Source organism: Oncorhynchus kisutch, linkage group LG4 (genome assembly GCF_002021735.2).
Source record: "Oncorhynchus kisutch isolate 150728-3 linkage group LG4, Okis_V2, whole genome shotgun sequence".
In the NCBI taxonomy this organism is placed as follows: domain Eukaryota; kingdom Metazoa; phylum Chordata; class Actinopteri; order Salmoniformes; family Salmonidae; genus Oncorhynchus; species Oncorhynchus kisutch.
In genome coordinates, this window is record NC_034177.2 from 72870684 (window position 1) to 73424506 (window position 553823).

At 43.2% G+C, this 553823-nt stretch overlaps 9 protein-coding genes and 1 long non-coding RNA gene across 36 annotated transcripts; 6 read left to right on the forward strand and 4 right to left on the reverse strand.

Moving 5' to 3' along the window:
- The first annotated feature begins 48075 nt into the window (after positions 1 to 48075).
- LOC109889969 (uncharacterized) lies at positions 48076 to 67412 on the forward strand. 2 transcript variants are annotated; one of them, XM_020481844.2, is made up of 10 exons: positions 48076 to 48474; positions 48722 to 49490; positions 50227 to 50293; positions 53195 to 53280; positions 54244 to 55303; positions 61211 to 61383; positions 62241 to 62421; positions 63060 to 63123; positions 63602 to 63701; positions 66434 to 67412. In XM_020481844.2, exons 2-10 carry the CDS (start codon positions 48909 to 48911, stop codon positions 66461 to 66463), a joined length of 2343 nt encoding a protein of 780 aa, XP_020337433.1. In that variant the 5' UTR covers positions 48076 to 48474; positions 48722 to 48908; the 3' UTR covers positions 66464 to 67412. The 2 variants fall into 2 exon arrangements, with proteins under 2 accessions (XP_020337433.1, XP_020337432.1); XM_020481843.2 differs by having other exon boundaries at positions 48077 to 48474; positions 61208 to 61383.
- A 5478-nt stretch (positions 67413 to 72890) lies between these two features.
- On the forward strand, positions 72891 to 219429 carry LOC109888986 (disintegrin and metalloproteinase domain-containing protein 12). 2 transcript variants are annotated; one of them, XM_031823581.1, is made up of 23 exons: positions 72891 to 73439; positions 124310 to 124431; positions 130340 to 130413; positions 162414 to 162492; positions 177749 to 177825; positions 179649 to 179838; positions 181137 to 181202; positions 182947 to 183018; positions 183297 to 183466; positions 183651 to 183735; positions 186546 to 186694; positions 194412 to 194589; positions 197226 to 197315; positions 197796 to 197991; positions 198213 to 198321; positions 198814 to 199012; positions 199288 to 199365; positions 202462 to 202570; positions 203326 to 203512; positions 203877 to 203979; positions 214831 to 215079; positions 218136 to 218305; positions 218427 to 219429. In XM_031823581.1, the coding sequence occupies exons 1-23, from the start codon at positions 73331 to 73333 to the stop codon at positions 218479 to 218481; spliced, it is 2916 nt and encodes a 971-aa protein (XP_031679441.1). In that variant the 5' UTR covers positions 72891 to 73330; the 3' UTR covers positions 218482 to 219429. The 2 variants fall into 2 exon arrangements, with proteins under 2 accessions (XP_031679441.1, XP_031679442.1); XM_031823582.1 differs by having other exon boundaries at positions 203374 to 203512.
- Positions 219430 to 225195: 5766 nt separating this feature from the next.
- Positions 225196 to 228598, reverse strand: fank1 (fibronectin type III and ankyrin repeat domains 1). The gene is made up of 11 exons (XM_020479970.2): positions 228270 to 228598; positions 227640 to 227820; positions 227407 to 227531; positions 227235 to 227316; positions 227081 to 227155; positions 226912 to 226977; positions 226609 to 226774; positions 226014 to 226157; positions 225796 to 225873; positions 225666 to 225710; positions 225196 to 225569 (listed from the first exon to the last, which is right to left on the reverse strand). The coding sequence occupies exons 1-11, from the start codon at positions 228280 to 228282 to the stop codon at positions 225507 to 225509; spliced, it is 1038 nt and encodes a 345-aa protein (XP_020335559.1). The 5' UTR covers positions 228283 to 228598; the 3' UTR covers positions 225196 to 225506.
- Positions 228599 to 228627: 29 nt separating this feature from the next.
- On the forward strand, positions 228628 to 239108 carry LOC109888987 (putative pre-mRNA-splicing factor ATP-dependent RNA helicase DHX32). Its single transcript, XM_031823583.1, has 11 exons — positions 228628 to 229098; positions 230012 to 230205; positions 230412 to 230784; positions 230899 to 231132; positions 231255 to 231348; positions 231432 to 231581; positions 232652 to 232843; positions 237323 to 237463; positions 237605 to 237795; positions 237929 to 238119; positions 238604 to 239108. The coding sequence occupies exons 1-11, from the start codon at positions 228832 to 228834 to the stop codon at positions 238776 to 238778; spliced, it is 2202 nt and encodes a 733-aa protein (XP_031679443.1). The 5' UTR covers positions 228628 to 228831; the 3' UTR covers positions 238779 to 239108.
- Positions 239109 to 239794: 686 nt separating this feature from the next.
- LOC109889970 (erythroid differentiation-related factor 1) lies at positions 239795 to 256293 on the reverse strand. Of its 4 annotated transcripts, none has more exons than XM_020481850.2 (25): positions 255073 to 256293; positions 254640 to 254848; positions 254463 to 254529; positions 254231 to 254356; positions 253936 to 254060; positions 252461 to 252605; positions 252254 to 252349; positions 252011 to 252132; positions 251760 to 251871; positions 249801 to 249948; positions 249554 to 249665; positions 249282 to 249393; positions 248786 to 249067; positions 248562 to 248633; positions 248020 to 248155; positions 247597 to 247788; positions 247217 to 247417; positions 246543 to 246761; positions 246116 to 246342; positions 245681 to 245839; positions 245359 to 245508; positions 245052 to 245205; positions 244826 to 244941; positions 241203 to 241372; positions 239795 to 240438 (listed from the first exon to the last, which is right to left on the reverse strand). In XM_020481850.2, the coding sequence occupies exons 1-25, from the start codon at positions 255181 to 255183 to the stop codon at positions 240276 to 240278; spliced, it is 3726 nt and encodes a 1241-aa protein (XP_020337439.1). In that variant the 5' UTR covers positions 255184 to 256293; the 3' UTR covers positions 239795 to 240275. The 4 variants fall into 4 exon arrangements, with proteins under 4 accessions (XP_020337439.1, XP_020337438.1, XP_031679444.1 ...); XM_020481849.2 differs by having other exon boundaries at positions 252254 to 252358; positions 255073 to 255625; XM_031823584.1 differs by having other exon boundaries at positions 246543 to 246791; positions 252254 to 252358; positions 255073 to 255605.
- On the forward strand, positions 255624 to 375948 carry LOC109889971 (C-terminal-binding protein 2). 9 transcript variants are annotated; one of them, XM_020481855.2, is made up of 11 exons: positions 255624 to 256369; positions 265874 to 266009; positions 300430 to 300590; positions 367878 to 368032; positions 370059 to 370203; positions 370720 to 370926; positions 371045 to 371259; positions 371918 to 372048; positions 372145 to 372272; positions 372380 to 372506; positions 373797 to 375948. In XM_020481855.2, the coding sequence occupies exons 3-11, from the start codon at positions 300533 to 300535 to the stop codon at positions 373978 to 373980; spliced, it is 1350 nt and encodes a 449-aa protein (XP_020337444.1). In that variant the 5' UTR covers positions 255624 to 256369; positions 265874 to 266009; positions 300430 to 300532; the 3' UTR covers positions 373981 to 375948. The 9 variants fall into 9 exon arrangements, 8 of the variants coding, with proteins under 8 accessions (XP_020337444.1, XP_020337445.1, XP_031679446.1 ...); XR_002255356.2 differs by lacking the exons at positions 255624 to 256369; positions 265874 to 266009; positions 300430 to 300590 and adding exons at positions 327462 to 329747; positions 372923 to 373000; positions 373520 to 373574; XM_020481856.2 differs by lacking the exon at positions 265874 to 266009 and having other exon boundaries at positions 256035 to 256369.
- On the reverse strand, positions 375390 to 399335 carry LOC109889972 (ubiquitin thioesterase Zranb1). The gene is made up of 10 exons (XM_020481859.2): positions 398764 to 399335; positions 396020 to 397028; positions 389829 to 390016; positions 386889 to 387042; positions 384693 to 384764; positions 383541 to 383739; positions 383229 to 383349; positions 381922 to 382051; positions 377828 to 378057; positions 375390 to 377736 (listed from the first exon to the last, which is right to left on the reverse strand). The coding sequence occupies exons 2-10, from the start codon at positions 396939 to 396941 to the stop codon at positions 377518 to 377520; spliced, it is 2235 nt and encodes a 744-aa protein (XP_020337448.1). The 5' UTR covers positions 396942 to 397028; positions 398764 to 399335; the 3' UTR covers positions 375390 to 377517.
- An 855-nt stretch (positions 399336 to 400190) lies between these two features.
- Positions 400191 to 411592, reverse strand: LOC109889973 (BRISC complex subunit Abraxas 2-like). The gene is made up of 9 exons (XM_020481861.2): positions 411447 to 411592; positions 410495 to 410585; positions 408815 to 408851; positions 408389 to 408455; positions 408084 to 408274; positions 404814 to 404933; positions 404637 to 404721; positions 404032 to 404149; positions 400191 to 403790 (listed from the first exon to the last, which is right to left on the reverse strand). Exons 1-9 carry the CDS (start codon positions 411516 to 411518, stop codon positions 403246 to 403248), a joined length of 1326 nt encoding a protein of 441 aa, XP_020337450.1. The 5' UTR covers positions 411519 to 411592; the 3' UTR covers positions 400191 to 403245.
- A 5-nt stretch (positions 411593 to 411597) lies between these two features.
- Positions 411598 to 451992, forward strand: LOC109889974 (protein FAM53B-like). 14 transcript variants are annotated; one of them, XM_031823589.1, is made up of 7 exons: positions 411598 to 411852; positions 412085 to 412200; positions 412332 to 412421; positions 438175 to 438436; positions 439025 to 439079; positions 441239 to 442095; positions 450434 to 451992. In XM_031823589.1, the coding sequence occupies exons 4-7, from the start codon at positions 438353 to 438355 to the stop codon at positions 450791 to 450793; spliced, it is 1356 nt and encodes a 451-aa protein (XP_031679449.1). In that variant the 5' UTR covers positions 411598 to 411852; positions 412085 to 412200; positions 412332 to 412421; positions 438175 to 438352; the 3' UTR covers positions 450794 to 451992. The 14 variants fall into 14 exon arrangements, 11 of the variants coding, with proteins under 11 accessions (XP_031679449.1, XP_020337454.1, XP_020337453.1 ...); XM_020481865.2 differs by having other exon boundaries at positions 411622 to 411852; positions 412085 to 412225; positions 441221 to 442095; XM_020481864.2 differs by having other exon boundaries at positions 411635 to 411852; positions 441221 to 442095.
- Positions 451993 to 455660: 3668 nt separating this feature from the next.
- Positions 455661 to 460779, forward strand: LOC116374026 (uncharacterized). The gene is made up of 3 exons (XR_004209843.1): positions 455661 to 456140; positions 456837 to 456949; positions 457095 to 460779. It is a non-coding gene; the product is annotated as an uncharacterized LOC116374026 (long non-coding RNA).
- Positions 460780 to 553823: the final 93044 nt, after the last annotated feature.

Genomic DNA, 553823 nt, shown 5'->3' on the forward strand with positions numbered 1-553823 from the left:
CTGTCAGACTGAGAGGTAGACGGGCACCTTTCTAACTAATTATATCAGCTGCGTCGACCTTAGTGCCAGGTGACCTTTGCACCAGTAAGTAATAGAGAAAGAGAACAATGGGTGAGAGAGAGTGGGAAAAAAGAGAGAGACAGCGGGAGAAAGTTGTTTAGTGCAGTAATATTTTTCTGCTGCCCTGATCTTCGGGGTGTTTATCATATCTGCTAAAAGCATGGGGCACTCAGAAATGGCCCCCCTCTAATAATCCACTGTGTTGCTTTGGATGTTATACTGTAGGCCACTGGGATCATAACCAAAATAGTTTCTGCTTGGTTTGTAGGCTACGTGAGGTAGATGCATTTTGAGGTGTTTAAAAAAAAGAAAATGTCCTTATCGACAGTGGGATGAGTCGCCACCAAGACGTTTTCTCAGACAAGACAGTGTTATGAATAATACATCATTAAATGTGGCAGGTAAGAGTCCGTGAGATTGCCCTTCATCATGCTGCAGATGTGACTCCTAATCCTGGTGCTGTATGTAGAAGAAGAAAGTCCTTATTTCAGCCAGGATAACATGTCCAAATGAGCCTCAGAGCATGACATTTGTATCTCCTTCCTTGCAAACTGCCAGCTGCCACTCTGCCAACTAACCCTTTCTACCTGACGCACATCTGCAGAGCCATTGGGCTCCATTTCCATAGCAACCAGGTGTGTCATATCACATCTCCAATGCTGAATCTGTCACCCATACTGAATATAACTCTGTTCCTCAGGGATAAATGGATCAAGACTAGTTAAATAAAGGTTCAATTAAAAATAAATCTAAAAGTTATTTAAAAAAGGGATCCAATCAGACGGAGGAAGGAAAATAGAAGCTGGAATATGGACAGAGACGATTGGTCGGTACAAGGGTTTGCCTTGAGAGTGTTTGAGGGGTTCAGATAGTTCGATCTGTTCTTAGAGAAGCCCACATCCCACATTATTAATCAACACACAAATTGATATTTCTCACATTAACAAAGCGTGTGACGTAAGCTAGGAAAAGACACCAACGAGACTGTGCAATATATGAGTCTCTCCTACAGTACATCAGCTGCTTCAGTAATATATTGCATTTTGAGAGTATAGTGTTCACAGACCACATGAATCCTTGACATAAAGTCGATATTTCTCATCAGACTTATGAGCTATGGGTAGGTGTTCATGTTGCTGATGATGACTGGATAAGTCTATACTGTAAACTATGTAGTTTATTAAGATAAGGATGAGAGGGAAATTAGACCCAGACCATTTTTTTCACAGCTAGACAGGGGGAATCAATAAGGTTAGGTATTATCCTTTAAAGAAAACTAAGTAAAATAGCTACACACAGCACACAGCCCAAGCCTAGTGCCTAATACAACAGACATACATTAGTATTGACAAGTAGTATTGATGTAAGCCAGAAAGTCATAATAAGTACTTAGCTACAGGGATCCATCGCTAACATGGCCCCATCGCTAACATCCATCCATAACATGGCACATATGGATAGAGTAGAGTCATATACAGTGCCTATGTAAAGCCTACTCCCCCCTTGTATTTCTTCACATTGTATTGTCTTACAGCGTGAGATTAAAATTGATTTAATTGTATGTTTTAATCAACGATCAACACAAAATGCTCTATAATGTGGAATATTTAAAAAGATGAATGAAAAAGATGAATGAAATATTAAACACTAATATACATTGATTAGATATATATTCACTCCCCTGAGTCAGTACATGGTAGAAACACATTTGGCAGCTATTACAGCATTCTTGGGTAAGCCTCATAAGAGCTTTGCCCACCTGTATTGTCCAGAATTTGCCCATTATTGTGTTTTAAATTCTTTAAGTCTGTCAAGGTGTTGGGGATCATTCCTAGACAGCCATTCTCAAGTCTTGCATAGATTTTCAAGCAGATTTATGTCAAAACTGTAACTTGGCCACTCAGGAACATTCCCTGTTTTCTTGGATTTGGCTTTGTGTTGTAGGTTATTGTCCTGCTGAAAGGTGAATTCCTCTCCCAGTGCCTGGTGTAAAGCAGACTGAAGAAGGCTTTCCTCTAGGATTTTGCCTATCCTTAGCTCTATCCCATTTCTTTACAGCCTGAAAACTCTCCAGTCTTTGCCGGTGTCAAGCACACCTACACCATGATGCAGCCCCCACCATGCCTGAAAATAAGGAGGAGGTTTACTCAGTGTTGTGGTGTGTTGGATTTTCCCTAAACATAAGACTTTGCATTTAGGGCAAAAAGTGTATTCCTTTGCAGTGTTACTTTAGTGCGTGGTTGCATAAATATGCATGTTTTTGCATATTTTTATTCTGTATATTTGTATTATTCATTATTGTGGAGTCACTACAATGTTTTTGATCATTCCTCAGTTTTCTCCCATCACAGCCATTGTACGCTGTAGCTGTTTTAAAATCACCAATGGCCTCATGGTGACATGGTGACATCCCTAAGCAGTTTCCTTCCTGTCCTGCAGCTCAATTCAAAAGGACGACTGCATCTTTGATGTGTCTGTGTGGTTTAATACATCGTTCGCAGCACAATGATTAACTTGACCGTGCTTAAAGATATATTCATGTCTGATTTGTTATTGTTACCCCATCTACCAATCACTGCCCTTCTTATGAGGCTTTAAAAACACCCTCTGGTCTTTGTAGTTGAACCTGTGAATACTTATGCAGCAACTATATTTTAGTTATTTAATTTGTATTAATTTGCAGAATTTAAATTTTTACTTTGACATTATGGAGCATTGTGTGTGATCCATTACAAAGAATTACTATTATATTTCAATCCCACTTTGAAACGTAACAAATTGTGGAATATGGTCAATAGGGTGTAGACTTTCTATAGGCACTGTACACAGTACTATACAAGTATCACTCATGGATCATGTCTGCACATTGTGGGTTGAGAAAGCTACAGTGACAGCTAATTTATGGCAAAATACACTCTGATTAAAAGGGCAAGACCCCATTTCCCTGTTGCCTGCAGTTATGTCAAACATCTCCATTATCATTGGCAGTTGCATTGGAAACAATTTCCTTTAAGGTGCAATATTTCCTTATCAAATCTCTCCCTCTTTCTGTCAGGATTAAGAAACTCATATACACAGGCTATATAACCTCACTTGACCACAGTCATTTCCATACTGTCAGCCTATAACCGCGGTTTTGAAACCCACATTAACTACCAAGCAAAACGGTGAGTAAGGAGGCAGGGGAAGGAGAGAAACAGAGGTGAGCACACAGGATCATAAAGAATATCTGCAGCATGCCTTGACTATTAAACAGGGGAGGGCAAAGGAAAGGCAAAGATTTGTTATTTCCTCAGGAGAGCAACTACCTGCCCATCGCACAGCGTTCTCAAAGGGAGGTGTGGGTGTTTGCTAATGAACATCGCTCTCATCCAACCTCTAAATCTGCCCTCAGAGATTCCTCTGACTCAGTAAATGAGCGTGTATGGGCAGCTCTCGTTCACTGAGCCACTCTGTGGTTCAATGGCTCTGTCGAGGCTCTCTCAAGTTTCAAGCTTAATTTGTCACATTTACAAGTACAGGGAAATACTTAATATACGAGCACTACCCAACAGTGCAGTATTCAATATCCAAATAGTATAACTAATAAAAATGAATGAAAGAAAACAGAAGAAATAAGAAATAAGAAATAAGAGAGGACGCTATGTACAGGGTCAGTGGCAGTACCACATTTACAATGTGCAGGGATACTGGAGTATTGATGTAGATACTGTATGTAGGCGGGGATTAGGAGAAAGTTACTGGTCACAGCTCTGAAAGCTGTTGAATGCTGATTACTTATAGTATGTGACAGATGACAAAATATATATATAGGCGGACTGAATGGATAGATTGTTTTACACTTAAAGTAATGTCTTAGATCACAGCTGCAGTACATAGAGTGCCATCAGAAAGTATTCCACATTTCGTTGTGTTACTGAATTCAAAATGGATTAAATAGATTTTTCTATTTGATTGAAAATTAAATACAGAAATAAACTCATTTACATAAGTATTCACACCCCTGAGTCAGTACTTTGTAGAAGCACCTTTGGCAGCAGTTACAGCTGTGAGTCTTTCTGGGTAAGTCTCTAAGAGCTTTCCACACCTGGATTGCGCAACATTTTCAAATGATTATTTTCAAAATTCCACAAGCTCTGTTAAATTGGCTGTTGACCATTTCTAGACAACCATTTGCAGGTCTTGTCATAGATTTTCAAGTAGATTTCAGTCAAAACCGCAACTCGGCCGCTCAGGAACATTCACCGTCATCTTAGTAAACAACTCCAGTGTAGATTGGCTTTGTGTTTTTGGTTATTGTCCTGCTGAAAGCTGAATTCATCTCCTAATGTCTGGTGGAAAGCAGACTGGGCCAGGTTTTCCTATAGGATTTTGCTTGTGTTTAGCTCATTTCTGTTTATTTTTTATCCCCAAAAAATTTGCAATCCTTAACCATTACAAACATACCTGTAACATGATGCTGCCACCACTAACCTTGAAAATGTGGAGTGTAAAAATATGGCCAGTGTGTTGAATTGGATTTCCCCCAAACATAACACTTTGTATTCAGGACAAAAAGTTAATTGCTTTGCAACAATTTTTGCAGTATTTACTTTAGTGTCTTGTTGCAAAGAGGATGCATGTTTTGGAATATTTTGATTCTGTACAGGTGTCCTTCTTTTCTCTCTGTCAATTAGATTAGTATTGTGGAGTAACTACAATGTTGTTGATCCATCCTCAGTTTTCACCTATAACAGCCATTAAACTCTGTAACTGTTTTAAAGTCACTATTGGTGAAATTCCTGAGTGGTTTCCTTCCTCTCTGGCAACTAAGTTAGGAAGGACACCTGTATCTTTGTAGTAACTTGGTGTATTGATACAAAGTGTAATTAATAACTTCACCATGCTCAAAAGGATGTTCAATGTCTGTTCATTTCATTGTTTTTATCCATCTACCAATAGGTGCCCTTCTTTGCGATGCATTGGAAACCCCCGCTGGTCTTTGTGGTTGAATCTGTGTTTGAAATACACTGCTCGACTGAGGGACCTTAAAGATAATTGTATGTGTGGGGTACGGAGATGAGGTCATCATTAAAAAATTATGTTATGTAATGACCCCTCCTGTCTCAGCCTCCAGTATTTATGCTGCAGTAGTTTATGTGTCGGGGGGCTAGGGTCAGTTTGTTATATCTGGAGTACTTCTCCTGTCCTATTCGGTGTCCTGTGTGAATCTAAGTGTGCGTTCTCTAATTCTCTCCTTCTCTCTTTCTTTCTCTCTCTCGGAGGACCTGAGCCCTAGGACCATGCCCCAGGACTAGCTGACATGATGACTCCTTGCTGTCCCCAGTCCACCTGGCCGTGCTGCTGCTCCAGTTTCAACTGTTCTACCTTCTTATTATTCGAACATGCTGGTCATTTATGAACATTTGAACATCTTGGCCATGTTCTGTTATAATCTCCACCCGGCACAGCCAGAAGAGGACTGGCCACCCCACATATGCTCTCTCTAATTCTCTCTTTCTTTCTCTCTCTCGGAGGACCTGAGCCCTAGGACCATGCCCCAGAACTACCTGACATGATGACTCCTTGCTGTCCCCAGTCCATCTGACCGTGCTGCTGCTCCAGTTTCAACTGTTCTGCCTTATTATTATACGACCATGCTGGTCATTTATGAACATTTGAACATATTGGCCATGTTCTGTTATAATCTCCACCTGGCATAGCCAGAAGAGGACTGGCCACCCCACATAGCCTGGTTCCTCTCTAGGTTTCTTCCTAGGTTTTGGCCTTTCTAGGGAGTTTTTCCTAGCCACCGTGCTTCTACATCTGCATTGCTTGCTGTTTGGGGTTTTAGGCTGGGTTTCTGTACAGCACTTTGAGATATCAGCTGATGTTCGAAGGGCTATATAAATACATTTGATTTGATTTATGATTTGTTAAACCTTATTATTGCACACAGAATGAGTCCATGCAACTTATTAGGTGACTTGCTAAGCAAATTTGTACTCATGAACTTATTTAGGCTTGCCATAACAAAGGGGTTGCATACTTATTGACTTCAGACAATTCAGCTTTTAATTTTGTATTAATTTCTACAAAAAAGATATACAGTACAAGTCAAAAGTTTGGACACACCTACTCATTGAATGGTTTTTCTTTATTTATACTATTTTCTACATTGTAGAATAATAGTGAAGACATTAAAACTATGAAATAATACATATGCAATCATGTAGTAACCAAAAAAGTAAAAAAAATCTAAATATATATTTGAGATTGTTCATAGCAGCCACCCTTTGCCTTGATGACAGCTTTGCACACTCTTGAAATTCTCTCAGCCATCTTCATGAGGTAGTCACCTGGAATGTATTTCAATGAACATGTGTGCCTTGATAAAAGTTAATTTGTGGAATTTCTTTACTTCTTAATGCGTTTGAGTCAATCAGTTCTGTTGTCACAAGGTATGGTTGGTATACAGAAGATAGCCCTATTTGGTAAAAGACCAAGTCCATGTTATGGCAAGAACAGCTCAAATAAGCAAGGAGAAATGAGAGTCCGTCATTACTTTAAGACAGGTCAGTCAATCCAGGACATTAAGAACTTTGAATGTTTCTTCAAGTACAGTCGCAAAAACCATCAACTGCTATGGTGAAATTGGCTCTGAAGAGGACCTCCACAGGAAAGGAAGACCCAGAGTTACCTCTGATGCAGAGGATAAGTTCATTAGAGTTACCAGCGTCAGAAATCGGCAATAAACTGCACCTCAGATTGCAGTCCAAATAAATGCTTCACAGAGTTCAAGGAACAGACACATCTCAACATCAACTGTTCAGGGGAGACTGTGTAAAGCAGGCCTTCATGGTTGAATTGCTGTAAAGAAACCATTAGTAAAGGACACCAATAACAAGAAGAGACTTGTTTGGGCCAAGAAACATGAGCAATGGACATTAGACCGGTGGCAATCTGTCCTTTGGTCTGATGAGTCCAAATTTGAGATTTCTGGATCCAAACGCCATGTCTTAGTGAGACGCAAGGTAGGTGAACGGATGATCTCCACATGTGTGGTTCCCCCCGTGAAGCATGGAGGAGGAGGTGTGATGGTGTGGGGGTGCTTTGCTAGTGACCCTGTCAGTGATTTATTTAGAATTCTTGGCACACTTAACCTATCAGGTTTGAAGGTAAGACCCAGATCCAGACCACATTGAATAAACAATTGTTTAATGATCCAATAGGTGCAGGCAATAGACAGGTCAAGGCAGACAGGGGTCAGAAAACCAGAGGTGAGGCAACAGTACCGGATAGCAGGCAGACTCATGGCCAGGGTAAGCAGATGTCAAAAGCCAGCAGGGGTCAGAAAATCAGAGGTGAGGCAAAGGTACAGGTTGGTAGGCAGGCTCAGGTTCAGGGGCAGGCAGAGTGGTCAGGGCAGGTGAGCTCGGAGTCAAGACAGGCAATGGTCAAAACCAGGAGGGCGAGAAAAGAAATAGCAGGAGATGAGAAACAAAACGCTGGTTGACTTGACAAACAAGTTGAACTGGCAACAGACAGACAGAGAACACAGGTATAAATACACAGGGGATAATGGGGAAGATGATTGACACCTGGAGGGGGGTGGAGACAATGACAAGTACAGGTGAAAAACAGATCAGGGAGTGACATAACCAGCATGGCAACCACAGCATGCTGCAGTGATACGCCATGCCATCTGGTTTGCGTTTAGTGGGACTATCATTTGTTAATTAACAGGACAATGACCCAAAACACACCTCCAGGCTGTGTAAGGGTTATTTGACCAAGACGGAGAGTGATTGAGTGCTGAATCAGATGACCTGGCCTCCACAATCCCCCAACCTCAACCCAATTGAGATGGTTTGGGATGAGTTGGATCGCAGAGTGAAGTAAAAGCAACCAACAAGTGCTCAGCATATGTGGGAACTCCTTCAAGACTGTTGGAAAGGCATTTCAGGTGACTACCTCATGTAGCTGGTTGAGAGAATGCCAAGAGTGTGCAAAGATCTCATCAAGGCATAGAGTGGCTACTTTGAAGAATCTCAAATCTGAAATTTGTTTAACACTTTATTTCCTAGTTTTGATGTCTTCACTATTATTGTACAATATAGAAAATAGTAAAATTATAGAAAAACCCTTGAATGAGTAGGTGTGTCCAAACCTTTGACTTGTACTGTATATATACATAATTCCACATTGACATTATGGGGTATTGTGTGTAGGCCTGTGACAAAAATATAAATACATCTTTAATCCAGCCTGTAACACATCTTTGTTTAATTTATTTTTTATTCAAGGGGTGTGAATACTTTCTGAAGGCACTGTAGGAGAAGCCAAACACTGTGTTTACTTTCAAATAAAATATTAGAAATAGCAGGAGGAATAAAATATTACTCAGGGTCTATCAGAGATGAGTACAGATTGAGGATCATGTCAAAAGAATGAGGAATACTTTTCAAAATGACAAAAGAAAAAATATGTGATCGTTAAACTAGCACTGACTTTGCTAACAACTACTCTATTGAAAAGAAATGTACAGAATATGACTGTGAAATGTGGTTGTCTCATTTAGCTATACGGAAATCCTCTATCCAGAAGACACAAGACATGTGGAGAGTCGTTGAGACTGGTTTCTAATCCCTAGTTTGTTTCTTCATTAGTTCTTGTTTCTAACGTTACTGTCTGGAACTACTCTTCAGAAAACGTTACTATCATTCTACTCATGCTTTGTCTGTGAGAGCCCTGACAGCCTAAAGGAAACAGACTGGAACTATCGCACCAGACCACCACCGCACCCAGACAGTATGGCACACACACACAATACAACACACACACACCACAAGAGCACTTGACACATTGGTTCCAGTCCAGCGGTCCTGATGTTGGCACCACAGCGGCAGCCATTATAAAGAGCATACGGAGTGTGTTTGTAAAAGGTTTAGCTTCCATCTGAACCGTACATATTTGTATCATTGTTTGAGGCAGTCACATGTGTTAACTTCTGGTTAATTTTCTCTAGCACAGCCTGAGGCATGATGAGTATATATGCAATAATCATTATGACTACTTTTGTTGAACAACATGTTTAATCGGAAGGGTATATGAAGTTTCACAGAGGGGATTCATAAATCTTATGTAAAACTGTTAAATGTGTAACGGCATTCAGAGGAAGAAGGTGGGGACCAAGGTGCAGCATTGTAAGTGTCCATGATAATTTATTATATCAGAACACGAGAAAATACCAAATAACAAAGTGCAGGAAAGAAATGAAAATCAAAACATTTCTGTATGGTGAAAACACAGACAGAGAAAACAGCTACCCACAAACACCAGGTGGGAACAGGCTACCTAAGTATGGTTCTCAATCAGACAACAATTGACAGCTGCCTCTGATTGGGAACCATACCAGGCCAAACACATAGAACTATAACACACAGAACAAACATAGAATGCCCACTCCAACTCACGCACTGACCAAACTAAAATAGAGACATAAAAAAGGAACTAAAGGAACGTGACAAAATGAAAGTGAACAGTCAAAACGAAGGATTGCAGCTCAGTAAAGTATCCTGTTGTCCTTCCATATGTTCAGACACAGCATACATGGCTCCATGTAGTAAACAAACCAAATTCAGTCCATTATCTCCATTATTTATCTCATAAACATTCTTCCTATATCTTCACCTGAGATGTATTATCCCAGCTGACAGCAAGTGAAAATGAGAAAAGTTCACAATTCCTTGACTTAGTAAGAAGTTTAGAGGAGGAAGGGGTGCTATTAGTTTTACTATGTCACATTTTATTTGGCAAGGCAAAGATGCCCCCTTTGCTAAGATTCTGCTCATTCTGCACACTTTAATGTAGCCCAGCATGCCCTCCAGCATCTCCTCTCATCATCTCCCATTGGGTACGGTGAGATGCTAAATAAATGTTCTGCTGTAGAATGAGACTGTACATAGAGCTCATGCTCAGCGGGGGCCTGTGGGAAACAAGCGACGGTGTCCTGCACAACACGTCAGCATGAATTCTGTCCACACCAGTAGTGGTATTGCACAATGCACCCTGTTTTTTAAGATGGACCTCATCAACATCACTCTGTCTGTTTAAATCAAAAAGAAGCATTTCTGTTGACTAGATAGCCAGAAATGATGCATGGAGAGTGGAGTAGTTTGGAAAAAGAAGAGATGAAGGAAAGCAAAATCTTGTGTGAGCTTGCAAGCAAGTCTCAGCTGTAAATGAGAACTTGTTCTCAACTGGCCTACCTAGTTAAATAAAGGTGACATTTTTTTAAAAGTGTGTATGTGTATGAGTTGTGTAAGACAGACTATAATGTGAGACAAGTATACTATACAGCTGTCAAGGAACCAGACTTCTTTATAGTGGCTGTCTTGCCTTGTCTGCAGGAGATGATGGGTTTTTCCCTGAGATTTCATCAGGTCAGGAGTTTAGCCCCATATGTGAACCGCTTTATCAAACAGCCGCATCAAGGCTGCATTAGTCGAGAAATAAGTTCTCTCCCCCTCCCTTGTTCTGTGTGTGGCCCTCCATACCTTCCTCCCATTGTCAGCATGCTTTACTGCCACTACCAGCCATCTCTCAAACACTCTCCTCTCCCTGAGCTGCAGAGAAACCAGGTTGAAGAAGAAGAAAAGGAGGGGAAGAAACCAGGGTGCTCCGATGAATTTCAAGACCACTTACCAAGCCATCAGACATATGGAGCACAAAAGGACAGTAAATTCAGTCTGGGGAAGCTGTGACTTGGTAAAATCATCGAGAAAAGCCCTGAAATCAATCCAGGATTCACAATTTTAGCTAATCTTTCGTGTAAGTGAGTTGGAAATATTAAGGACTTCAGTGTTTCACTGATGTTTTCTATTTTGTTCCTTATTGCAATGCCAGACATTGGATGATGACATAGGCAACATGGACGCCATCCTTTTCTCGTTGTGCTGACCTTTCCACCCACCCTTTATTTTTAAAGGTAAAAACCACTGGTCAACCCAAGGCTCCTGAATTAAGCATGAGTGCAAACCTCTGCCTCTCCTAGCAGATTATGCAGCCCCAAGTGACCAAATAGGCCACATGTAAGTCTCTCCCAGAAAATAATAAGGCGCAATAGGAAATATACTGTGCATGTTGGCCAGTGTGCACACTCAATCATGGTTCATTACAACACCACTGTGGCATGTGGAATTTGGAAAGTGTTAGCATAATATAGCAGAGAATGATAGGGATTCCAATTCCTAATGTATTGGGTTTCAGAAACCCATTTGGAATGGAGACCTAGGGCCGATTCCATGCCAGCGGGAGCGGAAAATATTTTTGGTATCTCAGATTGTTCCGTCAAGTCTCACATAGGAACTTCATTGGGAGAAAGGAGGTTGAACATGCTTTTTACATTTGCATCACAAATCATAACAAAAAAATGATGATGAAAGTGGCCATTTTAGACCTTTTTAGACCTATACCCGCCTCCTGTAAGACCCTATGTTCTGTGAACCGTAGATGATACAGACAACATATTGTTGTTGTTATACTCCTTATAATGTTCTCGTTAATATAGAGTATGTCTAGAAAATAAATTGGAAATACATATTTTCACATACATTTATTTATTCAACATTACAAATATTAATATTTAATACCTCAAAATGACCCTTTTAGATTGTTCGTATGTGATAGAAATGTAAAAAGCTTTTCAAACCTCCTTCCACCTATGTGAGAATTGCCAGAAAAATCTGAGATGCCCAAAATATTTTGCACCCCATTGGCGTGGAGTTGCCCCTAGGAGTCAAAACGTTATTTCAATTAACCACATGGAAACACAGCAAGCATAAATCACAGTATGCAGAGCCCTCTTTTATGTTTTAAGGATTCCAATATAACAATAGAGATACATTCCATTCAAAATGTGAAAACAGAACCCCCCCACCCTGTCTCTCTCTCGCGCTCTCTCTCTCTCTCTCGTGCGCGCGCTCTCTCTCTCTCTCTCTCTCTCGCACGCTCTCTATCTCTCTCTCTCTCTTTCTCTCGCACGCTCTCTCTCGCACGCTCTCTCTCTCTCTCTCACACGCTCTCTCTCTCTCTCTCTCTTTCTCTCGCACGCTCTCTCTCGCACGCTCTCTCTCTCTCGCTCTCTCTCTCTCTCTCTCGCGCGCGCTCTCTCTCTCTCTCTCTCTCTCTCTATCTCTCTCTCTGCGCTCTCTCTCTCTCTCTCTCTTTCTTGCGCACGCTCTCTCTGCGCTCTCTCTTCTCTCTCTCTCTCTCTCTCTCTCTCTCTCTCTCTCTCTCTCTCTCTCTCTCTCTCTCTCTCTCTCTCTCTCTCTCATCATCATCCCCATTGTCTTGAGGCAAATGAATGTAGTCTATCTGACAGCAATACTATATTACAGCGATTGGTTAACCATGCTCCATGGAGTTTGTGAGGTGCTGTGTATTGAAAGGCAATACATTTGTTTGATTATTTATTTTATTATAACTAAACAATTACAATCATTTCTCATTTAAATGAGCATTCACATTGACAAATCTTTTCCCAGTCCGTTTCATGCACCATATCTAGAATCATAATTTGTCATGATTGCACATGAAAGAGTTTTGTATCATTTTTACGATAGTGTTACAGAGGATTTGCAATGGTTCACTGAAATGTTTCTACATGATTGATTAAACACTAATAACCATTTGATACTTTGGAGATCATACCGTACACATCACTAAGGACTAAACATGGTCTGCACACACAGTCTCTAGGCTCTTTAAAAAATACATATATTCTAGTTTTACCAATGACCTGCCACTGGCATTAAACAAAGCCTGTGTGTCCATGTTTGCTGATGGTTCAACCATATATGTGCCAGAGGAGTTGCAGTCAGTTTTGGAATGGGTGACCAGTAATAAACATCTCTAAAACTAAGTCCATTGAATTTGGTACAAATCATTCCCTAAGCTGTAGATCTCACTTGAATCTGGTAATGAATGGTGTGGCTGTTGAACAAGTTGAGGAGACTAAATAACTTGGTGTTACCTTAGATAGGTCAAAACATATAGATTCAATGGTTGTAAAGTTTGTCCATAATAAAGAAATGCTCTGCTTTTTTGACATACAAATTTACCCCACCAGACCTGTGGTCTTTTCACAGTCCCAAAATCCAGAACAAATTCAAAAAAGTGTACAATATTATTTTGAGCCATTATTGCATGGAACTCACATCTCATATTACTCAAATGAACAGCAGACCTGTTTAAAAAACAGATAAAGCAACATCTCATGGCACAACGCCTCTCCCATATTTGACTTAGATATTTTGTGTGTATGTATTGATACTGTATGTTATTTTGTCCTTCAGCTGTTCTGGTTTATTAATGTTCTGTATTATGTCATGTTTCATGTTGTGTGTGAACCCAAGGAAGAGTAGCTGGCGTATCCTCAAAAATGTATACAGCTGCACCATCGAGAGCATCTTGACTGGCTGCATCACCGCTTGGTATGGCAAATGCACCGCCCTTGAACGCAAAGCGCAACAGTGGGTGGTGTGGACAGTCCAGTACAATCACTGGGGTTGATATCCCTGCCATACAGGACCTCTATATCAGGCTGTGTCAGAGGAAGGCACAATAAATTGCAAAGGACTCAAGCCACCAAAGCTATAGACTGTTCACTCTGCTACCGTCCAGAAAACCGTACATGAACATTGGATCTCGGAATAACAGGCTCCGAGACAGCTTCAACCCCCAAGCCATAAGACTGCTAAATAGCCAGACTGCTAGTTAATTAACTGGTTACCCAAACTATCTACACTGATTCTACCTTGTACTGACCCTACGCACACTCACTAGACTATATATATACACACCATATACAGACTCACACTCACTGCATTGATACACGTTCACGTACACTACATATGCACACACACACACACACACACACACACACAGACACACACATAAAACACACACGCACACCGACACAACACAAAAACACACACGCACACCGACACAACACAAAAACACATACACACACGCACACTTTCACCCTCATAATTTCCTGCTGTTACTCTGTTCTTCATTTTACCCTTACTATTATCTATCCTGATGCCTAGTCACTTTACCCTTCCTTCATGTACATATCTACCTCAAATACCTTGTATCTCTGCACATTGATCTGGTACTGGTACTCCCTGTGTATAGCTCCATTCTTGTGTATTTTATTTGAATCCTCTTGTGTTAGTCTGCATCGTTGGGAAGGGCTCGTAAGCATACATTTCACGGTGAAGTCTACACCCGTTGTATTTGGTGCATGTGACAAATACACAGGTACGGTATTGTTAAAGACCCAAAACCTACCTAGTTTTTGACTTGATTCTATTCTTCTTGACAACCAGAATGGAGGAAGAAAGGCTTACACAATTGTCTACTGTCTAACATTTCACTGAAGCATGCTTTAGTTTTTCATCTCCCGAAGTGAGTGAAGCGTCCCCAAAGGGACCACTCTGCCTGGCCCTATCTGGATATCATATCAGGGAAATCCCAGTGCTTTCCCTCTTCTCCTGTAATCCATTGCCTGCTGAGATTCTAGAGTTGTCTCCAACGTTCTAGAAACCTATTAATCACCCACTGCCAGAGTCCTGTTTAAATATGCTGCCTCTCAGACACAGATATGCTAGTTTGCTATATAGGCCCTGAAGGACCATAATGATTATACTTGGCTCGTATTATCTATCAACGTCAGTTCAATGAGGCAGGCAAAAAAAGTGATAGGCCATCATTTGTGGTATAGAATGTCAGACTTTGTCTCGTCAGAAGGAGTACAAACTGCTGTCCTGGGAGATGAGGACAAGCTTTGAACATTACATGTTAGTTGTCCTTTAAGCGAATCTGTGGAGTGCCAGGTGGAAGAGACTGAAAACTCATAAAAAGCAATAAATGAGAGGCAAATAGCTAGCTTCTCCCTAAAACTAAATGGCAATTATATCTAAATTAATGTATTCACACAGGGTCTAAGCAGCATGACAAACAATACATACAGTATAAAGAGAATTCTTTATGCAAAATTGTCCTTGAGGCACAGTAGACAGAGGCTAAAATAATGGATAAATTCAGATATTCTTGATGAAATGTATCAACTGATGCCCCATTCAAGTGTGATTACCCAAACCCTTTCCAGAGTACAACACAGACACTTGAACCTCTTCTCCTGGAGGGAAGGTTTCCAACTGGTTCCCCAAGATCTATTTTTAATTTACTGACAGCTGGACTAATAATAAACTCAATTACACAGTAACTGCCTTCTAATGGACTTGCACAGCGCTCCTCGTGGCTTTAACCTGTCTATGTTTAGGTGGGAGGTTGCCAAAGCAAACATACTATGCTTTATCGCACTGGGATTCAATAAAAAAACAAAGCTGCTGCTTGCCGACATGCTAAAATGGAAATGGTCACTATTAAAAGGATCTAAATAACTTAACCATGTGATTATTTTAACAGTTATTCCTGTGTCCTCTGTAATATGCATGAAGGAGTTGGTATTCAAGTCTCTTGCATTTATAAACAAGGTGCAAGACTCTTCATCATAATGCATTAACTTTCAATAGCATTTATAAAATACCAAGGCCTTCTTTATTTGACACCCATCGTCACAACACGTTATGACACAAATCTATATCAATACATGTTGAAATAATCGACTGACTCCAAGCCAACTATTCATTTATCATAAATGTTATCAATAAATGTTATCAATAAATGTTGATCATAAATGTTGTCAATGCAAATGACTATTTGCATTGACACCCCATCCAATAATAAATGTGCTTAGCTCAACAGTTCTCCACACTGTACTTACCTCACCACACACTGACAGTCATCTACACAGATGGCCACCATTTTCATAATAATACTCCCACAACCCCTCAACTTCTCTACACCCACATTTCATTGGCCCTCTACAGGGTCCAGGGCTAGGGAACCCCCATCAGTCACAGGCAGAAGGGGGTTGAGAGGAGATGTCTGAAAACCACTCTACATCACAGACTGAATTAGTACACGATTGATGCTGGGCCAGACTGGGGGATGCTCTGTGCTCCCTGACCCTGGTGAACTACCCTCTTATTTCACCCAGGCTGACAGAGCAGAGGCTGGGGGCACCGCTTAAGCTGTCACTCACTACCTACTTGCTGTTGATGTGTTCAACCTGAAAAACCTTGTAAGTGTGAAACTGCGGAACACCTCGTGATGACAATACATCTTTAGATATCGGGCACATGGCATTTCAGAAGAATCTGGAAAAATGTATTGTTGACTGTAACTGTTGAAAATTCTACCTTAAATTTAAAGGGAGTTTGAGGTCAACCTTAATGTTCATCATACTTGGTTGCAACTTCACAACACCTCAGAGTTCTTATTTTACAGTAATCAGAGATACTTCATTAATTAAGCTTAGGCCATCAATCAGCCAGGAGCAGGATCCCATCAATCAATCTTTAATATGTAGTACATATCTATTATCTGTCATTTATAGCCTTCAGTGGATTATAGATAGTTGCCAAAATTCATTGCCTCCTCTGATTACTCAGGGCTACAGCATCAGATGAATATACTGTTTGACTTAATCAAGAGGAAATTCATATCCTACCACAGAGCTAACGGGATTCAAGGAGAGTTGACCTTTGAAATCTCTTGACTGATGGGATATGTTAGAAATTATCTTATTACTAAATCAAACTGTTAGTCGTCTATTTATCAATTGAATATAATGACTCAATATATATTAATTTGAGGGTAATTGATGGTTTTGGAATATAGGACATTATACGAACAGCAAACTTCCTTTGACTGTTTTTGTTGTTGATGGTCAAACCAGTACCCAGATAGTTTTATTAACTAAGCCAGAAGGATTATTATGTGAGGGTAGAACAATAATCTCCCTCGCCCTGCAAACATCGATGCAGTATAATGAAACTGAAGTTATTTCTGGCATTTATCCCAAAACTCTATTCATTCCCTAATTATTTTCCCCATAGGAATGGCTGAAAGAACCAGAGGTAACTCATTCCCAGTATTTAGGACTACAAGCTGGCGAGCTCTATAACCCAAGCTAAATAATATAATAAGCTATTATCTGCTGTTATCTCTTTCACTCTGGACATGACCTGGTTCTCTTGCCCTGTTCATTACAGTAAGCTTTTAAATGGTAGTACATGTTAATTGTCTGTAAATTCTCTGGCCCATCTGCAATATGTATCCAGAATAATTGCCAAATGTATGAGTTTATGCTACTCTGCTCAAATGAGTCAAGGACACTTTTGTATGATCAATGTGAAATGCACAGCACATGCATCACTTCTTGTGTTTCTGCGAGTGCATTTATTTAATGAGGAGGAGGAAAAGTGACTCAACAATCTTTCAAAATGGCCGCCGACAGTAACACTGTTTTGCAATTCAGAAGGACTGTTTTGAGATAAAGGCACTATATTTGTCACAGATCTAGATTCATGTAGAGAAAGAGAGATACATCTAGCTATGTAGTATATCTGACTCCATAGCTAGGTTGTGTACACTGTCATAGCCAACTGTCATTTCATTCAATGGCACTCAGGCACTAATAGTCCGCTGGAACCCCCTCTGTAGGTGATATCTTTGTAGTAGAGGTCCCACGACACTCCCAGAGGATATATCTAACTTTGTGCATATCTCAAGAGATACCTGGATTCAAATGCTTCAATGTGTGCCCTGTATCCCACACTTTCTTGGTCAAATGCAGATGTGCAGATATATCCATATTTTGCCACAAAAAATAAGATTATTTTTTTTTTTTTATTAGATCAAAATAACTGTTCAAAGCATACATTTTTAAATATATGCTGATTTTGTGGAATTTAAATCATTTAAATGTGTTAGAAAAGGTTAATAAAATAAAACGTGTTATTGCTTGAGTGTCTCTTTGCAATCATTACCAATTTGGAGCTAAAAATAACCACAGTTGGTGCTAAAAATAACCACAGTTGGTGCTAAAAATAACCACAGTTGGTGCTAAAAATGACGTTTTAAATATATTATATGTTGGCACTTTTAAATATATTATATGTTGCCGTTTTTAGGAACTATAATGTTCTATTATTGGCCACTTTTACCATGTTTTTTCTTTTGTTTGTTCTTTTTGGTTTGCTGTACCTCCTGTCAAGCATAATTGCAGAAATTGCAGCAGTGCTTTGTGCTTTTAGAAGGAAAGTGCTCTCCGCTCCCTGATGCATTAGCTGTCACCATCCACCATGTCAAGCTCATAATATATAACATAGCACTGGCACTGAATAAGACCCTAACACCTGGCCTCTAATGCTAGTTTACGGAAACCCCCCCATGAGGAAATGTTCTTTGTAGAACATATAAACTGTGCAGTGCAGTTTGCATTAAATAACCTGTAATTGAACAGCTCCAGCAAACATTTCCTTAAGAAATCAACCCTGTGAAAAGGAATAGGGTTGATTTGTTCTGCCAAATCGTTAGCACCTCAAGCTGCAAAATAATAACCAGACGCCCCTCAACAGAGTTTTCAGGCTGCCAAACTCCCCTTGACACCAAACATTACCACTTATTAAAGCAAGGCAAGAGTCCTGACAGTGAGAATTGATTGATCAAATCAAACTTTATTTGTCACATGTGCCGAATACAAAAAGTGTAGACTTTTCCGTGAAATACTTACTTACAAGCCCTTAACCAACAGCGCAGTTCAAGAAGAGTTAAGAAAATATTTACAGGTTAGTTGAGGTAATTTGTACATGTAGGTCGGGGTGAAGTGACTATGCATAGATAATAAACAATGAGTAGCAGCAGTATACAAAAAGGAGGGGAGGGGGGCGGGGGTCAATGACGATTGTATTAATTGTTCAGCAGTCTCATGGCTTGGGGGTAGACGCTATTGAGGAGCCTCTTGGTCTTAGATTTAGCGCTCCGGTACTGCTTTCCATGCGGTAGCAGAGAAAACAGTCTATAACATGGGTGACTGGAGTCTCTGACAATTGTATGGGCTTTCCTCTGACACCGCTTATTATATAGGTCCTGGATGGCAGGAAGCTTGGCCCCAGTTATGTACTGGGCCATTTGCACTACCCTCTGTAACGCCTTACATTCAGATGCCGAGCAGTTGCCATACCAGGTGGTGATGCAACCGGTCAGGATGCTCTCAATGGTGCAGCTGTAGAACCTTTTGAGGACCTGGGAACCTATGCCAAATCTTTTCAGTCTCCATAGGGGGAAAAGGTTTTATTGTGCCCTCTTCATGACTGTCTTGGTATGTTCGGACCATGATAGTTTGATGGTGATGTGGATACCAAGGAACTTGAAACTTCCGACCCGCTCTACTAGAGCCCTGTTGATGTTAATGGGAGCCTGTTCGGCCTGCCTTTTCCTGTAGTCCACGATCAGCTCCTTAGTCTTGTTCACATTGAAGGAGAGGTTGTTGTCCTGGCACCACACTGCCAGTTCTCTGACCTACTCCCTATAGGCCATCTCATCGTTGTCGGTGATCAGGCCTACCATTGTTGTGTCATCAACAAACTTAATGATGGTGTTGGAGTTGTGTTTGGCCACGTAATCGTGGGTGAACAGAGATTACAGGAGGGGACTAAGTACACAACCCTCAGGGGCCCCAGTGTTAAGGATCAGCGTGGCAGATGTGTTGTTGCCTACTCTTACCACCTGGGGGTGGCTCTTCAGGATCCAGTTGCAGAGGGAGGTGTTTAGTCCCATAGTCCTTAGCTTAGTGATGAGCTTCATGGGCACTATGGTGTTGAAAGCTGAGCTGTAGTCAACGAACAGTGTTCTCACATATGTGTTCCTTTTGTCCAGGTGAGAAAGGGCAGTGTGGAGTGCGATTGAGATTGCATCATCTGTGGATCTGTTGGGGCGGTATGCAAATTGGAGTGGGTCTAGGGTGTCCGGGAGGATGTTGTTGATGTGAGCCATGACCGGCCTTTCAAAGCAATTCATGGCTACCGACGTGAGTGCCACGGGGCGGTAGTCATTTAGGTAGGTTGACTTCGCTTATGGTGGTCTACTTGAAACATGTAGGTATTACAGACTCGGTCAGAGAGAGGTTGAAAATGTCAGTGAAGACACTTTTCAGTTGGTTCGCGCATGCTTTGAGTACATGTCCTGGTAATCGGTTTGGCCCAGCGGCTTTGTGAATGTTGGCCTGATTAAAAGTTTTGTTCACATCGGCTACCAATAGCGTTATTCCACAGTCATCCAGAACATCTGGTGCTCTCGTGCATGTTTCAGTTTTGCTTGCCTCAAAGCGAGCATAAAAGGCCTTTAGTTTGTCTGGTAGGCTCACATCACTGGGCAGCTCGCGTCTGGGTTTCCCTTTGTAGTCCGTAATAGTTTTCATGCCCAGCCACATCCGACGCGCGTCAGAGCCGGTGTAGTAGGATTCAATCTTAATCCTGCATTGACGCTTTGCTTGTTTGATGGTTTGTCTGAGGGCATAGCAGGATTTCTTAGAAGCGTCCGGAATAGTGTCCTGCTCCTTGAAAGCGCCAGCTTTAGCCTTTAGCTCGATGTGGATGTTACCTGTAATATATGGCTTCTGGTTGGGATATGTACGTACAGTCACTGTGGGGACGACGTCGTCGATGCACTTATTGATGAAGCCGATGACTGAGGTGGTGTACTCCTCAATGCCATTGGATGAATCCCGGAACATATTCCAGTCTGTGGTAGCAAAACAGTCCTGTAGTGAAGCATCCGCGTCATCTGACCACTTCTGTATTGAGCGAGTCACGGGTACTTCCTGCTTTAGTTTTTAGAATTATGGTCAGATTTGCCAAATGGAGGGCGGGGGAGAACTTAGTATGCATCTCTGTGTGTGGGGTAAAGGTGATCTAGGATTAATTTGTTTTCTCTCTCTGGTTGTACATGTGACATGCTGGTCAAAATTTGGTAAAACTGATTTAAGTTTGCCTGCATTAAAGTCCCCGGCCACTAAGAGCACAGCTTCTAGGTGAGCATTTTCTTCTTTGCTTATGGCCTTATAGAGTTGGTTGAGAGCGGTCTTAGTGCCAGCTTCATTCTGTGGTGGTAAATAGACAGCTAGGAATAATATAGAAGAGAACTCTCTTGGTAGATAGTGTGGTCTACAGCTTATCATAAGGTACAGGCGAGCAATATCTCGAGACTTCTTTAAAACCTCTTTGGGCTAGAGGGCGGTATTTTCACGTCCGGATGAAAAGCGTGCCCAAAGTAAACTGCCTGTTTCTCAGGCCCAGAAGCTAGTATATGCATATAATTAGATTTAGATAGAAAACAATCTAAAGTTTCTAAAACTGTTAAAATCATGTCTGTGAGTATAACAGAACTTATTTGGCAGGCGAAACCCCGAGGACAAACCATCCAGGATTTATTTTTTGAGATGACTGTGTTTTCAATGGATTTCTATGGGATAATAGATTTATGAGGCATCTGGTTGCAGTTCCTATGGCTTCCACTAGATGTCAACAGTCTTTCGAAATTGGTTGATGTTTTTCCTTTGAGAAATGAAGAAGTAGCCCTTTCCTTTCTGGGAGTCGAGCCAAGTGGACTGTTTTGTTTGGGGCGCGTGACCTGAAGCTCGCTCCACTTTCATTTTATCCGCTATTTAACACAGTTAATCCCGTAGTTATTTACGTTTTAAAATACCTAAAGTTGGATTAGGAAAGTTGTTTGAAATGTTTGGACCAAGTTTACAGGTAACATATTAGATCATTTGTAGTCATGTTGGGCGAGTTGGAACCGGTGTTTTTCTGAATCAAACGCGCCAAATAAATTGACATTTTGGGGATATAACGACGGAATTAATCGAACAAAATCATTATTTGTGATGTTACTGGGACATATTGGAGTGCCAACAGAAGATCTTCAAAGGTAAGGCATGAATTATATCGTTATTTCTGAGTTTTGTGTTGCGCATGGCGGGTTGAAATATGATTGTCATGTGTTTGTATGATGGGGTGCAGTCCTCAGATAATAGCATGGATTAACAAGAAGTTTAGCTTCATTTTGGTATATTGCACTTGTGATTTTATGAAAGTTAAATATTTCTAATAATTTCATTTGAATTTGGCGCTCTGCCATTTCACCGGATGTTGTCAAATCGATCCTGCTAACGGGATTTGATCCATAAGAAGTTTTAATATAAGACATTGCACACCAGTTGTTATTGACAAATAAACACACACACCCACCCCAGTCTTACCAGTAGCGTCTCTGTCCTGCCGGTGCATGGAAAATCCCGCTAGCTCTATATTGTCCTTATCTTCGTTCATCCACGTCTCGGTGAAACAAGATGTTACAGTTTTTAATGTCCCGTTGATAGGATAATCTTAATCGTAGGTCATCAATTTTATTATCCAATGATTGCACGTTAGCAAGAAGAACAATGACAGTGGGAGTTTACTCGCTCTCCTACGGATCTTCAGAAGGATGCTCGATATGCGGCCCCTTGTCCTGCGTCTTTTCTTCACGCAAAAGGCGTGGATCTGGGCCTGTTCCAGTGAAAGCAGGATATCCTTCTCGTCTGACTCGTTAAAGGAAAAGGTTTCTTCCAGTCCGCAATGAGTAATCACTGTTCTGATGTCCAGAAGTTATTTTCGGTCATAAGAGATGGTAGCAGCAACATTATGAAGACAATAAGTTAAAATATAAGTTACACAAAATGCAAAAAAATAACAAACAGTACAATTGGTTGGGAGAATTGGTTCGGTGCGGTCTTAGGAACATCTTATGTGCATCATAGTTCGGTGAGTAACAATTATAGTAAGTTATTTATCTGGTTTTTAAAAAGAAGTTCAGAAATCCAAGTACTTTTCACTTTCAACCTTTCCTTTTCAAACTATTGCTTTTTACTTTAAACCTTTCCTTCTTCAAGCTTTGTGTATGTGTAACTCTGTGTTGTTGTTTTTGTCGCACTGCTTTTCTTTATCTTGGCCAGGTCGCAGTTGTAAATGAGAACTTGTTCTCAACTGGCCTACCTGGTTAAATATAGGTGGAATAAAAGCAAATAAAAATAGCTCTAGCTGGAGCTGGGCTTCTACTACTTTCTCTACTCACACACACACACACACACACACACACACACACACACACACACACACACACACACACACACACACACACACACACACACACACACACACACACACACAGAGAGCGAGAGAGGGAGAGAGGGAGAGAGAGAGAGAGAGAGAGAGAGAGAGATATGAGAATACAGTGCTTTCTCCAGTATTCACTGTCAGGTGGCATAATTTCTTCCTCGTTAGTCTGTCAGGATCCATAACTTAGTTTCAGGTTAATATGATGTAATAAAGGATCTGCCCTGAGGAACAGCGGCCGACAGTAGCAGTTGTTAAAAGACATGAGATGTTGCTTGGTAAATGTCTCACACTTTTAATATTTTTTTGTTGTTGCTGAATTTAACCTTTATTTAACTAGGCAAGTCAGTTAAGAACAAATTCTTATTTACAATGACGGCCTACCCCAGGCGACGCTGGGGTGCACCACTCTATGGGACTCCCAATCACAGCCAGATGTGATACATCCTGGATTTGAACCAGGGACTGTAGTGATGCCTTTTGCACAGAGATGCAGTGCCTTAGACCCTTTGACCTCTGCATAACAGTATAATTGTCCACAGGCAAATGGTTCATGTTAAAAGGTGAGCCATTTTCTTTTTACACAGAGAAATATTCCTAGATATGTCTATAAGTTAAAAAAAAAAATAATTATGTTTGCTCTTCCGTTTAACTCCCAGGAGGGTCCAAAGGCTGTTGCGAAACTCTCCCTATAGGTCTCTCCCCATTGCTTATCTAAATTAAACCCATCCTGGTATCAGACTTTATATGTATGTCTAGGCTGACAACATGGCTTTAGAAAACAGCCTGCTCCATATTAGTCCTCACATCTGTGTGTGAAGGGGATGTAAGCCTTGTGTGTGAAATAGACTGCGATAAAATGCTAGCCCTTTGTGAAATGATCTAAGATGAGCTAATAATATCAAACAGTAGCCACCCACACTGTGCTTAGAAGTGAAGGCCTTACTTCTGCTGTAGGGGTGAAGTAGTAGGTGGTAAATAACTGTGTGAATACAGTCGATGCTTTCTTTAAAGTGCTTGAGTAGGTAGTCAGAGGTGTTTGAGCATTCCGCTGTTGATAAATGGAATCTTAATGCTTGTCCTTGACTAAACTTTCATGATTAATTCCTCTTTATTAGGAATGCATCTCAGGTCAGGGTTAAACATTGATTTCATTCCACCACAAGGAAAATAAGTTTCTGTGTATAATTTGAACATTTCTGTATTTAAAGCTTCCATGGGTTTTATGTATTGTACAGTGCAAAAGCCAAATAGCAAATGTCTGGCTGACCATCAAAAGTTTTAATTTATTCATAGAATATCTGCAGGAAAAACAGTGACGCAATCGACAGCAAGTACAATGAATCCTCTTTTATTGAAAGTCCTCCAAATATGTTTTATAGATAACACAGCAAATTGTTCTCTTCTGGTTAGGGACATGCTGTATGTCCAGTGGCGACCTGTCATTCAGGGCAGGTGGGCAGAGTTTTTTGTGTGTGTTATTTTGGCATTAATACATGTCACATATCAGTTTGAAAACAATGTAATAAAAAATCACCTTGAAGTTAATAAAGCCACATACAAACATGGTCTCTTTTTTATTTTCTTGAGTAAGGCAGCTCCAAAATGCAGGTGTTTCAGCCTAGCTCAATGCTTTCTGTGGTAGTGGGGCAGCCAGCAGAAAATATGGAGCATTTGGGTTGGTAATGTATTCTAGTTGCACCGTGATTGGCTCAGCATTCTGTCACTCATGGGGACACTACGTCACCGCAAAATCTACGGAGAAAGCAAAAAAATTCAAGCCCCTTGGGTGCTGCTAAAGAGTTACATTAGAAGTGCCAATCCAAGAAGCCTCAAGGTCATTGGCCACAGATAAAATGACGTCAAATCACGTTTTATCTACCATAGTTTTGATTGGACTGATCATGTCAACATCATACTTTCAAAATCTTAGCTAGCAATCTACACAAGCAGTCATCATTATGAATCAAGTCGACAATCTACTGACAAATCCTTTTCAAACCTTGTCATATGAAAATAAATTATATAGAAATTGTATTGGGGCTCAAAGCCATTGGACATAAACATTTCACAACAAGTTGGGAATTGCAAATTCAACAATGAGTGGTTTGGAAGGAATCAGTGGCTAACTGCAAGCGTTGCAGTCACTAGCCTGCTATTCAGTGGAGTCGGTGTGTGGTCCTAGTCTGGCTTTAAGGGTCTCTTTTCCAAGCTTAAAAGGATAAAAGAATAAACATTCACATGGGCCAGAAAAGTTGAAATCATTAGCCATGCTGACTTCTGTTCAAAACAACTGGAAACTCTGATCTGGGAAATTTCAGACTTCGGTGAGTTCAAGACTTTGTAATGAACAATTTTCAAGGCAGTAACACCAATGACATAAAACCTGGGACACTTTTCATATTTTATAAAAAAACAAGGTATTTTAAAAGACCTTTGTTTTAACTGAAATGACAAATACATTTTTATTTTACCAACTAGCATTCAAAATAATAGATACATATCTTTAATTCCCCCAAAACACGTCCATGCAACTTTACTCATCACTACTGCGACAAGCATATTGAAACAGTTCAATATCAACTAAAACATGTATGATGTGTAACTATTTGTCATTTAAAAAGTGTTTTTCATGGTAGGAAAGGCAAAGGCCTCAAATGCCATCGCAATTTAAAAATGACCCCGTGCAGGTATGTCTCACGTCCATCAAGAAATATGTGGCTCATGATGTAGGCCTGTTCACAGACACACACAAACTCACACACATACACATGCAAACACACACCAGGCACTATAAGCTGCATATAGCAGGAAATCCGACCACCATACAGGCCTGAGTTATGGTCTTGCCTGTAACCGGATCAATGTGGGATGTGAACACATACATCTCAATATCGGATCAACAAGCTCAAATGTATGTGTGGAAGAGATGTAATTTATCTTATGCAGTCTGCAGCACATGCATACATTTATTCAGATCTTCTTTCCTGAAAGCAGGCAGTAAAAAAATATTTGGCACATACGGGTGATGAATAAATGGTAGTGGCATGTTGTCTGGAGTGAAATAGTGTTGTAGCCTTTAGTCTTATCCCTGTCTCAAATCTCAGCTGTTTATAAAAGTGGCCCTCTATAACAAATACTGTGTGTGTGTGTGTGTGTGTGTGTGTGTGTGTGTGTGTGTGTGTGTGTGTGTGTGTGTGTGTGTGTGTGTGTGTGTGTGTGTGTGTGTTTTGTCATTTTGCATCTGCCTCTTATTTCCAGCACTCAAGCATTTTCCCTCAAACAGAAATATGACTGCACTTGAAAAATGTCAACCCACAAATTTAACTATTGAATCTGGAAGTGGCCTTGAACAAGACATCAGTCCAGTGGCACATAGGTAAACGAACACGCTGGGATTTATCACCATCTCACACTACTGCTGCAATACTAAAATGGCTAGAGTACACTGCAAAACACTCACAAACATACATGTGTATGTAAAAACCACATACACGCACACACCCCATGTCAACTTTTGGACACAGATTCCCTCATACATTGTTTTAGATGTGTGTCAAGTGTATGTCATAAAGTTTATCTCGCTCATATATTTTACATATCGGCTTTAAACCATTATCTCACAAGAGTAATGGAAGAAAATCATGCTGGGTTGTGCCGTGGCGGAGATCTTTGTGGGCTATACTCAGCCTTGTCTCAGGATGGTAAATTGGTGGTTGAAGATATCCCTCTAGTGGTGTGGGGGCTGTGCTTTGGCAAAGTGGGTGGGGTTATATCCTTCCTGTTTGGCCCTGTCCGGGGGTGTCCTCGGATGGGGCCACAGTGTCTCCTGACCCCTCCTGTCTCAGTCTCCAGTATTTATGCAGCAGTAGTTTATGTGTCGGGGGGCTAGGGTCAGTTTGTTATATCTGTAGTACTTCTCCTGCCCTATTCGGTGTCCTGTGTGAATTTAAGCGTGCTCTCTCTAATTCTCTCTTTCTCTCTTTCTTTCTCTCTCTCGGAGGACCTGAGCCCTAGGACCATGCCTCAGGACTACCTGACATGATGACTCCTTGCTGTCCCCAGTCCACCTGGCCGTGCTGCTGCTCCAGTTTCAACTGTTCTGCCTTATTATTATTGGACCATGCTGGTCATTTATGAACATTTGAACATCTTGGCCATGTTCTGTTATAATCTCCACCCGGCACAGCCAGAAGAGGACTGGCCATCCCACATAGCCTGGTTCCTCTCTAGGTTTCTTCCTAGGACTTGGCCTTTCTAGGGAGTTTTTCCTAGCCACCGTGCTTCTACACCTGCATTGCTTGCTGTTTGGGGTTTTAGGCTGGGTTTCTGTTCAGCACTTTGAGATATCAGCTGATGTACGAAGGGCTATATAAATAAATTTGATTTGATCATCCAGATATTCACACCTAATGCATCTCCACTATACCAACACACACAGCAATCACCCTTAATAATGGAAATTATTGACAAGGTTTCAACCATACTGTCAGATCAACCAGCAAGTACAAATCGGCAATTGCCTTAGGAACTAGTTTGTAAATAGAACTGTTTGTGTGTGCTTGTGCGTGTGCGTACACGTGCGTGTGTGTGTGCGCGTGTTTGCACGGTTTACATACCGTACCTTTCAAGCTGTTTTCTAATTGATTGTCCTCCTCCCTCAATTACCCTGTCCACTGTTGGCCGCTCTGCACTGACATGTGGAACACAGATGGGACGAGTATGTGGCACTGTCAGGACAGGGCCCAGTGGACCTCATGCAAAACATGGCAAACCAATTCCCTCAAATGACATAGTCCAGATATGCCTGCAGCATATTAAAATACCAAAGATGTCCACTGCATAAGCTAAGAATCAGAGCACCGATGAAATACTTTCAGTAAGTATTGCAAAAACATATATGTTTTGTTCCCGTCATCTGTAATTGAGGTAGGAAACTGGCAGAAATAAACCTCTTACAGGCAATGTCATGTTCAGATTAAGCCAGGCGTTTAGCCCCTATTAAAGTGTGCATTGCCATGATGAAAGAGTGGAGTACAGGTCATTAGCATAACATGTAGCTTTGTACTGTGGCAGGTAGGTCAAACCTCTGTTTGACACATCTTAACCCCCTATGGGATCAACTTGCCTGCATCAATCTCAATCCATCACATCTCTCTCTCTCTCTCTCTCCCTCTCTCTTTCTCTCTCTCTCTCTCTCTCTCTCTCTGTTCGCCCAGATAACCCAGGCCCAGGTTTCATACTGTAACCGAGCTGCCCTCTGCTAACGCATGACTACCTATCCCCACATTGCCACCAGCCTTGTGTAGAGATTCATACCCCAGCAATGACATACGGGGTGATTGGATTATTAGAATGGCCTGACTGTGACTGCAGGTAAAGACGTTGCTGTTCTGAAGATTGCCTCCATGTGTCATGGTGACAGAGGAGACATTTTCCTGTCTCGCGGCCCATTTGTTTTACATCAGAGACATAGGACGATGGGAAAGCATCTCTGATAACATCGAACATTGTGGTCACGCCTACGGCATGTATTTATACATAAACAGAACTGCATAGATACTCTATCTAGAAGGAACAGTGGCCATGGATATGGCAGAAAATACCTCCATAAACAGGTGACTGTTTACTTGAAAGAGCTAAGGCTAGTTGGAGCGGGGATATGTTCAATTTTCACACCAAGATGACATGACGAATGGAAAAAGTCAACGCAACCTCCAGAATCTCTCCAGAATTACAATCCCCCATTTCAAACTTCTAAAGAGCCAAATACAAATCTCCATCTCAAACCAAGCACAACATGTCCTGTCAGCTGTCAGTCAAAATGCACAATAACAATGCTGTCATTCACTTGTCAAACTGAAACTAACCTTGACAGTTAAGTTTAGGCAATACATCAGAGTGGTTAAGGTAAGGGTTAAGATTTGGGTTAAGGTTAAAACAGAAAAGTTCAAATGTAAAAAATGATTGCCTACCACTGAGATTGAACCTGCAACGCTTGGAGCAATAGCTGACTATTTAGCCCTTCCTCAACCCCACAACACCCTACTTCATTGTGAGGCTTCTAGTGGATGAGTAATTGCCATGTAAATATATCGACTTGCCATGTTTGGGTTGGGAAACTAAGGTTAAAGGAATATAATGAATTACGGACATCCCTTTAAGCAATCAACAATAACACACAACCACCAGCACTTTCGGAATGATGAATCAAGGTCATTCAAGTATATCAAATCTATAATCCTCTTCACCATAATGTAACGTGTTATATATGGCAACATATTCATTGACTTACTTGACGATTAAGGAGTTTGTTCTGTCTATATGCATCACTCTTCATCTGCATATATCTACTGGGTCTGTGAGAAGCTATGACCTTCAGGTAGGTAGATAAGGCGGGATTGATGGTTGCTACACTCTTAGAAAGAAAATGTGCTTTCTAGAACCCTGAAAGGGTTCTTTGGCTCTCGCCATAGGAGAATCCTTTGAGGAACAATTTTACAGACGGTTCTACATGTAACCCAAAAGGGTTATTCCTAGAACTTAAAAGGGTTCTCCTATGGGGACAGCCAAAGAACCCTTTTGGAGTGTACAGACGGAAAGCAACCACCGAACAAGGCCACATCAAATATGTATCTGTACCATCAAAATACTAACTATTGATCCTAATTAATTGGTTACATACCAATACCAATAAAACATTTCACAGCTAATACCTGACACTCTCTGACACAAAGGAAACTATTGAGTTAGTTTTAGTTTCAGTCAAACAGGTAACATGTACACTGGGAGTAAATGGAATAGTAATGTAGGAACATCATAAAGTCAAGAGAGGATGTGAGAGTTGTATAAAACCTCTCAAGACACTCTATCACTGAGACTGAACAGTACTTTTCATGAAAGATACATCACTGCTCCAACTAAGCATAGAGAAATGCCCTTCCAAAGACAGGATACGATATGTAAAAACCAATGCCTCACAAAACCAAAATCTTTGATGAAAGACATGAGTTGCATACTTGCATTTGCAACAAAAGTTACTTTACAAATTCATTTCACAAAAAATGAATAGGGTTTTTCCATCTAATATGCAGTGAAAGGCTTACAATTCCACTGACAGGCCTTTGATAATGTGCTCGATAAGCCTGCTGTAGGTAGACTCCTGCATGGTGTAGGAGGATCTGTCACAGGTGAGGAGTGTGAGAAGCTCCCTCCAGCACTCGCATCAAACACACTTTGATCTGAAAACCGATGACAGCGTATCCTGTCAGCTCCTCGTCGAGTCAACCCTCTTATCTACATAAATCAACAGTCACTGAACCATTCACGGGAGAGACGGGGAGGTGTACCTGTATACCCACTCTTAATCTGCTGGGTCAGAGAATCGATGTCTCATCGAGATACTTCAGAATAGAGACAAATAGAAAAGAATAGAGTAGAATCGAACAGAACAAAATAGAATACAACAGAATGAAATAGAATGGAAAATAAAATGATAGAATAATGTGTTGTACACCTAGAGATAGAATATTTATTTTGACGTTTCCCTTACCCAGGAAACAAATCCAGGCAAATTCAGAGTAGGCCTGTTTACTATCATTTCATGAATCAAAAAATTGGATCAGGTTGTCACCATATGTCTGGATATTGTTAACTTTAATGATATAACGTTTTGAGCTTTGAGATGAACAGTACATTTGTTGGAGAGAGATTTGTCTATACTTTCCCATGTTGACAAACAGAGGGCAAAGGGCCAATATAATTAGTTTTCTGCCATGCAGGCAGTGTGCCAGTAAGAAGTAATGAGACAGTACAGTAATTTCTTATTCTGCTTGAGCAGAAATATATTCATCCCTGCCCATTTTTAAACAGAGCGCCAGGAATTTAGAGGTTTCATTTGCAGGCTGTCACAACAGGATGAAGGGACTCTGCTATGCAACGCATTCAAGTCAGTGTTTATGTGACAACCAGCCGACATGTTGGAGATATGGACATCAAACAGCACTGTCATTTTTAGCCCTCACATCGTTATGCTATGTGTGAATGCAATACAAACTAACGGGGAAATGCGGGTTGGCTTCATGAACAGTCTGAGCACAATATCACTACACGGCTAATGTGTTCACAAGGTCATGGAAGGACAGAAATACCATCCCTCATGCTGGTGACTCTTCTACATACACACACACTCACACACACATGTGTCCGCATGAATGCACACACAAACACACGCACACACACACACAACCTATCTTTCTCTCTTCCTGGGGTTAGTGACAAATAGTGAGGAGGCAGTTGGGAGCTGCAGGCTTACTCAACATGCCTGTTAAATCAATATTTAGCTCCAGTGAGTGTCAGGACCAAACAAAATGTTGCTTTCAGTGACAGTCCCATCTTCTCTACTGCTTACACTGTCACTCTCTGTCCACTGGGCTGTAACATTCAAGACTCAAATGGGTTTTGAAGTAAAGCAGTACTCCTGCGCAGGGAGACCACTGAAAAAGTGGAGTTATCTCATTCCACTGTGGTTCATTGTAATACTGTAGACTGGTTAATGGCATCGAAGAAAGAAATCCATTAAACAAACCATATCAAGGAAAACATGGTTTCTACTTAGATGTTAAGAACTTGGGACAAGAAGGTTCTATTTGCATTTTTGTATTTTATTAACAGCTTTTTTCTGTCCAATGTTCTCTACCTATAAAGTACTTTAAATATCCTAATTCATGTTGTTAAGTTCATAAGAATACAATATAAAGAATTGCTGCCACCATTCAAACCAATAAGGTTTCGGAATTTAAAGCCAGTTATCTCAGAATCATCTTTTTGCAGATAAAACCTCATACAGTAGTCCCAAGCTCTCGATGTCTGTGATTTTGCTGAAGCTCAAGAAATTGACACCAGACCATTCCATGAGTCTTCAGTTATCAGGAACCGGTCAAGGTGTTGCTCTACACTCATTCAGACTGTTACAATGAAAAGAAAAGAACAGGCCATTCTAAGGCTCAGGGTGTGTGGATTTTAAAGCGATGCGTAAGCCCCATTCTCCTCTTCTTCCCTCTTCTTCTCTCCTCTTCCCTCTTCTTCCCTCTTCTTCCCTCTTCTTCCCTCCTCGTTAACATTGGCCTCGCTTTTCTTATGATTGTGGGTCTTAGCAAAACTCGCCCCATTTGTCATTGTTTGATTACATCTACCACATAGGTCTGTTTTCCACAGGACAATTGGGAGAATTCTCCATGAGATCAATAGGCCCCCAATAATGTATCTTTCAAGAGCCCTCTCAGCTGTAGGTGGTGATGGGTCAAGACTTAGCGTAGCAAACCGACCACAGTATCTGATGAACCATAAGGTCAATTCATCCAGAATTACACTATTTGAAACACTCCTCTCTCGTTCTTACCACTCCTTTTCAAATGTTGCACTGGTTGAGATTCATCCTTGACAATTAATGTTGGAAATCAGACAGATCAAGACAGAGGATAAAACATTCCTCTTGCCTCACATTAGCATATAAAGTTATGTAAATAATAAACTATTTTTATTAGGCTAAGAAGTGTGCCAAAATAAGCCCACTGAGCAGACAAAGGGTGAGGTCACACACTGACACACACCCAAGTTGAGTGGACCATATCAGTATGGACTCAAAGGATTTCTGTAGCAATGCTCATCCCTGCAGTCAAAAACTCCACCAGACTGCTAAATACAACAAGCCTTCATAGGGGCTTGTCCTGCGATGACAGCATAATTAACAGTCTCCCAGAATACACTTGGTTTTCATATCACATTTTGTGACAGCTATGCATTTAGACCCCTGAAATATAACTCTGGTATCAAACCCCTGAAACAGTATCCAAATAAAACACCATTGTAAAATCAGCCATAAAGAGGATATCTTGATATCAACAAATAAAAGGGATATTGGTCAGCAGGAAGCTTGTTGACTGAATGTTGCAGCACATATTTTGTTATAATAAGTGTTTGATTTCATGAGATAGTATCAATTTATTTACTATCTTAATAGTATGTATTCATAGCCACACATGAAAGGGATATTGGTCCTTAAGGACTTGGTGTGGCAGATCAATTATTTATCTTACTGTAAGTGTATTACTACCTGAGATATTAAAACACCAGGAGGATCACAGTCTAATTTCCATCCTTCCCACTCAAATTTGAACATATGCAGGGTGACCCATGCCACTGTGACTGAGTGATTAGCAACACAACACTCAATTCATTCATGTTAAGATGCCGCTGGCACAGTATACAAGGTTAGGTTGCTTGCTCGCAAGGTTGCTTGCTCGCATTATATCATCACCATGTGTAATTTATCATTTGTGAGCAAGTTCAGACTGTTGTAAAACATTCAGGTTACATAAGTTGGGCACATTTTCAACTTAATTAAGTGTTGATATTCAACTGAAATCTGTTATACTCTAGTAATTTACTGTCAGGGAAAATCATATCTTCAATTTTCACGTAGAATAGAAAAATGCTATGATTATTTCAATTGAGTTGAATGTAATTAGAATGCTTAAATGAAGAAAATTAGGCATGAATTAACATAAATCATGTTTTATGTGTCTGTCAGCGTCAAAGTCGAGGGTGCTTATTAGATAGCTTACAGATAAACAATACATGAATGAGAATTCAGATAGTTTGGACACACGGCCACACAGCAACATATTCCTAAATAGAAAGAAACATAACCTTTTTGCACACTGTGATGCTCCTCAGTCGTGTGTGGTGAGCGTAGGGGCATGTGCAAGGTTTGTGGGCGGACGTGCAGGTGGGCATTCATACTTGCGTGCGGGCATGCTTGTGAAGAGGTGGTGAACATAGCTGACTAAGCTACTCAGGGAAAAGGGAATAAAGAGAGATGGGGCAAGGTGCAATTCATTTCAAGTTCCACTAATTGGTGTAATCCAAAGTTTGGGAATTTGGAATGATTGTTCCAATTTAGGGCACTTCTAAGACAAAACATGGCTCCCCCACAGGACTAATAGAATCCGCTCTGTTCCATCTATATAAATAAGTTACAACTATCCTGCACGCTTCCTCGTTTATTTCAAAAGAACTGAGGCGGCAGCTCTGTACCAATTAGGCTGGCATATAACACGGGCCAGCTGTGTGGAGACAGTAGCAAAACACTTTTGAAGAGAAGAAACAAACCCTGAACAATGAGCCCATGCTGGACACAACTTTGGTTTACATGAACCAGTCAATTAATGCATCATCAGGTTTCAGGAATGGTCTCCCTATCCATTCAGACTCTAAATTAATCAAGAATGTTCTGCAGCACAATGAACCTTAGTGGGCACTGCAGGACTCGAGGAAGAGAGTTTAACATAGCCTTTACTAGCTAATTATCATTTTATATCCGCCAAGCCAATTTGTAAGTTCTTCCCTGTTGGAGCATGTCCTGAAAATACATGTCTCCATGGCAACCACCCAAGGACTTGTCAAATGACTCCATGAGTAATAGGGAAACTTGTGCCATCTTGAAACCCTTCTTATCACAGGAAGTTCAACTGAATTGATAGATGTGGGTATTCATAGGTTGTTTACGAAGGATCTGTGAACGACTGTATAACACCTCACATTACAAACAGTGACTGGTCTGATTTGTAGGGCCAGAAATCTTATTTAATCTAATGTCCAAATTCTGTAGTGTTTGTGAGGACAGCTGTGTATTAGAGTATGTAATCACCCCAGCAGGAATGCAGATGCGATGGAAAATACTTTAATGGAAAATGGCAGATGTTTCATTCACATTACATCCAACCAAGAATTATGTAAAAGGATATAGAATCCTAGAACACACAATACATACATAATAACCACACATGAACACATGCATGCGCACAAAGAGAGAGCAAGAGAGAGTAAGAGAGAGGGAGAGAGAGGGAGAGAGAGGGAGAGAGAGAGAGAGACTCACATATGCATAGAGAGACAAACTGAGCAAAACAACTCATTATTTCCTGTAAATTATTTAATTTTCTGCATCACTGCTCAGTGCTGTTTTTTCCTAGTCTTGATTTTCGGAAGTCCTTTGCTGACCCTACTTATCATGTCTACTAATGAGTTATACTGAGACAAAGTATTCCCGTGTTCTTTAAAATAAGACTAGGTATTTTGATTAATTCAGGTTGTTAATGATTTTGTACTCTGAAAAGGGTCAAGCTAAACAAATGGATGGGAAACTGTGGCTTCTAATCCTAATTAATGGCATACAATCATTGCTGGGTTGAACAAAGCAATGTTTTTGCTAAATAGTAGCTATAAGCCAGTGTTGGCTAACTACAGAAACGGTCCCTTTCGGTTAACATCAGAGTGGTAAAGAAGTGTAAAATGTCATAAATTCCAAATGTAAGCTCTCTCTACACAGACAATATCATGAACACTGAGCAGCATATCAAGTCTGTCTTTAGTGACTTTTCTGTTGTGCCAAATTCATGACATTCTGTCCAACATATTCTACTGGCATTCCATTCATGTATTGTCCTTAAAAGTTGACTGTGAAATTTAGGCCACACAGGGCAAATCAATTGCAATGTGTCTATAGTGATTAAGCATCACCATATTGCAAAGGGAAAGGGGGATACCTAGTCATGCATTCAACTGAAATGTGTCTCCCGCATTTACAGTGCCTTGCAAAAGTATTCGTTTTTTCCTATTTTGTTGCATTACAACATGTAATTTAAATAGATTTTTTATTTGGATTTCATGTAATGGACATACACAAAATAGTCCAAATTGGTGAAGTGAAAGAAAAAGAAAGAAAGAAAATCAAAAAGGGAAAAGTGGTGCGTGCATATATATTCACCCCCTTTGCTATGAAGCCCCTAAATAAGATCTGGTGCAACCAATTACCTTCAAAAATCACATAATTAGTTAAATAAATTCCACCTGTGTGCAATCTAAGTGTCACATCTGTCACATGAGCTCAGTATATATACACCTGTTCTGAAAGGCCCCAGAGTCTGCAACACCACTAAGCAAGGGGCACCACCAAGCAAGCGGCACCATGAAGACCAAGGAGCTCTCCAAACAGGCCAGGGACAAAGTTGTGGAGAAGTACGGATCAGGGTTGGGTTATAAAAAAAATATCCGAAACAATGAACATCACGCGGAGCACCATTAAATAAATTATAAAAAAATGGAAAGCATATGGCACCACAACAAACCTGCCAAGAGAGGGCCGTCTACCAAAACTCCTGGACCAGGCAAGGAGGTCATTAATCAGAGAGGCAACAAAGAGACCAAAGATAACCCTGAAGGAGATGCAAAGCTCCACAGTGGCGATTAGAGTATCTGTCCATAGGACCACTTTAAGCCGTGTACTCCACAGAGCTGGGCTTTATGGAAGAGTGGCCAGAAAAAAAGCCATTGCTTAAAGAAAAAAATAAGCAAACATGTTTGGTGTTCACCAAATGCATGTGGAAGACTCCCTAAATGTATGGAAGAAGGTACTCTGGTCAGATGAGACTAAAATTTAGCTTTTTGGCCATCAAGGAAAACGTTATGTCTGGCGCAAACCCAACACCTCTCATCACCGTGAGAACAGTTTTTCATCGGCAGAGACTGGGAAACTGGTTAGAATTGAAGGAATGATGGATGGCGCTAAATACAGGGAAATTCTTGACGGAAACCTATTTCAGGCTTCCAGAGATTTGAGACTCGGACGGAGGTTCACCTTCCAGCAGGACAATGACCCTAAGCATACTGCTAAAGCAGCACTCAAATGGTTTAAGGGGAAACATTTAAATGTCTTGGAATGGCCTAGTCAAAGCCCAGGCCTCAATCCAATTGAGAATCTGTGGTATGACTTAAAGATTGCTGTACATCAGTGAAACTCATCCAACTTGAAGGTGCTGGAGCAGTTTTTCCTTGAAGAATGGGCAAATCCCCCAGTGGCTAGATGTGCCAAGCTTATAGAGACATACCCTAAGAGAAATGCAGCTGTAATTGCTGCAAAAGGTGGCTCTGCAAAGTATTGACTTTGGGGGGGTGAATAGTTATGCGCGCTCAAGTTTTCTGTTTTTTTGTGTTATTTCTAGTTAGTTTCACAATAAAAATATTTTGCATCTTCAAATGAAAATCAAATGATACAACCCTCTCCCCCCCAAAAATATATTTTAATCCCAGGTTGTAAGACAACAAAATAAGAAAACTTCGAAGGGGGGTGAAGCCACTGTAACCCAACCGCTCTGAATCAGAGAGGTGTGAGGAGCTGCCTTAATCAACATACACGTCATCGGCGCCCAGGGAACAGTGGGTTAACTGCCTTACTCAGGGACAGAATGACAGATTTTTGCCTTTCGGTTGCTGGCCCAACGCTCCTACCCGCCAGGCTACCTGACTAACTCCATGTGTTCTCTGTTAATATTATACATGGGATTAGATCTGAAGTGATATATTCTGTGTGCACTTCATACTGCACTGGATAACCACACAGATAGACATGATTACTTGTCACTAATCGAGTACAGCAGACCTATGCGTGATATGCCTATCCCATTTTCAGTTAGTGTGACCATCTCTTTAAATTAAAAGTAGCTAACACTGTATTTCCAGCTGAAACATACATGAATTAAACAGTTCACCCTGTAACATTTCTTGAGCGTATTACAGATCTGTGGGATGATGGGATTAGTGGCGAGGATGTCATACTGTTATCCATCAAAATACAGTATTGTGATGATATATTCTAAAGCCCTCCCCTTCAAATTCGCTACAGGCATTCTGACCACGAACTCACAGGGATTCCAGGGCCGTTATTCCCTCTTCTGAAATGATTTAAATCGGCATGGCTTCATTTCCCCCTACTCCCTGTGGAACTTGTATTGCCACAGCAATTAGTAAAGTGTTAAAGCACTGGGTAACAAATTAGGGGCAAGACCAGACAGAGGAGGACTCTGGTCAGGTCAAGCATGACTAACAAGACAGCTAGGAAGCTTTAGTGGCCTAGACTGAGGAGCTCAATCTGTGTGACGGTATGCCTCCTCTTTCACTGATATAGAGTACCAGTCAAAAGCTTGGACACACCATTCAAGGGTTTTTCTTACATTTTTTACTATGTTCTACATAGAATAATAGTGAAGACATCAAAACTATGAAATAACACAGATGGAATCATGAAGATAACCAAAAATGTGTTAAGCAAATCAAAATATATTTGAGATTTGAGATTGTTCAAAGTAGCCACCCTTTGCTTTGATGACAGCTTGCACACGTTTGGCATTCTCTCAACCAGCTTCATGAGGTAGTCACCTGGAATGCATTTCAATAAACATGTGTGCCTTGCTAAAAGTTAATTTATGGAATATATTTTCTTCTTAATGCATTTGAACCAATCATTTGTGACAAGGTACGGGTGGTATAAAGAAGATAGCCATATTTGGTAAAAGACCAAGTCCATATTAATGTCAAGAACAGCTTAAATAAGCAAAGAGAAACAACAGTCTATCATTACTTTAAGACATGAAGGTCAGTCAATCAGGAAAATGTCTAAGGCACTGCATCTCAGTGCTAGAGGCATAATTACGGACCATGGTTCAATTCCAGGCTGTATCACAACCGGCTGTGATTGTGAGTCACATAGGGCAGCACACAATTGGCCCAGTGTCGTCTGGGTTAGGGTTTGGCTGGGGTAGGCCATCATTGTAAATAAGAATTTGTTCTTAACTGACTTGTCTAGTTAAATAAAGGTTAAATAAAATTGTTAACATGTGCAGTCCCAAAAAACATCAAGTCCTATGATGAAACTGGCTCTCATGAGGACCGTCACAGGACAGGAAGACCCAGAGTTACCTCTGCTGCTGAGGATAAATTCATTAGAGTTACCACTCTCAGAAATTGCAGCCCAAATAAATGCTTCACAGAGTTCAAGCAACAGACACATCTCAACATCAACTGTTCAGAGGAGACTGCGTGAATCAGGCCTTCATGGTCGAATTGCTGTAAAGAAACCACTACTAAAAGACACCAATAATAACAAGAGAATTGACTGAGTCAAGAAACACAAGCAATGGACATTAGACCGGTGGAAATCTGTCCTTTGGTCTGATTTTGAGATTTTTGGTTCCAACATCCATGTCTTAGTGAAACGCAGAGTAGGTGAAAGGATGATCTCTGCATGTGTGGTTCCCAGCGTGAAGCATGGGGGAGAAAGTGTGATGGTGTGGGAGTGCTTTGCTGGTGACATTATCTGTGATTTATTTAGAATTCAAGCATTGTGCAGCAATATGCCATCCCATCTGGTTTGCACCGCTGTAACTCTGCGTTGTGTGTGGCTGATTATAGACGTGAACTTTGGAGATCAGGTAGTTTTAATTAAGCAGAACTCACACTCTGCATCCTGCATCTGCATCCAAAAGGAAATAAAACATTTGTAGAGCACATATGTTCTGCGAATCGTCGCCTCTTTCTCTCATAGTGCATCAAAATGATTATAATATAGTCATAATTTGTTTTTCAATAGGACAACGCACCAAAACACACCTCCAGGCTGTGTAAGGGCTATTTGACCAAGAAGGAGAGTGATGGAGTGCTGCGTTAGATAACCTGGCCTCCACAGTCCCCCGACCTCAACCCAATTGAGATGATTTGGGATAAGTTGGACCTCAGAGTGAAGGAAAAGCAGCCAACAAGTGCTCAGCATATCTGGGAACTCCTTCAATAACTGTTGGAGAAGCATTCCAGGTGAAGCTGGTTGAGAGAATTCCAAGAGTGTGCAAAGCTGTCATCAAGGCAAAGGGAAGCTACTTTGAAGAATCTAAAATATATGTATTTTTAAAATAGTTTTTGGTTACTACATGATACCATATGTGTTATTTCATATTGCTGATGTTTTCACTACTTTTCTACAATGTAGAAAATAGTAAAATAAAGAAAAATCATTGAATGTATCTCCTATATGTCTCATGATATACTCACATACGATACTGTAGCTCCCTCCTGAACAAATACGGGAAATATTGAAACAGAAGAGCAGTGACTATTTTTACTCAATGAACATGCGCCAGGGATAGGTCATCTAAAGGACTAACTCCTAAAATATGAATCTGTTAATACATGGAGATATGTGGATCTATTACATATTTTGTATTAATAACCATGTTTAGGGAGGTAAGAGAAAAAGAGAAGGGGGAGTGCAGTTGAGCACATTCAGATGTTAACTGAGAGCATCACAGAGAATTCAAGGAGGAAAAAAGTGAATTTTGTGCAACAGTAACCACGTTTCCATCCACAGTTTTTATCTGAATGAAGTCATATAGCCGTGATGGAAACAGGAAGTTTCGGTACAATTTTATAAATGCAGACCACTAATTTGCTCGTTCGACATGGTGGGATCTTCTTGTGTCGATAAAAGTACTTATGTGAGAAATGGCGATTTAATAACCATCATATCGAAGTTAACTTAGAGTCACGCGATGATATGATGTGCGACCGGACCTCGTTGGCCTTTTCACCAGCTGTCATCATTGTCAGCTCTATGGAGAAACATCTTGGTTCCCGGAGCAATACTACCCTGGAGCACGAGTAGGCCGACAGGACACTACAAGGCTGCTTCCTAATGTTCTACGACAGCTGCCAGGGGCTGTAGTAGTCCATGTGAGGTCAAACGACATTAGGAGGGCAAGCTCAGAACTGCTGAAACTGGATTTTAAAGAACTGATTCTAGATGTGAAAGACAATTATTTCAGGCCCTGTACCATCGCTGGGCCCCAGCTGCAAAAGATTCAGCAGGCTACTGGCATTATACATCTGGCTAAAAGACTACTGTAGCTCTGTTGGCATAACTTTTAAAACACTGAACAAAAATATAAATGCAACATGTAAAGTGTTGGTGCGTGATTCATGAGATGAAATAAACAATCACAGATATTTTCCATATGCACAAAATGCTTATTTCTCTTAAATGTTGTGCATAAATGTGTTTATATCCCTGTTAGTGAACATTTCTCCTTTGCCAAGATAATCCATCCACCTGACAGTTGTGGCATATCAAGAAGATTAAACAGCATGATCATTACACAGGTACACCTTGTGCTGTGGACAATAAAAGGCCACTCTAAAATGTGCAGTTTTGTCACACAGCACAATGCAATTGGCATACTGACTGCAGGAATGTCCACCAGAGCTGTTGCCAGAGGCCACTGTTGTCCAATCGGCCTCACAAGCGCAGACCACGTGTATGGTGTTGTGTGAGCGAGCGGTTTGCTGATGTCAACATTGTGAACAGAGTGCCCCATGGTGGTGGTGGGGTTATGGTATGGGCAGGCATAAACTACAGACAATGAACACAATTGCATTTTATCAATTGCAATTTGAATGAACAGAGATACCATGATGAGATCCTGAGGCCCATTGTCCTTGTCACACCCTGACCATAGTTTGCTTTGTATGTTTCTATGTTTGTCACACCCTGACCATAGTTTGCTTTGTATGTTTCTATATGTTGTGTGTCTAGTTTGTCTGTTTTTGTGTTTGGCCTGATATGGTTCTCAATCAGAGGCAGGTGTTAGTCATTGTCTCTGATTGGGAACCATATTTAGGTAGCCTGTTTGGTGTTGGGGTTTGTGGGTGATTGTTCCTGTCTCTGTGTTTGCACCAGATAGGGCTATTTAGGTTTTCTCACATTTATTGTTTTGTTATTCTATTCATGTATAGTTTTCTTTATTAAAGAACCATGAATAGAAACCACGCTGCATTTTGGTCCGCCTCTCCTTCACCTCAAGAGAACCGTTACAGTCCTGCCATTCATCCACCCCCATCACCTCATGTTTCAGCTTGATAATGGATGGCCCCATAGCGCAAGGATCTGGGCCTGGTTGCATAAAACATCTTAAGTTCATTTCCTCATTATCTTTTCACTTAAAGTGTCCTTAACTTTAAGTCAGATGCACAAACCATTTTAAGGCAAATGTCCGCTTTAAATTAAGTGAAAAAGTTAAGGGTGCCCATGAGGTCCCATGTGGAGGTGAATGTTGTTTTCCTCTGCCCTGGTTTCAAAAGGAAAACAGCCACGAGCTAGCTAGGTGGCTAAACAATGGAAGGTGCGCAATCTATGGCTACAAAGATAGCTTGCTAGCTAGCTACCGACTCTGTAAGTTAGCTTGAAGTGCAAGAAAGTAATAGAGACAAGTTGAGAAAAAAGTTACTAAAATAAATGTTTTATATCTTCTGAATCAATTTCTTTTTTCCTGTCTTGAATGTAGAAGTTCTATTTTGCGATTTCTTTGATGAGATGTTCATTTGGTGAATCAGGTTGTCTCCATGGTAACCAGAGACTCTTTCTGCTTTACATGCCTTCAAACCACCGTAAAACTCTTAAACTATGCCCTTACCTAAAGAAATGATTGAGTGGCTCTATGCAAATCCCTTAAACCATTCAATTAGGTAAGGGGAAATTATTCCTTAAGGGAAACCCTTAAGGAATACACTTAGGATGTTGTATGCAACTGGGCCTTGTACACATATCCTGGAAGCTGAAAATGTCCCAGTTGTTCCATAGCCTGCAAACTCACCAGACATGTCACCCATTAATCATGTTTGGGATGCTCTGGATCGACGTGTACGACAGCTTGTTCCAGTTCCCACCAATATCCAGCAACTTCACACAGCCATTGAAAAGGAGTGGGACAACTCTCCACATGCCACAATCAACAGCCTGATCAACTCTATGCGAAGGAGATGTGTCGGTCTGCATGAGGAAAATGGTGGACGATACTGACTGTGAATTGATAATTATGCCCACCTGTGTGGTATTGTTGTTCTGACATTAATTGCCATTGCCTTGCAAGCTGAAAAATGTATCTGAAAATATGTACATTTGAGTTTATTTACCTGTCCTGTCCTATTTCTGTTATTTGCAAATGGTGGTCACACCAGATACTGGCTGGTTTTCTGATCCATACCCCTACCTTTTGTTTAAGGTATCTGTGATCAACAGATGCATATCAGTATTCCATGTCATGTGAAATCCATAGATTAGGGCCTAACGCATTTATTTCAATTGTCTGATATCCTTATATGAACTGTAACACAGTAAAATCTTTATATTTTTGTTCAGTATAGATAACTTTGACACCCTTTGGAAGCAGAAGATGCTCCACAGTAGGGGTGTCAAACTCATTGCACGGAGGGCCAAGTGTCTGCGGGTGAGGGAAGATCCTTAGTGACCTTAATTCATCAATCAAGTACATGGAAGGAGCGAAAACCCGCAGGCACTCAGCTCTCCGTGGAATGAGTTTGACACATGTGCTCTAGAGGAATGACGGAGTCCATCCAAATCATCTCGGTTCCTGGACCCTGATCGCACATTTCAAGGCAGCGTTGAGACAATGACTTATCAGTGACCCAAGCCCTGCTCAGATAATCCCTACCATTGTGTGGCTGAGTTGTCATAGTGCTGCTGCAAATGGGCATTGTCCCAGGGGTGTTGGTAGTCATAATGTAAGTTCCCTAATTTATGTTCCTCTAACTCCCCGGAATGCCTCTGTCAATGCTACAGCTATTGTAGCAGTAATCATGTGCCTACGAACCTGAACTGAGACGTACTAACAGTATAACTCAGTATAACTTTTGCCCTAGTAGGATGCCCACTGTGAGCAGTTCACCCTGCACTATCAGCTCGAACATAAATATCACTGTCATCTCTACCTCAGATAAGCCTCACAGTAAAGCAATAAAAACAATCAAGAATCCCAGAAAATTGCTAAAAAAATTGCCTACCTTAACATATGTAGCCTAAGAAACAAGCTTAATGAAATCAATGACTTGCTAGTAACAGATAACATTCATATATTGACTATCTCTGAAACTAACTTAGATAATACCTTTGGTAATACAGTGGTAGCAATACATGGTTAGAAAATCTACAGACGAGACAGAAATGCCAATGGGTGTGATGTTGCTGTTAATATTCAGAGTCATGATCCTGTAAAGCTTAGAGAGGATCTCATGTCAAATGTTGCTGTTGAAGTAAAATGGCTACAGGTTCACCTGCCTCACCAAAAGCCCACTCTTGTGGGAAGTTGCTATAGACCACAAAGTTCTTCCAGTCAGTACCTGGATAATGTGTGTGAAATGCTTGATGATGTATGCAATAAAGAGAAAGGTATATTTTATGGGTGACCTAAATATTGACTGGCTGTCATCAAGCTGTCCACTCAAGAAAAAGCTTCAAACTGTAACCAGTGCCCGGCAACCTCGTTCAGGTTATCAGTCAACCTACCAGGTTATTTACAAATGAAATGAAATCATCCACATGCATTGACCACAGCTTTACTAATGCTGCAGAAATCTGCTCGAAAGCAGTGTCCACATCCATCGGATGTAGTGATGATAATTTAGTAGCTATATCTATCTTTGGGCCTAATATAGTGTATAAGAGCTCATACAAGAGGTTTTGTAGTGATTCCTATGTTGAAGATGTAAGTAATATTTGCTGATCTGTGGTGTGTAATGAGGAGCAACCAGACACTGCACTTCAGGCATTTATGAAATTGCATATTACAGTTACTAATAAGCATGCACCCATTAAGAAAATGACTGTACAAACTGTTAAATCCCTGTGGATTGAAAATGTGTATGGTTGAGAGGGATGAGGCAAAAGGAATGGAAAATAAGTCTGTCTGCACAGCCGGTTGGCAAACATGCTATAAATTGAGAAATCCTGTGACTAAACTTAACAAAAAGAAGAATAAACTGTATGAAACAAAGTTACATGATATAATGAATAATAGTACAAATCTTTGGAGCACTTTAAATGAAATATTGGGCAAAAACGCAAACTCTGCTCCATCACTCATTGAATCAGATGGCTCATTCATCAAAAAACCCACTGAAATTGCAAAATTCATGAGTGATTCTTTTTATTGGCAAGATTAGCAAACTTGGGCATGACATTCCAAAAACGAATTCTGAACCTACACATCCATGCATAACTGACCAAATTATGAAAGACAAGCATTGTAATTTTGAGTGTGGAAGAGCTGAAAACAGATTGTTGTCTATCAACAATGACAAGCCACCTTGGTCTGACTGAGGATGATACCGGACTATATTGCCATTCCTATTAGCCATATCTTCAATCTACACCTACAGGAACGTGTGTACCCTCAGGCCTGGAGAAAAATAATTCCGCTACCCATGAATAGCAAAGCACCCTTTACTGGATCAAACAGCTGACCAATGAGCCTGTTTCCAACCGCTAAACTTTTGGAAAGAATTGTGTTTGACCAGATACAATGCTATTTCACAGTAAACTAATTAAAAACAGACTTTCAGCATGCTTATAGGGAAAGGCACTAAACATGTACGGCACTTACCCTAGACAGGGCAGCTGTCTAGGCACCTTACTTTTATTAATCTTTACTAATGAACCTGCCACTGGCTCTGAGTAAAGCCTGTGAGTCTGTGTATGCTGATGACTCCACATTATACACGTCAGCTACCACATCAAGTGAAATCACAGCCACACTTAACAAAATGCTGCAGTCAGTTTCAGAATGGGTGGCAATAAATATTTGAAGAAATAAAAGCATTGTATTTGTATTTTGGACAAATCATTTACTAAACCTCAACTAAATTGTGTTATGAATAATGTAGAAATTGAGCACGTTGAGGAAAAAAACTGCTTGGTGTAACCCTGGATTGTAAACTATAATGGTCAAAACATTTTGATGCAGTGGTAGTTAAGAAAAATATGCAAATATATCATTATTTATATTTTACTGTAAGTGAGAAATTGTCCTTTGTAGTGGTCATTAGGACAGAAATATGAACAAATGTAAATTACAGTCAATAGGTACAGTAGGGGAAAAACATGCAGTAGTTCCTGCACCCGGGTGTCCACGACAGAGGACATTTCTTGATATGCTCTTATTTCAAATGTCCATAAAATGTGCTTATTTTGATGGCAGCCATGTTATTTTGAACCAGGAAGGTAAAGTTGTCAAGGTCACACCCCCACACATGTGATATCCCTGAAAAAACTGAAATGTCCTCTCAAAGGGACAACAGGACATAACAGAGTGGCTTGTATGGCTTCAGAGATACAGACCAAGAACTGATGTCTACTAGAGAGGACAAAAATGAATTGCTGGGTCTCAGGAGGATAATAGAATCATTTGAAATTAGCTCAGACACCCATGCATATCTTCAGCTCAGACACCCATGCATACCCCACAAGAAGTCTCTTCACAGTCCCCAAGTCCAGAACAGACTATAGGAAATGCATAGTACTACATAGAGCCATGAGTACATGGAACTCTATTCCACATCAAGGAACTCATGCAAGCAGTAAAATCAGATATTTTTTAAATGATAAAACTACACCTTATGGAACAGCACAGACTATGAATAGACACATACACACAACCACACACACACAAGCATACACACGCATGCTAACAAACACATATGCTACACACACATGCTAACACATACACACGCATACACACACACATGCTAACACACACACACCCTACACACACGTACATATGGAGTTTTTCTATTGTAAATATGTTGCAGTAGAGTACTGTGTAACAATGTGCTATGAAATGTAGTGTTTTAATTGTATGTAATTTCCTTAATCTTGCTCGACCCCAGGAAGAGTAGCTGCTGCCTTCGTAGCAACTAATTATCCATAATAATCTCATCATTTAGACTAGCCTACTCACACAGACTACCCTCACTGTATCTGCGAACTGCTTGCTAGAGAACACGTGCCAAGACCAGAGTAGGAACATTTGCTATTTTACGCAACAGTGATTGTAACAAAACTATCATTAGAGTTGAAAATGCCATGGAAACACATGAAACTTTCCATTTTTATTCAGTACATGAAAACTTAAGCAAAAAAAGTACATTTGTGTGCACTACGTCATCACACACTGATATTTATCCGCAACAAGTCCATCATATTTTGTTTATAGAGATTTTAGAATATTCACATGAAAATCTGTCGCCAATGGGAAGCTAGCTAATGATATTGGCCAATTGACCAATCTCTCTCCATGTCCTTTCTCATGGCACAGAACTTTAGCCACTGCATTTGCTCTCTCAGAGGAGAATAGTAACAGGTATATTTTAGTAAATTATTTGCGCTCTCTACCTCTGGTGATGTTTATGGTCTTGGTCAGAAAAGTTGCATAGACTTATGGCTATTCATTACACAATGTGTCCTGTCATGAATGTATTTTGTGTGGGTGGTATGCAGCGTTCGGAGCAAGAACAGATCATTCCTTCCTCATGTATAGAGTCTACTTATAAATTAAGAAAAGTATGTTTGCTTCATTCAAAGTCTTTAACTTGACTGCCAGAGGACTGTGGATTACATTGCAAATATAGTTGATTGTTTTACTGATGTTACAGTAGTCTTTGTCGATAGCATATTGAAGTATTGATTGAAATAATGGTGATGTGGGGGTTCAAGAGGTTACATTCCAAGTTTTTACCTTTGGCCTTCTCGTGGTGGATTGGAGCTGTAATTCCTTGGGCATTACACGGTAATGCATATCCACTAATCCTGAGATGAAGCATGGGCTCAATAGCAACCTAATCCCTCTGTCCTATTACTGCGAACGATCCTAGAAGAGCTGGATAGGTGTAAGGACCATTGTCAAAATCTCACCTAGCCCACCAGAGAGCTATACACAGATCTGTGAGGAGGGGTCAACAGCAATTTAGGGAAAGGAGCTGAGATCAGTATAGAGCTGGGGGCCTGACTAAAACATTCGTGTTGAGTTCATTATCATGTGGTCAAAGAGCCATAAAACTTTCAACAAAGCTAATCAGTAAACCAACCATGAAACATTGTTGGTGGACTTAGCCGATACCCACAGAAGGATTTACAGGGTCTGGCAGGTTTGGATATAAGGGGGGTGGGGCGTTACTCAGCTTGATACCAATTACAGCATAGTAGAATGGACAACTTTAACCTCTCGTCAATCTGGAACCAAACCAACAACTTCCTGTCATATTAAGTGCATGTGTTAATCAACATTTTGGAGCCGTTTCTTGGCAAAGCCAAAGCATCACAACCCTCTGTACTTGAAAGAGGTGATGCAATGTAGTCCGTTCTGTGGAGTTAAATCAGTAAGAGACCTAAGAATTTATGGGTGAGTCAGCCCCTGCTCCGGGCAACAAGAGTTTACATCAGATCAATGCCTGAGGATAACAGTCATTGATCAACAACAGCCTCTTCAGTGTTGGAATTACCTTGAGGACCTTTACCTCTACCAATGTTCCATTGATTGTGACTGCTGGTTCACGTATTGAAATAAGTGAGGTAAGTAACATTTTGGGGATTTAAAAATAAGTCATACGTAATCACAAAAATGTTGTGTTTTTATCACAGAGGAAGTGTAAACGCGGAGAACTTTTACATTTATACCCCTCTACTTCGGCAAAGTTTAAGGAGAGAAATTATCAAGTAAAAATGCACCACTCTGTACACTGGTGCTTTTCTAGACGTCTATATTTATAGTTTTGCTTCGCTTTCATTTATTTTTGTGTATTCCTCTGTTCATATCTAGGTCTGCTAGTTCCCGGGAGATGTGTTTTTCCTCACTGAACCTTTTGGGAATGTGTCGCTTTTTCTAAACTCTCTGTTTGAGTAAGCATTGCAAGTCAGGAGACTTTTTGCTGCGTCACTACGGTAACCACAGGAGCTGTTTGAGCCTCTGTCTCCCTCATTAATAACTTGTGCTGTGGGTCCCTATTATGCAAGCTCTGAAACCTGAGAGCTGGTCACCTGTTCTGCTACCTGAGCTGGGGGCTCAGGGGAAGGGAGTGTCGGCTGGCTGCCCCATTAGAAAACTGGACAGGAGGAGATTAGGCCAGAGCAACTGCCTGAAGCTCCAGGGATCTCTAGTGGATGTGTTAGCCCACGTCCCCAGGTCTGAGCTGTGTGGTGAAAGTGGTGAAGCTGGAGAGGAGTTGTGGCTGCCGCTGGAGTGGTTCCATACTCACCCCTCTGGGAGTTCCATCCAAAATGAGGTGGAACTTTATTTTGATAGAACAGGAAGTGTCACCTTCAACCCTGAGGAGACAGACTTGACCTCACCTGAGGGCTACTCACATAGCTTTGACTGGTCAGATGACCCTGGCTCCAGACCCCAGTCTACAGTAAGCAGTGATCAGCTCTTTCCATCGGGTACCCTGGGTCACCTGGAGACCGTCAGGATCAGGTGCACCCCTGGGAGAGAATGGGTCAGAGTCTGCACTCTGTCCCCTGTTAGAAACGGGTGGCTGCCTTTACCAACAAGAGGAGTACTCTATGAGCTAACCGGCCTTCTCTACCAGGTAAGATATAACTGATCCAAATATTTATTTTTTATTTTATTTATTTAACCTTTATTTAACTAGGCAAGTCAGTTAGAAACAAATCCTTATTTACAATGACGGCCTACCGGGGAACAGTGGGTTAACTGCCTTGTTCAGGGGCAGAACGACAGATTTTTACCTTGCCAGCTCGGGGATTCAATCCAGCAACCTTTCAGTTACTGGCCCAATGCTCTAAGCACTTGGCTACCTGCCTTAACCAACTATATATTAAATCATGCAAAACAGTACAGTGGTAGATTTAGATGTATTGTTTCGTGTAAGAATTTTTACTTTCCCCTGGTTGAAAACAAAGTTGGTCATTGTCAGGAAAGGGCTTCTCTCCACGGCTAGTGAGTTAAGTGGAGTTTCTAATCTCTATAAATTTCTCAGAATCTGTTCTTGCCTCCTGGTGTGCGATTAAAATTGGATGTTGACAAAGACATCTTTAGCCACTGGAATGTTCTCCCTCTGTGAATCACTGCTAGAATGCTTATGGATCATCGCTCATGTGACCACATTCCTACCATCCTAGTCAAGGCAATTATCGCATGCTTGAGTTTGTCCCCATAATTGATGTAATACAAAGCCCTGTTTAAAAAAAATATATACTGTAGATTCATCTCTGCAGTGTATGATACCTTTCACTAAAATACTATATTTAAACCAAAATATTAGTTTGTTCAAATTTTTTTTGTTAAATAGCACTATTTTTCAGAGACAAATTGAACTTGGCATCGACTCCATCAGACGGAAGAGTTATGACAGCGGTGTGATACTCAAAGGTATGTTCTGTATGCCTCCTCTAGGAATAATTACATGGACTGCTGACTATCTTTGTTTTCTAACATTAGGTTGAGCTACAATAAGTCCGAGTGGAGATAAAATAGGTTATGATAGGGGATAGGAAAGAGGAGGAGAGGAACAAGTAAAAAGAAGGGAAGAAAAAAAAGCACAGCAGACCAAAGCACAAGACGACTCCACGACAAAAATCTATCAACTGATGCCAGTGGGTCACATCTTCATGAGCTGTGAACTATTTCTCCCATGGCTGTGATTCAGGTCCAGAGAGACATACAATGTCTTCTCTGCTCTCAGTGTTGACTGCTGATGTGTTTATTTGTATATACCCTGGGTACTACACAGTCTGTCTGCTCCCTAACCAGCTGTGAGCCCCCATGGCCTCACACTCTGTTCCCTTCACTGTCAGGCACAGAGAGGATGACTCAATCACTGCTTTCACACACCACAATCAACACAGTCACAAAGCCAATTCTTCATAGACCCTCTCTCTCTCTCTCTGTGTTCTAGAAAGTAAAGATGGACCCTTGCCCAAGAGAGAGAGAGGGGGGAGAGAACAGACACATTTGTAATCATAAACACCCCCCAGGAGCAAAGAAACACACACACACACACGCATACAAACAAATAAAGAAAGACACACACACACTTGTCTTGTTTATACTCAGGGCTATGTTTCACTGGCTCATATTATCGTGTCAATCTGGAGATGCACGGCAGCAAAGCCATGAGAAGTACACCTGCTGGTACTCCAATTCCCCTACCCTGCATGCTATATGCAAGATAAATAAAAGCAAAATCGAGGGAAAAACTATGCATGCATAATATTCCATTTCCATGTTATTGCTTACTTTCATAATCCTGTCCCAATTGATTTTCCTCTGAACTGGAACACGTGATGTAAACATAATTACTTTACAGTATCTTATTCTCAAAACAGCATAACATAGCCTATACAATTACTTCAATTTGCCTGCTCTCACTATGCCAGTATAGGGTAAGTGTTCCATGATTGCCAAAATGTGTTATAAACATTACACTCTCATTTCAATTTCAAAGTCTTGCTCACCGCAAGCCTCCAAAGAACATATGGGCAATATATTGATAGATCCATCTAATATATTTCCTGATTGAATTATGTAATGGACTGAGCAGGAAATAAAGAAAAGGTGACAACGGGATGAGTTATAACTTGGGGGCAATAAACAAATTCCGTTGCACATTGAGGTAGGCCATAAATCAATAAGCTGCAGTTGACTTACTTCATCCTCTTGTGTTTTAGAGTAAACACGTCTTGGGTAATGTGAGCGCCAGGTGAGGTGATGCGGAATAATTAGGCCATGTGTTATGACAGTTTTATCATGGCTGCGATGTGGTCATAGCCACGAGGCGAAGCCTCCAGTGTATTATTTCCTTGGACTCGAGTACAGTATTTCATACAATTAGTTGCCAGCATTAAAAAGCAAGATTCTATCTCAAACCATTCATTTTTCAACAAAATGTGACGCTACATTCACTAACACTGGTTGTCAAGTGCAATTTTGGGCGTTCTCTGGTCGTTAGTTCTATTCGACTGCCAGGTAAAGCAAAACTACCCAAGCGCAGGTTGACATTTTCATAACTTTGCAAGTTGCTATGGCAAACAAACATGGTTGAAGTTGAAAAGACAGGAAACTAGCTGCATTTAGTTTCTCTTTAACTGTTTTTTTTCTTTATAGGCACTGTGTATCCATAAAAATCATGCTGATTCGTGATTTAGACTGGCTGAGAAAAGCTGCCTGTCTGGCTCATGTTGATTGGTATGGGACACATTGGAGATCGAATTTAATAAAATATTGCAACAATGTTGCAAATGTCGATGATTATGTCTAGATATTTTATACAGTGGAGATCAAGTTTATAAATTGCATGGCTGGGCAGTGAATCTTAAAAATATATATATAACTAACCCAAGATAGACCACAGCCTGTCGTTTCCAATGGGAGAAAATTAGTTCTAGTGGGCAGAACTAGCAAGGAGGTGGGCAGAGCCAAGCACGAGTTGGCAAGAACATATTTGTGCATTCTAGCATGTACTTGCATATTTGCATTGGGGAACGCCTACACATGCAATAACTAAATTCGCCCTTCCACTCCTTCTAAACAACACCATTTAAAAAAACTTTGGAAAAGGGTAAAGTCTACAAAACTTAGTCCACTCTGTTTGTAACAAGATTTTAGTTTTGGTAACAGAAAACTGTATTGAGATCAAATGTTTCTTTGATGAGAAAATTTGCAGAATCTCGGCAATAATTAGTCTCTTCTATCACTGCGGGCCACTGGGTTTCCTTTCACCACCATATTTGGTAGTGAGTGGAAACACCACCCGGGTGCTACACATTTATACATCCGGTGAAATATCTGGTTCGTTGTTCTATCTGTGTAAGTAGTGGTGTATTGCTAGGTAACAACGTAAACAATGGCACTTTTTATGAATGTATTCGCCATGTGTATGTTGTGTAGTATATCACGGGCACGATAGGCTCTAATAATGGGAGATCAATAAGGCCCAAGCGGGTGTGGTATATGACCAATATACCATGGCTAAGGGCTGCTCTTAGGCACGACAAAGCGCACAGACGAGACAGTTGTGGGCCTATCGTCTGTCTGTCAGTCTGTCAGTCTCCTCTTCGCCAGGACTCTCGTCATCTGTCATTCATTGCAAAGTGGACAGAGAAAATAATAGTACGCTTCTTCTCTGAGACCTGTGTCAGTGAGGAAACGTGTAGGCTAAGTGCTTTGTGGACTTGCCTGTTATATTTTGTTTTAGATTTTTCCAATATCTGGAACAAGCAGTAGGCTGTAAAAAATTAATAAAGCATGTTTACCGCCATGTACATATTTCAGAAGGAAAATTAGGCGGCATTTGGTCCAAGTCCATGGGTTTTCGAAGTGGGAGGTTCCCCAGCCTACCAACATCTAATATCAATGAGGTAAAAGATAAAACCCTTTTACTATTCTAGCTGTGATATATTTGTTATCATATTACTGTGCTTGTCTTGTTATTGTTAGCTTTACAAAGTTATTTCTTCTGTACAAATTACTGCAACTTATAGCTAATAAGTACATGGCTATGTGTATCAGTTTTAAAAAGTATATGTTTGAACATGGTAATATCATCATCATCATCATCATCATCATCATCATATCATCATCATTACTATGTTTTAGTACAATTTATGATGCTGAATTAATACATGTCATAACATCCATTATGGCAGTGTATTCCTTGCTTTTCTAATTAGATTTATGTCATCTAGACAAGGAGGCTATTCACTAGCTCAGCAGTGGGTTTTAGTCCGGAGAAGAACTTTGCCATTCAAATCTATTCGATTAAGTTTGTAAGACATGCAGTCCTCAGACTTTGAGTCAACATGAGTGCAATTTTATGCAGGAACTTGTGGACATGTTATTGTGCTTGGACAAGCCATGGGATGTTTTCACTGCAAACAACAGCTGTTTTAACTGACAGTCCCGATCCATCCTGCAAATCAACTATTGTCAGAGAATGGACGTGAACTAACCACTAATATGACACATGTCTGATATGAAGTGAAAGTGTGACAATTGTTTTACCTTCTCATGTACACTTTACTTGTCTTAATTGGCCTGTCTTAAGCTGGATAGCCAGGCAATCCTGGAATGTCAATGTTAAATGTCATGGTTAATTTGTCGCTGACTGTTGGGCATCAGGTTACACATCACCATGGTAACAAAAGGAGATCTCAAAATGAGAGCAGGTAGCCGATAATAAGTAATCCCTAGAATATATCACGGGGAAAAGTATTGGATTTATTTCCCTCACTCTATTTCATATACCTGATAGATGCGTTGTATTTTTAGACTGACTATTTCAACACAGCTCTGATATTTTCCTCTGGGTTCCCTCTCCTTAGGCTTCCACCAAGGACATTACCCCCTCATGGAGCATGTGGAGAGGACAAGGGGAGAGGGCTTCCACATCACCCTCCCTTATGAGGCCGACACACTCTGGGGACTCCCAGAGAGGTGGACATGTACCCCACAGAGGGAGTCCAACCCTGCTGAGAATGGCCAGTGTCCCTAATGTCCTGGGCGGCCTACCAAAGGCGGGCTTCTCCTCCATCACCATCACATCCTGCAGGGTCTCCCAGTCAGGGGCCAACCGATCACATTATCCCCACCAACCGATCCTGCCTATCAGGTCATCCACATCCCTCAACCCAGTCATGACTCATGTCCTATCCTCAGCCATTCCAAAGCACTCTGAGGTGGTGACCAGACACAAGGCCACCATAGTAAAGGTGACAGAGTACAGACAGAGCTACTCTGCATGTGCCAAGGTCCAGATGAGAGGGCCAGGGATGAGGACTGCCTGGCCTGAACACAGGCACAGTTACAGTTACACAGGTGAGGACAGTCTCAAGGACAATGGAAGCACCTTCAGGCCTTTCTCACTCCAGCCCTCTTTCCGCTCCTGCGTCCAGCTTGAGGTACGTTGGAGGTCTGCGAACACAATTCTGTATCTGGACAAGTCACTGTCTATCTCCATAGGACAGCCAGAGGTCATAAAGCCAGTTATGCACATGTCCACCCTGTCTCTGTATGTTGGGGGCTCGTCCCACATTGGAACCTCTATGGATTACCCCAAAACACTTCAAGAACTCCGGAGATCTATGGGGGCATTAAGCTGCACCCATAGATGGGACAACTCAGAGACTGATGTGGGTTACAGCAGAGGCTCTTCATCAACCAAAGGGGGCTACGAGGTCCCCAAAATGGCAGATACTGATGGTATTAAGAATAGGACATCTGATTTAACTGCACACAATCTTACCTCAGGGTTATTCTCATCATCCAGAGGAACAGGCGACTCATACTCCCGGGCCAGTCAGCACAATGGAATTGCAGATGAGCTGTGCTGTCGTCGGCTGAGAAATTCCACACACAGACACCCTGCTTTTAATATCAGCCCAGGTATGAATTTCATCTCCCCACGTCAGGGCAAAACTCTAAAGTACCCATGCAAATCCAGCAGCATTCCTTTCAATGGCTCCCCATTTCCATAGCTGTGTGGATAAAATCACATTTCCAAGTCTTAACAGCGTACGCAATGCCATAGCGAGGAGGTCTTAGAGGGTGTAAAGTCTCATTTTTAACTCTTCTTACCTTTTGATTTATACCTCATACATTGTTAATAGGATATATTCCTTACAGACGCAGCGTGTATAGAAATGCACATTGGTGAAAAACCCACAAGTGCTACATTCTCACATAATGGAACACTGTGCTTATGTGAAGGAAAAACTCATGCTTCTATTTTAATTTCATCCCTCTCTTACTTCCAACACATCCTTTGCATACATTATCTACCCTCTCAACCCAGTAAGCGTGGCGGTGTTAGGCTTTCACGGGTGTGACACCGGATGAAGCTCTCCCATGAAAAGAATGAGTATATTGTTTTAAACGATCTCACTCCCCAGGCTGGTTGTGGAGGCTAGCTTATGGCTCAGAAAACAGACGTGAATGTCCTGTCTGCTTGGTGCTGCCTGAAATCAAATTAGGCCAGCAGTCAGCTTTGAGAAGCAGTGCACAATACCTATGGTCCCCTCTGGTATTGAACTGAAGAATGGCATTGTGGAGTTCACAGCACCTGAGTGGCATTGTATCCTTAGTTTTGTCCATTGCGGATTTATTGGAGAGGTTTTTTTGTAATTAGATGTAATTTGCCAAGGTTCTAGCTCTTGTTTCGAATGTACTGCGTTTTCCCTGGGGAGCATTGTAGGGTATCTATTTTGAGTGGCATTGCAGAGTTCACAGCGTCTGTGTGGTATTGTGCCCTTATGTTGTCCTTTGTGAATTTATTGGAGAGGTTTGTTTGTACAAGTGACTACCTCTTTTTCAAAGGGACTACTCTGTGCCTTGAGGGGCATTGCAGGGTAGCCATAAGAACCTAGAATGCTTACAATCTACAGTATGTCCAAGGGAACGTGTTTTGGAAGTCTCTGTAGGCACTACAGAGTATACATCATGTATGAGCAGAGCAGTGCAGCGTATATCATTTGATCAGTACGCAGCAGTTACACTCACACCAGGGAGGTAAAGCTTGGCTCATTGCGGCAGTGAATGTAGTACTGCAAGCATATATACCACACATACCTGCTCTGGTTGGCCTCCTAGTGGACTCATCTACTGGCCCAGATCACAGAGTGATTGATTCTGGGTACAGTGCAAGTGTAGATAAACATAAATACACACATTAAATACACATTAAGATACAAAACACAGTCAATTAAAACATTATATCCTGGCATGACTTCCACTGGAACGCAAAGAGTTTGATGCATCTGGTGGACATAAGGCTTTATACAGGCTACAAAGTTTTATAGGCCATGATTTAATATAATCATCCATTTAGTCACATGCGTTTTGGATCGTGCATCAAGGACCGGAACTAACAGTTTTTTCCTCAACAAAAAATATTGATGCAAGGGGGGCTCAAACCCACAGTTAAAGTGCACTATTAATTTAGAATCAACCACTTCAGCAGAGTGTTCCAACTCGAAGTGATTTTTTAAAATTAGATGTTTTATTTCACCTTTAATTAACCAGGTAGGCCAGTTGAGGACAAGTTCTCATTTACAACTGCGACCTGGCCAAGATAAAGCAAAGCAGTGCGACACAAACAACAACACAGAGTTACACATGGGATAAACAAACGTACAGTCAATAACACAATAGAAAATCTGTATACAGTGTGTGCAAATGAAGTAAGGCAATAAATAGGCCATAGTGGCGAAGTAATTACAATTTAGCGATTAACACTGGAGTGCTAGATGTGCATATGAGGATGTGCAAGTATAAATACTGGTGTGCAAAAGAGCAGAAAAAACTAAAAAACAAATATGGGGATGAGGTAGGTAGTTGGTTGGATGGACTATTTACAGATGGGCTGTGTACAGCTGCAGCGATCAGTAAGCTGCTCTGACAGCCGTTGCTTGAAGTTAGTGAGGGAGATATACAGTAAGTCTCCAACTTCAGTGATTTTTGTAATTCGTCCCAGTCATTTTCAGCAGAGAACTGGAAGGAAAGGTGGCCAAAGAGGTGTTGGCTTTGGGGATGACCAGTGAAATATACCTGCTGGAGCGCGTGCTACGGGTGGGTGTTGCTATGGTGACCAGTGAGCTGAGATAAGGCGGAGCTTTACCTAGCAAAGTCTTATAGATGACCTGGAGCCAGTGGATTTGGCAACGAATATGTAGCGAGGACCAGCCAACGAGAGCATACAGGTCACAATGGTGGATAGTATATGGGGCTTTGGTGACAAAACGGATGGCACTGTGATAGACTGCATCCAATTTGCTGAGTAGAGTGTTGGAGGCTATTTTGAAAATGACATCGCCGAAGTCCAGGATCGGCAGGATAGTCCGTTTTACGAGAGTATGTTTGGGAGCATGAGTGAAGGAGGCTTTGTTGCGAAGTAGGAAGCCGATTCTAGATTTAACTTTGGAATGGAAATGCTTAATGTGAGTCTGGAAGGAGAGTTTGCAGTCTAGACAGACACCTAGATATTTATAGTTGTCCACATATTCTAAGTCAGAACTGTCCAGAGTAGTGACGCTAGGCAGGCGGGCGGGTGCGGGCAGCTATCAGTTGAAGAGCATGCATTTAGTTTTACCAGCGTTTAAGAGCAGTTGGAGGCCACGGAAGGAGTGTTGTATGGCATTGAAGCTTGTTTGGAGGTTTGTTAACACAGTGTCCAAAGAAGGGCCAGATGTACACAGAATTGTGTCGTCTGCGTAGAGGTAGATCAAAGAGTCACCCGCAGCAAGAGCGACATCATTGATATATACAGAGAAAAGAGTCGGCCCGAGAATTGAACCCTGTGGCACCCTCATAGAGACTGCCAGAGGTCCGGACAACAGGCCCTCCGATTTGACACACTGAACTCTATCTGAGAAGTAGTTAGTGAACCAGACGAAGCAGTCATTAGAGAAACCAAGGCTGTTGAGTCTGCTGATAAGAATACGGTGATTGACAGAGTCGAAAGCCTTGGCCAGGTCGATGAAGACGGCTGCACAGTACTGTTTTTTTATCGATGGTTGTTATGATATCGTTTAGGACCTTGAGCGTGGCTGAGGTGCACCCGTGACCAGGAGACCGGATTGCATAGCGGAGAAGGTACAGTGTGATTCGAGATGGTCGATGATCTGTTTGTTCACTTGGCTTTCAAAGACTTTAGAAAGGCAGGGCCGGTTGATAGGGATAGCCTTCATGACTGCTATTTGAAAATGTTGTCTAATGTTAGTAGAAGCTAGTACCCTAGTCATTGATGCATCGGTGCAATATTGGCACTCAACATTTTGCTACAGACCAATGAAACAAAAGTAGTCCTTGAATTTGTAGGTTTAAAATATCCCTCTAGTGGCCAGGGTTGACCTATTTTAAGAAATGCCATTGGTTGGTGGATATAAAGTCTAAGATCTAGGCTGTTTTTTGCGCCAGGATATAATCAGTGCCACCTGTTGAGGTTAGCATAGGGCAAACGTGTGCCATGTCATCTCATGGGACCAGCTACAATTTCACGTTCTGTCACGTGCAAGTAAATCGACGATTTTCATTGGCCAATACACTTTTTGTGCTGGAGAACCTGTTGGTTGCTTATTTTCGCAAGTACGGACCAAATGTATTGAAGCTGGAGTAATTTACCGGTGTTATACTCCGCTTGCTGCATTGCTTGCTATACCGATGACAGCGTTGAAATAGTCTGACTTGGTACATAGATTTCTTGTTTGTTGGCGCCAGAGCATTTGATGGTGTGTTATTCCTATGATAAATGATTGTGTCTGATATTAAATGGGTCTGTTTTTAAAGGAGGTGGAGGAGCGGGGTTAGAGAGTGCAGGATAGATGCACTGTCATCATGGTTTACATTATTCATGCAGTATGCACGTGTCTTTTTCTCTGCTTTACTCACTGAGTCGTGGAGAGTAGGGGTCAGTTAGAGGGCTCAACAATTTTCCCTCTTCTCCAGGGCCCAGTGTTTCCAAAGTTATCTATCGGATTTTGGCTATCGGAAAGGATTAAATGCATTCATTCTATTTCAATAAATGTCATCCTATCTGATAGGAGTAATCCTCACTCAGCCCTCATGTTCATTTTACCTTTGTTAGATGGAATGTAAAAATACAAAGCCACATTTTAAAAAGGGCCGAATGGTTTCTCTGCAAATGATTCTGAATGCACATATTAAGTAAGATCTAGGTTATCTGAAAACCTCTTTGTTTCTCATTGATGTCTGACAACGCAGTACAGTCCCAGTATTGTAATAAACTCTGTGTATATGAGATGCACTCTTTTTACCATCCATGCAACATGTAACCAACAATGTTTGATGAAGAGTTAACTGCATATGCACTGGAATATACAGGCAACTACCAAAAGAAAGGAAACACCTAAATAAAGTGTCTTAATAGGGTGTTGGGCCTCCATGAGCCAGAACAGGTTCAATGCACCTTGGCATAGATTCTACAAGTGACTGGAACTCTATTGGAGGGATGAAACTCCATTCTTCCACAATAAATTCCATAATTTGGTGTTTTGTTGATGGTAGTGAAAAATGCTGTCTCAGGTGCCGCTCCAGAATCTCCCATAAGTGTTCAATTGGGTTGAGATCTGGTGACTGAGACACACACACTGTTAAAGCCCCCTCTGCTCCTTTGAGGCCGCTATACCACTCTTCCAAAGTCACTGAGATTTCTTCATCTACAATACAATTTCATTGTCCGTAGTTACAGCGAACAACAGAAATGTGTCTTCTGCACTCTTAATTTCACACACACATACTTTCCTTTAGGAGTGTAGCACTTAACACCGTTTCCTTGAATGCAACTCATGTCGCACATGTGCACACGCACACGCACAAGCACACCCTCACGTACACGCACACCCTCACGTACACGCACACACACACACACACACACACACACACACACACACACACACACACACACACACACACACACACACACACACACACACACACACACACACACACACACACACACACACAGCGCTACTGGAGACAATGTTGTGGAGTTAAGAGCCTTGCTCAAGGGCTCAATGGTAGGGGATTGTTATTAGGATATGAACACAGCAGCCCTCCAGTTAGCAGATCAATATCCCCCTGTTTATCCAGCTCCCTACCTGGGATTCATACAGGCGACTTTTCGGATATAGGTCGAATTCCTCAGCCGCTGTGCTACCTACAACCCATAGCCATAGTAGGCAAAATAATGGGCAACTAGGCATTTCTATACATAACCCTGAGCATGATGGGATGTTTTAATTTCCAAAAGATATTATCTGGTACTTTTGTATACTTTTTAGCCAGTATTTCTGAAAGTAGCGCTCCCTAACCAAAATGGTCCCCGAAAATGTTGTACTACGTCACCAATATGCAGATATGTGCACCACGTTATTGCTCTCTCTCTCTCGCTCTGCTGTGTGTGCATTTTGCTAGCTGTCACTCAAATGGTGAGGGGCTGAAGCTCATTGGCTGAAACGTGAATTGGCTCACGTGGGGGTAAATCTTGGGACAATGGTGCCACAAAATTTCCAGAAAATAGTTGTTTTCAAAATAGGGATTTCATGTCTAATTGAGGTAAGACAGTAATTCTGACAAATCCAGCCCAAAGGTTAAAAAGAATACTAACTAGTTGCCAAAGTACTGGAGCATGTCTTTACTTAACTCAGGAACCACAACTTTGTGGAAACACCTGCTTTTAATACACTTTGTATCCCTCATTTACTCAAGTGCTTCCTTAATTTTGGCAGTTACCTGTACAGCATGTGTTCTGTTTTCTGTCTCTGCCAATCAAAGTAGATACTAGAACATGGGGAAGACAGTCACTACGTAAGGAGAGTGATGAAAGACAAGGACACTCCAGAGAAGATCTGCATGTTGCTGAAGATTTCTGTCCACACCAAGCAGACACCTGCCAATCACAACTGACAGTTGATCCTCAGGATATCAAATCCAGAGCCTTCAGTCTCAAAGTATGTGTGGATCAACATCACTCTATCACTCTATCTTCTGAAATAATTTTCCTGTATGTATCATTATATTATATACTGTAATATCATATGGTATGATTACTGTGTGAAAATTCTTTATCTGAAATTTGAAAAGATATCGGCATCTATAGAGAGAGGACTTTGGTTGTGTTGCTAGCACTGCAAACGACTAGTAAAGAGTCATCTGTGAGTGAAGGACTTTCTTTCAAAAGGAATGTTTATTCTACTTTATTGAAGAATAGCTCCTTCACATTCTTTCGCGAGACCTTAACCATTTTATCTAAACTGGTGCCAGTCAAAGTTAAAATGATTTTATTTTCCCTGCACTCTTAGATAAAAAATGTGCTCTCTGGAACCTTAAAGGGTTCTTCGGCTGTCGCCATATGAGAACCCTTTGAATAATCATTTTTGGTTACAGGTTGAACTCTTTTGGTTCCATGTCTACAGAGGGTTCTACATGGAACCCCAAAAAGTTATCCTATGGGGACAGCCGGAGAACCTCTTTTGGAACCCTTTTTGAAGAATACAACTCCAATGTGAAACACCTTTATGAGGGGGTTGCAAAGGAAAAAGGGTTTGCAAAGAATTTGACTTGTAAGACCATTTACCTATATCCATTGGTACAGAGGACTATGTGGAGTTGATTACCATATTACCTCACATCTATCCATTACAATCTGCAAGGGGAGTCATCAAGGGTAGAGGCATCTTTTCAGAATAACAGAATAGAATCGAGGCTTCTTTTTTTTTTACCAAGATGAGTGTGCCAGTGCTGACTAGCAGTAACTAAACAAGCAGATTATACTTTCCTCCCTCCCTGCTCCCTCTCTCCTCCCCAGGAGGCCCTGGAGATGTTCCGGCCAGACTTCATCAGCCGCTCCCAGGGCAGAATGAGGAGTCTGGAGCAGAGGGCCAGGCGGAGGAAGGCCCTGCAGTGTGCAGACCTAGACCAGGTGCAGGGTCTCTGGGAGGAGAAAAGCAGGCATAGGAGGAACTGCACCAAGCCCCACCCGCTCAGTGGTACGGTGATGGAACATGTCTGACATACAGTACGAGTAGGAACACACTGTTTAGTGATTTCTCAATCCTATTCCAGGGGAACAGCTTTGCTCTCTGCTGGTCGTTATTAAGTACTGCAGCTCTGTTGAAGCGCAGTCTTGTTTACGTCCAACTCCACAACTAAAAGGGTTATTATCGGTGAATTACATGGATTTACCATCTTTATTCACTATTATGTTTTTTTGAAAGTTGCTACAGCACTAATGATACACACTTTTTTCAAGGAAAGAACGCCACATACTACAGAATGTTAGACATTTCCTTTCCCAGTATGACAGTACTTTACAATACAGTATAGACCAGTCTCTCCAAAACCCTAGTACTATGACAGTGATGTAATAGTCCATAGCGTCACCTTAACTCTCGACGCTCGCTCCCACTCCTGCTTAGCCTTCTATGAAGGTAATAATGCAAGCTAAATATAGACCCTCAGACTCACATCTTAATTATGCAGTGCTGACTGTTGGTCTCAGTGATGAGCTGACAAGAGTCTGTCAAGCCCCTCGGATCTCAGAAGGACAGGAGTAATGAAGCCTAGTAAGGAAAGTGGAAAGTGTGTGTGTGTGTGTTTTCCTGACAGATGCTTGTGTGTTTCCCAGATAACCTTTTCAAACCCAGAGAGAGGACCATATCAGGGAAGGAGATGCAGCTACGCTCCAGACGGTAGGTTTACAGACAGAGCTGTACTGTGACGTGTCAGTCTCTTGCCTACCTCTGTTTCACACACACACACACTGGCATGCACACATGCAAAACACACTGTGGATGTCAGACAGCCGAACGTCTGTCTTGATTGGAGATATGAACTACCGTCTGTATCCCGTTATCATGATTTTCTTTACTCCCTGTCTTATCTGAGAAGGCACACCTGATCAGAGGATAGGTTCCCATTGTCATGTTTTTAATCTGACTGGGTCGATCTGGGAACAAATTGACTATTTATGTGAGTGAAAAAGGAGCCAGTGTGATGTTGGTTTTATCAGTGGATCCAGGTTTGGCCTTTGTGGGTTTGTGCAGATAAAGCTTCCTTTCTATGTGGACGATTTTCTGGGAATAGCTGAGTCGCCCCTGGCCTGCTAATTCTAGAATATTCCCCTTCACAAGCTTAACCTACCATGTCTAACCATCCCTTTTTACTTAGGATTTACAACAAGCTCCCTGAGGTCACTAAGAAGAAGGAGGAGGAGAAAAGGAGAGTGGTATCGCAGACCAACAGATTGCGGGCAGAGCTTTTTAAAAAGGTACGTTTAGTTGGTGCTGAGACTTTGTGATAAAATATTCACCACATAGTTGTGTACACCAAAGCCATGTCTGAAAATTCCAATACAGAACAACTGCATTGCTAACTAAAGTGTTGAAGACTGCGTTATGAGTGCATAGGGAGGCATTAAATGTGCTTGTAAAACTTGTAGTGTTTGAGGTTTAAAAAGGTTTCTGAAGTTTGTAATTTCCACTTTGAAATTTCAGACTTGATTTTCCCCCAAAAATAGTAATAATTCATAGTGGGGCATTCAATGTGCTTAATTTAACACACTGAAGGTTAAAAAGGTCATACGATAAGAACAAGGTATGCAACATTGCAATACATTTCGAAGTCCTATTTAAAATAATAATCTTTCACTGGATATGCCATTTGAAAACAAGACAAATGCATTTCAGCATGTCCCTTTCACAATCTATGCCCAGCAGAGGCCGCTGTTTGACTTCTTAATAGAATTTCCTTCCTACTGTAATTTGTCATCGAAATGTCTTCACAATCAATATCTGTGCACTGGTGTTATGTATTCATCTATTCATGTTTCACTGTTGCTTCAGTGAAATGAGTTTGAATCCAGGTATTGTTGAGAAGACACATGTCATTTGTGATTTTTAAAGTTCCTGAATGTCAGCTCTCTGGACACTCAAGAACACGTTGGGTCCTTGGATTAGCACAGATCTAGTGTGTAGGGGCCCTTTTAACAAGCCAATGTGCCCTTGATTATTGGAGGGCAAGTTGTCATAAACTCATATAAACGATCAAACATATTCTGGTTCACCCATACCCTTCATTCAAATTCCCATTACACCAAAACCAGCACAGACATTGATGGCCTCGATATCAGTCAGGTGTACAGTGTAACAAGTAGAATGAGGAGACATTTCCAATTTACTCTGAGATAATTAAGATCCCCTCATATGTCTGGGGTTTCCTTTAGTTGGATACCTAAGGTGGTTTGAAGGTGACTGGGTTGTCTCATTCAGTGTCACTCAATCTGAATTAAATGCCTGGTAGCACCCAGTAAAGAGTCAGACCTCTTACAAATCCCACTCGATAACATGCCAAGGGGTGCAAAGTTCGAGCTCTTCACTCAGGAGTGTCAAGTGGTGTACATGGTGGTATCTGTATGTCTGTGCATGAGTGTTTGTTACGCATACAGAGAATAATCCTGCAGCAACAGAAAATGTAGATGATAAAAAATTACAATTTTGTCGAGGTTGATACCTTTTTCGTAAGGGAAAATCAAGTCTGACATTTTAAAGTGGAAATTACAAACTTCAGAAGCCTTTTTAAACCTCAAACACTATAAATTGTACATTTCCTGCAATGGGTTGATCAAATTCAGATCCTATATATCTGTATACACGTTTGTAGAAAGAGAATCCGTCTATTAGGTGTGTTTTTGTATTTGTCACATGCGCCGAACACAACAGGTGTAGACTTCACCGCGAAATGTTTACTTACGAGCCCTTTCCCAACAATGCAGAGTTAAAAAATAAGAAAAATGTGCTAAATAAAAAGGCAATAGTAACACAATAAAATAACAATAACGAGGCTATATACAATAAGTACCAGTACCGAATGTGCAGGGGTACAAGATAGTTGAGGTGAGGTTGGGGTAAAAGTGACTAGGCAATAATGATAGATAATAAACAGAGTAGTGTGTGTGTGTGTGTGTGTGTGTGTGTGTGTGTGTGTGTGTGTGTGTGTGTGTGTGTGTGTGTGTGTGTGTGTGTGTGTGTGTGTGTGTGTGTGTGCGTGCGTGCGTGCGTGCGTGCGTGCGTGCGTGCGTGTGTGTGTGTGTGTGTGTGTGTGTGTGTGTGTGTGTGTGTGTGTGTGTGTGTGTGTGTGTGTGTGTGTGTGTGTAAGTGTACAATCTGTGAGTGTATGAGTAGGGTCCAGTGAATGTGCATAGAGCCAGTGCAAGAGAGTCCGTGCAAAAAGAAAGGGGAGTCAATGCAAATAGGTAGCCATTTGATCAACTGTTCATGGCTTGCGGGTAGAAGCTGTTCAGGAGGCTTGTGGTCCCAGACCTGGCGCTCCGGTACCGCTTGCCGTGCGGTAGCAGAAAGAACAGTCTATGACTTGGTTGGCTGGAGTCTTCGACCATTTTTAGGGCCTTTCTCCGCCTGAAGCTCTCGACCCACTCCACTACAGCCATGTCACATGGGCTGAACCAGAAGTATACGGAAGAGAGCTTTTGTTTTAGCAATGTTTTGCCCACTTGTCTGCAATGTTGACGCCACATTTCAGATCAGCAGAATACTGGTTTAGGAGCAAAAATGTTGATCAATTCAGTTGTCAATTCAGAAAGTTTATTGAAATTGCAATGGAAAATCCTCATGGAAAACAATGAGCAATTTTCAATTCATTAGGAGAATTTCGTTTGACTTCCGGAAGAGTATGTTTGCAAAGCTTAGGACATATTGTAGAAAGGCAGCCTTATATGGCTAAAGTGAGATTGCTTCAGTATAAGAGGAGAGTTATAGCATTGTAGGCTGTTTAGCCAGATAGCAAGTCATCGTTATTCCCCCAATGAGACTTGGCTATCCACCTCAGGGGACAGACAGTTGATGGAAGTGAAAGCCAATTTAAAAGGAGGAATCTTTTCCATTTGAAAAACAGCTGATTTCAGAAGATTGAAATAAAGTCTAGCCAAGGATTTGTGTATTTGCCCGTCTTTGATTTCTAAATGATTTGTTTGTTGTTTTGCAGAAACTTCTGGAGCAGATCCTGCAGGGATGAATATTGACAAACTCGAGATGTTCCCTACTAAACCTTCAACTCACATACTTCACTCACCATCCTCCTAGGATTCATGACCTTACACTCACTTAATATGCAATGTCAGTCATCGTTGCCATACCGACAGTATACCTTGATTTTACATGGAATAATGAGAGTACTTCCAAGAAAACATTCACACTGCTCTTGTTCGTATCACTCTTTTATTCAAGCTTACATGTGTCAGCCTCTTGGCCTTCGTCAGAGCTTATTCGTATGTACATTAATTCCATAGCATTTAAAAGAATATCCAAGCTCCTGACAGGATCACTGACACTGTACACACCTGAGAGCGGAATGAACTGGAATGATTATGTTGCACTCTCCATACTGACCAACATTTATTAACTGTATAATTGTAATGGAATTGATAGAGTTGAATCATACTGTTGTGTATCGAGCTACATTATAAGTGACAGTCTGAAGGCTAGGACCATGAGGTTTTGTGGAAACCTGCCATTGATAAGGTTCTGTAAATATGACATAAACTGCCTACTCTCTCCAGTCCTCATACCTTGTAAACATCCACCTCAATTGACATAACTGACATTTTCAACCAAAGCAAAATGTTATTTTTCTATAAGAAATGTTTTATATTCAGTCAGCTAGAGACCAATCTACACTGCTGCAGGGTTAGTCATAGCCACGTTTTTGAAAAGATATGACATTCTCAGTAGGAAAATTGTTGGAAGACAAATGTAGGCCTTTAAGGCGTTGGTTGTTGTAAGAGCAATGGCATGATTAGGTTTAACAGTTATGGTAAGATGGAATGATTCTCTGCCTTACAGAAAATGTCTATGTTTTGGCTTTCTATCAATGAATGATTTAATGCTCCTGTAGGTATGTTGACATTGTTCTCTCAATTATAGTAAAGCTGTCTTTCGAAATAAATGTTTTGTTTAACATAATACTTATTCTATTTCAGAGTTTAAAATGTGTTGGGTTGGAACATTGGTGCAAAGAGAAAAAAAGAGAAAATCACCTTGACTTGTCATTTATCTGTGTCTGAGATGTGTAGAGCTGAGAGAGAGTGTCAGTCGTCACTGACTTCATGTCAGCTTTGGGGCTTGTGGAGCCTCCCATCCGGAACACTGAAATGCCCAGCTAATGGAACTCAGGAGACAGGGAGCATCTGTGAAAGAGCCCTTTGTCGTGGAGGTCCTTGATAGCTACATAAGACAGAAGGTTACTTATGAAAGGTGCGCAGTTGGTCTGGTTGGTCCGGGTGGATGGTTGGATGTATATCACAAATTACAAGCAACTCAAAGGTTGCGTATTCGGCCCACATCACGGACAACTTTAGATTTTAAATCATTAGAAACTTTGAAAACTGCTTTTTACGACTTACTACTTTGTAGCTACATTGCAACTACTTAGCATGTTAGCCAACCCTTCCCCTAACCCTAACCTTAACCATTTAACCTAACTGGACCCACAAATTTATACATACCATACCAAACATACCATTTCTCTGTTAAGTCTACCCCAGGTCCAGCTTGCGAAGCCCAGGATTACATGTGAAACAAGAGACAGACAGCTAAACAAAATCTAGTCTGACCATCTTCATGCTGTATGGTCCGACCTTCAGCGGCGTTGGAAGAAAGCGGATGTTTCTGGTTTTCAGGGATACAGTAGTTTCAACCTAACCTCTGTTTCCCCTGAAAAACAGAAGTTGGGACACCCCACAGGCGTCTTTCTACGCCTCCTACGCTAGGTTAGGGGCCCTTACAATAGAGAGAATTGTGGCATTATGCAACCATATTAGACACAGGCAGAACAGAACATTGAAACTATTCATGTACAGTCCATAGAGCGTCTAAATGCCCCTTTAGGCTAAACGGGATCTTTTAACAATACCCACAAACCACTGTATTGATAGAACTGACCTTCTCTTGGGAATTACTTTCTGTAGCCACCAAGCCATGTAGCCCTGTTCCAGTGGCTGAGCACAGACTGACAGACATTAGATTATGAGGCGAGGGATGCCTATCAGCCTAGGTTTCTCAAGAGCATACAGCAGCAAAAGATCATATGGCCTACTGCCTGGGCACACACTCGTTGAATCAACGTTGTTTCCATGTAATTTCAATGAAATTAGACGTTGAATTGGAAAACAACCTCTCACTCAACGTCAACAAAACAAAGGAGATGATCGTGGACTTCAGGAAACAGCGGAGGGTGCACCCCCCTATCTACATAAATGGGACCGCAGTGGAGAAGGTGGAAAGCTTCAAGTTCCTTGGCATACACATCACTGACAAACTGAAATGGACCACCCACACAGACAGTGTGGTGAAGAAGGCGCAACAGAGCCTCTTCAACCTCAGGAGGCTAAAGAAATGTGGCTTGTCACCTAAAACCCTCACAATTTTTTTTACAGATGCACAATTGAAAGAATCCTGTCAGGCTGTATCACCACCTGGTACGGCAACTGCACCCTCCGCAACCGCAAGGCTCTCCAGAGGGTGGTGCGATCTGCCCAGCGCCTTACCGGGGGAAAACTACCTGCCCTCCAGGACATCTGCAGCACCCGATGTCACAGGAAGGCCAAAAAGATCATCAAGGACATCAACCACCTGAGCCACTGCCTGTTCACCCCGCTATCATCCAGAAGGCGAGACCAGTACAGGTGCATTAAAGCTGGGACCAAGAGACTAAAAAACAGCCTCTATCTCAAGGTAATCAGACTGTTAAACAGCCATCACTAGCACATTAGAGGCTGCTGCCTATAGGCATAGACTAGAAATCACTGGCCACTTTAAGGAATGGAACACTAGTCCCTTTAATAATGTTTACATATCTGGCATTAGTATTCTCATATGTATATACTGTATTCTATACTATTCTACGGTATCTTAGCCACTTAATAATGTTTACATATCTTGCATTACTCATCTCATATGTACACTACCGTTCAAAAGTTTGGGGTCACTTAGAATTTTCCTTGTTTCGAGGCCTTAGTACTTGTCTCTTCGCTGCAACTCCACAATGGTCTCGAGAGAGGCAAAAGTTGAGTCATGTGTCCTCCGAAACATGACCTGCCGAAATGCACTCCTTAACACCTGCCCGCTTAACCCAAAAGCCAGCCGCACCAATGTGTTGGAGGAAACACTGTACAACTGATAACAGGAGTCAGCACCTGGCCCGCCACAAGATTAAAATGTGTTCAGTCAAAGGGGACCAAATTAGTATTTAGTAATTTAGCAAAGAATAGTACATTCGACCTGGATGGACATAATTTCCTTAATTTGCAGACACTTGAGCTATGGAGATTCATTAGAACTGACACTTCCTACTAAGAGACATCTGTCCGTTTGGCCTGCAGCATACCGTACACAGAGCAGGTTGGCATTTATTGAGATGACTCATGTACTGGAGGCAGCACTGCAGAGTGGTCACTAGCTGGCACAGCCACTAAGTCATAAAATATTATTTTAAACCTAGCCTTAACGCTAACCACACTCCTAACCTTAAATTAAGACAAAAAGCTAATTTTTACATAAATTTTTACAACATAGACAATTTGGACTTTTCAGCTGGCCTATTTAGCGAAAATTGCTCCATTCTGCCTCCTGGGCAAGACTTATGACAATAAACGTCAACCTGCTACTGTCACAGACCAGATTAACATGTGCAGGAGCAGGTAGCATGTCAAATGCAATGAGGAAATTAGATGTTGTCCACTGTCTTAATGTGACAGGAAATCTCTTGTGGTATAATCTCTCATCGACAGCCATCTGACCAAATTACGCAATATTTAGTTCTGGGTTCACCGAGATTACAAGGCATATTGTATTGCTGTAAATGTAATATTACACCATATATGTACAGCTTAATATTACCTCAATGTTGAAATAGGCCTACAGTAAATGTTTACACATATCCAAGTTACATTTTATATGTGGTAGAAGAGTATACCTTAAACATATCAAGTGACCTTGATATGGCAGTAGATGCCCATTGGATGTAGTGTGGTTAACACCTAAATCTCAAAGTCCTGCTGACTAGTGAACAAACGGGTATTTTTGAATGGCTCTTTTTTGTGAGTGCCAGGAACTGAATCGCATCTGTGAAAGAGTCATTCATTTAACAAGCGATTTAACTTAGTCAGGTAAAATTGTAATTTTCACCGAAAAAAACACGGAATGCCCATCACTACTCCTGACTTCCGTCTGGAATGGATCTTTGAAATTGTCGACCCAATGCGTCGATAACGAAGGGGGCTGTGCTCACTCAAACCACTGACACGCACAGCCACACATAACCCCCGAGCGTTGCCCTCTTTCATTAGATTTTTACAATCCTTACAATGAGGCCTCAACCCCCGAGGAAAAACCAATCAAACCATCACACAATTTCTGAGATAATATTGCATTTACAAACAGCCTTCTTTCCAAACCCGTGTGGTCACAGCTCTCCCTGCGCTGTGAGTCGTCAGGGTACATTGGATCAAAGACAGGACAGTAGGAAGACAGGCAGAAACTGCTTCTCCAATAGAAATCCCCAATCACACTTGTAGGCGATGTCATGGCAACATTAGGTAGCTAAGTTCATGTGCATAAACACGTTATCTAACTGTGTCTAACTGTCGTTTCAGTCCAAACTGTGCACGTGCAGGCCGTCAAATCAAAGACACTCCTGTTTGTTTTTGATGAAAATGAAAATGTGTCAGTTTGTCACTTTCACCAGGTTGGAGTCATAACTTGTTCAGCTACTTAAGACAGCCAGCTACTTAAGACAACCAGCTACTTAAGACAGCCAACTACTTAAGACATTGGTTTGAATCTAGGTTGTGCCTTTAGATTTCGAAAAATGAACAACTAAATATATATATATATATATATATATATATATATATATATTTCAATTCAAGGGGTTTTATTGGCATGGGAAACATGTGTTAACATTGCCAAAGCAAGTGAGGTAGATAATATACAAAAGTGAAATAAACAATAAAAATTAACAGTCAACATTACACATACAGAAGTTTCAAAACAATAAAGACATTACAAATGTCATATTATGTATGTATACAGTGTTGTAACAATGTACAAATGGTTAAAGTACACAAGGGAAATAAATAAGTATAAATATGGGTTGTATTTACAATGGTGTTTGTTCTTCACTGGTTGCCCTTTTCTTGTGGCAACAGGTCACATATCTTGCTGCTGTGATGGCACACTGTCACTTTGTGACATCAGCTGATGTAAGAAGGGCTTTATAAATAAATGTGATTGATTGATTGACTGGAATTTCACCCAGTAGATATGGGAGTTTATCAAAATTGGGTTTGTTTTCAAATTCTTTGTGGATCTGTGTAATCTGAGGGAAATATGTGTCTCTAATATGGTCATACATTGGGCAGGAGGTTAGGAAGTGCAGCTCAGTTTCCACCTAATTCTGTGGGCAGTGTGCACATAGCCTGTCTTCTCTTGAGAGCCATGTCTGCCTACGGCGGCCTTTCTCAATAGCAAGGCTATGCTCACTGTACATAGTCAAACCTTTCCTTAAGTTTGGGTCAGTCACAGTGGTCAGGTATTCTGCCACTGTGTACTCTCTGTTTAGGGCCAAATAGCATTCTAGTTCACTCTGTTTTTTTGTTAATTCTTTCCAATGTGTCAAGTAATTATGTTTTTATTTTCTCATGATTTGCTTGGGTCTATTTGTGCTGCTGGGGCTCTGTGGGGTGTGTTTGTGTTTGTGAACAGAGCCCCAGGACCAGCTTGCTTAGGGCACTCTTCTCCAGGTTCATCTCTCTGTATGTGATGGCTTTGTTATGGAAGGTTTGGGAATCGCTTCCTTTCAGGTGGTTGTAGAATTTAGCTGCTCTTCTGGATTTGGATAATTTGTGGGTATCGGCCTAATTCTGCTCTGCATGCATTATTTGTTGTTCTACGTTGTACACGGGGGATATTTTTGCAGAATTCTGCATGCAGAGTCTAATTTGGTGTTTGTCCCATTTTTTAAATCTTGGTTGGTGAGCGGACCCCAGACCTCACAACCATAAAGGGCAATGGGTTCTATGACTGAATCAAGTATTTTTAGCCAGATCCTAATTGGTATGTTGAATTTTATGTTCCTTCTGATGGCATAGAAGGCCCTTCTTGCCTTGTCTCTCAGATCGTTCACAACTATTCAAGGTATGAAGTTTTTGGTGTGCTCTAGGGCAATGGCGTCTAGATGGAATTTGTGTTTGTGGTCCTGGTGACTGGACCTTTTTTGGAACACCATTATTTTGGTCTCACTGACTTCTCAAAGACCAAACCCTGGACTGCTAGGTCTGTTTGCAAGCGTTCCCGGAAGTCTCGCGATGTTGCGCCTCTGGGTTTAGAAACTCTATGATTGGATGCTCTTTTTTTACAAAGATGCATTTTACCTTCGCGGCGCCAGGACAGACGCGGCGCTAGGACCCAACGGATCTTGTCCTTGCAAGCGCACATGGACATTGTAGAGTGTAGCGGCTCTGATGTTAAAGAGTACGCTGGTCTCTGAATCAGATTTTTTATGTAGGCTATCTCTCTCTCTGTTTTCTGTCGCACCCGCTTACTTCTAATTTTTCAAACTCACTTGTCAGTGTCTTGGCGACATTACTGCCAAGTCCTTGAGTGCGACACGCAGGGATTTCAGCATGCTTGGATGAAAAGTTTTTGACAGCTCCTCTTTCGTGGTCCCGCTATAAGAAGTCAATACTTGTTCTTCCTCTGTTTCGGAGCTGATCCCACTCTACTGCTTGCATCCCGTATCTGTCAATCACTCGTGGACAGCATATTATGGTCGTGTCGGTGCAATAATTCACCCTGAACGCATTTCTTTCCCAAATCGGGCAAAATGACTAACTGGCGTTGGACGAACTTTGCATTTCTAATGGTTTTTCATGTCTTGTCCATGTCAACAGCAACGGGCAATACAGACAACACACTTCTGAATTTACATGATGGTAAGTCTCTATTTGAATTTGCCATCAGCCATGCTGACAGTTTTATTTTGCAGTAGTTTACATTGGAAGTGGAGATACATGGGCTACTGTATCACATGTATGTCAATTAAAATATGTAAGTATGTAGAGTTGAACGGTATCAAGCTTAATTCAGCTTTTATATCCAAGTTACCCATTAATGCAGAAATCCCAAGGCTACACATTTTTTTTTCTTCATCTCGGTTTGGTCAAATCTAAAACAATTTTAAGTGTGTGTGTGTGTGTGTGTGTGTGTGTGTGTGTGTGTGTGTGTGTGTGTGTGTTAGAGGAAGAGAGAGAGGTTTGTTACTGAGGTGTATCCTGTGGCTATTGATTCCTGCAAAGTGAGATGAGACAATAGCAGGAAAGTGACAGCAGTGCTGGGTGGATGAGTTTAGCTCACCAAACATTGCCTGCTTATGTTCAAATCAATGTGTGACTGACAGAGACATAACGAGAGAGAGAGAGACAGAAATACAGAATGAGACAGATACAGAGAGCGAGAGGAGAGCGAGAGAGACAGACAGACAAACAGAAAGAGACTGACATACAGAGAGTGAGTGAGTGAGTGAGTGAGTGAGTGAGTGAGTGAGTGAGTGAGTGAGTGACTGAGTGAGTGACTGAGTGAGTGAGTGACTGAGTGAGTGAGTGACTGAGTGAGTGAGTGAGTGAGTGACTGAGTGAGTGAGTGAGAGAGAGATACTACTAAGGAGATTAGAGCTGTGCTGGCTGAGGTGACCAAACCACCTCTGGAGTGTGAGAGTGTATGTGAGATGCATCCTTTGATAAGAGAGATGATCTAGTGAGAGCCTCAGCCTGTCAGCTGGACTAAGCCACCGGGACTGGCCTCGGAACAGCTCTTATCCTCCCTTTCCAATCCACCTGAGTAGAGCCTTTCTGTCTCAGAGTCAGTGGTAGAGAGAGAGTGAGTAGTTAAGAAACAGTCCGGATAAAAAATAGTTTTGTTGTGGGTATTAGGTAACCTGGATAAACCTGTGTTTGAGCAACTTCTATGGTCCCTCCATGAACTATAACATTAGTGAGTGTATCTATTAGATGGGTTAAGTTAGGCCTATATCTAATAACCCCACATATACCCTAGTTTATTCATTCTCCATCATCTCAACATTACAGCAGAGACAAATGGCAATGACAGTGTTATCGTTCCATCTGCTACGCTCTGAGAGGCCACTATAAAACAGAATATATTTTAGAAACACACAAACATTACACTCTGGGACCTGCTTGGCTCTGAACAGGATGTACAAAATAGTTTGAGAATAGTGTGTATTGAAATGGGGCAAAACCATGCCTTGATGTCTGCAGGATATCTCCTGAGCTCCTCCACGTAGTGGTAGTTGGCATCTCATCATCATCATCAACGAACGTGAAATATTGGATGTACTCTACTCTTATAATAAGATATCGATGTCTCATTTTCAATGGGGCGGCAGGGTAGCCTAGTGGTTAGAGTGGTGGACTAGCAACCGAGAGGTTGCAAGTTCAAATCCCCGAGCTGACAAGGTACAGGTCTGTCGTTCTGTCCTGAACAGGCAGTTAACCCACTGTTCCTAGGCCGTCATTGAAAATTAAATTTGTTCTTAACTGATTTGCCTAGTTAAATAAAGGTAAAAAAAAATGTTTTTAAAGTAAGAGAAATGTCTAGGCTACATCATACAGTCAAGTTCTCATAGAACTTTCTCAATAGTGATAGTTTGCCAATGTTAACCTTCTCACCTGCAATTTAGAGATAACTGAAAGGATATCTTTCAGACTCTATGCCATTGTGGGTTCATGTCACAATGAATATCATTCTTTCCCATAGAGGCTGTAGGATCCTACTGTGTTCAGTGGTGATTGTCAAATGAGGGGGCGTCTCCAAGACCTCCCAGAAAAACTGGACTGTCATCCCAGAGAAAATATAAATTGAGTTGCTTAACCATAATCATAGCTAGAGGAGCGATATTATCCTAATTACTGTGTTACTACAGGGTTGTCAAACAACGTGAAGATGAGTGGGAGGTCGGTCTGCTCTGATAAGAGCCTCTTAGTGAATGGCTGTTTCATTTCAGACCGATAAACTCTTAATCTTGTTTATTCCAATTAGCCTACATAGATTTAAACAAGGTTGTGTACTTTTAGGTTTGTGATTTATCCAGAGTTCAATAAACAATTAGAGGGAGCCAAATTACCATGATTAGATTTGAGGATATCATCTATTCAGTCAGACTTTGGTTGTGTCCAAAAATAGTGGAGAAGGAGCCGGGAAATTGAAGATTTTACTCTGACCGGACAACAAAGGACACACAGAAGCACAGTCTGAGACACACACACTCCTTGAGGAGTGTAAGCGCTGGATGTAACTCATGTCACCCCTCAGAATGCTCTGGAATGCTGATGTATGGCGGACGGCTGCCACCGTTGCCACTCCTCCCTCTGGAAAACCCATTGAGGGAATAGTCTTCCTGGTTTCAGGCCCCAGCTCATTGGCTGTCTTTGACATTATGGTGACATGTTGGCATTAGTTGTTGCCGTCTTGGGACTGTGAGACATAGTTATCAGTGTCTCTCTCTGTTAGTCGTCATTGGCCATTAAAGTTGTCTTTGTGATTTAGCTACCTGCTGCTTGGCAAACGCTGCTGCTGCACCACCCTGGGAACAAACAGACAAACACACGACCTGACATGGATCGCAACACACAGATGCATGCACACATGAGTGCAGAAAATACACTCACAAATATGACCCACCACCTGGATTCGGTACTATGTAGCAACATTTGAAATTCTTTTTTTTTTTTACATTGGATAAAAGTAGACTCAGCTTGAAAATAGTATATCATAGAGGAACAATTGGGGGAAAAAATCTGCTTTGAAAGTTGATAAACTTGTAACGCCGTGAATGTTTTAGTACACCTACTGGAGAGCTCTTCTTTGTCTACACCCATTCAGCATCATTCACACCCTTTTAAGTCTTAGCTACACCCATCTCTTTAATGATTCACATGTGAAGCCATCTCTCTCATCGTCAGCCATCACTAGCACATCAGAGGCGGGTGCCTATAGACATAGATTAGGAATCACTGGCCACTTTTAGAAAAGGATCACTAGCCATTTTAATAATGTTTCCGGATCTAGCATTACTCATTTCATATGTATAAACTTCACTCCACACTATTCTACGGTATCTTAGTCACTTTAATTGTTTGTAAATATTGCATCACCCATCTCATATGTATATACTGTATTCTATACTATTCCACTGTATCTTAGTCCAATGCCGCTCTGACATATATGTATATATATTCTTAATTCATTCCTACTTAGATTTACGTGTATTTTTGGAATATGTTGTGAAACTGTTAGCTATTACACGTTAGATATTACTGCACTGTCGGAGCTAGAAGCACAAGCATTTCGCTACACCTTCAATAACATCTGATAAACACGTGTATGTGACCAATGCATTTGATTTGATGTGCTTAATAGAATGAGTAAGGTAGTGAAGTAAACAACCAAAGATTTCAAGACTGAAAGTGGTGAAAATAGGAGAAAAAAACTGTAGAAGTAAAAATACACTTCATCTAGTCCTTGGCCTATATCCTAATCTGACTTTGGTGCAGGTCATGTTGTTCTTCACATTACCGTCTCTGGTAAACACACACTATATCAAATCAAATGAAAGTGTATATATATTTGTCACGTGCACAGGATACAGAAGGTTTAAATGTGAAATGGTTACTTGCATTGTTTAGACATGTAGATAGCTAGCTAAACAATGAACCCTAATCCCAACTCATACTATCATGCACCATGCAACTAAAGCTAACGAAATTCAATGTTAGCTAGCTAGCTAACATTAGGCTATAACTAGCAATTCAAATGGATTTCTGAGATACGGATAATATTACTACACAGATCATACACGTAACATTAGCTAGCGAGCCAGCAGGCTAACGTTAGCTAGCTAGCTAACAGTATGTTTTAACTTGCAATGAAAATGACTTTCTGGCTAAATTGGAAACATATAATATCTGAAAATGTAAGCTAGACTCTTACGTATACATGGATGTACTCTTCTCCCTCTCTGTCATGGATGCCATAGTTGCCCTTAGTTGGAAGATGTAATGGCTGAGATGGCTCTCTTCGCATTTGGCAATCATCTCTCTGCTTCCACTGGGCATTCCAATGATTTCAAAACTCAGTCAACTTCTTCCGTGACATCAACACTTGATCGCTGTTTCTTCCCCATCACTTTTATCAGAAGACTCTACAATGTCTGGTTCAATAAAAATGTTTTTACCTAAATCAGGAATTTCCTCATTGTCTGATTCGTTTTCAGAGTCAGAGAGAGTCAGCATGGCACAATCGTCCTCCAGAAAGTAGTCCATCACAACTTTTTCCCACTGATCTTTGTCGATAGTGCTATTAACTTTAGGGAAGCAATGTTGAGAGCAGAAGCAACACCTTTTCAGTTATTCATGATATCTTAAAAAAATAATAATAATTGCACGCCCAATTTTTCTGTTTTTGATTTGTGAAAAAGGTTTGAAATATCCAATAAATGTCATTCCACTTCATGATTGTGTCCCACTTGTTGTTGATTCTTCACAAAAAAATACAGTTTTATATCTTTATGTTTGAAGCCTGAAATGTGGCAAAAGGTCGCAAAGTTCAAGGGGGCCGAATACTTTCGCAAGGCACTGTATATAATGAACAAAAATATAAACACAACATGTACTGTAAAGTGGTAGTCCCATGTTTCAGGAGCTGAATTAAAAGATTCCAGAAATGTTACATATGCACAAAAAGCTTATTTCCCTCCAATTTTGTGCACACATCTGTTTATATCCCTGTTAGTTTGCATTTCTCCTTTGCCAAGATTATCTATCCACCTGACAGGTGTGGCATATCAAGAAGCTGATTAAACAGCATGATCATTACACAGATGCACCTTGTGCTGGGGACATGCTGGGGACAATAAAAGGCCACTCTAAAATGTGCAGTTTTGTCACAACACAATGACACTGATGTCTCAAGTTTTGAGGGTGCATGCAATTGGAATGCCTACTGCAGGAATGTCCATCAGAGCTGTTGCCAGATAATTCAATGCTAATTTCTTTACCGTAAGCCGCATCCAACGTTTTAAGGAATTTGGCAGTACTTCCAACCGGCCTCCCAACAGCAGACCACGTGTAACCAAAGGACCTCCACATCTGGTATCTTCACCTGCGGGATTGTCTGAGACCAGCCACCTGGACAGCTGATGAAACGGAGTAGTATTTCTGTCTGTACTAAAGCCCTTTTGTGGGGAAAAACTCATTCTGATTGGCTGGGTCTGGCTCCCCAGTGGGTGGGCCTATGCCCTCCCAGGCCCACCCATGGCTGCGCCCCTGTCATGTGAATTCCATTGATTAGGGCCTAATGAATTCATTTCAATTGACATATTTCCTCATATGAACTGTAACCCAATAAAATCATTGACATTTTTCTTCAGTATAAAAAACTTACTTAGACAGGGTAACAAAACCCCTAGTTGCCATAGTTCTGCAGTACATTGCTAACATACAGAGAGAGGAAAGCTTCGTATTAGCCATTTATTCCCGAGTTTTCTTGTAGTAGACACTAGACACAGCAGCAGAACAGATCACCACACCGGAAGCAGTGTGAGAACCCCATGGGCACACTCACAGAGAACGGTGCCATGCTAGATGCCAGGCTTCTCAATTGGATGCCATTATTAGGGCTGGATGAAAAGAGGTCCATGCTAGGGGGCTCCAATAGTGGGGCAATGCTAGGTGAGCCTAAAAGAAAGGAATGATGGAGAGGGTAGAGGACTTCATTGTGCAGAGTGAATCTGACAGACACATGCGGTCTGTGGGTTGGTGCGTGTGTGTGTGTGGGTGTGTGTGTGCGTGATCATTGGGACAGTTGCAGCTTTGAGGACTTTTTTAGCACCAGCGTTCATCATGCCACTATTGGAGTGGTCACCATCACTCACTTAAAGGAAAGTTGTCAAAGTTGCCAGGGTCATTTTATGTGTTCATGTGTATCTGAGCTATTCGCCGTTCAAGCAGGCATAAATACAGCCAGTATGACAAGTTTTCCCCTGGTCAGTTTTATGGATTGACCTTTAGAATGCTTTTGATGGTGAGCAGAGCTTGTTCTGAGGTACTGAGAGAATATTATAATAATTGAAATACTTCTTGAAAGGTGAGTGCTGAGAAGTAGTGCTACTCTGAAATGTGCTTTGCCTTAAACCTGTTGATGTGTTTGTGTGTGTGAGCATACTGCACACATGCCTGCAAAAATGTAGAGTTTGAGGGCCCTTTGAGGTGATCTGAACATCCATGTGTGTCAGATGGATCAAATGTCTTCACTAAAACCCCTGTGCTGGGTTTACTAAGGTGATAGTTGGAACATGCTTCTCCGCAGCTGCCTGTTAGGTGTTCCTGCATGTGTGATCAGTTACTGAAAGCCAGAATCGCCAGGTCCCCATTCTGGGATCCCCAGAGCTCGGAGCCAGAATCCAAGGTGAAAAGTGGCTCCTAAGCCGATGCTTCCTCTGCAGCTCCTGAGGGATGGGAGGGCATGGACCCCCCCTGAACTCACACATACCACTCCCTCAAGGATTCTGCGATCGCAGTGTTTTTTGGCAAAAACAACAATTCCCCGCATATTACGTGAGGGCTTTCACTTTTTCCCCGTAAATTTTCTTGAATTGCAGCAGCAAAATCAAACATTTCTGTCTGCAAATATCACAAAACAGTGACATACTGTACACACACACACATGCACACACACGCAGACACACACACACCTCAGGGCCCTCCCTTAACAGAACATGCTTATGTGGTGAGCATTGGGGGTTTCATATTACCATTATTTCACCATGATCCACCAGCCCAATGTTTACCCAATCTTCCACTTAATCGGCTTGGCTGTTTGAAATGGGGGTGTGGGGCCCAACAGTCATGATTAACATCCCCTTTTCCAGTTAGCCCCAGCTTCATTACTGCATGCCTGTAGAGTGTTATCACTTGGCAAGGTAAGGAGGGAGGGAGCTGGCAATGGAAGGAGGAATCGGGGATAATAATTTCAATGGCCTCCAGGCACACACACACACCTACAGTGAGGTCCCTACAGAAAGATGACTTCACCAGGGGCCTTGGACGGCATGACGAGCACTTCTCAAGAGGACAACTGGTCCCACTTAGCACAGCAAAACAGTCCTCCCATTACACACAGGTCAAGGAGGGCCAGAGAGGGACTGGGTGGGGGACTGGTGGTGAGGGGATGTTTGTATCAATTATTCCCCATCTAACCTCCATACCACCCCGCAGATAAGAAGGATCTCTACTGATGCTTGTAGTTTTTCTCCTCTGGCATGATTCTAACGCCAGGCTGTTTCAGCTTTGTTTGGTGTCCTGTTGATGTCATAACAACACATAAATACTCCATATTGTGATTGGCTTTAAGGGCATACGTGAAGCAGCACTGGATCATGCATGAGGACAATTCACTATTTTGGTTTTGGCAACTAGCTACATTGATGTTCCTCAGGGCAGTATGTAAGCCATAAAGAAAGGCTTACTGGGTTGTGCTATGTAAGAGGTTTCTTTTCAGGTTGCCTTTAGCATCCAATATCATGCTATGCCACATTCATCATAAATATCACAGAGAGGAGAGAGTTAGCACTAGCTATAGGTTTTATTAGTGTGAGAACATGACTTCTAATAGGAATTGTTTCAACGACTTGGTCTTTTATTGTGTGCATAGTGATACGGTACAGTTTTAATAAGGGGAAGTGTAAAGCATTTTCTTTGATGTTGTAGCGTTAGCCCTAAAACCATAACTGGCTCAAAAGAGGCTTGTGTCTTATGAATGGGGCCTTCCTTTGTACTGGAGTACTGTACTCTCAGAGTGATGAGATGGCATTAAAGCAAGTCTATGCTGCTAGAAGTTCAGGTAGTTAAACGATGCATGCTACAGAATCGATTTGATTAGGTTTTGTTAGTGTTAACAGAATGGGTCCAGCACTATTGACTTCAATGGATGGTTCCTCATTCAAAGACTCGTTGATGTTACAGAGGTATGCACATGACAGGCAATCCCTTGCATTGCCAATTAGATTTGTAAAACAATAATGTTCCCAGGAAGGTACACTGTTGGTTTATATACTATCTACAGTGAGCTCCAAAAGTATTGAGACAGTGACATTTGTTTGTTGTTTTGCCTCTGTACTCCAGCACTTTGCATTTGAATTGACTATGGGTTTAAAAGTGCAGACTGTCAGCTTTAATTTGAGTGTATTTCCATCCATATCTGGTGAACCGTTTAGAAATTAGGAAATTATAAATTAATTTTAGGGGACCAAATGTATTGGGATTTGAATGTGTATTAAAGTAGTGAAAAGTTAAGTATTTTGTCCCATATTTAAAGCAAACAATGAAAACATCAAGATTGTGACTCTACAAACTTGTTGGATGCATTTGCTGTTTGATTTTGTTGTGTTTCAGATCAATTTTGTGCCTAATAGAAATGAATGGTAAATAATGCATTGTGCCATTTTAGAGTCACTTTTATTGTAAATAAGAATAGAATGTGTTTCTAAACACTTCTACATTAATGTGGATGCTACCATGATTCCAGATAGTCCTGAATGAATCGTGAATAATGATGAGTGAAAAATATCATGCATACCGCCAAGACATGCTAACCTCTACCATTACAGTAACAGGGAACGTTAGCATTTTTGGAGGGGATATTTATGCGTCTCACTCATCATTATTACTCTCTCAGCTCTTTTCTCTCTCTCTCTCTCTCTCTCTCTCTCTCTCTCTCTCTCTCTCTGTTTCTCTCTCTCTGTGTCTCTCTCTCTGTCAATTCAATTTACATTTAAGGGGCTTTATTGGCATGGGAAACACATGTTTACATTGCCAAAGCAAGTGAAATAGATAATAAACAAAGATGAAATAAACCAATAAAAAATGTACAGTAAACATTACACTCCCAAAAGTTCCAAAATAATAAAGACATTACAAATGTCCTATTATGTCTATATACAGTGTTGTAATGATGTGCAAAAGTACAAAAGGGAAAATAAATATAGGTTGTATCTACAATGGTGTTTGTTCTTCAATGGCTGCCCTTTTCTTGTGAGAACAGGTCACACATCTTGCTGCTATGATTGCACACTGTGGTATTTCACCCAAAAGATATGGGGGTTTATCAAAATTGGATTTGTTTTCAAATTCTTTGTGGGGAGGCAGGTAGCCGTGTGGTTCGAGCGTTGGACTAGTAACTGAAAGGTTGCTGGATTGAATCCCCGACCTAACAAGTAATATGTCATTCTACCCCTGAGCAAGGCAGTTAACCCACTGTTCCCCAGGCGCCAAAGACGTAGATGTCGATTAAGGCAGCTCACTGCACACATTCTGTGTAGTCTGAGGGAAATATGTGTCTCTAATATGGTCATACATTTTGCAGGAGGTTAAGAATTGCAGCTCAGTTTCCACCTAGTTTTGTGGGCAGTGTGCACATAGCCTGTCTTCTCTTGAAAGCCAAGTCTGCAGCCTTTCTCAAAAGCAAGGCTATTCTGTACATAGTCAAAGAGTCTGTACATAGTCAAAGATTTCCTTAATTTTGGGTCAGTCACGGTGGTCAGGAACTCTGTATTCTGTCACTGTGTTTAGGGCCCAATAGCATTCTAGTTGACTCTGTTTTTTTGTGAAATCTTTCCAATGTGTCAAGTAATTATCTTTTTCTTTGCTCATGATTTGGTTGGGTCTAATTGTGCTGCTGTCCTGAGGCTCTGTGGGGTCTGTTTGTGTTTGTGAACAGAGCCCCAGGACCAGCTTGCTTGGAGGGCTCTTCTCCAGGTTCATTTCTCTGTATGTGATGGTTTGGGAATCAGCCTAATTCTGCTCTGCATGCATTATTTGGCGTTTTACGTTGTACACATAGGACATTTTTGCAGAATTCTGCATGCGGAGTCTCATTTTGGTGTTTGTCCAACTATGTGAATTATTGGTTGGTGAGCAGACCCCAGACCTCAACCATAAAGGGCAATGGGTTCTATAACTGATTCAAGTATTTTTAGCCAGATCCTAATTGGTATGTTGAATTTGATGTTCCTTTTGATGGCATAGAAGGCCCTTCTTGCCTTGTCTCTCAGGTTGTTCACAGCTTTGTGAAATTTACATGTGGCGCTGATGTTAAGGCCGAGGTATGGATAGTTTTTTGTGGGCTCTAGGTTAACGGTGTCTAGATGGAATTTGTATTCGTGGTCCTGGCAATTTTTTTGGAACATCATCAATTTTGTCTTACTGAGATTTACTGTCAGGGCCCAGGTCTGACAGGAGTTCTAGGTGCTGCTCTAGGCCCTCCTTGGTTGGGGACAGAAGCACCAGATCATCAGCAAGCAGTAGACATTTGACTTCAGATTATAGTAGGGTGCTACAAACTGTTATAGTTCCCTCGCCAATTTGTTGATATATATGTTGAAGACGGTGGGGCTTTAGCTGCATCCCTGTCTCACCCCCCAGCCCTGTGGAAAGAAATATGTGTTTTTTGCCAATTTTAACCGCACACTTGTTGTTTGCGTACATAACTTTTATAATGTCGTATGTTTTTCCCCCAACACCACTTTCCATTGTTTTGTATAGCAAGCCAAATTAAGTCGAAAGGTTTTTGGATATCAACAAAGCATGAGAAGACATTGCCTTTGTTTTGGTTTGTTTGTTTGTCAATTAGAGTGTGCAGGGTGAATACGTGGTCTGTCATACAGTAATTTGGTAAAAAGGCAATTTGACATTTGCTCAGTACATTGTTTTCACTGAAGAAATGTATGAGTCTGCTGTTAATGATCTCTCTCTCTCTCTGTTTCTCTCTCTCTTTCTCTCAGACAGAAACAATCTCTCTCTTTTTGTCAGTCTGTCATTCTCTCTCGCTCTCTTTCTCTCTCTCTCTCTCTCTCTCTCTCTCTCTCTCTCTCTCTTTCTCTCAGTATCTTTCTCTCTCAGTATCTTTCTCTCTCAGTATCTTTCTCTCTCTCAGTATCTCTCTCTCTCTCAGTATCTTTCTCTCTCTCTCAGTATCTTTCTCTTTCTTGCTCTCTTTCTCTTTCTGTTTCTCTCTCAGTATCTCTCTGTTTCTCTCTCACTATCTCTCTCTCAGTTTCTCCCTCTCCATCTCTCTCTCAGTATCTCTCTCTCTTTCAATATCTCTCTCTCTCTCAGTATCTCTCTCTCTCTCTGTTGTACTCTCTCTCTGTTTCTCTCTGTCTGTCTTTTTCTCTCTCTCTCTCTCAATTAAATTCAATTAAATTCAAGGGGTTTTATTGGCATGGGAAACATGTGTTAACATTGCCAAAGCTCTCTCTCAGGATCTCTCTCTCTCTCTCTCTAATTAGTGTGTGTAAGGTGTATATATGGTCAGTAGTGCGATGTTTGGGGAGAAAGCCAATTTGACATTTACATGTTCATTTTTTTTATTGGAGAAAAGGTTTGAATTCTTGAATTGAAAATGCTACAGAAAACCTTTCCCGAGTTGCTGTTTATGCAAATTCCCCTGTAATTATTGGGGTCTGATTTGTCTCCACTTTTGTGGATAGGGGAGATGAGCCCCTGGTTCAAGACATCAGTGAAGCAGTCAGAAGTTAAAACCGTGTTGAACAATTTAAGCACAGCATTTTGCAACTCAGGTGTGCTGTTTCTGATGTTATCTAGACCATCTAGACCACAAGCCTTTGATTTTATAGATTTGAGCTTTTCATTTAGTTCTTGTTGGGTTATTGGGTAATCTAATGGATTGTGTTTGTTTTTAATGACTGATTCAAGGATGTTACATTTTTCTTGAATTTCTAATTGGTTCTGCTGTAATTCTTTTTGTGGGATGTTAGATTATCAAAATATGTTTTCCAAATTACTTCATTTTGTATGGCTAATTCTTGTGGCTTTGTCATGCTTAAGTTGTTCCACATGTCCCAGAACTGATTTTGGTCAATTGCGTTTTCAATTTCATCAAGTGTCTTGTTGGTATAATTCAATTTCTTGCATTTTTCAGTGTATGTTTATACTGTTTCAGAGTTTCAAAGAATTCGTAGCGTCGCTCTGGGTTGTTTTGCTGTGTATGTTTTTCAGTTGACTTTTGTCTTAGGTGTTTTCAAATTGTTTTACATTGGTTATCAAACCATTTTTCAGAAACATTTTGTTTTTTGTTTCTGAAGTTGCATTTCTTTGGTTTTCTCAAATTTGCTTTCGATGCTGCTTTTTGGAATATGCAATTGATGTTTTGAGTAGCCGAATTGACACTTCTTTATTGTTTTGGTATTGTGAGTTATTGAAGAACTGTATAGAGTTCATTATTTCATTTGAGTTCAATGTTTCAATGAATCTCTTTGCACTGTTTTGATCCCACCTGTACGGTTGGTTTATGTTGTAGAGTTTATTGGGCTGTTTTGACCCCACCTGTACGGTTGGTTTATGTTGTAGAGTTTATTGGGCTGTTTTGACCCCACCTGTACGGTTGGTTTATGTTGTAGAGTTTATTGGGCTGTTTTTTTTAATGAATATTGCCGGTTAATTACTTCAGAAACACGTTGATCTGACTGTGATCTGACAATGGTGTCTGTGGTCTGACAGTGAATGCACTAATGGAGGAGGGGTCAATGTCAGTGATGGCATAATCGACTACACTTGTCCCAAGAGCTGAGCAGTAAGTAAACTGACATAAAGAGTCCCCTCTGATTCTATCATTAAGCATGTACAGGCCTAAGGCTCGACAGATATGCACTAACTCCTTCCCTTTTTTGTTCAATATTTGGTCAGGACTGTTTCTATTATTTATAATAGGGCTACTATACAAGGAGGGGTGTCCAAATATGTGGTGGTTACCACCCACATCAGTGTAGTCAGTGCCAGAACCTGTTCTTGCATTGAAATCTCCACAAAGAAGCACTTTACCCTCTGCCTGAATTTGAATGATTTCTGTATGGAGATTGTCAAAAAACTGATCATCATAATATGATGAATCTGAAGGAGCAGCATAAGCTGCACATATGCATACATCATTGTCACAATAGATTGAACCTTTGTTAAGTTTTAGCCAAATGTGATTAGTACTTTTTTTCATTTCATTCAGTGCTAAGTCCTGCTTATGCCAAATGATGATTCCTCCTGAGTCTCGGCCCTGTTTGGCATTTCTATGTTTGATTGATGGAAGTTAACTTTCTCTATAGCCTGAGGGACACTGAGTATCTGTCTCCACGACACCATGTTTCCAGTAGGATTATTATGTCCTGCCCCTTGATGTTTTAATCAATTCTGGATTTGTTGTTATATAAGCAAAATGTGAAGAGTATAGGCCCTGGATATTCCAAGAGCTAATAGTTAATGATCTCATTTATAATAACTGATATTCACTGGTTTGAGTAAAGTACATTGAATAAAAACGAATGAATAATATATATATATATATAATGAATGGGGCCATGTATTGGGCTATACATACAGTGGGGCAAAAAAGTATGTAGTCAGCCACCAATTGTGCAAGTTCTCCCACTTAAAAAGATGAGAGGCCTGTAATTTTCACCATAGGTACACTTCAACTATGACAGACAAAATGAGAAAAAAAATCCAGAAATCACATTGTAGGATTTTTAATGAATTTATTTGCAAATTATGGTGGAAAATAAGTATTTGGTCACCTACAAACAAGCAAGATTTCTGGCTCTCACAGACCTGTAACTTCCTCTTTAAGAGGTTCCTCTGTCATCCACTGGTTACCTGTATTAATAGCACCTGTTTGAACTTGTTATCTGTATAAAAGACACCTGTCCACAACCTCAAACAGTCACACTCCAATCCACAGTTAAACTAGTCCTATATCGACATAACCTGAAAGGCCGCTCAGCAAGGAAGAAGCCACTGCTCCAAAACCGCCATAAAAAATCCAGACTACGGTTTGCAACTGCACATGGGGACAAAGATTGTACTTTTGGGAGAAATGTCCTCTGGTCTGATGAAACAAAAATAGAACAGTTTGGTCATAATGTCCATCGTTGTGTTTGGAGGAATAAGGGGGAGGCTTGCAAGCCGAAGAACACCATCCCAACCGTGAATCACGGGTTGGCAGCATCATGTTGTGGGGGTGCTTTGCTGCAGGAGGGACTGGTGCACTTCACAAAATAGATGGCTTCATGAGGCAGGAAAACAACAGTAACAACAGCTCTGTCAGGAGGAATGGGCCAAAATTCACCCAACTTATTGTGGGAAGCTTGTGGAAGGCTACCTGAAATGTTTGACCAAAGTTACACAATTTAAAGGCAATGCTACCAAATACTAATTGAGTGCATGTAAACTTCTGACCCACTGGGAATGTGATGAAAGAAATAAAATAATAAATAATTCCCTCTACTATTATTCTGACATTTCACATTCTTAAAAAAAAGTGGTGATCCTAACTAAGACTGAGAATATTTACTAGGATTAAATGTCAAACTGAGTTTAAATGTATTTGGCTAAGGTGTATGTACACTTCCGACTTCAACTGTGTGTGTATATATATACAGTCGTGGCCAAAAATCTTGAGAATGACACATATATTAATTTCCACAAAGTTTGCTGCTTCAGTGTCTTTAGATATTTTTGTCAGATGTTATTATGGAATACTGAAGTATAATTACAAGCATTTCATAAGTGTCAAAGGCTTTTATTGACAATTACATGAAGTTGATGCAAAGAGTCAATATTTGCAGTGTTGACCCTTCTTTTTCAAGACCTCTGCAATCCGCCCTGGCATGCTGTCAATTAACTTCTGGGCCACATCCTGACTGACGGCAGCCCATTCTTGCAATATCAATGCTTAGAGTTTGTCAGAATTTGTGGGGTTTTGTTTGTACACCCGCCTCTTGAGGATTGACCACAAGTTCTCAATGGGATTAAGGTCTGGGGAGTTTCCTGGCCATGGACCCAAAATATCGATGTTTTGTTCCCCGAGCCATTAGTTATCACTTTTGCCTCATGGCAAGGTGCTCCATCATGCTGGAAAGGCATTGTTTGTCACCAAACTGTTCCTGGATGGTTGGGAGAAGTTGCTCTCGGAGGATGTGTTGGTACCATTCTTTATTCATGGCTGTTTTCTTTGTCACAATTGTGAGTGAGCCCTCTCCCTTGGCTGAGAAGCAACCCCACACATGAATGATCTCAGGATGCTTTAGTGTTGGCATGATACAGGACTGATGGTAGCACTCACCTTGTCTTCTCCGGACAAGCTTTTTTCCAGATGCCCCAAACAATTGGAAAGGGGATTCATCGGAGAAAATGACTTTACCTCAGTCCTCAACAGTCCAATCCCTGTACCTTTTGCAGAATATCGGTCTGTCCCTGATGTTTTTCCTAGAGAGAAGTGGCTTCTTTGCTGCCCTTCTTGACACCAGGCCATCCTCCAAAAGTCTTTGCCTCACTGTGGGTGCAGATGGACTCACACCTGCCTGCTGCCATTACTGAGCAAGCTCTGTACTGGTGGTGCCCCTGATCCCGCAGCTGAATCAACTTTAGGCACCCTGAAGCCTTCTTCACAACAATTGAACCACTCTCCTTGAAGTTCTTGATGATCCGATAAATGGTTGATTTAGGTGCAATCTTACTGGCATCAATATCCTTGCTTGTGAAGCCCTTTTTGTGCAAAGCAATGATGGCGGCACCTGTTTCCTTGCAGGTAACCATGGATGACAGAGGAAGAACAATGATTCCATGCACCACCCTTCTTTTGAAGTTTCCAGTCTGTTATTCGAACCCAATCAGCATGACAGAGTGATCTCCAACCTTGTACTCGTCAACACTCACACCTGTCTTAATGAGAGAATCACTGACAGGATTTCAGCTGGTCCTTTTGTGGCAAGGCTGAAATGCAGTGGAAATGTTTTTTGGTGGATTAAATTAATTTGCATGGCAAAGAGGGACTTTGATCAGATGAATTGCAATGAATTGCAATCTTCATAACATTCTGGAGTATATGCAAATTGCCATCATACAAACTGAGGCAGCAGACTTTGTGAAAATTAACAGTTGTGTCATTCTCTTAACTTTTGGCCACGACTGTATATCTATATACAGTATATATACACACCATTACACACAATTGTTATTATAATACGTGCCAATAAAATACAGAATATTTGTAAACAAGTTAATAAGAATGGAATAAGATTGCACAAAAAATGTGTACAATGCAATGCAATCTGCGACCCTGCGTGTGTGTGTGTGTGTGTGTGTGTGTGTGTGTGTGTGTGTGTGTGTGTGTGTGTGTGTGTGTGTGTGTGCGTGTGTGTGTGTGTGTGTGTGTGTGTGTGTGTGTGTGTGTGTGTGTGTGTGTGTGTGTGTGTGTGAATTAAAGGGTCTGTCTAGCCAAGTAGTCTGCATATTAGATGCTGTAGTTGGCACACCTCTCCTATCTCTGATTGTTCTAGGCTGATGATCTGAATGATACATGGTGTGGACTGCATCATGTGGTGTACTTCTCTGAAGGACAGTGTTCTGCCCGACTCTAGAGTAGTGGTCAGTGCTGTGTTGTGATGTGATGAGCCTGGTCTAGTAGAGCTGTGTTGTGATGGGCTGGATCTAGTAGTGTTGTGATGGGCCGGGTCGAGTAGAGCTGTGTTGTGATGGGCTGGATCTAGTAGTTCTGTGTAGTGATGTGCCGGGTCTAGTAGAGCTGTGTTGTGATTGGCCAGGTCTGGTCGTGCTGTCCTGAGGTGGGTCTGGTAAATCTGTGCTGTGTTGGGCCTGGTCTGGTAGAGCTGTGCTGTAATAAGCCGTGTCTGGCTCTTCTCTCCTGGGGATGGTGGGGGTACTGTTGTTTCAGAAAGTGGAGCGGGGGGCCTCTACTGCTGGGGTGATGGGTGTGTGGGTCCCTGCCAAGTGTTGCATCCTGATCAAGATGTACATTATTGTATATATGTTCACATGTCAGAGTGGGGGTGGTGAGTCGTTCTGACGTTGAGCAGTGATGCACACTCCAAAGTGATCAGTTGATTTATTTTTTCGATCAACTTTCCTGGGAAGTCTTTTCTTGGTAGGAGGGTGGACACAACTATATTGGTTGTTGGGAACATAGCCTATGCACATTCTGCCACTCTTCTCAATGCCACAGATACATTTTCACCTTTGGCATGAAGGTGGTTTGTGCCAGTGTGGATGATGACGTTGTCAGGGGTGTCAATCCTGGTCTGACTGAGTAGCTGAATTTCACTGTCAGTTGTAGGAAACCAGAACTTACACACCTGGTGTCTAGGGAATAATCTTTCCTGGACTAAGAACTTCCCATTTGAATCAATAAGGATTTCAATTGTGGGTGATTGTCTGGGTGGAGCAGACTGGGAGGCTGGTATCCTGATCTGGGCTGGAGCAGACTGGGAGGCTGGTAGTTTGACCTGGTCTGGAGCAGACTGGGAGGCTGGTTGGCTGACCTGGGCTGGAGCAGACTTGGTGGCTGGTTGGCTGACCTGGGCTGGAGCAGACTGGGAGGCTGGTTGGCTGACCTAGGCTGGAGCAGACTGGGCGGCTGGTTGGTTGACCTGGGCTGGAGCAGACTGGGAGGCTGGTTGGCTGACCTGGGCTGGAGCAGACTGGGAGGCTGGTTGGCTGACCTGGGCTGGAGCAGACTGGGCGGCTGGTTGGCTGACCTGGGCTGGAGCAGACTGGGAGGCTGGTTGGTTGACCTGGGCTGGAGCAGACTGGTAGAGTGGTGCAGAGTCATCAGGCTGTGTAGTGGAGGCCATGCTGGTCTCAGGTTCTGCTTGTGTTGTACCAAGCGGGTGGACATGTTCTCTAGATGCAGAGCACATAATGACTAGCTGCTGGTTGAGGGTGTCAATGTACCTCTCTCTTTGTTCTAGCTCCTTTCTTGTTGTGCTCAGATGGTCTCTGAAGTCATAATTTGTCTGACTCAGCTTGTCCATTCTGCTTTCTAATTTAGCAATAGATGCTCTGCTCTCCTCCCTGAACTGTTTCATCTCTTATTTTAGTTTCTGGACAGTGTCCTCCTCTTGAAGCTTGTTCTCTCTGAGTTCTATGACCTCTGCTTTGACTAGAGAGAGGGTGTTGTGGAAACTTTGAATAGCAGGTGTTCTTGTTGTAGGCATGTCCTTGGCTCTGTCTGCTGCAGGTGAGGTAGGTAGAGGGACACTGAGGGCTTCTTGCTGGGTCACAGAGACCGTTGGGGCCTGCTTTTCTCCATCTCCCTCCTTTTCTTTTTCCCCAGTTTCTGAGATGAGTTCAGCTTCTGCTTTAGTAGCAAACCTTTTCTCAAAAGCCTGGAGGCTTGAATCATTGGCTTGTATCAATGCAGTTCCATTATTATATAAGTTTACTGTTTGATACATGTTGCTCTGGTCAGCTTCTTCAAAAATGCTTATCTGACATCCTTGGCTGATGCCTCTCTTTTTTGAGAAAGGGAAATGGTTGCAAATAACCCTTTTCCATATGTTCCCTCATGTGGTATTAAATATTGCATTTGCTCTGGTTTTGCAACTGATAAGATCTGCAAACAGGCATTCATGGTTCTGTCCTATCAACAAACCTTTTAAACTTTTCTTAGCTTTCTCTGTTTGGATGTCTGGTGGGTAAACCATTTCCATAGCAACGCTGGTGATGTTGGCTACAATGTTGCAATAGAAGCATTGTTTCTTGTATTATTGTCTCTTGTCTCTTTAGGGGACTGTTTTACTTTGATGTCCTTTTGTCTTCTGTCCTTATTTTGTCTTTCTTTTCATCTGTTAACTAGATATTATTTGTTAGCTAGCTAGCTTCTTTACAAGAGAGTCCCTAGCAACTGCTTATCAACTGGTTAACAATTCAGCTAGTTAAGATAACAACAATTTTATGAAAAACAGTCACTTTTTCAAAAGCGTATCTTCTTTGTTTGTTGCTTGTTTTGTCTCCTATTCAGTCTTGCTGTTTTCTTATGTTTTTTTCTCCCGAATGTACTTCACTCTAAAACCATGTAAATTTCAATATTTGTTGGAGCTCATTTTTTCAGCAGCTGCTGCTCAATTTGGAACTCCGGAACTCTCTCTCTCTCTCCCTCAGTATCTCTCTCTCTCTCTCCCTCAGTATCTCTCTCTCTCTCCCCCTCAGTATCTCTCAGTATCTCTCTCCCTCAGTATCTCTCTCTCTCTCCCCCTCAGTATCTCTCTCTCTCTCCCCCTCAGTATCTCTCTCTCTCCCTCAGTATCTCTCTCTCCCCTCAGTATCTCTCTCTCTCTCCCTCAGTATCTCTTTCTCTCCCTCAGTATCTCTCTCTCTCTCTCTCTCTCTCTCTCTCTCTCTCTCTCTCTCTCTCTCTCTCTCTCTCTCTCTCTCTCTCTCTCTCTCTCTCTCTCTCTCTCTCTCTCTCTCTCTCTCTCTCTCTCAGTATCTCTCTCTCTCAGTATCCCTCGCTCTCTCTCTGTCTCTCTCTGTCTCTCTCTCTCTCCCTCAGTATCTCTCTCTCTCTCCCTCAGTATCTCTCTCTCTCTCCCTCAGTATCTCTCTCTCTCTCCCTCAGTATCTCTTTCTCTCTCTCTCTCTCTCAGTATCTCTCTCTCCCTCAGTATCTCTCCCTCAGTATCTCTTTCTCTCTGTCTCTCTCTGTCTCTCTCTCTCTCTCAGTATCTCTCTCTCTCTCAGTATCTCTCTCAGTATCTCTCGCTCTCTCTCAGTATCCCTTGCTCTCTCTCAGTATCTCTCTCTGTCTCTGTCTCTGTCTCTGTCTCTCTCTCTCTCTCTCTCTCTCTCTCTCTCTCTCTCTCAGTATCCCTCTCTCTCTCTCTCTCTCTCTCTCTCTCTCTCTCTCTCTCTCTCTCTCTCTCTCTCTCTCTCTCTCTCAGTATCTCTGTCTCTCTCTCAGTATCTCTGTCTCTCTCTCAGTATCCCTCTCTCTCTCTCTCTCTCTCTCTCTCTCTCAGTATCTCTGTCTCTCTCCCACTCTGTGTTTCTCTCTTTTGTACTCTCTCTGTTCACATTAAAATTCAAGCTGCTTTATTGGCATGAAAAACATTGTGTCAATATTGCCAAAGCAACAATGTATACAATATAAATTAATAAAATTATAAACAATAACAAGTAAAAATATAAAATGGTTAGAAAATAATACAATGTTTCTCTCTGTTGTACTCTCTCGCTATCTTTCTCTCTCAGTATCTCTCTCTCTTAGTATCTCTGTCGCTCGCTCTCTCTCTGTCTGTCTGTCTTTCTTTCTTCTTTCTTTCTGTATCTCTCTCTGTCTGTCTCTCTCTCGCTCTCTCTCTCTCTCGTACTCTCTCTCTGTTTCTCTCTCTCTGTGTGTTTTGCTCTCTGTTTCTCTCTCTCTCTGTATCTTTCTCTCTCTCTCAGTATATCTCTCTCTCTCTCTGTCTTTCTCTCTCTCTTTCTCTCTCTCTCTGTTTTTCTCTCTCTTTCTCTCTCTCTCTGTTTTCTCTCTGTTTCTCTCTCTCTGTCTGTATTTCGCTCTGTTTCTCGCTCTCTTTCTCAAATTCAAGCTGCTTTATTGGCATGAAAAAACATTGTGTCAATATTTCCAAAGCAACAATGTATACAATATACATTAATAAAGTTATAAACATTAACATAAACATTAACAAATAACAAGATGGTAGTAAATAATAATACAAAATAAATATAAAACTAACAACAATATAGTAGAAACGTAATACATTCTCTCTCTCTCAGTATCTCTCACTCTCGGTATCTCTCTCTCTCTCTCTCTCGGTTGTACTCTCGCTCTCTTTCTCTCTCTCAGTATCTCTCAGTATCTCTCTCTCTCTCTCTCTCTCTCTCTCTCTCTCTCTCTCACTGTTTCTCTCTCTCTCTCTCTGTTTCTCTCTCTCTCTCTCTATCTCTCTCTGTTTCTCTCTCTCTCTCAGTATCTCTCTCTCTCTCTGTTTCTCTCTCTCTCAGTGTCTCTCTCTCTCTGTTTTTCTCTCTCAGTATCTCTCTCTGTTTCTCTCAGTATCTCTCTCAGTTCTCTCTCTCTCTCTCTCTCTCAGTATCTCTCTCTCTCTCTCTCTCAGTATCTCTCTCTCTCTCTCTCTCTCTCAGTATCTCTCTCTCTCTCTCAGTATCTCTCTCTCTCTCTCAGTATCTCTCTCTCTCTCTCAGTATCTCTCTCTCTCTCTCAGTATCTCTCTCACTCTCTCAGTATCTCTCTCTCTCTCTCTCTCTCTCTCTCTCTCTCTCTCTCAGTATCTCTCTCTCTCTCTCTCTCTCTCTCTCTCTCTCTCTCTCTCTCTCTCTCTCTCAGTATCTCTCTCTCAGTATCTCTCTCTCTCATTATCTCTCTCTCTCTCTCTCTCTCTCTCTCTCTCTCAGAATCTCTCTCTCTCTCTCTCTGTTTCTTGAACAATAACAATAAGCATACAGTAGAGTACATGTGCAGGTTGATTGGTCTGTCAGACACTGTCCCTCATCTTATGGCAGGTAGCAATGCAGTGTGCTGCCATCTCACAGCTCTCTGCGTCCTCCCCAAACAGGACAGGTAGCCTACTCTCATCAGAGAGGTCTTTGAAACCTTGAATAAGGGTTTCAAATTTGGGGAAATGACACTCTCTAATTGTTCTTTATTTTCTGCATTTTGCTTTGTGCTTGTGTTTCCCAATAAGCAATGTAGTTTTGTTTTGACTGTGTTGTAATTTGGTTTATTCTGATTGATTGGATGTTCTAGTCCTGAGGCTTCAGTGTGTTACTAGAACAGGTTGGTGAACTGGATGAGGGGACTATTTTCTTTGCTCAGCTCTTGGCATTGCAGGGCTTGATAATGATATGAAAGGGGGTCACTATATTTTAGATGTTTCCAAAACTTAATTGCTCTTTTTTTAAATTTTTATTATTAGTGGATATTGGCCTAATTCTGTCCTGCATGCATTGTTTGTAGTTTTTCTCTGGACATGTAGGGGAATTTTATAGAACTCTGCATGCAGGGTTTCAATGGGGTGTTTGTCCCGTTTGATGAAATCTTGTTCTGCAAGTGGACCCCACAACTCGCTGCCATAAAGTGCAATTGGTTCAATGACACATGCAATTAGTTTTAGCCAAATTTTGATAGGTATTTCAATTTGAATCTGTTTTTTTAATGGCGTAGAATGCGTGCTTTCTCTATGTTCATTCACTGCCTCATTAAGGTGTCCAGTTGAGCTTATTTTAAACCTAAGTCATTGTAGTGTGTGCAGTACTCTATATCAAATCAAATCAAATCAAATTTTATTTGTCACATACACATGGTTAGCAGATGTTAATGCGAGTGTAGCGAAATGCTTGTGCTTCTAGTTCCGACAATGCAGTAATAACGAACAAGTAATCTAGCTAACAATTCCCAAAAAACTACTGTCTTATACACAGTGTAAGGGGATAAGGAATATGTACATAAGGATATATGAATGAGTGATGGTACAGAGCAGCATAGGCAAGATACAGTAGATGAAATTGAGTACAGTATAACATATGAGATGAGTATGTAAACAAAGTGGCATAGTTAAAGTGGCTGGTGATACATGTATTACATAAGGATGCAGTCGATGATATAGAGTACAGTATATACGTATGCATATGAGATGAATAATGTAGGGTAAGTAACATTATATAAGGTAGCATTGTTTAAAGTGGCTAGTGATATATTTACATCATTTCCCATAAATTCCCATTATTAAAGTGGCTGGAGTTGAGTCAGTGTCATTGACAGTGTGTTGGCAGCAGCCACTCAATGTTAGTGGTGGCTGTTTAACAGTCTATATATTTTGTACCAATTGAGAACTTTGGTCTAATTCCCTGAGATCTGGATCTTCTCTGGAAAATCATTATTTTAGTATTTTTGGGGTTTACTTCCAGGGCCCAGGTCTGGCAGTACTGCTCTAGCAGGTCCAGGCTCTGCAGTAGGCCATGTGCTGTGGGTGACAGCAGGCTTAGGTCATCTGCGAAGAGTAGGCATTTAACCTCTGAATTGTGGAGACTAACACCAGGGGCTGAGGATTTTTCTAGAATAGTGGCCAATTCATTTATGTAAATATTGAGGAGTGCAGGGCTCAGATTGCAACCCTGGCAAAGGCCCTGCCCCTGGTTAAAGATGAAAGAATTGTGTTATTTTCTTGCCAATTTTAATGCTGCAAGTATTGCCAGTATACATTGATTTAATTATGTCATGTTTTACCCCCTACACCACTTTCAATAACTTTGTAGAACAGTCCTGTATGCCAAATCAAATGCTTTTTGGAAGTCGATAAAGCAAGCATATATTTTGGCATTATTTTGGTGGACATGTTTATCTATCAGGGTGTGTAGAGTGTAAATATGATCAGTCGTGCAATGTTTTGGTATAAATCCAATTAGGCTTTTACTCACATTGTGCTTATTAAGGAAGTTTAGAACTCTTACATTTATAATAATACAGACAACCTTCCCCAGGTTACTGTTAACACAAATGCCTCTGTAATTGTTAGAGTCAAATTTGTCTCCGTTCTTAAAGTTTGGGGTTATGAGTCCTTGATTCCAGATGTCAGGGAAATAACCTACACTCAGAATCAAACTGAAACAGTTTTAATATAGCCAACTGAAATTTTGCACTAGTGAGTTTGAGCATCTCATTTAGGATGCCATCAGGTCCGCATGCTTAAATTTGAGAGCCTGACGTTTCTTATAGAGCTCCTGGTCAGTTATATGGGGAGTCCAGTGGATTTTGATTGTCCTTTATAGCTTTTTCTAATCAATTCAGCTTCTCATGAATTTGGCGTTGTTCTGCATTTGTGTCAATTGTGTTTTAAAATGGGTTGTCCATATGTCACCATTTTGTATCACTAATTCCTCTTGTTTCGATTTTATTTTTTTTCTCCAATTTTGCCAGAAGTTGTTTGTGCTTATGGACTCCTCAATTCGTGTCAGCTGCTTGCTGTTGTACTGTGCTTTTTTGGTTCTGAGTGTACGTTTATAGAGTTTTAAAGTCTCACAGTAATGAAGGTGTAATTCACCATTTATCGGGTCTCTGTGCTTTTGGTTGGATAGTGTTCCATGTTTTTTCCTTATAATTTTACAATTTGCATCAAACCAGTTGTCATCTGTGGTCTTTTTTGTTAGTTTTTTTAATCAATTTCAATTGTGCTTCTTTTGCCTTTTGCCTGAATATATAGTTGATGTTTTGTACTGCCAGATGCCTCTTTACTGTGAGTGAATGTGGTATCCAGAAAGTTATCTAAGAGTGAGTGGATATTTTGGTTCCAGGTTGCTTTCTGGTATTCTTCTGTGCTGTTTTGAGCCCATCTGTATGAATTTCTGATGTTGTACAGCTTACTGGGCTGTGAATGTCTGGTTTATTCCATGTCTGTTCTTTTGAGGAACAACTTAATTTGGCTGTGATCAGACAGAGGCTTGACAGTGAATGAGCTGAGAGAGAAAGGGTCCATGTCTGTAATCATATAGTCTACTGTACTGTGGCCAAGAGGTGAGCAATAGGTGAATCTCCCCAAAGAGTCCCCCCATTACCTACCATGACAAAGTACAGACCCAGGCTTCTACAGACCTGCAACAGATTCCTTCCTTTTTTGTTGATGGTGCTGTCACTGTTGTTTCTATGGGGAGATTAAGGCAGTTAGAAACAGTATGGCCTGTAATAAGCTGCCCCCTTGTGTGGTTGTTAGATCAGGTTGTGTTCCTGTGTGCGCATTTGTGTCCCCACAGATGAGCACATTTCCCTGGGCCTGGAAATGGTACGTCTCTTCCTCAAGGGTTGGGAAGATCTCCTCTGAGTAATATGGGGATTCTGAGTGGGGGATAAATATTGCGCAAAGGAACACATATTCTTCTGTCAGTACAAGTTCTTTTTTCAGTTTTAACCTAATGTGATATATACCAATTTTGAGGGGATCAATGTGATTTTGTAGTTCGGGTTTGTACCAAATGATCAGTCCTCCAGAGTCTCTGCCTCTATTGACAGAGCTGTGTTTCTGTGATGGCACAATCACCTCTCTGTAGCCTGTAGGGCAGTGAGTGACAATGTCAGCCTTACACCATGTCTCCTGCAGAATGATTACCTCTCTGTAGCCTGTGAGACAGTGAGTGACAATGTCAGCCTTACACCATGTCTCCTGCAGAATGATGACATCAACATCTTTAAGATTTTTGTTGAATTCCAGTGCTAAACTCTGCAGTCCAAAGGTTGATGAGTTTAGGCCCTGAATGTTCCACATGCTGACTGATAGGGATTTCATGTTGCAAAGAATAGCAGTCAGAAATACAGTAACTACTAACTAATACGTTGCTAAGAGTGGGATAAACACTCTTAACTTATTAGTTAGTAGTTACTGTATTTCTGACTGCTATTCTTTCTTTTCTTTCGCTATATATATGCTTTTTCCTTCAATTCTTTCGCTATATATACTGTATATGGGACGTGGGGCTTCCTCTTTGGTCTGGTAGAGGTGGTGGTCTGGTGCGGGGTAGTAGGCTGGGCCCGGTTCAGTCTGGCTAAACCGATGGAAGTGGTGCTCTGGTGTAGAGGTCGACCGATTATGATTTTTCAAAGCCGATACCGATTATTGGAGAACCCCCCCCCCCCCAATTACAACAATACTGAATGAACACTGATTTTAACTTAATATAATACATCAATAAAAATATATTTAGCCTCAAATAAATAATGAAACATGTTCAATTTGGTTTAAATAATGCAAAAACAAAGTGTTGGAAAAGTAAAAGTGCAATATGTGCCATGTAAAAAAGCTAACGTTTGAGTTCCTTTCTCAGAACATGAGAACATATGAAAGTTGGTGGTTCCTTTTAACATGACTTCAACATTCCAAGGTAAGAGGTTTTAGGTTGTAGTTAATATAGTATTTATAGGACTATTTCTCTCTATACCATTTGTATTTCATATACCTTTGACTATTGGATGTTCTTATAGGCACTTTAGTATTGCCAGTGTAACAGTATAGCTTCCGTTCCTCTCCTCGCCCCTACCTGGGCTCGAGCCAGGAACACAACGACAAGAGCCTCCCTCGAAGCAGCGTTACCCATGCAGAGCAAGGGGAATAACTACTCCAAGTCTCAGAGCGAGTGACGCTTGAAATGCTATTAGTGCGCACCCCGCTAACTAGCTCGCCATTTCACATCGGTTACACCAGCCATTAGGCTGATAGGCTTGAAGTCATAAACAACGCTGTGCTTGCGAAGAGCTGCTGGCAAAACGCACAAAAGTGCTGTTTGAATGAATGCTTATGAGCCTGCTGCTGCCTACCATCGCTCAGTCAGGCTGCTGTATCAAATCGTAGACTTAATTATAACATAACACACAGAAATATGAGCATTTGGTCATTAATATGGTCGAATCCGGAAACTATCATTCAAAAACAAAACGTTTATTATTTCAGTGAAATACGGAACCGTTCGGTATTTTATCTAACGGGTGGCATCCCTAAGTCTAAATATTCTTGTTACATTGCACAACCTTCAATGTAATGTCATAATTACGTAAAATTCTGGCAAATCAGTTTGCAATAAGCCAGGCGGCCCAAACTGTTGCATATACCCTGACTCTGTGTGCAATGAACGCAAGAGAAGTGACCATTTCACCTGGTTAATATTGCCTGCTAACCTGGATTTCCTTTAGCTAAATATGAAGGTTTAAAAATATATACTTCTGTGTATTGATTTTAAGAAAGGCATTGGTGTTGAATGGTTAGGTACAGTCGTTCAACAATTGTGCTTTTTTCGCAAATGCTCCTTTGTTAAATCATCCCCCAGCGTTGCATCGATTATATGCAACGCCGGACACGCTAGATAAACTAATAATATCATCAACCATGTGTAGTTCAAATCAAATCAAATCAAATTTATTTATATAGCCCTTCGTACATCAGCTGATATTTCAAAGTGCTGTACAGAAACCCAGCCTAAAACCCCAAACAGCAAGCAATGCAGGTGTAGAAGCACGGTGGCTAGGAAAAACTCCCTAGAAAGGCCAATACCTAGGAAGAAACCTAGAGAGGAACCAGGCTATGTGGGGTGGCCAGTCCTCTTCTGGCTGTGCCGGGTGGAGATTATAACAGAACATGGCCAAGATGTTCAAATGTTCATAAATGACCAGCATGGTCGAATAATAATAAGGCAGAACAGTTGAAACTGGAGCAGCAGCACAGTCAGGTGGAAGTTGAAACTGGAGCAGCAGCATGGCCAGGTGGACTGGGGACAGCAAGGAGTCATCATGTCAGGTAGTCCTGGGGCATGGTCCTAGGGCTCAGGTCAGTTGAAACTGGAACAGCAGCATGGCCAGGTGGACTGGGGACAGCAAGGAGTCATCATGTCAGGTAGTCCTGGGGCATGGTCCTAGGGCTCAGGTCCTCCGAGAGAGAGAAAGAAAGAGAGAAGGAGAGAATTAGAGAACGCACACTTAGATTCACACAGGACACCGAATAGGACAGGAGAAGTACTCCAGATATAACAAACTGACCCCAGCCCCCCGACACAAACTACTGCAGCATAAATACTGGAGGCTGAGACAGGAGGGGTCAGGAGACACTGTGGCCCCATCCGAGGACACCCCCAGACAGGGCCAAACAGGAAGGATATAACCCCACCCACTTTGCCAAAGCACAGCCCCCACACCACTAGAGGGATATCTTCAACCACCAACTTACCATCCTGAGACAAGGCTGAGTATAGCCCACAAAGATCTCCGCCATGGCACAACCCAAGGGGGGTGCCAACCCAGACAGGATGACCACAACAGTGAATCAACCCACTCAGGTGACGCACCCCCTCCAGGGACGGCATGAGAGAGCCCAAGCAAGCCAGTGACTCAGCCCCTGTAATAGGGTTAGAGGCAGAGAATCCCAGTGGAAAGAGGGGAACCGGCCAGGCAGAGACAGCAAGGGCGGTTCGTTGCTCCAGAGCCTTTCCGTTCACCTTCCCACTCCTGGGCCAGACTACACTCAATCATATGACCCACTGAAGAGATGAGTCTTCAGTAAAGACTTAAAGGTTGAGACCGAGTTTGCGTCTCTGACATGGGAGACCGTTCCATAAAAATGGAGCTCTATAGGAGAAAGCCCTGCCTCCAGCTGTTTGCTTAGAAATTCTAGGGACAATTAGGAGGCCTGCGTCTTGTGACCGTAGCGTACGTGTAGGTATGTACGGCAGGACCAAATCAGAGAGATAGGTAGGAGCAAGCCCATGTAATGCTTTGTAGGTTAGCAGTAAAACCTTGAAATCAGCCCTTGCTTTGACAGGAAGCCAGTGTAGAGAAGCTAGCACTGGAGTAATATGATCAAATTTTTTGGTTCTAGTCAGGATTCTAGCAGCCGTATTTAGCACTAACTGAAGTTTATTTAGTGCTTTATCCGGTTAGCCGGAAAATAGAGCATTGCAGTAGTCTAACCTAGAAGTGACAAAAGCATGGATTAATTTTTCTGCATCATTTTTGGACAGAAAGTTTCTGATTTTTGCAATGTAGATGGAAAAAAGCTGTCCCCGAAATGGTCTTGATATGTTCTTCAAAAGAGAGATCAGGGTCCAGAGTAACGCCGAGGTCCTTCACAGTTTTATTTGAGACGACTGTACAACCATTAAGATTAATTGTCAGATTCAACAGAAGATCTCTTTGTTTCTTGGGACCTAGAACAAGCATCTCTGTTTTGTCCGAGTTTAATAGTAGAAAGTTTGCAGCCATCCACTTCCTTATGTCTGAAACACATGCTTCTAGCGAGGGCAATTTTGGGGCTTCACCATGTTTCATTGAAATGTACAGCTGTGTGTCATCCGCATAGCAGTGAAAGTTTACATTATGTTTTCGAATAACATCCCCAAGAGGTAAAATATATAGTGAAAACAATAGTGGTCCTAAAACGGAACCTTGAGGAACACCGAAATTTACAGTTGATTTGTCAGAGGACAAACCATTCACAGAGACAAACTGATATCTTTCCGACAGATAAGATCTAAACCAGGCCAGAACATGTCCGTGTAGACCAATTTGGGTTTCCAATCTCTCCAAAAGAATGTGGTGATCGATGGTATCAAAAGCAGCACTAAGGTCTAGGAGCACGAGGACAGATGCAGAGCCTCGGTCCGATGCCATTAAAATGTCATTTACCACCTTCACAAGTGCCGTCTCAGTGCTATGATGGGGTCTAAAACCAGACTGAAGCATTTCGTATACATTGTTTGTCTTCAGGAAGGCAGTGAGTTGCTGCGCAACAGCCTTCTCTAAAATTTTTGAGAGGAATGGAAGATTCGATATAGGCCGATAGTTTTTTATATTTTCTGGGTCAAGGTTTGGCTTTTTCAAGAGAGGCTTTATTACTGCCACTTTTAGTGAGTTTGGTACACATCCAGTGGATAGAGAGCCGTTTATTATGTTCAACATAGGAGGGCCAAGCACAGGAAGCAGCTCTTTCAGTAGTTTAGTTGGAATAGGGTCCAGTATGCAGCTTGAAGGTTTAGAGGCCATGATTATTTTCATCATTGTGTCAAGAGATATAGTACTAAAACACTTGAGCGTCTCTCTTGATCCTAGGTCCTGGCAGAGTTGTGCAGACTCAGGACAACTGAGGTTTGGAGGAATACGCAGGTTTAAAGAGGAGTCCATAATTTGCTTTCTAATAATCATAATCTTTTCCTCAAAGAAGTTCATGAATTTATCACTGCTAAAGTGAAAGTCATCCTCTCTTGGGGAATGCTGCTTTTTAGTTAGCTTTGCGACAGTATTAAAAAGGAATTTCGGATTGTTCTTATTTTCCTCAATTAAGTTAGAAAAATAGGATGATCGAGCAGCAGTAAGGGCTCTACGGTACTGCACGGTACCGTCCTTCCAAGCTAGTCGGAAGACTTCCAGTTTGGTGTGGCGCCATTTCCGTTCCAATTTTCTGGAAGCTTGCTTCAGAGCTCGGGTATTTTCTGTGTACCAGGGAGCTAGTTTCTTATGAGACATTTTTTTTGTTTTTAGGGGTGCAACTGCATCTAGGGTATTGCGCAAGGTTAAATTGAGATCCTCAGTTAGGTGGTTAACTGATTTTTGTCCTCTGGCGTCCTTGGGTAGGCAGAGGGAGTCTGGAAGGGCATCAAGGAATCTTTGTGTTGTCTGTGAATTTATAGCATGACTTTTGATGTTCCTTGGTTGGGGTCTAAGCAGATTATTTGTTGCAATTGCAAATGTAATAAAATGGTGGTCCAATAGTCCAGGATTATGAGGAAAAACATTAAGATCCACCACATTTATTCCATGGGACAAAACTAGGTCCAGCGTATGACTGTGACAGTGAGTGGGTCCAGAGACATGTTGGACAAAACCCACTGAGTCGATGATGGCTCCGAAAGCCTTTTGGAGTGGGTCTGTGGACTTTTCCATGTGAATATTAAAGTCACCAAATTAGAATATTATCTGCTATGACTACAAGGTCTGATAGGAATTCAGGGAACTCAGCGAGAAACGCTGTATATGGCCCAGGAGGCCTGTAAACAGTAGCTATAAAAAGTGATTGAGTAGGCTGCATAGATTTCATGACTAGAAGCTCAAAAGACGAAAATGTCTTTTTTTTTTTGTAAATTGAAATTTGCTATCGTAAATGTTAGCAACACCTCCGCCTTTGCGGGATGCACGGGGGATATGGTCACTAGTGTAGCCAGGAGGTGAGGCCTCATTTAAAACAGTAAATTCATCAGGCTTAAGCCATGTTTCAGTCAGGCCAATCACATCAAGATTATGATCAGTGATTAGTTCATTGACTATAATTGCCTTTGAAGTAAGGGATCTAACATTAAGTAGCCCTATTTTGAGATGTGAGGTATCATGATCTCTTTCAGTAATGACAGGAATGGAGGTGGTCTTTATCCTAGTGAGATTGCTAAGGCGAACACCGCCATGTTTAGTTTTGCCTAACCTAGGTCGAGGCACAGACACGGTCTCAATGGTGATAGCTGAGCTGACTACACTGACTGTGCTAATGGCAGACTCCACTATGCTGGCAGGCTGGCTAACAGCCTGCTGCCTGGCCTGCACCCTATTTCATTGTGGAGCTAGAGGAGTTAGAGCCCTGTCTATGTTGGTAGATAAGATGAGAGCACCCCTCCAGCTAGGATGGAGTCCGTCACTCCTCAGCAGGTCAGGCTTGGTCCTGTTTGTGGGTGAGTCCCAGAAAGAGGGCCAATTATCTACAAATTCTAACTTTTGGGAGGGGCAGAAAACAGTTTTCAACCAGCGATTGAGTTGTGAGACTCTGCTGTAGAGCTCATCACTCCCCCTAACTGGGAGGGGGCCAGAGACAATTACTCGATGCCGACACATCTTTCTAGCTGATATGCACGCAGAAGCTATGTTGCGCTTGGTGATTTCTGACTGTTTCATCCTAACATCGTTGGTGCCGACGTGGATAACAATATCTCTATACTCTCTACACTCGCCAGTTTTAGCTTTAGCCAGCACCATCTTCAGATTAGCCTTAACGTCGGTAGCCCTGCCCCCGGGTAAACAGTGTATGATCGCTGGATGATTCGCTTTAAGTCTAATACTGCGGGTAATGGAGTCGCCAATGACTAGAGTTTTCAATTTGTCAGAGCTAATGGTGGGAAGCTTCGGCGTCTCAGACCCCGTAACGGGAGGAGTAGAGACCAGAGAAGAATCGGCCTCTGACTCCGACCCGCTGCTTAATGGGGAAAACCGGTTGAAAGTTTCTGTCGGCTGAATGAGCGACACCGGTTGAGCGTTCCTACAGCATTTCCTTCCAGAAACCGTGAGAAAGTTGTCCGGCTGCGGGGACTGTGCCAGGGGATTTACACTACTATCTGTACTTACTGGTGCCACAGACGCTGTTTCATCCTTTCCTACACTGAAATTACCCTTGCCTAACGATTGCGTCTGAAGCTGGGCTTGCAGCACAGCTATCCTCGCCGTAAGGCGAGTACAGCGGCTGCAATTAGAAGGCATCATGTTAATGTTACTACTTAGCTTCGGCTGTTGGAGGTCCTGACGAATCGTGTCCAGATAAAGCGTCCGGAGTGAAAAAGTTGAGGAAAAAATTAATAAATATATGAACGGTAATTAAAAAGTGAAAACCGTAAAGTTGTCAGGTAGCAAAACAGGTTGGCAACAAAACGCACAGCAACTCGAAAACAAGCCTGCAAGTTGTGACCAGAAATGACGTCAGACGTTCACACACTATAACACTATAACTAGTGATTATGATTGATTGATTGTTTTTTATAAGATAAGTTTAATGCTAGCTAGCAACTTACCTTGGCTTCTACTGCATTCGCATAACAGGCAGTCTCCTCGTGGAGTGCAATGAGAGGCAGGTGGTTAGAGCGTTGGACGAGTTAACTGTAAGGTTGCAAGATTGGATCCCCCGAGCTGACAAGGTGAAAATCTGTCGTTCTGCCCCTGAACAAGGCAGTTAACCCACCGTTCCTTGGCCGTCATTTAAAATAAGAATGTGTCCTTAACTGACTTGCCTAGTTAAATAAAGATATAAAAAAAATATATAATAATAATAAAAAATCATTTGCAAAATCGGCGCCCAAAAATACAGATTTCCGATTGTTATAAAAACTTGAAATCGGCCCTAATTAATTGGCCATTCCAATTAATCGGCCGACTTCTACTTTGGTGGTGGGGGGAGCCTGTGGGGTGCGCTGGGTCTGGTGGGGCGTTGAAGGAGCCTGGGGCTCCTTGTTGGTGCAGTGGTCTGGTAGGGGTCTCTGGGTGGTCCTCTGGCCAGTGCGGCATGGGGTGACAAACATCCCTACTGTCTGCTTCCTCAGGAGGGAGTGGTCGTGCAGGTGCTCTTGGGTGATTGTTGGGTGGTGAGCAACGTGCACGTTCGGGAGTAGGCCACACCCTCTGGTGATGTCAGCGTTGACTTTCTGAATGATACGGGGATGAAAGTCTTTGCGGGGCAGCAGAGTGGAGATGGTGATGTGGGAGTTGGGGAACCACTCAGAGGCCTTCTTTCCTACTCTGTTGACCAGGCTGCCTACTCTCTCCTGCTCCTCTCGCAGGTTGTTGGTGCCGGTGTAAATAATAATGTGGCCTGGTGTGCCAAAGTCAGGCTGTGACAGGATGTGGAGTGCATCCTGTGTTTTGGGCATCATATTTTGGACACCTTGTGGTGGGGGAAGAGTTTATCCTCTTGGATGAATTTCCCATTTGAGTCTTGGCCACCTCAGTGGGTTTTACCAGATTAGTGCGTTTACGGTCTGTGGCTGGGGTACACAGGGCCTGTGTACATGGAGGGGTGTGTCAGGGGGGGTAGGGGGGCAGAGAGCTTCTCTCTGTAGTAGGTGTCCCCATGTGAGCCTCCTTGTTGACTGGGGGTGTGGGTAAACGGATGTCGGTATGGGGGGGGGATTGTGGATAAAGGTGGGTCAGTGGGGTTGTTAGGGGTGGTGAGGGGCTGCAGCTTCTCTCTAGGAGTCTCTACAGCCTGCTCCCTGTGCTATAGCACTCTCTTGATGACAGACAACTCCTTTACCATCTCCTCCTTTACCTGCACCAGCTCTCTCCTCATGGTTGCCTTTACCTCCTCAAGCGCTGTGGTAAGGCTCTCTCCTCATGGTGGCCTTTACCTCCTCAAGCACTGTGGTAAGGCTCTCTCAGCTCCTGAACAGAGTTCTTCAGCTGGGTCCTGCACTGGTTGATCTGGTCCTGTAGAAGCTCTGTGTCTGGGCTGGTGGTGGTGTAGCTGGAGGGCTGCTCCTTCAGCTCAGTAACCCATAACTCTAACAGAGCCAGCCTGTCTCTCAGCAGGCTGATGGTAGTGTAGCTGGGGGGCTGCTCCTTCAGCTCAGTAACCCATAACTCTAACAGAGTGATGGTAGTATAGCTGGGGGGGCTGCTCCTTCAGCTCAGTAACCCATACCTCTAACAGAGCCAGCCGGTCTCTCAGCAGGCTGATGGTAGTGTGGTCTTGTCTCTGGTGGTTGTAGGCAGGCAGGGGGAGGATAGTCCTGCTGTTGGGGTGCCTGAGGTGAGGGGAGAGGTCAGGGTGCTGTCCTTGTCTTTTTTGCTTTGGGGAAGTCCTGCACAACAGAGCTGAGTGCAGCCTCACTGCCCTGGACCATGACAGTGCCGTTCTGATACATGTTTTCCTGGTCCTTATCGCTGTCCTCAAATGTGGATTTGCCTTCACTTGCAGATGCCTTTTTTTGTGGTATAGCTGAAATGCCTGGTTACAGCTGTATGCCAGGCAGTAGTGTGGTCTTGGTAAAATAACAGGTTTGTAACAGTCCTGTTTTGTGAGCAGTCGGCAAACAAAGTTTCTGGGTTCTCCCTCAGAATTCTGTGTTTAAAATTGATTCTTCCTTTCTCTGATTTGATTTCGGCTGGATATTCAAAAAAAGGGGGGGAAGTCTCTTCTGGTGCTGGTGCTGCTGGCTCTGCCTCAGTGGGCATGTTGCTATGGTTACCACCAGTAAACAGTTGGAGCTGGACAGTAAGCTAGCTAACAAAATTGAATTTGGCTAGCTAGCACGATGAAGATTTTTTTTAACTCACTCTCTGCCAATCTTTTCCTCCTGTGTTGATCTTCAGTTGTGCAGTCGTGGCCAAAAGTTTTGAGAATGACACAAATATACATTTTCACAAAGTCTGCTGCCTCAGTGTCTTTAGATATTTTTGTCAGATGTTACTATGGAATACTGAAGTACGGCAGCGTAGCCTAGTGGTTAGAGCGTTGGCCTAGTAACCGGAAGGTTGCAAGTTCAAACCCCCGAGCTGACAAGGTACAAATCTGTCGTTCTGCCCCTGAACAGGCAGTTAACCGACTTGTGGGTTATCTTTCATTTATTTTGCGTGGGCTACGGCCAAAACAGTAGCCTGTGTAAAGTTGGTTTAATAAACCGTCAATTCATAAACTCAATCCTCTGTCTGGACAATTGTTCCTTTATGATCTAGTCAGGTCATTACAGTATAATTACAAGCATTTCATAAGTGTCAAAGGCTTTTATTGACAATTACATGAAGTTGATGCCAAGAGTCAATATTTGCAGTGTTGACCCTTCTTTTTCAAGACCTCTGCAATCCGCCCTGGCATGCTGTCAATGAACTTCTGGGCCACATCCTGACTTATGGCAGCCCATTCTTGCATAATCAATGCTTGGAGTTTGTCAGAATTTGTGGGTTTTTGTTTGTCCACCCACCTCTTGAGGATTGACCACAAGTTCTCAATAGGATTAAGGTCTGGGGAGTTTCCTGGAGTTTCCTGGCCCAAAATATCTATGTTTTGTTCCCCGAGCCTCTTAGTTATCACTTTTGCCTCATGGCAAGGTGTTCCATCCTGCTGGAAAAGGCATTGTTCATCACCAAACTGTTCCTGGATGGTTGGGAGAAGTTGCTCTCGAAGGATGTGTTGGTACCATTCTTTATTCATGGCTGTGTTCTTAGGCAAAATTGTGAGTGAGCCCACTCCCTTGGCGCAAGAAGCAACCCCACACATGAATGGTCTCAGGATGCTTTACTGTTGGCATGACATAGGACTGATGGTAGCGCTCACCTTGTCTTCTCCGGACAAGCTTTTTTCCGGATGCCCCAAACAATCAGAAAGGGGATTCATCAGAGAAAATGACTTTACCCCATTCCTCAACAGTCCAATCCCTGTACCTTTTGCAGAATATCAGTCTGTCCCTGATGTTTGTCCTGGAGAGAAGTGGCTTCATTGCTGCCCTTCTTGACACCAGGCCATCCTTCAAAAGTCTTCGCCTCACTGTGCGTGCAGATGCACTCACACCTTCCTGCTGCCATTCCTGAGCAAGCTCAGTACTGGTGGTGCCCCGATCCCGCAGCTGAATCAACTTTAGGAGACGGTCCTGGCGCTTGCTGGACTATCTTGGGCACCCTGAAGCCTTCTTCACAATAATTTAACCGCTCTCCTTGAAGTTCTTGATGCTCCGATAAATGGTTGATTTAGGTGCAATCTTACTGGGAGCAATATCCTTGCCTGTGAAGCCCTTTTTGTGCAAAGCAATGATGATGGCACTTGTTTCCTTGCACATAACCATGGTTGACAAAGGAAGAACAATGATTCCAAGCACCACCCTCCTTTTGAAGCTTCCAGTCTGTTATCTGAACTCAATCAGCATGACAGAGTGATCCCCAGCCTTGTCCTTGTCAACACTCACACCTGTGTCAACGAGAGAATCACTGACAGGATGTCAGCTGGTCTTTTTGTGGCAAGGCTGAAATGCAGTGGAAATGTTTTTTTGCGAGGGACTTTGCAATTCATCTGATCACTCTTCATAACATTCTGGAGTATATGCAAATTGCCATCATGCAAACTGAGGCAGCAGACTTAATGAAAATTAATATTTGTGTCATTCTCAAAACTTTTGGCCACGACTTAACAATTTGATTACCTATACATTTTTTGCTAATTTAATCGTGTCAATCTCGCTCTTAACCGAAAAGTTATAACAAGTCAGGAGCTGTTCTTCTGCATGACTTCTCTCTCTCAATTTCTCTCTCAGTATTTCTCTCTCTCTCAGTATCTCTCTCTGTCTTTCTCTCTGTTTCTCTCTCTCTGTTGTACTCTCTCTCTTGTTTCTCTCTCTCTCTGTTTGGCTTTCTCTCTCTGTCTCTTTCTCTCTGTTTCTCGCTCGCTTTCTCTCTCTGTCTCTTTCTCTCTGTTTCTGTTTCTGTCTACCTCTCTCTCTGTTGTACTCTCTCCCTTTGTCTGTCTTTCTCTCTCTCTCTCTCTGTTGTACTTTCTCTCTCTCTCAGTAACTCTTTCTCTCTCTCAGTATCTCTCTCTTTCCCTCTCTCTGTTTCTGTCAATTCAATTCAATTGACTTTATTGACATGGCAAGTTCATTATTACTTACATTGGCAAAGTATACATATCGAAAAATAAAAATCATACAATGTTATTTTCTGAATTTTTGTTTAAGATTCCGTCTCTCACAGTTGAAGTGTACCTATGATAAAAATTACAGACCTCTACATGCTTTGTCAGTAGGAAAACCTGCAAAATCGGCAGTGTATCAAATACTTGTTCTCCCCACTGTTTATAATATATATATTTGTATATAAATAAATGGTGGGACCAACAGCAATAATAATAGTAGTAGTGGACATGGGATTACCATTAACAACAACTACAACAACAATATTAATGAGAACAAAAATACATTAAAGCAATGGTAGTGGATCAGTGTCAACATGACTGAGAAGACCCATGACATGGTATGAAAGACCAAACAAAACAAGATGGGAAATATTATAGACATTACTTTGCACATTTCACTGGCTGTCCCTCAGGTTGTGGCAGGAGGACACATATTTAGGTGCCAAAACTGCACATTTTGGCTTTTCACCCAAATAAATATTAGATTTTTTATAGTTTCAAATTCTTTGTATTGAATTATAATTTTGGGAAAGAAATATTCTTTAGGTCGGAGTATTTGTCACAGTGTAATAGGAAATGCAGCTCTGTCTCTACCTCTCCCCTGGAGCAGAGTAAGCACAGCCTGTCCTCTCGGGGCAGCCAGGTTTGTCTGTGACGACCGGTCTCTATTGCCAGACTGTGCTCACTGAGTCTGTACCTAGTCAATGTTTTCCTCAGTTTTCTATCAGTCACAGTGGTCAGATATTCTGCCACCATGTACTGTCTGTTTAGAGCCAAATAGCATTGAAGTTTACTCAGATTTTTTTGTGGTGTCTTTCCAATAGGTGATATATTTTTATTTTTGTTTTGTGATGATTTGGTTGGGCCAGATTTTCTGAGTGCTGTCCTGAGGCTGGTTTGATTTTCTGAGTGCTGTCCTGGGGCTGGGGTTGGTTTGGGTTGGTTAACTGAGCCTCAGAACCAGCTGGCTGAGGGGACTCTTCCCTATTTTTATCTCTTGACATTATAGAGCTGTGTGATGGAATGTTTTGGGGTCACTTGTTTTTAGATGGTTGTAAAATTTGATGGCTCTTTTTTCTAATGGAATGAGGAGGGGGTATTGGCCCAATTCTGCTCTACATGCGTTATTTTGACTTTTTCTTTGCACAGGCAATACAGTCTTGCAAAACTCTGCATCCAGTATTTCGATTGGATGTTTGTCCCATTTGGTAAATTCATTATTAGAGATTGGAATCCATACTTCACTGCCATATAGAGTTGGTTCTATAACTGATTGAAAAATTTTGAGCCAGATTCTAATTGGAATTTCGATGTTCCTTTTAATGGCATAGAATGCTCTTCTTGCTTTGTCTCTCAGTTCATTCAGAGCCATGTGAAAGCTACCTGTGTTGCTGATATTTAGTCCTAGATATATGTAGTTGTTGGTGTGTTCTAATAGAACTGTGTCCAAATAGAATTTATATTTGTCATCCTTATTTCCGGACCTTTTTTGGAATATCATTATATTTGGGTTTTTTAGGTTAACGGTCAGAGCCCAGGTCTGACAGAACCTGTGAAAATGATCTAGGGGCTGCTGTAACCCCTCTTTAGTGGGAGACCGCAGCACCAGGTCATCTGCGTACAGCAGACACTTGATTTTAGTGTTGTGTAGGGTGATACCAGGTGCTGCCGATTCTTCTAATGTTTTTGCCAATTCATTAATGTAGATGTTAAATAGTGTTGGACTTATTGGGCAGCCCTGTTTCACTCCCCGTCCCTGAGAGAAGAAGTCTGTTTGCTTGTTGCCAATTTTAACCGCACATTTGTTTTTAGTGTACATTGATTTAATAAAATCATATGTTTTCCCTCCAATACCACCTTCTATTAGTTTATAAAAAAGACCTTCATGCCATATTAAATCAAATGCTTTCTTGAAATCTACAAAACACGAGTAGATTTTGCCTTTGTTTTTGTTTACTTGTTTATCAATTAGAGTGTGGAGGGTGTAAATGTGGTCTGTTGTATAATTTTTTAGAAATCCAATCTGGCTTCTGCTCAGGACGTTGTTTTTGTCAAGGAAATTATGTAGTCTGCTATTTATAATACTGCAGAGAATTTTCCCCAAGTTGCTGTTAACGCAAATTCCTCTGTAATTATTTGAGTCAAATTTGTCTCCATTTTTATAGATTGGTGTGATCAATCCCTGGTTCCAAATATCGGGGAAAATACCTACAGTGAGGATAATGCTGAAGAGTTTGAGTATAGCCAATTAGAATTTGTGATCTGTATATTTGATCATTTCATTTAAAATACCATCAGCACCACAGGCCTTTTTCGGTTGGAGAATGCATAGTTTTTCCAATAATTCTTATTCTGTAATTGGGGTATCCATAGGATTGTGATAGTCTTTAACTGCTGATTCGAGGATTTGTAATTTTTCTTGTGTATCTTTTTGTTCTGGGCTCTTTGTTTCTGTTTCTCTCTCTGTTGTACTCTCTTTTTTTTTCTCTCTCTCTCTCTCTCTCTCTCTGTTGTACTCTCTTTTTCTCTCTGTTTCTCTCTCTCTCTGTTGTACTCTCTCTCTCTGTTTCTCTTTGTCTGTCTTTCTCTCACTCTCTCTCTCTCTCTCTCTCTCTCTCTGTTGTACTCTCTTTTTCTCTCTGTTTCTCTCTCTCTGTTGTACTCTCTCTCTCTCTGTTTCTCTCTGTCTTTCTCTCACTCTCTCTCTCTCTCTCTCTCTGTTGTACTCTTTCTCTCTCACTCTCTTTCGCTCTCTCTGTGTTGTACTCTCTCTCTCTCTCTCTCTCTCTCTCTGTTTCTCTCTCACTCTCCTTCGCTCTCTCTCAGTATTTCTCTCTTTTTTTGTCTCTCTGTTTCTGTCTTTCTCTCTCTCACTCGCTTTCTCTCTGTTGTACTCTTTCTCCCTCTCTTTCTCTCTCACTATCTCTTTTGCTCTCTCTCTGTTTCTCTCTCTGTTTCTCTCTCTGATGCATATAATACGATGGGTGAAATGTTTACATATAATTCCAAATGTTCCCAAGGAAGATCAAGCGTATGAGGGAGAGATGATAGATGCTGCATGCAAACACAATCCTTCAATTTGCACTCTCCCACACTCGGGCACGCACACACACACACACACACACACACACAGGCGACTTCTCATCATATATTAACACCATGTAATTACCAATACTTTCAGTGTGTGAGAGAAGAGGGAACCTATGAATAGAGGGGGAGTCGTGTTAGAGCTAGAGTGTTGAAAGCTTTATTAGAAGACGTCTGCTTGACTTACATTTTATTGTGTTTTTTTTAATTGCACTCTAACCGCAGAATGTGGCTGCTGTTAAACACTCACACTGTCACGGTTTACACGCACCACTAAAACAAACAAACTACTGTAGAGGCATGGTTAAATATCTTATAAAAACAGGACTCATTTTGTGCTGTTGATAGGATATGAACAACAGTGGATAAATGGAGTTTGAGCCATCCTGGGAGCACAGTCTACTGTTGGACAGTCTGATGCAGGAATCAAATGTGGCGTTGTCGTCAGACTGGTTTTCAAAGAGAGTCCCATTAACCGGAGAGAGAGCAAGAGTGACAGAGTGACGAGCTCTCCTGCTATGATGAGAAGGAAAATAGAAATCACACAAACTCCGTAGTTCCCTACTGTAGGCTCTGACTTCTCAGACTTCCCATGATCCTGCCTCCCGGTGGCATTTCCAGACAGAAAACCCTTCTAGTATATAGCAGTAGAGCTCAGAGAACATGAGGAACAACAGTTTGATTGTGTTTACTGGTAGAGTTGTGGTTCCCAGAGCCTCACATTGATGATAGCAGGGCTTTATCACCAGTCCTTAGGCCTCCCTCCCCCTGTTCCGCCCTCCATCCCTCCACCTTTCCTGGGGCTAGTATTCCCAGCACTTCCTCCTTGGCCACACAGGCCCTACTGGGCCTGCTATCATGTGAGCACCCTCTGTGTGGACCTCAGAGGGCCCAGACGACAGTGGTTTGTGAGAGCAGAGGAGAGGATAAAGTGGAGCATGGCAAAAGACACTGATAAACTGGAGGGGGTAGAATATATTTCCCACACTCAGCTTGAAGTCAGTCAGACAATATACCATACATATAATAATAAAAGAATAATACAAATATATGTAATTTTATAGACAATGTCAAAGTCGCTTTAAAAACACAAACAAAATAACTATTTAACAAAACAAATCTGGCAGATTTTGATACTCTTCCACCACTTCAACTTACATATATATATATATATATATATATATACAGTGGGGCAAAAAGTATTTAGTCAGCCACCAATTGTGCATGTTTTCCCACTTAAAAAGATGAGAGGCCTGTAATTTTCATCATAGGTACACTTTAACTATGACAGACAAAATGAGAAAAAAAATCCGCAAAATCACATTGTATGATTTTTAATGAATTTATTTGCAAATTATGGTGGAAAATATTTCGCAGCATTGCCTTTAAATTGTTTAACTTGGGTCAAACATTTTGAGTAGCCTTCCACACGCTTCCCACAGTAAGTTGGGTGAATTTAGGACCATTCCTCCTGACAGAGCTGGTGTAACTGAGTCAGGTTTGTAGGCCTCCTTGCTCGCACACGCTTTTTCAGTTCTGCCCACAAATGTTCTAAAGGATTGAGGTCAGGGCTTTGTTATGGCCACTTCAATACCTTGAATTTGTTGTCCTTAAGCCAATTTGCCAATACTTTGGAAGTATGCTTAGGGTCCTTGTACATTTGGAAGACCCATTTGCAACCAAGCTCTAACTTCCTGACTGATGTCTTGAGATGTTGCTTCAATATATTCACATAATTTTCCTGCTTCATGATGCCATCTATCTTGTGAAGTGCACCAGTTCCTCCTGCAGCAAAGCACCCCCACAACATGATGCTTCTTCATGGTTGGTATGGTTTTCTTCAGCTTGCAAGCCTCCCCCTTTTCCTCCAAACATAACGATGGTCATTATGGCCAAACTGTTCTGTTTTTGTTTCATCAGACCAGAGGACATTTCTCCAAAAAGTACAATCTTTGTCCCCATGTACAGTTGCAAACCGTAGTCTGGCTTTTTTTATGGCGGTTTTGGAGCAGTGGCTTCTTCCTTGCTGAGGGGCCTTTCAGGTTATGTCGATATTGGACTCGTTTTACTGTGGATATAGATACTTTTGTACCTGTTTCCTCCAGCATCTTCACAAGGTCCTTTGCTGTTGTTCTGGGATTGATTTGCACTTTTCGAACCAAAGTACGTTCATCTCTAGGAGACAGACGCGTCTCCTTCCTGAGCAGTATGGCGGCTGCGTGGTTCCATGGTGTTTATACTTGCGTACTATTGTTTGTACAGATGAACGTGGTACCTACAGGCATTTGAAAATTGCTCCCAAGGATGAACCAGACTTGTGGAGGTCTACAATTTTCTTCTGAGGTCTTGGCTGATTTCTTTAGATTTTCCCATGATATCAAGCATAGGTGCACTGAGTTTGAAGGTAGGCCTTGAAATACATCCACAGGTACACCTCCAATTGACTCAAATTATGTCAATTAGCTTTTCAGAAACTTCAAAAGCCATGACAAAATTTTCTAGAATTTCCCAAGCTGTTTAATGGCACAGTCAACTTAGTGTATGTAAACTTCTGACCCACTGGAATTGTGATACAGTGAATTATTAGTGAAATAATCTGTCTGTAAACAATTGTTGGAACAATTACTTATGTCATGCACAAAGTATATATCCTAACCGACTTGCCAAAACTATAGTTTGTTAACAAGAAATTTGTGGAGTTTTTGAAAAACTAGTTTTAATGTTTAATGACTCCAACCTAAGTGTCTGTAAACTTCTGACTTCAACTGTACATGCATTCAAACATACATACATACATACATACATACATACATATTTTTGTCCATTCAAATAACATCAAATTGATTAGCAATACAGTAAACAATAGACATTGTTAATGTTGTAAATGACTATTATAGCAGGATCTTTTAGCTTTTTCTCAGGATCTTTTGATATTTTATGTAATATCTACATAGGCGCACAGAGGCCCATTATCAGCAACCATCACTCCTGTGTTCCAATGGCACGTTGTGTTAGCCAATCCAAGTTTATAATTTTAAAAGGCTAATTGATCATTACAAAACCCTTTTGCAATTCTGTTACGTTAGCACAACTGAATGCATTCAACTGAAATGTGTCTTCCGCATTTAACCCAACCCTTCTGAATCAGAGAGGTGCGGGGGGCTGCCATATTTGACATCCACATTTCGGCGCCCGAGGAACGAAGGTCAGTCAATTCGGAAAATTTCAAGAACTGTGAAAGTTTCTTCAACTGCAGTCGCAAAAACCATCAAGCTACCACGAATCCAGATATGACCCGGATACAGACACAGGAGGCGGATAGTTTGATTCTCCGAATATTTAATATAACAGCGGAATTGCTGCAGCAATGCATTGAAAGTGTGATCCTGGCGTTCCCGCCAAGGTCTGGAGTCCTTTCATAAGGTTTTGAAGTAGCTCCTCGTGTCGTCCAATGGTGGTTCCTTGGGAGGAGACAGCGTTGCAAAGCTGGTCTGAGTCTGCTGGATCAGTCATGGCCAGTTCGTACTATCACGATTGTCAGAATATTTAATATAACAACGGTGCAGGCAAAAGGCACGTCGAGGGCAGGCAGAGGTTCGTAAACCAGGTCCGAGTCAGGTAGGTACAGGACGGCAGGCAGGCAGAAAGGTCAGAACCGGGAAGACTAGAAAATAAAAACTTGAACAGGAGAAACGGGAAACATGCTGGTAAGACCTGACAAAACAAGACGAACTGGAAACAGACAAACAAAAAATGCAGGTATAAATACACAAGGGATAGCAGGAGACAAACGGCTGTGAGACAGAGGTTTAGTCCTAGACGCATGAAAAGTGGGATGTATACGGAGGGTGCTGGGCAACACAAGACCAACAGCAGTGGGGCTAAGGATTTTAGAGATGGGGAAAGGGCTGATAAAGCAGCCGGAAAGTTTGCGGGACTGCACCCGAAGGGGCAGATCCTGAGTAGAAAGCCGTACCCTCTTCCCGAGATGATAGCAGGGAGCAGGGGTCCGGTGGCTGGAGGTGGTCTTGAGAAGAACGGACCGGACTCTCCAGGTACGACAACAGCTGTGGCCAAGCAGGGAAGAGAGTTGCGGGTCTATTCTACCCGCACAGTTGCTGGCTCCAAGTGGTGGGGTTGGCGGAGACGAGGCAAGAAGAGCCGTCTCCAGGTCCTGATTGGCTCGCTCCCACTGGCCGTTAGACTGGGAGCGAAAACTGGAGGATAGGCTGGCCGACAACCCAATGAGGGTGCAGAACGCCTTGCAGAACCGAGACGAGAACTGAGGACCGCGATCGGAGACCATGTCAACCGGAAGTCCATGGATCCTGAAAACCTGTTGCACCATGAGCTGGGCTGTCTCCTTGGCAGAGGGTAACTTGGAACACCTATCCACCACTGTAAGCATAGCGGTGTTGCCATCGGTGTTGCCATATGAGTGCAGCTGCACTCATATATAAAATTTGATTTGATTTGACAGAGGGAGACCAGTGACGAAGTCCAGGGACATATAAGACCAGGGGCTGTGAAGAGCAGGGAGTGGTTGAAGGAGTACAGCCGGAGCTTGTCGTGGAGTCGTATTCTGTGCACACACAGTGCAGGCGACAGCGAATGTGGAGACGTCAGGAACCATGGTGGGCCATCAAAATTGTTGTCGGATGAAGTGGCAACAGACAAACAGAAAACGCAGGTATAAATACACAAGGGATAATGGGGAAAATGAGAGACACCTGGTGGAGTGTGGAGACAAGCACAAGACATGTGAAGCAGATCAGGGTGTGAGGACCATCACTCATGAGGATCTCCCACAGGAAGGAAGACCCAGAGTTACCTCTGCTGCAGAGGATAAGTTCTTTAGGGTTAACTGCACCTCAGATTGCAGCCCAAATAAATGCTTCACAGAGTTCAAGTAACAGACACATTTCAACTGTTCAGAGGAGACTGTGTGAATCAAGCCTTCATGGTCGAATTGCTGCAAAGAAAATCACTACTAAAGGACACCAATAATAAGAAGACACTTGCTTGGGCCAAGAAACACAAACAATGGACTTAGACCGGTGGAAAAACTGTCCTTTGGTCTGATGAGTCCAAATTTGAGATTTTTGGTTCCAACCGCCGTGTCTTTCAGATGCAGAGTAGGTGAACGGATGATCTCCGCATGTGTGGTTCCCACTATGAAGCATGGAGTAGGAGTTGTGATGGTGTGGGGGTGCTTTGATAGTGACACTGTCTGTGATTTATTTTTCAACAGGACAATGACCCAACACACCTCTAGGTTATGTTAGGGCTATTTGACCAAGAAGGAGAATGATGGAGTGCCTCATCAGATGACCTGGCCTCCACAATCACCCGATTGTCATGTTGGATGAGTTGGACCGCAGAGTGAAGGAAAAGTAGCCAACAAGTCCTCAGCATATGTGGGAACTATTTCAAGACTGAAAGCATTCCAGGTGAAGCTGGTTGAGAGAATGCCAAGTGTGTGCAAAGCTGTCATCAAGTCAAAGGGTGGCTACTTTGAAGAATTTAAAATATAAAATACATTTTGATTTGTTTAACACTTTTTTGCTTCATACATGATTCCATATATGTTATTTCATAGTTTTGATGTCTTCTCTATTATTCTACAATGTAGAAAATAGTCTAAATAAAGAAAATACCCTGGAATGAGTAGGTGTGTCCAAACTTTTGACTGGTACTGTATATTTATTTTTATAATTATTATTTATGTATATATATATATATATATATATATATATATATATATATATATATATACTCTGTCTGTTTGTATACTTATTCCCCTTGACCCATTCCATATCTTGTTGGGTTACAGTCTGCATTCTGTCACGTGTGCTCCCTCTCCCTTCCCTGATTACCTTCCCAAAATATGTCACTCCCCTTTGGTTCCTTCCCCAGGTGTTATTGTTTCTGTTTCATGTCTGTGCGTTGTTCTTGTTTCTTGTTTTGTATTATGAGGCGCTTACTCCCTGAACTTGCTTCCCGACTCTCAGTGCACATTATTACAGAATAAAGCCTCACCTATGGGAAGCATCATTGTTTAAAAAATAATAGTAATTCTGTCAGGTGGAATGACGTCGGGTCCGGGAGCCGCTGCAGGCTTTCTTTTCTCAGCCGGATCGCCAGGCTCCCCTGCCTCTGCCGGCTCGTCGGGCTTGCATGCCTTCGTCAGATAGCCCGGCTCCCCTGCCTCAGCCAGTCTGTCAGGTTCCTGCGTCCCAGCCAGCGTCAGGTTCCTGCGCATCAGCAGGGGTGACCTGTCCGCTCCTGATCCCCGGGATCGTCCCTTGGGTTGGTGTCCTCCGGCTGGAGCCGAACACGCCGTGGAGGGGGTACCGTCAGATATGTTTTCTCTCCGGCGCTCTAGGTCACCATGCTCCTGCGTCTCAGCCAGATTGACGGGTTTCCTTCACCTCTGCAGAGGTGTCCGGTCCGCTCCTGTTTCCCGGGATTGTCATTTTGGTCGCCTTCCTGCAGCTGGAGCCGCGTGTCAGGTAGGGGGTACTGTCACATGTGCTCCGGCCTCTAGGTCACCAGGCTGCTCATTATGGCACACGCCTGTCACCATCGTCACGCGCACATGCGCATCATCAGACTCACCTGGACTCCATCACTTCCCTGATTACCTTCCCTATATATGTCACTTCCTTTGGTTCCTTCCCCAGGCGTCATTGTTTCAGTTTCATGTCTGTGCGTTGTTTGTGGTTCTTGTTTTGTATTATGTTGCGTTTATTTATTAAAACACTCCCTGAACTTGCTTCCCGACTCTCAGCGTACATCATTACACATTCAAAATGGATTAAATATATTTGTTTCTCACCCATCAACACACAATACCCCATAATAACAGTGAAAACAGTTTTCAACTCTCTCGGCAAGTTTCTAAGAACTTTGCACAACTGGATTGTATAATTATTCTTTTCAAAATTCATTACATTTGTTGTTTTGCAGATTCTCTGTAATGAGTGCATACATTTTAATACTTTTTTCGTACTGGTCCCCCGTTGGAATCGAACCCACAACCCTGGCGTCATGCTCTACCTACTGAGCTACACAGGACAAATTGGTTATTGATCATTGCAAGACAACCATTTAAGTCTTGCCATAGATGTAATTTTTAAAAGTGATTATTAGTTTTTTTTTACCCCTTTTTCGTGATATCCAATTGGTAGTTACAGTCTTGTTCCATCGCTGCAACTCCCGTATGGACTCGGGAGAGGCGAAGGTCAAGAGCTGTGCATCCTGCAGAACACAACCACACTACTTCTTGACACACTGCCCGCTTAACCCGGAAGCCAGCTGCACCAATGTGTCGGAGAATACACTGGTGACTGTGTCAGCTTGCATTGCGCCCGGCCAGGCGCTTGCATTGCCTGGCCAAACCCTCCCCTAACCCGGCAGACACCGGGCCAATTGTGTGCTGCACCATGGGTCTCCCAGTTGCAGTCGGCTGCGACAGCAGCTGGACTCGAACCAGGATCTCTAGTGGTACAGCTAGGACTTTGATGCAGTGCCTTAGACCACTCCACCACTCGGGAGGACCTGCCTTAGATTTTCAAGCAGATTTAAGTCAAAGCTGTAACTTGGCAACTCAGGAACATTCACTGTCTTCTTGGTAAGCAACTCCAGTGTAGATTTGGCCTTGTGTTTTAGATTATCGTCCTGATGAAAGGTGAATTAATCTTTCAGTGTCTGGTGGAAAGCAGACTGAACCAGGTTTTCCTCTAGGATTTTGCCTATGCTTAGCTCTATTAGGTTTCTTTTTTATGCTGAAAAACTCCCCAGTCCTTAACGATTACAAGCAAATCCATAACATGATGCAGCCACCACTATACTTGAAAATATGGAGAGTGGTACTCAGTAATGTGTTGTATTGGATTTGCCCAAAGCATAACACTTGGTAATCAGGACAAAAAGTTTGTTGCTTTGTCACATTTCTTGCAGTATTACTTTGGTGCCTTGTTGCAAACGTTGTTGCAAATGTTTTGGAATATTTGTATTCTGTACAGGCTTCCTTCTTTTCACTCTGTCAATTAGGTTATTATTGTGGAGTAACTACAAATGTTGTTGATCCATTCTTAGTTTTCTCCTATCACAGCCATTAAACTCTGTACCTGTTTTACACTCACCGTTGGCCTCATGGTGAGTTCTCTGAGCAGTTTCCTTCCTCTCTGGCAACTGAGTTAGGAAGGATGCCTGTATCTTTGTGGTGACTGGGTGTATTGATACACCATCCAAAGTGTAATTAATAACTTTACCCTGCTCAAAGGGATATTCAATGTCTGCTTTTTATTTTACTAATCTACCAATAGATGCCATTCTTTGTGAGGCATTGGAAAACCTCCCTGGTCTTTGTGGTTGAGTCTGTGTTTGAAATGCACTGCTCGACTGAGGGACCTTACAATTAACTGTATGTGTGGGGTACAGAGATGAGGTAGTCATTCAAAAATCATGTTAAACACTATTATTGCACACAGAGTGAGTCCTTGAAACGTATGACTGAACTTATTTAGGTTTGCCATAACAAAGTGGTTGAATAGTTATTGACTCAAGACATTTCAGCTTTTAATTTTTTATGAATTTGTAAAAATGTCTAAAAACATAATTCAACTTTGATATTATGGGATATTGTGTGTAGGCCAGTGACAAAATATCTAAATTTGATCAATTTCAAATTCAGGCTGTACAGTCAAGGGGTGTGAATACTTTTTGAAGGCACTGTACTTACTCAAATGGACAGCTTTCTCAAGTACTGCATTTTCTATGTGTGTCTAGCTTGTCTAACTAGCTAACTGTGTATTACCCCCGGTGAATTCACATTACTAGGAGGGTAAAGAAGTTTTTTTCGATGCAAAAAATAATAGATTTACAATAGAACAAAACATTGTGGGAGAAAGAGCTTCATATTGATTCCCAGTATAACAGAGTAAGAGCTTTAATGTACAGCACAGCAATAGGTTGGTTGGTGCAGTAGTGCTGTTGAGAGATATTGGTAAAGCTGTGTTCCCGGTGAGCTGTGTGAAACCATCCATTATTGATGTTGTGTCTGTGGTCTTACTGCAGAACAGATACCCTTTGGGGACACCACTGTTTCACAGTAGAATAATAGAGAGCTTGCATTGTGTTTGGAAAAGGCAATATCAAAAGGTAATATGTCTACAGTGCTGTACAATTTGTCCGAGGGCCTCTTTATTGTCTTTTTAAAAAATGGATCTGTGTCGTAGTTCTATTTTATGTGAATGTTTTTTTTACCAACAGTAGGTCAGTTTGGTTCACTCAAGTAAACTAAAACCCTTACATAAATGGGGCACTTAGTGTGTAATACATTTAAGGTAATTTAAACAATAGAGCAGGTTTCCCCAAATGCTATCGATTTTTGGGGGGTTGGACATAAATGTCTGTAAAAAAACTAAAGCAAATCAGTGATTTTAATTTTGGAAATCTGTTCCAAAGTATTTCCATCCATAATAGCGAGATATATGCGATCGTATACAAATGTAAGCAAGGTTTGAAAAAAGTATGTTTTAGTCAAGTATTATACACTATATACTGTACACAAGAGTATGTGGACACCCCTTCAAATTAGTGGATTCGGCTATGTCACCCACACCCGTTGCTGACAGGTTTATAAAATTGAACACACAGCCATGCAATCAACAGACAGAAATTGGCAGTAGAATGACCTTACTGAAAAGCTCAGTGATTTTTGTTGGGAGAAACCCAAGAAATGGGTTTCCATGGCCGAGCAGCCGCACAAAAGCCTAAGATCACCATGATCACAATGCCAAGCATGTAAAGCTCGCTTCCATTAGACTCTGGAGCATTGGAACTGCTTTCTTTGGAATGATGAATGAAGCTTCACCATCTGGCAGTCCGATGGACGAATCTGGGTTTGGCGGATGACAGGAGAATGCTACCTTCCCGATTGCACAGTGCCAACTGTACAGTTTGGTGGAGGAGGAATAATGGTCTGGCTTTTTTTCATGGTTCTACTAGGTCCCATAGTTCCAGTGAAGGGAATCTTAATGCTACAGCATACAATGGCATTCTAGACGATTCTGTGCTTCCAACTTTGTGCCAAAGGTTTGGGGAAGGCGCTTTCTTGTTTCAGCATACAAATGCCCTCTCGCACAAAGCGAGGTCCATACAGAAATGGTTTGTCGAGATCGGTGTGGAAGAACTTGACTGGCATGCACAGAGCTCGGACCACAACCCCATAGATCACCTGCGGGATGAATTGGCACGCCGACAGCTAGCCAGGCCTAATTGCCCAACATCAGTGCCCGACCTCACTAGTGCTCTTGTGGCTGAATGGAAGCAAATCCCCGCGGCAATGTTCCAACATCTAGTGGAAAGCCTTCCCAGAAGAGTGGAGGCTATTATAGCAGCAAAGGGGGAACCAACTCCATATTAATGCCCATGATTTTGGAATGAGATATCTGACGAGTAGGTGTCCACATACTTTTGAGATTCGGTCACTTTGCAGTCTACAAATTGTTTGTAATTATTTTCGCCCCCCTGATCATCTGCTCAAAAAAAATCACTCCGCAGCTGAATCTAGTTGATGAACCATTCAATTGACCAACACATTTGACTTGAGGTGGCCTGAAGCTAAATGATGAAACAATCACATGTTCAAAAGACTAACATTTTAAGTATGATAACAATGTTATGTCATTCTCCATAATCTCATGGTTGACTGCCGCCACTACCATTGAAGTCAGGTGTTATGTAATTCTCATTATACAGTAATATACATGCTCTCAGTTAGGCCTCCTCAGGTCAAGTGATAGCAGTACTTAACAGAGATCAGATAGACTCGCGCTAACCATACCCACTCAGTACAAACCATTTCCATTGATTACATCACATCATTAATCACTGTTATTGATCTTTTAACAGGAAAAAGCTTGGACCAGAGTGTGCTGCACAGTGCTGTCCCTAAGCCCCAACGCTATGACACCACGGTACCTCTCCTGCTGGAAGGGCGGCAGCGCAAACCACTCAGCCAGCTCAAGTCCAGGGTAAATATTCATAAAGTGGCCACTTAGCGGCCTTGGCTAATGCTAATAAGCTGCTCCTACTATAGCTCAGCCAAGCGCAGATGCTAGCCTGCCTGCTCACTTGCATCAGGTCTCCTGTGTTGTTCCAGTCGTGAGCTCCTAATAATTCCCCATTTCTGTTTATCCTCGGCTGATTCCCCTTTCTGCTTTTTCCTCAAAGCTCGCTCCCTACGGCGTTGAATGGCCCCTCTGTTGTTTGTTTAGTATGAGCTAGGCCCTGAGGCTCCACACACTGTGAAATTATTCCCCCAACTCGCCAGGCTCCTATACTCTACAAATCAGCAGTGCATGAAAAGCAACATTTTGAAATGGTTTACCACTGGCAGAAGACTGCCTTTTTTCCCTTAAACTGTCTGGTTTTGAAACAAAGTCAGGTAGCAACCGGATTTGAAACCATCTAACCATTGTGCTAAAATGTATTGGAAGGGTGAGCGCAGTTGCAGATGGCTAGCAAATGCACCCTAACACTTGTTATCCTTGACATACCAGAACTTTAAGCAAAGATATACAAGACCTATTAGACTTTCTTTCTATGAACCATGTGTAATGCCTGAAATCCATTGAGTTATTAAAACCAGGTAAATCAGCACATTTAATCTCTGCTATTACATGGGGTCTCTAACCAATTAATAAGCATGTTCTGCAATTGAGTATCTGGTTTTAGGGTATATTAGGGCAGCTTCAGACGGGGAAACCCGATGCGTTCAGCCCACTAGGACTTGGGGAGAGAAATACATATTTGAAATCTGGGATCCCCCACCTTCACCATAGGGAAACCATTCCCGACAAGGGAAACGCGTGGGTGTTGAGTAGTACTCCCAGAATATTTAAAACAGCCATGGCTTTCCAAGATTTATCCCTCAGATTATACATGAGTGGATAGGTTTTTCCTAGCTGGAGGAAATACCACACCCTCTGAGGGGGTGTTTTTTTTCTATGTTAGTTTCTCAATTACACACTCTCCCTGAATGCTGAACTTGTGCTTTACTTGGCTGACATGGGGAGGGTATTAGCAAATCAACAAAATCTCTGAAATGAGAAGGAGTCATGAGAGCTGCCAGTGATGCACCAGTAATTCATCAGAATGTGTTATATTATAGCTTTGTCTGGAACAATGAAGAGATTCTAGTTATTTACTTAGGACAGAATTTTGGTGAAAGTTAATTACATTTTATTAGAGAGGTATTCCATTGTCATGACACTACATAATCAATTGAGTTTGACAACAATGTGTATTTGTATAGCTCACGAGCCAGCTGTTATAGCCATGTTGACCATTCCAACATATTATTGAGTTTAACAATGATTGAGTTGGTTATTTTATCAGAGATGATACCAAACTCATTTTTCCTTCCACCCCTTTAGTTTTTATTGAACTGTTCTCGGTGCCACAAGAAGTAGCAAGCCAATATCTTGGTGGTGGTGAGTCAGGACAATTGGGTGATGACCTGACATGAACCGCCCTGCCTTTTAAACCACAAATGGACCCACAAACTATACAACTCTATGCACAAGGACTACTTTTAACCATTTCTACTGAACATTTGACAAAAACACGTTCACTTGAAGATCAGTGCAGATACAACATTTGTAACAGAATGATGGCACCAACAGCACAAACCGTCATTTGATTACCAAACTTTACTGCACAGTTCAAGTAAATATGTTTTTGTAAACTTTTCTGTGGATATTGTTAAATAGTGTTGTATGGTTTGTTTAGCTTTGCAGTCTTTGGTTTTTGTTTGGCATACATTTTAAAGTTAAAAATATGAGTCTCAGTACCTCTCTGTTACGATGGATTTGCCCTTATCTGACTGGGACAAAATACTGGTTGTTCTGTCTCTGCCTGTCTATCTTTATCTCTGCATGCCTATCTTTATCTCTGCCTGTCTGTCTATCTTCATCTCTCAAGGTGCCGCCAAAATGCCTGGCTGCTTGTCTGTGTACCTGCTTCTACGTGGGTAGTAAAATAGTTCAAATGACAACATGACCTTTTTCTAGCAGGAGGCTCTCCATCCCTGTGTGTGTGTGTGTGTGTGTGTGTGTGTGTGTGTGTGTGTGTGTGTGTGTGTGTGTGTGTGTGTGTGTGTGTGTGTGTGTGTGTGTGTGTGTGTGTGTGTGTGTGTGTGTGTGTGTGTGTGTGTGTGTGTGTGTGTGATACAGTATCTGATAGCCTGTCATAAACTGTGCGACAGACAGAGATCCCCAGCTACTGTCAAGCCCCCCTTTTCCCATGGGCCAGTTCGGTCATAACTCATGAGTGTTAAAAAGGCAGGAGGTCTGGGGAAATTAGTGTCAGGGTCATAACTCATGAGTGTTAAAAAGGCAGGAGGTCTGGGGAAATTAGTGTCAGGGTCATAACTCATGAGTGTTAAAAAGGCAGGAGGTCTGGGGAAATTAGTGTCAGGGTCATAACTCATGAGTGTTAAAAAGGCAGGTGGTCTGGGGAAATTAGTGTCAGGGTCATAACTCATGAGTGTTAAAAAGGCAGGTGGTCTGGGGAAATTAGTGTCAGGGTCATAACTCATGAGTGTTAAAAAGGCAGGTGGTCTGGGGAAATTAGTGTCAGGGTCATAACTCATGAGTGTTAAAAAGGCAGGTGGTCTGGGGAAATTAGTGTCAGGGTCATAACTCATGAGTGTTAACAAGGCAGGTGGTCTGGGGAAATTAGTGTCAGGGTCATAACTCATGAGTGTTAAAAAGGCAGGAGGTCTGGGGAAATTAGTGTCAGTCAGCACTGAAATATGCAGACAATCATCAAAATGTTGTTCTTGCACTCAAGGAACAACACTGCTTGCTCTGCAAAAACAGAAACGTTTTTGCTGTTGATTTCTGACCAACATCAACCTGACATGGTAGATTATTGCTGTAGACCTAAAGTGGAATTTTTTTATTTCATGTTTTCATTAGACCATTTTTTACATTACTGTTGATCTTTTATAAACGTCTCTAATTTTCTGAATGAACAGAGTCCAGTTTTTAACCTAACTATGGGAAATCATGAAAGGTACTAACGGAGGTGTCTATGACCTGGTCATCCTCGGATGGAGAATTAATAACGGAGAGGCACCATACATACACTAAATCAGATCAAATGTTATTAGTCACATGCTCCGAATACAACGTAGGCGTAGGTAGACCTTACAGTGAAATGCTTACTTAACTAACAGTGCAGTTTCAAAAAATATGGATAAGAATAAGAGATAAATGTAACAAGTAATCAAAGAGGAGCAGTAAAAAAGAACAATATATACAGGGGGGTGCCGGTACAGAGTCTATGTGCGGGGGCACTAGTTAGTTGAGGTAGTATCTACAGTTGAAGTCGGAAGTTTACATTTTGTTGTCCTTAAGCCATTTTGCCACAACTTTGGAAGTATGCCTGGGGGTCATTGTCCATTTGGAACACACATTTGGGACCAAGCTTTAACTTCAAGACTAATGTCTTGAGATGTTGCCTCAATATATCCACATCATTTTCCTGCGTCATGATGCCATCTATTTTGTGAAGTGCACCAGTCCCTCCTGCAACAAAGCACCCCCACAACATGATGCTGCCACCCCCGTGCTTCATGGTTGGGATGGTGTTCTTCGGCTTGCAAGCCTCGCCCTTTTTCCTCCAAACATAACAATGGTCATTATGGCCAAACAGTTCTATTTTTGTTTCATCAGACCAGAGGACATTTCTCCAAAAAGTATCTTTGTCCCCATGTGCAGTTGCAAACCGTAGTCTATTTTTTTATGGCTGTTTTGGAGCAGTGGCTTCTTCCTTGCTGAGCGGCCTTTCAGGTTATGTCGATATAGGACTTGTTTTACTGTGGATATAGATACCTGTTTCCTCCAGCATCTTCACAAGGTCCTTTGCTGTTGTTCTGTGATTGATTTGCACGTTTCGCACCAAATCTCTAGGAGCCAGAACGCGTCTTCCTTCCTGAGCGGTATGGCAGCTGCATGGTCCCATGGTGTTTATACTTGCACACTATTGTTTGCACAGATGAACGTGGTACCTTCATGCATTTGGAAATTTCTCCCAAGGATGAACCAGACTTGTGGAGGTCTACAATTGTTTTTCTCAGGTCTTGGCTGATTTCTTTTCATTTTCCCATGATGTCAAGCAAAGAGGCACTGAGTTTGAAAGTAGGCCTTGAAATACATCCACAGGTACACCTCCAATTGACTCAAATTATGTCAATTAGCCTATCAGAAGCCATTACATTTTTTTCTGGATTTTTCCAAGCTGTTTAATGGCACAGTCAACTTAGTGTATGTAAACTTCTGACCCACTGGAATTGTGATAAGTGAAATAATCTGTCTGTAAACCATTTTTCGAAAAATTACTTCTGTCATGCATGAAGTAGATGTCCTAACCGACTTGCCAAAACTATAGTTTGTTAACAAGAAATGGTGGTTGAAAAACAAGTTAAAATGACTCCAACCTAAGTGTATGTAAACATCCGACTTCAACTGTACATGTAGGTAGAGTTAATTAAAGTGACTATTGCATAGATGACAACAGAGAGTGGCAGTGGTGTGTGTGTGGGGGGGCAATGCAAATAGTCTCTTCAAAAGTTTGGGGTCACATAGAAATGTCCTTGTTTTTGAAAGAAAATCAAATGTTTTGTACATTAAAATAACATCAAATTGATCAGAAATATGGTGTAGACATTGTTAATGTTGTAAATGACTATTGTAGCTGGAAATGGCAGATTTTTTTATGGAATATCTGCATAGGTGTACAGAGGCCCATTATCAGCAACCATCACTCCTGTGTTCCAATGGCATGTTTTGTTTCCTAATCCAGGTGTCTATCTTCTTTTGCCCATCTTAATCTTTTTTTTAATTGGCAGTCTGAGATATGGCTTTTTCTTTGCAACTCTGCTTAAAAGGCCAGCATCCCGGAGTTGCCTCTTCACTGTTGACATTGAGACTGGTGTTTTGCGGGTACTGTTTAATGAAGCTGCCAGTTGAGGACTTGTGAGGCGTCAGTTTCTCAAACTAGACACTCTAATGTACTTGTCCTTTTGCTCAGTTGTGCACCGGGGCCTCCCACTCCTCTTTATATTCTGGTTAAAGCCAGTTTGCACTGTTCTGTGAAGGGAGTAGTACACAGCGTTGTAAAAGATCTTCAGTTTCTTGGCAATTTCTCGCATGGAATAGCCTTCATTTCTTAGAACAAGAATAGACTGACGAGTTTCAGAAGAAGTTCTTTGTTTCTGGCCTTTTTGTGCCTGTAATCAAACCCGCAAATGCTGATGCTCCAGATACTCAACTAGCCTAAAGAAGGCCAATTGTATTGCTTCTTTAATCAGTACAACAGTTTTCAGCTGTGCTAACATAATTACAAAATATTTTTCTAATGATCAATTAGCCTTTTAAAATGATAAACTTGGATGAGCTAACACAACATGCCATTGGAACACAGGAGTGATGGTTGCTGATAATGGGCCTCTGTACGCCTACGGAGATATTCCATTTAAAAAATCTGCCGTTTCCAGCTTCAATAGTAATTCACAACATTAACTATGTCTACACTGTATTTCTGATCAATTTGATGTTATTTTAATGGACCAAAAATGTGTCTTTCTTTCAAAAACAAGGACATTTATAAGTGACCCCAAACTTTTGAACGGTAGTGTATGTGCTCATCAAGAAGTCAGCTGTCATGGCTAGAGTCCAGAGCTTTCCCTGGTCAGGTTACATAGTCAGGAAAACAGGGCCCTAGTCATGACAACCACCAAAGCAATGGATCTGGGAACTGGAATCCCTCTTCCTGGCCCTTTCCCAGCATGCCCGCATATTTCCTGTCCAGTATGTGTCAGCCGTGCTGGGTGTCCCGTCCCCTCACCTCTGGTGTCCTGTGTTTGTGTTCTAGAGTCATCCTGCATCACTGAAGCTGGTGGTGGAGGCGGAAGGTGAACAACTGGTCCTGGCACTAGAAAAAAACCAGTAAGTCATCATTCTATATTCTACTGCACATCCTAAAGTCCTACATCAGACCTTCATCACTACAGGCATCTTGGCTTCCAAAGGAATATGGATGTTTTGGGGGCTAGTGAAATGGTTTGTTTTGAATTTGGGAAGATACAAGTACATTAACATATGGAGTAAACAATGATCAGATGTGTTGCTTTTCAGCTAGCATATGCTGTGCCCATGGCTGTAGTAAGAGCTATGGGAAACAATTCTACAGTATGAGGGCTGATACAGTTTCATGGAGGGGAAGAAATATTTCACTTAACAAATGTCGAGGCACTTTTATGGTTTAGTCTCTCTGAAGAGTTGAGTGATGATAGTTGATAAAGAATGAGGGTGAAGTGGACTGTTTTTTTCTCTCAACACCTTTTTCTCTTCCAGACTGTGGAATATAACACCAGGCATGAGAACTGGGAATCCTGTGGTGTATTTGTGAAATCAACTGCATATATACACACTGTTCATATATATACAGTACAAGCTAAGCATTTCCAGAAGCAAGGAGACTTGGGCCAGGTATTAGGTCTGAAGCAGCCATAGGCCTTCACGTATTTTATACTTGGTTTAATCATTGCGTTTGCATGTGTAACTTACACTCCTTGGCTTGGACACTGTGCAGGAGACATGATCTCCCTCCAGTTAGTTTAGTCTGCCAGGTTTGATGGACCACCATAGATGCATAAACTAGACCAGTAGGGATAAGACCCCTGAGATCTATCAGATTTCACTGCAACGCTACTGAGATAGTACATACACTTTGACATTAGGATATTCTCATGGATTTTGTGTACTGCACTCACTCCCATCACTCCTTTGAAACACACCCACTATAAACATCAAAACTCTGATTTTCCTCATCACCTCACTTCCACTGTCCAACTTAATATGTGTCCCTGACAGAATTCCCACCACCCTATTCCTAAAAATAAAAAATCCCACCCAACTACCCTACCCGCATCGCCAACCTTGGTGACCCGTGTGTCAGCTGTGAGAGATAAGCCAGCCCAGGAATTCCCTTCCGTCTGTCCTCCTCCCTGCCTCCCTCCAGATGTGTCCGCTGATGTCTGTCTCACGTCTGTACCCAGACACAGGTGGTGTGTGACCTCTGCGTGCTCTCTGTGTGTGCACTGTGCGGGGTTATACCCTCCCTGCCTTCTCTGTAGGATCAGGAGGTATGAAGAACCTCTGAGCCAGCACAGAGTAGTAGTTTGCTCTCTCAGTTTGTGGTGTATAACACCACAATATGCTGCTAATGTCCACTTAATAGCTTTCAGTGTTAAGTATGAAGGTTCTATTATCCTAAGAAATTAGTTTAACCAATAAATTAGCTGCACTGTAGACAGACAGATCTAAGCGACAGGTAGAGCAGGAAGTACCCTGAAATGTATAGAAATTCTGGTATGCATTCTATAAGAGTTTGTGTTTTTTTGGTTTTCAGTAAGAGTGAGTTGGTCAACTGAATTAAAGGACCTGTTTAGTAAGTGGATGTGTTCTGGGCTGAGTTATGCAAGGTTTACTTTAAGTGGTGGGTTTTTTACAGAGTTCTGCTGAGTCCATAAGGTTTCCTAATTTGGTTTTCCTCAAGTGCACACCTGGTCCAGGGCCAATCTGAAAAGATCTAGCTCTACCAAAAGTAAACAGAATAGCAAATCTAATGAATAAACCAATATGTTAGCTAACAGCCCTCTGACCCAACAGTCTGGCCTAGAGCAAGTATAGAGCTGTTCAGGCTGTGTGTGTTTGGGCAAGAATGCGTTTGTTCATTGATTATCATCAATAGATTGATTCCTTTATCCTCTCAGCTAGAAGCACTCACAACCTGTGTAGCATTAACAGTATTGTAAGACCAACTCAGTGGCCTTGTGGTTAGTGTCTGTCCAGAGATTGGAAGGTTGGGAGTTTGATCCCTGGCCGAGTCATACCAAAGACTATAAAAATGGGACCTGATGCATCTCTGCTTGGCCCTAAGGAGATAGATTGGGTCTTGTCCATGGGGTGTACTTGTACATCAAGCTGCCTCATGCTACAGAAACAGGAGATACTCCTTTGAGCTGTTCTGGCTTGCACAAGCAAAGGCTACTTCCAGTTATTGAGTCTCTCTAAAGTAACAGCCCAAGTCTACTTCAACTTTTTCCTTTGGTTCCTCCTGGAAATATTTGACCCCAAAAAAGCGGTCAATTTGGAGTTGGACCTGCATGTTCTGTCTGAGCTTGATGTTGGCTCTCTGTCAGCTCTGTACCTGAGCAACAGACTGAGAAATTAGGCTGATGCATCTGGCCTCATTGGATCCTGGCTCTCATTTATTCCCATTTCTCTGTTTAGTCTTTTGGAGGGTGTGTGTATGTGTGTGTGTGTCTGCCAGCGGAGCTGTTTTTATTTATTCAGTCTGAGTGGAGTGCCTCCCAGCTCCTGAAGCAGCACCCACCGGATCATTGTTTCAATGTATTCAAGGCTTCAGATATTGATTTTTTTTAATGGAATTTTCTGTCATTAGTCAGGAACAGAGTGAAAAATACAAGAAACTCACAACGGCCCACACTGCCATGCAGACACCAAGCTGTGTAAAAACAAAAGGATCCGATTATGCAAATCATGAAGGACAGAGTAGTGAGAGGATGAAGAAAGATTGACTGAAGGAGGAAGGTTATAAGTCTTACACTTGGCTTTGGTTATGTCAATACTTTTAAACCTTAAGATGCCAGTTTTAGTCGCTCTTGATGACAGGGGCCTGAACAATTGCAGTTTTCAGGCAATACATGACTACTACAAGCTGTACTGAGACTATAGAGAAATAGCGTTCTGAAATCATAGGGGGAATCAAAGGTCAAAGGTGATAATAGCCGTGATCTAGGGCATGTTAGACAGCCTCTCATGATGTCAGTCCTATGAGACATTACACTGATTAAAGACTGCAACGGTAGGAAGAAAGAATGTGTGTGTGTGCGTGCGTGCGCTACCTGGTCTCATAGACTAGACGTAACATAGTAAATGTAAATCCGAGGACACTCAAATTAGTATGATATGTGACGTTTGGTATGGTTACATAAGACAGAAGGTTACTTAAGGCAAGAAACAAAAGGAGGGTGGTTGGTCGGGGTGGATGGATAGGACCCAAAGGTTGCGTGTCCATGTCATCATGGACAATTTAGCATTTTAGCTAATTAGCAACTTTTCAACTACTTTTTAGATTCTTTGCAACTACTTGGCATGTTAGCTAACCCCTCCCCTAACCCTAATGTTAACCCTTTAACCTAACTCCTAACCTTAATCCTAACCCCTACCTCTAACCCCTAGCCTAGCTAACGTTAGCCAGCTAGCTAATGTTACCATTAGCCACCTAGCTAACGTTAACCACAACCAATTGGAAATTCATAACATATCATACATTTTTGCAAATTTGTAACATATTGTACATTTTTTTAATTCTTAACATATTATACATTTACATATTTGTTCATATCATATGAATTGTAATTCGTAACATATCATACGTAATTGATTATGGACATCCACAAATGAATAGATACTATACTAAACGGAACATATCATACGAAATGGAGTGTCTTGAATTTACGTACAGAATAATATGAAATGCTCTGAGACCAGGTTGATGTGTGCCGGCTGGGTTGAGTGGATTTTGAGAAATTGTCTTGTCAGGAAGAGTTCCGTTTCATACTGGTCAATTTTCCAATTTTCCTAGTACATTCATTTGATTCAGGTCATGCTGTACTTTTTGATGTTGCAAAGCTTTTAGTATGTAACTGCACATAATTTCAGCATTAGGCATCTACAGTAATGATACAGGAAATTCTCAGACAACAGAATAACTTTTTAATGTCTCCATTCATTTCTCTTATTTGGGCCAGCTCCTGAAAGATTTGTCTTGTATCCATTCGACAGCTCAGTTGTTGACAGAATACTTTCCCATGAAGACATTTCCTCAAATACTTTTCTGCCAGGAAGGAATAGGAGATTGGGGATCCTTCACAAACACAGGTCACTGTTAAACAACATCATTATGGCTGCCACAAACATCCCCATAGCAACATCCTCCTCAAGACTGTCATGATTAGCAGGAGATGAGTTCAGATGAGGCCCCGTATGTGCTGTACCAAACAGAGAAGAGAACTGACAATGTCATGATCCCAAACAACCACCAGTACTAGACTTGGAGTACATCATTAGTGGAGAAGCTCATTGACAAGAGGAAGACCCTGGACAAAGAGAGCGCTGGTGTCCTTAGCTGGGTAATTGGATCTGTCAAATCAGAGATATGTCTTCGTCGTGTGTCAGAGTTATTTCAGTAGCACGGGTCCAGTTGATAAGGAATTAGTGGTTAGCTCGTTCGCCTGTCAACTCTGCAGCATAATGGGGTGGTTTTAAGCGCTCCCTTACAGCTCAGTGTAAACACTGTAATGATTGCTTTCCAGGCAGACTAAACAAACACTACAGCGACCTAGTGACCTGGCAGGTCACGAGACGAGACAACTACCATGACTATGTCTCTAAGAGCAGCACAGGACAATAGCAGCATTGTGTCTCTTCGCCAAGGATTTAATCCCTGTCTCTCAAATGTTCAACATTTTTTGCTTTCACTCTCTTTCTCTGTCTTTCTCACTCTATCCAATCCATCCCATCCTTGGTATGGACCTCCAGTGGCAGATGAATATGGTAGGAAGAGTTGTGTGTGTGTGTGTGTGTGTGTGTGTGTGTGTGTGTGTGTGTGTGTGTGTGTGTGTGTGTGTGTGTGTGTGTGTGTGTGTGTGTGTGTGTGTGTGTGTGTGTGTGTGTGTGTGTGTGTGTGTGTGTGTGAGGGAGTATGTGAGCAGCCCGTCTCTCTAAAGACCAGCTCTTTCCAGAACCTTTTCCCCTCTCCACAGGCGACTTGCGACCTGATTCGAGCCACCAGTGGGGGATTTGGACCAGGCTGCTGTGTCGGGTGCCAACACAGTGTGCCCTCAGCAGTACTCTCTGTCCCCGTTGCCAAACCCCCGTTGCACTATACCAGTCACAATCCATTTGCGTAGCGTTGCTGGGTTAAATTGTACAAAACGCTCTTAGCCTTTGGTATGAAGTACATTTTCGTCCATGCGTGCATTTTAGCCTTAGTAAATACACTGAAGTATATTAGAGAGGATTTGTTGATACAAAGTAATGTAATGCATCCATACCAATAAATGCTCCGTGACTTTTAGATTGAATTCTTTCCGTTAGACTTACTCTACTCTGCATTGATTAGGTACTATTTCTGGCAATGTCTTGGGTTGTGAAATGGAACACTTGGCAGTGGGTGGCTACCCCATGAGTGTTTGCAGTTGTGCAAGCGTCAATGACAATTCCCCCACTGCTAAAATAAATAACATTTCCAATACAGAATTAAACTGAGTGGATTTGTCTCTTTTCAAATTACATGTGCAGAAGCTTCAGTTATCCCTAAGCTTAGAACATTAATTATTGATAGTCTTATTGCTTCTTGTGGTCTTTTTTAATTAGTGGATCAGAAAGAATGTGAGAAAGTTCAGGGGGCAATACAGAGTGCCCTTGGGAAGAGTTGCCTGCTACTTAAAGGACAAAATAACTAGGGCTAGGAAATGCCAGGGACCTCATGATACGATAATATCACGATACTTAGGTACTGATACGATATGTATGGCAATTCTCACGCTTCCCATGATTCTATATGTATTGTGATTTGATAATGCGATTATATTGCGATTTGATGTTCCAAACATATTTCTCACTATAATGTCTGCTGCAGAGAGATGAGAGAGCCATGAGAAAATTCGTTTTGATCAGTCATGGAAATAAAAGTGCTGAAAACATGTTGGCTCACTATTTAAAAAGAAGATGGAGAACAAGCTATAAGATGAAAAATACTGCCGTTTTGCGGCAAGTACAACTGACTAGCGCTGGCTAATGCTACCTAGCAAAGCATAAATATATATAATAATTTTTACTAATCGATACTTGGAGTCAAAGTATTGATAAAATATCGTCCCCATATCACTAAAAAGAACAGAAGGAGGAATCCCTTTGGTGTTCAGGGAGAAGAGTATTCCATTTGTGTATTTGCATGAGGTAGACCTTAAGCCAAGCTCAGCCTGGCCCTTGTTCTCTATTCATCTCTCTGTGGGAGTGTTTTTCCAGATGGATTGTGGGATATATGCCCTATGTTTCGTGGAGGAGCCATGGCTTTGCAGCCAGCTTTTCTACTGGACATCTGGACAATGGGGATGGAAGAGCTGGACAACCTGTTTACAGCACTATGGGCTATGGCCACTCACAACAACAGCTGATTCGAGCCTCTGGTTATCCATCTTTTTGGTTGTCTGATAGAGTTCCCTACCGAGGTTACAAACTTTCCTGAAATAACTGATTTTCAGGACTACACAGGGACATGGTTTGTCCTGTCTCTGCAGTGTTGTCAACCATACATTAAACAGAACAACACTTTCTCTCAGGTTCTAAGACCGTTTACTGTTAGCTGAGTAGTTTAAGGCAAGCCTCTAACATTCTAGATGTTCCAAATTTATTTCAGGCTTACATCCTCTCCTTGAGATTGCTAAAACATATGACATCACCTCTTGCTGCTCCCGTCTGGCTATTTTTAGGAAACAGTCATCGTAGCAAGGATGTTGTCAAGCCACTTAGCAAAAGTGTTTGTGTTGCGTGTGTGCTTTCTTGTGTCTGCATTTCTCATCTACCTGAGAGAACATTTGGTGGGACGTCACCCAATTTTCACTGCTTTTAACCTTACATATATGGGTTCCTTGTCAGGTGTGTTAGCTTGCAGAACGGTTGAAGTCCTGCAAGCATCAGCAGTTTGTGGTTCGTGCTTGAGAACATTACAGAGAGTAAGTGCCTTCAAATGAGACTTGGGATGTGATGCATTCTCTGCCGTGCCCAACGGACTCACAGAGCAAACCCCTGCTTTTAAAAATCACACTGATAGATAAGGTGTCAGTGAAATTAACTACAGGTGTAGAATCTTAATTTGACCACTCTTTTGTTGCTGAGAATTTTCCTGCATCGCAGGTTATGCAGATGAGCTTCGTGATTTACATAAATTCACTGAAAACCAGCACTAAAAACCAGTTCTATTAACAGTATTGCACTTTTCATGTAGCTTACTTTTAGGCAGCTAATAGCCTAACTGACGATCAAGTAACATTATGGACTAAACGTTCAAATCATGTTTCTGCAGGATTATTTTGCTGTGACAACATTGGTCAAATTGAGATCCTACATCAGTATTGCTGTGTAGGCAAGTGCAAAACATATGGTAAGTTATGTAGGGCTTTTTCCTTCTCTTGCTTTGGGACTGGGGCGCTAGATGTTAATGGTGAATAATGTTCCTATTTATCTGGATCAGCGGGAAAGGAAGACATCCTGGAGAGTGAGGGAATGCATTATTTTTTTCTGCTACTATAGAGATCTCTGGAGATGGTATGATTTGCATGTACATTATATATTGCATTCACGTGCATTTGTCTCTGACACAATGCGAACATTACAATGTGTCATTATGTTAAATTTCCTGGCCTAGTATATCTGGTTGCACAGCCCAAATCTATCCTGGGTCGACTGTATCATAATCACGTTTCATTTGCCGTCCATACCAAAGTTATAATGAGAGAACACGGTCTTAGAAATTTACAAAAACCTTTACGGAACTATATACAGTACCAGTCATATGTTTGGACACACCTACTCATTCCAGGGAATTTTCTTAATTTTTTACTATTTTCTACATTGTAGGATAATAGAGAAGACATCAAAAGTATGAAATAACACATATGGAATCATGTAGTAACCAAAAAAGTGTTAAACAAATCAAAATATATTTTAGACTTTAGATTATTCAAAGTAGCCACCTTTTGCCTTGACGACAACTTTGCACACTCTTGGCATTTTCTCAACCAGCTTCACCTGGAATGTTTTTCCAACAGTCTTGAAGGAGTTCCCACATATGCTGAGCACTTGTTGGCTGTTTTACCTTCACTCTGAGGTCCAACTCAGCCCAATCCATCTCAGTTGGGTTGAGGTTGGGTGATTGTGGAGGGCAGGTCATCTGATGGAGCACTCCATCACTCTCCTTCTTGGTCAAATAGCCCATACACAGCCTGGAGGTGTGTTGGGTCATTGTCTTGTTGAAAAACAAAAGATAGTCCCACTAAGCGCAAACCATATTGGATGATGTATCACTGCAGAATATTGTGGTTGCCATGCTGGTTAAGTGTGCCTTGAATTCTAAATAAATCACCAACAGTGTCACCAGCAAAGCACCCCCACACCATCACACCTCCTCCTCCCTACTTCACGGTTGGAACTAAACATGCGGCGATCATCCGTTCACCTACTCTGCGTCTCACTAAGACATGGTGGTTGGAACACAAAATCTCAAATTTGGGCTCAACAGACCAAAGGACAGATGGTCTAATGTCCATTGCTCGTGTTTCTTGGTCCAAGCAAGCAAGCTCTTCTTATTATTAGTGTTCTTTAGTAGTGGTTTCTTTAAAGAAATTCGACAATGAAGGCCATGATTCATGCAGGCCTCTGAACACGCAGGCCTGATTCACGTCTCCTCTGAACAGTTGATGTTGAGATGTGTCTGTTACTTGAACTCTGTGAAGCATTTATTTGGGCTGCAATTTCTGAGGCTGGTAACCCTAATTAACTTACCCTCTGCAGCAGAGGTAACTCTAGGTCTTCCTTTCCTGTGGCGGTCCTCATGAGAGCCAGTTTCATCTTAGAGCTTGATGGTTTTTGCGACTGCACTTGAAGAAAATGTAACATTTCTTGACATTTTCCAGATTTTACTGACCTTCATGTCTTAAAGTAATGATGGACTGTTGTTTCTCTTTGCTTATTTGAGCTGTTCTTGCCATAATATGGACTTGGCATTTTACCAAATAGGGCTATCTTCTGTATACCACCCCTACCTTGTCACAACACAACTGATTGGCTCAAACGCATTAAGACGTAAATAAATTCCACATATTAACTTTAAACAAGGCACACCTGTTAAATGCATTCCAGGTGACTACCTCATGAAGCTGGTTGAGAGAATGCCAAGAGTGTGTAAAGCTGTCATTAAGGCAAAGGGTGCCTACTTTGAGGAATCTCAAATACAAAATATTTTTTGATTTGTTTAACACTTTTTTGGTTACTACATGATTTCATGTGTTTTTTCATAGTTTTGATGTTGTCACTATTATTCTACAATGTAGAAAATAGTCAAAATAAAGGGAAGCTGAGTAGGTGTGTCCAAACTTTTGACTGGTACTGTATATCCTCTAATGAACATTTATTGTGCAGAGAAGAAGTCATAACTAAGAGACCCATGAGAGAAAGAGGTTATTGGGCTAGATTGTGCCTCTGCTGAGGTTATGTGTATCAGATTAGAGCAGCTTTATAGTCTCACAGATCTTTATCTAACATGGATATGTCAGTCAAATCACTGTCTTAACTGTCAGGCGATTCAGGTGATGTAAAGATTATGGGGACTACATGGTTCTGGCTTTGAGCTGAAACCTGTGAGCAAGAAGTGCATATGCACACAACACACACACACACACAGGATGGGAAGTGTGGCTCCGTCATCTACCAGATGTGCTTAGGAAAACAAGGAAGTAAGGAAATGCATCACGGATAGAGGGGATTTTACCCATCTGGTGTGTAAGGCCTTGCTGAACCTGCATGGGAGCAGCAAATCAAGTGGACAAACAGAGAGAGAACAGGAACATGAGGGATGTTTTATTCAGGAAATAGATAAGCTAACTGGGGTTTTGTTTTAGACTTATAATAAAATGGATAAGGTCCTAAATAAGAAATGGATGTTCTATTTAAAACAGACAAGAGATTATGAAGGTTCCTGTCCAGGAGATTAATTATGGATGACTTTCAAATATTTTTGCCACATCCCAATCATATTGGACAGTGGACTTCTAGGTTAAAGGTCAGTCAACCCTGAGAATCCTATAATCTCCCCAGTATTGGACTGTGAGAGTCAGATGTTCAGAGTCAGGGTAAATATTTTTTTTTAAAGCATTTGTTATTCTCAGGTACTGGAGAGGGAAGAGAAGGTAGTGAAGCAGGGTCAGGGGTGCCAGAGCTGTTGTCAGAACAATTTACACCTTGCATCTTGGGAAGACAATGACCTTTAACCTGAGCCCCTTAGTTACCACAATCCTACTTCCTGTCCAGGGTCAGTGTAGCTCCAGTATTCCTGCATGTTTCTTATAGAAATGAAGGCAGGCTCTGATTGTGCTGCAATTCTAACACGTTCAGAGAGCAGATAGAATCATTAGGAATGAGGAAGAACTGAGGAATGTATTAATTTCAAAGTAGTTCCTGTATGTGACTTTACATTTCACCCTTAGTGAGTCCATAGTTGACATGTGCCTCTCTGGCCACCACAGCAATGACTCAAAATGCATACTCTGACAGTCCGATCACCCTGATCCTCTGTTTAAGTGGTACTGTGCAGTGGAAGACAACCTCCACCATGTTTCCAGGGTAATGAGGTGTGGGATGACAAATTGGATGATATTATCTTATTCTAGAATCAAAGCTGTGTCTGTAAAAACAGAAAAGAAGTGGAATTAATAATGCCAGACATTTAAAGAGCAGAGAGTGTACTTTGGGTGGGAAGGGATTAAGGGGAAGTAATATTGTGTTTTTTTGTTGTTGTTGTATTACAAGTGCTGTCTCGAAATTAAAGGGTTCTTTGGCTGTCCCCATAGGCTGTCCCCATAGGCTGTCCCCACCCTTTGAATAACCCTTTTTTGTTCCAGGGTGTTCGACATGGAACCCAAAAGGGTTCTCCTATCGGGACAGCCGGAGAACTCTTTTGGAGTGTATGTGTGTCATTGCTTTCCGTCATTGGTCCCATCCACCTCCAGTGGTCTGTGTACCTCAGATGTCAATCACTCTTTCTTTATGCAGTGTCTCCATGCCTATTCGACCACATGCAAATAATGAATTGTGAAGAGGTGTCAATCTTCACAAAGACAAGAAGAAAAAAGGAATTTAAAAAACAAAGAAGTAAAGTAAGTAGAGGGAGCTCAAGGCAGAGAATCTGGATACCACTTCTATTTTCTATTCAGCCCTTTGTCTGTTTTCCCTGAAGAAAAAAATATATTTGGCAGAACAATGAGACCACTTTGGGGAGCAACCTTAGATTAATTGGAGAGATAGTAACCCACTGACAGTAATATTTGTGTATTTGTTTACTTTGTTCAATGAATAATAATGGGCCTCCTTCCTTTAAGATCCCCAGTCACTCATTAGTTCCGGTGTAAAACTTGTTATGAATGTGAATATGGAAGTATCTAAAGCAGTGGTTTTGCATCTGAGCAGTGTGCAGTTACTAAACAACGCCTGGGGGTTGTTGTGGATGTGGCTGACTGGAATAAATACTTTGCCAACAAGCTTTTTCCCGCAGAGTTTGTAACAGCCTACAAACACAGGAAGTTAGTTGTCACGTTTAGGTCCTTATGCGTCTGAAAGGTTGACTTAATACAGTGGTTATTATGTGACTTATGTCACTGTCATCAGCCATTACTGTACATATACATGCCATAACCTGAGGTAGCTTACAGTGTTTCTAAAATGTCATGTTTAAGGCCTGAGCGGGTGTGGTATATTGTCAATATACCACGGCTAAGGGCTGTTGGTGCTGACATCAGTCCTGTGTCTTAAAAAAAAAATGTAATCATTGATTTAAGATGACCATTACAGATATGCACATTGGCCCCCCACTACAAAAGGGAAAGTTGGAAGAGCTGCAAAATACCTTAACATGCAGCTGCATAAATGAAGAATGTGGATCTTAATAAACGTGTAAGTATTTGCATCTGTGTATTGGCTCAGCAACCTCAGTAGTCTATGTAGAAAGTTGTGTCTGATGCGAATAAAAAGATTCAAAAGCTTCTCCATTTAGTAGTGATGAAAAGTTTACAAAGAAAATTAATTTAACGCGGTCAAAAACTGTATTGCTCCGTAGATTTATTTTTGCCTTCTGATCTAAGCAGTGACGTCACAGATATGACGTCATATGGATTAAACTAAATGAAGCATCTAGCCTATGCAAAGGGGGATTCCTATACAAATATCCATAATGGAATGTTCCAAATAAATAGAAAATATTCTCAATATTAACAAATATACAAATATTCACATAAGTAATTATACTGTAATAACTTAAAATAGCAAAATACTATTTTCTGCATTATGGCTCTTACAATCTGTGAACCAAGAAGATTGATTTAGTAGATTATCTGTAATTATCTAAAGAGTAATGTTTGGAACAACCTTTGATAAAACAGTTCCGTGGTTCACTGCTTGTTAGTTATGATACTGCCTTGGGCTTCTCAGGTTCGCTTGTAACGTCATCAGCAGAACCAGAAACACATACAGTCGCTTTTTCAGAAATTAACTCTTCATGCACCTTTTTGTGTCAAATCGTTGTAAAACTAGCTAATGCTAGTTTTACATCAGTTCAAACCTACAGTACAGTTCAGGGCTAAGGGAGATTGGCATGTACTGTATGTATGTAAAGGGATCACTGTTAGATTAAGAATTTTCCTCTCTGACAATTGGCCAACTGTTACCTTTAAAGAGTCTTAGGGAGTATGACATCATGCTCTTTGTACAGTAACAAGGAAAAATATGTTCAGTCTGGGAATGGTTTTATGGTGTTACATATTCCGGACATGTAGGCCAACAGGCAATGAAATGGTTCGTTCTTTTAAAAGTGCATCATACCTCAGGGCTGTTATCTTCAATTGTCATGTGGTCTCTGAAGCTCTTGTGTATAACTAGTTTGCTAATGTCAGATAGCTCGTCTAATCTGACGATTTTGTAGGTGATTCACATAACAGTTGTTTAACACCCTACATTTGTATAATTCTGTGTAAATAAGTGACCGTGGGATTTGCAGTAGTGTTAATAATAGGATGCATTGATCAAAAGGAAAAGTAAGACCTTGTGCACTACAAAGAGATTGAAACAAGAGACCTTGAGAGGGAAGAAATGTCTAACAGTGCTCAAGTGATCGTGGGCTGCTGAGTTACTGTCGGGCTCAAGAACCTATACAAGATATAATGAGATGTCTCATGGAGCAAAATACTTAGTCATTCCACCTCAAAAAAAAGCACAAGGAAGAGGATTTCGTCACCCACCATATCAGATTGTTCTGAAATCATTTCTGTAGGTTGAAACATAAGATTAGCATTCCTGAAACATAATTTTGTTGAAATATAATTTGGTCTCTGAGAAATTAAGCAAATTAATTGCACCCAAATTGGCTAATTTAATTGAAAGGATTCAATTATAGTACCTAACATCCGATTTGGACCATAATTTTTCGTACAAAGCATAATCCAATAAAATGATCAATTGCCATCCACAGACACCCCACACTAATCCCACCCCAACAACCAGTATACAGTATCAGTTCTCTATGTCTGACAAGTAGTATGGAGCTGCTGCTTGGAGTATTGTTTCTTCAACCTTTAATGTATTCCCTGTGAATCTGGTGATGTTTTTTTTCCCTGTTCAGAGAAATTAGCTATTGAAGTCACTTGCATTTATATCATAAATGAGTGTGAAAGTACCACGTTTTGCCCACTAGATGCCGCTGTTCCTGCTACTGCCGCCACACCTCTTTATCTATTTTGCTGGTCTCTTGTTTATTGGATCACAGCATTTTCTTGGCAACTTTGGATAGAAAACCATTAGCTTATGCTCATGATTATAAAAATCCTTTCAATTAAAATGGCAAATGTGGGTGCAACAATTATCTTTGTTTCTCAGAGATCAATATTTCAGGAATGGTAATCTTATCTGTTTCTATGTACAGAAACGATTTCAGAACAATCTGAGATGGTTGGTGACAATCTTATTTCTTGTGCTTTTTTGAGGTGGAATGACAAAGTATTATGTTTCATGAGGCATCTCATTATGTCCTGTATAGGTTCCTGAGCCTGACAGTAACTCGGCAGCCCACAATTATTTTGAGCACTGTTAAAGACATTTCTTCCCTCTTAGGGTCTCGTCTTTCATTATCTTTCTAGTGTACAAGGTCTTATTTCCCAATGCTCATTGTAGGGTTCAGAGAGCTTCAGCACTTCAGTGTGTAGGAGTGTTACATGTTTTCCCCATGAAGGAGACATTTCATTTGCACATTGCATTTTAAGTGACAATGCATCTTGTTAAAGTGTGCTCTCTTTTTGTACACTAGAAAGAAGGTTAAACAAGATAACTTGTAGAGAGAGAGGGAAGACATTTATTTAACAGGGCTCAACAAATGACTGTGGGCTGCTTAGTTACTGCCAGGCTCAAGAAAATATACAGGTTGAGATGCCTCACCAGCCAAAACACTTAAAAGTGGAGGCCAATAACACCAACGAATGAGGTGTCACGTCATATTTACATTCAATATTTCTCAAATGTAATAAAAAATGTTCCAGCAGTTAGAGTCTTTGATAATGACCATGAATACGTTTTCAGTGTGCCTTTTTAGCATCAGATCCATGTGAGCTTGAACCATCACCGAAATCAGGCTTAGCTCAGAAACATTGGTCTCTGTTTTACTAATTGACTGGGATCTCAAGATTTGCAGCATGTTCGATGGAAATGCATGTTTAAAAAGTCCCTTAGTCTATGCTTTTCATCTAGTGATCAGTTTTCGTTCATGAGTGATCAATAAGTCCCTAGTTACCAGTGCTTGACTTAGGCAGGAGCTCACCGGAGCTGAATACCGGCACCTCAAATGTTGTACTGCTTGAGCTCCTGTTCCTCTTATAAAATATTAACTTAAAGCTATTGTGGAGCTCCTAACCTAAATATAAACAGTACCGGCACCCAAAATGAGTACCGGCACCTATTTCCATCCAAGTCAAGCACTGCTAGTTACAGTTACTGACCACGACTGGTGCTGGGATGCTAATGTAGTGCGGATGTTGTAGTGTTCAGCGATGGCACACACGATAGAATAGACAGAATCTGGAAGAGGCTTACTAACACATCTACAGTGGGATAGAAAAACAAATATCTTCCCTTCAGTAGCTCGATAAGGCACATACCTTCAGTAGCTAGATAACAACAGTATCTGGAGGTCTTATATACAGTATGTGCCTTAACAAGAAAGGCACTCTGTGCAGCTAACTAGGCTTTGACCAAGCATGATAAGTGGGGGAGTATTCCTTCAGCTGAATGGGTTTGATTTTTTTTTCTTCCTCCACTTATTTTCCTTCTTTTCTTTGGCTCTGTGCACTCCGTCGCTCCAACGAGAGCTGGGCCCTAAGCCGGGGGATACGGGGCTGTATGTAAATCAATTTGGGACGCAGACGCGTGTGGAAATAGAATCAGGGCTGTCAACCAGCGCTGTTTCATAATTTTCTCTTTCTTTCTCTTTTTCTCACTTGCTTTCTCGTACCGCTCTCCTCCACTTTGGCTAGCAGTATCTGAAGTAATAGCAGTGTTTTGCGACATGCTGGGAGAAGGTTTTTCTTTGCTTTGGGAGTTCAAGGCAGGGGGGTTGTGAGAATGAGAGACTAAATGAAAATCACCCAGATTACTGCTTTAAAAGAGCATGAAAGCTGTAAAGAGCAGAGCTGGATTTCAGTCAAATGGTTCAGTGCTCAGGGGGTTCCTGTAATGGTGAATTATTACATGAGTCGTGGAGTTGCGTGTATTGAAATGGATTTGAACAGCCATGAATTTACATAGAACATTAAATGATTTATGCTGCCAGAGTACAGGTGCAGGGTTTAAATGTCCAATGTTGTTACATCAAACACAATGCCAATCATTGGTTGTACTTTGATGAAAAATATAACTGTTGTCAGGAATTCAGAAAAACTTGAATCTCTTTGTTGAAAAAATAACATGTTCTGTCAATTAAGTCATTATATATCGTCTGTAAAGGTTGTTTGGCTTTTACATGAATGTTCTATTTGAAATTATAAACTGTGTGGTTGAGCCCTGAATGCTGATTGGCTGACAGCTGTGGTATATCAGACCATATACCACCGGTATGACAAAACATGTATTGTTACTGCTCTAATTATGTTGGTAACCAGTTTATAATAGCAATAAGGCACCTCAGGGGTTTGTGATATATGGCCAATATACCACGGCTACGGGCTGTGTCCTAAGAACAGCTCTTAGCCATGGTATATATTGGCAATATACCACACCCGCTCGGTCCTTATTGCTTAAACATAACACTTTAGAAACACTGTAAACTACCTCATGTTATGGCATGCATATGTCCAGTGCCCAGGCACTCCGCATTGCGTCGTAGCCCTTAGCCATGGTATATTGGCCATATACCGCACCTCCTCGGGCATTATTGCTTAAATAGCATTCTAAGGAAATTGTTTATCCAAAGTATTTGTTTGCTTCAAATTATAATGTCTTTAACACCAAATTGTGTTTATGATTATCCTCAGACAAAGGAAATGGACTTAGTTCTTGTTATCTCTACTGGGCTCAGCAGTCTTGGGTAAAAAGCAGAGATTTGAATGTCAGAAGGAAAAAGCCTAGCAATCAATTATAGAAAAGTGGAGGCAACAAACAGATGTTTCACTAAAAGAGAAGGCTAAAAGTGGTGATTTAAAAGGGGTAAGAGAGAGAGGACATAAAGAGGTAGAGCGTATAAGGAAGGAGAGAGGATAGAGAGAAACTAGGAGGAGGTTTAGTCTGGCTTCAGTGCTTTCCTACACTACCTCAGGCAACCTGAACCACACCTAAAGTTTCCTCCTTCTGTTCATCTGCACTTCAAGTGCAGACAATCTTCCCAAGGGCACTCTCTATTAGGCTACCCCCTAACTCTCACACCATCCTTTCTCATCCACTAGTTAAGAGACTCCACACCCCATACCTCACCTAATGCAAAAGCCCAAGAGGAGTGGAGGCTGAAGAAATGTTCAAACAAGGCTGTCCATGGAACATTCTGCAAAATCCCCCTTTTTTTGCAGGAGCAAAACTTCCTCTCATTTTGTTTTTCTAATTTTCTAGGTTTGTACAACAAAACATGTGGAGTGGTCATGTCCTCAACAAAGACTTATGTTGAAGATGATGTACAGTAACTACAGAGGAGGAGGTTTAAAGTTTGAAACAGCAAAATAAGATGGATGACAGTGGTTTCACCCTCCCTAAGGTTCCATTTAAAGAGTCTCGTTTATCACAATTAACCTGTGTAACACCTATTAAGAAATCGCTAATTAGATGTTAGTCTGAGTTTAATGAAACGCAACAGGCTCTGAGGACTCGGAAAACAATGGTTATTGATTGGTGCATTATGATGACTTGTGTAACAGACCTTTGTGTCTATAAGGCAAGAGAAGTGGAAATGATTACAAAAGTTTCTGACACCACAAAAGACGCTGGAAAAGTGGGAAAGCAAGAAGTCAATGAAAATTGCTAGTCTGCTTACCTTAAAGTCGTAACTCTTTCTGCCTGACCAATGAGAATCTGCATTTTCTTTTCAGATAGCAGACAAACACTTTACTCTAACTGAAGTGTACTGCACAGTAGTTTACTCTAGGACATGTGGATAGTTGCTTGTTGTCAACTGGCAGATTTGCTCATAGTTATGATTGTGACCATGTTGTTTTTAAAACCCATGTTCCTGCCCTACCACAGACTGTCATTTATCAAAGTAGACACATCCATTTATCAAACAAGACACATGTGTCAATCTTAAAATCACCCATGCATTCCACTGTAAATAAACCAAAAACAATTCATCACTGTACGACCCCCCCATTTTTATATGTGACACCAAAGCCATTTCACTGCCTGTCAACACAATTCCATTACTCCCCAATCAGTATGGAAAGACCATCCACAACACTGTTGGCTTGCTGTAGTGTTGATATAAAAAATGCCAGCTGTACATTCTGAATTCATGCTGGGTTTGTGCTGAGGATTCTGGTGACTGTCACGCCGATTGCCACAAGACGAGATCAAAGGCTCTGCCAGATACTTTGAAGTCATCCGCCATCTAAATATAATTTGATTGGCTTCCTGTCCCTCAACAAAAAAGGGCCCCTTGTGGGCAGTCATTAATAAAGGGGGGTGTAATCAAATTGAGCTGTTTCAATGTCCAGGGGGAAAATATATTTCTTGCTATCTTTTCCTTTCTCAAGAGTGTGCTGCCTGGTGAGGAAACTGTATGTCCGAGCTCCAACAAGCATATGAAGTATCTATACCATGGTGATTTATTTGATTTTTTCAAAAGAATATAGAAGGATATTGTACGTTCAAGAATGGATCTATATCTTTCAAATCACATACTGTAATTGCCTTGACATTGTTGGCCTTGTGAAATTCTACCACACAAAGCTCTACCTCACTAAAAAAACAACCAGCCATAGAGAACTGGTAGTGTATCGCAAAGAGGTGAAGTAGGCTGAACATGCAGACACCCATGAACTAATACACACCATCTGCCCCGTGCCAAGGAGATGATTACAACAGGATTTCATCATGTCAAACCAGTGGCTGCTGCAGTAATGTATGTCATGGCACCCTACACAAGGACAACTCTGCCAAAGCCCAACTTCCAAACCTGCCCCAAAACCTCCTCTTTAGCATTTGCACGGAATTAGCATTAGCTTGACACAAATCCCTGTCTGGACTCCGAACGTATCCTCTTATCCTGGACATGCCAGTGCCTGTCTATCAAACCTCCTCTCTTCTCTGATATAGGTCCCCAGTGTAGCTTAATACATTTTCTATTAGACCGTGCCACTGTGGGTTTACTCGCTTCTGGCTTATTGATATTAATGTGATGTGTTGCTAATGGTAAGATAAAGATTGTGATTGATGAAGAAACAACCACCTTGTCATAGGTGAGACATAGAGCCACAAACAGGAGCGCTAAGCTTCAATCCGGCACTCTCATTTCTGGTATACCTCCTGAAGAGTTTTTCAATGTCTGACATGATTGACTAATCCCTCCTCATCTAATCCTAAATATTGGTCGGCAGGAAACAGCGTAGGATGGCTAGGGAGCTTCATGGGAGCTTCCTGCTGGGACTTGGACTCACATTATGTCCCATTTAAAAAAAAAAACATATCCCACTGACTGATTTCTGAAATCCACCATCCACCCCAGCAGATTTGTTATCGTGATTATGTTAGGGACATTTTTTTTAAAGAGTTTTGTTCAAATATGGGTCAACATAGTGGGGGGTTATATTTTCTCAGATATTTCCCACTCAACTCATTGGTCCGATGAAGCGGATGCTAAGATAAAAGACTGTTTCGCTAGCAAAGACTGGAATATTTTCCGGGATTCAACATGGAGTTTACCACATCAGTCACCGGCTTCAATAATAAGTGCATTGATGACGTTGTCACCACAGTAACCGTACGAACATACTCCAACCAGAAGCCAAGGATTACAGGCAACATCCGCACTGAGCTACAGGTTAGAGCTGCCGCTTTCAAGGAGTGGAACACTAATCCGGACGCTTATAAGAAATCCCGTTACAACCTCAGATGAGCCATCAAACAGACAAAGAGTCAATACAGTACTAAGATTAAATCCTACTACCCCAGCTCTGATGCTCAACGGATGTGGCAGGGCTTTGAAACTATCACAAATTAGAAAGGGAAGTCAAGCCGTGAGCTGCCCAGCGACACGGGCCTGCTAGATGCCTTTAATGCTTGCTTCGAGTCAAGCAACACTAAACCATGCATGATCTCGCTCCGTAGCCGATGTGAGTAAGACCTTTAAACAGGTCAACATTCGCAAGGCCGCGGGGCCAGACGGAATACCAGGACGCGTACTCAGAGCATGCACTGACTCAGAGCTTGCGTCTGAATGGATGTTATTATTTGAATATGAGTATGAGTATTCATTTTTTGAGGACCAAATCATTATAGGCTTATTGAAAATTATTTTCTAAATGTAATTAAAATATCCATGTGATATTGTTACGTACAAGAATACACCATGACATTTCAAATGATTAATTTAGTAAAACAACAAACTTTTCAATGTATTTTTATGACGTAAGCACCATAAAAAAGACTGGTAGCTGGACGGTAGCCTTCACGTGTGTAGCATGTTGTATATGTTGGCCAATCAAACCGCCAAATAGGCTCAATGTGTAGCAAGTGGAGCGAGAATTCACCAATGTAATGCAAGAAGGAATAAATTTACAGAATTAAAAGTTAGAAAAATTCGAAGGAGTAAGCTACAACGAGTAACCAACAGGTAGGCTGTTGTTACAGTGGGGAGAACAAGTATTTGATACACTGCCGATTTTGCAGGTTTTCCTACTTACAAAGCATGTAGAGGTCTGTAATTTTTTTCATAGGTACACTTCAACTGTGAGAGACGGAATCTAAAACGAAAATCACATTGTATGATTTTTAAGTAATTAATTTGCATTTTATTGCATGACATAAGTATTTGATCACCTACCAACCAGTAAGAAGTCCGGCTCTCACAGACCTGTTAGTTTTTCTTTAAGATGCCCTCCTGTTCTCCACTCATTACCTGTATTAACTGCACCTGTTTGAACTCGTTACCTGTATAAAAGTCACCTGTCCACACACTAAATCAAACAGACTCCAACCTCTCCACAATGGCCAAGACCAGAGAGCTGTGTAAGGACATCAGGGATAAAATTGTAGACCTGCACAAGGCTGGGATGGGCTACAGGACAATAGGCAAGCAGCTTGGTGAGAAGGCAACAACTGTTGGCTCAATTATTAGAAAATGGAAGAAGTTCAAGATGACGGTCAATCACCCTCGGTCTGGGGCTCCATGCAAGATCTCACCTCGTGGGGCATCAATGATCATGAGGAAGGTGAGGGATCAGCCCAGAACTACACGGCAGGACCTGGTCAATGACCTGAAGAGAGCTGGGACCACAGTCTCAAAGGAAACCATTAGTAACACACTACGCCGTCATGGATTAAAATCCTGCAGCGCACGCAAGGTCCCCCTGCTCAAACCAGCGCATGTCCAGGCCCATCTGAAGTTTGCCAATGACCATCTGGATGATCCAGAGGAGGAATGGGAGAAGGTCATGTGGTCTGATGAGACAAAAATAGAGCTTTTTGGTCTAAACTCCACTCGCCGTGTTTGGAGGAAGAAGAAGGATGAGTACAACCCCAATAAACCATCCCAACCGTGAAGCATGGAGGTGGAAACATCATTCTTTGGGGATGCTTTTCTGCAAAGGGGACAGGACGACTGCACTGTATTGAGAGGAGGATGGATGGGGCCATGTATCGCAAGATCTTGGCCAACAACCTCCTTCCCTCAGTAAGAGCATTGAAGATGGGTCGTGGCTGGGTCTTCCAGCATGACAACGACCTGAAACACACAGCCAGGGCAACTAAGGAGTGGCTCCGTATGAAGCATCTCAAGGTCCTGGAGCGGCCTAGCCAGTCTCCAGACCTGAACCCAATAGAAAATCTTTGGAGGGAGCTGAAAGTCCGTATTGCCCCGCGACAGCCCCGAAACCTGAAGGATCTGGAGAAGGTCTGTATGGAGGAGTGGGCCAAAATCCCTGCTGCAGTGTGTGCAAACCTGGTCAAGAACTACAGGAAACGTATGATCTCTGTAATTGCAAACAAAGGTTTCTGTACCAAATATTAAGTTCTGCTTTTCTGATGTATCAAATACATGCAATAAAATGCAAATTAATTACTTAATCATACAATGTGATTTTTGTTTTAGATTCCATCTCTCTCAGTTGAAGTGTACCTATGATAAAAATTACATGCTTTGTAAGTAGGAGAACCTGCTAAATCGGCAGTGTATCAAATACTTGTTCTCCCCACTGTATATCTGAATGGGGTTTGGGAGAAAGTTCAGCATGATGTGGCCACAATTAGCTTAGCTAGCTAGCTTTTCTGGACTATTCCAGTCAAGACAGACAATGTTACAGTGCATTCGGAAGGCATTCAGACCCCTTGACTTTTTCCACATTTTGTTAAGTCTTCAGACCCTTTGCTATGAGACTTAAAATTGAGCTCAGGTGCATCCTGTTTCCATTGATCATACTTGAGATGTTTCTACCAATTGATTGGACATGATTTGGAAAGGCACACACCTGTCTATATAAGGTCCCACAGTTGAAAGTGCATGTCAGAGCAAAAACCAAGCCATGAGGTCAAAGGAATTGTCTGTAGAGCTCCGAGTCAAGATTGTGTTGAGGCACAGATCTGGGGAAGGGTATCAAAAAATGTTTGCAGCATTGAAGGTCCCCAATAACACAGTGGCCTCCCATCATTCTTAAATGGAAGAAGTTTGGAACCACCAAGACTCTTCCTATAGCTGACCACCCGGCAAAACTGAGCAATCGGGGGAGAAAGGCCTTGGTCAGGGAGGTGACCAAGAACTCGATGGTCACTCTGACAGAGCTCGTCTGTGGAGATGGGAGAACCTTCCAGAAGGACAACCTTCTTTGCAGCACTCCACCAATCAGGCCTTTATGGTAGAGTGGCCAGACGGAAGCCACTCCTCAGTAAAAGACACATGACAGCCCACTTGGAGTTTGCTAAAAGGCACCTAAAGACTCAGACCAGGAGAAACAATATTGTCTGGTCTGACGAAACAAAGATTGAACTCTTTAGCCTGAATTCCAAGTGTCCGGTCTGGAGGAATCCTGGCAGCATCATGTTGTGTGGGGATGTTTTTCAGGGGCAGGGACTGGGAAACTAGTAAGGATTGAAGGAAAGATGAATGGAGCAAAGTACAGAGAGATCCTGCTCCATAGTGCTCAGGATCTAAGGCTGGGGCAAAGGTACACCTTCCAACAGCACAACGACTCTAAGCACACAGCCAAGACAACACAGGATTGGCTTTGGGACAAGTCTCCAAATGTCCTTGAGTGTCCCAGCCAGAGCCCGAACTTGAACATCTCTGGAGAGACCAGAAAATAGCTGTGCAGCAACACTCCCTATCCAACCTGACAGAGCTTGAGAGGATCTGCAGAAAAGAATGCGAGAAACTCCCCAAATACAGGTGTGCCAAGCTTGTAGCGTCATACCCAAGAAGAAGCAAGGCTGCAATCGCTGCCAAAGGTGCTTCAACAAATGTGATATTTCAGTTTTTTAAATCTAGAAAATAAAAAATATACAGTTTATCCTTTGTCATTAAGGGGAATCCCTTGTAGATTAATAAAGTGTACATATATATACACTGCTCAAAAACATAAAGGGAACACTTAAACAACACAATGTAACTCCAAGTCAATCACACTTCTGTGAAATCAAACTGTCCACTTAGGAAGCAACACTGATTGACAATAAATGTGACATGCTGTTGTGCAAATGGAATAGACAACAGGTGGAAATTATAGGCAATTAGCAAGACACCTCCAATAAAGGAGTGGTTCTGCAGGTGGGGACCACAGACCACTTCTCAGTTCCTATGCTTCCTGGCTGATGTTTTGGTCACTTTTGAATGCTGGCGGTGCTTTCACTCTAGTGGTAGCATGAAGCGGAGTCTACAACCCACACAAGTGGCTCAGGTAGTGCAGCTCATCCAGGATGGCACATCAATGCGAGCTGTGTCAAGAAGGTTTGCTGTGTCTGTCAGCGTAGTGTCCAGAGCATGGAGGCGCTACCAGGAGACAGGCCAGTACATCAGGAGATGTGGAGGAGGCCGTAGGAGGGCAACAACCCAGCAGCAGGACCGCTACCTCTGCCTTTGTGCAAGGAGGAGCAGGAGGAGCACTGCCAGAGCCCTGCAAAATGACCTCCTGCAGGTCACAAATGTGCATGTGTGCTCAAACGGTCAGAAACAGACTCCAGGAGGGTGGTATGAGGCCCCGACGTCCATAGGTGGGGGTTGTGTTTACAGCCCAACACCGTGCAGGACATTTTTCATTTGCCAGAGAACACCAAGATTGGCAAATTCGCCACTGGCGCCCTGTGCTCTTCACAGATGAAAGCAGGTTCACACTGAGCACATGTGACAGATGTGACAGTCTGGAGACGCCGTGGAGAATGTTCTGCTGCCTGCAACATCCTCCAGCATGACCGGTTTGGCGGTGGGTCAGTCATGGTGTGGGGTGGCATTTCTTTGGGGGGCCGCACAGCCCTCCATGTGCTCGCCAGAGGTAGCCTGACTGCCATTAGATACCGAGATGAGATCCTCAGACCCCTTGTGAGACCATATGCTGGTGCGGTTGGCCCTGGGTTCCTCCTAATGCAAGACAATGCTAGACCTCATGTGGCTGGAGTGTGTCAGCAGTTCCTGCAAGAGGAAGGCATTGATGCTATGGACTGGCCCGCCCGTTCCCCAGACCTGAATCCAATTGAGCACATCTGGGACATCATGTCTCGCTCCATTGCACCACAGACTGTCCAGGAATTGGCGGATGCTTTAGTCCAGGTCTGGGAGGAGATCCCTCAGGAGACCGCCACCTCATCAGGAGCATGCCCAGGCGTTGTAGGGAGGTTATACAGGCACGTGGAGGCCACACACACTACTGAGCCTCATTTTGACTTGTTTTAAGGACATTACATCAAAGTTGGATCAGCCTGTAGTGTGGTTTTCCACTTTAATTTTGTGTGTGACTCCAAATCCAGACCTCCATGGGTTGATAAATTTGATTTCTATTGATAATTTTTGTGTGATTTTGTTGTCAGCACATTCAACTATGTAAAGAAAAAAGTATTTAATAAGAATATTTCATTCATTCAGATCTAGGATTTATTATTTTAGTGTTCCCTTTATTGTTTTGAGCGAGCAGTGTATATATATATATATATATATATATATATATATATATATATATATATATATATATATATATTATTATAATGTTTTTCTTCTTCCATCTAATTAATACATTTTAGAATAATGCTGTAACATAACAAAACGTGGAAAACGTTAAGGGGTCTGAATACTTTCCCAAATGCATGGCATATGGGAAGATAGTGAAATTATAGTGTTTCACAGTATTACTTACCTGCCAGTGTTGTGATTATCTATGATATTTGATTGATTTCTGGGGAATGGGAAAGCGGGAAAGCGGTTCTGACTTTGTGGCTGTGTTACCTAGTGGAAATGTCTCTCTTATTTCCTGGTTGATAAAATACGACACTGTTCGCTCACTTTTAGTTTATGCAAGACAAAAATGCCTGAATAGTGTAGGGTATCATTGTACAATCTAAATCGCTGTCAACTAGTGGATACAATTTTCATGTCTCTCTTTCTAGTATTAAGGAAGTTAGAGGTAATTTCGCAAGCCAATGCTAACTAGCATTAGCGCAATGTCTGGAAGTCTATGGGTATCTGGTAGACATAAAAACGGTATCCACAAGTTCATCTGACTCTGGTGAAGTAGATAAAGGGCCTCATTGCCAAAATCCCGAAGTATCCCTTTAAATACTCTACCCATGCATTTGACCAATGAGAAACAGCCCTATCACATCAGATTCAATTAACATTCAATAGCATGAATTTCAATATCCACATCCTGATGATAATTGTAAATGAATAACCTTAAGCACACATCAATAAAGGTGCTAACATGCCTTAATACACTTAGGGATGTGAAAATATACATCCCTCAGGGATAAGCTACTGCCTCATTACCCAACAATGAAAACCATGTGCAGGAATGCACCCAATTTGCCTCTCAAATCTTGGACCAAATCAAATGAAATTTGATTTGTCACATACACATGGTTAGCAGATGTAAATGCGAGTGTAGTGAAATGCTTGTGCTTCTAGTTCCGACCATGCAGTAATATATAACAAGTAATCTAACAATTTCACAACAACTACCTTATACACACAAGTGTAAAGGAATGAATAAGAATATGTGCGTAAAAAATATATGGATGAGCGATGGCCGAACGGCATAGGCAAGATGCAGTAGATGTTATAGAGTACACTATATACATATGAGATGAGTAATGTAGGGTATGTAAACATTATATAAAGCGGCATTGTTTAAAGTGACCAGTGATACATTTATTACATCCAATTTTTATTATTAAAGTGGCTTGAGATGAGTCAGTATGTTGGCAGCAGCCACTCAATGTTAGTGATGGCTGTTTAACAGTCTGATGGCCTTGAGATAGAAGCTGTTTTTCAGTCTCTCGGTCCCCGATTTGATGCACCTTTACTGACCTCGCCTTCTGGATGATAGCGGGGTGAACAGGCAGTGGCTCGGGTGGTTGTTGCCCTTGATGATCTTTATGGCCTTCCTGTGACATCGGGTGGTGTAGGTGTCCTGGAGTGCAGGTAGATTGCCTCCGGTGATGCGTTGTGCAGACCTCACTACCCTCTGGAGAGCCTTATGGTTGTGGGCGGAGCAGTTGCCGTACCAGGCGGTGATACAGCCCGATAGGATGATTGTGCATTTGACAGATTGTGCATCTGTAAAAGTTTGTAAGTGTTTTTGGTGACAAGCCAAATTTCTTCAGCCTCCTAAGGTTAAAGAGGCACTGCTGCGCCTTCTTCACCACGCCGTCTGTGTGGGTGGACCATTTCAGTTTGTCCGTGATGTGTATGCCGAGGAACTTAAAACTTTCCACCTTCTCCACTACTGTCCAACTACTGTCCACAGCTGCTCCCTCTGCTGTTTCCTGAAATCCATGATGATCTACTTTGTTTTGTTGACATTGAGTGTGAGGTTATTTTCCTGACATCACACTCCAAGGGCCCTCACCTCCTCCCTGTAGGCCGTCTCGTCATTGTTGGTAATCAAGCCTACCACTGTAGTGTCTTCTGCAAACTTGATGATTGCGTTGGAGGCGTGCATGGCCATGCATTCATGGGTGAACAGGGAGTACAGGAGAGGGCTGAGAACGCACCCTTGTGGGACCCCAGTGTTGAGGATCAGTGGGGTGGAGATGTTGTTTCCTACCCTCCTGGGGCGTCAGGACGTCCAGGACCCAGTTGCATAGGGCGGGATCGAGAACCAGGGTCTCGAGCTTAATGATGAGTTTGGAGGGTACTATGGTGTTAAATGTTGAGCTGTAATAGATGAACATCATTCTTACATAGGTATTCCTCTTGTCCAGATGGGTTAGGGCAGTGTGCAGTGTGCAGTGTGATTGTGATGGTGTTGTCTGTGGACTATTGGGGCGGTAAGCAAATTGGAGTGGGTCTATGGTGTCAGGTAGGGTGGAGGTGATGTGTTCCTTGATTATTCTCTCAAAGGACTGGGATATGTTCCACATAGCGTCGGACAATAACATTGATGAATATGCTGATTCGGTGAGTAAGTTTATTAGCAAGTGCCTCGGTGATGTTGTACCCACAGCAACGATTAAAACATTCCCGAACCAGAAACCGTGGATTGATGGCAGCATTCGCGTGAAATTGAAAGCGCAAACCACTGCTTTTAATCAGGGCAAGGTGACCGGAAACATGACCGAATACAAACAGTGTAGCTATTCCCTCCGCAAGGCAATCAAACAAGCTAAGTGTCAGTATAGAGACAAAGTAGAGTCGCAATTCAACGGCTCAGAAACGAAAGCTATGTGGCAGGGTCTACAGTCAATGACGGACTACAAAACGAAAACCAGCCCTGTCGCGTACCAGGATGTCTTGCTCCCAGGGAGACTAAATAACTATTTTGCCCGCTTTGAGGACAATACAGTGCCACTGACACGGCCCGCAACCAAAACATGCGGACTCTCCTTCACTGCAGCCGACGTGAGGAAAACATTTAAACGTGTTAACCCTCGCAAGGCTGCAGGCCCAGACGGCATCCCCAGCCGCGCCCTCAGAGCATGCGCAGACCAGCTGGCTGGTGTGTTTACGGACATATTCAATCAATTCCTATCCCAGTCTGTTGTTCCCACATGCTTCAAGAGGGCCACCATTGTTCCTGTTCCCAAGAAAGCTAAGGTAACTGAGCTAAACGACTACCGCACCGTAGCACTCACTTCCGTCATCATGAAGTGCTTTGAGAGACTAGTCAAGGACCATATCACCTCCACCCTACCTGACACCCTAGACCCACTCCAATTTGCTTACAGGCAACAACATCTCCACCTCGCTGATCCTCAACACTGGGGCCCCACAAGGGTGCGTTCTGAGCCCTCTCCTGTACTCCCTGTTCACCCACGACTGCGTGGCCACGCACGCCTCCAACTCAATCATCAAGTTTGCGGACGACACAACAGTGGTAGGCTTGATTACCAACAACGACGAGACAGCCTACAGGGAGGAGGTGAGGGCCCTCGGAGTGTGGTGTCAGGAAAATAACCTCACACTCAACGTCAACAAAACTAAGGAGATGATTGTGGACTTCAGGAAACAGCAGAGGGAACACCCCCCTATCCACATCGATGGAACAGTAGTGGAGAGGGTAGTAAGTTTTAAGTTCCTCGGCGTACACATCACAGACAAACTGAATTGGTCCACCCACACAGACAGCATCGTGAAGAAGGCGCAGCAGCGCCTCTTCAACCTCAGGAGGCTGAAGAAATTTGGCTTGTCACCAAAAGCACTCACAAACTTCTACAGATGCACAATCGAGAGCATCCTGTCGGGCTGTATCACTGCCTGGTACGGCAACTGCTCCGCCCACAACCATAAGGCTCTCCAGAGGGTAGTGAGGTCTGCACAACGCATCACCGGGGGCAAACTACCTGCCCTCCAGGACACCTACACCACCCGATGTCACAGGAAGGCCATAAAGATCATCAAGGACAACAACCACCCGAGCCACTGCCTGTTCACCCCGCTATCATCCAGAAGGCAAGGTCAGTACAGGTGCATCAAAGCTGGGACCGAGAGACTGAAAAACAGCTTCTATCTCAAGGCCATCAGACTGTTAAACAGCCACCACTATCATTGAGTGGCTGCTGCCAACACACTGACTCAACTCCAGCCACTTTAATAATGGGAATTGATGGGAAATGATGTAAAATATATCACTAGCCACTTTAAACAATGCTACCTAATATAATGTTTACATACCCTACATTATTCATCTCATATGTATATGTATATACTGTACTCTATATCATCTACTGCATCTTTTAAGTAATACATGTATCACTAGCCACTTTAACTATGCCACTTTGTTTACATACTCATCTCATATGTATATACTGTACTCAATACCATCTACTGTATCTTGCCTATGCCGCTCTGTACCATCACTCATTCATATATCTTTATGTACATATTCTTTATCCCCTTACACTTGTGTCTATATGGTAGTAGTTTTGGAATTGTTAGCTAGATTACTTGTTGGTTATTACTGCATTGTCGGAACTAGAAGCACAAGCATTTCGCTACACTCGCATTGACATCTGCTAACCATGTGTATGTGACAAATAAATTTTGATTTGATTTGATTTGAACTTCTGATCGTTACATACATAAGAAAGAGTAGAATTTTACCGGGAGACAACAATAGGTTTCGGCGCCAAACCAACGCTCCATACTCAAGCTCCTTATATATGTTTCTCTTCTTTTACAGGTGACCAGCAACATCCAAGTGGACATCTCAAACCACATTAGTATTAATAAATAAATATGCTTCTCATTAAATGTAAATCATCATCAGTGTCTGGTTATTCGTATAGGCATGTCTTTAGATTATGTTACGGAGGACATACAGGACAATCGTCACATCCACACACTCCTGCCACCCAATCCACCCAAGACAGTTCTTTCTGCTACTGCATGGCAAGCGGTGCCAGTGCACCAAGTCTGGAACCAACAGGACCCTGAACAGCTTCTACCCCAAACATACGACTGCTAAATAGTTAATCATATGGCTACCTGGACTACCTGCATTTGCACTAATTATCTTGCACAGACTCTACCCACACACTCACACCACTCACACTGACACACACATACACTACATACGCCCCCACACATAATCTGCACACTCACTCACACTTTCACACATACGCTGCTGCTACTGTCTTATCTATCCTGTTGCCTAGTCACTTTGCCCATACCTACACTACCATTCAAAGGTTTGGGGTCACTTAGAAATGTCCTTGTTTTTGAAAGAAAAGCATATTTTGTTGACCATTTAAATAACATCAAACTGATCAGAATATATAGTGTAGACATTGTTAATGTTGTAAATGACTATTGTAGCAGGAAACGGCAGATTTTTTTAATGGAATATTTTCATAGGTGTACAGAGGCCCATTATCAGCAACCATCACTCCTGTGTTCCAATGGCACGTTGTGTTAACTAATCCAAGTTTATCATTTTAAAAGGCTAATTGAGCATTAGAAAACCCTTTTGCAATTATGTTAGCACAGCTGAAAACTGTTGTACTGATTAAAGAAGCAATAAAACTGGCCTTCTTTAGACTGGTTGAGTACCTGGAGCATCAGCATTTGTGGGTTTGATTACAGGCTCAAAATGGCCAGGAACAAAGAACTTTCTTCTGAAACTCGTCAGTTTATTCTTGTTCTGAGAAATGAAGGCTATTGCCAAGAAACTGAAGATCTCGTACAACTCTGTGTACTACTCCCTTCACAGAACAGTGCAAACTGGCCCTAACCAGAATAAAAAGAGGAGTGGGAGGCCCCGGTGCACAACTGAGCAAGAGGACAAGTACATTCGACTGTCTAGTCTGACAAAAAGATGCCTCACAAGCCCTCAACTGGCAGCTTCATTAAGTAGTACCCGCCAAACACCAGTCTCAACGTCAACAGTGAAGAGGCGACTCTGGGATGCTGGCCTTCTACCTCAATTACCTTGTACCCCTGCACGTCACATCAACTCAGTACTGGTACTGCCTGTATATAGCCATGTTATTTTTACTCATTATTGTTATTTACAGTGTATTTATTCCTCATGTCAATATTTATTTATTTTTCAAATTGTTTCTCTTTAACTCTACATTGTGGGAAAAGGATCCGCAAGTCAGTTAAAAACAAATTCGTATTTAGAATATCGGCCTATCCCGGCCAAACCCAGACGATGCTGGGCCAATCACAGCCAGATGTGATGCAGCCTGGATTCAAACCAGGGACTGCAGTGATGTCTCCTGCACTGGGATGCAGTGCCTTAGACCGCTGCGCCACTCAGGAGCCCAATTAAGTTTATGAAGCATGTGACAAATAAAAATGTATTTGATTTGATCTTGTCAGTGTCTGTGATATGTACACTCAGCTCACACATCTTTTCCTTACTGTAGTTTCTATATTCCAGTACATCTTGTTCCTCTGAATATCCCTGAACTCAGACTCTGTTTCCTTCATCTCACATACTAGCAAGGAAACACGTAAAATATGCAAACACTCAATGAAGCACCTAGGGGCTCTCGCTCATTAACATCCTTGGTTCCTGAGCCGAATGGACAGATGTTCCTGATCTGCTTGCCAAGCCACAAATCCTTTCTAACAGACTTAAGTATAGCACCACAAAACATACTTCTTAGAAATAAATACTCTGTATAGTATTTGAGGCACCGTTTTGGAGGACAGCACTCGGCTACCTACAGACCCAACTACACCTACTGCACTCATATATGAACTCTTGCTCTCTCTTTCTTTCTCTACACACAGACACCCACACACCCACCTACACACTCCCAAACATGTTCCAGTGACCATCCGCTCTGATGTCACTTTGATTATGCAGCTGTAGAGATGGGTGTTCCTGCAGCTCCTCAGCCAACGCTTGGGGTGGGACTCACCATGCCCATCTGCTTATCGCCTACAGTGTGAAACATACACACACACACTAAAATAATAGAATTAACTTATCAGCGATTCTTCAGCGTATGAGTGTACAGTATGTAATTCAAGGTCACACCCAAACCCTGCCCCCACTCCTCTAGCTTCCCAATGCTGTATATTTTACCTACACCTAATCCCTAACAGCTCACACCTCACTCAGAATACTGTATACGGCCATTAACCAGAGTGTGTCCTACTTCTCTCTAGTCCTCTGAAAGGGATTGTGTTTTTTATGTGGAGCTGAAAATATGCCTGCTTGTGATGTCTCTATTTCCTTTTCTGTTCCTTCCTCTTTTAGGGGCCTGTTTGCGAGCCATTACACTGAGACACATTATCTGGACGATGGCAGTGCAGTCACTGGTGCTCACAACTTTACGGTAGGCTGGAGGTCGAGTGTTTCTGACATTCATGTTTGACTGAACATTGTGTGCTGCTGACTTTAAAGGATGGACCTTTAAAGATGTAATGTAAACGGATGATTCAAATGGCCCTCCGGTAATGTTGAGGACACATATCTGAATTATAGACATGGCGTTGGCATCCAAAAGATCAAATGTTATCATCCAGTAAATGGAGAATGACTAACTTAGTTTTCAGTGGGGAATATCTGTACAGTTATTGACATACAGCCATATTTACATGTAGACCTAACAATTGGTGAATTGATACAGGGTTAGGTACCTTAAGGGGAAACAGGTATAATATATGTACATTATTGCACAAAGCACCGTGCTTTTAAGTCCTCCAGGACCAGAACATGCTACATTTCAATGGCTGTCAAGGCCATTTGGCTTCGTTCGCTTACAGTTTGATTTACAGTAGTTAGCTACTGTAAGTATGCAGATGCTATTGCCAGGTCTCACATCTTAGTCAACTGAACTTTTGCTACTCTTCCTTAAAGTAATTAGCTCAACTGTTGACGGTTTGACAAAAGGTCAGCAGCTTTTCTAGGCCAGCCTTCAGGTACAACGTGTTGAAGCATTCTGGGATAACCAAGCCAACCAAGCCTCATTAGTGATTTTCAAAAGCCTTTCGCTTAGTTAGCAGGCTTGTTCCCGCTTCACAGTTGGAGTGAGATTAAAAATATGACTTAATTGAGCAGAGGTGAGGACAGCTTGACAGGTGCTTGGCAGTTGGAAAGGGAAATGCTTTGTGATTTGGCACTGATTGACAATATAATTTCCTCAAAGCTAAACTGTACGAATACCCATTGTTGCATTCTAAATAGTAGGTTGAATGGGTATGCAAAAATGTAAAGTTTTATATTATGTGACATTTCTCAAATAGAGTATGCTTTAAATGCCATGACATCATACCCTTTTAGACTTTTCAGATGTTTGACCTATGAAAAACCAACTGTCAAAAAAACACTTATTTTGAAAGTAGATTACCTTGTATTTGCCTGCTATTTTCGTTTTAAAAGGTCACGATCCAAAACACAACTGAAAGTATTTATGGACATTATAAAACCATAAATTGGTACGCACTCAAAAAATGAATCCCAGTGTCCTAAAGAAAGATGAAGAAGCTAAGGTAAATGCTAAACCTAGAGTTTCCCAATATATGTCTATGGCACCGTTCATGTTTAATGTAATGGAAGTGAAGTGAAGGCCATTAAGCCTAGCTGGTGACTCAGCAATGTATATTATATATTAATAGTAATGCTTTTTCAAATAGTTTCACATAAAGAGTCTCATTCCTTTCCTTTCAGAGGACTAAGGGAGTCTCTTTTGGAGTCAAGTCAGCACAGCTGAAGTGATTGTGTAAAAGTATGAACTGTGGCTATGGAAAATGCCAGCCTCAAGTATTTCCTCACAGTTCAGTATTGACATTCTGTATTTTTCAAACAGACTTTTGGCTAACAAATCAGTTGGTCTTGGAGGGATTAGTGTAGACTTGAAAGAAGCCTGTCAGCCATAATACAGAGGTTTGTTTTCACTCCAAACCAGACAGTTCCTCCTCATCATACTGTCTCAGACAGACAGTAGCTACATTATGTCTCTGTACACTTAGATGGCTTCCTTTCCACTTCTCCTTTCCATGGTTGACCATGGGTGAAACAAAAGACAAGTATACGGTAAATCCATTTGGAATCAATCACTTTTTGACAGCATCCCTTTTGATTTAAACATTCATAAACAAACTTACATGTTTGCCCATGGAAGGAATGGTCAGAAAGTGACATTTTGCACCTAAATGACAAAACATTCATGAGATAAAGGTGCTCAAAGTTGACCCATTTTGCACACCCTACCATTCCATGAGACATCCATGTCTTCTTCACTGGAAAAGTTAAACGGTTGAGTTTAATATCATTTAAAAGCTTCCAAACAGGTTAGTCAAACTATTTGATCATTTCAACAACAATTCTTTGGGGAAAGAAATGTTGTCAATTTCTTACCTTTAACCTTAAAAAAAAACTCTAAAATGTGTAAACTCAGATTTAGCTTTCACCCTATTTTACATCATCTGAGGTTATTGTGTTGTGCCTGCCATCGGTTGAGACAACATGCTCTTGAATACAGGGTGGGTGTCATTTCAATCATACAAATATAATTCATAGAATGGACCTATCCCTTCAGGCCACTGCAATTTAGCTGGTACACCATTGACATTTAAATTGAATTGACATTTGAACTTTTAATTATTACCACAAAGATGGCTGCCGGATCACACACCGGTGAATGTTAACTTCAGTGGTCATGTCTATTCTATTATCTATATATCTATATATATATATATATATATATATATATATATATTAAATATATATATATATGCCATTTTTTATGATTCTACAGATAACAGACAGAATACTTAGAGGTCAGCTACACACACGGATCCCCTCCAAATCAAACCCACCCAAACCCCCCCATGCTCTAACAGAGTCCCACCCCAAAACCAGATTTAAAGCAGGCATGATATACAATGAGTAATATAATCACATAGTAAAAGAAATACAAAGATATTATAAAACAAAAAGTTAAAAAATATTTAAAATAATGATACCATTTCTAATTTCGGTTGGTTTATGGAGATGTCAAATTAGCTGAGTCCATGTCTTCTACAAAGTACAGGAAAGGTTGCCAGATATTATATAATGTAATTGAAGATCCCCTAATGGAGTAGCGTGTTTTCTCTAGCTTGAGATGTTGCTTAACTTCCTTTATCCAGTGGTTAAAAGTAGGAGGAAACCGATCCTTCCACTTAAATAGTAGAAGATGTCTAGCTAGAAGAGTGGTAAATATCAGCATGTTGCCCATAGAACTGTTTAGAGGGGCCTCCTGTGGTGCCACTCTATAGATCTGTTTAAAGGGGCCTCCTGTGGTGCCACTCTATAGAACTGTTTAAAGGGTCCTCCTGTGGTGCCACTCTATAGAACTGTTTAAAGGGACCTCCTGTGGTGCCACTCTATAGAACTGTTTAAAGGGGCCTCCTGTGGTGCCACTCTATAGAACTGTTTAAAGGGACCTCCCATTGTGCCACTCTATAGAACTGTTTAAAGGGACCTCCCATTGTGCCACTCTATAGAACTGTTTAAAGGGACCTCCCATTGTGCCACTCTATAGAACTGTTTAAAGGGACCTCCCATTGTGCCACTCTATAGAACTGTTTAAAGGGACCTCCCATTGTGCCACTCTATAGAACTGTTTAAAGGGACCTCCCATTGTGCCACTCTATAGAACTGTTTAAAGGGACCTCCTGTGGTGCCACTCTATAGAACTGTTTAAAGGGGCCTCCTGTGGTGCCACTCTATAGAACTGTTTAAAGGGACCTCCCATTGTGCCACTCTATAGAACTGTTTAAAGGGACCTCCCATTGTGCCACTCTATAGAACTGTTTAAAGGGGCCTCCTGTGGTGCCACTCTATAGAACTGTTTAAAGGGACCTCCCATTGTGCCACTCTATAGAACTGTTTAAAGGGACCTCCCATTGTGCCACTCTATAGAACTGTTTAAAGGGACCTCCCATTGTGCCACTCTATAGAACTGTTTAAAGGGACCTCCCATTGTGCCACTCTATAGAACTGTTTAAAGGGACCTCCCATTGTGCCACTCCAAATAATGCAATAAAAGCAGAAGGTTCTATAGGCCTTTCCAGTATCTTAGAAAACATCTCAAATGTTGGGCATGTCCAAAACATGTTTATTAAAGTACTGTAGCAGGAGCCTGCTTACATCAGTCACAAGTGGGATCTATTGACCAATCAAATCAAATCAAATGTATTTATATAGCCCTTCTTACATCAGCTGATATCTCAAAGTGCTGTACAGAAGCCCAGCCTAAAACCCCAAACAGCAAGCAATGCAGGTGTAGAGGCACGGTGGCTAGGAAAAACTCCCTAGAAAGGCCAAAACCTAGGAAGAAACCTAGAGAGGAACCAGGCTATGAGGGGTGGCCAGTCCTCTTCTGGCTGTACCAGGTGGAGATTATAACAGAACATGGCCAAGATGTTCAAATGTTCATAAATGACCAGCATGGTCAAATAATAATAATCACAGAAGTTGTTGAGGGTGCAACAAGTCAGCACCTCAGGAGTAAATGTCAGTTGGCTTTTCATAGCCGATCATTAAGAGTATCTACCGCTCCTGCTGTCTCTAGAGAGTTGAAAACTGCAGTTCTGGGACAGGTAGCACATCCGGTGAACAGGTCAGGGTTCCATAGCCGCAGGCAGGACAGTTAAAACTGGAGTAGCAGCACGGCCAGGTGGACTGGGGACAGCAAGGAGACTGAGGCTGAGACAGGAGGGGTCAGGAGACACTGTGGTTCCATCCGATTATACCCCCAGACAGGGCCAAACAGGCAGGATATAACCCCACCCACTTTGCCACAGCCCCCACACTACTAGAGGGATATCTTCAACCACCAACTTACCATCCTGAGACAAGGCCGAGTATAGCCCACAAAGGCCGAGTATAGCCCACAAAGATCTCCGCCACGGCACAACCCAAGGGGGGGGGGGGTGCCAACCCAGACAGGAAGATCACGTCAGTGACTCAACCCACTCAAGTGACGCACCCCTCCTAGGGACGGCATGGAAGACCACCAGTAAGCCAGTGACTCAGCCCCTGTAATAGGGTTAGAGGCAAAGAATCCCAGTGGAGAAAGGGGAACCAGCCAGGCAGAGACAGCAAGGGTGGTTCGTTGCTCCAGAGCCTTTCCGTTCACTTTCACACTCCTGGGCCAGACTACACTCAATCATTTGACCCACTGAAGAGATGAGTCTTCAGTAAAGACTTAAAGGTTGAGACCGAGTCTGCATCTCTCACATGGATAGGCAGACCATTCCATAAAAATGGAGCTCTATAGGAGAAAGCCCTGCCTCCAGCTGTTTGCTTAGAAATTCTAGGGACAATTAGGAGGCCTGCGTCTTGTGACCGTAGCGTACGTGTAGGTATGTACGGCAGTACCAAATCGGAAAGATAGGTAGGAGCAAGCCCATGTAATGCTTTGTAGGTTAGCAGTAAAACCTTGAAATCAGACCTTGCCTTAACAGGAAGCCAGTGTGGGGAGGCTAGCACTGGAGTAATATGATCACATTTTTTGGCTTCTAGACAGGATTCTAGCAGCCGTATTTAGCACTAACCGAAGTTCATTTAGTGCTTTATCCGGGTAGCTGGAAAGTAGAGCATTGCAGTAATCTAACCTAGAAGTAACAAAAGCATGGATTGATTTTTCTGCATCATTTTTGGACAGAAAGTTTCAGATTTTTGCAATGTTACGTAGATGGAAAAAAGCTGTCCTTGAAACAGTCTTGATATGTTTGTCAAAAGAGAGATCAGGGTCCAACGCCGAGTAACGCCGAGGTCCTTCACAGTTTTATTTGAGATGACTGTACAACCATCAAGATTAATTGTCAGATTCAACAGAAGATCTCTGTCACGTTCTGACCTTTATTTCCTTTGTTTTGTCATTATTTAGTATGGTCAGGGCGTGAGTTGGGTGGGCAGTCTATGTTTGTTTTTTCTATGATTTGGGTATTTCTATGTTTCGGCCTAGTATGGTTCTCAATCAGAGGCAGGTGTCATTGGTTGTCATTGGTTTCACTGTGTGTTTGTGGGTGATTGTTCCTGTCTCTGTGTTTGCACCAGATAGGACTGTTTTGAGTTTTCACATTTCTTGTTTTTGTTAGTTTGTTCATGTGAAGGGATTTATTAAAACATGAATCAAAACAACCACGCTGCGCTTTGGTCCGCCTCTCGTTCAGATGAAGAAATCCATGACAGAATCACCCACTCAACTCGGACCAAGCGGCGTGGTAAACAGCAACAACAGCGGCCAGCATCACAGGACTCCTGGACATGGGAGGAGATACTGAACGGAGAGGGACCCTGGGCACAGGCTGGGGAATATCGCCGCCCGAAAGCAGAGCTGGAGGCAGCGAAAGCTGAGCGGCGGCGATATGAGGAGGCAGCACGGCAGTGCAACAGGTACGAGAGGCAGCCCCCCCAAAAAATTGGGTGGGGGGCAGACGAGGTGTGGTACTAAGCCAGGTAGCAGACCTGAGCTCACTCCTCGTGCTTATTATAAGCAGCGCATTACTGGTCAGGCACCGTGTTATGCGGTTAAGCGCACGGTGTCGCCAGTGCGTGCCCATAGCCCGGTGCGCTATAGGGCAGCCCCCCGAAGTGCCATGCGAGTGTGGGCATTGAGCCAGGGCGTATGGTGCCTGCTCAGCGGGTCTGGTCGCCGGTACGCAGTTTTGGTCCAGGTTATCCTGCGCCGGCTCTGCGTGCTGTGTCTCCGGGGCGCTGGGAGGGTGCAGTGCGTCCTCTGCCTGCGCTCCGCTCGCCTAAGGGAGAGGTGCGTGTAGTAAGCACTAGATCTCCCGTGCTTACCCACAGCCCGGTTCAACCTGTGCCTGCACTCTGGAGGGTCCGGGCTAGAGTAGTTGTCCAGCCTGGGGAAGTGGTGCCAAGGTTGCGCACCAGAGCTCCAGTGCTCCCCCACAGCCCGGTCCTTCAGGTGCCTCCTAACACCAAGCCTCCTGAAGGTCTCCCCAGCCTGGTGGTTCCTGTGGCAGCCCCACGCACCAGGCTGTCTCTCTGTCTCCTCCCTGCAGGTGGTCCTGTCTGTCCGGCGCCGCTGCCGGAGCCTCCCGCCTGTCCGGCGCCTCTGCCGGAGCCTCCCGCCTGTCCGGCGCCGCTGCCGGAGCCTCCCGCCTGTCCGCCGCCGGAGCCTCCCGCCTGCCCAGAGCTGCCCTTCTGCCCAGAGCTGCCCCTCTTTCCCGAGCAGCTGCCCCTCTGCCCAGAGCTGCCCCTCTGTCCAGTGGGGTCATTGAGAAGGGTGGCCATGGTGAGAAAGCCACGGAGGCGGACAATAAGGCGGACTAAGACAATGGTGAGGTGGGGTCCGCGTCCCGCGCCAGAGCCGCCACCGCGGACAGACACCCACCCAGTCCCTCCCCTATAGGTCAAGGTTTTGCGGCCGGAGTCCGCACCTTTGGGGGGGGGGGGGTACTGTCACGTTCTGACCTTTATTTCCTCTGTTTTGTCATTATTTAGTATGGTCAGGGCATGAGTTGGGTGGGCAGTCTATGTTTGTTTTTCTATGATTTGGGTATTTCTATGTTTCGGCCTAGTATGGTTCTCAATCAGAGGCAGGTGTCATTGGTTGTCTCTGATTGAGAATCATACTTAGGTAGCCTGGGTTTCGCTGTGTTTGTGGGTGATTGTTCCTGTCTCTGTGTTTGCACCAGATAGGACTGTTTTGAGTTTTCACATTTCTTGTTTTTGTTAGTTTGTTCATGTGAAGGGATTTATTAAAACATGAATCAAAACAACCACGCTGCGCTTTGGTCCGCCTCTCGTCCAGATGAAGAAATCCATGACAATCTCTTTGTTTCTTGGGACCTAGAACAAACATCTCTGTTTTGTCCGAGTTTAAAAGTAGAAAGTTTGCAGCCATCCACTTCCTTATGTCTGAAACACAGGCTTCTAGCGAGGGCAATTTTGGGGCTTCACCATGTTTCATTGAAATGTACAGCTGTGTGTCATCCACATAGCAGTGAAAGTTAACATTATGTTTTCGAATGACATCCCCAAGAGGTAAAATATATAGTGAAAGCAATAGTGGTCCTAAAACGGAGCATTGAGGAACACTGAAATTTACAGTTGATTTGTTAGAGGACAAACCATTGACAGAGACAAACTGATATCTTTCCGACAGATAAGATCGAAACAAGGTCAGAACTTGTCCGTGTAGACCAATTTGGGTTTCCAATCTCTCCAAAAGAATGTGGTTATCGATGGTATCAAAAGCAGGACTAAGGTCTAGGAGCATGAGGACAGATGCAGAGCCTCAGTCTGACGCCATTAAAAGGTCATTTACGACCTTCACAAGTGCCGTCTCAGTGCTATGATGGGGTCTAAAACCAGACTGAAGCATTTCGTATACATTGTTTGTCTTCAGGAAGGCAGTGAGTTGCTGCGCAACAGCTTTTTCTAAAATTTTAGAGAGGAATTGAAGATTCCGATAGGCCGATAGTTGTTTATATTTTCTGGGTCAAGGTTTGGCTTTTTCAAGAGAGGCTTTACTACTGCCACTTTTAGTGAGTTTGGTACACATCCGGTGGATAGAGAGCCATTTATGTTCAACATAGGAGGGCCAAGCACAGGAAGCAGCTCTTTCAGTAGTTTAGTTTGGAATAGGGTCCAGTATGCAGCTTGAAGGTTTAGTGGTCATGATTATTTTCATCATTGTGTCAAGAGATATAGTACTAAAACACTTGAGTGTCTCCCTTGATGCTAGGTCCTGGCAGAGTTGTGCAGACTCAGGACAACTGAGCTATGGAGGAATACGCAGATTTAAAGAGGAGTCCGTTCTGCTTTCTAATGATCATGATCTTTTCCTCGAAGTTCATGAATTTAGGGCCTCCCAGGTGGTGCAGTGGTCTAGGGCACTGCATCACAGCGCTAGCTGTGCCACCAGAGACTCTGGGTTCGTGCCACCCAGACTCTGTTGCAGCTGGCCACGACTGGGAGGTCCGTGGGGCGATGCACAATTGGTCTAGCGTCGTCCGGGTTAGGGAGGGCTTGGCCGGTAGGGATATCCTTGTCTCATTGCGCACCAGCGACTTCTGTGGCGGGGCGGGCGCAGTGCACGCTAACCAAGGTCGCCAGGTGCACGGTGTTTCCTCTGACACATTGTTGCGGCTGGCTTCCGGGTTGATTGCGCGCTGTGTTAAGAAGAAGTGCGGCTTGGTTGGGTTGTGTTTCGGAGGACACATGACTTTCGACCTTTGTCTCTCCCGAGCCCGTATGGAGTTGTAGCAATGAGACAAGATAGTAGCAACTAATAATTGGATACCACGAAATTGTGGAGAAAAAGCAATTATTATTATTATAATTTTTTTATTATTATTCAATTAAATTACATTTATTACTGCTGAAGTGAAAGGCATCCTCTCTTGGGGAATGCTGCTTTTTAGTTAGCTTTGCGACAGTATCAAAAATAAATGTTGGATTGTTCTTATTTTCCTCAATTAAGTTGGAAAAATAGGATGATCGAGCAGCAGTGAGGGCTCTTCGATACTGCACTGTCTTTCCAAGCTAGTCGGAAGACTTCCAGTTTGGTGTGGCGCCATTTCCGTTACAATTTTCTGGAAACTTGCTTCAGAGCTCGGGTATTTTCTGAAAACCAGGGAGCTAGTTTCTTATGACAAATGTTTTTAGTTTTTAGGGGTGCAACTGCATCTAGGGTATTGCGCAAGGTTAAATTGAGTTCCTCAGTTAGGTGGTTAACTGATTTTTGTCCTCTGACGTCCTTGGGTAGGCAGAGGGAGTCTGGAAGGGCATCATGGAATTTTTGGATTGTCTGAGAATTTATACCATGACTTTTGATTCTCCTTAGTTGGGGTCTGAGCAGATTATTTGTTGCGATTGCAAATGTAATACAACGGTGGCCCGATAGTCCAGGATTATGAGGAAAAACATGAAGATCCACTACATTTAATCCATGGGACAAGACTAGGTCCAGAGTATGACTGTGACAGTGAGTAGGTCCAGAGACATGTTGGACAAAACCCACTGAGTCGATGATGGCTCCGAAAGTCTTTTGGAGTGGGTCTGTGGACTTTTTCATGTAAATATTAAAATCTGCTAAAATTTGAATAGTATCTGCTATGACTACAAGGTCCGATAGGAATTCAGGGAACTCAGTGAGGAATGCTGTATACAGCCCAGGAGGCCTGTAAACAGTAGCGACCTGGCCAAGACTTTTGACTCTGTAAATCACCGTATTCTTATCAGCAGACTCAACAACCTTGGTTTCTGTAATGACTGCCTCGCCTGGTTCACTAACTACTTCTCAGATAGAGTTCAGTATGTCAAATCGGAGGGCCTGTTGTCCAGACCTCTGGCAGTCTCTATGAGGGTGCCACAGGGTTCAATTCTCGGGATGACTCTTTTCTCTGTTTATATCAATGATGTTGCTCTTGCAGCAGGTGATTCTTTGATCCACCTCTACACATACGACACCATTCTGTATACATCTGGCCCTTCTTTGGATAATGTGTTAATAAACCTCCAAACAAGCTTCAATGCCATACAATACTCCTTCCATGGCCTCCATCTGCTCTTAAACGCTAATAAAACTAAATGCATGCTCTTCAACTGATCGCTGCCCGCAACTGCCCGCCCGCCTAGCATCACTACTCTGGACGGTTCTGACTTAGAATATGCGGACAACTATAAATACCTTGGTGTCTGGCTAGACTGTAAACTCTCCTTCCAGACTCACATTAAGCATCTCAAATCCAAAGTTAAATCTAGAATCGACTTCCTATTTCGCAACAAAGCCTCCTTCACTCATGCTGCCAAACATACCCTCGTAAACTGACTATCCCGCCGAACCTTGACTTTGGGCGATGTCATTTACACAATAGCCTCCAACACTACTTAGATGTAGTCTATCACAGTGCCATCCGTTTTGTCACCAAAGCCCAATATACTACCCACCATTGTGACCTGTGTGCTCTCATTGGCTGGTCCTCGCTACATATTCGTCGCCAAACACACTGGCTCCAGGTACTCTATAAATCTTTGCATGGTATAGCTCTGCCTTATCTCAGCTCACTGGTCACCATGGCAACACCCACCCGTAGCACGAGCTCCAGCAGGTATATTTCACTGGCCATCCCCAAAGCCAACACCTTCTTTGGCTGCCTTTCCTTCCAGTTCTCTGCTGCCAATGACTGGAATGAATTGCAAAAATCCCTGAAGTTGGAGACATATATCTCCCTTACTAACTTCAAGCATCGGCTGTCAGAGCAGCTTACCGCTCGCTGCAACTGTACACAGCCCATCTGTAAATTGCCCATCCGCCCAACTACCTACCTCATCCCATATTTGTTTTTTAGTTTTTTTCTGCTCTTTTGCACACCAGTATTTATACCAGTATTTATACTTGCACATCCTCTTCTGCACATCTATCACTCCAGTGTTAATAGCTAAATTGTAATTACTTCGACACTGTGGCCTATTTATTGCCTTACTTAATTTGCACACACTGTATACAGATTTTCTATTGTGTTATTGACTCGTTTATTCCATGTGTAACTCTGTGTTGTTGTTTTTGTCGCACTGCTTTGCTTTATCTTGGCCAGGTCGCAGTTGTAATTGAGAACTTGTTCTCAACTGGCCTACCTGGTTAAATAAAGGTGAAATAAAATAAAGAATAAATGATGGGACGTGACTAGAGTATGAAGATACAAAGAAATGGGATCTAGGAATATTGAACTTTTGTACTAACTGCTCAAAAGATGCTAAATCTGTATCAATGTACATGTTCGGTGAGGAGATCCCTTTTCCAGACTAGACATGAAACGGCGGTATAATAATGGAGAGAATGTATTGTTTGTTCATAATACTTCCAAATTGTTTGAGAGTATAACATAGATAATCCAACTCCGCCCAATTGATAACAATATCTCTGGAGTGTCAGATGAAGAGGGAATAAAAAGCATATTATAGAGACTACTGATGTTGAAAAAAGAATGACCATTTTTAATGAAACCAGTTTGATCTGTCGAGATAATGGAGGGAAACTCTGACTCAAAATGGCAGGCAATCATCTTAGAAAGTATCTTTACATTACGATTCAGTGACGAAATTGGCCTATATGAACCACACTCAACAGTGTTTTCTTCCTTTTTCAGAATAAGTGAAATTGTTGAGGGTAAAGAGTTTGAGGAGAATGATTACTCCAATTTGGAAAGCAAGAGAGGAGAGAGTTGATCTGAGATTTTTTTTTGAATTAGCTCTGAAATCCGTCAGGTCCAGGGGATTTACCACACTGCATAGATTTAATTGCCAACACAATCTCTTCTACGGAGAGCTGTTCTTCTAAATCAGCAGCTATCTCAGGTTCAACTGTAGGAATATCTAAGTTCTCAAAAAAGGTATTGAGTAAGGTAGCATTACCAGCGGATTCCAAAGTGTATAATTGTGAGTAAAAGTTATGGAAGCATGAATTGACCTCTAAATGATCCATACATGTGTTACCCAGCTCGTCAGTTATCTCAGCTATGGTTTGATTTGCGGTTCTCTGACGCAGCTGGTGTGCTTGCATTTTCCCTGATTTCTCTCCATGTTTATCATTTTTGTATCGAGATTTACTAATTTGATTTTGAGCTTGTCGAGTTGAAAGAAAATCTAATTCTGAAGTGTCAAACATTGTTTTAGTAAAGAGTGTGAATATGCCATATCCAAATCCAAGATTTTATTTGGAAGTTCCCCTAGGTGTGGAATGTTGCACTTTGTTCATCTTGCGATGTACGTAATAATTTGGCCCCTTAGATAAGCATTCATTGATTCCCATACTGCTGTAGGCGACAGTCCAGGGGTTAGATTAAGATCGAGAAATAGTTCAATTTGAGATGTTATAAAAGCAACAAAGGTTTCTTCTGATAGCAGTAGTGATTTAAGCCGCCAGGGGCAATAATTAGGTTGTGTATTTGGTATAAGTAGTTTCATAGTGAGCGGAGAATGATCCAAAATGTTTAAAGCTTGGTAATCACACTCGCGATAAGTGGCAGAAATCTATTGTCTAGGAAAAAGTACTCTATACGTGAGAAGGTCTTATGAATTGGTGAGAAAAAGATTACTTCCTAGCTGTGGGATTGTGGAAACACAACACGTCAAATATGCCATATGTCTTAAGAAATAGCTGAATTGTAGATACTGTCTTTGATGAAGATGATACCTTAGGAGAGCTATGATCCAGATTGGGCTACAGTACACAATTCATATCACTACCTAGTATTAGGTGGTGTGTGTCCATATTTGCTAATCGAGAAAATACATTTGTGAAGAATGAACTGTTATCCCAATTTGGTGCATAAATGTTAGCCAAGATAACAGGTGTGATGTACAGTCTTCCTACTGCTATAATGAAACGGCCTGCTGAGTCTGCCTCTGCACTTGACATTGCGAACAGTATGTTTTTATTAATTAAAATGGCTGCTCCTCTAGTTTTAAACGAGAGTGGTCGAAAGTGCAGAGATGTGTCTCCTGAAGAAAGGCAATATCTACTTTAAGGTGATTTAAATGAGAAAGAAACCTTTTACATTTCACTGGGTGATTTAAAGATTTAACATTCCAGCTAGCAAAAATGACCGAGCAACCAGATGTCCCTCTCATGTTATTAGGCTTAGCCATGTAAAGTCAGGTGGGAAAAAGATAGATGCCAGATTACAGTAACAACTAATTCATTACATTCTTTCCCAAAAATAGCACAGAAAAACCCAACATTTGAAGAAGAATTAAAAAACATAAACAAACAATACTCTGAAGTATGGTATAGAAAAGTAAACCCACCCTGGTCACCTTGGTCACCTAATAGAACAAGGTAATCGCTAATCCACACGCAAAGATATACACACATGATGTGCTTGTGGTGGGGAATACTAAACCTATCGAGATGAGAGCCCTGCTGAAATAATGAAGGATTTAGATAGAAGTTGCGCATAATAAATATATAAGAATGACTTATTTACAACCCAAAACTAGGCTGTTTTAAAAGAAAGTATAAAACATTTTATAAATGACATCATACAGCAAATAGACATGAGCAGCTTCATGGTAATAAAATAAAATGTTAAAACAAAAGGACATTTGACTAAGGCACTAACGTTACCTAACGTTACCTAATAATAACCATATCAACTGATACCACTGGCAACGCTATACAGTATCTACAAAAGAGAGACTGAGTCTGCAGTGGTAGAAACATTCATCCATTACCCTAATCGCCAAATAGGTAAACATTCAGTAATTTGCTTCATCTGACCTTGGTAGAATATTCGTCTTTACAAAGACCATCACCTTATGGGGTCTTTGAACTCTTTCTCTGTGCTGTTGTATGTTATACGGAGCCGGGCAGGAAAAGGGAAAAGCTACACCATACCTAACGTTGGTCCGTTCACAGAGCAGACTCTTGACATTGTTGAAGCGGCACGGTCACAAGCAATGCTGGGGGCATAGTCTGAGAAGATAGAGATGGATGCTCCGTTGCATCAAAGTGGGCCTAATTCTCTGGCACGCCGAAGAATATCAATACAATCCTGATAGTAGTGTAGTTTAGCCACAATGACGCAAGGTTTTCCGCCAGGCTTTCTTGCTTGAGAGCCCCGATGTGAGAGGTCTTCAAGGACGTCTTTATCCAATTTGAGGGCTTCCTTCAATAACTTTGAGACCGATGAAGTAGAACTTGAGCCCTGGTCCGCAGATACGCCTCATGATCCTGAAATTGGATCTTCGCATATAACCTTGTAGATGTATGAATTGTTCCTTAAGGCTAGCCACATCAGTTTTGAGCTTCTTATCGAGTTTGTAGCGTAGTCGTGTCGTCTGAGCATGTTGACAAGCCTTGTTCCATGTCGGAGACAGTTTTCTTAACTGTATCCAGTTCAGTGCGAACCATTGCTGTATGCTTTGTGAGCTCATTCTTGACTGCTTGTAATATCGACTTAATAAAATGAAAGTCCTCACTGAGCGCCTCCTTGAGTTCCGACTTGAGTATAGATGGAGAAGCAAGAATCTCGGCCTTCGAATCCATTTGTTGAAGCACACAAGCTCCTCGTCTTGGGCCTAGTTTTTCTCTTTCGTCAGTGACTCCGATGAAACGTAAACTTTTGCAGGTTATGCGGCATTTACACATTAAAACAAAAATAAAAGTTGAACAGAGTAAAGCAAGTCCTTCAATGGCTGTGTTTCCTAGTTATTTTTGGGTCAAAGTAAAAAATACAAATAAAAATGTAAAAAGCAATTTCAGCATGAGCTTGGAAAAACATGACCTACTCCATGTCTTGATCACTAGCGCCCCCTATTATCTATAGTTCTAAGATTTCAATACAGATGTAGTATCTTAATTTGAGCCAGTTTGCTACAGCAGGAAAATGAACCTGCCGCAAAAGGAAATGTGAATTATTAAGTGGATTATAATTAATGGACATTTTCATTTGTGCAAATCAAGTCAAATTTCTAATTGGAAATGACAAACATTTCATTCATATCAAAATGGTTGCTGTCAAAAAGTGTTTGAATTCAAATGGATTTACCCTATACTATAACATAGTGAAGAACGTCCTGACACAGTTCAAATCTGATTTGAGTGCCATGATGGTGTTTTTTAGAAGAACTGCTACTACCATGGAGAAGTGGAGGGCCACGCTAACTCTGACGTCACTCTCAGCACCTGCTCTGGACTCCGGTAAGTAACACTTCACTCTATAAGATCCCAGCAGCCTCAGTTAGACATACTGTGTAACTGGCCCTTAAAGCTCTGTCAACAATCAGGTATGAGTGTCCACTTACCCGAGAGTATAGAAGAGTCCACCAGAGTATATAAGCGATCCCTAGACAGAGAAAATGGACTTGGTCTGGGCCACCCAGTGATTATTTTTATAACATTTTTTTATTTAACCTTTATTTAACTAAGCAAGTCAGTTAAGAACAAATTATTATTTACAATGATGGCCTACGTGTCTGTCCTCTCCTCTGGGCATGTGTCTGTGCCTAATAGCCACCTGGAAGTAATATAGCTGCCTGCCTGACTGAGTGGTAACAGCAACAGAAAGCCTGCTGACGTACGCTCATCTCCTGTTTAATTACCCCAAAACTACAGATGCATTATGTGACGAGAAAACGTTTAATATGCCATTATCCTTTTAACAACACAATAAAAGCTAATGACTAGGAACATTTAGTGGTAATACACCTGAACTAGAAGTATTGCTGTAGCTGAAGAGTCCACCCCAATGGAGTTTTACTGGTAATGCTTTCTTTTTTTAAATCTTGTACCTCATGACAAAATCCTTGAGGCAGACAGATGTTTGACGAGCAATATGTGGCTTGGCTTTGATGCCAAAACAAATTGTTTCAGAGTTTTGGTTGGCCTAAGAACACATTTCGGGCAGTTGAATCTACTGTAGGTCAGTGGGTCCATTTACATTGACTGAGTTATTGCACTAAGAGCCATTAGTTCAGTCCCTCAAAGAAGCTCAAATCTAAATAATCCAGCCGCAAGAAAGGAAATAAAGATTTTTCCAGTTGAGTTGTTAGGTTGTGTATTAATCCAAAGGAAAGTTAGTACAGAGGGAAAAAAACAAATGTATCAGTAAGCCTTAAAAATAGCATTTCAACTATAAACTGTTTCCTAGTTACAAACATTTCTGCCCACAAATGCAGTCAATAATCAAGATGGCTTCCCCTTTCTTGACACACTCAAACCAGGCTTACGTTCAGTACGACAGAACGGTGTGCAATGTTAAACTCAACGGAAACGGTACTGAACGACCAGTTGAAAAAGCTGTGATTATTGTGGCCCTTAGAGCAGTTACCATAAATGTAGTTTGCTGCATGAGTTTTGAGATTTCAGATGGTCACACCCATATTGATTCGGCCACAACTCGCCACACCCACCAAACAGGAGCAAATCTACCTCAAAGGCTGTTGAAGAACGGTGCACACCGTTTTGAGGAAATGTGTCGTTCAATACAAACTGTCACACAACGTAGAAAATGTTGAAGCGAGCTGAACACACCCTAGGAAGTGACTATGTGTGTGGCTAGGGAGTGACTGGGGCAGAGCCCACAGCCTTTACACATCTCAAGGAACCAAGGAACATTGTGGGTTATACCATATTCAATCAAAACCAGTAAGATGTTTTTTTCTGTGTAAAACAATATTCATGTAGTAATTGTGTAAAAGGTCCAGAAAATTGACCCACCCGCACTGCTCACAGCCAGGAAAGTAAACATGTGGAATGAAGAAATAATTTGGGTTTTAAAACACATCATCTGCAATGTATTTGCCCTCCTGAAACTAGGCCTGATATGTGATTCATGCCAGACTTTTGGGTTTTATTTGCTAACACCAGATTAAAGAACCACATCCTTAACAATAGAGAAATACCTTAATCATTGACTTGTTTTCCACAGAATCAGGTCACATACTGCCCTGTCCACACTGCCAATGCATTATGCCAGATCTGTTGAACAGCATTACCTTACATTGTCTTCCCTTCTCTTCCAGGGGTTTCATCTCACTTCAAAATAAGACCTTCATCCTTGAACCATCGTTGTACCAGGACAATAATAAACACATCATCTACCGTGGGGAAAACCTCAACCTGTCCCCCGGAACATGTGGTCATGGCTTCAACATGTCCTCTGTTACCCCTGACAACCATCTGAGAAGCCCTTTCAGAACATTCAGTACCAGGGTGAGGCTCGTCATCAACTTCAGCAGCATCTGAGTTTTTCATCCGACCATTCAGATAACCTCCATCAAATACCACTTTAGTAATAGTGTAGGATTCCATTAACAACACTGTTCGTGATGAAGCTCCCTGGAAGAATCATTAGATGTAGAAGTGTTGAAAAGGCAGAGCTTGATAATGGATTGATGTTTTAGTTGGTCTGGAGCGTGGGCTAAAGGACGTGTGACGTTGTCGTCCAGACAGCTTTCTGATACCAGCTGTACACAGGGTTCTGGGTTTGATAACAGAGTGAAGAGGAGGCCATCTTTCATGAATGGGGGAATCAATTTATCTGCCGACTTACAAGATTCGTAGGAACACTTCTTAATTTCTCTGATGTAATACATGACACCATTTGAAACAGGCTGATATTATTTTTGTTTTGTAATGAGAAGCCTTAGGGAGATGTTAAATGTTAATTTGTAAAATAATGCTTGCCTTTATAGCTATTGCATTAGAGGTAGGATCAAACTTATTTTTACCATACTTTTGTTGGTGAAACATAGCTTTTTGTGGCACTAGGATCGATTAAATACAATGACAGCAATTTTTCGCTGTGGCTGTGACTGGACTGATCAGGAACTAGGGCTTAAACTGAATTGGTTTTGTACCTGGATTGGAGCTCAGACCAGCACATGAACCATGGTAGAGATCCAACCTTGGCCTTACTCTCTCCCTCTCACCCAGTCCTATATCAGGGCCAGGGCAGGAGCGTGGGCTCTGCTCCCCACACCAGTCTCCATGTAGCAGGTAAACAGGTCCATCTGCCACTACCACAGTACCTGCATCCACCCTTAATCCTGGTCCTCCCTTTTCCCTCAGAAACAATAACCAAGACACTCACTGACACAGTGAATCAGCAGCTTTCAATGCTAATGCTTTAAAATCTCTCTATGAAAAACACAGGAGTACTAAAATAGGTGAACAAAATATTTCATAGAAAAGCGTCTGCTGTCTGTGTGACTCAGCAGATGAATAATAGGCTTTTTTTGTGAAGCTTTCACCACTGGTGTGTAGGCGGTTAATGCGAAGTTGAAATCAAAGGTGATGCCGTGACAGAAGCCTTTTGAAAGATTAATAAGCAATGTTTTTGAAGTAGCTTTAACATAAAGAACCCACTGTGGACTCACAGGAAGTTGTGCGTAAGTGTGCGTTGTTTACAGTGCTCAAAAAAGACCATGGAGGATCTTGAGTAGGGTGGTTAAATTTAGAATCCCATGTCCCCCCCTCTCTCTCCCACTCTCCCTCTTTCTGCATCACAGAACAAGAGGCACGCTCAGAAAACTACCAAATATGTAGAGCTGGTCATCGTTGCAGACAACAGAGAGGTAATGTATCTATAATGTATTTATAATGCATGTATAAAAGTCCTGTCATCAGCCCTCATCATTACCATGCCTATGTGGTTTGCCCATTCACAATGGCTAGAGATGGGCATGAGGATGTAAGCCACACAGACTTTGCTGCAGAAAATAGGCGAGACTAAGAACGCAAGAACAAATCCATCTTGGTAACGGTAGAATTAGGTCAGTGTGCTGCTGCAATCAGTGTGGTCGTCGGTGGCAGCCGTATTCCACAGGAAGTGCTGAATGATTCCCCAGTGGACTAGACAGGAAACAGGAAACGGTGTGGATGCAGAAGAAGGAGAGAAAGGCTCGCACTGGGATTTCCCTTGGCTGCCCCTAGCTGATGCTGTTGACCTGAACTTGAAGAGAGGAGGAGAGAACCCATTTGCTTCTTCAGCTCTATAAGGGGCAGGTTGGATGGTTCGGTTAAGTAGGCTTACACTTAGGACAGTCAAGCAGGTGGATGCACAGTGGGATGAAAAAGGAGAGTCTGTCTCAACATTGATTGCATCCGACGCCTCTTACATGCTATTTCTGCCAGTGCACATGCTCCCCGTTGACTTGCCAATTGTTTCTTTCCCACTGTGAGATCAGCCCAGATCCAGATTGATCGCAGCTTGACAACCTGTCCGACGAGTTATGCCTTCTCTCTCAGACAGGTTGAAGATACAGGGTATCTGGAACTTATGGGCCCTTACTGCATAGAAGTACCATTATACTGTACTAGCTTGTGTAAAGGAGAAAATATACATGATGAGGAAAACTGAGAACAAATATTTTCCAAAAATATAAATTAACTTACTTGTGCCAAAAATAGCAAAATAGCCTTGACTTGGGGCCTAAGGCCAGACACCTCAAAAACAGGGTAAAATGCCCATTAACTACTCACATTACTCACATATCTGAGTATTTGGCAGAGTTTAGTAACAGCATGTTACCTCGACAAGCAGAAGATCTGCTTGCCATGTACAATTGAATGGTAATACACTTGAATGGCAATACTATTGCACAGTTGACATTACACTGGCTAACACTTAACTCTAAGGTATAATTAGCACACACATTAGCGTTTACGATAAACTTTCAAAACACTCCTTAAATGGGAGATTCCCCTTAAACGATGTCCTTTGAGGATCCCAGTTCACAAAGAAGGGGGTGAGTAGAACAGGTTGGCAGTAAATTATATGATAACCAGACTCTGGAGAATTTGTGTTCTTATGAAGCTAACATAAAGAATACTATAATAATGATTATATGATATAAAAATAACAATGATCATAGCAATAGTCATGTTGGAAAAGTTGGTGTACCAAAACAATCAGTCCGTTTGTGTGGAAAGAAATGGAGGTAAATATCCCGACGTGGCGATGTCTCACAGGGCGGCAGGGTAGCCTAGTGGTTAGAGCGTTGGACTAGTAACCGAAAGGTTGCAAGTTTAAATCCCCGAGCTGACAAGGTACAAATCTGTCGTTCTGCCCCTGAACAGGCAGTTAACCCACTGTTCCTAGGCCTTCATTGAAAATAAGAATTTGTTATTAACTGACTTGCCTAGTAAAATAAAATAAAAAATAAAAAATAAAAAAAATTGTCACACTTGTTCAAATGATATTGAACCCAGTTTTCAGTACTGTATATTATGGGCATTATCTTATGCACTCATCCGCTATTCTTGTCCTTCTTTGCTTCCTAACGTCTAATATTGTTAACCTGGTGGTTGTGTGTTCAGTTTCAGAAACAGGGGAAGGACGTTGAGAGGGTGAAGCAGAGACTGGCAGAGATAGCCAATTACGTGGACAAGGTAAAACCTCCACCTCCCAATGCACAGCAGAGATCCATCTTATGTTTAAAATAGAAATACCTCTGGCAGTAAAGATTAATGCCACATCAGGCTAATATATTACTGTCAGTCTCTCACAACTGATTTTAGTCTATCTAAAATGGTATTTTACAGCTATCGATAGATCGCTAGTATAAGGGTCCCAAGCAAGTCATCCATACTACATGTTTATGTAAATCTGTTGGACAGATTTACATATGCATCCTTCTACTCACTGGCCCTCTCCTCCTCCTCCTCAGTTCTATAGGGTCCTGAACATCCGTGTGGCCCTAGTGGGCCTGGAGGTGTGGAGCGACGCTGATAAGTGTCCTGTCACTCAGGACCCCTTCAACACCCTGCATGAGTTCCTAGACTGGAGGAAAGTCAAACTACTGCCTACAAAATCACACGACAACGCTCAGCTCATCAGGTGGAGATTCTACAGTACACATGAACGCATATTCACACACATGAAGCACACACTCAGACAAAGAGACACACGCAAGTTCTACCTCCCATACAGTTCAATTCCCTTGTTTTATGATTGGATTATTCGTATGTATTTAATCCCTGAAGTCACCATCTATACCTCTCCTCGATCCCCTTCCCCCCAGTGGGGTGTACTTCCAGGGTACCACCATTGGCATGGCCCCCATCATGAGCATGTGTACAGTGGAGCAGTCTGGAGGCATCGTCATGGTGAGTATAAGCTGAACCTTGGTGTTCCTCCTCTATTCCGTCTGATGCTATCAACCGCATTGATATTGTTCAGAGCTCAGCTTATCGCTATCCAGGGGCACCATGTAAAGAAAATGTGTTCACCGTTCATTGTTTGGTGGAGGGTCGGAGGAAATGATGTAAACACCAGGATATTCACACCCAAGTACACACAGATGCAATCACGCACAAACACACACACACACACACACACACACACACACACACACACACACACACACACACACACACACACACACACACACACACACACACACACACACACACACACACACACACACACACACACACCATCCAAGGTCATTTGAAATAATTGAACCAACCAGTCCAGTTATAAATGTAGGCCGATGAGGGTTTGAGGTAAGTCACAGAGCTTAAACAAGACGCATTCAAATGTTTATGAGGGGTGATACATTATTTGTGCCAGGACATACTATAGGTCAAAATAGAATGCCCTTTACTCACTACCAGGCACAACCCACACAGTTAAGTTCAATGAGCAAAGTGAGCTGTGTTTCCATCCCCGCTGTATCACCTGATACCATTTTCCCCACGTGGGCCAGCCCTCTAGCAATTCAAGTTCTAGCCAATAAAGCTTCAGCCCCTCTCCATTTGAGTGACAGCTAGCCAAATGTACACACAGCAGAGAGAGAGAGCAATAACGTGATGCATATATCTGCACATTAATGATGTAGTACGCAACTTTTGTCTCGCGAGCGCTACTTTCAGAACTACTGGCCAAAAAGTATACAAAAGTACCAGAAAATCTCTTTAATAGATATGTTTTTCTTCTGGCCAGGGTTGGCTGGATATTTCCAGATGTTTGTTCTTCCGATTACTCACACATGGCGAAGGCTTGGAGCAGGATTACAGAACCATGTATGGAGTTATAGGGCCAAACCTCTTCATATTCCACCATATGTTATAATTAACTCCAACCCTCTTTATTTACTCCACATGTAGGTTGAATTTCACAGTTTGTACTTCACTGGGTTTTTAAACAAATGTTTGGTCGTTATATGTAAACAAAATACAATCATCTTGTATTGGGAGATAAAATATCCCCCTGCATGTCTGGAAACGATATCAGAAAGACCGTAAAACCCTTTCATGACCAAACTAACCCTATCGTGTTGTCCCCATCGCAGCTAGCCTAGAAGGGCTGACTCTGACTTCGACTACGTCAATTCACTCTCATTGATTCTACAATTACAGTGCTTGTGACGGGGGCACTCAACCGTGATGCGTGCAGTATGTTCCGCACCATTCAGTGACATCCATGAGACCTCTCATAAACATGACAGGGCTGTGAGAGACATAGTGTTCTCCCTGTAAAACCCCAGGAAACTGGTCCCGCCATGCTCCGTAATCAGGGCCCTCCTTTTTAAAGGGAACAGGAATGCGTTTCTCACGGACAATAATCAAGGCCTCTGTACACAACACCTGAAATCAGACTAGTTGTGGGGCTGTCTAGAGACATAGGGACCTATGGCTGATTCATATGCCTACTTTTTGTGCCTTGTTACGTCACGTTGGATGACAGCGTCCACATACATGTAGGGGAAACATTATATGACTGAGACAAGTCTTTCTGTCTCCAGTTTCCCCTATTAAATTCAGAGCTTGGGTGTGTGTGTGTGTGTGTGTTTCAGTGTGTCTATACATCATTTATGGCTTAGTGGCTGTGGTTCACCTGGTGTGGCTTAATAAAGACACACACGCACATAGTGGGTAAAGTTCCATGGGGAGGGACCTTCATAATTTATACCGCCATTGTGTGTGCTGCTGTACACTCTCTGCACTTAACTGTGCAGCAAGCTTCAGCAGCTGGTCTTACCTTCACTTCTAGTGTTCCCTCACTTTCTTCTCTTTGTGTCTCAGTGTCTTTGCCACTCTTTTTTTCAGTCTCATTCCATTCTCACTCTGCACTCATCTTTGCATTTCTCTGTCTGATACGTTTGTCCAATTTTTCCTGGGTTTCCTCACTCTGCCCTTCTCCCTATCTCTCTACACCCCCTCCCCTCCCTCTGGCCTTCTCTCTATCTCTCAACACCCCCTCCCCTCACTCTGCACTTCTCCCTATTTCTCTACACCCCCTCCCCTCACTCTGCCCTTCTCCCTATTTCTCTACACCCCCTCCCCTCACTCTGCCCTTCTCCCTATTTCTCTACACCCCCTTCCCTCACTCTGCCCTTCTCCCTATCTCTCTACACCCCCTCCCTCTGTCCTTCTCCCTATCTCACTACACCCCCTCCCCTCCCTCTGCCCTGTCTCCTTCTGAAGGACAGTGGTCTAGCTTATCGGTGCACTAAAATGTCATAATGCAGCAGGTTTATATTGCTCCCCAGCATCTGTCCCCACCGGCAGTAGTGTGTGATTGGGGTTGGTTGGGGCTGGTGAGGGATCAGCAGACAGCCTCCGATGAGCTCCCATCCTCCATGTGCAGAATGTCTAATGACATGTGGATCAGTGGCACCTAATGGAACCACTGTGAGCCTGTAGAGTCAAGCGAACTAAGATAGATATGTAGATGTGTAGTGAACTGTATTACTGTACCTTGTAGCTGTTTATATCCGCCGAGCTTAATGAACTAAATATTGTGCTTCTACTTAGCTATTCCTGCTAGACATGACACAAAGCAGTCATTATACAATAGTTACTAATGATTTTCAGAAAGATTCACAGAACAAAGTACAGAAATGTGTTTTCTCAGTTGTGTTTTTTCTCCATTTCGTTTTTTCGACAGAATATGAATGTGTTTTTTTCTGTAGGATCATTCGGATAATCCCCTGGGCGCGGCTGTGACTCTAGCACATGAGCTGGGGCACAACTTTGGCATGAACCACGACACTCCAGAGCGGGGGTGTGGCTGCAGGATGACAGTGGACCGCGGGGGCTGTATCATGACCCCCTCCACTGGGTGAGTGATGCCAATGGTCCAGTCCATTCATATTAATGGATTATAAAAACTGTGTATAAAAATGTGCTATAAAAACTGGATGGTAGGTCAGCTATACCAATTCCAGTCAATTTCAGAAAATGGAGGTTTCAGTTTGTCTGTACTGGCTCGAATTGAAATGGTTACATCAACCTTGTAATTTTCATTTTCCGTCTAAACTCTGATAGTCCCTTTTGTCTCATCAATGTGTAGCAGTTTAACTTAGCCTTTAACTCCCAAATCAGCCGTATACTTTACCAGCATGCAAATGAAGTCCCATTCATTCCCCAACTTTTCAGAATAAATTAGCTACTTTTTTGAACCTTGTGTTAACAGACCATATAGACAAGATGAATCACCTGCCGGCTTATACAGGGTTATCTCATGTAAACACTAGCTCCCTGTGTGTGTCATTGTTAATGTGTGGATGGTCATGCATCTTGCTGAGGGCTGGGACCAACCTCCCAGCCTGAAGACAGAGAGGCTGCTCACAGATTCTCTCCCCGTTCCCAGCCTGGGATCTCGTGATAATGCCGCTGCCGTGAGTGATGGACCATGTGACTGTTCCTTAGTAAACAGTAGTCAGATAAGGTGTACCCTGCGCGTATTAGGAGATTTCACCCTTGATCTGATGGCAATTTGTTTTATCTGATGAGTGGACTTGCAGACGGATGGATGTGTTTGGGATGTATTTTACAGCCTTGTGAGAGAGGGAAAGAGGAGGGAAAAGGGGAAACTATATGTCAGGTAGATAGACAGACGGGTGCCCAAGCAGTGGAGTCTGTTATTGCCATCAGAATTGGAAATGTAGAAATTCAGCTGCTTCCTGAGCAGTACATCCAAGGGGGGCTTAGGTAAAGGACTGCCTCCTGTTCGGAACTGTGCCGCTGAGGATCATGGGTAGGATCTGAGGGTTGTGGGGGCAGTCGGACGCAGCTGATTCACAGCCTGTCGACGACGGCCCCTCTTGTCTCTGGGCTTGCTGTGTATTCACTGGACCAGGCTCTCACCGTTGTCATTGGAGCCAGGCCATGAAAAACATAGTAACACAATTCTCAATGATGTGCTCATAAAACAACATAGCGACCCACTGGGAGGAAACCGCACAGGGCTTGCGAGGGCATCCTTCGAAAATGCCAGCAGGTCTTTGAATAAGCGAAAGACATTATCCGCCCTTCGAGTGTCAGCCAGAGAAAAGAATACGACCTTTTACCTAAAAAATAGGCCAGCCGAAAACTGTGTGCACCAGTTGGCATTGAGCTCATTCAGTTATCCTCATGCAACATGAATTGAAAAAAATTGGGTAACACTTTATTTGGATAATCCATCTGTAGATGCTCTACAGACCATCAGTAACATTTCAACTAACCCTAACCTTAACCCTTATCCTAACCCTAAACGTACCTCTTCCCTAGCCCTAACCCAAACCCTTATTCTACCCCTAATTGTAACCTTAGAAAGCAGAACAAAGTGTGACCGAAAATGATCCATTAAGGCATGAAATGAATGCATAAGCATCCTTCACCACTATTAGAGTATGCAGGACCTTATTAAGTACATGCAAAATAATCTAGTTTCTTTGAAGTTAGTTTTGGGAGACGGCTATTTCATATGTTAACACAACATGTGCTTTGATTGATACACTTTGTGCAAGACAGTTCAGATAAAGCAATACTGTACTACCCTGTCTTTTTCTGAGGGAAGACATTGTTTCTCTCTGTATGTTCTACTCGAGAACCTCAGGGCTAAACCCCAGTCAGAATAGAACTCAGACAATGCCCTATTTCAACAGTATCAGGGACCAATGGGAACAATCCTTCATCGTCCTCAGTTCACTTCAGCTGAAAGGCCACTGAGCACACACGAGACAAGAAATAAGGCATAGCAACTGACATTCTGTCTTAGTGTGTATACTGAATATACACACTGTGTGTCTGCATGTCTGTGTGTGCGTGTCTGTGCGTGTGTGCATGTGTGTGTACACATCATACACCAATAAACACACAGTACATCAGCTGGATATGCAATGCCTTATTTCAGCCAGTCAAACACATCCTCCTCCGGGCTGAATTTACAGTGGCTTGTTGACAAAACCAGTCATTTCAGCAATCCAATCTGAAACTAATTTCCTCCTCACCGTTTTATGCCTTCTTTACCCACAGTGCACTCTGTCTCTATCTATCCCTCAGTCCTGATGCATTCTCAGAATGTGAGGAGCAGGCAGACAGTGAACCCTGTGTAGCTGCCTGGGTGTTGTGTCGGGGACATTCTTTAGTCAGACTTGCTAATGGAGCGAAGGACAGGCTGCATCTAAATGACATGATTATCACTGACGCTGCCAGCTGTAATGAGGAACAGGGCTCAGAGTGAGATCCACAGAGGAGGTTTTTACCAGGCTAGACAAACACTGAGGGAACTGTGCCTTTTTTATTTACAGTGTTTTATTTGTTATAGAAGAACAGTGCGAGAGATAGGAGGGAGAGAGAGAGACAGAGATGGGGTGGGCTTGCTTAGTGGGGATATAAAGTTAGGGGTGTTGTTTGAATACAGCACCTACAGTAGATCCCAAAGAGAGATGTGGTGGGCTTGCTTAGTGGGGATATAAAGTTAGGGGTGTTGTTTGAATACAGCACCTACAGTAGATCCCAAAGAGAGATGTGGTGGGCTTGCTTAGTGGGGATATAAAGTTAGGGGTGTTGTTTGAATACAGCACCTACAGTAGATCCCAAAGAGAGATGTGGTGGGCTTGCTTAGTGGGGATATAAAGTTAGGGGTGTTGTTTGAATACAGCACCTACAGTAGATCCCAAAGAGAGGTGTGTTGACTTGCCTCCAGATTTGAAGTACGACAATACTTAGAGCAAGAGCTGAGAAAGCCACAGGGATGGTGTTTGATGTGGGGGCTTAAAAGTGGATAAGAGCATCGGACCAGTAACCGAAAGGTCGCTGGTTCAAATCCCTGAGCCGACTAGCTGAAAGGCACTTAACCCTAATTGCTCCTGTACGTCGTTCTGGATAAGAGCATCTGCTAAATGATTCAAATGTAAAATGTAAATGTGGGTACTTGTCATGCTAGTGGATTGTGTCATTTGTGGCAGCTAGTGGTAGTCCCAGTTAGGTGGCTGTATCATGTGTAATTTAGAAGAGCCCAGACCAACAGCAGGGTGTAAAACTGGGCTGCACACTCATGGTGAACCTCTGGAGAGGGGGAAAATTACTACCAGTGTCAAGGTAGGACGGAAATTGAGGGAACATTACTAATTATGGGGTTGGTTGACTGAGTTGAGCGCCAACATGTGTCCGTGCATCTGTGTCTGTGAGTAACAGTATACTTTTATGTTGTGGAGAATCTAGAGAAAGTTGGTGGTTGATGAGCAGATGTTTTGGGTAATGCCCTGGGCTGGATTCGAGGGGTACACAGTTCCCTTAACTGTCTGAGTGGACCAGTGCCAACACTACAGCATAGTTCCACATCTGCTTAAAGGTTAGACTGGTCTCACCAACATAGTTAGTTTTGGAGCAAGGTTTCGAGGCGCAGATGGCTGTTCTAGTCTCCTGTGTAAAGAGACCCAAAGACAGCATGGTGTTTCACTCCCACAGAGGAAAACATCCCGTTCTAGTACCTCCTTTGTCAACAGACATCCATGCCAGCCCCCTCTCCGCCGTGGCATTTACTCAGCCACTGAACCCAGTGGCTCCTTGTTTGACTTGATCAGACTAACAACAGTCTTCTGGGCCCACTGATGTAGGCTAGATTCAGAGAAGCGCTACTGTTAGTCACCAGCGGTAACAGGCCCAACTCTGCCTCAGTACAATGTTGCCATATCAGTGTGACTGTGATACCTCTGCATTTGTGACATGAGCACAGATGCAGATGGTCCCAAAATCCTCTATGTCAGAAGTCAACGGAGGCTTACTAGGCCTTGTTGTTGTTGCTGCAGAGGAGGAGACATGTTACATTGGCAACCTGAAAATGACTGCAGATTGTTCTTCTCCCCTTTACTTTCAAAGCATTCCAAGAAAAAAAATGGTAATTAATTCTGTGTAATTTCCTATAGATCAGTCCTGCTGACGAAAGAGCACATCAGATGATATCCATTTGCTCTTTCCATCTGTGTGTCTGCCTGGCATTGAACTCCTGTTAGTAATAACAAAGGCTGTCAGCGTTTGAGCCCCGGGGAGTACAAAAGATGCTGTCTGTCATCATTGCCACTGCTCTAAGTAAGATATGAACGGCCATTCATCATATGAGCTATCAAGGCGTGATCAGAATATGAATTAGCTTCTGTGTCAGCTTTTATGAATAACCTTATTTACTTGTGAAATAACAACTCCTATTGCCTCTCATACTGGCTGTCAATACTGTCAACACCCTGCAAGATGACTATGTTTGAAATGGATATACTCTACGACCAATATGTGGCATCTGCCCCAACGCCCCAACACCTCCTAGTCCTAATTAGATCTACATTGCTTGACTGCTCATGGAGAAAACGTGGGCGTTTTAAGCTAATGTATAGTTCCTCGTAATATAATTTTCTGGACTGCGTAGCCGGCACGTGGCATCAGCTGTAACAACAGTCACTAGGGTGTAGGGGGATCCACATTCCATAGCTGTATTAAAGGACTAGAGGGGACTAGCGAGCAGGGCCCACACCTCTCCCTAAGCCTGCTGGACCTTCTCTGGGTGCTCAGCTGGGTAGGAGATGATGGACGGTCTTAGGCTGGTCGCAGCAGATTGCTTTGTCTGCTTGTGGAGTTAAGTATTGTGTTTTTCCCCACACAGATCAGGGGTCTCCACCACTCTGGTGTGTTATCAGCAGCAAGCATGCTATTTACGAGGGCCTGCTCAGTGGCTTGGTGTAGGCCTGCTCCATCTCACTTTGGTTCTTCCCTAAAGAGCAGCCAAGCTCTGTGTAGTTTGTAGACCCTGTTCTTTTGAGGTAAACATACTTAGAACCAAGTGGATGAATGAAGCAGACAGGTTGGCGTGGTGCTGGTCATCACTGGGAGGCGAAGATACACTTGATACACTCACAGAGGTGTTTCAGAGGTGATGGGTGGACTGTGTAGGACAGCACGATGTGTACTCCCAGGGAGTTGTAGTGAGTGAGAGTTCAGTGGGTTTTTCCTCAGTAGTAAGGAGGGGGCACAGTGTGTTTCCTGGCTAGCTCCCCTTATCTCTAGCGGGCCCACTAAAGAGTGAACTGATGACAGTGCAATGTCCATAGAATTACAGCTGCCAAATCCCCCCTAGGCTGAGGAGAAGCATCACAGATGCCCTCACAAACCCGATGCCAAGTTTTAGCTACAACCCGAGTCTGTGTCATGTTAAAGGAAGTGATTCTGTCTAACGTCAAGGTTTAGCCTCAAACCTTCTTTGGTCCACACAATGTCAAGTTTACCAACCTGGTCCACCCAGTGCCAAGACTCTCAGTCCTTTTAGTCCTCTGACTCTTTGAAGCAGTCATGTCTGATGTCAGGTGTTCCACAATCCCATGCCAGCGGTCACCCTCCTGACCATCTTGCTCGGCCCAAACCAACGTCCTAGTTTAGTACCAGTCCTTCTAAACCTCTGTTGGTCTTAAAAAGGCTTTTGAAACTGTCGCCTGTCCAAAGCCAACCCTCCATCATCTTCACCACTCACAACACCACTCACTCTCAGATACCAGACTTACTCAAAGCATGTTCTTTTGTGCCAGTCGCTTGTGCCAATACCACTCCTTCATACTGTATCATTAGCCAGCTTTACATACTGAAGGTGAACCAGCCTAGAGTGAAACAGTAAAGTGGCTATATAGGCCTGTGTGTCTCTGGCTCAGCCCACCTGCTGCCATTTATAGTACTGTTATTACAGATTTGTCACGTCCAGTGTTCTGTTCTTTGGCTTTAGTCTCCTACTGTCAGAGTTGTCAGGGTGATGGGAGGGAGGTTAGAGGAGGACAGGGGTTGATAATGAGGTGAAGCAGCAGTGTGTATCCGTCTGTCCTGTGGTTGGTTGGTTGTTCGGTACGTACAGTACAGCCTGAGGAAAACACTCTGACAGCACAGAAACCCCAGGGAGGACAGCTGTTACAGACATATTTTTTGTCCACATTTAGGTTGTTTTTATTTCTTACTTTCCTACTTATGTATACATACAGTTTACACTATATAAACAAATATATATATATGTGGATACCCCTTCAAATGAGTGGATTCTGCAATTTCAGGCACACATGTTGCTGACAGGTATATAAAATCGAACACCCATCCATACAATCTCCATAGACAAACATTGGCAGTAGAATGGCCTTACTGAAGAGCTCAGTGACTTTCAACGTGGCACCGCCATAGGATTCCACCTTTCCAACAAGTCAGTTCGTCAAATTTCTGCTGTTATTGTGAAGTGTAAACGTCCAGGAGCAACAACTGCTCAGCCGCGAAGTGGTAGGCCACGCAAGCTCACAGAACGGAACCGCTGAGTGCTGAAACGCGTAGAGCATAAAAATCGCCTGTCCTCAGGTTGCAACACTCACTACCGAGTTCCAAACTGCCTCTGGAAGCAGTGTCAGCACAAGATCTGTTGGTCGGGAGCTTCATGAAATCGGTTTCCTTGGCCGAGCAGCTGCACACAAGCTTAAGATCACCATGCACAAAGCCAAGCGTTGGATGGAGAGGTGTAAAGCTCGCTGCCATTGGACTCTGGAGCGGTGGAAATGTGATGAATCTCGCTTCACCATATGGCAGTCCGACAGACGAATCTGGGTTTGGCGGAGGCCAGGATAACGCTACTTGCCCCAATGCATAGTGCCAACAGTCAAGTTTGGTGGAGGAGGAAAAATGGTCTGGGTCTGTTTTTCATGGTTCGGGCTAGACCCCTTAGTTCCAGTGAAGGGAAATGTTAACGCTATAGCATACAATGACATTTTGAATTTATTTTTATTATAGTTTTTTAAAACTTTCTTACTTATATAGACATACACATACTGGTAAAAAGTCATATAGAGATATAATGTACTGCATGTGGATAAGGTCTAATCATCATGTTTAAAATATTCTTCACCGCAATGTATAAGCAAATATTATGTTGTTGTTGAAGACACACAGACAAATTCTAAGAGGCATGTGTAATTTTCCCATAGCCCATCTCTTCAAAAGCCTGTTGCTTCAAACGGCCCAGATTACCCAACCTCCTCTGTGATCGAAGACTAAGGTCTGCCTGAGCAGCGGATAAATATTTATGAAAATAAGTAGCTTGCAAACCATGCTGCATCTTTGTTGTAGTGATCATTTGTTTGTTTGTGTGTCTTTGTGCTTATGAAACTGTGTCAAATCGGAACTCATCTGATGTCAGTAGACCGTTAAATATGTGCCGAGGCCTTATGAATGAACAAGCCAGCAGAGCCTTTATAGTTTCAGTCTGAGCTCTGTCTGGGTTCGCTACTTTCTGGCATGTGTACATTTACTTGTCCTAAGTTAACCTTTAAAGGCTTAAAAATATGAGCATACTTTAACCAGGAATGACAAGCATACAGGAATGAATCAGGTCACGTAATAGCCTGTTGGACTATACTATGGAAACTCTGACCTTGAACACCAGGAGCTTGCCAGATTGCGTGTGCCCATATCACAGGTTTGTGCCCACAGCAAGTTTAATGTAACAGTGTATCTGCATAGCAACACTTTGCACTCAAGTTTCCTCTCTCTTTATCCCTCAGGTACCCATTTCCTACAGTATTCAGCACCTGCAGTAAGAAGGACCTGGCAGCCAGTCTGGAGAAGGGAGTGGGGATGTGTCTGTACAACATGCCTGAGGTCAAGGTGCTGTACGGGGGACAGAAGTGTGGCAATGGATACGTGGAGGAGGGAGAGGAGTGTGACTGTGGAGAACTGGAGGTACAGTAAGATTCAACGGCACAGAACGCAGAGAAGCAATTATTTCTGTTATATTATATTGTAGCTATAGCTACCGATAGCTTACATGCTGACACAATGGACCAGCAGTCACTATCCACACTAAAGAACACAGAGAACTACAACAAACCATTAACACCCGCAAAGAATTGCAACAAATGGCACACAGTAAATACAAGCAATCACCCAGAACACAGCACAAGAAAATGTAAATGTTATATACGTGTAGTTGCATGCCCTACTGTCAATGTTATTTTGCCACAAAGGCAATGACATAGATGTGTAAAACGACTCCATGCATACAGTCACACAACAAACCACCGGAGAACCTAAGCCATTTGCAACTATTTACCCAGACCCTTCTCCTTGTCAGCCTCCCATATGTGCCGAGCACTGGTCTGATACTGTGCCATGATGATGTCACGTCCTGTTCATTTGCTCATTAATCAAGTGAGCCGTCCAAATTTGTGACAATCCTAACAAACAAGAGAGTAATCAGGGCGACGTGGAGCTTTCTTTGTCTCTGCCATCAAAACAACAGAGCACTACACTGACATGGTTGCCATGGGAACTGAAACAAGTCCAAACCAGTCCAGACCCACATCTGGGGAACAGGTACTGGAGCAGCATACAGCATCACTCTAACTCACAACCATTGCAGCAGCTGCTCTCACATCCCACAGAACATGAGAAATCCCTCTGGCAATGTGCTTAGGTGTAACTCTTCAAACAGAGCAACAAGAAAGCAGGTAATTAACTGGATGTGAGAGTGTTGTTGTCGTCTTCAGGATGGTTAAGGACGCCATTAGGGAGGCGTTTGATGAAGATGCATTTGATATGCAGACAATTGAACTGTTTTAGCATTCCCATTCCATCATCCTCTCTCTCTATCTGTAGATACATATCCACTCCTCTCAGACGTCTAATTTACTGTGGCATCCAGTGGCTATGCTAATAAACATATCTCTGTTCTTGAGTCTACTCCGCTGATACACACTGATGTCATTTTGGTCTCAAGCGTTTACAGATTTATCAAGTAATGATGGGACCAGAATCCCCTCAATTACAGTATGAGGTATTTCCAATCAGGCAATGATTATAACACCCTAATACCAGCTGTGTGGTTTGGAATACTGCTGTTCCATTACCTCCCTGTGCCCCTCCGTGACCCAGTGACGTCACCAGAGGCCTGGTGTGGTGGGCCGTGGTCCCAGTTGGACCGGGGGATCAAAGCACCCCTCTCTTCCCACGAACAAAACAATAGGCTGACGTCAGGCCACAAGAGCACAGCCAACCCCATAAAACTCCCTTCCACAGAGCAGCAGTGGCCAACTAGACCACCTCTAGTCCTGACCCATCAGCATCAACACCTTGTCAGGCCACAGAGTCAACGTACCAGGGTCTTGTTGGGAAGTGAAGACGAAGAAGAGATGGTGTAGCCGGGACTCTGTTGTGGCCTGGAAAAGGAATTTGATGGCGTTTGTCCTCTAATGAAAGGTTTTTAACGCCGTTCTGTGCTCTTTCACTCTGCCCTTCACTTAATATCTTTAATTAGCCTTATACTTTTACCCCTCTCTCCCTCTCAATCTCAATCCCAGTTCATTTCTCGCTCCATCACCTCGTCATTCACTCTCCGACACCTATCTGTCTCTCTCTAACCCCCCCCCCCCCCCCCCCCCTTCGCCCTCTTCACCTCTTTCCCTCTGTGGCCAGCTCTCCATTTCCTTCTATTGTGTTACATGTTTGTAATCTCCAGGATTCAGGGGCCTCAAAGCTCACCAACCCCAGCTCACCCCACCAGCCACTCAATTACCTCTACAAGATCCTTTCACTATCTTCACCCTCAATGAAACCTCAACCAAAGCCCCCTTAACCTACCACACCCCCTTCCCAACCTACAATACACCATCTCAATCACCACAGCTGAGCTTGAGCTCTGGAACTCCCCATCCACCCACCCATTGTATAGACAGGCAACGCAAGGGACATCAAAACATAATGTTGTTTTAACAACAGAGCCAACCACAAATCCAAAACATATGAGCTGAAGATATGTTTACCCTGACAGAGAATGGTCTCTCTCCTGTCTGACCCCTCCAAGAGAATGATCTCTCGCCTGTCTGACCCTGACAGAGAAGGGCCTCTCTCCTGTCTGACCCTGACAGAGAATGGTCTCTCACCTCTCTGACCCTGACAGAGAATAGCCTCTCTCCTCTCTGACCCTGACATAGAATGGCCTCTCGCCTGTCTGACCCTGACAGAGAAGGGCCTCTCTCCTGTCTGACCCTGACAGAGAATGGCCTCTCTCCTCTCTGACCCTGACATAGAATGGCCTCTCGCCTGTCTGACCCTGACAGAGAAGGGCCTCTCTCCTGTCTGACCCTGACAGAGAATGGCCTCTCTCCTGTTGGATTGTTCTGTGCTATTGTGTCTCCAGGCTTTAGCTCACAGTGTTAAGGGGCTGTGGGACTCCAGGGCTACAGTCAATTGATTCCCTACAGGATGTGCTCTCCCTGAGCTGGAACACTGATCTGAGATGGACACAGCAGCAGCAGCTGAGAGTTGGGGGTCCAGACCATTAATCAGGTCCATGTGTTGCTTTGTTTTGTGTCACTCAGGAATGCATGAACCCCTGCTGCAATGCCACCACCTGCACCCTGAAGGGAAATGCCGTGTGCGCCCACGGACAGTGCTGCGAGGACTGCAGGGTACAACTACTCTTTCTGTTTCTCTTTTTATACCTCTCCCAACTGTCTTTCTCTTTCCCTCCCTCTCCCTTGCACTTTTGCTCTCTGTCTCTTTCTGACTCTTTCCCTCCCCGTCAAAATGATAAAGAGTGGGAATCTAATTATCTCTGCTCCATTGACAAGTATTACACAACCATGTGTTTACAGTAAAAAATTAAGACATTTTGTTTCCAGGGACTTTTAAGCCAATACATGAAGCTGTATTCAAGCACAGGGCCCTCACAGTGTGTGTGTGTGTGTGTGTGTGTGTGTGTGTGTGTGTGTGTGTGTGTGTGTGTGTGTGTGTGTGTGTGTGTGTGTGTGTGTGTGTGTGTGTGTGTGTGTGTGTGTGTGTGTGTGTGTGTGTGTGTGTGTGTGTCTGTGTCTGTGTGTCTGTGTGTCTGCGGGCTGGCTGTCGGGGGTGTTTGTTGGTGTTTGTGCGTGTGTGTGTTCTCTCTGCAGCTGAAACCTGCTGGCACACCGTGTCGAGAGTCCAGTAACTCCTGTGATTTGCCAGAGTTCTGTACTGGTGCCAATCCCCACTGCCCTGCCAACGTGTACCTGCACGACGGTCACTCCTGCCACAATGTGGATGGATACTGCTACAACGGCATCTGCCAGACTCATGAGCAGCAGTGCATCACGCTATGGGGACCAGGTCAGTAGAGCGCCACAAATGATCAGGACCACTTGATGAAAGTCTTCCATGTTTGGAGCTCTAAGATGAGTACATCTGTAACTTTCCTTAACATGTTTATTGAAGTAGCTAAGGAAAAACTAATCCTAGCTCATAAATCACCCTTTCTCTCTCACTCTCTCTCTCTTGCTCTCCCCCCATTTCTATCGCTCTATATTCCTCTCTCTCACTTTCTCCTGCAGGAGCCAAACCTGCCCCAGGGATCTGCTTTGAGAGGGTCAACTCAGCAGGAGATCCTTACGGGAACTGTGGGAAGGACTCCAAAGGATCGTTTGCCAAGTGTGAAGCCCGGTAAGACTGAGCAGCTGTTGTTATGCATGTCATGTCTTCGAAGCAAAAAGAGCTAGCTAGAAAGACAAATGAATAAAGCAACATTGTTTATCTGAATTGGTATTATCAAGAGTGCCATCGACAATCAGCATGGCACATTAAATGGGACAAATAGCATAGGAATCATTAATAGAGAGAAAAACACAATTTAGAGATAATGAAGGCTAATTACAGTTTGAAGTATTCATGAAGCACTTTATCCTATTGTTCTTAGATCTCCCATGGGTGAAATCTCTAATCAAGCATTTGTTAATTGATGTAATTGCTTTAATGACTGGAGCACTGAGGGAGTCATTATTAGGGTGAGACGAAGGCTGTCTAGTCTTTCATCTTTGGTTATAATTGCACACGATGTCACACGCCGGAAATTGTCAATGTTAAACTTTATGCCTTGTCATTTATGTTGCATGTGTGTTTATGTGTCTATGCGTGTGTTGTTGTTTTTTTACACAGAGACGCAAAGTGTGGCAAAATTCAGTGTCAAGGAGGGGCCAACCGGCCTGTGATTGGCACCAATGCCGTCTCCATAGAAACCAACATCCCTCTTCAGGAAGGAGGGAGGATCCTGTGTCGGGGAACCCACGTTTACCTGGGTGATGACATGCCCGACCCTGGACTGGTTCTGGCTGGCACCAAGTGTGGAGAGGGCATGGTGAGGGTACTCTGTAGGGCACTGCAGCTGTTATCAAGCAGAGCTAGAGAGAGATTACCGTCACCGCTGGTGGAGATGCTAATGCCCACACTTGTCTTTGGCCCAATTCCAAACCAATCACTTACTTTCATTTTTGGGATCAGTTGAATTGGGCCTCTTACGAAGTACATTAAGTAGAATAGATAGCAGATCTCGGAAGATATGCTTTCCATTCAATAATTAACATCACATGCAGAGTAATATGTTTTCAACATGACTCTTTCTCTATTCCATAGATGTGTCTGAATCGTCAGTGCCAGAATGTCAGTGTGTTTGGTGTGCACCAGTGTTCAGGGAAGTGCAGCGGACGAGGGGTGAGTACTCCGAGTTGGAGGGTATCATCTTATGCTGAGTATCTAGAAGGCAGTGACTTATTCCAGTCTCTTAGCTAAACACCGGTGTCATGTCAACGTTATTAACTTATCACAGCATTTTATTGACCTCAACATAGCATAAAATAGAGCAGTACAGGGCTTTACTGAGCAACCATTTACTCGCAAATGTTGCTGTGCGACCTGGAATTTAAATTTAGGAGAACCAGTGCGTCTAGAAAAATGTATGATTCTAGCCTTTTTCATTGTGCTCCTAAATTTCTTTGTGTGCGCATATATTTTTCAACCTTGGAGCACACGCCATCGTAGAGCCCTCTAGCTAGTACACTAAGCCCTTTACTCTGCTACACCGAGCACCAATTTAGTTACTGCTTTTCCCATGAATTACGGCAGCTACTTCCATGCTATACAATCAATCTTCATCGACCCAGAGAGGTTAAATCAAAGATGGCGGATGAATGAAGATAGTTCACTCAGGCAGTTTACCGTTGAAAAAATATTGTCAGTTGCGGTCTACCTAACTGGGTGTGTCTCCCATAGACACCAATGCAATAGCAGCTGGGTCTGGTCTACTTAGTTTGTTGACTTTCATTGACCCAGATAAAGCAACTGGGGGGGGGGGGGGGGGGGACTTCGAGTGGGGTGTCACAGTTCCTCTTCCGCCTCTTGTTAAATTAATATCATTTAATGACATCATCTATTGGCATAGAGAAGGCAGGCTAAGCAGCATTCAAACATACTAGCAAGTAGATATAGTCTGGAAACATCCAAATGTAGTCAAAATGCTCCTTGGTGTTTGAGTACGTACTAACAATGCAACAATAATTATTTTATGTTTTATTTACTTTGTTGTTTAGTTGAACGAGTGAATGAATGAATTAATGAAAAGTAGAACACTGGGCCAGATTTGCTTACAATGACTGGCTTTTGAACCACTACATTGTTGAATCACCTTCATCAGAGGTGAATTTAAAACACAGAATCAAAGCTGGATTAAGAAATTGCCTTCATTTACCTTAACTTTTGTTTGGGTGCTTCTTTGAGGTTTAATTTGACCTGTTATTGGATGTAAGAACAGGTTTAACCAGGTGATGTCATCTGTTATTGGATGTAAGAACAGGTTGAACCAGGTGATGTCATCTGTTATTGGATGTAAGAACAGGTTGAACCAGATGATGTTATTGGATGTAAGAACAGGTTGAACCAGGTGATGTCATCTGTTATTGGATGATGTAAGAACAGGTTGAACCAGGTGATGTCATCTGTTATTGGATGTAAGAACAGGTTTAACCAGGTGATGTCATCTGTTATTGGATGTAAGAACAGGTTGAACCAGGTGATGTCATTTGTTATTGAATGTAAGAACAGGTTGAACCAGGTGATGTCATCTGTTATTGGATGTAAGAACAGGTTTAACCAGGTGATGCCATTTGCCACAGCACTTTTTCACCACACCACACTTTTGATTTAGTTTAATAAAATATATCGAGACAAAGCTTTAAAAAGAAGTGCTGTTTTTTAGACCAATTTGCCTCATGATTTGTCAACTCACACACACTTTCTCTGTGCTTCACATTGGAGTGCTGCTGCAGGCTCTTTGCATGTCTTGACCAATCAGATTAACGGAAATCACAGATCATGCAGGCCGGGCCCCCGCTCTCCACTTACCTCCAGTATTTATTTAGCAAGCGGAATAACACATCACTCCCAACAGACACAAGCAAAAACTCTTCCATAAATGTAGCAGCCTATACATCTAAACATTAGAGATCTGACATGCTGTATTGCATGGAAATGAGACTATTTTTCAGTTTGAAGCAAGCTCAGCCCAGTGAGTTTTATTGTCCAATCATGTTGCTTTCTCTGTGTCTGTGTATAGGAAACCCCCTAATCCTTCTTTATTCAAATATAATTCATATGAACAAGTACAAGGTTGCTGCAGTTTGACAGGTTTTTCATCCTCCCCAAGTTCAGGAGTTTTTTTAAACCATGTGAACTGATTAGAAATAGTCTGGTCCCATCACAGCTCATATTTTTTTTATACAACAGATGAATCCCATCATACCGTATAAAGTCTGGAGTTTTAACTGGTTAGGTTACCAGATCAGGGAAAAGTACGGGCCCCAGAAAATAAAAACTAATTGCCACACCACTCTGTGCTAACTACACATTAGTGCCTTTATTTCTCTAAATGTAACCTTATATTGACAATAGTCAGACCCACACGATGTCCTCAAATATAACCGACCCTAAACTGTAGATCCAGAGCCAGTATGCATCTCCATATGTGGCTCTGTGTAGATGTAAGTCTACATAACATGATGTGTGTATGTGCGTGAGTGTGTTTACAAGTGTACTGTACAGTACTATGTGGTAAAATCCTATCACATCCATAGATCTCCCCTCATGGGTTCTTAAGTGTCCTTAAGTGTCCAATCTTGACCTACACCACCCCTAGCCCCAAACACTCCAGACACATAAGGGAGTGCCAGTCACTACGAGGGAGGCAGGGAAAGGTCTTCCCAGTTCGGGGCCAGATCTGATCTGGAATTATCCCAACCACAGGCCTCCCTGCAGCTGACAGCTGGACTCCAATATCCCGCTAGGGAATCCTGTTGGATCCCTTTCCCGCTCAGAAAACTTTTTTGGGATGGGCTGTCCTCTGCACATGTTTTCTCAATCATGTTTGATACTGCACAGTCTATGGCGCCTGCCACATCAAAACCGATGTGTCTGATGGAACGAGTGTGTGGTTTATTTGTAGAGGTAATCCAAACATTGTGGGCTGGGATCCTATTTTCATCTCTCTCTTCTCTGAAGAAATGCAGGCTCAAGTACGATGCATACTGGTAGCTTATGAAGTAAGTAAAATAAGTCATGCATACTTGCCATATCCCATGAATCCTTGCACTGTAGTCTTTCACTGACCTGTGTTTGATGATCACAAGAGCCTAGAGTTCTGGCACACAACTCCCTGTGCTCTGACCAGTGTCTATTGGTAAAACACAAGCTATGGACAGTATTGTATTGTACAGGTAAATATGTGTTAATACTAAGCAGCATGCATTGTGATTCTAGGTGTGTAACAACTTGGAGAACTGCCATTGTGAGGCGCACTGGGCCCCTCCCTTCTGTGAGAGGGCGGGGTTTGGGGGCAGCCTAGACAGTGGACCAATGAGATTGGCAGGTACAGTACGCTCTTTCATCTTTTTACTTCACTAACTTCACCCTTTTTCTCACTAGCCAGTGCAGACACTAAGACAGTTAGTTTGGGGTAATTTAACACCTTTAGCTGTGATTTCATAACCTGCTTACAGCAAGTTAATTTATTTTGACAGATCTACCTCAGTCACCGACAAATGTAGGATCTTAATTTGACCACTCTTTTGTTGCTGAGAATTTTGCTGCACCACAGGAAATGCAGATGAGCTTTGGGATTTACATATATTCACTGAAAACCTGCACTAACACACAGATATATTAATAGCATTGCACTTTTCATGTAGCCTACTTTTGGCCAGCCTAACCAGAAATCAAGCAACATTATGGACTGAAAAATCAAATCCTGTTGCTGCAGTATTATGTTGTGACAATATAGGTCAAATTAAGATTCTACATCTGTATTCATCCTAGCTACATAAAACTCATTACAACTACAGATGCAGGAACTTAATTTGAGCCAGTTTGCTACAGCAGTAAAATAAGCAGGAAAATAAATTACTAGCATTAGAAGACTTTTTAAATTTGCATTTCCTGCTATGCAGGAAAATTCTCAGCAACAAGAGTGAACAAGTGAACTTTCCCTGCCTGGTACAACTTTTCCATGCCTGGTCATTCAAGAGCAAAAGGAAATAATTTTGGAAATAATGTCAAATGTACTAAACCACTGCTGTGGCTTCTATTAACACTCTCTGTGTGTGTCCTGTTTGTGCCGTGCCGTAGATGTGCGTGTGTGTGTATTAATGTGCGTGTTGTCGTATGTGACATCAGCCGACAGCAGGGTGGTTGCTGTGGCAATCCTGGCCACCCTTCTCAGCCTTATGGGTGCTGGGTTCCTGGTATTCCTTAAGAGGAAGACTCTGGTCCGTCTGCTCTTCACAAACAAGAAAACCACAATGGAGAAACTGAGGTACAGTAGGACACCTCCTCCCACACCTGTGTTTACTCTTATGCTATCTTGACATACAGAACATCTCTAGAAAAGTAGACTTTCTTGGAGATGATGTTCTTGTAGAAATGACATCATGGTCCCATGGTCTCTCTCTGGTGATTTGATGTGTTCACAACAACGGTATCCTTGTGACTCCACTAACCATGTGAGAGAAAAACACATACCAGTAGTCCTTCACATAGTCCTCACAATGAAGAAGGCCTGTTACTGTGTGTCTCAAAGCTACAGCTCCTGTAGAATAGTAGGAGAGCTGTATAATAGTAGTTATCAGTTAGTAGAAGACTTGTATAGTAGTTGAAATGTTAGCTTTCTGTCCTTATAGATCAGTTGGGTCGACCAGACCAGCCAGCCCCAACCAGACTCAGTCCATGTACAGTCCACGACGCAAGCCCCCAGCCAAGCCTCCAGGTACCAGCATATACAAGGTGGGTCTCTTTCTGCTGGAGGTAATGAGCAACTGATTTTCCCCAATAGTCACTTTATTAGAACAGACTGTTACACATGACTGTATATCAATCAAATGTATTTATAAAGCATCAGCTGATGTCAAAAAGTGCTGTACAGAAACCCAGCCTAAAACCCCAAACAACAATCAATGCAGATGTAGAAGCACAGTGGCTAGGAAAAACTCCCTAGAAAAGCAGGAACCTAGGAAGAAACCAGGCTCTGAGGGGTCAACCCGGCTCTGAGGGGTGGCCGGGTTGACATTATAACAGTACATGGCAAAGATGTTCAAACGTTCATAGATGACCAGCAGGGTCAAATAATAGAGTCTAAAACAGCAGGTCCGGGACAAGGTAGTAAATCCGGTGAACAGGTCAGGGTTCCATAGCTGCAGGCAGAACAGTTGAAACTGGAGCAGCAGCACGACCAGGTGGACTTGGGAAAGCAAGGAGTCATCAGGCCAGGTAGTCCTGAGACATGGTCCTAGGGCTCAGGTCCTCCGAGAGGAGAAAAGAGAAATTCACACAGGACATTGGATGAGACAGGAGAAATATTCCAGATATAACAGACTGACCCTTGCCCCCAACACATGAACTATTGCAGCATAAATACTGGAGGCTGAGACAGGAGGGGTCGGGAGACACTGTGGCCCCGTCCGACGATACCCCCAGACAAGGCCAACCAGGCAGGATATAACCCCACTCACTTTTCCAAAGCACAGCCCCCACACCACTCGAGGGATATCTTCAAACCACCAACTTACTACCCTGAGACGAGACCGAGTATAGCCCACGAAGATCTCCACCACGGCACGAACCCAAGGGGGCACCAACCCAGACAGGAAGATCACGTCAGTGACTCAACCCACTCAGTGACGCACCCATCCTAGGGACAGCATGGAAGAGCACCACTAAGCCAGTGACTCAGCCACCGTAATAGGGTTAGAGGCAGAGAATCCCAGTGGAGAGATGGGAACCGGCCAGACAGAGACAGCAAGGGCGGTTCGTCACTCCAGTGCCTTTCTGTTCACCTTCACACCTCTGGGCCAGACTACACTCAATCATAGGACCTACTGAAGAGATCAGTCTTCAAAAAAGACTTAAAGGTCGAGACCGATTCTGCATCTCTCACATGGATAGGCAGACCATTCCATAAAAATGTTGCTCTATAGGAGAAAGCCCTGCCTCCAGCTGTTTACTTAGAAATTCTAGGGACAATAAGGAGGCCTGCTTCTTGTGACCGTAGTGTACATGTAGGTATGTACGGCAAGACCAAATCGGAAAGATGGGTAGGAGCAAGCCCATGTAATGCTTTGTAGGTTAGCAGTAAAACCTTGAAATGAGCCATAGCCTTAACAGGAAGCCAGTTGGAGTGATATGATCACATTTTTTGGTTCTAGTCAAGATTCTAGCAGCCGTGTTTAGCACCAACTGAAGTTTATTTAGTGCTTTATCCAGGTAGTCGGAAAGTAGAGCATTGCAGTAGTCATGGATACATTTTTCTGCATCATGTTTGGACAGAAAGTTTCTGATTTCTGCAAGATGGAAAAAAGTTGTCCTTGAAACAGTCTTGATATGTTCGTCAAAAGAGAGATCAGGGTCCAGAGTAATGCAAGGTCCTTCACAGTTTTATTTAAGACAACTGTACAACCATCAAGATTAAATGTCAGATCCAACAGAAGATCTCTGTTTCTTGAGACCTAGAACTAGCATCCCTGTTTTGTCCGAGTCTAAAAGTTAAACATTTGCCACCATCCACTTCCTTATGTCTGAAACACAGGCTTCTAGGGGTGGCAATTTTGGGGCTTCACCATGTTTCACCGTACAGCTTTGTATCGTCCGTTTGTTTCCGAATGACATCACCAAGAGGTAAAATAAAAAGTGAAAACAATAGTGGTCCTAAAATAGAACCTTGAGGAACACCAAAATTTACAGTTGATTTGTCAGAGGACAAACCATCCACAGAGACAAACTGATATCTTTCTGACAGATAAGATCTAAACCAGGCCAGAACTTGTCCGTGTAGACCAATTTGGGTTTCCAATCTCTCCAAAAGAATGTGGTGATCGATGGTATCAAAAGCAGCACTAAAGTCTAGGAGCACGAGGACAGATGCAGAGCCTTGGTCTAACTCCATTAAAATGTAATTTACCACCTTCACAAGTGCAGTCTCAGTGCTATGTTGGGGTCTAAAACCAAACGGAAGCCTTTTGTATACATTGTTTGTCTTCAGGAAATCAGTGAGTTGCTGTGCAACAGCTTTTTCCCAAAATGTTGTGAGGGATGGGAGATTCGATATACGCCAATAGTTGTTTTCATATTTTCTGGGTCAAGGTTTGGCTTTTTCAAGAGAGGCTTTATTACTGCCACTTTTAGTGAGTTTGGTACACATCCGGTGGATAGGGAGGTGTTTATTATGTTGTGCAGACTCAGGACAACTGAGCTTTGGAGAAATACACAGATTTAAAGAGGAGTCTGTGATTTGCTTTCTAATGACCATGATCTTTTCGCCAATGAAGTTCATGAATTTATCACTGCTGAAGTGAAAGCCATCCTCCCTTGGGGAATGCTGCTTTTTAGTTAGCTTTGCAACAGAATCAAAAATACATTTTGGATTGTTCTTATTTTCCTCAATTAATTTGGAAAAATAGGATGATCGAGCAGCAGTGAGGGCTCTTCGATACTGCACGGTACTGTCTTTCCAAGCTATTCAGAAGACTTCCAGTTTGGTGTAGCGCTATTTCCGTTCCAATTTTCTGGAAGCGTGCTTCAGGGTTCGGATATTTTCTGTATACCAGGGAGCTAGTTTCTTACGACAAATGTTTTTTGTTTTTAGGGGTGCAACTGCATCTAGGTTATTACGCAAGGTTAAATTGAGTTCCTCAGTTAGGTGGTGAACTGATTTTTGTACTCTGACGTCCTTGGGTAGGTGGAGGGAGTTGAAGGGCATCAAGGTATCTTTGGGTTGTCTGAGAATTTATAGCACGGCTTTTGATGTTCCTTGGTTGGGGTCTGAGCAGATTATTTGTTGTGATTGCAAATGTGATAAAATGGTGGTCCGATAGTCCAGGATTATGAGGAAAAACATTAAGATCGACAATATTTATTCCATGGGATCAAACTAGGTCCAGAGTATGACTGTGGCAGTGAATAGGTCCGGAGACATGTTGGACAAAACGGCTCCGATGATGGCTCCGATAGCCTTTTGGAGTGGGTCTGTGGACTTCTCCATGTGAATATTAAAGTCACCAAAAATGTTAATATTTTCTGCCATGACTTCAAGGTCCGATAGGAATTCAGGGAACTCAGTGAGGAACGCTGTATACAGCCCAGGAGGCCTGTAGACAGTAGCTATAAAAAGTGATTGAGTAGGCTGCATCGATTTCATTGTATTAAAGTCAAAAGACTGAAATGCAGTCATTTTATATGTATATTACCATTCAAAATGTTGGGGTCACTTAGAAATGTCCTTGTTTTTTATAGTAAAGCACATTTTTTGTCCATTATAATAACATCAAATTGATCAGAAATACTGTGTAGACATTCATGTTTTAAATGACTATTGTAGCTGGAAACAGCTGATTTTGAATGGAATATCTACATAGGCGTACAGAGGCCCATGATCAGCAACCATCACTCCTGTGTTCCAATGGCAGATTGTGTTAGCTAATCCAAGTTTATAATTTTAAAAGGCTAATTGAGCATTAGAAAAACCTTTTGCAATTATATTAGCACAGCTGAAAACTGTTGTTCTGATTAAAAAAGCAATAAAACTGTCATTCTTTAGACGAATTGATTATCTGAAGCATCACCATTTGTGAGTTCGATTACAGGCTCAAAATGGCCAGAAACAAATAACTTTCTTCTGAAACTCGTCAGTCTATTCATGTTCTGAGAAATGAATGCTATTCCATGCGAAAAATTGCCAAGAAACTGAAGACGCTGTGTACTACTACAACGCTGTGTACTACTCCCTTCACAGAACAGCTCAAACGGGCTCTAACCAGAATAGAAATTGGAGTGGGAGGCCCCGGTGCACAACTGAGCAAGAGGACAAGTACATTTGCGGGTCTAGTTTGAGAAACAGATGCCACAAGTCCTCAACTGGTAGCTTCATTAAATAGTACCCGCAATACACCAGTCTCAACGTCAACAGTTTAGAGGTGACTCCGGGATGCTGGCCTTCTAGGCAGCGTTGCAAAGGAAAAGCCATATCTCAGACTGGCCAATAAAAATAAAAGATTAAGATGGGCAAAAGAACACAGGCACTGGACAGAGGAACCCTGCCTAGAAGGCCAGCATCCCGGAGTCGCCTCTTCACTGTTGACATTGAGATTGGTGTTTTGCGGGTACTATTTAATACAGCTGCCAGTTGAGGACTTGTGAGGCTTCTGTATTCTAGTCATGGCTCATCCTGTATAACTACAGCTGTACCCAACTTTTCTATTCAAATTTCATATTCCTTCAGAAAGTATTCACACCCCTTGACTTTTCAAAATGTTGTTGTGTTACAGCCTGAATTTGAAACAGAATAGATTTAGATTTTGTGTCACTGTCCTACACACAATACCCTATGATGTCCAAGCTGAATCATGTTTTTAGGATTTATTTTACAAATTAATTAGAAGTGTAAAGTGTATATGTCTTGAGCCAGTAATGATTAAACACCCTTATGTCAAGCCTAAATAAGTTCAGGAGTAAAAATGTGCTTAACAAGTCACATAATAAGTTGCATGGACTCTGTGTGCAATAATAGTGTTTAACATGATGTTTAACTACCTCATCTCTGTACCCCACACATACAATGATCTGTAAGTTCCCTCAGTCGAGCAGTGAATTTCAAACACAGATCCATCCACAAAGACCAGGGAGGTTTTCCAATGCCTCACAAAGAAGGGCATCTATTGGTAGATGGGTACAAATAAAAAGAAGCAGACATTGAATATGCCTTTGAGAATGTTGAAGTTATTAATTACACTTTGCATGGTATGTCAGTACGCCCAGTCACTACATAGATACAGACGTCCTTCCTAACTCAGTTGCCGTAGAGGAAGGAAACCGGTCAGGAATTTCACCATGAGGCCAATGGTGACTTTAAAACAGAATTGAATGCCTGTGATAGGAGAAAACTGAGGATGGATCAACAACATTGTAGTTACTCCACAATACTAACCTAATTGACAGAGTGAAAAGAAGGAAGCTTGTACAGAATACAAATATTACAAAACATGCATCCTGTTTGCAACAGGTTACTAAAGTAATACTGCAAAAAATGTGGCAGTGCGATTCACTTTTTGACCTGAATACAAAGTCATAGTATGTTTGGAGCAAGTCCAATAAAACAAATTACTGAGTACCACTCTCCATATTTTCAAGCATAGCGGTGGCTGCATCATGTTATGGTATGCTTGTAATCGTTAAGGACTTGGTAGTATTTAAAAAAGAAACAGGATGGAGCTAAGCTCAGGCAAAATCCTAGAGAAAACCCTGCTTCACTCTGCTTTCTACCAGACACTGGGAGATGATTTCTCCTTTCATCAGGACAATAACGTAAAACACAAGGCCAAATCTACACTGGAGTTGCTTACCAAGAAGACAGTGAATGTTCTTTAGTGGCCCAGTTACAGTTTTGACTTAAATCTACTTTAAAATCAATGGCAAGACCTGAAAATGGTTATCTAGCAATGATCATCAACCAATTTGACAGAGCTTGAAGAATTTTGAAAATAATAATGTGCAAATGTTACACAATCCAGGTGTGGAAAGCTCTTAAAAACTTTCAATCGCAGCCAAAGGTACAAAGTATTGACTCAGGGGTGTGAATACTTTTCAATAAGATATTTCTTTATTTCATTATCAATACATTAGCAAACATGTTTATGTCATCATGGGGTATTGTGTGTACATGTAGATGGGTGAGAAAAAAAGAGTAATTTCATACATTTTGAATTCAGGCTGTAACATAACAACATGTGGAATAAGTCAAGGGGTCTGAATACTTTCTGAAAACACTGCATTCGTTACACCTGCTACAGAACATGAGAGCGGAGTTGAGCAGTTGGAAATCTTTCCATGTCTTTCCTACCGCTCTGCTAAATTCAGTCCGCGCTCACAGGCAGAATTCGATTCATTCAATAAAATCATAATTTAACAAACAGCCATCTATTTTTGTGACTACCTGGGCCTACCAAGTATTGAAACCAAACCATATCGATTTGAATGAAAAGTGGATCTTTTTTTGCTGAGTTTAGGTCAGGAGCCAGACAGGGAGCCTAAGAAGGAACGGAAATGAATTATTTACGCTATATTATTTGAATTATTTCAAGGCTATAGCCTGCAAAGAAATACATTGAAGCATTTGCGAGCGTGACACAATAGGCTGGTAGTGACATAAAGCGCTCAGCATTTATTAAACAACATTTCATTGTATTAAAGTCTATAAATTGCATATAGGCTGTGACTTACTTTGAATTAAATACAAATTAAACTAAAAATGATTTATTAGTGCTTTTGAATTCATTTTTAGAAACATGAGTTTGGCCAGTCTGTGACTTCAGGCTCATGCGATGGTACCTTTCTTTTAGCATGTGCACATAGTAACTACACTATCATGCTTTTGGGATAAATGTATTTTCAGATTCCACAATGATTCTTTAGTTGTGGACACGACATCACCACACTCCCTCTCTTACTCTTGGTCCTCCTCTTTGTAAGTCACCTTGATTAAGCACCTGTGTGATATATCAGTTTCTTTATGAAAATATTTTGCGAACTCCATGAGAGTAGCTTAAGCAAGGAGCTATAGCAGCACACAAGTAGACTACAGATGCATGCTGGGGCGGGCATACCCTGAGCTCTTAAAGTGAGCGCTACTGGAGCAAAATTGGAGCGGGTGAGAAGGCCGCCCAGCCTTTGGGAATCTCGCAGTAATGATTTAAAGCCCCGGGGCAGCAGGGTAGCCTAGTGGTTAGAGCGTTGGACTAGTAACTGGAAGGTTGCAAGTTCAAACCCCCAAGCTGACAAGGTACAAATCTGTCTTTCTGCCCCTGAACAGGCAGTTAACCCACTGTTGCTAAGCCATCATTGAAAATAAGAATTTGTTCTTAACTGACTTGCCTAGTTAAATAAAGGTAAATAAATAAACATCTGCTAAACTGTGTACGTGTAATAAGGGAGCTGGAGTCCGCACTCAGGTTTTTTCCCCCAACCTTCCCTTATGATCAATTGATTAGTATGGTTCACTCACAGGCCTACACAATGGATGATGTAACAAGTACACTTTGCATTGTATAAAATATTGGGATATAGGGAGAACTAAAACGTGTGTTAGCAAAGAAGTATTACAAACGAATTGCTGACAAACTGACACACCTTTGGATTTCTAATGTAATGATACTGTATCAGAACCGCAGCACCACAACAGGGAATCAACTTGGACTGAGACCTGCCATGCTTATCTGAACCTATTAATTCCAGACTTATTGTCAAAACAAGTTGACGGCTAAGCGGATAATTGATTTAGTCTCAGCGGCTCTCCCTTGAAGAAATATTCATGAGGCCCATATTGCTGGCAGAAGGCTGGAGGAACTTTAATTGAGATGCTGCGGTCCATTTCAATGAAATGGTAATCATGATGCAGTATCATTATAGGGTTCTGCCTGAAATGAAAAGTGTTTGTGTACAGGGACACAGGAGAACAGGGTTGATTGATTCAAGCGTAGGAGGCAAATTGGGGTGGACTTGTGTTTGAATTGATAAGCATTGAGGGATGTATGTGCATGTGTGCGTGCATTCAAGCAGCCAGTCGATTCCCATGGAGAACAGCTGGAGTGTATCATTGCGGTCTGAGTTCAGGGTAAAGGTTAGCTGGCTTAGGCAGGAAGGAAGATGCTTAACCCAGTTCCATCTCCAATACCAGTATCTTATCTTGTAGTGAACATGGCTGGCTCCTCAGCAGTATTCAGTCCATCTGTCTACTGTATCTGAACAGTCAAATAGTTTGCTTCACCTGTGTCTAACTGACAGTTTTCTGTAGTCCCACTCCAGCTGTTTGTTCTGGCAGTCACGGTTGCCTCTGTCCAGATGTCCAGCAGACTCTCTGCAAGTTACCTGGCATAGCTGCAGTCCAGGCCAGTTCAGTCAGTCCAGCTATCTCAGGTGCAATTAGGCTTATTCTGGAGGGCTAACAGCTGTTCTGGACAGGCAATTTGGTGCTGTCGTTGACCATTTCAATGTGTTAAATTCATGAACTATGTTTTCTGTTATTGACTGCCTAGTAATATCATCTCCATGACAGAGAACCTAGGTATAGTTCTACCCATAGAAATAATAATGAATAGTCAATGATGGCATAATGGGTGGACTGGCAGCCATTTGGAGTGTACTGTGATTTGTTGAGTCAACTCACATTCCCCAAAAATACATTCCATAGCATGAGCCACATCAGTTAGAATTAGAGGTTGACCGATTAATTAGGGACAATTTCAAGTTTTCATAACAATCGGAAATCGGTAATTTTGGACGGCGATTTAATTATATATATATTTTTACACCTTTATTTAATCTTTATTTAACTAGGCAAGTCAGTTAAGAACACATTCTTATTTTCAATGACGGCCTAGGAACGGTCGGATAACTGCCTTGTTCAGGGGCAGAACGACAGATTTTTACCTTGTCAGCTCAATGATTCAATCTTGCAACCTTATGGTTAACTAGTCCAACGCGCTAACCACCTGCCTCACGAGGAACCCGCCTGTTACGCGAATGCAGTAAGAAGCCAAGGTAAGTTGCTAGCTAGCATTAAACTTAATCAATCATAATCACTAGTTATAACTACACATGGTTGATATTACTGGTTTATCTCGCGTGTCCTGCGTTGCATATGCAGTGCGCATTCGCGATAAAGGACTGTCGTTGCTCCAACGTGTACCTAACCATAAACACCAATGCCTTTCTTAAAATCAATACACAAAAGTATATATTTTTAAACCTGCATATTTAGCTCAAATAAATCCAGGTTAGTAGGCAATATTAACCAGGTGAAATTGTGTCACTTCTCTTGCTTTCATTGCACGCAGAGTCGGGGTATATGCACCAGTTTGGGCCACCTGGCTCATTGCAAACTAATTTGCCAGAATTTTACGTAATTATGACATAACATTGAAGGTTGTGCAATGTAACAGGAATATTTAGACTGATGGATGCCACCCTTTAGATAAAATATGGAACGGTTCCGTATTTTACTGAAGGAATAAATGTCTTGTTTTCGAGATGATAGTTTCCGGATTCGACCATATTAATGACCTAAGGCTCGCATTTCTGTGTGTTATTATGTTATAATTAAGTCTATGATTTGATAGAGCAGTCTGACTGAGCGATGGTAGTCACCAGCAGGCTCATAAGCATTCATTCAAACAGCACTTTCGTGAGTTTTGCCAGCAGCTCTGCTGTTTATGACTTCAAGCCTATCAACTCCCGAGACTAGGCTGGTGTAACGATGTGATGTGAAATGGCTAGCTAGTTAGCGGGGTGCGCGCTAATAGCGTTTCAAACGTCACTCGCTCGGAGACTTGGAGTACTTGATCCCCTTGCTCTGCATGGGTATAGCTGCTTCGAGGGTGGCTGTTGTCGTTGTGTTCCTGGTTCGAGCCAAGGTAGGAGCGAGGAGAGGTACGGAAGCTATACTGTTACACTGGCAATACTAACGTGCCTATAAGAACATCCAATAGTCAAAGGTATATGAAATACAAATGGTATAGAGAGAAATAGTCCTATAATTCCTATAATAACTACAACCTAAAACTTCTTACCTGGGAATATTGAAGACTCATGTTAAAAGGAACCACAAGCTTTCATATGTTCTCATGTTCTGAGCAAGGAACTTAAACGTTAGCTTTCTTACATGGCACATATTGCACTTTTACTTTCTTCTCCAATACTTTGTTTTTGCATTATTTAAACCAAATTTACCATGTTTCATTATTTGTATTGTACAAATTGTATGATTGTATTGATTGTATTGATGTATTATATTAAGTTAAAATAAGTGTTCATTCAGTATTGTTGTAATTGTCATTATTACAAATACATTTTAATAATCGGCCGATTAAACCGGTATCTGTTTTTTTTTGTCCTCCAATAATCGGTATCGGCGTTGAAAAATCACAACCGGTCGACCTCTATTTAGATTAATTTGAATGAACATTGTCATGACGTTGGCTTGGGGGAGGTTTATGACAGTCATAAATACCTCTTTCCCCCTTTTTCCTCTCTCTACCCAACTGATGTTACATTTGCAAACCCTTTGGTTAACATAGAGATTCTGGGAACATCAGAAGATGGGGGGAAATTAACTATATTCTGGTAATCTGACCAATTGAACATATGCGGTGGTACTTAATGAATAGGATGTCAGTTCGGTTGTCATCTGAGACATTCTCATCAATGATAAGATGACATAAACTCTACAGTGGAAAGTCTACACACCAGAGTTATCGGATTCACATGGAATTGTTGTTAAATTTAAATGGTGGATATGAAATTATTTGTGATGGGATGAAATGTAATTTTAGCTTCTAAAATGTGAGATTTGGGTTAGGACCATGGCAATCCAGCATTAGTTGATAGAACGTTCCAAATGACCATAGAAATACCAGGCAGCCATTGCGAGTGTACCCATGAGTTTACCAGTCAATTGTCAGGGTTAGAGCTTCCAAGCTTGTTCAATTCATTCTTATTTCTGAATGAGGTAAGACAAGGAGGAGCAGACTGCGGAGAACATAATAGCTGAAGCCCAAACTAACAGCTCTCTCTTCTCTACCTCCATATCCCCAGCCATCACACCTGAGTTCGGAGCCTCTTCTCCCTCCACACAGTTTCCACTCCCACAGCTTGCGGCGGCTGCCCCACTACCAGCCCCTCCACATCAGCCACCCCATGCCTGTCTCCCTGAGTGTGGGTCAGCAGCCCCTGCCACCGGTCCCGCCCCACCACAAGGCTCTGCCGGCCCACACCGCCCTCTCCCCACCACGGGCACCGCCCTTCCACAGCCTGCCCCGTCAGCAGCCCTACAGAATGGACCAGGTTAGTACTAACTGTTCAGCTATACACCATGAATACAAATACAGATGGATTTTCCTTATTGGGGATTTCTTTGGAAATTGATCGAGCTCGGATCGACATAGTAAAAAGTTGATTGATGAATTTCCACAATCTATAAAATTCTAAGAACATATTCCAAACATATTCCCACTCACTTATTCATAACACCTGCCTTGGGTCCCAATACCCATACTACTACACAATGCATAAGTTATGGACATTGCATACTAAATAGTGTGTTGCTATAACCATTGGAACAGCCTTACAGTTCTCCATGTTCTCCACACATCATGGTTTGTGCTGAGCCAGCGGGGCTGTGTATAGAGGATGTAAGTCCATCTGTCTGCTCAGGGCTCACGCAGGCAGCTGATCTGTATGCTTGGAGCACAGTGTCAGTTGTCCGCAGGTTTATGAGGCACAGTGTACACTAGCAGATGCACGTAAAAACAGACATTAACTTTAAGATGTTACTTTTCTCTCTGGTATATAAACCACATAACTGCTCCCAGAAGTAAGGAAAGACCATGCAAGAGATGGAGAGAGACAGATATACATGTAATGCATCCTTCTCCTGAGGTACTCTCTGTTGAGGTGGGGCAACTGATGGATCACATATGTGGGAATGGAGTGTGTGTGTATTTTGGTTTCCATAGCAACCTAACTCAGTTCAGTTCCCCATTGAGAAAAAACAAACAAATATGGTTTCTGTACATCCAAGGCGCTCAGATTCTTTTGTACTTTTTATTTTATAAACAAAACATGAAATAATGATGCAATTCAAACTCATGAGCTGTATACACTGTGTACAAAACATTAGGAACACCTTCCAAATATTGAGTTGTACCCCCATCCCCCTTTTTCTCTCAGAACAGCCTCATTTTGTCTGGGAATGGACTCTACAGGGTGTTGAAAGTGATGCTGGCCCATAATGGCTCCAATGCTTCCCACAGTTGTGTCAAGTTGACTGGATGTCCTTTGGGTGGTGGACCATTCTTGATACACACAGGTTCTGTTGAGCATGAAAAACCCAGCACCGTTGCAGTTCTTGACCCACTCAAACCAGTGTGCCTGGCATCTACCATACCCCATTCAAAGGCACTTAAATCTTTTGTCTTGCCCATTCACCCTCTGAGTGGCACACATAGACAATCTGTCTCAATTGTCTCAAGTCTTAAAAATCCTTCTTTAACCTGTCTCCTCACCTTCATTTACACTAATATAAGTGACATCAATAAGGGATCATAGCTTTCAACTGGATTCACCTGGTCAGTCTATGTCATGGAAAGAACATAATGTTTTGTACACTCAACCCAAATGTCCGCTATGATGTCTGACTACCCAAGGGTCGTCCTCATGGTATAAACAAGGTTTCACAGTTCAGGCAAAAAAAGATACATCTTGACTTAGGTCTGCTGAGGGGCACAGTTGGTGTTGAATGTGTGTGTCCATATCATGTCATACAGTGCCTTGCGAAAGTATTCGGCCCCCTAGAACTTTGCGACCTTTTGCCACATTTCAGGCTTCAAACATAAAGATATAAAACTGTATTTTTTTGTGAAGAATCAACAACAAGTGGGACACAATCATGAAGTGGAACGACATTTATTGGATATTTCAAACTTTTTTAACAAATCAAAAACTGAAAAATTGGGCGTGCGCAGCCCTGTCATGCAGTGTTGTAGTACTTGATATCACATTTTGAGTCTTTGTCTTGTATCGTTGGATACATTTGTACTCGTTCTTGACTCGGTCTCGGACAGTGAGGACTTTTTTTCAGAGACCAGCGGAGTAAAAAACAAAATTATCAGCTTCCATTTAGTCAGCCCATAAAACCCCTTCACCAGGTCAAATATATACACTCCTTTCTTGATACATTAATACCTGAACAGTCTTTATATCTAGATATGTTTGCGCAGTGGCGAGCCTATTGGACCTAGGTCTTCAGTGTGTGACAGGTTATTAATACTGAAATAACAGCAACGGTAATACCAGCGTAGGAGTGCCATTTTGTAAAACACAAAGGGCCAGTGGTGTAGTGGATGCTACCCAGGTATATACAATATAGGCACTTCCCCCCCCCCCATCGCTGGGAAATGTTGGGCCAAATAGCTCGTGCTTGGCTCTGCCCAACTCCTTGCTCGTTCTGCCCGCTATGACTCATTTGTTGTCTATCTTGGTTCAGTTATAAAAAATATTTGGTTGAATGGCAGATGCCTTCTATCTAGTTTCTGATGACCTAGCCAATGGCTGATTTAGCTAGCTAGATTTATCTCCCCAGAGACAACCAAAGACAAAATCCTGATTGGATATTTTTTTCTCTCTTCAGTGCTAACCCTTTCCTCCCTCCGATCTTGGTCTTGACTTAATTTTCTCCGGTCTTGGTTTTGAATCTGTTCGTTTCAGGTAGTCTCTAACACAACACTGCTGTCATGTCTTCAGGTGCAACTATAACCCCACTACTTTGCCTACCGCAGCCATGTTCAAACCACTCACATAATGGAACAATATTATTTTACATCAGTGGAACAAAACATTTCAAACATTGTCGGTATAAATCACCTTCAAGCAGTTGCTGACACTGACACATAAATCATTACAGAGCTGAAACTCATTTAGTTTATGACACACTTTCCACTCTTAGTATGTGACAGTGATTTCTGGGATTTCACAACAACATGGATGTTTTTACACTTCATTCAGTTCTCTAAATGCTTTGTATTTGGTTTTTGCTGAAACTTGGCACTTATTTCTGAGTATTGCTCAAGGTTTCTCCCTTTCCTCCCTACAAACTGTACAGAGCAGCTGGGATGCTGCTAGCAGATGTTTGCCATTACCTCGCCCTCCCCTCCCCGTTTTAGATTAGTAACACATGATGACACATCGTTTAGTTAAACTTCCAGAGAGAACTGCTACAGTGGTGGCTACAGACCTGCATTGTACAGAGCCTACCTTATGTTGGTGACACACTATAACACAGTGCCCTCTAGTGAGGTTTCAGTACCAACACTACTCTTCAACTTCTGGTTTATTGTTCCTAGGACTGCGAGAAACCCAGTCCACCCCAGAAGCCCCTGCCTGCAGACCCTCTGGGAAGGAGGGCTCGGGTGGGACGCAGCACCTCGGTGGTGGGGGTTCGCCTCCCTGGACCCATCCCTATCCCCATCCCCACCGTACCCAGACCCCTGCTCACCAATCCACAACTGAACAGGTCTGTGCTACGGTGGCCTGGCTGGCACAAAGTTTATAGGTTTATGAGGAGGGGTTATATCTTTTTTTTTAAGTAATCTTTGCTCTGCATTTCATTCACTTGTGCTTTTTTCACTTTTCAGACCTGCACCCATACAACCCCTGAGACTGCCAAAGACTCATCATTTTGACCCCTGATCTCAAAGAAGATCTGATGGAATGGAAAAGTGGAGCGCTCTATGGATGGAGACCCATATTTGCACTACAAGAATACCAGACCTTTGCAACTTTGAAAGTGTCTCAGAGTTTTAGGGAAAGGAGACTGACTTCAAACCTTGGTGCTGTACCTCTGCTTTTGTTGTCCTCGCTCAGGTACAAATGAACTATTTAATGTCTATATTTATTATTACTGTGTGCACAGTGCACTCTGGTAGACCCTATTGACAGTAGCATATTGACACTTGGATCGCTGTTGGTGATTTTTATTTTTTACCCCCAGCAAAATCAGAAGACCAGTTTGCCATATAATGGAGGGTATGCTTTTATATATACAGTTAAGGAGAGACATACTGAAAAAGGTATTTTATTTTTATCCTGTGAAGTTCCTAGAATAATTGGAGAGAAACACAGATTGGGTTCAAGTTAAAGGGAAACAGAGCACTGCATGGAACACTTTGAGAGTAACTTGTAACTCACTAAGCAGCAGTGTTAGGGACTGGGAATTTTTGTTCAGTTTATCATTAATAAGAAGTGCTTTTACAATCAAAGGCGTCCACTCACTTCATAATCAGAAACGGTGTTGACTGACATCGTCAACATCGTTGGACGTATCAATTGAGGTGTGTTTTTCGACTAATCCAATTCAGTGCAAAAGCAAGGGAATTGTTCAGAATGGACACGTACTTGAGAATTGACTGTTACGTGATCTTTGTATTCATACATGATCTTTATTCATATACAGTTGAAGTCGGAAGTTTACATACACTTTAGCCAAATACATTTAAACTCAGTTTTTCACAATTATTGACATTTAATCCTGGTAAAAATTCGCTGTCTTAGGTCAGTTAGGCTCACCACTTTATTTTAAGAATGTGAAATATCAGAATAATAGTAGAGAGAATGATTTAGTTCAGCTTTTATTTTTTTCATCACATTCCCAGTGGGTCAGAAGTTTACATACAGTCAATTAGTATTTGGTAGCATTGCCTTTAAATTGTTTAACGTGGGTCAAATGTTTCAGGTAGCCTTCCACAAGCTTCCCACAATAATTTGGATGAATTTTGGCCCATTCCTCCTGACAGAACTGGTGTTACTGAGTCAGGATTGTAGGCCCCTTGCTCACACATGCTTTTTCAGTTCTGCCCACAAATGTTCTATAGGGTTGAAGTCAAGGCTTTGTGATGACCACTCCAATACCTTGACGTTGTTGTCCTTAAGCCATTTTGCCCCAACTTTGGAAGTATGATTGGCGTCATTGTCCATTTGGAAGACCCATTTGCAAACATGCTTTAACTTGCTTTGACTGATGTCTTGAGATGTTGCTTCAATATGTCCACATAATTTTCTTTCCTCATGATTCCATCTATTTTGTGAAGTGCACCAGTCCCTCCTGCAGCAAAGCACCCCCACAACATGATGCTGCCATCCCTGTGCTTCACGGTTGGGATGGTGTTCTTCGGCGATGGTCATTATGTCCAAACAGTTCTATTTTTGCTTCATCAGACCAGAGGACATTTCTCTAAAAAGTATGATCTTTGTCCCCATGTGCAGTTGCAAACCGTAGTCTGGCTTTTTTATGGCGGTTTTGGAGCAGTGGCTTCTTCCTTGCTGAGCAGCCTTTCAGGTTATGTCGATATAGGACTTGTTTTACTGTGGATATACAGTGGGGCAAAAAAAGTATTTAGTCAGCCACCAATTGTGCAAGTTCTCCCACTTAAAAATATGAGAGAGGCCTGTGAATTTCATCATAGGTACACTTCAACTATGACAGACAAAATGAGAAAAAAAATCAAGAAAATCACATTGTAGGATTTTTAATGAATTTATTTGCTAATTATGGTGGAAAATAAGTATTTGGTCACCTACAAACAAGCAAGATTTCTGGCTCTCACAGACCTGTAACTTCTTCTTTAAGAGGCTCCTCTGTCCTCCACTCGTTATCTGTATTAATGGCACCTGTTTGAACTTGTTATCAGTATAAAAGACACCTGTCCACAACCTCAAACAGTCACACTCCAAACTCCACTATGGCCAAGACCAAAGAGCTGTCAAAGGACACCAGAAACAAAATTGTAGACCTGCACCAGGCTGGGAAGACTGAATCTGCAATAGGTACGCAGCTTGGTTTGAAGAAATCAACTGTGGCAGCAATTATTAGGAAATGGAAGACATACAAGACCACTGATAATCTCCCTCGATCTGGGGCTCCACGCAAGATCTCACCCCGTGGGGTCAAAATGATCACAAGAACGGTGAGCAAAAATCCCAGAACCACACGGGGGGACCTAGTGAATGACCTGCAGAGAGCTGGGACCAAAGTAACAAAGCCTACCATCAGTAACACACTACGCCGCCAGGGACTCAAATCCTGCAGTGCCAGACGTTTCCCCCTGCTTAAGCCAGTACATGTCCAGGCCCGTCTGAAGTTTGCTAGAGAGCATTTGGATGATCCAGAAGATGATTGGGAGAATGTCATATGGTCAGATGAAACCAAAATATAACTTTTTGGTAAAAACTACACTTGTCGTGTTTGGAGGACAAAGAATGCTGAGTTGCATCCAAAGAACACCATGAAGCACGGGGGTGGAAACATCATGCTTTGGGGCTGTTTTTCTGCAAAGGGACCAGGACGACTGATCCGTGTAAAGGAAAGAATGAATGGGGACATGTATCGTGAGATTTTGAGTGAAAACCTCCTTCCATCAGCAAGGGCATTGAAGATGAAACGTGGCTGGGTCTTTCAGCATGACAATGATCCCAAACACACCGCCCGGGCAACGAAGGAGTGGCTTCGTAAGTAGCATTTCAAGGTCCTGGAGTGGCCTAGCCAGTCTCCAGATCTCAACCCCATAGAAAATCTTTGGAGGGAGTTGAAAGTCTGTGTTGCCCAGCAACAGCCCCAAAACATCACTGCTCTAGAGGAGATCTGCATGGAGGAATGGGCCAAAATACCAGCAACAGTGTGTGAAAACCTTGTGAAGCCTTACAGAAAACGTTTGACCTCTGTCATTGCCAACAAAGGGTATATAACAAAGTATTGAGAAAAACTTTTGTTATTGACCAAATACTTATTTTCCACCATAATTTGCAAATAAATTCATTAAAAATCCTACAATGTGATTTTCTGGATTTCTTTTCTCATTTTGTCTGTCATAGTTGAAGTGTACCTATGATGAAAATTACAGGCCTCTCTCATCTTTTTAAGTGGAAGAACTTTCACAATTGGTGATGGACTAAATACTTTTTTCCCCCACTGTAGATACTTCTGTACCTGTTTCCTCCAGCATCTTCACAAGGTCCTTTGCTGTTCTGGGATTGATTTGCACTTTTCACACCAAAGTATGTTCATCTCTAGGAGAAAGAACACGTCTCCTTCCTGAGCAGTATGGCGGCTGCGTGGTCCCATGGTGTTTATACTTGCGTACTATTGTTTGTACAGATGAACGTGGTGCCTTCAGGCGTTTGGAAATTGCTCCCAAGGATGAACCAGACTTGTGGAGGTCTACAATATTTTTTCTGAGGTTTGCATTTGGTGTTTGCTGAAACTTGGCACTTATTTGTGAGTATTGCTCAAGGTTTCTCCCTTTCCTCCCTACAAACTGTCTGATTTCTTTTGATTTTCCATGATATCAACCAAAGAGGCACTGAGTTTGAAGGTAGCCCTGGAACTACATCCACAGGTACACCTCCAATTGACTCAAATGATGTCAATTAGCCTATCAGAAGCTTCTAAAGCCATGACATAATTTTCTGGAATTTTCCAAGCTGTTTAAAGGCACAGTCAATTTAGTGTATGTAAACTTCTGACCCACTGGAATTGTGATACAGTGAATTATAAGTTAAATAATCTGTCTGTAAACAATTGTTGGAAAAACGACTTCTGTCATGCACAAAGTAGATGTCCTAACCGACTTGCCAAAACTCTAGTTTGTTAACAAGACATTTGTGGAGTAGTTGAAAAACGAGTTTTAATGACTCCCAACATAAGTGTATGTAAACTTCTGACTTCAACTGTATACCCTAATATTTAAATTGGCAGGGTATTGGACCCAATTACAGAACTACCCCAAAGAACAGTATATCTAACCTTGTAATGTTTCTCCACTGGCAAACTTGAACACGTTTACTATTTGACAAATGGTGTTGGGCTCTTACATTCCCTTATTAGTTCATGTTAGGACCACAAACTTGAAGGATATGCTGTATTCACCACTTCACTAAATAATCAACTCTCTTACACACAGCTTGGAGTATTTGCTGGCAGTTGTGCAATACGTAATGCTCCCAGCGGAGCAAAGAGTGTGATATGACCTGACCCTGCCGGGTTTCAGAGAATTACAGCAACACCAAATAATGCAATATAACAGGGCTTGTGGAGGAGTGTGCTACATGAACTATCTTAACTCACTTGATGCTGTAGTGTCAGGATGACTTCAGTGTTGTGAACAGTCCAAACCCAACCTAGATGGTGTCTGATGTTTTATTCATTTCTGTGTTTTCAAAGTTCACTCAGACAAAAGTATGGCCAAGTGGTTTGGTTTATGAGGTAATTCCCAGTACTTGACATATTTATCACTATTCATTTGATATTGGAGCTTGGTGTCACACATTGGCATGCAACTCTCCTTTGAAGTTTTCAAGACTCCATTTAAGTTTAATTTGTCCATTGAAATATTACAGTCTATTACAGGACATACTCCCAATACCTGTATTGAGTGTTGAGTTTTTGTCCCTTTAAACTTGACCAACAATTTTTTGACTTTTAGATTTCCAGTACATTAAAATGTCCAAATGAAAGTAGAGACTGCTTGCATAATGTTTTGGTCACAATGTTTCATTAAACATAGCTTTGATGAATGCTGAGTAAGAGTGTTCCTCATACTGCTCAGTCCTCTGGCATGGCACGGGGGGAGGGGGGCGCGTGTGTGAGAGCACGCTTTCCATATGCAGTTATGACCTCACTCTCATAACTACTCATAAGATTGTTTCAACAGGAGGGAACTTTTACACGTAAAAGCAGTCAGTACAGCAGTAAAACAGGGACACATGTGGTTGCATTATTGTAGGTGTAAAACAAAATATCAAACCTGGTCTGCAAATGTAGTGGGTCATCACCAAAGTACTGGTGTGCTTTAGTTAAATGGATGCATATGTGTGTGTATGCATATGCAATGTACGTCTTGTCGCTCAATATTGTGGAATGCACTACTTACATTGGACTTGCATCAGAAGTTCATTGCATAGTTGCATTTACACTTTTAGTAAGCACTCTGTGTTACAGTTTTACAGATGTAGATATACTGCTATCTGATGTCAGCATTTGTCCGTTTTGGAAGATCTTCAGGTCTGTTCATCTGTGTAAAAGTTGCTTTTTACAAATGTACTGTATTTTTGGGGGTATAACTATTACATTTTCAAATTACTAGCCATTGTACAGTTAGTGTAAATATAGTATCTTTCAGCAATCATGTTTCTTTTCTTTTATGCTTTATTTTTTACAAGAGCAGTTAGAGCCTAAATAAAGTGATGGTTTCTCCTGTTCAATAAAGTGATGGTTTCTCCTGTTCAATAAAGTGATGGTTTCTCCTGTTCAATAAAACATGTGTGTTTTATTAAACTCCTCAAGGAATGCGGATAATGGTAAAAAACTGTGATTCTGGGACAGTTGGAGTACTTGAACATTGAGATTGCAGAGTCAAATGAGGTTTCTCTTATGCTGTTCATTTGATATATTTGCACTTATTTGCTGACTGTACAGGTGAATGTAGGTAGATGACTTAACACTAAACATTTTATTACAAATAATAATACATGACTAATTTGCACAGCAATGTGAAATCTCTGACTCCCTCTTGCAGGATGATGTTTAATCAGACACAGTGAGCTCCAAAAATATTGGGACAGTGGCACATGTTTTGTTGTCTTGGCTCTGTACTCCAGCACTTTGGATTTTAAATGATACAATGAATCAATGAATATGAGGTTTCAGTGCAGACAGTAAGATTTAATTTGAGGGTATTTTTATCCATATTGTGGAAACCATTTAGAAATTACAGCACTTTTTCTACATAGTCCCCCCATTTTAGGAGACCAAAATATTGGGACATATTCACTTACATATATATATGTAAGTGTATTAAAGTCGTCAAAAGTTTAGTGGTTGGGGACATATTCATAACACACAATGACTTAATCAGGCTTGTGACTCAGCAAATGCATCCAACACGTTTGTAGTTTGTTTTGGCTGTGTAAGGGCTATTTGATTGTGCTGCATCAAATGACCTGGCCTCCACAATCAGCCGACCTCAACCCAATTGATATGGTTTGGGATGAGTTGGACCGCAGAGTGAAGGAAAGCAGCCATAAGTGCTCAGCATATATGGGAACTCCTTCAAGACTGTTGGAAAAGCATTCCAGGTGAAGCTGGTTGAGAGAATGCCAAGAGTGTGCAAAGCTGTCATCAAGTCAAAGGGTGGCTACTTTGAAGAATTTCAAATATAAAATATATTTTGATTTGTTTAACACTTTTTTGGTTACAACATGATTCCATATGTGTTATTTCATAGTGTTGTCTTCACGACTATTATACAATATAGGAAATAGTAAAAATGCCTTTGAAAAAAAAAAAAACTTGAATGAGTAGGTATGTCCAAACTTTTGACTGGTACTGTAAGTGAATTTTCCCTAGGTGCTGGAGTACAGAGCCAAAACAACAACAAATGTCAATGTCCCAATAAGTTTGGTGCTCACTGTATCTGTACGGTATAGCGAAACCAAGTCAATCCTTTGGGTCTTGAGGGAATTCTTAATGGTTTATTATGTCATTCATCCTTAAAAATCGGTATACAGTGACATATACAAATATCCAGATAAAAATACAGGTTTAAGATACAGCACATACATACAATATGTTAATAAATAAACAACAGTAATAAAGCTATTAGAATAATAATGCTGTCCACCTAAGCCCTTTAATAATGGACTATACCATCTGACTATACTCTTTAATAATGGACTATACCATCTCTGACTATACTCTTCCGTCCTTCTAATAAACTGATGATATTCTGGAGGGGGGAAAAATGGTAATCAGAATTTGCTCATATATTCACTATTTTAGTAGCATACAACACAACAGTAATGGATATGGAGAAATACATTACCTCTCTTCCAAAGGCCTTTGCCATTTCAGCTGCACCTGACCCAAACTACAAACACAAAAATATCAGTCAATTCCAGAATAATTTAAATTGCTCTAATTGCAACAGAGCCCATGCTGTAAGTTGTCATTACCTCGTTCTTCACATCGTGGTCGGCCCCACTGTCCAACAACAGCTGCACCAGCTCCTCATGGTTGTTCAACACTGCCACCTAGCAGACACACTCGTTATACTGACTGCTTGTCTTGTCCTCTATCAACTTTCCTGTCCCATGTCCTATTTCCTAAGGGGTCTCGCTGAGTTTGCACCATGAGTGGCACAACAAAGGTTTGTGAAGAGTGTGAAGTGTACCATAAGTGGTGTCTTGCCATCCTTGTCCCTGGTGTTGACATCAGCCCCGGCTCTGATGAGGAGAGAGGCCACCGCTGGGTTCCCACTGACCGCTGACACCCTCATCAGAGGAGTCCAGTGGGACACGGTGTCCCTAACGTCCAACTGAGACAACAATCAACATGCATTTTAGCCTCAAAATTAGAACTCCGGGCTGTGTTGCAGCCGGCCGCGACCGGGAGACTCTTGAGGCGGCGCACAATTGGCCCAGCATCATCCGGGTTAGGGAGTGGGTTTGGCCGCCTGGGATGTCCTTGTCCCATCGCGCTCTAGTGCCTCCTGTGGGGAGTCGGGCACATGCACGCTGACACGGTAGCCAGTTGTACGGTGATTCCTCCGACACATTGGTACGGCTGGCCTCGCAAGAAGCTGTGCGGCTTGGCAGGGTCGTGTTTCTGAGGACGCATGCCTCTCTTACAAGACTGTAACTACCAATTGGATATCACGAAATGGGTAAAAAGTTTTCTCTTTTTTTTAGTAGTGCACTTTACATGTACAGTAGGGAATAAAGTGCAATTTCAGACATAAAGCTCATAAATGCTGACACCAGTCTTACCTCACAGCCATCCTGGATCATGTAGGCTATGACAGCAAGGTGTCCTCCGTCAGCTGCCCAGTGGAGGGGGGTACAGCCCCCCATGTCCTGGGACTGCCACGTGGCCCCAAATCTCCTCAGGTACTTCACTATGTCCAGGTGGCCAAAGAAACATGCCAGCATCAGACTGACATAGACACAGTAAATGGTCAATCACAAACCTATTGTTCATTTACCCACAACGGTTGTACTGTAAATGTGAGCAAATACAGTAGAAGTCTATATGCAAAGGCAAGGTACATAATACTGTATGTGTTTGCACACCTGTCTTTCCCACTACCGTTCTTCATATTCACGTCTGCACCGTGTTCTACCAATTTGTGAACCAGTCTGAAAAAGATCCAAGTTCATAGAAAAGGTTTCAAGCATAATGGTGTCATTATTCCATTACTAGGAGAGCTTGGTGAGCAAGACTCGCCCTGTAAGGTTTTACCTGGCAAAGCCTTTCTGTGCAGCCACCATGAGAGGAGTGAAACCGTGTTTGTCATTGACGTTCACACTGACTGTCCTGGAGAAAAATAAAGCATGACATTAACCATAAGAGTATCTCAAAATTCTATCCTATAGTCCATCTGCTCATTGCTCACCCAGACTCCAACACTCTGGTCATGTCCTCCTCATCATTCATGTTGACAGCACGGTGGAGGTTCTTCCCACTCATAGGCTCACCTGGATGACATTATATAGGTGTCAAAGAACATAAACGCATATAATTTTGATAAAGCAGATATGTCAACTGAAAGAGTGTTGTGTACTCACGTGTGGTAGAGACAGACACAGCCGGGCTGTAGAGGGACTCCCCAGTTGGTCTTGTGATTCTCAGTCTGTACTTATAGGACGTGCTGGGCTCCAAACTTTCTACAGTGTGGTGACTGCTGTACCCACTGGTGGTGAGCCAAAAGCACAGTTAAGCCTACTCTTAGATTATGTCAATTAGAATTAGATATTATTCTAGGCCCATAGGATGTAATCTATGAATAGCTTATACTCACACATAGATAGTCCCATATGTGTGTGATTTGGGGTCCATCTCTTCTACAGAGAAGCGGGTCCATTTCTCTGGTGAGCCTGTCCGTGGTTCATTCTCCTCTGTCTCCCAGCTCAGGTCAATGCTATGGTGACTGACTTTACCAATGACAGGAGGATTCGGTGCCTTGAATGGTTTATGGCTGCCTAAAGAACAGCACAGACATTGAAAGGGATACGGTGGGGGTCTGGCCTTAATCTTAACACATTTTACAGGCGAGCTATATATTACAGTACAGAGGGTTGAATTTCTGGCCATGGACACATGATGGCACTACTAGCTGTAAATTACACAAAACAGAAAACGTTCTGGGACTTTGTTTTACCCCTTTTTAGCAGACTGTGAACCAGTGAATGATTTGCCGAATTAGTGAAGGTTAGGTCCAGCTTGCTGCAACTTTAAACTGTACAGTAAAGTTAGCTAAACTACTAACGCGTTACAGTATAGTATAGCTACTAAATTATTTAGCTAACTAAAGCCAGCTCTATATAACTTCACGTTAGCTAGCTAAACCTGCTGTAGTTTGCAATCCTGAATTTCTGAAAACAGTCTTTGATTCAAGACGGAAATCAAAGTAAACCTAAAATTGACATACCTGGATTTGTCATTGTCGCAGAAAGCAGTTATCTTGTTGATGGCATTTTGTGGTTGCTATGGGAGCGGGAAAATAAATAATAAATAAATGTGGCATGTGCGGAAAAACCTGACGAAAATCCTTAGAACTGTTGGACAACCCGGTGTTTTTAATCTAGGTTGAAAATATTTAACGTTATATTTTCAACCTAGTTAGTGATTTATCTTTTGCAGTATTAATCTCATTCTGTATGTTTGCAAATTCATAACGGTTCAGATGCGCACACTTCTCCACACAGACCATGTTCTCTATTTTTGTTCTTTCAAACTATTTTTCTCTATTCTACTATGCTTTGGCCTGTCCCATCATGGCCTCATCTGTTGGGACTCTTCGGGATTAAGTGGCCACATGACCAATCCATCCTTCACTGTTTCGCCGGAGCACGTTTAATTATTCAGGCTCCCCCGCTTTGAGCAGGGCAGAGGCATTCGAAGCCATTTTATTTAGCTTGAACAACCTACTTTTAAATTATATAAAATCACTAAACATTCTTCAAATTCATTTTTGAGGCTGTTTCTCAACCATGGCGCAGGGCATAACAACCGGAGAGTATTGGGAGGATAGAGTAGCCTTCGAAACAGAAGGAGCAGGTCAAGAACATGTGGAATATGATGATGTTTTGGAGTTTAATACATTTGACGGACTACCCTACTCGTCTCGATATTACACATTACTGAAGGAAAGGATGGCTCTACCAGTTTGGAAAGCCAAGTGTGATTTCATGGACAAACTGGCCAACAAGCAGTTTGTTATTGTCTCTGGCACGGCAAAAACTGGCAGAAGCTGTCAGGTGAGTTGATTACTCTCTCTTCTGACAATAACTAGGTTTTATCTAACGATACATTGAGTATAGAAAACATTAAGAACACCTGCTCTTTCCATGATATAAACTGACCAGGTGAATCCTGTTGAAAGCTATGATCCCTTATTGATATCACTGTTAAATCCACTTCAATTAGTGTAGATGAAGGGGAGGAGACAAGTTAAAGAACGATTTTTAAGCCTTGAGACAGTTGAGATATGGATTGTCTATGTGTGCCATTCAGAGGGTGAACTGGCAATTCAAAAAATTTGTCTTTGAAAGGGGTATGGTAGTAGGTGCCAGGCGCACTGGTTTGTATAAAGAACTGCAACGCTGCTGGGTTTTTCACACTCAACATTTTTTCTTGTGTATCAAGAATGGTCCACCAGCCAAAGAACATCCAACTGTAGGAAGCATTGGAGTCGACACGGGCCAGTTAGCATCCCAGTGGAATGCTTTCGACACCTTGTAGAGTCCATCCTCCAACGAATTGGCTGATCTGAGGGCAAAAGAGTGGGGGTGTATCTAATATTTGGTAGACTCAGTGTATATTTGTAATACATAATGACTATGGGTTGCATCCAAAAAAGCGCTCCTTTCTCACAAATTGTGCACTTGTTCAATTCCCTTCGTGGATTTGAAAGAAAATGACTAGTATAAGGGATAGGTGTATTGTGGAATCTCCCTCTAGTCTAGCCCATGTCTATACTAATCCAATGTTTTTACATGTGTGAGAAGTACTGAACCAATGCACACTTCAGGAAAAAAGATTGTCCAACTGGTAAGTGAAATGAGGGGTTTAATGAATGCTCTCATTATGACTGAAGGATGTGAGTAGAGAAAGAAGAATCTGTTTTGACAGTGTTTCATGTTCTTATCTTTCTTCCTGTGGCATGCTCAGATCCCCCAGTGGTGTGCAGAGTTCTGCCTGTCTGTCCAGTACCAGAATGGCATGGTGGTGTGCACCCAGGACCACAGGCAACACACAGTGGATCTGGCCCTGCGTGTAGCTGATGAGATGGACGTCAACATCGGCCATGAAGTGGGCTACAGCATCCCTCTAGAGACATGCTGCTCTAGTGACACTGTTCTCAGGTCTGTAAACACTATTTAACACACTGCTCACACACTATTTCACGCACACAGACACACACACACTCTTTCTCAAACACACATCACCCCCCTCTTTCCAGTTTTTATTTTTAAAGAAGTGAACATAAGAGTTGAGGGGCCTCTTTTCAGAGGCTCCATTGCAGCTTCCCAGCTCTAACTCTGAACATATCCCTTCTTCACCACTCCAGGTACTGCACTAGCGACATGCTGCTCAGAGAGATGATGTCAGACCCCATGCTGGAGCACTACGGTGTCATCGTCATTGACCAGGCCCATGAGAGGACGGTCAGTACAGACGTTCTGCTGGGCCTGCTCACAGACATCGCCCTGCAGAGGCCCGAGCTCCGTGTGGTGCTCCTCACAGCTACACACCCAGGACCCAAACTACTGGGCCACTACAGGAATGTCCCACTGATCCAGCTGGAGGGCGTGTGTTCAGCGGAGGCTGTGTATACTGGTACCAGCCACAAGGACTACTTCTGCTCTGCCCTGCGACTGGTTCTGGAGATACACCACTCCCAAGAGGAAGGGGACATAGTTGTGTTTTTGGCCACAACTCAAGTAAGATCTGCTTAAAATGTAATATCCTAGTCTACAGTCTGGGAATGTGGGAGAAGCCATACCATGACAACTGTTGCTTGGAGAAAAGCTTTTCCCAACCTTCTCTCCTCTTAGGAGATAGATCTTGCCCGCGATATCCTCCATCGCGAGGAGGTCAATACATCTCCACATCTAGGGGAACTTCTTCCTATCTCGGTGCACCCTGGGCTGGGTGGGACTCTGCCCATGCCAAGTGAAGAGGACGGCCGGTGCAGAAGAGTCTTCCTCACCTCCAGTCCAAACGAAGACCTCTTTTGGGCTGTGCACAAGCTGAACTTTGTCATCGATGCCGGTGTCCAGAAAAGAAATGTGAGTAACATATTGACGAATAGTTATTTTAAGAGAAGCTTTTTAGTAACTACAATGTAATAAATTATAGTTAGTGGTGGTTTATTTAAATGAATGAATGTCTGTCTTTCCTCATTTTCTAGGTTTATAACCCTAGGATCAGGGCGAACTCAGTCGCCATTCAACCTATCAGTAGGAGTCAAGCAGAGAGCCGCAAACAGCTTGTAGGAACAACAGGTATGACGAAGACTGAAATCAGTATCAGTATTACAGTCTGGAGAGTTGTGTTCTTGCTAAGCTGAGCGCATCACTTCCCGCAGGGAAGAGTTTCTGTCTGTACCCAGAGGACACACCCCTGCCCAGCGAGACACGCCCCCACATCCTGGAGTCTGACATCACGTCCACCGTGCTCTTCCTGAAGAGGATGGACATCGGTGGCCTGGGCCGCTGTGACTTCATCGACAGGCCAGGTACGGCGAAACAGGCTGAACATGTACAGGGTCTTTCTTCAGCATTACATTTAATGTATCTACAGTACCAATGTGACAGGACAGCTAAATGTATACATACAGAATGGAGTGATACATCAGTACAATGAAATTACATCCATAATGCAATAATGTCCCTTGATTGGTTGGGTTGGCATAACACCAGTGTTGTTTTGTATGTAGGGTTTTGAGCGCCATGCATCCTGTAGAGAGACATTTTGGGTTGAGATCAGTTAGTTAGTTTGGCCTGTGTGGTATTGTGTTCCATTGGAGGGCGGTGAGCCGTGCGTAAGCTAAACTGACAAGCCTTGTTCTACCGGCATTGTTTTCAGAGTTGACCTGCTTCTGTGAGATCTGGCTCCCTGGGCCTAGTGATGCAGCAGAGGCCATGGAGTGCTAACACTCATTAGAGATAAGAGCTTAGCCAAGCTCTCTCTCTCTCTCTGTGTGTGTGTGTGTGTGTGTGTGTGTGTGTGTGTGTGTGTGTGTGTGTGTGTGTGTGTGTGTGTGTGTGTGTGTGTGTGTGTGTGTGTGTGTGTCTCTAAGCCCTGCCAAGCACTACAGCTTAATGGTGTGCAGCAGGGCAATGTGGGCATTCCACTATAAGCCCCATGATTGGATGACATTTAGATTGAAAGTGTGTGCTAAATTGGTGTGTGATGTTATTATTATAATGTTGTTGCTGTTGTGATGCTGTTTCGCAGGATTAGACTATTACCATAATGACCATAACGTGACCATATATTTCAGATGCTTATTGCGCTGTATACTCTAGTTTTATTGTTGAAAACATTGTCACGTCCAGAAGTGGCAGTGTAAAGCAAAGCTTCTCAGAACATTTATTTTGCACAGTGATTCACATCTGATATAAGGATATCGAGGATTAAGATTACAATCAATTTAGCCTGCTGTTGTACAACCTTACCAAATAATCTGTTTTACAAGATTGTAAACAAACAGTTTTCAGATGATTATCTTTATGAAGTCAGATACTTCACAGTTCTGTCATGCACAGTTTAGATTCATATCCACGGTTGTGTTATTTCCACCAGATCCTGAAGGTCTGATGCAGGCTTTAGAGGAACTGGACTACCTAGCAGCCCTTGATGACGATGGGAACCTGTCAGAGATCGGCATCATCATGTCTGAATTTCCCCTGGAGCCCCAGATGGCCAAGACACTACTTGCCTCCTGCGAGTTTGACTGTGTCAGCGAGGTGACCACCATCGCCGCCATGCTGGCAGGTATGTGGGACTTCAACTTGTGCTCTGTGTTCTGTATACCACATTAAATATTCATGTTACCATACACACCACCACGCTGTCGTCATACTGGCGCATAACCAAGATGGCATAGCAGTTCAGACGTCTTTTGTCCTCGTCTTGTCGTGTCCTGTATATATATATATATATATATATATATATTTACTACTTTTTTCACATACATTTTATTTTTATTTTCCATCAACTCATCTTGAAAACACTCTCCTGCAACCCGCCTCACCAATTTATATTTATAAAAAAGTATTATTTACCTCAAATCTGTAATCTTCCAAGAAGCTAGCCAGAAACTCCAAGAAGCTAGCCTGAAACTAGCCAGAAGCTAGCCAGGAGCTAGCCAGAAGCTAGCCCAGAAGCTAATCCAGAAGCTAATCAGAAGCTAGTTCAGAAGCTAGATAGCTTCTTTACTGGCAAATCGTTAGTATTCAGCTAACCACGGTTTGTGGTCATCAGCTATCCTTTAGCTGAAAATCTATCGCCAGTTTTGTAAGGCGCAGCGCGGCTCGGAACATACCGGACCAATTTTTCTCTCCATGTCCCTGGATTTCAACTGCTCTCTGGACATTCATACCCGGATCTCACAGCTAGCTAGCTGCTATCCGTGTGACTATCGGCTTTCGTCGATTCCGGAGCAAACATCAATTATTCCGGAGCTAGCCAGCTCCGTCAATCACTCCTGAGTTCCATCAATCACTCCTGGGCTGCAGTCACCTATCCGGACCCGTTTTACTGCCTACGCGGAGCCCCACCGGGCCTTCACAACTGGACTGCCGACGTTATCTACCCGAAGGAGATCCGGCTGGCTCCTCCGTCGCGACGTTACCTGAACGCCCATCTGCGGCCTGCTAACCGTTAGCTGTCTTACCGGCTGCTATCTGAATAGACAATCGGACAATTTATTTATTTTTATTATTATTATGTTTTCTTCTTGGGCCTCTATAACTATATCTATTGTTTTTATTTTAGTTGTTGTTGTGTGATTTGGATTAATCCCCTCTACCACACGGAGCCCCACTAATCTACTGACGGAACGCAAGAGGTGGCTAACAACAGACCTCCATCCTATGCTAGCTTGCTACCGATGGCCTGGCTAGCTGTCTAAATCGCCGTGACCCCCAACCAACCTCTCCACTCACTGGACCCTTTTGATCACTCGACTAAGCATGCCTCTCCTTAATGTCAATATGTCTTGTCCATTGCTGCTCTGGTTAGTGTTTATTGGCTTATTTCACTGTAGAGCCTCTAGTCCTGCTCACTATACCTTATCCAACCTATTAGTTCCACCACCCACACATGCAATGACATCTCCTGGTTTCAATGATGTTTCTAGAGACAATATCTCTCTCTTCATCACTCAATACCTAGGTTTACCTCTACTGTATTCACATCCTACCATACCTTTGTCTGTACATTATACCTTGATGCTATTTTATCGCCCCCAGAAACCTTTTACTCTCTGTTCCAGACGTTCTAGACGACCAATTCTTATTGCTTTTAGCCGCACCCTTATTCTACTCCTCCTATGTTCCTCTGGCGATGTAGAGGTGAATCCAGGCCCTGCAGTGCCTAGCTCCACTCCTATTCCCCAGGCGCTCTCTTTTGACGACTTCTGTAACCGTAATAGCCTTGGTTTCATGCATGTTAACATTAGAAGCCTCCTCCCTAAGTTTGTTCTACTCACTGCTTTAGCACACTCTGCCAACCCGGATGTTCTAGCTGTGTCTGAATCCTGGCTTAGGAAGACCACCAAAAATTCACCATATGTGAACTGATTGCCCCCCATCTATCTTCAGAGCTCGTGCTAGGCGACCTAAACTGGAACATGCTTAACACCCCAGCCATCCTACAATCTAAACTTGATGCCCTCAATCTCACACAAATTATCAATGAACCTACCAGGTACCTCCCCAAAGCCTTAAACACAGGCACCCTCATAGATATCATCCTAACCAACTTCCCCTCTAAATACACCTCTGCTGTCTTCAACCAAGATCTCAGCGATCACTGCCTCATTGCCTGCATCCGTAATGGGTCAGCGGTCAAACGACCTCCACTCATCACTGTAAAACGCTCCCTGAAAGACTTCAGCGAGCAGGCCTTTCTAATCGACCTGGCCGGGGTATCCTGGAAGGATATTGATCTCATCCCGTCAGTTTTTAAAAATGCCTTCCTAACCATCTTAAATAAACATGCCCCATTCAAGAAATTTAGAACCAGGAACAGATATAGCCCTTGGTTCTCCCCAGACCTGACTGCCCTTAACCAACACAAAAACATCCTATGGCATTCTGCATTAGCATCGAACAGCCCCCGTGATATGCAGCTGTTCAGGGAAGCTAGAAACCATTATACACAGGCAGTTAGAAAAGCCAAGGCTAGCTTTTTCAAGCAGAAATTTGCTTCCTGCAACACTAACTCAAAAAAGTTCTGGGACACTGTAAAGTCCATGGAGAATAAGAACACCTCCTCCCAGCTGCCCACTGCACTGAAGATAGGAAACACTGTCACCACTGATAAATCCACCGTAATTGAGAATTTCAATAAGCATTTTTCTACGGCTGGCCATGCTTTCCACCTGGCTACTCCTACCCCGGTCAACAGCACTGCACCCCCAACAGCAACTCGCCCAAGCCTTCCCCATTTCTCCTTCTCCCAAATCCATTCAGCTGATGTTCTGAAAGAGCTGCAAAATCTGGACCCCTACAAATCAGCCGGGCTAGACAATCTGGACCCTTTCTTTCTAAAATTATCTGCCGAAATTGTTGCCACCCCTATTACTAGCCTGTTCAACCTCTCTTTCGTGTCGTCTGAGATTCCCAAAGATTGGAAAGCAGCTGCGGTCATCCCCCTCTTCAAAGGGGGGGACACTCTTGACCCAAACTGCTACAGACCTATATCTATCCTACCATGCCTTTCTAAGGTCTTCGAAAGCCATGTCAACAAACAGATTACCGACCATTTCGAATCTCACCATACCTTCTCTGCTATGCAATCTGGTTTCAGAGCTGGTCATGGGTGCACCTCAGCCACGCTCAAGGTCCTAAACGATATCTTAACCGCCATCGAAAAGAAACATTACTGTGCAGCCGTATTCATTGATCTGGCCAAGGCTTTCGACTCTGTCAATCACCACATCCTCATCGGCAGACTCGACAGCCTTGGTTTCTCAAATGATTGCCTCGCCTGGTTCACCAACTACTTCTCTGATAGAGTTCAGTGTGTCAAATCGGAGGGTCTGCTGTCCGGACCTCTGGCAGTCTCTATGGACCTACCCGCCTGTCCAACATCACTACTCTGGACGGCTCTGACTTAGAATACGTGGACAACTACAAATACTTAGGTGTCTGGTTAGACTGTAAACTCTCCTTCCAGACCCATATCAAACATCTCCAATCCAAAGTTAAATCTAGAATTGGCTTCCTATTTCGCAACAAAGCATCCTTCACTCATGCTGCCAAACATACCCTTGTAAAACTGACCATCCTACCAATCCTCGACTTTGGCGATGTCATTTACAAAATAGCCTCCAATACTTTACTCAACAAATTGGATGCAGTCTATCACAGTGCAATCCGTTTTGTCACCAAAGCCCCACCATTGCGACCTGTACGCTCTCGTTGGCTGGCCTTCGCTTCATACTCGTCGCCAAACCCACTGGCTCCATGTGGCTCCACTGGCTCCATGTCATCTACAAGACCCTGCTAGGTAAAGTCCCCCCTTATCTCAGCTCGCTGGTCACCATAGCATCTCCCACCTGTAGCACACGCTCCAGCAGGTATATCTCTCTAGTCACCCCCAAAACCAATTCTTTCTCTCCTTCCAGTTCTCTGCTGCCAATGACTGGAACGAACTACAAAAATCTCTGAAACTGGAAACACTTATCTCCCTCACTAGCTTTAAGCACCAACTGTCAGAGCAGCTCACAGATTACTGCACCTGTACATAGCCCACCTATAATTTAGCCCAAACAACTACCTCTTTCCCAACTGTATTTAATTAATTAATTAATTTTGCTCCTTTGCACCCCATTATTTTTATTTCTACTTTGCACATTCTTCCATTGCAAAACTACCATTCCAGTGTTTTACTTGCTATATTGTATTTACTTTGCCACCATGGCCTTTTTTGCCTTTACCTCCCTTCTCACCTCATTTGCTCACATTGTATATAGACTTGTTTATACTGTATTATTGACTGTATGTTTGTTTTACTCCATGTGTAACTCTGTGTCGTTGTATCTGTCGAACTGCTTTGCTTTATCTTGGCCAGGTCGCAATTGTAAATGAGAACTTGTTCTCAACTTGCCTACCTGGTTAAATAAAGGTAAAATAAAAATAAAATATTGCTGACCTCATACAAAGTGAAGTCATGTCAAACCTCACATATACTTCAGTGTACAATATTGATGCACTAACCCTTTCTATCATGCTGCCTCTCTCTTAGCACCAAGCTGCTACCTGGTCCCCTCAATGGAGTTGAGGCTAGAGGCCTCTCAGTGTCACCTTAAGTTCCAGCACCCAGAAGGAGATCACTTCACCCTAATCAACATCTACAAGGCTTTCAAACAGAACCAGCAGGAGCCCTGTGAGTTCACATAGGCCTACCTTTAGCCACAAACAGCTTGAAGAAAACTAGGTTCAAATTGGCCATAGACTTGTCATTGATTGATGCTTGTAATGTACATTATTCAACCCTTAAATTCCTCTCTGGTTTGGCGTGTTCCAGTTGTCAGTGTGGAGAAGTGGTGTCAGGACTACTTCCTGAGTCTGTCTGCCCTGCAGACGGCTGATGCTATCCGCTCTGAGCTGACTGACATCCTGAGGAGGATAGAGCTGCCTGTCTCCATGCCTTCCTTTGGTTCCAAGGGAAACATAATCAACATCAAGAGAGCGCTATTAGCTGGCTTCTTCATGCAGGTAATATGGCTTCTACCTTCTAGCATTAGATATCTATTGAAAACTGCTAATACTATGACACTTGAAAAGGTACACTCTACCATTTACTTGGAGTGATTATAAAAGACAGATACTGTACTGTTATGACTTTCAGGTGGCGAGGGATGTGGACTCATCAGGGAATTATTTCATGTTGACGCACAAACACGTGGCCCAGATTCACCCTCTCTCTGCCTACGGCACCAAGACGCCCAAACTGGGCCTGCCGGAGTGGGTCCTCTTCCATGAGTACACCTTCTCAGAGGACAACTGCATTCGCACCGTGTCCCACATATCACCAGAGGAGTAAGTAGACTAGGTCTGCAGATCTGAAGTAACCATTTGTGAAAGATAAACATCAACAAAACAAACATATTATATAAAAAATATAGTATATCAAAGATAATATCCCAAAAAATAATATGCTATAATCATGTGTAGATTCAAATAGATAACTACAGATATTCACTTCAGGGAGAGACAAGAGTTCCCAGACACTACATTCCATTTTGGCCCAGGCACATTATAGTCAGATTGTAATTGGAAAGGGTCTTCTTAATCCTGTCCTTAAAAAGGGATTATGGATAGCACAGCTACAGTACGGTTGTCTATGATAATCTCAAACTCATTCAATTCCCACTTAGGTTGCTCTCCGTAATTGCAGGTGACCCAATGTTCCTGTGCTATGTTAAATGTGCACTTCAAGTGCAAGTGAATAAGATAACTGTGTGAAATCAGAATGGAAATCCAATTCACCAATGATTCCCACTCCCTCCCTCCCTCCCTCCAGGTTCATTCAGATGGCTCCACAGTACTTCTTCTTTAACCTGCCTCCCAGTGAAAGCAAGGACATCCTCCAGAACATCTTAGACAAGGGAGCTGAACACTACAAAGCAAAGAAGATTAAAAAGAGCCCCAGCCTAGACAGCATACCAGAAGTCACAGCTAGTTGTGTCATACAGTGATTGTGAATGCCTTGGATGGGGATCTCTTTAGAGGCAGAAACGCCCTACTCATTCCCTGGTACATTATATGATCATGCTCACCAGTGTTACCTTTGTCATCTCTCCAGTGTTACTTTTGCGTCAATGAAACTTAGAATCATGTCAAAATGTCAGGCTATAAAAATTCATAATTCCATTTGTTAATCACTTGCATTTATATATAGGAAAAAAGTGACTGTCCAGATTTCCAATGCGTTTGTTTTAGTGATATTTATATAGACAGTCCATGTACCTGTATGTGTGTTATTTTTTGGAACTTGCACTTTAATAATAAATACACCTCTAAAAATGGATGTTTGTGGAGTGCTCAACCTGAATGCACAACTAGTAAAACAAAAAGCCTATTTTGGGCAGTCCAAAAGCTGGGTGGTTCGAGCCATGAAGGCTGATTATCTGACAACCGTGGTATGTATACCACAGGTATGACAAAAGTTCTTTTTACTGCTCTATTTACATTGGTAAACAATGTATATTAGCAATAAGACACCTCAGGGGTTTGTGCTATATGACCAATATACCTCGGCTAAGCCATTGGCCATATACACCACACCCCCTCGGGCCTTATTGCTTAAATATAAAACACAGCTTAAAACAAGGGTGCATTCTTCATACTTTTCCCTTACTTGCCACTGCTTTTTAACCACCTGTCCCTTTTTCTTAAATTCCTCTAGTCAGTCACAGTCACAGATTAGAGGTACAGAGCATCACAGGGAGACAATTTGAGTTGTTGAGCCATTTGCTGTAGAGAGTGTAGAGAGAATGGGTGTGGTTGACCCAATTCAGTGACAGAGCATTACATTATTGTAGCTACATGAGGCATTACAGCACCATGTGACCTCTTTAGTCCTGCAGACACACTTACAGGCTCAAGCCAAGATCCACAGACAGAAATAGGTTGAACTGCTTGGCACCAAGGTTGGTGTTGTGTAGTTGTGTTCATACACTGTCAAGACCAACATGCATCAAGGACAAGGTGATGAGAAATATCATTCAAACCTTTATTTCAAGTCAGGGCAAACATGCAGGCACACACATTCAAACATAGCAACGAGTACAAATCATCCTCTGAATGGATAGTTCGCAGTCAACATTACCTGCAGGCTATTGCACATTATCAGTTTGAAATGTTCTTACATTGTACATTTTTTTCCAGGTTTATAAGACCAAATCCCGTTGAGATACTGGTACTCCAAAGTTTGAGTCATGCGCATGCATCTCGCATTTAGCGAGAACAAAGAAAATATAAATTTTAAAAAGGTAATTTTCCAATCCTCTTTACAAAACTAGGCCAATTTAAAAGGTGAAGCACTGCAATTGTAAAATAAATTATCTACCAGAGACTAAACTGTGGATTGCGCAGTCTGGAAGTAAGGCACAGCTGGTGATGCTTTCACATTGTAGGTGTGTAGAGGGTGTAGAGCAGTGAACACCTTGATACGGGTGTTATTTTGGTTGTCATCATGACGATGCCCCAAGGTCACCACTTCCTGTCTTTGGGGTCAGCTGTTGCAGGAGGTCGAGGAAGAGCTCAATGCGGCTGAGGAGTGGAGCAGTCTTTTCAGCACGCAGTATCTTGGAGTAAACATTCTTATAGGTCTTCAGGAGCTCCTCGTCCTTATTGCTATTGTAAAAAAAAAAGGAACATTCTGAATGATTTGATTTGAAATCAAAGCTATGCTATGCTTACATTTTAATCAAAGCTATGCTATGCTTACATTTTAATCAAAGCTATGCTATGCTTACATTTTAATCAAAGCTATGCTTACATGTATTAACATTCCTTATTAATGGTGTAGGGATACTGAGATTATGATACCTGACCCCTATCGCCACTGTGCACTGTCTTACAGAGACAAAGCTTCCTGCTAAAGAAGCATAACAATAATTGACACTTGTTAAAGAGGGGCTAGAGGAACAGCTGTGTGGAGGGATATTGTCACTGGGAGAGCTGTGGCAGGGCAGGACCAACACACTGGGATTAAAATGCTACGGGTTGTTTAGATACTCAAGTTATCTGCTGGCCGTAGTACAGTGTATCGAGTGGAACTCAAGGTGTTTATGGCATTCAGTGAACCAGTAGTGCTATTAGAAAGCCCACATAACGACCAGTCTTACACAATGACCTTTTATGCATCGCTTATCTTCCCATTTCACTACTCCTCCAAAACAGTGACCAATCCATCCAAGAAGAAATGGATATAAAATATCAGATGCTCTGAACTGTCCTATAAAGACCAAGCTACTACTGACTGACTGAACAGTCTTAAGATGAAAAGATTTCGGAAGTTTCAATATTATGCCTCTACTAGATCTCATGTTTAGTCCTGGTTTAGCCCTCTGCAGGACAAGGTTAACCAGGCTGGGTACAACCAGTCCTTTCCTCACCTTGGTTTGCGCTTCATGGCCGTCATCAGTTTGACCAGCTGCAGCAGCAGGAAGGAGAAACTGGGCTCAAAGACGCCAATCAACTTCATAACTTCTATGGTGTTCAGCCCTGAGGAGGTGGTGCCATCTGTACCACTGTCAAGGTGTCTTGTCAACTCTGGGCAGTCTGTCTACAAAATAAATAAAAATTACATTCATGTGGAAATACACATAGAAATGTGAGTTATAGATCTATCATTCTACTTGAATGCAAGTCTAAGAAGCGACAGATATGTTTTATGTGCACTATTTCTATGCTTCCTGTTCTTAAGTTGTGTTTTGCGTCTTTTACTTTCGGTTTCATAAGAACAGCTTCAAAACAGCAGAAACAATATTTTTGGTTATGGAGCGGTTTACATGGTACAATGACTCTACACCGGTGGTTCCCAAACTTTTTATAGTCCCGTACCCCTTCAAACATTCAACCTCCAGTTGCATGCCCCCTCTAGCACCAGGGTCAGCACACTCTCAAATGTTATTTTTTGCCATCATCGTAAGCCTGCCACACACACAAACAGTACATTTATTAAACATAAGAGTAAGTTTGTCACTTCCCACGAGCCGGGTTATGACAAAGAGCTCTTATAGGAACAGAGCACAAATAATAATCAATCATTTTGCTCTTTATTTAACCAGCTTACATATAAAACCTTATTTGTTCATCAAAAATTGTGAATAACTCACAGGTTAATAAGAAGGGTGTGCTTGAAAGGATGCACGTAACTCTGAAATGTTGGGTTGTATTGGAGAGTCCCAGTCTTAAATTATTTTCCACACACAGTGTGCCAGTATTTAGTTCATGCTAGAGAGGGCTGAGAATCCACTCTCACACAGGTACGTGGTTGCAAAGGGCATCAGTGTCTTAACAGCGCAATTTGCCAAGGCAGGATACTCTGAGCGCAGCCCAACCCAGAAATCTGGCAGTGGCTTCTGATTAAATTCAATTTTCACAGAACGACTTGTTGCAATTTCAATGAGGCTCTCTTGTTCAGATATCAGTAAGTGGACTGGGGGCAGGGCATGAAAGGGATAACGAATCCAGTTGTTTGTGTTGTCCATTTCGGGAAAAGTACATGCGTAATTGCACACCCAACTCACTCATGTGCTTCGGTATAATCACATTTTACATTGTCCGTAAGCTTGAGTTCATTTGCACAAAGAAAATCGTACAATGATGGAAATACCTGTGTGTTTCCTTGTTAATGCAGACAGAGAAGAGCACAAACGTCTTAATCATAGCCTAAATTTTGTCCGGCACATTGAATATAGTTGCAGAGTCCCTGTAATCCTAGATTCAGATCATTCAGGCGAGAAAAAACATCACCCAGATAGGCCAGTTGTGTGAGAAACTTTTCATCATGCAAGAGGTCAGACAAGTGAAAACTATGGTCAGTAAAGAAAACTTTAAGCTCATCTCTCAATTTAAAAAAAACATGTCAATACTTTGTCCCTTGATAACCAGCACACTTCTTTCTGTATGTTGTAAAAGCATTACATGGTCGCTGCCCAAATCATTGCATAGTGCAGAAAATACACAAGAGTTCAGGGGCCTTGCTTTAACAAAGTTAACCATTTTCACTGTAGTGTCCAAAACTTCTTTCAAGCGGTCCGGCATTCCCTTGGCAACAAGAGCCTCTCGGTGAATGCTGCAGCAGTGTACCCAAGTGGCGTCGGGTGCAACTGCTTGCATGAGCGTTGCCACTCCACTAGGTCTCCCTGTCATGGCTTTTGCGGCATCAGTACAGATATCAACATGAGCAGCAGCTACAGTTGCAGTCAGAAGTTTACATACAACTTAGCCAAATATATTTAAACTCAGTTTTTCACAATTCCTGACATTTAATCAGAATAATGTCAGAATAATTTATATTTATTTCAGCTTTTATTTATTTCATCACATTCCCAGTGGGTCAGAAGTTTACATACACTCAATTAGTATTTAGCAGCATTGCCTTTAAATTGTTTAGCTTGGGTCAAATGTTTTGGGTAGCCTTCCACAAGCTTCCCTCAGTAAGTTGGGTGAATTTTGGCCCATTCCTCCTGACAGAGCTGGTGTCACTGAGTCAGGTTTGTAGGTCTCCTTGCTCACACACACTTTTTCAGTTCTGGCCACAAATTTTCTATAGGATTGAGGTCAGGGCTTTGTGATGGCCACTCCAATACCTTGACTTTGTTGTCCTTAAGCCATTTTGCCACAACTTTGGAAGTATGCCTGGGGGTCATTGTCTATTTGGAAGAGCCATTTGCGACCAAGCTTTAACTTCCTGACTGATGTCTTGAGATGTTGCTTCAATATATCCACACAATTTTCTTTCCTCACGATGCCATCTATTTTGTGAAGTGCACCAGTCCCTCCTGCAGCAAAGCAACCCCACAACATGATGCTGCCAAACAGTTTTATTTTTGCTTCATCAGACCAGAGGAAATTTCTCCAAAAAGTATGATCTTTGTCCCCATGTGCAGTTGCAAATCAGTCTGGCTTTTTTATGGCGGTTTTGGAGCAGTGGCTTCTTCCTTGATGAGCGGCCTTTCAGGTTGTGTCGGTATAGGACTCGTTTTACTGTGGATATAGATAATTTTGTACCTGCTTCTTCAGCATCTTCACAAGGTCCTTTGCTGTTGTTCTGGGATTGATTTGCACTTTACACCAAATTACGTTCATCTCTAGGAGACAGAACACGTCTCCTTCCTGAGCGGTATGACGGCTGCGTGGTCCCATGGTGTTTATACTTGCGTACTATTGTTTGTACAGATAAACGTGGTACCTTCAGGCGTTTGGAAATTACTCCCAAGGATGAACCAGACTTGTGGAGGTCTACAATTTCTATCCTGAGGTCTTGGCTGGTTTCTTTTGATTTTCCCATGATGTCAAGCAAAGAGGCACTGAGTTTGAAGGTAGGCCTTGAAATACATCCACAGGTACACCTCCAATTCACTCAAAATATGTCAATTAGCCTATCAGAAGCTTCTAAAGCCATGACATAATTTTCTGAAATTTTCCAAGCTGTTTAAAGGCATAGTCAATTTAGTGTATGTAAACTTCTGACCCACTGGAATTGTGATACAGTGAATTAGAAGTTAAATAATCTGTCTGTAAACAATTGTTGGAAAAAGTACTTGTGTCATGCACAAAGTAGATGTCCTAACCGACTTGCCAAAACTATAGTTTGTTAACAAGAAATTTGTGGAGTGGTTGAAAAACGAGTTTTAATGACTCCCACCTAAGTGTATGTAAACTTCCGATTTCAACCGAAGAAAAAAATATATATACACAAAATACGTTCCCCCCCCCCTTCTTAAAAAAAATGTAAATCACATTTTTATTTGGCCTACCCCCGACGGCATTGTGCGTATCCCAGTTGGGGAATACCTGCTCTACGCTATACTTGCTTATTTTGTCACAGACTGAAATTAGGCAAACTATTAGTTTTAGCAACCAGGAAATGGCAGGGGGCTTTCTGCATAGTACAACAAGTGGGAGGAGGTGTGGAAGTAGTTGGTGGTTAAATGTATGCGATGATTGTCAAACAGAAGGGGAGTGCCTCTGCTACAGCAGTAGGTTCTATTTCTGTTTGTGTCTGTACCTCTGTGTAGTCCTCTAGCAGCTCTTTGTGGATAAGCAGGAAGGCATGGCGAGTGTCTGTCAGTATATCCAGGGCTCCTGTCAGGGTCTTCAGCTTGGCCCCACTGCTGCTCTGACCTGTAAACACACATTGTTACTCAATGACACCACCTTTCAGGAGACTATGACAGTTTTGACCTGGCTGGGAGTGTGCCTGGCCCTGGCCTGGGTGAGTGAGCCTGACTGACCTGCCATGGTGAACTCGGCGAAGGCCACCCTCTCCAGAAGGGTGCGGAGCAGCTCGCAGGGTGCGTCCTTCAGGCTGAGGAACAGGAGGACAGCCTTGCTGTAGTGCAGCTCTGCCAGGCTCCTGTGCTGCTTCCTCAGGTGCTCATCCCCCACCTGACACAGAGGAGGAAACATCCAGAATGTACTACACAGACTGAACATTTTAATGCTTTTCTACAGATGCAACAACATTTAAATGGTTTAAAACAGGACGACTGGTAGTTATTTTTTTCTAGATACAGTGTTTGTCCTAGGTCAGGTCCTTACCTGGTTGCGGAAGCAGCTGTGGTACATGGAGGCCAGGCGGTGGTGGATGGTGGCAGCTCTGTACTGGTAGAGGGGCTGGCGTGCCGACTCGGTCTGCAGGTCACAGTACTTCAGAGACTTCAGCATGGCCTCCGTCACCTCCCGCTCAATCTGGCAACCCACAGCAATGAAAACTTAGTTATGGATTACTGTGCTCCTACAATATTCACACCGGCGCTAACCATTTCACCTAAGGCAGCATATAGAGTCCGTATGGTTAGTTAACTTGCTAGACATTTCCCATTCTGTTCATTCACCTACTATGAATCTATCCAAGTGTTACCTGTTCCTGAGCCTTCCGGGACAGAGGGGCGTAGTCCTGCAGCAGAGTGGCCAGGGTGAAGTAGGTAGTGGACAGCTCCCAGTTGACTGAGTCCCACACTGCAGGGTGGTTCCCTCTGGTGGCCAGGGAACGCATAGCCCTGAGGTAGTAGTCTATAGCCTGGAGGGGGAGAGAGCGAGTGTAAAGGTCCCTGCTCCATTTTCATTAGCACCAACTCTTACTGAAAGCGTAGTGATTTTAAGTTGAATTGCCCTACTTAAAAACCTCGGAGCGTTTAAGCAGCATGACAGGAAAGTGACTGGCACAAAGATAAGCAGATCGTTTAGCCTTCATGCCTTTCTATTTATTGTGGAAAGCAATACGGGGTTGGTGTAGTCATAGAAATCATGATATGTCTATTACATAATGATAGTTCTATTCGTGTGGTAGCGGTACCTTATTGTAATAGAGAGACTCCTCTGGGGAGAACTCTCCTCTGCTCAGGTCTGCAGATGTAGCACAGTGGGCCTGGGCACAGATCCTCATCAGCCTGCCTGTGTTGCACAGCAGCAGGGAGGTGTTGGTGCTGTCCTCAATGGCCTCAAAGTCCTTCATGCCCTTCTCAAAGCACGAGAAACTCTTCTTCCATATCTCCTGTTCAGCTATAGATACAGACTTCTTCACTGAAAAGGAGGGGGGGGGGGGGTTTAGAGTGAGGAAGAGGTTCATATTTGTTTATTTTAAGTCTGTTCCCTGAAGTAAGATATCGTGTTTCACAAATATTTCTTATATTGCTTACAGCAGTCATAAATTAAATCATTAGTCAACAAATCAATCATTTTCACAAAATCATCCTCCATAACTGATGGGCCAGACTCCCTACCTTCCTTCTCGGTCTGCATGGCAGCAGCCTGGTTCATGTAGAATACTCCTATCTCGTTGCGAATGTTGCCCAGTCTCTTCAGTACCTGGGCTAGCTGTTCAGGACCATGCTCTTTCACCACCCCGGAGGTCAGCAGCTCGTAGGCCGCCTCATAACACTTACTGCTCACAAACAGCTGGTACTCTGGGTCCGTGGCCAGGTCACTGGCCATGTTAAAGGCTGGGGGACAGTCACACAGGCCAGACTGATCTAATTTGTAACAACAATGATGCACTGCATTTATATATAGGATTGTTCAATCTTTTAAGTATTGTAATGTTAGCGTTTGTTATTACAGGTTCTTGCTTCTGAAAAGCATTACAGCAGGGATTATCAACTAGATTCAGCCGCGGGCCTTCAAACCTTGCTTTCATTTGTATACAATCACGTATCACTATTGTGCATGGGAATACTTGGAAACAGTTATCTTATATTAAAATCATTTGGAGCGGATTTCCTGGTGTTTTTCCAGTCTTATGTCCAACAATGAAAAATACTCAAAACCACCCGTGGCCCGCCAATTGGAGAATCCTGCAACATTAAACGGCAAATCTACAGAATACTGAAACCTTTTGTGTCAATTGTGAAGGGATGTGGAGGGATGCGTTTGATGAAAAGTGTGAGTGTCTCCTCACCCTGGCAGCTGCTCTCTCTGTGCAGGCTGTGCAGCACCTCCTGGTCCTCCCTGGTCTGGTAGCTGTACTCCTCCAGGTAGGCAGCACGGTTACTGGCATTCTGGGCAAGCATCAGCTGGATGTCTCCACACAGAGACAGACACTGGCTGTGGAACAGCAGCACCCGCGAGTGCAGGGTACTGCTCACTGAACAGTAGGCATCTGCAGAGGGAGGGAGAGAGCGAGAGAAAGATGGATGAAGGAAGGGAGGTAGCAAGGAAGGTTCAACCCTATTTCTACAGTTCCCTCATTATCCATCAGTCCAATCTCACACAGCCAATCTGATCACGGTTAACTACATGTCCCAGAATGCCTAACTGAACCAGAGAGGAGACACTGACCGTGGCACTGCAGGGCCAGTTTGATGTAGCGCAGGGCCCGGCCATACTTGAGCAGGTTAGTGGCAGCGTCTGACAGTACGTAGTAGGCCTTGGACGCCTTGAAGAAGAGCTGCAGCTTCATACGGTGCTGCCAGGACCCTGGGATCATCCCTGACCGGGTCGGATGCTTCCGGTCCTCCTGGAAGGGACCAGCTGTACCCAAGAGATATAGGGACAGAGAGGGGGGATAAGAGAGATAGATAGGGAAAGAGATATAGGGGCAGAGAGAGATAAATAGGGTAAACGATATAGAGGCAGAGAAATTGAGGTATTTATTAGGGGCTCTTCACATATAACGAGGAATCTGCTCATTATGGTACAACATCCTTCATTATCAATATTGTAGTATATCAATGCTTCTTGATGGGGTCAGTGATGGCCAACCTCTGTCCAGGAGGAGTGCGATCCCTTTCTCCACGGCCTTACTCCCATCCTCGTACTTCAGGGGGATGGGGGTGTTTGGGTCAGCAGCTGGGAGGTCACTCTCCTTCTTAATGCTGCCGTCCACTGCTTTTAGGCCCTGCCAATCACATCCAAACAATATATAAAACATATACAGACGCACACAAACATCAACGACGTCACACCTGCCCAGACCCACATGTTCCCACTGCATCCATCTCCAGTGCTTGGAAGACTATGCCACATGGCCTCAAATTGCACTATTCTGTCTCTCTCCGTCGCCCATACCTTTTCAATATTTAACTAATAATGCCTTTGATTCTTCCACAGTCTTAACGATGGCGGATCAGTTGATTTCAAGGGTCTTTTTTTTGTTGATGATGATGATTGACGAGAAAAATATGGTCCAACCCATTGGCTATCTCACCACACCCTCATATGCCATGTCTTGAAATAAGCAGATAGACGTAGTAAAAGTACATTTACATTCCCATAACTATCACTACACTGCAGTAGAGGCTCACCTTTAAGACGTAGCTGAGGACATGCCGACATCTTTCCTCCTTGTCTTGAGAGACGGGAAATGCGTAGATTGGCTGCAGCGGGGGGGAAATATTACTTAATTGTCTCTATAGATGTTCTAAGACTCACTCTGTGTAGTGGCTAGTTTCTAGTTAGGTCAAGATTTGTCAACATATCCATAATGTCACCCAAGCAGAGTAGCTAGTGATAAACGTGTGACACTCACCCTGATCTGGTGAGTGGACTTGTACTTCTCTGGAACAGACAGCTCCCCCACTGATTTGATAATAGCTACAGCTTTGCTATCATCCTGTGAGTCCAACGTGGTACTAAAGGAGCCGTTCTCATCACTGTCCTCTGGTAGGTCCTCTGGATCCTCTTCATCATCCTCGTCACTGTAGCTGTCCTCTGAGCCCCCGGCCCGCAGCGACTCCCCCCCAGCTCCCTCCTCTGGAGGCTCGTCCAACTGGAACAGCTCTGCCAGCATATAGTGGGCCGATGCTATGATCTGAGCCAATCAGAAAAGGGAGAGGACAGTTAGAGAGATGGAACAGGCCAACAACAGAGAAAGAACAGGCTAGCTGTGTTGTTCAACAAACGTGTAATTTATTTTTCTGCAAATTTCTCATCTTTTGATATCAATGACTTGCACAAACATTTTAGAAACAATCAAAGGCTTTTGGTCTTGTGGAGTAAGTAAGAGTACCAGTCCAGTCCATTACCTGTGGGTGCCTGTCCTGGTCCAGGAGCTTCACACAGTTGAGGAGCAACGTTCTGATTGTTCCATAGTGCTTCCTGTTCTGGCTCTTCTTCAGCATCATGTTGCTAGCCACTCTGCAAGAACAACAACACACATTCTACAAAACAGAATGTATAGTCTACTGCCACCTGTTGGACTTACTGTATTTGCAATTACTGCACTGACTGATAACCCTATGTTTTGTGTACTGGTTTCAGGGATGTGTAGATAATGTTCCAGGTTGCAGGTGCCTACTTGTAAAGGAGCACAGCCACTGGCAGAGTGAAAGGGTTCTGGCATTTCTCCTCTGCTGCTTCCTCACAGAGAGTGGTGAGGTCATACAGCTTTACGATGTCACTTCCACTAGCTGAGGAAGCACAGAAACAGAACAGTAAGATTAAGTAGGGCTACTGCCACATAATACTGTTTAATTACCAGGTAATTATCACGTTTATTTTGTAAGTCCTACAGGAATTAGCGAGTGTGTTGTATTATCTCCCACCTTTGAAGAGCCAGTAGGTATGGCCCTCTTTGGTGCAGTTAGACTTGAGGAAGGACAGAATGTTCTGAGCGATGTCTTTCACAACCCTGGTTGAGAAGGTGGAGTTCTCCAGATCAGGGATGTCTTCCGTTTTGATCATCTCATATTTCTGACCAAATAACAAAATCAGCACTAACTTTATAACTATGTTTACATTTTAATCATTTAGCAGACTCTCATCTAGAATGACTAACAGGAGCAATACAGGTTAAGTTCCTTGCTCAAGGGCACAGACAGATTTTTCACCAAGTCGGCTCGCGGATTCGAACCAGCGACCTTTCGGTTACTGGCTACCTGCCCAGTGTTAAATTGTGAATATGTACAGTACCAGTCAAAAGTTAGGACATACCTACTATTTCCAGGGTTTCTTCATTTTTACTATTTTCTACATTGTAGAATAATAGTGAACACATCAAAACTATGAATAACACATACGGAATCATGTAGTAACCAAAAAAGTGTTACATCAAAAACTTTTATAGAGATTCTTCAAAGTAGCCACCTTTGCCTTGATGACAGCTTTGCACACTCTTGGCATTCTCTCAAACAGCTTCATGAGGTAGTCACTTGGAATGCATTTCAATTAACAAGTGTGCCTTGATAAAAGTTCATTTGTGGAATTTCTTTCCTTCTTAATGCGTTTGATCCAATCAGTTATGTTGTGACAAGGTAGGTGTGGTATACAGAATATAGCCCTATTTGGTAAAATACCATGTCCACATTGTGGCAAGAACAGCTTAAATAAGCAAAGAGAAACAACAGTCTATCATTACTTTAAGACATGAAGGTCAGTCAATCCAAAAAATATCAAGAACTTTGAAAGATTTTTCAAGTGCAGTTTCAAAAACCACCATGAAGCTGGCTCTCATGAGGACCGCCACAGGAAAGGAAGATCGTGAGTTACCTCTGCTGCAGAGGATAAGTTCATTAGAGTTATCTGCACCTCAGACTGCAGCCCAAATAAATGCTTCAGAGTTCAAGTAACAGACACATCTCAACATCAACTGTTCAGAGGAGAGTGTGTGAATCAGGCAATCATGGTCAAATTTCTGCAAAGAAACCACTACAAAAGGACACCAATAATAAGAAGAGACTTGCTGGGCCAAGAAACACAAGCAGTGGACATTAAGACCAGCGGAAATCTGTCCTTTGGTCTGATGTGTCCAAATTTGATATTTTTGTTTCCAACCGCCGTGTCTTAGAGAGACGCAGATTATGTGAATGGATGATTTCTGCATGTGTGGTTCCCACCGTGAAGTATGGAGGAGGAGGTGTGATGGTGCTTTGCTGGTGACTGTGAATTATTTAGAATTCAAGGCACACTTAACCAGCATGGTTACCACAGCATTCTGCAGCGATACGCCATCCCATCTGGTTTGCACTTAGTGGGACTACCATTCGTTTTCAACAGGACAATGACCCAAAACACACCTCCAGGCTGTGTAAGGGCTATTTTACCAAGAAGGAGAGTGATGGAGTGCTGCATCAGATGATCTTCTCCACAATCACTTGACCTCAACCCAAATGAGATGGTTTGGGATGAGTTAGACAGCAGAGTGAAGGAAAAGCAGCCAACGCGTGCTCAGCATATGTGGGAATTCAATCAAGACTGTTGGAAAAGCATTCCAGGTGAAGCTGGTTGAGAGAATGCCAAGAGTGTGCAAAGCTGTCATCAAGGCAAAGGGTGGCTACTTTGAAGAATCTCAAATATATTTTGATTTGTTTAACACTTTTTTTGGTTACTACATGATTCCATGTGTATTATTTCATAGTGTTGATGTCTTCGATTTATTCTACAATGTATAAAAAAGTAAAAAGAAAGAAAAACCCTGGAATCAGTAGGTATCTCCAAATGTTTGACTGATACTGTATATAGGGTTAAAATGACAAATTTGGGCATTAAAGACAGGGCTTATTTACCTGGACGATGCCATTGACATGAAAGCACATGACGAGCTCTGGAACATTGCACATCAGATTGTCCAGCCAGTAGTCAATACCCGTGAGAATGTTGATTGGCTTGTTGTTATCTCTGAAAAAGAAGGAACCTTCTAGGTATTTTGCAGGAGAACATTGCTGTGGAACAGTAGTAAACCAATTAAAATGTTTTATATTGACAGCCATGAATGATGCTTCTGGGGCCATTGTTCCCCGCTTTACATAATTCTGACCTGAGCCGCAGGCTGACAGCTGGGTAGCGCCCTCCTCCAAAGATAGGCATGTTGGACCCCACCAGCATGTGGATGTCCTCAAATGTCCACAAGATGTTCCTCACAAAGTCATTCCTCAACCCCTGTAAAATAAGTTGAGGGAAAAATTGAATTGAATAGATTAAACTAATGCTAACTAAACAAAAGACAGAAAATGCACATCTTTAATCATCCTGTTGATTCATTTTCTTAGCAGTAGCCTACCTGACTGTTCTCCCCCTCGTTGAACAGTGTGGTAAGGTTCTGCTCTTTGGAAGCCACTTGTCCCAATGCATACTTGCTGTCCATGGGAACCCCTTCCTGTAAAGACTGGACATACAGTCACCAAGGAAGACACAAACTCAACAAGAGCACAAAAACACAGACTTAAGGTACTGCAATTCCTGCTCATTTTCATAAAGAGAGACCTACCTCTTTGTGTGCTGCAGACTCCTCAGAGTCTGAAGCGGTACTAGTGAAGGTAGCGGGCCAGGAGGGACCAAACTCCTCCGCCCCACACCCCTCATCAGTGTTGTCTGAGTCAGGGACAGGCTCTGCGGCTCCATCACCATTAATACTGGAGAATAAATGGAGGAGTTAACCATTAGGATTTACTCTGGCTAAAATAAGGTTCTTGTTTCTATTGCAAGTATTTTTTCACATTAACAAGTAAGCTAGTAGTCCAACTACGGATGTGGCGGTCATGAAATGTTGTCAGCCGGTAACTGTCATGCAAAGGACTGTTGTTCTCATGGTTATTGACTTAATTAACATAAACATGTTTAGCATCTCCGGGCTTCCACACATAAAAGCTGCTGATGTGCACATTTGGAACATCTAGGCCTACATTTGAATAAGTTGAATGGAGCGGCTACTGTGTTGAGCGTAAAAGTGACCATTTGAGACAGGTCCAATAGGCTACATTTAATTTAAAGTGAATTATTAATTTTTGTTGTGATAGGCCTAGAAACCTCAGAATGTCTTAGAAATCAAAACATTTGGGTTGCATGGTACGACTGTATTGATGATGTGTGGCAAGCAAGTTAGGAGATATCTAGTCAATGGACTATGGAATTAAAATGACAGAATTAAAAGTGAAATTAGAAGGAAAGGCTACAATGACCAAAAGCCAACAGACAAGCTGCTATTTATAATCTGAATGGAGTTGTTATTTGTAGGCTAACTGTAGGATGGTGAGAAGCACAATTAGCCTAGTTACCTAGTTTCTATCAGTTTGATGCAGTCCAAACCGGAATGGGATGATAAATAACTAGCAGTATACTAGCATGAGTTAAGTGGTTGCCCTCTCTCTCTCTCTCTTCACCTCCGCCTGCACCGAGCCTCCCGCGTCTAATTCACACACACCGCACAGCCCCTCGACCACTCCATAGCAGCTACAGCTGCTCGCTCTGTGCCCCTCTCCCTCCCTCCAGTTAATAAAGTAGCAAAACAATTAGCTTTTCTGTTGCTTCCCTCACTTGGATTGGACCGGGTGTGGACACGACCGGCTCCATACAGGGATGAGTCTGGTTGTCCTTATGTCCATTCGGAATGGGTTTTTCCATATTGGGTCCAGGGCTTTCCCATATCCATTTCGGAACAGGAGCTCTAACTCCCATCACCATTCCTCATCACATAGAATATTTAGATTCAATAATAAGGTGTTTAGAGAGTGATTAGAGAGGGACTATAGAGTGCTGAGTACCAAGCCATTAGTGAGGACCGTTAGCAAATTGGATAGGCTACCCATCAGCGCCATTAATTTGCGCAGTTTTGGATGAGATTACCGTGACCAACGGTCAGAGGGAATTTGACTGTGGTCATGACTCGTGACTGCCGGTGTGGTGGTAATGCGTTAACTGTAGCCCTAAGTCCAACAGCCCTAAGTCCAACCTCAAATAACTCACCTGTAGTAGAGGAATTTGGACAGGATTGCTTTTTGGTACCAGTGTTCCTTGCTCTTCTTTTTTCTCTGCCACTTTTGATCTATTAGTCTCTGGTAAAACTCCTTCAGCCATGTCCAATCTCCTGTCTGTGACAGAGCATACATATGGATCTTACTACTATACTGGCCACAATCAAAGAAAAACACAATCAAATGTATTTCCACAACCATTGTCAATCATTCAGACATTTTCAGGCTTTCTCACTTCCACAGTGACATTAAAACAGGCTTATTCTCCACTGGCTGTCTAATTGTACCTGAGAGGACCTCATGAAGAGCTCCTGAATGTCCAGTTCATCAAGGAGGAGAGTCCTTCCCACGCGGTGGACGGCCATACTGACATGGGACTTACTGTAGGGGATCTTCAACAGCTTCTTGATGTTCTGAGTAGAGAACAGAATGAGACCGTTAGCTTCAACAAACCATTTTGATTAACAAACATGTCAAATACATAACACAGTAGCAAAACAAATTCTTAGATAGTCCTACCTCAGAGTCTGACACCACATCAACATCATCCCCAATAGAATCAATGAAGTCATAGGCCATCCCAAAACTGTAGATAGAAGAACATACAAGTACATGAGCACCTTGCAACAATTCAGTGATGATGCATACCACCAGATACCACATCTTGTTTTGAGGACTAAATAACCAGCACTTCACCTGGAGAAAGGCTTGCTCTTGCTGCTGGACCCTAGTACAGTGGACCCTGCAGGCCCAAGTTGGGGACTCTCCCGGAGCCAGTTGGCAGGAGGCAGCTTCAGGTCTGTCTTCTCCTGCAGTAGTGCATAGGTGGTGGGTGGAGGGGCAGCAGAATACTTCACCACCGCACGGCTCTTTATTTCGTTGTTGCCAAGGCACATCTCCAACTCCTTTGATACACGTAAACAATGGTAGCATTGATGGTAAACTCAGGCAACTTGATTCAATATAACAAGTAGATAGCTAGATTGTTGTGAAGTTAGATGCAACTAATTTAATACATGTAAATATCCCATGTATGTGCAGCTAGCTAGCTACAGAGATAACATGCATAGACATAACTGCAGTTCAAAGCTAGCTAGCTAGCTAGCTAGCTAGCTAGAGTACAGCTTACCTGTCTGCCAGTAGTACTGGCAATATCACCCCCACTGTCATCTAACGTTACGTCTTCACTTCCACGGTCTGGAGGGACGCAATCCTCTCGGTTCCCTGGTGCTGAACTCATTTTCTGTCTGCAATTCAAGCTAGCTACTTGTCACAAAAACGAATGCTGCCCAAGGGGTAGCCGTCCTTAGCTAACTAACTAGCTTCCTGAAAATGTCAACAACAAAAACACAGTGATAACCTAAATGAATTGCAAGTGCTGGCTAGCTAGCCAATGTAGTTGCTAAATCTACCACCAGTTGATTAGATACCTAGCTAGCTACCTAACATTATAGCTTCACACACCAAGCGACATATTGGTTCATCTGAGCCAAACGATAAAATTGGCAAGATGGATAACACTATCTCCGTTCTGCAGTCATCCAGACTATATCAACACCACTTGCTGCGTTATTCTGTTTGCTGCTGTTGACAGAACACACATTTGCGTAAAGACACAGATTATCCATTATATTGACCAGATATTCTAGCCGCCGCTCCAACAATAAAAATAAATGAGGGGTGGGACAAGATGGCGGAGTGAGTGGTCGCATTAAACTGAGCTCCTAAACTTTAAATTGAATTCAAGTCCTAATTTGAGTTTGACGACGAACACAGAGTTAAAGTTGCGTTTCTTACTGTATTTTTTTTCTTCTTTCAATTAGTTTGGTGGTTCATCGAACATCTCTTTTACACGTTGTTATACTTAAATTTAGCCAATAGAAGCTAGCAATACATCAGCGTTAGCTAGCTATTAACCTTAGCTGAGATAGACGCTAACAGTGTAGAGGGAGCTTTCGTAACCGAGGTGAGTAATGTCAACTATATGGACGATTTTGACACCCCCAGAAGTAACGGTACCAAGGTTGCAGAAATTCTTCGGTACAGGTGTCCAAATAACCCCCCGCCGAAGAGACTACGAGAAAGTGACGCGGGGCAGACTCAACCACCCCAGCAAATAAAGCCATCTTCAAGGCAATCCAAGGTTTAAACAATAACGTTACATTTGACGAACAAGCTACTCGGCTGAATGGCTTTGATGAGAGGATTTTTTAAATTATTTTTTAACTATCGATTGCAAACGTTTCCAAAACTACAGAGTTTAATGCAGCAGGCATTAAGGATACCACTAATGATGTGAAACTGTTGAAAAATAAAGTTGATGCCCTGGCAAAAGAAAACGAGGAGCTGCGCACAGACAGTGCTGAACCAGACGGATACAAGCACCGATGGGGAGCTGAGACTGAACAGGCTACTTGAAACTGATGGTGAGAATATCAAATAGATTGTGATTGACATGATTGGGAAGTTTGTTCCATATCCCCCTGCTACCCTGAACATCGCGGTAGATGTTGTACACTGTCTCGGAGAAAAGATAAAGGAGAACGACAGGTTCATATGGAGTCTCTCCCCACTCAAGTGCAGTTACAGTATATTAACTACAGAGTCAGAGCATTTATCCCAAGACCAATGCAGTGTGATCATTGTAAAGCTTTTGGTCATGTATCAAGTGTTTGCAGAAGGGAGAAGCCGAGATGTCCAAGTTGTGGAAAATATCATTGTGTTATAAAAGTGATGCATATGTGACATGTTGCAATTACGGTGGAAACCATGCAGCCACGTCTTTCGAATACCCCACACGTGTGAAATAGAATGAGGTGGCCAAAATCAGGGTTGCACAGAGCATTTCATATACGTTGAGGGTTTGAATGGTGCACCAGAAGAGTCCATGGTGGTGGATAGGTCTAGGCTGCAGGGGTTGCCTTTCACCATCAGGATCCTGACATTTGAAAGGTTAAGAAGGTGGACTTTGTGGCCTTTATACAGTGCCTTACGAAAGTATTCGGGCCCCTTGAACTTTGCGACCTTTTGTCACATTTCAGGCTTCAAACATAAAGATATAAAACTGTATTGTTTTGTGAAGAATCAACAACAAGTGGGACACAATCATGAAGTGGAACGACATTTATTGGATATTTCAAACTTTTTTAACAAATCCAAAACTGAAAAATTGGGCGTGCAAAATTATTCAGCCCCTTTAATTTCAGTGCAGCAAACTCTCCAGAAGTTCAGTGAGGATCTCTGAATTATCCAATGTTGACCTAAATGACTAATGATGATAAATACAATCTACCTGTGTGTAATCAAGTCTCCGTATAAATGCACCTGCACTGTGATGGTCTCAGAGGTCCGTTAAAAGCGCAGAGAGCATCATGAAGAACAAGGAACACACCAGGCAGGTCCGAGATACTGTTGTGAAGAAGTTTAAAGCCGGATTTGGATACAAAAAGATTTCCCAAGCTTTAAACATCCCAAGGAGCACTGTGCAAGCGATAATATTGAAATGGAAGGAGTATCAGACCACTGCAAATCTACCAAGACCTGCCGTCCCTCTAAACTTTCAGCTCATACAAGGAGAAGACTGATCAGAGATGCAGCCAAGAGGCCCATGATCACTCTGGATGAACTGCAGAGATCTACAGCTGAGGTGGGGGACTCTGTCCATAGGACAACAATCAGTCGTATATTGCACAAATCTGGCCTTTATGGAAGAGTGGCAAGAAGAAAGCCATTTCTTAAAGATATCCATAAAAAGTGTCGTTTAAAGTTTGCCACAAGCCACCTGGGAGACACACCAAACATGTGGAAGAAGGTGCTCTGGTCAGATGAAACCAAAATTGAACTTTTTGGCAACAATGCAAAAAGTTATGTTTGGCATAAAAGCAACACAGCTCATCACCCTGAACACACCATCCCCACTGTCAAACATGGTGGTGGCAGCATCATGGTTTGGGCCTGCTTTTCTTCAGCAGGGACAGGGAAGATGGTTAAAATTGATGGGAAGATGGATGGAGCCAAATACAGGACCATTCTGGAAGAACCTGATGGAGTCTGCAAAAGACCTGAGACTGGGACGGAGATTTGTCTTCCAACAAGACAATGATCCAAAACATAAAGCAAAATCTACAATGGAATGGTTCAAAAATAAACATATCCAGGTGTTAGAATGGCCAAGTCAAAGTCCAGACCTGAATCCAATCGATAATCTGTGGAAAGAACTGAAAACTGCTGTTCACAAATGCTCTCCATCCAACCTCACTAAGCTCGAGCTGTTTTGCAAGGAGGAATGGAAAAAAATGTCAGTCTCTCGATGTGCAAAACTGATAGAGACATACCCCAAGCGACTTACAGCTGTAATCGCAGCAAAAGGTGGCGCTACAAAGTATTAACTTAAAGGGGCTGAATAATTTTGCACGCCCAATTTTTAAGTTTTTGATTTGTTAAAGTTAGAAATATCCAATAAATGTCGTTCCACTTCATGATTGTGTCCCACTTGTTGTTGATTCACAAAAAAATACAGTTTTATATCTTTATGTTTGAAGCCTGAAATGTGGCAAAAGGTCGCAAAGTTCAAGGGGGCCGAATACTTTCGCAAGGCACTGTAGCTATGGTAATTAATGGCACTGTCAAGGTAGAGAGAAGACTCTGGGGCCTTTCTGAACAGGTGTGTGTGTGTGTGTGTGTGTGTGTATGTGTGTGTGTGTATATATATATATATATATATATATATATATATATATATATGTGTATATATATATATATATATATATCACACACACACACACACACAGTCGGGCAAAAAAGTATTTAGTCAGCCACCAATTGTGCAAATTCTCCCACCTAAAAAGATGAGGCCTGTAATTTTCATCATAGGTACACTTCAACTATGACAGACAAAATGAGAAGGAAAAAAAATCCACAAAATCACATTGTAGGATTTTTAATTAATTTATTTGCAAATTATGGTGGAAAATAAGTATTTATATTTTGTCCCCAGTTTCGTCTCTTCCTCTCTGGTAATGCTAGACGTCAGAGCAGGGATACTTTTGAGGAGATTGGAAACTATTGGGATCATATTTCAGGACACTGTGCACGTTTCCCGTACGTCGTCAATAGGCCCCGCGGCGCATTCTGGGTACACTCCGAGAAGACTGTCTCTTCTTTAAGGAGTTAATTGAGTGCTAGCACAAAAACCCAACATGAGCATGAATTACGTGAAAAAGAAGCTCAGAATTACAAATATTTTACAGGATTTGAGATTAACTTGTCCTTTGTAATATCGTATATCGTTAAACCCCGTGTCATTACGTGCTTTCGAGGAAAATAGGTTTCTCGAATCATACCCAGATTGACGATTAGCAGCATAACAACGTAAACGCGATTGGTCGAAAGTCTGCTGGGCGGAGCGTTACACGTTCCCCCTTTATTTCATGCTGTTATTCTTGTATCCTGCTTTTATAATGTCTCCGTTCAAAGTAGCGAGAGAGCTCACAACTTCCGGGTGAAAAAACGAAATAAAATACTGCTTTTGCAGGATTATGAATTGAGCCAAACTCCAAATTAAGCTATGAAGGATAAGTAGCTTCTAATACAACATGATATAATACAGTATTTGATATAATTGGATTTAGACAAACACATATACAAGAATACTGGTTTGGGTTGGACTTTTAGATTGATAGAACATGTCAGTTGTGATGTTGCAACCAATGTACCCTGGGTCTTGTTAGTTGCTGCTACCTTCATATTTGTTTACTTTTGACCCGGATATGCCATTTCCTTCTAGAAGTTTACTTCCAGTGAATTTCCAGAAAAGGCTAGACAAATTGAATAACTTTATATTCATTATCTTATGTTCTATTATTTTATTTGTCTATTCTTTACCCTGACTTATCTTTAGCAACATGAATTATTCCTTTATTTTCGTATTCCCTTTCCCCCAGTTAAACAATTGGAAGGGCCAATGCAGATGTTTTTATCTCAATATCAAATCATTTCTGGGTAACAATTATGTAGCCTACCTTACTGTGGTTGTTTTCAATTAAAATGCTAGGACTGTCTGGTAGTAGTCTGAGTGGAGGGGAAAACATCAATGTTATTGGCAGAGAGGTTTGGAACTCCCTATGTTATTGGTTTATTAACACATTTCCTGGTAATGTCACAATTTCACAGTATTATTCCTCCCTCATAGTGTGGAAATATATATAAAACAAAAACTCTCCTTGATTGCACTGGACCTTTAAATTAAACTGTACCTAACTAGTTTTAAAATTAATTGAAGTAAATTGGGATAAAGCAGCCACTACAAAGAAAACAAAGACATCATCTTTGGAAGTGTGCGTGGCGTGGGGAAGACGAGGGAAGACTTCTCAGCCTATCAGACACACTAACAGGACAGCCAGGACACAGAGGGCACCACCAGCAGGCGTTTCCCAGGAACCATCTGGAGAGGCCCACTGTGGCAGCTGCTGCCCAGGCAGGAGAGCACTTTGTGGTTCGGGAGGCATGATGAGGACCGTCCTGTGTCCCTTGGAGTGCTGGCAGCTTCCAACTGTTCCTCCTCGTCCAAGCCTTCCAGATACTCCTACCATAGCAGGCATTAGATAAATATACCATATTATCCAGATACTCTTCTTTAGGAAATCTGAAAGCAACACATCTTGATAGTCTTAGAAGTGCAAATGAAAAATGTAAACATTGAGATACGGAGATGTTGAATTGTATTATACATTTCTCTTAAGAACTGGGTTCTTACTGGAATACAGATCAGACTACCATCCATCCCTTTTGTTCTTCAGTAATTCATCAAGTCCAGATTAATTACGTGATGAAGGGCCGTCTAAAGTACACCATTCATCATAGGATTTAATGAAGTAGATTAAAAAAACGTGTAAATCAATCACGTCATAAATGAGAAAGATTATTAGATGTGATGTATAAAAGACAAAAGAAGACACTGAGTAGACATTATGGCATTATATTCCTCTACTGATAAAAGATTCACCAATAAAATGCAAGCTTTTAATTTAGAACTTTGTCGAATTGATACTGCCACAATCCATCTGAGGTACTTACACCAGCTGAATAGCAAACATGATTGAGGTGCAATGTGTGTGTGTGTGTGTGATTGCGTGCCTGCAGGTGTTTTGCTCTGTCTTCCGTACTGCGCCTACAGAGTAGTGATGGGTCGTTCGTAGGTGAACGTTGGGAGCCGGCTCGCATATCAGAAGAGCCGAATCTATAAATGTAAAAAAAAAAAAAAAGAATAATCAAAGATTTAAATAAATAGAATGAACAAATACAATTAAAATAAATAAAATAATATAGGCCTAAATGCTCAAGCACACACATTCTAACATTCAGACTAACAGCCTCACCTGTTGTTCCTGTCAAACAGACACGCAGTGTCAACCAATGAACCAAAGATGCGTGAGGGAGGGCGGAGCCATCTCACTCACAGTCACACACCTAACAGCCGAGGAGAGAGGAAGGACAGCTGTGAAAACAACAGCTGGAAAATGATTCGGAAGCACAGTAGAATTTGGGTGCATTTTAATAATGTAGGCAATGTTAGAGCACAGTGTAGAATTTGCTAAAACAAAATCTCATAAAGCCGGTTCTACGCACAACCTACACCGGTATATGCGAACTGTGCACCCAACTGTGAAGCTAGCTGTAGCGGAACTTCGAGAAACTAGCGGCCCTGCTAGTGATAGTGGTGGAGCCAACATCTCCACACTTCAAGTCAAGTAGGCCTACTCCGCGACCCACAGCAACGCAGTCTTCTATGGACCAGTTTATGCCGAAGTCTATGTAGGTAGCAAAACAAGGCCAAATTGATATCGCATTGGATAAAATGATTGCCACCGATTTACATACATTTTCGATCGTGGAGGACAGGTTTTTAGAAATTATAGCAATAGTCTAAATCCAATGTACACAACTCCAAGCAGGAAAACCCTTTCAAAATCACTTATTCCACAACTGTACAAGAGCACACAGGCTTCAGTGCGGGAAAGAGTCCAAAAAGCTACTGCAGTTTGCCTTACCACTGACTGCTGGACATCAAGGGTAACCACTTCTTACACGTCGGTTACATGTCACTTCATTGAAGATTTTTTTTATGTCTAGCTGTCTTCTGGACTGCTTTGAGTTCAGCGACAGACACCTCAGAGAACTTGGCAGAGGAACTGTTGAGAGTGGCCAGAGAATGGCAAGTAGATGGAAAAGCGACAATGCAGCTAACATAACCAAAGCCATAACATTTTTAAAATGGACTCATCATCCATGTCTTGCCCACACAATCAACCTGATTGTAAGAGATGCTCTGAAGGTGATGAAGCCCACTGTGGACAAAGTGAAAGCAGCGTTGGAATACATCCACAGGAGCACAGTAGGTGCTGAAAAACTAAAGTCTACACAACGCCAGATGGGGATGCCTGAGCTGAGGCCATAACAAGACTGCACTACAAGGTGGAATTCAACATTTTATATGTTGAAGTGGTTTTTTTGAGTCATAGGATGCCATCATCTCTACCTTGGCCATTGTCAATGCACCTGTTGATGCTCTGACCCAAGAGGAATGGGAGGTGGTGGAGGTGTGCAGAGTCCTGGAACCCTTTGAGCAGGTCACTGTGGAGATCAGTGGAGAGGTACAGTAAGCAGTTATTACAACATTATTATTTAATCCAGTAGTATATATGTATATGAGCAGTACATGAGAATGTAGTATCAGTAGACAAAACATGAACCTGAAGTAATAAGTTACTGCTATCTCTTTTCAGCTATGTGACAGCCTCAAAAATGATACTCTGTGTAAGGGTCTGCAGCGAATCACAGCCAGCCGCCAGAGAGAAGCAAATGTAACCACAGGACATGTGACAGAGTTGATGGACACCCTATGTTCATCAATGGACAGAATCCACAGAATGGAATATAATCACGTGCTATCAGAAACCGCTGCACTTGACCCCAGGTTTAAGAAGTTAGCCTTCAGTGATGCCAGAGCGATTGATGAGGCTCTTCAAATAATAACCTCAGCAGCAGGGAGGGACAGCCCCAGCAGTCAGCTGGCTCAGGCACCAGGGCAACAGGAAGAAGAGGGATCAGATGGATTAGAAGCACCAGCAGTAGTGCCACAAACATCTGCTGTTAGGATGCTGTTTGATGAGAGAGCAACTGGGGATGCAGAACGATGGAATCCCTCAGCATATGCCATAATGGAGCTCCGATCCGATTTGGAGGAGCCCCTCCTCCAAAGATCTGCAGATCCTCTGAGCTGGTGGAAGAACAAGGCCTCTGTCTACCCACGGCTTACTAAAGTCATGACAGGAATACTCTGCATAGTGGCCACATCCGTTCCCTCTGAGAGGGTCTTCTCAAAAACGGGACAAATAATTACTGAGAAAAGAAACCGCATCAGCCCCTCGAAAGTGAGGCAGCTTGCACTTCTGAATGCAAATCTCTCATAAAAGCAAAATATGGCCAGCATTTCTGTGTGCTGCTGGTTATAACATGGCAATAAAGAAGAGAGAGAAAAGAGGGACCTGTTTAATATTTTAAGTGGGGTGCTGCAGTTTTGCACATTGTTATTTATTTGTCTTTGATGGTGCAATATTCTATTATTATGTTGTTCAGATTGTATTCATTTTGAATTGTTACATTTATATGCACTTTGTTTATATGCATTCAAAAGTTATACTTTAAATGCAAATGTTTAATAGCATTCTTTTTCATAACAAACCAATGCATTTTTAAATACATTGTGGTTAAGGTAGAGTATGATTTCATTTAATTAGAATTCGTGGCTAAATTCACAATATCTCCAGCAGATGGCAGCTCTGTATGAGTAATGGTTATGGTCTGACAAGTACAGTAGTTATCTGTTATGTTGTGCATGACCTCATCAAGAAAGATGTCACCTGTCGGGGCCCAGTCTTGGGAAAGAAATCGGGTTTGTACTTCATGTCAGAGACGGGCAAATTAGAGCATCTGCATGGAAGGGAGCTTGATGATGTCTATTAGACATGCTACAACATGTCCCAAAGGCTGGCAGATACCCCTCAGCAGCAATCTGTTTCACTGTAACCACTTAAAGAGGACATGGCCGACTGTACTGGGGAGAGGAGGGAGGGTCGGGTGTAAGGCAAGGAGAACACCTGCTTGGGATGTCTGTATATTCTCTATGCGGGCAAAGAGAGAGAGAGAGAGAGAGGTGGGCTGGGGAGCAGCTGCTCTCTTTCAATGAGCACTCTACAGGGAGATTGTTGTTCATTTTTTTCTTTCTCTCTGGGGTCTCTATCTTGCCTGACCTTTACTTCACTGTTAGATCATGCAGTATTTATAGAAGAGATGAATTAGACAATGAGCTGACCTTTTGAACCATCCATTCTCTCACAGTTAGTAGGTTTGCGGCTGGAGACGGTGGATTGACAGAACGTGTGTTCAGTAACCACAGGAGCAGAGAAAGAGTTAGATAGTCATCTGTCTTCTATCTAAGATCGTCCTCTTATCTTTTATCTTCCACCCTATGGGAGACTTGCTAAAAAATATTACTCAACAATACTGTAATGTAAGGAAAGGCAAAGATGTATCCATCTGGAATCGCAATTCATAGGCACCATCAAATCACCATCACATATCTTATCTTACAGAGGCAGTTGAACTGAATTTGGATAAGGGAAGAAGAGTGGAGGTGGTATCAGGGATTCTGTGGCCTTTTTTTGATTGATGAAAGTTATGAACCGGTAGATTGTGTGACTATTAATGCTTGGCGAGAGAATTGTACAGTATTCATGAAGAGGAGCCTTTAGCCATATTGAGAAGCAGGTGCTGCTTACAAAGTAACACCTGCACCTCTCTGTCTGGCGGTCAGTCTGTCCATCTGTCTGTGAGTTACTTTGGACTGTATTTTCTGCCTGCACCTGCTGGATAGTGAGGCTATAGTGCTGGTCTTGGCTTCACCACAACATGCCTGTTCTATTCATTGACTGTGCACCACGCCCCAGCCTCAAGCAGCTCAACATCAAATCAAATCAAATTGTATTTGTAAACAACAGGCCCTTCCCAACCAATCAGAGAGAAAGAAAATAGAGAAATAATAGAAAAGCAATAACCCCCCCCCACACACACACACACACACACACACACACACACACACTCTTCATAGAGGAGGAAGAACTCACAGGGGAACACATTGAGAACCATGAACTCAATTATAGATGACTTGACCCCTTTCTCTGTATCTTTGTAGGTAGATTTGTTTTTGTTTCCTCTGCCCACTCCACCCACCCTCTGTCCCGACGTAGTGACGTATTTTAAATCTCTGTGGCAACAGCGTCCTAATTTATTCAGTTCGCAGAGAGGTCAAGAACAACCCCCCCCCCCCCCCCCCCCCACCCACCCTAACTCTACAAAACACAGCAAAACCCATTCCCCCATCATAACCATGATAAGTGAAAGAACCCATACTCAAAGGACCTGTTCGAGAGGATCAAATCCATTATGCATTGTGGGTAAATGGTGACTGACTTACTGATTTACTAATAATAATGAGCAGTTATTTATGATGTAAGGTGATCTGCAGATCAGGCAGTCTGTCGGCTGCAATGTCGAACGAGCCCTATGTGGTCCATCCATACCATGTTTGTATGTGCGTGTGTTACTGAGTATTTGTGTGTTTGTGCATGTTTGTGTTCACACTGTGATGTGTAAATATGGACCAACAAGTGCAAACAGATGCCAGCTGGCGTATCAGACTTCCAATCACTGTCTCTCACAGACAAAAGACACAATTCAGTAAACAAGCTTTCAACCACCAAAGCGTACCTTGATGAATATTAAATTAGACACTTTGAAATGAATCGTACCTCTTTGTTACTGGAGGCCCTAGCCCCGATCCACCGTGTCTGTTTGCTGTTATTTATTTGCAGGTGTGTCTCTTTGATGTGACGAGTTGAGAGGTTCTGCACCTGCTGGAGAGAAAAGGCTTTGATAAGGACCGGAAGATTGCCAGACAACCAAAGTTCCTGTATCCCTCCCTGCATGAAGGTGCTAAAGCAAACCAAGGTGGCCTTCATGTTATTGTAAAGCACTCCCTCATCCTATACCTCCCTCCGATTTTGATCTGAAAATTATTTTTGTGATCCTCCCTAAGTTACATTAGCATGATAATATAGGTCAGCCTCGAGGGAGCAAAGTGCAAGGTGGCAACAAAATGAAACATGCATGTTTGGGTCAACAGTTAAGCATAACAAAGGTCCTTTTAGTAATAATATGATTGGATGATGTCCTTGGAACACAAAGCATACAATTGTCAAGTTTTTCCCATAAAAACAAATATGCCCATGTGGATAGAAAAAAGAGAGACATGTCGCAACAAAAAGTATTCTTGGTCAAACATTTCAATAACAGCTGATATTGTCTGGAGTCTGTTTCGTCAAGGATTCAATTTGCGTAGTCTTAGTGAATGGCTGTTTGGAAAAAGCTACACTGTTTCCTCATACTACTATCTCCACCACCACCTGGACTAGCTGCCTATTCAGAGGTACCCTCATCTACATTATTAACAAAGAGCTCCAATGCTGCCCTTCTCCCAGTCCCCCTAAACACAAGTTTACCCTCGTGTTGTACCGGACGAATATTCAGCAAGCCAATTTCGGCAAATGACAGCCTCTGTAATTCCCTTTTATTGCAGATGACCGTTGCAGTAATGAAGTTTTGCGCTTTGCATTTCTTCCATTACCTATTCATTAAAGATGCGACTGGAAAATAGAGTTGTCATGGAGATGGCTCGGCAAATTCACACAACATCCTACGAATGTTTTCTGTTTACTCTGGTTCCAAGATAACTAATGGCAAAATACCCCCTCCTCTCCCCCACCTCTTTTGCAACCTCGCCCTCTTTTTGTGTCCTTCCCTTTTTATACATTCTCTCTATTGCTCTCTCTCTTTCTCTGCCACCCTCACCCTCTCTAATGAAACAAATTTGAACTGATGAAATGAGCTCACATTAAGATGTGTGTTTATTTCTGCTCAGGCTGGTTCATTACAGTCTCAACCTCCAGACAAAAACAGTTCTCATCTTAGGCTGAAATGAGAAAGAGCCCACTCCACTCCGAGGCAGAGAGAGAAATGTAATTTAACAGCAGTACTACGTGGTCCAACTGATCTGTCTATCTCTCTACTTTCTGTAGGACATGGCAGTCAGTCTGCATTCCCTGCCAACCCAAAGGTCCTTGTTACAGTGTGCCTAAGCTTTCCAGAGGCTGTGGTGATAAAGGTACCAGCTATCTCATTCCTACAGAGGACCAGAGGATAAGATGTCCTGCAAATGTCCTGATCATGGAGGGAGTTTGCCAAGTCGAGATAAGAACTCCCTAGTTAACCTCTATATGGCAGTAACATTGCTAGCCTCTCACGGAAGTGTGTGTGTCCGTGTGTGCATGTGTATGTACTGCACAGAGTAGTGGTGGGGCTTGTTAGCTGTAGTCTTGTCCAAGCTGCTGCCTCATGTCCCAATTGGAGAGCCGATTGGTCTGGCGTGTTGTCTCCAGGCAGGATAAAACACTGGCTCCTACTCCACATCAAACACACTTGTTTTTCACAAGTCCACTCTTTCATTTTTAGGTGATGAATAAGTAGTTGTGTATGCAAAATCACCTGTGGGTTGTGTGTAGGATAATATGACCTTATGTTTCGTGAAATAGCTAGATTAATATACAACCTGAGGAGGGAATATACAAAGAAAAACATTACAAGGATGGGTTGATCCATCACGAACACACAGCACATGGAAAACATGTCAAAAGGCGTGAAGACTGTGTCAGTCAGTGAATCATTTAATTAGCTGTAATCAAATAACAGCATCCTTTTTATCAGGGTGAATGGGGACGGTTCATTTGAGTGTGTACATCACGTTGAGTGCTTGGCCTATGCCTTTAATCAGCCTGTAATTATCAGACAGATTCTCAATGCCACACTAATTAAGATATTCAAACGCTACATGGGAAAACGTTGTAATATGGAGATTTCCTGCACAACACCAGGGAAATCTCTGTAATTCTCAGGCCATTCTCAGTCCAGCTAGACAAAGATTGAGAGGATTTGTTATAGAGAATGTCTAAATGGCATTGCATGTGTAATTACATCCGTATTAACTATGCATTAGTGTTCACTTCTGTATCTTATCATTTGCAAATTATTGAATGAATCCTTTCTAATGATATTGCTTGTTTTTTATTATTATTATTATTATTAAAGTCATTTTGACAAATTCTTTAAAAAAAATGATTCAATGTTAATCCAAAATCATATTTCTAAAACAATTCTTGACAAAAAAAACTATCCCCCCACACACTGCAAAACTTAGCCAATGGTCTTCCCACATATTGACCTGACAGCATTGTAGATAAACCCTCTCCCTCACTGTGCTTTTCTTATTTCAGCCAATAGCTTCCTGCCATTTCCGTGTGTTCATTCAACAGAGGACCCCTCAAGATTTCCACATTTCTACTTCCCTCGAACCACTCTCCCTCCTCAGTAAACCCCTGCCTCACAACAATTTAATCCCATTACCAAAGCCTGTTAAACCCATCCAGTTTTACAGATTAGGAATGCAGCACAACTCTGCTCCCTACTCTGATGTTTGCTGCATGTATGTCAAAGCAAAGGTGTCTCAAACATTCAGATCAAAATGTCCAACAAGCTCCGGTGTAGGCAGGTTAATTAGAAGTCAGGTGCTGTTGGCAGCTTGTAGCACAAAGCTTCTTCATTTAGCCGTTTCCAACATTGTTTTCTTCAGTGGCCTACTTGATATTGCCTGTGAGCAGTGGAGGCTGCTGAGGGGAGGACGGCTCATAATAATAGATGGAACGGAGCAAATGGAATGGCATCAAACACTTGGTAAACATGTGTTTGACGTATTTGATACCATTCCACTGATTCTGCTCCAGCCATTACCACAAGGCCGTCCTCCCCAATTACGGTGCCGCCAACATCCTGTGCCTGTGCTGTAGGTGACAAATGGAGTTTGGGAGTGTTTGTCCTTGGAGTTGTTTACCTCATTTGAGCAGCACCAGTTCAATTAACCTGAACAAATATGTTTTTTGATTAGTCAAGCTTTTAAGCTGGCTGGCTTCCTTTGAAAAACTCAGAGAGACAATTATCTTGTTTCAAATTAAATGTAACTTGCTTTCAAAAACAATTGAACTGCAATTTTCTACATTGTTATTATATCCTCTCTCATCTGGTTCTCCATTCACAGAACCTCTGCTCTTTAGAAGTCAGCATTGTGGGAAATCATTGTGAAGTAATAGGATACCCTCACTTTAAACAGCACTTGTCCTGTTCCAACACATATTTATCTACTGGAATACAGTCATAAAGAGACTGGATCTCTCATTAAGGGGTAAACTGAACTCTCACACTCCTGCCAAAAGCTTAAATATTGAAACCCAGTCAGAGTTTCGGAGCATGAACATGTTGCTGTTTTGGGAGAGGGGCTATGGAACACAGCACATTTGGCAAGAAAACAAAAGAGAGAAACATGTGGGAAGGAGGAGGATGTGTCGGTATTCTCTTAGAAGGCTCTTTCAAAGTGTCAGAGTAGTTTTCACGCAGTAGACACCATGACATGAAACCAATCAAGAAAACAAGGAGTGTCGTAAGCGTGCATTTCTCACCAGATTGTGCAGTCTAAATGAGAATGTTGAGAGATGTGGATTGAGTATTAATATCAGACTGTAGGGTTTAGACTCTAATGAGCACCTTCAAAGCAAGATATAAATGTGATGCACACACACGTACATACCAGACGGACGCACACACACAGAAACACACACACACACAGAAACACACACGCGAGCACACATTCACATGCATGTGCGTAGGTGGTACTTTTATAGTTTGTATACTGTTCAACTTTTGAATCTAAATGATTCCCCATGAGTTAATCCTTGTGATATTGCATGCGTGTGTGGGTGTTTGTGTGTGAGGGGCTGTAATGTGCTGCTGAAGGGGAGTTAGGTTAAGGCAGAGATTTACCCAATCTCATAAGTAAAGTAAAACTTAAAGATAACTCCCTCATCGTTCTTATTTAATTAGAAGTGGGGAGAGATACATGGGTAAATGGGTAGACCCGATCTGACTGCCCTCAGAAATGACTGATTATGTTGATGTAGCTACAGTACTTAAAAGCAGAGACTAGGAATGAGATTGAGAAAGAGGATGTTTTATGAACTTTTAATGTTCTTCTGAAATCAGTAGTCTATATGGGGAGAGAATGAATAGACTGCAGGCTTCACTTTTTTGTGTGTGAAAAAAGGGAGAAGGAGAGGATAACACAATGAAAGCTGGAGAGGGAGCCTTGGTTTGAGGTAAAATATTCATTCAAATGACGTAAAGTGTGGAGCAGAATAAGAATAACCTGTCTTTAAAGATTAAATATAACCCTTGAAGGTGTTATTGTATTCCCAAAACCAAGTCAGGACTTCGAAAGTCATAAAATATCTCTCCCTCTCTGTGAGTTAAGTCCCTCAAATGCACTACCACAATCATGAGCCGCCCATTCGCTCTCCCAGTTGGAGAATTGTTTTGCATTTTAAAAAGGTCAAACACTCAGATGTCTGCCATGAGGAAAGAAAAAAGGAGACAACCTTGTAATCCGTAGAAATATGCAGTCGCATACTACAGATCCTGTGGGTAGGGCTTAGTGTTCTGGTGAATGGTGTGTTTACCTTGCTCTGTCAAATGATGACAGATGCAGCACGTTGGTGTAAATCTTTGTCAACAACAATTCATCTTTCTTTTCTTCTTCTTTCCACGTGGCTGTTCGCAACTCAACACCTGTTTCCCCAAAGCAACTCTAACTGATAGAGATAGGAATAGATATGCTAACATATCAGATATTGGAGAAAGAGCTTTTAACCACCAAATATTTTGTTTTTTATTTGGGTGTTTGTGCATGCATTGTGCTTGCGTGTGTGCATCGTCCGTGTGTGTGTGTGCGCATTTGTGTGTGCGTGTTTGTGTGTGTGTGCGGGTGTTTGTGTTTGTGTGTGCGCGTGTTTGTGTGTGCGCGTGTTTGTGTGTGTGCTTCAGTGCCTTGGAACTAATCTAAACATCCCTGCTGTGTTTCTCAGTGAGTGTATCAGTGCAACGATCATGACTAGTTCATTGATTTCACAACATTGTCCCTGCATCGATCTTGGTCTCCTAGAGTTAAGGAGGTCTGTGTAAAAGAGAGAGAGAAAGAGCACTTATTATATTATTCTACTCTACAAAATACTGTATTACCTACTGTAGGCCATATAGTAAACAACAAAGCACACACTGGTTATGAGACATGATAAACAGCCTCATATTCCACATATAATGCTGTTTATGGGGTGTGAAACAATATGAAACAATAGTTGATCTGATTTTGAATATTTATTCTAGCTTCCGTTTTAGCTCATGGGATTTTTAAGTCAAATGCTGGTGTTTTTTTCTCTTAATGCATCATCCTTGTGTGAAATCATGGTAAGTACACACCGTTAAAGTTCGGTGCTTTGTTACACCCAAAACAAGTGACAACTGAGCTGCTACCAGTCTGAAGGAGACAAAACGTTAACTTTGATGCAGTATTGAAACACATAATCCTGAGATGTTTTGAAACATGACATGGTGTATTGTTACACTTATAATCAAGTGTTGTGAAACAACTTGCCAGGGACTGGGAGCCTTACCGGGAAAGGTTAAACATTATTATGGTGTTTTGAATCCTGTCTAGTGCAGAATTAGATCACTTCTTCTGGAGTATGTTTAACATTGGTTTATGTATCTGATCATTTGTCAGTTTAACCCATTTTGTCAGGTATGGTTGAGCACAGTGCTCAAACCACAAGTAGTGACTAGAGGTTTTACGTTAAGCATTGCAGGATACAAGTTTAAAATGTGGGAACAGGTCTTCTCATCATTAAACTTTATTTTGTCTGACTGTTTTCATATGCGTTCATCGTATATCCATCCATTAGGCTTACACCTATAATAAGTTAGTCAACATGTTGAATTACCCATAATCCTCTGAAAACATAGCCATGTGTCAAGATAGGAAGGAGATTAAAACCAGACTTCCAATGTGTTCAATCACAAAATATTCTCTATCTTTGTTATCCTAAAAAATATATATATTTGAGCAGCATATTAAGTTGGATTTATTTGTATTTTATTTTGTCAAATGAAATGAACAAATCACTGAAACAACTTGCATTCATTTTTAATTAACTATATGTTTTATTATTATTATTATTATTTTTAAATCAATTTCAATTCACCACATAATACTTTTCTACAGTGTGGTTGAGTGTGTAAAATTCCAATTTAACGTACCATCTTACTTCCCCAGAAGTCGGAGTTCAATTCCACTCCCACTTTCACTCCTTCTCTGTCTCCTGTTTGTAATCTGTATAAATAAAGCATTGGAAAATTAAGTTGAACCAAAAAATATTATCCATGTGCCCTTACCATCAATCAATATTTATGCTACAAACCATTTGCATTTCTTAACCAGTCTGACAAAAATAAATCATTATTTTGTTTTGATGCAGCCTTTTACATGCACTGAAATCCCCCAAAGTGTTTTCATAACACTCTCTTTAAAAACACCAATATTCAGTTGTTTCAGAGGGCTTCTGTTTTGAAACACTTTTTCTGTATCAGAACACTTACATTGGGTTTACATTCATTCACCCTCCAAACCTTAGATCTCAGGTTAGATGCACTACTTTTCACGGTTTCATTATACAATCATGGCGTTTTGAGTCTTTCTATTTTTACATTGCAGTCTATGGAATGCTAGCACATTCTAACCACACCAAATTTAAATAATCAAACTGCTTAAAATGCTTCTATTTAACAACTCCTTTAATTAAAAGTAGATGGTAATAATGAATCATTGTGACATGCATTGTAAATGAACTTAGGCACACATTTATTACATATTTAATCATGTATGTCACATGCCATCCTTTTATAAAGTGCTACATTATTGCACATTCATCATCAGTTTTTCTCATTTTAGGTGTCATTTAGGTGTGGCAATGGAACTAATTATCAATAGGTTGAACTTGCTTTTGACTAAAGCACCAAGCATCTTCTCTCCCCTCTTTGGGCTCCTGAATGACGCAGTGGTCTAAGGCACTGCATCCCAGTGCTTGAGGTGTAACTACAGACACCCTGGTTCAAATCCAGGCTGTATCACCACCAGCCGTGATTGGGAGTCCCATAGGGCGGTGCACGATTGGCCCAGCGTTGTCTGGGTTTGGCCAGGGTAGGCCATCACTATAAATAAGTATTTGTTCTTAACGGACTTGCCTAAAAGATCATACCTGTGCCTCCTCCTTTCAATACAAACATAATTAGGCTCTGTCTCCCCTTGAGACAGCTCTGCTGTTGGTTTTGTCAACCTAAATGTTTGGGATGGTTCCCAGACAGACAGAAGTGCACAGCGGTGGTGTGCAGCACAGAGGGACAGACAGACAGACAGACTCAGGGCCTACACACCTAAAGGGTAAATACACAATTAGCAGCATCACCACACTCCATGACTAATTAGACAGGACAGGCAGCAGCTGTTAAAGGTCCAGTGCAGCATTTTTATTTAATCAGGCAAGTCAGTTAATTAGAACCAATTCTTATTTACAATGACAGCATAGGAGCAGTGGGTTAACTGCCTTGTTCAGGGGCAGAACAACAGATTTTTACCTTGTCAGCTCAGGGATGTGATCTAGCAACCTTTCAGTTACTGGCCAAATGCTCTAACCACTAGGCTACCTGCTGCCCCAGGTAGCCTTTTTCATCTCAATGTCAAATCATTTCTGAGTAACAATTAAGTATCTCGCTATGATTGTTTTCAATTGAAATGGTCAAAAAGAAACAAAAATAGCTTCTTAGCAAAGAGCTATTTCTCAAGAAAGAATGTTACTAGGATTGTATAAATCCAACCTCATAGTGTGGAAATAAAACAAAGGCAAATGACATTTTTGACTGCACTGGACCTTTAAGGCAGGAAGGGTGGTAAGGGGGTGGGGGGTTGTTCCTCTTTCTCTCTGTGACTCGCTCTCACTCTCTGCAGAAACATTGTAGCTGAGTGATGTGTAAAGTATATGATGATTTCAGGGACAAATGCTGTTCAAGCATTGATTGTTTTCATTTGTATCAGTTGTACCTTTCCTTTTCACCTTTCTTAAATGTTAAAGGGAAATGTGATGCTAATAATGTACTAGAACACCGTAATGTAGGCCCATTGTTTAATGCATAAAGGGAAATGTGATGCTAATAATGTACTAGAACACCGTAATGTAGGCCCATTGGTTAATGCACAACTGCTCTCTGTCATGAAGTTACGACACTGCTGAAATTCACAGTGGTTCAAATGTTCACAGGTCTTGCTCTGTTCTTATTTCCCCTTTTAACCCCTTACATTCCCTCCATTTTTGGCAGGACTGATTCCTTGCTGCCTCTGGGGTTGGTCTTGGTGTTGCTGTCAAGGAGGGAAACTCATTTGAGCTCACTGTATTTCACAAATGTAAGTGGACCAAAGTCCCTCACTGATCATGCCCTCCACCATCCGTACCATATTTTAAATTTCAGTCATTTATACAGAACCTTAATTGCTCATGTAAGTCGTTAAGTGCCTTGCTCAAGGGCACATCGGCAGGTTTTTCACCTAGTCGGCTCGGGGATTCAAACCAGTGACCGTTCGGTTACTAAACCAACACTCTTAACCACTTGGTTTCATTGCAAATGTTCTAGAATTCTATTTCAATATAGAAAGTGTCAGTCCAAAGAAATGGACAGGAAACTGTACAGATTGCATGTTTAAAACATGACATGGACATGACTGCAGCTGCAGTGGATGCCCTACAAGTTGCTGGCAATGAGTGGAGCAGCGAGCTGGGTCTCTCTCACACACACATACAAACACCACAGTAGAGAGACCATGCAGATGATTAAACACCATTGCTGTGTTAGCTGGGGTGGCATAAAATAGAGAAAGGAGAGAGTAGTGAGTCTTCCATGGGTTCTAGTGTAAAACCAAATAAATGTATGTTGGGATGCAGACATGTCCATACTAGTCCCTTACATAGAAGCAAGGTTTAGGGCCAACGAGGATGACATCATCAAACAGATTTAGAGCATTGTCTTTATAGCTATTTGACAAAATATTTTCAAATTGGTTAGAAATGTATCCATCCTTATCTGAATGACAGGTGACCCATCTGATCTGTGTGTGTTTGGGAGGCGAGGCGGGCGCATGTGGGGCGCCATTGGTTTGTATGGGCAAAAGCCCCGCCTCATTCAAAATTCGAGAAAAAAAAGAAAAGAAAACTGATACACACCTCTCTCAGTTCTTGCAGGAGGGAAAGAATAGGAAGGAGTGTGCACGCATATAAACGGTGTCGCAATCTCAAGCATAGGCTATTTTAAAGGAAAAGGCTACTTTCTCTCAACAGTCAAGATTAGGAATCAATTATTTATGCGACTGAGATTGGTCCCGTTGCTCTAGGATTAAGTTTTTGTTGCATCTAAAGGTGGATCATTAGCCTAATTAATATCCAACATAGGAAGCGATATTTTAAAGCGCATGATGATATTTTCGGACGCCTAAAGCCACCGTTTGAACTCTCAATAAACATCTAATCGAGGTAGGAAGAAATATAATTTTCTAATGATTTCGAAAACCTCTGTTGTGCCACTGGTGTAGTTTTGAAAGCTATCTTTGACGCTCGTCGGTGCCCATGTGTCTCTGCGCCATCAGGAACGGGAGGGATGAGGGAGGGAATTGTGGGCTGTTCCGAGGACATCTTTGTGATAAGAAAAAACAATACAGTGGTGAAGGCATAATGATATCATTTCCGTCTCTCATACCAACAAAACAACCGTCTTTGGAACTCTTCAAAAAGATTGAATAGAAAAATAGATGAATAAGAGGACCGAAGAATAATTCTATTTGAACTGGAAGTGCTCATTTCAACACGTTGAGGAAGTTTATTTTTGACATTTCACATTATATCATTGGATAGAAAAGAGTAATTTAGATTTAAAAAGTTAGAGATATTTATGAAAACAGATCAGTGTCATAATACCATGCCACCATGCAGCACTTTACTTTTATTAACTTGAGGTTTACAAGTGTAGTCTCTCCCTCCCACCCTTTACTTTTATTAACTTGAGGTGTACAAGTGTAGTCTCTCCCTCCCACCCTTTACTTTTATTAACTTGAGGTTTACAAGTGTAGTCTCTCCCTCCCACCCTTTACTTTTATTAACTTGAGGTTTACAAGTGTAGTCTCTCCCTCCCACCCTTTACTTTTATTAACTTGAGGTTTACAAGTGTAGTCTCTCCCTCCCACCCTTTACTTTTATTAACTTGAGGTTTACAAGTGTAGTCTCTCCCTCCCACCCTTTACTTTTATTAACTTGAGGTTTACAAGTGTAGTCTCTCCCTCCCTCCCACCCTTTACTTTATTGCTTGCATCTACAGCACACATCACAGATGGAAGCACTTCTGCCAAGTCCCCTGGATTCAGCTTTTGTCATTGATTTTACTAACGTATCCCACATAATCACTGAAAACCAATAATGTGCGGAATTCAGACTCCTACAGTGATTACTGTGGTATAGGTGCAAACCAACATGAGCCTGATTGGACTCTCCATTCCCCCTACTTCACAATTTGGCATTATCATGTTAAGAGACCTGGCAGGGATTGGTATGAAAAGATATCCTTTTTTCCCCCATTTGAGGCTCAAGTGGAAGGAAGGTCCTTGGGAGATGGTTCTTTTGTCTGGGCGTGGAAGGGGTCGAAGGGGCGGGGACTGTGGCTGTATGCAGATGTGCTGCTGGCAACGGACATCTGCTCTCCCCTGTGGGCATTGTCATGAAGTTTGTTGGTGCTGGCCTGTGGTGAAAAGGCCCTGTCAGTAACGCCTTAATACCCCCGCTGCCCTCTCCTCTCAAGGGGAAACACTGGGAGGAACAGACCTCTGTTCCCTTGCCCTATTAAAGTCTTTTCTGGGTTGGTCTAGAGTGGGAATGTTTTGATTTCAAGGTTGCTAAATTTGCCTGTTCATTTACGTTTCTGCCTTTCTCTATCCTACATATTCCTACTAGGATTATTTGTGTGCTTAACCGAGAATAGTCTCTCCTCCCCCCCATACCCTCTGTTTCACCCCTCCCTACCTCTATCCATCCTCCCTGTTGGGGGTTGAACTTCCCCTCACGTATCCCTGGCCTTTATGTATTCAGATATGAAAAGAGTGTGTGTGTGTGTGTGTGTGTCCCCCAGGCAGACGCATCACACACGGAATCACAATGTACATGGCAGCTCATATCAGGGCGTTTGATTTATCCCAGACGGCAGGAAAATGCAAACCAGCACTTTAATATTTATTTCATCCCGGTGCAACCCAGAGTTGTGCAAGAAGGTTATCCAGGGAGTCGCTGTGTTGGAACTGATTCTCAGGTGGATGTGTATTGCACAAACTTAAGTAGAGAAGGTCTAGCGCGTGACTTGTCAATGGTGGATAGGGATGTATTGGTAGAAACCTATGAGTGCCAGTGTGCTACTTTGTCATGTAATATGAAGGCTGTTTTTATTGGATAACTGTATTTTGACTAAATGGTGATTATACAGTTGCACGTAGATGCAGATTAACAATCACACGTAGCAAGAGACATTCCCAGTGGATCAACCTAAAACACACCTAAAAATAGGTGTGTGACACACAAAACATGTCTGGACATGGTGGTTCTGAACGTAATGATCTCCTTGAAGAACACTTGGTGTCTGAATAGAGGGCACCTTGTTCACAGCACATGTTGTAATCAGATGTCATAACTGATCGTTTGACATGTATTGTAACTGGTATGACAGTGTTATTTATGGAAGCTTCTTAACAAAGGTGTTAACGCATGAAACACACTTCAGTCATTTATTTATTTTTTCTTCATTTTTTACAGATGATTGAATGTGTTGTCAGATTGCTGTCCATTAAGCACATGTAACGTCTAGCCCCGTTTGAACAGAATGCTATGTAGACAGGCATTTGAAGTCACACAATTGAGTGGCGAAGCAATTACAATTATTAATCATATCCTCACATCCCAATACTCTATTTAACACATTAATTTGGGCACTCCTGAAATTGCTCTAGTGGAATACACTAAGGGTTTCTCAAAGGCAAAAGCACAAACCTCTTTAGCGAGTTACCGTAGGAGGTCTTCTGAGACCGTTTCACTACCCTGCGATTGTGCAATGCATTATGGAGAGGAGGTAATTGGTGTGAAATTACAATATACCATCTGCCTAGGGAGGACATTTATAGCCTGATGTCACTCACAGCTTTCCACATTCGAGGGATACAGGGGCTGTTTCTCTCAAATAACGATTGATTTACAGTTAGATGTAAAACATCTACCCTCTTAATGTTCAGGAGATGTGACTGTGGTATGGCACAGTATGTCCTAAGATATAGACTATAGGCTGAAAGGTATAGCAGGCTAATTCCTGGAGCGATAATGAACTACAGTGATGTTTGACAGGGTGTTGTCATGGTGACCCTGCTTATACAATGGTTACAGATGAACTTTATTAGCAAGTGATTTCTGCAAAAACCTGTAGGGATCACAATGTGATGATACTCTCTACAGAAATAATTACTTCCCCACTATGGCTGTTGTGGAATGAAAATAAGCCACTTTTAGTGTGCGTGTGCTCATGTGTAGAATTCTGTTTGTGTACAGAGGGATAATTGCTGAAGGTCATAGACTTTACCCTGCAGATTCCTGGTTCTGCATGCCTGTTGATAAGACCTATTTGCCAAGGTGAGTGGACCTGGTGCTGTGTGTGTGTTTGGGGGTTAGTCTGGTTTCTGGCATTGAGGAGAGACATTAAGTCTTATCCGGGGCAAGTAAAACAAATAGTCGGACAACCAGAATACATATTTCAGTTGTCCATTCGACACTGGACAAGTAAAAAAAACAAAAAAAAACGATATCAAACAATTACTCCAATCAGAATTGGATCAGGCTGCCGCAGCACTCAGCTGGGGCGTGCGTGGTTGACATTCTAAGCAAATGAATAAATTGACGATATTCCTATTTACTATAGCCTCTTTCAATACATCTGTTACATTTACACAGAGCAAGAATGTAGACAGTCTCACCAAAGCAGCGCAAAATATCCGGTCAGAAAGTTGTGTTTCTCTCCCTCTAATGTGGGATGACCTGGTGCCAATAGCCCAAGTCTATTTTTACAGCGGACACTTATCGTTGTAGAAGCCGATATGCTCTATTTTCTTCCCATTTGATATGAGTATGACTTTGGCCCTTTGAAGCCGCTCTTTCAGTTGAACGTGTGTGTTATTTCTCCTGCTGTGCTACTTCATCAGAGGTCTAGGCTATCTCAGAAAGTTTTCTGTTATTTTTGAATAACCCCAGAACATGGGAGCCCTAAGGTAATCATGAGAGAGATAGAAAAACCAAAATGAGAAATTTGAACAAACCTTTACATTCGCGCAAAGCATTATAAGACAGGAATGACGCATGCATGTGAGGCCAGAAAAATATGCACCTTCCTTGCCATTGCAAACCAAATAACCAAAATATTTGTTGTTGTTGGGACATGTGACTTTGACTTTCGGGACAAGTAAGAAATCAGTCTGAAGGACAAGTGGCTAAATAAGTTAATGTCAAGCCCTGAGAGAGGGTGTGAGGATCAAGGAAAATATATTTGAGATTCACCCTCACTGAGAGATATAGAGCTCATACAGCAGTGGGAGGCTTTTACAGCCTTCTCATTGTATTACTGGGCCCATGTCATGCCACTGGACCCAGTAATGGCCTCCCTTCTAGTGAAAAACACTGCTCTGTAGATTTCCACTCCTCTCCTTAATGACAGGTCATTTTCATCTAAACAAGCAATGAATTGCTCTCAACAGCATAGAGGCTTGGCCAGGGCTGGGTGACAGTGCTCACTAACGGAAGTGTTATAATAGAAGGAGATGAAATGATTATGTTCAGACGGTGTGGGAGTGCACAGAGACTCGGAGTGAGGGAGACATTGTTATTCTGGTCAATAGAATTTCAGGTCATGCAGCAAACTTTTGCTCCACAATTCTCTCTGCTCTCTGTCTCTGTATGTATCTGTCTCTCTCACTCACTCAAACACACACACACACACACACACACACACACACACACACACACACACACACACACACACACACACACACACACACACACACACACACAAACTCAGTCACAACCAGATGTGTCAAGTTTTTCCTATTTTCTTGCATTCTTTCTCTCTCTTTCTCTCTCTCTTTCTCTCTCTTTCTCGTTAGTTCTCTCAAGACCTTTCGTAGACTTTGACATACCATGGAGGATTATGCATCAATAGCAGCACAGGCCTCCAACAACATGGAACTATTTTTTTGGGGTGTACAGTATGAATGAGCACACAGACGAAGCGCCATCTGCACCCAGTGGGGTTCCTGACTGACATGCTCTGTGCAGGCAGGGGCAGGGAGAGGCTCCCCGTTAGCATGGTTATGAAACCACTGCTGCCTGCCACACAGCACTGTTGAAGCTAGGAACATAAGCATTTCGATACACCTGCGCTATCGCTTGAAAAATTAGGTGTGCGCAACCAATAACATTTTGATTTGAGACTGTAAAATAGTCTGTAAAAGACCGTCTGGCCAATGACATGTACAGAGGGCTGCACTTCTCTTCACTGGATTTTCCTGTGCCGTGTTGGACGGTATATGGTATAGCTGTTCTGTGTTGGACGGTATGGTATAGCTGTTCTGTGTTGGACGGTATGGTATAGCTGTTCTGTGTTGGACGGTATGGTATAGCTGTTCTGTGTTGGACGGTATGGTATAGCTGTTCTGTGTTGGACGGTATGGTATAGCTGTTCTGTGTTGGACGGTATGGTATAGCTGTTCTGTGTTGGACGGTATGGTATAGCTGTTCTGTGTTGGACGGTATGGTATAGCTGTTCTGTGTTGGACGGTATGGTATAGCTGTTCTGTGTTGGACGGTATGGTATAGCTGTTCTGTGTTGGACGGTATGGTATAGCTGTTCTGTGTTGGACGGTGTATGGTATAGCTGTTCTGTGTTGGACGGTGTATGGTATAGCTGTTCTGTGTTGGACGGTATATGGTATAGCTGTTCTGTGTTGTGCTAGAGGTGTGCGAAATGAATTGGTCAAGAGAGGGAGAGAGGGAGAGAGGGATACCTAGAGGTGCGCTTCTCTCCATATGTGCTGACACAGCCTTCATCTTTGGTGAAGAAAACCAGCCAATGTCACACAAACACTGTAAAGTCACCAGGAATTATTTTCTCTTTTTCCTTCCTTTCCAGTCTCAGCACCTCTGGGATTAGTTGGAGCTACGAGGATGGGCTCCTTTGTGCCGTAGCTGTGCCTCATTCAGTTCCCCTAACATGGAGTAGTGTCAGAAGGATGTTTCCTGCTGTTGTAGGGACGAGCTAGTCAGCTACCAGATAAAAGGCCATGGTGTCTGGGAGGCCGAGGCCAAAGCGATGGCTCTGTTCACCACTTTTGCCGAGCTTCACTTCAAGAGAACTTGAGTACTCACTGTGAGAAAAGAAAGGAGTGACTGTTGGTGTTTGTAAGTCATGCTTGGATACAGCACTAATTGTGGGAATTCAAATGTTTGGCATTTCTCTCCCACAGAGGTTGGAAAGATGTTTTGGTCCACTGTTTCAGGGAATGCTGTCTGCAAGTGGTAACATCATTGTATCAACATAGCTGACCAGTCATGCCAAGGCTAGTGCAAAGTGATTACATGCATTCTTTATATACAACCTTTGATTGTGTTTTTAGTCTCTACAATTGTGTTATTTAGTACATGAACTATTGTAAATAAATAACAATCCATCTTGTCAGATAAGCAAAATGCTGACTGCAAATATCCTGTTTTCATTTACCTGACACTTCACCATTTTCTGTGCTGCCAATTGTAAAACCAGAGCAGTTGAACTATCTCTCTGAAAGGCATATGAATATGCATGATGATCCTTCTTTTCGTTCTTGGAGTAGTTGTCCGAAGGACCTGTCGTTTGAAAAGGTCTTTGAAGAAAAAGCTGGTTATGACAACTCCAGATCTCTTAGCAACATGATATACATTGTATTGTGAAATGAGAACAGCTCCTGCATATTTAAAGGCAAATACATATTTGTGAATGTGCATTCTGATAAAATGATTAATTTTGAAGGAAAAATACAGTGTTTTTTTAATCTTATAATTTAGATTTCAATATGTTAGAGTGCTGTTAAAAATCATGGACATCAGGTCTGCTGGCTCCCCTATAGTATATTAACTAATGTCGTAGGTAAAGTTTTACAGCTTGTTTTACTAGTCTGCTGTTGCTGTGTGGCACAACGAGACAACGAGGAGGCCCCTGAAGTTTTTGGAGGGCAGCCCTGTAGTGAAACACCAGTCTCTGGCTGTTTAATGGCCTAGATGGGGTAACGCCTAGGGAAACCAGAGCCCAGAATTTGTGGACTTTGACCTGGTTGTGCAATACTTCATTGAGAAACTCCCCATTACTTATATCCCCATTACTTATATTATTACCAGAAAAATAGCCTGAAAGATGCAACTGAGAAATCCTACACAAAACCAGATGCTGACAGTAATATAGATGCTGACATTGATACCCAGATACTGTTATCTTAACCTCAGGGACTAATGACTGTATTTATTCAGTCTTAACTGCCTCGACTACTTTGTATACACTCAATCTTGGCACGAGTCCATCGAGGCAATCTGGCAAAAGTCCAGAGGCCCTCGACTACTAACCGCTATTTGGTCAAATACTCTTATTTCCTACTATGTGAACATCAGTGTATCGCTGACAGAGAGCAAGCATCAGTGCACACTGCGTAGACTGTCTGTCTGCCAAACATCTTTACAGAGCACTAGTTATATATGTATTACTTTTTTGTAGAGAAGAATGAAAGACTGGGAAACTGCCACTAGAAACAAAAGAAATCATAGATGATCTCCTTGTCAACAAAGTGACAGAAGTGCTGCCAGAGTGGTGTATGTAACAGTATGGATGGGTCTTATTGCCCCGTTTCCAGCATGAATATGGATAGGAGGAGTATTTGGCATGCCTACAGGGTAATCCTTTGATATTTAGCTTTGGAAAGCACAGTGGGATGGTTGACTTTTAACTTGTCTGCTTGTTCATATGGCGATGTTTGATTTCCCTCATATGGAGATGTTTGATTTATGATCCGGAACAAAAGTGTAGGGAATTACTCCTCTATATTTTTCTGAGCTAGCATAACAAGGATCCAAGGCCCCACAGACTCATCCTCCTCTAGTACCTCCTACTCAGCCGTCTTGGCATATCTAAGACTTTCTATTTGAAATATTAGGGATCAGTATACCAAAATATATTTTAAGAGTTCTTTTTTTTTTACAGTTCCAAAAGCAAGATAAGGTGGTTTCCTACCAGTTATTTTTTATGAAGTGGGACGAATTGTCCACATTTTATGAAAACAGATTTTGCTGTAATTTCTATGACAATATACACTACCGTTCAAAAGTTTGGGGTCACTTACAAATGTCTTTGTTTTTAAAAGAAAAGCTAATTTTTTTTCTCCATTAAAATAATATCAAATTGATCAGAAATACAGTGTAGACATTGTTAATGTTGTAAATGACAATTGTAGCTGGAAACGGGCTGATTGTTTATGTAATATCTACAGAGGCCCATTATCAGCAACCATCACTCCTGTGTTCCAATGGCATGTTGTGTTAGCTAATCTAAGTTTTGATTATTTTTGAAAGGCTAATTGATCATTAGAAAACCCTTTTCCAATTTTGTTAGCACAGCTGAAAACTGTGCTAATTAAAGAAACAATAAAACTGTCCTTCTTTAGACTAGTTGAGTATCTGGAGCATCAGCATTTATGGGTTTGATTACAGGCTCAAAATGGCCAGAAACAAATAACTTTCTTCTGAAACTCGTCAGTCTATTCTTGTTCTGAGAAATGAAGGCAATTCCATATGAGAAATTGCCAAGAAACTGAAGATCTCGTAAAACACTGTGTACTACTCCCTTCACAGAACAGCGCAAACTGCCTCTAACCAGAATACAATGAGGAGTGGGAGGCCCCGGTGCACAACTGAGCAAAAGGACAAGTACATTAGAGTGTCTAGTTTGAGAAACAGACACCTAACAAGTCCTCAACTGGCAGCTTCATTAAATAGTACCCACAAAACACCAGTCTCAACGTCAACAGTGAAGAGGTGACTCCAGGATGCTGGCCTTGTAGGCAGAGTTGCAAAGAAAAATCCATATCTCAGACTGGCTAATAAAAAGACAAGATTAAGATGGGCAAAAGAACACAGACACTGGACTGAGGAAGATTGGAAAAAAGTGTTATGGACAGACGAATCTAAGTTTGAGGTGTTCGGAACACGAAGAACATTCGTGAGATGCAGAAAAAATGAAAATATGCTGGAGGAGTGCTTGAAGCATGGTGGAGGCAATGTGATGGTCTGGGGGTGCTTTGGTGCTGGTAAAGTGGGAGATTTGTACAGAATAAAAGGGATCTTGAAGAAGGAAGGCTATCACTCCATTTTGCAACGCCATGCCATACCCTGTGGACGGCGCTTAATTTGAGCCAATTTCCTCCAACAACAGGACAATGACCCAAAGCACAGCTCCAAACTATGCAATAACTATTTAGGGAAGAAGCAGTCAGCTGGTATTCTGTCTATAATGGAGTGGCCAGCACAGTCACCGGATCTCAACCCTATTGAGCTGTTGTGGGAGCAGCTTGACTGTATGGTACGTAAGAAGTGCCCATCAAGCCAAACCAACTTGTGGGAGGTGCTTCAGGAAGCATGGGGTGAAATCTACAGATTACCTCAACAAATTGACAACTAGAATGCTAAAGGTCTGCAAGGCTGTAATTGCTGCAAATGGAGGATTCTTTGACGAAAGCAAAGTTTGAAGGACAGAGTTATTTAAATAAAAAAATCATTATTTATAACCTTGTCAACATCTTTTTTATATTTCCTATTCGTTTTGCAACTCATTCCATGTATGTTTTCATGGAAAACAAGGACATTTCTAAGTGACCCCAAACTTTTGAATGGTAGTGTACAGTCGTGGCCAAAAGTTTTGAGAATGACATGGAGTAAAGTGGGAGATAAATCTTAATTTTCACAAAGTCTGCTGCCTCAGTTTGCATGATGGCAATTTGCACATACTCCTGAATGTTATGAAGAGTGATCTGATGAATTGCAATTAATTGCAAAGTGCCTCTTTGCCATCCAAATGAACTGAATCCCCCAAAAACATTTCCACTGCATTTCAGCCCTGCCACAAAAGGACCAGCTGACATCATGTCAGTGATTCTCTTGTTAACACAGGTGCGAATGTTGACAAGGCTGGAGATCACTCTGTCATGCTGATTGAGTTCGAATAACAGACAGGCAGCTTCAAAAGGAGGGTGGTGCTTGGAATCATTGTTCTTCCTCTGTCAACCATTGTTACGTGCAAGGAAACACGTGCCGTCATCATTGCTTTGCGCAAAAAGGGCTTCACAGGCAAGGATATTGCTGCCAGTAAGATTGCACCTAAATCAACCATTTATCGGATCATCAAGAACTTCAAGGTGAGCGGTTCAATTGTTGTGAAGAAGGCTTCAGGGTGCCCAAGAAAGTCCAGCAAGCACCAGGACCGTCTCCTAAAGTTGATTCAGCTGCGGGATCGGGGCACCACCAGTACAGAGCTTGCTCAGGAATGGCAGCAGGCAGGTGTGAGTGCATCTGCACGTACAGTGTGGCGAAGACTTTTGGAGGATGGCCTGGTGTCAAGAAGGGCAGCAAAGAAGCCACTTCTCTCCAGGAAAAACATCAGGGACAGACTGATATTCTGCAAAAGGTACAGGGATTGGACTGCTAAGGACTGGGCTAAAGTAATTTTCTCTGATGAATCCCCTTTCCGATTGTTTGGGGCATCTGAAAAAAAGCTTGTCCAGAGAAGACAAGGTGAACGCTACCATCAGTCCTGTGTCATGCCAACAGTAAAGCATACTGAGACCATTCATGTGTGGGGTTGCTTCTCAGCCAAGGGAGTGGGCTCACTCACAATTTTGCCTAAGAACACAGCCATGAATAAAGAATGGTACCAACACATCCTCCGAGAGCAACTTCTTCCAACCATCCAGGAACAGTTTGGTGACGAGCAATGCCTTTTCCAGCATGATGGAGCACCTTGCCATAAGGAAAAAGTGATAACTAAGTGGCTCGGGGTACAAAACATCGATATTTTGGGTCCATGGCCAGGAAACTCCCCAGACCTTAATCCCATTGAGAACTTGTGTTCAATCATCAAGAGGCGGGTGGACAAACAAAACCCCACAAATTCTGACAAACTCCAAGCATTGATTATGCAAGAATGGGCTGCCATAAGTCAGGATGTGGCCCAGAAGTTAATTGACAGCATCCCAGGGCAGATTGCAGAGGTCTTGAAAAAGAAGGGTCAACACTGCAAATATGACTCTTTGCATCAACTTCATGTAATTGTCAATAAAAGCCTTTGACACTTATGAAATGCTTGTAATTATACTTCAGTATTCCATAGTAACATCTGACAAAAATATCTAAAGACACTGAAGCAGCAAACTTTGTGGAAATTAATATTTGTGTCATTCTTAAAACATTTGGCCACGACTGTAGGTTGTTCTGAAGTTAACTCTCCAGTCTCCACAATTACAAAATATAGCCCTACAGTACAGTACTGTGTAGCTCAATAGAGCTAAAGTGAACTCCATTAACTATAGGATGATGTTAGACAGAGGAGTCCATTAGTATCCGTGATAGCCATGCTCTGTGGCTGTGTGCAGGAATCTGCTGACAAAGCATACTGTATATTAAGGTATGCCTGCCTACACGCCCAGCCTTTGTAACTAGGGCTGGGCAATATGGCCTAAAAATCCTATCGCAATTTCTTTCAAACTTATGGGCATTTTACGATAAACTGTTTTTTTGCGCAATTAAAGGTCAACACACTGCATTTCAAACAGTCAGGAATAATTGAATGAATACAGGGCTTGTAAATGTATACTTAGGCTAAATAGAAGCCTTCCACAACCATAAGACCCACTAATAATTAAATTATTTCATCAAAATAGTTTAAACTTTTTTGTTGTTGCAATAATTATTGATCTGGCTTCAAAGTCTGTCTATGTTTCAAATTTAACCAGATCCATGCACATACAGTAATAATGTCCAACTTCTGGTAACAGGCATTATAGAACATTAACACGGGTCTCATAAACAATCTATCATGCAGAAGCCCACTTGCTAGTGAGTAGCCAGCTAATCGTTATTTGTAAAGTCTAGCCATCCTGGATCTATTTGCTTGCTAACCAGGTAGAACAGTTGAACTGTTATGAACACACCCTCCTGCCTGTCTCCACCTGTTTGAACAACACAGCCTGTTCACTTTGTTAGATGTAGAAATCAAGTGGCCCACCTGGATATGAAGATGCTTATTTCTCAGAATGAGAACGAGTTGCCAATCCCCTACATAAATGTGTCTTTTTATGCTCATTGCACATTTATAAAACACATACTAACAGCTAACAACAACTTAAGCAGTATGTGGCTTAAATGCTGTTGCGGTTCATGGTAACACAGAAACTGAGCATAACTTTTCCACAATCATGTTCATTGATACTCTCGTTTCAGTAGGGTCTGCTCTGTTCTACACTTTGGGAGTTGAGACATAAAAAAGGTATCGTTAGAAAGGGAATCGACCAATCCTATTGGACCAAACGTCAAATACAAATAGCAAGTTGAAACTAGGCTTGGGCGGTATACCGTATATATATATATATATATATATATATATATATATATATATATATATATATATATATATATATATATATATATACCGTATTTGGAAAAAGCCACGGGTGGCTAATACCGTTAAAACAATTGTTTTATATATATCTTTGTAAATATGACTGTTTGTAGCTACTTTTTAAGTAAGTACCTGCAGTTAACTTGTGCAATACGTTAGGAGATGAAGAACATGACATTGTTCATTCAACTTGTCACATTACTGTAGTCCCCAGTCATGTGTCACGTGGGGTTTTACAAGCATACAATGACGAGAGAACGGACGGAGCCTTGTTAGTCACTCACTGTTGTGCAGCATGCGCCAGGGGATCAAATTACAGTATGGAATTTACAACTAAATGTTTGCCAGCTAGATATCTTATAACTATTAAGTTAACTGTCTAAAATGTGTTAAATACTCTGCGGTTGTGCATTTTGTTTGTTAATTTAGTAGGTAGTAAGCTACACTACATGACCAAAAGTATGTGGACAGCTTGGCATTGAGCATGGGAATATTATGCTTGTGTGCAGCTGCTCGGCCATGGAAACCCATTTAATGAAGCTCCCGACCAACAGTTATTGTGCTGACGTTGCTTCCACAGGCAGTTTGGAACTCAGTAGTGAGTTTTGCAGCCAAGGACAGACAATTAAACTTTTTCGTGATATCCAATTGGTAGTTACAGTCTTGTCCCATTGCTGCAACTCCTGTACGGACTCGGGACAGGTGAAGTTCGAAAGCCATGCGTCCTCAGAAACACGACCCTGCACTGCTTATTGACGCACTGCTTGCTTAACCCGGAAGCCAGCCGCACCAATGTGTCGGAGGAAACACCGTACAACTGCGACCGAAATCAGTGTGCATGCGCCCGGGCCGCCACGAGTCGCTAGAGCGTGATGGTACAAGGACATCCCGGCCGGCCAAACCCGGACGACGCTTGGCCAATTGTGCGCCGCCTCATGGATCTCACGGTTGCGGCCGGCTGCGACAAAGCCTGGGATTGAACCCGGGTCTGTACTGACGCTTCTACCACTGCGATGCAGTGCCTTAGACCGCTGCACCGCTCGGGAGGCTCAGACAGACTATTTTTATGCGCTTCGGCACTCGCCGGTCCAGTTCTGTGAGCATGTGTAGCCTACCACTTCACGGTTGAGCCGTTGTTGCTCCTAGACGTTTCCACTTCACAATAACAGCAACTTACAGTTGACCGGGGCAGCTCTAGCAGGGCATACATTTGACAAACTGACTTGTTGGAAGGGTGGCATTCTATGATGGTGCCACATTGAAAGTCGCTGAGCTCTTCAGTAAGGCCATTCTACTGCCAGTGTTTGTCTATGGAGATTGCATGGCTGTGTGCTTGATTTTGTACACTTGTCAGCAACAGATGGCAACCAGCAGGTGTTAACCAGCAGTTACCATACCCAATCTGCTAGGTGGTTGCTACTTAAATTCCCCAGGACATTTACAGTATTAGGCAAGAATGACTTCTCGTCTTGTGCACCAGAGGCATGGAATAGTCTACAATCCATGCTTCATCTACTGTAGCTGAGTTAGTGCCACTGAATGAATTTAAAATTTTGATGAGAGACTCTGGTACAGAGGAGTGTAAATGCTTTTTTTGGGCTGGATCATGTTGTTGTATTGTTGTATGTTTTAAATCCGTAATGTATTGATAGTTGCTGCCTTCTTGGCCAGGTTTCCCTTGAAATAGAGATTCTGGGTCTCAATGTTTCAGTGGGCTTTTCCTGGTTAAATAAAGGTAAATCACTTTTTTATTTACTGTGAGTAGCATTTTTTTGTTACTTGTATAGTTCAGGTCTGAAACAGTAGAACATGCACACTTTAGCATTTAGTTAGCATTCTCTATAGGATTTTATATGTACTTGTTAGCATTGCTAACCTTCTGATTACAGAGTTGTGGGGTTTGAAAACAGCACCCCTTGTGTTTAGTGTCAATATTTTTTTTATTTAACCTTTATTTAACTAGGCAAGTCAGTTCTCATTTACAATGACGGCCTAATCCGACGACACTGGGCCAATTGTGCAGCGCCCTATGGGACTCCCAATAGCCGGATGTGATACAGCCTGGATTTGAACCAGGTACTATAGTGACGCCTCTTGCACTGAGATGCAGTGCCTTAGACCGCTGCACCACTCGGGAGCCCAATATACCAAATATCCCAGTATGGCACAAGGTCGGTATGAAGGTATTTGGATACTGCCCAAGCCTAGTTGAAACTGCTTGTTGTCAGAGAGGAAGAAGTGATATTTCGTCTTTGTTGTTGTCAGTGGCAGGGGGAGTAGCTTTGTGTCTGTGTCCCCCACACACACACAAAAAAAGATTATTGCAATACAGGCATTCGGAACATCGTGCTAAAACATACATTCAAATGAATTCGATATATCGCCCAGTCCTAATTGTAACATGACCTATAATGTCAATCAAATTGTTAGTCATTAGCTTAGAAGCACAAGGTTGTTAGTGTCTTTAGCTAGGTCGTTAATCCTAGTCACAAACACTTTCAGACTGGGGAAAGTATTTCTATAGTGTTGTTGTTTTAGGAGTATTATCAGGATGTATGAACCAGAGTCACTTTCCTGGATCATTTGATAAGGACAAAGGAAGATAAACAATTCAGCAGATTTTGTTTGAAATGGAGACTACAGAAATACCACTCTTATCTCAATTCATCATGCATTTTTCTTATCCTCTCTTTGTCTTTCACCTTTGTCAACTTTGTCAGACATTCTATTTCTCACTCACTTCACACTTTTCCAAGCCTGTGTCCTTGTCTGCTCTTTCTCTGTTTCACTCCAACTGTATCTCTGTTGCTGTTTATCTCAGTCTGTCTGTGGTTAAAGGTCACCTTGTCTTTCCCAGGCATTCTATGTGGCATTCTATGTGGTATCTGTTGTGTTCAGCCTCTGTCGCTGGTCAGGGAAGCATTCCAGTGTAATTAACCTGCCTGCTACACGGCGGTTCATTAATCCGCTCACACTGAGAGGGCACTGTGCCCTGACACTCTCCACCACAATACACACCTCCTTTCTGCTACACACATATGCATGAACACACACACAGGAACGCACCGGCGCGCAAATACACACTATTGGAGAGAGGGCGTGTACTCTGCCGACTGGCCAGCAAAAAGAGAAAGACGCTCTCACACACACACACACACACACACACACACACACACACACACACACACACACACACACACACTACTATGCCAGGAAATAGATAAATAGGAGCACTCAACTACAGGTGCAGCTGAAACACTGAATCAAGCTCTTTTCAGGCTGCAACAAAACAGCGCTGGGCAAACTGTAAGTGGATACAAATGATTCAGCCTCATGGTACACTGATTTCCTCCATCAGCACCAGCACCACCCTCCTCTCAGAATTACCCTCCCCAGCCTTAGCATCTCTCTGCTGGGCTGTTTTTCTCAGACTCCCCCACCCCTCCCTCCCTGGAGCTATACCAACCTTATCCCCAGACCCCAGCCTGGGATGTCTGCATGTTTGTGTCTGTGCATCAGCTGCCATTCTCACAGCCCAGCTGAACCTGACAGAATCATTTCACACTAAGGAAACAGGAAGTCAAGAGTGTGGAGATTCGTTATGGCCATGGCTGGTTGGTTGGTATTCATCTAGGTTGGTGGTGCACAGTTCTCTCCTCTGCCCTTTCATTTAGCCTAAGCGGACGACCCCTTTGGTCAAGTCGACTGCCTTTATACTAAAGCTTCAAAGAATTTCCCTTGTCCTCCTATCCCCTGGTGACTTTTAAGAGATGTGTGCTTGAATATCTCCTCTGCTCAGGGTTTAACCAGGCACTGTTAGCCACCATTCATGTGCTGGGCTGTAGACTGAACCTCATGATGCTCCTATGAGCAGGACAGTGTGCACTGTGCAGGTAGAAGAAATTGGTTCTAAGTGAGGAAAATGCTCTAGAAGAAAATAACCCAGGAAGGTTTTATAACTGTAATAAAGTCATGATCGACAGCACAGCTTCTCAACTGTCATCTAGCTTGGTGTGTGTGTTTATGTGTGTGTACTTTTTAATCAGCTCCACCTCAATCTTAGTACATACATTGCATGTTAGTTACACAGCCATGATTACAGTATGGTTGAGATTTGTGTGCAGGACTTTTACTAGCAGTTCAAGGTGTAATGCTATGCAGCGTCCATCTGTCAGGTTTCTGAGTAGCACCAACTGTGAATACATTTAGTTAACATACTCACTCTGCATTGGCTAAAAAGGCATGTGGAAATGTCATTTTTCTCAGGAGAGTGTTCATGGAACAGTTATTTTAGTTTATTAGTCGTAAAAACTGCACTGAGGAAAAACCGGCGTCAGTGATTTAGTGACCTAACAGGCTACACAAAATAATGCCACCATTATGCATTTCCTGTGTGACTTAAACGAACAGGCATTATTAGAAAATTGCGCATTAGCCCGAGTCAGCAGTTTGTATGCTGCAGTCCCATTACATTTAGAATCGCGAGAGGAGACAGGGAGGACGAGAGATGGACAGAGCACTTTGTCAAAAAGAAAGAAAGAAAGAAAGAAAGAAGGGGGTTGAAAGATGGAGGAAAGAAAAGGGGGAGAGAGAGGGACAAATGCAAAAGGGATGCAGGGGAGCGAAGAGGAAATTAAAGGAGTGATGTGGCCAAATGCAGACAGGACAAGGAGAATGAGAGAGATTGAGGATGATGAAGAGAGCAGTGGAGAAGGAGAGCAGTAATTGGAAGCATACAGTGGTTGGGATTGGAGGCAGTAGAGAGGTTTAAATCACTGGTCTGAATGACAGCTTTACGTGGCCCTCGGAGCCTGAACTACCTCCATTTAATGAGACCAGATAGAAGCCTCCTCACTGCCTTTTCTATTCTCTCTTTTCTCTTTTTTATTTTTCTGCCATCCTGCACTTTCAGGAATATCACTCACCACCAACTAGGCTGATATATCAAGTTTAAACTGTTCTCTCAACTGTTAATGCCGTAGCATAGAGTAAGGATCCTTCTGAAAGGGAAGAAATGGGTCTGTCTTTGTTTCGTTGCTGGGGTTGCTGGATCCTCACTTCAGTCATGCTCATACAGTATACACATAATTATGAGTGGGCACACTTGGCAAACACAACAGTTGTTTCCATGAGCTCCACTACGAAGTTATTCTACTGGACAGATGCCTCCTGGGAAGCTCTGTTTTCTGTCTCTGATTACAGGAGAAGAAAGCAGCACTCTGGACAATGAACAGTGGTAGGCCAGAATCCCTCTACTTCTCTGTCTCATAGCAACTACCATTTCATCAGCGCCATTCTTATCAGTTTGTCGCCAAACAAATATGCATTTCTTTTTCATAATTTACTTAGCAGTCACGGTGTTGCTAGATGAATATACAGGTATAACACATTTGTCATTGGTTTCTTGCTGTCTCTCAGTAGTACAGCTCTATCTGAAGGGGATATTACATCTGTACACCTCCTGGTAGTTCAGGATGATATTTGTAGTTTTATTTCATCCTTCATCCCTCCTGATGTGTTCACTGACTTACAGTCCAAACCCACCGACATTCTAGACATTTCCTACGGAGAACTAGTCCCTCAAGATTCTACCTTCCCCTCCTTCTACCCCTCCCCCCTCTTTTTATGTCTCTCTCTCTCTCTCTCTCTCTCTCTGGTCTGGTGTCACGTTGAGCCTGTAATATCGCCCACACGGACTCGGCCTCCTGTGTAGTTTAGCTTTCACCATTTTTTTCCCTCTCCTTTCCTTCTCTACCTAATTTTTTTGATATTCACAAAGACTTCTTTCTGTGCCTGGTCTCCCCTGACATTGGGCAGCTGGCTTTCATCTTACGTCTCTCATAAAAAGAAAGAGCGAGAGGGAGTGTGGGTAAGAATATAGAGAGAGAGAGAGAGATTTTAGTGTGTAGTAGCTTGAAGAAAACTTGATATCACTCTTCAGAGATTGAAATGTTTCTCCCAGATTTGGCATTTCCCTGTTGAACACATCATCTGGGAAAACTGTGAGAATTAAAGTGAATATATTTTGCGGCATTATTTGTGGTGACCTACCTACTCATGATTTATCACAAGTGGATCTTTTAAAGTGGTGTCACTGTCATCAAAAGCCAGCTCAATTGCTTATAGTGGTCACAAAGACGCATCTGTGATACTACACACTGTGTGCGTATGACCTCCCCATCCATTTTGTAGCCTCATATCATGGTATCCATTTTATACTTATATGTCAATATCCCCTGTGTGTGCGTGCGTTGATTTTAGTGGATTTTTACATGACCACACATCCACATGCTCAGTACCTCCCTGGTTAAAACAACTACCCCCTGTGCCAGACCGGCACAGCGTGTGAGATCTGACACGGTCAGATGTTTAACGGAGAAGGTGCCGTAACAAACCACTGCACCTCTACACTCTTAGAAAAAAAAGGTTGCAAAAGAGTTCTTCGGCATAGGAGGACCCTTTCTGGCTCCAGGTAGAATTCTTTTGGGTTCCAGGTAGAACCCACTATGGAAAGGGTTCAAAATGGAACCCAATGGTTTCTACTGGGAACCAAATAGGGTTCTTCAAACGGTTCTCTGAAGCTGAAGAAGCCTTTTAGGTTCTAGATAGCACCTTTTTTTCTAAGACTGTAGAAACTCCAACAGACACTGATGTGTGTGTGTGTGTGTGTGTATTGTCTTATTTCCCAGTTCATTCTTGTTATTCTATCCCTACTGTGTTGTGCTTGGCTGACTGTATTGAGGGTACTGTGAGAGGTAGTTAGTAGGGTGTTCTTTAAAAGGGGAAGGGGGATTGCTGAAAGTGCAGAAACAGCCAAAGTGGTGTGGTGATGAATGTGTGAGGGTGTGTCTGTGTGTGTGTGTGTGTGTTTTCTTTGGGCCAGAGACTTGTGTTCTCCCTGAATCAGGTTCTCAGCTCTTTTAAAAGAGCTCTTCCTGTGAGCCCACTCAGGAAATTGTTGCTGAGCACTTGGCAGTAGACTTGGACAATCCCAGAGGCTATGTGCGTTTTTTGTGTATGTGTTTGCTTGGAAACCTCTGTATGACTGTGTGTGTGCTTGGACATTTGTTTGTATTTGTGTGTGTGTGTGTGGGGGGGGGGGGGGGCACTATTTTCCCAGCCTGTACCTCTGTGTATTTCTGTCAGAACAAGCCCCTGTAATTGTTTAGTTCCAAAAGTCCACTTAGAGTTACAGCTCACCAGTGTATTCAAAGGGCCTCTGAGTGACTGTTTCCTCTGGCGCTCTCCTGGTTAGTTCTCCCCTCAAACGTTGTTGATGTTGACCCTTCAACCTTCTCAATGGAGTTGACATTTCAGCCTTTTCAGTGGAGGGGGTCTAACATTGTGTCCATCAAAGAGATAGTTTCATGACCTTTCACCCATGTATTATATATGTCAATGCTCCACTACGTCCCTGGCCATCACCTCCTCTGTGACCCCAGGGAAGGCTCATGACCATCACTGTCACCTGACACTATTTATCATCTCTCTAGGACCATACCTTTGGCCTCTCTGAACAAAAATATAAACACAACATGTAAAGTGTTGGTCTCATGTTTCATGAGCTGAAATAAAAAATCCCAGAAATGTTCCATACACACAAAAAGCTTATTTCTCTCAAATTGTGTGCACAATTGGCATGCTGACTGCAGGAATGTCCACCAGAGCGGTTTCCAGATAATTTAATGTTAATTTATCTACCATAAGCCGCCTCCAATGTTATTTTGGAGAATTTGGCAGTACGTCCAACCAACCTCACAACCGCAGACCACGTGTAACCACGCCAGCCCAGGATCTCCACATCCGGCTTCTTCACCTGCGGGATCTTCTGAGACCAGCCACCCGGGCAGCTGATGAAACTGAGTTTTACTTCTGTAATAAAGCCCTTTTGTGGGTAAAATCATATTCTGATTGGCTGGGCCTGGCTCCCAAGTGAGTGGGCCTATGCCCTCTCAGGCCCACCCACGGCTGCACCCCTGCCCAGTCATGTGAAATCCATAGATTAGGGCCTAATTAATTGATTTCAATTGACTCATTTCCTTATATGAGCTGTAGCTCAGTAAAATTTTTGAAATTGTTGCATGTTGCGTTCATATTTTTGTTCAGCTTTGCACACTCTTGGCATTCTCTCAACCAGCTTCATGAGGTAGTCACCTGAAATGCATTTCAATTAACAGGTGTGCCTTGTTAAATGTCAATTTTTTGGAACTATATACAGAAGATAGCCCTATTTGGTAAAAGACTGAGTCCATATTATGGGAACAACAGCTCATATAAGCAAAGAGAAACAACAGTCCATCATTACTTTAAGACATGAAGGTCAGTCAATACGGAAAATCGTTTCTTCAAGTGCAGTTGCAAAAACCTTCAAGTGCTATGATGAAACTGGCTCTCACAGGAAAGGAAGACCCAGAGTCACCTCTGCTGCAGAGGTAACATCAACTGTTCAGAGGAGACTGCGTGAATCAGTCTTTGTGAGACGCAGAGTAGGTGAACGGATGATCTCCGCATGTGTTGTTCCTACCGTGAAGCATGGAGGAGGAGGTGTGATGGTGTGGGTGTGTTTTGCTGGTGACACTGTCAGTGATTTATTTAGAATTCAAGGCACACTTAACCAGCATGGCTACCACAGCATTCTGCAGTGATACGCCATCCCACCTGGTTTGCGCTTAATGTACTATAATTTGTTTTTCAACAAAACACACATCCAGGCTGCGTAAGTGCTATTTGACCAAGAAAGAGAGTGATGGAGTGCTGCATCAGATGACAATCACCCGACATCAACCCAGTTGATATGGTTTGGGATGAGTTGGACCGCAGAGTGAAGGACAAGCAGCCAAAAAGTGCTGAGTATATGTGGGAACCTTTTCAAGACTGTTGGAAAAGCATTCTTCATGAAACTGGTTAAGAGAATGCCAAGAGTGTGCAAAGCTATTATCATGGCAAAGGGTGGCTACTTTGAAGAATCTCAAATATATTTTGATTTGTTTAACACTTTTTTGGTTATTACATGATTCCATGTGTTATTTCATAGTGTTGATGTCTTCGATTTATTCTACAATGTAGAAAATAGTAAAAATAAAGGCAAACCCTTGAATGAGTAGGGGTGTCCAAACTTTTGACTGGTACTGTATATATTTATACATACTCCAGACTCCAACATTTCTCGTCTTAATACACCCGCAATAACATCTGCTAAATATGTGTATGCGACCAATAAAATGTGATTGATTTTAGATGACACTGAGACAAAGAACAGAGCAGAATTGTTTTCCTATTTCAACCTTTTTAGCCAAAGTATTTTTGTAAGGAAAGCCAGGAAGGCTTGACACGTCTAGTCTGGCTAATATCTAACTCTCCAAGTCCTCCTTACTTCAGAATCTGGAATGGCTCTTTGATGTTGTCGACAATGAAGAGGGCTGTGAAGTGGGCTTTGTTTTTACTGGTTGGCTCTCCCCTGTGTCTTTCTCACTGAAACACCCACACGCTCAGCCACACACAACCCCCGAGTGCTGCCAATCATTGAGAGGTCTCAACCCCCGAGGACAAACATTTGAGAGAAACTAGTCTCACAATTGCTGAGCGAATATTGCATTAACAAGCGCCCTCCTTTCCAGACCAGTGTGGTCACAGCTCTCCCTTCTCCCTTCACATGGACCGCATCAGCCAGGCCTGTCAGCATTAGAGAAGCTAATATTTCACTATGGTTTCTCTGGGATACCCCAGATATGACACACACAATACCTCAATAGAAATCCACTGATCAGTTAGGACACAGGGTTGAAGGTTATTATCAGTGGTGTAAAGTACTTAAGTATAAATACTTTCAAGTACTACTTAAGTCATTTTTGGGGGTTCTGCACTTTACTTTACTATTTATATTTTGGACTACTTTTACTCCACTACATTTCCAAAGAAAATAATGTACTTTTTACTCCATACATTTTCCCTGCCACCCAAAAGTACTCATTACATGTTGAATGCTTAGCAGAATAGGAAACTGGTCCAATTCACACACTCATCAAAAGAAAATCCCTGGTCGTACCGACTGCATCTGATCTGGCAGACTCACTAAATTATGTTGATTATGCCTGAGAGTTGGAGTGAGCCCCTGGCTATCTGTAAATAATAATTGTGCCGTGTCGTTTGCTTAATATAAAGAATTAGAAATTATTTATACTTTTACTTTTGATACTTAAGTATATTTTAGCAATTACATTTACTTTTGACACTTAAGTATATTTTAAACCAAGTAATTTTAGACTTTTACTCAAGTAGTATTTTACTGGGTGACTTTCACTTTTACTTGAGTAATTTTCAATTAACTTAACCTTTTACTCAAGGATGAAAATTGGGTACTTTTTCCACCACTGGTTATTATGAGTCCAAGACAACGCTTTGGATGTAAATGAGATGAGCTGGGTGATTAGAAAGATGACGAGATGGAGAGATGGAGTGATTACTGAGACAGTAATCAGGATAAAAGGAAGAGAAAGGCTGTGAAGTGGTGGGAGTGAGAAAATATTGGAGTTGTGTGTGTGTGTGTACAGGGTTTAAATGTCAAACCTAATCACTGTAGAGAGAGATGAACACGTCACACACCTGGCAAGCGGATGCTGCTAGTTTCCCATTACTCCTGTTTTCTACTTCCTTTTTAATATGGCTTTTCAAAGTGAAGTTCAGCACATCTTTCTCCCTCTCACTTGGTCCCCTCCTCCCCTCCTCCCCTCCTGCCTATATTTTGCTGAGACAGTCCGCATGTCTGCTGAGTAACTGACCCACATTCCAGTGTGACAGGATACCCTTAGGGCAGGGGTGTCAAACTCATTCCACAGAGGGCTGAGTGTCTGCAGGTTTTTTGGTTTTTCCTTTCAATTAAGAGACAACCAGGTGAGGGGAGTTCCTTACTAATTAGTGACCTTTAATTCATCAGTCGAGTACAAGGGTTGTGCCAAAACCCGCAGACACTCGGCTCTCCGTGGAATTTGTATTTGTATTTATTAGGGGAAGCAGCTACTCTTCCTGGGGTCCAAACAGAGTTTGACACACGCGCCTTAGGGCAGTGTTTCCCAACCCTGGTCCTTGAGTACCCCAAACAGTACACATTTTCATTGTAGCCAAGGACAAACACACCTCATTCAACTCATTGAGGGCTTGGTGATTAGTTAAATCAGGTGTGCTTGTCTAGGGTTACAATAGAAGTGTGTGCTGTTGGGGGTACTGGAGAACCAGGGTTGGGAAACTCTGCCTTAGTAGTAGTTTGTCTTTAGGTGTGTTTAGACAGGCAGCCCAATTCTGTTATTTTTTTCACTAATTGGTATTTTGCTCAATCAGATCAGCTGTAAAAATAAATAAATAAAAAGATCTGATGTGAAAAGATCTGATATGATTCATCAAAATAGCAAAAAAGATAAGAATTGGGCTGCCAGTCTAAATGTCTATGGGGGTGAGAGCACATGTTTGCATGTCTGTATCTTTGTGTGTGCTGTGAGGTATCTGTGTTCAGCCTCAGGGTTTAGAGGGGAATCAGTCTCTGAACAGGGAAATCTCTGACCAATGAGTTAATTGATGTTCCGCTCATCTGCATGTGTCTGTTTTTTTTGTTTGTTTGCTTTTGGTGTCTGGCCGTGACAGTCAGATTTTTGCACAGCGCTCAGAGATAGCACTCCCTCTACTGGTCACCATGTGTCCTTGCGGGGTACTATCCTTTACAATAAAGAGGATAGTCCCACATTTGCCTCAGCCCTTGGTTTCTTAATGTGATCAAGATTTTTGAAGATGATAATGCCATTTTTTTTTTTTTACTCTGTGTTGTCATTTCTTGTTCCATTAAATCAAATCAAATGTTATTTGTCACATGCACCGAATACAACAGAATACAACTTAAGAGTGAAATGCTTACTTACAAGCACTTAACCATCAATGCCGTTTTAAGAAAGATACCTAAAATGTTTGTTTTGTAAATGTACAAATAATTAAAGATCAGCAGTAAAATAACAATAGCAAGGTTATATACAGGGGGTACCGGTACAGAGTCAATGTGCGGGAGCACCGGTTAGTCGAGGTAATTGAGGTAATATGTACATGTAGTTAGAGTTATTGAAGTAACTATGCATAGATAATAACATAGAGTAGCAGCAGCGTAAAAGAGGAGGGGAGGGGGGGCAATGCAAATTGTCTGGGTAGGCATTTGATTAGATGTTCAGGTGTCTTATGGCTTGGGGGTAGAAGCTGTTTAGAAGCCTCCTGGACCTAGACTTGGCGCTCCGGTACCGCTTGCCGTGCGGTAGCAGAGAGAACAGTCTATGACTAGGGTGGCTGGAGTCTATGACAATTTTTAGGGCCTTCCTCCGACAGCGCCTGGTATAGAGGTCCTGGATGGCAGGAAGCTTGGCCCCAGTGATGGACTTCTGTAAAGGACAGATGTTCACATTTAGTGTCTACATGTTAGATTGTCTTTTGGATGGATCTGATGATGATTGTTGTGTGTCACCTCTCTTTTTCGTCTGTGTGTTTACAGGTGTGTGGTGTGTTGGCATGCCTCGTGGGGGATTCTGGGTAGAGTGCTAGCTTCCTAAAGATTGGCCAACAGGAGGAGAAGAGAACAGAGGAGGAGTGCCAACATGGCTCTGCCCGACAAACACAAAGTGAAACGCCAACGACTAGACAGAATCTGTGAAGGTAAGAGACACTTCTATTTTTGTACACTTAGGGAGAGAAAGGGTTCCAAAAGGGTTCTTTGGCTGTCTACATAGGATAACCATGATTAAATGATTAAAATGTAAAAATGTAAATGTAAAATGTTCTACATGGAAACATAAATGGTTCTTCAAAGGGTTCTCCTATGGGGACAGCCTTTTAGGTTCTAGATTGGAACTTTAAAAATATATATATTTTCCTATCTACTTTTCCTCTGTTTCCTCCTCTGTCATACTGCTGAAATTGAATCACCCCACATTGAGACAAAGATGTTCTCAACCTGAGTCATATCTGTTCCACTGGAAGAGACTAAAGGAAGGATTTGCTGTAGTGTGCAGTTCATATAGTCCTAGTGGTTGTGAAGAGGATCTATTTTTCTCTCCTCTCCCTTTTTCTCCCCAATTTCGTGGTATCCAATTGGTAGTTACAGTCTTGTCCCATTGCTGCAACTCCCCTACAGACTTGAGAGAGGCGAAGGTCAAGAGCCATGTGTCCTCCAAACACGACCCTGCCAAGCCGCACTGCTTCTTGACACACTGCTCACTTAACCAGCTCACTTAGCCAGCCGCACCAATGTGTCGGAGGAAACACTGTACAGCTGGCAGCTGAAGTCAGCTTGCAGGCGCCCGGTCCGCCACAAGGAGTCGCTAGGGCGCGATGGGACTTGGAAATCCCAGGAGGCCAAACCCTCCCCTAACCCGGACGATGCTGGACCAATTGTGTGCCCCCTCGTGTCTCCCGGTTGCGACAGGCTGGGATTGAACCCGGGTCTGTAGTGACACCTCAAGCATGTAGTGCCTTAGACAGCTGTGCCAATCGGCAGGCTCTCTCACTCTTTCTGTCTGTCTTTCTCTCTCTCTCGCTCTGTCTCGCTCTCGCTCTCTGTTAGCTATAGCCCATCCATCAGCAGAGGTTATAGCAGTAAAGCCTGCTGTCAGCCCTGTGTTAGAAAGGACCTGGCCACGCTGGGTAGGGTCACAGTAGGAATGGTCCTGGCTCCTGTTCTCACTGTCTATTTGTCTGAGAGACAATATCAATCGCCGTGACTGGATTAATCTCCTGTACTGAGAAGATCATGTCAGCAGAGATCATATTTGGCTCACAAAATAAGCTCGTCTTTGTGTGTGGGTGTGTGTGTGTGCATGTAGCCTGCATGTGTATATATGAATAGCCCATCAGGTATTTAAGCCCTATAACTTTGTCAGAATGTAGAAAGGGACTGAGTTAACCTGCTTCATGACGTAGCCCTCTCTGTCATCATCATGCGTCACTTCACTATGCCGGCTCATCACATCACTCTACCTTTTGTCTGCCTCCCTTCATGTTAACCGCAACACTACAAGTCAGTTAGAGAGATGGTTAGTCACAATAGGGCCTGACTGACTTTCACGTTTAACTTTAGGAATGACTCAATCCAGCCAGAATTATCCATCTGTCACGAAACACAAGGCATTTTCCACTAAGAATGAGGTTTTCCAGGCTAATGGTGGAACTTCCCGGGAGAGCCAAATGGAGTCCCTGGGATAGTGTGGGTGAGAGGGAGTGAGAGAAAGCATTTGATACTTCCCCACCTCATGTGAAAGGAATTTGTAGTACCTTCATAAAGGGTATTCAGGCTGGTGATTGTGTTACTATATTTTAGCCTTGCTGAGCTTTTGGGGGAACATCCACACACTGGCACCATTATTCATTAGTGATGGGGGGTAAAAATCTATACAGTTACATATCGGGATATTATTTTTGACGATATATCCTATAGTATCGTTTTGACAATATTGCAATATTATTTTTGCGCTAGTTGGCTGTACCTGCACCAAAACTCCAGTATTTTCCTTCATAGCTTGTTCTCCATCTTCTTTTTAAACAGGGAGCAAATTTGTTTCAACACTTATTTCCATGACTGATTCAAACTCGTTTTATCATGGCTCTCTCTTGTCCCTCTGCAGCAGACATATGGGTGGAACATCGAATTATAATCAAATCACAGTATCGAATCACAATGCATATATAGAATCGTGAGAATCTCAATGCATATCGTATCGGACCGTAAGTATTGTAAAAAAATATCGTATTGTGAGGTCCCTGGCAATTCCCATGGTAGACATACACACCACTTCCACCCCCTCGACTGTAGCTTTCCAGACCTGCAGCATGCCATGCCATGCCTATAGTCTTTAACAACCTTTACTGTGTGAGAGACCCGTGGGACCAACGGCCCTGCCCAGCCCTCCAAACCACAGCATTGATGGTTGTCTTACAGGGCCTGGGAGAGAAAGTAAGGAACCTCAGGCCTGGCCAAGGAGAGAGGGAGGGAAGGAAGGGGGGAGGGAGAGAGAGAGAGGGTATAGGAGGTGGACGTGGGTTGGCAAGAGACTCTTAAAATCTAGTTTGATGTTTCCAGATTGCTGTGCTGCTTGCTGCTGAGTAGAGACTTTGTAATAAAGAGAATCACTTCACCAAACGTTGGGATTGATTATGTACGCTAGGCTCTGACAGTCATTTTCTGTTTTATAAGAGCCACTGCGTGTGTGTAAATGTGTATGCGTATTTGTATGTGTGTGCTTGTGCATGGCAGGAAAGGCAAATGAACCTAGCACTACAGTACTGCACTATGCTCCTCTGCACCCCAGTATCTCTACTTGTACATTCATCTTCTGCACATCTATTACGCCAGTGTTTAATTGCTAAATTGAAATTATTTCACCACTATGGCCTATATATTGCATTTACCTCCCTAATCTTACTTCATTCAAATCAAATCAAATTTTATTTGTCACATACACATGGTTAGCAGATGTTAATGCGAGTGTAGCGAAATGCTTGTGCTTCTAGTTCCGACAATGCAGTAATAAGCAACGAGTAATCTAACCTAACACTTCCACAACAACTACTTTATACACACACAAGTATAAAGGGATGAAGAATATGTACATAAGGATATATGAATTGGTGATGGTACAGAACGACATAGGCAAGATGCAGTAGATGGTATCGAGTACAGTATATACATATGAGATGAGTAATGTAGGGTATGTAAACATTATATTAAGTGGCATTGTTTAAAGTGGCTAGTGATACATTTTTTACATACATTTTTCCATTATTAAAGTGGCTGGAGTTGAGTCAGTATGTTGGCAGCAGCCACTCAATGTTAGTGGTGGCTGTTTAACAGTCTGATGGCCTTGAGATAGAAGCTGTTTTTCAGTCTCTCGGTCCCTGCTTTGATGCACATGTACTGACCTCACCTTCTGGATGATAGCGGGGTGAACAGGCAGTGGCTCGGGTGGTTATTGTCCTTGATGATCTTTATGGCCTTCCTGTGACATCGGGTGGTGTAGGTGTAACTGGAGGGCAGGTAGTTTTCCCCCAGTGACCAAAAAAGCCGATACCGATTAATCTGCCGATTTAAAAAAAAATAAAAAATTATAATAAATAAATAAAGGTATTTGTAATAATGACAATTACAACAATACTGAATGAACACTTATTTTAACTTAATATAATACATCAATAAAATCAATTTAGCCTCAAATAAAATGAAACATGTTCAATTTGGTTTAAATAATGCAAAAAGAAAGTGTCACGCCCTGGTCTAAGTATTTTGTGTTTTTCTTCATGTATTGGGTCAGGCCAGGGTGTGGCATGGGGTTTTTGCATTGTGTGTTTTGTCTTGGGGTTTTGGTGTGTATGTATTGGGATTGTAGCTAGTGGGGTTATCTAGCAAAGTCTATGGCTGTCTGGAGTGGTTCTCAATCGGAGGCAGGTGTTTATCGTTGTCTCTGATTGGGAACCATATTTAGGCAGCCATATTCTTTGAGTTTGTCGTGGGTGATTGTCCTTAGTGTCTTTGTTCCTGTCGCTGTGTTAGTTGACAAGTATAGGCTGTTTCGGTTTTCATTACGTTTATTGTTTTTGTAGTGTTTGTGTTATTTCGTGTTTTACGTTTGTTTGATTAAACATGGATCGCAATCTACACGCTGCGTTTTGGTCCGACTCTCCTTCACCACACCTAGAAAACCGTAACAGAATCACCCACCACCAACGGACCAAGCAGCGTGTCAACAGGCAGGAGCAGCCCAAAGAGGAGATGCGCTATAAGGATTTCTGGACATGGGAGGAAATCCTAAACGGAGAAGGACCCTGGGCTCAGCCTGGAGAATATCGCCGCCCCAAAGAAGAACTGGAGGCGGGGAGAGCGAAGAGGCGCCGGGATGAGGAGGCAGCACGGCGACTCGGAAGGAAGCCTGAGAATCAGCCCCAAAAATTTATTGGGGGGGGGCTCAGGGAGAGTGTGGCAGAGTCAGGAGTCAGACCTGAGCCAACTCTCCCTGTTTATCGTGAGGAGCCAAGGAGGAGACCAGAACCAGAGCCGGTGTTGGAGGTGAGCGAAGCAGAGACTGTGAAGGAGTTAATGGGGAAATTGGAGGAGAGAGAAATGAGGGAGTTGCTGTGTTGGGGCTTTTTGCATGGAATTCGGCCAACGGAACGTGTCGGGGATTTGATGGCACCTGGGTTAGCGCTCCAGACTCGTCCTGAGGTGCGTGTTAGCCGGCTGGTGAAGTTGGTGCCAGCCTCAAGCACCAGGCCTCCTGTGCACATCCCTAGCCTTGCACGTCCTGTGCCAGCACTGCTCTCAAGATCTCCAGTACGCCTTCACGGTCTAGCCCATCCTGTGCCACCTCCACACTCCAGCCCTCCGGTAGCAGCTCCCCGGACCAGGCTTCCTGTGCGTGTTCTCGGTTCAGTACCACCATAACCAGCACCACGCATCAGGCCTACAGTGCGCCTCGCCTCTCCAGCGCTGCCGGAGCCTTTCTCCTCTCCTGCGCTGCCGGAGTCTCCCGTCTGTTCAGCGCTGCCAGAGCCTTTCTCCTCTACAGCGCTGCCGGAGTCTCCCGCCTGTTCAGCGCAGCCAGAGCCTCTCTCCTCTCCTGCGCTGCCGGAGTCTCCCGCCTGTTCAGCGCAGCCAGAGCCTCTCTCCTTTCCTGCGCTGCCGGAGTCTCCCGCCTGTACAGCGCTGCCAGAGCCTTCCTCCTCTACAGCGTTGCTGGAGTCGCCTGCCTGTTCAGAGCTGCCAGCCTGCATGGAGCAGCCAGAGCTGTCAGTCTGCAAGGAGCAGCCAGAGCTGTCAGTCTGCATGGAGCAGCCAGAGCTGTCAGTCTGCATGGAGCTGCCAGTCTGCAAGAAGCCACCAGAGCTGTCAGTCTACATGGAGCAGCCAGAGCTGTCAGTCTGCATGGAGCAGCCAGAGCTGCCAGTCTGCATGGAGCAGCCAGAGCTGCCAGTGTGCAAGGAACTGCCAGTCTGCAAAGAGCTGTCAGTCTGCAAGAAGCCACCAGAGCTGTCAGTCTACATGGAGCAGCCAGAGCTGTCAGTCTGCATGGAGCAGCCAGAGCTGCCAGTCTGCATGGAGCAGCCAGAGCTGCCAGTGTGCAAGGAACTGCCAGTCTGCAAAGAGCTGTCAGTCTGCAAGAAGCCGCCAGAGCTGTCAGTCTACATGGAGCAGCCAGAGCTGTCAGTCTGCATGGAGCAGCCAGAGATGTCAGTCTGCATGGAGCAGCCAGAGTTGTCCGTCTGCATGAAGCAGCCCGAGCTGCCAGTCTGCAAGGAGCTGCCAGTCTGTAAGGCGCTGCCAGTCTGCACGGAGCTGTCAGTCTGCAAGGAGCTGCCAGTCTGTAAGGAGCTGCCAGTCTGAAAGGAGCTGCCAGTCTGCACGGAGCCGCCAGAGCTGTCAGTCTGTAAGAAGCCGCCAGAGCTGTCAGTCTACATGAAGCAGCCCGAGCTGCCAGTCTGCAAGGAGCTGCCAGTCTGCAAGGAGCTGCCAGTCTGTAAGGAGCTGCCAGTCTGCACGGAGCTGTCAGTCTGCAAGGGGCTGTCAGTCTGCAAGGAGCTGTCAGTCTGCACGGAGCCGCCAGAGCTGCCAGTCTGTAAGAAGCCGCCAGAGCCGTCAGCCTACATGGAGCAGCCAGAGCCGCCAGTCAGCATGGAGCAGCCAGATCTTTCAGTCTGCCAGGATCCGCCAGTCAGCCAGACTCTTCCAGATCTGCCAGTCAGCCAGACTCTTCCAGATCTGCCAGTCAGCCAGACTCTTCCAGATCTGCCATTCAGCCAGACTCTTCCAGATCTGCCAGTCAGCCAGACTCTTCCAGATCTGCCAGTCGGCCAGGATCTGCCAGGATCTGCCAGTCGGCCAGGATCCGCCAGTCGGCCAGGATCCGCCAGTCGGCCAGGATCCGCCAGTCAGCCAGGATCTGCCAGTCAGCCAGGATCTGCTGAAACCACCAGCCAGCCAGGATCTGGTAGATCTACCTACCTGCTTGAGCTTCCTCTCACTCCTGAGCTTCCTCTCACTCCTGAGCTTCCTCTCACTCCCGAGCTTCCTCTCACTCCCGAGCTTCCTCTCACTCCCGAGCTTCCTCTCACTCCCGAGCTTCCTCTCACTCCCGAGCTTCCTCTCACTCCCGAGCTTCCACTCACTCCCGAGCTTCCTCTCACTCCCGAGCTTTCTCTCACTCCCGAGCTTTCTCTCACTCCCGAGCTTTCTCTCACTCCCGAGCTTCCCCTCAGTCCCGAGCTGTCCATCAGTCCCGATCTGCTCCTCAGTCCAGTGGGGTTCTGGGTGAGGACTACTAGGCCATGGTCGGCGGCGAGGGTGGACTATCCAGGGACGCGAGGAGAGGGGACTAAGACATTGACCGAGTGGGTTCCACGTCCCGCGCCGGAGCCGCCACCATGGACAGACGCCCACCCGGACCCTCCCTATTGTTTTGAGGTGCGTTCGGGAGTCCGCACCTTAGGGGGGGGGGGGGGTTCTGTCACGCCCTGGTCTAAGTATTTTGTGTTTTTCTTCATGTATTGGGTCAGGCCAGGGTGTGGCATGGGGTTTTTGCATTGTGTGTTTTGTTTTGGTGTGTATGTATTGGGATTGTAGCTAGTGGGGTTATCTAGCAAAGTCTATGGCTGTCTGGAGTGGTTCTCAATCGGAGGCAGGTGTTTATCGTTGTCTCTGATTGGGAACCATATTTAGGCAGCCATATTCTTTGAGTTTGTCGTGGGTGATTGTCCTTAGTGTCTTTGTTCCTGTCGCTGTGTTAGTTGACAAGTATAGGCTGTTTCGGTTTTCATTACGTTTATTGTTTTTGTAGTGTTTGTGTTATTTCGTGTTTTACGTTTGTTTGATTTAACATGGATCGCAATCTACACGCTGCGTTTTGGTCCGACTCTCCTTCACCACACCTAGAAAACCGTAACAGAAAGTGTTGGAGAAGAAAGTAAAAGTGCGATATGTGCCATGTAAGAAAGCTAACGTTTAAGTTCCTTGCTCAGAACATGAGAACATAATGAAAGCTGGTGGTTCCTTTTAACAGGAGTCTTCAATATTCCCATGTAAGAAGTTTTACGATTTGTTTTTCATATACCTTTGACTATTGGATGTTCTTATAGGCATTTTAGTATTGCCAGTGTAACAGTATAGCTTCGGTCCCTCTCCTCGCCCCTACCTGGGCTTGATCCAGGAATACATCGACAACAGCCACCCTCCAAGCAGCATTACCTATCGCTCCACAAAAGGGGAACAACCACTCCAAATCTCAGAGCGAGTGACGTTTGAAACTCTATTAGTGCGCACCCGGCTAACTAGCTAGCCATTTCACATCGGTTACACCAGCCTAATCTCAGGAGTTGATAGGCTGGAATTCATAAACAGCTCAATGCTTGAAGCACAGCGACGAGCTGCTGGCAAAACGCATGAAAGTGCTGTTTGAATGAATGCTTACGAGCCTGCTGGTGCCTACCATCGCTCGGTCAGACTGCTCTATCAAATCATAGACTTAATTATAATATAATAACACACAGAAAAATTGAGCCTTAGGTCATTAATATGGTTGAATCCAGAAACTACCATCTCGAAAACAAGACGTTTATTCTTTCAGTGAAATACGGAACTGTTCCCTATTTTATCCAACGGGTGGCATCCATAAGTCTAAATATTCTTGTTACTTTGCACAACCTTCAATGTTATGTCATAATTACGTAAAATTCGGGCAAATTAGGCAGCCCAAACTGTTGCATATACCCTGACTCTGCGTGCAATGAACGCAAGAGAAGTGACACAATTTCACCTGGTTAATATTGCCTGCTAACCTGGATTTCTTTTAGCAAAATATGCAGGTTTAAAAATATATACTTTTGTGTATTGATTTTAAGAAGGGCATTGATATTTATGGTTACGTACAGTCGTGCAACGATTGTGCTTTTTTCGCAAATGCTTTTTTCGCAAATGCACTCATCCCCCGTTTGGCGAAGTTGGCTGTCTTTGTTAGGAAGAAATAGTCTTCACAGAGTTCGCAACGAGCCAGGTTAGCAGGCAATATTAACTAAATATGCAGGTTTAAAAATATATACTTGTGTATTGATTTTAAGAAAGGCATTGCTGTTTATGGTTAGGTACACATTGGAGCAAGACAGTCCTTTTTCGTGAATACGCACCGCATCAATTATATGCAACGCAGGACACGCTAGATAAACTAGTAATATCATCAACCATGTGTAGTTAACTAGTGATTATGTTTGATTGATTGTTTTTTATAAGATAAGTTTAATGCTAGCTAGCAACTTATCTTGTCTTCTTACTGCATTCGCGTAACATGCAGTTTCCTTGTGGAGTGCAATGTAATCAGGTGGTTAGAGCGTTGGACTAGTTAACTGTAAGGTTGCAAGATTGAATCCCCGAGCTGACAAGGTACAAATCTGTCATTCTGCCCCTGAACAAGGCAGTTAACCCACCGTTCCTAGGCCGTCATTGAAAATAAGAATGTGTTCTTAACTGACTTGCCTAGTTAAATAAAGGTGTAAAAAATAATAATATAAAAAAATATCGGCCAAATCGGTGTCCAAAAATACCGATTTCCGATTGTTATGAAAACTTGAAATCAGCCCTAATTTATCGGCCATTCCGATTAATCGGTCGAACTCTACTCTGGAGAGCCTTACGGTTGTGGGCAGAGAAGTTGGTGTACCAGGCGGTGTTACAGCCTGACAGGATGCTCTCGATTGCGCATCTGTAAAAGTTTGTGAGTGCTTTTGGTGACAAGCCGAATTTCTTCAGCCTCCTGAGGTTGAAGAGGCGCTGCTGCGCCTTCTTCACCACACTGTCTGTGTTTGTGGACCAATTCAGTTTGTCCGTGATGTGTACGTCGAGGAACTTAAAACTTACTACCCTCTCCACTACTGTCCCGTCGATTTGGATAGGGGGGTGCTCCCTCTGCTGTTTCCTGAAGTCCATGATCATCTCCTTTGTTTTGGTGACGTTGAGTGTGAGGTTATTTTCCTGACACCACACTTCGAGGGCCCTCACCTCCTCCCTGTAGGCTGTCTCGTCGTTGTTGGTAATCAAGCCTACCACTGTAGTGTCGTCTGCAAACTTGATGATTGAGTTGGAGGCGTGCATGGCCACGCAGTCGTGATTGAACAGGGAGTGCAGGAGAGGGCTCAGAACGCACCCTTGTGGGGCCCCAGTGTTGAGGATCAGTGGGGTGGAGATGTTGTTACCTACCCTCACCACCTGGGGGTGGCCCGTCAGGAAGTCCAGTACCCAGTTGCACAGGGTGGGATCGAGACCCAGGGTCTCGAGCTTGATGACGAGTTTGGAGGGTACTATGGTGTCGATAAACAGCATTCTCACATAGGTATTCCTTTTGACCAGATGGGTTAGGGCAGTGTGCAGTGTGGTTGAGATTGCATCGTCTGTGGACCTATTGGAGCGGTAAGTAAATTGGAGTGGGTCTAGGGTGTCAGGTAGGGTGGCAGGTATGGTCCTTGACTAGTCTCTCAAAGCACTTCATGATGATGGAAGTGAGTGCTACTGGGCGGTAGTCGTTTAGCTCAGTTACCTTAGCTTTCTTGGGAACAGGAACAATGGTGGCCCTCTTGAAGCATGTGGGAACAGCAGACTGGGATAAGGATTGATTGAAATGTCCCTAAACACACAAGCCAGCTGGTCTGCGCATGCTCTGAGGACGCGGCTTTGGATGCTGTCTGGACCTGCTGCCTTGCGAGGGTTAACACATTTAAATGTTTTACTCACGTTGGCTGCAGTGAAGGAGAGTCTGCAGGTTTTGGTAGCGGGCCGTGTCAGTGGCACTGTAAAAAAGTTATTTAGTCTGTCTGGGAGAAAGACATCCTGGTCCGCGACAGGGCTGGTTTTCTTTTTGTAATCCGTGTGTAACAGTATAACTTTAGACCGTTCCCTCGCCCATACCCGGGCGCGAACCAGGGACCCTCTACACACATCAACAATCACCCATGAAGCATCGTTACCCATCACTCCACAAAAGCCATGACCCTTGCAGAGCAAGGGGAACCACTGCTTCAAGGTCTCAGAGCAAGTGACGTCACCGATTGAAACACTATTTAGCGCGCACCACCGCTAACTAAGCTAGCGTTTCACATCCATTACACGTGATTGACTGTAGACCCTACCACATACCTCTTGTGTCTGAGCCGTTGAATTGCGACTCTACTTTGTCTCTATACTGACGCTTAGCTTGTTTGATTGCCTTGCGGAGGGAATAGCTACACTGTTTGTATTTGGTCATATTTCCAGTCACCTTGCCCTGGTTAAAAGCAGTGGTTCGCGCTTTCACGCGAATGCTGCCATCAATCTACGGTTTCTGGTTTGAGAATGTTTTAATAGTTGCTGTGGGTACGACATCGCCGATGCACTTGCTAATACACTCGCTCACCGAATCAGCGTATTCGTCAATGTTGTTGTTTGACGCAATGCGGAACATATCCCGATCCACGTGATCGGAGCAATCTTGAAGCGTGGAATCAGATTGGTCAGACCAGCGTTGAACCGACCTGAGCACGGAAGGTTCCTGTTTTAGTTTCTGTCTATAGGCTGGAAGCAACAAAATGGAGTCGTGGTCAGCTTTTCCGAAAGGAGGGCGGGGGAGGGCCTTATATGCGTCACAGAAGTTAGAATAACAATGATCCAGGGTTTTACCAGCCCTGGTTGCACAATCGATATGCTGATAGAATTTAGGGAGACTTGTTTTCAGATTAGCCTTGTTAAAATCCCCAGCTACAATGGATGCAGCCTCAGGATATGTGGTTTCTAGTTTACATAGAGTCAAATAAAGTTCGTTCAGGTCCGTCGATGTGTCTGCTTGGGGGAAATATATGAGGCTGTGATTATAATCGAAGAGAATTCTCTTGGTAGATAATGCGGTCGACATTTGATTGTGAGGAATTCTAAGTCAGATGAACAGAAGGACTTGAGTTGAGAAGTTATGATCACACCACGTCTCGTTAATCATAAGGCATTCCGCCCCTCTTCTTACCAGAAAGATGCTTGTTTCTGTCGGCGCGATGCGTGAAGAAACTAGCTGGCTGCACCGACTCCGATAGCATGTCTCGAGTGAGCCATGTTTCCGTGCTGCAAACACACTGTATATAGACTTTTCTATTGTGTTATTGACTGTACGATTGTTTATTCCATGTGTAACTCTGTGTTGTTCGTGTCGCACTTCTTTGCTTTATCTTGGCCAGGTCGCAGTTGTAAATGAGAACTTGTTCTCAACTGGCCTACTTGGTTAAATAAAGGTGATAGTAATCATTGTAAAGGATTTGCTTCTTTGTGTTAGGATATCTGAACACGTGCCATTTGAGACCTTTCTGTCCTTTTTCTGTTTCTGTATAAAATAGACCAAAGAGAAACAGAGGCTTTAAATAAAAGGCTTTAAATCTTTAAATAAGAGCCTCACTCCTCTGCCAAGCGGGGGTGGGGGTGGTCTTCTAACCCCCATAATGCATCTCTCCCCACCAGTCAGAAATGAGAGCTACATGTGCATCCCTGGCCGGTCCAAGCCACTAACCCTTCACCCTGGGAAGCAGAATGTTTTCAACTCACTTTATTGGTTTGATATAATACACACACAGCCAATTGGCCAGTGTTCACTAGTGTTGATTTTTCAGTGTAACATTTCTATTGTTCATTCAGGTGTTAAATTAACACTCATGGGTCTAAAAGAAAAAACAGTGTTGGTGTTACTAACCATTGTTAAACCAAAACCATGCTCATTATTATCATATATCCCAGCATGCTCTATTTCAGGTAATTTTTTTGAATATGTATGTTTTTGATTAATTCATGTTATGCTACTGAAATATACATACATAACATACATTTTACTAAACTAATCCAATCTATTACGTGGACTTATTGCACCCATTACTGAAATGGTTGTTCCAGTTTAGATGGTTTAGGTAGTCTCATATCTTCCCAACCCGGCAGTCATTCTGAATTGCAGGTTGCGAGTGAATACAGATTCCAAATGTTGGATATCCCCACTCTGGCTGAATTCCAATAGTAATTACAAATCACTTTGCAAGCCAGCATAATGTGACTTGCAGGCCTGATTTTGCATTTCAGGCTACTGTATTAGGGTAAACTAGGCCCCCAAAATAAGGCCTTATGAAATATGTGTTGTATTGTGTTAATTAATTACATTTTTATGATAATATATTCACTTAGGATCTCACTTGGTGAAGGCCACAGGGCTGAAAATGGATGAATGCAACAACCATGTCTCTGTCACTAACAAATACAGTCATGGGTGGTAACTCTACAATTTACTAAAGGCAAGGCACTCTGGGAAATATGCAAATAAGGATTAACACTAAGCAGTGTGTTAATTTAACAATGAAACGTGTGGACCTGTATATACACTGGGCCAGTGTTGATTTAACACTGGAGAATTTGCAGTGCTTATAAAACTGGTGTTTTGCTTCATGGCTATTGGTGGATTTGGCAACAGCAGTGTTTCCTCTGTTTACAGACAATTAGGTCATTCTACCAGAGATAATGGCCCTGTTCTGCTGCACTGCAGCTCTGAAACTAACTGTGTGGTAAATTATGCTTATTGAGGAACTTTACACATTGTGGAGGGGTGAATCAGGTTATTAACATGCGATGGAAAACCATGTGAAGTAGGCCATGGCCTTTAGGAACATGATGTAGATTAGTGATGTCATTTTAATTTTGTAATTTTTTTATTTGACCTTTATTTAACCAGGCAAGTCATTTAAGAACAAATTCTTATTTTCAATGACGGCCTAGGAACAGTGGGTTAACTGCCTATTTGTCAGCTCGGGGGTTTGAACTTGCAACCTTCCGGTTACTAGTCCAACGCTCGAACCACTAGGCTACCCTGCCGCCCCTTGATAGACACGTTTTGAGACGATGAACCCTCAAGTATTATCCATATTGTTGTTTTTACGACTTCTTTTAGACTATCATGCACGGTACATAATTCAAACAACCACGCTTGTTAAGTACTTAAATGTGTAGCGTGTTCTTCTCAAGCATAATGATATGGTTATTTTAAGATAGACCAAGGAAATGCAGTCTAAAACAATATTTTAAAACCTCCCAGAGTCTGAGGCAAGAAATGTTCTGCACAGGCACATTTTTATTTCCTTAATTAGAACAAGTTTGACAAGGTAAACAAACCAGCTGCTTGAATCTATTACCAGAATCGTGGAACTGAAGCATGAAATAGTCAATATGAATTTGATGAATGAAAACAAGATTGGTCTTTGTAAGGATGACAGACACGGACCATCATGGCACGGTGTGATTGAATATTCCATCACTCAGCTTTCTAAATGAAACCAAACTAACCACATTTCTGTTCTCAGAATTACCGTGTCAATAGAATCTCTGTTTATATTGGACTATTGATTGCATTGTTAAAGATCCTGATGAGTAGTAACTGTGTTTTGCCTGCAGTGGACACTAGATTCATTATTGCTGCTCTCTGAAGTGAAGGGCTTCTGTTTGGCCTTAATAAAGGCGTCCATGGGGGGTGCTTAACCGTAACCTCCTTACCCCTAAAGGAAACAGTAAGTGTTTTTGTGTTCAGTCTGATTAGTGTCCAAAGAGTATGTAGACTCAGACACATCAGTCAAGAATAACAACTCAAATGATTCACTAAGACCTCCTCGGTTTATAAACAGGTGAAGGGCTTGCATGTTTTAGGAATGTAAGTTACAAAATGGACCTTTAATGAGGAGACCGTGAGACACGTCTTCTGTCAGACATCAGTTGTCATCTGCGTATGACAAGTGACTGCATCATCCTATGCTTGGCCCAGCTGCAGTGGCTTGCTGCCCGACCTCGCCCTCCCCTCCAGGCCACCTCTCAAACACTGCAGCGCCCCCTCCCTCACCCCCTTGTCCCGTCTGTCTGCTCCATCTGTGTACCCAGCATGCTCTGGTTTGGCTACTGCTATGGCTGCAGGGTAGCACTCCAGAAGCCAGTGCCACGATATTTAGTCAGACCTAAGTGACGTTGTAAGCAGAAGGTGTGAAGGTGAGGGGAGAGCAGAGATGGGGGATGGGGGATGGGGAGGAGGGTGATGGTAATAACTAGATGGGGAATGTGGTTCTTCTCACATACATGTACATGTTAAGAATTCTTACATATGTGTATTGTAAAATTAGTTTATTTAGGAATTAAGGTTTCAAATTGTCTAAACATTGTAAGGGTCACTTAAAACATGGACTACCAATTTGCAGCACCTGCCTGGATAATGTATGGCAGCACATTTACAGCAGATGGTAAACCATTCGTTGGCTGTTGCAGTGAAGAGGTGAGGGGTATTTGTGTAATCAGCCAGGAAAATATAGGAGAGGTATCCTGATGGCTTTTTCCCCAATAGGGGAGCCTTGTACCAGACTGTAAGCAGCCCAAGCCCCTGATACACCCATCCCCCCTTCTCCTAGCATCCAGTCAGGTTATGAACATCCCAAGCAACCATATTCCCCCCCCCCCCCCCCCCCCCCCCGGGTTTTGTTCCAGGCTCCCAGCCAAGACCCACAGCCACTTTATGGGCTTATGGAGAGGGGCATGAAGTATTGTGTGTTGGGGGAGGAGAAGAACTCATCTGGTGTCCATAATCTCACAAATCCCAGGGAAGGAGGACCATTGTTTGAGTGTCCAGGCTGGAGGAAAGATGACTTTGTGTGTGTGTGTGTGTGTGTGTGTGTGGTAGCGGTCAATTCTTGGAAATGAGTTCTCATAAAGACAAGTCACATCTACTGCAAAGAGAAAACAATAGGCTGTTCTAAAAGAACTGTGTCTGTTCTGGTTTGGGCTGGAAGGGGGAGGGGCTGAGGGGAGATTGTGACAGTGGCGAGAGGTGCATTGTGGGATACAGGATCTGACAGTGGGAGAATCTCAATTGCATTTCCTTGACTCCTCACATCCTCTCTCCACGCCATCTTCACAAAAGTCATTAGAGGAGAGGGTCAGAGGGGAGGCACCTCTGACTTTCTCATGCAATAGGTTTTGAGAACGAAGCACCGCCGTAGCACGTTATATTTTACAGTGAACACTGCAGAAGTTAACTCCTTCCTCTGCTACGCTTTCGTCCACATGAGGCTATAATACGTTGAGTTGCTTTTTTTGTCCCCCCCAGTTTTATCATTGGAATATGATACAAAATGAGGCAACGGGTGAATTAGGACCATGCTGATGCCTCCAAGCGGTCGGGTAGGCTGTTTGGAGTGTTTATCCGACAGGATAAAAAATATATATACAGTACCAGTCAAAAGTTTGGACACACCTACTCATTCCAGAATTTTTCTTTATTTTGACTATTTTCTACATTATAGAATAATAGTGCAGACATCACAACTATGAAATAACACATATGGAATCATGTAGTAACCATATATATAATTGAGATTGTTCGAAGTAGCCACCTTTTGCCAAGATGACAGCTTTGCACACTCTTGGCATTCTCTCAACCAGCTTCATGAGGTAGTCACCTGGAATGCATTTCAACAGGTGTGCCTTGTTATAAGTACATTTGTGTAATTACTGCCCTTCTTAATGTGTTTGTGCCAATCCGTTGTGTTGTGACAAGGTAGGGGTGGTATACAGAAGATAGCCCTATTTGGTAAAAGATCAAGTCCATATTATGGCAAGACAGCTCAAATAAGCAAAGAGGAATGACTATCCATCATTACTTTAAGACATGAAGGTCGGTCAATCCGGAAAATTTCAAGGACTTTGAAAGTTACTTCAAGTGCAGTCGCAAAAACCATCCAGCGCTATGATGAAACTGGCTCTCATGAGGACCGCCACAGGAAAGGAAGACCCAGAGTTACCTCTGCTGCAGAGGATAAGTTCATTACAGTTAATAGCTTCAGAAATTGCAACTCAAATAAATTATTCACAGAGTTCAAGTAACAGACACATCTCAACATCAACTGTTCAGAGGGGACTGCGTGAATCAGGCCTTCATGGTCGAATTGCTGTAAAGAAACCACTACTAAAGAACACCAATAATAAGAAGAGACTTGCTTGGGCCAAGATACACGAGCAATGGACAATTGAAATCTGTCCTTTGGTCTGATGAGTCCAAATTTGAGATTGATGGTTCCAACCGCCGTGTCTTTGTGAGACACGGAGTAGATGAATGGATGATCTCCTCATTTGGTTCCCACCATGAAGCATGGCGGAGGAAGTGTGATGGTGTGGGGGTGCGTTGCTGGTGACACTGTCAGTGATTGATTTAGAATTAAGGCACACTTAACCAGCATGGCTACCACAGCATAATGCAGCGACACGCCATTCCATCAGGTTTGCGTTTATTGGGACTACCATTTGTTTTTCAACAGGACAATGATCCAACACACCTCCAGGCTGCGTAAGGGCTATTTGACCAAGAAGGAGAGTGATGGAGTGCTGCATCAGATGACCCGACCTCAACCCAATTGAGATGGTTTGGGATGAGTTGGACGGCAGAGTGAAGGGAAAGTAGCCAACAAGTGCTCAGCATATGTGGGAACTCCTTCCAGGTGAAGCTCCTGAGTGGCGCAGCGGTCTAAGGCACTGCATCTCAGTGCAAGAAGCGCCACTACAGTCCCTGGTTCAAATCCAGGCTGTATCACATCCGGCTGTGATGGGGAGTCCCATAGGGCGGCTCACAATTGGCCCACCATCATCCGGGGTAGGCCGTCATTGCAAATAAGAATTGGTTCTTAACTGACTTGCCTGGTTAAATAAAGGTCAAATACATTAAAAGAAGCAGGTTGAGAGAATGCCAAGAGTGTGCTGTCATCAAGGCAAAAGGTGGCTACTTCAAATAATCTAAACATATTTTGATTTGTTTAACATGATTCCATATGTGTCATTTCATAGTTTTGATGTTTTCACTATTATTCTACAATATAGAAAATAAAGAAAAACCATTGAATGAGTAGGTGTGTCCAAACTTTTGACTGGAACTGTACATATATATATATATATATATACTGCTCAAAACAATAAAGGGAACACTTACACAACACAATGTAACTCTAAGTCAATCACACTTCTGTGAAATCAAACTGTCCACTTAGGAAGCAACACTGATTGACAATACATTTCACATGCTGTTGTGCAAATGGAATAGACAACAGGTGGAAATTATAGGCAATTAGCAAGACACGCCCAATAAAGGAGTGGTTCTGCAGGTGGGGACCACAGACCACTTCTCAGTTCCTATGATTCTTGGATGATGTTTTGGTCACTTTTGAATGCTGGCGGTGCTTTCACTCTAGTGGTAGCATGAGACGGAGTCTACAACCCACACAAGTGGCTCAGGTAGTGCAGCTCATCCAGGATGGTACATCAATGCGAGCTGTGGCAAGAAGGTTTGCTGTGTCTGTCAGCGTAGTGTCCAGAGCATGGAGGCGCTACCAGGAGAAAGGCCAGTACATCAGGAGACGTGGAGGAGGCCGTAGGAGGGCAACAACCCAGCAGCAGGACCGCTACCTCCGCCTTTGTGCAAGGAGGAGCAGGAGGAGCACTGCCAGAGCCCTGCAAAATGACCCCCAGCAGGCCACAAATGTGCATGTGTCTGCTCAAACGGTCAGAAACAGACTCCATGAGGGTGGTATGAGGGCCCGACGTCCACAGGTAGGGGTTGTGCTTACAGCCCAACACCGTGCAGGATGTTTGGCATTTGCCAGAGAACACCAAGATTGGCAAATTCGACACCGGCGCCCTGTGCTCTTCACAGATGAAAGCAGGTTCACACTGAGCACGTGACAGATGTGACAGAGTCTGGAGACGCCATGGAGAACGTTCTGCTGCAACATCCTCCAGCATGACCGGTTTGGCGGTGGGTCAGTCATGGTGTGGGGTGGCATTTCTTTGGGGGGCCGTACAGCCCTCCATGTGCTCGCCAGAGGTAGCCTGACTGCCATTAGGTACCGAGATGAGATCCTCAGACCCCTTGTGAGACCATATGCTGGTGCGGTTGGCCCTGGGTTCCTCCTAATGCAAGACAATGCTAGACCTCATGTGGCTGGAGTGTGTCAGTAGTTCCTGAAAGAGGAAGGCATTGATGCTATGGACTGGCCCGCCCTTCCCCAGACCTGAATCCAATTGAGCACATCTGGGACATCATGTCTCGCTCCATCCACCAACGCCACGTTGCACCATAGACTGTCCAGGAGTTGGCGGATGCTTTAGTCCAGGTCTGGGAGGAGATCCCTCAGGAGACCATCCGCCACCTCATCAGGAGCATGCCCAGGCGTTGTAGGGAGGTCATCCAGGCACGTGGAGGCCACACACATTACTGAGCCTCATTTTGACTTGTTTTTAAGGACATTACATCAAAGTTGGATCAGCCTGTAGTGTGGTTTTCCACTTTAATTTTGAGTGTGACTCCAAATCCAGACCTCCATGGGTTGATACATTTGATTTCCATTGATAATTTTTGTGTGATTTTGCACATTCAACTATGTAAAGAAAAAGTATTTCATTCATTCAGATCTAGGATGTGTTATTTTAGTGTTCCCTTTATTTTTTTGAGCAGTGTATATATATAAAACCAAGGTTGTGCCCCTGGAATATTCTATAGATAGCCTACAGAAATTGGTTCAGTTATGGCCTAAAATAAATGTATTCACATGGGCAGAATATTGTATATAAATGAGTTCATATGGTTATATAAAAGCTGAAGGCTAAAAACAGCCTATTCTACACTGAGTGTACAAAACATGAATAACACCAGCTCTTTCCATGATATAGACGGACCAGGTGAATCCAGGTGAAAGCTATGTTCCCATATTGATGTCACTTGTTAAATCCGCTGCGATCCGTGTAGATGAAGGGGAGGAGACAGTTTAAAGAAGGATTTTTAAGCCTTGAGACTATTGATTCATGGATTGTGTATGTGTGCCATTCAGAGAGTGAATGGGCAAGACAAAATATTGAAGTGCCTTTGAACGGGGTATGGTAGTAGTGTGTCACAACTTCTGCCGAAGTCAATGCCTCTCCTTTTTCGGGCGGTGTTTGGCGGTCGAAGTCGCCGGTCTTCTAGCCATCGCCGATCCATTTTTCATTTTCCATTTGTTTTGTCTCGTTTTCCCACACACCTGGTTCTCATTTCCCTCATTACATGTTGTGTATTTAACCCTCTGTTCTCCCCATGTATTTGTGTGGTATTGTTTATTGTAAGTGCTTGTGCACATTTTGTTTGACTGGTGCATGTCGGGTTATTGTGCCCATAATTGTATTTCATATGTCGTTGGTTTTACTATTAAACTGCTCCGGCTATTATCAAGCTCTGCTCTCCTGCATCTGACTTCCCTGCCACCAGATACGCACCCCTTACAGAATACCACACCATCTACATGGAGTCAGCAGGAGCCCCTGGTATGAGGAAAGAGGAGCGCGTCCCGTCGCGTTGGACCGCATCGTGCAGACAATGGACCGCTGGGAGAGACAGAGAGTTCCTCCAGCGCCCCCACCAGCACAACCGGGGTTGCCACTACTTGTCCCTCCTGCATCCGGTCCCGGTGGGATGCGTCTCGACCTTCCCAGGGAGTGTGATGGGACGGCGACACGGTGCCAGGGTTTCCTGTTACAGCTGGACTTATACCTGAGCACCGTTTACCCGGCTCCCTCGAGAAGGGAGAAGGTGTCCGTCCTCGTTTCGTGCCTCTTGGGGAGAGCTCTGGAGTGGGCTAACGCCATATGGCGAGAAGGAGATACGCCATTGGATGACTTCAAGGAGTTCGTCTATTACACCTTCGGGAGGGGAAGAGGAGCGCACAGGAGTTTGCTTTGGACTTTCAGACCCTGGCCGCCGGAGCGGGATGGAACGACAGGGCCCTGATCGACAACTATCGCTGCAGTTTGCATGAGGACGTCCGTCAAGAGTTGGCCTGCAGAGACATGACCCTTACTTTCGACCAGCTGGTGGACCTGTCCATTCGGCTGGATAACCTGCTGGCTACCCGTGGACGTCCAGATTGGGGTCTGTCGGTTTCATCCCCCAGCACCACCACTCCGATGCCCATGGAGCTGGGAGGTGCTGCGCTCAGGGAGACCGGAAGAGATTCCGTCTCGTGCACCATCTGTGGCCGCAGAGGTCACACTGCTGGTCGGTGCCGGGTTGGTTCCTCTGGGAGTCAAGGCAGCAGGCAGGGCACTCTGCTCCTAAAAACCAATGAGGAGATGGCAGAGGTGGGACTTGCAGCGTGTGAAACGTCACAAATAGAACTAAGTTATATTTTAGCACCTGGCCATGCAGATGCTCGTGAGCAGTTTGTTTTGCAACGCTCGTGCCTGTAACACGAGTGGTGTGGTCAGCATGTTACTGCCCTACCGGGCAGTCATGAGTCATGACTGCAGTAAAATTCCACGCAGTAAAATTCCATGTGACTGTTGTGTCACGGTAATCTCCTTATATGCACTCGGGACATGCTTTGGTAGTACCCAACTCGCTAGTGGCCTGGTACTCAAGGCTCTATTGTCCTTCTAACCACTCTGACATCAATTGCAATCAAAAATCACATCAAACACTTATCATCAAAACAGTATAGTGTTTTTAAAACTCACCTCACTGTGATTGATCAATTTGAAGAAAGATGTTCAACAACAGGTTGAAACTGAGTGGAGAATTGTTGTGGATGTTATTTGAAAGCCTAACAAGGAAATGGACAGCGCTTTCTAAGGTGATGATTCGTTCTAAACACCCAAACACATATTAGAGCTGACACAGATCCATAGGCTTATACTATATACATTGCATTCGGAGAGTATTCAGACCCCTTCCCTTTTGGGGAGCGCTTGGCAAACTGAGCTTGGACGGAATGTCCCCTGTCGAGCAGCGAGAGGCTGCATGCTCCTCAAACAGTGGTTGATGTGTGGAGTGAAGTAAGTAACCTACCCGAAAGCTGCCTCCATTTGACATTCCAGTGTATAGGCAGATGAAATGTATTTTTCCCCCTGACCCTGTTCCTGCCCTTTGATAATGGGCCGTTCTAAATCGAAACAAATGTAGCGTATTAGTAAAGATAATATGAAATTGAGAATAGTCTGATGGGTGATAATATGATCACTTGATTAGAGAACAGTGTGTGCAGCCTGAGGCAAGGAACAGAGCTCAAGTGACTCAAATCATCAGAAGCCTATCATGCAGCATATATATTTTGATTTATAAGACATTCTAAGGTTTGTATCATTATTAACAACTTAATAACTCTAAATCTAGTGTAGCCTATAGGACCTGTTTCAAAGGACCACTTTTATGTTCAACCTAGCCTTCGTATGTGCACTTACTCCAAAATGGAAAAAATACCCTTTCTACTTCATTCAGCTAAGTGAAATTATATTCTTCTTACTGTAAAATCATGTGATATAAAATAATGGCACGGGACTTATAAGCATATCTCGTCTGCTAAGTGAACAAGCCTACAGCCTATGGCCTGGAGCACAGCCACATAACATATGGTAGGCAAACTCATATTCTGTTCTCCTGAAAAACATGTTTCTTTATACCTACCTAAAATAGATCATGGATTTATTGTTATGGTGTATATTACATGTATTTATTTAACTTGTTAAAATATAGATGTTCCTGAAGGTGTGCATCAGCAGCTTGTTTGTTCATTTACGGTCAATTACCGCGGGACCGGCAGTCTTTTGCATGTCAATAACCGCCACAGCACTAAACAAGGCAGTCGTAGTATTGCTATTGGAGTCACATAGCAACTTACAATATGCATTGAGGTCAAGCCGTGCCAATTCTAAACAACGTTGGTCCAATGTGATTGAATCCCTATTCTACCTCTCACCTACAGTGTGCCTACTACCCCAACTCATGTGTGTTTAATATTCGAATCATGCAAGGAGTAAACCGCTGTGGATGAATATTGAGGCAGTTGGTTTTTGATGTCTGGTCGAGTCAGTATTCATGTCTGCTGGCTACAGCGGTGGCGTGTCTTAGCGTAATGGGACGTTACCGAAGCGCTGTCACTGTAACATGTCAGAAGACATGGAGAGGAGCTGCCTTGAACAGGGTCAAAGGCTCAGAACAGATCCAGGGTCACGCACGCTTGCTGTGCACTGAGTACAAATCAGCTCATCACATGTGACTTTATGCATGCACGCACGCACACACACACGTGGCATACATACCCTCCCCCCGTCTGTCTGACTAAGATGCATTATTCATATCGAGCCAGGGTGCTGGGGTATGAGTGACAATGAGATGTAGGGGGCTTATTAAACATGGGCATCCGTGTGGGTGGCCTTGGAGAGATTAGATACTCTGATTAATGGTGTCTTTCACAGATGTGAAACATGCAGCCACCAATGACAGCCTGTTGAATAGGAACCCCTGTACTGTTCATGTGGCAGAACAATGACAGCCTCTTGAATAGGAACCCCTGTACTGTTCATGTGGCAGAACAATGACAGCCTGTTGAATAGGAACCCCTGTACTGTTCATATGGCAGAACAATGGGAGCCAGTTGAATAGGAACCCCTGTACTGTTCATGTGGCAGAACAATGAGAGCCTGTTGAATAGGAACCCCTGTACTGTTCATGTGGCAGAACAATGAGAGCTTGTTGAATAGGAACCCCTGTACTGTTCATGTGGCAGAACAATGACAGCTTGTTGAATAGGAACCCCTGTACTGTTCATGTGGCAGAACAATGACAGCCTGTTGAATAGGAACCCCTGTACCGTTCATATGGCAGAACAATGAGAGCCTGTTGAATAGGAACCCCTGTACTGTTCATGTGGCAGAACAATGAGAGCTTGTTGAATAGGAACCCCTGTACTGTTCATGTGGCAGAACAATGAGAGCTTGTTGAATAGGAACCCCTGTACTGTTCATGTGGCAGAACAATGAGAGCTTGTTGAATAGGAACCCCTGTACTGTTCATGTGGCAGAACAATGAGAGCCCGTTGAATAGGAACCCCTGTACTGTTCATGTGGCAGAACAATGAGAGCCTGTTGAATAGGAACCCCTGTACTGTTCATGTGGCAGAACAATGAGAGCCTGTTGAATAGGAACCCCTGTACTGTTCATGTGGCAGAACAATGGGAGCCATTTGAATCTTGTTGAATAGGAACCCCTGTACTGTTCATGTGGCAGAACAATGAGAGCTTGTTGAATAGGAACCCCTGTACTGTTCATGTGGCAGAACAATGAGAGCTTGTTGAATAGGAACCCCTGAACTGTTCATGTGGCAGAACAATGAGAGCCTGTTGAATAGGAACCCCTGTACTGTTCATGTGGCAGAACAATGAGAGCTTGTTGAATAGGAACCCCTGTACTGTTCATGTGGCAGAACAATGAGAGCTTGTTGAATAGGAACCCCTGTACTGTTCATGTGGCAGAACAATGACAGCTTGTTGAATAGGAACCCCTGTACTGTTCATGTGGCAGAACAATGGGAGCCATTTGAATAGGAACCCCTGTACTGTTCATGTGGCAGAACAATGAGAGCCTGTTGAATAGGAACCCCTGTACTGTCCATGTGGCAGAACAATGAGAGCCTGTTGAATAGGAACCCCTGTACTGTTCATGTGGCAGAACAATGAGAGCTTGTTGAATAGGAACCCCTGTACTGTTCATGTGGCAGAACAATGAGAGCAGCAGTTACAATACCAAGGTGTACCAAGAAATATTACCACTTGTAGCGGAAAATACTGGGTTTGTACAAGTGGCTCACTGTTGTGTCTTCTCTCTCATAATAGTGTACGTACTTCCACAAGTCTGTGCATTTGAATGTCACACTGCGTTTTTAAGTTGGAATCTGAGGCGGTGAAACTGCCACGTCATTGCAAGTGCGATAGAACAGCAGAGTATGTACTATGATATATAGTTTTTTGCACTCCTCTGTTTTTAAAACAAAACAATAACAAATGCGACCGGTGGCGCTGTGGATCTCAGCTTTGAAAGGATAGTTCACCCAAATGACAAAATGACTTATTGGTTACCTTACCCTATAAGCAGTCTATGGACAGGGCCTGACAGCAATTCATGCTTTGGCTTTGTTTAACTGGCCACTGTTTCAAATGCTAACTTTTTAGCATTTGGGGCACAAATCCAATTCAAAAGTTAACATTTGAAAAAGTGCAAAGGAAAACAAAACCAAAGCATGTATTGGGGTCATACCTTGTCCATAGACTGCTTATAGGGTAAGGACACCAACATGTGATTTAGTCATGTGGGTGAACTATGCCTTTAATGTCATGTATATACTCCGGTATATAGGGAGTAGGGATACTTCATCCTTGGTTTGTCGACAGTGTCTTTGCCTCGTTGCTCCTGTATGATTAGATCTACACACCCAGAACACATTCTCTATCTAGATCTATTTGATAAAGATGTGTGGTCTAGGCTAGCACTCTCTCTCTTGGGAACCAGATCACAGAAGGAAATCAGTAAGAGGGGACTTTTGAGGTTTTCTCTGATGGTGTTGAAACAGGGGTTGTACGTACACACAGGGTATGTTGGTGGCAGGACAATGCAATGGTTTCCAGTGACCGATATTCATGTTTTGCAAAGTTAACTTAACCCTATTTCCACAAGGCATATGCTACGTAAGGTTTCTTTATTATAGATAACTGCGTGCTTCTACATATGCGCAGGCCTTTTGGTTTCCCCAAAGTCCCTAAAGACTTAATTAGTTTACTTTTCACCGTGATAATCTTTCAAGCATGAAACCGAATTGAGAAACTCGCTCTCATTTTAATATCAGTGCCCCCAAGCTGCCTTCCGTCTCTCGCTCTCTCATCCATCCATTTCCCTCTCTCCCCATCTCACTTGCCTTATTTCCTTCTGTCAACTATAGTTTCCTGGAACTAGTATAAAAAAAAAACACAAACTAAGTTGGTCTGAAGTCAATTCCACTGTCAACGATAATCCCCTTTTTCCTCTCAACCCATAATGCAATAGCAGTGGGCGCTTCGGCTTTTCCACTTACTTCCTGTCCAGTGCAATCTCTTATCTCCCTAATTACGCAACACTGATTAACGAACGAAAGCATATCCACCACTGCAGTCCAGTGTCCAATCTGGGTCTTCACGATTGTATAAAAAGCAAATGTAGGGTAAACTCTAGTATAATTTGTCAACGTGGTGGATTATTTGAGAGGGTCCCCTAGCTGTCATAACAACAGAAAACACGAGGCCCCGGCACTGATCCCAGGACTGGATTAATGAAAATGAAGGTGTCCTTTCTGCCACAACAGTTAACAGGGAAGCTCTCCAACAGGGATCAAGTGTCAGCTGGCCAGGCAGGTAGGTACAGTAAGCCTAAGGACAAGGTATCACAAGGGACTGTGAGGATAGGACCGACTCCCAGAGGGTTTGAGGGATTGCTTAAGGATTGCATGTGTGGTGACAAAAATGCTCTCTCCCCCCTTTTACCTCTCCCCAGGTCTCTCTGACAGGGCAAAATCCAGTTTCAGAGCTTTGCTCTGTAAAGTGAATCAGCAAGGCTTTGGGTGGAGTGCTGTGGTAACAGCAGGTAGATAGAATGTGGTTGGGTACAAATGGCATTAGTTCCACAATTGTACATGTAAATTGTGCTTTGAGGACAATCCGTGGGTGCATTTCTCGCTCGTTACTTTCATGCTTATTTCTCAAGGTCAATTAATAATTTATATTCATTTTTGTGAGTGGCAGACAATATGTTGTTCTAATCATTTTTCCAAAGTGTGAATATCTTTAACAGTCTGTTTCCCATGTCCACCCATGGTTTCTGTTTCTCAGAGTCCCGGTCCTCTCGTGACAATTATCAGGTCCTCTCAGTGAGGGGGGACAGGAGGCTACAGAGGCGTAAGTGACATTTTGGGCGAGTTTCACAGCAGTTGCGTGGTCACTCTGGCAGCGTCGGCGCCGGCAACAGATTAGTGTCCAATCAGAGTGGATTTGATGTTTCCTGACAGCACATGAGACAGCAGTGAGATCTGTATTCTTTTCAATTACCCGCCTGCCTGCCTTCCCCCTCCCTGAGGGATACTAGCGGTGTGGCGTGAATCTCCTCTTGCTCAATGAACGAGACCCAGCCGGCCCTGCAACTCATTGACGACCCAATCAAGTGATCAGTCCAAGGTAAGTGTCCCGGGCAACAGATGTGGATGAAGGTGTGCCCCCTCGTAAATGGGCAGAATAATCAGAGATATGTTTTATCTGGTTCACGTGACGTCACGATGGGCAGTGGAATTAATCAGGCTTTATATAGACAGTAATCCCTCATAGCAATCGCCAGAGCGACTAAAGTGTCCCAGAGTAGGGGAAGGATAAAACCCTACTGGATTATTACAAGCCCCTGCCTACGACCCTCTCCCATCCCACTCCCTCTAATATTCCCTCCTTTCCAGTTTTTTCCTCCTCTCACCGCGTCGGGTAGCCTACACAGTTGGTGGCCAGCCCAAGCACGGACCCTGTCATTGTGGTTCAGTGGAGTAGCTGCTGCTGCCTTTGCAACATTTGCGCAGTGTGTGTGTGTGTGTGTGTGTGTGTGTGTGTGTGTGTGTGTGTGTGTGGTGTCCTCTATCCCTTCTCACCACCAGCAATAATATTTCCAGAGATAAATTATTCAAGGATTGCCTGTCAAGGGGGAGCCACCTGATAGCAAGGACCTCAGGGGAGCCAAAAACCTTACAGCTGGATATCAGGTGAAACGATACACCCCACTGCTTCATCTCCTCCTCCTCCGTCCTCCCTCCTTCATTTCCACTCTTGATGTAAAGTGTAACTGAACACTTGAAAGAAAACACCAACTACTCCTGCTTGTTTTTTTTCCTCTGTAAAGCTGTCTTCTGTTTTTTTCTCTCCAATGCTCGTCACCAGCAAGCAGTTGAATATCGGTCGCTCCCACAGTTGGGACACCCTGGGGGGGAATGAGGGGCAGTGGTCCGGGGGAGAAAGCGTTTACGACCACCAAGGCAGGATTGCGGGCCGACGCAACTCGCTGTCTTACAGGGGAGACAGAGGAGGTTACTACGAGCCACCCCCTGGGGTGCGTCCTCCTGACCTGGATCTGAAACGAGACCCCTACTCCTACCAGGACTCTCTGTACAGCCAGCAGGGCTACGCTGCTGATCCCCGCGAAATGAGAAAGGGCTCAGTCCCTGAGCTAAACCACTACGACCGTCCAACCATGGCTCATAGTCACCAAGGATCCGTCGTCTCCCAGGAATATTATCCCCATGACCCTGCTATGGCTCCCCGACCACCGGAGGATCCCCGGGGCTTCTACCGGGTGGAGCAGCAGCCACAGCCTCACCCGCTCAACAGATCCCCGTCCCACTATGGGATGAACCCAGTGGGACGGTTGCCATGGGACCAGGGACAGGGAGGGAGGCCCGGACCTCCGGGTCCTCCATCGGCTTCTCCTCTTCCTCCTCCCCCTCCTCCGCCAACTGCCCATGGCATGAACCAGGTTTACAGTCAGCCTGCAGCTGTAGCTGCCGCTGCCAAGATGATGCCAGATGGCCAGCGCTCTCCTGCTCACTATGGGATGGAACAACCATCTTCGCCTCGGTACGCATCTGAGCCACCCCCTCTAGCTGGACAGCCGGTCTACACTGACATCAACGGCCGTCCCCTGGACCATCGGCAGCAGCAACCCGCAGCCACCTGCCTGGTGGTGGATCCTAACACGCAGGGGCTGGATGGGAGCATGCAACAACGAGGTATGATGATGAGGCAGGATTGCACCTCGCCCTACGGAGTACAACAACAGCCTCCACAGACCAACATGCAGGTCTACAACACCAACCCTCCTCTCGCCGCTCCTGCCCCTCTTCCTCCCCCACCAGCCCCTGTAGCCCTCCCCCTTCCACCTCCCACAGCCCCCCAGACGCCTGCAGACCCAAAGAGGAATGCCGACCCAGAGTTCCTGGCTCTGCTTCGCAATGAGGGTCTCTCGGAGAGTACCATCTCCTCACTCATCCAGCAGGGCTTTGACACAACTGGCATGCTCGCAGTCATGGAAGAGAATGACGTGCGCTCTGTGGCTCCCAACTTAGGGCAGGCGCGTGTGCTGTCGCGGGTAGCAATCAGTGTCAAGAGGCCCTTGGAGCCTACACCCACGTCCCAGCAACAGGCCCCCATGCGGGGCCGCTCCAACAGTTTCAGCCACCGCTCTGACATGTACCTCCAACAGCAGCAGCAGCAGCACCAACTTCATCAGCAGGCCATGGCAATGGGCATGGATCCACGGCTGATGCCACCACAGACCCCTGGTGTCATGCAGACCATCTCCCCCGCGATGGCTGAGGCCATTGCCAGGAGGCCCAACAGCGCTCCCTCTCAGCACCTCCTAGAAACCACCCAGGGCTACCCAGGACCTCGTAACCCGGGGCCCTACAGTGGTGCCATGGTCCCTGTCCAGTCCCGGCCCGTGTCTGCATACTCCCAACACCCAGGTGTCCCTATGCATCCGGGCATGCAGATGATGGCTGCCATGCCCCAGCACCAGCAGATGTCAGGGGCTGCAATGCAAGCCATGCAACAACAGCAGATGCCAGTGTCCATGCCTGCCCTGCCGCCACCTCAGCAGGCCCCGAAGGCGTACTCCACCAACTACACAGTGCCCATGGAGCTGATGAAGCGGGACCGCAGCCTGCAACCCATGTCGCCCATGCACAGCCCCCACCTCAGCCCACAGATGATGCGCAAGGCTGGGGGCACCCCGTCTGATGGCGCCATGATGCCCGTGGGTACCACCATGCAGAGCCAGAGTGCTATGGCCGCCAACCAGAAGCTTAGCCGCCGTACCGGCCCACCTGTCATCGTCTCCACCATGGCATCACCAGATACAAGTAAAGCACACTTTTATCCCTTCTGCATTCCCTCCTCTTCCTTCGCTCCCCTAGTCTCTTGGCTGTAGTGCATTCATTGGTTACTAAAGGAGCCATTCTTCAGTGCATTCTTGTTGCAGGTTTTGCGTTTTCTCTATTTGAAATGAGGTGTTTGGTTATATAACCATTCACTCTGTACTGTAGCTAAGACAACAATTGGGTATTGTGGTTTTTCAACACGATTCATTCTTTTATACCCTTTCTTGTCAGGATAGCCTTGACATGTGGATAACCCCTTTCTCAAATAATAGTTGAATATGTGAGGCTACGACACTGCTCACTTTATGACACCTATTTGGCACGAATCGAATACAGGATACTGTTTTGCAGTGCTCTTAAACCAAGAGCTGAAAAGGGCCATTGATCTGGTTCCCACTCAACGTTCAAGTGTTGTAGATACTTTTCCTGTGGATTGAGATAAATTGATGTCTTGGCTGCTTTCACATCATTTTAGTCTGTTGGCTGTATGCAGCTCAGCTTGTTGCTAACCTGTGTATTGCATTGACAATGGATAAGCATCTCAACTTGATGTTTCATATAAAGGCTACCCTATTTTATGTGAAGGGCTTTAGTTATATCCATATTCTGTGTTTTTTTTTGGGGGGGGGGTATTACTGGCTTTAACCCATGCCCTAGTTATCTATAGTCAGCTGTTGTGATCCTAACATGTCAGAGTCCCTGTTGAAAAGCTCTGAGAGTACCTTCCTTTTTCTGAGTGATGTGTTTTAGACTCTCGCGTGTCAACTGTCAGCCATCCTTGCACACTTTACGACTCTTGCCGTCGTCTGTATTGTTTCATGCTAGTATTTGTCACACGCAATGGTTTTGATGACCACGGTGGAGTGGGGTAAGGACTGGGTGATGTGGTACGGTGTGTGCTGTCGTCAGCAGCAACGCTGCTTTTAAAGCATAAACATTCCATGTCAGTAGCTGTCTTTGTCCAACCAATCTGGGTGGGCAGTATTTCATGGTCACTGTTAAACATAGGAGAATTGGAGCCATGAGTTTATGCGTGCATGTGTGGTGTGTGTCTGTCTGTCTGTGTGAGTTTTTGCTTAGGAGCTGTATTCCCTTCCCTTCACCTCATCCGAAAGGCATTTGGAGCTTGTCCACACAGTGCAAAGGGCAAACTCGTTAAATCTGCCATAATCTACAGGGCTGGTGGGCTGGTGGGTTGGTGGGTTGGTGGGCTGGTGGGCTTGTGGGTTGGTGGGCTGGTGGGTTGGTGGGCTGGTGGGTTGGTGGGTTTGTGGGTTGGTGGGTTTGTGGGCTGGTGGGTTGGTGGGTTGGTGGGCTGGTGGGCTGGTGGGTTGTGTAAGAGTGGTCTCAGCTTATAGCATCATCCTGCTTATAGTTTTATTTCAGCAAAAATCTCTCTGCAATGTAGAGGAGACCCGTAATGGCCACACACCCCCTCTCCCCCCGGCCCCTACTGTAGTAAACATGACGGTCTTGTTGCATCATGGTAATGAGATGCATTGGAGTAGCCTGGCGCAGTAGGTTGGGTGTTGTGTTGCGTACACTTTGATCTTTTCAGGTGCAGCAGTGACCATTGTATGGAATGATAAGGAATTATGTGGAAAATGTTCAAATGAACTACATTGTTAAATTTATCTCTCTCTCTAATAATGTTGGTGATGCAGAAATGTGGAAGATGTGCGAAATTTCCAGCAGAGGCTATGATTTCAACAAGTGTGATTCATCATCAAAGTTGTTTGATTAAAAATGCATATGAAGAGATAGCTGCTGTGAGCTGCGCCTGCTTTATTTCTACCGGTTGGTTGGCGTCCTAGCTGTGCTGCTGAAATCAACTGAATGTGCTGATCAACAATTGTGTATTTTCTCTGAGTGACTGTAATGAGAAGCGAGAGGGTTTAATCCTGTAGATCCTCCTTTTACAACACTGCTAATCCACAGATTCACTCAGTTCTCTCTGGACTAGGCTGGCATCCATGGATTCCCCCAGTTCTGGAGCCATGGGCTCTGACAGCTCCACTACAGATTGGGAACAAATGGATTATTGAAAGCTGTCTAGTCTCAGGAAAAAGTATGGTGCTTCTTCTGTTTATGTCAAAAGGACCCCTTCTGTTTAGCTAGCTTTCTTTGCTGTAAAAATCTGCAGCCATGACACTAGCTCAAGTTAAACACGCTCAGCACAACAAATTCATGTGCATGTGGCTGACATTTGTTGCTTTGGTAATTTCATCTGTTAATGGACGGCCTGCAAAGCCTCTCTGAAAGCATATTCCTTAATTGTGTGTTGCTAGGCAACGGGTGTTTTGGTCATAATCACAGAAAGATTACCTTCTCGTTTAGGGAGCGGAGGAAAGGTTTCACTGGAGTGGGGACATTTGCATTTAATGGCACTTTCTTGAAAAAAGGGTGCTTGAGCTAATGCTGTAGCTCAGTTGGTAGAGCATGGCTCTTGCAATGTCAGGGTTGTGGGTTCAAATCAAATCCAATTTTATTTGTCACATACACATGGTTAGCAGATGTTAATGCGAGTGTAGTGAAATGCTTGTGCTTCTAGTTCCGACAATGCAGTAATAACCAACGAATAATCTAACCTCGCTACTCTTCACAACGCTGTCTGTGTGGGTGGACCAATTCAGTTTGTCCGTGATGTGTACGCAGAGGAACTTAAAACTTACTACCCTCTCCACTACTGTCCCGTCGATGTGGATAGGGGGGTGCTCCCTCTGCTTTTTCCTGAAGTCCACAATCATCTCCTTTGTTTTGTTGACGTTGAGTGTAAGGTTATTTTCCTGACACCACACTCCGACGGCCCTCACCACCTCCCTGTAGGCCATCTCGTCGTTGTTGGTAATCAAGCCTACCACTGTAGTGTCGTCCACAAACTTGATGATTGAGTTGGAGATGTGCATGGCCACGCAGTCGTGGGTGAACAGGGAGTACAGGAGAGGGCTCAGAACGCACCCTTGTGGGGCCCCAGTGTTGAGGATCAGCGGGGTGGAGATGTTGTTACCTACCCTCACCACCTGGGGGCGGCCCACCAGGAAGTCCAGTACCCAGTTGCACAGGGCGGGGTCGAGTCCCAGGGTCTCGAGCTTGATGACGAGTTTGGAGGGTACTATGGTGTTAAATGCTGAGCTGTAGTCGATGAACAGCATTCTCACGTAGGTATTCCTCTTGTCCAGATGGGTTAGGGCCGTGTGCAGTGTGGTTGTGATTGCGTCGTCTGTGGACCTATTGGGGTGGTAAGCAAATTGGAGTGGGTCTAGGGTGTCAGGTAGGGTGGAGGTGATATGGTCCTTGACTAGTCTCTCAAAGCACTTCATGATGACGGAAGTGAGTGCTACGGGGAGGTAGTCGTTTAGCTCAGTTACCTTAGCTTTCTTGGGAACAGGAACAATGGTGGCCCTCTTGAAGCATGTGGGAACAGTAGACTGGGATAAGGATTGATTGAATATGCTCATAAACACAGCCTGCTGGTCTGTGCATGCTCTGAGGACGCGGCTGGGGATACCGTCTGGGCTTGCAGCCTTGCGAGGGTTAACACGTTTAAATGTCTTACTCACGTAGGCTGCAGTGAAGGAGAGTCCGCAGGTTTTGGTAGCAGGCCGTGTCAGTGGCACTGTATTGTCCTCTAAGCGGGCAAAAAAGTTATTTAGTCTGTCTGGGAGAAAGACATCCTGGTCCGCGACAGGGCTGGTTTTCTTTTTGTAATCCGTGATTGACTGTAGACCGTGCCACATACCTCTTGTGTCTGAGCTGTTGAATTGTGACTCTACTTTGTCTCTATACTGACGCTTAGCTTGTTTGATTCCCTAGCTTAGGGAATGGCTACACTGTTTGTATTCGGTCATGTTTCCGGTCAACTTGCCCTGGTTAAAAGCAGTGTTTTGCGCGAAATTCATGGTCTCTGGTTTGGGAATGTTTTAATCGTTGCTGTGGGTATAACATCGTCAAAGCCCTTTCTAATGAACTCGCTCACCGAATCAGCGTATTCGTCAATGTTGTTACTGGAGGCAATGCAGAACATATCCCAATCCACGTGATCGAAGCAGTCTTGAAGTGTGAAATCAGATTGGTCAGACCAGCGTTGAACAGACCTGAGCGCGGGAGCTTCTTGTTTTAGTCTCTGTCTATAGGCTGGAAGCAACAAAATGGAGACGTGGTCAGCTTTTCCGAAAGGAGGGCGGGGGAGGGCCTTATATGCATCGCGGAAGTTAGAATAACAATGATCCAGGGTTTACCAGCCCTGGTTGCGCAATCGATTTGCTGATAGAATTTAGGGAGACTTGTTTTCAGATTAGCCTTGTTAAAATCCCCAGCTACAATGAATGCAGCCTCAGGATATGTGGTTTCCAGTTTACATAGAGTCAAATAAAGTTTGTTCAGGGCCATCGATGTGTCTGCTTGGGGGGGAATATATACGGCTGTGATTATAATCGAAGCGAATTCCCTTGGCAGATAATGCGGTCGACATTTGATTGTGAGGAATTCTAAGTCAGGTGAACAGAAGGACTTGAGTTCCTGTATGTTGTTGACGTGGTGTTGTGATCACACCACGTCTCTTACCAGAAAGATGCTTCTGTTTCTGTCGGCATGATGCGTGAAGAAACCAGCTGGCTGCACCGACTCCGATAGAGTCCCTCGAGTGAGCCATGTTTCCGTGAAGCAAAGAACGTTACAGTCTCTGATGTCCCTCTGGAATGCTACCCAAGAGACTGGACATTGGCGAGTAGTATGCTAGGGAGTGGTGCGTGATGTGACCATCTCTGGAGCCTGATCTGAAGACTACTTTGTTTGCCCATTTTACGACGTTGTTGTTTTGGGTAGCCGGCTGGGATCCGATCCATTGTCCTGGGTGGACGGCAGAACACAAGATCCGCTTCGGGAAAGTCATATTCCTGGTTTTAATGATAGCGAGTTGACGTTGTTCTTATATTGTTCTTTAAAAAACTAGGAAAATGAATACAGTCACTACTGTAAGTTGCTTTAGTTAAGAGTGTCTGCTAAGTGACTAAAATGTAAATAATTATGAGGTTTTAGTCACCTCATGAAATATGACCAAGGAGCAGTACTGTCGTGTGTCCTTTATGAGAGTGGGAGATTATATAATTTTGCATTGTAGAAATCATCAGGTTCAACATTTATTTTGGTTGCATGGAGTATGTCTATCTGAGTATAATTTCTGACATTTGACAACATGATATAGGGAATATCTCAACCATTTGACATATTCTGCTCAACCATCTTCATAATCCATAATTAGTAAACCTACATAAATAATTAGATGTGATATGCCAATAGGCTCAATCAGTTGATTAGTACCACCCTTAGTGAAGCAAGACTTCTCCTCCCCATTAATTATGCCCTTAAATGATTTAGTTGTCAATATTTGGTGCTATGGGAAGTCCAATCGTGTAAAGGTCCATATATGGTCATTCCAGACATCACCCATATTTATCATGCCCATATATGGCTGAGTGGCACCTCCTCTTCCTTAGTTCCTCCCTGGGAGTGCTTCCACTCAGATTCCACACAGCGTGATGCCAGTCCAGGTCAGTATTCGCGTGACAAACTAGACGCTCTTCCATAGTGTGATGGGCATTATGATCTGTGGTGCAGTTGATTCTCTAGATGGTAGATTATATTTTGAATTGAGTTCAGTATTTAGATCCACACACAGTGGTTCCAGTGAAGGATTAAGAATCATTGAGTCAGTGTGCATTAGGCTAGTACTGCATGGTGATGGAGGAGGGGCTTTGTAATGGCGTAGTCAACCATCAGTTAAGGATGGGGTTGCCTTGGTGATGAGATGAGGCTGTCAGCAGGGCCCACCCCCTGTCTAAGGGTAAAGCTCCAGGTGTAATCTTGGCTGGAGGTCAAAAGGGATGGTCTTTATCATGCCTTTCAGTGAGTCCTCCCGGGAGAGGTTGTGTAGTGGGTAAACTTTAGTTCCCATGATAGACAAGTGCCTGACTTTGCACTGTTTACATGGCCTTGGGTACATGGCGACATTAATACGTTCTAGATATTGTGTGCGTGTTGTGAATAACTTCAGACAGTCATGTCGAGTTGTGTCTTTTTGGAACCTACAAGTACAGCATTTCCTTGTAATGTGAAAGACTTATCCATCAGGGACGTTTGTCCTTCAAACAGTAGAGCTGCATGCATTCTTGAGATAGACATGTATATTATTGAGTAAATTAGTGTATATGGGGTAATTGAAAGGGGTAATTGAAAGGTCAAAAGGGTGAAAAAGTAGAGTACTCCCAAGCAGATGTTTTTTTGTAAATTGTCCTCATCACTAATGGTCAACTGGTAATATAAAGACAATCTCTCTATCTACTTTCTGTGGCTCTGCCTCGCACCACGATTACATCTGCAAAGTGCAAACATTCTCTATCGCTCACCCTCTCTTTCGATTTGTCTGCAAAAATAAGGAACATGAATGCAACACAAGAAACATCAGAATGAGAGAAAAATGTTCCTTTATTGCTTCTCCGTACTCAGCTCTGCACATTCATTCATGACTGTGGTTGTGGTTTTGAGTTGTGCAGAGAGAGAGAGAGAGATTAGATGAGCTGAAATTCCCTTTATGCCATCTGTTAATGTGGCAATCAGTAGTTGAAACTATATAAAAGTGCCCTCCCCGCCATTGTTTCGGTAAAAAGCTGAGGGATGGGGCTGGAGAAATGTGACCACTCAAATTCATAGAAAGAGCTATGGATGCAAGGACTGACCATCCATGGTATCAAAATAATAGTTGTAACCATGTTTACTTTGTTTATGAACATATAACAATCTTATATTTTGGTTCTGATGGGGCACGACAGTTGAACTAAGACATTTCTAAGTCATAATCCTTCAAGAATCAATGGGTACATATCATTCATTTATAAGTCCCAAAATGTATGTAGCAACTGCAGATTGTCCCTTTTAAAGGGTGAGGACAGGAGGAAATGGGGAGGGAGGGGAGAATACTGTGCACACCCCATGGTTGGGTAATCCCATAGAAATGAATGAAGAGATTATAATCCCTGAAATCCTAATTCTACATGCAATAGAAAAGGCTGTAACTAGACATAGCGTTTAATGTTATAATCTGATGGTCAACCTTTTAATTGAGCTATTTTGTAATATCATAATTTATTCCATAGTAATTTCAAATAACTTTTTGACAAAGATGATCTATCGGAATTATACAGTATGGTTTGCTATCTGAGATGGTGTGAGGACATCTGGGGACAGACGGTGTGCGTGAGCTAGAGAGAGACTGAGGGGGAGAGAGAAAGAGTTAGAGTACGAAAATGAAAGGGGAATGAAATGAAAGAATGGGAACAATAAATTGGAAGCTGTATCTGACCTCATCCCTCCTCCCTCTCTTTCACACTCCCTCTCTTCTACCTCTCTTTTACTCTCTACCTCTCTGCCAAGCAGCAGGTCACATTTAATAATTCATCTAGAGAAAATGAAAACTTCATGGGTATTAAATTACTGAGCAGAAGTGGCTGCACTAACCTTATTTTCTCCAGATGAGAATATATGGAAATATAGAAGCTTTGCAGGAGAGAAATCCTCACTAATCTGGCAGGCTGTGTTTTACCAGAGGGAGGCCATCTTGGAAGGGGAATCTCATTGTCTGTGTGGCTGTACAGTAGTAGCTGTAAGGGAAGGTTAGGAGTCCTGCTCTTCACCTCGACATGTGTCCCTATTCTCTCTGTACCTATTCTCTCCTATTCTATCTGGTATTTTATGTTGCTTTTATACCTTGAGGTATCTATCTGACAATAACGTGCCTAGATGTGATAGCTTTGTGAAGTTAGAATGTCTCGCTGTCAAGTCTTATCCAACTTCTAAACCTTACGAGAGGGATTTCACGTGTGATTCAATCAGTGCTGGGAAAAGTACCCACAATACCTTAATAGAAAGTTCCTCCCTGTAAAAGTGAAAGTCACCAAGTAAAATACTACTTGAGTAAAAGTCTAAAAGTATTTGGTTCTAAATATACTTAAGAATCAAAAGTAAATGTAACTGCTAAAATATACTTAAGTACCAAAAGTAAAAGTGAATCATTTCAAATTCCTTATATTAAGCAATGCAGATGGCACCATGTTCTTGTTTTTAAAATGTACGGAAAGCCAGGTGCACACAATTTACAAACGATGCATTTGTGTTTAGTGAGGGATAATGTAAAAAGTACAATATTTTCTTTAGGAATTTAGTAAAGTAAAAGTAGTCAAAAATATAAATAATAAATTACAGATGCTCCAAAAAACGACTTAACGACTTTAAAGTATTTTTTACTTAAGTACTTTACACCACTTGATTTAATTCCGCACACACACCAGCGGCACATGACTACGTTAGCTCATGCGATAGGAGTCAGTCTCGTTCATCATGGCTCTGGCGAGACAACATCAGCACTAATAAACAAGCACTGCTACACCTCATTTAGCTTTTCCAGCTGTGTCTGTGTAAGTGTGTAAATTGTGTGTTCTGCTGTAACTCCATCCATGGTGTTGTGAGCTGACATCTCCCCAGAGAGCTTTCTGCCTTCAACTGGAACAGAACCAAGCCCCAGCTGTGTGTGTGTGTGTGTGTGTGTGTGTGTGTGTGTGTGTGTGTGTGTGTGTGTGTGTGTGTGTGTGTGTGTGTGTGTGTGTGTGTGTGTGTGTGTGTGTGTGTGTGTTTCTTTGTAGGCACTGTACGGGAGGGCAGTATAAGTGTGCTTCTCTTGTGTTCTCTCTCTTTCTGCTTCTCTCTTTCTGTCTCTGTCCTCTCTCTCACTCGTTTTCTCTTTCGTTCTCTCTGTCTCTGTAACCAGACATATGGCTAATGTCACATACAGAGGAGGAAAGGGGAGAGTTCCAGATCTCAGACACCTTCTCCCAGAGAGACAACATCTGGAGTCCACCTGCTGCTGTGCCGTCTTCCTCCTTCCCCCTCTCTCTCTCTCTCTCGCACTCTTTCTCTCTCTATAGCCCTCAGAAAACAGGCACGTTAACATCAGTTAGCCACAGTATGTGGAACGTCTTCTTCTAGGCTGACACAGTGGTGGATTTACACCGGGTTTGGTGAATGGAGTCATTTAAAACAAACGTCCTAATCAATCTGTCTTTGTCATTGAAATGTGAGGCCTAGATGCAATTTCTAACATTGCAGTGGCAATCAATGGTTTTCCATTCTCTTCCACTGAAGTGGTGTTTGTGTGTGTTCCTAGAAGGTTGTGTTTGTTGTGGAATGATTTCTAATTGAAGGCAGACTCGTTAGAAATGCGGGTTAAGTCCTGTAGTAGGGCATTTTGTCTGTGACCCCCTAGCCGTAAAATGGCTTACACTTACTCCTTCAGACTACTAGCCCTAGATGTACACAATCTGTTAGTACTGTGTTTGGGTTTAGAACAGCTCTGATCCTAAATTAGACTCAAATATCTTTTGCACTGTTACAGAGTGTGTGTGTTTGGGTAAAGGGGTGGGGGAGGGTGTGTGTGTGCGTTCAGCCCCTCTCTGTTGTCCCATGCAGTGTGTACTCTACATTGTGTGTATTCTGGTAGCGGGAGCTCAGCTCTCTACTCTCCCTCGTTCTCTCTGACCTGGTTTTGACTAATTGATTTTGGCTGAGAGTTCATTAACCCTTCATTGCTCTTACTACCACCACCAATACTACTGTAGAAGGGGGGTCAGAAAAGGGTTAACACATGTGTGTGGGTCGTTCCATCTGATTTCAATCACTTTTTGACCGCACCCCTTTCCATACATTTTGGCCCATGGTCGTAGTGGTCAGAAAGGGACAAAACATTTAGGCGATAGAGGTGCTAAAAGTTGACCCATTTGTAATACCCACCCTACCATCAGACATCCATATCTTTATCAATGGAAAAAGATAAATGGTTCAGTTTCACAACATTGTAAAGCTTACAGACAGGGTTGTCAAACTATTTTATAATTTCTTGAAAAAAATGTTTTGAAATATATATATTTTTGAACCTTTTGAACCTTTTGAACCTAAGGTAAATGATAAAAACATTTGTAAACTCAGATTTTGTATTAATTTCACGTGTGTTGTAGCTTAGACTCTATTTTACATCATCTGAGGTAATTGTGTTGTGCCCGCCATCGGTTGAGATACAGCATTATCTTGAATACAGGGTGGGTGTCATTTCAATCCTATAAATATATTTTATAGAATGGAGAAATCCCTTCAGACCACTGCAATTTAGTGGGTACATAATAAAAATTGAATTGACATTTTAACTTCCAGCTACTGCACAAATATGGCCACCGGTCTACCCACCAATGAACATCAACTTAAATGCAATAACAATTTATATTCCCATTCAATTCAACATTCTCTGATGCATAGACCTCCAACCATCTTTTGTTGAAAGTTGAAATGTCTATTTTATTCAAATGTATGTACATTTATCAGCCAAAACATGACACCCACCCTGTATTCAAGAGCATGCTGTCTCAACTGATGGTGAGCACAACACAAACAACTATAGATCTGTCATTCTCATTGAAAGTGAGTCTAAGAATCGGTAGATCGTTTCTATGTGCGCTATTTCTATACTTCATGTTCTTATGTTTATTTTTTTTGTCTTTTACTTTCGGTTTTGTACATCAGCTGAAAATACAATATTTTATGTTATAGAAGATATATTTCACAGCGGTGGTACAATGATTTTCTACACTATACCTTGTTGTTTTATCACATAAACGGAAATTAGGCAAACTATTAGAATTTTAGCAACCAGGAAGTGGTGGAGCATAGTGCACCTTTAAGGCTTTAAACCATCATAACTATTATTCGGAAATTAGAACTCTCTGCCTGGAAAGAGTTAACCACACTGCTAACCTTATGCTAACAGTACCTTAAATGAAGACTAAAAAGCACATTTTTGTTTTCAAGAATTTCTACGATAAAACCCATTTTGACTTTGCTGGCGTAACTAGTGACAACCCTTTCCAAGCACGAGTGCAGTTTACACACCCGAAAAATATCAGATTACGTTAATGCACAATATTTGGGAGTTTATGATTTTTTTTTCGAGCTCTTTTCTCTTTTGCTATATTGCTATATTCGTTGACAGTCTCTCTCTACTCAGGGTTTTAAAAGTTTAGAAATCTCACAGTATTAACTGTGGTAGCTTTCTTTTACATCTGCTACGTTACTGCAGATATGGTAATCTGACCTATCCGATTGGCCAGTGGTAGGCCTATAGTGCACTTGATTTGCTCCCCTTGGGCCCGCCGGGATGGCAGTTTGTACCTTCAGAAATATGGTTCAAAATGGGAACATGTTGCCAACCCAGCGTGCAGGGGAGCTGAATCGGGCGCACCTACCGCCAACAGAGTGCAAGGTTTATCGTTGTTTTTTACAGAAATGTTGCCGATCGACTAGGATTGCCTTGGAGATCGACCAGTCGATCACAATCAACTGTTGGAACCACTGCATTGCATGGTTGCAACATAGCGGTGAGTGGCGGCCTTACAGATGGAATCGCTTAAAGCATTTTTTTTTTAGGTCTTATTTAAGGTATTCAAAAATAAAGAAAGTAAAACACAAAATAAGGAACAATTTACCCCTTCAGACCTGGGTAATGAAACAAAAGTAAAAAATGAGAATAGATATGCAAATATGGCCATCAAACCTCAATAAGACATTCTGGTTGCCACTTCACTTGGTCACACACCAGGGTTCTCATCCTAACTACATTCTCACTCTTTCCCCTCTCTCTTATCCCCCATTGTCTTTACCCTCAAGCCATATTTTTACCTCCTACCTGAACATCCTGTCTGTCAATCTCATCCGTTATCCTTTTGGTAGCGAGTGATTGACAATAAAAATCTACTCAAGGCAAGTCACACCTTTTTTAACTTTAAAGGGATACTTTGGGGTTTTGGGAATTAAGCCCTTATCTACATCCCCAGAGTCAGATGAGCTTGTGGATACCATTTTTATGTTTGTGTGCAGTTTGATTGAAGTTGCTGACTAGCATTAGCGCAATGACTAAAAGTCTATGGGACTTCCAGTCATTGCGCTAACGCTAGTTAGTGTTGGCTCACAAACCCACCTCTAACTTCCTTCATACTGGATGCAGAGACTTACAAATGGTGTCCACTATTTCATCTGACTCTGGGGAAGTAGATAATGGGCTTCTTTGCTAAAATCCCAAAGTATTAATTTAAGGCTTTAGACACACAATGGAGATGTTGTGTCCTAATATGTAGTTAGTGATTTTTCAAGGAGATTGTCAATCAAAAAACATACGATATGAGCTGTGCCGTGAACTTACCCATGCAACATTCATAATGGGACCTCTGATACTGTACCTTGAAATTGCATTGTGTGTAACGCAGGTATCACGCTATAACTAAATCATTTGTTTAACTGAAGTTACACTTGAAGGTACACATCATCACAATCATAAATCAAAAATGTGTACAACGTATATATGTGTGAATATGTAACGACGACAACAATTTCAACTGTTTATAAATTATTGTCCTCATTTACCTTTATGGTGACTTTGAGGTTCTTCTGTATCGTTAGGATTACACATTTAGTTTTGTTTGGGGCTGATGAGAAAGCAGATAGTATACAAACTATGTGCGTCCTTTAGGAGCAGGTGTGTTTCTTGGAGCATTGCTATATTGCTGGGATATCAAGACAGCTGTGAGGTTATTATTATTTATTTTGTACCTTTTTATTTAACCAGGGAAAACCCAAGGGTACAGATCAAATGACAAAAAAAGTGCAGTTCTCCTTCACCACATTCCTCATCAAAGTTCCGAACTGACCATTCGAGATCAGAGTCAAGCCTCAAAGTAACCCACAGGTCATTCCATGCGCTAGGGGCACAATAACTAAAAGTCATCTTTCCGGACTCTGTGGAGACCCGCGGAACCTCTACAACCAGCCAGCGTTGAGAGCGAGTTTGTCGGTTGCTGGATTTCCAATTAAGAAGTGAGGTAGTATGGGAGTTTCTAGAGAACTGCTTTATATACAAATAGCAGCCAATGTTGGGCTCTTCTGGCAGTCAGGGACTCCCAGCCAACAGAGATATATAAAAGGCAATGATGTGTACAAAAATTGTCTCCAGTGATAAAATGCAGGGCTTTTTATAGGATTGATAAGACTATTACAGCCTTTCAAATTCCAAGAGCGAATAGCTAGCGTTGCCATTGTAAAAAAAATCTATATAAATATGAATGATGTCTCCAGCCCCCCCTCCACGGTTCCCCCCCTCCACGGTTCCCCCCACCCTGCAGCATCATTACAGGGTTGCAGCATAACAGTGAGTGGCAGCCTTACATATGGAATATCTTAAGCAGCATATTTAATTTTAGATCTTAAAGGTATTTGAAAAATAACAATCGTTAAACATAATATAAGGAACCATTTATCAGAACTTTCAACATAAGTTTTCAGAGTTGATGAGTACGGGTGGGTAATAAAGGGAAAGAAAAGGAAAACAGGAGGCTAAAGAAAACAGAAATTCAAGCCTCAACAGTCAAATAGGATGGCTGTAGGAGCAATAACCCGTGATCCATTATTCTCATTATTATTAGCAATTGTAACGGCTTTCATCGGAAGAAGAGGAATCGTCAGACCAAAATGCAGCGGGATACGTGTTCATCTTTATTATACGGAACTGAACACTGAATACAAAAATAACAAAAGGAAAACCCGAAACAGTCCTGCAAGGTGAAACAAACACTAAACAGAAATACAACTACCCACAACTAAAAGTGGAAAAACAGGCTACCTAAGTATGGTTCCCAATCAGAGACAACGATAAGCAGCTGTCCCTGATTGAGAACCATACCCGGACGAAACATAGAAATACAAAAACCTAGACGTACAAACATAGAATGCCCACCCAAATCACACCCTGACCAAACAAAAATAGAAACATACAAAGCAATCTACGGTCAGGGCGTGACAGCAATAAGGTTTAAATGACCTTAAAACATGTTTAGGTCATTTTGTATAAAGCATTTTTGTGCTCTATGCTATGTAAACAATAAAAAATAAAAGCACAGTACAAGAAACGCAGTCTAATGTTCACAATAATTAATTGTGGCCTGTAGCCCAAGTCTTCCCTGGGAATTGTGCGGTAGCTCATATGGGACTGGCCATCTATCCTTGACGGTAGTACAATAAAAATATTAGGGGAATAGCTTTCAATTTATATTGCCACATTTAGCCCATATAGGGATGCAATACACTGTATCCACACAAGCAAGCAGAACCAGTCTGTATGACACTTAAAAATATTGCCCATTGTTAACTAATTGGCATGGTGTCATCATTGTATAGGCAATATAATAGTAGCGAAGTCCAATTTTCAGCAATAATATCCAATTGAGGGGGTGTCCTTATCATTGTCTTATGCTGAGGACAGCACCATAGCCATAGGCAGGCTGCATGATTGGGCATGGATAGCATATCTCAGTATTGAGCCTGTTAGGGTTAGCCTAGATCTGTCGGATCGCCTCCTTGTGTGTTGGGCTTCATGTGCTTCTCAAAGAAGTCTTGAGCCTCCTTGGGAGTGGAAAACGTGTGTGTTGTATTCTGGAAGATCAAGATGAGTTTTGTCGGATGGATGAAGCCGCATCTCAGGTTTAGCTTGCGTAGCTGAGATCTCACCTAGCTGTAGGTCGCCCTCTGTGTCAGCAACTCGGCACTCAGATCTGGGTAGATGCTGAACCTCTTCTCAGCATAGGTCAGAGGCCCCGATTCTGCTGCGAGGCAAACAATTTGCTGCTTGACTACAAAACTGTGGATCCGTACAATCATACACCGGGATCCGTTGCAGTGCACAATGTTTATCAGTGGCATGGGACCCAGCTTATTATATACATCTTAATAAATAAGGCTACCACGCTGAATGGAAAGAATCTGACTGAAATTAGCACTGAAGTGTGAAGTGAGAGGTGTGAAAACTCTTGAGCCTAACAATGAAAGGAGAGGTTCACAGCCCCCCCCCCCTCCCCCACTGCAGAGGCCTTTGATGCCTCCTCCATCTGTGCAGAGAAGATACCCTCCTCAGAATCCCCAAAATACAACAGCCACAGAACAGACAGACAGGGACTTGCCAACTACATTAGCTACCTAGCTGAGATTTTCTACAAGGTATCTTCCTCACGAAAAAAGGTTATCCGAAGTGGGTGTGACACCTATTCCCGTTGCCTGCTGCACTGCTGCTTGAAATCCACCTGGCGATCCGTTCACCGTCTGCCCTGGCCTGTCTCCCCGTCTAGTACAGGTTCCCCCACCACACTCCCCCCTCTCTCCCAAGCTTTCGCTCGCCTCCAGCACACATGCATTGTTGGGGTGAGTGACTCTGAACTTACAATGGCTAGCCTCAAGTTGTTATATTTTCTCTTGTGTTTTATGCTATTTGCCTTAAGACTCCTGCGTGCTATGTTGACTGTGAACTTGTTTGTTTACCTAACCGTGGGGCAGTCTGTTTGTTCCCACACTCGGGACTCTGGCTCTCTATTGGTTTCACAGACTCTTGGCCTCCCATTCTATTCTAACCATCTATTGCCGGCTTTGTATTCATGTTACCTGATGAAATTGCTGTACAATATGATCTTGTTGCCATCTAATGCACATTCAAATGTTATAAATCAACACTGCAGAGCTCTCCCTGTCCTCTGCCATGCCCTGATTATAATACTGCTGATTTATACCTGGAAATGTGCATATACAACCTGGCTCATCTACAGTTGCTAGCCCAAATTCTGATTTGTGCTCTGATATCTGCTTCACTGATTTCTGCTCTCTTCCAAAGGTGGTGGAGTGGCAATCTTTACCAAGGAACACCTTCAGTGCTTGGTTGTCTCCACCAAGTCTGTCCCCACACAATTTGATTTGTTGGTTTTACACATTAAACTGTCAAATAACTATTTGTTGACTGTTGCTGGGTGTTATCGGCCATCATCAGCACCGGCCTGTACCCTAAATGCCCTAAGCTCTCTCCTGGGCCCTTAATTAACTCTTGATTCTAGCCATCCCGGATCCGGGATCGTGAATACAGCCTCAAGCTCATTACCATAACGCAACGTTAACTATTTATGAAAATCGCAAATGAAATGAAATAAATATGCTAGCTCTCAATCGTGGCCTTTTGTTAACAACACTGTCATCTCAGATTTTCAAAATATGCTTTTCAACCATAGCAAAACAAGCATTTGTGTAAGATTATTGATAGCTAGCGTAGCATTTAGCGTAGCATTCAGCGGGCAACATTTTCACAAAAACAAGAAAAGCATTCAAATAAAATAATTTACCTTTGAAGAACTTCAGATGTTTTCAATGAGGAGACTCTCAGTTAGATAGCAAATTTTCAGTTTTTCCAAAAACATTATTTGTTTAGGACAAATCGCTCTGTTTTGTCATTCACGTTTGGCTACGAAAAAAACCTGTATCCAGGAGTGTAATTATCCCCGCAAGCTCATTAGCATAACACAACATTAACTATTCATGAAAATCGCAAATGAAATGAAATAAATATATTAGCTCTCAAGCTTAGCCTTTTGTTAAAAATCGCTCCGTTTTGTCATTCACGTTTGGCTACGAAAAAAACCTGTATCCAGGAGTGTAATTATCCCCGCAAGCTCATTAGCATAACACAACATTAACTATTCATGAAAATCGTAAATGAAATGAAATAAATATATTAGCTCTCAAGCATAGCCTTTTGTTAACAACACTGTCATCTCAGATTTTCAAAATATGCTTTTCAACCATAGCAAAACAAGCATTTGTGTAAGATTATTGATAGCTAGTGAAGCATTTAGCGTAGCATTTAGCGGGCAACATTTTCACAAAAACAAGAAAAGCATTCAAATAAAATAATTTACCTTTGAAGAACTTCGGATGTTTTCAATGAGGAGACTCTCAGTTAGATAGCAAATGTTCCGTTTTTCCTGAAAGATTCTTTGTGTAGGAGAAATCGCTCCGTTTTGTACGTCACGTTTGGCTACCAAAAAAAAAACGAAATTTCAGTAATCAAAACGCCAAACTTTTTTCCAAATTAACTCCACAATATCGACTGAAACATGGTAAACATTGTTTAGAATCAATCCTCAAGGTGTTTTTCACATATCTCTTCGATGATATATCGTTCGTGGAAGTCTGCTCTCTCCTCTGAATCACATGGAAGAATGCTTGCAGCTGGAGATTACGCACCAATTTCGACAAAGGACACCGGGCGGACACCTGGTAAATGTAGTCTCTTATGGCCAATCTTCCAATGATATGCCTACAAACACGTCACAATGCTGCAGACACCTTGGGGAAACGGCAGAAAGTGTAGGCTCGTTCAGGGCGCATTCACAGCCATATAAGGAGACAATGGAAAACAGCGCCTCAAAAATTTTGCTCATTTCCTGTTTGAAGTTTCATCTTGGTTTTGCCTGTAGCATCAGTTCTGTGGCACTCACAGATAATATCTTTGCAGTTTTGGTCTCAGCCATTGCCTGTCACCTAGGGAGTACCCCAAGGCTCGATCCTTGGCCCCTCACTCTTTTCAATTTACATCAACAGCATAGCTCAAGCAGTAGGAAACTCTCTCTTTCATTTATATACAGATGATACAGTCTTATACTCAGCTGGCCCCTCCCGGATTTTGGGTTAAAAATTCTACAACAAAGCTTTCTTAGTGTCCAACAAGCTTTCTCTGCCCTTAACCTTGTTCTGAACACCTCCAAAACCAACATCATGTGGTTTTGTAAGGAGAATGCCCCTCTCCCCACTGGTGTGATTACTACCTCTGAGGGTTTAGAGCTTGAGGTAGTCACCTCATACAAGTACTTGGGAGTATGGCTAGACGTTACACTATCCTTCTCTCAGCACATATCAAGGCTGCGCCTCATAGGACACATCACTCTATACTTCTATACTACTCTGTAACACTGGTCATCTCTGCATACCCGTTGTAAGATTCACTGGTTGATGCTTATTTATAAAAACCCTCTTAGGCTTCATTCCCCCCTATCTGCCAGTCATATGCTGTTAAAGGTCCCCAAAGCACACACATCCCTGGGTCGCTCCTCTTTTCAGTTCGCTGCAGCTAGCAACTGGAACGAGCTGCAAAAAAAGCTAAAACTAGACAGTTTTATCTCCATCTCTTCATTCAAAGACTCAATCATGGACACTTACTGACTGTTGTGGCTGTTTCGTGTGATGTATTGTTGTCTCTACCATCTTGCCCTTTGTGCTGTTCTCTGTAACCCATAAATGTTTGTACCATGTTGTGCTGCTGCCATGTGGTGTTACTACCATGTTGTTGTCATGTTGTGTTGTTTTCACGTGTTGCTGCCATGCTATGTTGTTGTCTTAGGTCTCTCTCTTTATGTAGTGTTGTGGTGTCTCTTGTTGTCATGTGTGTTTTGTCCCAGCCGTCGTCCCCGCAGGAGGCTTTTTGCCTTCTGGTAGGCCGTCATTGTAAATAAGAATTTGTTCTTAACTGTCTTGCCTATTTAAATCGAGGTTAAAATTATAATTTTTTTGAAACCTTGTCCTGCCCGCCCAAACAGTTCATAGAAAAGATTGCTCATGAAGGAAGTTAGGTTGCCCGCTTCCACACCAGTTTCAAGTCCTGTGACCCGTACATTGAATTTAAGGGAATGGTTTTCAAAATATTATATTTTATTTTTTAGGAGGTTGATTTCCCCTTTTAGCTTAGTGTGCATTGTTTCCAGGTCATGGAGTCGTCCCTCTGTCACATTGACTCAACATTTTCCACATTAGTTGAGTTGGTATCCACTTGAGCAGTGCAAGAGATTTATTTACTGGTTTTAATTGCAAGACGAGGGTAATTTCCTCACAAATAATGTATCGAATAGTAGTGGCCAAATCTTTCTGTTGTCATGTTTTGAGAGCCGCAATGTTCCTGTAGGTGAATTGCTAGCTGCTGGAGTGAAATAGACCTGCTAGTTGTTCCTTGTAACACAGTGTTGACAATCATTTGAAAATAAGTCAGTTAATTCACAGTTGTTTTGCAAAAGAAAGCCACGAGACAGCCAGACCTTTCAATGCATACCACCGGAACTGGAAGAAAACAACAATTAAGAAATTATAAAATAGTTTGACCACACTGTTTGTAAAGTTTTCAATTATATCAAGCTCAGTACAAAATAAATTGCAGTAGTCAAGTTTTCAAGATATTGAACTTTCAAGAAGCAAAGTGTCATGATATATTCAAAACTTGACTGCTGAATTGCAAAACATTTTGAGACTGTATCAACAGTGGACTAATTCCAAAATATAGTTTTTGAGTGGAGTTCCCCTTTAAAGCCAGACTAAGTCAGTGGCAAAGATAGAACTATCCAAGCAAATGATGTCTCCTCATATGTTGATATTTGGTTGCGTTGACAACCAAACAGAATTCAACATCACTAAATAGCATTACATTTTAAATCAACTCGAGCTTGAAATGCAATGCCTATAGACCAAATCAGAATGTTTATAAGCAAAATTGTTCTGGTAGCTCAGGGTTGCGCGCGTCGGAATGCTGGATTCATGAAATCATAGAAAACCATATGCAGACCACTATTGGACTAGCTAGATTATCAGGCCTCAATTTTTACATTTGAGTCATTTAGCAGACACTCTTATCCAGAGCAACTTACAGTAGTGACTGCATACATACTGTTCCCCTGTACATATACAGTGCCAGTCAAAAGTTGGACACACCTACTCATTCAAAGGAGTTTATTTATTTTTTACTATTTTCTACATTGTAGAATAATAGTGAAGACATTAAACCTATGAAATGGCACATATGGAATCATGTAGTAACCAAAAAAGTGTGAAACAAATCAAAATATATTTTATAATTGAGATTCTTCAAAGTAGCCACCCCTTGCCTTGATAACAGCTTTGCACACTCTTTGCGCACTCTTTTATTTTTGGTTACTACATGATTCCATATGTGTTATTTTATAGTTGTGATATCTCACTATTATTCTGCAATGTAGAAAATAGTAAAAATATGGAAAAACCCTTGAATGAGTAGGTGTGTCCAAATGTTTGACTGGTACTGTATATACATAATCATACATACAGTACCAGTCAAAAGTTTGGACACAACTACTCATTTAAGGGTTTTTTCTATATTTACTTTTTTTTTTAAATATTTGTTTTACTATCTAGATAGTTTACTTCATTCATGGAGGAAATGCTAGCTACATTGCAGCTGACTTGCTACATGTACCCTAGCCAGAGCCATGCATCATTTTTTTTTCTTCTAAATATAGTTCATAGCCAGCCAGCTAGCTAGCTTCTAATTGCAATGTTGGATAGATAGCTAGCTAACCTGATCCATATATGAAAATCATGACAATTATCTCACTGTATTCTAACTTATCCAATCTTTACCCATGGGCACTGTGCAGCATGCATGTATGGGAAAACAGTAGCTAGCTAGCTAACGTAAGCTAGCCCATATGTAGCCCCCAACCACCTAGAGCTAAATAGCTATTTGGCTAGCTGAATTCCAGTTATTGTCTTATTTTACATCTTGTTTGCCTCAACCATAGCATTGGCTATCTTGCTAGCACGCATGGTTGATTCAGCAGTCAGGAAACAAAGACAACCCTCGTTTTCAATTAATATTCTGGCTTGGTATATCACCACACATATATTTCTGATAACTGATGCCAATGATTGCTCCATAGCCTGCCATAACCTTGTAGGCCGAGCAACTCGCTTATTAGAAATTGTACTAGCTAGCTAGCTATTTGTCTTCTATGTCGACAGGTAATCGCTGCAATTTGAGAGTTGTTTACAACTGCTAGCCAGCTACCAGGTTTGGACTAGTTGTCTGCTTGCTTGCTAGTAGCTGATGTTATACATAGAAAAATAACAGCCACTCTTTGGTGTAACTGAGTCAGGTTTCTAGGCCTCCTTGATTGCACACACTTTTTCAGTTCTGCCCACACATTTTCTATAGGATTGAAGTCAGGGCTTTGTAATGGCCACTCCAATACCTTGACTTTGTTTTGTTGTCCTTAAGCCATTTTGCCACAACTTTGGAAGTATGCTTAGGGTCATTGTCCATTTAGAAGACCCATTTGCGACCAAGCTTTAACTCCCTGACGTATGTCTTGAGATGCCACCCCCCCCCCCCCGTGCTTCACGGTTGGGATGGTGTTCTTCGGCTTGCAAGCCTCCCTCTTATTCCTCCAAACATAACTGTGGTCATTATGTCCAACAGTTCAATTTTTTTTCATCAGACCGGAGGACATTTCTCAAAAAAGTACGATCTTTGTCCCCATGTGCAGTTGCAAACCATAGTCTGGCTTTTTTTGGGGCAATTTTGGAGCAGTGGCTTCTTCCTTGCTGAGCTTCCTTTCAGGTTATGTCGATATACAGTGGGGCAAAAAAAGTATTTAGTCAGCCACCAATTGTGCAAGTCCTCCCACTTAAAAAGATGAGCGAGGCCTGTAATTTTCATCAAAATACTTTTTTGCCCCACTGTAGGACTCGTTTTACTGTGGATATAGATACTTTTGTGCCTGTTTCCTCGAGCATCTTCACAGGGTCCTTTGCTGTTGTTCTGGGATTGATTAGCACTTTTCGCACCAAAGTACATCCATCTCTAGGAGACAGACCTGAGCGGTATAACGGCTGCGTTGTCCCATGGTGTTTATACTTGCTTAGTATTGTTTGTACAGATGAACACGGTACCTTCAGGTGTTTGGAAATTTTTCCCAAGGATGAATCAGACTTGTGGAGGTCTACAATTTTTTTTCAGAGGACTTGGCTGATTTCTTTTGATTTTCCAATGATGTCAATCAAAGAGGCACTGAGTTTGAAGGTAGGCCTTGAAATACATTCACAGGTACACCTCCAATTGACTCATGATGTAAGAAGCTTCTAAAGCCATGACATAATTTTTCTAGAATTTTCCAAGTTTTTAAAGGCACAGTCAACTTAGTGTATGTAAACCTTTGACCCACGGGAATTGTGACACAGTGAATTATAAGTGAAATATTCTGTCTGTAAACAATTGTTGGAAAAATTACTTGTGTTATACACGAAGAGGATGTTCTAACCGACTTGCCAAAACTGTAGTTTGTTAACAAGAAATTTGAGGAGTGGTTGAAAAATGAGTTTTAATGACTTCAACCTAGGTGTATGTAAGCTTCTGACTTCAACTGTAGATGACCTGGAGCCAGTGGTTTTGGCGACAAATATGAAGCGAGGGCCAGCCAACGAGAGCATACAGGTGACAGTGGTGGGAAGTATATGGGGCTTTGGTAACAAAACAGTTGGCACTGTGATAGACTGCATCCAATTTGCTGAGTAGAGTGTTGGAGGCTATTTTATAAATGACATCGCCGAAGTCAAGGATCGGTAGGATAGTCAATTTTACAAGGGTATGTTTGGCAGCATGAGTGAAATATGCTTTGTTGCGAAATAGGAAGCTGATTCTAGATTTAATTTTTGATTGGAGATGCTTAATGTGAGTCTGGAAGGAGAGTTTACAGTCTAACCAGACACCTAGGTATTTGGTGTTGTCCACGTATTCTAAGTCAGAACCTTCCAGAGTAGTGATGCTGGACGAGCGGGCAGGTATGGGCAGCGATCGGTTGAAGAGCATGCATTTAGTTTTACTTGCATTTAAGAGCAGTTTGAGGCCACGGAAGGCACATTAGGATATGTCACATTAACCTCACATAGTGGCTCACTTTCACCACCTGACGGATCTTTTTGAGATTGCAGAATGAAATAGAACTGTGACATTGACAATGGTTCATCTTATTGGAAAGCCGCTGCATTATGTGATTACTGGTTTGTAAATACAGAGCACAGCCATGCAGAGAACCATGCACAGAATGCAACTTCCTCCACCTGGAAATGTGTTTCCTTGAGACATCAATAATCATTTGTTCTATTGTATTGTCTGTTTTTAGTTGGATTCTGTGTTGAATTGAAACAATAGCTGTTGATTACTTTGCAGATGCTATATGTGCCTAAAAAGCATCATTGGTGATATATGAGTAATAAAGTATATTTACATTTAATTTGCTCTGTTAAACCTACCCTTTAGAATGACTTCGATGGCAACAGTGAATTTATTTCATTTGTAAGTAGAAGTCTCTCAACAGTCATTCTCACGGGAGCACATTGGTAATAGCCAGTGACAAACATCATAACTAAGCTGGGCTTGGTTAAAACCCTGGACGGGGACCAAAAGGTAGATGGTAGATAGATACATTCTCCAGTAGGAGGTGCTGCTAAGCCCCCCAAAAAATTCTGATAGTAGATATAACATTGAGGATCTGATGATGTTTTAAAGGTACAAATTCAACATATTGTATACAAGGTTTGTCTATGTTAAAATTGAGTTACCATGATGGCACCCTCAAAACAACATTGATGACCTTTTTCAAATCCTGTGTATTTTTCCACGTAGATTCCACGTCGCAATACATTGACAAATTCAAACAACATTGATTCCACCAGTTTGTGCCCAGTGGGTTGTTTATGTTGTTTTATTATGACAAACTTGATGACACAAGCCACCAAACCATGCGAGGATGTGATCGTTAAGGGACAACATGCAGCTGATTGTAGGAAAGATACATTTCCTGGGAATATACTAGAAACACATGCCAGTAATTTCCCCAGGTTTTCCAGTTCATTGTGGACATAATGCTGTAGGAATCCTCAACTGCAATGTTATTCTTTTATAGTGTGTATTTTTGTTTATTTGCCCTTGTGTGACTGTCAGTGTTTTGACTTAATGTTGGCAGGTTGATATTGTACTTTTTTTTAGACATTAGGGGGACAATGCTAGTTTTAGAGAAAAACACATCATACGTGCACTTCACTGAATGGGTTTGAAAATAAATGGGATGTTTTGTTAAGAAAGGGGGAAGGGTGAAGAATGAGAGAAATAACAGAGAGTGAGTGTGAAAGGGAGGGAGAGGGGAAAAGGGGGCTGGCATTCTTAAAATGCTGTGAAAGCCAGATCGAAAATAATAAGACAGAGAGAAAGGGAGAGTGAGGGAAAGAGGAGGGGGGGGGGGGGGGGGAAGGAAATTGTGTGAGAGCAGAGGTAACGGAAGAGTGATTCGTCCACGCCAGGAGCGTCGCACCACTCGTTTTGACTAGCACTCGTTTAGGGAATTTTTTTTCTCTTTTCATTTTTCTCTCTTTTTTTTCCCTGCGTAGCTGGGGCTCTCTGGTTTGCTCACTTGTTTTCCCTGTCTTCTCTTTCTTCCTTTCTTTCTCGCTCTCGGCCTCACACAAAGGCTGGTGGAGAAAGCCTGCAATCTGTTTAAATAGCCCGGACGGAGCGTGCAGGAGGGAGGGAGGGATAGAGAGAAAGAGAAAGACAGAGAAAGAGAGAAGATCTTTGCGATCGACGAGAGGAGAAGAGAGGCGATTGCTGGCGGATGCTGACTGGAAAAGAGCTGTTTATGCCCCGGAGATAAAAGACTATCTGACCGAGCTCACCCCCCTGCCCTGACCCCCGTACAGCCCCTCTCGCCACCCTGCTCTGCCCCCCCCCCTCGCCCCTACAGCCCCTCTCGCCCACCAGCCCGCTTTCAAGTATGGAACAGCTGGGAGTAAGGTGAAGAAGGGTGCTTCTGGACAACAAGCAGTGGATAGAGACTGAATAAGGAGAAAGGAGAAAAGGAGGAGAGGGGGGAGAGAGGGAGGAAGGGTTAGCCTACCCTCAGGACACACTGAGAATCCCCCCTGCCTACTTTTTTTTGTGTGTTCTGCCACTGCCATGTGCCTCTCTTGATCTGAAGAATGTGGAGACAGCATTTCCCAGGCAAGGAGCATGTTTCCTGTTGGTTGTTCTGCGAGTGTGTGCTTGCGTGTGGGTCAGAGTGTGTGTGTAGAGGGGGGTCTGTCAAGGCAATTGAACCTCAACGTGTCTGCAATGAAGTGTGTCATGAAAGAATGTGTGTGTGTGCATATGTCTCTACTTGGCTTGAAACCAGTGAACTGTGTAAATCCAAGGGGAAGGAAAGTGAGTGAGCAGAGAAGATGGAGGGGGGATGTATTGAGATTGAGGGATTGTTGGGGGGGAGGTCATTGATGAATGGTCATGCGTGTGTCTTCCAGTCTGGAAGTAGTGTGAGTGAGTGATATCTGTATGTTCTTATACAGTGCTTAGCTCCTTTGTAAACAGTATAGTTATTACCACAATAAATCCCTGAGAGCTTGTGTTTATATGGCAGTGTGTGTGTGTGTGTGCTTCCCTCCCTGTGGTGTACGGTCCCTTGATGGTTCCCTGTCTAAAGAAAGCCAGTGTGGTTGAATGGGAGCTGAAGTGTGCTGTCCACTAGTCGCCTGCTTTTGTCTCTGGCCCCAATTGTGCTCTAGAGAGCAAGTCTGGCTGAAGAAGCACAAAGGCTGCCATTTAGGAAGGACAGACATCTCTCTCTCATTCTCCCTCACTCTATCATGGTCTCGTTATCTCTCATTCCTTCTCTCTGTATTTTATTTATTTCTGCCCCCTCTCTCTCTTTTTTTCCCTTAAAAAAATGTAACCTTTATTTAACTAGGCAAGTCAGTTAAGAACACATTCTTATTTACAATGACGGTCTACTCCGGCCAAACCCAGACGACGCTGGGCCAATTGTACGCCCCCCTATGGGACTCCCAATCGCGGCCGGTTGTGATACAGCCTGGATTCGAACGTCTGTTAGTGACGCCTCTAGCACTGAGATGCATTGCCTTAGACTGCTGTGCCACTCTGGAGCTCTTGGCAGGGGAGTGGTTGGTTTAGTGGGGCTGGTAACAAGGCAGGGGCAGCAGGGTGGTGATAAGGGTGGGGAAGGATGGCAGGCTGAGGGAGGACAAGCAGGGGCTTTGTGTGTCTACAGGGGGGATAGGGTGTGCTGGGTGGTGAAGGGGGGCAGGGCGTCGTATGGTCGAGGGGGCCTGGAAGGGGAAAACCTGCCAACAAAAGAAGATTATATGGCCTCTACCCTCTTGCTCTCTCTCTCGCTTGCTGTTGCTCACACACAAGCATACACACAGTACCGTAGCTCATGTTCTGACACCGTGCTATGTGTGTGTGGGTGTGTGTGTGTGTGCCTGGGTGTGTGTTTTTGGCCCTCTCTGAGGCAATGCAGTGTTCCAGTGCTCTGGCTGAGCTCGTTGCTGTCTCACTGCCCATCCACATACTGTCTCTCTGCACCAGGACTCAAACTATGCTGCCGTTGGCTACTGACCAGCCATAGACATACTTTACTCATATTCAGGTTTCCTGGCATAAATTGATAGACGAAGTCATAACACATATTAACGCACCTCTCTTTGTCATTTTCTTAGTGGAGTCAGAACCTCTGACTCCACTCCAGTTTTGGAGGCCTGTTATTTTGAGTGAAGCTGTCTTATAATACCACTGGTTGCCAGATTGAGTCAGGAGAGTGAGACCCCCACTCTGAGCAGACCTGTAACCGTGGCCTCAGCTTGGGAGTTGCTAGGTAACAAGAACCAGCTGTTGGTCCTAAGCCATTGAGCCCTTCTTAGCTCTTCATCTACAGTAGGAAAGAGAGCAGTTTCTACAAAACCCCATTCTGAACTGGGCAACCGCACCGAGGCAGAGCCCTGACATCACCGCGCCGTGGAAAATCCTCCTCACTTCCTTTTGTTTTCTCAGTTTTATTGTTTAGTGGGCTGGAGACTAGAGGCCAGGGGGAGATATATTGCATTTGTCACACAAAGAATTGAGTCATTGGGGCTGTGGTTGGCCTGTGTTTGGTCACCTTACACTCTCCTCCAGGAGAGAGAGAAGGGGAGAAAGATGGGTGGTTTAGATTGAAAGAGACAGCTTTCCCTTTATCTGTTGTGGAAAATCGGCTCAGGGGTACAGAGGGAGTGCAACACTCCCTTATTTAGTCAAACTAGCTCACTGTTATATTAGGGAGTATGCTAAACTGTTTTGTTTCAGGACATTGTTACTGGAGCTCTGCAGCATGCAACATGTAAACAAAAACGAATTGGGTAGGTGAGTGGGAGGCCCCGGTGCCCAACTGAGCAAGAGGACAAGTACATTAGAGTGTCTAGTTTGAGAAATAGACGTCTCACAAGTCCTCAACTGGCAGCTTCATTAAATAGTACCCGCAAAACACCAGTCTCAACGTCAACAGTGAGGAGTCGATTCCAGGATGCTGGCCTTCTAGGCGTCTGTTTCTCAAACTAGACACTAATGTACTTGTCCTCTTGCTAAGTTGTGCACCGGGGCCTCCCACTCCTCTTTCTATTCTGGTTAGAGCCAGTCTGTGTTGTTCTGTGAAGGGAGTAGTACACAGCGTTGTACGAGATCTTCAGTTTCTTGGTAATTTCTCACATGAAATAGCCTTCATTTCTCAGAACAAGAATAGACTGACGAGTTTCAGAAGAAAGTTATTTGTTTCTTTCTGGTCCTTTTGAGCCTGTAATCGAACCCACAAATGCTGATGCTCTAGATACTCAACCAGTCTAAAGAAGGACAGTTTTATTGCTTCTTTAATCAGAACAACAGTTTTCAGCTGTGCTAACATAATTGCAAAATAGTTTTCTAATGATCAACCTATCCTTTCAAAATTATGAACTTGGATTAGCTGACACAACGTGCCATTGGAACACAGGAGTGATGGTTGCTGATAATGGGCCTCTGTACGCCTATGTAGATATTCCATATAAAATCGGACGTTTCCTGCTACAATAGTCATTTACAACATTAACAATGTCTACACTGTATTTCTGATACATTTTATGTTATTTTAATGAACAAGAAATGTGCTTTCCTTACGAAAACAAGGACATTTCTAAGTGACCCCAAACTTTTGAACGGTTGTGTATATATATTTGTTTTGTTCAAACGTATATGTGAGTGTGTGAGAGTTAGGCTATATGGAGGAGATTACTGAGTAGTTTGGTTCATCAGGCTGACCCCCAGTCTTCGCTTGAAGTTATTGAGGGATGATGGTATTTTGGCAATGTAAAGATAAGAGTTCCAGAGTATGGTACCTCTATATCTAATAGAGAATTGACTATTGGAGATGTAGCAGTGGGGAAGGTGAAGGTTATCGCAGTGTCTTGTGTTATATAGATGGATTTCAGGATTAACCTGGAAGAATCCATTAAAGGGTTTAGGTAAACTGTCTGTGAGGTATGAGTATTTGTAGATCGAAGTGTATAATTGGTGTACACTAATGTCGTAAATAGACAAGATATTGAGTTTCTTAAACAAAGGTGCAGATGGAGCCAGGTAATTATAGGAGGTGGCTAGTCTTACAAATGTGTTTTGTATGATGAGTACAATGTGTAGGTAGGAGGTGTATATACTGATCCAGACAATATTACATGAAATTAAATATGGGTAAATTGAGCTATAGTATGGAGTTAGGAAGCAAGCTTGATGAACAAAACCACTAATATTTCTGATGAAGCCAGCAGATTTCATCACTTTGTGTAGAAAATTTGAATATGATCTTTCCAGGATATTTTTCCATCAATTAGAATTCTGAGGAATCTAGTGCATGTGACTAGTTCAATTTCATTCCCACCAATTGAGATTCTGGCTCTTTTTGTTGTTTGTTGTTGCAATATTTCTTATTCTTACTAGTGAATAAAATAAAGTTGGATTTTTTAACATTTAAAGATATATTTTTTAAAATTTGGAATCATTCAGAAAATTTGGCCATACCTTAGTTGGCATCATTAATTACTGAATCAAAATTATTGTGTGACGATAAAATCAAATTGGTGTCATCAGCAAAGAGAATGGGAAGTACAGTAGAAGACACAGCAGCAAGGTCATTGATATAGATTAGAACTAACAAAGGTCCAATTATTGAACCCTGTGGGACGCCACAGGATATCTTGCATGAACAAATTGTTCTCTAGCATAAACATAACTATATAGTCAATTATATGTATAATCATGAAAACTGTAATAATGTCATTTAGAAAGTAATATTTATTGATCAACCATGTCAAATGCTTTGGATGAATCTAAAAAGATGCCAAGAGCTTATTCATTGTTGTTACAATTAACTCAATTTCCTCCATTACATTAGAAGGATCAAACTGAAGCAGAGAAGGGTAGTGTCCTTTAATGTAATCCAATGAAATATAACTAAAGTTCCAAGAAAAAGTGAGGGGTAGTTGAGGGATCGTTTCTCAATTGTTTTGCTCTATTTAGGAAATGGTTCTCCTCTAAATCTGTGACTCACCCTCTGGCAGCAGAGAATAGGAACTGTCTGATCAGACATCCAAATGGGAACTAGACACTCTATCGTATTATCTGAAGGAACGGCTCATTTCTACGAAGGAATTTAGAGGCGGCCTTTATATTTCAGTTGTCAGAATCCAAAAAAGGATTTTAGTGGCAGAACATCTGGGCTTCATCTGTGGGTGGATGCTAATGTCTCTCTGCAAGCTTCTTTCATACTCCACGAAAGCATCTAGATCGCGGCTGTAGTTGGCCAGGTGTCTAACTCATCCAATGAGAAGTATCAAAACAACGCTGCATGGTGGTGACACACTTCCTTCCTTGAGTCTCAGAGCAATGTGATCTATCGGTTGTGTTAGTGTTATTTGATAGACAATAAGCTAAATACGAAGCATCTTCTGTGTTTACGTAGCTCAGTGTAGTAATCGATTCTCTATTAACTATGAAGTGTATCATTGTATCAAATTGGTGGCTTCAAATGGTACAGTGGCATCTTTATCCATTAAAACAAAGGGCTCATTTTTCATTTTCCCCCTTAAGATGAGGCTAGTATTTTGTCTAGTGTGGATTTTCTCCACCCTGTTTTGGCTAGTGTCTACCCCTGCACTGGTTTCCAATGACACAGGCTTTGGGTGGGGCTCATGCTAGCCTGCCAAACACCCATAGTGGTGCTAAACAGACCAGAGCCTTTAGTACAGAGAAGAGTGGGTCGTTCCACCTCAAAAAGCACTAGAAAGAGGATTTCGTCTCCCACCATCTCAGATTGTTCTGAAATCGTTTCTGTAGTTGGAAACATAAGATTAGCATTCCTGAAACATTATTGTATTGATATATAATTTGATCTCTGAGAAATTAAGCATTTTTTTGTTTGTTTTGTATTTTACCACCTTTTTCTCCCCAATTTCGTGATATCCAATTGCGATCCAATTACGATCTTGTCTCATCGCTGCAACTCCCCAATGGGCTTTGGAGAGGCGAAGGTCAAGTCATGCGTCCTCCGAAACAGGACCCACCAAACCGCGCTTCTTAACACCTGCCCGCTTAACCCAGAAACGAGCCGCAGCAATGTGTTGGAGGAAACACTCTACAACTGGTGACACGAGTCAGCATGTATGTGCCCAGCCCACCACAAGGAGTCGCTAGAGCGTGATGGGACAAGGATATCCCGGCCGGCCAAACCCTCCCCTAACCCAGACGATGCTAGGCCAATTGTGCGCCGCCTCATAGGTCTCCCGGTCCCAGCCGGGCATCGAACCCGGGTCTGTAGTAACACCTCTAGTGCATAATGCGTGGCGCTAATCGGGAGGCAGACATTTTAATTTATAGGATTCATATAATATTCAATAAATATAGTAATTAACATCCGTTTTGGCTAACACTTTTTTCGAATGATGAGTTACAATATATGATGAGAATCCAAATATATTGTGAAAAGCCCCCCACGGACCCCTCACACCCCATGCCAGTCCCACCCCAACCATGGCTATATAGCAGGGTTCCCAACTGGATTTGGCCCACGGTTGTTTTATTTGGCCCCTCCAAGTTTTCTGAGCAATGGAATTTTTATTGTTGGAGGTAAAAGACTGTAAAAAAAAAACTGGAAATCAGCTCCAAGTGATTTTAATTTTGGAAATCTGTTCCCAAGTATTCCCACGCATAATAGAGAGATATGTGATTGTATACAAATGTAAGCACGGTCTGAATTTTTTTATTTTTTTTTGTCAAATATTATATCGGTTTGGGCTTCTTGCAGTCACATTTGCAGACTACAAATGATTTGTAATTTTGTTCCAGCCCCCCAACCATCTGCTCAATAAAAAATCTAGTTGATGATCACTGATATATACCGTAGTATCAGTTATGTAAGTAGTATGGAGCTGCGGCTCGGAGTATTGGATCTTACCATTCTAGCCATCCCGGATCCGGGATCTTGAATACATCCTCAAGCTCATTACCATAACGCAACGTTAACTATTCATGAAAATCGCAAATGAAATGAAATAAATATATTTGCTCTCAAGCTTAACCTTTTGTTAACAACACTGTCATCTCAGATTTTCAAAATATGCTTTTGAACCATAGCTAAACAAGCATTTGTGTAACAGTATTGATAGCCTAGCATAGGATTAAGCCTGGCATTCAGCATGCAACATTTTCACAAAAACAAGAAAAGCATTCAAATAAAATCATTTACCTTTGAAGAACTTTAGATGTTTTCAATGAGGAGACTCTCAGTTAGATAGCAAATGTTCAGTTTTTACAAAAAGATTATTTGTGTAGACAAATCGCTCTGTTTTCTTCATCACGTTTGGGTAAGAAAAAAAACGAAAATTAAGTCATTAAAACGCGAACTTTTTTCCAAATTAACTCCATAATATCGACAGAAACATGGCAAATGTTGTTTAGAATCAATCTTCAAGGTGTTTTTCACATATCTATTCGATGATAAGTCATTCGTGGCAGTTTAGTTTCTTCTCTGAAGAAATGGAACGCACATGGACCTGGAGATTACGCAATAATTTCGACGCAGGACACCGGGCGGACACCTGGTAAATGTAGTCTCTTATGGTCAATCTTCCAATGATATGCCTACAAATACGTCACAATGCTGCAGACACCTTGGGGAAACGACAGAAAGGGCAGGCTCATTCCTGGCGCATTCACAGCCATATAAGGAGACATTGGAACACAGCGCCTTCAGAATCTGGGGCATTTCCTGTATGAAACTTCATCTTGGTTTCGCCTGTAGCATTAGTTCTGGGGCACTCACAGATAATATCTTTGCAGTTTTGGAAACGTCAAGAGTTTTTTCTTTCCAAAGCTGTCAATTACATGCATAGTCGAGCATCTTTTTTTATCCAAAAATTAAAAGAGCGCCCCCTATCTCGAAGAAGTTAATCCTATATAATGTATTCTCAGTGAATTTGGTTGATGTCATACCTTAATCTATAATCTATAATCTAGTGGTCAAAACATGGTAATATCAGGATGTGGGATGGAATATAAACCAAACATCTTCAGTGACTAATTTCTCTGAACAGGAAAACAAAAACTTCACCAAATTTTTTTGTTGAATGTTTTTGTATGTATGTTGAAACAACATACATACAACAAAATTCCAAGTAGCAGCTCCATACTACTTGTCAGACATAGAAAACGGATCCTGTATACTTGTTGATGGGGTGGGATTGGCGTGGGGTGTGAACGGTCCGTGGGTGGTTTTTGACCATTTCGTTGGATTCCTCATGCCTTACTCATTGTTAGAAGAAAGTTGGGTCCAGACTTGAACACAATTGAGCATCTTTGGAGAGACCTGAAAATAGCTGTGCAGCAACGCTCCCCATCCAATCTGACAGAGCTTGAGAGGATCTGCAGAGAAGAATGGGAGAAACTCCCCAAATACATGTGTGCCAAGCTTATAGCGTCATACCCAAGAAGACTCAAGGCTGTAATCTCTGCCAAAGGTCGACTAACCGGTGAGTCATTGAGTCTGTACCGGTACCCCCTGTATATCGCCTCGCTATTGTTATTTTACTGCTGCTCTTTAATTATTTGTTACTTTTCTTTCTTTTTTTGTTGGTATTTTTCTTACCTGCGTTGTTGGTTAAGGGCTTTTAAGTAAGCGTTTCACTGTAAGGTTCACCTGTTATATTCGGCGCATGTGACAAATAACATTTGATTTGATTAGTAGCCTGTATAAGTGCTGATTTAGGACCACAAGTGGGTTTAATTGGACACACAACTGTAACTTCATGGTTGGTTCCCAGAACACACAGTGGCGGAGGAAAAATATCAGGAACCACAACAAGGAACTTCACCGGTTGGCCTGACACGGCCTTGCAGCGGTCCTTGGGGATGTTAGCTGGCACAAATGTAGATCTCATGAGCTAGTTTTCATTTCAGTGATCTTCAAGGAAGAGAGTCAGACCCTGTTTGTTAGCAAATTGGTTGAGGATCGCTGCTTGGGTAGCTAACACAAGTCTTGGTGTCTCCAGCAATGTTACTTATCACGTGAGTGTGGTTCACAGAGCCACCTCGGTTACATAAGCACTGGTCCTGGACCAGCTGTGGTGATGAGATCTCAGAGGACATGTCAGTTCAGTAAGGATGAGGGATCCCATGGGGAAGATGGCTAGTCAACAAGACAGGCTAGACTGGATAAATCTACTCTAACTGTGTGTGTGTGTGTGTGTGTGTGTGTGTGTCCTGTGTCCTGTGTCCTGTGTGCTGGTGGGTTTGTGCACGTGGGTGTGAGCATATCTGTTAATCTCCACTCTATTTTCAGATTATCCAGAACATGTATGCATACATTAGCATTTTTTTATGTCGTTGAGAACATTCTGGAACAGTATGGAGTTGTAGCACATTTGACATGATGTGACTTGCATTTGACTTTACAGGAGGCTGCTGAGGGGAGGACAGCTAATAATAATGGCTGGAATGGAATGGGAACCATGTGTTTGATGTGTTTGATAACATTCCATGTATTCCGTTATAGCTTTTACTATGAGCCCGTACTCCCCAATTAAGGGGTCACCAGCCGCCTGTGGTTGACTTGCCTCATGTCATTTTCTCCCAGGCTGCTTTAAAGGGATACTTTGCGATTTTATCTTCTTCCCCGGAGTCAGATGAACGTGTGGACACCATTTTTATGTCTCTGTGTGCAGTTTGAAGGAAGTTGCTCACTAGCGCTAGCACAATTTCTAACTAGCGTTAGCACAATGACTGAAAGTCTATGGATATCTGCTAGCATGCTAGTAGATGCCCATAGACTTCCAGTCATTGCACTAATGCTATTTAGCATTGGGTCACAAAACTACCTCTTAACTTTCTTCATACTGGACAGAGACAAAAAAATTGTATCCATGAGTTCCTCTGACTCTGAGGAAGTAGATAAAGGGCCTCATTGCCAAAATCCCAAAGTATCCCTTTAAGAAGCTCTTCAGAATTACTGACCAGGTATTAGGTCCACATTAAGCTCTCATTAGTAGCTAATTAGCCAGCAATGTATCATGTATTTAGCAGAGCTTCTTGTTCTGACTTATTAGGGTGCTGAAAGTCTATTAGCCACAAGGAAATAATTAATCATCAGTATTTTGACCCACTTCCGACTGTTGCCAGTATTTCGTTTGCCTCTAAACTGTGTGTGAGTGTGACCCTCTGCTCTCAGCTAATAGGGTATTTGAAGGAGGTTGTGCTCACCAATTCTGTGCTATGTTAATGGGGTCTGCAGGAGTGTAAGGAGATTCAGGCGTGTGTCTGTGGAACAGTATTTTACTTCAGAGCGCCCTGCACACAGTCGGGCTAGTGCCAAACTTGAAGTCTTCCTGACTTCGGAGTCTGGCAAAGCTGCTTGGTGTTGTAGGCAGGATGCGTCGATAATGAAGGTGGCTCTTCTGTGTCTTTCTCACTCAAGAACCCACAAAGACAACCACACATAGATTTTCAAATCCAGGTCTCAAACCACCCAGGAAAGAAAAAGAAAAACATTTAAGAGAACCAATCAAAGCTCAGCCAATTTCTGTGCGACTAATGCATTTATGGTGGACCCATAGCCAGACCAGTGTGTCACAGCGCTCGTTCGCTGTGTACTACGGGAGTCGCGTCAGCCAGACTACCACGCACAGTCCCATGGAGAGAAAGTGAACTGTGCAATAAATAGCTATAGACCTCCATCCTTCCAGGGATATTGAATCTATAGGTACCATATTCACACAATTGTAAAGAGCTATGTTGTCATGGCAATTTCCTTCCTCTGTGCTTCGTCATGTAAAAGGCTGTGAGAGTTGACTGACACCGTGTGAGAGGCACAAAGACACGTACCCATGATAATAATACATAAAAGATAATAATACACAGAAGTATCTACAGTGCATTCGGAAAGTTTTCAGACCCCTTCCCCTTTTCCACATTTTGTTACGTTACAGCCTTATTCTAAAATTGATTCAATATTTTTTCCCCCTCATCAATCTACACACAATACCCCATACTGACAAAGGGAAACATGTTTTTAGAAATGTTTGCAAATTTATTAAACATGAAAACAACTTATTTACATACGTATTCAGACCCTTTGCTATGAGACTCGAAATTGAGCTCAGGTGCATCCTGTTTCCATTGATCATCCTTGAGATGTTTCTAAAACTTGGAGTCCACCTGTGGTAAATTCAATTGATTGGACATGATTCGGAATGGCACACACCTGTCTATAAGGTCCCACAGTTGACAGTGCATGTCAGAGCAAAAACCAAGCCATGAGGTCGAAGGAATTATCTGTAGAGCTCTGAGACAGGATTATGTTGAGGCACATATCTGGGGAAGGGTACCAAAAAATGTCTGCAGGCTTGAAGGTCCCCAAGAACACAGTGGCCTTCATCATTCTTAAATGGAAGAACTTTGGAACAACCAAGACTATTCCTAGAGCTGGCTGCCTGGCCAAACGGAGCAATCTGGGGAGAAGGGCATTGGTCAGGGAGGTGACCAAGAACCCGTTGGTTACTCTGACAGAGCTCTAGAGTTCCTCTGTGGCGATGGGAGAACCTTCCAGAAGGACAACCATCTCTGCAGCACTCCACCAATCAGGCCTTTATGGTAGAGTTTGCAGACTGAAGCCACTCCTTAGTAAAAGGCACATGACAGCCCCCTGGCAAAAGGCACCTAAAGGACTCTCAGACCATGAGAGACAAGATTCTCTGGTCTGATGAAACCAAGATTGAACTCTTTGGCCTGAATCTCAAGCATCACATCTGGAGGAAACATGGCACACAGCCAAGCAGGAGTGGCTTCGGGACAAGTCTCTGAATGTCCTTGAGTGGCTAAGTCAGAGCCCGGACTTGAACCCAATCGAACATCTCTGGAGAGACCTGAAAATAGCTGTGCAGCGACGCTCCCCATCCAACCTGACGGAGCTTGAGAGGATCTGCAGAGAAGAATGGGAGAAACTCCCCAAATATTGGTGTGCCAAGTTTCTAGCGTCATACCCAAGAAGACTTGACGCTGTAATCGCTGTCAAAGGTGCTTCAAAGGTGCTTCAACGTAAATGTGAGCCACAAGAGCATTAGCGCTGAAGTTGGGCAATTAGGCCTTGCTTACAGTGTGTAGAATGATGAGGAAAACAATTAATTTAATCAATTTTCGAATAAGGCTGTAACATAACAAAATGTGGAAACGATGAAGAGATCTGAATGCTTTCTGAATGCACTGTATGTACTAGCCATCCCTCACATCTCCACACTCACAGGGCTCAGTGGTGACCTCCCAAAGAATGGCTGTCTTTCACAGCTGTGACATTATACAGGAAGTCTATTAGGTGCTCTCTTTAGGTTGAACTGTATGAAAAAAATGAATCATTCAGTGCTAGCGTCACGTTATGATTTCAACCTCCCTGGTTACCGCCACCAAGACGGAATTCATACATTTCTTATGCTGGATACAATTTAGGATGTTGTGGTTAGCTGGTTATTGTTATTAGGGAAAACTCATGAAGAACCAAGTGGTGTTAAGGGACATTGTTTTTGTGTTGTTGTACATTCTGACACATTTCTCTGTATTTCTTTTGTGTTTCTGGTCTATCTTGTGTTCTCGTTCAATGGGCACAGGTTACAGTCTGTTCTCTCTGATGTTGAAATGGACACAGAGGGGAGAGAAAAGCTCAGATCTGCTCTTCAGCAGCACCGACGCCACTAAATCAAATATTTCATAATCCTGCCCAAATCCTGTAATCACCATGACAACAGCAGTAGGGAGCGAGGGAGCGCTGGAGGAGTGGTGTGCAAAGTGCTTTCTCTCTCTCTCCCCCCCACCCCCCTTTCCTTTTTTTGGATGGAATTTGGTTTCATTCTGCCCAGAGTCGCTCTTCTCTTTTTTCACTCTGTTCCTTCACAGAGTATAAAGCTCCAGGGATGATACATTGGTGATATTGTGCAGTGTGTTTGGAGAAGGTTGAGATACTTGTGTCTGTAGTATCATGCTGTAACAGATACAGAACACAGTTGTGGGTGTGCTTGCTTACGCGTGTGTGTCTGTAGTGCGTACACACAAACACACACACAAGCATGCACATACACATGCACACGCACACACACACACATACACTGCCCCTGCAGGGTTGTGATATGGTGGGAGTGACCTCATGGGGTGAAAGGCTTTGTTGCCTGGTAACTGGAGTTATCAGGAGTCACAACGATGAGACACAGCAGAGGGGTTGGTCATTTCAGGAAGTATTGCGTGTGTGTTATTGATCCATCTTACCAGGTGATTGTGGAGTCAGAGCATTCATTGTATCGAACTGTCAATTTTCACAGCGTGTGTGTGTGAGGGAGGGAAAAGATTACATATGCACATCCAATGTCTTTGTGCAGGTGCGGTTCAGTGAATCTGTTAAAGAGACTCACACACTGCAATCTATTCTCCAATGTAGTTTATTGTTAACAATGTGCCGACCCCTCAGGTTTTCATCAAGTTTCCTCCCCCCCCCCTCTCTCCCTCTCTCTTTATCTCCTCTCTCTCTCTGTTCTCGCGCTCTCTGTCCTCTCTCTATCTAATTTCTCTCTCACTGTCCTCTCTATCTCCCCCCCCCCCCCCCCCCCCCTCTCTCTCTCTCTCTCTCTCTCTCTCTCTCTGTCCTCTCTTTATCTCCTCTCTCTCTCTGTTCTTGCGCTCTCTGTCCTCTCTCTATCTCCCCCCCTCTCTCTCTCTCTCTCTCTGTCCTCTCTTTATCTCCTCTCTCTCTCTCTGTCCTCTCTTTATCTCCTCTCTCTCTCTCTCTCTCTCTCTCTCTCTCTCTCTCTCTCTCTCTCTCTCTCTCTCTCTCTCTCTCTCTCTCTCTCCCCTCCTCTGTATATCTTCTCTCCTCTCCTCTCCTCTGTTTATCTTCTCTCTCTCTCTGTCTCTGTGTGTGTGTGTAGGTATCCGGCCCCAGATCATGAATGGGCCGATGCACCCTCGCCCCCTAGTGGCCCTGTTAGATGGGCGTGACTGTACAGTAGAGATGCCCATCCTCAAAGACCTGGCCACTGTCGCCTTCTGTGACGCCCAGTCCACACAGGAGATCCATGAGAAGGTATAACACACGCAAACACACACACAGGGACTGCATGGGTTTGTGCCCTCAATTCAAACTGTAGCTGTCTTTTCACCTCCTTCTGCTCCTTCTCTAACATAAAACTGATATTCCAGTATATTGTCTCTCCCACCCTTTCCCATTTAAGTGAAAGTGATTTCATTAGGATGTAATGTCATTGGTTGTCTATGCTCTTCCTCTCCTCCTCTGGTTGTTAAATAGAGAGGCTGGTTATGAGAAAGGAATGTCATTATATACTGAGATAGCATGTAGCGCTCCTTAACGACAGAGTCATCAGCCATATACCATTGCAACATCAAATCTTCCCCTCTTCATGTAAAATACAAAATGTGGAAAAAGGTTGTTAACAAAGCTACTTCCATGTGTTGTGTCTGTTGACCCTACAGTTGTATCAGCGTTGAAAAGCTTCATAGTGATAATCAATTGTTAACAAGGTTTGTTGACATAGATTTTGTCAGCACAGGCAGTGTTGAACCATTTACAAATATATATTTGGGTGTGACGCATAGAGAGAGAGCGAGTGAAATTGGAAAATAGAAAGAATGGAGGGAGAAAAATAGGACCAGGGTTCTTTTGACCTCTTGACACTTTTCTCCCTGGACCCTGGCCTCTCCGTGCTCCCCTGCTTGCGCACACCAAGGCCTTTCTGTCCAATCAGCTGTTGTGTTTGTGCATACATTACAAAACGAGATGGCCTGCCCTGGGTGTAGAGATATTGGCAGAGCTCCCGCCTTTGTAACGAGTCAGCAGAGACAGCAGAGGTGGCACTCCACACACGCGAGAGGAGAAAGGGCCCCACACAGGGACTCACACGCAAACAAACCACAAACGTTGGCTCACACACACACAGGCTCAAATGCTGACTCACTGATTTCACACACACACACATACACTTTACCTCTCATACACACACACTTTCATCTGAAACATACTGAAACACACACACTGCTGGCTCTGCATGCATCGCCTGAGAAAGAGGAGCCAAGTTAGTTCCCTGACAGGAGCCCTAACCTGCACATTTCTTCTCAGTGGCATTGCGTTTGAGCAGTGTTGGGATGTGACAATGACTCGCTGTCTAATTCAAAGCAGTGCTAGTCTCATCACGTTTTGGTGGTGACTTATCTCTACGTTGTGTCGTGTGGACTAAAGGGTTAGCATGCTCGTGTGTTATCTCTCCCTCTGGTGTCAGAACAGTGTTCGCAGTTTAACCATCTGTTTGTGGACTTGTTTCCGTGAGTTAGCGAGGGAATTGATACAAATGAATCTTGAGCATGATATCAGCTTTTATCTGGACAGCTACCGCCCCACCCCCACACCAACTGTCTCCACACATCATTTTGATCTGGAGGAAATATTCTCTCAAACTTGTCCTTTGACATCTATTGGGCCATATCCAACTGCTTTTTTACACCTACCATGTATTTTAACACTGGCCCACCATAGTTATAAAAAATACCATTTCCATTTAGTCTGACACATTGCTCAGCGATTACCCCGCTTGCTTAATGACTCACACAGCATTGGTCATTATAACCCACAGGACGTATTGTCTCCAGCCAAACTTGCCTCTGGCTAGCAGCACAGCCTAAGCAATTAGATGAACGCATGAGGAGAGCTTCAACCTTGAATTAGCATCTAGCGCTGGTTCCAGCTAGCTCTCATAAAACCCTTATGGAAATTCACATCTATGCTAATCTGGCAGGCCAAGCAAATGCAGTTAGCCGGAGGAGAATTTAAAGCTATTATTTACCCAAAGTGCCTGGCAGGGGGCACTTGCTATGCTATCTGGGTATCTGGAAAACCATCAATCTAGTTTATGACCCTGGCTGTCTCCACCCTAACTAACCTGGTTTGCGTAGACAGATTCTGATAATGCAGGGCTTTTGACACGTACACATTTGCACTCGCGCGCACACACACACACACAAATGAATATGTGATGAAATGATGAAATGCCTTTAATGATAATGGTGAGGATGAAGGTGACTCTCCCTTTCTCCATCAGGTGCTGAACGAGGCAGTAGGGGCCATGATGTACCACACCATCACCTTGACCAGAGAAGACCTGGAGAAATTCAAGGCTCTACGCATCATCATCCGCATCGGCAGCGGCTACGACAACATCGACATCAAGGCGGCCGGAGAGATGGGTAGGAGGAAAAAAGAGAGGGGACAGAGGGTTAAGATAAGACTTTATTGATCCCCTAAGGGGACATTTTATTGCAGGGGCCAATACAACATAGGAATAACAACAACAACCCGCTCGTCAGCACTGCAGCCAAGACTCTTTGGGATGTAGCCAAACCAAACACTGCTTTTATCATTTTACATAACATGGAATTGGAGTATTATCCCTTAAATACACAGACAAAAGCTGTGAAAATATTGATAAGAAATACTCCCCCACAGACTTAGTTTTGCCCCGGGCATGTCACTTAATTAAAACAAAAAATCCTCAATAAACATTGAAGCCTGGTGTGAAATATGTTGTTTGTTTCATATTTGTGCACTATAATGCAAAAAATGTCATTGCCTTTCCAAGTGTGCAGTTTTTGCATGTGTCTTGGACACTTAGTTGTTCCTTTCATAACCAGCTGTGCATAGAGCTTCTACTTTATTTTTGTCCTTCCTCATCTCTCACCCTGTCTTCCCTCTCTCTTTGCCAGGCATCGCAGTGTGTAACATCCCGTCGGCGGCGGTGGAGGAGACAGCAGACTCCACTCTGTGCCACATTCTCAACCTGTACCGGCGGAACACCTGGCTGTACCAGGCTCTCCGGGAGGGCACGCGGGTCCAGAGCGTGGAGCAGATCAGAGAGGTGGCGTCCGGAGCCGCCAGGATCCGAGGAGAAACGCTGGGCCTCATCGGCTTCGGTGAGTCACAGGAGATGTCTGTCTTTAGTAACGGCCACTGTTGAGAGTGCATTGTTCACACACACATCCATTACATTATGATGCGCTTCTGACACTGGATTCGTGTGTATGTCTACAGGTCGTTCAGGGCAGGCGGTGGCGGTGCGGGCCAAGGTGTTTGGCTTCAACGTGATCTTCTACGACCCGTACCTGCAGGACGGACTTGAGCGTTCGCTGGGTGTTCAGCGTGTCTACACCCTGCAAGACCTGCTCTACCAGAGTGACTGTGTCTCCCTGCACTGCAACCTGAACGAACACAACCACCACCTCATCAACGACTTCACCATCAAACAGGTGAACACACACAGGCAACCACACAGACACGCATACACACAATCCTCAAATAGGCCATAACAGTACAGTAGTGCGCACCCAGCCCTCACTGCGTAGTTGTTGATCACCACTGCCACCTGCAGTCAGCTTTTCAAACTGCACTCTGCTATAGGAGTCTAACATCAATGTCCTCTTTGAAATGTGAGGGGCGGTCTCATCACGGAAGAACCTGGTTAACTTGTGATTTATATATTCAAAGAACTATACCATACGTTTCCTGGGAGAACATCAGTATTCTGCTGCCACCAGATCTCAGTGTGCGTGCGTTCATGCCTGTGTGCATGTTTGTATTTATACATGTGTTCGCGTGGGGCTTGTGCCTTTTACCGAGCAGATACAGTTGTTCCCTGAATTCAAGCTTTTATCAAGATGAAGGGTTGACTTTTATCCAGATGCTCTCATTTCATCTCTGTCGCTCTCTTTTGGTACACAGAGGTTTGCCTTTTTGGATATGAATCTAAGCTTTTAGTATGTGAAGCATAATGCAGTGCACCTTAGGGCTTCGTGGTTGAAAGCACCACTGCAGGCACATACTGTAGCAGTGGGCTCCCACATGCGTATTCTACAGGAGAGGGAATGTCACTTGATGTTTAGTAAAACAGGTTTGCTTTTGTTTTAGATGCGACAGGGTGCGTTCCTGGTGAACTCTGCGCGGGGAGGTCTGGTGGATGAGAAGGCCTTGGCTCAGGCCCTGAAAGAGGGCAGGATACGGGGGGCCGCTCTGGACGTTCATGAGTCAGAACCCTTCAGGTGAGCGTGTGCACTTATCTGTGTGTATAGATAACTTCACTAACTCCATTATCCAGTTCACCATAGCCAATCTTTCTCTCTGCCACTGTTGTGTAGTTTTACCCAGGGTCCTCTGAAGGATGCTCCTAACCTGATCTGTACTCCTCACACGGCCTGGTACAGTGAACAGGCCTCACTAGAGATGAGAGAGGCAGCTGCCACAGAGATACGCAGAGCCGTCACTGGTAAACACAGACACAGACACAGACACGCACACATACATTATATCACACACCGAGAAACTCATTTGGAGCTAATTCTTCACTTGAATGTTTTTGTTTCTCCAATGCAGGCCGTATCCCCGACAGTTTACGAAACTGTGTCAACAAGGAGTTCTTTGTTACCACGGCGCCCTGGACAGTGGAACAGCAGCAGATGCAGCAGCAGATGCACCCTGAACTCAACGGTGCCACGTACAGGTAGGGGAGCTCAATCCCACCCAAACAGACCATTATGCAGGGAACCCCTCTTATTGGTCAGGTTCACTTCCTCCTGCATATACTATCCATATAAGCAGGACATCAACATTTTGATTGAAAAAAAATGAGATATTTTCCCAAGTAAAATAAACAGTCAAATAGTCATTTCCATGCTCAAGTACAAGAAGGTGTCCCCTGTATTCAATCTATGAGAACCTCTTGTCTTTTCTATTTAACCTTCCTGGTATTTTAGGCTAGGTCTTCCTTAGTGGCATATAGTGGGAATGAAGAGCTATGGGGACACATTGATTACTACCATCCCCTGCTATTATTAATCAGGCAGTCACAGTATTGACCTCTCAGTCTGTCACCTATACCTGCTGTCTCAACTGGACTGAACTACTTCTCTTACACAGCCGAGTCAACCAAACCATGGTACAGGCCATAGCAACTGGGGGAATGCAAGACAAATTATATACCTAATAGAGAACCAGGTAAATACTACCAATGCTGACCAACAATGATAGGCTCAGGACCACCTGTGCTGATCAAAACATAGCTGCTGTTAGTTTTTATGATAGTCTGTGTTTCATTTATTTCTCGCCCAATATACCTGCTCTGCCCACCCTCTCATTGCACACCTTATTTCCTACCCCAAAACCAACAAATGTGGCCAAAACCTGGCCTCTTGTACCATACCGAATGATCAAAAATCTATTGAATGTTGGCACATTATGGCAACCATTTGATTGTAAGTACAGTCAGTGTTGTATTCCATATTATTCCCTGCTCAGGATGTATGAGTATGACTTGGGTTTCATTTTTCCTCTAAACATCCCTTTTCCCCAAACGGTTGACTGTGTCTGTCCCCTGAAATATCCTATCAGGAACTTTTCCTTGACCTGTCATCTCTAGCCCTACAAACCATTCCCTTATGCCTAAATATAACTATATTTTGTTGATATCTGAGTGGTTTAGTAAATCAAGATATATTTCTCTGATACGTTTATCAGTTTCCCAAGAACAACAGATGAGGTCTTGTGGTCGTTTTGAATCCTGAATTGACATGTAAGAGTTGAATCAGTTTTCAGATTTCATGTGATGTCTGTTTTGCACCACACTATGTGTGACTTCTCTTGCTTTGATTAGAATGTCACCACTGAATTGGATCCTTAGCCTCACTTCTAATGTAGCAACTTAAAACGGCCATTTAAAGGCTTATCAGGTTGTTGAAACCTATGAGGTATTGTTATGGTACCATGTGACCTGACAATTGTCTCCCTGGCACAGGTACCCCCCTGGTGTGGTGGGTGTGGCCTCGGGTGGGATCCCTGGGCCGATGGAGGGGATGATGCCTGGGGGGGTGCCCATCGCCCACACCCTGCCCTCTGGTACCCACCCCTCCCAGGCCCCCTCCCCCAACCAACCCTCCAAACAAGGGGAGCCCATGAGACAGCACATGACCGAGCCATAACTCTGCATCCAGGGAGGAAGGAGTTCATATATACAAAACCGACCAACTGACTCACCCGCTCTTAGACCAGCAGACTGATCGTTAGGGTTCACACAGAACACCGGAACCAAGTGGGGACAGTGAATATATTCACAACTGACACTCCAAAGTGGGGACAGTCAAAACTCATGTTCCAAGGATCTGAACTTTTCACTTCTAATTTTCCTTTGTTTTAGTTTTTATTCAGTTTAAGTGTTTACTCTTTTTTTTTTGAGTGTTTGTTGGAAGATTCCTGTGTTCTGGGACAAGTTGTTACCGAGTGCCAGAGTTAAGGCTCGCCCATCTTGACTGACCCACCAATGGGAGAGCTTGGAAGGACAATGACATCATCTGTTACTGCCCCATTCTTCATTTCAGTTCAGTCCACGTGTGTCTGTGTATTTTTCTTTCACCTGTTCTGAGACCACCCTACAAGTGAATATCTGTCTTTCTGTTCTTCAATGTGAAAAAAAATTAATGATTATAAAATGACATATATTTATCAGACAGTAGAAAAAGACAATTGGTGTTGCCAGTGGCATCGGCAGTCTCAATGGGGACCTCTAAACCCTTTCCTAGTCCATCTCTCACCCCGTTGACTGCTGGCTCATGAATTTACAGACAGTAATGTTGGACACATCAGGGTTGCCAGATCTCTTGAGCCTCATGACCAGAACGAGACAAAAACAATAAGCCCAAATTGCCATTCTGAAGAATCCAAACAAAACTCTATATGGGACCTAAAACCCTTATTTGAATTTGTCCATTGTGAACATCTCTCAACCCCTGAGAACACCCAACGTATTATAGACAAGATTTTGTTCTGGTAAAACTCCAATTTAGTTGTTTAGTTCCTCTTAAGAGCTTTTTCAAAGATCCAGGTTCTGACGCACGGGTGGGAGAGAGACTAGTGTGATAAAGGTTATGATCGCAATTTCAGACAATGTGAAGTTGTAACTATTGATGAATTGCCTTTCATTACGACTTTGGATTCAGTTATCACGTGGTGGTCTGCCGCTAAAATATTGAAGTAAGAAATGGATGCAACAGCAGTTCTAACTGTTAAAAGCACCTCTGCTTTTACCTGGACCTCTACATTATGGATTTGGACATTGTCATGGGTGTTTGTATACTAGATTGATCTCTTAAAATGTCCTGTTTTTTTTTCTCACCAAATGGACTTACAAAGTAGCACCAGACAGATAGGAAAGGGTTTGGAAAGTGAGGTTACCGACTCAGGAATTTTTTTTTTTGCAGATATCTTTTTCCCAAATTCTGTCTGAAAGAAAAAAAAAAGTCTGGATGGTTCTGTGTGTTTCCACCTTTTCTTCATTGTGGTATTTTTATAAATCAAACCTGTCTTTTGGTGTTCCAAGGTTTTTGCAGAGTCCTGTTAGATTTGTATTGGCTAGTTAAATGTTCTTATAATCATAGTCTAATGTGAACCACCCTTTCTTTTTGCTTTTCTGTTCTAATGAAAGCCAGTGGGAGCTCTTAGAGGCATCGTGCACTGCACTCTGTGAGCAATAGCAACACCCCTCTAGTGCCCCAAAGTTAGCAAGACAGGGCTGCTAGCAGATTGTTTGGTTTTTAGTGTGAGTATTTGTATTTGTTTCTTGTACAAGGTGAACATATAGCATTCAGTGCAGTTCAAATAAAAAAATGCTGCTCTATCAGGCTCTGTGAAAGGTTTGTGAAATTGGTGTTTGACTTTGCTGCTTATTCATGCGTATGAAGTTTAACATTACTAATGTGGAATTAACATCAGTAGCTAGGTTTCCATCCAATTGGCGACAGATTTTCATGCGAGTATTCTAAAACCCACATAAATATGCACATTTCCCCACCGAACTGACTTGTTGCTCATAAAAATCAGTGCGTGATGAGTAGTGCACACAATGTACTTTTTCGCTTATGTTTTCATGTACTGAATAAAAATGTAAAGTTCAATGTGTTTTGCATTTTCAACTCTACCAATAGCTGTCACAAAAACTGTTGCGTTAAATAGCAAGTGCCTCCTCTCTTCTGGGCATGTGTGCTCTAGCCCAGGGCCCCCCCCATTATAATTTAGGATAGTCTACACTTTGTCAAAGGAGACCATCTATAACCAGGTGCATCAAATTGTAGTCAATTCATACTGAAACATTCAAACACCACATCAGAGTTGACGTTTTAGAGACTTCATAATTGGACATTTAAAAAGGTTCTGCTTTATTTCTCCTGTCCGTGCCACACACGCTAAAGCGAGGTCAGGCTTTTACCTAAATCCACAAACCATCAGTCAGATCTGCAACTATTGCATAAATACAAAGCAACATACAGGTGATGCTCAAAACGTGTATAACTAGATTGTAATACACCAAAATAAAAGTTACAGTACTCCACGGCAAGGAAACCCAACAGAAACTTCCTTCACTGCTAAAGCATGATTTCACAACTTTGGTTTATGTGTAGTCTCTCACAAAGACCTTAAACTCAATTCAAGATGTTCACATATACATTAGAGAAAAATAAAACAGGTACCATGGGTTAAACTTGACAGGGAGGAATAGCAAGACAGGAAAAATATGAGAATATGACAAACTGGTGCGTTTCTGGTTTAATGTTGACTTTGAATGTCTTACTCTCTCCTCCCAAAAATCACCAACCTTTCAAATGAGATACTGAATCACACGAGAACTGAAGTAAACTTTTACAGATGGTTGTTATTTTCCTCACCGCAAAAATGTTAGTGCAGCCTAAAAAATATTTTTTAAATAATAAAAGAAAGAAAAATACAGAATCAAAGCTCAAAAGCTCCCAAACAAATAAACATGTAAAATTGGTTTGGAGATTAAATTAAAAACAAGACATTTCATTTCAGCCAGTCGGGAAAAAAAAGGTAAACTAAACATCCATCTGTCTCCTAAACCTTAGACTTTGAACTGCCATTTCAAAGCTTAATAAATTACCTTTATTCAAGCAGTTATATTCATATAGAAATGTCTTTCAATAAATGTGCAGTGCTTAGTATTAAGAATTAAGTTCATATTACACAATCGAGCCAGTTCTCCATTGGGTCCCATGACTCAAAGATATGTTGGCTTAGTCTCACTGCCCATCAAAAAAAACAAGCCAACTATTTCAACTGGAAAAACAGTAATTTTGCAAGTGTGCTTCGTCAGTGCCCATAATGAACAGAAAGATGTTTGAATCGATGCTGGTATATTTCCTTATACTTATTTTTTTAAACAACCACATGCATTTACACTTTTGGATAAAGATTTTACATTAGAAAATCAATAAAGATAAATAGCATTAGTATACTATAATCCTTTATTTCCCATCATCCCCAGGTCTTTTTGCAGCAGTGGACCATTTCTTCTGTCAGTCTCTAAGATATTTGTATGCGTCCTCTGCCAGGGTGCGGTGAGGCTCAGGATTCCCTCCCCTTTTAGTTTGTCCGTGTCAGGAAAGGGGGGGGGGGGGGGGTTCGAGGTTGGACCCCTGCCTCTGGGGACCCCGCCTACACCCGATTTGTCACTCATCCTCCTCCTCCTCCTCTTCCTCGCCGTCGGAGAGCGAGGCGCAGGGGCGGATCTGTCGGTAGCCGTCCAGCCACTTCTCCACCATCTGTGTGACCAGGGGGTGGTTCCGCCTGCGGGAGCTCTTCTGCATGGCCACCAGCACTCCGCCCTCCGTCACGCAGCAGTCCAACCACTCTCTCAGCAGCTTCTCCTGCTGCTCTTCATTACCCATCTGACACGGACAGACACACACAATCTACCATGAGACTATATCAGAGTCAGAGGACCATATTCATAATACCACAGCGGGAGCTCCCTCCTACCTCCTGTGCTGAGAGGAAGTGGATGTGGAGCAATTTTCTCTCGCTGTCCACCAGCGGTAGGAAGGTGACGGTGACGTCGTCGTCTGTGTTGAGGTTGGCGCCTGCGCCCCGATTGTCGAAGCCGTCGTTCTCCATGGCCACTAGTGCAGAGAAGTGGCCACGCGTGTAGCCCAGCGCAATGGGACTCTTCCAACAGAAACTCTGCTCCCACAACAGGGGCAAGTACACACCTGGAGAGAGAAAGGGAGAGATGAATGAGGAAGGGAGGTCATCAAAAAGAGCCAAAAGGGACAGAAAAGGAGAAAACAAACCAAAAATGACCAGACCCAAAAGAAAAGGAACATGTATTGCTCAACAGATTCCCAAACACAATGGACACTTTTTCCCTTAGATTATTCAGTCAGCCTCCTAACCCACCAGACAGCCTGTGCAAGTAAACGCAACTGAAACCACTGTTCAAGCGTCTAGAACAGTTGCTATCCCTCTCTGTGCAACAGTCTGCCATTGTGTTTTTATTGGAGCATTGTGTTTTTAAATAGCTTTCTTCTTCCCACCCTCCATGGACACCCATCAGTCGCTCCTTAACACAAACAGTAGCCTATATCATTCCTCTATTAGCATGACATTACCACAGGCAGGCTTTACACCAACACTCCTTCTCCTGACGGCTAACATATGTTGAGAGATATTCTAAAAGTATGTACAGCGTGATACATTCTTCTGCACCACTGCATAGTTAGGAAGTGGGGTTGGGGTAGGATTATTTTTGGCAGAATTGTTTGACTTGTTTTTGAGAGTCACATGAATGCTGTATCAGCATTGGAACAATCGTAACTCCCTCTTCCCCTTACTAATCAACCTGGACTGAATATATTACGGAAAACATGCATTCTTCTGTCATGTACATTAGGGAATCTTGTCAGGGACTTCGGTCATGCAATGCTAAGGATCATGCCATGACACTGACGGTTTCTAGTCAAGTGTCAACTCCCTCAAATTTTGCATAAAATTAGGACTAGTTGGGAAGCGATTTTATGTCCCAATAATATGTTATTGGGTTTCTGAACAGATACCAAACAATTAATGCATCAAGTCGGTCTTCTCAATTTAAAACTATAATAATACAAATATAATATATAACATTCTGGCAACACAAAAATTATGCTCAATGCATGGGGCATTGGACAGTCAGGCCCATGAAGACTGCATTGAAGAAACAATGGGAAATATGATTATTTATTTCTAGGGGAATCTTGATAGAAATTGAAGAGAAGTTTAAGACCCTCATAAGATATCACAGTAAAATTGAAGGATGACTTGGAAAAAGAAATTGTAATATACTGGGAAAGATGGGATAGTGGGGTCCATACAAAACATAATACAGAACATTAATAGACAATAACACTATACATTTGCATGCTTCCATTCAGCCACAAGAGCATTAGTGAGGTCGGGAGCTGATGTTGGGCAATTAGGCCTGGCTCGCAGTCGGCGTTCCAATTCATCCCGATGGAGTTGAGGTCAGGGCTTTGTGCAGGCCAGTTAAGTTCTTCCACCGATTGATAAACCCTTTCTGTATGGACCTTAGTGCATGGGGGCATTGTCATGCTGAAACAGGAAAGGGCCTTCCCCAAACTGTTGCAACAAAGTTGTCTAGAATGTCATTGTATGCTGTAGCGTTAACATTTCCCTTCACTGGAACTAAAGGGCCCAGCACGAACCATCAGTAAACAGGCCCAGATCATTATTTTTCCACCAAACTTTACTGTTGGCACTATGCTTTGGGGCAAGTAGCGTTCTCCTGGCATCCATCGAACTGCCAGATGGTGAAATGTGATTTATCACTCCAGAGAAGTAATTTCCACTGCTCCAGAGTCTAATGGTGGCGAGCTTTACACCACTCCAGCCGACGCTTGGCATTGCACATAGTGATCTTAGGCTTATGTGTGGCTGCTTGGCCATGGAAACCCATTTCATGAAGCTCCCGGCGAACAGTTCTTGCATGGCTGTGTGCTCGATTTTACACACCTGTCAGTCAGCAAGGGGTGTGGCTGAAATAGCCGAGTCAACTAATTTGAAGAGGTGTCCACCTATTGACGTTGCTTCAAGAGGCAGTTTGGAACTTGGTAGTGAGTGTTGCAACCGAGGACAGATGACTGTCACGCGCTTCAGCAATCGGCGGTCCTGTTCTGTGAGCTTGTGTGCCCTACTTCCCGGCTGAGCCATTGTTGTTCCTAGATGTTTCCACTTCACAGTAACAGCACTTACAGTTGACAGGGCAGCTCTAGCAGGGCAAAAAATTTGACAAATTGACTTGTTGGAAAGGTGGCATCCTATTACAGTGCCACATTGAAAGTCACCGAGTTCTTCAGTAAGGCCATTCCACTAACAATGTTTGTCTATGGAGAATACATGGCTGTGTGCTCGATTTTTTTACACCTGTCAGCAAGCGGTGTCGCTGGAATAGCTAAATCCAGATTTAAAAAGGTGTCCGCATACTTGTGTACACACACACAAAAATATAAATGCAACATGTAAAGTGTTGGTTCCATGTTTCATGATCCCAGAAATATTAATTTCTTAAAAATATGATGCACACATGTTTACATCCTTGTTAGTGAGCATTTCTCCTTTCCCAAGATAATCCATCATAATCCATTAATCAAGAAGCTGATTAAACAGCATGAACATTACACAGATGCACCTTGTACTGGGGGCAATAAAAAGGCCACTAAAATGTCCAGTTGTCACACAACAAAATGCCACAGATGTCTCAAGTTGAGGGAGCATGCAATTGGCATGCTAACTGAAATCTTTTTTTTTTTATTAACTAGGTAAGTCAGACTGTAGGAATGTCCAGCAGAGCTGTTGCCAGAGAGTTGAGTGTTTATTTCTCTACCATAAGCCCCCTCCAATGTTGTTTTAGAGAATTAGCCAGTACGTCCAACCAGCCTCACAACCGCATGTAACCACTCCAGCCCAGGACCTCCACATCCGGCTTCTTCACCTGCGGGATCTTCTGAGACCAGCCACCTGAACAGCTGATGAAACTGAGGAGTATTTCTGTCTGTAATAAAACCCTTTTGTGGGAAAAAAAATAATATTTCTGATTGGCTGGGCCTGGCTCCCCAGTGGGTGGGCCTATGCCCTTGAAGGCCCAGCCAATCAGAATCAGTTTTTCCCCACAAAAGGCCTCGGCTTCAACGCTGCAGATATTTCTTGGTACCCTTTCTCAGATATGTGCCTCAACACAATCCTGTCTCATAGTTCTACAGACAATTCCTTCGACCTCATGGCTTGGTTTTTGCTCTGACATGCACTGTCAACTGTGGGACCTTATAGACAGGCGTGTGCCTTTCCAAATCATGTTCAATCAATTGAATCTACCACAGGTGGATTCCAATTAAGTTGTAGAAACATCTCAAGGATGATCAATGGAAACAAGATGTGCCTGAGCTCAATTAAGAGTCTTATAGCAAATGGTCTGAATACTTATGTAAATGTGATATTTATTTTTAATACATTTGGAAAAATGTCTAAAAACCTGTTTTCGCTTTGTCATTATTGGGTATTGGGTGCAGATTGCTGAGAATTTATATTTAATATACATTACAGCCTTATTCTAAATTGTAACAAAATGTGGAAAAAGTCAAGGGGTCTGAATACTTCCAAAGGTAGTGTGTATGTGTGAGATATATTATATATATAAAAAGGATCCGAAATTATACAAATAATGTTATTCGATAGTCCCTCCATCTGTGACGCACTGCTGTGATAAATCAAAAACACCGGAAAATTCACTATTGAATTCACTATTTGAGCAAAATCCGCAAACCCAGTCGAAAAATAGCATCATCCTTGTGCCACGATTCATGTGCTGGGCCTAATTCACATCAAAAGGGCTTTGTCTGATTTAGCAGATATTATCCAAACCGTCAATCTAATTGGACAAGGAGAGATAAATCTACAACACTATTTTTAGAGAATTTGTGCTTGTCAGGATTTAAAGCTTAATACATCAAAGGTTTTAAAAAAACATTTTAAAAATCCTCCCAATTTAAGACCGAGGCCAAAGAAAACAGACATCACCTTACCTTGAAAACGGGTGTACCCAAGTGTTTCACCACGGAAACTTTTGTAATACTTCACTCCATAGACGATGATTGGTCTACGAAGAATGTGTGCAAGAACAAAAATATGAGTCTGCTCCAGGCTGGCTCCAGGCTGTAGAGAGAGAAACAACACAAAGAGAGAGGCATGTTAAACTACCTTTGTGGAGTATAGATGCAAAATATATTATTAAGATTTGAGCTATTACCTGATTGTACGTACGACCAGCAATATCTTAAGCCAGATTCTTTATTATTATTATACACCAAGTATACCAAACATTAAGAACACCTTCCTAACATTGAGTTGTTCAAACACACAATCCATGTATCAATTGACTTTAACCTGTCTCCCCTTCATCTACACCGATTGAAGTGGATTTAATACGTGCCATCAATAAGGGATCATAGCTTTCATCTGGATTCACCTGGTCAGTCATGCCTCGATACTGTAAACACCATGTGATTCATTATTAAAAGAAAACCTTAGGCAAATGCCTCTGTTGGTTCTTTGTCTTAAATGAAATACAGGAATCTTTAATGTTGCACAACAGTGGATGCTCTCATACACTTTAGGGGCTTTCCTATAAGCTTTACTCATTCTTTCCTATATGGTCAGAGCAGTATGGCATAATTCATGGACCGTAATTTCTTAATATTTTGCATGTTACAGTACACTGCTGATCCCAACTCAAGTCCTGCCACCTAAAAGTCTTAAAGCTTCATGTCTGTATGCATAAGGAAATCTGTCTCAGCCTCCAGTATTTATGCTGCAGTAGTTTGTGTGTCATGGGGCTAGGGTCAGTCTGTTATATCTGGAGTATTTCCCCTGTCTTTTCCGGTGTCCTATGTGAATTTAAGTATGCTCTCTCTAACGCTCTCGGAGGACCTGAGCCCTAGGACCATGCCTCAGGACTACCTGGCCTGATGACTCCTTGCTGTCCCCAGTCCACCTGGCATTTACTCCTGAGGTGCTGACCTGTTGCACCCTTGACATCCACTGTGATAATTATTTGACCCTGCTGGTCACCTATGAACATCTTGGCCATGTTCTGTTATAATCTCCACCTGGCACAGCCAGAAGAGGACTGGCCACCCCTCATAACCTGGTTCCTCTCTAGGTTTCTTCCTAGGGAGTTTTTCCTAGCCACCGTGCTTCTACACCTGCATTGCTTGCTGTTTGGGGTTTTAGGCTGGGTTTCTGTACAGCACTTTGAGATATCAGCTGATGTAAGAAGGGCTTTATAAATACATTTGATATGAAGTGTGTGTGTGTGTGTGTATATATATACCTGGCTGGCCAGTGAGAGAATGAAAGCCCAATCTTCCTGCCACTGTTCCTCTCTGAGTGAGAAGTGCAAGCCGAAGCTCTGGGAGTACCACGACTCCCACTCCTTCCAGCGTGTATAGAACCTGCAGACAGAACACACGTCAGTGGCCCTGTACCAACTCCCTGTGGTAAAAGGTCAAGTGAGTGTTACCTTTTGCAATGAGAAGAGTCTCTTTTTTTCTAAATTATATGATTGTTTATTTATGTAAATCACATAGCCTTCTCATCCTTTCCCCATCCCCAGCCAGCTACACGCCCCAGACCCAGGTCTCACCAGTGGGAGCAGTCATGCAGGCTGTCGTGAAGGGTCTTGCGGAGGACAGAGTCCTTGTCATAGATGCCCCAAGTGGCCTGCAGTACTGAGTCTAACAGGCAGTCCCCGGCCGTGCGGTTCCACAGGGCATACAGCCTGCTGTCCAACCGCGTGCCTAGCTCTATAGACCAGTTGATGATGGGAGACTCCTCCTCCAGCTCTGAGAGAGAGAGAGAGAGAGAGAGAAAGCGAGACATGGGGTTATTTTGAAAATGAACCACTATTTGGTTTTACATGCAAACTTTTGTTCCAGCCCAGCACTAATATCCCTGTTCAATGAATCAAGTCAATGAGCATTTGGATTGGGGACAGTTAGTGTAAAGTATAGGGAAGTACAGTGATGGCAAGGAGGACACCATTGGGATGCTGGACTTGCACTATGTATGAAGACAAGGTGCGGATAGAGGGGCCACCTTGATGCCACCGACATGACAGGTGGTGGCACTAGAAAGGTTAGTGCTCTCTGCGATCCATAACTAACCCTTTTACATAACTTTAAATGGGGTAGCGTCCCAGACAGCAAGGAACACACAGGAAAGGAACGCAGAATTATGATATTTCACAGGAAAGGAACCCGGAATTATGATATTTCAAAGAGGGGATCAAGCGTAAGGATAAGTGATACACCTGCCTTCTCAGCTTCATCATAGTAGAGACAGAGATAGGAGAGTATAGAGATGACTTTAGTCACCTTGTTTTCCCATACACTGGCGTGTTACCCTTGGGGTGCTGCAAACTCTGAGGAGCTCAACAGGTCATAAGACACCCTAGAGAGAGTAAGCAATCAGTGTGGAACCCATTGATGTTGTGTGTGTCCCTGGAGGAAGTAGTCATTCAGTAAGGGATCAGGGAAATCCTAAAACTCAATTAGCCTGATTAGCACAGACGCAAGCACACACAATAAGGGCAGGCCAACAGACAGGAAGGCAGGGAAGGCACACTGTTGGCAGGCAGGGAACAGACCTGTAATGCAACACTATACAGCAGCCTTCTCGTTTAGTAGAGGGGATAGGAAGCTATACAGATGCCCTCCACTGTCGACTATGACAAGGGTTTCAGTAAAAGTGGCATTGCAAGTTACTGAAATATACAGGAAGTCAGTCAAAATTTCACCTTTCTGTACATCTCGGTCCAGCACTTCGTCAAACAGTTTCTCCTGAACTGTTGGGGGCAAGTCCTCAATATCTGTATAGAAAAACAGACAGTGGTATTCAATGGGTTTGAGATACACAATACAAGGGGGAGACATGATACAGTTCCAAAAACTTCACAAAAAAAGGGGAAGTTAGAGAGCAAGTATTTATTTGACAATAGTGAAATGAAGTTTGGAGCTTGGAGAAGAACGCGCATCTGTCTTGACCAGCACACGCCTTAAAAATCAAGCCACGGTGAAGTTTAATTCCCTTAAGGTTAGCAGGAGTCAAAACTGCACTGTAACAAAACTGACAACACTGCAAGCTACAGACACCACATTTGACTGTTTTCTACCCAATGTCAAAACATGTTTTGTTGTGTGTGTGTCCTTTTCTTTCCACACTAGAGCTACTTTGTGTGCTCGGAGAACTTCGCAACAGTAGCGGCTATTCTTCAGCTCAACAAATGAATGCATTGACGTTGTGCAAAAGAACAGCGAGGCTTCTATAGCGGCCGGAAGCCAATGCACGCTCCCCAAATACTCTGCATAACCAGACATCACTGCTTACCAGCCCTGTGGCTCTAATTTTCAACCACAATGTAGGATATATTTCTCAAGGAGGAATTCAACCAAAATAGTTGGAGACTCAACCTTGCTTACACTAGCAAAAACTTGGTACATATGAAAATACAATTTTGCAATGCAGGGCTCCAGACTAACTTTTTCCCCTGGTGGCACTGGTTAGGTTGGTGGCACCAGCCTATGATTTGGTGTCACCAAAATGTTGCCGCCGTGTCACACAACAGAAACAATTTGCAATCATTTTAGAAAGTCATTCACAGTGCTACTGAGATCGCATGATTCAGAAAATAGATGTTACATTTTTTCATGTCCAAATGGGAAAGCATAATTCAATTGAACCTAAACCAGCAATTTTCATTAATTTGGGGTAGACATTTATGCCATTGTTACATTTTACCCTCAATATAGTGCTCCAGAATTTGATTTATTTTGCTCAATAGAGATTAATTTGCATACTAATATCACTTCCATTTAAGGAAGGAAGCTAAATATAATAGACTGCTAGTTAGAAATGTAATTGATTTCTCTAACATTCCAGCATACTACCCAATGAAGTCTATAGACCTGAAACTGTCCACACATGCTTTGTGCGCTCCATATCTCAAAGCAGTAAGAGTTACTTAGTTTGTAAAACGATGCCAAAATGCTCAATGTTGAGAAATAAATGGAAAACCTACAGAAAGTTGAGACCCTCATCTCTTCAACTGTCACAACAGTTGCTTTTAGAACTATGCAATTGTGGAAAAAAAGCACCCCCCCAAAAAAATCTCTTCAGCCCAGTGCTTCCCAAACCTTTTCGTCATGACCGACCGACCCCCCCCCCCCCCCTTTCTTATGGGGGAACAGAGTGAGACAGATTGACTCCAGTAGATTAACAGGCTTGAGCCTACTGCCTGATATTCAGAGAAATTTAGGCCCTTCTCAAATTCTGCAGCCTACTAAAAACCAGACATTACAATGTTTATAATACTGCCACAGTTGTCTTTCAACTCTTAACATTGAGCACAATATAACCATTAGTAATTATCACTGGCAATATGCGCTTATCGTCACACTTCGGAAAAAATCATTCTCTTTATAATTTTTTTTCGTGCTTATGAATTGACCATGTTTAAGTTGACTGCACCATTTAATTTGTTCCAAGTTAGCTCAAATGTGAGGGTTTGTTTATTGGGAGAGAGAAGGGGGAAGAGATCAGGTGGAGCAGCATGCTGCGAGAGTCCATCAAAAGCAATGTTTTTAATCTAAAAAAATACAATCACAAGATTTAAGTGTGAGTAAGTATTTTTCTCTAGTAGTAGAATTAAGCTGTGTTTGTTCATCTTACCCTACCTCTATGGGGGTGGGCGTCCCACAGTTTGGGAAACACTGCTTCAGCCTAAGCTGGTACTAGGGAAAGCATTTCACTCAGAAACAACCATACCATTATGCAATTCCCGACCACCAACAAAACATGCATTCTTCCATCATAGAAGACAAGGAGCTTTACAGTAGAAGAGCAGCAAAACAGTTACTACCACATAACTATACACAGTAATGAGGCTAAATAAAACTACTGCAGGTAGCGTATAATAGGTCAGAGGGAGGCTGACCTGCTGGCAGGGTGAAGGTGACCAGGTCAGTGAGAAAGTAGCAGGTGAAGTCTCCCTTGCGCTGGTGCAGGGAGGCAGCCACCTCCCGACGGATCTGCTCCGTCAGCTCAGGGCACACCATGGCTGGGATACACTTAGCTGCCTGCTGGGACACCTAGACACAGGAATGATACAACTGTCTCCTACTGCAAATACAACCTAGGGAGCATGAAAGCCACATTTTATTTTTTCACCTTTATTTAACCAGGTAAGCCAGTTGAGAACAAGTTCTCATTTACAACTGCGACCTGGCCAAGATAAAGCAAAGCGGTGCTACAAAACAACACAGTTACAAACAAACGTACAGTCAATAACAAAATAGAAAAATATATGTACAGTGTGTGCAAATGTAGAAGAGTAGGGAGCTAGGCAATAAATAGGCCCTAGATGCAAAAATAATTACAATTTAGCATTAATGCTGGAGTGATAGATGTGCAGATGATGACATGCAAGTAGAGATACTGGGGTGCCAAAGAGCAACATAATAATATGGGGATGAGGTAGTCGCGTGTGCTATTTACAGATTCACTGTACACAGTCATCGTTAAGCTGCTCTGACAGCTGATGCTTAAAGTTAGAGGGAGATATGGGTCTCCAGCTTCAGTGATTTTTGCAATTCGTTCCAGTCATTGGCAGCTGAGAACTGGTAGGAAAGGCGGCCAAAGGACATGTTGGCTTTGGGGATGACCAGTGCAATATACCTGCTGGAGCACGTGCTACGGGTGGGTGTTGCTATGGTGTCCAGTGAGCTGAGATAACGCAGGGCTTCACCTAGCATAGACTTATAGATGACCTGGAGCCAGTGGGTTTGGCGACAGATATGTAGTGAGGGCCAGCCAACGAGAGCATACAGGTCGCAGTGGTGGGTAGTATATGGGGCTTTGGTGATAAAACTGATGGCACTGTGATAGACTACATCCAATTTGCTGAGTAAGACTACATCCAATTTGCTGAGTAGAGTGTTGGGGGATATTTTGTAAATTACATCGCCGAAGTCAAGGATCGGTAGGATAGTCAGTTTTACGAGGGTATGTTTGGCAGCATGAGTGAAGGAGGCTTCGTTGCGAAGTAGGAAGCCGATTCTAGATTTATTTTTTGATTGGCAATGCTTAATGTGAGTCTGGAAGGAGAGTTTACAGTCTAACCAGACACCTAGGTATTTGTAGTTGTCCACATATTCTAGCTCAGAACCGTCCAGAGTAGTGATGCTAGTCGGGCGGGAGGGTGAGGGCAGCAATCGGTTGAAGAGCATGCACTTAGTTTTAATAGCGTTTAAAAGCAGTTGGAGGCAATGGAAGGAGTGTTGTATGGCATTGAAGCTCGTCTGGAGATTAGTTAACACAATGTCCAAAGAAGGGCCATATGTATACAGAATGGTGTCGTCTGCATAGAGGTGGATCAGGGAATCACCTGCAGCAAGAGCGACATCATTGATGTATACAGAGAAGAGAGTCGGCCTGAGAATTGAACCCTGTGGCACCCCCATAGAGACTGCCAGAGGTCCGGACAACAGGCCCTCCGATTTGACACACTGAACTCTGTCTAAGAAGTAGTTGGTGAACCAAGTAGTTGGTGAAGTCATTTGAGAAGCCAAGGCTATTGAGTCTGCCGGTAAGAATGCGGTGATTGACAGAGTGGAAAGCCTTGGCCAGGTCGATGAAGACAGCTGCACGGTACGGTCTTTTATCGATGGCGGTTATGATATCGTTTAGGACCTTGAGCGTGGCTGAGGTGCACCCATGACCAGCTCGGAAACCAGATCACATAGTGGAGAAGGTACGATGAGATTCGAAATGATCTGTGATCTGTTTGTTAACTTGGCTTTCAAAGATTTTAGAAAGGCAGGGCAGAATGGATATAGGTCTATAACAGTTTGGGTCTAAGGTGTCTCCCCCCTTGAAAAGGGGGATTACTGCAGCAGCTTTCCAATCTTTGGGGATCTCAGATGATACGAAAGAGAGGTTGTATAGGCTAGTAATAGGGGTTACAACCATTTTGGCGGATAATTTTAGAAAAGAGAGGGTCCAGATTGTCTAGAACGGCTGATTTGTAGGGATACAGATTTTGCAGTTCTTTCAGAACATCAGCCGTCTACTGAAGCGGGGGGGGGGGGGGGGGGGTTGGACAAGTTGCTGTGCTGCAGGAGGTGCTGAGATATTGGTGGGGATAGGGGTAGCCAGGTGGGAAGCATGGCCAGCTGTAGGAAAATATAATTGAAATTATCAATTATAGTAGATTTATCAGTGGTGACAGTGTTTCCTAGCCTCTGTGCAAGGGGCAGCTGGGAGGAGGTGCTCTTATTCCACTTTTTGGAATTAGTGCTACAGGAAGCAAATATCTGTTTGAAAAAGCTAGCCTTAGCTTTCCTAACTGACTGAGTATATTGGTTCCTGACTTCCCTGAAAAGTTGCATATCGCGGGGGGCTATTCGATGATAATGCAGAACGCCACAGGCACACAGATGAAATGTTCAGAGCATTGCAGAGAGGAATGTAATGAGTAGAACAGACTCAATTGCCTGATTTGAATCCCTGTTCAACACAATCCATTTCTATCTGACATTTCTGGAACAGTGCACCCTTCTGAGCAGGCCCCAGGTAGACCCTGCCCCTTCCCCCTTAAGGGACACATTCCTGCCGGTCCTTCCAAGGCTCACCCCCTTACTAACCCTGGGATAAGAGAGCCTACCGTCAATACAACACATCACACCCACTATGTCCTCAGAGCGCATATGTGGTATCGCCAAAACATTAATGAATATAAAACGAACAACCTGGAGATGGAGTGATTACATACCAGACGATACAAATCGAGACCAACTGGTACAGCAGAATAAAGACAACAGTTCTTGACCTGTACCATTATGATAATACATTTGCAGAACCTGTGTATTGTCCTGACCTCAGTGAGGAGCACTGCCAGCATGTCCTGCCTCTGGAAGCGGATGGCCAGGTGTACCAGGGTGAATCCGTCGTCGAAGGCCGATGACCGGTTGAGGAGACGCACCTCGTCGGACGTCAGCTGCCTGGCGATGTCCCCCCCTGATGACTTATAGGCCTCTACTGCAGCCAGGTCCCCCTCTACCACACCTGCAGAAAGAAGTGTGTGTGTAGGGGGGGGGGGGGGGGGGGTAGAGAATCAGTGAGCAGGTAAACAGACATGTTAGGTTACATGGTACACAAGCTGTTACACAATGCTGTTTAAATTTAAAAATAAATAAAAAAGACCATCATTCATGCAGTTTTTGGACAAGGTGGAAATTCTTATTTAGTTTACCAAACAAATCATTTGTAGGCTATTCCTTGCCAAAACAGTTTGTTACAGCCGTATTCTAAAATGTATTAAAAATCTTACACACAATACCCCATAATGACAAAGCGAAAACAGGCCAAAGAGTTCAACTGTCACGTCTGGAAGAAACCTGGCACCATCCCTACGCTGAAGATGGTGGTGGCAACATCATGCTGTGGGGATGATTTTCAGCTTCAGGGACTGGGAGACTAGTCAGGATCGAGGGAAAGATGAAGGCGCAAAGTACAGAGATCCTTAATGAAAACCTGCTCCAGAACACTCAGGACCTCAGACTGGGGCAAAGGTTCACCTTCCAACAGGACAACGACCCGAAGCACACAGCCAAGACAACGCAGGAGTGGCTTCGGGACGAGTCTGAATGTCCTTGATCGGCCCAGCCAGAACATCTCTGGAGAAACCTGAAAATAGCTGTGCAGCGACGCTCCCCATCCAACCTGACAGAGCTTGAGAGGATCTGCAGAGAAAAATGGGAGAAACTCCCCAAATACAGGTGTGCCAAGCTTGTAGTGTTATACCCTAGAAGACTCAAGGCTGTAAACACTGCCAATGGTGCTCCAACAGAGTAAAGGGTCTGAATACTTATGCAAATGTCATATTTCAGTTAATACATTTGCAAACATTTCTAAAAACCTGTTTTTGCTTTGTCATTATGGAATAGTGTGTAGAGCAATGAAGAAGAAAAAAACAATTGAATCCATTTTTAGAATAAGGCTGTAACGTAACAAAATGTGGAAGAAGGTCAAGGGGTCTTTATACTTTCTGAATGCACTGTAGATACCAGGGTAGTTTTACTACCACTACCGTACTGAAACAAAACCACCATTTGAAAAAATGGTGGGGAAGATCAAAGTAGAGAACATTTCCAGTTCTACTACCAGCCTCCCATCATTTCTGGAATACCCATTTAGCAGTCTCTGGCATATTACACAACATTACTCCCTGGCTAACCATTGTTCTACACTCAAAAAAGGGCCACACAATGCTTTGCAGCATAATCAGGGTGTATGTGTGTGCGAGCGATCGTGTGTGCATGAGTTTTTCAACTGCAGTAAAAAGTAGAAATATTGAGGAACAAAAGAGGAAAAAGTGAGTAGGAAGAGGAGTGGGAGGACAAACTGTGCCGATTGGAGCTTGTCAGAAAGGAAGAGAGACAGGATCACAACCACTTCTCACAGCAGTCCATTAGTTTGGGTGTGCCTGCCTGCATAGGCAAGAGTAGCACTCACACACCCTTTACCACACATATACAAAACATCAAAGGAAATGGATACAAAAGAGTTGCTCTATACTAGGAAGGGTGGAGAACATTGACAATTATTGAAGAAAATGAATGAACACTCTGATTTTACCCACAGAACATGGGGGAAAGGGCCTATTTAATTCATTTACATCAATAATGTTGCAGCGATCAAGTTAGTCCCAGGTGCAGATCAGTAGGCTCCCACTGCACAGAGAAAACTCAAACAATATTTTCATGACCATCACATCAAAAAGGGGCAATCAGCAGATGCTACACCCATATTTGGACTTTGATATGTTCCCATTAATTCTTGAAGAATATAACTTATAAATGTCTCATGAGCTTAGTTCAACGGTTGAACCCCATCAGAACCCAAAATATAAGTGTGTTTTACTCAAAATGTTAGCTACATTTACAGATTGCGCTATTATTTTTGGACGATAGCGATATTTGACTCAAAGTAAATAGATTTAAATATTTTTTACTGTTGGTAGCTATTGCTAGTCGGTTCTACCTACGTGGGGCGGCAGTGTAGCCTAGTGGTTAGAGCATTGGACTAGTAACCGAAAGGTTGTAAGTTCAAATCCCCGAGCTGACAAGGTACAAAATCTGTCATTCTGCCCTTGAACAGGCAGCTAACCCACTGTTCCTAGGCCGTCATTGAAAATAAGAATTTGTTCTTAACTGACTTGCCTAGTAAAATAAAGGTAAAATAAAAAACACTGGTATTTTCCATATTCTTTTTTTTTTTTTAAGTGAGCCAACATGTTTTCAGGACTTTTCTTTCTTGAAACAGGGATCTCTTAGCTTTTTACAGAAACAGGGGCGAGTCGAATTGCTTTGTTATGGTTTCTACTGCTGATTGCTGCTTTAAAACAAACAAACAAAATCTTCACCTGTACAAATCCAATTTGCTAACTCATTGAGATTGTTCACACAGGCCTTTTAAACAAAAACAGTGAAAGTTTTGATCACGCTCCACTGCTTGATTGGTGTAGATAGAAATCACAAGGGTCTTTCCTAAATGGAAAAGGCAGCCGTGAAAGAAGATTCCACAAGATTCTTATGCGGTTGTTAGACCAAGTATTGGTATTTTGTTTCGTGTCAGATGCGCTCAGGGAGTTGTAACAAATCATTTGCGGCATGCATCATAAGCAAAGTCATTGTAGCCTTCCCCTAGCTGTGAGAACCATGCTATTCATATTTCTGGATCTTCATCTTATTCTTTCTATTTCAAATGGCAGATTCGCAACCGCAATTCACGGAAGATGCCAAAACTTTGGAGATAAAGTCAAAAGATACTCGTTTCCCCTATCCATCTGTGGTAAAGTTGTCCATATATGCTTATGATAAATCCACATCCAGCCATAGCATAGCTGGCTAATCCTTTGAATAAGGTGTTGCAACAACAGTTAACAGTTTGCTGGATAAGGTTAGCATTGCTAGCTAGATACACTGACAGCCATCAGTGCCCTACTTGTTGTTATTTCTCCATCACCCACAACATTCCCACCATCAATTCGTGAATATGTATTTGCAGCCTGAGTCATTCTTCGGAGGTGGGAACATTTAAGGACAATTTCTGCTATAGGACAGGAATCACGTTTAAAATGGGGGCGGCATTGCCCTCTGGTGGGGGCCTTTTTAACATGTTACGCATGCAAGTAATGTTGTTTACAATTTCACCTGTCACATAGCATATAGGCTTAGCATTTCCTTTTCTCCAGTCCTCTCCCATGTGTCCATATCTCCATTTCACAGAGCTGGGAGACACTTATGAGGAAACCAATTTTGATTGAATTTGCATAAATAGTGGAGTCAGTGTGATTGATCCCAGGGCAGCAGAAAGCCAGGGCCCTCAATGGTCTGTCAAGGAAGAAGTGCAGACAGAGGCCCAGATGAACAGTAAGCATCAGCAACAGGCCTGTAGTGTTACTGTAGCTCCCAATTGTTGACAGATTTCCAACTGGCAGCGTCAGCAACACATCACAGGTTGTCTGCCATAACAGTAGCTTGTGACAACCAGTGACACATAACAGCACTTCAGAATAGAGGTGGCCACACGCCAGCACACAGCACACGTTGCCTGTTTTACGACTTCTTTCCACAGTAGCTTCATGGCTAAATTCCTGATAGTATGCATGATATAGCCTAGGGTAGGTAGAGTGCGATGCGGGGCTAGCAGTAAGCTCCCAAAGAAGAGATTTGATCTACAGCTGAATGCATATAGTAACTATGGCACAACTGGACCGAGATGTAGGTCAATAGGAAAGCTAATATCTGCAGGGTTTCAGCAGATGTAAGGAGAAGTCTCCAAGTGCATCTTCACCTGCTTAGTGCTTACTTGGAATAGGCCAATCAAAATAAGATGTCAACATAGAAAAGGCCTTTCATATAGCCTAGACAGATTATCTTCCAAACGGGTTATGGCGTTGATACTTTTGACACCTTGAACATGTGCAAGTCTTCACATAATGTAATGTTTTGAAAAGGTTGGGATTATCCAAAGTTCTTCCTGTGAAAACAATTCCTATTCAGTCATATGATAATCACCAATTATATCACATTTCAGGTTGAGTTGCAGCCAATTCATGTAGCCTAGTTCATGTGCTAGCTAAGCCCAGGGGTATTCAACTCCAGTACTTGAGGGCTGAAGTGTCTCGATGGGTTTTTCTTCTTTGTTCAATTGATCTACCCACACACACACTCAAACAAGACTACTATTGTAGCCTCTGTGCATTCACTCCTTTTATCGATTCATTTAGGTGTCAAACAGACGCCCATCCATATGTAAAACGGGACACACACGCAGGTTGTCAGGGAAACCCTCCTGACCATGCACCAGCATGGTTTGATCAGGAAAAAAATATTAAAAACTCAGCTAATAAACCTGCTGTGGCATAAGCCAGTGGGCCGTAAAGCAGACAAGCATTCCCTCAGTCAAGCAGACTGCCCTTAATACAAATGGGCATCTTGTCTTTGTGAGCACACGTCCTAGCTTCTGGAGAGTACAGACAGCATGACTAAAACTGCTCCTGCATATGCAATTTTTAGAGGGTACTTCCCACAAAGCATTGTAAATGACACCATGTTACAGACTTAGCTTTGTTTTAAATAAACATTCAAAGGCCTAGCCTGCATAATTATATGACAGATTTTACTGAGGAAAGTGGCACTTGCCGTTTCCAATAAGGATCATTGTGAGAAATACTACCTGGTAACTAATGCAGGCTCTTTTGTGACTCATGACGTCCAGCTTGTTTAAACAACTAAACATGAATACAAAAAACATGTAACGCTACACCAGTAGAGTGTACGTAACAGGGCTCCGGGCTGCAAACAGAAAGCTGAAGGTCATCTTCCATGTGAATGCCTGTTTATTTTTGACTTATGCACCAGTCAGATATTTTAAGTGCAGGGCCTGCGGGCTACTAGGCTGTCTAGAGCCGCACGCTGCGGCCACTGTTTACCAGCCCCTGGGACTGAAAGACAGGGTGTGTGTGTCTGTTGACAGTGAGGGTTCCCCTGCAGTACACACAGGACATGCTTAGCTTCCCCGTCACAGTAATAAGTTGGGTACCTCAGACACTGGAAAGAATACTTTGCTATGGGGAGTAATTTGTATCAGCAGACAAACTGACTGGGAGGGGCAACTCCACTATAAACAGTAGGGAGGAAGCTAGCTATCCCATGGAATCCTGTCTGAAATTTAGTCCAGACAGCAGCAGTGGAATCCACTCAGTCACCATTATGAGGCTTGCCTTCACTAACTTCAAGGGGCAGTGTGGCTGTCTGGACTAGCCCTTGATTCAAAGCTTCAAGGGACACCCTCTGAAAGGGATAGCCGAGTATCCTTGTCACTCACACAGACTACCTAGACTGTGCCTAACAGAGGCTGGGGGATACATATAGTGGTCTCGCACATGCTGTTCCGTCTAGCAAACAGGAATATCTGTCAGCGTGGAGAATGGGAAGTGAACCTTTAGCCTCTGGCCAAGTGCTTACCTGACTACACTGCATTAACCAATGGTTGTGTGCCATGTCAGACTGTAGTCGAGAACCAGATTCCTATATCATATTATGCAGTTAGCTGATATGGTAAATACCTATCCAGGCGTTGCAAGATCTGGTATGCGTCTGCACTGTAGTCGGACAGGAATTCAACCTCTAGCTCTAGTCAACACAGCACAGCAGTTCCCAACTGTTCATCCATCCATCCACCCACTCAGCTTGCACAGGCTGCTGCTGCCGCTCACAACTTGAGCAGTGAAGCAGTTACATCGCTGCATAAAATGTACAATATAACACTTACTGCTTTCTAAGACTTGCAGCCTTAATTGTTGCTCAGTGGCAACAGAGATAATATTTTTATTCCACCCAAGATAGAGAACTCCCATTTAACAACAGAAGTACCTAAATACAGGGGAGGTATTTCAACCATAATGAGCTTCTCATTCGCCACAGCTGGGAATACAAAGAAATAAACAGGGTTGGGAGAGAACCTTGATTTCTTTGCATCCACACACACACACCGACTCACCTGCACAGGCATTGAGAAACAACCAGTCAGTTCTCCTCATCCTGTTCTTTATCTGTTTGAGCCTTTTAAAGTCCACCTGCTGCTCCTCTATGCTCCCTACTCCGGCTCCCGAAGCCAGTTCGATCCTCTGAAAGTCCATTTTAACCTCCGCCTCCCGCTTGGAGGTGGGTGGGGACCTCCTCTGGCCGCCACTGCACCCCACTACTCCTCCACCGCCGCCCCCTCCCAAACCCCCCCTCCTGTTGTCCCTGTCCTGCTCATTGAGTATGGAGGGTGGTAGGCTCTCTGGCTCAGAGGCCAGTTCAATAGGTTCTGTCAGGCTATTGGGCCTAGGGTGGTCACACACTACACATTTGCACGCATTGGGCCAGTTTGCATAAGTGCAGGCGGCACAGGTCCAGTGCTGGGCGCGGGTGTTGAGGCGGTTGCGGTCGTTATACTCCTCGCAGGGGTCGGTAGGGGTAGAGGGGGGTGCGGTCCGGCATCCTGAGCCTGAGGTCTGGGGTGACTCGGTGGGGCTGCATGGCTGCTGTGCCAGTCCATGGTGGTGCTGCTCCTGCCGATGTCGCTGGCACAGACACTGGGTGCAGCGGATGGCACGGGGCCAATTTAGGTAGGTGCAAATGTGGCATGACCACTTGCTGGAGGGGGTCTCGGGGGTGTCTGCAATGCGGACACGGGGACGGGCGCTGGAGTCCGGGCAGATTAGGAGGCTAGAGCCTCCCTTGGGCGGGCTGTTACTCAGGCTTGGGGGTTCCCACTGGCGGCTGGTATCCAGGCCGGGGCTGCTCCGGAAGGGCTCCTCAGTGATGATGGCGCCCCCGCTGGGCCTCTGGGCGCGGCACATGGTGCACTTGATGGCCGAGGGCCAGTTCTCAAACGTGCAGTACTCACAGGCCCACTTGGTACCCAGCTCGGTCATTGTCGCTCCAACGCTGGGAGAGGCTGCCGCTGGGAGGGGCTCAGCACCACAGCTCCACTCAAGGAGATCACACAGGAAAGCAGGATGCTAGGGAAACAGAAATACAGGAAATGTTGAGGAGGAGGAGCTATAGTGGTCTTTGATGATCACAGACAGACTGCACTGTCATCATGCAGAGACACAGAGAATTAAGATCACAGATAGAACGAACACATTTTGACTTTAATTGATGTCATGTTTTAAAGGAAATGTTTTCATAAGTAAAAACATGATCATTAGTTAGTCTAGCTAAGCCTATCCTATTATTACATATAGCCTATTACATAAAGTAACAGACCTGATGTTAGAGACCTCAACTTTTAGACACAAAAACAAAGAAAGCTAAATTAACACTTGTTTTTCAAACTTCTGGATCATTGTTGAACACTGTCAAACAGGATGAGCATGACATGATAAACAGCCTTGGCATTTATATCAATCCTGCTCAAACAGCTACAAGGATGTGTGCTCTTGACCTGGTACTAATTCTCAGTGCAGTTAGTCAAAGCCTGAGGCTCAGTGCAGCTGAACTCACAGAGCAAGGTGCCAAGAGCAGCAGGCCGCAACCCAATCTTGACTTGCCTCTATGACTTAAAACAGACACCTAAACATATCCAGTGACACAGAGAAAACGTGCCAGACAACAGTGCTGTGTTACCTGGCAGATGAAACCAAACACCAGGCAACACTAAAACTTGTACCAATAATGACCCTTAATGCAGTTAAGAATTTTCACCCCAAAGCTCTGACCTAGGCACGTAAGGTTTTTATTTGGTTAAACTAAAAGGTTTTAAATAGGTTGGTCCTAGATCAGCCCAAAACAGTCTACTCTGCACTCTCTCAGTGAAGTATTCAAAATGTTATAAATATTCCTCGACATAAACCAACACCTTGCAAAGTGCATATAGAGGAATGATTGCAATTACTAAAGCAATTTAGACATATGTTAGCTATTATCACAATAGAACACTACTCCCTGACTTGTTGCAGCGCACATTTCAAGAGGCTGCAGATCTAGGTTTAGAACTACATTTTAAAGTTGAAACCACCAGTCTACAGCCTGGATTGGTACCTGATTGGTTTCAAACAACTCAGTGCATTGAGTCTATTTAGCCATTTAAACTGATCTATGTAACAAGACAACTAGATAACGGTATCTAGTTTTGCTACCGCATATTGCGTTGGGCGTGCCTACGTCAATGTGCCATACTAGTAATGTTAGTGTCACTAGAAGGGAGAGTGTGGTCAATACGATATCGGTCACCTAGCTAGTTATCTAAGTAGCAAGCTGCCATGGCATCTGTTACAACTAGCTAGATAGCTAACGTAGTTAACTAGCTTTCCACCACTACCTCAGTTAACTACTGTACCTAGCAAGTTAGTTAACTAACCAGTAGTACATTTGCCATTTACTTTCGGAGTAACGGACTATTACACCAATTAGTAGAGCAGACGACTCTATACGTGTGTCAATATGCTCTGCAAAAATCAACACATTCGTGAAAGACAAGATTCCTCAACACACAATGTTGTGTCCGTTAGCTTCGCTAGGGGCTACAGTATTTTGTCGAAATTCTAGTTAGCGAACAGTAGCCAACTAACGCGTTAACGTTGGTAAATATGAAAATAATCTAGTTAAAGTTACCTATTCAATTCATGATGAATTGCTAAAAGGTAACGTTATTGTTTACAGCTTCGTTTCTAAACAATATATCATACAAAAGTGGTGACACAACTGTGACATGCTAACTACATAACAGTTTGAACATGGGCGTCTGTTTACCTTTTCCTGTGTTGACACTCCTCTTCCAAGCACAACCAAACCGTTCTCGAGCTTGTCCCCGGTTCTATCCACTCGAGCCTTCCCAAAGAAACCCAATCCGTATGTCCCGAAGTCAAGCTTTTATTTGGTCAGAAGCCTCATATTTACCTTTCCGTGCTCCGTTTGTGCGGTGCTTCGAGACCTATGCAATTGTACAACAACCCCCCCGTCCCTCCCCCCGTCCCTTTGCCGTCTCTCCGGGGCTTTAAATCATTTTAATCCCCATTTCCAACAACCGTTCTGTTGGTATTTAATGGCGGCGTAGGGGAAGCTGGAAAATACAAAAAAATACACTCCAGAGAGAAGCAGGAGAATTTACCACCTGGATCCAACAGCCAAGCTGATTGGATAGTTTTTCTGTTTTCCTCCTGTTGGCCTATGAGATACGTCTTTCGTTGCCAACAGATAAAAAGCTTGATCACAGCGGTCTACAATGTCAAAATATGAAACAGTCATTCTTTTCCCCCGTTTTTGCTGACATTATGAACAACGGACTTTTATTACATTACACTCCATTCCCGGAGCCACCATGGCGTTTGTTTCATTTCTGTATCTCAGCTGTATACCTTTAAGGGACATTAGGATGATGTCATCTTTTTGAAAAAAATATACTGCAGCAGTCTGCAGTAAAGGACAGCTTGTGGTTGTGGTTATTGAAAAAGTAATCGATGGAAGTTCTAGAGCACTATCAAAATAGCATTCACGACTCTGCCAACGGCAGAATGTGACCCTGGCTTAAACCTATTTGAAACATTAGCATATGCAGAACAATAAATACATCTGTCAAATTTTGCATCGATCATGCGAGTTAATTTACATGAACGTCCCACCCACTTCCCAATTACGTCACAGAAGAAGACTCCGCTATGCTTGTTCACCGGCGCCGGCCAAATGTTCTCTGCCACTATGCAGATTAGATAGGAAATTCTCTTGAACAACTTGAAATCACTTTAAAAAGAGTTTTATAGCAATAAATACAATATGGATAAAATATATATTGCTCTTATGATTTCCTTAAAAAATACATGCAATCTAATATATCAAATGTCCTACTGCTTGAGCTCCTGTTCCTCTTATAGAATATTAGCTCAAAAGTATTGTGGCGCTCCTGCACTTAAATATAAACAGTACTGGCATTGTGTGCTCGATTGTATACACCTGTCAGTAACGGGTATGGTTGAAATAGCAGAATACACTAATTTGAATAGATATAATGTAGCACAGGATAGGCATATTACAACTAATCTCAGCTGTCACTATACTCTATTGTTGTCCATCGAGTTGGAACGATTTACAAGGTACAGTGTTTTAAAAGTAACAGGCCTTTGTGTAGAAACACAATTTAGTGAATTACAAATACTAATTGTGAGACTAAATGACATGGCAGCATATATTTATATTTTATTTGGTTAACAAAACAGGCATGATGTTAAAGTAGGAACTAGGAAGTTATAAAGGTTTTAAAGTTATAGGCAGATCACACACCTTTGTAAACTCGCACTGTATTTTCAAACATGAAGAGAAATTGGATTTACTTGAAGGTGTCCTCTTTTTAATGACACCACTGAGAACCATATAATAAACATATCACCTATTTTTTTTTATCAGAATCTCAATCCCACCTGAAGTCTTGCCCCACCATCTCATTGAATTTGATATTAAACGGCCAATAAAAAAGTTCAAGAGCTGCTCAATGACTTCCCTGTCTATCTTCACATGGGTTCTACCCTTGGACTTGCCCAGGCAGCGGGGCTGGCTGCTGCTCTCTTGTTTCTTCAGGCAAGGGAAGTCTTTGGTTGAAGTGCTTGTCTGTGATGATGCGTTTGAGAACCAAGAAGTCCTAGATGCAGCCCGGCTACCCCGTCGGGTCCGTGATCAACCGCTCACAATGTGGATCTGGGGGAGGCGAATGTACTGCAGCCAGTTCTCTAGGTGGGCGGATGTACATCCCTACGCAGATAGCATTCTATGAGGTGTCTACCATACCCTGGCTTCAGTTCTGGAAGGCCAACTCCTCGAAGGTGGGGATGTCCGGCTTCATGGACAGAGTATGTGTGTAGTCTGAGATGGCTCTGGTGACTGGGTTTCGCACCACCCCAATCAGCTTGGTGTTGAGGGACATACATACTGGTGATGCATCTGGGAATATCTAAAAAATAAATAAACAAAACAGTACCGGCACCCAAAACGAGTACCGGCACATATTTCAGTCCAAGCCAAGCGAGAGATGTGAATTGCTATCAGTTGGTCTTTCTGGACAACCCTCGGCTCTGGTCTCAAAAGTGGGCAGAAAGTGAGAACAAATGACTCTGCAAACCAAATAAGCATGTCTCTTTTATTATTACAACCCACTTAAGAACCAAGTGACCAAAAGAACTTGGCCTTTTCCTGTCCCACCGACCTTACAGACATGAGTGATGTGATGGGACTTTGTACTTCAGGGAGAAGTTACAGGCTCTCAGGGGCCACTTCCAGCTAGGGGCCAAACCATGTTATTAAAGAGTACTTTCATCCTTCTCTCCTGCCAGCCACTTCCATCGTGACTGAGATTCTCATAAATAAGTGCTGTTTGAATGCTACAACCTCCTATATACTGTACAGTGTACATTCATTATTGATTACTTTTTCTTAACTCCCATTGTTATTTCAAGTGCTCAAGTGGAAACCACTCCTTTCTCAAATTTGTCATTATAATCTTTTGTGGGACTTCGTTGTTCAGTAATTCATATTTTCTAAAACAAATTAGAGTACCAGTCCACCAAGCTATGAGTTGACATTATACAGTAATGCTGAGTGATGAAGGAAAGCAAGTTGACCCTAAGGCAGAAAGAGCGACATACAATGTGGGCTGCACATGGGAAAAGCTATATACACAAGGCTTGGATAACACTGCAGGGTGAAGGATACTATGCCCACAATTGGAACAACCTTTCTTCTTTCCAGTCGCTTGCATTGTGCGTGTAGTAACGAGCCGGTGTAACTGCCAAAATGGAAGGCACTGGACTCTGAACTGAGGTCATTTTTGTCACATTATCAAGGTCCATACACATTTAGCCCAATCAGCTTTGAGAGTGTGAGGTCTATTGGTGTTGACAAGACAGTCAGGAGTTGTCTTGTTCCAAGGCTGTAACATATAGCTACAGGGGGAAACCGTTCCCTCAGAATTAACTTGGGGGAAGCCATTCTAGTCAGTTTCAGCACTTGGCAGAAATGGAGACGACCAGCAGTGCAAGGACATGAGATGAAAGAATCAGACAGGTTAATGTCTAGTGGTAGCTCTGATGCAGCAGCGAGGTCTGGTTAGTAAAGCTAGAGTACGATGTGTTTTCTCCCTGTCAACACCATACAATCCACAAAAGCTGAGCTAGCTCAGCTCAGGTGACTTCTCAAGTGGCACAACTGAACAGCATTGGTAAAGCACAATAACGAAATCCTCTAAATGTGTTATGTGCAGCAAAGCGCATACAGTTGTTTCAGTGTTATTTAAGAAAAATGAGACATTGAGTGACATGTGACATTAATTAGGGATACTGCGAGAATCTGTTTTTTATAGTCACCCATAGTCAGATGAAGTCGTAGATACCATTTTTCGTATGCAAGTGTACCTGTAGACTTCTCGTCTTTGCGCTAACTTTAGTTAGCATTGGCTCGCGAAACTAACTTCCTTCATACTGCATGCAGAGGTGCTATCCACGAATTCTTCTGACTGGGTCATAGCTGTTATTTTGTCCTAAAAATTAATAAGCACAAATTACAGTAGTGACGAAGTAAAACTGAATCTAGACTCTTTGTCATCTAAATAGGCAACCGCATGATTCATAAAATCCATTGATTGTTAAAGGAAATTAAATCCTAATAAAGACAGCTGTGCAGATTAATGAAATTATAGTTTACGCATATATATTACTTCTTTGTAATAAGCAAAAAAAAGAAAAAGGAAAGACAAAAATAGAACCACTCACCTGTCTCACTAAAAAGAAAAGTTTGAAGGCCACAGAACATTTTCCCTTTGCTTGTCTTAAATAAATTGTTAAAAGGCAAACATAGTGCAAGAGGTAATGGTACAATTGGATGCTCAAAGTTGATGATGCAGATGTGACGCAGCATGATCCAGGATGAGTGGGTCTATCCATTCAGAGAGGTCGGACAAACCGGTTGGCGTTTATTCAGTTATAACGTAATCAGTCCCTAAATCAAACACATTCACTGGAGGCAGCCAGGCTCCAACTGACTATCTTTACCACACTAGACAGAAAAGTATAGCCCATGAAGCATGACATTACCCCCCAGAATGGTTATCAAACTAAAAGCGAACAGAAATACACATGCCTTTTATTTTCCGGGCTGGCACTTCCTCTGTAATATAGAAGACTACTCTCTTTGATTGGTTGGGATGCCATCCTCTCCCAGTGTGTCAGTTAATTGTGTCCCCATGGCTGGCGTCTACGAAGTCTGTGAGCCAAGGACTGAGGCATCACCGTCTGGACTGAGGGCGGCTGGGCGGCCCTGCGCCAACACACTGGCAGTAACCGGGGGCAACTGTGCCACCTCGCTCACAAGGTTCTCATACTCACTGCTGTCATCATCATCATCCTCCTCCTCCTCTTCATCATCATCCTCTTGCCCTGCAGCCTGTCTGTCCAGGGAGTCAGAGCTGGATCCGTCTCCGTTCCCCAGGTAGGGCATACTGGGGCTAGGAGCAGGGCTGGGATTCAGACCCAGAGGACTGGGAGAAGGGTGGCCTGGAGAGCCCACAGCCTGGGGACGGGGAAGCAGCGCAGCACTGGTAGGGGAGGACAAGGAGGGGAGGAGCGAGTCATCCTGCAAGGAGAGGAGGTCTGCGTAGGAAGGGGGGTTTGCAGAGGGACCTAGCCGCTCGGGGGTAGATGGGGTGTGAAAGACCACCCTGGACAGGAGGGAGGTCTCCAGGGGCTCAGAGTTCTCCTCAGGAGTAGGACGTTGCTCAGGGTTCTGCGCCTCCTGGAGTCCTAAAGGACAGGAAAAGGCATCCAGGCTAAGATTAAACGGGGATTCAATGCAAAACTAAAAACGTCCTGGTTTGTTTTTGCTTCCCCCCCATCTTAAATAAAGAAATTGTATTTGCTTAATACCACGTAAAACACCTCCCCAGAAATGGTTACAGGGAATGGATAGTTGATTCAAGAATCAATGTCATGAGAGAATGAGATGGTCAGAGCAGTCAAATTCAAACCCAATTAAGTAACATACGTCTCTCCTCCTCTGCGGATTTTTGTTTCCTGAGAGCAATTTGCTGTTTGAGTTTGTTCACCTCCTCCTGGAATTTCTCTTTTACGCGTTCATTCTGCTCAACCTCTCCACATACAGCCTGAAAAAGCCAAGAAAAAGCTATCAAGAATCATGTCACTATTTATCTAAAAAAATATATAAAAATGCAACGTACAACAATTTCAAAGATTTTACTGAGTTACAGTTCATATAAGGAAATAAAAACATTAGGCCCTAATCTATGGATTTCACATGACTGGGCAGGGGTGCAGCCAAAAGTTGGCCTGTGAGGACATAGGCCCACCCACTTGGGAGCCAGACCAACCTACTGGGGAACCAGCACCCAGCCAATCAGAATACATTTTTCCCCACAGAAGGGCTTTATTACAGACAGAAATACTCCTCCGCAAGTAATACATTTTAGAATAATGCTGTAACGTAAGAAAATGTGGAAAAAGTCAAGGGGTCTGAATACTTTCCGAATGCACTGTAGCCATAGTGTCTACCAAAACACCACATTGCTGTTAATCCAAGTATAGATGTGACTTGAAGGGTATGAATAGAACATTTGCAGGCAGTCAACTCACTTGCACTCTATCTTGTAGTGCACCGTAGACTTGAAAAATTGTTCTGATATCCTTCATCACACCGTCTTTATCAAAGAATTCAGCCCTGCAAAACATACATCCCATTTCCATCAACACATGATTCTCAATACTAAAAAAGAAACTACTTGACAGGGCCTACATTTGGGAGACACTCACCCGTGCTCTTTGATGACCTTGGCATAGTTGAGTGAGGTGTTGGGGACAGAGGAGACTTTGTATTCCTGCTGGCTGGTGGTGCCCAGGTTGGGGATGTGGAGGGTCACCCTTTGGTTGTACCTGCTGGGTGGAACCAGAGTTAGCCTGATAACACACTACAGGCAGTCTAGCCCAAAAGACCCTTAAAGCTCAGACACACTGGTTGGATTGTCAAAAGTTAGCTTGCTGACAGTACGTAGCACCTCTGAACAGAGTGTCGGCAGTCAATATCTTTTGTGTTCACACAGCAAAGACCTTGGAAGTCGTTAGCCACTCAGCCTTGTTTAAATACTCCAAACCAGAAGGTGGCAGTAGTGTTGTTTGGCAATGCATATCCATACATATCGCTTATGTTCTAAATTCCAAACAATCTGTGCCAATGTTGCTATTTTGTAGAAAGCCCTTGTTGATACTAGCCAGACGGCCACAGCTAAATAACAAAGAAAGAAATGTAATTCAATCTCCATAATCCTGTACCGCCAGTGCCAGACCATAGCTAAATGTTTGGGGTAGCTGCCTCCTGATATGGAGACCGGACTATGGGCTAGTGGGCGTGTGGAAAGGAAAGTGGTGGGCGTGTGGAAAGGAAAGTGGTGGGCGTGTGGAAAGGAAAGTGGTGGGCGTGTGGAAAGGAAAGTGGTGGGCGTGTGGAAAGGAAAGTGGTGGGCGTGTGGAAAGGAAAGTGGTGGGCGTGTGGAAAGGAAAGTGGTGGGCGTGTGGAAAGGAAAGTGGTGGGCGTGTGGAAAGGAAAGTGGTGGGCGTGTGGAAAGGAAAGTGGTGGGCGTGTGGAAAGGAAAGTGGTGGGCGTGTGGAAAGGAAAGTGGTGGGCGTGTGGAAAGGAAAGTGGTGGGCGTGTGGAAAGGAAAGTGGTGGGCGTGTGGAAAGGAAAGTGGTGGGCGTGTGGAAAGGAAAGTGGTGGGCGTGTGGAAAGGAAAGTGGTGGGCGTGTGGAAAGGAAAGTGGTGGGCGTGTGGAAAGGAAAGTGGTGGGCGTGTGGAAAGGAAAGTGGTGGGCGTGTGGAAAGGAAAGTGGTGGGCGTGTGGAAAGGAAAGTGGTGGGCGTGTGGAAAGGAAAGTGGTGGGCGTGTGGAAAGGAAAGTGGTGGGCGTGTGGAAAGGAAAGTGGTGGGCGTGTGGAAAGGAAAGTGGTGGGCGTGTGGAAAGGAAAGTGGTGGGCGTGTGGAAAGGAAAGTGGTGGGCGTGTGGAAAGGAAAGTGGTGGGCGTGTGGAAATGAGTGGGTGTGTTGAAAGGAAAGCATCATTTCCAATGCATCATTTCCAATCCCCATGTATATAAAAAGCAATCTATCTGCATAATTAATGCTAATCTTTTAGCATTAATCTTTTGGTGCATTTTTCCCCATATTCCATCCTGTTCGCTTGATTTTTATAATATATTACACTTGATCCTTCTTAAATAAGTTCCTCCAAAATGGGTGTACTCTGTTGCTTCATGTGTTGTATGCGTGTTCTTACTGTGACCGTCTGTGATACTCGCTACTAGGAAGCTACTTCACACGCCTTTGCCGGACAGTAGTGCTTGTCAAGTGGGAGCGAAGGGCAATGTCCCGGTGTTGTTGCCTTTCATGACCTCCCCATTGAGTAGTAAACTTGATGTACGCTATATAGCAGGGCTGCCCAACCCTCTTCCTGGAGATCTACTGTCCTGTGGGTTTTCAGTCCAACCCTAATTTAACACACCCGATTCTACTAATTAGCTGCTCAACAAGACCTTAAGTAGTTGAATCAGAACTGCTAAATTAGGGTTGGACTGAAAACCTACAGGACAGTAGATCTCCAGGAAGAGGGTTGGGCAGCCCTGCTATACAGTATGTTTCAATCATATTGGGCTGTAACTACCCATACTTGAAATTTTTAGCTAGCTAGCTAACATTATCATATTCACTAGCTAGCACAAGCAGCCAACACAGGCAGCCGTTCCATGGAAACTAGCTAATCCATTATAATATCAATCCTACAGTGGTTAGCTAGCTTGGAAGACGTATTTAGTGTTGTATGCATTGTGTCTGGGCACTTAGCTAGCTACCATCCCATAGCCTAAATTGTAAATGAAGTGTGACTGGCTCATCTGTGGATTTAGCCTACGGAGAAAATGTCCAAATTATTATGATGTTGTTGTTTTTTTGTTGGGGGTTGGGGGCTCCCCCACATGGGGGTTTGTGTTCTCTGATTGGCTCAAAGTCAAGTTGTTGGCCACTGACGAGCATTGTGATTCTATAAGTAGAATCGGAATGTTCGTCACTAACGGGTCGGCATGCAGCAGGTACCGCTCGTTCTAGCAAGAGAAGGAACAGCCTCCCACTGTGATAAGTACCGATCGGCAGTGAGATTGTCGGTATGTTTCATGCTTCACCCATTGATGGCTGGTCCCCTTTAACTTGTATGTAGGGCAGCAAAATTTTACTACATTGCTTTGATTGATACTCAGATCCAATGGATCTTGTTGAGAGTTTAGAAGCTGAAATCTGCTGATGTAGGGTGCCACCCACACACACACACACAATCCCTCCAGGCCTCGAGCAACCCACTCTGAGCCCTCAAGCCACAGACAGAGAAGCATTTAAGTACCCCAGTTTGAGTCCAACACACAAGCCTTTAATCCCTACTGACAGACCTCCCGCTGGGCAGTCCACCTGACCCTACATATAGAATAGCCAGACCATAAATAGTTGTTTAATCCATGTGTGATTTATCCGAACGGTCATTCTATAAATGATATGCCTATGCACCCGAGGTGCTTCCACAACTAGCAACCATTAAGGCTCAAAGGAGAGGCCACTAGTGTTCTCCTCCTCTGTGGATTCTGTGCCACTGACAACAGCTGTGTCCTTCTGTTGCCTCAGTAGGAGGTGAAAATTAAGGGCCACTTTCAAATTACAGATTCAGATTTTAGTTTCCCCTTGTGAGGACAGTGAGTCAGTTCAAAAAACTAAATTATTATTCATTCCAAGCTGGCACCTCTTGCAGACTGAAGGCAACAGAGCTGCACTTGATGGACCCGAGCTCTGATTCGCCTCCCACACACAATGACCTGGCTGCATAGGGTGAGCAACAGCGTGGGAATGAACACAGAGGAGGGAGGCTCAACAGTCAACTTCATGAACAGTGTTGGTCTGTATGTGTGGATTGTTCAGCATCGCCAATATATGCACCAGCCTGTTTGTGCATGCTGTTTGGTACAGTGTGCATATAGCTGTGCGTGGGTAGTCCTACCTGCGGTTGGGTCTGAACAGCACATACTCCAGTGCGTGTGTGGAGTTGTTAGCTGTGGAGATGAAGCTGAAGAGGAGGAAGACTAGGTCGGGCACGCCCAGGAGCTGGGTCAGCTGCTTGTGGATGATCTGTTCCCTGAACGACATCTGCTGCTGGGTGTTCCTCCTGAACCTGTACCAGCCGATGACATTCTACACAGGGGGGGTCAAGTTCAAGAGGGTCATTAAGAAGATGCACAGACAGTGTTTAACCTGTTCAATAATGCTACTAAAGCACATACAAATAGGCCTATAGTAAATACTCACTTTGTGTCTGTCTTTAAGAATTCTGTTAAGATTCTCATCATTGACTTTTCCAGCATAATCATAAAAGCTGGTGGGGAGATAAAAAATACAAAAATCAATTTCCGCACAATAGGTCTGCATTACTCAAGACTTCTGGTGGGGTGGGGCCACCTGCTGTTCACTGACAATTACATCCCTAATTTGTTGAATGAAAGTACTGTACGGTATTTGGCCTACAAGGTGCATGATCAAGACAAAGCTTGCTCTCAGATTGGATAATACATTTATGAAATATATCACTAGTCTAGGCTAATTATATTTGAGCCCATAACTTTAGTTTGCACATAAACCAATCAGTCATTTGAAAAACAGCTTTATGAAAAATAATGTCACAAAATGTCTAAGGACAACAAATTCCATAGAATTTTAAATAACATAAAATCTTACCTAAATAGCTGTGCACAAGGTTCATGATTATGGACTTCTGTTTTTAAAAAGAACACAGCAAATACATGGTTATTAAACTTATATATAATGTTAGTCTATGGCATCCTACCGCTTTAAAAGGTGTAATCTGCAGTTTGAACAATAAAGTGGCCACACCGCCAACGATTTGGTAAACAGCGGAGGGATGGGGCTGGAGAAATGTAACCACTCTCAGACTCATGGACAGAGCTATGGATACATGGACTGGCCATCCATGATAGGAACATTATAGTTTTAACCATGTTTTGAGGCTATACAGGGTTTGTTTGTTAACAATGTAAATAAAGGAGTAAACAAGCTCATATTTTGGGTTCTGATGGGTACAAAAGTTGAACTAAGGTTATGAGACATAAGTCAATAAGTATATATCATGAATTTAAACATCTGAAAATGGATGTAGCAACAGCAGATTGTCCCTTTTTTATCCTTGAGACAACTACAATTCTAAGACTTTAGCCTACAGTCTATTGTTTACAAATCCCATTTCCCAGAGACTAGCTACATAATATATTGAACAGCTGCTGTGAAGGACCCACTACAAGCAGAAAAACTACGAGACACTCCTTTTAATCTGAAACCTGACAGTCCAGTTTGACAGAATTCCACAGTAGCACGGAGCATATTCAGTCAAGACAAGCCTGGAAACAAATAGGTCGGTTTCTTTGAGTTGAGTTCCCACATGTCAAAGAGTTAGGCTATCCGAGGCCTAGTTCTTGAAAACCCTTCTTCTCCGTATGTTTTCAGCAGTTACATTTGCCCATATTTGGCTCCATGTGAACTACAATACCAACACTGTTTTAACGTTTAGAAAAGTTGGTTTTCAAAACATGCTGATATGCCCCTTATCTTTCATTTCTGCGAGAAAGAATCTTTCAAATAAAAAAATTAACACATACTGTAGCAGTTTTGCACAGATCAACAAGCTCTGTGTGCCTCCAGTTGATGAAATAGACTTCCTTCCCAGTTAGCTTACACACAAGATTTCAGAGCACGCTAGATAACTAATTAGCCCAGATGGCCACCTACATCTTCAGTCTGTCTTCCGTAAACAAGCGATGTAACATGGAGATTTGGCCGTGTCGGAACACTAACCCAACCCTATAAAAAGGTGTGTATTAAGTTAAAGCTGCACTATGCAGAAATCGCTCCACCATTTCCTGGTTGCTAAAAATCAAATAGTTTGCCTAATTTCAGTTAATGTGACAAAACAAGCAAGTATAGTGTAGAGAATCATTGTACCATCTAAACTGCAGTGAAATATATTTTCCATAACCAAAAATATAGCATTTTCAGCTGTTTGAAATAAAAGATACTAAAATGAAACTTAAGAATGGAAAGTATAGAAATAGTGCAGATCTACCACTTCTTAGACTTGCGTTCAACGAGAATGACAGATTTATAACTAATTTCTTTGTAAGTATTATTCCATATTCCAGCTTTAACATTTTGTTTTTTGAAAATGATTTCTTGCTGATACGAATGATATGTTCCTTATGTTTCCAAAAACGCACCGCAAGCTATGCGTATGAATTTGTTGAGCAAGCGTTGGGGCTCTTAACAAAACTCCCCTGGTTAGAATATACTATTGTCAATAGGTGCTAAAGCAGTTAACTTCTATGAATGGGGAATCAAAGGTCTTACCTACTACTTGGAGGAGTTCAGCACTGCTGATCTGTGTATCACTGATGCTGACAGTTTCCTCTTGCCTTACTTCTCCTAAAAGGAAGCCCTCCTGTAGGAGCAAAAAGTTGTTTGTAATTACAAAACATGGCAGAAAGGCAACTACTAATACTACAATTATACAACAAATACTGTTTGAGGCCTGACACTTATCAAGCTCTGGCTACAGACAGTCAAATCAAGTCATGTGTCAAATGTCAGGTGAAACAGCAACATCGACTCTCAACTCTGTTTGCTAACAGGTGTCCATCCAGTTATCAAATGGTAAACAAAAACTGTTGTGGCTTGAATGCACGCTGATTGACTTGATTATTGTTTATAAGCTTATCAGAATTCACATCCTAGTTGTCCAACAAACTTGCTAGCTAGCTCGCGAGACATGTGGTGACAGTGCTAGAAAATTACTTCACAATACTTTACTTTTCAGAAAAATGTATCTAACACTTAGCAAGATAAGTTGTACATTAGCTAGCTAGCTAACATAGAGCGGAAAAACAAAACAAATCTCAGCTCTACCTTTCTGATGACATAACCAATGCAACTGTGCTATCTGTGACAACGTTAGCCAGCTAGCTAATTTGTCATGTTTAATGTGCATAATGTGACGCAATTCCACATTTTCGTAATATTGTTAGCCAACTAACTAGCTAGCTACATATAACTACATCAGTGTTGTAAAGTCGACACCACTGAAAGTCCACCCTAAGTATTACAGACTAGTTAGCAAATGTCTTGCTGTAGTGATGGCACGTAGCTAGCTAACTACTAGCGAACGTTAGCTAGCAACAGGAAGATGACACTGGGAAACACACTGAGTTTATGCCCGAGAATAAAGTCCAAATATACACCCAAGTTGCAATTAAACAAATGTATGCACTCTCTCCTAATTCATTCAAATGTCCCCGGTACTTACATGATCAGAGTTGCTGTTAGCGCTGTGATAACACACAGAACTAAAAGTATAGCCCGAAATGGAAGCCGCCATGATGGAAACATCCCCATCTATCCCACCACCCACTGCGTTTGCACGCACGCACGCACGCACGCTCCTCTCGGCGTAAACATCCTGGGGAACTTCTCTTTGGGTGTATGATTTGGTGTGTATACCGATAGCGCAGATAGCTTTACTTTACGCGGACTAACTATTAATCTAATTTAAAACATACTAATATGTGCACATGAAAGTTGATGAATACGTTGTCATTGTGAATGCGTTTGTTACTTTGATAGTTTTAGTTTATACAGTATTTTTTTAAACTGGGATGATGCGTACCAGAGGGAATTGCAGATATTTAAAGACATTAGAGACGTGAGATAAGGTATAGTCATTATGTGTATAAATTGTTATGTGCAGCCCTATCAACTTTGGATCCGTTTTTTTCAGAAGGGTTGAACATTAATTTGCCTACAAACCTTTACGTTCATTTTGCCTGCAACACTTTGCACCGGTGAACTACCTACTACAGTATCCAGCTACAAAGGACACATTATGGTCACAAAGTTGCTACAGTTGTCATTGTTCTCTACTGTGCCCCATCTCTATTTCCCAAGGTTTCGAGAAGAGAGTATGGACCGTGTGCTGCGGGTGGATGGAAAAAGAGGAAAACACAGAAATCTCTGTCATACTTGATATTGGCGAGGGGAATGGCATCCTCTTAATTGAGCTGGTAGGCTTTGAACTAAAATTTGAAGGTGTGTAATTACTATGATGTAAAAATGCCAATTAGGCCTACACACCTGTAGCATATATGACAACATTAGCTCGTACCTTTGCATGACATGTTCTTTATGCATTCAGATTTTCCACAGGAATAGATACTTCTGTAGCCTCTGTAGAACTTCAAGACATGTACTGCAGACAGAAGACTTGTCTAATGTGGAAGTCAAGGTAAGTCCTACCTGCTGTGTGTGTAGAAATGCTCATCACTACTGTAACAGCATTGTATTAACTGCTGTTTCACAGTACAGTAGCAGGCTAATAGCTTTGTTATCACATAGTAATGGAGTTGAGCGGTTTTCAATAACAAAAATAAACTTTAGTGTTTTAGTCGTGTGTATACCGGCAATTGTACTGTGCATGGTTACAGCAGATGATATATTAATTCAGGACTATACGTAATCACGTTAGCATCCACATTAATGTAGGAGTGTTTAGAAACATATTATATTCTTATTTACAATAAAAGTACTCCAAAATGACACAATACATTATTTATCGTTAATTTCTATTGGGCACAAAATAATCTGAAACACAACCAAAACTAACAACAAATGCATCTAACAAGTTTGTAGAGTCACTCGCTTGATATAATCATTGCGTGCTAGGAATATGGGACCGAATACTACACTTTTGACTACTTTAATACACCTATAAGTGAATTTGTCCCAGAATTGTTATTTGTTGCGCAATGAATGGGCTTATAAAAGCACATTTCACTCCAGTACCAGCTTTTTGAGGAGCTGCTCTTGGGTTTTCTGACAAGTGATAGGCCATTCCACTCCTCAAACTAGGTTCTGTCTGCTGCACATGTGTGATAAATAAGACGCATGACGATTTACGAAAATACACACATGCCAATTTAATTAAACTAAATTAACCTATAGAACCTATAGATTGATCATGTATTTTTCGGTGGCTAACTGATTAACTGTTCACCATTTACATCCCTAGTCACCAATGCTTTGGAAGAAAAGCCTTGTGGTGCACTGTATATACAGTACCAGTCAAAAGTTTGGACACACCTACTCATTCCAGAGTTTTTCTTTATTTTTACTATTTTGTACATTGTAGAATAATAGTGAAGACATCAAAACTTTGAAATAACAAATATGGAATCATGTAGTAATCAAAAAAGTGTTAAACAAATCTTAGATTCTTCATAGTAGCCACCATTTGCCTTGATGACAGCTTTGCACACTCTTGGCATTCTCTCAACCAGCTTCACCTGGAATGCTTTTCCAACAGTCTTGAAGGAGTTCCCACATATGCTGAGCACTTGTTGGCTGCTTGTCCTTCACCCTGCGGTCCAACTCATCCCAAACCATCTCAATTGGGTTGAGGTTGGGTGATTGTGGAGGCCAGGTCATCTGATGCAGCACTCCATCACTCTCCTTATTGGTAAAATAGCCATGGAGGTGTGTTGGGTCATTGCCCTGCTGAAAACAAAATTATAGTCTCACTAAGCGCAAACCAGATGGGATGGTATATCGCTGCAGAATGCTGTGGTAGCCATGCTGGTTAAGTGTGCCTTGAATTCTAAATAAATCACAGACAGTGTCACCAGCAAAGCACCCCCACACCATCACACCAAAATATATTTCACAGCGGTTTAGATTGTTTCGATGATTCTATACACTATACTTTTGTGTTTTGTCACATAAACTGAAATTAGGCGAACTATTTGGATTTTAGGACCAGGAATTTCTGCATAGTGCATCTTTAAAGCTCGAATCCTTAATGGTGAAACTGCCACGTCTGTTTGCAATATTACAACAACAAAGAAGTTACTGCAAACAAAGTTTTTTTTCATCAATGCACACGCAACAGAAGAGCACAGCATGTACTGCATCTGTTTTTACCACATTGGGCGACGATCCTCACCGACACTTCATCGACATCAACAAAACAAAAACATTAACAGCGGCCGTGGGGTGGACAGTGGCGCTGTTTTCCCCCTTACTGTGGATTCCATCTTTAAACAACTCTACTCCATCCCTGTAATATAATGTTTAGGACCCTGGGTCTCTTGGTTGGACCCCAGACAAACCCAGCCATTGATGTTTAGCCCCCCCGTTTAGCGCACCATATCCCCCAGCCTGGGGCTGCTGCCATGAGGGGGAACTCTCCTGTGTGGAGGGGTAGCAGAGAGGTGTTAAAAGTAATAGGACTCCGCCCAGCTTTGGATTCAGCCACCTTATGCCCGAGCGAGCTGACACAATTTAACACATCTGCAGGAAAATGTGTGCAGGAAAAGCAGTTTTTAAATGCTGCTCAGCCATATAATACCACACATGGGGATGAGTGAGGTTTCCTCCCCCATATACACACATGCATACTCTCATATTGTACACGTACCTCCGGAGATGTGTACTGTATACGGTATTTGGTCAGACCGCTTGCTGTTGAGGTCAATATTGACCTTAGTCTGGCAGCAGTCCTGTCTGGGTAAATCAGATGGTATGTTGGTCCATGCCTCCAGAGCAGTAGAACACTAGAAACGTGTGTGTGTTCTCAGCTATTCTGTGCTATGTTAATGTCTGCAGGAGTGTGAGGAGAATCCGGTGTGTGTCTATGGTACAGTATTTTGGTTCAGAGCGTCCTGCACATAGTCTGGCTAACGCATGAGCGTGTGAGTGTACGTCTGGCCTGGAGCATATACTGAGAGAGTTCCCAGTGGCCACAGCCGGATGCTCAGAGGGTAGGAGGACTGTCCATGGAGGTCTGTCTCTCTCTGAGTGTAACGGTTTTCTTTAGGTGAAGTAGAGGCGGACCAAAACGCAGCGTGATTATATTGATTCATGTTTAATAAACAAAGATAAACATGAACACTACAAAACAATAAATGTGGAAAACCAAAAACAGCCCTATCTGGTGCAAACCACAGAGACAGGAACAAGGACAATCACCCACAAAACCCAACACCAAACAGGCTACCTAAATATGGTTCCCAATCAGAGACAATGACGAACACCTGCCTCTGATTGAGAACCATATCAGGCCATACATAGAACTAGACAAACTAGACATAGAATGCCCACTCAGCTCACACCCTGACCAACCAAAACATAGAAACATACAAAGCAAACTATGGTCAGGGTGTGACACTGAGCGTCATCTTTAATACTATCCCGTATCTGCCTGAGAGTGGGATAATCCCACCATTTGGACGCACTATCTTGTTTTCAACTGTTTTAAAGCCTCTCCCTCCCACCACTGGCCTAAAGCACTTCACAGAGGTTTCTGGGTGCATCCATCCAAAGCATACAGAGCCATTCTGTTGGACAAACATATTTCTCCCAACACTGAAATACTGTTGACCCTTCATAAAACTACAATGATGTGACACTTGGGTTGTGGTAAATGTGTGGCTGCTTGGCTCACTCCATAGGTCTAGTTTTTCGTGCCCTATAAGGATCAAGGAAGTCTTTCATTTGTGCTAGGGCCTCAGCCTTAGCAGTGGTCAGGTTGGACCACATGGATGAAAGCACTATATTTTTACACAGATGTTAGCGTCTGTCACGTGGTTACTCTGTCATGACTTCCGCTGAAATTGGTGCCTCTCCTTGTTTGGGCGGCGTTGGGTGGTCGACGTCACTGGCTTTCTAGCTGCCACCGATCTACGTTTCTTTTTCCATTTGTTTTGTCTTGATTGTACACACCTGGTTCCCATTACGTTATAATTTATTCCCTATTTAACTCTCTGGTTCCCACATGGTTTTGTGCGTGTTTGTTCTTTGTTTAGTGTTCAAGACTTCTGTGAGTTGGTGTGTTTTTCCCTACGTGGAAATTAGTGTTGTTTTCTTTTCGAGTAAAGTACGTCTTTTACTCAGTTCTGTGTCCTGCGCCTGACTGCTTCCTAACCTCTGCACACTGACACCTGACAGAAACACGCACCCAATATGGAGTCAGCAGATGCACCCAGTCCTCCGTTACCAGTGGAGGAGTGCGTCCAGCAGCATGCGACAATGCTCCAAAATCCACCCCTATGTCACCTGGACCCAGTGGGATTTGGCTCTCGCTCCCGAGGGCATATGATGGGACGGCTGCCGGGTGCCAGGGGTTCCTGCTCCAGTTGGAGCTCTAACTGGCGACCGTCCACCCGGCTCCCTCGGGACACGAGAGCGTGTCCGCCCTCATCTCTTGAGTTGGCCAATAGACGCAGCGTTGGTCCGCTATGAGGATTTCACCTGCCGCTTCCGGGCGGTCTTCGATCATCCACCTGAGGGGAGAGCGGCGGGGGAACGCTTGTTCCATCTGAGACAGGGGATGAGGAGCGCACAGGACTTTGCACTGGACTTCAGGACCCTGGCTGCCAGCGCAGGATGGAATGAGAGGGCCCTGATCGACCATTACCGGTGTAGTCTACGTGAGGACGTTCGTCGGGAGCTGGCTTGCAGGGACACCACCCTTACCCTCGACCAGCTGGTGGATTTATCCATCCGGCTGGATAACCTGTTGGCCACCCACGGACGTTCGGATCGGGGTCCGTCCATTCCGATCCTACACCAATGGAGCTCGGAGGTGCTGCTCTAAGGGTGACCGGAGGGGGGGCCGTTTCCTGCACCACCTGTGGCCGCAGAGGGCACACTGCTGGTCGGTGCTGGGGAGGCTCCCCAGGGAGTCGAGGCAGCAGGCAGGGCACTGGTGGATCATCCCAGGTGAGGCAGTAGGCACCGACTCACCCAGAGCTCCCTGTTGCGCACACGTGTGTATGTATAGCATTTCCTGAGTTTTCCCCGCATTCCCAGCATAAGGCGCTAGTAGATTCAGGCACAGCTGGGAACTTTATTGACCGGTCATTTGCACTTAGATTAGGGATCCCTATTGTTCCTGTTGATGTGCCCTTCCCTGTACATGCCTTAGATAGTCGTCCTTTAGGGTCGGGTCTGATTAGGGAGGTCACAGCTCCACTATGTATGATAACGCAGGAGGGTCATGAGGAGAGGATTAGTCTCTTCCTGATCGATTCTCCTGTGTTTCCTGTGGTGTTGGGGCTTCCCTGGTTGGCCTATCATGACCACACTATTTCGTGGCAACAGAGGGCTCAAGGGATGGTCACGTCAGTGCTCAGGGAGGTGTGTAGGTGTTTCCATAGGTGCAACTGAATATGCCGATTTGGCTCTCGCCTCCTGTAAAAAGAAGGCAATTCAACTACCATCCCATCGACGGGGGGACTGGGTGATAAATCTCCTGGTAGATGCAGCACTTCCCAGGAGTCACGTGTATCCTCTGTCACAGGAGGAGACGGCGGCTATGGAAACATATGTCTCCAAATCTCTGGGACAGGGATACATTTGGCCTTCCACTTCACCTGCCTCCTTGAGTTTATTTTTTGTGAAGAAGAAGTATGGTAGGTTTACGCCCATGTATTGACTATCAATGTATAAATCAGATCACTGTGAGGTACAGTTACCCACTGCCTCTCATAGCCAGTGTGACAGAGTCAATGCACGGGGCGCTTCTTCACCAAATCTCAAGAGCGTTTCAATCTGGTGCGTATCCGGGAGGGGGATGAGTGGAAGACTGCATTTGGTACCGCCTCTGGGCACTATGAGTACCTCGTCATGCCGTACAGGTTGATGAATGCTCCATCAGTCTTCCAATCCTTTGTAGACGAGATTTTCAGGGACCTGCACCTGCACTGACACCTGACATACTCAAGTTCAACAGATATTGAAGCAAAAGATTGATGCTGACAACTGAAAGCAATTGTTTAATGACAAAGAGTTTTGGAAATGATTAACATATCTCATACAGCCGTAATGTAGCTCAACACATATGGAGTACCTGGCTATTGTATGTAAATGTCAACATTATTTCAGTGCATACTGATATCAACTCACTGCCTTTTGCATCATACTAGGAGGTGGATGGACTTCATGAGCTGCTCTGGAGAGCTGAGCAGCTTTGATTTATGCATCGACAAGGGTGCATTTGACACCATAAGCCTGAACCCAGAGAACACTGAGGAGAGCAAAGCTTGTTACGTTCAAGCTCTGAGAGGGGCATTGAAAGAGGAGGGGGTCTTTGTTATCACTTCCTGTAGCTGGACTAAGGAACAGCTACTGCAGATGTTCAGCCAAGGTGAGCGAACCGTCGGAGACACTCCTGGAATGTTCTGAGTGGAACATTGAATTACACTTATCAGGACTCCTCCATCCCACTGTCAACATAATCTATTAGTTTCCAGAATGCAAAAGTCAGTTCTCATCAGTGACCTTGATTGTTTATGCCATATTTTATGCCATTATGATTATTTATAGGCTCAATAGCAAGTTAAGTGTTATCAACAGGGACTAGGGGAGTCTCTCATCGCTGTCTGATGAAAATCTCTTATCTCCAAAACAGAAGCTTTTCAGGAAATGGAAAGAGCGGACATATTTTACTATTTATAAACATACAATTACCAAACATTAGATGCTATTTTCAATACATTTTCTTGTTCATTAACCTAGAGTCATGAAAGGTTCAGAGTACATTGAGGGGATGTACTGCTTTCGATACGTCTGACAGCTGTTGGGCTTGTAAAATCTTTGTTTGGGTGGTTCATTTTGGTGCCTGACCTATTATCAAAACATCGATATAATGCCACAACTAAGACAGCTCTCCGGTTAAGCATCAGGTTATAACAAAAGCAGCCTTGATCAGCCAGTATTTAGGCCCCTTTCAATATGAGTTGAGGAGATGATAGCAGATACCCATAGACTTCCAGTCATTGCCTAACACAAGTTAGCATTGGTTCGCAAATCTACCTCTAACTGTCTTCATACCTGATACGGAGATGTAAAAATGTTATCCATGAGTTCCTGGGGAAGTAGATAAAGGGGCCTCACTGCCAAAATCCCAAAGTATCCCTTTAAGCACAACAAATTCATAACATTTTGAACAAATTGCATTCGTAACATATACCAATTGCAAAATATATATATGTTTTTTATAGCACAAAAACAACAGGGACCACTTTGGGCTCATAAGCACCACTTTCACAGCTACTGGCTACAATTATGTTGTTTTAATGGACTTTTATTTATCAATTGAAGTTACATTTTTGTGAAATATTCAGGGGAACAATTAGAATACCCTAAAATAAATATATTATTTTGTATTGAGTTATTTGTCTTGCTCTTAATTTTTTAAAATCAGATTCCAGACATCTAAATCTAAATTCTGCAATGATATTTTATTAGGATCCTCAATAGCAGCAGCCACTCTTTCTGGGGTCCACATAAAGCATGGCATAATACAGAACAAAAATAGACAAGAACAGCTCAAAGACAGAACAACATACATTTAAAATACGAATAATATATAACCGTTCACTCTTTCTGCCATTACCATATCACTGTACCCTGGTGTCCTTCTCAAAGCTTAGGAGGTACAGCTGTGAGTCACAAGGAAATGTGAGGGTTAATGCTACTAAATGTGATGATATTGTCAGACACAGCAGAGGGGGCCATTTCTCGGCAGAAGAAATTCATCAAGCCTTGTCCTCTAATCAGCAGCACCTTGTTCCTTAAATAAAATCACACACCCACACACACATAAAATACCAAAAACGATTTCACATTAATTGTCATATTATGTGCTGTTATGTGCTGTTGTCAAAACCAGTTTTATAAAAAGTCCTATGTTTCAGATCATTCATGTCATGTTTAGATTGATGAATCCAAAATCTCCCTCCGGGAAAGATTGTAACTTTTGAATGTCAAATAGCTATGTGGCTTTCTAATATGATCATCTTTTGCTAACATTACAAATATTTACAAATTTCCTATGAAACCTTTTAGTTCAGATTGCCATCAGTTCTTCTTGGCCTTTTATCAACCCCATTTACTTTGTTCTAACTTACGTACGTATTATCATATTTAAGTGGATTCTCCTGCCTTGTGGCATTGAGGTCATCACTGACCCATATGGACTCATCATCTTCATGTGCGGTCAGTTAGCTGTAGTCAGAAGACCATGGACTATTAGGTCTTCCTAGTGTAGGGCATTGATAATCTTGTTCACCGGACACCAGCCATGTGTCCTCTCTAGCCTGTGTGAGGAAAGATAGAGAACTGAAGAGTACAGGGAATAGTTATCTAATCTGTACCCTTTTCAAATGCTTATTAACCAAATAGGGATGGTATCATGTTCAAGTTCTGTAAATCCAGAGCTACAGTGTATTGCTTATACATTAAAGTTGCAATCAGCAGTTGAAACAATAACAAAGTGTGATTCCTGCAACTGTTTCGGTAGAAATCTGAGGGATGTGGCTGGTGAAATGTAACCAATCTCAAATTCATACAGCGCTATAGATGCAAGAACTCCCCATCCATTATATCAACATTTTAGTTTTAACAATTTTTCAAGGATATACAGTGTTTGTTTACATTTACTTTGTTTACAAACATTTGAGGAAAACCAGGTTACATTTCAGGTTCTAATGGGGTAGGACAGTTGAACTAAGCTCATGAGGCATTTATAAGTTATATTCTTCCCAAATCAATGGGTACATATCATTAATTTATAAGTATAAAAATGTATGTAGCAGCTGCAGATTGCCCCTTTACTGTACAGTATCTTTGGATTAAGCTGTGAATGTATTTATCATGTCTACCTATGTCAACATTTTCCATTCAGAAGTCCTCTGCAATCCACCTTAATAACCAGCTCATAATGAATAAACAGAGGGCATGGTTCAAAGAAAGATCAGTGATTTCCTGTCTTAACTCATTCTGTCATTAATAACTCTCAATCTACCTCTAATTGGAATCTGGGCGGGTGGCCCAATGGGAGCAGTTGATGCCGAGGCATGCTATTGAGTAAACACATGCAACGTGTTACGAAAACTACTGCCTGGAAATTTACAAGGCACTGAAAATCCTGACTGGATGTGCATTGACACATTATACCATTACACAACTTTTTCCCATGAAACAAGATGCTTCTTGACTGTCTTCACTCGATGACCAATATTGTCTCATTGAAATGTACACTGTCTGAGACGAGACAGCATCTAAGGAAGTCTTCAAATGGCTCTTTGTTTGCCTGGCACAGAACCAATGTCTTTGTTCTGCACCACAGATTAGATTGAATTACGGACTGAAGCTCGCTGCTCTTTGCGTAAAGCCCACTCGCACAGGTGCTGTTGCTAAGAGACGTAGACACAAATATGGAGGCTTTGGGAGGCACTGAAATCCTGTTAATCAAAGTCATGTCATGAGAGTAATCCAGTCAACTTTACGATACAGCATGCCTTATCGTCAGGGTATCCTGCTAATGCAGTTGCCAAACACCATTCAAATAAACCTCAATTTGCATCTGTAGATAGCACCTTAGTTCCTTGTGGATGAATAGAAGTGAATGATAGATGTATCATTACCATGAAAAGTTTTATGCATCTGCTATGTTTTTGATGTATTTTTACCTTCATTTAACTCGGCAAGTCAGTTAAGAACAAATTCTTATTTTCAATGACGGCCTAGGAACAGTGGGCTAACTACCTTGTTCAGGGGCAGAACGACAGATGTGATTGTGATCCTGTCACCCTGAGGGTTTGATAGTGGTTAATTTGTTAGTTTATGAGGCTGTGAACAGGAACACACCCCTGGAGCTCTGCTGCTGTTCATGGAAAAAAGCATGCCCACTGTACTGCGTGTTTTAAGGCAGCAGTCATTAAACTGGTTCCAGGAATTTGAGGCCTAGTAAATGATACATTTTGTTTCACTCATCTGCTTGGAGCATGTTATGCTGTTTCAACAGATGCCTGGCATGCCAAGCTAGTTGAGCAATCCTATCTTTTGGTGTGACAGGTAGCCTAGTGGTTAGAGCGTTGGGCCAGTAACCGAAGGGTTGCTGGATCGAATCCCTGAGCTGACAAAGTAAAAATCTGTTGTTCTGTCCCTGAACAAGGCAGTTAACCCACTGTAGGTTGTCATTGTAAATAATAATTTGTTTTTAACTGACTTGTCTAGTTAAATAAAACAATCTGAAAAGGACTGGTGTGGGTGGCTGGAGGCTTTTTTGCACATTGTGCTGTTTTAGGATGTCCACTGTAATTTCAAATCAAATCAAATTGTATTTGTCACATGCACCGAAACCGACAGAACATACCCTAGTTCAAGAAATAGAGTTAAGAAAATATTTACTAAATAAACTAAACCAAAGTAAAAAAATAAATAAAATAAAAAATGTTTATCAAAAAGTAACACGATACATTTACATAACAATATGTACCGAGTCAATGTGCGAGGGGTTAGTCGAGGCAATTTGGAGTGACTATGCATAGATAATAAACAGCGAGTAGCAGCAGTATAAAAACAAAGGGGCTTGGTCCCAGTGATGTATTTGGCCATACTCACTACCCGCTGTAGCGCCTTGCGGTCAGATGCCGAGCAGTTGCCATACCAGACGGTGATGCAACCAGTGCACATGCTCTCGATGGTGTAGCTGTAGAACTTTTTGAGGATCTGGGGACCCATGCCAAATCTTTTCAGTCTTCTGAGGGGGAAAAGGTGTTGTCGTGCCCTCTTCACAACTGTCTTGGTGTGTTTGGACCATGATAGTTTGTTGGTGATGTGGACACCAAAGAACTTGAACCCCTCAACCTGCTCCACTTCAGTCCCGTCGATGTTAATAGGGGCCTGTTCGGCCCTCCTTTTCCAATAGTCCACGATCAGCTCCATTGTGTTGCTCACATTGAGAGAGAGGTTGTTGTTCTAGACACATGATCTGTGTTTCATGAGCCACAGAAGACATACACTATATAGGCATACACAATATGGGATATATGGGCGTCATTCTCAAGGCCAAATAAAACAACATGAGCTGGCTCACACCCAGAGAAAAGGATTTTATCTAGAGGTGCTGACTGACGGAGAATAAACTATAAGCTATGAAAATAAATAGAGTCACACTCTCTATATATTAGCTCCCATTAATTTATTGGGTAAATCACCAACATTTCGGCATCACTGTGCCTTATTCTCAAAGCAACATGAAAATGTACAGTAGGTTCATAACTTGCCATCATCAGCAGGCAAAGTGTGCTGGCACTGTGGTGACGACTGACTTTTATTCCACTCATTATGCTCATCAAAAGTTGCAGAGTTGATGCCGCCCCAACACCATGAATGCTGTGCTTTCATTTCAGTCTCAAGTGTGATACAGTAAATATTTATGTTTTTTGTATTTCTCCTTGGAAACCGTTTGACCTCTTAATATGATTTCCGGGTGCTGATTGAATTACTCCTGCATGTAGCTGTGTAGTTTTCCTTGCCGGGGAAGCAATGTGGAAGTGGGAAAGAGTCCTCCTTGCCACATTTCAAACCATCTGTCAGGTTCCAGTGAAACCTTTACAGGCAGCTCAGTCAACTTCACAGTTACAGAGCACATGGATGTAGCTATATATAATACTGTATATCTCTGCATACAACCATTATACATTTATTTAGGCTACTAGGCCTGGCCTAGTATTTGTCTACTGCTACAATAGTTTACAGAACTGTACTACATGTTTCTACATGAACTATGGGTGTATATAGACATTACTGTGACAAAGAAGGAACACTTTTAGACATGCCTAACAAATGGCAATATGAATGAGAGCATTTAATAGGATCTACATATTTTAGGCTAGTGTCATACATTACAGATGGTTCAGGCCTGGAAACAATTTGTTTTAATTCATGTCACAGGCTTAAGAGGGTCAGTCAACCACAGTCACATTGTGATAGTTGACACATTTACAAGTGAACTAGTAACTGTAACAATGTTACTACAGAGTTGTACATTCAGAATAGCTTGTGGGAAAAGAAAAGGAACACACAGGTAGACGATACCAATATGGGGGGGAGGGGGAGTAAATTATGTAGTTTCTATTGAACTAGAAATAAAATACACGTGTAATGAATGGCAAGAAACATGCTGAATATATAAATAGTATCTGTATAAGTACGGTTAAGCGTAATTGTTCCAATTGGCTACACCACTGTGGAATCAATAGTTGCTTCCTCCCTCTGCGTGAGAAATGGTTTCGCTGAACGCGGATTTTGTTTCAACTTTCCAGCGAGCACGGGGTTTCAGGCAGTTTCTCAGTCCCACACTGCCATCGCCGCTGTGGAGGCAGTAGTGCGCATGAGGATCCACACACTTTTCTGGTCCTTTGTTGCGGAAATCGAAGATGACTTAACTTCGACAGACTCTCAGCTGGCCAGGTAGTAAGCCATCCATCCCGACATCATATTTTCTTTGAATTGGTAGGCCACTCTTGAGAATGAATGCTATCCTTTTTTGGGGTGTCTTTGTTGCCCAAAGTAGTTTGTTGATTGCTGAAATTTGCTTGAGCTTTTTTCCATTGCAAGAAGTTGAAAACACAATTTCCCAAGCTTGTTTCTTATGTCTAGAGAAAGTTAAATATTGTCAACAATATGAACTGGGAAGTGTTGCTTGCTTGTGATCCATGCTATCATAATAGCAGGAAACAAAGTGCTTGGGAGATTGTGTTTTCAGGGACGATATTGAAAGGCTGTAACCCCAACACAAATTATTATCGTGTTTTATGTATCTTAAAATAGGCTACTGCACAATGTAATTGAGGAACAAGTTAAATACCGTGTTGCGATGCTGCGTAAACTTGCTTGCTTTCTAGCTGCCGGTTGCGCATGTTTCCACTGTAGGAGAATAGCGCATAGTCAAATAAGAGAATAGAAAGGAGTTGATTGAGAGATCATTTGCGTTGTGCGCAGTGCTTGGGCAACTGGGACAAAGCCTTCCTGTATTCTATGCTCCAGCTCTGTAACCCGGTTCAACTGAACCCCCCTCCTCCCTTGTGTAGTACTACTTTTTTTTCCTCCGCAGCGCTCACCATGCCTGTGTAGCACATGGGGATGTGTGAAACTTACTTCTCAGCCTTAAGTGTTGCCACTTGCAGCTGACTGCTACCTATTCGTGTGGCGCTAACTGTTAAGACAGTTTCAGGAGGGTAGTCACATGTGCTAGCAAGGCAGCAGTCCTGGGTTTGAGCCTTGGTGTGAGCCAAATCAGGAGCAAGTGATACTTGCTAATCAAGCCATGATGATCTTTACAATGGTGCCTTGACCCAGATATACAGTTGTGCTCAGCTCAATGCTGGGGCAGCTTTTGAGTACATTTTGAGGGGGGAATGTAGCAAATGGGGATGTGTGAAACTTGCTTCTCAGCCTTGAGTGTGACTTCTACCTGCGCTGCTGAATTGCTAGCTTTTGGTGTGGTGCTGACTGGTAAGATGCTTTACGAGGGTGGCAAGGCCTGGGTTCAAGCCTGGTGTGACCCGAATCAGGAGGTACTCTCTTAGCAAGCAGTGTGCAGTAGCCCATCCTTTACACCTGCATACCCTCAAATATCCAGATTGGGAATTGTAGAGATCATATTATTATTGTTGTAGGCACTTTGGGGTTTGTAAGTTGTCCCACTTTTAAGTCATGTTGTGTGCCTGTAACACTGGTCTGTTTCAAGAACTGCCAGTTGGAGGGAAGTGTGGCTTTCTTATCTCATTTTATTGACACCCTCCTCAGCACCGCAACCTGTGAAAAGATTGATAGTCATTTGAGGTGTTTCATGAGTCACACACACACACACACACACACACACACACACACACACACACAACCTTACAGAAAAACCACATGATTTCAAGTGAAATTGCACATGTAAACAAGTGTTTTGGGAACACTTAACATGGAACTACATGTAAAAACATGATCACATTAACTTCACATAAGATCACATGCCACTGGAAACACACTGGTTGAATCAATGTTGTTTTCATGTCAATGTGGAATATACGTTATGTGATCACGTGTTTTTGGAACACTTCACGTGAAATTCATGTGGGTTTTCCTTAAGGCCACACACACACACACACACACACACTGGGCAAGACTTCAGACTCTAGGCTCTAAAAATGAATAATAGAGTTGCACACTATATATAAGCTGTCGGTAATTTATTGGGTAAACCAATGTTTCAGCATCACTGTGATTTTTAAACAAGTCAGTTAAGAACATATTCTTATTTACAATGACTGCCTACACTGGCCAAATTGTGCGCCAGCCTATGGGACTCCCAATCACAGCTGGAGCTCCCAATCACAGGTTAGAATACAGCCTGGATTTGAACCCGGGTGTCTGTAGTGATGCCTCAAGCGCTGCCTTACACTGCTGCACCACTCGGGAGCTCCTCGTGTGATGGCACATGAGAAGGCACTGTGATGCCCAAATGTTCATGGAATACCTAATAAATTACTGGGAGCTTGTATATAGAGTGTCCGATTCTCTTCTTCTTCTTTTTATAGCCTACAGTTTACTCGCCGTTAGTCAGCACCTCTACTAACTTTTTTGAATGTGCGCCAGCTCATGATTTTCACAAGACTTCACACTCATCAACATATTTCAGCCTTTTATTGTAATTGAGTTCTGTAATTAACATCATCCTTCTCGTTTGTGGTTTTGCAGAGGAGGGTTCGCAGCTGGGATGTCTTGATATGAGTCACTTTGTTCTTTGTTTGTGTTGCTGAGTGGAATGAAACACGTTGACTTGTGAACAAACTAATTTATATGCCACTTTGAAGGTGTTCTGAATGGTAGAATTCAGTTTCAAGGAGCTCAGACAACCAAACCGCTCCTACGCTCTCTTAACAAAACAAAGTGTTGAGATTCAGGAGCTGGCAGGGAAATGCTGTACTGTTAGATTGCATTGTTTTTGGAGTCCTGTTTTGGACCATCGTTGGAGTGTGTAATGTAATTGCGTGACTACAGAATGTTTGGGTAGGCCTACACTGATTAAAGTACCACTGACAATGGAACACTTTGACTGGGTTTGCCAGGGTCGTTTCATTTGGGACTAGGGAAGTTATTGTTAGAGTATGTGTTTTTTGCACTCTTGTTATGTTGTGGGAGAGATGGTTGATCTTTACTTCATGAACTAAATACCAGACAGGACTGGTTTTGTACCAGGAAGGCCTAACATTCCATGGAATGCTTACAGTGTACTTGTCTGTGTCTGTTCTCACCGTACTGGGACAGCCTGAAAGGAGGTATGCCTCTGTGGGTTTATACACCCCTGTTCTCTCTTTACTGAGGTGGTTATTGGCAAATGAACTAAAGTGTAGTTTTAGTGAATGTACATACAGTAGAGTTGACCTTTGGTTTCTTGCTTGCATGTGAATTCACTCATTCACTTGAAAACTAATCTCAGTTCCACTGGCAAACTAGGTGGAAAGTCAGGCTGAGATTGGATCAGCTCTAGTATCTAATTGCAAAGGGGATGTTGATAGGGGTAGACCACCAGGCCTGTGTGTGTCTGAGACAGTCTAAGGGCTGTTTGTTGAGGAAAGAACAGTTTTGTTGTGTGTTGGTTCATACTTCTCAGCTATGGTGGGAAATACAGTTATGATGACTAAGCCTGTGTCTACACTTGACACTTACATGTGACATATGCCTTCGGAATACGAATCTTTCATTGAAAAGATGGGTCTAGACACACAAAAGTCGCTTTGTGGTTTGATTGTGTTCAGATCCGGCTAATCACTTCAGGATATGGTCAGGGAGGCATTGTGTGCCGATTTCTCCACAGTCTGGACACAATCAGGCTACCGAAAGCACTCCTCTCACATATCTCCAGAATACTTGTGTTTTGGGACAGACAGGCATCTTTTCATTATAATGTTGGAGGAAACGCATTCCTAGTATGTGGAGAACATGTTTGCTGGCCTCAAATGCTAGCCAGCCAGCTAATATTTAGAAAAGCTTTTTTTGTTTTGTTTTGTTATGCTAACTAGTTTGCAATCCCTTTAGCATTGCTTGCTAGCTTGCTGGCTAGCTACAGAGGTTAGCTGGCTACTTCACTACAGTAGTTAGCTATTTTCATCAGCTTCTGTTGTGTTATCATATTTAGACTATTCCTCCACTTGTAGAATGCGTACTGGTATTTGAATATAGCGCGGGAACAGAGTGTGGGTAGGGTGGACACATGTACAGTTGAAGTCGGAAGTTTACATACACCTTAGCCAAATACATTTAAACTCAGTTTTCCACAATTCCTGACATTTAATCCTGGTAAAAAGTTCCTGTTTTAGGTCAGTTAGGATCACCACTTTATTTTAAGAATGTGATATGTCAGAATAATAGTAGAGAGAATGATTTATTTCAGCTTTTATTTATTTCATCACATTCCCAGTGTGTCAGAAGTTTACATACTCAATTAGTATTTGGTAGCATTGCCTTTAAATTGTTGAACTTGGGTCAAATGTTTCGGGTAGCCTTCCACAAGCTTCCCACAATAAGTTGGGTAAATTTTGGCCCATTCCTCCTGACAGAGCTTGTGTGACTGAGACAGGTTTGTAGGCCTCCTTGCTCGCACATGCTTTTTCAGTTCTGCCCACAAATTTTCTATAGGATTGATGTCAGGGCTTTGTGATGGCCACTCCAATACCTTGACTTTGTTGTCCTTATGCCATTTTGCCACAACTTTGGAAGTATGCTTGGGGTTATTGTCCATTTGGAACACCCATTTGTGACCAAGCTTTAACTTCCTGACTGATGTATTGAGAGGTTGCTTCAATATATCCACATAATTTTTTCCCCCTCATGATGCCATCTATTTTGTGAAGTGCACCAGTCCCTCCTGCAGCAAAGCACCCCCACAACATGATGCTGCCACCCCTGTACTTCACTGTTGGGATGGTGTTCTTCGGCTTGCAAGCCTCCCCCTTTTTCCTTCAAACATAACGATGGTCATTATGGCCAAACAGTTCTATTTTTGTTTCATCAGACCAGAGGACATTTTTCCAAAAAGTATGATATTTGTCTCCATGTGCAGTTGCAAACCGTATTCTGGCTTTTTTATGGTGGTTTTGGAGCAGTGTCTTCTTCCTGGTTGAGCTGCCTTTCAGGTTATGTCGGTATAGGACTCGTTTTACTGTGGATATAGATACTTCTGTACCTGTTTCCTCCAGCATCTTCACAAGGTCCTTTGCTGTTGTTCTGAGATTGATTTGTACTTTTCACACCAAAGTACGTTCATTTCTAGGAGACAGAACACGTCTCCTTCCTGAGTGGTATGATGGCTGCGTGGTCCCATGGTGTTTATACTTGTGTACTATTGTTTGTACAGATGAACGTGGTACCTTCAGGCGTTTGGAAATTTCTCCCAAGGATGAACCAGACTTGTGGAGGTCTACAATTTTTTTTTCTGAGGTTTATTTTTCCCATGATGTCAAGCAAAGAGGCACTGAGTTTAAGGTAGGCCTTGAAATACATCCACAGGTACACCTCCAATTAACTCAAAGGATGTCAATTAGCCTATCAGAAGCTTCTAAAGCCAATACATCATTTTCTGGAATTTTCCAAGCCGTTTAAAGGCACACTCAACTTAGTGTATGTAAACCTCTGAACCATTGGAATTGCGATACAGTGAAATAATCTGTCTGTAAACAATTGTTGGAAAAATGACTTGTGTCATGCACAAAGTAGATGCCCTAACCGACTTGCCAAAACTATCGTTTGTTAACACAAAATTTGTGGAGTGATTGAAAAACGAGTTTTAATGACACCAACCTAAGTGTATGTAAACTTCCGACTTCAACTGTAAATGTAGATGCACGACGTGTTTGGAATTCCATGATCGGAACTCGGGTATCAGGATGCAAAAGCTGCATGAACTGTCAAGTCTAGACATGGCCTAAGCTTCGTCTTGCTTTTTATACGCAGCATTGTTTAGTGTCACAAAGATTGAAGATCATATCTTCCTCAAACCTTTCCAGACAATCTGTTGATATCAAACAACTGTGCTATGTCTTATTTTGTATGCACTTGCATGGTATAGTACAACTGTGTTTACAGTCTTCCAGAGTATAGGCCTTATTCAAGGAATTTCTGCCTATGTTTCTGCCAAAGTAGATTTGCATGACAATCACGATCTCCCAAACTATCCAATGCCGTGTTAAAAAATGGGTTTACTTGCTTCAATTTCTTATTTTTAGCACAGTAAAATCTGAAATGCTGGAATCTACATGTGAAAGACAGTCAAGTCGAACAGGGTTGTCTCAGATAGCTAGGCAGGCGGTAGGCAGACAAGAGGGACTTGTTTTGGACATGGGATAGCTGCAGTAATTTATGGAGGTAATTAAGCAGAGTTGGTTTTTAAAGGGGATCACTCTGTGCTCCTGTGTGTGCTTAAGACGCACACATTTGCAAGGCTTTTGTGTGCGCGAGTCCCTATTAAGGCTTCATTCTCTGAGTGGGCAGCTGCGTGCCTGTCTGCGAGGCACTGGACCATACTCTCTCTCTGTCGCCCTCTCACTTTATCTCTCTCCTTTGCTCTCTCCCCTCTTTCTTTCTGTGGTTTCCTGGCCCGAGGCGTTATGCAAAGCCTCCAGAAAGAAGGATTGTTGGCCATGCCAGTCTGTGCCTCTGTGTTGCACACAGCCCTTTCTCTCTTTCTGTGACCTTCAGTCATAACTGCTCTGCTTCGCCCACAGCGTCAAAAGCTGTGAGCTGAGTTCAAAACAAAAAGTAATGTTCCACTGTCTCCCCCACGTTTCTGTGTGTACATCTCATTTACATGATGCGCCCACAGAGTCTAAGATGGACTGCTGAGCAGAAAGGAGGCATTCTGGCATACACCAGAGCAACCTTCCCCAACCCCCTGCCAATGACCAGATCTGATTTCAGATTAAAAGCATTCTGGGAAGGGAAGACATTTTTAAAGCCAAGTGACACATTGCACCATCAGTGTGTCCCACCACCACATCAGTGTGTCCCACCACCACATCAGTGTGTCCCACCACCACATCAGTGTGTCCCACCACTAGTCTGAAATGGCTTCCTTTCATTTTCTTCATTACCACTGATTGGTGAGAGGCCTGATAAGAAGCCTTATGATGAGATGGACAACCATCACTAATGGACATTCACCCTGACCTTCTGACAACTGAAGTGACCTCATGTTTTGTTTTTTTTGTCATTCACTATCATAAGACGTCTGTTATGAATGACAAAGGAGTCATTCTTCTGTTTATCCTTCTCCTTTCTCCCTGCTTTTCTGAACGACACTGCATATTTCCTGTCTGAATCACTCAAGGTTTGGATAGACTTTCTGTTGATGCTGTCTAGAGTGTAATCCATCAATTATACACCCCTAAAAAAAGCAATCGTATGTTTCCATTGTTTTATGGCGTAGACAGTCTAAATAAAAGTATTAGCAAGCAGATCCTGTTTTCCATGCTAGTTCTGAAGCAGTGGGCTGCACTTCACAGTATTTGCCACAGTTTCTTTGCCAAGATGTTTCGCCTCTCACAATTGAGGTTTAATGAGCTGAGCGAAATCATGTTTCTTCCATTTGGTCATAATGGTAGCTAAATTACTGTCGGTGTGTTTTGGCAATCCCTTATCCCTACACCTTCATCTTTTACACTATGTGAACGTAGGAACTTTTATTATGACCGTGTTTACACTCTACTGTGAAATACTTGGCAATCATCTCTGATATATCATTTTGCAGGATCAATACGTGACTGTGATGACCCTGCGTCATGAGGAGACACACCTGTAGATTTGTGTAGTAGACACCTACGGGGCGTTAGTAACACACACGCGTGACAGCCAGCCTGGTGGAGGTAAGACAGAGTACAGAAAGATTCTCAGCTGCTGAAAATCCAATTCTCACACATTTACATTAAGATGATAAAAGAGCTGAAGGTGATCATCTGCCATTATATTAGTCTGAAAGTATTGTATGGAAAGAATAACACGTAGTCTAATCCATCTATTATGTTCCACAGAGATTTTGCTGTGATGATGCTAGGCAGGTAGCCTAGCGGTTAAGAGCGTTGAGCCAGTAACTGAGAGGTTGCTGATTTGAATCCCTGAGCCGACTAAGTGAAAAGTCTGTCTGTGCAAGGCCCGTAACCCACTTACCCTCGTTCCAAGTATGCACACGAACACACACAAAGTCATCGAGACTGTTACCAAGCAAGTAGCAGATGGATGTTTGGTTGAATAAGTCATACACTCATTCATGAGAAAGGTGAGCATGTCATTACTCAATGGAATTCCCATAATTTCCCATCATCCTAGGGCTGGGAAATATATTGTGAATAAGCAGTATACCGGTATGAAATTGGACTACTTCACTGTCAGTTTTGCCCTAATTTGTTTGAGTATAAAACTATCCCTTTAGAATGAATTGTTGCCAGTCTAGAGTAATGCACTACTCATAAAACATATTTAGAACTATTATTATTCAGAAACATAAAATATCGCCATACCGTCAAAATAATATGATATTTTGGTCATAACATCACTCTCCACACCAAACACACCCACAACATTCATCCCCTAGCTCCCACAAAACGAGACCTGCAGTGTTATGTAACTGTCTTGGAGAGGAGTGGTACCCGGGACGTGTGATTATGGGGTTGGAAGTGACTTTCTTTATAACGTCACCTATTTAAACACCGTAGGAGTGGCCCCCTTAGCTGTGATGGAGCCCTGAGCGTGGGATTAACCATCATGGTCTGGTCTGGAGGCTCTCATGTAACATATCCCTGGTGGATTAGGGCCTGGTTAATGTGCATAGAGCAGCCTGTCAGGGGTAATGGGAGAAACAACATGCTGAGGGAGAGAGGGGTGAGGGGATGAGAGCGGAGGTAATTAGTAGGGTACCTGATGTGTGAAGAGCCCTGGAATGCAAAGGCTTTTCCAGAAGGGGGCCTCTGGTCTGTACCTCCTTTATTACCTCACACTTGGACCCACCCAGTTCAGTCTTGTTCTATAGATTAGGGATAATTTAAGAAGAAGAAGAAGAAGTGATGCTAAATCAGCTTTGACAAGCATAGCATCACTGGACAGGAACAGGGATTGCGGTGTCTGGAGTCCATCTCTCAAGCTTGAACTAATGTACTCCACTGATAAGGAAGTGTTGTACTGTCTAGATATGACTGTCCTAGTTTCTAACATCCAGGTCAGAGGTTGGACATGTGCTCTTGTGGAAAAAGGCTGTGTAATGCAGCATATGTTACACATCCATACTGTAGCATGCTTGCCCTTGTAGACTAGGAATTGTACAGATCAATCAGCAGCAATGTCCTGTAGTGAGGAAACGCAGAGAGATGTTGCAGTAGTTTGAAAAAAAATATTGGCACATCTGGATGGATGTGTTGACGACATCTTGATGTTTACTGTGTGGACAATAAAAGTGGATGTGAAAGCAAGATGGGATATTGCACAAGTTGACTGTGTTCCTCCTTTTCTGATTGAGGGTCAGTGTGTGTGTGTGTGTGGCTACAGTATCTGTGTGTGAGAGACTGATTATAGCTTTGACAAGGCTTTGTGGATTTCCTTTGGCGTTTTTTCTTATCAAATGTTAGCTAATGAGGTGGTTTCTGCTGCTCACCAACACCCTGCAACAGAGTGCTGACTTGTGAGCACAGGGGAAGTGTTATTTGTGTATGTGTCGGTCATTTAAAATGGCAACACATTTTGCACTCCGGTGTGTGTGTGTGTGGGGTGGGGGGTTTACATGTCAGTGCCCTGGAAACCTCGCTCAAGAAAGGTGTGTTTCTCTGGAAACTCTTTCTCAAGAAAGGTGTTTCTTCTCTCTGTTGTTTCCCCCCCTTTGTTACAGGACTGTGTTGTCACTGCTCTTCTTTCAGAGATAAAGAAGTGAATGGCCTTTCAAAGTCCTCATAGAGATAAAGCCTTTATTTGTGTAGAATCAACTTGAAGGCCAAAATCAACCTCCGTTTTACCGCACATCAAGTCAGACGATGTCAAGTAAAATGTTTAATGAATGAGAGCTGCTTTGTTTGTGTTCTCACCAAGCTCCTGTTGCATGATGTTGTGGCGTTTTTGGACAAAGTGTCAAGCCAACGGGTGCTGGGGGGATGGCCGGAGGGCGGCTTGGTATGCCGTGACCTCTCCAGCCTTGCTTTACGACCTCAACATGAGAAAGGGCTGACCCAGTGTTAACTAGAGAGTGATAGCTCTCCTCTGCAGTAACTACATCCAATCAGTGATGGACACCAAACACTGCCACAAAACCTTACAGGGCCCCATATTGTCCCCCCCCAGGCGCCCATTCACAATTCACACGTGCACAGGAAGCAGGGCGAGTATCGATAACGTCATCACATCATCCAAAAACATGGCAGACATTGGATGAATATAAAATGTTAAAGCTGCAATATGTAACTTTTTGGGCAATCTGACCAAATTCACATAGAAATGTAAGTTATAGATCTGTCATTTTCATTGAAAGCAAGTCTAAGAAATGGTAGATCTCTTTTATGTGCACTATTTCTATGCTTCCAGTTCTTACGTTGTTTTTTTTGTGTCTTGTACTTTCGGTTTTGTACAAAAGCTTCAAACGGCTGAAAATACAATATTTTTGTTTATGTAAAAGAGATTTCACAGTGGTTTAGATGGTACAATGATTCTCTACACAATGGAGTCTTGTTTTACCACATAAACTTAAATTAGGCAAATTATTAGAAGTTTAGCAACCAGGAAATGGAGGAGCATTTTCTGGTTGCAAAATTTTTTATATCTTGGAAAAAGTGATGGAACAATAATAGGCCTCAGCAAAAATATTTTTTATAATTCAATGGATGTTTTTTGCACAAAGGTGATGACTAAAGTGTTTTATTAGGAATTTTCTAATCTGACTTCTCTATGTGGCCGTCTATTGAAATTGTATTTCTGGGACGGGGGTCTGTTAAACTGCAGTACCGAAGCAAAACTGTAGGAGCAGTAGAAACCGGGAATCCTAGTCCCTTGGCTTGGTGCTGTTACGAGTACAGTCCTTTCTGCCTCTCCTCAGTAATTAACCCTTGAGAGCCAAGAGGCCTGTGCGCAGACCCAACTTCTATAATGAAGAAAAATCTGTTTAGAATTACTGTTAGGTACAGTACTTCCCCTATGGAATTGGATCATAATTAACTTTTTTCCTTTTAGGGATTTATAAATGCTATTGTCATTTAGTATGATCCTTTTTGGACCTTAACCTGAATTGGAGCCAACAAGTGCAGTAGAATTTACCCAGATATGAAACATGATTTAACCCTTTACACTTGTGGGAATTGGCATACATGGATAGTTTATATGGTAGCAATTGAAAGGGAACAGTTTGGAGATTGTGGGAACATTGTTAAACCAAAGGTGAGTCCACTACAGGTCACCTGACACAACACTAAATCCAAACATCTACTGTACTTTTCGCCACATTTTTTGATAACAAAATCTGAAAATACTCATGGATAACATGATAAGACTATTCCTGGAATATGTGGGGTAGGTTTAAATGAAAGGACTAACTGGTATCTCCATGTGGCCACAGTTCCTAATGCACTTTTATGACTCAAAGAAGAGACTTCAACTTTAAGGTACTGTACCGTTGAGGAACCAGGGCAAGCACACTTGTAGTTTAGTTCGGAACACAACCTTGCGTCCCCGCCATACCACCATTAGAGTTGTTTAAGCAATCCAAAAGTTGTCCAATATAAATCGCAATCTGGGTTCGTATACCTATGCCAAGAGGCCTTACTAAGTTCTAAAATACGATCTTAGGGTGTTCGACTTGAGCAAGGCAATTCAGAGAAACCGGTTGCATATAGAAAGGAGTCAGGTGTGTGTGCCACAGTGACTTTTCCTCACAATAAAAAAACAGGCTCATTCTTGAGAAACTTGAGTGACCCAGGGTAGAACATCATGTTTTCTTGTAGCTGTACACCAAATATAGTGATCATAAATGGTGAAATGTTAAGTGCACATTTGGACTCACAGGTGTTTGGCTTATCTGTATGACATCATAGTTGTATTTATAATAATCCTCAACATCTCATCTTTTTAAAATACACTGAACAAAAATAGAAACGCAATAATTTCACCGATTTTACTGAGTTACAATTCATATAAGGACATTCATTATGCCCATTTCTATGGATTTCACATGCTTGGGAATACAGATATGCATCTGGTAGTGACAGATATCTTTTAAAAAAGGTAGGGGCGTGGATCACAAAACCAGTCAGTATCTGGTGTGTGATCCATTTGCCTCATGCAGTGCGACACATCTCCTTTTGTATAGAGTTGATCAGGCTGTTGATTGTGGCTGGATATAGGCGGGAACTGCAACACTCTGTTGTACAAGTCTGGTGAGTATGAAGGCCATGGAAGAACTAGGACATTTTCAGCTTCCAGGAATTGTGTACAAATCCTTGGGCGCAGCATTATCATGCTGAAATATGAAGTAATGGTGGCAGGTGAATGGCACGACAATGGGCCTCAGGATCTCGTCACGGTATCTCTGTGCATTAAATGCAATTGTGTTTGTTGTCTGTAGTTTATGCATGCCCGTACCATAACCCCACCGCCATCAGCAAACCGCTCTCCCAAAACGCCATACACGCTGTCTGCCATCTGCCCGGTACAGTTAAAACTGGGAAGAGCACACTTCTCCAGCGTGCCAGTGGCCATCGAAGGTGAGCATTTGCCCACTGCAGTCAGGTCAAGACCCTGGTGAGGATGACGAGCACAGTTCGTGCAGAAATTCTTCGGTTGTACAAACCCACAGTTTGTTTCATCGGCTGTTCGGGTGGCTGGTCTCAAATGATCCCGCAGGTGAAGAATCCGGATGTGGAGGTCCTGTGCTGGCTTGGTTACACATGGCCTGCTGCTGTGAGGCTCGTTGAACATGCTGCCAAATTCTCGAAAATGTGTTGGAGGCGGCTTATGTTAGAAAATGAACATTCAATTATCTGGCAATAGCTCTGGTGGACATTCCTGCAGTCAACATGCCAATTGCACACTCCCTCAACTTCAGACATTGGCCTCCCGAGTGGTGGAGCGGTCAAAGGCACTTCATCGCAGTGCTTGAGGCGTCACTACAAACCTGGGTTCAATCCCAGGCTGTGTCACAACCAACCGGGAGTCCCATAGGGCGGTTCACAATTGGCCCAGCGTTGTCCGGGTTAGGGGAGGGTTTGGCTGGCTCCATGCTGTCATGAGACCAGAGAGGAGAGCAGAGGACATGAGGATGGAAAATGTTCCTAGTCTCTTTTTCCCTTGTGGGTGGAGGATTGGGTGGAGGATTGGGTGCAGGGACTGATGCCCTCATTATTTCAACTCCTTTGTTTCCCACAGTTCGCAAGTACAGTACCCCTTTCTTTGTCATATAGTATAATAATGCAACCTTAACGTCCAGTACATTCTCTCCTCTCCAACTGACCCATCCTTTTTCTATCCTCATCCCTTACATGCTCACTCTCCTCCAACTTCATTGAACCATATCTTATGGAGAACCCAGAACAGTCATGGTGTTAGTTGAGGAGCTCTGGAGACTGTGGTAGCTGTGTCCGTTGGCCCACAGTACAAACTGCAAGCTGTCATTAGTAGGCTGTTGATTGGAGAATAAGGCCTGGACCTTTCTAATCAGCTGTTTTGCATGCTATTCCTGATATAGCCTAGCTCTGTCTGTCGGGGGGGATTCAACTGCACGTTTTGGATTAGCTCCCTGGTGTTGTGAGTGAAAGATTCGAAGAGGAGGACTCAGTAAAGAGTGAGCCTGTGCTGTACTGTGTTTGTGGTGTCCCAGCCCAGTGGACTGACTGTATGTGTTTAGACTCGTCTCTCTAAGGGCCCTACTGCCTGCTATACAGACACACCCACAAGGACCAATCCTCCTTTCCTCCTCGCCCTGTGCCTGGGGACACACTGTGGTGGTGTGATGGTAAAGATCATTATGACACGTACTGCAATCATGGCGTGCTCACGCACATTTGTGCCCATTTGCAAATATGCACCCACGCATGCCGGGCGCCATAATGGCATGCACACATTTTTATGGATTGTAATATTTGTGTGTGTGCTCACCAAATCTCTCTCTTTCTGTTGTTGCACAGGGATTGGCTGAATAGCGAGAGACGCTCCCCTACCATCGAGGACACTCTGCAGATGAGAGGTGGTCGTCTGCCCGTCCAAACTGCCCAAAATACCTTCTCCCCATCCGTCCTCACCTAAGATGGCTTCCCACGGCCTTCTCCTGCACTGGAATGGACTGGAGCAGAGCTGTGCCCTACCATGGTGATCATCTTCTCAAAAACACTGGAAAAGAAGAAAGGTGGCGATCATGTAAGGGCTAAGGACACTGAATATTTGCTGCTGGTAAGTAAAACTCTGCTAGCTAGACCTATAACTGAAGTAGTGTAACAAGTTTCTTACAGGTGCCTCTCTCGCTCCACCGGCCTTGGAAACATGAGACTTTCTATTGGCTTCTCTACAATACAGCCTATTGTAGTTTTTGGCAAGGTGCTCGCCACCAAGGTGTATTCATATGGCCTCTACGTTGGTCCTTCTAAATACATTGTATATTATTCTACCTCAGCGTTAAAATCAAGCAATTTGGGTAAAAAGGCTTAAACTGAAATGGGGCCAATTTTAGTAGTTTTACCTCTTTATAACCCTCACTGTGTACTGTAAGGGGTCATCGCAGTTCTGAATGCTGACATTACACTGTATTGCTGTGACTCCTAGTAATGTTAATGACTGCTGCTTTGCCCTATTTCTCTATGAGCCAGCCTGCACCACCCTGCCTGTTATTTTCTCTGAAGTGTGTGTGTGTGTGCACCTTCATGTTCGATGCCTGAAAAGTTATGTACGGACATGTTTGGAGTCTGAGTAAATGAGCCTAGTCTAAGCCATATCCTCTTTGTCTGTTTTTCCCTGTCTATCCCTCCATCTGTCTGTCAACAGCGTGAGCGCCACACCATGAGCAGAGGGACTACCCTCTTCTCCTGTGGTACTGTGGGTGAGTGCATCCCTCTCCCCTTCACTCAGACTGTCCTCACCATAACGCTTCTTATTGTCTCCTCTTAGGCTTTATTGACCTGGGCTGTTGTGGAAACTGGTTGAATTGAACAATCTGCTTTTCATGTCCTCCGTGCTTTTCATAAAAACTGTCTAATTATTTGTTCCCATTCACTCGTGTTCATTTCCTTTGTCTTGTTCACCAGCTTGATGCCTCGTTACAAGCTCCCCTATAACGGTTTCTGCCTGTCCTCCTCCTGTCTCATCTCGCCCTCGTGTCTGGTGTCTGGTGTGCACCTGCCGTCACACAGAGCTGTGTACTGCACTCATGGGACTTAACTGTAACTGAGTGTTGTTTTGCCTTTGTCAATGGTTCCCTTTTGGTTCAGTGAACGTCACACTCCTTATCCCCTCCGCCTGTGTTGAAAGACAAGCCACTGTCAATCAGAGTCTCATTGAACCCCGCCCTGTCGTCTGTTCAATGTACCCGCGAGGGGTTAACGGGATGCACGTCCCACAACTGCTGTTTCTACTGTTACAGCTGACATCACAAGACGTGTTATATATACTATTATATGGCTTCAGGTGGGATTTCAGTCCTTTTTCAACACATTTTTCACTGGGCTAGGTGAACCTTTTTAGATGTTTTCTCCTGTTGTTATTTTGAATGCTAGACATTCTTGTCATGTTGTCGTTGTTGTTTTTTGGGACTGAAACAAAGACTTCTGCCCACCAAAAATGGAGAGAAGCATTTGAAGGGATGGGTTTGGACAGGGGTGGGCCACTTGCTGCCAATTGGGTATCAATAGAGTTCTGTGTTAGCTTTGAGCTCAGTAGTGGCAAAGTTAGCTAGAACCAGTGTGTTAGGTGTTTTGCCTGTGACAAGTAATGTTGGCGTAGTCATTTGTCAAATGCTATCTGAATTTAAACCAATCATTGGTGTATGAAGCCATCCACTTTCACAGAATAATAAGTCTAGCTAGCCTATCCTGCTAACCAAACCAGCTGTCAGACTAAGACACATTTCCCCTGGGATGGCTGCTACCATTATGTTAGGTAGCAATAAGCTGTGCTTAGCAAAGAGATGTTGAGAAGCAATGAAGGGAATGCCCAGACACCTAGCTGCCTCTCTGCCAACATTCATAGGACCTTTTGAAGTTTTTGTTCAGTCAAAGAAAAACCCATCAACAGTCAATCAAGTGGTAGAGCATTGACCTGAATGTTTGTTTTGTGACTGGTAGGGGTGTTGGGCAAACACCACTGTTAACTTGCCACGAGCAGGCGTAGGGTTTGTTAGCTAAGCGTTCTGTGACAACTGCCATGCTATATAATACAAAATGTGATTTGATTAATGACACACTGCCAGGTTGCTTGTATAATCCTGTACTACCAGAAAGCTCAGGCTATTGCCCTGCCAGCCACTATGCAACTGAAAGGTCTACCCAACCCAGGAGCTAGCAGCTCTGTTCCAGCAGGTAGTGTTCTGTCAAGCAGTGCAGCCTGGGTCGATCCAATCCCCTGTCTGTAGCTAGCCATTCTTCTACTATCCTGTCTCCACCTTAACCGGGCATCTAGACCTTGAGTGATGCGCTTCATCTCTCTCTATTAAAACTCCTACCGATGTGACCATACTCGCTTCACACAGTATTGTCTCTAACCAAGAGCTGCTACTGCTGGCCTATTCTTCCTCTGTTCTCAGGCTGCTTACTGTCTATTGTTTTCTGAAGTGAGGTGTGCGTTTTGGGGTATATGTGGTTATTTACTCATTTGATCATCCTAACGCGCATACGTGAAGAAGCTGCACACGGCACCTCACCCTGGAAGTTCAGCCCTGCTGTCCATTTCATTATTGTTTCACATGAAGCTAGCCTCTAGAGGAGATGAAGTGGGATTTTTCACAACTCTGTTAGATGGCATAAGGGGCCTTATGTTAGAGGGGACAATCAGTAAAGAGGAGCATGATATGATAGTAATGATTTCAGCTTAGGCCCCTGATACAATAACTTTCCATCTGTTCTGTCCTGATTTATTATGTCCACTTTTTGATTACATTTTGTCAAATTAAATTATATGTATAAGTGTTCATTCATACGTGTGTGTGTGTGTGTGCGTGTGTGTGTGTGTGTTTGTATGTTTTATAAGTGTGTCCATGTGTTCCAGAGGCAGACAGGTGGCTGGACCTTGGCCGAGGCTGTGCCATCCAGCGAGGGACGCCCTGCGAGTCCGGCGCCAGTCTGGAGAGCCTGTGGGATGTTCTGCCCGAGGAGTGCCAGCGGAGGAGCCTGGTCTGGGGCCACGAGGTTGGCCCTGCCACCGCCATCACCAGCCTCATTCGAGACCTTAACCTTGGCGATGCCAAGCTGGCAGCCACCCAGTCCCTGGCCCTCGCCAACTCCCCTTCAGCCTCCACGGCACCCCCTAGCAAGCGCCAGTGCCGCTCACTCTCCTTCTCTGAAGAGTTTGGTGGCTGCCGGTCTTCATGGAGACCTCAGGTGTCGCGAGTGTGGACGGCGGTGGAGAAGAGGAGGTGCCACAGTGGGGGGAGTGTGCATCGCTGCTCTGGAGGAGGTGGTATAGGAGGTGGTGGAGGTTGTTCAGGGGGTCATTTTCCTGCCATGCAGCGGAGCTCCAGTTTCAGCCTACCCTCCCGCTCCAACAACCCCACAGACGGGGCTCTGGAGCTGCCCTGCTTCACCCAGCGCCTGCCCCTTCACCCCCTGTTCACTGCCTCCCCTACGTCCCCCTCCCACCACCACTACCACCACTCCCTCAGGCCCCTCTCCTTGTCCCATGAGCAGATCAGCCTGCCAGAGCACCACAGGGAGGGGGCCAGCTCCCCGGACTTCACCCAAGAGATGGGGAGACGTGCTGGACAGAGGGCAGGGGGGACTGGGGGCCTGTCCCGGAGCAAGTCCCAGCCCTGCGTCCTGAACGATAAAAAGATCGGCATGAAGCGCAGGAGACCAGAGGATGCACAGGAACCACGGCCCTCCCTGGACCTGGCCAAGATGACCCAGGTTAGTAGCCACTGAGACACACACACACACCCTAATGGTCTGTCAAGAGTGTCTGACCATACCAAATGACTGAAAGGCAACTGTAGATCAAAACATATTAGTGGATTTTGATTATGTTATAATGACTCAGACATTTCACAGAGCTTTATCCTTATTTACTCATCTCGATTAAGAATAGATCAAGTTTCATCCAAGTCTTTACACAGCTTTAATACCTTTAATAACCTGAGTACATAAGGTTAGATCAGGCCAAACAAAATGACTAACAAAGGAGTACTTCTGTTCAGAGATGGGGAACGTTCAAGGCTTCTTTCTCTGTGTCTGATCTGGTGGGGGATTAAAACGGGCTCTATTACGTTTTCTGGGTCAGTGGTTTGTAGCGCAGAGGGTAAGTGTTTTCAAGCCTCCCCTTTGGGAAGTGGCATTAACTAAGGAGCATGTCTTGTGTTCCGTCATGCTTCACACCGCCATGCTCTACCACACTCGGCTCCGGTTATCATTTCATTCACTCTGTTGGGTAAGCACACGATGCAAAGGTTGAACCCACACAGTCCACTCCACCCTGCCTACATTTTTAGCTGGATCACATTCTGCCTGGCCCGGGGGTGGCTTGTTTGTGTAATGTCAGAGGAAGTCATGGAACTTCTCTGTGATTACTACTTGATGGCTCCATATAGACTGGATGTATACAGTTTAATTTTGCACGTTGATCGCAGCCAATTAATAGAGAGACGGCACTATATGCAGTCTTCAATGACCCAAGACTTGCCTGGCTCACTTGGCCCTATCCCTCTGACCAATGAGTCTCCCTTGAGAATAGGCTGAGAGCACAGTTTGGAATTTAAACCCAACACGTATAGGGCTCCTCCAGGACTAGCTCAGTGTAAACACTGATGAAGCTAGCTGATATTACTGTGTGCCTCTCCGCCCCCCTGCTCAGAGGTCCCCTGTCCTCTCTAGAGATCTCTAAATCTGTCCTAGAAAGCATCCAACCTCAACCCCCGCCCCCCCTTCCTGTTCTCTTCCCCCTCTCGAAGAAACTGTTCCTAGCCACACTGAGGGTATAGCCAAGGTTGAATCAACAAGTGTTCAGTAATGGAGCCTAGCATGTTTCCTATGTCCATGCCAGCCGCTAAGAGAGGAAAACCAAGAGCATTTTCATTATCCACACCAGTTACCTCCTCTCTCTGGAATTCCCCAGTACGCCTCTCCAATGGCTCACAGGCTTTTCTTTTGGCATCGAGACTACCCGAATGGAGGCTAGTTTTTTTATAACCTTGTTTTTGTTTTGGGTTGGGATTGCTCGACTGCTCTTTAGCATTGTGTGAGGAGGACTGATGAGATCGTGTGGTGCGGGTTTGATCAGTAGTTTCAAGCCTCACACGCATGAAACCAGATATCCACTTACCGGTATTTACTCTCTCACAACACAGAATACTGTAGGTCACAAAAGCCTACTGACACATGGATATACAAACACATTGTCACAGATGCGCACACCCAAACTCAGTCACTCTCAGTCAAACTCTGTCCTGGTGAGTATAGTAAGGTTTAGGTAAGGTAATGAGTATGACCCTTTAGCAGACTCTCTTATCCAGAGCGATTTACAGTTAGTGCATTCATCTTAAGATAGCTAGGTGGGACAACCACATATCACTGTCATAGTAAGTACTTTTTTGCTGAATAAAGTAGACATCAGCAAAGTCAGGACTAGGGGGGGGGGGGGGGGGGGGGGGTACTATTCGAAGAGGTAGGGTTTCAGATGTTTTCTGCTTGACTGCTATACTGAAACACAAGTAGAGACAGTCTGTATACAGCACTACAGATGTACTGTAGCTCCATATAACTGTACTATATGTTATAAACTATGAACATGGTTGTTATTTTTGTACTGATTAATTGGGTCGTCATTAGTTACCACAGCCCCAAAGTCATAATTTTGGCTAAACCCTGCCTATTTCCACAATCTCTCTTCTTAAAATCTTTTTTTAAACCTAATCTTAACCATACTGCTAACCTTATGCCAAACCTTAAATGAAGGCCCGAAAGGCACATTTTTGTGACAACATTTGTAATGCAGGTTTATGGGCGAGGGGTACGACAGACCCAGAGAGGTGTAAGTGGTCTCTGGATGAGGACAGATGAGGAGTGTTAACTGTTGGTTGGTAAAAAGGAAGTGTTGAGCCGGAAATTTTAGGCTGGTTACAAAATGTGTTCTGCCTGACATTTAAGAGAGAATGAATGGAATAGATTTGATTGTATGGAATTCTGTCCTCTCTAATCCGAGTAGGATTGGTGGGGGAATCATTGAATTGTCTTTTAATTGAGATGTTCATTTGTTATGTCACTCTGTTCATATTTATTGACCTTTTTGGTTTGTGTGGGAAGCAACTCAGATTGACTTTAACGAGCATAATTGCATGAGAATGTGATTGCCCAATTCTCTCTCCGGCTGTTTTTACATGTGAAAGTGATTCAAAAGGGCAAATCCACCTTCAGTCACTGGGTGTGTATGCATATGTCATGACTGTATGATGGTGAACATTAAAAGTGAATGCTTCTTCATGTATGAGAGTTGGGCCTTACCCAGTGAATAACACACACACACACTCCACTCTGTGTAGAGAAACTAGGTGCGAGGTGTCAGGACTAGGTTTACCATGGATTGGTTAAATGGATCAAGGTGTTGCTGTTGCATCATGTAGACCTACCAGCGCTCGTATGACCTCTGTCAAGACTACATCTAAGGGAACTACAGTGAGAATAAAATGTTTGTTATTCAGCAGGTGGAACATGTTGTACATCCATCCCCCTTGTGTTTTGGATCAAATGACTTGTATAACATTTTTTTATAACTAAAAGAAGATAGACCACAGCCTGTCGTTTTCAAATGGGAACAAATGAGTCATAGTGGGCAGAACAAGCACGGAGGTGGGCAGAGCCAAGCACGAGCTAGCGAGATCCTATTGGCGCGTTCTAGCATGCATGTGCATATTTCCGTTAGAGAATGCCTACTCTGTGACGTGAGCATGTGCAATAACTCAATTAGCCTTTTCACTCCTTCTAAACAACGCATTTTTATTTTTTACTTTCAAAAAGTAAAGTCTACAAAACTTAGTCAACTCTGTTTGTAACATATATTTTAGTTTTGGTAACAGAACATGTTATTGAAATGTTTAATCGATGAGAAAATGAGCAGGAATGTCGGCCAACATCCATATCATTCCATCTTCTCCCACTGCCGGCCACTGAGCTTCCCCTCACTACCATATTTGGTAGTGAGTGGAAACGCCAAGCGGATGCTTCACATTTATACATCCGGCGAAATATTTGTCTCATTGTTTTATCTGTGTTTGTATTATGTGTCCAGCGCATGTTGTAGATCAGAGATCATCAACTAGATTCAGGCGTGGGCCTATTTGTTTCTTGAGCGGATGGTCAGGGGACCAGAACATAATTAAAAATCATTTGTAGACCGCAAATTGATCTTGAGAAGCCCAAGCAGATATAATAATTGACTGAAACATAATAATTTCAAACCTTGCTTACGTTTGTATACAATCACAAATACACTACATGACCAAAAGTATGTGGATACCTGCTCGTCGAACATCTCATTCCAAAATCATTAATGTGGAGTTGGTCCCCCCCTTTGCTGTTGTAACGGCCACTCTTCTGGGAAGGCTTTCCACTAGATGTTGGAACGTTGCTGCAGGGATTCACATCCATTCAGCCACAAGAGCATTCGTGAGGTTGGGCACTGATGTTGGGGCGATTAGGCTTTGCTTGCAGTCGGCGTTCCAATTCAGCCCAAAGGTGTTTGATGGGGATGAGGTCAGGGCTCTGTGCAGGCCAGTAAAGTTCTTCCACACCTATTTCGACAAACCATTTCTGTATGTAACTCGCTTTGTTCACGGGGGCATTGTCATGCTGTAACAGTAAGGGCCTTCCCCAAACTGTTGGGGTAGGTAATGTTTCCACTGCTCCAGAGTCCAATGGCAGCGAGCTTTACACCACTCCAACCGATGCTTGTCTTTGCGCATGGTGATCTTAGGCTTGTGTGCTGCTGCTCGGCCATGGAAACCCATTTCATGAAGCTCCCGACTAACAGTTTTTGTGCTAATGTTGCTTCCAGGGGTAGTTTGGAACTCGGTAGTGAGTGTTGCAACCAAGAACAGACTATTTTTACACGCTTCAGCACTCGGTGGTCCCGTTCTGTGAGCTTGTGGCCTACCACTTCGCGGCTGAGCCGTTGTTGCTCCTAGACATTTCAACTTCACAATAACAGCACTTACAGTTGACTGGGGCAGGTCTAGCAGGATAGAAAGTTGACAAACTGACTTGTTAGAAAGGTGAGATCCTGTGACGGTGCCACGTTATAAGTCACTGAGCTCTAAAGTAAGGCCATTCTACTGCCAATGTTTGTCTATGGAGATTGCATGGCTGTATGCTCGATTTGATACACCTTTCAGCAATGGATATGGCTGAAATAGCCGAATCTACTAATTTGAAGGGGTGTCCACTTTTGTAAACTGTGCCTTCAGAAACTATTCAGACCCTTTGACATTTTTCAAATTTTGTTACGTTACAGCCTTATTCTTATTTATTTATTTAATCCTCAGTAATCTACACACAATCCTTCATAAGGATGTGCAAAGCTGCCATTAAGGCAAAGGTTGGCTACTTTGAAGAATCTCAAATAAACAAATCAAAATATATTTTATAACACTATTTTGGTTACTACATGATTCCATATGTATTATTTCGTAGTTTTGATGTCTTCACTATTGTTCTACGATGTAGAAAATAGTGAAAATAAAGAAAAACCCTTGAATGAGTAGGTGTGTACTGTTGTGTGTGTGTGTATATCCCTCAGCCATACTGATGCAATGGGGTGTGAATTGTGTGGATGCGTGTTGTGCTAATGGGCTAAGGTCCAGCTACCATGGGGAATTTGTGTGTGTCTGAGAGAACTTGCAGGGTAGAGAGGGGGGGGGTATTTATTTCTCCCTAAATCTACCCGGCTGGTGGATGGCTGGCAGAGGAGTCTTGTGGCCTATTAATATCTCCTCATTGGCCCGAGTTCAGGCTCATAAAATGAAGGGGGGCGCTCTCTATCCCTTCTCTCCTCCCCCCATTTCTGGAATGATAGGCATGGCGAGCATAGCTGAGCTGCAGTCCTTGCGGGGTTGTGGGAACACCTAAGTAGGTGGGTGTGGTGGCGGGGTGTGGCGTGGGGCCCTGCTGTGACAGCAAACTATACACACATGCACACACAGGTATATCTGCTTAACTAGTCATAGTCTGTCTGTCTGCCAGTTATGGGTTAAGCTCTACTTCCCTCCCTCCCTGTCCTGTCCTCTCTGTGTCCTGTCCCTCCCTGTCCTCTCCCTCTGTGTGCTGTCCTCTCCCTCCATGTCCTCTCCCTCTGTGTGCTGTCCTCTCCCTCCATGTCCTCTCCCTCTGTGTCCTTGTCCTCTCCCTCCCTGTCCTTGTCCTCTCCCTCCCTGTCCTGTCTCTTCCTGTCCTCTCCCTCCCTGTCCTCTCCCTACCTGTCCTCACCCTCTGTGTGCTGTGCTGTCCCTCCCTGTAATGTCCCTCCCTGTCCTCTCCCTCCCGGTCCTGTCCTCTCCTTCCCTGTCCTGTCCTCTCCTTCCCTGTCCTCTCCCTCTGTGTGCTGTCCTCTCCCTCAGTGTCCTGCCCCTCCCAGTCCTCTCCCTCCATGTGCTGTCTTGTCCCTCCCTGTCCTCTCCCTCCCTGTCCTCTTCTTCTGTGTGCTGTCCTGTCCCTCCCTGTCATGTCCCTCCCATTCCTCTCCCTCCGTGTGCTGTCCTGTCCCTCGCTGCCATGTCCCTCCCTATCCTGTGCTGTCCTGTCCCTCCCAGTCCTCTCCCTCCATGTGCTGTCTTGTCCCTCCCTGCCATGTCCCTCCCTATCCTGTGCTGTCCTGTCCCTCCCTGTACTGTCCCTCCCCTCCTTGTCGTGCCCCACCTTGTCCTGTCCTGTCTCTCCTTGTCCTGTTCTGTCCTGTTCTGTCCTGTTCTTTTTCCTCCTGTGTGTGTTTGCTCCAGGAGGTCTCTCTCTCTCTCCACCCCATAACACACGGTCTCTCTGGGGGTAGCTTATTCTACCAGTACCATGCTTTTTATATGGAGCTAGGAAATGCGCTCTGATGAAGAGCTGTATGAGTAGCACTGTTTTGCCAGCTTGTTAGTAGGGTGTTGTTTTGACTGTTTGTTCACAGCCCCATTATCCAGGGGGATATTTCCTTAACCTCTTAGCCCTGTGTGTGTGTGTTTGTGTGTTCCCACACTAGCAGCTGTCTACACTATCCAGCTAGAACAAAATGCTATGCGCCTTCTAGGACTGGAGGGGCTGACAGGACTGTGTGTGTATATGGGGGTTACTCAAGGGAGGTGCTCTAGAGGAACAAAAAGCTGGGTAAACTTCAGAGTATTAAAGCTCCTTACCCCAAATCCTGGTTGTAGCCCAGGAGGATTTAATGGGAAGCATATTGCAGAGAATACCCTCCTCCTGCCGTCCACTTCTCCCCCTTCTCTCTCCTCAGTGGGCTATAGGAGGGGTTACTACAGGGGTCGAAGGAAGCGGGTGAGGCCCTCAACAGCACAAAAGTGTGTGACAGAAATGCCCAACGGTGCCATTAAATACTGGTGTTTACATCCATGCCCTTTCCTTGTCTGGATTTTCTTTTTGAGGTAACTAGAGCGAAGCATTGGCCTCCAGTGTTCACCTGACATAAAGTATTATAATATATTGTAGGTGTACCAGAGTATGTCTGAATGTTAGCCCTGCTCAGGTTTTAGCCACCGAATGTAAAGCTGACGTCCAAAGATAGTAAACATTAAAGTTATATGAACGTATCACTTTATATTCATTGAAATGCCTTTTGCTTCCATTTCTTTCTCTCATAACAAGCACGTTTTGGAAAAAAACTTTTGGTAAAAGCCTCTACCAGTTCATTGGAACCAGAAGAAGTGAATGAGGGATTGGAGGAACCGTGGGCTTTAGGAACACATCTCTATTCACCTCCAACATCTGCTACTGGGAGAGAGGGACGCTTAACCCTTTCACGGCTGGAATGTCAGTGGTCTGGCTCTATTGGAAGGCGGAGGGAAAGTCATTTAATGAGGGGACACTTTTTTGGGGGGGGAAGCAAACATTACACAATAAGGCGTCAGTACCACGTTCAGTACGTATACTGACACAGATGGAAAAAGATGTCTATGAACCGTCCTTAAATACCTAGAGTAGCCTACACCAGTCTGAAATATAGATGTGTTATGTTGATGATACAGGTTCACATATGGGCGTAGACATAGGGGTATCTTGCATTGACAGTTGGCACACAAAGAAGTGAAACTCAGTCAGCCCTGTGTTGGGCCACATGGGATGTGCTAATCAAGGTTAAGGTCAGGCGTTAACAACCAAACACGTGTTATGTGAAGAGGTGTGCACATGGTCAAACTCTCTCTCTCTCTCACGCTCATTAGTAAACGCACAGTCTCTCGCTCTTGAGCACACATGTCGTTGTAACACAAATAGCCTGCTTTGCATACCTTGCCTGGGCACAGTGTGTTTGGTGTACACACATGTCTGGTCTCTGAAAGGAGAGATCACACCCTGAGTAAACAAAGAGCTGCTCCAGAGTCATTTTTTTCTCTCTCCTCAGGGCTTGTGACGTCCATTTACCAGAAACACACAAACACTCTCTCTCTCTCTCGCAATAACCGTACCTAACCCCCTTTGTCCAACACACGATTATTCATAAGGGTCAACTAGATGATGGGTGTATGAGTTGGCCAGTGCAGTTCAGGAGGTTTACCAAGCTAGGTCAAGCCAGACAATTGGAGGAATCGTATATAGAACATTGTAAGTCCTTCAGGAAAGTTTGCCACTTTTTTTGTCTGTGTGTTTTAGTTCATCATCCCCTCAGTGCAGCAGGACAGGGAGACCCATGGGGTTGGGAGGAAGAGGATACCTTTGTGGTTTGCAGCTGATTGCACCATGTCATCATTCCACTGTGTTTCCTCGGACTGAGTGACCAGGACATTAACAAAACTAGCTCCCTAGTGGGAGGGTGAGCTCAGCTCCACCGGTGAAGCAGGAGTCACACACCCACAGGCCATAAAGGTCAAGCTCTCAGGTTTCTCTCAACAACTCTGTGTTCCAGATGACTTAATGACATTTCTGAAGTGTACATGCATAGGTTTTGTGACCTGAATCAAGATTGAACAGTGAGAAGACGATACTATAAATATTTTGTGTTATAAAGTTATACTAATATCTCCCTTTACCTCGCATCTCTTCTCTCAAACAGAAACTCCAGACGTTCCACAGCTTGAGCTGCCCTGGGTTCTCTGGTCTGGACAGCTGTCGCTCATACATGCCCCCGCCCTCCACCAGGAGCTTGAGCCAATCGGAATCTGACTTCGCCTGTGCGTCTGACCTATGTGCTGAGACTCAACAGGAAGTGGACGAGGAGGAGGATGACTCTTCTTATAAGGAGCTGGACAGTGACTCAGCGTGTAGCCTGGACTCCAGACCCGGGTCCCCATGCAGGGGAGGGGGGGAGAGAATGGGGCAGGGACACACCCCCTGGAAGGGTGAGTATGGGACAGAGAAGGACATCTACCAGCTGGGGGGTGAGCTGGACATCGACCAGATCGAGAGGAACTGAATGCAACCTGAAGCCTTTGGATAAAGGATTGTCATAACCTTTTATGAAGGCTGAGGAATGTTTCTGAAGGTTTGCTGGAGAATTTGGAATTTCATGACCACGAGAAGGATGCCTTATGTATGATAGGTGGATATTGAGCAGGTTGAAATGACCTCAGAGAGAGGAACCTAGCGATTTTAGACAGTGGTTTTTGGAACATTATAAGGATGTTTGTATATGGGGGGGGGTGGTGGTGTGTTGTATTGTGTGTAATGTCAACGAAGGACAAAGCACGTGGAAGTGTCAATAGAAGGTGCTGCATGTTGAATTGGCAGATGGCTTCTTTGGTTGAACTTTGAGATCCTGCAGGACAAACAGTTGTTTTTGAACTGTCTCGTTGTCTTTCTGAATCTAAAGGCAGTGGCTTTCACTTGGCGACGTGCAGCCTAACTCAGGAGTGGGAAAGTGAGGGATCGTCTTTAATACCTCCAAAAAGCCCTCTCTCCTCTTAGCCTGAGTACCTCCCTATACACCTGGACTGAACTGCAGCAGGAATATGCTACAACTTCTGCTTTTCTCTACCAGAATGGGGGGGGGACATGATGGACCGGGAGAGAGGGATGAAATAGAAGAGGTGAGAAACAGTATTTTTTTTTTTCACCTTGACACTTTTCTTCAACTATACCTGCAGGAAGGACACTCCCTGTTGAATTCCAAGTTAGCCCCTAGCCCCTATACTCTAGGCACTCCTGTAGATATGAAAGGAAGACGGTACCAGTATTATGGTAATTTCTTCACCTTCCCTTCTAACAGGCGGTGTGGAGTTTTCACCATATTGCTTACCTACCCAAGGGTTTCAGATTGCCTACCCCCCTACCGTGGGGATAGGGGTCCATTTTTGGAATTCCGAATGTGTTCACACACCATCGCTGAATGTAAATAAGCTTTTAATGGGTTTGGAAATAACAGGCAATTTGGTCAGATACATGTGTTGTCTTTACACCTCGGAATACCCTACTCGAAACAAACCTTTATGACGTTTAATAGATTCTAATATGCAAAATGTATATTTGAATAAACACTGAATTTTAAGTTTTCAGTTCTAATATCAATGTATATTTTTCTAAATGTATTTTTTATGATCTGTTTGTGAAGGATCTGAATTAAGAGGCTTTTCTTTAACAGGATAGACATGAAATAAAAACACAAACTGCCTCTGCTGTGGTCATGTTGTGTTTCTTTATTACCAGGGAAGGGTGCCATTATACATGGTACAGCTTGACATTCAGCCTTCATGTCATAAACATGACATAGTATGTGTTTACATACATGGGGCAGCAGGGTAGCCTAGTGGTTAGAGCGTTGGATTAGTAACGCAAGGTTGCAAGTTCAAACCCCCGAGCCGACAAGGTACAAATCTGTCGTTCTGCCCCTGAACAGGCAGTTAACCCACTGTTCCTAGGCTGAAAATAAGAATTTGTTCTTAACTGACTTGTCTGGTTAAATAAAGGTAAAAATGAAATACAGTGGATATGCTTCTGATCTGATGTCCTCTAATTGTTTATAAAGTAATTTAACTGCCATTGACTTTGGCACATCATGCCACGCAAGCTGTTTATACCCTGTGATGGATAGGGTCAGTTAGGTAAACATCCGTGTGCTATATGATACCGTTACACAGCCCACCGGCACCAAACAACACGGCAGAAAGTCTAGAATACCCTGCCAACGCCACATACCTTGAACTGAGGCAAGAGGAAGTGATGTCACAGCCACAGGAATGCTTCTTTTCAGTTCAGCAGGAAGGCAGACAGACACATCATCAAGGCGGTGCTGTTTTGCCTGGAGATATCCTGTCATATAATTCTGTCTGTCCAAGTCTGAGGGGGCTAAAAGCACCTGCCACATTGAAGAAAATAAGATAGAAAACTAGTTTACAGAGTTATACATCTTCACTGTATATTCTTCTTCCCTCGGGGTGCATTATTCAAATAAAGCATTAGTGGAGTGGAGTTTTCCAGCACAACAGGATGTTGCAACCAGCTGAATGCTCTTTCCATTGACCGTGGCCTTTCCATTGACCGTGGCCTTTCCATTGACCGTGGCCTTTCCATTGACCGTGGCCTTTCCAGTCACCGTGGCCTTTCCAGTCACCGTGGCCTTTCCAGTCACCGTGGCCTTTCCAGTCACCGTGGCCTTTCCAGTCACCGTGGCCTTGAAGTAAAACAAACTCTAACCCCAACGGTGGGGTGTTACCTTACCACACACACAGCCAAAGGCCTTAGAATGAATGCTGACTGTGCGCTCGGGGAGAAGTTCTAAACTGGTCTGAAAATATTTGGATTGCCTTCTCGCTTGTGTGAAGGGATAGGATGTAGAGTACTCCCAATGACTCCCTCTCCTCAGAGCTGTTGTTACAGCTGCCCACACAGTGCCAGAGTGGGAGTACCGGGTCGATCGAAATGTGGATGGATTCAGGGTGGTTTGAGGTGGGGAAGAAAGATGAAATGAAGGAAACAGGCGAGGCTGTTGAAATCAACAAACCTGTTCACAGGCCACTTCTCTCTCCGAAACAATAAGCCTGGAAACACAAAATCACGTTGCCACGGACAACACATCAGTCGCTCACTCAGACCTAAAGGTCACTGACCTCCTTCCACACACATATGCACACTTCCTGTCAGACAGGAAGTAGCAGGCTGAGAGGAATAGAGATTTAGAGTCTGAGGTAACGCAAACACCCACTCACACCACTGGCCCAGGCCTATAAATAGGAGGCACTATGTAGTAGAGGGAAAAGGCCATGTTACTTAAAGTCACAAAATCAGGGCTGTATAGCCTCAATTACATGTGAAAACACTGATGTTTTAGGGGAAAGCAGAGATTTTACTGTCAGCAGAATAGGCTTTGGCTCTCAGAATGACTGAGGAGTAGAGCACGGTGCATTTATTAGCCTCGTAAAGGTTCATTTTGAGACGGATTCAAAGACCACTGCAATAAGAACGTTAAGGAAAATGCATCTGGTATTCCATGTTTAAAAGGGTCTAGCTATATGCCTTGTTCCGAAAGGCCGACCTACCTTATAACTACCTCATACAGCGTCACGACCAGAGCTTTTAGTCCACTGAATGTTCTGTATTTGTCTCACTCATTAGGTCATATTAGTCTCCACTTCGTGCTGGGTGAGCAGAGACAATATCTGTGGTTGACATTCTCACATGTCACTGATTGATTGACCTCTCTACTCAAAGGTCAATGGGATCTGGAACCAATGCCCTACAGTCTGTCACCATGGTTTCAGCTAAGCCTAGACCTTTCTATCTATATATCCTGTTTCCTTCCTCATAAGGCCAAGGTTTTAATTTTATACAGTTAAGTTACACAGACCATTTAAATTTCACTTCAAGGTGTTTGTAATTGCAGTTGTAGTATCCACACCGCAATGCAAGCGATTCATATTCTAAGCCTGTGATTGTGTTTGCTTAACCACACCCTCAGAGGGGTCGCTAACAACCAAATGCATCCGGATGTTTAGGGGAAACGGAGAGAGAGCCTGTGACGTGACCTCCACTTTTACATGTTAACAAGGCGACACTTCATCTTAATTCCTCCACATTTACTGAATTGGTTGAACAGTGCAGCAGAGAAACCCAGCGCAGGCATTTCTTTTACACCTGCTACGATAGGTTAGCTTAACAACCTTGACATAGAATGTGGCATTCAAACACGGCAACTACCTCTTAGTGGTTCAGGTAATCCTTTTGTAAAGGTTGTAATTATTGTACATATGTGCTTAATTGCATCATCTTTAGTACACAACATTGTTTTATATTTATCATTGCCAAATTCACTTCCTTGATTATCACGAGAGAGAGACGGAGAAGAACAGAGAGAAAGGATTGGTTAAACAGTGCCTTTTATTAACAATATAATCAGCTTCAACATTTAATTCAGACAGCTTTTACCAATACTGTACCTACAAATGGTTGTAAGCTTATATGAAGGGCATGGAGCCTTGGTGAGGTATTTATGTCTGCTTCTTTTTATCAAGATCACAACATATTGAGTTTGAGTTTATTTTTATTTTTACAGGGACAGTGCACATTAATCAACATTTCAGTAAAAGTGCCGGTTTTAGCCAACCGGCTAATTTTCAACCACAGTCCCTGGGCAGGTTATTAAAAACAATTACAATATAGACAATAGCAACATAGAACAAGCAAGACATAGCATACAGACAGAGCAACATAGGACAAGCAAGACGTAGCATACAGACAGAGCAGCATAAAACAAAAAGCAGCAAGACAAAATTCATAAAAGCAACAAAGTGTTGCTGAATGCAAGTGTTGCTGAAAACTGTTGCAGGAAGCCAACTTCAATGAAGGCTTTTAGATTTGAACAACAATAAGGAATGCCTTAGTTATCTGCCTATTCAATAGCCATCTGCTGCCAGAATTGACTGCATTCCAAGCATCAATTGTTAGGCGTATAGCCTAGCTACAAAAACAGACAACTGTGAGTGACTCTATAGCTAGAGGACTCCTGAGCTCCAGGAGTGACAAGTATGATTTTTGTCTTCATCTGCTGTCTTTTTGCTCGCTAGGGCCATCTACTTCAAGTGCTGCCTGTCTTCCCATTAGCCTACTTGGTGTGTGAACTGATGACTGCTCATAACTTGCAGATGTTTGTTAACACATCAACCAGGATTAAAGGGAAGGGCAATTTGTGACTTGTTTTGGTTATCATGGCTGTACTGGAGGGGGAGTGGTTTCTCCTCTCCTAGGCAATCAGCAATTAGTACACTCTGGTGTGCTCTTCATCTCTGCTAGGCAAATAGCAATTAGTGTTAGTACTTCAGTCTTCCCTGGTTTCGCAACGGCAGCTGTAAGTGGCGGTCGTGTCAGTGGCGGTCGTGTCAGCAAAACTAAGACAAGACGGTTCTGCCAAGTTCTTTGAGGAAGGCTCCAGCCCTCTCACTTCAGTATCTTACCTAGTTATTTTCTGATGATCTCATTTGCTCTTTTGTAGCTTTGGCAACTACGTGTGTCTTCTATATCTGTTTGCTTCTCTCCCTGTAGGCTTTACAGACTCTCTCCACCTCTTGCCTGCAACTCTTCTAATTTGGTGTACCCTGTGCACACAACCCATGTGGAATTCTGGGTCTTCAGAAGCGTTTGGAACTGCTGCTCTGCGGTTAAGAACGCAGAGTTCATCTCATCCTATGCTGCCCTTCAGTCCCTTGACTTTTTGGCCCTGACGGAGACATGGGTCACCCCAGAGAACACTTCTTCTCCAGCTGCACTCTCTTCATCCAACTACGTTTTCTCTCGTACTCCAAGAGCATCTGTTCGTTGTGATGATGGTTCAGGTCTACTAATTTCTCCTAACTGGAGATTTCCTATTTTCTCCCTCACTCACCTGTCCATCTCCTCATTTGAATTCCATGCTGTCACTTGTCCACTCAAGCTTAACATTGTTGTCATCTATCGCCCACCAGGTGCCCTTGGATAATTCTTCAATGAGCTTGACACCTTGATAAGCTAATTATCTGATGATTGCTCACTGCTCTTCGTACTTTCTCACTTCAACCTCCCGACATCTGCCTTCTATTAATTCCTTTCCAACTATCCTGTTCCCTTTCTTGTCTCTTTTGCCCTCATCCTTTCACATTCCCCTCCAACTCACAAGGCAGGCAATACGCTTGACCTCATCTTTACTAGAGGCTGTTCACCTACTAATCTCACTGCAAACCCCCTCCAGGTCTCTGATTACCACTGACTGCATCCCCTCTGACTTCAAAATGGCCTGAGTCACGCCTCTCCTCAAGAATCCAACACTTGACTCATCTGATGTCAAACTATAGACCTGCAACCCTTTATATTCTTTCCAAAATACTTGAGCATGCTGTCTCTGATCAACTCTCTAATTATCTCCCTCACAACAATCTTGACCCTAACAAGTCAGGCTTCAAGACGAGTCACTCAACCAAGACTGCTCTTCTGTGTCACGGATGCTCTCCACACTGCCACGGCTGACTCTGTCTCCTCTGTTCTCATCCTCATAGATCTATCCGCTACCTTCAACACCATGAACCATCAGATCCTCCTCTCAGGGCTGGGCGTCTCAGGCTCTGCAAAATCTTGGATTGCATCCTACCTGGCAGGCTGCTCCTACCAGGTGATGTGGAGAGGATATGTTTCTGCACCACACACTACTGGTGTCCCCCAGGGCTTGGTTCTTGGCCCTCTTCTCTCTATACACCAAGTCACTTGTCTCGGTCATATCCTCACATTGTCTCTCCTATAATTGCTATGCCTAACAGATATCTTATCTTGGATGTCAGCCCACCACCTCAAGCTCAACAAGATGGAGCTGCTCTTCCTCTCAGGGAAGGCCTTGCTGCTCAAAGAACTCTCCATCATGGTTGACAACGCCACAGTGTCGCCCTCCCAGAGTGCCAAGAACCTTGTACAACACCCTGTTATTCTCAGCAAACATCAAAGCAGTGACTCACTCCTGCAGGTTCATGCTCTACAACATCCGTAGAGTACAACCCTACCTCACACAGGAAGCGGTACAGGTCCAAATCCAGGCACTTGTCATCGCCCGTCTGGACTACTGCAATTCGCTGTTGCCTGGGCTCGCCGCTTGTGCCATCAAACCCCTGCAATTCAAGAACGCTGCAGCCTGCCTGGTTTTCAACCTTACCAGGTTCTCCCATGTCACCTTGTTTCTCTGCACACTCCACTGGCCTCCAGTCGAAGCTCGCATCCATTGCAAGACCATGGTGCTTGCCTAAGGAGCGGCAAGAGGAACTGCCCCTCCCTACATTCAGACTATGCTCAAACCCTGAATAACCCGAACACTCCATTCTGGTCTCTTATCACCCCCCCTTTCTAGCTCTGACTTTAGTGATAGCTATTTTATTGAGGAAAATTTACTGTGATATGTGGTTGTCCCACCTAGTCGCTCCGGATAACAGCGTCTGCCTAAATGACAAAAATTTAGTTATTTACTCCGTTCTATCAATTTTGTCACAAGGTGTGTTAGCAAGAGAGAAAGGAAACACATGCTCTGTGTTTTTCCCATAAACTCTCCTATCCTTTGTGAGGCGACGGGGACTGGGCTGACTGTTGACTGGCTGCTAGTGATGACTGAATGCTGAACAATGGAGGACTGAAATAGTCAAGACCTGGCAACTCTCTTCCGTATCCACGATCCATCATGTCTGTCACATCTGGCCGGCTTGTGGACCTTCGTTCCAGCTGTCCTGGATCCACAACTGTCACCTTTTGAATGTAGACCCCTCTGTCTTTCTGTACATATGAAGGATGGACGTGTGTGTGTGTGTGTGTGTGTGTGTGTGTGTGTGTCGGAGTCAAGGTTCGTTAGCATTATGCTCAACCTTTATTCAGCTTTCACCATCAAGATGAATGCACAGTTACTTATACAACCGTTTCGTGTGTACATTGACTACATTGTGTGTTTATTGTATTTGACAGTCCAAGTAAATCCTATCCATATGACCCCCCTATCTGCAGTATACACATAGCTAAATCCCCGGCTTACATCAAGTAACGGAAACAGATCTGTATCTCAGGGACGGGTGGAGTTGCGCTGAACCCTATTCTATACTGTATGAGAGAGAGGAGAGCTGCAACCCAGGACTGCGAGGACGGGCCACGGGTGTTTGTTTAATCTAGGCATCTGAGGGAGAGGCAGGCAGGGAGGTTGAATGGGACCGTCTGTGCTGTTGTCAATCTACAGTGATTAGAGAGCCAGTGAAAACATGTAGGAAATGCAGCTGTCATGTGGCATGACCTTTGAGCCGGAGTTCAGACCAGAGCCTTAGTGACTGGTTAATGAAGGACTGGTTCGTGTGTTGCTTAGCCACCTGGGGTCGTTATTGGTGTGTTAGGCATGGACATTACCCTTGGTATGGTGAAAGGTGCACTCTGTACGATTGAGGGATGCTTTTTGCTCATCGTCTACAGAAATGTATCACTGAAATTTGAACAACAATATGCATAAAATGTCGGACAGCTCAGATTTATTTTCTCCACAACAAATGTTACATTTGTACTGCTTTGGGAGTGTTGCCTCAACTGCTACATTCTGAGCAGAGCAACGTCTTCGGAACTTGGATTTCAGCAGGTAGACAGACATCTGACAGAAATCATCTTTAAACACCGTACCCCTACAACACAGACAACATTCAACCTTTTGACCTATGTCTTGCTCATGACATCCGCCTGTGGGTGTGAGAACTATGTACTAATCCCAGTATGAACACAGGACTTGGCAGGACTGGTAATGAGAGGAACAACAGAAGTGTACCATTTAGAGTTCAAGGTGAGTGTCTTGGACTGACTCCATGTCAGTTGTAAAGACTAGGAAACTTTATCCAGTACATTCTACATCTTTCTAGTTCTCTGTGGGATGGTCTTTCAGTGTGTGTTTTCTCCTCTGTGTCCACACGCTTGTTCCAGCTTTTCTGTAACACTGTGAACTTAGAGGCCCAGCTAGCTGTCAGATAGCAGAGCCTGTGCAATCCATCTCCACACAGTCTCTTCAAAGAGAACAGACAGGCGCCATCTTACCATTTGTCATGGGGTTTATACACAATGTGAAACATCTCAGTGAGTGTACAGAGAGAAGATAACATTCACAGCTCCCCTAACTTTATGGGTCAGGAGAAGGAAACTAATCGGAGAGTTTGATGCTCTGACTGAATGATGGCAGATGCTACTTTTAGCTCCACCACGAAACAGGCGGGAAGCTCCAACCGATGGGAATTCCATGATCTGCAACAATTGTTCCACATCCCTGTGGCCCCTCACTGGATCCCGTGTGGAGAGGTGATGTAAGCCAATGCCCAAATGGATTTCCCAGGTCATCTTGACCTGTCTGTCTGGCATTGGCTGGGGCAGTGATATTCTCTCCCAATTACTCTCCTGGTTGGCTTGACCTGCGTGTACCAGAAGTAGAGAGGTTTCAGAATTTCAGCCATGGTGTGCTGAATTCGCTCAGTCGACCATATTACCCAGCACACCACCCTTCACGGCGGCCCTGTGGGTACTAACAGGAAGGGGTGAGCGCCTGCCACACACCACGCCAGCTACACATCTGTAAACATTTGCAGACGAATGGGCTGCTGTCGCCGATGCTATCACGAGAACATTAGCTACATTAGACTGGACAAGAGGAAGGGGATGATTGTAATGGATGGGGTTACTGGGTGACTAGCTGACCAATAGGGAGACAGCAGATGTTGTTTGGGTACAAATTCATTGTAATTAGGCATTTTTGAAGTTTATTTGAGTGTAATCATGAACTCTTACATGTTCTGTGTTGTATTGCAATGAAGGACATCAGGTCAGAATGGTGCCTCCTCCTGCTGAATGAATAGCATAATTGGAATCTAATTTCAAAGGGATCTGGTCAAATCTGTTATCGTTTTATCCAAAATAGGTAATAAAAGGAGGAAACCTTGGAATACAGGACCTTGGAATACTATCCAATCTGGCATGAGACTGGAATGTGAAGGGATTGTTCAGGTTCTCACAACTGCTTATAAGCTTCTTATCAGTTGCTGTTCTTAGCATAGGTCTCTGTCAGTTATAATGGTATTTGGCATAAGTCTCTGTCGATGATAGCCATAGGGGGGTTTGATCTAGCAAGAAGGACAACAAGAATGTTTGGAAAACTACTGGTTATCTGCCTTTTTATTCAGTATTTTTACTTTTGTTTTGCCACTCAAAAGTACATTAATACAAACTATTGACCATTTTGATCATATGACAGAGTTAAGAAGTAATAATACAGAGTTTTTTTAAAATAAGTAAGCCTCCAACCTCCCATCCATGTCTCCATCCAACCTTTCCTTGCTACATTGTTGGGGAAGTGTAATAATGTGACACGAAATATTCCGGGTTATGGTTTTTAGGTCAAATGAACTTCTTCAGATGTTCTTGATCTTCTATCTCTCTCTCGCACATGCTTCCATTCAGCCACAAGAGCATTAGTGAGGTTCTGATGTTGGGCGATTAGGCCTGGCTCGCACTCGGCATTCCAATTCATCCCAAAGGTGCTCGATGGGGTTGAGGTCAGGGCTCTGTGCAGGCCAGTCACGTTCTTCCACACTGATCTCAACAAACCATTTCTGTATGAACCTCGCTTTGTGCACGGGGGCATTGTCAACAGGAAAGGGCCTTCGCCCAAACTGTTGCCACAAAGTTGGAGCACAGAATCATGTAGAACATCATTGTATTTCCCTTCACTGGAGCTAAGGGGCCTAGACCGAACCATGAAAAACAGTCCCAGACCATTATTCCTCCTCCACCAAACTTTACTTTGGCACTATGCATTTGGGCAGGTCGCGATCTCCAGACATCCGCCAAACACAGATTTGTCTGTCGGACTGGTAGATGGTGAAGTGATTCATCACTTCAAAGAACGCTTTTCCACTGCTCCAGAGTCCAATGGCGGCGAGCTTTACACCACTCCAGCCGACGCTTGGCATTACACATGGTGATCTTAGACGTGTGTGCAGCTGCTCGGCCACGGAAACCCCTTTCATAAAGTTCTTGTGCTGACGTTGCTTCCAGAGGGAGTTTGGAACTAGGTAGTGAGTGTTGCAACCAACGATAGACAATTTACAGCACTCAATGGTCCCTTTCTGTGAGCTTATGTGGCCTACCACTTCGCGGCTGAGCTCTTGTTGCTGCTAGACATTTCCAATTCACAATAACAGCACTTACAGCAGCTCTAGCAATGCAGAAATTTGACGAACTGACTTGTTGGGCAGGTGGCATCCTATGAAGATGCCACATTAAAGTCGATGAGCTCTTCAGAAAGGCCATTCTACTGCCAATGTTTGTCTATGGAGATGGCATGGCTGTGTGCTCGATTGCATACACCTGTCAGCAACGGGTGTGGCTGAAATAGCCGAATCCACTCATTTTTAAGGGGTGTCCACATACTTTGGTATAAATAGTGTGTGTGTCGGCCTTGTAATGTGTTTGGGAATGTCTGACATGGTCCTATGGCATCACAGAGATATGCAAGTGTGTGAAATATCTTCATTCCTGCACATTTATTTATTTATTTTATTTTACCTTTATTTAACCAGGTAGGCAAGTTGAGAACAAGTTCTCATTTACAATTGCGACCTGGCCAAGATAAAGCAAAGCAGTTCGACAGATAAAACGACACCGAGTTACACATGGAGTAAAAACAAACATACAGTCAATAATGCAGTATAAACAAGTCTATATACAATGTGAGCAAATGAGGTGAGAAGGGAGGTAAAGGCAAAAAAGGCCATGATGGCAAAGTAAATACAATATAGCAAGTAAAATACTGGAATGGTAGTTTAGCAATGGAAGAATGTGCAAAGTAGAAATAAAAAAATAATGGGGTGCAAAGGAGCAAAATAAATAAATAAATAAAAATTAAATACAGTTGGGAAAGAGGTAGTTGTTTGGGCTAAATTATAGGTGGGCTATGTACAGGTGCAGTAATCTGTGAGCTGCTCTGACAGTTGGTGCTTAAAGCTAGTGAGGGAGATAAGTGTTTCCAGTTTCAGAGATTTTTGTAGTTCGTTCCAGTCATTGGCAGCAGAGAACTGGAAGGAGAGGCGGCCAAAGAAAGAATTGGTTTTGGGGGTGACTAGAGAGATATACCTGCTGGAGCGTGTGCTACAGGTGGGAGATGCTATGGTGACCAGCGAGCTGAGATAAGGGGGGACTTTACCTAGCAGGGTCTTGTAGATGACATGGAGCCAGTGGGTTTGGCGACGAGTATGAAGCGAGGGCCAGCCAACGAGAGCGTACAGGTCGCAATGGTGGGTAGTATATGGGGCTTTGGTGATAAAACGGATTGCACTGTGATAGACTGCATCCAATTTGTTGAGTAGGGTATTGGAGGCTATTTTGTAAATGACATCGCCAAAGTCGAGGATTGGTAGGATGGTCAGTTTTACAAGGGTATGTTTGGCAGCATGAGTGAAGGATGCTTTGTTGCGAAATAGGAAGCCAATTCTAGATTTAACTTTGGATTGGAGATGTTCACATGGATTGGAGATGTTCATCCTTCACATGACGTGAAGGATGATGGATCGATAACGGGTCAAATCAGGACAAACCGGGACAGTGCTAATGTCGGTGTGCTTTGTGTGTCAGTGGCAGAGAGTGAGAGAGAGTCTGTACATGCCAATGTTAACTGCATTCCAATTGTGTAGCTTACAGTACTGAACACTTCTTGTATAGTATGTAGATGACTGTATATTTATTTGATGAAACAGTCTGGCCTGATCATACTGCTAATACTTTCACGTGTGTGAACGTCTGACGTCATTTCCGGTCACAACTTGCAGGCTTGTTTTCGAGTTGCTGTGCGTTTTGTTGCCAACCTGTTTTGCTACCTGACAACTTTACGGTTTTCACTTTTTAATTACCGTTCATATATATATATTTTTTTTTTCCTCAACTTTTTCACTCCGGACGCTTTATCTGGACACGATTCGTCAGGACCTCCAACAGCCGAAGCTAAGTAGTAACATTAACATGATGCCTTCTAATTGCAGCCGCTGTACTCGCCTTACGGCGAGGATAGCTGTGCTGCAAGCCCAGCTTCAGACGCAATCGTTAGGCAAGGGTAATTTCAGTGTAGGAAAGGATGAAACAGCGTCTGTGGCACCAGTAAGTACAGATAGTAGTGTAAATCCCCTGGCACAGTCCCCGCAGCCGGACAGAAACTTTCTCACGGTTTCTGGAAGGAAATGCTGTAGGAACGCTCAACCGGTGTCGCTCATTCAGCCGACAGAAACTTTCAACCGGAAAACCATTAAGCAGCGGGTCGGAGTCAGAGGCCGATTCTTCTCTGGTCTCTACTCCTCCCGTTACGGGGTCTGAGACGCTGAAGCTTCCCACCATTAGCTCTGACAAATTGAAAACTCTAGTCATTGGCGACTCCATTACCCCGCAGTATTAGACTTAAAGCGAATCATCCAGCGATCATACACTGTTTACCCGGGGGCAGGGCTACCGACGTTAAGGCTAATCTGAAGATGGTGCTGGCTAAAGCTAAAACTGGCGAGTGTAGAGAGTATAGAGATATTGTTATCCACGTCGGCACCAACGATGTTAGGATGAAACAGTCAGAAATCACCAAGCGCAACATAGCTTCTGCGTGCATATCAGCTAGAAAGATGTGTCGGCATCGAGTAATTGTCTCTGGCCCCCTCCCAGTTAGGGGGAGTGATGAGCTCTACAGCAGAGTCTCACAACTCAATCGCTGGTTGAAAACTGTTTTCTGCCCCTCCCAAAAGTTAGAATTTGTAGATAATTGGCCCTCTTTCTGGGACTCACCCACAAACAGGACCAAGCCTGACCTGCTGAGGAGTGACGGACTCCATCCTAGCTGGAGGGGTGCTCTCATCTTATCTACCAACATAGACAGGGCTCTAAATCCTCTAGCTCCACAATGAAATAGGGTGCAGGCCAGGCAGCAGGCTGTTAGCCAGCCTGCCAGCATAGTGGAGTCTGCCATTAGCACAGTCAGTGTAGTCAGCTCAGCTATCACCATTGAGACCGTGTCTGTGCCTCGACCTAGGTTGGGCAAAACTAAACATGGCGGTGTTCGCCTTAGCAATCTCACTAGGATAAAGACCACCTCCATTCCTGTCATTACTGAAAGAGATCATGATACCTCACATCTCAAAATAGGGCTACTTAATGTTAGATCCCTTACTTCAAAGGCAATTATAGTCAATGAACTAATCACTGATCATAATCTTGATGTGATTGGCCTGACTGAAACATGGCTTAAGCCTGATGAATTTACTGTTTTAAATGAGGCCTCACCTCCTGGCTACACTAGTGACCATATCCCCCGTGCATCCCGCAAAGGCGGAGGTGTTGCTAACATTTACGATAGCAAATTTCAATTTACAAAAAAAATAAATGACATTTTCGTCTTTTGAGCTTCTAGTCATGAAATCTATGCAGCCTACTCAATCACTTTTTATAGCTACTGTTTACAGGCCTCCTGGGCCATATACAGCGTTTCTCACTGAGTTCCCTGAATTCCTATCGGACCTTGTAGTCATAGCAGATAATATTCTAATCTTTGGTGACTTTAATATTCACATGGAAAAGTCCACAGACCCACTCCAAAAGGCTTTCGGAGCCATCATCGACTCAGTGGGTTTTGTCCAACATGTCTCTGGACCCACTCACTGTCACAGTCATACGCTGGACCTAGTTTTGTCCCATGGAATAAATGTGGTGGATCTTAATGTTTTTCCTCATAGTCCAGGATTATCGGACCACCATTTTATTACGTTTGCAATTGCAACAAATAATCTGCTTAGACCCCAACCAAGGAACATCAAAAGTTGTGCTATAAATTCACAGACAACACAAAGATTCCTTGATGCCCTTCCAGACTCCCTCTGCCTACCCAAGGACGCCAGAGGACAAAAATCAGTTAACCACCTAACTGAGGATCTCAATTTAACCTTGCGCAATACCCTAGATGCAGTTGTACCCCTAAAAACTAAAAAAATGTCTCATAAGAAACTAGCTCCCTGGTACACAGAAAATACCCGAGCTCTGAAGCAAGCTTCCAGAAAATTGGAACGGAAATGGCGCCACACCAAACTGGAAGTCTTCCGACTAGCTTGGAAGGACGGTACCGTGCAGTACCGTAGAGCCCTTACTGCTGCTCGATCATCCTATTTTTCAAACTTAATTGAGGAAAATAAGAACAATCCGAAATTCCTTTTTAATACTGTCGCAAAGCTAACTAAAAAGCAGCATTCCCCAAGAGAGGATGACTTTCACTTTAGCAGTGATAAATTCATGAACTTCTTTGAGGAAAAGATTATGATTATTAGAAAGCAAATTACGGACTCCTCTTTAAACCTGCGTATTCCTCCAAACCTCAGTTGTCCTGAGTCTGCACAACTCTGCCAGGACCTAGGATCAAGAGAGATGCTCAAGTGTTTTAGTACTATATCTCTTGACACAATGATGAAAATAATCATGGCCTCTAAACCTTCAAGCTGCATACTGGACCCTATTCCAACTAAACTACTGAAAGAGCTGCTTCCTGTGCTTGGCCCTCCTATGTTGAACATAATAAACGGCTCTCTATCCACTGGATGTGTACCAAACTCACTAAAAGTGGCAGTAATAAAGCATCTCTTGAAAAAGCCAAACCTTGACCCAGAAAATATAAAAAACTATGAAGCCCCAAAATTGCCCTCGCTAGAAGCATGTGTTTCAGACATAAGGAAGTGGATGGCTGCAAACTTTCTACTATTAAACTCGGACAAAACAGAGATGCTTGTTCTAGGTCCCAAGAAACAAAGAGATCTTCTGTTGAATCTGACAATTAATCTTAATGGTTGTACAGTCGTCTCAAATAAAACTGTGAAGGACCTCGGCGTTACTCTGGACCCTGATCTCTCTTTTGAAGAACATATCAAGACCATTTCGAGGACAGCTTTTTTCCATCTACGTAACATTGCAAAAATCAGAAACTTTCTGTCCAAAAATGATGCAGAAAAATTAATCCATGCTTTTGTCACTTCTAGGTTAGACTACTGCAATGCTCTATTTTCCGGCTACCCGGATAAAGCACTAAATAAACTTCAGTTAGTGCTAAATACGGCTGCTAGAATCCTGACTAGAACCAAAAAATTTGATCATATTACTCCAGTGCTAGCCTCTCTACACTGGCTTCCTGTCAAAGCAAGGGCTGATTTCAAGGTTTTACTGCTAACCTACAAAGCATTACATGGGCTTGCTCCTACCTATCTCTCTGATTTGGTCCTGCCGTACATACCTACACGTACGCTACGGTCACAAGACGCAGGCCTCCTAATTGTCCCTAGAATTTCTAAGCAAACAGCTGGAGGCAGGGCTTTCTCCTATAGAGCTCCATTTTTATGGAACGGTCTGCCTACCCATGTCAGAGACGCAAACTCGGTCTCAACCTTTAAGTCTTTACTGAAGACTCATCTCTTCAGTGGGTCATATGATTGAGTGTAGTCTGGCCCAGGAGTGGGAAGGTGAACGGAAAGGCTCTGGAGCAACGAACCGCCCTTGCTGTCTCTGCCTGGCCGGTTCCCCTCTTTCCACTGGGATTCTCTGCCTCTAACCCTATTACAGGGGCTGAGTCACTGGCTTGCTGGGGCTCTCTCATGCCGTCCCTGGAGGGGGTGCGTCACCTGAGTGGGTTGATTCACTGTTGTGGTCATCCTGTCTGGGTTGGCGCCCCCCCCTTGGGTTGTGCCGTGGCGATCTTTGTGGGCTATACTCAGCCTTGTCTCAGGATGGTAAGTTGGTGGTTGAAGATATCCCTCTAGTGGTGTGGGGGCTGTGCTTTGGCAAAGTGGGTGGGGTTATATCCTTCCTGTTTGGCCCTGTCCGGGGGTGTCCTCGGATGGGGCCACAGTGTCTCCTGACCCCTCCTGTCTCAGCCTCCAGTATTTATGCTGCAGTAGTTTATGTGTCGGGGGGCTGGGGTCAGTTTGTTATATCTGGAGTACTTCTCCTGTCCTATTCGGTGTCCTGTGTGAATCTAAGTGTGCGTTCTCTAATTCTCTCCTTCTCTCTTTCTTTCTCTCTCTCGGAGGACTACCTGACATGATGACTCCTTGCTGTCCCCAGTCCACCTGGCCATGCTGCTGTTCCAGTTTCAACTGACCTGAGCCCTAGGACCATGCCCCAGGACTACCTGACATGATGACTCCTTGCTGTCCCCAGTCCACCTGGCCATGCTGCTGCTCCAGTTTCAACTTCCACCTGACTGTGCTGCTGCTCCAGTTTCAACTGTTCTGCCTTATTATTATTCGACCATGCTGGTCATTTATAAACATTTGAACATCTTGGCCATGTTCTGTTATAATCTCCACCCGGCACAGCCAGAAGAGGACTGGCCACCCCACATAGCCTGGTTCCTCTCTAGGTTTCTTCCTAGGTATTGGCCTTTCTAGGGAGTTTTTCCTAGCCACCGTGCTTCTACACCTGCATTGCTTGCTGTTTGGGGGTTTTAGGCTGGGTTTCTGTACAGCACTTTGAGATATCAGCTGATGTACGAAGGGCTATATAAATAAATTTGATTTGATTTGTGCATGAGAGTCAATGTTTGTTTATGCTCGCTACACATGGGCGACTGAGCAAGCGAACAAACTTCACACTTGCCTGAGATTTGAACATTCCCTCCTCGCTGTCTCTTTACCCCTCCACCCTCCGTTTGATATACTCACCTAGTCAGCAGTCTGGCACAGTGGGAGGTTGGTGGTGGTAACATGGCAGAGGGTCTTCGTCAGAGAGATGTGGAACCTCTAACTGTGGAGCACGTGGCATCTCTTTCCCAAGGTTAGGGAGGGGAATCCACTCTGAGGGGAGGAAGTCCAACCGTCACCCTGCTCCGATTTATCAGCTTCCTTTTTAGATGTTCTGCCTTATCTGTATCTCCTTCCTGGAATCCACAGGGTAATACGGAGACACACTCATACACACACTCATTTGTTTCTTGGAAAATAGGAAAACTGTAAAAGGAATGTAGAAACTGGTTGAATGAGACTAGTAAAGCTAAATAACACAACATGGCAACAAGAAAAACATCAAAGACACAGATGGCTCTTATCCTACCATAACAACAGTGTTGGGATTCTAATTACGGCAATCAAAAGATTCCATTGAAGTGAAAAAGGCCACTTTAAAGTAGATATATTTCCTCATGCTGAGGGGCTTGTGGTTTTTCAGCTAGGGAATATGGGTTATCAAAGCACAATAGCGCTCAGTTAAAGGCCCTCCCTGTGTGGAAGTTTGGAAAGCCCCCGTCCCATGCTACCCATTCCCCTGTCTCTGTTCACCACTCTCCCCCCGGGACCTCCAGATCCAGGCGCTGCTTTGGACCAGCCTGCCTGGCTTTCATAAAAGAAAGACAAAGAAAGAATAGAGGGCTAGAGGAGAGAGTACAGGGTTAGAGGAGAGAGTACAGGGTTAGAGGAGAGAGTACAGGCTCAGTGGAGAGAGTACAGGGTTAGTGGAGAGAGTACAGGTTTAGTGGAGAGAGTACAGGCTTAGTGGAGAGAGTACAGGTTCAGTGGAGAGAGTACAGGGTTAGTGGAGAGAGTACAGGTTTAGTGGAGAGAGTACAGGGTCAGTGGAGAGAGCACAGGGTTAGTGGAGAGAGTACAGGTTTAGTGGAGAGAGTACAGGGTCAGTGGAGAGAGTACAGGGTCAGAGGAGAGAGTACAGGGTCAGTGGAGAGAGTACAGGTTCAGTGAAGAGAGTACAGGGTTAGTGGCTGGCTGCATCTCCCTATATATTTTCCAGTGTGAATGGAAACAAAGTCTTCAGAGGGCAAAACAGAAGATTAAAAAAGAGGCAAAGATCGGTCAGCAGCATATCTTGGCACGAGGCGTGAGACAGAAGTTACCCACTCTGTTATGGGTAACACTGCCAAACACAAAGACAAAAACAAACTGCACTGTTACAGTACGCAGGGAAATGCCAGTTCATGTCAGTTTGAGGGTTTATGAGGGTTTTGACATTTAATGGACATTCATTGGAACTGACATACGGAAATTACACAGTAAACAAATTAGTTTGACAGCTTGTGATTCTTTATGACATCCAATCTGACACTTATGACAACTTACATAACACATGCCACAGAGCAGTAACATCTGAACAGGGCCGTGCCTCAAACAGACCTATGTACGAATGAGACCTCTGAGGTGATTGATTTGGTGTCAGGAAATGAGGGGGACAGAGCTCTATGAGTTAAAGCTGTGGTTTCTGTTTTCAACATTATGCACTCACACAACCCCCCTCTCTCTCTGCATCTTTCTAGTGCTCTACGAGATGGTCTCTCTCTCTCACTGTTAATAAATACAAGGAATTTCTCATTATTTTGAGAAGTTTGAGTAAAACCTGATGTGTAAAACTACGTGCTCATACAGCAGCCCTACCCCGATGAACAAAATCTCTCATCTCAAAGACACCTGTTTACTTCTGAAATAACTTCTCAAGTTAAGAGTGGCGCAATCGGGGTTTTCCGCATGCACGAGGACTCCGATTTTCATGAGATCTTAGCTGTATCTCCCTTGTTCTGCAATATCCTGTGCCGCTGTGCTATGGCAAAGATACGGTTCTGCCATACACTTTTGTGGTAGCAAAAGTCTATAGAACAGGCAGAGGCTCTTGGGTAGAAGACACATGGGGGGAACAGTCTCCCTCAAAGGGGGCACTTCCCTTGAAGCAATTTCTGTTCTTCTTCTGTGCATACCATGGGACCTATAGTGGTATATCCAGCTGCAAAAACCGGCCACAAAACACTTTCAAATGCATGTCATATGGGCTTGTCTTCGCTCCCGTCACCCGAAGCCACTTAAAACTGCTCCCAGACACCAATAAAAGGCAGAACACATGTACTACTGCAACATTCCTTAGTTTGGAGGTAACCATGGCTAAACGTCTGATCTACATTCTTTAATTCACATGGTATTTTTAAATATTTTCCCCAGCTTCTTTCTAATCAGACAACAAAGGATGTCATGTTCAAGAAATGAGGCAGAAATCTCTCATACGTACTGGAGTGTAGCCAATCACTGAGCTCGTTCCGGAGGCGGAAATCTCTCATACGTACTGGAGTGTAGCCAATCACTGAGCTCGTTCCGGAGGCGGAAATCTCTCATACGTACTGGAGTGTAGCCAATCACTGAGCTCGTTCCGGAGGCGGAAATCTCTCATACGTACTGGAGTGTAGCCAATCACTGAGCTCGTTCCGGAGGCGGTAATCTCTCATACGTACTGGAGTCTAGCCAATCACTGAGCTCGTTCCGGAGGCGGAAATCTCTCATACGTACTGGAGTGTAGCCAATCACTGAGCTCGTTCCGGAGGCGGAAATCTCTCATACGTACTGGAGTGTAGCCAATCACCGAGCTCGTTCCGGAGGCGGAAATCTCTCATACGTACTGGAGTGTAGCCAATCACTGAGATCGTTCTGGAGGCGGAAAAAGCAAAAGGCAGTTCAGCATGAAGACGGGCTAAAACTGCTTCTCCAATAGAAATCCCCGATTGCAATGATCGGCGATGTAATGGCGACGTTGGCTTGCTAAGCTCATGCACAGAAACACGTCGCCGGGTGTGTCCATTTTTCACTTTCACGAAGACATTGTATTGAATCTAGGTTGTGCCTTTAGATTTCGAGAAAATTAACGACTAAGGGAAGAAGAAAAAAAACTTTCCGGGAAGTCTTGCGATGTTAGGCCTCTGGGTTTAGAAACTCTGTGGAGAAATTTACGTTCAGAATAAACCTGGGTAAAATATGTCCAATGCCCCTGATGTACTGTAGCTTGGAGTTAGTTCAATTGTACACTAAATCCAGTACAGCTCACGCACTTGAGATTTGACATATGACATTTGACATATGGTCGTTCAGAAAACATTCACTATTTCATGCATTATGGTGTCGATGTACAGTACTTGCCATGCTTTGATAAATAATCATATTTTCAAGGGAACTTGCTCTAATTGCTCTCCCCCTCTCTCTCTCTGTCCGTGACTGAGGGATCTCTATGCTTGCGACATGGGTTATTTGTTTCATCTGTCAGCAGTGGGCCATTATATTTCCTTGGCGGTATGCCTTTCCAAGGAGAAAGGCATACCGCTAGCGCCCGGCCTCAACAACATCCAGTGAAAATACAAGTGTTATACATTGGTTACATCTTCTTGTTAATCCAGACGCTTTGTCAGATTTCAAAAAGGCTTTGTGGTGAAAGAATACCATGTGATTATCTGAGGACAGCGCCCCGCGTACAAAAGCATTAAAAACATTTTCCAACCAAGCGATAAAATAAATAACTTACCTTTGAAGATCTTCCTCTGTTTGCAATCCAAAGCAAAGTATTACATACTTAGAAGTGTGCTGGTTATCAAGGGGCAAAGTATTGACACTTTTTTAAATTGAGAGACGAGCTTAAAAGTTCTTTACTGACCATCATTTTCACTTGTCTGACCGCTTGCATGATGAGAGTTTCTCACACGACTGGCCTGCCTGGGTGATGTTTTTTCTTGTCTGAATGATCTGAATCTAGGATTACAGGGACTCTCCACAACTATATTCAATGTGCGGGACAAAATTGAGGCTTTGATTAAGAAGTTGGAGCTCTTCTCTGTCTACATTAACATGGACAACACACAGGTCTTTCCATCATTATGTGCGAATGAACTCAAGCTTACGGATAATGTCAAATGCGATATAGCAAAGCACCTGAGTGAGTTGGGTGCACAATTACGCAGGTACTTTCCCGAAACGGATGACACAACCAACTGGATTCGTTATCCCTTTCATGCCCTGCCTCCAGTCCACTTACCGATATCTGAACAAGAGAGCCACATCGAAATTGCAACAAGCGGTTCTGTGAAATTGAATTTAATCAGAAGCCACTGCCAGATTTCTGGATTGGGCTGCGCTCAGGGCGGCAGCGTAGCCTAGTGGTTAGAGCGTTGGACTAGTAACCGGAAGGTTACGAGTTCAAACCCCCGAGCTGACAAGGTACAAATCTGTCGTTCTGCCCCTGAACAGGCAGTTAACCCACTGTTCCCAGGCCGTCATTGAAAATAAGGTATATGTTCTTAACTGACTTGCCTGGTTAAATAAAGGTTACATTTTTTTTATTTTTTAAAATCCTGCCTTGGAAAATCACGCTGTTAAGACACTGATGCCCTTTGCAACCACGTACCTGTGTGAGAGTGGATTCTCAGCCCTCACTAACATGAAAACTAAACACAGGCACAGGCTGTATATGGAAAATGATTTAAGACAGACTCTCTCCAATACAACCCAACATTACAGAGTTATGTGCATCCTTTCAAGCACACCCTTCTCATTAACCTGTGGTGAGTAATTCACAATTTTCGATGAACAAATAAGGTTTTATATGTAAGATGGCGAAATAAAGAGCAAAATTATTGATTATTATTATTTGTGTCCTGGTCCTATAAGAGCTCTTTGTCACTTCCCACGAGCCGGGTTGTGACAAAAACACACAAATTCTTACGTTTAATAAATGTATCATATAGTATGTGTGTGGCAGGCTTACAGTGATGCCAAAAACCACATTTGAGAGTGTGCGGACCCTGGTGCTTGAGGGTGTACACAGCTGGAGGTTGAATGTTTGAAGGGATACGGGACTATAAAAAGTTTGGGAACTACTGCCCTAGAGCACACAAAAAACGAAACATCAGCACCACTAGTAACTTCCAAAAAGCTGTGCACGAACTGAGAGACAAGGCAAGAAGGGCCTTCTATGCCATCAAAAATTAGACACACCAATTAGGATTTGGCTAAGAATACTTGAATCAGTTATAGAACCCATTGCCCTTTATGGTTGTGAGGTCTGGGGTCTGCTCACCAACCAAGAATTCACAAAATGGGACAAACACCAAATTGAGACTTCTGCTAAAATATCCTCCGTGTACAACGTAAAACACCAAATAATGGATGCAGAGCAGAATTAGGCCGATACCTGCTAATGATCAAAATCCAGAAAAGAGCTGTTAAATTCTACAACCACCTAAAAGGAAGCGATTCCCAAACCTTCCATAACGAGAGATGAACCTGGAGAAGAGGCCCCTAAGCAAGCTGGTCCTGGGGCTCTGTTCACCAACACACCCCACATAGCCCCAGGACAGCAACACAATTAGACCCAACCAAATCATGAGAAAACAAAAATATAATTATTTGACAAATTGGAAAGAATTAACAAAAAAACAGAGCAAACTAGAATGCTATTTGTCCCTAAGAGGAGAGAGAGTACACAGTGGCAGAATACATGACCACTGTGACTGACCCAAACTTAAGGAAATCTTTGACTAAGTACAGACTCTGTGAGCATAGCCTTGCTATTGAGAAAGGCCGTCGTAGGCAGACCTAGCTCTCAAGAGAAGACAGGCTGTGTCATTTTTTAAAACACTTTTTTGGACAAAAATATAACTTTCTATAAGATAGTAATTCCGCTTTTTTCTTCACCCAACCACGGCTGCTGTCGCTAACCAAAAGCTTTCGCATAAACACAAAAGAACACACAACACAAGAAAAAGAGGAACACAGAAACAATAACCTTTAGACATACAGAACTTTTGAAAATACTCACACCCCTTGACTTTTTACACATTTTGTTGTGTTACAGCCTGAATGAATTTGAAATGGATTAAATTAAGATTGTGTGCCACTGATCTACAATACACACACTACCCCAAAATGACAAAGTGGATTTTTTTGTTTTGTTGACTTTTTTTTTAAGCTAAAATGTTTTCAGTCAATAAGCATTCAACCCCTTTGTTATGGCAAGCCTAAATACATCCAGTAGTACACATGTGCTTAAGTCAAATACTATGTTGCATGGACATACTCTGGTTAACATGATTTTTTAATGATTACCCAATCTCTGTACCCCACATACATATAATTGTAAGGTCTCTCAGTCACGTAATGAATTTCAAGCACAGATTCCACCACACAGACCAGTGAAGTTTCAAAATGCCTTGCAAAGAAGGGCACCTATTGGTAGATGGGTAAACAGTTTAAAAAGCAGACACTGAATATGCCTTTGAGCATGGTGAACTTATTAATTATGCTTTGGATGATGTATCAATACACCCATTCACTGTAAAGATACATGCGTCCTTCCTAACTCAGTTGCCTGACTTTAAAACAGTTAGAGTTTGATGGCTGTTTTAGGAGAAAGCTGAGTTACTCCACAATACTAACCTAAATGACCAAGTGAAAAGAAGGCAGTCTGTACAGAATAAAATATTCCAAAACATTCCTGTTAGCAACACGGCACTAAAGTAATACTGCAAAAGTAATACTTTTTGTCCGGAATACAAATCATTATTTTTGGGGCAAATCCAACACAACACATTACTGCATGGTGGTGGATGCATCATGTTATAGATATGCTCGTCATCGGCAAGGACTATGGTTTTTTGGGTGATACAAATAAATGGAACAGAACTAAGCAGAACTAAGCACAGGCAAAGCACATTCAATAGCATCGAATAGTCCCCGCGATATGCAACTGTTCAGGGAAGTCAGGAACCAATACACGCAGTCAGTCAGGAAAGCTAAGGCCAGCTTCTTCAGGCAGAAGTTTGCATCCTGTAGCTCCAACTCCAAAAAGTTCTGGGACACTGTGAAGTCCATGGAGAACAAGAGCACCTCCTCCCAGCTGCCCACTGCACTGAGGCTAGGTAACACGGTCACCACCGATAAATCTATGATTATCGAAAACTTCAACAAGCATTTCTCAATGGCTGGCCATGCCTTCCGCCTGGCTACTCCAACCTCGGCCAACAGCTCCGCCCCCCCCCGCAGCTACTCGCCCAAGCCTCTCCAGGTTCTCCTTTACCCAAATCCAGATAGCAGATGTTCTGAAAGAGCTGCAAAACCTGGACCCGTACAAATCAGCTGGGCTTGACAATCTGGACCCTCTATTCCTGAAACTATCCGCCGCCATTGTCGCAACCCCTATTACCAGCCTGTTCAACCTCTCTTTCATATCGTCTGAGATCCCCAAGGATTGGAAAGCTGCCGCAGTCATCCCCCTCTTCAAAGGGGGAGACACCCTGGACCCAAACTGTTACAGACCTATATCCATCCTGCCCTGCCTATCTAAGGTCTTCGAAAGCCAAGTCAACAAACAGGTCACTGACCATCTCGAATCCCACCGTACCTTCTCGGCTGTGCAATCCGGTTTCCGAGCCGGTCACGGGTGCACCTCAGCCACACTCAAGGTACTAAACGATATCATAACCGCCATCGATAAAAGACAGTACTGTGCAGCCGTCTTCATCGACCTTGCCAAGGCTTTCGACTCTGTCAATCACCATACTCTTATCGGCAGACTCAGTAGCCTCGGTTTTTCGGGATGACTGCCTTGCCTGGTTCACCAATTACTTTGCAGACAGAGTTCAGTGCGTCAAATCGGAGGGCATGCTGTCCGGTCCTCTGGCAGTCTCTATGGGGGTGCCACAGGGTTCAATTCTCAGGCCGACTCTTTTCTCTGTATATATCAATGATGTTGCTCTTGCTGCGGGCGATTCCCTGATCCACCTCTACGCAGACGACACCATTCTATATACTTCCGGCCCGTCCTTGGACACTGTGCTATCTAACCTCCAAACGAGCTTCAATGCCATACAACACTCCTTCCGTGGCCTCCAACTGCTCTTAAACGCTAGTAAAACCAAATGCAAGCTTTTCAACCGATCGCTGCCTGCCCCGCATGCCCGACTAGCATCACCACCCTGGATGGTTCCGACCTTGAATATGTGGACATCTATAAGTACCTAGGTGTCTGGCTAGACTGTAAACTCTCCTTCCAGACTCATATCAAACATCTCCAATCGAAAATCAAATCAAGAGTCGGCTTTCTATTCCGCAACAAAGCCTCCTTCACTCACGCCGCCAAACTTACCCTAGTAAAACTGACTATCCTACCGATCCTCGACTTTGGCGACGTCATCTACAAAATTGCTTCCAACACTCTACTCAGCAAACTGGATGCAGTTTATCACAGTGCCATCCGCTTTGTCACTAAAGCACCTTATACCACCCACCACTGCGACTTGTATGCTCTAGTCGGCTGGCCCTCGCTACATATTCGTCGCCAGACCCATGGGTCCAGGTCATCTACAAGTACATGCTAGGTAAAGCTCCGCCTTATCTCAGTTCACTGGTCACGATGGCAACACCCATCCGTAGCACGCGCTCCAGCAGGTGTATCTCACGGATCATCCCTAAAGTCAACACCTCATTTGGCCGCCTTTCGTTCCAGTACTCTTCTGCCTGTGACTGGAACGAATTGCAAAAATCACTGAAGTTGGAGACTTTTATCTCTCTCACCAACTTCAAACATCTGCTATCTGAGCAGCTAACCGATCGCTGCAGCTGTACATAAATAGCCCACCCATTTTCACCTACCTCATCCCCATACTGTTTTTATTTATTTACTTTTCTGCTCTTTTGCACACCAATATCTCTACCTGTACATGACCATCTGATCATTTATCACCCCAGTGTTAATCTGCAAAATTGTAATTATTCGCCTACCTCCTCATGCCTTTTTGCACACAATGTATATAGACTCCCCTTTTTTTTCTACTGTGTTATTGACTTGTTAATTGTTTACTCCATGTGTAACTCTGTGTTGTCTGTTCACAATGCTATGCTTTATCTTGGCCAGGTCGCAGTTGCAAATGAGAACTTGTTCTCAACTAGCCTACCTGGTTAAATAAAGGTGAAATAAAATAAATTTAAAAACAAATCACAGGCAAATCCTATCAGAACACCTGGTTCAGTCTGCTTTCCAACAGACACTGGGAGACAAATTCACCTTTCAGCAGGACAAGAACCTAAAACACAAGGTCAAATCTACACTGGAGTTGCTTACCAAGACGACATTTGTGTATGTATTTATTATGGATTCCAATTAGTTGCTGCCAAAATTTAAGGTAGTTATATACAATATCAAAAAAATATTACACAACAGATTCACGTGTGAATTCAAGTGTGTGCCCTCAGGCCATTACTCTACAACACAAAATTCATGTGTACTTGTGTGTATAGTGCATATGTTATCATGTGTGTGTTTGTATGCGTGTGTCTGTGCCTGTGTCAAGTCTGTGCCTGTGTATGACATTAAATGTTCCTGAGTTGCCTAGTTATAGTTTGACTTAAATTGGCATTATGACTTCAAAATCTAGCAATGATCAACAACCAACTTGACAGATATTGAAGAGTTAAAAAAATAAGGGCAAATATTGCACAATCCAGGTGTGCAAAGCTCTTAGAGACTTACCCCAAAAGGTTCACAACAGTAATTGCTGCCAAAAGTTCCAGTGAAGGGAAATCTTAACACTATAGCATACAATGACGTTCTACATGATTCTGTGCTCCAACTTTGTGGCAACAGTTTGGGGAAGGCCCTTTCCTGTTTCAGCATGACAATGCCCTCTTGCTCGAAGCGAGGTCCATACAGAAATGGTTTGTCGAGATCGGAGTGGAATAACTTTTACTGGCATGCATGGAGCCCTGACCTCAACCCCATCGAATACCTTTGGGATGAATTGGAACGCTGACTGTGAGCCAGGCCTAATCGCCCAACATCAGTGCCTTACCTCACTAATGCTCTTGTGGCTGAATGGAAGAAAGTCCCCTCTGCAATGTTCCAACATCTAGTGGAAGGCCTTCCCAGAAGAGTCGAGGCTGTTATAGCAGCAAAAGGGGGACCAACTCCATATTAATGCCCATGATTTTGGAATGAGATGTTCGACAAGCAGGTGTCAACATACTTTTCATCATGTAGTGTATATTAGTGTTTTATCTTTCATGAATCTTTTAAAAAATACAAAAAAATCTTCCACTTTGACATTAGAGCATTTTGTGTAGATCATTGGAGAAAAAAATTAAACAATTAAATCCATTTTAATCCCAATTTCTAACAAAATGTGGAAAAAGTCAAGGGGTGTGAATACATTCTGAAAGCACTGTACATTATACATGACCCACCACCACATATACATGTCTTGGTGACAGACATATTGTTTGTACAGCGTTGTTTCACATGAACATCATGGCTCGGGGGTAAACGTCTCTGTGATCCCAACACATCGTTATAAAGTAAATATACCACACCTTACATTGTTGAATCCTGTCAGGTTCTCTGCTACTGGGATACTGGGATGGGCTACAGCATACAGAGACGTGTTGGGGTTTAGACAGTCTACAGATCAGGTGCTGCTTGAGATGGCGGGGAGGCTGCTCCTACCCAGACGGAGAGGCCTTCAGATGTGATTGGAAACCATGTCCGAAGTGGTCCAGCGAAGAAACCTGAAGAAGGTGAATGTGAGGATGGTTACCAGGGTTCAGTTGGTGTGGGAAGAGAAGATGCCGGTCCTGAGACCAGTGATACTGATGGAGATGATATTGAAGGTGATGGAGAGCTGGATGAGTGACCCAAATTGGTCTACACGGACATGTTCTGGCCTGGTTTAGATCTTATCTGTCGGAAAGATATCAGTTTGTCTCTGTGAATGGTTTGTCCTCTGACAAATCAACTGTAAATTTCGGTGTTCCTCAAGGTTCCGTTTTAGGACCACTATTGTTTTCACTATATATTTTACCTCTTGGGGATGTTATTCGAAAACATAATGTAAACTTTCACTGCTATGCGGCTGACACACAGCTGTACATTTCAATGAAACATGGTGAAGCCCCAAAATTGCCCTCGCTAGAAGCATGTGTTTCAGACATAAGGAAGTGGATGGCTGCAAACTTTCTACTATTAAACTCGGACAAAACAGAGATGCTTGTTCTAGGTCCCAAGAAACAAAGAGATCTTCTGTTGAATCTGACAATTAATCTTAATGGTTGTACAGTCGTCTCAAATAAAACTGTGAAGGACCTCGGCGTTACTCTGGACCCTGATCTCTCTTTTGAAGAACATATCAAGACCATTTCGAGGACAGCTTTTTTCCATCTACGTAACATTGCAAAAATCAGAAACTTTCTGTCCAAAAATGATGCAGAAAAATTTATCCATGCTTTTGTCACTTCTAGGTTAGACTACTGCAATGCTCTATTTTCCGGCTACCCGGATAAAGCACTAAATAAACTTCAGTTAGTGCTAAATACGGCTGCTAGAATCCTGACTAGAACCAAAAAATTTGATCATATTACTCCAGTGCTAGCCTCTCTACACTGGCTTCCTGTCAAAGCAAGGGCTGATTTCAAGGTTTTACTGCTAACCTACAAAGCATTACATGGGCTTGCTCCTACCTATCTCTCTGATTTGGTCCTGCCGTACATACCTACACGTATGCTACGGTCACAAGACGCAGGCCTCCTAATTGTCCCTAGAATTTCTAAGCAAACAGCTGGAGGCAGGGCTTTCTCCTATAGAGCTCCATTTTTATGGAACGGTCTGCCTACCCATGTCAGAGACGCAAACTCGGTCTCAACCTTTAAGTCTTTACTGAAGACTCATCTCTTCAGTGGGTCATATGATTGAGTGTAGTCTGGCCCAGGAGTGGGAAGGTGAACGGAAAGGCTCTGGAGCAACGAACCGCCCTTGCTGTCTCTGCCTGGCCTGTTCCCCTCCTTCCACTGGGATTCTCTGCCTCTAACCCTATTACAGCGGCTGAGTCACTGGCTTGCTGGGGCTCTCTCATGCCGTCCCTGGAGGGGGTGCGTCACCTGAGTGGGTTGATTCACTGTTGTGGTCATCCTGTCTGGGTTGGCGCCCCCCCCTTGGGTTGTGCCGTGGCGGAGATCTTTGTGGGCTATACTCAGCCTTGTCTCAGGATGGTAAGTTGGTGGTTGAAGATATCCCTCTAGTGGTGTGGGGGCTGTGCTTTGGCAAAGTGGGTGGGGTTATATCCTTCCTGTTTGGCCCTGTCCGGGGGTGTCCTCGGATGGGGCCACAGTGTCTCCTGACCCCTCCTGTCTCAGCCTCCAGTATTTATGCTGCAGTAGTTTATGTGTCGGGGGGCTGGGGTCAGTTTGTTATATCTGGAGTACTTCTCCTGTCCTATTCGGTGTCCTGTGTGAATCTAAGTGTGCGTTCTCTAATTCTCTCCTTCTCTCTTTCTTTTTCTCTCTCGGAGGACCTGAGCCCTAGGACCATGCCCCAGGACTACCTGACATGATGACTCCTTGCTGTCCCCAGTCCACCTGGCCATGCTGCTGTTCCAGTTTCAACTGACCTGAGCCCTAGGACCATGCCCCAGGACTACCTGACATGATGACTCCTTGCTGTCCCCAGTCCACCTGGCCATGCTGCTGCTCCAGTTTCAACTTCCACCTGACTGTGCTGCTGCTCCAGTTTCAACTGTTCTGCCTTATTATTATTCGACCATGCTGGTAATTTATGAACATTTGAACATCTTGGCCATGTTCTGTTATAATCTCCACCCGGCACAGCCAGAAGAGGACTGGCCACCCCACATAGCCTGGTTCCTCTCTAGGTTTCTTCCTAGGTATTGGCCTTTCTAGGGAGTTTTTCCTAGCCACCGTGCTTCTACACCTGCATTGCTTGCTGTTTGGGGTTTTAGGCTGGGTTTCTGTACAGCACTTTGAGATATCAGCTGATGTACGAAGGGCTATATAAATAAATTTGATTTGATTTGATTTGATTTGATGAGTGCACTGGAAGGTTGTTGACTCTTGCGGATGCCCCTTGGTAGTAGCGTGTTCTGCATGAATTGGAGGCTGCTGAGGTATATCCTGATGGTGTAGTATGAGCAGAGGTGCTGGTGGGAAGGTCGAAGTTAGGGACATGGATGTGGGTATGCGGGGTTATGGATGTGGGTACGCAGAGCCACTGCGGACCCTCATGATGAGTTCTGTTTTTTTTGTGGCCCCCACCCCCATCAAAGTTTCCCATCCCTGATTTACAGCTACATAATGTGTTGTACAATAAGAAACCTAGGTAATAGGTAATAGCTATCTAACATCTGCTGTTGTAGCTAACATGTTGAATTATGCAGGAAAGAGATTCTTTCTGACAAGTCGTCACTGGTCCAAGTCCAAGTTAACTCTGGTCAGATTGTCACTGCGTGGATAAACTGCCTGCAGGTACTATGTGCAGGGTTAGAGTTTTAGTGAGGACCGACATTTGAAAAAATATATATTGTATAGAAATTAAGTAAACGAGCTTTAACTTTAAAAACATTTCCTGGTGGGCAAAATCACGCAGCAAAACATTTTAGTGCACCCCCCTCTTGACAGTGGAGTGAATTTAAAAAACAAGTTAATTTCCTGCAATTCTACATGTTTTAACATGGGGCGGAGATATATTTGTTTTTGCAGTTTTACAGCAACATGCCTGCAATTCTACACAATTTGTAATGACTTATGCCATAAAATTATATCTGAGAGAGAATGTCTGGAGGTAAAAGACATCATGATGCTTGCTTAGTGAGTACCACTTCCTCCCGATTTGGCCCATACCTGGTGCAAACTCAGGACCTCTGCCTTGCTAGCACATGTGACCGCCCTCCTGAAGCACCTTTCCAGTCAGCGCCACGCTATTCACAGGTGCGAGTGTGGACACTTCAGGCTGAGGAGTAAGTTTCACACATCCCCATGTGCTACACATGCCCGGTCAGTATTTGGCCATGATTACTATACGTTTAGATAGCTGGCTAGACTAACAAAAGATTGTTAGCTGACATGGCTAATTAAGTAACGGTCAGTGACTGACATAAGAGGAAAACTGCTGTTCCCGAAACAAATGTCAAATTTGTACCTGATGTATTCTCCTATTCTTACTCTCAACCCGGGAGAAACTGCGGGAGCGGTGTGGGAGCAGGGAGGGATGATAGCGGCCGAGAAGGCGAAAGGAGCCATCAAAGAAGGTGAGAGGGCCCACCGGTAGCGGTGTTTGTCTTCCATGTCTAGAGGAAAGCAAGAGAAGAAGAGGCTGCGAAGCCCAGGAGCTCCAACTCTGTGTAAGCCGAGGGTGGAACCATGGTAATGGACCAGTGAGGCAGCATGCTGTGCCAGTCACAGTAGGAGCCATCGACCGTGGTCGGCAGAATATTCCACAAGGTCATCATAGGCAGAGAGAAAAACTGAAGCACAAGTCACTGTATTAGGACATAAAGGCACATGACAACACAAGCTAGGGGCTGCAAGGCATAACGACTCCAACACCAACAGCCACCCTAGTCATTGACAGTTCTCTCTGCTACCGCACGGCAAGCGGTACCGGAGCGCCAAGTCTAGGTCCAAAAGGCTTCATAAGACTCCTAAACAGCTAATCAAATGGCTACCCGGACTATTTGCATTGTCCCCCCTTTTACGATGCTGCTACTGGGTGAGTTAGCTACGCAAACTACATCCTGAACTTCAGTGTCAGAGGTTTGCATGGTTACAAAAACTTGGAACAAAGAGTGGAGCAGAGAATAGGAAAACAGAGCAAAGCAGCCAACAGGTGGTGGTCACAGCATGGGCAGTTGCAACGACTGGTAGGCCGAGCTGGTCTATGGCTCAGCACAAACTTGCATTATAGACTGTTTGTTAAGCAGATGTATAAAGGAGTGAAAATGGATGCCGTTTAAGATGGTGGTTGATTAAGCAAGGGTATTCAGCTGAGTGAGGCAGGCTTTTGGCTAATGAAGATTGGATGCATGTAAGCAGATTGGTGTGGTCACAGCTCTATGATCATATATGGAGTTCCTGAATGTCGGTGCCAATGGATGGACATCCTATTACGGGCCACATTCCAACATGAAAGTCTGTGCCCATATATGGAGTTCCTCCTCTTAGGCCACATTCCAATACAGAAGACAATGCCCATATACGGATGCCATTTAAGAGGGTGGTTGATTAAGCAAGGGTATTCAGGTGAGTGAGGTGGGCTTTTGGCTAATGAAGATTGTATGCATGTTAGCAGATTGGTGTGGTCACGGTTCTATGACCATATATGGAAGTTCCTGTTGTGGATTAGCTGTGAAGCTTAAAACTGTCCTTCCTTAAACTGTGTTATAAACTACTTATGCCACAATGTATGATGATTGTGGACTTCAGGATACAGCAGAGGGAACACCCCCCTATCCACATTGATGGAACAGTAGTGGAGAGGGTAGTAAGTTTTAAGTTCCTCGGCGTACACATCACAGACAAACTGAATTGGTCCACCCACACAGACAGCATCGTGAAGAAGGCGCAGCAGCGCCTCTTCAACCTCAGGAGGCTGAAGAAATTCGGCTTGTCACCAAAAGCACTCACAAACTTCTACAGATGCACAATCGAGAGCATCCTGTTGGGCTGTATCACCGCCTGGTATGGCAACTGCTCCGCCCACAACCGTAAGGCTCTCCAGAGGGTAGTGAGGTCTGCACAACGCATCATCGGGGGCAAACTACCTGCCCTCCAGGACACCTACACCACCCGATGTCACAGGAAAGCCATAAAGATCATCAAGGACAACAACCACCCGAGCCACTGCCTGTTCACCCCGCTATCATCCAGAAGGCGAGGTCAGTACAGGTGCATCAAAGCAGGGACCGAGAGACTGAAAAACAGCTTCTATCTCAAGGCCATCAGACTGTTAAACAGCCACCACTAACATTGAGTGGCTGCTGCCAACACACTGACTCAACTCCAGCCACTTTAATAATGGGAATTAATGGGAAATGATGTAAAATATATCACTAGCCACTTTAAACAATGCTACCTAATATAATGTTTACATACCCTACATTATTCATCTCATATGTATATGTATATACTGTACTCTATATCATCTACTGCATCTTTTAAGTAATACATGTATCACTAGCCACTTTAACTATGCCACTTTGTTTACATACTCATCTCATATGTATATACTGCACTCAATACCATCTACTGTATCTTGCCTATGCCGCTCTGTACTCACTCATATATCTTTATGTACATATTCTTTATCCCCTTACACTTGTGTCTATAAGGTAGTAGTTTTGGAATTGTTAGCTAGATTACTTGTTGGTTATTACTGCATTGTCGGAACTAGAAGCACAAGCATTTCGCTACACTCGCATTAACATCTGCTAACCATGTGTATGTGACAAATAAACTTTGATTTGATGTAATTTACTCCCTCCTTCACACTTGACGACAACACAGACAGACCCACACGCACCCTTGAGGGTAACTCCCCAGTCTCCCCTGTATCCCATCACCACACACAACGGGTTGTTCATTTTATCTGCACATTGTGTTGTGGCCTGAACAAAGGTCTATTTTGCCACACAAAACTCCCCTTAGGTTATTTTCTCGTGCCCGGGCACTTATGAGGGATTGGCAACAAAGGAAAGAATGTGGATCATGTTGTGGTCTTGGGGGTGGGGGGTCTGTGTTTCCCCAGGACCACTCAGCCAAGGTCTTCAGGGGTTCCCCTGAGGGCACACACTTATTATATGAACTCTGTTGTGAGTGTATTGTAATGTTTTAAAAATGGTATAACTGCCTTCCTTTTGCTGGACCCCAGGAAGAGTAGCTAGGCAACAGCTAATAGGTATCCATAATACGTGCAAATAAAGAGCAGGGCTACACAGGGTCAGAGGTCAGAGGGTGAGTTAAGATGAGTTATACATTAGAAAAAAGGGGTCCAAAAGGGTTCTGTGGCTGTCCCCATAGGAGAACCATTCTGTCTTCCATGTAGCACCCTCTGTGGAAAGGGTTCTACCTGTAACTCAAAAGGGTTCTTCAAAGGGTTCTCCTATGGGGAATAAGAGTCAATGAACCCTTTTGAATTTTAGATGGCACCTATTTTTCTAAGAGTGTAACATGTGCACAGGGAGGTGTCTGAAAGGGCAGCATGCAGGTCAGCAATATTGTTGAACTAGAGGCCTGAATCTTTCCTGATGGTGTGACCTGACCAGAGTTTATCAGGGCCCTACATATAACCAAAGAACAGAGCTGCATCAAAGCAGTCAATTCCAATGGAAAACCCCAGTATCCCTGACGGCATGAACAAAACATTTACTGTACAAATAGTCAAGTACATGATGCTGCTAAGAGGAATTGCCATTGTTATTAGCGTATCTAGAAGACTGCCTCTGCAGGTCAGAGAGCAAAGCATAGTCTTCCTTAGTCTTCCTTTATCCAATTATTGCCAAAAGAGCTCATCTGATTGGTCAAAATGCCAATTAGTGGGTAAATAATCAGAAATGGGCTACCTGTGTAAACGCAGTCTCTGACATGTTTTAGCTGACTCACCACAGGACTCAAGAATCCCTGGGAGAGAATGTCTTGCCTGTGGCAACAGCCGACACAGCAAGACTGAACACAACATGTGGATCCCATCGGTTGACTACACAGCCTGGAGTAACAGGATGTGTGTGTGGGTGTCGTCTGAACCAAATAATATAAAAGCATGTGTGAGTCTGTATTTGTGTGCTCTGGCTTCGGCACGCAACAATAACCAATTCCTTGAAACGTTGTCTCAGAATCAAGTTCTGCTGTGAAGTGTCTTCAAGGTGCAGTAGGTTTATTCACTGCAGCCAATGGGCTTTCATAACAGTCTGCAGATCCCGGCAGACAAAAGCCTTCTCATAATAGACAGCTGATGACAGAAAACAGGAGGACGGAACGTTTTTTATTGACTTGTTCTGATTACAGTGGCCGGGCTGGGGCCAAGACAGCGCACAACAACGGAGGCAGACAGACAGCATGTACAAGGTTATGGAGTAAGCTTTTCAAAAGGCTCTGAATCAACAACTCCATATCGGGAACAGTTGACCTCATGAAGAAGGTCAAACTGTGTGTATGGAGACCGAGACTCTACTTAATACATCAGCTTGAGATGACAACGTGCTTTAATGCTACAAGTACGTTGAGACAACCAAGTTCCTTCAATAACACAAACATTACATGAACAAAAGGTCTATATATAGCATGACATGAACCAGAGTCACTCTAACTTTACATTACTGTATTTAGCTCCTGTTATTTATTTTCTCAAATGACCCCTTCCCCCTCCTCCATCCTTGCATGTGTGAAGGATAATTGCCCCAGTAAGCTGGGACTCTATGACTGAAAGACTGGCACAAGACTACAGGACGTCAGTACTTATCTGTGGGAGTCGACTCGCCTCAGCCCAGCTAGACCAGGGGGACTAAGAACTCTGTAACAGAGTGGGAGTGGGAGTGTGTGTGTAGGGGGGGATATATATATGTTTATGTGGTTGCGTGTGGGGAAGGCGACATGTTTATATTGTGTGTGATGTCTTGCTATATAACACAGGAAAAAAGAAACTCAACCCGCTCCTTCCCTCCAAGAAGTCTCAATCTGTCTTTTTAAGGAGCAGGCAGGCAGGCACGCACACATGCATACACACACATGCGACACACATGCACACACCAGCCCACTGTCTGTCTTCATACTGCAATCAGCGTCCCCACAGGAAGCATCTAGCCTCACGCCCCCGGACCGGGGTCAGAGAGCAACTATCACACCATTCTCAACTGGCCTCTTTCTATCTCTCTTTCCCTTCCTTCATCTCTCTCTCTACCTTCCTTTGTGTATAAATCTGACTCTCTGTGTCTCTGTCACTCGCTCGGACTCCTTCTCTTAACCAGAGCACAGAGTTTGAGTGAGTTCAGCGAACAAAATCCTCTAGTGGCACATTGCACAGTCCTGAACTTGTCCTGTCTAGTCCCCATTGACTATTTTGATTTTGTAAAGAGTCACCAGCAATGCAAACTGTTTACACTCTGTCGAACACTAACTATGCAGCATTTCCATGTCTCGAAAACACTCAGTTATTTTTGGGATATACATACTACATTTTGCTATTTAGTTTTCCAAACAGAATCATTTAGAAGAGACAACAGTCAGTTGTCAAAACAAGAACAGGCTGTTTTTAACACCTCCGTTATATGAAAATCTGCTCTAGGATCAGTTCCAGACGATAATAAAACAGAATTAAACACGGAGTGTTGGGATTTATCAATAATGATTTATGCTTTACAGCAGTATTGCATGTAAAGCAATCAGACTGCTGAAAACTTGAACTGGACTGACCACCTGTTCTGATTCTCTGCAACTTAGGACGCATGCGCACACACACAAATATTGGTCTATAAAATGTGCCTTCCTGTTTTATACTTATACTAACATGTTTATTGTATTCTACTGAGACATTTACTTTATGTTCGTATACTTATCTTTTATTATTTCTTATGGTTGCTGCATTGTCCAGAAGGAACCTGCAGGTAAGCATTTCATTGGACAGTGTATACCATGTTTATCCCATACATACAACTAATACAAATTCAAACTTGACACTTGAGAGGTACCTCCCTCACTAGTTTGGCTTCTCTCCCATGTTAGCTTCATTTTCCCCTATTTTGAGCTAGGGTAGGTTTGGCTATCTCTTTGAGCAATACCACTGGGACAACAAAGTATACAGAGGGAATTTGCTGAACTGTTTCCCAGTTCAGGTTTCAAGCAGGATATTTTCTCAGAAAATGATTCATTTGTATTGCTGGAACCGTTAGGAGGAGAACAGCTAGAACAGAACAGAGAAAAGTAGGAAGTTGTGAGCTACATTAAAAGAGTGAGAGAGGATCATGCCCTATGCCAGCCTATTGATGACAAACCCTTGACACATTTAAATTCATCCTGATAGTGGGCCAGCCCAGCCATTCCCATGCCTGTGTAGACTACAGTATGATCCAGGTCACCACAATGATTCATCACTTATACTAACAGTGTGGTCAACAGCAGTGGGTTCCCAGGCACTACAAGCCTCATTAGTCTTGGGGTCTGTTGTGAAATAGCTCCTTTAATCAATGGAAAAGTTTTAGAAGGTAATTACCCATGGTCCTTCAGGGCTTCTCCGTCTGTCCACATAATCTACACAAAGCTATTCAACCCCCTAGCCTGCTCCCTAAAATAACCCCCCCAAAAATAAAAAGTGGTTTATTTGATAAGAGCTTGCTCTGTTGTTTGTGTGTGTGTGTGTGTTTTATAATGAAGCACTGCTGTTCATCTGGTGGTTTGCTGGGTAAATAGCCTATCCAACGGATTGTCTCGGGACAACTAATAATGGGAAGGTCTGTTGACAAATATGAGGGCTATGTTTGAACAATACCTGGAGCAGAACTAGACCAATACTTCCTATCTCTTCATCTCTGTATTCAACCTCACCCAGTCAAACCAGGATGAGGACATTCATACACAAGAACATGAGCTGATGTTATGAAATTCAACTGCCACTACCATAGCCTGTACACCTCCTACCTTATCCCATCCCAACATTATAGGCCTCTGTTACACTGTGTTCCTTCCTATGTGACTGCCGTCCTGAACCGCAATATGAAACACGAGAAGCCATGACTAAACATATGATCCTAGCAATGACTTTTCAACACACCCCACAAACGGCAGCTGTCTGAGACGCTTAGACAAATATTCCTCCTCTTTGAACATGAGTGGTGATACGCACGCACGCACACACCCAGAACCCGGAACAGCAGCTGGTCATTGTGCTAAAGTGTTAGAGAATGTCTGTCACCTGGAGAAGGTCTTGACAGTTATGTTGACCTTCTGTTAACTCCCTCCTCAAAGGGCCAATACACACCGGCAATGTTTAACAAGCACACAGGCCAGTGAGATTGTGTGTGTGTGTTTGTGTGTTTGTGTGGCTATGTTTGTGTGCATTGTAAAGAGGTTTCCAAGAATCTTACAGTAATTTACAGGCAGCTCGGTTGGCAAGTAAAATTCTGTATTTAATATTACTGAACAAAAATATAAACACAAAATGTAAAGTTTTGGTCCCATGTTTCATGAGTTGAAATAAAAGGTCCCAGAAATGTTCCATAAGCACAAAAAGCTTATTTCTCTATAATGTTGTTGATATCCCTGTTAGTGAGTGTTTCTGCTTTACAAAGATAATCCATCCACCTGACAGGATTGGCATATCAAGAACAACATGATCATTACACAGGTGCACCTTGTGCCAGGGACAATAAAATGACACTCTAAAATGTGTAGTTTTGTTACACAACACAATGCTACAGATGTCTCAATTTTGAGGGAGCGTGCAATTGGCATGCGGACTGCAGGAATCTCCACCAGAGCTGTTGCCAGGGAATTGAATGTTAATTTATCTACCATAAGCCACCTCCAACGTCATTTTAGAGAATTTGGCAGTACGTCCAACCGACCTCACAACTGCAGACCACGTGTAACCACGCCAGCCCAGGACCTCCACATCTGTCTTTTTCACCTGCGGGATGGTCTGAGACGAGCCACCCGGACACCTGATGACACTATGGGTTTGCACAACCAAAGAATTTCTATACAAACTGTCAGAAACCGTCTCAGGGAAGCTCATCTGCGCACTCATCGTCCTCCCCAGGGTCTTGACCTGATTGCAATTTGGCGTCGTAACCGACTTCAGTGGGTAAATTCTCACCTTCGAAGGCCACTGGCACGCTGGAGAAGTGTGCTCTTCACGGATTTATCCCGGTTTTCTGATGTCAACGTTGTGAACAGAGTGCCCCATGGTGGCGGTGGGGTTAATGTATAGGCAGACATAACCCACGGACAATGAACACAATTGCATTTTATCGATGGCAATTTGAATGCACAGAGATACTGTGACGAGACCCTGAGGACGTGTTTCAGCATGATAATGCATGGCCCCATGTCGCAAGGATCTGTACACAATTCCTGCCAGCTGAAAGTGTCCCAGTTCTTCCATGGTTTGCATATTCACAAGACACGTCACCCATTGAGCATGTTTGGGATGCTCTGGATCGCGTGTGCGACAGCTTGTTCCAGTTCCCGCCAATATCCAGCAACTTTGCACAGCCATTGAAGAGGAGTGGGACAACATTCCACAGGCTAAAATCAACAGCCTGATTAACGCTATGTGAAGGAGATGTGTTGCGCTGCATGTGGCAAATGGTGGTCCCACCAGATACTGTTTTTCTGATCCACGTCACACCTTTTATTTTTATGTACCTGTGACTAACAGATGCATATCTGTATTCCCAGTCATGTTTACTCCATAGATTGGGGCCTAAATGCATTTATTTAAATTGACGGATTTCCTTATATGAATTGTAACTCAGTAATATCTCTGAAATTGTTGCATGTTGTGTTTATATTTTTGTTTAGTGTAAATACGGTATCAAAGCAAGTACTGTGTAATGACATACATTACTATACCGTAAAAATAGTTGTACTATACTGTAAAAAAGTAAACACTACCATATTCTGAATAAATGAATGAAATTCATTGAGGGGAAGGGCTATATTTCATAGTGTTTTACTGTAATTGCAAGGGATTTGGTGCAAGCAGGTTGGCTGCTAGGTAAAGTGCACATTACAGCATATTAATACATGTTTGGTGTTTAATATCACTTGCACTTCTAGTGGCCTAAGCAAAGGATTCCAAACTGGCTGCGACTACAATGCAAAACATACATTAGGACATGGAAAAATGCTCAACCATTTAAGATTTTAAGACTAGCTGCCACTCCAATCTGTCCCCTATATTTTTTTTAATTGATGGGGCACTATAACCACATAAGGTTTAAATTGGTACAGCATTATCAATCACAGGCTCAACACAAATAGCCTCTCACAAGGCACACCTCAAAATATGTTAATGAGACAGAACAAATAACACCATGCAACCACTAGTGGTCAAAAGGTATTTGTTGCTCCAAAGATACAGTACTGTACTGTATTCTGTGGGGGTGGAATTGCAGTACCATAGGAAATACAGCAATTTTACCACAATGCACCACAATTTACAGTATGCTGCAGTAAAACGTTTCAGTTTTTTACTGTTGATAATAGCTTAAATTACAGTTTTCCATTACAGTGTGTGTGTGTGTTTGTATGTGTGTATATGTGTGCAAAACAGCTCGTAGCTTTTTGTATCCCTGACATGAACTTTTCACAAGGGGAAGTGTACTAATAATTCTCCTGTGTCTTCAGCCCAGTAATCATTTGACAATGTTGCACAATGTCTTTCATTGGCTCCAAGGAACAAACTGTGCTGCCAATGACTCTCATGTACCTAATGAAGGTACAGTATCTAACACGCACTCACACACAGCCACCACGTTTCTTCAATTAGCAATGTTTGGTGGGGCTGAATTTTATTTTGAGTGCTTAGTGCTGTACATGACTATTGTAAAAACTGGCCTAACTAACCAAAGTAGGCTAAAGCACATCGTGATTATGATGTAACTTGTGTGTTGAGGTTTTCTGGGAAAGCAATTTGTCCTGCAATAACATCACAGGACTAGATGGCGCCATATGGCCAGACGGGGGCGCCAAATGTCGTATTATGACTGAAAGTCATAGTTCTGCTCATCTCTCGCAGTTCATCCTGTTATTTCAATTATTTACATGTAAATAGGTATATGGTCCATACAAATATCTTTATTTAAAGTAAAGGTGCAGCATAGTTTTCTTCTGTGATTTTACTCTCAATTTATTTTGATTTAAGATTTTCTCGAAAGCTATTACAATTGTATTTTTTATTACAGACTGTATAGCATAAAAGCACAACATTACATATTCTTAATCACACGTCGAAAGATATGTAGAAAGACATTGAAAATGGACAATCGGTGTAACAGAACACAAAGTCCTCTTTGGAGGAGGAGAATGCGATCCCTGAAGTTACAGCACCCTCTTCTGACAAACAACAGAGTGCATTGACGTTGATCCTGGTTTACTTACCGATCGTCTGCGCCTGTTGTTTTTCAGAAGGAATTCTACATCAAAAGTAAATCTGAAAGTAGTGCAACGATTCAGAGAAGAGGGAACAACGTACAGTGGAATCAATAGAAATGTCCCCAGCGTGTCTTAATCACACAGTATAAAGGTTCAATGGATGCAGTACTTTTCTTATTGTTTGCTCTCTGATGTACTATTCCCCTCTTGAAGCATAGTCCAAACTTAGCCCTGCTGTAAACCAACCATGCTTCAAATGTACAGATTTAATGGATAGTGGTCAGCAGAAGGAGAGTGATTTCACTCTGACCCTGCTAAAGGTCATAAAGCTAACCATCCAATACCAACCTTTTTACTCCCTCCAGCCCCCAGCTAGATGATTCGTCTTAGCGCTAGAGGAGCTATTAAAGGTCCAGGCTGCAGTGCTGGCTGTCCCTACGGTCTGTATGCTGTGACCCTATCAGATCGATATAGAGCGGCCTTCGTGCAGTAAACATAGATTGAGCTGAACTGCCACTCTATCTCATCATCTCGCATTCGGTGCTCACATCCTCTCTCTCGCACCACAGGACACCCAGCCTGCCCACAGACGCCATCATCACTCAACGAGTCATCTCCGTTCATCACAGGCCATCAACTGAACGAGAGAGAGGGGGGGGGGGGTGATAATAACGAAAGGAAGAGAGAATGTGTGAGTTAGTGAGAGAAAGAAAGAGGTTAAAAGATGGAGTGAAAAAAGAGAAAGAGAGTGAGCACTGAAGCATCAAATGGCACTCAGCGTCTCCATCATCCCAGACAGCTTCCCTCAGTGTTTATGGACGTGGCCGTAAACGTGAACACTCATGTAATGGGATCTGTCGATAAAAACCACGGCAACACAATCTATGGGAGTTTACTGAGGACCATGAGTGGCCAGGCTGTTAGACAACTGGGATCTAATTTTCTCAATATGAGCCTCTAACTCAACGGGCTAAAGGTCCCATAACTCACAAACACATTGCAGAGGTTTCTGAACTTCACTAGGATAGACAGAGTCATCTAGACTCTAGAGAGTATTTATTGCAACGACACTGCCCCATTCTCAAATGAATGAAAAACCTATAATGAACAGGACGTACAATTACTATAAAATTAGCCCTATATCTGTCACAATGCTGATCTATAAGTTTACAAGATCGTAATTGAGAGACTGATCATGAGGAACAGTTAATGATGAATTCTTTTAAAGTGGAAATCTTATAAAGTGGAAGATTTAGAGTTCTTATGTATGGCATCACCTTGGTGATGTGGTGTGTGTGTGTGTGTGCGTACGGATATCCATATGCTTTGAATTGTTTGATTCCTTCTTGACTGTAATGTGATTTGTGAATTGAAATAAAGTATTTAACATGTGTGTGTATCCGGCCGCGACCGGGAGGTCCGTGGGGCGACGCACAAATGGCCCAGTGTCGTCTGGGTTAGGGAGGGCTTGGCCGGTAGGGATATCCTTGTCTCATCGAGCACCAGCGACTCCTGTGGCGGGCCGGGCGCAGTGCACGCTAACCAAGGTTGCCAGGTGCACGGTGTTTCCTCCGACACATTGGTGCGGCTGGCTTCCGGGTTGGATGGCGCTGTGTTAAGAAGCAGTGCGGCTTGGTTGGGTTGTGTATCGGAGGACGCATGACTTTCAACCTTCGTCTCTCCCGAGCCCGTACTGGAGTTGTAGCGATGAGACAAGATAGTAGCTACTAAAAAACAATTGGATACCACGAAATTGGGGAGAAAAAGGGGTAAAAATTGAATTAAATTTAAAATAAAAAATAAATAATAATAATAATAAAAAATGTGTGTGTATGTGTGTTATAGCATGGGGAGAAATATGGGACAGTGTAGACGATTAGGAGAACCAACCACGAGTGGATCACACTGATCACTGAGATACACATTCTCTCACACACACATTCACATAAATACACAGACATAGACACTGTGCTATACACACATACACACACGTTAATGCACGCAATGCAAGCACACAAACAAACACAGACGCTGTCCAAACATTGTGCACACACTGTCCTCATTAGATAAACACATTCATCGTTTTGATTGGGGGATTTTAGAATGGGGGAGGAGCCAGAACCAGATGTTCTTCCCAGACAGAGGAGCAGAAGAAGAAGGAGTCACGGATGGTATGAATTAATTAACATGTGAATTGATTACTTTTACGGGTAACACTCTTCTTAGCAAATCTCAAAACACTACATTATGTAGCAAAGGACCTAGTCCACCACCAGTGTTTAATGGTACCCACCTGGGAGGTGCACGGCAGCCATTTTGTGCCACACATCATTTGCAGGTGAGCAGATAGAGGGGCGAGAGGAGAGGAGGGGGAATGAGAGAAGAGGGTTGAGAGAGGCGAGAGGAGAGGGGCAGTGATGCCTGCAGAGGCCAGGCATGCTGTGGCAGGGGACTAAGGAGAGGCATCTGGAGGCAGCCGCTCGGCTCCCCTGGTCTCCCTGGAGAGAGGAAAGCAGGGGAGGGGAGAGGAAAGGAGAGGGACCACGCTGATTTACTATCAGTGGCTTAAGGAAAACAATTCCTCCCCAATCATTTCCTGGTCTTTGACAGAGTCATGGGCCAAAGGACTGGGGAGCCAAAGGGTGAAGGTTAGGGGGTGGAACGGTCACCCTTACCCTGGTAAAAGACTTTACCCTGACTGGATGATGTAGAGCTGATACCGTTTGTTTTTATAGGATTGTGAATGTTTTAAATCAATCTGTTTCTTATACTTATTCTTGTGTTATTATTTGGCTGTGGTAGTCATTGTAGTCATTGTACTGTAAGTTGCTGTGGAGGAGTGAACCTGTACACACTGCCTGTTATAAACTGGGTAGTTTGAGCCCTGAATTCTGATTGGCTGAAAGCCATGGTATATCAGAATGTATACCACGGGTATGACAAAACACTTAGTTTTACTGCTCTAATTACGTTGGTTACCAGTTTATAATAGCAATAAGTCTCCTTGGGGGTTTGTGATATATGGCCAATATACCACAGCTAAGGGCTGTTTCCGGGTACTCTGTGTTGCATCGTGCATAATAACAGCCCTTAGCCATGGTATATTGGCCACATACTGCACCTCCTCTGGCCTTATTGCCTAAATATACAATGGGTTAAAAGCTCACCATGTTATACGCTTTACTGTTGCCCTGGGCTGGGGTCAGTTCCATTCAATTGAAGCCTGCTTGCCTATTATTTTGAACAGGGTTTTCTGTCCATGTTTCCTTTGAATTCAAACAGCAGTGTGACGCATTCAGATGTGGGTGTGCCTTGGGGAAGCTACAGTGTGAATGGATCAACAGTAATCCAGTGCACTGTCAAAGGTCACTGTCAACTCTGTAGGGAATGGTTCCCTCAGCCATGTGTTGCCAAAGTTCCATTGGCAATCTGTTATCCTCAGTTCATTGAGAAGGATGGGGTTGAAATGGAAGACAGGCTACAACGAACAAACACACAAAAACACACACACACATGCTTGCATGCTCATACACACACACACACACACACACACACACACACACACACACACACACACACACACACACACACACACACACACACACACACACACACACACACACACACACACACACACACACACACACACTCACACACACGGCACAGACCTTGTTTGATGAAAAATAACGATCAGGGGAGAAATGAGGGAGAATCATCGAGGGAAATGGCTGATGAAGACGTTCTTGATTAGAGCAGCTTCACTTATCCAGAGCTCAGTGTAGCAATTAAACTGCCCTCAATGGGAGCTTCGTGGCACGGCACATCCCTCACTAGACCAGACAGATTCAACATTTCTCACTCACATTTAACATGGTTGCACAAGTTTAACATTAATCTATGTTTTCCTGAATTACTTGGAACAACTTCGTTATGCAGGTATATTTAAAATTATATTTGATGAATATTGTATTTCATAATACTTTGAAACATTCATACATCATGGGATAGTCAAGTCCATGCACCTCAGTTTAATCCTTGATATTTACCAATACATTAGACCAGTCTCAATGGGACTGGGCTGAGTCTGTCTGTTTAGGGTGTGGAATGAAAGAGGGGGAAGGGGAGATGGGGGTGAGCATCCTGTGTGTGTGAGTCTTTGAATAGTTTATCTTTACCCTTCTTAACTCAGTCAGCAACCTTTGACCTCTGTGGACGTTCAGCACACACACTTAGAGAAAGGGGCTAGCGCCAACACAGGAACACAGTAGTCAGATGTCTTATCACTACACACACACACACACACACACACACACACACACACACACACACACACACACACACACACACACACACACACACACACACACACACACACACACACAATACAAGCCCATTATTAAATCAAATCCCCAGTGAATAAAGCAATAAAGCTCCAGGAGTCTGCCATCTGAGTCGACACACCTACCTTCCAGTGGTACATGGCTGATCTTTTCAATCACTCTATTTCCGATGCCACCATGACAGTGTGTTTGTATTCCAATCAGATCACTGTCTTAGTTTACGATAAAGGAAAGACTAGGCCATTCATGTACAGTGGGGCAAAAAAGTATTTAGTCAGCCACCAATTGTGCATGTTCTCCCACTTAAAAAGATGAGGGAGGCCTGTAATTTTCATCATCGGTACACTTCAACTATGACAGACAAAATGAGAAAAAAAATCCAGAAAATCACATTGTACGATTTTTAATGAATCTATTTGCAAATTATGGTGGAAAATAAGTATTTGGTCAATAACAAAAGTTTATCTCAATACTTTGTTATATACCCTTTGTTGGCAATGACAGAGGTCAAACGTTTTCTGTAAGTCTTCACGAGGTTTTTACACACTGTTGCTGGTATTTTGGCCCATTCCTCCATGCAGATCTCCTCTAGAGCAGTGATGTTTTTAGGCTGTTACTGGGCAACACGGACATTCAACTCCCTCCAAAGATTTTCTATGGGGTTGAGATCTGGAGACTGGCTAGGACACTCCAGGACCTTGAAATGCTTCTTACGAAGCCACTCCTTCGTTGCCCGGGCCGTGTGTTTGGGATTATTGTCATGCTGAAAGACCCAGCCACATTTCATCTTCAATGCCCTTGCTGATGGAAGGAGGTTTTCACTCAAAATCTCACGATACATGGCCCCATTCATTCTTTGCTTTACACGGATCAGTCGTCCTGGTCCCTTTGCAGAAAAACAGCCCCAAAGCATGATGCTTCCACACAATGCTTCACAGTAGGTATGGTGTTCTTTGGATGCAACTCAGCATTCTTTGTCCTCCAAACACGACGAGTTGAGTTTTTACCAAAAAGTTATATTTTGGTCCATCTGACCATATGACATTCTCCCAATCTTCTTCTGGATCATCTAAATGCTCTCTAGCAAACTTCAGACAGGCCTGGACATGTACTGGCTTAAGCAGGGGGACACATCTGGCACTGCAGGATTTGAGTCCCTGGCGGCGTAGTGTGTTACTGATGGTAGGCTTTGTTACTTTGGTCCCAGCTCTCTGCAGGTCATTCACTAGGTCCCCCCGTGAGGTTCTGGGACTTTTGCTCACCATTCTTGTGATCATTTTGACCCCACGGGGTGAGATCTTGCGTGGAGCCCCAGATCGAGGGAGATTATCAGTGGTCTTATCAGTGGTCACAGATTATCAGTGTCTCCTGACCCCTCCTGTCTCAGCCTCCAGTATTTATGCTGCAGTAGTTTATGTGTCGGGGGGCTAGGGTCAGTTTGTTATATCTGGAGTACTTCTCCTGTCCAATTCGGTGTCCTGTGTGAATTTAAGTGTGCTCTCTCTAATTCTCTCTTTCTCTCTTTCTTTCTCTCTCTCGGAGGACCTGAGCCCTAGGACCATGCCTCAGGACTACCTGACATGATGACTCCTTGCTGTCCCCAGTCCACCTGGCCGTGCTGCTGCTCCAGTTTCAACTGTTCTGCCTTATTATTACTGAACCATGCTGGTCATTTATGAACATTTGAACATATTGGCCATGTTCTGTTATAATTTCCACCCGGCACAGTCAGAAGAGGACTGGCCACCCCACATAGCCTGGTTCCTCTCTAGGTTTCTTCCTAGGTTTTGGCCATTCTAGGGAGTTTTTCCTAGCCACCGTGCTTCTACACCTGCATTGCTTGCTGTTTGGGGTTTTAGGCTGGGTTTCTGTACAGCACTTTGAGATATCAGCTGATGTATGAAGGGATATATAAATACATTTGATTTGATTTTTTGATTTGTATGTCTTCCATTTCTTAATAATTGCTCCCACAGTTGATTTCTTCAAACCAAGCTGCTTACCTATTACAGATTCAGTCTTCCCAGCCTGGTGCAAGTCTACAATTTTGTTTCTGGTGTCCTTTGACAGCTCTTTGGTCTTGGCCATAGTGGAGTTTGGAGTGTGACTGTTTGAGGTTCTGGACAGGTGTCTTTTATACTGATAACAAGTTCAAACAGGTACCATTAATACAGGTAACGAGTGGAGGACAGAGGAGCCTCTTAAAGAAGAAGTTACAGGTCTGTGAGAGCCAGAAATCTTGCTTGTTTGTAGGTGACCAAATACTTATTTTTCCACCGTAATTTGCAAACAAATTCATAAAAAATCATACAATGTGATTTTCAGGATTTTTTTTCTCATTTTGTCTGTCATAGTTGTGTACCTATGATGAACATTACAGGCCTCTCTCATATTTTTAAGTGGGAGAATTTGCACAATTAAATACTTTTTTTGCCCAACTGTATATGTTGCCTTGGCGATGCAGTTGTACATAGTGGACAGTTACATAAACTCAGCAAAAAATAAATAAACATCCTCTCACTGTCAATTGGGTTTATTTTCAGCAAACTTAACATGTGTAAATATTTGTATCAACATAACAAGATTCAACAACTGAGACATAAACTGAACAAGTTCCACAGACATGTGACTAACATAAATGGAATAATGTGTCCCTGAACAAAGGGTGGTCAAAGTCAAAAGTAACAGCCAGTATCTGGTGTGGCCACCAGCTGCATTAAGTACTGCAGTGCATCTCCTCCTCATGGACTGCACCAGATTTGCCAGTTCTGGCTGTGAGATGTTACCCCACTCTCCCACCAAGGCATCTGGGGGGGAATGGCCCTAGCCCACACCCTCCGATCGAACAGGTCCCAGACGTGCCCAATGGGATTGAGATCCGGACTCTTCCCTGGCTATGGCAGAACACTGACATTCCTGTCTTGCAGGAAATCACGCACAGAACGAGCAGTATGGCTGGTGGCATTGTCATGCTGGAGGGTCATGTCAGGATGAGCCTGCGAAGGGTATCACATGAGGGACAAGGATGTCTTCCCTGTAACACACAGCGTTGAGATTGCCTGCAATGACAACAGGCTCAGTCCAATGATGCTGTGACACACCGCCCCAGACCATGACGGACCCTCCACCTCCAAATCGATCCCGCTCTAGAGTACAGGCCTCGGTGTAACGCTCATTCCTTCAACGATAAACCTGAATCCGACCATCACCCCCGGTGAGACAAAACAGTGACTCGTCAGTGAAGAGCACTTTTTTCCAGTCCTGTCTGGTACAGCAATGGTGGGTTTGTGCCCATAGGCGACGTTGTTGCAGGTGATGTCTGGTGAGGACCTGCCTTACAACAGGCCTACAAGTCCTCAGTCCAGCCTCTCTCGGCCTATTGCGGACAGTCTGAGCACTGATGGAGGGATTGTGTGTTCCTGGTGTAACTCGGGCAGTTGTTGTTGACATCCTGTACCTGTCCCGCAGGTGTGATGTTCAGATGTACCGATCCTGTGCAGGTGTTGTTACACTTGGTCTACCACTGTGAGGACGATCAGCTGTCCGTCCTGTCTCCCTGTAGCGCTGTCTTAGGCGTCTCACAGGACGAACATTGCAATTTATTGCCCTGGCCACATCTGCAGTCCTCATGCTTCCTTGCATCATGCCTAAGGCACGTTCACGCAGATGAGAAGGGACCCTGGGCATCTTTCTTTTGGTGTTTTTCAGAGTAAGTAGAAAGGCCTCTTTAGTGGCCTAAGTTTTCATAACTGTGACCTTAATTTCCTACCGTCTGTAAGCTGCTAGTGTCTTAACGACCGTCCCACAGGTGCATGTTCATTAATTGTTCATGGTTCATTGAACAAGCATGAGAAACAGTGTTTTCAACCATTTACAATGAATATCTGTGAAGTTATTTGGATTTTTAGGAATTATCTTTGAAAGACAAGGTCCTGAAAAAGGGATGTTTCTTTTTTTTCTTAGTTTATGTAGCTGATTTAGGATGTCGTTACCAATTAGAACAGTGGTATGGGGTGAATTGTTGTTAGTTAGGCTAGGCTACGAAGTAAGGTATAGCTCTGACTATTGGCTGAATAATGCACTGAGTCCAGGTGAAAATTATGATCCCTTATTGATGTTACTTGTTAAATCCACTTCAATCAGTGTAGATGAAGGGGAGGAGACAGGTTAAAGAAGGATTTTTAAGCCTTGAGACAATTGAGATATGGATTGTGTATGTGTGCCATTCAGAGGGTGAATGGGCAAGACAAAATATTTAAGTGCTTTTGAACGGGGTATGGTAGTAGGTGCCAGGCGCACCGGTTTGAGTGTGTCAAGAACTGCAAAGCTGCTGGGTTTTTCAAGCTCAATAGTTTCCTGTGTGTATCAAGAATGGCCCACCACCCAAAGGACATCCAGCCAACTTGACACAACTGTGGGAAACATTGGAGTCAACATGGGCCAACATCCCTGTGGAAAGCTTTTGAAACATTGTAGAGTCCATGCCCCCTTAGGAAGGTGTCCTTAATGTTTTGAATGCTGAGTGTATACTTTCACATCCAACAAGACGTCAGACCAATGGATGAGGAATTGAATTGTATCACTGTCTCTCCTAATCACCATTATGCACCCAAATGGATTACAAAATTGGCAATTACTGAGTTTGGTTTGGACTACCTCACTTGTGCAGACACCGAGTTCAAAGGTCATGAGCGTTGATCTTGAGAAAACACAGAAGTCAGGGCCACAGATTTCATTAGCACTCTGACCTGACTCAAATGACAGATGACACATGTATGAGAACATCTCTGATTAGTTTTCTGTGGGCTGCTCAATGGGCTCAACAATATGACCAAACAATCAATCAGGTAACTCCTCATGCCTGAATTCTGATCAAATCTCTGATTCAAGGTTGGGAATACAAGGGTCTGGATAGTCCATGATAAAGGCACAAGGAGGGAACGTCAGAATTGTATCCTTCATGCGAAATGATCGACCGAACTGAGAGACTGACTGGACAGATGTCACAATGAGAAGGACCGACAGAAAAGAGACCTCTTTTATAATTCGCATTTGATTGTCATCCACACACATTGAATAATTTCCAATGATAACATACAAACATTCTGTGTCATTATTGAATTCCAGATGCAGTTTAGGCCCATCATAGCGAGCTAACGACGTAGTACTTGGCAAGGACATAGAAACAAAGAAGGGACAACAGTCAATGGAGAAATATGAAGGGACAAACACAATCTGTTTCTACACTAGATAGATATAAATGAAACCGCACCCCCCTACTTCACATCACGCCTGTTCTGCCTCATCCACCGCCGCTCCCCTTCCACAGCTCAATGATGACAAATCCCGTCCCTACAATTTATATATCCTAATTGTAATTAGTAAGAATTATCAATTATGGTTAGTGCCTAATTGCCCTTCATAAAGACAGTTCCCCAGGTTTAAACTGGTCCATTTAAATAATGTAACTAATAGCTCTTGCCTTTACGTGGCGGATACATCTTCATTGTTTGGTGCGCTGCAGCCTGATAGTCGCTCGTAATTTAAACAGGGAAATCAAGTGAAGGAGTGCAGGTGGCGTCGGGGGAGTCATTATTGTTAATGAATTATGATGTGACCTTCTCAGAACAATGGCTGATCAATGCTAGCATTGACTGACAGAAGAGCCACCACAGCTGACAGCTATTACACACAGACCTCCCCCTCTGGAAGGATGGCAGCAAGTTCTCTAGCTTGGAACTGTGTGTGTGTGTGTGTGTGTGTGTGTGTGTGTGTGTGTGTGTGTGTGTGTGTGTGTGTGTGTGTGTGTGTGTGTGTGTGTGTGTGTGTGTGTGTGTGTGTGTGTGTGTGTGTGTGTGTTTACAGGGCCACCTTGGCTACTGAACTGTTGTCAGTGTTTAACCTCCCAAGCCAGAGAAGACCCAATCCGTGCGATCTTCTAGCCAAGCGTTGACTTGAAATACTGCTTCATTTGAGTTCAGAGGGCATGTTACTTCCAGAGGTAAAGTGTACAATGTAGACTAGAGCCTTCACAGGTCAATGTGCTGTGATCTTAATTAAAAGATTATGGAAGAGAGAAATGGCATGTGATGTACAATGAAAATGAAAAAGCCTATGGCTATCCACATGGATGTATTGGAGCAGTGCCTTGCAATTGATTTCTGGGTGATGCACATTGCATACCTGCAGTGGTTTGAGGCTGTAAATGCCTGAGGAAAAGCATTTACTATATGTGTGTTTTCAGTGGGACAGAAGCCAGTTCAAATCAGGGCCTTCCTCTCACATTGTCACTGCTGCTCAGGGGTAAATTACAGTGCATTGACAGAAAATTGAGGTAGCTTTGCTTCCCATCTGTACGCACTAGCATATGGGGCCTGGCCCACAATTAGTTATTATTTCCACAGAAAAGGGTTCTACATGGAACCAAAAAGGGTTCTTCAAATACTTATCCTATGGAGACAGCTGAAGAACCCTTTTAGGTTCTAGATAGCACCTTTTTTCCCATGAGTGTACTTTATCTAGTCTAGTCAAGTCTGTGGGGGTCTCTGGTCCATTGCACTGTAGGCTAGGAGGTTTGCCTATCTACTGAAGATTGTTCTATGAGTATTTATTACAATTTTTGTCCCCTTATGGCATATACACCGAGTGTACAAAAAATTATGAACACCGTCCTAAAATTTTGTTGCATCCCCTTTTTCCTTCAGAGCAGGCTCAATTCTTTGGGGCATGGACTCTACAAGGTGTCAAAAGCGTTCCACTGGGATGCCATGTTGCCATGATGCCATTACGGCCATGTTCACTCCAATGCTTCCCACAGTTGAGTCAAGTTGGCTGGATGTCCTTTGGGTGGTGGACCATTGTTGATACACACAGGAAACTGTCGACCGTGAAAAATCCACCACCGTTGCAGTTCTTGACAGACTCAATCCGGTGCGCCTGGCACCTACTACCATACCCCGTTCAAAGGCACTCTTGCCCATTCACCCTCTGAATGACACACACACACAATCCATGTCTCAATTGTCTCAAGGCTTAAAAATATATTTTTACCTGTCTCCCCTTCATCTTCACTGATTGAAGTGGATTTAACAAGTGACATCAATAAGGGATCATAGCTTTCACCTGGATTCACCTGGTCAGTCTGTGTCATAGAAAGACCGGTGCTTAATGTTTTGTACACCCAGTGTATGTTGTTATTGGTGAACAGGATGTGTTGAACTGACCTTTACCTCGCCATGACAGGGGCGCTCCATGACCGACAGTGTCCCTCAGGGTAATTTACCCCTCCCTCCCACCCCCTCCACCCACTCACGTCGCCCTCCGTCCCCAACGACGATGGAGTCAACCCCTTTACAAATCACCCCCAACTTTACACATCTGCTGCCTGTCAGCATCTGCCAGAGGCACTCACCCGTCCCGGCCGTAATGAAAAACTCTCATTACGGCCCCCAACAGGTACAGAGGCCGTTAGGACAATTACTGGGCAATGCCACTGACCTTGTAATCGCAGTCAAACTAAAGCAGAGGTCTCCAACTCCAGGTCTGGTGGTGCCCATAGGTGTGGTGTGGTTACTAGGCATAACTGAGCCTGTGTTAGTGGAGAGGGTTGTATTCTATCCATCAACGGTTTCACTGCAGCCAACACAGACACAGCGTGTGGGGAGGTGATATCTGTATGGCGCATGGCTTGGCTCGGTTTGGTTCGCTGGAGATGCGATTTTGCATTGAACTCACATCAGAAAAGGTGCCAGTGTTAAACTGTCTGGGTTGCAGTATTGGGGGAATAAGAGATCATTGAACTTTGGTTGAATTTACAAAGCAAGTGTTAATGTCATTGTATGCATCTGTATCATTTCAACTTTCCTAAAAACCATTTAAATCATACATAATCATTCCCTTCTTGTGTATGTGTCTTCTTGGCTGTACTGTGCAACATGACTAAACATTCCTGAGAGTCTGGAAGTGAAGCCATGGAGTAGACCCTAAGTGTTTTAGTGTTGAGGAAGCACAGTGGAGGTAACAAGTAGCTCTGACGGTGCCTAACACTCACTGATCCTCTTTGTGTGCCGCACTTTACAGTGGGACAGGGGAGACAGGAGGACAAAAGAGACACAGTAGCCTGTCAATGGAAACCACCCTCACAATGTGACTCCTGCCATTAGACAAATTATCCGACATTTAGCAGACTGGGGCAGCCTCCCTGGTGAGGTAATGACTTTATTGGCCCTGGTGGGGGATCCTGGATGGAAGTGTGCCCCCTGGCACCCCAGGAGCTCTGGCTGGGTCTGCGGTCCCCCTCTGATCTCTGGCTCTGCCCACTGTCGCCGCATACAAGGCCAGCTGCTGTCACCGTCCTCTGATGTCTACCTGGTCCCTCTTTGTCCCCGGGGCCGTGCTTTGTGTACTGGCCTCATGCAAACAGATGTCCGGCCACAGGAAGTTGTAAACCTCCAGCGTGCAGTGCTCTATTCATATGGAGCCCCCACAGTAACTGTAGCTGTGCCATCGCCATACACATGCTAATGTAGTAAAACAGGATCCTCAGGAGGGGAGTGCTTTAACAAATGGTTTACTATGTAACTACTATGGATCATGCCAGTCCACCAGACTACGACTGGCAGGAACAAAGCAGCCATGTAGAGTAGTAATCGCCCATAGTCATTCAAAAAACACAGGACCAGGGAGGAAATGGTAGATGGGGAATAATTTGGGAGCCCATTTAACAGTGTGTAAATTTGTTTTTGGTCTACTTCCTCACTAACAGGAACCACAGCTAAATAGGGCTTCTGTTTGCCTCCTTCACCCATAAGAGTGCACAGGTAGGACCTCACATAAGTTTCTGTGGTAGAGACTGTCACTTGCTATTCCCACCCGGAACCAGGAGCTTTGGAATTCTTATTTAAAATGATCCCATGCACTCACTCTTTAACAGAGACATTACTGCCCCTTGAGCCAGGGTTAACAATAACTTCTTCCTAGTTTGGGTTAACTTCATCGTAGTTTGTTTTGTGGGCTGAGAAAGGAAAAGCTTACACAAAATGTATACTTCACAAAATATGTCAAGTTTACAGTATATTAAACGAATAATAATCTGAGTAAAACAAATACAGCAGTCCAATCAATTGTCAATCAATACTATGACACAAGATACAATGTTCACTTCAAGTAAGTTATAGTAAAGACTGGCATAAGTAAAACTACCTCAGAAAACTCAAGTCTAGTAGATATTCAGCATCCAAAAGAATAATAATGTTTAATCATTCTACTCATGCACATGCGCATAACATAGTGGTGGGGGAAATGTAGCGACTGCAGCCTATCAGAAGAGTTGGGGCGTGGCTTATTGGCGGCGTGGCTTTAAGTTGGTCATTTTTGGCCACCCTTGAGAATGAATGTCATTCCAGTTCATTTGTATTATAGTTGCTGACTGCCAGCCCTGAATACTAAACGACAGTTGTGTAAGTGCATGTGATACTAAAGAGCCTTGTTCAATGTTGAGATAGTCAGTTGGTTACAATATTGTAGCCAGTAAATGTGTAAATCCTATTTAAAGGAAGTGTATGGAGTCATTATTTAATCTTATGGAACAAACTTAATATCTTCATTTACAGGAATTTGATCTACTCGCTTGTTACCCAGTTAAAGATATCTCGATACTGTAGGTACGTCCTAAGTAAAATATCTAATTGGAAAAATATCAGATCTTAGTTTGTATTTATGCTATTTATTAAGTTTATCCAAAGGGGAAATGTAAGTGGCACGTTGAAAGAAATAGTTTGCAACTTGAAATGTAGTTTTGTTAATGATCAAATAAAGCCGTTGGCATTGAATCATATATTTGCTTTCAACAAATGTAATTTTTTTCAATTGAGAAAAAAAACGTATTTACTTGTAACCAGTTGAAGTAATTTTCTTAGGTTGATCGGGAAGAGTCCTTTTTACAGTGTAGTTAGAACATGCCTAGAAACAACAACGATAAACTGATTAGGCTTAAACAAAGGTTAGAGACACCTTTTTCACTTTCAGTTCAGTCTCTTAGCAACGTTCAGCATCAACAAAGTCGAAGTCAGGCAGCAGCTTGCTTGAACAGGAAGCTATGCACAAAAACTCAGCAGGCCTCCACGCTCTTGTCCTCTTCTTCAGCCTCAGCAGTCTTACAAAGACTCAGCTGGCCTCCATGCTCTTGTCCTCTTCTTCAGCCTCAGCAGTATTACAAAGACTCAGCTCGCCTCCACGCTCTTGTCCTCTTCTTCAGCCTCAGCAGTCTTCAAAGACTCAGCTGGCCTCCACGCTCTTGTCCTCTTCTTCAGCCTCAGCAGTCTTACAAAGACTCAGCTCACCTCCACGCTCTTGTCCTCTTCTTCAGCCTCAGCAGTCTTACAAAGACTCAGCTCGCCTCCACGCTCTTGTCCTCTTCTTCAGCCCCAGCAGTCTTCAAAGACTCAGCTGGCCTCCACGCTCTTGTCCTCTTCTTCAGCCTCAGCAGTCTTACAAAGACTCAGCTCACCTCCATGCTCTTGTCCTCTTCTTCAGCCTCAGCAGTCTTACAAAGACTCAGCTCGCCTCCACGCTCTTGTCCTCTTCTTCAGCCTCAGCAGTCTTCAAAGACTCAGCTGGCCTCCACGCTCTTGTCCTCTTCTACAGCTTCAGCAGTCTTACAAAGACTCAGCTCACCTCCACGCTCTTGTCCTCTTCTTCAGCCTCAGCAGTCTTACAAAGACTCAGCTCGCCTCCACGCTCTTGTCCTCTTCTTCAGCCTCAGCATTCTTACAAAGACTCAGCTCGCCTCCACGCTCTTCTCCTCTTCTTCAGCCTCAGCAGTCTTACAAAGATTATTTTGCAGAAGATGAATATGGCACCAGAACAGCTTCTCTCTTCCTCTGCCCATCTTCTGTCCATCTTCAACTGTTGTACCAACATGGTTAGGGGATCACTTTCACCAGCAGTCAGGCCTCCACATATTGCTTCTCCACACATCTTCCAGTCTGCTTTATCTCCATTCTCCTCTCATTCTCTGGGTCAATGGGTAACTTTAGCCTCCATCTGCCCAGAGTAGTGCTGTAGTTTTACAGGATATTGACAATTGTTCCTACTTTACATAATATACATACACTTGCATGGTGCACATAGACTAAAACGCATACAAGGCGCAAGCACACACACCCACACACACATACACAGTATTTTACCATTGTTTACTAAAAATGCATTTCAATATCATTAAATAAAATAATCTAAAAGTGTCATTCAAGCAATAATACTTCTAATAGTTTACACATTTTAGTTATGGCTTGGCTTCACCATTTCGGCCATCGTTAGGCTTCAATGTTTAAAACAATCCTATGCCAGTGTGCATTCAATTCTAATCCCAAATATTTAGGTGCCAATCGATGTATTATGAACATGAATATATCACAAAACGGGAGAAAATAATCAGACAACATACTGTATATGCGTTTGCTCATTGTGGGGCAGACTTGCCTGTAAACATGTGGATCATAGTTAACTTGTATAATAAATGATCCACTTTAAGATATAATTAGACTACAGGACTGTTGGGTTATCCACATGTATTAGTATTGGAAATCTATCCCAAACAAACCAAACGAAATACTATATATACCAAACAAACGCAATAGATACGCGATGGTGACTGACGTCTCACTTTATTTTTATTGTGTGCACTAACTTGGCTTTTTTGAAGACAGCAACAGTAACATTTGCCTACATGTAAAACATGACAAAGCAACATTTTCAAACCTTGAAACATTCACATTTTTTACAGATGATAATAATATTTTAAAAAACGAATCATGGAGGGGAAATAGAGGATTGTTTCACCAATTATTTTCATGGCAGGAGGTTTTTGCCAAACATTTTTATTTAGCAACCTGTCACCTATTCACTTTCGGTAAAGGGTCACATTTAATTGGATTTAATGATATGGGTGATTATCGACGAAATGATTTAAGTCAATTACAGGAGGTCTTGTGAAAGGCTAATGTGGCTGTCACGTGGGAGCCAGAAATCGCGTCTCTTCGAATCGAGCGGAGAGGAGACGCTTTAAAGATCTCACTCCCCTCACTCATCGACCTTCATTTGGCCAGACTGACATAGAAATCTGAGGGCAGGTGAGGTTTATGGGACAGACAGTTGACTAGTTTAACCAACGTTTAAAGAAGTGCAGAAAGTATGCCAAGCGAATACCCAGGTGCGTAATAGCGCGCGAGAGTTCACGCCTCTTATCACTGATCAATTTGGAGGGATTTAAAAGGATGTTGGATTCCAATGAGTCTAATGTGAAAATGACATCTAGTCATAGGATTTCTTTTTCTATAATTGATATAATGGACCCAAATAAATTTAATAGCAAGAAGATACTCGAACTTTTCCCAACAAAGGATACGTTTCCTTCGCAGAACTTACGAGTGGCACGTTTTGAAGAGGATGCTGGCGCAGATGGAGAGCCGCGCACGAAAGCAGCAGGTAAAGATATTACTAAACTATAGACAACAATTTATTTTTGGTACAGGTATACTCGCTGTTTTTTGTTTTGTTTTAGGGGAAAATAGAGAATCAACAGACGTATATAGCCCGTATATAGCCCGCGTAACTATTCGTTCAGTTCAGCATAAAATATTTGTTGAGCATTATTACACGAATAATGTCCATATAACTTATTTTCAACATAGGGATACAATACATGGTATAATATGTCCATAGTTAATACGTCGTAGGCCTAATAGCCAATATGAGAAACATCTATAGCTTCCTGGTTCACTGACCAACTAAGAGTGTGGCTATTTTATATCAGATAAAATGTTGTCATCTCTATATGACCTTCCCTTAATTTTCAAGGCTACGTTTCCTTTTAAGAAACCCACAAAGGGTTGCTCCCGCTGCCGGTGTGTGTGATTGGCATTGGGACAGGCTGGCCAGATAATTGTTGAAATCGTCCCATTGAGGATGCCTCCGCTCGCTTTGATCGATATCCCATTACTGCATCCTGCATATCTCCCTCCAGCACCTTGCAGGTACAAACTTCAAACCACATCCCTTTCTGATCCTAAATATCGTTCGATTAAAACTTCCCTTTAAATAGATTAGATTTATCGATCCACTAACAAATATGAAACTCCATTAGCACGTCATAGGTAGATGGTGGAGCTGGATTTGGCCTGGATTTCTTTCCGCAACATGACATTTGAGGCGATTTGTGATAAATACATTATTTAGGGATTAGAGGCTAAGCCACCCATAGTCCCCTTCTTAACCCTCGCTTCGTTCCACTCGCACAAGTCCTGATTTTAATCAAACACATTTTACAGTTATTCTATTAGGTAGGCCTATTTTAGACTATGTATTGGTTTTAGGGATTTCAGACAGAGTCTTAAATATACTTTTATTTTCAATTTCAAGGATAATCTTTTTTTTGTCTAAATCTTACTTTACGCAAGGATCTCAAATTAGTCTCGGTAGTCCCAGACCTAGAACATTGTTGTAGAAGGCAACGCGTCTGCCAAGGGAGACTAATCTCAAATAGGCTACTGTAAACGTTTAGGTGGAAGTTATGGATCTAGAGAAGAGGGGCGGTCGGGTGGCGCTGTCCATTCAGCACCATTTAGGGCCTACAGTTTTGCGCATGTATGCGCTTCCTCAACAACATGCCGCCGGCTTTTGAGATCTCATTTCCCTATCTATGAGGTCAAAAATATTATCGAATTTTAAGAGAATTTGTTTAGCTTTTGGAAAGCCCATTTACAGTGCTAATGTTCATGTTTGTGTTCACAGGTGAAGACACAGGGACTGACCACTCAAGTAGCGCAGATCTTAAGCACCAGGCAGCCGTCAACAACCCACTTTCAGTACACTCAACGACTGAGCCAGAGGAGCAAGAAGAGGGGGCCGGGGACAGCATCAGCATCAGCGCCGGAACTTCAGCCACACATGACCCCTCGCCTCACAAACGGCGGCGCTCGGATCACGGTTGTGCCAAGCCTCGACGCGCCAGGACTGCCTTCACATACGAACAACTGGTGGCCCTGGAGAACAAATTCCGCTCTACGAAATACCTGTCAGTGTGTGACAGACTCAACCTGGCTCTGTCCCTTAGCCTCACCGAGACGCAGGTCAAGATCTGGTTCCAGAACAGAAGAACCAAGTGGAAGAAACAAAACCCGGGCGCGGACAACACGATGTCGCCTGGGGCGAATTCTTTGGTCAGCGTCAACCCATGTCCTGTGACTTGTGTCTCGAGTTCAGCCAGTTACCAAACTTTCCCGTCCTTCAGCTCTGGGAATATGATCTTCCATACTGCCGCTGTTCCGTTGTCGTCCACAGGAGGGCTGTTACATCACTTCTTGCCCAATGGTTATCATTTCCAGCCGTCCTACTTTACCCCACATTTATGAGACCTGACCTACTTCGTCTATGGTGATTTGAGGATGGACACACCGAGATAGGATTATAACTAGGTATTGGACTCTCTCTCACAAAAGTGTAATTTTTAACACTGTCTGTTGAAGATGTCATGACAGACATTAGTCTGCACCCTCAAATGATAACCAGAAGAATAACTTCAGACTCTTCCCACTGGGCAAAAACTGGTTGAATCAATGTTGTTTCCATGTCATTTCAAAACCCCCAAAATCAATGCGATGACATTGAATTAACACAGAAAACTGATTGGATTTGCAAAAAGTCATCATCATAAGGGAATTTCGTCCTTTTTTCACTCAACCTTTTAACCTAAATCCAATGACCAGGTCACAGTTTTGGTTGATTTAAAGTTGAATTCACATCAGTTGGCAACTCAACAAAATGTAAATCAAAACTAGACGTTGAACTGACCTCTGTGCCCAGTGGGTTGTTCGATGATGGAGAGAAATGTCGGGACAGAGCCTTTTCTGGCACATGGGTGGTGAACAAGACTATTTGTCTTTACTGTATCTGATGATGTATACCAACAGTCCATGTGGAGATCTTGCTGTACAGCTGCTTATCATGGAGGGCCAAATAAATATGCAAACCCGCTGCATGCAGATATCTACATAATTAAGATCCTTCAGTGTATGTAGGAACTGTAGAGATTGTTGACTTGCCATAATGAACTTAATCAATATCCCGTTTTCTCTAACCCTGTATTTGACTCTATCTGGAGCAAAATGTGGCATGATACAAACCATCGCTTCTTACTGTATGTTTGGGTGTGTCACTCACAGGATTTCACTGTTCATATCTGTCCATTTTAAAAGGAACACATGTAAATTAAAACATATATGTAAAACACATATAGAGTCCTAATATTTGATGAATTATGTTTTTTTGTTGTTGCTAGTGTGAAGCAAGATGGAATTAATTGTTCAAAAACAGAGAATTTAGAATGTCCAAGAATGAACAACGACCATAGAGGGAATGCTGGTGAAGTAGGTTCAATATAGATCAGATTAATTTGTCTCAATACCCCTTCAGGCCAGTATAGCTCCATGTTATTGATGTCACACATTCACTTTTTACTCCACTACAAATAATATTTAGTTTACAATGACTGACTCAATTGCTGAATTCGGATAAATCATTAACATTGACTAGGGTCCATGTTTCTGGTGATAATGCATTTGAGATGAGTGTTGGTGAAATGCTTTTTGGGTCACAACAGGTTGATTATGTTGTTTTAGAAAGGTCATCTCTGTTTAGTGCAGATAATTGGAGTTCAGTTTTTTTTTTTTTAAATCAACGATGCCTTTCTGAAAAATCTGTATATACTGCCATCTTCTGAACAAAAAAGGTAAGACTTCAGGGGGCCTACTTCATGCATAAGCACTCACACTAAAATCATTTTTTTTACATGGTTCAACTACACACCATAACCACAGAGGGTCGCCATCTTCTCACATTGTTAAATATACCCAATAAGCAGTGAGCGCATGAGGACAAAACAGATTCGACACAGATTTAACTACATATCTTGGTTTCACAACACTGGTACTGTTTACCTAGTTTGTATGCTAGTAATATTGCTTATCTAATAATGGTTTGTTGACTTTAAGTACACAGTACACAACTCAAATGTAATTTAAAGTAAACTTGTAGGCTCCTTTGTTTTTAGTAGCTAGAGAGTCAACATCCATTCACATGAATTTATAATCCTGACACAATATTACTGTAACCTCAACCAAAGTACTTCAGCTAATGCGGTGTACATAGCAATATAAGTAGTCAGTATGGACTACATGGTTGGTCACTGACCTCAGCATGGTGTTCCTCTGAGTCAAAATGGAAATATAACACAAACACGGAGAAGCTGGAATGTCATTACTGTCCACAACTATGAGAGGTCAGCAAAGCTTGTAAGACCTGTGTGTGTGTGTGTTTATAGAGACATGTTTAACAGTGCCAAGGAATGCTCACCCTGGCCTCAACTCAACTTGCTATTGCAAACTGTCGCTGATCATCCATCATGATCTTCAGGAGAAGAAGAATACCAAGGCCTTCCCTCTTTTACCACCCTTTTTTTTACTTACTTCATCCCTTCCATGGCTCTCCATATCTCTCCATATCTCTCCATATCTCTCCATATCTCTCCATATCTCTCCATATCTCTCCATAGCTCTCCATATCTCTCCATATCTCTCCATATCTCTCCATATCTCTCCATATCTCTCCATAGCTCTCCAAATCTCTCCATATCTCTCCATATCTCTCCATAGCTCTCCATATCTCTCCATATCTCTCCATATCTCTCCATACCTCTCCATATCTCTCCATATCTCTCCATAGCTCCCCATATCTCTCCATATCTCTCCATAGCTCTCCATAGCTCTCCATATCTCTCCATATCTCTCCATATCTCTCCATGGCTCTCCATAGCTCTCCATATCTCTCAATAGCTCTCCATATCTCTCCATATCTCTCCATATCTCTCCATACCTCTCCATATCTCTCCATATCTCTCCATAGCTCCCCATATCTCTCCATATCTCTCCATAGCTCTCCATAGCTCTCCATATCTCTCCATATCTCTCCATATCTCTCCATGGCTCTCCATAGCTCTCCATATCTCTCCATAGCTCTCCATGGCTCTCCATAGCTCTCCATATCTCTCCATGGCTCTCCATGGCTCTCCATAGCTCTCCATATCTCTCTATAGCTCTCCATGGCTCCCCATAGCTCTCAATAGCTCTCCATATCTCTCCATAGCTCACCATGGCTCTCCATATCTCTCCATAGCTCTCCATAGCTCTCCATGGCTCTCCATAGCTCTCCATATCTCTCCATAGCTCTCCATGGCTCTCCATAGCTCTCCATATCTCTCCATAGCTCTCCATATCTCTCCATAGCTCTCCATAGCTCTCCATATCTCTCCATATCTCTCCATATCTCTCCATATCTCTCCATATCTCTCCATATCTCTCCATACCTCTCCATATCTCTCCATATCTCTCCATAGCTCCCCATATCTCTCCATATCTCTCCATAGCTCTCCATAGCTCTCCATATCTCTCCATATCTCTCCATATCTCTCCATGGCTCTCCATAGCTCTCCATATCTCTCCATAGCTCTCCATGGCTCTCCATAGCTCTCGATATCTCTCCATGGCTCTCCATGGCTCTCCATAGCTCTCCATATCTCTCTATAGCTCTCCATGGCTCTCCATAGCTCTCAATAGCTCTCCATATCTCTCCATAGCTCACCATGGCTCTCCATATCTCTCCATAGCTCTCCATAGCTCTCCATGGCTCTCCATAGCTCTCCATATCTCTCCATAGCTCTCCATGGCTCTCCATAGCTCTCCATATCTCTCCATAGCTCTCCATATCTCTCCATAGCTCTCCATATCTCTCCATATCTCTCCATATCTCTCCATATCTCTCCACAGCTCTCCATATCTTTCCATAGCTCCCTATATCTCTCCATATCTCTCCATATCTCTCCATAGCTCTCCATATCTCTCCATAGCTCTCCATGGCTCTCCATAGCTCTCCATATCTCTCCATATCTCTCCGTGGCTCTCCATAGCTCTCCATATCTCTCCATGGGTCTCCATGGCTCTCCATAGCTCTCCATATCTCTCCATAGCTCTCCATGGCTCTCCATAGCTCTCCATAGCTCTCCATAGCTCTCCATATCTCTCCATGGCTCTCCATAGCTCTCCATAGCTCTCCTTGGCTCTCCATAGCTCTCCATATCTCTCCATAGCTCTCCATGGCTCTCCATAGCTCTCCATGGCTCTCCATAGCTCTCCATATCTCTCCATAGCTCTCCATAGCTCTCCATGGCTCTCCATACCCTCCATACCTTCCATAGTTCTCCATATCTCTCCATGGCTCTCCATAGCTCTCCATAGCTCTCCATGGCTCTCCATAGCTCTCCATATCTCTCCATAGCTCTCCATGGCTCTCCATATCTCTCCATATCTCTCTATAGCTCTCCATGGCTCTCCACAGCTCTCAATAGCTCTCCATATCTCTCCATAGCTCAACATGGCTCTCCATATCTCTCCATAGCTCTCCATAGCTCTCCATGGCTCTCCATAGCTCTCCATATCTCTCCATAGCTCTCCATGGCTCTCCATAGCTCTCAATGGCTCTCCATAGCTCTCCATGGCTCTCCATAGCTCTCCATATCTCTCCATGGCTCTCCATAGCTCTCCATAGCTCTCCATGGCTCTCCATAGCTCTCCATATCTCTCCATAGCTCTCCATGGCTCTCCATAGCTCTCCATGGCTCTCCATAGCTCTCCATGGCTCTCCATATCTTTCCATATCTCTCCATGGCTCTCCATAGCGCTCCATAGCTCTCCTTGGCTCTCCATAGCTCTCCATATCTCTCCATAGCTCTCCATGGCTCTCCATAGCTCTCCATGGCTCTCCATATCTCTCCATAGCTCTCCATAGCTCTCCATGGCTCTCCATACCCTCCATACCTTCCATAGCTCTCCATAGCTCTCCATACCCTCCATAACTTCCATAGCTCTCAATAGATCTCTATAGCTCTCCATACATTCCATAGCTTTCCATAGCTCTCCATACCTTCCATAGCTCTCCATATCTTCCATAGCTTTCCATATCTCTCCATACCTTCCATAGCTCTCAATAGATCTCTATAGTTCTCCATACCTTCCATATCTCTTAATAACTTCTATCACTCTCCATAGCTCTCCATAGCTCTCTGTACCTTCCATAGCTCTCAATAGCTCTCCATACCTTCCACAGCTCTCAATAGCTCTCCATAGCTCTCCATACCTTCCATAGCTCTCCATACCTTCCATAGCTCTCAATAGCTCTCCATACCTTCCATAACTCTCAATAGCTCTCCATAGCGCTCCATACCTTCCATAGCTCTCCACAGCTCTCCATACCTTCCATAGCTCTCCATATCTTCCATAGCTCTTAATACCTTCCATAGCTCTCTACAGCTCTCGATAGCTTTCATAGCTCTCCATAGCTCTCCACACCTTCCATAGCTCTCCAGAGCTATCCATACCTTCCATAGCTCTATATACCTTTCATATCTCTCCACAGTGCTGCACAACTCTCCATAGCTCTCCATGGCTCTCCATAGCTCTCCATATCTCTCCATAGCTCTCCATGGCTCTCCATAGCTCTCAATGGCTCTCCATAGCTCTCCATGGCTCTCCATAGCTCTCCATATCTCTCCATGGCTCTCCATAGCTCTCCATAGCTCTCCATGGCTCTCCATAGCTCTCCATATCTCTCCATAGCTCTCCATGGCTCTCCATAGCTCTCCATGGCTCTCCATAGCTCTCCATGGCTCTCCATATCTTTCCATATCTCTCCATGGCTCTCCATAGCGCTCCATAGCTCTCCTTGGCTCTCCATAGCTCTCCATATCTCTCCATAGCTCTCCATGGCTCTCCATAGCTCTCCATGGCTCTCCATATCTCTCCATAGCTCTCCATAGCTCTCCATGGCTCTCCATACCCTCCATACCTTCCATAGCTCTCCATAGCTCTCCATACCCTCCATAACTTCCATAGCTCTCAATAGATCTCTATAGCTCTCCATACATTCCATAGCTTTCCATAGCTCTCCATACCTTCCATAGCTCTCCATATCTTCCATAGCTTTCCATATCTCTCCATACCTTCCATAGCTCTCAATAGATCTCTATAGTTCTCCATACCTTCCATATCTCTTAATAACTTCTATCACTCTCCATAGCTCTCCATAGCTCTCTGTACCTTCCATAGCTCTCAATAGCTCTCCATACCTTCCACAGCTCTCAATAGCTCTCCATAGCTCTCCATACCTTCCATAGCTCTCCATACCTTCCATAGCTCTCAATAGCTCTCCATACCTTCCATAACTCTCAATAGCTCTCCATAGCGCTCCATACCTTCCATAGCTCTCCACAGCTCTCCATACCTTCCATAGCTCTCCATATCTTCCATAGCTCTTAATACCTTCCATAGCTCTCTACAGCTCTCGATAGCTTTCATAGCTCTCCATAGCTCTCCACACCTTCCATAGCTCTCCAGAGCTATCCATACCTTCCATAGCTCTATATACCTTTCATATCTCTCCACAGTGCTGCACAACTCTCCATAGCTCTCCACAGCTCTCCACAGCTCTCCACAGCTCTCCGTAGCTCTCCATAGCTCTCCGTAGCTCTCTATAGCTCTCCATACCTTCCATAGCTGTTACTACCTTCCATAGCTCTCAACAGCTCTCTACAGCTCTCCATAGCTCTCCATAGCTCTCCATAGCTCTCCATAGCTCTCCATAGCTCTTAATGCCTTCCATAGCTCTCCATAGCTCTCCATACCTTCCATAGCTTTCCATACCTTCCGTAGCTCTCAATAGCTCTCCATAGTGCTCCATACCTTCCATAGCTCTTAATACCTTCCATAGCTCCCCACAGCTCTCTATAGCTCTCCATAGCTCTCTATACCTTCCATAGCTCTTAATAGCTTCCATAGCTCTCCATAGCTTCCATAGCTCTCCATACCTTTCATGCCTTCCATAGCTATCCATAGCTCCTATAACTCTCCATACCTTCCATAGTTATCACTACCTTCCATAGCTCTCCACAGCTCTCTATAGCTCTCCATAGCTCTCCATACCTTTCATAGCTCTTAATAGCTTCCATAGCTCTCCATAGCTCTCCATACCTTTCATACCTTCCATAGCTCTCCATAGCTTCCATAGCTCTCCATACCTTCCATACCTTCCATAGCTTTCCATATCTTCCGTAGCTCTCAATAGCTCTCCATAGTGCTCCATACCTTCCATAGCTCTTAATACCTTCCATAGCTCCCCACAGCTCTCTATAGCTCTCCATAGCTCTCTCTACCTTCCAATAGCTCTTAATATTTCCCATAGCTCTCCATAGCTTCCATAGCTCTCCATACCTTTCATGCCTTCCATAGCTATCCATAGCTCCTATAACTCTCCATACCTTCCATAGTTCTCACTACCTTCCATAGCTCTCCACAGCTCTCTATAGCTCTCCATAGCTCTCCATACCTTTCATAGCTCTTAATAGCTTCCATAGCTCTCCATAGCTCTCCACAGCCGTGGTATATCAGACCGCACACCAAGGTGGCATAGCAGTTCAGACGTCTTTTGTCCTCGTCTTGTCGTGTCCTGTATATATATATATTTACAACTTTTTCACATACATTTTATTTTTATTTTCCATCAACTCATCTTCAAAACACTCTCCTGAAACCCGCCTCACCAATGTATATTTATAAAAAAGTATTATTTACCTCAGATCTGTAATCCTCCAAGAAGCTAGCCAGAAACTCCAAGAAGCTAGCCTGAAACTAGCCAGAAGCTAATCCAGAAGCTAGTTCAGAAGCTAGTTAGCTCCTTTACTGGCAAATCGTTAGTATTCAGCTAACCACGGTTTGTGGTCATCAGCTATCCTTTAGCTCGAAAATTTATCGCCAGTTCTGTACGGCGCAGCGCGGCTCGGAACGGAACATACCGGACCAATTTTTTCTCTCCATGTCCCTGGATTTCGACTGCTCTCTGGAAATTCAAACCCGGATCTCACAGCTAGCTAGCTGCTATCCGTGTGACTATCGGCCTTCGTCGATTCCGGAGCAAACATCAATTATTCCGGAGCTAGCAAGCTCCGTCAATCACTCCTGAGTTCCATCAATCACACCTGGGCTGCAGTCACCTATCCGGACCCGTTCTACTGCCTTCGCGGAGCCCCACCGGGCCTTCACAACTGGACTGCCGACGTTATCTACCCGAAGGAGTTATTCGGCTGGCTCCTCCGTCGCGACGTTACCTGAACGCCCATCTGCGGCCTGCTAACCGTTAGCTGTCTTACCGGCTGCTATCTGAATAGACAATCGGACAATTTTTTATTTTTTTAATTTTTATTTTTTTTAAATATTATTATTATTATGTTTTCTTCTTGGGCCTCTATAACTATATCTATTGTTTTTATTTTTGTTGTTGTTGTGTGATTTGGATTAATCCCCTCTACCACACGGAACCCCACTAATCTACTGACGGAACGCAAGAGGTAGCTAACAACAGACCTCCATCCTATGCTAGCTTGCTACCGATGCCCTGGCTAGCTGTCTAAATCACCAACCAACCTCTCCACTCACCGGACCCTTTTGATCACTCGACTAAGCATGCCTCTCCTTAATGTCAATATGTCTTGTCCATTTCTGTTCTGGTTAGTGTTTATTGGCTTATTTCACTGTAGAGCCTCTAGTCCTGCTCACTATATCTTATCCAACCTATTAGTTCCACCACCCACACATGCAATGACATCTCCTGGTTTCAACGATGTTTCTAGAGACAATATCTCTCTCTTCATCACTCAATACCTAGGTTTACCTCCACTGTATTCACATCCTACCATACATTTGTCTGTACATTATACCTTGATGCTATTTTATCGCCCCCAGAAACCTCCTTTTACTCTATGTTCCAGACGTTCTAGACGACCAATTCTCATAGCTTTTAGCCGTACCCTTATTCTACTCCTCCTATGTTCCTCTGGCGATGTAGAGGTGAATCCAGGCCCTGCAGTGCCTGGCTCCACTCCTATTCCCCAGGCGCTCTCTTTTGACGACTTCTGTAACCGAAATAGCCTTGGTTTCATGCATGTTAACATTAGAAGCCTCCTCCCTAAGTTTGTTCTATTCACTGCTTTAGCACACTCTGCCAACCCGGATGTTCTAGCTGTGTCTGAATCCTGGCTTAGGAAGACCACCAAAAACTCAGACATTTTAATTCCAAACTACAACATTTTCAGACAAGATAGAACTGCCAAAGGGGGCGGTGTTGCAATCTACTGCAAAGATAGCCTGCAGAGTTCTGTCCTACTATCCAGGTCTGTACCCAAACAATTTGAACTTCTACTTTTAAAAATCCACCTCTCTAAAAACAAGTCTCTCACCGTTGCCGCCTGCTATAGACCACCCTCTGCCCCCAGCTGTGCTCTGGACACCATATGTGAACTGATTGCCCCCCATCTATCTTCAGAGTTCGTGCTGCTAGGCGACCTAAACTGGAACATGCTTAACACCCCAGCTATCCTACAATCTAAACTTGATGCCCTCAATCTCACACAAATTATCAATGAACCTACCAGGTACCTCCCCAAAACCTTAAACACGGGCACCCTCATAGATATCATCCTAACCAACTTCCCCTCTAAATACACCTCGGCTGTCTTCAACCAAGATCTCAGCGATCACTGCCTCATTGCCTGCATCCGTAATGGGTCAGCGGTCAAACGACCTCCACTCATCACTGTAAAACGCTCCCTGAAACACTTCTGCGAGCAGGCCTTTCTAATCGACCTGGCCGGGGTATCCTGGAAGGATATTGATCTCATCCCGTCAGTAGAGGATGCCTGGATATTTTTTTTAAATGCCTTCCTAACCATCCTAAATAAACATGCCCCATTCAAGAAATTTAGAACCAGGAACAGATATAGCCCTTGGTTCTCCCCAGACCTGACTGCCCTTAACCAACACAAAAACATCCTATGGCGTTCTGCATTAGCATCGAACAGCCCCCGTGATATGCAGCTGTTCAGGGAAGCTAGAAATCATTATACACAGGCAGTTAGAAAAGCCAAGGCTAGCTTTTTCAAGCAGAAATTTGCTTCCTGCAACACTAACTCAAAAAAGTTCTGGGACACTGTAAAGTCCATGGAGAATAAGAACACCTCCTCCCAGCTGCCCACTGCACTGAAGATAGGAAACACTGTCACCACTGATAAATCCACCATAATTGAGAATTTCAATAAGCATTTTTCTACGGCTGGCCATGCTTTCCACCTGGCTACTCCTACCCCGGACAACAGCACTGCACCCCCAACAGCAACTCGCCCAAGCCTTCCCCATTTCTCCTTCTCCCAAATCCATTCAGCTGATGTTCTGAAAGAGCTGCAAAATCTGGACCCCTACAAATCAGCCGGGCTAGACAATCTGGACCCTTTCTTTCTAAAATTATCTGCCGAAATTGTTGCCACCCCTATTACTAGCCTGTTCAACCTCTCTTTCGTGTCGTCTGAGATTCCCAAAGATTGGAAAGCAGCTGCGGTCATCCCCCTCTTCAAAGGGGGGGACACTCTTGACCCAAACTGCTACAGACCTATATCTATCCTACCGTGCCTTTCTAAGGTCTTCGAAAGCCAAGTCAACAAACAGATTACCGACCATTTCGAATCTCACCATACCTTCTCTGCTATGCAATCTGGTTTCAGAGCTGGTCATGGGTGCACCTCAGCCACGCTCAAGGTCCTAAACGATATCTTAACCGCCATCGATAAGAAACATTACTGTGCAGCCGTATTCATTGATCTGGCCAAGGCTTTCGACTCTGTCAATCACCATATCCTCATCGGCAGACTCGACAGCCTTGGTTTCTCAAATGATTGCCTCGCCTGGTTCACCAACTACTTCTCTGATAGAGTTCAGTGTGTCAAATCGGAGGGTCTGCTGTCCGGACCTCTGGCAGTCTCTATGGGGGTGCCACAGGGTTCAATTCTTGGACCGACTCTCTTCTCTGTATACATCAATGAGGTCGCTCTTGCTGCTGGTGAGTCCCTGATCCACCTCTACGCAGACGACACCATTCTGTATACTTCCGGCCCTTCTTTGGACACTGTGTTAACAACCCTCCAGGCAAGCTTCAATGCCATACAACTCTCCTTCCGTGGCCTCCAATTGCTCTTAAATACAAGTAAAACTAAATGCATGCTCTTCAACCGATCGCTAACTGCACCTACCCGCCTGTCCAACATCACTACTCTGGACGGCTCTGACTTAGAATACGTGGACAACTACAAATACTTAGGTGTCTGGTTAGATTGTAAACTCTCCTTCCAGACCCATATCAAACATCTCCAATCCAAAGTTAAATCTAGAATTGGCTTCCTATTTCGCAACAAAGCATCCTTCACTCATGCTGCCAAACATACCCTTGTAAAACTGACCATCCTACCAATCCTCGACTTTGGCGATGTCATTTACAAAATAGCCTCCAATACCCTACTCAACAAATTGGATGCAGTCTATCACAGTGCAATCCGTTTTATCACCAAAGCCCCATATACTACCCACCATTGCGACCTGTACGCTCTCGTTGGCTGCCCCTCGCTTCATACTCGTCGCCAAACCCACTGGCTCCATGTCATCTACAAGACCCTGCTAGGTAAAGTCCCCCCTTATCTCAGCTCGCTGGTCACCATAGCATCTCCCACCTGTAGCACACGCTCCAGCAGGTATATCTCTCTAGTCACCCCCAAAACCAATTCTTTCTTTGGCCGCCTCTCCTTCCAGTTCTCTGCTGCCAATGACTGGAACGAACTACAAAAATCTCTGAAACTGGAAACACTTATCTCCCTCACTAGCTTTAAGCACCAACTGTCAGAGCAGCTCACAGATTACTGCACCTGTACATAGCCCACCTATAATTTAGCCCAAACAACTACCTCTTTCCCAACTGTATTTAATTTTAATTTATTTATTTATTTTGCTCCTTTGCACCCCATTATTTTTTATTTCTACTTTGCTCATTCTTCCATTGCTAAACTACCATTCCAGTATTTTACTTGCTATATTGTATTTACTTTGCCATCATGGCCTTTTTTGCCTTTACCTCCCTTCTCACCTCATTTGCTCACATTGTATATAGACTTGTTTATACTGCATTATTGACTGTATGTTTGTTTTTACTCCATGTGTAACTCTGTGTCGTTTTATCTGTCGAACTGCTTTGCTTTATCTTGGCCAGGTCGCAATTGTAAATGAGAACTTGTTCTCAACTTGCCTACCTGGTTAAATAAAGGTAAATAAATAATAAATAAATAAATAGCTCTCCATACCTTTCATACCTTCCATAGCTCTCCATAGCTTCCATAGCTCTCCATACCTTCCATACCTTCCATAGCTCTCTATACCATCCATACCTTCCATAACTCTCCATAGCTCTCCATACCTTCCATACCTTCCATAGCTCTCCATACCATCCATAGCTTCTATAGCTCTCCATACCATCCATAGCTAGGTATGATGTACTGTAGTACTTCCGGCGCCGACAGAGATGGCCGCCTCGCTTCGCGTTCCTAGGAAACTATGCAGTTTTCTGTTTTTTTACGTGTTATTTCTTACACTAGTACCCCAGGTCATCTTAGGTTTCATTACATACAGCCGAGAAGAACTACTGAATATAAGATCAGCGTCAACTCACCATCAGTACGACCAAGAATATGTTTTTCGCGATGCGGATCCTGTGTTCTGCCTTACAACCAGTGTAACGGAGTGGATTACATGCAGCGACCCAAAAAAACGACTCAGAAAAAGAGGGAAACGAAGCGGTCTTCTGGTCAGACTCCGGAGACGGGCACATCGTGCACCACTCCCTAGCATTCTTCTTGCCAATGTCCAGTCTCTTGACAACAAGGTTGATGAAATCCGAGCAAGGGTAGCATTCCAGAGGGACATCAGAGACTGTAACGTTCTCTGCTTCACGGAAACATGGCTAACTGGAGAGACGCAATCCGAAGCGGTGCAGCCAGCGGGTTTCTCCACGCATCGCGCCGACAGAAACGAACATCTTTCTGGTAAGAAGAGGGGCGGGGGCGTATGCCTTATGGCCAACGTGACATGGTGTGATGAAAGAAACATACAGGAACTCAAATCCTTCTGTTCACCTGATTTAGAATTCCTCACAATCAAATGTAGACCGCATTATCTACCAAGAGAATTCTCTTCGATTATAATCACAGCCGTATATATCCCCCCCCAAGCAGACACATCGATGGCTCTGAACGAACTTTATTTAACTCTCTGCAAACTGGAAACGATTTATCCGGAGGCTGCATTCATTGTAGCTGGGGATTTTAACAAGGCTAATCTGAAAACAAGACTCCCTCAATTTTATCAGCATATCGATTGCGCAACCAGGGGTGGAAAGACCCTGGATCATTGTTACTCTAACTTCCGCGACGCATATAAGGCCCTGCCCCGCCCCCCTTTCGGAAAAGCTGACCACGACTCCATTTTGTTGATCCCTGCCTACAGACAGAAACTAAAACAAGAAGCTCCCACGCTGAGGTCTGTCCAACGCTGGTCCGACCAAGCTGACTCCACACTCCAAGACTGCTTCCATCACATGGACTGGGAGATGTTTCGTATTGCGTCAGATAACAACATTGACGAATACGCTGATTCGGTGTGCGAGTTCATTAGAACGTGCGTTGAAGATGTTGTTCCCATAGCAACGATTAAAACATTCCCTAACCAGAAACCGTGGATTGATGGCAGCATTCGTGTGGAACTGAAGGCGCGAACCACTGCTTTTAATCAGGGCAAAGTGTCTGGTGACATGACTGAATACAAACAGTGCAGCTATTCCCTCCGCAAGGCTATCAAACAAGCTAAGCGCCAGTACAGAGACAAAGTAGAATCTCAATTCAACGGCTCAGACACAAGAGGCATGTGGCAGGGTCTACAGTCAATCACGGACTACAGGAAGAAACCCAGCCCAGTCACGGACCAGGATGTCTTGCTCCCAGGCAGACTAAATAACTTTTTTGCCCGCTTTGAGGACAATACAGTGCCACTGACACGGCCTGCAACGAAAACATGCGGTCTCTCCTTCACTGCAGCCGAAGTGAGTAAGACATTTAGACGTGTTAACCCTCGCAAGGCTGCAGGCCCAGACGGCATCCCCAGCCGCGCCCTCAGAGCATGCGCAGACCAGCTGGCCGGTGTGTTTACGGACATATTCAATCAATCCCTATACCAGTCTGCTGTTCCCACATGCTTCAAGAGGGCCACCATTGTTCCTGTTCCCAAGAAAGATAAGGTAACTGAGCTAAACGACTACCGCCCCGTAGCACTCACATCCGTCATCATGAAGTGCTTTGAGAGACTAGTCAAGGACCATATCACCTCCACCCTACCTGACACCCTTGACCCACTCCAATTTGCTTACCGCCCAAATAGGTCCACAGACGATGCAATCTCAACCACACTGCACACTGCCCTAACCCATCTGGACAAGAGGAATACCTATGTGAGAATGCTGTTCATCGACCACAGCTCGGCATTCAACACCATAGTACCCTCCAAGCTCGTCATCAAGCTCGAGACCCTGGGTCTCGACCTCGCCCTGTGCAACTGGGTACTGGACTTCCTGACGGGCCGCCCCCAGGTGGTGAGGGTAGGCAACAACATCTCCTCCCCGCTGATCCTCAACACTGGGGCCCCACAAGGGTGTGTTCTGAGCCCTCTCCTGTACTCCCTGTTCACCCACGACTGCGTGGCCATGCACGCCTCCAACTCAATCATCATGTTTGCGGACGACACAACAGTGGTAGGCTTGATTACCAATAACGACGAGACGGCCTACAGGGAGGAGGTGAGGGCCCTCGGAGTGTGGTGTCAGGAAAATAACCTCACACTCAACGTCAACAAAACTAAGGAGATGATTGTGGAACACCCCCCCATCCACATCGATGGAACAGTAGTGGAGAGGGTAGCAAGTTTTAAGTTCCTCGGCATACACATCACAGACAAACTTAATTGGTCCACTCACACAGACAGCATCGTGAGGAAGGCGCAGCAGCGCCTCTTCAACCTCAGGAGGCTGAAGAAATTCGGCTTGTCACCAAAAGCACTCACAAACTTCTACAGATGCACAATCGAGAGCATCCTGGCGGGCTGTATCACCGCCTGGTATGGCAACTGCACCGCCCTCAACCGTAAGGCTCTCCAGAGGGTAGTGAGGTCTGCACAACGCATCACCGGGGGCAAACTACCTGCCCTCCAGGACACCTACACCACCCGTTGCTACAGGAAGGCCATAAAGATCATCAAGGACATCAACCACCCGAGCCACTGCCTGTTCACCCCGCTGTCATCCAGAAGGCGAGGTCAGTACAGGTGCATCAAAGCTGGGACCGAGAGACAGAAAAACAGCTTCTATCTCAAGGCCATCAGACTGTTAAACAGCCACCACTAACATTGAGTGGCTACTGCCAACACACTGTCAATGACACTGACTCTACTCCAGCCACTTTAATCATGGGAATTGATGGGAAATGATGTAAATATATCACTAGCCACTTTAAACAATGCTACCTTATATAATGTTACTTACCCTACATTATTCATCTCATATGCATACGTAGATACTGTACTCTATATCATCGACTGCATCCTTATGTAATACATGTATCACTAGCCACTTTAACTACGCCCCTTGGTTTACATACTCATCTCATATGTATATACTGTACTCGATATCATCTACTGTATCTTGCCTATGCTGCTCTGTACCATCACTCATTCATATATCCTTATGTACATATTCTTTAACCCCTTACACTGTGTATAAGACAGTAGTTTTTTTGGAATTGTTAGTTAGATTACTTGTTCGTTATTACTGCATTGTCGGAACTAGAAGCACAAGCATTTCGCTACACTCGCATTAACATCTGCTAACCATGTGTATGTGACAAATACATTTTTATTTGATTTGATTTGATTTAGCTTCCATAGTTCTCCATACCATCCATAGCTTCCATAGCTCTCCATGCCATCCATAGCTTCCTTAGTTCTCCATACCATCCATAGCTTCCATAGCTCTCCGTACCTTCCATACCTTCCATACCTTCCATAGCTCTCCATACCATCCATAGCTTCCATAGCTCTCCATACCATCCATAGCGTCCATAGCTCTCCATACCATCCATAGCTTCCATAGTTCTCCATACCATCCATAGCCTTCATAGTTCTCCATACCATCCATAGATTCCATAGTTCTCCATACCATCCATAGCTTCTATAGTTCCTCATACCATCCATAGCTTCCATAGTTCTCCATACCATCCATAACTTCTATAACTCTCCATAGCTCTCCAAACCATCCATAGTTTCCATAGCTCTCCATAGTTCTCCATACCTTTCATAGCTCTCCATAGTTCTCCGTAATTATCCATCGCTCTCCATAGCTCTCCATAGCCCCCCATTCTTAAACTATCAGCATAAAATGTGCAGCACATCTCTTTACAGAAGAATGTGAACTAACCATTTATGGCGGACATTATTATACGGTTACAGGTGTATGTGTGTGTGTGTCTTGTAGGGGCCCTTGGAGGATGAACTCTCTTTGTAGAGCAGCCAGAGGGTATATACTGTGGTAGACCACTTATGTGATATATGCTGTTCCTCATATGCATGTACTATCATCAAAAACCAGGGCTGTAGTACTGTGATACATGGCCACATCGCTCCACCTAGCTTTCAATTACAAGAAGCTTCTACCACACTGACTCCTTTGATCTGTTAGTCCTCTTTCTGTGGGCGAACTATTTGAATTAATGTCATGTCTTCTGAGGGCAGTGGAGAATTGCGAAGGGAAGGGGAGAGAGGTTGGTAGAACTATGAAATAAGAAAAATGTACTCTTGACATCAACTTGAAGTCTGGAGGGTTGACACATTTCTGTCGACCGGATGGAAGACTCCGCTGTCAAAGGCAGAGGACTGTCAACATGTCACAGAGCTGCAGGCATCAATATCACCCTTCTACCTTTCTCAGTCGCTCTCCTCTCTGTCTGTTTCTCTCGCTCTCTCGCTCTCTCTCTCTCTCTCTCTCTCACTCTCTGAAAACTCAATATAAACTCTTGAAGTCTTACTCTTAGCCTATACTTACACTGCAGGAAAATGTCAATGTTCCTGTGCCAACAAAATGCATTATTTTGTCTTTCTCGTTTTTAAAAAACAAAAACTCACATATGTAATGTATTGACATCAAGTAAACACTGACTTTTGATATCCTCATAGCCTATAGGAAAAAAATATAATAACTTTCACTCTGTTTTCCTTCTCTGCAAGGAGGATTGCTGCTATGTGTACATTACTGGTAAATGATCGGTCCCTGTCGTAGTGCACAGTGTTTCATTCCAACACAGTCATAAAACCAGGGAAAAACTGTACTCTCAACACTTGTAATCAATATTTGACGAAAGGCAGCATAATTCTGGATTCCCCCGGCTGTTAACTGGAGGCTAGCAAATGACAATGCACAATGTCCTTGGTGTCTGTTTGGGGTCATTTCGGTCCGGGATGGAGGAACCTGTTTAAAATTCATGTGATAGTATTCTCTGGGGCAAGGTCAGACGCTAATGTTACCAGTGTCCTCATATGCCTGAGGTGGTAAAGCAGGAAAATTACATCCACAGTCCCTGTTTATTTTCTTATCTATTTGACAGTAATGGAAAGGCAGGAGAGTGAAGTAAACCAAAATAGCAGGTGGCAGAGAAGGCAGACCGAATCGTGTATGCGTGCCTCTGCCTATATTCTCCTGCCATAGAGGTCCATAGGGACCAGTAGCATTTCTATTGAGAGCCACAGGGCCAGAGACAGAGGGAGACAGAGAGGTAGACGGAGACAGAGAGGTAAACAGAGACAGAGAGGGAGAGGGAGGCAGAGAGGGAGAGGGAGAGGGAGAGGGAGAGGGAGAGGGAGAGGGAGAGGGAGAGGGAGAGGGAGAGGGAGAGGGAGAGGGAGAGGGAGAGGGAGAGGGAGAGGGAGAGGGAAGAGGAGAGGGAGAGAGAGGAGGAGGGAGAGGGAAGGAGGGTAAACAGAGACAGAGAGGGAGAGGGAGGCAGAGAGGGAGAGGGAGACAGAGAGGGAGAGGGAGACAGAGAGGGAGAGGGGAGACCGAGAGGTAGACGGAGACAGAGAGGGAGAGGGAGACAGAGAGGGAGAGGGAGAGGAGACTGAGAGGTAGACGGAGACAGAGAGGGAGAGGAGAGACAGAGAGGGAGAGGGGAGACCGCAGAGGTAGACGGAGACAGAGAGGGAGAGGAGGGAGACAGAGAGGGAGAGGGAGACAGAGAGGTAGACGGAGAGACGAGGGAGGCAGAGAGGGAGAGGGAGGCAGAGAGGGAGAGGGAGGCAGAGAGGGAGAGGGAGGCCAGAGAGGTAGACGGAGACAGAGAGGAGAGGGAGGCAGAGAGGGAGAGGGAGACAGAGAGGGAGGCAGAGAGGGAGAGGGAGGCAGAGAGGGAGAGGGAGGCAGACGAGGGAGATGGAGACAGAAAGGGAGAGGGAGACAGAGAGGTAGACGGAGACAGAGAGGGAGAGGGAGACAGAGAGGGAGAGGGAGACAGAGAGGTAGACGGAGACAGAGAGGAGAGGGAGGCAGAGAGGGAGAGGGAGACAGAGAGGTAGACGGAGACAGAGAGGGAGAGGGAGGCAGAGAGGGAGAGGGAGACAGAGAGGTAGACGGTGACAGAGAGGGAGAGGGAGACAGAGAGGTAGACAGAAACAGAAAGGGAGACAGAGAGACAGAGAGGGAGAGGGATACAGAGAGGTAGACGGAGACAGAGAGGGAGAGGGAGGCAGAGAGGGAGAGGGAGACAGAGAGGGAGACGGAGACAGAGAGGTAGACGGAGACAGAGAGGGAGAGGGAGACAGAGAGGGAGAGGGAGACCGAGAGGTAGACGGAGACAGAGAGGGAGAGGGAGGCAGAGAGGGAGAGGGAGACAGAGAGGTAGACGGAGACAGAGAGGGAGAGGGAGGCAGAGAGGGAGAGGGAGACAGAGAGGTAGACGGAGACAGAGAGGGAGAGGGAGACAGAGAGGGAGAGGGAGAGGGAGACCGAGAGGTAGACGGAGACAGAGAGGGAGAGGGATACAGAGAGGGAGAGGGAGACCGAGAGGTAGACGGAGACAGAGAGGGAGAGGGAGACAGAGAGGGAGAGGGAGACAGAGAGGTAGACGGAGACAGAGAGGGAGAGGGAGGCAGAGAGGGAGAGGGAGACAGAGAGGTAGACGGAGACAGAGAGGGAGAGGGAGACAGAGAGGGAGAGGGAGACAGAGAGGTAGACAGAAACAGAAAGGGAGACAGAGAGACAGAGAGGGAGAGGGATACAGAGAGGGAGAGAGAGGCAGAGAGGGAGGGGGAGACAGAGAGGGAGAGGGAGACCGTGAGGGAGACAGAGAGGGAGAGGGAGACAGAAAGGGAAAGGGAGAGGGAGACCGTGAGGGAGACAGAGAGGGAGACAGAGGGAGACAGAGAGGGAGACAGAGAGGGAGACAGAGGGAGACAGAGAGGGAGAGGGAGACAGAGAGGGAAAGGGAGTGGGAGACAGAAAGGGAAAGGGAGAGGGAGACAGAGAGGGAGACCGTGAGGGAGACAGAGAGGGAGACAGAGAGGGAGACCATGAGGGAGACAGAGAGGGAGACAGAGAGGGAGAGGGAGACAGAAAGGGAGTGGGAGAGGGAGACCGTGAGGGAGACAGAGAGGGAGACAGAGAGGGAGAGGGAGACAGAGAGGGAGAGGGAGACAGAAAGGGAGAGGGAGTGGGAGACAGAGAGGGAGAGGGAGACAGAGGGAGACAGGGAGAGGGAGACAGAGAGGGAGAGGGAGACAGAGAGGGAGACAGAGAGGGAAAGGGAGAGGGAGACCGTGAGGGAGACAGAGAGGGAGAGGGAGACAGAGAGGGAAAGGGGGAGGGAGACAGAGAGGGAGACCGTGAGGGAGACAGAGAGGGAGACAGAGAGGGAGAGGGAAACAGAAAGGGAGAGGGAGTGGGAGACAGAGAGGGAGAGGGAGACAGGGAGAGGGAGACAGAGAGGGAGAGGGAGACAGAAAGGGAAAGGGAGAGGGAGACCGTGAGGGAGACAGAGAGGGAGAGGGAGACAGAGAGGGAGAGGGAGAGGGAGACAGAGAGGGAGACAGAGAGGGAGAGGGAGACAGAGAGGGAGAGGGAGACAGAGAGGGAGAGGGAGACAGAGAGGGAGAGGGAAATTGAGACAGAGAGGGAGACAGAGATGGAGAGGGAGACAGAGAGGGAAAGGGAGACAGCGAGGGAGAGGGAGAGGGAGACCGTGAGGGAGACAGAGAGGGAGAGGGAGACAGAGAGGGAGAGGGAGACAGAGAGGGAGAGGGAAACAGAGAGGGAGAGGGAGACAGAGAGGGAGAGGGAAATGGAGACAGAGAGGGAGAGGGAAATGGAGACAGAGAGGGAGACAAAGAGGGAGAGGGAAATGGAGACAGAGAGGGAGACAGAGAGGGAGAGGGAAATGGAGACAGAGAGGGAGACAGAGAGGGAGAGGGAAATGGAGACAGAGAGGGAGACAGAGAGGGAGAGGGAGACAGAGAGGGAGACAGAGAGGGAGATGGAGAGGGAGAGGGAGACAGAGAGGGAGAGGGAGAGGGAGACAGAGAGGGAGACAGAGAGGGAGAGGGAGACAGAGAGGGAGACAGAGAGGGAGATGGAGAGGGAGAGGGAGAGGGAGACAGAGAGGGAGAGGGAGAGGGAGAGGGAGAGGGAGAAGGATAAACTTGCATGGAATGAAGATTCCAGTAAATGATTTGAAAAATTCCAGGAAATTATATGAAATGAAAATTGTATGTCTGAGTGTCTGATTCAGCCAGAACTCAGTCTTCGTTGTGGAAGGTTTCCTTGTTGTCATGGATACAGAGGGTATGGGCTGCACTAATAAACATTTAGCTAGTATACTGTATCTTATAAACTGGTTTCCATTGTAAACAGTATAGATACATTGACCTATTCTTTTTCCCCTTTGATTTACACTTCAATGATCACAAAACCAATCAAGTCATTCAAGTACACTACAAGGCATTTGGTGAGGGGAGGCAGGCTCATAGTAATGGCTGGAACCAATCAATGGAACGGTAGGCTATCAAACAAATCAATTCTACATTGTAGACTAGAGTCATATAACAAGTAGTGCAAACATGGGGCGACAAGGTAGCCTAGTGGACTAGTAACCGGAAGGTTGCAAGTTCAAACCCCCGAGCTGACAAGGTACAAAACTGTCGTTCTGCCCCTGAACAGGCAGTTAAACCACTGTTCCTCGGCCGTCATTGAAAATAAGAATTTGTTCTTAACTGACTTGCCTAGTAAAAAAAAACTTTTAAAAAACAAACATCTGAAATGGAATGATATTCATACTTCTAACTTGAAGGCTTCATTTACACTTCAATTAGATCTTCCATCTTGGTGTTTGGCAAATAATTGCAGTTATTACTGTTTGTTCTCAACTGGGTTATTTATTCCTAATGAGAGAAGGCGACAGCCATTTATACACATTCCTCTAAGCAGCAGAAGAAAATCAATGTTAGTACCAAGGTTGTTTTGATCAGAGATACGCGTGGCACAGACAATAGGACAAGCAGCAGTCCTGATGTTGCCAGTTGCCACCCACACAAGTTGCATTCCATTGCAGGTCACCAAGGTTCTTTTTCCATCGCATATTTTTGCATTAGAATAAGGGAGACGAAAGCATGTCATCCATTCTGATCATTATTAACTCTTTCTGTACCACTTTACAGCTAGTGTTTTAAAAACACGAGTGCAATTTGTAGTAACCTGCAAACTTCTGGATACAGGTTCAGTTTAATTAGTGTCCTTAGTGTTAACAGTTTGATTCAGAAATAGAAAATCCTATTATATGGCTGGGAGAGAATATCCTTTTATTAAATACTACTCACTGGAGCTGCAGCTTCTCTTGAACTGAAATATTTGTGATAAATTACCAGTCAAGGGATTTCACAATTACAATACTGTACTATACAATACTGTATATACAAAACATGAAGAAAACCTGCTCTTTCCATGACATAGACTGACCAGGTAAATCCAGGTGAAAGCTATGATCCACTATTGATGTCACTTGTTAAATCCACTTCAATCAGTGTAGATGAAGGGGAGGAGACATGTTAAATCATTTTTACCCCTTTTTCTCTCCAATTTCGTGACATACAATTGGTAGTTACAGTCTTGTCCCATTGCTGCAACTCTCATACGGATGCGTCCTCCCAAGCGTACTCTGGAAGACGACCATGCCAAGCCGCACTGCTTCTTGACACACTGCTCACTTAACCCGGAAGCCAGCCGCACCAATGTGATGGAGGAAACAACTGCTGACCGAAGTCAGCGTGCATGCACCTGGCCCATCACAAGGAGTCACTAGAGCGTGATGGGGTAAGGACATCTCGGATGGCCAAACCCTTCCCTAACCCGGACGACACTGGGTCAATTGTGCGCCGCCTTATGGGTCTCCCGGACGCGGCTGTCTGCGACACAGACTGGGATCAAACCCGGGTCAGTAGTGACACCTCTAGCACTGCGTTGGAGTGCCTTAGACCACTGAACCGCCCGGGAGGCCAAAGAATGATTTTTAAGCCTTGAGACAATTGAGACATGGATTGTGTATGTGGGGCCAATCAGAGGGTGAACGGGCAAGACAAAAGATGTAAGTGCCTTTGATGAGGTATGGTAGTACAGTATGTGCCAGGTGCACCGGTTTGTGTCAAGAACTGCAATGCTGCTGGGTTTTTCATGCTCAACAATTTCCTGCGTGTATCAAGAATGGTCCACCACCCAAAGGACATCCAGCCAACTTGACACAACTGTGGGAAGCATTGGAGTCAATATGGGCCAGCTTGTAGAGTCCATGACCCAACGAATTGAGGCTGCTCTGAGGGCAAAAGAAGGGAAGGTGTTCTTAATGTTTGATATACTCAACAATGCAGGCTTGACCTCAATCTGTCAGTAGAGTCTAAGATTGGGCTTGGTGCTCCAAGAATTATTGAATAAAGTGGGAACTGGGGATTATTGACCGTTACAAAGCATGATAGATATTGAAGTTCCGTCTTTGTGTATTGGAGATAGTGTAGCACAACTGGGATAGTCTTCATCTTCCATGAGGTATGGTTTATGTATGGCTGTATCCATCTTTATTTTAAGAGCATGCTGAAGATGCACACTTAAACACCATCACCTAGGTACTTCAGATGAAATATTATCACATTAAACGTGTGCTGAACAGGGACACTATCAGTCTTCTGGCAACATGGCTCAGACTACTAGGAGTTTCATTTGTAATGCCTGAATGTCAACTCAGAGTTGGGTTGGTTGATTGGCGCACAGAGGAGTTCATGCAGGAATACAGATTAAGTTCAAGTTTCAAGTTTTAGTGTCACGTCTACAAGTACAGCGAAATGCCTTTCTTGCAAACTCAAAACCCAACAATGCAGTACTCATTAACAATGTAATAAAAAAATAACAAGGTAGAACAAAAGACACTAGATATAAAAATAAGAAGAACACGATAAACGTTGTAGGTTTCCCTAAATATTTTTAATTATTCAATATGCTAATAATCAGAGCCTAATTGATGAAAAACTTTACCATTACGCTGGTGATTTGATAAAGAAAGAACATGCTTGACCAAGTAGTAGGAAGGTACCAGTGTAAGGCAATATCACAGTGCATTAAAGCATGGCATCGGCAAGGAGAGAGCTAATGTTCCTTCCAGAACAAAGCCCTTCTCTTAGAAAGGGATTTGAGGTGTGTATGCGTTGCAGCGACACACACTACCAACCGCACACTACCAACCACACACACACACAAACACACACACACATACACACACACACACACACACACACACACACACACACACACACACACACACACACACACACACACACACACACACACACACACACACACACACACACACACACACACACACACACACACACACACACACACAGCTGTGCATCACCAGCCTGCCTCAGTCAATCAGATAATACCAGTGGGGGGTCAGTGGAACGTCATGGCTTATACAAACACTAGGTTTGTAAGATTGACTGAGTGCTTTGGAATAACGTAAAAGGCACGGCTCAAACGGAGAGGTTTTGGTGTATTTTTGTAATTTAAGCACATTATGAATACTATTTGAACACGCATCAATTAGCATGCTACACACCCCTTAGTCTCTATTTCAATGTTTTCATCCTGAAAAAATTGAGGGCTTTTCTGTGACTATTACATCATTTCATTGCATTTTACAGTAGACTCAAGGGTAGAACCTCCTCCTCCCCAAGAACCTTTAAAATGGTTTGACCAATTCAGTTGCCTTACCAACCTGTGTTCCTGTAGCCCTCTACCAATCAGGGACTGACCTGAGAGAGGTACAGTTAGTTATACTAAGGCCAGGTCTAACGATGCAGTATGCACCTCTGTCCGAGTAGTTGTGAAATTCCCCCTGGTTTCCCGACAATTACAAGGCATTGTGAACTGTTTGCAAACAACGTTCTGCACACCCTACTGTAGGTCATTGAATCACACCCACACAATCCAGAGTCTGCTATCCTACAGTCCTACAGTGAACACATGGATGTACTACAGCATATTCCAGGGAATATGGGGTGGTAGTGCTTGAGTCCCTTTAATTGTGGAAATTCGTATCACCTTACTATAGAACCACTGTGTATGTAACATGTTGCAAATATTTTGTGTCTTTCAACTTGCACATGTGGAAGTATTATGATCATGTCTGGTTGCTTACATTAAACAATATATAGCAAGCTCTTTTAATCAATATAATTTTTGTAAATCCACCGACAAAAGACATCTGGTATGATGCATTCAGGCATCCCAACTCCATCTGTTTGCATTGCTCCAATTCTCTTTCACAGTTTGCTTCACCGTCAACACTGCAGGACTTCCCATCTAAGCATAAGAAGATCAGAACTGGTTCTCCAAAACCAGACAGCAGCCAGCTTGGATGAAAGTTACCTTCCCTGGAGGTAAGGATGTGTTTGAAAGGAGTTCAGTCACACAGGAAATCAAAGGAAAGCAACACAATGCTGATTTCATCATTTCATCTCTCTGCCAACAACTGGAATTCATTTCACTGAAGCAAGTCATCTCACATAAGGAGGTGCGTATCCTATTCTGTTATCACTTGTCTGTTAGTGTGAAGATCTTCATACATGCATAAAGGCATTTCTAAAAGGTGTGGTGTCACGGGTGTGTACAGTAGATCTAGTGAAATACGTGCCGATTTGTTACTCAGTTTATTGAAAGGCCTCTAGATGTTTTTTGATACACCTTTTACACTGGGTTTGTGAGTGTGTGGACACGCACTGCCAAGACTTGTGACTGCACCTACTGCATCAAAGTCCCAGTAGTGCATCTACCGAACTGAAATCTGTCAACATTTAATATTCATTTGTTTACTAGTATTGAGTAAACTGTAGTCTGAAGTGTTTAAAAATCTGACCGAGGCACTGATGACTAAGGTATGTGTCACATACTAGCTCCGAACTTCATTTTTTTTAAAAGTAGAAATGTAAAAATGAAGATTAATATCCTCAGTTTAATCAAATCAAATCAAATTGTGTTTGTGACATGTTCCAAATACAACAGGTGTAGACCTTACCGTGAAATGCTTACTTACAAGCCCTTAACCAACAATATAGTTAAATAAATAGAGTTAAGAAAATATTTACTAAATAAACTCAATTAAAAAATAAAAAGTAACACAATAAAATAACAATAACAAGGCTATACAGGTACAGGTACCGAGTTAACGTGCGTTAACGTTCATTTGTACATGTAGGTAGGGGTAAAGTGACTATACATTGATAGTAAACAGCTAGTAGCAGCACAGTAAAAACAAAGGGGGGGGGGTTCAATGTAAATTGTCCAGGTGGCAATTTGATTAATTGATCAGCAGTCTTATGGCTTGGGGGTAGAAGCTGTTGAGGAGCCTTTTGGACCTAGACTTGGCGCTCCGGTACCGCTTGCCGTGCGATAGCAGAGAAAACCGTCTATGACTTGGGTCATAGTCTATTTTTTGGGCCTTCCTAGTATATAGGTCCTGGATGGTAGGAAGCTTGGCCCCAGTGATGTACTGGGCCGTACACACTACCCTCAGTAGCAGCTTATGGTCAGATGCCGAGCAGTTGCCATACCAGGCGGTGATGCGACTGGTCAGGATGCTCTCGATGGTGCAGGTGTAGAACTTTTTGAGGATATGAGGACACATGCCAAATCTTTTCAGTCTCCTGAGGGAGAAAGGGCGTTGTCGTGCCCTCTTCACGACTGTCTTGATGTGTTTGGACCATGATAGTTTGTAGGTGATAAGGACACCAAGGAAGTTGAATCTCTCTAACCGCTCCACTCCAGCCCCGTCGATGTGAATCGGGGGATGTTCAGCCCTCCTTTTCCTGTAGTCCACGATCATCTCCTTTGTCTTGCTCACGTTGAGGGAGAGGTTGTTGTCCTGGCACCACATTGCCAGGTCTCTGACCTCCTTCCTATAGGCCCTTCTCATCGTTGTCGGTGATCAGGTTGTCGTCAGCAAACTTAATGATGGTGTTGGAGTTGTGCTTGGCCATGCAGTCATGGGTGAACAGGGAGTACAGGACGAGATTAAGCACGCACCCCTGAGGGCCCCTCATGTTGAGGATCAGCGTGGCAGATGCGTTGTTGCCTACCCTTACCACCTTGGGCGGCCCGTCAGGAAGTCCAGGATCCAGTTGCAGAGGGAGGTGTTTAGTCCAAGGTTGCTTAGCTTCGTGATGAGCTTTGTGGGCACTATGGTGTTGAACACTGAGCTGTAATCAATGAACAGCATTCTCACATAGGTGTTCCTTTTGTCCAGGTGGGAAAGGGCAGTGAGGAGTGCGATTGAGATTGCATCATCTGTGGATGGGGTGGTATGCGAATTGGAGGTGGAGGTGATGTGCGCCATGGCCAGCCTTTCAAAGCAATTCATGGCTACCGACATGAGTGCTACAGGGTGGTAGTTATTTAGCTTTGCTTTCTTGGGTACAGGGGCTATGGTAGTCTGCTTGAAACATGTAGGTATTACAGACTCGGTCAGGGAGAGGTTGAAAATGTTAGTGAAGACACTTGCCATTTGGTCCACGCATGCTCTGAGTACACGTCCTGGTAAATCGTCTGGCCCCGAGTCCTTGTGAATGTTGACCTGTTTAAATGTCTTGCTCACATCGGCTACAGAGAGTGTGATCACACAGTCATCTTGAACAGCTGGTGCTCTCATGCATGCTTCAGTGTTGCTTGCCTCGAAGCAAGCATAAAAGGCATTTAGCCCATCCGGTAGGATGGGGGCATGCAAACATAGTAGTTTGCAAGCCCTGCCACATCCAACGAGTGTCAGAGCCAGTGTAGTAGGATTCAATTTTAGTCCTGTATTGATGCTTTGCCAGTTTGATGGTTTGTCTGAGGGCATAGGGGGATTTCTTATAAGCGTGCGGATTAGTGTCCCGCTCTAGTGTCCCGCTCTAGCCTTTAGCTCAGTGTGGATGTTGCCTGTAATCCAGTCTGTGCTAGCAAAACAGTCCTGTAGCGTAGCATCCTCGACATCTGGCCACTTCCGTATTGAGCTAGTCATTGGTACTTCCTAATTTAGTTTTGCTTGTGAGCAGGAATCTTGTGAGCAGGACTCTTACCAGCTGTACTGTCCTGCCGATGCACGGAAAACCCAGTCAACTGTATAGTATCCGTGTCGTCATTCAGCCACGTCTCAATTAAACACTATATATTATAGTTTTAGGAAATTCTCGAACGGAGCTCATCCAGTTTGTTCTCCAGTGATTGCACGTCGGCCAATAGAACAGATGGTAGAGGCGGGTTACCCACTCGCTTACGAATTCTCACAAGGCACCCGATCTCTGCCCCCAGAACCTCCGTCTTTTCTTCATGCGAATGACAGGGATTTGGGCCTGGTCTCGGAGAAACCGTATATATTTCGTGTTGGACACATTAAAGAAAATTCTTCGTCCAGTTCAAGGTGAGTAATCGCTGTCCTGATGTCCAGAAGCTAGTTTCGGTCATAAGAGACAGTAGCAGCAACATTATGTACAAAACCAGTTACAAACAATGTGAAAAAATAAAAAAAATAGCACAGTTGGCTAGGAGCCCGTAAAACGGCAGCCATCCCCTCCGGCGCCATTCTCATTGGCATACTATACTATTCTATACATTATACTATACTCATCGGTTACTATACACATAACACTATGCTATAAATACAGAATGAATACAACAAATCATCTTAGAGTCAAGGTCTATAAAGTATGATTATAGATCAATATGGTTCTCCCTGTTAGCCCTTGACATGTCACTCTCTATCCTCTCTATCCTTACAATAGAACGCCACTAACCTCAAATTACCCTGACACTGTGACTGTGATTAAAGTGAAAAGGTTGCCAAGGGCACGGCAGCTAAACTACTCCCTTGTATTAGGCCATGGCCTGTCATGCCTTGAGCTTCCTGTCACAGCTGGCTCTGTACAAATAACTGTAATGAGGAGCATTATCAGTCCATTGTCCCTGGTCATAACAAAATGATCTGTTTTATTAGGATTCAACGATCCCATAGCAATTGCTGCTGTCTTTGTTGGCTAGATAGCGCGCAATAAAAGGATATAGAACAGAATGTCTTGATATCTGGAAGAGAAAGAGGATTCATATTTTCAGATCTGCAGTTTTGTGACTGTTCTGAGACTGGGTTTTCTCAACAATCTATCTTTGTGATAACTCCTCCAAATACAAAATGGTTCCCTTTCTAATCTTATTAATGTACTTTTTTAAATGTCACCCTCAAGCAGATCTTTCTCATGGAAATGTGACAACAGCGTGCAAAGCGGCTGAAAAGCAAAAAAGATACACGCTTGAAGGAGAAAATGAAGGCAAATCTTGACAGAGAAGGGAAGGCACCAAACCTTATTACAAATCAGAAATCTCACAAATCTTGACAGAGAAGGGAAGGCACCAAACCTTATTACAAATCAGAAATCTCACAAATCTTGACAGAGAAGGGAAGGCACCAAACCTTATTACAAATCAGAAATCTCACAAATCTTGACAGAGAAGGGAAGGCACCAAACCTTATTACAAATCAGAAATCTCACAAATGTTGACAGCACACACTAAAGACAAGTGGCATAAAATGCATGCGAGTAGGCTCCAATTTCTGCACAGCATCAACAAACATATTGTATTCTATAGCCTACCCGTGTACTATAGTCTTTAAAAAGTTTATAAGATAAAGATATACAGATGGAGATATATTTCTGTTGCAGTATTGCAGTAAACTATAGTGTTGTGGATGAATCAGCAGGATTAGTTCATACAACTCAGAACTACTGCTACTCATATAGGTTATTATCACCCTTAAATCCATTAATGGATCAGTAGGATTAGTTCATACAACTCAGAACTACTGCTACTCTTATAGGTTATTATCACCCTTAAATCCACTAATGGATCAGTAGGATTAGTTCATACAACTCAGAACTACTGCTACTCTTATAGCTCATTATCACCCTCAATTCCACTAATGGATCAGCAGGATTAGTTCATACAACTCAGAACTACTGCTACTCTTATAGCTCATTACCACTCCACTATTTTCCTCTAACTTATTCTCCTGAAACTAAACTTGTTGTGGTGTCATGGAATCGTTAAGTCAATATCAAAATGGAGTCAGAGGCAAACTTGATTTAGAACGGGGCTTGGAGTCTAGTCTGACATTTTGGAAAGCATTTGGATGGTTTCCCAGGCCGACTGCACTCTACTTCAATTTACAAGACAGTCAGGAAATGGCAAGTCAGTGTTTGAGTTGATGCAAGCAACAAGGCCTGAATAAATCAATGGCAAGCCATGAAGATAAAGCTTGTCCACTTCACATTTTAATGCTTCAACTCCCTTTCCCAAGTCTTTGGGAGCACATTGATGTGGTTCTATGGCCATTGGTCCCATTGCAAGCGGTGGATGAAAAAATATATTTTGTAAGAGAAAGCCTTTCAGCTAGGGCATGTGGGGGATCTAATCATGGTTAGAGGAGGGATTCCGTATCCTTGAGTCATCCTGAACTTCAGCCTGAACCCAGGATAGGCTGAGAGGAATATGTTTCTCATTACAGGGACTTGGCCAAAAACTAATTACGTAGACGCTCTCTGATCAAACACATCCTACTGCAGACTCACAGAAAGGCTCAGGTCATTGGCCAAGTACTGTTTGTCCTTTGGCACGTCCTCTTTGGGAATACCTTCACAATGATACTTTAACATTTTTACAGAATCATACATTTCATGTTTACATAGACAATCTCAAAGTGGCACATAAAGCAAAAGGCACTTTTGGCACGTCCTCTCCAGGTAGAGATCAATACAGCCTAATGTCCCACTATATTCAGGCTGAAATGTTGCACTCCCTCTCTATATTAGGCACAGCATTCTCATCTCTCCACTCACAAAGCTACAGTGCTGTCATGGTTTCCCTAGAATGCATTTTGTTGTTGGTTTGGTCCAGTCAAAGGTCAGCTGCACAGATAACATTCAGCAGAACACACAGTGTTAATTACAGCACATCCTGTCAGTATCAAAGACCTCAGTGCTATCAGTGCCTTCCACCCGCTAACACAATCATTTATAGACGTCCCTTCAAAATGGCTTTGCCAACGAACTAATGACTGACGAATGAACTTCAATGTTATTCTATATATTATATAGGCCCAATGATAGAGACAGGAGATGCAACAGCCTAAATCATTTATTCTGGAAGAGGGTACCACTAGCAGCATCCTCTGAATGAAAGTCGACTGGCTTCCCAGAAGACCGAGGCATGGTTTCAACAATGTTCAATCAGTGCTAGAGATGAATCACTGAACCATGAGCAGAGATTCAGATTGTTTTGTGATAGATTACAGGCAGAAAGGCAAAGGCTACGGTCATAGTGTTTCTGCTGTTGTAGAGATCATTAAGACATATAGGGACTCACAACAGAATCGGAATAACACTTCATACACACTCTGTTCTATATTACAACATCTTGTCTCAGATGGGGTTCCTTGAGGGGGCAGGATAAAGGCCAAAGAATACCGCTTGTCATTGTTGATGAAAAATAGTTTAAAATCATGTTTTTACCGTTTAATCTATTGTGTTTGTATCTTCAGGAGATGACTAATGGAACAGATTTCACATAACTACAGTATATGTGAGAATAGAATAACACTTTGAGAGAGAAACACAAGCATTAGTTTTGTTGTCTTGAGGAGGAAACAGGCATTCGAATTTTCCACAACAAAGCTTCAGTTTGAAAACCCTCTCATTCAGAGTGAAAAGGATTTATCTTCCTTGTGCAGGGACGGACTGGGAGAAAAAAAATCGGCCCTGGACTTTGATCCAGACCGGCCCACCAGAACCGGCCCCTGTATACTCCATAACGGCCGCCCTGCTAACGCACACATATACACACACTACCAGCCCCTAATACAACCACCTAGCTGCATCAACCATTGATCACTATTGCAGTATTACTTTAAAAAGGCTGCAGAACACACACACAAACGCTGCACATTGTTATAAAACTTCTACAGAACACACACTGAACTTGTCATGATCGAACTACCTCACATCACATGAAGCCCAGAGTGAAAAAGAGATGCGTTAAAATCCACAAGACTCACTGAAACACAGAACTGTCTAACTGCTGCTCAGGATCAGCTGGCTGGCTTCACTCTGTCAATGTACTGGACAGCAATATTAAAGACAGATAAAAGAGACAGAAATGTAGGAGTAAAATAATGGTAAGTAAACTAGTTCTAGGAAATGTTCTCAACAGCTGGCTTTTCTCTGCAACTCTATGAATCACCATGTCAGTATCCAGGGCCATTAGGATGTCCTCCTCGGTAACCATTAGGATGTCCTTCTCAGTAACCATGTCAGTATCCAGGGTCATTAGGATGTCCTCCTCGGTAACCATTAGGATGTCCTCCTCAGTAACCATGTCAGTATCCAGGGTCATTAGGATGTCCTCCTCGGTAACCATTAGGATGTCCTTCTCAGTAACCATGTCAGTATCCAGGGTCATTAGGATGTCCTCCTCGGTAACCATTAGGATGTCCTCCTCAGTAACCATGTCAGTATCCAGGGTCATTAGGATATCCTCCTCAGTAACCATTAGGATGTCCTTCTCAGTAACCATTAGGATGTCCTCCTCAGTAACCATGTCAGTATCCAGGGTCATTAGGATGTCCTCCTCAGTAACCATGTCAGTATCCAGGGCCATTAGGATGTCCTCCTCAGTAACCATGTCAGTATCCAGGGCCATTAGGATGTCCTTCTCAGTAACCATGTCAGTATCCAGGGCCATTAAGATGTCCTCCTCAGTAACCATGTCAGTATCCAGGGCCATTAGGATGTCCTCCTTGGTAACCATGTCAGTATCCAGGGCTATTAGGATGTCCTTCTCGGTGGCCATCAGCATGAAGGCCTCTAGGTGTTCTTCTGAGAGAGTGCTCCTGAGTCTGCTCTTGATATACTTTAAGGTAGAGAAACTTTACTCACAAGCTGCCTGGGTAACTGAGAGGGTGAGTAGGAACTACCTGGGTAACTGAGAGGGTGAGTAGGAACAAGTAGCCAAGGCCAAGGATCTGGTATGCATCAGTCAGCAGGTTGTACCGTCTCAGCATCTGGTAACAACACAGTGGACATTCTATGCAGGATGAGCAGCATTCATTTCCACCTCATCTTCATTTCCATCAGGGCCATCCTCCACTGTCCTGGTCATGTTCTTCCAATCCTGAACATTTCAGTCTCTTCCACTGTATAGCGAGGCTCCTCAGCTCACACAGCAAATTGTCAACAGTTGCTCGGCTATCAAATCGAAGCAAACATTTGCTGAGCTCTTGACGGGCTGTCTCTAGAGGACCATTGGATGTTATTTGGGAGAAGTTTCTAGGGTCCAGAAGGGCTAGGTCAGCATATAGAGTGCCATGAGACAGAACTCACCTGTGGATAATATCTGTGACTGTATCCATCATTTGATTGTGGACTTTATAGGAACTTTCTGCCTCTGTCAAAGCTTTATCTTGAGACATGATTTTCTTCTTTCTTGCCCTTTTCTGTGGCAGAGTGGCTTCCACCTCCTCCAGCTCTGTGTCCTCATCCTGTTCTTTGATATTCTTATTTGCAAACTGAACAAATGTGTCTGGAGCCGACTTAGTGGTGTCAGCCTCTTGACATGCCTTTCAGGGTTTCCTGTGTAGCCACAAAGATTCGATGGGCAGACAGGATGCTCATCCCACTTGTCTGCAGGTATTTGGACAGTGGTGACATGTTCTCAAATATCCAAAGAAATATAGTATTGTCTCATACTGGAGAATAACCTCAGTAAATCCTCTTGCCTTCACATGAACAGTTGTCTGATGGCTGATAGTGTGAGGAGTACTTCAACACAGAGACCCTGTCTGGTTTTCTAAAGGATACAAAGACCTTCTTCAAAGCACTATCCTTAGCTCACCAGCGTGTTTCTCAGATTGGAGATAGGCTTCTGTGTCGCGTGGCCCTGCTCTTCTTCTCCCACACATCCATCTTTTGGTAGGATTCACAGAGTAACACAGCAATGTCGTTAAGGAGAGCAAACAGTGACCCACTTAGGAAGACAATTTCAGTTCAATTTCAGTTGTGTTAGACAACCAGATGAAGGACATTTGCACAGCACCATACATGTACTTGATTGGGGGACTTTGAGGATAACAGAGTAGAGAAGCCCTTATATTTGCCCTGCATATTGGATGCTCCATCTGTACCATTGTCAATGCACTTGCTCATGTCTAATTTTAGTTTATCCACGACATCTGTCAACAACTGGACAACGTACTGTCCAGTGGATGCCTCCCACCTCACAAGCCTCTGTTGTACGACGTCTGTCACATGTCTCACAATGACAGAGTACTGGTCTTGAGAAGTGATGTCCCGAGTTGTGTCGATCTGGACAGAGAACATTCCAGCTCGCTCAATTTTACTTGACATGGATAACGGTCTGAATTGTGTGAATGACGGTGTTGACAGTATTCTTTGAGAGGAGTGTGATTAGAGAACCTCTGCCTCTTGCCCCAGACTGATGTAGGTTCTTGCTTTTCTCAAAGCATTCTGTGAGATGTTCTTTCAAGCAGACGTCATACTTTCCCAGCAGTATTATCATCTCTAAGAAATGACTGTGATGGATACTGGTGTCCTCTAATGTATATGCAGCCTCGGACTGCATCCCCCTGTAACTGAGCCCCCTCTTGCCAATGACTTTCACTCTGTCTACGACACGTTCCAGCACCTGCCTTCCCCTGCGTACCTGCTCTGTGTGGGCAGACACCTGACTGCAGACACCTGACTGCCACTGAGCAGACTCTGAATGTCTTCTCCGGAGGACCTTAAAAAGAATGTATCAGCACTACTTCTGTGCATGTTGCTCTTCTCATGCTCTTCTACACTTAGGTGAATATGATTTCAAATCCGTCATTCCACTCATAAAAACACTGCTGTCAGTAGGCTTCGCAAATGCCATACAAATTGAACAGTATAACGCATAGCTTTCTTCATTGTATGCCTGCCATTTCCGATTGGTGCCGTCTTCAAAATCAGAAAACCCTCTGTACCACAGAGTTCTTTGATTCCTGCATAGGGTGGAAACCAAAACATGTTTTTAGGTCATCTGACTTGGGTCTATTGAAATAATCAAAACTTGTTCTGGCATCCTGGCCTTCCCTGTCTCTCTCTTCCACTGAAACTGGACTGGGCCTGTCATCAACCACAAAGATCCTCTCTTCCACTGAAACTGGACTGGGTCTGTCATCAACCACAAATATCCTCTCTTCCACTGAAACTGGACTGGGCCTGTCATCAACCACAAATATCCTCTCTTCCACTGAAACTGGACTGGGTCTGTCATCAACATCAATGCTCACTTCCACTGAAACTGGACTGGGTCTGTCATCAACATCAATGCTCACTTCCACTGAAACTGGACTGGGTCTGTCATCAACCTCAATGCTCACTTCCACTGAAACTGGACTGGGTCTGTCATCAACATCAATGCTCACTTCCACTGAAACTGGACTGGGTCTGTCATCAACCTCAATGCTCACTTCCACTGAAACTGGACTGGGTCTGTCATCAACATCAATGCTCACTTCCACTGAAACTGGACTGGGTCTGTCATCAACATCAATGCTCACTTCCACTGAAACTGGACTGGGTCTGTCATCAACCTCAATGCTCACTTCCACTGAAACTGGACTGGGTCTGTCATCAACATCAATGCTCACTTCCACTGAAACTGGACTGGGTCTGTCATCAACCTCAATGCTCACTTCCACTGAAACTGGGTCTGTCATCAACATCAATGCTCACTTCCACTGAAACTGGACTGGGTCTGTCATCAACATCAATGCTCACTTCCACTGAAACTGGACTGGGTCTGTCATCAACATCAATGCTCACTTCCACTGAAACTGGACTGGGTCTGTCATCAACCTCAATGCTCAATTCCACTGAAACTGGACTGGGTCTGTCATCAACATCAATGCTCACTTCCACTGAAACTGGACTGGGTCTGTCATCAACATCAATGCTCACTTCCACTGAAACAGGACTGGGTCTGTCATCAACATCAATGCTCACTTCCACTGAAACTGGACTGGGTCTGTCATCAACATCAATGCTCACTTCCACTGAAACTGGACTGGGTCTGTCATCAACATCAATGCTCACTTCCACTGAAACTGGACTGGACCTATCATCAACTTGGATATTAATAACATAATATTTAAATTAACTAATAAAAGCCCAATTATGAAAAACTACAAAAACACAGCAGCAGCCCCACTATTTCATATCAAGTGAATGAATGACAACACAACATGTTTTTTTTGTGTGTGGCTTTACTCGCTGTTCACACTGCACTGCTGGTATGATGATGAGTTTCAATACATTGTCTAGTAAGAGGTGAACTGGCAGAAACTGTGGCGATGAGGATCATTGCTAACAAATCATTGTAGACATATTCTCCTGCACAAAATATGAATTTGACAGGGACAGGACTTGATTGGTTTTACAACATGTATACTATTTGCAACCAATGTGTCACGGATCCCTCTGGAAATTTCATTACGAAAACCTGGCCCCTATTCCCAGTGATTAGCAATTGTATAAGTGTGTCCAGTGTCCTGTCGATTATTGTTACAATGTCCGTTGGTTCGTGTGACTACCTGTGCTATGTTGTTTTGGCTTTCATGCCACGTATATTGTGCAGATGATTATGGGTCTCGTCCAGTGTGATAGTCATTGTTCGATTGTGTATTTATTCAAGGTACTTCTCTCTCTTTTGTTTGGGTTTCTACCCTATGTTTTGTATACATGTTTATTTGGTCCCCATGCATGTACATGGCACGCTGTAATTTGGGGCTTAATAAAAAAAAGTGCAGGTACCCCACACTTCCACCAAGGCACCTGCAAGTTTCCGGATATTTCTGGGGGAATGGCCCTAGCCCTCACCATTCGATCCAACAGTTCCCAGATGTGCTCAATGGGATTGAGATCCAGGCTCTTCGCTGGCCATGGCAGAACACTGACATTCCTTTCTTGCAGGAAATCACGCACAGAATGAACAGTATGGCTGGTGGCATTGTCATGCTGGATGGTCATGTCAGGACGAGCCTGCAGGAAGGGTACCACATGAGGGAGGAGGATGTCTTCCCTGTGACGCACAGCGTTGAGATTGCCTGCAATGACAACAAGCTCAGTCCGATGATGCTGTGACACATCGCCCCAGACCGTGACGGACCCTCCTCCTATTCGATCCCGCTCCAGAGTACAGGCCTTGGTGTAACGCTCATTCCTTCAATGATAAACGCAAATCTCACCATCACCCCTGGTGAGACAAAACAGCGACTCGTCAGTGAAGAGCACTTTTTGCCAGTCCTGTCTGGTCCAGCGACGGTGGGTTTGTGCCCATAGGCGACGTTGTTGCCGGTGATGTCTGTTGAGGACCTGCCTTACACAGGCCACATCTGCAGTCCTCATGCCTCCTTGCAGCATGCCTAAGGCACGTTCACGCAGATGAGCAGGAACGCTTGGCATCTTTCTTTTGGTGTTTTTCAGAGTCAGTAGAAAGGCCTCTTTATTGTCCTAAGTTTTCATAACTGTGACCATAATTGCCTGCCGTCTGTAAGCTGTTAGTGTCTTAACGACCGTTCCACAGGTGCATGTTCATTAGTTGTTTTTGGTTCATTGAACAAGCATGAGAAACAGTGTTTAAAACCTTTACAATGAAGATCTGTGAACGACAGGGTCCTGAAAAAGGGAAGTTTCCTTTTTTTTACTGAGTTTAGTACTACTGCTACCAAATAAGTTGATTAGTTTTACACATTTACTTGCATTTGAGTGAAGACTTTTGACTCTTTTGCCTCTTAACTTTTCAGCCCCACCCTTACGTTTTTTTACTCTGCTTTTCCATTTTCTATTGTAGCTAGTTTTCGAGCTGTTTGTGTCAATGTGTCTGTGAGTGTGAGCGAGACAAAGGGGGCGGGGCTAAGGGTTGCATAGAGGTTCGTTTGGAATAGACTAACGGGCCTGGGGGAAAGGGGGGATTGGCCCGTGTTGCCAACCTTCTGCCAACTTTTTTATTAGTAGTATAAAATGTATAAGGCAGGCGGCCCACCGGCCCAGAGGTTTACCAGTCCACCGGGAGTTCTCCTGGTGCTCCTGGTGGCCAGTCCGCTATTCTCCTTGTTTGTTGGCATGAATCATCTGAAGTGTAATTTGGGCTCTTCATGAGAAAGTGTAATGTGTGTCCACATGAAAATGGAGTTTCCTATTCTGAGCCGATCCAGATGTGTTTGTGTTTAGTCATTTAATGATATGTGCATGAGTGCATCAACCCCTGTCTAAAAAAGAGTTTCAATAACAAACCAATTAAAAATCGATCAGAACTGATTATCCAGTTAACAGGATTCGCCTGAGAGCCTGAGAGAGTTGACAGATGATGTGATCCAATCGGCATGCGGACCCAGCCTCCTACAGTGAAATGTGTATAAATCTGTATCGCTCAAGCCGGGAATTATCAGCAATTAGACTCAGCCTCTCATGAATATGGATTTGCGCTGGTGGGAAATGATTTATTCAAATTAGTGTTTATCTCTGTGTGTGCAGAGCCATGGACCTTCTCCGGCTGGCTTTTTCACTTGTCAGAAATGAACTATCTCACCTTTTTAATGCCGCAACTGCTGGGAGTTTGGAAAGATGAACATCATGCAGCAATCAACATTTCATTTATTTTTCAGCCCAAGAAACAGATGTAATGGATTGGGGGAGAGCTCGATCTCCACAGAAGAACACATTTTCTTCTCAAAGTAGAAGAAACACGACAGAAGAGTAATTCACAACATTTTAACCATAGAACGGTCCTTAGTAGGAAGGATTGTTGACATATATTTTACATGTCTATCTAAATGCATAATTGAGAAATCATTAATCAAAGTTGGTATATTTATGACATAGTGGCCTTACCCAGGCCTCCTTTAAGACTCCATAATGTTTCATCTGTAGAGTCTACAAAGCAAAACTTGGTATCATATGAAGCTTTATCGCTTCTGTAATACCAAAAACACTTTTCTTACATGAATATATGAATCTGGAAAAATTTGATGAATCATTTCTAAATTATGCTTTTAGATATAAATGTCAAATATATTTCAACATTCCTTCCTCCAAAGGACCATTCTATGGATAAAACAAAAATTATGGTCTCTTTTTGTTCCGTGTGGATTCACTCAGAAAACCACCTCAGTCTATAACTCCAACCCTGCATATAGCTTAATTAATAGAGCAGTTCAATGACTCATCACAATAAATGTTAGCAGTCTCTAACAACAACACTCAGTATCATTTACCCTACAATCGTCCACTTCTACATAACCTTGGTTGTCACAGAATGTCATATCATGTCAAGAGGATTGTCCTTGACAGACTGTTTGGCATTATCAAGAACAATGGGAAGTGGTCTCTGATTCCAATTAAAAACCAGGGGATTCTGGGAATATTTTCAATCATTCTAGTTGTTTCTCTCCAAATCTAAATAGCATCCCTGCTTCATATGGCCTTTGAAGGCAAAAGAGACCACGTTAAATACGTTGTTAGAGTTCTCATGGAATTTTAATGGAATTTTTTGGGATTTTTCTTTTTTTAATGGAATTTTTATGGAATTTTTTTCTCACGAAAACATCTATAGCATTCAAATGGTTTGACCTACTTTTAAGGGGAGACTCTCACAAACACGATGGTGTCCATGTCATACATGAACCTTAACATGGTCTGGCTGTACATTTCACCCCCTGCTCAGTCAACTCTGCCAGTCAAAATGGAACCTGCCTTCCTTACAAGTCTATTCAGTCTAGTTGTCTTATACAGTTGCTGTACAACACAACTGACTGTATTTGCTTATATGCACACTAGAGCCTTTTGACGTCTGATGATGGAATAGAATGCTAATCGCATCACTTTAAAGGCAGGTCTAAATCCTAACAGCCTCTGTATGATACAGTTCATAATTCACTCGTCTCACCGTGATATCGCCATGTCTTATGTGACCATGTAGATTCAAAGTAGTAGAGGAAACGTGTGGGTAGTGAATTTTCTCTTTTGTTCCCTGAACACCACACAGTGTGTTTCAATTAGCTGCAATGTGATGTGAAGTACACGTCAGCTGACGGTTGAAAGGTTGTTTGTCATATTTCAGTCTGTGGAGATCATAACAGGTTACCGTTATAGGAACATGACAGTAGTCAAACGGACAAGCTTCACCGGGTCCTCTAAAATATGTTATGTGCTGGATACAGATGTATAAGCATGTCTTTCATCACCACTGCAAGACTACAGTCTCATCCGAAGAGATTTCATTACAATCTCTTGTCTGGAAGCCACTTTAATGTTCTATGCAATTTGGCATGTAATGAAAATCGATTGCTGTGATGAGGATCCTTTTGTTCTATGTGGATGGCTATGGTGAATTACTGTTTAATTTCCTAGGAGAGTGTATGCTACAAATTATACAGTATATCAGCAAAAAGCCTTAGGCCTTACCCCACTGGGCACAGATGTCAATTCAACATCTATTCCATGTTGGTTCAATGTAATTTTATTGAAATTACCTGGAAAAAAACGTTGCTTCAACCAGTGTGTGCCCAGTGGGACGAGTTATATTTACATATCTACCTCAATTACCTCGTACCCCTGCACATCGACTCGGTACTGGAACCCTGTGTGTATAGCCAATTTATCGTTACTCATTATGTATTTATTATTACTTTTATTATGATGTGTTTTATTTTTCTATTATTTCTTTGAGACACCAAGGGTGTTTTTCTCTTGAAACTATGGTGTACACTTTGGTCATGTCGAAAGCATGAAACGAGAGATTGCTATGGTGAAGCTTACCCTGACGCCAAGGCCAAATTGAGTGTGTGCATGCGCACGCCAGGATCCAAGCTCAGAAACACAACAGTGATGATGACAGTCTGTGTGTCTAAGCAGTTTCACAGTAAGACCAGCCAACCACACTGCTGACACTAGTCTATGGAGAAGGAGATGACAGGTGAAATAATAGATAGACTTCCTGATGGAAGCTTCAACATCACTGTTACTTTATATCTTCAGCGTGAGGCTTTGCATCTACACAATCTAAGTTACATAACAAAACATTCCCCATCCAAATCTGTCAGTTTAAGCCAGATATCAGCTTTTTTGCATTTGATGCGTCTCAATCCACCGCATCTGTAGTGAAAGGTGGCAGAGCTAGAGTGATGTTAGTCAGACCATGAGACATCTGTAGTGAAAGGTGGCAGAGCTAGAGCGATGTTAGTCAGACCATGAGACATCTGTAGTGAAAGGTGGCAGAGCCAGAGTGATGTTAGTCAGACCATGAGACATCTGTAGTGAAAGGTGGCAGAGCCAGAGCGATGTTAGTCAGACCATGAGACATCTGTAGTGAAAGGTGGCAGAGCTAGAGCGATGTTAGTCAGACCATGAGACATCTGTAGTGAAAGGTGGCAGAGCCAGAGCGATGTTAGTCAGACCATGAGACATCTGTAGTGAAAGGTGGCAGAGCTAGAGCGATGTTAGTCAGACCATGAGACATCTGTAGTGAAAGGTGGCAGAGCTAGAGTGATGTTAGTCAGACCATGAGACATCTGTAGTGAAAGGTGGCAGAGCTAGAGCGATGTTAGTCAGACCATGAGACATCTGTAGTGAAAGGTGGCAGAGCCAGAGTGATGTTAGTCAGACCATGAGACATCTGTAGTGAAAGGTGGCAGAGCTAGAGCGATGTTAGTCAGACCATGAGACATCTGTAGTGAAAGGTGGCAGAGCTAGAGCGATGTTAGTCAGACCATGAGACATCCCAAAAATCGGTCTTCTCACGAAAACATCTATAGCATTCAAATGGTTTGACCTACTTTTAAGGGGAGACTCTCACAAACACAATGGTGTTCTCCGTTTCGTTCTACGGCCCCGATAAGTGTCACTGTACCTGTCTGAAGGTAGCCAATTAAAAACAAAAATGAATGGAAGTATGAAGGTAGTTTTGTGCCTACCCAAAAAAAGGAGTTAGGACTAGTGTTTTAGACTATAAAGAAATAAAGAATTTGACAGCCAAATTGCAGTAAAAAGCTGCCTTGGCCTTTACAATCTCAGTTTCTCAGATTTATCAAGGTCAGTTGCTTATTCAGTTTCTACCTTCTCCCTCCACAACCTAGTCTCAGGGCAGTTCGGAAGATTTGGTACGTAAATCTGTTCCCCTCTATTTAGGTTGGTACATTACTTTATGTTAGGTTACATTATGAATGGAATAATGGTCACACAATATCATATGAATTAGAGGGGGTAAGTTATAATACGGGCATACAATAACATACGAATTGGATGACGTAACTTATCATTAGTATTACCGGCATATAGTGATATACGTGTTTTTCTGAGACAAGGTTGCTTGTTGTGTCAACAACAAAGGAGATAAGAAAACTAACAACAAGAAGAATTTACGTAAAAGGTTAGGTGAATTGGGTTAAGATTAGAATAAAGGTTAGGGGAAGGCGTAGCTAAAAAGCTACAGTTGTCGATTAACACGACTTGAACACGCACATTTTGGATTGCTAGATGATTATGGTATATTCCCACCCATCCTCCTTCCTATAATTTCTGTCTTAAAGTAGTTCACTTTATTTAAGAAAATAGTATTTTACCTGATTATGTATTTTTGCTGAAGCAAAGTTCACGTGCTAGTTGCTAGTTGTAACTAGGAAACTCTGAAATGTACAATTTGGTTGTAGTTATTCACGTGCCGTGTTCAATCAGTTAGCAAGTCAGACATTTCTCAGTTTCCTAGTTCTGACTAGCACGTGAATGTTTTTATTTAACTAGGCAAGTCAGCTAAGAACAAATTCATATTTTCAATGACAGCCTAGGAACAGTGGGTTAACTGCCTTGTTCAAGGGCAGAACGACAGATTTGAACCTTGTCAGCTCAGGGATTCTATCTTGCAACCTTCAGTTACTAGTCCAACGCTCTAACCACTGGGCTACCTGCTGCCTCATAGGATTATACCATGACCCAAGTGGAGACTGTTTAATGTAGAAGTAAACAGTCTCCACTTGGGTCATGGTAAAATCCAAGGTGTGGCTATGGGGAAGGTTCCAATAATGCTGTGTTTGTCACATATCATATACCAGTATACGACTGGAAAATGTCCACTTGAACCCCCCTCCAACTATTAGTTACTAGTGGGAAACTTGTCTATAATCCCTGTGCTCCCAGATTCCTACTTCCACCTCTGACGTAATTTGTCAGTAAAAAAGACAACAACAATGGCGGCCTCTTCAGCAGGTGTTGATAATGGTAAGAACAATATACAAATGGATGATACAAAATGTATTCTGTTCATCTTCCATTTGGTTTAGAAAGTGAAAGCAGCTTTTTTGGGGGGAAAAAAGCAAAACAATCACACGTCTTCTAATGACCTCAATGTTTGATGGTGTTTCCCAGTTCATTACACGAATGCACTTAACTCGTATTTACGAATTCACAACTGCAAATTAAGTTTCTTAAATGATTCTTCCTCAGATCTTAAGGTTCCTTGGATAACTCTTGCCCGATAAAGCACCTTTGAGTTAAGTTTGGGGTTCTTGGACGTGGCATTGGTGGTTCTTCAGAATTCTAAAAGGTTATTGAAACGCTGGAAGCCTGCAGATGTGTCCCTTTATTAGCACACAAGCAAATTG

Bases quoted from the DNA above. Each gene is read 5' to 3' on its own strand.
- LOC109889970 (XM_031823584.1), bottom strand. From the start codon at position 255,183: ATGAGTTCAGCACCAGGGAACCGAGAGGATTGCGTCCCTCCAGACCGT. The intron at 254,849-255,072 runs GTAAGCTGTACT...CGTGTATCAAAG, and splicing joins CCAGTACTACTGGCAGACAG to GAGTTGGAGATGTGCCTTGG. The intron at 247,789-248,019 runs GTTGGCCATCAC...TCTTGGGTACAG, and splicing joins CGCACTCCTCCTGGACAGAG to CTGGTCCCTTCCAGGAGGAC.
- LOC109888986 (XM_031823581.1), top strand. From the start codon at position 73,331: ATGACTAACTGGCGTTGGACGAACTTTGCATTTCTAATGGTTTTTCAT. The intron at 124,432-130,339 runs GTAAATATTCAT...TTTGTGTTCTAG, and splicing joins TCAGCCAGCTCAAGTCCAGG to AGTCATCCTGCATCACTGAA. The intron at 199,366-202,461 runs GTGAGTACTCCG...TTGTGATTCTAG, and splicing joins GGAAGTGCAGCGGACGAGGG to GTGTGTAACAACTTGGAGAA.
- fank1 (XM_020479970.2), bottom strand. The intron at 225,711-225,795 runs GTAATGACAACT...TTGTGTTTGTAG, and splicing joins ACCACGATGTGAAGAACGAG to TTTGGGTCAGGTGCAGCTGA. The intron at 225,570-225,665 runs GTAATGTATTTC...TCCCCCCTCCAG, and splicing joins CAAAGGCCTTTGGAAGAGAG to AATATCATCAGTTTATTAGA.
- LOC109889972 (XM_020481859.2), bottom strand. From the start codon at position 396,941: ATGACCGAGCTGGGTACCAAGTGGGCCTGTGAGTACTGCACGTTTGAG. The intron at 383,740-384,692 runs GTGAAATTTTGA...TCTCTCTCTCAG, and splicing joins GGACCGAGATGTACAGAAAG to AGCTGGAGGAGGAGTCTCCC. The intron at 377,737-377,827 runs GTAGGAGGGAGC...TGTCCGTGTCAG, and splicing joins ACTTCCTCTCAGCACAGGAG to ATGGGTAATGAAGAGCAGCA.
- LOC109889974 (XM_020481865.2), top strand. From the start codon at position 438,353: ATGGTGATCATCTTCTCAAAAACACTGGAAAAGAAGAAAGGTGGCGAT. The intron at 438,437-439,024 runs GTAAGTAAAACT...GTCTGTCAACAG, and splicing joins ACACTGAATATTTGCTGCTG to CGTGAGCGCCACACCATGAG. The intron at 442,096-450,433 runs GTTAGTAGCCAC...TCTCTCAAACAG, and splicing joins ACCTGGCCAAGATGACCCAG to AAACTCCAGACGTTCCACAG.
- LOC109889971 (XM_020481851.2), top strand. From the start codon at position 327,758: ATGCTCGTCACCAGCAAGCAGTTGAATATCGGTCGCTCCCACAGTTGG. The intron at 370,927-371,044 runs GTGAGTCACAGG...GTATGTCTACAG, and splicing joins GCTGGGCCTCATCGGCTTCG to GTCGTTCAGGGCAGGCGGTG. The intron at 372,507-373,796 runs GTAGGGGAGCTC...TCCCTGGCACAG, and splicing joins CTCAACGGTGCCACGTACAG to GTACCCCCCTGGTGTGGTGG.
- LOC109889969 (XM_020481843.2), top strand. From the start codon at position 48,909: ATGCAAGCTCTGAAACCTGAGAGCTGGTCACCTGTTCTGCTACCTGAG. The intron at 49,491-50,226 runs GTAAGATATAAC...ACTATTTTTCAG, and splicing joins TAACCGGCCTTCTCTACCAG to AGACAAATTGAACTTGGCAT. The intron at 61,384-62,240 runs GTATGTGTGGAT...TCTCCTCCCCAG, and splicing joins CCAGAGCCTTCAGTCTCAAA to GAGGCCCTGGAGATGTTCCG.
- LOC109889973 (XM_020481861.2), bottom strand. From the start codon at position 411,518: ATGGCGGCTTCCATTTCGGGCTATACTTTTAGTTCTGTGTGTTATCAC. The intron at 404,934-408,083 runs GTAGGACTACCC...TCCACCCAGCAG, and splicing joins CTGTTCAGACCCAACCGCAG to GTACAACCAAAGGGTGACCC. The intron at 404,150-404,636 runs GTGAGTTGACTG...TGGCTTTTTCAG, and splicing joins CACTACAAGATAGAGTGCAA to GCTGTATGTGGAGAGGTTGA.
- LOC109888987 (XM_031823583.1), top strand. From the start codon at position 228,832: ATGGCGCAGGGCATAACAACCGGAGAGTATTGGGAGGATAGAGTAGCC. The intron at 232,844-237,322 runs GTATGTGGGACT...CCTCTCTCTTAG, and splicing joins CATCGCCGCCATGCTGGCAG to CACCAAGCTGCTACCTGGTC. The intron at 237,464-237,604 runs GTGAGTTCACAT...GGCGTGTTCCAG, and splicing joins ACAGAACCAGCAGGAGCCCT to TTGTCAGTGTGGAGAAGTGG.